This window comes from Prionailurus bengalensis, chromosome E1 (assembly GCF_016509475.1).
Source record: "Prionailurus bengalensis isolate Pbe53 chromosome E1, Fcat_Pben_1.1_paternal_pri, whole genome shotgun sequence".
Classification (NCBI taxonomy): Eukaryota; Metazoa; Chordata; class Mammalia; order Carnivora; family Felidae; genus Prionailurus; species Prionailurus bengalensis.
In genome coordinates, this window is record NC_057347.1 from 23,635,216 (window position 1) to 24,211,931 (window position 576,716).

General features: G+C 41.8%; 4 protein-coding genes and 1 non-coding gene across 30 annotated transcripts; 2 read left to right on the forward strand and 3 right to left on the reverse strand.

Annotated features, from left to right (window-relative positions):
- Nucleotides 1-21,754: 21,754 nt before the first annotated feature.
- On the reverse strand, nucleotides 21,755-74,888 carry TADA2A (transcriptional adaptor 2A). 5 transcript variants are annotated; one of them, XM_043583800.1, is made up of 16 exons: nucleotides 74,817-74,888; nucleotides 72,026-72,149; nucleotides 62,351-62,457; nucleotides 61,274-61,333; nucleotides 51,572-51,663; nucleotides 49,695-49,852; nucleotides 48,347-48,435; nucleotides 46,864-46,936; nucleotides 37,701-37,764; nucleotides 35,646-35,689; nucleotides 32,234-32,344; nucleotides 30,033-30,104; nucleotides 26,878-27,010; nucleotides 26,277-26,320; nucleotides 24,140-24,213; nucleotides 21,755-22,623 (listed from the first exon to the last, which is right to left on the reverse strand). In XM_043583800.1, exons 2-16 carry the CDS (start codon nucleotides 72,048-72,050, stop codon nucleotides 22,438-22,440), a joined length of 1,332 nt encoding a protein of 443 aa, XP_043439735.1. In that variant the 5' UTR covers nucleotides 72,051-72,149; nucleotides 74,817-74,888; the 3' UTR covers nucleotides 21,755-22,437. The 5 variants fall into 5 exon arrangements, with proteins under 5 accessions (XP_043439735.1, XP_043439737.1, XP_043439736.1 ...); XM_043583802.1 differs by lacking the exon at nucleotides 74,817-74,888 and adding an exon at nucleotides 63,494-63,606 and having other exon boundaries at nucleotides 72,026-72,137; XM_043583801.1 differs by lacking the exon at nucleotides 30,033-30,104.
- A 10-nt stretch (nucleotides 74,889-74,898) lies between these two features.
- Nucleotides 74,899-357,764, forward strand: ACACA (acetyl-CoA carboxylase alpha). 21 transcript variants are annotated; one of them, XM_043583816.1, is made up of 57 exons: nucleotides 112,385-112,651; nucleotides 114,951-115,063; nucleotides 128,400-128,446; nucleotides 131,469-131,721; nucleotides 161,779-161,911; nucleotides 163,443-163,581; nucleotides 170,201-170,310; nucleotides 171,126-171,207; nucleotides 172,437-172,535; nucleotides 173,850-173,956; nucleotides 177,890-178,000; nucleotides 183,759-183,968; nucleotides 187,634-187,804; nucleotides 188,711-188,872; nucleotides 189,202-189,365; nucleotides 193,681-193,831; nucleotides 194,795-194,898; nucleotides 197,128-197,209; nucleotides 197,608-197,753; nucleotides 198,602-198,752; nucleotides 200,458-200,592; nucleotides 200,947-201,093; nucleotides 201,431-201,619; nucleotides 202,298-202,398; nucleotides 203,089-203,177; nucleotides 208,064-208,188; nucleotides 215,495-215,608; nucleotides 217,113-217,226; nucleotides 218,218-218,307; nucleotides 220,075-220,193; nucleotides 232,216-232,239; nucleotides 234,870-235,013; nucleotides 235,801-235,897; nucleotides 237,283-237,396; nucleotides 241,674-241,730; nucleotides 241,963-242,007; nucleotides 249,832-249,873; nucleotides 250,703-250,918; nucleotides 252,293-252,448; nucleotides 254,591-254,794; nucleotides 259,657-259,812; nucleotides 261,580-261,726; nucleotides 277,013-277,282; nucleotides 281,947-282,044; nucleotides 286,089-286,209; nucleotides 286,830-286,940; nucleotides 314,831-314,974; nucleotides 315,565-315,685; nucleotides 318,878-318,974; nucleotides 322,086-322,182; nucleotides 323,269-323,404; nucleotides 330,218-330,395; nucleotides 332,379-332,491; nucleotides 345,337-345,491; nucleotides 346,162-346,332; nucleotides 353,685-353,821; nucleotides 355,385-357,764. In XM_043583816.1, the coding sequence occupies exons 4-57, from the start codon at nucleotides 131,495-131,497 to the stop codon at nucleotides 355,506-355,508; spliced, it is 7,047 nt and encodes a 2,348-aa protein (XP_043439751.1). In that variant the 5' UTR covers nucleotides 112,385-112,651; nucleotides 114,951-115,063; nucleotides 128,400-128,446; nucleotides 131,469-131,494; the 3' UTR covers nucleotides 355,509-357,764. The 21 variants fall into 21 exon arrangements, with proteins under 21 accessions (XP_043439741.1, XP_043439740.1, XP_043439743.1 ...); XM_043583815.1 differs by lacking the exons at nucleotides 112,385-112,651; nucleotides 114,951-115,063 and adding exons at nucleotides 118,034-118,335; nucleotides 118,678-118,854; XM_043583806.1 differs by lacking the exons at nucleotides 112,385-112,651; nucleotides 114,951-115,063 and adding an exon at nucleotides 74,899-75,490 and having other exon boundaries at nucleotides 237,289-237,396.
- LOC122486271 lies at nucleotides 338,580-338,770 on the forward strand. Its single transcript, XR_006298119.1, has one exon. It is a non-coding gene; the product is annotated as a U2 spliceosomal RNA (small nuclear RNA).
- Nucleotides 357,765-384,143: 26,379 nt separating the features above from the next.
- On the reverse strand, nucleotides 384,144-490,271 carry AATF (apoptosis antagonizing transcription factor). Of its 2 annotated transcripts, XM_043583827.1 has the most exons (12): nucleotides 489,996-490,271; nucleotides 488,857-489,048; nucleotides 485,414-485,848; nucleotides 484,820-484,957; nucleotides 451,615-451,729; nucleotides 450,013-450,211; nucleotides 449,259-449,423; nucleotides 447,418-447,501; nucleotides 419,665-419,732; nucleotides 417,736-417,816; nucleotides 410,048-410,119; nucleotides 384,144-384,484 (listed from the first exon to the last, which is right to left on the reverse strand). In XM_043583827.1, exons 1-12 carry the CDS (start codon nucleotides 490,084-490,086, stop codon nucleotides 384,421-384,423), a joined length of 1,704 nt encoding a protein of 567 aa, XP_043439762.1. In that variant the 5' UTR covers nucleotides 490,087-490,271; the 3' UTR covers nucleotides 384,144-384,420. The 2 variants fall into 2 exon arrangements, with proteins under 2 accessions (XP_043439762.1, XP_043439763.1); XM_043583828.1 differs by lacking the exons at nucleotides 384,144-384,484; nucleotides 410,048-410,119; nucleotides 417,736-417,816; nucleotides 419,665-419,732 and adding an exon at nucleotides 447,092-447,163 and having other exon boundaries at nucleotides 489,996-490,261.
- Nucleotides 490,272-494,621: 4,350 nt separating this feature from the next.
- On the reverse strand, nucleotides 494,622-502,605 carry LHX1 (LIM homeobox 1). Its single transcript, XM_043583830.1, has 5 exons — nucleotides 500,942-502,605; nucleotides 498,769-498,995; nucleotides 498,397-498,674; nucleotides 496,858-497,023; nucleotides 494,622-496,540 (listed from the first exon to the last, which is right to left on the reverse strand). The coding sequence occupies exons 1-5, from the start codon at nucleotides 501,109-501,111 to the stop codon at nucleotides 496,161-496,163; spliced, it is 1,221 nt and encodes a 406-aa protein (XP_043439765.1). The 5' UTR covers nucleotides 501,112-502,605; the 3' UTR covers nucleotides 494,622-496,160.
- Nucleotides 502,606-576,716: the final 74,111 nt, after the last annotated feature.

A 576,716-nucleotide genomic window follows, 5' to 3' on the forward strand; every position in this document is an offset into this window, starting at 1 on the left:
TTTTTTTTTTTTTTTTAAGTCATAGCAAATAACCACTAGCATTAGCAATTAAAAACTGAAATTGTAGGGGCGCCTGGGTGGCGCAGTCGGTTAAGCGTCCGACTTCAGCCAGGTCACTATCTCGCGGTCCGGGAGTTCGAGCCCCGCGTCGGGCTCTGGGCTGATGGCTCAGAGCCTGGAACCTGTTTCCGATTCTGTGTCTCCCTCTCTCTCTGCCCCTCCCCGTTCATGCTCTGTCTCTCTCTGTCCCAAAAATAAATAAACGTTGAAAAAAAAAATTAAAAAAAAAAAACTGAAATTGTATCTACTGCCTTCTCTCTTCTCACATTGAATAAGCAGAAAATGGCCATAATGATGCTAGAAATGACTGTGTTAAATGATCTAAATTATTTTTAACTTTAGGAATTTCAGAAGGGCATAGTATATACTGGAGGCCTGCAGAGTTATTTTTTTAATACCTGAAAAGCGTATGTAGTCACATTTTCTCCTTCAGTTAAATGTTCAAGGTTTTTTTTGTTTGTTTTTAGAACTAGATAAAGTCACCCTTTTTAAAATAGAAGCATGTTAGCCTCCATTGCCATAAATAAATAAATGTTACTGACTGGCCATCTCAATGTGCTCATGTGGACCACCATCCCGAGAACTAAAAGGCCAATCATTCTAAGGCTGTAACCAGCTGCTGGATGGAGAATATACCACACTCCAAAGAATGACATGGGCAGTCCACCTGAAGAGAGCAGGTTTATGAAGTTTAGCTCCAGGGGCGCCTGAGTGACTCAGTTAGTTGAACGCCCAACTCTTGATTTCTTGGCTCAGGTCATAATCCCAAGGTCATGGGATCAAGCCCCATGTCAAGCTCTGTGCTGAGCATGGAGCCTGCTTTAAATTCTCTGGTTTTCCCTCTGCCCTCTCCCCCGCTTGCACACTCTCTAAAAAAAAAAAAAAAAAAAAAGTTCAGCTCTGTAAATTCAGAGATTATTCCCGTGTATGGAGAAGAGACTGTTAATAACTATAAAAAGTGAGAACACATACTTATTTTGGTATCCTGGGGTAATCTGTTCATATTTGGAACTGAATCTTTTAATTTAGTCTTCATCCACTTAGGTGTTTAAATTACTTGTCACTCATTCACATAACAGTATTTACTGAGTTCAAGTCATGTGTTCAACACTATTCTAAGTGTTGTGAGGATTGTGGCAAGATGTCTTTGCCACAAATGACAATATCTCCCCCATCCCACTTGAACTTCTTACTGTGTGACCAACTCACCCTGAAGAGTACAGCAGGAATAACCCTTCTGAAGCTAGATTATAAACGTGGCACACACTTCTACCTTGTTGTCTTGGGACTTGCTCTTAGGACCCAGCTGCTATGCTCAACAGGGTTACCACGTGCAGAGGTCATACATAGGTCTTCTAGCCAGTGGCCCAGCTGATAGCCAGGATCAGCTATGAAATATGTGAGTAAAGACAAATTGATGATTCTAGCCCCCAGCCACTGAGTCACCTACAGTCTTTGAATATCCCACTAGAGGCCCCAGACATTATGGAGCAAAGACAAGTTGTTCCCACTACATGAGGTCCAAATTCCTGACCTATAGGAATCTGTGAGCAACATAAAAAATGGTTGTTTTTACACCACCGAGTTTTGGAATGGTGTGCTATGCAGCAATAGCTACAACAGGGATAAAAAGGTAATATAAGCCATCACCCTGCGCTAGGATTTTATCATCCTAAAGAGATGATACAAGATACACATATAAAACTGTTGAATAACAATAAAAGATTGACTAACATTAAGTGAGTCAAATGAGCAGTGCAAACAGTGGGTGCCTTGGCAATTCAGAGAAGGCACGGGGTCAAAGCAAAGTAAAACAGTCGATGGGGCTGGAAAAGAAAGCTGTTTCTTGGGGAGGTGCCTCATAGATGACACTATCATCCTTTTTCTCCAATCCATTTAAAACATACTGCCATTCTTGCTATTCAAGAGCCTTCTTACTTTCAGATCCCAAATGGAGAACATAAGCCCTTTTCTACAAACCCTCACTACAAGTAAGATCCAAAACCCAGCAGTGCCAACCTGGAGTTTAACAGAAATGCATAATCTCGGGCCCCGTCCCAGACCTATGGAATGGGATTCAACAGCTTATCTATATACATAGTAAAGTGTGAGAAGCATCACTTTCAACCTGCCTTGGTCTGTCCCGCTGGACTTGCTGGAAAAATCTCAAATGCCTGTTTTGTTTAAGCTACATAAACACAATCAGCCTCACATGGATCAGTATCCTTCTGCTGTCATGGTTCCCAGATGAGGAATCAGAGGTAAATGGAGGTTAAAAGGCTTTGCCAGACTCTACAGAGAAAAGTAGTAACCCCACTGGGGCCAGAACCCCTTTTCCATGAGTTGTCTGTTGATTAGTCATACAATCTGACCACAACAGGTCAACTGATCTAAAGACTACTAAAATGTCCCCATTTCATTGGGGAAGAAAATAAAAACTGCAAAGAAATTAAGGAACATAAGGTCAGTCTGATTGTGCTTTATCTATAATCTGGATATGAATCTAAAAAATCCTAAACTGCTATGTGGTATGAGATAGTCTCAGGGTGTGAAAAAATCTGATAAACCTGAACCAAGAAAATGCTTGCAAAATCCACAATCATATTTAAATTTGTTTGGTGATAACTAGCAACCAATTTGTGGCAAAGCCTATAAAATCTTCAAGGAGTTAAGTGGTAAAAATTAAATATGACTCATAGATTCTTGGTTAAGCAGTGAACTTTGATTTATATAAGTCAGAACATCAACATGCAGAATACTTAAAAAGAAAAAAAAAGCATAAACAGCAATTAAACCCAAAATAAGTATAAATGTGCCTCAAAATTGCCAGTCACTACTACCTTCTGAGAGGCAAGACTATGAAATCTCAAAAATGCAGATTTTTTTTCATAAATAAGATCTCAGTCCTTGAAAGTTCATTATTACTTTAAGGAAGACAAAAAAGAATTTATAAATCAGAATGAAGTTCACAGAACTAAGAGCTCAACATTGAATAGCTGACCTCCCTTTGATCAATTTATTCCCATGTCTTACTGGATGTAACAACATCCTTAAAACCCAATCAGTGAGCTTCAATTTTCTCCCTACAAGGATTTCTTTATCATACCTATGTCCCAATTCCACATTTTGGGGGATTTTATAGCAAATTAACTTCATTTATAAAGTACTGATAAATTAATTTCCCGTTTTTCTTTATAAATTAAAGAAATTAATTACTCACTACAGTTTTGGAGCAGAGTAAGATAACTAGGTAAATCTCTTGAATTAACTAGAAAGAAGGAACCCCATGAAGCTCCATACCCTTTCCCTGCGTAGGGATAACAGGCCTACTGCACTGAGGACAACTGGCTGTCTCCCTATAGCAAAGGGTGGAATCAAGTTTTATTTATGTTTTTTCTTCAATATATGAAATTTATTGTCAAATTGGTTTCCATACAACACCCAGTGCTCATCCCAAAAGGTGCCCAACTCAATACCCCTCACTTACCCTCCCCTCCCTCCCACCCCCCATCAACCCTCAGTATGTTCTCAGTTTTTAAGTCTCTCTTATGCTTTGGCTCTCTCCCACTCTAACCTCTTTTTTTTTTTTTTCCTTCCCCTCCCCCATGGGTTTCTGTTAAGTTTCTCAGGATCCACATAAGAGTGAAAACATATGGTATCTGTCCTTCTCTGTATGGCTTATTTCACTTAGCATAACACTCTCCAGTTCCATCCACGTTGCTACAAAGGGCCATATTTCATTCTTTCTCATTGCCACGTAGTATTCCATTGTGTATATAAACCACAATTTTTTTATCCATTCATCAGTTGAAGGACATTTAGGCTCTTTCCATAATTTGGCTATTGTTGAGAGTGCTGCTATAAACATTGGGGTACAAGCACCCCTGTGCATCAGTACTCCTGTATCCCTTGGGTAAATTCCTGGCAGTGTTATAGCTGGGTCATAGGGTAGGTCTATTTTTAATTTTTTGAGGAACCTCCACACTGTTTTCCAGAGTGGCTGCACCAATTTGCATGGAATCAAGTTTTAGCTAAATGGAAGTCCAAAGGCAGAGGACCCTGAAGTTATTCTCTTGTCTTGAATTGTCCCCTGAAAAAATTGTCTAATACAATAAGACAATATATATAAATCTTTTCAGATTATATTACTGTTATTTACATGCTATGAGAGAATGCAATGGCCTTGCAACCTCACTCTACTCTTGTTCAAATCAAGGGTTGGCTAGCTGGCAGCCAGATCATGTCTAGCCGGCCACATGCTTTTGTACAGCCCATGAGCTAAGAATGCTAACAAATCAAAAGAACGGTATCTCATGACATATTAAAACAATATGAAACTAAATGACAGTGTTTGTGAATGAAGTTTTACTGTAACACAGATGCATTCATTTGTTACATATTAACTATGGTTGCTTTCTTGCCACAAAGGTGAGTTAAGCAGTTGCTGCAGAAACTGTATGGCCCACAGGCCTAAGATATTTACTACCTGGCCCTTTACAGAAAAGGCTTGGTTGAAATTATGTTATGAAGTCATCAGAGTATGGCAAAGGAATATTTTCAAAGTGTGGTCCCAAGGACTCCTGCATGTGAGCTTCTGGTTACCATCCATGTTCCGAGGCCCCATCTCAGACATAATAATCAGAATTTCTAGGGGTAAAGGTCTGAGAATTTATAAAAAGGTCTGAGAATTTATATTTCTAGCAAGTATCTTTGTAAAAGGAATTTAAAATAAAACTAAGCTATTGTGGAAAAGAGAAACATAATTTACTGTAATTTGTATGAGCATAAATGGAACAAGAAACTCCATAAATATACATTTTTAAAATTTATTTCCAAATAAAATAATACAGTAGTTGTTTGGACTTAAGACATAATCCAGTATGAAACAAGTTGTATTTCACTTATATTTTGGATTCTCTTTAGCTCAAAGTTTAAACCAGGTAGTTGAGACTCCGTCAAACATTGAATATACTTCTCCAGTTTTTAGCAAGAACCATGTGAAATGAAATACAACTTCTAACCCTGAAAGTTCTGTCCCCTAAACATGACATATGTGATGGTACAAATTACAGGCTATTGAAGATTTCTGTGTCCTTCTGACATTTATTAAAACTGTACTGTTTTAGGGGCGCCTGGGTGGCTCCATCAGTTAAGCATCTGACGCTTTGATTTCAGCTCAGGTCATGATCTCACAGTTTGTGGGTTCGAGCCCTGCTTTGGGCTCTATGCTGACAGTGTAGAGCCTGCTTGGGATTCTCTCTCCCTCTCTCTGCCCTCCCCACTCATGTGCTCGCTATCTCCCTCTCTCTCTCTCAAAATTAATTAATTAATTAATTAATTTTTAAAAAAAGGAAAAATGCAGTTTAATTTTAAATAAGCAGATATAAATAAATCAAGTGGGTTGGAGTGAAACCTATCATATTCATGGGGGATGGCCGTCTCAGTGGAGAAGGAAGGGAAGGAGCCCAAGGAAGCTTCAACTTTATAATCCTCACCCCACTTTTTTTAATAAAATAGAGAAAGTATGACCAATTTGTTCTTTGTAATTTTCTGTATGATTGCAATTTCTAAAAATAAAAATTATTTGGAAAAGAAAATTAATTGTAACAAATGGCTGTCAACTCGAACCCACCCCACCCCCCCCACCCCCTCCAGACTCTGGCCTGCACCTGCTCTTCACATGGGAGCCAGACTAACAGTTGATCTGGTAAGAGAACTTGGCAAGGATACCAGAGTGGCACAATGGCTAAGTTAGTGAAATTCTTAATTATAAATTTTGATTTCAGATTTGTATGTAACTTGTATGCTGACAGTACTCTACTGGATTTTATTTTTATCAGTACTTTCTCAAAACTTCAGGCAAGCTCACCTCATAGTCTCTCTCTTCCAAGCAAGGAAGGTTGGTGCTTGGCATGCTCTCTATCTGCCACATTAAGTGTTTACCAGTCAAAAGAAGCTACATGCTCTACTGGAAGAATTTTCTCACGTGTACCCACAAACTCAAAGACCTAAAGAGTCAAGAAGAGCTGCGCCTAAGGCCTTTGATGCTCAAACTATTCTGAGACAAAGGCAGAAGTTAAGACCAGCAGTTGCATGTGAATTTCAAAAGGACCTTTCTGTCCACTGAGACTTTGAGAAGGCAGGGGGAAAAGCTGGCCAAACTGGACGGGAGGTCACTCTCTGTCAGTGTTAAGAGCAAGAATTCGAAGTGAGCTGCGAGGGCTGTGGGTGGATGTGACATTATGCAGCCAGCATGGCCATGACCTCAGCACCCACACTCCACCCCTTCCCTGCAACAGGTGAACACAGAGCTCCTCCGCAAATCACTGCCCGCCCAAAGGGACACCAAAAGAAGACAAATAGGATTTCTACCCCCATCACTCAAATGAAGAAGCTCTGACACTACTTTTGATCCTTCCTTTAAAACTTTTTAATTTATAGTTAAGTAGTTTTTATAATCATGATTATTTTAAAGAATCTGAATAAAAACTTTAATACAAAAGTTAAGAAAGTACTCATGATTTATGTAAAGCCAGAAAATGGAGCATACACAGCCATTTTCTAAGATGCCTTACAGAATAAAAAAGGAACTACAAATCTCACATTCCTTGGGCTATTTATTCATCCTTTATCCCTCCAACTAAGAAAAAGGATATCCCTGAGGGTATTTTCTAAACCTACAGTGCTGTAGAACATTCTACTCTAAGGACAGAAACAAACTGTTAGCAGTTAATACTAGGCACTATAGATACTCAAAAAATACCTGAATTTAATCGTTTAATAACTGTCCTGACATAACCTCCTTATCTCTCCCTATCCTCTCTTTCTCCCTTCCTTCCCCTTGCTCCCCTCCCCCAGATCTCTCTCAAGCACACTCGCTGCCACCGCTCCCCCCCCAACCCCCCACCTAGCTTTAAACCCAGCTAGCAACACCAAACACAAGCAATTGAAGTTAACCCGGCAACTGTCTACTCAAAAGCAGAAATTCTCTATTTCAAATCCAGTTTTAATTACCTCTACTATGGTATACCAAGGCAGATGTGGGGGGGGAGGGGGAGTACATTTTAAAGATCGTAAAAGAGAAACTTACCCCCATAGCCAAGAAGCTGTGGTTCCTTTGGAAATGCCAAGGAAGCATGAGGCTTGGTCTGTTGCTCAATGCCTTTAAAAGGATCTGCACATGCACAAAGCATACTCAGAGGGTCCTTAGAGGATACTTAAACAAGGACTGGCCTGGGTTCCTGCACCCATCCACACCAAAGCCAGCACTGCTGGTCTACACATTCAGGGCTGGGCACATGGCAGGCATTCACCAGCATAATTCAAGTCACCAAGTCACAGCATATAGTGGCCTGAGAGGTAGGATTCACCCAAAGACATCTAGTCAGGATACCTGGCTGGCTCAGTTGGAAAAGCACTCAACTCTTGATCTAGGGGTTGTAAGTTCAAGCCTCACATTGAGGGTGTAGAGATTACTAAAAAAATAATAAACCCCCCAAAAATTGTTTAAAAAAATAAGACTTCTAGGTAACTAGACACTTATTTTTAATACTACACTTTGTATATTTAAATTTTCCTATAACTACACATCTGTTAAAAAAAAAAAAAAGAAGAAGAAGGGGGGGCACCTGAGTGACTCAGTCGGTTAAGCATCCAACTTCGGCTCAGGTCATGATCTTATGGTTGGTGAGTTCGAGCCCCGCGTCGGGCTCTGGGCTGACAGCTCTGAGCCTGGAGCCTGCTTCAGATTCTGTGTCTCCCTCTGTCTGCCCCTCCCCTGCTTGCACTCTGTCTCTTGCATGGTCTCAAAAATAAATAAACATTAAAAAAAAAAAAAAATGAAGGAATGATTCTCTTGGGTATTTGCCAACTAAATAGAGTAGAAAAACCATCTCTGGCCTTTGGGTGGTATGTCAGTCCAAACCATACAATTAAACACAAGGATATATAAATACACTAGTACACAAAGGGCCAGGGATCAGACCACCTAGGTGACATCCATTCATTCATTCACACTGTGGTTATCCAAACACACTGTGGTTAAACAACAAATACTGCAGATTATAAATTCAAGGCTGACACCACTGGAGGAATGTAAATTGGTACCAACTATTTTGGAAATTAGGCATCAGCTAATAAAGCTGCAGATACACACACGTGTGACCCCTGTTCATAACTGCCCTAGACCAGAAACAACCCAGATATCCACCAACAGATGGATAAATAACTTGTGGTATGTTCATATAAAAATGCACCAATCACAGTCACAGGTAACAATGTGAATGAATGATAAAAAGACACACCATGCTACAAGAATTTTAAAAAATTATGAGTGGGTATATATATTTATATATATATACATGTATACAATGTTGATTCCCCCCAAAAAATATTTAAAAGAATACCTACTTTGATTGCATTTGCATAAAAGTAAAAACAGGAAAACTGTAACTTGTTTAGATATTAATATTTAGGGGATGAAAATTACAGACAAGAAAGGAAGTGATTTCTACAAAAAGGCTAGGTTACCTCTGAGGTGAGGTGAGGGGAGATGCTGTCACTGGGAAATTATAGGAGGAAGGTGCTTCTGTGTTGTTTTTTTTTTAAGTTTTTTTTTAACGTTTATTTATTTTTGAGACAGAGAGAGACAGCATGAACGGGGGAAGGTCAGAGAGAGGGAGACACAGAATCTGAAACAGGCTCCAGGCTCTGAGCTGTCAGCACAGAGCCCGACGCGGGGCTCGAACTCACAGACTGAGAGATCATGACCTGAGCTGAAGTCGGACGCCCAACCGACTGAGCCACCCAGGCGCCCCGATGCTTCTGTGTTCTTAAAAAAATTCATTAACTTATCCATTTACGTTTTATACATTTTTTTCTGTGTTATAATTCACAATAAAAAAGTTAAGTAAATAAAACATTGATGTCCAGGAATTCAGAACCATTACAATTCTGGCCAATGTGGGGAAAGAACATTTCCTCTCTACATGTCACTCTTGGCCTGTCAGTTTCATGAGGTCAGGGACCTTATTCGCCTGCTACCCCAATATTCAGCACTTAATGATTTTACTTTTGGCATGGCAAAAGTCCTCTAAGATATAAACTCTTGATAGGAATTCTGTTTGAACTCACCCATCTCCTGAAACTACTGATTTGAACTGTGCCCACATTAACACTTCCTTTTGTCTCCCAGTGAAGCTTTCATAAATAACTAAAGCTACTACCTTAAATGTTCGCTCTGTAAGTTTATACCCAGGTGCTGTTGCTTTAGCAACACCCTCCGCCTACCCCACCCCCCACCGCCTTCCGCTCCCTTTTATGCTTCCTTATAAGCAAAGAAAAGATGAATACACTAGTATTCCAAGATACTTTTTTAATGGGAAAATTTTCATTTCAACCGAGAGTAATACCTAGGATCTTAATGATTTAACTGCTTTGAGGTTGTTTAAGAAGGGGCCATTTGCCCATCGTCCTGAGAAATACTACCATGCTACAGAAATAATAAATAAGCCTTTACAACCAGCTGTACTTAAAACACATGCTACCTATTCTAGACAGAAACCAATTCTCTATGAACAGGACTGGCTAATTCTATAATAATTCATTTCAATTAAAAAATCACTTTGTACAAACTGACATAAAAATGCTTAGAAAAGTCTAAGAGGATACACACAGACCGATAAAGAAACACACAGCAGTTACTTTTGGGAACGATACTCAGAAGAAGGCTTTAACCTTATCTGTGAAGTTTTAATTTTTACACAGAGAATGATTAATGAATTTCTGGTGATAGTGGGAAAAAGCATTTTTAATCCACCTTGCCTTAAAATCCCAGTTGCAAAGGAATTCACCAAACACACATTCCTCCCCTAAAGACCATCATTTAAAAATGCTAAAGTTTTCATGCTAAAGTTTTAAAAGATTTCCTGGGTTTATACACCTGACCAGTTTATCCATATATATATCCATATATATGTACACAGACACACATTTATGCCATTCTATCAAGGAATATTACAGAAATCGTACCTGCAACCAATATGAAAGGTTTCAGATGAGAACTCAGCATAGACACGTTTGACGCTGACGTTAAAAAGACTTGGAATGAAGGAAACTGTCTCCTGTTTTATGGGGGAAAGCCAAAAATACCAAGCAACTACCTCTCCTCCCCCAAGCGTCAGAAGATGAGTCAGAGCTGGAGGCAGGAATAGGGCCCATGTGTCAAGCCGCCTGTGCAGGGTGCCTTCCTACCTCCAGCCGGCAACCCTCTCCTCCCACCCAGGTCGGGGTCCCTGCCTCAGCCTGTCCCTGACATGAGTTCTCAGGTGTCCCTAGTGAAAAAGAGGCACTTATTTATTCTGGGGGCACCTCGTTCCCTGCATTTCTAAAGGGAGCCCAAGAATGGGAACCTTTATGAGTCCACAACAGCTAACAATCACCAAATGCAGCTCAAGGGAGTGAGTGGAACTTCCAGACACACTCACACAACTTTGCAAAGAATACAGCACCTTTGTTCCCCTCATTTTAAACAACAGGAAACACGCAGGGAGCAGCTGTGACTTGTCCAGTATCACTTAACTTCGTGACAGAGCTGAGTCTCTCACAAGGAGCTGATGATGCCTGTCCCCGCCTCTTTGACTTTTCAATTGATCTATACAATCTCAGGGAAGATGTTCCAACATTCCATTATACTTCTGTGTGGCCTTATGGACTAGGAATTCCAGGAAACTCAGGGTTAAGTTTCTTGGTCCACATTCCTTTAAGATTAGTAGAGAATCAGGATTTGGTTCTTTGCCTCCGTTTTTACATCTGTAAAACAGGATGGTAATGCTCTCTACCTACCTCTCCTATAAAACTACAATGAACAGGTAGATAACACATGCCAAATGCCTTGAGGTCCTGCTGGATGAAAAGTACAAGGTAGTAAAAAAAAAAAAAAAAAAAAAAAAAAAAAATTCCCTACACTGTAGAATTGCATTTGTGCCTCTGGGATGCCCAGTTACCATAACACTGGCTGGTACCATTGGCAACATCCACCTAAATAAAATATAGTTATACAATCCACTTAAGGCAGCTCCAGCAGGCGACTCCTCTCGCACACAAACAACTCAACTTCGCTTTGAAGCGTGGGTACTTAGGAGAAACGAAAAGACACGTTAGCACTGTGCACCCCAATCTACCACCGCAGAGAACGCTCAAGTTGAGTACTTGGCATTGCTGAAAGTCAAGTTGCTCCTATCAATGCACCAGAAACCTATGGAAGATGCAAAAAGCCACCGACGGCTCCAGTGGCTCAGAGCGGGTGGATGCTGACGGCGGGTGAAGAGGTGGAGAGACCATGGCGCAGCCGGAGAGCAGAGGGTCAGGAAGGAGGAGGAGGAGGAGGGAAGGGGGGCCGACAGGATGCTGGCGAAAAAGCCCTAGGGCCGGTACGCGGGGCCGGGGCGTCGGCCGCACCGGGGAGCGGCCGGGGGCGCGCGCCCAGATCCGGCGAGGAGGGGGCGCTGCGGAGGGCCCCGGGCCGCGCCGCTCCCGGTCGCCCAAAGGATGCGAGAACCGCCGGGGGGGCAGGTGTGGGCACCGACACAAAGTTTCCAGAGACTAGGGTCGCGCGGGGCTCCGGCCGCCGGGTCCTGCCAGCCCCCTGGAGCCGTGTTAGCCTCAAGTCCCGCCCGCCCCCGGCCCCGTCCCCTGCTCGGCCCGCGGCCCCCTACCCGCTCGGCCGGGCGGCGGCTGGCGCTCCGTTCTCCTGCGCGGCTCCCGGCTTCTGCGGGCTGCCCGCCGCGCGCGCCCCTCCTTCTCCCCTCCGCCCGCGCCCGGGGCGGGCCGCGCGCACGCTCCCTGCGCCCCGCCGCCCTCTCCCGGGAAGGCGGGGGGGGGCGCTTGGGGCGGGGGAGGGGCCTCGGCGCAAGAGGCGCGCTGCGGGGGGGAAGCCGGCGGGGGACGCGCTGAGCGGCGGGCAGCGCGCGTGCGCACTGCGCCGTCCGCCGCCGAGCGGAGCTGCGGGGCGCGCCCCTCCGCTCGCTTGGACGCCCCTCTGTTCAGGTGTCAGGCGTCCTCTGTGGTCTCAAGTGTTTCACAACATAAGACCCCTATTGTCGCCACTTCAGCGTCTACCTGCAAACCGGGTCTGGGGGGCGGGGGCGCAGGGGTGGTGTACTGGGATACCTTCTGGATGCGAGAGAGTTAAGGACAACAATACAAATATAAAAGGTGTGAAGACTGCAGTAAGTGACTAATCACCGCCTCTCACCCCACCCCCACTTTGTATCCAGCACGAGAGCGCCCAGGAGTTGGGACCAAAGAGTGAAGGGAAAATAAATGGCAACTGTTGGATGAATTTTGCTTGGGCAGGTACAGTTTCTAGTAACTCTGGGAGACTGTTTTGTCCGAGACTCGAAAGTAGCTACAGATTTGAGTCCCGAGACCGGCAACCCACCGCCAGACACCGCAGGTGCGGTCGAAGTCTCAAAACACCAGATCCACAACCCGTGCCTCCCAAGGTAGAGCCATAAGGCGTCCGATACCTGGCTCAACACATGGATTCGCTGAGGGCTTATCTGCTGTGTCACTGTGAGGGTCTTTTTAAACTTAGGTTTGTTCGTCTGTAACATGAGTAGATAGATGCAAACGGACTTTTTCAGCCCAACCTGCCCCGGCAGGTGAGGGGAGGTATGAAGGACTTCCTCAAAGCTCCGCAGTGAGTCATACACCTAAGGGTCCTGACCACGCCCAGCCAGCCCTTTACTCACCAGACCCAGCTCCTCACCGTTGTAAATCGTTGGCATCAGAACTGCTGAACAAACGAGTAGTCCTAGCCTTGGGGGGAGGGGTTGGGGAGGGAAGTAAAAAAAAAAAAAAAAAGAAAAAAAAAAACGCGCTTTGGGTTTACGTCTCCCCGGCTTTTTCATGCTCTTTCTGATCTCTGACTGGATTCAGCGTCATCCCGTGGGTGCAGGAATGTCTAAAAGTTCTGTTTCCCAGACAAAAATACAACACGAAGGCATTTTAGTGATAATCTTAGGGGAGCTAAAAAGGCCTGCAATGGAGAGATTTTGTTTATTTTTGCCTTCATAAAAAAGAATTAAAACTTTAAAGTTAGGCAAAATTAATCTTTCTGCAAGAGAACAAACCAGAATCTGATTCAGGATGAAAACACTAGGAGTTCAAATCTTGCCTGGGAAAGGCATCTTCCGAGCACTAAACTTCTCCAACATCAATTCATCTAGTGACTTATTTTGACATGCGAACACCAAAATAGCAAAATCTCTAATAGAAACGATTGTATGCCGCTTCACTGGTGTCTCCGCCCCCCCCCCCTTTCCTTCAGGCAATTCAATGACTCAGCAACACAAATAGATACATCCCTCTTCAGATTCAAGCTTGTTTGTTACACAGAAGGCAGGTTTCCAGTACAGCTCTAGTTAGCGACAAGGAGCTGGGCATTTTCACGGATTATAGGAACTAAGTCTACCTTAAAGAATCATATCCTCATCAGCAAAAAGGAAGGAGGAGGGCTAAAATAGTGTTCAATGTGATGTATGTGTAAAGATCTAGAGATTAAGGAAAAGTAGGAAGAAGTGCTAAAGTCAGTAAAACCATTTAGTGACTGTATACGCCTGTGGGCAGGGAGGTGCTTTATGGTTTTTTTTACAGAATGTGTGAGTATGCCTCTACAAAAATGCAATTTGAGGGGCGCCTGGGTGGTTTAGTTGGTTGAGCATCCAACTTTTCATTTCAGTTCAAATCATGATGCCAGGATTGTGGGATCAAGCCCAGCATTGGGCTCTACACTGAGAGTGGAGCCTGCTTAAGCTTTTCTCGCTCTGGGGTGCCTGGGTGGCTCAGGTGGTTAAGCATCCGACTTTGGTGTCAGGTCATGATCTCATGGTACCTGGGTTCGAGCCCATGTTGGACTCTCTGGTGTCAGCACAGAGGCACTTCACATCCTCTGCCCCTCTCTCTGCCCCTCCCCTGCTCGTTCTTTCTCTCTAAATAACTTAAAAAAAAAATAAAGACTCTCTCTCCACCGTCTCCCCCAACTTGCATTCTCTCTTAAAAACACACACATACAGGGGCGCCTGGGTGGCTCAGTCGGTTGGGCATCCGACTTCAGCTCAGGTCACGATCTCACGGTCCGTGAGTTCGAGCCCTGCGTCGGGCTCTGGGCTGATGGCTCAGAGCCTGGAGCCTGCTTCGGATTCTGTGTCTCCCTCTCTCTCTGCCCCTCCCCCGTTCATGCTCTGTCTCTGTCTCAAAAATAAATAAACGTTAAAAAAATTTAAAAAACACACACACACATATACACAAAACAAAAATGCAATTTGAAGGTATTCTCTTCTAGATCAGCACTGTCTAATACAACCTGGTATGATAGAAATATCCTGTATCTGCACTGTCCGGTAGAGTAGCCACTAGCCTCATGTGGCATTTGGGCTCTTGAAATGTGGCTCTAGTGTGCCTGAGACACTGAATTTTTGGTTTTAATGAATTTTAATAAATTTAAATAGCCACATGAGCCTGGTGACACATGAGGCTATCTTATTGGACAGCACATTACTAGACTGTAGGTAGGTATTTTTAGAGGTATCAATTATCTTAGATGTAAATACATCTTAGAAGCCATCTGCTACAAAAGTAAGACTTGTCTATGCCCAGGGAAGGGGTGGGTGCTCCCAACTACATCTAAATAAGCAGTGCTTTAGAGCAGTGCAGCTTTGGTGCAGAATGAGAGCTAATCTGATTAGATGCAGTAAGTAGAGGGTGGAAACTTCTACTCTGTTTGGCTACTGAAGTCTGCCTTTCCAAAAATATTCTTAATTGCTTGGGCAATGACTTAAATTAGATTAATCAGACCTTTATGAGTCCCTTAGAAAGAATGGTTGCATCTTCCATTCGTATCATTGCTTCTGGTTAACAAACTGGCAGCAGCTTTGCTATATCTGTCAGCATTGGGGAATAGCTGTGATCAGGGGTCCCCTGTCTACAGAAGTCTGATTTCAGGGTGCCATCAGGGCTCATGGCTCACAGATGTTTTGAACACCTGCTTGCTAATGTTCGCAATTCCAGAGTATATGCTATCGATAGCTACAAAAATGCAAATCCCCTAAAGAAGTAAATCTTTGTCTTTTGAACAGTGGATTCCAGACATATGGGAGGACACTCTATAAATATGGAAAAGATAAAAGAACTAGGAGGATAGAAGTCCCCAAACACATTTTATCTACTACAGAAATTTGCCTAAGGCTTGTGCTATTTTGTAAGTTGAAAGATAGCACCTTATATGTAAAATATCCTAAACTGCTACCTTGAGAGTTTTCATAATTCTCATAAAATTTATTTTCCCATTAACAAAGAAATGTCACATTACCGAAAAAGAGAGAAAGAGAAAGCATCACCCATAAACTTACCAGAACAACAAATAGCAACTCTTCTTTCTGGTCTTTTTTCTATGCATGATTTTTTAGTTTTATTTATACAGTTACAATCATAGTGTATATACAGTTTTCTACCCTGACTTCAAGCTCCTTGAGCTAGGTATTATATAAGGGAATATTACAACATGCCTGTGATAACTAGGTCATTTAATATCTGTCTCTGAAGTTTTCTGCCCTTAATTCAACCCTGGGGCTGTAGCAATGATGCACAGTGCTGAGAATCCCAATATAAACATTCTTGGAAAACACACATCTGCCTGTTTTAGGATTTGCTCTGTGTCTTTCCGATCTGTGAGACTTTAGCATGGTTCTGAATTGTATGGTATAGGAAAATCAAGTGCTTGTTCATACCTGGCTGGAGTTAAATGAAAATATCAAAGTCTTGATGGGAAGGAAAAAGAAAGGTGCCAGATGTGTTATCCCATTTCATTTTTATCACACCAGTCAAGTAGATATTATCAACCACACTTTAGACATGAGGGGTTGAGAAACTTGCCCAAGGTTGCATTATTATTAAGTAGCAGAACAAAGATTAGCCAGCCCTCAGGTCTTTCCAATACATTGGGGCAGTAAGCAAGAAAGCATATAAACGTCATTAAAAAAGGAGAAAACACGGGTTAATTTTTTTTACAACCAGAATATATTCGTGTATTTCTTGAAAAACATGTTTTTGAAGAAACCTTTAAGAAACAGTAAATGAAAAAATAAAATTAATTCCCCCAAGAGACAGTTAATCATCTCTGGTAGTAACAATACCAGAATTGGTAAGAGATACACTTTTAAAGACATCCTAGGTAATTAATGCCATTTTGCATAATCTGACATCAAAGAGAAAAAACCTGGTCCTATTCAAGGGGAGTAAAAGTCCATGTTAACTCAAGTACCTGAAGACTTCTCCTATAGTTACAAATTGCTACTTGAAGTCAAGTCTGACTTTGTAAATGAGAGTGGAATGTGTATGGGGGAGGGGATAGCAGAAGTTCTTACATTGGTTAAAAGGCAGCATCTAACCTATGTTGCTCATCTGCTCTCTGCTTTGCCAAATAGTAGCAAATCTACATTACAGGAAGTTGGCTGCCTCAAATAATTCTTCACCAGACCTAGGATGTATACATTGTTGTTGCAAACATATCTTGGCTGCAAAGTGTATCCCCACTGCCCTGGAGTAACGGCTGGTTACATTCTGGATGCTAATCAGGGGTATCCCATTTCACCAGAGGGCCTCTAAGCTCCTGCCCCGATATCCTCCCCATCTTGCCACATCTGCTGGAAATCCATGGCTTGCTTTTATCCCTCTCCTAGTTTCCATGGAGACCCAACAGTTTACTTTTTTCCCCCAACTCTAAGCCACAGTTATTTTTAACTGTAAAACTCTGAGCCAGGTCACAGCTGGGATCTGGAAGATGCAATGACGTCTATAGCCACCCTTCTCTCCCACAGACGCCTTCTTTTCTGCAGTTGCTGGGGGCGGAGGCACTCCTGGGAGATTTTGCTCTCAAAAGCATTTTGCTTTGCATCATGAAGTTAAACCTATGCTGACTTAGATCTGACAGGTGTCCTGAATCTGAAACCATGCACGCCCTAAACAAGGCAAAGATTTTCTTTGGGTGGGAGAGGAGGGCTGCCAGGTGAGGTGGCCGTTGTTGTCACAGTATCTGTGGCTAGCGATTAGGTAAATGCCCTTTGGTAAAAATAAATCAAAGTGCTATCTATCCTCTAGGCAAAAAAAGAAGGGCTCTGGCTCCTGCCCCCAGGAGAGTGACTTTTCCTGCAGCCTGCCCTTGGTTAGAAAGAGGCTCCTAAGCAGGATACTGTGTGAAGCTGTTCTACCTTCTCCAAAGCAGACAGCAAATTCCCAGGGGGTCAGGGCTGGCACATTGCTGCCCCCTTCTCCTCTACGGAGAGTTCAAATCAGTCCACCCATCTCTAAGGCCGCTGGTACTTGGGAGCTAGTGTCTTCACGGCATTTCTAAACTTTTCACTCCTTTTCAGTATTTTGTCGGGGGGAAGGCTATTAAATTACCCTTGAAAACTGCCCTTTTCATCTTAGACAACCTCCTAAGATCGGAAAGGGCAATAAAACATAAAACAGCCCCAATTCAATACCAGTTTTCTCACAGGAGACATTGATTGGGAATATTAAAATTAAGCCCCACAGTGCAGGTTCCATTAATGTTTTATTTCTTAAAATATTAAATGTTGGGTTTTTAAGGAATTCTCTAAATGAAGGGTGCTAAATAGGAGGGGGAAATCCAAATCAGGAGTTATCCATTGTTAAATGGGAGAAAAGAGGTTAGGTCATTGCAAACAATTTCAGAAACAGAGAATACACTTGGCAGACAGCTCTCCAAGAAGAGAGATGCATTAGAAGTGTCACGAGTTGGCACTTGGCTGTCAGTTCACCGAAGACAGGTGATAAGATGACAGCATTTCAGCATTTTTACTTTGATTAATAAAATGTTGGTTTCTTAAAACAACTATGAGGTCTTCTCCTTTCCACACTTCCTAAAATGCTACTTCTGTTCAACATAACCTGCACCAAGGCAGGATTGTCAGCAAGGTACCTGGAAGCTTTCTGTCACATTAAGACCTCAGGGGAAACCAGAGCAAGCTGAAAAAGTGTTGCTTGGTTAAGAATGAGATTAATTCCACCAAATAATTAGTGTGGTGCCACAGAAGTCTGCCTCCTGTGCTCCAAAGTAGAAAATGAGCACACCAGAGTTAATTATCCAGTCCTAAAAGACAGGAAACAAGCCTGGGCCGGCAAAGGGTAACTACAGGGCTTGCAAAGACAAAGGGAGGTACATCTATTAAATAAAAAATTTTTGTAGCTCTCAGTTTGGGGTTTTAAACCTTTTGATGGTCACTTTCTGGATTCTCATCTCAACTTCCTTATTATTCTTTACTCCTAACCGGGAAGAGGGCCCAGCATACAATACATAACATGCAAGTAACTCATAGTGACAAAGGAATTTTAATGCCAGATGTTAAGACATTCACCATTCCCTTAAATACCTGTCTCTTGACTTGTCAGCCTGGTCAGTCAAATCAAAGAGCATTTGATATTCTTATCAAGGCAGTTGCTGGGGGCGGAGGTACTCCTGACAGAAGCCAAGGCAGTAGGCAAAACTGAACAGGAAAAGAACTCCCTCCCATTAGATTTAGAAACTGGCCTTCCAGACTACTCAGGAATGATTCACCTGTGTCCCCACCCCCCAGCCCCCAACCACTCAAAAGTAGCAAACTAAGTTCTGATGCATACTTCACGGATAGGCTTCTTTCCAAAACACTCACTAAATGCTCCCTACTGTTCTCCCAAATTAAGTGCCAATATCAGCATGCCCATTACTCCCTAGCCAGGCTGCTCTGACTCTGCTTGCACATGGAGATCCTGCACAATCTCCCTTACTACGTTGTGCTCAGAAGAGCTGGTTATTGTGTCTGCTTGAAGAGAAATTCTGTCTTAGCTTCCACACAAGGCCACACAGTGCCCCACTGTACCAGACATGATCCTTTCCAGCAGATCAGGGAGAGGTTAACCACATCTGGCTAGGTATATTGGAAAGGAAAGCAAAACTTCTACATCGGTACCTCCTGAATCAAACTTTAATTTTTAGAAATCCAGACAAACGAAACATAGTTGTGGGAAAGCCTTTTGTGTTAACAATAATATAGGGGCGCCTGGGTCAGTCATTTGAGTATCTGACTCTTGATTTTGGCTGAGGGTCATAGGATTGAGCCCCGCATTGGGCTCCACGCTGAGTGTGGAGCATGATTCTCTCTCTCTCTCCCCCCTCCTGCCCTTCGCCCCTACTCATGCTCTGTCTCTAAAAAAAACCCCCAAAAGACCACAACAAAAATACAGTGTATATCTAGAAGGTACTCACAAAGATATCCTGCAAGATGGACAGTATTCCAGAATGCTGTTTAGAACACAGTACTACTCTCTTGCCCAGAGACAAGTGTTAGAGTATTATGAATGAGTTTTTCCAAGCTTTTCTTTACAATTTGGGCCTCTGATTCTTTACACTGGAAAGTTTATTTCTCTTATTACATATCTACAGATTTCCTTAAGCTAGAGTGATTTACCACCTGGAATTCTGTTGTTCTTGATGAATGTCCATTGGTTTGCTCCCCTTTCCAGCTAACCACAAGCTGGTCTCATTACTGAAAACTGGAAGCTTGTTTTTACCTCTCAAAAAAGACTGGTTAACTGACTTCAGATTTAAATGGGGGGTTGGGAGAGACTAATGGGTCTCCCCATGGGTTGGGAGCAGGGAGAGACTAAAAAGAAGAATAAAAACTGGAACCCAAAAAGAGATAAACCATTGAGTTAGTTGGTCTCAAGAGAGACAGTCTAGATCTTTGAGCATGGGAAGGGTCTTGACATAGGAAGAAATTCTCTATTTCTCACCACTGCCAAAGAAGGATATGCACAGAATTCCAGCAGAAACCTTTAAATTGCAATAAAAATTCCTAATAGTAAAAGGTCTTTACTGATGTCATTGAATTTCAGGGTAAACGTTCCCTCTTTGTAATGATACGGCCTAAGAGAGACCTCGATTAGTGTAGCTGGTTTAAGGCCAACTCCATCTAGCAGCAAAGGGGAAGGATGGAATATACTTTGAAGGCCCTTGCTAGCTCTGAATTTTTAAGAACAAGAAAGGCCTTCCTTTGGTGATACGAACATGGAAGAAAATAATGTACTTAAGCCAGCCGCATCAAATATCAGCAAGTGCTTTTCTGTTATAAATGCACAAAGATGGTGATGCAGTGACTGAAGAGTAACCTTTACCCCAAATATGGCTTGATCCTTGAGAAACCTTAACCACAGTAATAATCCTAGTTTCTAAAATCCAGTCATTTGAAATCACAGCCTTATTTTACTGTCACTGTTTTCAACTCTGCCATTTTCCTCATCAAATCAACTGATTCCCCAGTTTTTTCAGAGTTGATTGGTTCCAAGGTTTCTACGAGACTATCCTCCCATCTCCCACTCCTAACTACTACAGCTGCCCCCATGTCCTAGCCAACTACACCTCTTGGTACCATCTTCCTCACTCCTACTGCTGCCTCCACATCGTCCTCCACCCACCATGTCTGGAACAGTCTCCCACTTCCATCTGCCGTTTTCTCTCTCTCTTCTCGATTGTTTCATTGCTTCAAGAGCTCACCTCTCTCAGGAAGCCTTCCTTAATCAAGGCTAAGGACTCTTGGGACTACAACAGACATCACTTGACATCCATGTCTAATGCACCCCCCACTTTAGAAGAGGAATTAGTTTTCAGGAACAAGAGGCAATCCCTTTATCACCAAGTAGGGGTGATGGTGGTAGAAGAGTACATTTTCTAAGAGATATGACAATGCAAAGAAAAGAGAGCATTTCCACAAGCCACCCTTTTTCAGATTGAAATCCTTTATTCCAATTCTCTCTGATCCTAAGAGTTTCCTTTTTTTTTTTTTTTTAACGTTTATTTATTTTTGAGACAGAGAGAGACAGAGCATGAACGGGGGAGGGTCAGAGAGGGAGACACAGAATCTGAAACAGGCTCCAGGCTCTGAGCTGTCAGCACAGAGCCCGACGCGGGGCTCGAACCCACGGAACGCGAGATCATGACCCGAGCCGAAGTCGGCCGCCTAACCGACTGAGCCACCCAGGTGCCCCAAGAGTTTCCTTTTCATTTATAACCCCCTAGATAAGTCTATCAGCAAGCTGCATGCATATTTGTATCAGTCAAAAAGTTTGAGCAAATACTTCCACCAAAGTATATATTTTAATTAGATATGTTGAATGCTGAAAGAATTAAGGAATCAGTGAGCTACTGAAGGCTATTTGTGCAGATTCTGAAATTCTTTCTATATACAGCTTTGTTTCTAGCAGAAATGGAATAACCATGACTCTGCGTTTGGCTTATTTTGTAGGAAGGTTTGAGGATCGTTTCAGATATGGTGGGGCTACTCACCCTCATATCTAGTGAGTCTCATATATGAAACTGCTTTACTTTTGTTTTAAAAGTAGCTTTTATTGCAGGCTAGCCTGTCACCATTGAGAAATCAGGGCTCAGGTCTCAATCCAAGCAAAGCTGAGGTTAGTTGTGTCATCTCCATCCTCAAGGGCCTGGTATCCTGGGAAACCCACGGTAAGACCAGGGTGACTCCGGGACACACATGTTAGCAGAGACAGTGCAGCGTGGTGAGGCAGGCATTCAACACCCTAAGTGTGCTTTAGTTACCAGAATATTTGACACACCCACAAATTAAGTAGCAAAACATTTTAATCCATTAATTCTAAAAATAACAGAGACATTTTAACATCCGGTGCCACCTCCTCAAAAGTCTACTGCAGATTAGACAGTCAGACAGCAATGTACAAAGCCAGACATTAAAGGGAAAGATGTAGTTTGGGACAAGACCATCACGGGGAAATTTTCCTTCCCTTTGCTCATAAACAGAAGTTGTCAGCTTAAGAAATCTTCAGAAGAGAAAGCTTTCTCATGCTCCATAACCTTTCTCTTTATTTTAAATCTTTCTGTAATGTTTGAAGGTGAAACAGATAATCAGAAAACCAACCTCCCAAGTACAAAGATCTGAGCTGGACTCCTGGGACTAAAGACTGGTTCATTTCTATTTCTACCAACACTCTGATGTGAGGTACTATGGTTCTTGTTTTAGCTACAAGAGGTGTTAGGAATAAATGCCCACTCACATTTAATAATAGCTTATCTAGCACATAACTCTGCAGCACAATACCAACAACAGGAGTGTTTTAAAGCAGGGCAGAGAAAAAAGTAGGTATTAATACAACTTAAGGTTTCCTTTGTCCTTCCCCTCTTTTTACAATGAGAATTCAGCTCAGAAATGAAACTCTCCAGAATGCCCGTACTGTCCTTTGGCCCACACATTCCAAACTTGTGATTTCTGATCGCAAGCCCTCAGAGCCTCAGGCTTTAGTGATGTATCCTTCTCGGATGAGGAAATCATAGATTTTCCGCGTTTTGTTCACATCTATCTTGATGAGTGCTCTTGCCTGTGCCAGTCTCAAGCCTCCTTGCTTGTTACATTCGTTCAATAGAGCAGATTTGTATTCTAAATAGGCTCCTGGGACCAACCTCACCATCTGACAGAGCTGCAAGACACGGCAAATTTAATAAACATTAACATCTGTCATTCTCGTAATTTAATCCAGTAGGTATAGCCAAAATAAAATTTAAAAAGTGACATCAACCTCCAACTATTTATAGGAGCTGCTGGGTGGCTGGACCACATTCCATTTAGTCTCTTCCTTGGAGAGAATACTCCCTAACGACAGACACTCAGGAAGAGAAAACCAGAGTATGATGCTGGGAGAGCCTTTAGTACCTGTCAGCTGGCTCACCTGGGTTTGTCAAGGAGTCCTAAGTTTGTGTCCAGAGGAGCAGCCTGGGTCCACACAACTCTTGGCCCAGCACATTCCAACACAGCCAGTCAAGGAAGAGCCACAAGGCACAGTAGGGGCGGGGGTGCAGATACTTGGATTCCCAAGTGTGAATCACATTATTTTTAGTATCAGCATAAAGTAGTTGTCCCTGCTTTTGTGATTACGTTTCCTACTTTGGAGGAGGAGGAAATACAGAGACCTTGCGAAGAGGCTATTTCAGCGGCTGAAAATCTAGAAAGCTGGCTCCATTCCAGTTCACCTGCCACAGCATCTCATGACAATGAGCAGTGTGAGGTCACCGCTTGTGGGTAAGGATAAAAACTGCTTGAAACCCCAGGCCATTCAATACTTGACTTAGAATGGCCTGTGACCTTCTTCAGCAATACTTAAATATAACATATACTTCTGTCTACTCCCAAACTAATCTTTACTGTTCCTGGGGGATAAATTAAAAGACTAACAGCCCCTACCTACTCCATGACTCTTCCTCACTTGTCTGGAGTGGCAGATGGGGAGACTGATCTTGGGAACTGGAAGAGGAGCACATGAGGAGCAAAAGAGGAACCCCTCTTTTGGAATAGACTTCAGCACTGTGCACATTTTTTTGAAAATACTAGAGGAGGACTCTTTTGAGGCTGGATTTAAATTTTTAAAACAACCAAAAGTAATATGAAGACGAGTCTGATGATTATAGTGGAAAACAAAAGTAGGACATGGCATTTTTAATCAAAATTTGTATGTGATTGTATATGATGATGCAGCCCTTTCTTTACGGCTTATATACATGCTATGGAGACAATTCCAAACATCTTTTAAGTAAGGTTATATTATTTGAATAAGTGTAGGACTTATCTAAGTGACCATTCTAATAGGAAATAAACATTTTCATATAGGAGTTATTTTAGATTTATAAAAAATTAATTTCATTCACATGAAGCACTTAGTAAAGTATTTGGTACATGGTAATGCTCAATAAATGATGGTTGCCTTGATTAGATTTATATATCATATGGTCTTCGAATGGTAGCAGGGTGCTAAGGAAAGGAATTCTCTGAAACTTGCTGAGGTTAGCTCTTCAGCTCTTTAAATTGCAGGACAGACTACAGCTATACATGTATGTCACATGAGCAGAGCCAAACGGGTTGGATCCTATAATGTGTTTTAATGACAATTCAATGAATAATCAATTCTACTCTCTTTCCTTTAGCTCCCTTCTTTTTGTTACCTCCTTTTCTTTTTCATTCAGCTTCTCTGTGCCAGGGAGGCCAGTGAGGTTCAAGGGTGGTGCACTTCGTCTACCTACAGACACAGAAAAAGGTATATATTTTATAGGAGTGCCAATTCCTCAAGTGTAAAGTAGCAAAGTCCACTACAGCCAGGCCACTTAGGTACAAGATCACTATGTCCAGCTGAAAGAAATCTCTCCCCATCACCTCCAGCCTCAGTCTGGTGTGCAACGCAGGCACCCCAATGTTCACCTGAAAATATAAATGGTAATTCACATGCCCTTTGCTCTGCTAAAATACACAATTACATATACCTAAACATCAAATATGACTATTCTTCCTAACCCAGTAGGAGATTCTAAAATCTAAAGCCCAGATGTTATCCAGTTAAAAAAGGTCATATGCTGCCTCACTTGACAGCTGATGAATGGAAATAACAACTCTGCAGGAGAGACATTTCCTAATCCTCACTACTCTGCCAGGAGTACAAGGCAAACATGGTAATTAACCAAGTACCATTTGCCTTCAGATCAAAGGCAGACTGTTAGGCCAGCAAAAGGCCCTTCTTATTTATTATGTGAGGGAATATCTGTTCCTTCCAAAGTAGTCCTGTTTACCTGAAAGATACACACAGAGGAACAATGAGCCATTATATGGCAAACTAGAAGCTGAGGTGAACTCACACACGGGGAAAGAAACCCAAGTATGAGGTCACTGCTCAGGATGGGAAGTTTGATGGACAAAAGTTTTTGGTTTTGTTTTGAATGTATATTTGGGATTAGTGGGGAGATAGATGGGCTGGGTTAGGCAAAAGAAAAGTTTTATTGGTGTTGACTTTTAAGAGGTGGGGAGAGAGAGGAGGGACTGTTATAGGCTGCTCTGCTAGAAAACAGGCTTCTCTATAGGATCAACAATGGGGTAAGGGGTTCTCCATAACCAACAGGTCTAGACTCACCCTAAACACTAAAAAAGGGAGACTAAAATCATTTAGTACCTCAACAAAGTTACCAGAGGCTAGGTTGTAATTAATGATCCAGACTTTCTACTTTGCACTGCCTTAGGACCAACTGAGAACATGAAGAGGAGCAAGGAGTCTCCTCAACCTAAACACAGGGGGTGAGAAAGGCTAACACCAGCCTTGGAAGCAACAAAGAATAAATCAGTACAGAATAAATGGTTCAGAAAACACAAATGCCAAATTATTAATTATTATCGTGTCACATTATTGCTGTTTGTATTTCTGTATGTAGATTCAGGGGGCAGGATTAGAAGTATGAAATTTGTAAAAAAAAAAAGTTGGATTCAGCTGTCCTGACTACTCTCTAAAAGGCTCTCTTTTCTAAGTATTAAGAAATAATCACCTGAAACAAAGGAATAAATTTTTAAAAAAGTATTCCTAAAGTAGCCTTCTCTGAGCCTGGTCTAGACCCTGAACCTGAGAGACTTTAAATGGGATCAAAGCTCTACTGTTTCAAGCGTGGTAAAAGTGCAGGTGCATCATCTTTCTGACCAGCTCAGGCTCCACAGTAGCATGGTCTGTGTGCTTTAATAAGGGAAAGTGGCAAATACAGCATATGGAGCAGGGGTGAGAATAACCACCAACAGAACTGGCAAACACCACAATTTTGGATCAGAACTCTAGAACTTATTCCACTCCAAATTACCATTCACTGATTACCAAGAACAAAGGATTACCAGATTATCATATGGCTTAATCTTGCTCTGTCAACTAACCCCAAAATAGAGGACACACCCAAAGAGGTAAAGATAACAAACAAATACCTCAAGTCTCCAAATTATTAAGAAATCCTTGAATTTCTGCTCAGGATACAAAGCCTTTAATTTACCCACTGTGGGACAAATCTCAAAAGCTGTGGTAGGTACAACTGCAGCAAATGAACTGCTCATGAGCATTGGTAAAATAAAGAAAAATCCTCTCTGGAGCTCTTTCTTCCCTTGTCTCTGTACTCAAACCCTGAAGAGACTGAAACTTACTAATGTTTACAAACTGGGATAACACTTACCATTCCTCTGCCTAAGCACACTGCTCACAGAAAGGGGGAAGGGACTACTGGGTGAATCCCTAGAATGAAAACTTCACCATCAAGTCTTGCTCCAGCCTGGAAAAATAATTACCTGAATTCGAAGCCATCGGAATAGAAGGGCTCAGGCCAGAATCACTAGAACAAAGAAGAGGAATTTAACTAATGTCACACCAAAGACGGCAATTTCCAAAAGCCCATGTGGACTGGGTGCCATTTATTAGGTTGGTTACTTTAAAGGGATGTAATGAGACAGACTTCACTGTTTTACAGGATATCCTACTATACTAAACAGGAAGGGAAATCTGTTCCGTGGGGTATAAGAAATTACTTGGATTTGTTAAGAAGACCTCTTAGTCTGGAACATAATGGAGACCAATCACAGGGAAAGGACAAGGACATGATTCACCAATGGAAATCATTCCAGTAGATATGGGGGAGAGAGGAGGCATGGGTGGAGGAATTTTCTAATTTTTAAAAATAAGATCAAAGTAGCAAAGTGGGGGGGGGGCAGCTATGTTCCTCAAAACAGTACCACAGTTCTGAGACAGACTGCTAAAGTTTTCTGAGTTTTTCTAGCTACCCAATTATTACCTTCTGCCATGTGGGTGGGGTACCCACGGAAATGTCTGAAACTACAAGTAAAAGCCAAAGCATCCAAGAAGATGCTCCTTCTTCCTGGACTAATTACTCACATGTCAGCTTGCCGGCGGAGCCACTGCTGGCAAGCACTACTGTCCTGGATGTACTGGAGAACTTCGGAGAGCATGGTGCGTTTAAGGCGCTCCTCCTCTCGTGTCTTCTTGAGGTGATCATAGGTTCTGGCACCTGAAGGTGTAGATGACACATAATTGCAATGACAATGCAGAACTAACTGAAGGGCTTCCAAACTGACCAGCAAGCAGTTTGCCTTTTTTTGGTTTCCTTTGCAAAACTGCTTCCACAATTATTGTTCTAAGGGCAACGTGATTTCCCTTAGTTTGAAATCCCTTTTTTGACAAGAAATGATTAATATTTTTATTCTTTTTCTAGCTTTAAGAAATCTGTGGACAGGGGGGTGCCTGGGTGGCTCAATTGGTTAAGTGTCTGACTTCAGCTCAGGTCATGATCTTTTGGTTTATAGGTTTGAGTCCCACATTGGGCTCTGTGCTGACAGCTCAGAGTCTTGAGCCTGCTTTGGATTCTGCGTCTCTATGTCCCTTCTCCACTCACACTCTGTCTCTCTCAAAATCAATAAATAAACATTAAAAAAAGGAAAAGAAAAGAAAAGGAAAGGAAAGAAAAAAGAGAAGAAAAGAAAAGAGAAGAGAAAAGAAAAGAGAAGAAAAAGAAAAGGAAAGGAAAGAAATAGAAGTTTGGGGGCAGGGGCACCTGGCTGGCTCACTCGGTGGAACACGCAACTCTTGATCTTGGGGCTGTTAAGTTCCAACCCCATGTCAGGTGTAGAGATTACTTAAAAATAAAATCTTAAAGAAAAAAAGAAAGAGAAATATGGGGGCAAAAACCTGCAAAACAGAGAAGTACAAAGAAAGTAAGAGTCACTCATATATCCCACTTCCAAAGAGGAACTTAAAATACTATCACATTTGCATCCTGTTGTATTTTTTCTATCTATATGTTTTCCGAAGTTACACAAGGTTTATGAGCATACTCTGCTTTAAAAACCAATTAAAATTACAAATAAAAATAAGTCCTCATTGATTAGCACTATTTCTTTCCCTTCTTTCCCAGAGGCAATCAATATTGGGTAATCAAAACCTGGTATCAGTGTCTCTTATGTACATCTTGTCAAACAAAACCTTTGTGGTGTTTTCTACACGTTAACAAAGCTGTACAGATTCCAAAGTTCCAAACCATATTCCATAAAGCCCAGGATATCATGAAAATATTTCAGGGGTTACTGTAAAGAGCAAAGGCACCACCACGTACTGGTGGTCCTGGGTTCCATACATGACCTGTACCACCGGAATTCAAAATAGTTTCACTTTCATCTTATTTATAGACTAGGCTCTACATAAAATTCCATTTTGAAATGGTTTCTGTTGTTAAAAATAAAGAACCATTACACGAGGCTGAATTTACACCCAATAAGGCTACTTCTTATGGGAAGTGGGCAGTAGCTTTCAACCAACAGGAAGGAGGGAATGTTAAAGATCTTTCCAATAAAACAACAGAAACTGCCATTTATTGAGCATTTGAGCCAGGTACTGTGCTATGTGTTTATGCATTATTTTAATTTAACCTTATTAGCTCTAAGAGACTTGGAAAACTGATATCTAAACAGAGTTACAAATCTGGTAAACAAGAGAGCCAGAATCCAAACCCAACTGGCCCAAGTCTAGACCTCAAGCTCTTAACTACTGTAATCCACTGCCTTCCCTTAGGACCTGGGTCTACTACCTCTTTAACCACTTTATTATTTTATTATTTTTTATTTTTTAAAATTTATATCCAAATTAGTTAGCATACAGTGCAACAATGATTTCAGGAGTAGATTCCTTTGTGCCCCTTACCCATTTAGACCATCCCCCCTCCCACAACCCCTCCAGTAACCCTGTTTGTTCTCCATATTTATGAGTCTCTTCTGTTTTGTCCCCCTCCCGTTTTTATATTATTTTTTTCCCTTCCCTTATGTTCATCTGTTTTGTTTCTTAAAGTCCTCATATGAGTGAAGTCATATGATTTTTGTCTTTCTCTAATTTCACTTAGCATAATACCCTCCAGTTCCATTCACGTAGTTGCAAATGGCAAGATTTCATTCTTTTTTATTGCCGAGTAATACTCCATTGTATGTATGTGTACATATACATATATATATACATATACGTGTGTGTATATATATATACATACACACACACCACATCTTCTTTATCCATTCATCCATCGATGGACATTTGGGCTCTTTCCATACTTTGGCTGTTGTTGATAGTGCTGCTATAAACATGGGGGTGCATGTGTCCCTTCAAAACAGTACACCTGTATCCCGTGGATAAATGACTAGTAGTGCAAATTGCTGGGTTGTAGGGTAGTTCTATTTTTAGTTTTTTGAGGAACTTCCATACTGTTTTCTAGAGTGGCTGCACCAGCTTGCATTCCCATCTTTAACCACTTTAAATCTGTTTCTTCATTACATGGAAATAACAGTGCCGATCTCATAAGTCTGTTATAAGAATCATAGTGTAGGGCCTGGTGCATGGTGAAAGATGCTGGCTGCTATTAATATAAGTATTATTACTAACTCAAAGAACTGGGATGCAAGCATGTAGAACGATTTGAAGCTTGGTTAATACAAATGATCAGACCATGCATTCACAAAATTTTAAAAGGTTGAGGCTAAAATTCAGAATATAAAATCCTTTTCTTAGAGGCCATAGCAGATTCCCACATCTAAAACAGCACCTCTCTTTTGTGTTGTCACTTTTATTTTACCTGAGATAACCATATAAGGGTATTTATAAGGATTATACACATGAAACTTTACTGGAAAGATCAAAAACTCATTTCAAAAAAGGAAAACTTGTTTTAAAAAAATTCACAAAGCCTCAGAGACTTCCTTTATGTGTTTAGAAGACACTTGCAGGGAAACCTGGGTGGGTTAGCCGGCTGAGCATCTGACTCTTGACTTCAGCTCAGGTCATGATCTCATGGCTGTAAGATAGAGCCCTGCATTGGGCTCTGCAGTGGACATGGAGCCTGCTTGGCATTCTCTCTTACTCTCCCTCTCTCTCTGCCCCTCCTCCACTCACATTCTCTTTCTTTCCCTCTCTTTTTCTCAAAAAAAAAAAAAAAAAAAAAAAAATCCAAGAAGACACTTGCCCACTGATATAATGTGTAACTTAAGCGTACTTACTACAAAAATTGGTAATGCCTGCTGTTCTGTATTCCTGGAGCCTCTTGATCTCCCTTCGGAGTTCAAATTCCACTGTTTATCCCAAAAAGAATGAAGGAGAAAAATTGGAAAGCCAAAATCAACATTAAGAGGAATACTTCTGCTTTTGAGTATTTTCAGTAATTCTGTCTTATATAAAAGACTGGGCAATTACATTTGGCGAATCCTATATAATGATGACATTTCATTAGAAATTTTACCCAAGAGGGGTGCCTGGGTGGCTCAGTTGGTTAAGCATCCAACTCTTGATTTCAGCTCAGGTCATGATCTCATGGTTCATGAGTCTGAGCTCCACATCAGGCTCTGTGCTGACAGTGTGGAGCCTGCTTGGGATTCCCTCTCCCTCTCTCTCTCCCCTCCCCTACTCACACTCTCTCTCCCTCAAAATAAATAAACTTAAAAAAAAAAAAAAGAAAGAAATGTTACCAAAAGCTCAGAAAAACCTACTCTAGCTATCTTTTGGCTACCATCTCCAGCTGGAGAAAGCAGCTGGAAACGTCTCCCAGAAGGTGGTACAATGAACTGGCTGAATTCATTAGCTACAGAAGTAATGAATTAATTTTTTTAAACAACTAAGTTTCCTTGCTCTGTTTATCCTCTATTTATCTATCCAAATAACCAATTCTTTTATAAAAGCTATCTCTGCTATTACTTGATGTGGCCCTTTTATAAGCAAAGGACAAAAGCTCTGTGCTCAAGTCCCAGATAGCTTCTTTACAGCTTTTCTCCTATAGGAACAAAAGAGCATTGTTTTCCATAAACCAAAGATTTCTGCTTCCTCTGAGTGGACAGATCAGGTTGTATTGCTTGCGTTATTATGTGATAGAACATTCAAATTTGGGTGCTTTGAAACAGAGGATGAAGGAAGAGCCCAGACAATTCATGGGGTGTAGTTCTTTGGAGTGACACATGAACCAGGGATGGCACAAACTGGGACAGGAAATAAAGGATCAGTCACCTAGTGCAAACCACACAAAGAATGCCAACCAAACAGGGTGTTTGATGAGGACAACCAACCAGGCTCAGATAAATGCCTATAATGCCATGCAACAAATAATTGCATGATGAGAACAGGGTAAGAGTCTTGGTAAAGCATTTTCCCTAAATTTGAGGGTCAAATACATAAATCTCACAATGAAACATACAGACTAAGCTGCCCAGTCCAGATTATTTTAAAGTGTAGGCCTTACTGCCTTAACAACTTCAATTTTTTTATAGTGAAAAATCAAATAGTAACTGGGCAAAGGTCTCTCAGAAAGATAGGCAAGAGGATGATGGAAGTACTGGGTTGGCTCAGTCGGTAGAGCATGAGACTCTTGAGCTCAGGGTTGTGAGTTCGAGCCCCATGTTGGGCACAGAGATTACTTAAGGAAATAAAAAAACATTGTTTTTAATTAAAAAAGAGAAAGAAAGGGGGAGGGGAGGGGTACCTGGGTGGCTCAGTCGGTTAAGCATCAGACTTCAGCTCAGGTCATGATCTCATAGCTTACGGGTTCGAGCCCCGCACTGGGCTCTGTGCTGACAGCTCAGAGCCTGGAGCCTACTTCGGGTTGTGTGTCTCCCTCTCTGACCTTCCCCCGCTCATGCTCTGTCTCTCTCTCTCTCAAGACCAAATAAACATTAAAAATAAATACATTAAAAAAAAAAGAGAGAGAGAGAATGATCGAAGTACTATCTCCATGAGTCATCCAAATCTTGTCCCCATTTTAAGAACTACTTTTAATGCTAACATATTTATGAATAAAATGATACGATGTCTTGGATTTGCTTCAAAATAATCCAGTTGAGCACGGGAGAAGAGGGGGTGATAGAAATGAAACTGGATGTGTTAATTGCTGAAGCTGAGTGATGGATACATGGGGGTTCATTACACTGTCAGACCTACTTTTATATATATTTGAAAACTCCCATAATAAAAAGTCAGGGGAGAAACTATAAAACTACTTTTTATCTGGGGAAAAAAGAAAGCTTCCAGGCTTTTAACCTCTTTTGTCCCACCCCCAAGTCATTTCAAGGTAATAAAGGGGAAGAAAAGATAAAAATATTCATTTATTTATCATTTATTCATAGAACTTCACCTAAAACATACCATTATCTCTATTTATATAAACACACACATACACAAACACAAAATACTTGCACAAAGTTTAAAAAGCACCTACATGCATGGCTTTCAATGAACTTGTCATGTTCCACTGGCCCCACTATCCTTGCAAATCGCCTCATTGTTTCATAAAGGTCTTGGACTTCCTTGGGATACCGCCGTTCCATTACTACAGAGAAAATAAAACACAACCATGCCATAGAGAATATAAAAATTTCTAAGTTAGAGTCTGTGTTTCTTTTACTAGAAGTCAAATGGAAGGATACTATGCCTAACCTCACATGACTAATTTACCCATGACAGGAAGCAAACAGGAAAGCCAAGAATGCAAAACATTAATCATAATGGTAACAGCATCACAGTGACTATCACACAGGGATGCTGTTATCACTGGAGAATTGAAGGTCATCTGCATTACTGAGCACCCAGCTGACCTCCGCACCTCAGTCTGTTAATCTGTACAGGGGCAGGGACTGCTGGCAGTAATGGGAAAGACAATTAAAGGCAGATCATGCATTCTTAGGAACAATGTTGGGCAGAATTTTGGTATGAACTACCACAGGAAAACAAGGGAAGTGCATGTAGAAGGGGTAGGTTAGCCTAGAAAAAATGTGTGCTCTCTTTCTAATGAAGTTATATTTTGGTAATTATCATCTAAGTAAATGGTCATAGCATCCTGTGTATACAGGTTCCTGATCCTCAGGTAGTTAACTCTGAGGATCACTAATGACCAAATTTCTAATAAAAAGAAGTATCAGCGAAGAGGATGGGGAGTAAAACCTACGAACAATTAAGTGGTAGGTTGGAAGTGCCAGGAACTGCTACTTGGTCATTTCCATCAGAAGAACTACACCAAAACCAGGTGATTAGATGAATTAGTAACTACTGATTAGATGAGCTGATTAGTAACTAAACTAATTCTGCGTACTTTTCCACTATAGATACAGGCTTTCAGTTAAGATCGTTATTGAAATTGAGTCTCTTTTCAGCTCCATCTCTTCCCTTGTAGGAGACACTCTTATCCACAAATTCCAGGTGCTGATTTGATGGGCAGCCACAGATTATTTTCACTACCAAAAAACTCTCAAAACCAAAAGCAAAAAAAAAAAAACCTGCAGGGATAGTACAGAAAAATTTGGAGTAAAAATTTTAAATTTGATGGAAAAACCCCCTGCCTATGATATGAAGGTCACATACACTCACTATAATGGTAGTTGAAAACTCTGAAATCACATTGCACATGCTGCGTTTTTCTCAGAAGCAACAGAGCCTCCTCTCAGCTCTACACGTACAGTTAAAAGAATATAATCAAGCTAAACTGACCTGTGTTTACCAGCTGAGAACAGAATTTACATGAGTCAAGTTCTACTATGAGTAAAGGTCAAAATCCTATTGACCTGCTATTGAAAACCCAGGCATTCAGACACAGGAACCCACTACTGTAGCTACAAGAATATGACCAATTATTGTCTATAAAAAGGGTAATGGAAATCTGATTGTGAGTTATTTTTGCAAACCCACAGTTCTCAATGAGGTTAAACAGGCAAGGAATATAAATTGATACAACCATTTTTTGGAAAGCAATCTGGCAGCACATGTCAAGCATTTTTAATGATCATATTCTTTGACCTATTAACTCCACTTCTGGGAATCCACCTTAAAAAAATTCTATGGGACACGTGAGTGGCTCTGTCGATTAAACTTCCGACTCTTAAAAAAAATTTTTTTTAATTTTTTTATTTTTTTTTAATTTTTTATTTTTTTTTAACATTTATTTATTTTTGGGACAGAGAGAGACAGAGCATGAACGGGGGAGGGGCAGAGAGAGAGGGAGACACAGAATCGGAAACAGGCTCCAGGCTCTGAGCCATCAGCCCAGAGCCCGACGCGGGGCTCGAACTCATGGACAGCGAGATCGTGACCTGGCTGAAGTCGGACGCTTAACCAACTGCGCCACCCAGGCGCCCCCCCAAAAAATTTTTTTTTAATGTTTATTTATTTTTGAGAGAGAGAGAGACAGAGCACGAGCGGGGGAGGGGCAGAGAGAGAGAGGGAGACACAGAATCCGAAGCAGGCTCCGGGCTCCGAGCTGTCAGCACAGAGCCCAACATGGGGCTCAAACTCACGGACAGTGAGATCATGACCTGGGCCGAAGTCAGACACCCAACTGACGGAGCCACCCAAGCGCCCCTAAACTTCCAACTCATGATTTTGGCTCAGATCATGATCTCATGGTTTGTGAGCTCGAGCCCTGCACTGGGCTCCGCGCTTTCAGCAGGGAGCCTGTTTGGGATTCTCTCTCTGTCTCTCTCTTTCTCTCCCTGACCCTCCCTCGCTCACTCTCTCTCTCAAAATAAATAAACATTAAAAAATTCTAAATATATATAAAGCTTTATTCACAAATGCATCAGAGAATTATGTATGATGATTTAAAAAACTAAATACCTAATAATAAAAGATAAGCCTATTATTTAACTATTAAGAGTGACGTCCTCAAAACACCACAATCACTTGAAAAAGTGTAACAGAAAGTGAAAAAAAATGTCACATTATGATCACAAAAACATTTAACCCATGACTGGCTGACCTGCACCCTATAATGGCACAGAGTGTCAAGCCCTATAAAATTCTATCAACTAGGATACAAAGCACAATAATCATCAGGTACTTTTATAAAAAAGAATACTGTGACATATGAGTATTATAAACATTTCTATAAAAATGTTGTAATTATGAGATCATAATTCTTATTTGCTGAACAAACTGCAGTGTAGAAGAAGAAAAAGTACAGGGACTCTTTCTGCTCAGCCTAGGTAACTTCAATATTTAAAACAGTAACATCAAAGTGAACATTCACTTAAAAATCATTATAGTTTCACTCTCACCATCATACAGAGCTAAATGTCTTCTGTGTCCACTACCATGCACAATACGGGTTGACTTTTTCCATAAAAATGTTTAACAACCTGATGATCACGGTTGTGTTTAACATATAGTTCCTATCCAGTTCCAGAAAATGACCCATTAATATTCATGCTGTAATTACTATACTACTTAAAAAAAAAGGAATTATTATATAAATGTTGATCAGATATTAATGATTCTTAACTCTCACTATGTAACAGAACTGCCTTAAAGATATTTTAAAAATAAAGATGTTCTAGCACTAATCCTCAGAGATTCTGAATTAATAGTCTGAGTTGATACCCAGGCATGAGAATTTTTTAAAGCTTCTTACATGATATGCTGGGGCGCCTGGATGGCTCAGTCAGTAGGTCATGTGACTCTTGATCTTGGGGTCACGTATTAAGCCCCACGCTAAGTGTGAAGATTGCTTAAAAAAAAAAAAAGGCTCCCGATTGATGCTAATATGCAAGTTGAATTAAGAACTACTGCCATAAATGATTTGTTCAAAACTGTTCAATAATGTTGGAAGAAATTTTAAAATAAAGAAAGCAGCTAATACTTACATTGAAACTTTCTAAGGTTGATTAATCCATGGTCTCTTATAATTCTAGGATGAAAACCACAATAATGTTTATTATAATTAGTTTCACATTTAATACTTCTTCCACATGCAGCTTTTACTAGGCATTTGAAACACTATGGGGTGGAATATTGCGGTTCAAAGACGTTACTCCTCACAAGTTTCTGAAGGGCAGTGAGTCTGCTAACACAATTTTAGGCTTTCAACCATCATATATTTTTCCTTTCCTTGGACATGGTAGACTCTCAATAACTATTTGCTGGATGAATGAATGAACACTCAAAAATACTGAAAAACACATCTGTAACTTGGCATGAAACAGAAGGGAATCTGTGTCCATGTGATAAGAATTAAACTATTCAATTTAGGGAATTGATAATTGAGAATAGCCATTTAAGGGAAATAGCTAAACCATAAAATGGCACCATGATCATACATTCAACATTTATAACCGTACATGTGTACATTCACATAATGCTTTAAACCTATTTGAAATAAGTATCATGCATGTTTAATGGAAGTGTCTCCATAAAACATAAGATCAAACAGCAACCTCAACCACTGAGTTCTACAATACTGTTGAGCTTGAATTATGTGTTTTAAGCAAAACAGAATTTAAGTAAACCATGTGTCTGGAACCTTTCATTTTATATCACATGTATTTATTTATTTTTTTAATGTTTACTATTTTTGAGAGCGAGAGACAGAGAGCAAACAGGGAAGGGGCAGAGAGAGAGGGAGACACAGAATAGGAAGCAGGCTCCAGGCTCTAAGCTGTCAGCAGAGGCCGATGCAGGGCTCAAACTCACAGACCGAGAGACCATGACCTGAGCTGTAGTCGGCCGCCCAACCGACTGAGCCACCCAGGCGCCCTATCACTCGTATTTATCACTAGTAATGAAGCTTCTCACAACAACTGGATAATTTTCTTCAGCACTTCTCAGAACACACAGAGAATAAGCTTTACTTTAGGTCACATCTTGGTCCCTCAAGAGTGCCTCCCAAGTCCTATTCCTGTTTTTGTTGTTGTGATGTCACTGTGTTTCTACTCTGTAACATCATGACAACACGCATTCACACTCATACCCTCTGCATACCCTTCTCTGAATTGTTAAAAGTCTCTGTAATCTAACTGCTAAAATTGTCTGGGATCCATTAATTTCTCAATCTGAATGTATGCTTTTTGTTCTGCTGCAAAGAGAAGGAAGAACTTGTGAGTGTCTGAAAATTGTTCAGAATTTTTTGAAATCCTCCTGAGTAAGACTTCTCAAAAAAATGAGCTATTAGAATGGAGCATTAAAGGAGCACTTGGGTGGCTCTGTTGGGTAAGTGTCTGACTCTTCATTTCAGCTCAGGCCATGATCTCATGGTTCGTGATATCAAGCCCCGTACTGGGCTCTATATTAACAGCATGGAGCCTGCTTAGGATTCATTCTCTCTCTCTTTCTGTCCCAATACCGTTTGCACTCTCTCTCAAAATAAATAAATAAACATTAAAAAAATGAGAGCATTAAAAGAAGCATAACAATTCTAGAACAACTTGAATTTAACTGTTCCTGTTTTCTTTAAAATAGTGTACCCATATTAGGGGTGCCTGGGTGGCTCAGTCGGTTAAGTGTCTGACTCTTGGTTTCGGCTCAGGTCATGATCTCACGGTTCATGGGTTTGAGCCCCACATCAGGCTTCATGCTGACAGTGTGGATCCTGCTTGGGTTTCTCTCCCTTTCCTTTTTTCTGCCCCTCCCCTACTTGCTCTCTCAAAAAAAAAAAAAAAAAAAAACCACAAAACAAACAAAAAAACAGTGTACCCATATTACTCAATGACCATCATAACATCAAGAAAAGGTAAGGAAGGTGGAGGCAAAAAAAGGACAAGTATTATTACCTCCATTTGACAGATGGAAAAATTAAGGATCAAGGAATATCATTGTCTTCCTCAAGGTGACAAGATGAGTCACAAGTAGAATGTTCTTATGGGCTATATGTGGTATTCAATACTGCATACCTAAAAGAAGGCAGGATGGTTTTCTGTACTTACTTTTTTCGCCTTTGTCTCTCCTTTAACCTGGAATGATAGATATCTACTACAGCCATCTTCAGAGCTATAAACAAACAGACATATGCATAGATATAAAGCCAAGACAAAAATAAGTCTTTTACCCAAACTGTCCTAAACTTTGAACATCATATTGCTTACTATTCCACACACACTGGTCTAGGCAATTTGTCTCTTGGAAACAAAAATGTCCTAGGATACTGAATTTCTTTATCAGTAAATTACAGTGAAGTTCTTTTTTTCCTGTGTACACATCTTATATGGCATCTCCTACAGATAACAACTTGTACTTTTTACTGAATACCTCTTTTGGCCATGCCTTGTGAGGTATATTACTAGCTTTAATATAAAAGGAGTCTGAACTTTGGTGACACACAGGCTAGACATTGCATCTATTAGAATAGCCATAAAAATGAATACTGACTGGAGTTATGACCTCACAGGTACAAGTTCAGTAGACAATGTCAAAACAAGACTGATGTAAATATCGTATAGGAGAGACATTTTCCCGGAGTAGCAGTTTTGAGTTGGGGAGCAACAACTATTTACGGGATGGTTTTGCATTCAGTACTAAAAAGTTCCACTAAATAGCCTAACAACCCCAAAGCTATGGCCTGCTTTGCCACCCACATGTTCCAATCCTTTCCTGGCTTTAGTCTCATGTTAAGGGCATGGGGAATTAGGAGAAAACAGACAGTAAAAGGTTTCCTCAATATAATAGTTCTGGTTCTCTTTCTTTCCCCAGCCAATTTTTCCATCTTCAGAATTCTTCAGGGTTCTATTCTCATCTTTCTTTTCACCCCTTACCTTATTCCTATAAACTCAGCCACTCCTATGGTTCTGGGTACCATCAAAAATATAATCTCACACTCAGATATTTATTTTAAGCTCCAGACCCTATCTGGATATCTCTACTCACATGTGTTCAGTTACAAACTTATACTCTACCTCTTCCCCAAACTCTGCTGTCCAAGACAGAAATCAATGGGACTCTCCCTCCTGTCTCTCCATATCTAGTCAGTGAGTCTTATCTATTCTGAATGCTTCAGTCTCTCAAATTTCTCTCTTCCTATTTGTCCCTAATCCTATTCTTTAGCTTAGCCATCTTGTGTCCCCTAGATCACTTCATGTACTCTTTTAATAACTCCATTCCTGCCTTATGCTAATTCAATCCTTCATATGGTACCAGGGTAATGTTTTTAAGCATAATCCGCAGGTGTATTTCCCTTGTTGATAATTTTTCAGTGGCTTCCCATCTACTCACTGGAGTTCAAACCCTCGCATATTATATAAAACCTCTTACTGTCTTGAATCTGCCTATTTTCCCAGTCTCATGTCTTACCATTCCCTTATATGCCCTATATACCATGCACGCAAAACAATCTGCCCTAGATCACACAGCTGCTAAGTGCAGAGCAGGTATCCAAACCCAGATAGTCTGGTTCTAAGGCCTCGAGTAGGAAAGACACTGAAACCGCCCAACATGTTTACTTTCTCTGTGTTAGTCCGAAATTCTAAATCTGGCTTATCTAACAATGAAATATGTGTTAAAAAAACACTCAGAAGTAAAAAGTCCCACAAGTTTACAATCTGAAGACCCTCTAAAGTTATGAAATAAAGACCAACCATTAACAGCTCTAGAAGAAAATATGAAGACTACTTAACTTAGCACTATGCTATATTAAACAATTCTTCTTATCCATAATCTACGATTCTGAAGGAAACTTAAAATTTAATGATTTTAGTAGATTCTGGAACTATCTTAAGTTGTTAACTTGTTATCTCCTTAGAATTTGTGTAAGTTGAGAGTTTGGTGGGTTTTACTTTAATTACTGAATGTATTCACAGAAGAAAGAGATTCTAGAGCAAACATAATGACCTGACATGTGTCCTTTGAAAAATAAAATATGCTATTCAAAGGTCAGGTAGTATAATTCTTAACACACCAAGTCTCACAGCAAAGGATTTATTAGATATGACAATCACATCTTCCAGGATAGTGAGCTTCATTCCAAAATAGAGCCTAGAGCCTCTGTAATACTGATAAACAAAAAAGGTAATAGAATATCATTGCTCATCAGAAGGATGTGTGATACAAATTCAAGTTTACCCTATGGGGGCAATGAATCAACACAGATTTACATGTTATTCTAGAGTAACTTTTAAACCTTATTTTCTTTTTTTTTTTTTTTTTAATTTATTTTTGGGACAGAGAGAGACAGAGCATGAATGGGGGAGGGGCAGAGAGAGAGGGAGACACAGAATCGGAAACAGGCTCCAGGCTCCGAGCCATCAGCCCAGAGCCTGACGCGGGGCTCGAACTCCCGGACCGCGAGATCGTGACCTGGCTGAAGTCGGACGCTTAACCGACTGCGCCACCCAGGCGCCCCTAAACCTTATTTTCAAATATGTTCCTATTTGGAACAGACAAGTTAGATCTACTGTAGTTGAACCTCTTCTCCCATTCTATCTCCAGCTACCTTTCCCAGTAGTAGTCCCTGAGGGTACCTCCATGAACAGTCTGAAACCCACACTTCTGCTTCCTTGAAACTAGATTTTCAGGCAGGAAAAAAAATGGAACCAATCAAGTAAAACAGTACACAATGGCTCATTAGAATCATCAATTTCTTTCACCAGTAAAAGCAATAAAAGTTGAACAATGTACAATTCTAATGCACTGTCAATATGGTATCCCTGGATAAGATAATAGAAATAAATTCTGGATACTCCATCCTGACTCATTACTGTGTATCCCACTGCTACCTGCCCTCAAGATAGTCTCAGATTAGAAGGAAGAAATACCAAAATCTAACAAAATCTAATCTATAAGCAAATGTACTATATATGTAGGTAACTTCAATCACTGGGAAATGACCAGGAATATTTTATATAGGCCATTCTGCCTTGAGTCTGAGATAAAAATAACATAAGTTCTAGCTGGGTGATGTGAAGAGGTGAGTGGATACATCATTTTTTAAAGTTTATGTATAAAGAAAAAAGTATTAACTACTATGGATTTTTTGTTCATTTCTAGTAAGTTCAAAAATTAAGCAACACTCCTTTATTTTTCCTTACAACTGCCCACAATTAAAAAAAAATCAATAATATCAGAATCAAGATTTAAGGCAATGGTTTTCAATTTTTTTTTAGGTAGGGGCACCTGGGTGGTTCAGTTGGTCGAGCATCTGACTCTTGATTTCGGCTCAAGTCATGATCTCACAGTTCCTGAGTTCGAGCCCCACATTGGGCTCTGTGCTGACAGCATGGAGCCTGCTTGGGATTCTCTCTCTCCCTCTCTTTGCCCCTCCTGTGCTCTCTCTAAAAATAAATAAATAAACTTAAAAAAAACAAACAAAAAACATTTTTTTTTTTTTTTTTTTTTTTTAGGCAAGACTCTCTCTGTAAGTGAATTCTTGATTTATAGGGCTGTTCCATATAAAAGCCCAAGTACCATGAAACACCCCATATACTGCCATTGCTTTCTAACACACTGCTGTAGAATGATAGGCTCCAGACTGCTATGCTGGTGGAGATGCACTTTACATGCCTGTGTGGTGGAATAGGCAGGTAGGATCAGGGAGAAGGTATGTCTCTAACCAAACACAGGTTTTATATCGGACTCTCTTTTTCAGATGAGAAATGGAATTACATAGTCAACAGTTCAAGACAGAAAGAGAAACCAAAAACAACAACAACACAAAAAACTAAGTAAATAGCTAACACACCCTGAGTACTTATCACGTTCCAAGCTCTTTGTATATCTTATCTCATTTATCTATCTAATAACAAGATGACTTCAATAGGAAAAACATGACCTGAAGGTCCAGTGAAATTATTGGTAATTCTGAAAACACATTTCTGTAATTTTTCTAAGATGTTAACATCTTATCACATTGTTTCCTGAGACTTGGGTGGGAATGACTTAATTAAAACAGGAAAAAGGGGTGCCTGGGTGGCTCAGTCGGTTAAGTATCCAACTCTTAATCTCAGCTCAGGTCTTGATTCAGGGTCATGAGTTCAAGCCCCACTTTGGTGGAGCCTACTTAAAAAAAAACAAAACCCCAAAAAACAGGAATAAAACAAAGAGACTATGTTACCAAAAAAAAATCTATAAGTACTGATGATTGGTTTCACTGCTGGATCATTTCAGCAGTTTGAACTGTGCAACTGGTTCTGGAGAACAAAGGGAAGGAAAGGCACACACAGAAACAAATGGAGAACTGGAATTCTCCCAGAGGAAAATGCATATTTGAAGCTGTCTCTTTTCTTTATAAAGCACACAGATAGCAGCAACTGATTAGAAAATCTCAACTACATGAATAACCCAGGGAGGACCACAGCACAGCAGGCAGACAGAAATGAGAAGGCAGACAATGAAAGAATGAGAATCACTTGGTTCACATTCTACTTAAAGTGACTGGAAGTTCCAGCAAAGCGGGCAAAGAACCAGAGATCATTAAAAACAAACAAACCCAAACCACCCCTAACCTATTCACTCCTGAAATCTCAGCTTTGGGATAAGAATTGTCTCCCTGTGATTACAATGGGGACTGATAACAAAGTTTCCAAACGGCTAGCCTTAAAATATTTCAAGAAGTGGGCAGAAGTCAGAGGCAGTTCCTTCCCACTGCAGTGTATTTCTAACATTGTTCAAAATAGCTGGCAACATGTCTCTGTTTTCCTGACAGAAGGCACTTACTGCTTGCTTGGCAAGAAAACCAACTCAGAGGCCTTAACTGCAACAAAGCCAATCAAAATCCTGTGCACAAACCTGTGACTCAGGTATTCCCCAGAAGCAAAGCTTTTTAAAAGTCATCTTTCCCAAAACCTTGTGGTCAAGATGTACACAATTAATTCTAGGAGGGAAGGAAGACTATGTGACCTAATGGTTAAAGTCAGGAACTAGGAAGCCTAGGCAAGTTACTTAAAGTCCTTTGTGCACTTTCCTGAATGTAAAATGAGAAAATACCCACCCCTACTTCTGAGCAATGTGGTGAAGCTATAACAAATGTGACATCTCACAAACACAAACACACAAAAATCCAGCAACAAAAATGCAAGGTTGTAAAGACAATAAGTATAGAACAGTATTAAGAACATAGGCTCTGGAGATGGCTCTGCCACTAGCAGGCTAAATGACCTTAGGCAAGTTACTTGATATTTCCATTCTTTAATTTCCTCATCTATAAAATGGAGATGATGATGATGATGATGATGATGATGATACTGAACTCACAGAGTTTTGCTAGGATCAAATGAGGTCACATGTGTGAAAGGCTTAGCATGGCAAACAGTAAGGGCTATATGTAATAGCTATCATTAGTAGTAGCATTTATGTCTAAAATATCACAAAACTTTACATGCTTTACATGCCTTTAAAGGAAAGGGCACTGCCAGTAGGTAGGTAAGTAATATGTAGTGACAAGGCTGGACCTCTGATCTACAAACCATTAAGGGATCTAAAGGCTGATGATATGAGCCAAAGAAGTTAAAGGTGGGCGGGGGGGGGGGGGGGAGGCAGGGGAGTATCCATGCTTAGTCAAGAAATTTTGCTGAAATTAGCTTTCCAAAAAGAGGGAGTGTAAACTGTCCTAATGGGCAACCCTATGAAGTGGTGAAAACACCAACCCAACACATAGCAAGGAGCTCATAACGCCTGTTGCTTGCCTAGGTTATGGGACAGCAATTAGAAGATGCTGCACTCAGGATTTTAGAGCCTGTGAAACCCTGGGAAAAGGGGAATCCATAAACCTAGAAGATATTTTCCCAAATGAAAGCAGACTAGGGGGAGATGGCCCCCCAGAAAAAAGGTACAATACTGTGTCATCTGCACTGAGATCCCAAACATACCATGATACAGTAAAGTGCCAAGTTATGTCTTCTGCATCTCTCTTTCTGAACCAATAATTTCTGCTTATTTCAGTAAAATATATGATGGTGTCATTTAGGATCCCAGAACTTCCTTATTTTCTTCCTTAGACACTGCTTCACCTGCAGTATCCTCTCCAGGCCCAGCCTTCTGGTATGGCTGGAATGCAATTAACCTCCATTGTGTCCCAGGCCTCTATAATGGACCATTCAAACCCATCATATTAGACAAATTCCATGAATCATAGCAAAAGTCTTTGGGTGATGAAAAGGGCTTGGTGGCATCAGCTCTGGCATAGAATACAAAACCCAGCCAGTCTGTTTCCTTGCAGTAGTTATGTAAGTGAGGGAACATAAAAGGAATGTTATTAATGCTCAGTAATATTGAAAATATAATGGTGTAATGGAATGGTAATAATACCAATCTCAATTATGTACCATCTTTCATTGGAGACATTCACACTCTGACTAATCAGTGTTACCCCTTCTTTACAGGCAGTGGACACAAAGAAACAGCAAGCAAGATTGCAAGGACTTGCCCAAGATCACAGTGACTCAGAAGCAAGCCTGAGGTAGAATCACTGCACAAAATATGTGCCCCTCTCTCTGTTCTAAGTATGCTTAAAAAGCTCCTTCTTGTTCCTTCTTGAGTGTTTGTAGGCTCCAGTCCCTCCCCTTCATGGAGTGTTCTGGGAGAAAGCATTCAGCTCAGGGACCATACAAATGTCACACTGGACAGAGGGTCACACTGCCAGAGAAGAGAATATAAGAACTCTAGAGCCATAAGCAAAGCATTCTTTTGTGGTACCAGCATGTCATCCCTCAAATCTCAAGCACTGCCAAACTTCTTTCAAATGTTAACATCTTTTAAAACGCACCCATCTAGGGGCGCCTGTGTGACTGTCAGTCAAGCATCCAACTCTTGATCTTGGCTCAGGTCATGATCTCATGGTTGGTGAGTTTGAGCCCTGTGTCAGGCTCTGTGCTGACAGCACTGAGCCTGCTGGGGATTCTCTCTCTCTTTCTCTCTTTCTCTCTTTCTCTTTCTCTTTCTCTCTTTCCTCCTCCTCCATTCTCTTTCCTCTCTTTCTCTCTCTCTCCTCCTCCTCCTCCTCCCCCTCCTCCCCTGCTTGTGCTTTCTCTCTTTCTTAAAATATGTAAATAAATTTAAGAAAAAAAAAAAAGCACCCATCTCAACATCTTATAGTTCCCTACTAGGCAGAGGAAAAAAGGAGGCAGGGATTATTATTTACATTGTATTACCGCTGCTTTATATGTAACAATCAGTAACTGATGTTTCAATTCTAATTCAAATTAACTAGAATCAAATGACTTACAAGGCTGTAGAAATTGTAGGAAGAACACAAATCAAGTATGTTATAGGTCTGAAATGCTAACTGAAATAAGAATTGCTAATCAATAGCTTCTTTCTGATTTTTTCCTGTTGCCCCCACTAATTACAGAAAGGACCACAAAAGCACCAGAAGAAACTGCAAATCTTGCTTCTACAAAGAATGAAGAGTGAAATTAAATACCAACCATTACTACCGTTTTCTTGATAATGTTGAAGCTAAAGAATTTGAAGACCTTGGAGAAGTGACTTGGCAAATCTTTGACATAGCTGAGCCATTACTGGCATAAAAAATTCTGACTTTCAAAAGCAGGTATTTTTGAATAGTATCTCAAAGGCTGATGTTTATGTAGCTTTTTTGTTTTTTGTTTTTGCATTAGGAATAAGAAAGATACAAGCCAGGAAACAATACAATTAATGAAAACTGGTATGTATTAGAAATACTGAATGGCAATTTGCACATTGTGTTCAAAGAGACACCAGATGAGGTGAGAAAGACCATCACACGAGTTACTAGGCTTGAAAAGAAGGCTGACATGGAAGACTGAACAAATACTGTGTTATCATCTAGTGAACGCTCAAGTGGTTTGCTTTCAAGCTTTCCTCTTTTAGTTCCATCCATATCACTTCAACTTTCCTTAAAGTTGTGTGGGAGAAAAGGGGACGAATGAAATTTTGAGAAGAGAACAGCTTAAGAAATATGTAGACAGGAAATCCTGAAGATAAAATTTTTATGAAGACTCTTTCTGGTCCCAGCTCTGGTGTAACAAATAACTAAATAGTTCTTCTATGGAGAGAAGAATCAAATTCCCTTTCTAGTGCAGAGTCCCAGTTAATGCATCATGAAAACCTGATTTACAAGTCAACAAGGATTCTACTTGCCTTTACTGCCTGGGATACAGATTTAAGAGAAACAATGGGGGCACCTGCATGGCTCAGTTGGTTAAGCATCCAACTTTGGCTCAGGTCATGATCTCCCAGTTCAGGAGTTTGAGGCCCCTGTTGGGCTCTGTGCTGACAGCTTGGAGCCTGGAGCTTGCTTCAGATTCTGTGTCTCCCTCTCTCTCTGCCCTTCCCCTGCTTATGTTCTCTCTCTCTCTCTCTCTCTCTCTCTCTCTCTCTCTCTCTCTCTCAAAAATTAATAAACATTATAAAAATCTTAAAAAAAAAAGAGAGAGAGAAACAACGAAGATGCTGTTTGGGAAATACAGAATCCAAGGAAGCATTATTCACCTACTGTACCACATAATTCTGGAACAAAATGAAAGAAGATTGGGGATTATTTTAAATACATAGTTCAATGTACATGGAAAGAGGAAAAAAAAGAGATTCAATGAAAGTCTAACCATCACTTTTAAGAGCCCTGTTGGCATTAAGTACTAACATTTTAACAAAAGAATTGACATAAATCCTTAGACTGACTAATCTTAGATGAGAATTCAGAAGTGCTAAAAATTCAACAGTTCTGAGAAACAAGAAATTCCCAATCTTGGCCTAAAAAACCTCAAGGAAATTCCATTCTTTTTCTCTGCTATGGGAAATTTGGGGTAACAAATTTACAGCGAGCATCTAGCACCATCAGTTGCTACTGAAGTCCCAAGGTGTTCACACTGATTCCTTTCCTTCTAAGGGGGCAGTAAGAGCCATTCAACCTCAGTACAGGTTCGCCTCAGTCAAAAGATCACATAGTCCAAGACTGGGAACCAGCTATCATTACATGATACTCTCATCATCATCACAAATGATCTTTTTTATTGAGGTCAAAAAACAACAACAGGATAAATTTAGCAACTTAACCACCAGATTTTGACTCCCATAAGGGCAGGGAACATGTTTTATTCATCCTTATATTCCTAGCACCAACACAACACAGTGTCACCATGTACTTTACAATCAATAAAAATATTTGCTAAAATAAAATGTTACCATGTAAAATGTCCGAGTCATCTTCAACAAAATCGATGTCTCTCAAGTCCCATTCTGCATAATTGTCAAACTCCTGTTTGGGGAAAAAAAATTCCCACCCCAAACCCATCAGCACTGAGTAATGGCTTCACAGTAGCCATGCTTTAGAAGCAAACAGAAAATAAATAAACACTTGTTAAAAAGCACTGAATGGAGGGGCGCCTGGGTGGCTCAGTCGGTTGAGCATCCAACTCTTGATTTCGGCTCAGATCATGATCCCGGGGTTGTGGGATCAAGACCTGCGTTGGGCTCTGTGCTGAGCATGGAGCCTGCTTGGGATTCTCTCTCTCTCTCTCTCTCTCTCTCTCCCTCTACCCCTCTCCCTGCTCATGCTCTCTTTCTAAAATAAAAAATATATATTAAAAAAAAAAAGACTGAATGGAATATGAGGTTGGGATACTACTATAAGAAATAGGAAGTCATGGGAAAAATCTTGAGACTTTCAGGCAGTAGAGACAGCAAAAATATGAGAAAGTTATGAATCCAAGAATAAAGCCAAACCTAGTATACTAAAAATTAAAAGTAGTCTGTTCATAAAATCTAAACTCTGAATGTGTCATCAAGTATTTAGATAAGAAAATTATCTGCATTAATTCATTTACCTTTTTACTACCTTCTGAAGGCTCTATTTATTTGATAATATTACTTACAAAGTTTAATGGGTAGATGTTCATATTCTACTCAATGAGTACAATTTGTAGGAGCAGTATTTATGGGGTAGCTCTACAGTAACAGCTGCCATAAACAAAATACTAACCTGGGTAGGGCTAGCAAAATTATTTGTAGTTTGCTAAACTTTCAAATTATCTCCAGCAGCACTGTAACTGTGGCTCAGATGATAAATCAAGAGACTTATAATTACTTTCACATGGCTTTTAACTCCATGGGTGAACAAGTAACATACAGTTTTTATCTACATTCATCATTCTTTATACACTTGTGAATACAAAACAGAGGTCAGCCCACTGTAGCCTCTGGACCAAATTCAACCCACTGCCTGTTTTTGTAAATAAAACTATATTGGAGTATAGGCATGTTTGTTTGTTTACATATTATTTATGCCACTTTTACACAATAATGGCAAAGTTTAGTTACAAGAGAGACTTTGTGGTCTATCTGGTCCTTAAAAGAAAAAGTGTACCAACCCTTGATCCTGCACAACTTTGAAACCCCCTAAGGGTGGAATGAGAACCAGGAACCCAATACCTATTAAGGAAGGGAGAGCCAACACCCTGCAACCTAAGAAATAGGTTTTTGGTCTGAAGAACTTTTACATTTTACATGTGAACATGTTTACAAATGAGAAAAGGTACTCAAATGGAAGAAAATGTGGCTGCCTAAGGCCCTACAAATTACAGTGCTTCAAAAATCTCTTTTTCAGTGGTATGGAACCTGTAGGGAAGAGATATACGCCTCATGCAAAACAAAAACAAGTTTCTCTTACCTCGATGAAATCTGCTCGAGCTGGCATGTACCCTGCCATGTCCCGAGAAAGCAAGGAGTCAAAGGTAGGTCGGGGAGGGTCATCTGTAGCTGGAAGAATTTAGGTTTTCTTAGTTACTTAATAAAGTATTGGCACGAAAATGTGACACAGAAATAGTCTTCATTTACACTCTGAAATATTTTTGTTTGGAGAAAAACAGTGTCTGAGAGAATAAATAAAATTCAAAAGATTTTTATAAATGGAAAAGTGAGAAAGATAAAGTATAATGGAAACAGACTGATTCCTTAAAAAGGAAACTAAGACTTAGGGAATTCTCTAAATAAAATGGGGAAATTCCCTCTGATTTGTACTTGCTTAACATAAGAGAAAACCAAGGATCTTTTCTTTTATATTATAGAACAAAAGTTATTTATCCTGTCTGCTTCAGCTCCCTTACCCTTCAAGAACAATTTCAATTTACAAATCTCACCCAACTGAGAAGCAAAAAAACCCCACAGGATTTGGAATTTAGTTGGAGTTGGGTCCCAGTTCTATCTGCTAGTCCCATGAGGCACAAATTTAACCTTTCTGAATCTCAGTTTCCTCATGTATAAAACAAAAGCACTTGCTCTGCTATCTCACTGGGTTCCTATGAGGAACAAATGATCTAATGGATTTGAGAACAAAATGCTAACATCCAAAGTGTTTTCCAAATAGGTATCATCAGGCTTTGAGTCAGTCAGCTATGAAACCATTTCTAGAGTATGAGGAAAGGGGTGGGGGGTCATGGTGGTGGTGAAGAAACATTCAGATCTTGTTACTTGTGCTCTGGGAGCCATTTAGGAAGGATGTCCATTTATAATTCAACACAGGTTTAGTTATGTTTTGTTAGAAGACCCATGAGTCCCTTAGCCACATGAGATTTTTTTTTTTTTTTCTTAATTAGCTATTACTACCACAACTAAATGAAGTAAATAACACATTGCTTTTTGGACTTAACACTGGGATGATTAATAATGAGTTCAATACTGGACTCTCCTAAGTAACTAATATCTATAATCATAAACCCTCCAAAGCTTGGAAGATTGGTTCATTTTGGACATCTCATCTCCAAGAAGCATTAATGTTGACTGACATATTCACAACCCTCAGAGTGGGTGGGACACCACTGCAGATCTGGGCACCATGATTTCCAGTATAGAATTCCAATCCCTCCTTAGCCCATTATAGCCCTGACTCTTAGTAACTGCCATGCCAACTCCTCCCATCTTCCATAAGCTCTTTACTTGCCCAAACCACTATTTATCTGCTACTGGAACAGGGCCCAAGGTGAGCTAAGTATCTCTTACCGATACCGGGAGGCACTTACACAGAAACGGAATGGCTGTATCAGCAGTTTTTGCCTCCTCTGCTTGCTTCAGGTTCAGGAGGGTAGATGCAAACAGAGGGTTATTGATGAAATGCTTCATATAGTGTTTTTCACACTCTTCCTTGGTCTTGGTGCACATCTGATTGGCTACATCCTGCCTACAGGATTGTGAGAAAAAGAGAGGTTTGTTCTTTCCAAATTTTAAGTCCCATCTACATAACGTCTGGAATTTGATACCTCCAAACCAACATCATGGAGATATCAGCAGAACAATGAAAGAAATATAAGCCCAATTTTGGTGTAAACTGACATGCTAAATCTTGCTATTCCAAGATACAGAAACAATATCCAAAAAACCCTTTCCTTTCTACCAAAAAAAGGAAGATCACTAGAAAATCTGTAGATTTCCATGTGAGCTAGGCCTCAGGAAAAGAATTGCTATCATAAGCCACTTTAGAACATTCATAATGTACATAAGTATAGTTTCATATTTGCATAATGTTTTATATTTTACAAAACACTTCACATCAACAAACATTTCTTTACTAGAGTGCTTACGATAGGCCAAGCACTAAGCTAGAAACACTCACAACATAAGTTAATCCTTGCATTATCCATGTAGTGTTGAGTACTTCCTATCATCTCACTTTCACAGAGAAAAAATTAGGCCCAAAGAGATTAAAAAACTTGCTCAAGAAAATTAAACACATAAATGCACAAAACCAGAATCTATGCACAAAACCAGAATGCTGACTCCTATGCTCAGATGATGGAGAGGTAGAGGTAAAAGCTCTCCAGTTCCCTCTCAACCCCTTTCTTCTCCAGCACTTAACTTGTCTTTTTCCTATGCTCTGCTTTGTGTACTCCAATCATCTGTATGTATATTTTGATTTTCCTCCTGGACTATAAGCTTCTTGAGGACAGGATACATGTCATAATTTTTAGCTCTACCACCTTCACCACCAGGCTTTGTGTCTTACCCACAGTTGACAGAGAAACAATAGAAATTATTCATGAGAAATTATCTTAACTCCCTAAGCTTCAGATTATTTGTGAACAAAATGAAGTTTTGTTTGGAAGTTAGTTGGAGTTGGGTCCCAGTTCTATCTGCTAGTCCCATGAGGCACAAATTTAACCTTTCTGAATCTCAGTTTCCTCATGTATAAAACAAAAGCACTTGCTCTATCTCATTGGGTTCCTATGAGGAACAAATGATCTAATGGATTTGAGAACAAAATGCTAACATCCAAAGTGTTTTCCAAATAGATATCATCAGGCTTTGAGTCAGTCAGTGTTATCTACTTCACAAAATGAAATCATCAGTGTGAAAATATTCCCAAAAGGTAAAAATGCAAGTGATAATATTATTAGGTCGCACTGCCTCCTAGGGCAACACCAATTAGGGCTATTCACTTCTACTAGGCTTGGACTGACGTAGGTATTTGCAAGCTAAAAACAGGGAATGTGAATAAGAAGTCTCCCAAACTCAAGTCTCAAGTAAACTATGGCCATCTACCTAAAGTCTGACTCACTTAAATGATAAGGATATCTAGAGTCAAGAAAAATTCATAAAATTAGAAAGGAGAAGTAACTAATGTGTCTCAACTTCCGTACTATTCAGAGAGAAATAACCAACCTTCCCCCTGTTGATATAAACCAAAGTGGCCTTTTAGAACTGCCTAGTTATGGACAACTAAACACACCATGTCCCTGTGAGGCATTTCAGAGTGGATGATAACTTATCTCTAAGTCATGAATCAATAGGAAAGTAACATACGGCTCCCAAACTCCTCTTTCTAAGACTCCTCCCTTTACCCTTCAACAGCACCTTCTTGGAGCCCACTAGGGCAGGACAATCCTTAATACCAAGCTCTTACCAATTTCCAAAGCCACAGTCCATCACAGCTTCTAAAAGGGCCATTTCTTCTTGAGCAGTCCAGCTGGGGTCAAGAACAGGAAAATCTGAGGTCTAAGGAGGAAAAAATTTTGCCTAAGAACAGATATAGAAAGGGAACACAGCAAACTGAAATGTAATGCTAATTCATACTCAAATGACTGTCATTCTCATGGTTTTGAGAGGTTCCTAAAGTACATTCTTCTTCTTTTTTTTATATGTTTATTTATTTTCAGAGAGAGAGAGGAGAGAGAGAGAGAGAGAGACCACGAGCAGGGGAGGGATAGAGAGGAGAGAGAGAATCCCAAGCAGGCACTAAGAGCTGTCAGTGCAGAGCCTGACGCAGGGCTTGAACTCATGAATTGGGGCTCGAACTCACAAGTTGTGAGATCATGACCTGAGTGGAAATCAAGAGTTAGCTGCTTAATCTACTGAGCTACCCAGGTGTCCCCTGAAGTACAATCTTATGAGTTGTCCATCTCCCTCACCTCTATTTCCACCATTTGCTAAAAAGTTTCCAAGAAATATTATCACTCATAAATGCCATGTAACTCATGTAGAGATATATATTTTTTAAACTTAGCACAAAGGTAAAGATAAATATTATACTATGCACCCACTTAGCTACGAAAGAGGGCAACACAAATATGTACGTATTTATATTTTTCTTATAATGGAAGAATAAACCTTACATTAAAAAAATGGTTACCTATGGCAAAAGGAGGGAGAAAACAAGGTGAAAAGGACAAGGATAGAAGCTAAACCTCTCTGAATATTCCTTATTTTGAGATCTGACTGAAATATATACATTGGATGCTCATTACTAAATTTAAAATCCTAAGAATCAGTGGCACCTGGGTGGCTCAGTCGGTAAGCGTCCGACTCAGCTCAGGTCACGATCTCGCGGTTTGTGAGTTCAAGCTCCACGTTGGGATCTGCGCTGACAGCTCGGAGCCTGGAGCCTGAATCAGATTCTGTGTCTCCCTCTCTCTCTGCTCCTCCCCCACTCACACTCTGTCTCTCTCTCAAAAATAAATAAACATTAAAAATAAATAAAATAAAATCCTAAGAATCAAAAGCAAAATGTAACAAAGAAACCTATGAATTAATTTCAAGGCATAATCAAAGAAAGAAACTATCCCAAATAACTTTAAAACAGTGATTTCATTATACATCTCTAGTAGAATACACCTTAAAAGTAAAAAGAACTGCCAAAAAAAAATCTTGCGGCACCTGGGTGGCTTAGTTGGCTGACTATTTCGGCTCAGGTCATGATCTCACGGTATAAGATTCAGCCCTGTGTTGGGCTGGGTGCTGGGAGGGAAATGGCTTAAGATTCTCTCTCTCTGCCTCTCCCCCACTCACATGAGCACTCCCACACACTTTCTCTCTTTCTCAAAAAAAAAAAAAAAAAAACTGCAATAGCATTGGTCTAGTTTTTCTGAGATTATTGTACGCGGATGTGTTACGGGATAAAGCAAAGCAATTAAGTAATTGTGCTGTGGGTTAAAAGGATGTAAGATCTATGAGATTATGTAAAAACCTTATAATCTTATATTTGAATTGAAAGTTTTAGTATCAACTTACGATATATTTTGTCTCAAAAGAATAGCTTCCTAACACTGTTCAATGAAAAAATCCAGAAACAATGACCAACCCAGTAGCAACGAACACCTCTAATGCACAGTATGCAGCCACTAAATACTATTCCCACGAAAGGAAACAGGATTCTTTAAAGAAAGACCTGGTTCTAAGTTAGAAAATGTACCAGATGAGATCAGAATATTTTTTTTTTTTTTCAACGTTTATTTATTTTTGGGACAGAGAGAGACAGAGCATGAACGGGGGAGGGGCAGAGAGAGAGGGAGACACAGTATCGGAAACAGGCTCCAGGCTCTGAGCCATCAGCCCAGAGCCCGACGCGGGGCTCGAACTCCCGGACCGCGAGATCGTGACCTGGCTGAAGTCGGACGCTTAACCGACTGCGCCACCCAGGCGCCCCGAGATCAGAATATTTTGTCATAATGAACAGCAAAGACACTCAAAGACTACAAGAGTCATGTCAAAAAGATTTGCAGGCCAACTTATAGATGCTCCCATTAACCATTTCGAGCATCAATAAGGATAATAACTGCAAAGGAATGAAACACATCAACTCTTCTAAATATCTAGAAGATGCCAGGGAATCAACTCATACTTTCAAACCTAGAACACAAAGGGAAATAATGTTATTTATCCTGCCTTTCTTGTACAAACTTTACCTCAGGGTAACCACATAATGATGAGGTGTTTCTTTTTACAGAATTGTTTTATCTCATAAATTAAGAGTGCTAGGATTAAAAAGATAACTATTTTGCAATCCCTAATGAACAGATCTACACAATGATCATAAATAAACCTGATGTAGCCGCTATATGTAACTACCAATTTATAGGAAACACAGAACACAGAAAAATATGTTAATCAGCAAAATCCAAACTGTACTAATATCTGTAAGACAAAGAACTCACATTTTTAAAAAAATCAAATAAACCAAAAGAAACAAGAGAAAGAGTGAGGGTAAGGGAGAGGGAGAGGGAGCACCCACAGAATAGAAAACAGGTAAGAGGGGCGCCTGGGTGGCTCAGTGGGATAAGTGGCTGACTTCAGTTCAGGTCATGTTCTCTCAGTTCGTGAGTTTGAGCCTTGCATTGGGTTCTGTGCTGACAGCTCAGAGCCTGGAGCCTGCTTCGGATTCTGTGTCTCCCTCTCTCTCTGCCTCTCCCCCACTTGTGCTCTCTCTCTTTCTCTCAAAAGTGAATAAACACTAAAAAAGAAAAAGAACATGTAAGAAACAACCAATTGGAATGTATGGACCTCATTTATAATCCAATGAAAACACACTGCAAAAGTTAAAAACATGTATGATACCACTACACACTCACAAAACCCACTAAAAAAGCTAAAAGTTGGCAAGCATGTCGGTCGAACAATCAGAATTCTCATTCACTGCTAGCAGAGGTATAAAACACTACAACTACTCAAGAAACTTTCTGACAGTTTCTTAAAAAGTTAAAAATGTACAATCATTTATTCTATGACCCACAAATTCCAGTCTTAAGCATTTATCCAAGAAAGACAAAAATATATGCACAGAAAGCCTTATACAAGAATGTTCATCATCTGCAACTACATGGATGGAACTGGAGGGTATTATGCTAAGTGAAATTAGTCAGAGAAAGACAAAAATCATATGACTTCACTCATATGAGGACTTTAAGAGACAAAACAGATGAACATAAGGGAAGGGAAACAAAAATAATATAAAAATAGGGAGGGGGACAACACATAAGAGACTGTTAAATATGGAGAACAAAACAGAGGGCTACTGGAGGGGGTGTGGGAGGGGGGATGGGCTAAATGGGTAAGGGACATTAAGGAATCTACTCCTGAAATCATTGTTACACTATATGCTAACTAATTTGGATGTAAATTTAAAAGAAAAAAAAAAAAAAAAAAAGAATGTCAATAACAGCTTTATTCATAAAAGCCCCAAACTAGGCAAAGCCCAGGTAACCATCAACAGTGTCATATTCATAACAGTGTCATATTCATGGAATATTATTCAGTAATAAAAAGGAATGAACTACTATACACAATATGAACAAATCTCAAAAATATGCTGAAGGAAACCAGAAACAAGAGTACATACAATATGAATCCACTTATATGCAGTTCTAGAATATGCATAACTGATCTATGGTGATAAAAACCAGAACAGTAATTATTTCAGGGGCAGAGAAGGGAACAGAGATATTTTTAAAAAGCTTTTATGACATGACTAGAAAACATGAAAAGTGATTGAATTACTTTTAAATTTTAGAGAGATCTAGTAAAACATTTATAGATGAACTGGTATGAAATCTGAGGGATCTGCTTCAAAATAATCTGGAAAAGTGGGAGTTTAGATGAAACAACATAGGCTATGAGTTGACAGTTTAAGAGGTAGTTAACAATCACATCCTGGTGCAGTCCCTTCTCACTTAATATGGGCTGGACCTGTGACTTGCTCAAGGCCTGGCCACTTCCATTTTTGTGGTCTTGGGAGCCCTGAACCACCATGTAAGAAACCTAGCTTCCTTGCTGGAAAGACCAGGTGTATAGGCCACATGGGGAGGAAGAAGCCCCAAGGCTACCTGATGAAGTAATAGTTAAGATGTCCCAGATGACTCCTAACCAAGCCATTCTGAGGTGCCAGCAGTGGTGTGAAAAAAGCCCCGTGGACTTCCAGCCTCAAACACATCATGTGGAACTGAAAGCCACCCTCACTGTGCCCAATCTGAATTCCTGACTCTTAGTTATTTTACACCACAAAGTTTTGAAATAACTATTCGGTAGCAACAGATAACTGAAACATATTCTATTTTAGTATACACATAAAATTTTCTATAAGTTTTTTTAAAAAGGTGACACAAGAGATCTTCAGATTTCATAGGCATTCAGAAATTGTTGTACCTTTTGCTGATGACCAAAAAAAAAATTTCTGTGATTTGTGAAATTACACTGCTATAAGCAATATGTTTTTATCTGAGCATATACTATGAATATGCCCAGCACATGAGGTACCAGAAGATCCAAAAGAGAAGCCTAAATCATACATTCAGAGTCTATGTCTATATTCATAATAATCAATCTGGCAAGTAACATAATAAATACATATGACAATTCATGGTTGAAGAGCCTATGTTATTTCTAAAACAGTATTTAGAATATTAATTAGCCCTCACGAGCTTTACTGTGAGAAAAGACTTTCTATACCAAATAAATAAATAGGCATAAGATAGTTTTCTTAAAGTTGAATCAGTGTTATTCAAATCCTGAACCCAATCTCAGCCTTACTAACCAGAATCTCTAAGAGCAGGGCATAGGAATCTATAATTTGAAGAAGCTCCCAGGTGATTCTTAGGCACCAAAGTTTAAGATCACTGGTATAAAGGGTGTGGCAGAAGGAGGTGCCTTGACTTATTCAAGGTTCTAAGAATTATAAGACAAAAATAGGCATAGAACTCAGAAATCTTGATTAATGCACCACCTACCACAGCATGAGTAACTTCCAAAAATACAGCACTGTGAGATGACAAAAGTACTAAAAAAACATTTAAAGTTTTCTGTGGTTTCAAATGAAAAAAAAAGGAAAAAATCAGGTTTTTAGTGGCTTCATGTGTAGAAAGCCAAAATTTGGTCATCAATCCTACAGAAGGAAAGATTCTTCTTTTCCTTATCTGGGAATAGATAAGACTGCAGGAAAAAAGGGAGTATTAGGAACCTCCAAAAACTCCCCAAAGGGCAGAATTCTGAAATGTGTTTGTATGGGTGTTGAATAAGTGAGAAAAGGATGATGTAATCAGAAGAATTAATTGGACTTAGAGTGAAATTTAGTGCTTTCAGCATTATGCAGAAGGCAAGGTGCCCAGAACAGCTAGAGAGAGCTCATGGTCACTTTTCCTACAGTGGATAACCATCAATCTACCCTGCCTACACTAAATTATCTTTTAAGGAATTGTTTTCACAATTCAAATGAATAAATCTGTTTCGGTTCCAGGCATTTTGGTGTGAATATGAGAAAAATAAACCACCTTTCTAAAGATCTGATGTGTTAGTGAAACAAACTCAAAGTCATAGATAGCTTGACCATATTTTCCCAACCCTTCATTTATTTTGCAATGACAAAAGAGGAAAAAATTTTCATATGAGAAGATGTTTCACATCATATCTTATCAGAGAAATGTCACATCAATTAAAAGAGATGCCACTATATGCCTATTAGAATGGCCAAAATGCATAACAATGACTGGTATGAAATGCAGGCAAAGATGTGGAGCAACAGGAACTCTCATTGTTGCTGGTGGGGATGCAAAATGATACTGACACTTCAGAAGACAAGTTTGGCGGTTTTCTTACAAAACTAAACATACTCATACATGTGATCCAGCAATTGCATTCCTTTGTATTTACTCAAAGGAGTTGAAAACTTATGTACACACAAAAACTTGTACATGAATATTCATAACAGCTTTATTCACAATTGCCAAAACTTGGAAGCAACCAAGATGTCCTTCAGTAGGTGGATGGATAACCTGTGGTATATCCAGACAATGCAGTATTATTTAAAAAATTTTTTTAACGTTTATTTATTTTTGAGAGAGACAGAATGCGAGTGGGTTAGGGCAGAGAGAGGGAGACACAGAATCTGAAGCAGGCTCCAGGCTCTGAGCTGTCAGCACAGATCCCGACGCAGGGCTCGAGAACTCACGAGCTGTGAGATCATGACCTGAGCCAAAGTCAGATGCTCAACCGACTGAGCCACCCAGGAGTCCCTGACAATGCAGTATTATTTAGTGCTAAAAACAAAAACAAATAAACAATCAAGCCTGAAAAGACATGGAGGAAACTCAAACAAGTATTATTATCAAGTGAAAGAAGTCAATTTGAAAGACTATGTACCATAGGATTCCGATTTTAAGACATTCTGGGAAAAGCAACTCAAAAACCATAGAAACTGTAAAAAGATCAGTGGTTGCCAGAGGTGGGGCGTCGGGGGGATGGATGAACAGGCAGGGCACAGAGGATTTTTAAGGCCATGAAACTACTCTGTAAGACATTATAACGGTAGATATGTGACATTATATATTACATTACAGAATGTACAACACCAAGTTGTAATATATACATCACAGAATGTACAACACCAAGAGTGAACTCTGATGTAAACAGGCCATCTGGATAACAATGCAGTGTCAATGTAGGTTCATCAGTTATAATAAATGTACTACTCTGATGGAGGATGTTGTTAATGGGAGAGGCTATGCATGGGTAGGGGCAGAAGTATACGGGAAATCCCTATACTTTCTACTCAATTTTGCTGCAAACCTATAAATGCTCCATGAAACAAAGTCTAATATAAAAAAATTTTATTCCAAATCTTACAATGAGTGGAGAAACTATTTAGAAGACTGAAAGTGTTAAGAGAGAGATAGCTGAAGTCTAGCCAGTTGGTTGCCAAGAACTCTTACTAAGGAGCATTTCTTTAATTAATTATGGACCAGGCTCTGAGTCTCAGCATTGTAGGCCCAGAAACTCATCTTAAACAGGACCCCACAAATAATCAGACTCAGAGATGCTAAAATCAACCCTTTCTAAACTTTTAAGAGACTGAAGTAGATACATTATGGCACTTTGGTAGGCAGAATTCTAAAGATGTGCCCCTTTCCTCCCAAGATTCCCGATCCCTCATTATTCAATCAAATACTAACTAGATACTGCTGATGGGATTATGCTGATGGGATTAAGGCACTAATCAGTTGACCTTAAAATAGGGAGAGCAGCCTGGATAATTCAGGTGGGCCCAATGTAATCACAGGAGCCTTTAAAAGTAAAAGATGGAGGGGCGCCTGGGTGGCTCAGTCGAATAAGTGGGGACTCTTGGTTTTGGCTCATGTCATGGTCTCATGAACTGTGAGCTCTGAATCAAGCCCTGTGTGGTGCTCTGTGCTAACAGCACGGAGCCTGCTTGGGATTCTTTCTCTCTCTCTCTCTCTCCTCTCTGCTCCTCCCCCACTCACACTCTGATCTCTCTAAATAAACATACTTAAAAAAAAAAAAAAAAAGTAGAAGAGGGAGACAAGAGAAGGGCACCTGGCTGGCTTAGTTGGAAGAAGATGAGAGAGACTCTTAATCTCGAGGTTGTAAATTCAAGCCCCTTGTGTGTACAGATTACTTATAATAAATAAATAAAATTTCCTTTAAAAAAAAAAAAGAAGAAGAAGGGAGGCAGGAGAGTTGGAGAAATTCAGCAAAGATAGGCAGGAGAGGTCAGAGGGGCTCTAGGCATTTCATCAATAACCCTCAAGAACTCCTGGCCATTGCTAGCTTCAAATATGGAGGAAGTGAGGCCTCTAGAGGCCTAGAGCAAGCCCGGGCCAACAGCCAATTGAGGGAAGAGAGTAGCATCAGTCCTAAAACCTCAAGGCAGTGAATACTGTCAATAACCTGAGTGAGAATGGAAGCAGATTGGAAGCTGACTGGAAGCAGACTTTCTCCCAATGCATCTAGATAAAAGCCCAGGCTGGCAATACCCTCATTTTGACATTATGGGACCTATAGCAAGCTGGGTGAGCTTAATGGCCTACTGACCTACAGAATTGCAAGATGATAAATTTGTGTTGTCTTAGGCCACTTAATTTCTGATAATATGCTATGGCAGCAATAGAAAACTAATACAAATATCAATGGATTAATCCACAGTGTGAAATTATTACTGTTAAGATGCCTAGCCAGTCTTCTTTCTTGTAAGAAAAAGTCAATGGGAGGGCAAATGTAAGAAAACTACTTGGTGAACTAAGAGTAATGTTCTAATAACTGACAAAACTATCTTGACAAAGATACATATACCTGCCAGGTAGACCATATATTCATTTTTGTTTATTAAAGGGCCCATTCCTCTGACTAGAACTTGGAAGGACACTACCAGCATCTGCCTCTCATTCTTTCTTTAGAGGTGGCAATACAACCAATCAAGTTACTGCCAAGTCTTATTCTGGCCTATAAGCCAGTCTGTCTCTTCAAAGTAATTTTGTGTCTTATACCATTCACTCTATGTTCATTTTATAACTTAACTCTCAGAGGGTAACTAATTTCTCCAATGCAAGAGGAGGGAGTGCCAGACATAAACTTCACTACTGCCCACAGGAACCACATGGTATCATTAGCCAAAACACAGCAACAATACATTCACTACATGTTCATCAGTAAACCTAAAATGCCCTATACCTCTTAAACTTACATCAGTAAAACTCAGTAAGTATTTTTTTTTTCATTTTTAAATTTTATTTATTTATTTTGGGGTAAAGTTTGTTTGTTTGCTTGTTTATTTATTTTGAGGTAGAGTTCAAACACGGAAAAGGGCAGAGAGAGAGGAGAGAGGGAATTCCAAGCAGGCCCTGTGCTGTTAGTGCAGACCCTGACTCAGGGTTCAAACCCATAAACTGTGAGATCATGACCTGAGCTAAAACCAAGAGTCAGACGTTTAACTGACTGAACCACCCAGATGCCCCTACTTTTTTTTTTTTTATAATCTTTAAAACTATTTAACATAAACTCTACCTTCAACATGGGGCTCGAACTCACAACACCAAGATCAAGAGTCATGCTCTACTAACTTAGCCAGCCAGGTGTCCCTCAATAAGTACTCTTAAATTCTTTTTAAATTTGAAACAAAAATCTGAGTATATAAAATGATTTTTTGACTTAAATGCCTTAGTAGATCCATAAGACCCTAAAACACTTACTGGCGGGGAGGGTGCCTGGGTGGCTCAGTCAGTTAAGCCTTCGACTTTTCATTTTGGCTCATATCATGATCTTGCGGTTCACTGGATAGAGCCCCCTGTCAAGCTCTGTGTTAACAGTGTGGAGGCTGCTTGGGATTCTCTCTCTCTGCCCCTCCCTCCCACATGCGCACACACACACACTCTCTCTCTTTCAAAATAAGTAACTTAAAAAAAAAAAAAAACACTCACTGGGAAATGATTACCTAATTCGGAAGAAGAGGAAAGAAAAGGCAAGGAGATACTTGAAGATGAAGAAAAAAAGACATTCTCAGTACAATACTTGACAAATGAATGGAAATTCCCTGCAACTTCATCATTACCATTATTTCATAAGTATGATCACTTTGATGTTTCTTGTACTCAAATCCTCGAGTGAAACACTGCAAAAGAAAGGAAAATTAAGTTACCAAAAAACTACTTTTTGAAATGCTTTCTTACAGGGTAGAAGATGGTTTGGGGGTACTCTACTCTTGTGATGAGTTTTTAAGAATTCATTCAATTTTGTCTACAGCCACAAGAGGATGGCTACGTTCATGACCATAGCTCTTCAGTGGCCCTCACAATCTGGGGGAAAAAAACCAGACTTTTTCCTAAGACATCTTCTCTTTTGATTACAGCATAAGCCCTGGAATCAGATGGACTAAATTTGAATCCTGGCTCCATACTTAAAGTATTTAGGCAACTCTGAGACATGTATTTTTTTTATATTTTAAAACTGTGAAATGAGGATTCATCTTGTAATAAAAAGTATATTACAACTTCCACCAGCCATTTAACATTTCTAAAACTGGGATGCTTCATATAATCAACAGTGTCCTGGGTCCAATAAAATATGTATTTGCTGTGTGACCTTGAGTAAATTACTTAACCTCTCTTTGCCTGAGTTTCCTCTATAAAATGGGGATGCTAATCATACCTACTTCATAGGGTTATAGTGATAAACTAAAGGTTAATTCATATAAATTACTCAAAAGAGTGTCTGACAATAGAGTAAGCACTTATAATTACTATTATTATTATCATCAATTACAGAATGATTATTCCCTTGTTTGTCACCTGCCCAAAGACCACTCTGCAGTAAGACAATAAACAATGTCATAGGTGCCATCAAAAGGAATAATCCTCCAATTCTGTTTCCTGTATCTCAATACTTTAAATCTATTGGCAAAAACAGTTTTGAGCATTAGGTTGATACAGAAATGTGCAATATTCAACAGTTTGTGTCATTCATCTGCTCTATTCCCCAACTTTTCACTGATAAAATATGTAATGAAAGACAAAGTAGAAGGAACTGATTTAAGAAAGTATGATCCTTCTGAATAATCTACAGTGATCTCTGAATTTACTATATCCATAAAATTAAGCCAGGAGAAGCAAGCATGTCCTTAATGAGTTACCTGTAAGCAGAGGAAAAAAGGGGGTGGCCCACATTCAGCACACTTGATGTAAGGCTCCATGAGGTAGGAGGAGCAGCCTCGGCAAGGTGGTTTATCAGAGGGATCATCTAGAACAAAAAGAAAAATATACTAGTTTCAAAACATGATTACCTTAAGTGCCAAGAAGGTGAAAATTTGCAAATAACCATACAGGTGGTGAGCTACACGGAAGACTCCATTTGTCTTGGAAACAAGATGAGCTCATTCTAAGTAAGAAAAAACGAAAATTATGTTCCTTTTTCTTCAGGGCAGCTTTGCTTCCTACAGTAGTATCTACTACTATACATAGCATTTAAGTAGATAAGTAATTTCCCCTGCAGAGAAATTTACAAACACAAGCCGCACCCCCTCCGCCCCCCCCCCCCCCCCCCCCCCCGGTTATTTCTGCAAGGGAGAAAATGTCACATACCTATACAACACATAGGTATTCTTAGGTAAAACAAATCTGACAAAATGTTAATGATTGTTAAATGTAGGTAGCAGCCAACAAGTAATCACTGTAGTGTTCTTTCAACTTTTCCTTAAGTTTGCAAATTTTCATAATGAAAGTTGGAGGGAAAAACTTTAAATGTATGTCTTGAGGGCTTGAGGGGTGCCTGGGACGCTCAGTCGGTTGAGTGTCCAACTCTTCATTTCATCCTGGGTCATGATCTCAAGGTTCATGAGTTTGAGCCCCACACTGAGCTTGGGATTCTGTCTCTCACTCTCTCTGCCCCTCCCTCTCTCTCTCAAAATGAATGAATAAATGTAACAAACAAATAAATAAATGTCTTGGGATATACAATTTTATATCTGAGTTGAAATTTAAACCCAGGAAAGCTCCCTTCCTTTCTCTCACAGTAGAGAACAAAGCAGACCTTCCTCCATTTCCAATGACCATATCATCTCTGAAATATTAAGGCAAGAAGTACAATCCAAACTCTTTCAAGTGATTTAAAGGCCGATATGTGTGTCCCTGGTTGCTCCAAACTCTGCCCCTCTAGAGTTAGGGCAACTTAGCCAAGTAGTTCTCTATGATCAACAGCAGAAGTCTTAAGAAAATATAGGCTTTGAAGGAAGATGAAAGGATTTAATTTGCTTATAGCCTAGGGCAGGATTTCTCACATTCTGTAATAGCATTTTCCTTCCTAGAGTCCAAGAAACACTCTTCAAGGCACCTTTCCCTCCTTCAAGTGATGATTATTTATTGTTCTTTTCATTTGTTTCTAAATGAAGACCTGGAGGAAAATAACAGGGGAAAGAAACATAATCCTTCTGGCAATAGCTTCAAAATAAATATAGGGAACAGCAACTACCCCACTTCTCCCATTTTAAATTTTGACATGGAACAACAAATATTGTTTTATATTAAGTCAGATGACAATTTTTACCAAATTACCTTCTTCCTCACATTCTTTTATTTTAATGATGTAAGCTTGTTTTTCTTTCTTCAGGAAAAAAAGTCAGTCCTGGACCCAAGTAAAAGAGCTTTTAAACCTTTACATCAAGAAGTAATTTTTTATTTTTTTATAGAGAGAGACCACTTGTGAGCAGGAGAGAGGTACAAAGGGAGAGAGAGAATCTTAAACTGGCTCCACACTTAGTGGAGAGCTCGACATGGGGCTCGATCTCACAACCGGGAGACTATGACCTGAGACGAAATCAAGAGTCAGATGCTTAACCTACTGAGCCACCTAGGTGCCCCAAGAAGGGATTATTTAGTAAAAATCCAATTTATAGTTAAAAAATTTTAGACAACAAAGGCATAAAGTCATCCTTTATTAATATTTTGATTTCTAGTCTTTTATGTATGTGTGTATATATATTTAACAAAAGTGAGATACCATACACGATGTTTTGTAGCCTTTTTTTTTCATTCGACAATATACTGTCAAACATCTTTCGTGATAGTACACATACATCGTTCTTTTTAGTGGATGAATAATATTCCATTGTAACAACCATCTAACCTAATGGTTTTCCACTGCCCCGTAAGAAGGCATTTTGGAAATCTGAGGAAATGTTTTTTCGTTGGCCACAATGACTAGAGAGCACTACTGGCATTTTTAGCAGGTTTGGGACCATGGATGCTAGATATCCTACAAGACTCAAGACATACCTACACAACAAAAAAGTGGCCTGTGTCCTACATAACTTTCAAATGTCCCAACAGACATTCAAGGTGGTGAAAAACCTGTTCATAATTACATGACCTAGAACTTAATTCCATGTTACATATAAAACAAAATGTTTTTGATAGTTTTAAAATACATTTAATTTTCTAATAAGGCAACTGCACATACTTCTACAGGAGATTATATCTTGTTTTGTTCAGAACTTTACCAAGAGTTATTCAAGCTTGTGGGGTTTCTGAGTCACCAATACAACACACATGAATCACTGTGCTTTTGTAGTTGTAAGATGCACAATGATTCAAAATATGGGTGTTAAGCATCTGACTACTTGTCATTATTATGTCTTCTACTGAAATCGTGTCTAAGCATATTGAGATACATATTATTTTATTATAAATTACATTAGTTCATTATTCTCTTTTATTTATCCTTTGTATTATAGTTAGGGCATAATTATTTCTGTTTCTTTAAAATCATGGGTGTAGATGTGCTATGTTATCTGTGTATTTCATCTCCAAAGAGTGAAGGGGCTCTAAAAAATATTCTAAAAAGAAAACATGGGGTCTTGTAAGGCTGAAAACAACAAATCTAACCAGTTCCCTACTTATGGGCATTTATGTTGTTTCCAACTTTTCACTATACGAAGAATGCTGCTGTATTCCTCAGAAAATATATTTTTCTAGAACTGTCAAGCCTACAGAGGGTTTTTTGATACATGTAGCCAAACTCTCCTTCGCAGAGACATTCTACAACTTTTCTATAACCTAGGAGTATGGAAAGACTTTTTTGCCATCATTCAAAATCTAAAGGCAATAAAAGGTCAGTAAGTTTGACTACATAAATAACAGGAACAAAAAACTTCCAGGGCAAAAAATACCATAAGCAAGATAAAAAAGGCAAGTAGCCTAGAAGAAATTATTTGCAAACGTATTACAGATAAAGGGCTAAAGTCCCCGATATACAAAGAACTTTTAAAAACTGAGGGGGAGGGGCGCCTGGGTGGCTCAATCGGTTAAGCGTCCGACTTCAGCTCAGGTCATGATCTCACGGTTCGAGTTCGAGCCCCACATCCAGCTCTGTGCTGACAGCTCAGAGCCTGGAGGTTGCTTCGGCTTTTGCGTCTCCCTCTCTCTCTCTACCCCCTCCTCAACTCATGGTCTCTCTCTCTCTCTCAAAAGTAAATAAACATTAAAAAAAATAAAATAAAATAAAAACTGAGGGGGAAAAAAGAACAAAAATCCTATTGCAAAAGAAATGAATAACTAGAAAAAAGGGAGAAAATTTAAAAATGGCTCTCAAACATATGAAATGACACTCAACTGCACTCATAAGAGAAAGCTATAGAGATATAATTTCTCACCCATCAGATTGGCAAAAATTCAAAAGCTTGATAATACTCTTACTAAGAATGTAGAGAAATAGGTATTCTCATATACTGCTAATAGGAATGCATTAGAACATTATTTGTAAATTACAAAATACTACCTAGATATCCAACAATGACCTTTACAATCTAATACAGTATTTCCAAGAAGATACTATTAAGTGAAAAAAACCAAACTGCAAAAAAACTTACATAGGATGCTACCTTTCCTGTAAGAAATGAGAGGGGGGAAAAACCCAAACACATGTATGTCTGCTTTTCTTTGCAAAAAGAAATAAAGGACAGATAAACTAGAAAACAATGAAGTTAGACACCTACAAAGGGGTGGGGAGGTGATGGAATGGAGTGGAAGAGACACAGAAAGGAGTAACAATTCTTTAAATATATATTTTTGTATAGTTTTGATTTTTGGAAGTGTATGTTATACAAATTTACAAAAAACAAATTAATAAATATAAAAAGGGAAAACGAAAAGCAGAATCAACAAATGAACCCGATAGTACTTCAAAAGAATACTATAACCACACTGAAAAGGAAAAAAAAAATCCAAGTAACTTATGAACATTTAATCATAAGAATAGGGGATATTCTTGGGTGATGCAGGGGAGAATTGCAAACAAATCCTGAACTTGTTGAAGTAGGTCTGTTACATGTAGCGGTATGTGAAAAGCAATTCTGAAATAATTTTGGATGTATTAAAAAACTGAGCAAATGAGTAAATGTGCTGATGTTGGGAGTCAAGGTTCTCACTGAGGAAAGGACAGACAAATAAAGAATGGGAGAAAACAAGAAAAAAGCCTATGAAGATGAATGGGATGTATCAGTGTGAACTCACGATTTCTTAAAAGTGTATGTATGAACAGATATAATGTATGTTGGTATATACGTACACAGCATATATACACATATTTCAGAGCTCTGTGGGCCAAAGGACCAAGATAAAGACATGCTATTAAGCAATGAAAAATGACTAGATCTTGGTCTCTAATGTCATTCCCCTCTAAAAGGACCAGGGCTCCTCAGAGAAGTGGCTAATTTCAGGGCTGGGGCAGGGGAGATACAAGATGCACCTGGAACATATAGCCAAAAAGTAAGGAGATGCTCAAAAAAGTGATGGGTGTTATGTCACAAGGATGCAGGAGACAGAATGAAGGAGCTCTCACAGTGGTCAAATTGGGACAATCTGGGAACCAAAGTAATTAAGTATAATAATGAATTATAAACTCTTGAAAATAGGAATTCATGTGTCCACACTTAAGTCAAATAAATAAGGGAGATGGGAGGTGTCTTGATTATATAATCAAAAAATTATAAACACATATCATTATATATATTATCTGTAATACATATAATTATATAAACAGATTATATAAGTGCTAACTAGCAAATTTGGAGAGTCCTGGATTTGGGGGGAAAAAACATCATTTTGCAACCATGACAGTAAAGATTGGATCAGGCAAAAATCATAATGGATGTTAAATCTAAGGAGAAATTTGATGAGGAGCAAGATATTTTACGGCCTGAAAGTGTCTTCCTATGGATTATTTATTATATGCAAGAGAAAAATACAAAGTATACAGTGGAGAAAAACAAACACCATGACTGGGTCTTCAAACCATTATCACCAACGAGGGGTAGAGTAAGACCCAAACAAACCCAAAACGAGAAACCTCTATTTTAAAAAGGGGGAGGGAGGAAGGGTGGGCCTGTATTCTTCAAAAGTATCAACATCATGGGGGCACCTGGGTGGCTCAGTCGGTTGAGTGTCTGACTTCAGCACAGGTCATGATCTCATGGTTCGTGGGTTCGAACCCCGCATCAGTGTGCTGACACCTTGGAACTTGGAGACTGTTTCAGATTCTGTGTCTCCCTCTCTCTCAAAAGTAAGATAAACATTAAAAAAAAAAAAAAAAAAGTATCAATGTGACTAAAGACAAAGACTGTGGAAATGTTTCAACTTAAAGAAGGCTAAAGAAACTTAGCAACTTAATGTTAGACCTGACCCCTGACTATATCCTGTACTGGAATGAAAAAACACCATAAAGGACATTGTTGAGTCAAGCTTACAAAACTGAACAACAGATGGTAGACTGGATAAAAGTACTTTATTGATATTAAGTTCACTAAAGTTGATTACTGAAGTTATAAAACAGAATATCCCTATTCTTAGGAAATAAGCAATAAAGTACTTAGGGGTAAAGGGACATGATCTATGTCCCTTACCTTTAAATGACTCTGAAGAAAAAAGGGGGTATCTCTGTCTACCTATAAGTATATAATACAGTATATAAATATATATATTAAATCTAATTATATTAATTCTCTTTCTTTATAAGTATATAAATATATATATTAAATCTAATAAATATTCTCTTTCTTTATAAGTATATATAAGTATATATACTTTATATACTTTATAAGTATATAAATATGTATTAAATCTAATATATATAAAATCTAATATACATCTAATATAATATAATATATATAATATATACAATATTAATCTAATATTAATCTAATATATCTAATATTAATCTAATATAAATCTAATATATATTAAATCTAATATATATATTTATATACTTATAAAGAAAGAGAATACGTGCAAATGAGTAAGAAGTTAACAAGTGTATGGGGATTATTTGTATGATTCTTATTCTTCTAACTTTCCTGTAAGTTTGAAATTATTTCCAGAAAAAAAGTTCCATAAAAGTTTCAAAATTATTTTATTTTATATTTTTTAATTTTTTTAAGTTTATTTATTTTGAGAGACAGAGGACATGAGCAGGGGAGCAGCAGAGAGAGGGAGAGAGAATTTCAAGTAGGGGCTCGAACTCAAACTGTTGAGATCATGACCTGAGCTGAAACCCAGAGTCAGACACTTAACTGATTGCACCACCCAGGTGCCCCTAAAAATTATCTTAAAAAGGGAAACAGGAGTGGTTTCTGTTTACACTTCCAGCATTAGAAAAATTCATTCAGGTTTTTTCCATATGTAAAATGAGAGATTTGAACTAGATGTGTTTGAAGACTTCATTCTGTCTTAATTTTATAGGAGTATGATGACAGAGTAAATAAGAGGCTTTTTAAGAAATTGCTGAGGGCATTCTTCTCGAAGCTAGAACAAGCAATCCTAAAATTCACATGGAACCACAAAAGGCCCCGAATAGCCAAAGTAATTTTGAAGAAGAAGACCAAAGCAGGAGGCATCACAATCCCAGACTTTAGCCTCTACTACAAAGCTGTAATCATCAAGACAACATGGTATTGGCACAAAAACAGACACATAGACCAATGGAATAGAATAGAAACCCCAGAACTAGTCCCACAAAAGTATGGCCAACTAATCTTTGACAAAGCAGGAAAGAATATCCAATGGAAAAAAGACAGTCTCTTTAACAAATGGTGCTGGGAGGACTGGACAGCAACATGCAGAAGGCTGAAACTAGACCACTTTCTCACACCATTCACAAAAATAAGCTCAAAATGGATAAAGGACCTGAATGTGAGACAGGAAACCATCAAAACCCTAGAGGAGAAAACAGGAAAAGACCTCTCTGACCTCAGCCATAGCAATTTCTTACTTGACACATCCCCAAAGGCAAGGGAATTAAAAGCAAAAATGAACTATTGGGGCCTCATGAAGATAAAAAGCTTCTGCACAGCAAAGGAAACAATCAACAAAACTAAAAGGCAACCAACGGAATGGGAAAAGATAGTTGATAATGACATATCAGACAAAGGGCTAGTATCCAAAATCTATAAAGAGCTCACCAAATTCCACACCTGAAAAACAAATAATCCAGTGAAGAAATGGGCAGAAAACATGAATAGACACTTCTCTAAAGAAGACATCCAGATGGCCAACAGGCACATGAAAAGATGCTCAACGTCGCTCCTCATCAGGGAAATACAAATCAAAACCACACTCAGATATCACCTCATGCCAGTCAGAGTGGCCAAAATGAACAAATCAGGAGACTATAGAAGCTGGAGGGGATGTGGAGAAAAAGGAACCCTCTTGCACTGTTGGTGGGAATGCAAACTGGTGCAGCCACTCTGGAAAACAGTGTGGAGGTTCCTCAAAAAATTAAAAAATGACCTACCCTATGACCCAGCAGTAGCACTGCTAGGAATTTACCCAAGGGATACAGGAGTACTGATGCATAGGGGCACTTGTACCCCAATGTTTATAGTAGCACTTTCAACATTAGCCAAATTATGGAAAGAGCCTAAATGTCCATCAACTGATGAATGGATAAAGAAATTGTGGTTTATATACACAATGGAATACTACGTGGCAATGAGAAAGAATGAAATATGGCCCTTTGTAGCAACGTGGATGGAACTGGAGAGTGTGATGCTAAGTGAAATAAGCCATACAGAGAAAGACAGATACCATATGTTTTCACTCTTATGTGGATACTGAGAAACTTAACAGGAACCCATGGGGGAGGGGAAGAAAAAAAAAAAGAGAGGTTAGAGTGGGAGAGAGCCAAAGCATAAGAGACTCTTAAAAAATGAGAACACACTGAGGGCTGATGGGGGGTGGGAGGGAGGGGAGGGTGGGTGATGGGTATTGAAGAGGGCATGTTTGGGATGAGCACTGGGTGTTGTATGGAAACCAATTTGACAATAAATTTCATATATTTAAAAATAAAATAAAATAAAATAAAATAAAATAAAATAAAATAAAAAAGTAAAGTAAAATAAAATAAATTGCTGAGGGGCTCCTGGGTAGCTCGGTTGATTGAGCATCACTTGATTTTGGCTCAGGTCATGATCTCACAGTTCGTGGGATTGAGCTCCCCCATCAGGCTCTGCGCTGACAGTGTGGAGCCTGTTTGGGATTCCCCCTCTCTCTCAAAACTAAATAAACATTAAAAAAAAAAAAAAAGAGGGGAGCCTGGGTGGCTCAGTCAGCTGGGCCTCTGACTCAAGGTCATGATCTCATGGTCCGTGGGTTCGAGCCCTCCATCAGGCTCTGTGCTGACAGCTCGGAGCCTGGAGCCTGCTTCAGATTCTGTGTCTCCCTCTCTCCCTGCCTCTCCCCCACTCACGCTCCGTCTCTCAAAAATGAATAAACGTTAAAAAAAAGAAAAAGAAAAAGAAACTGCTGAAGAGGAAACAACACCCAAAAGTGCCTTTTTATTTCTTCTCATTGGGACACTACTAATACCTAACAATAGAATTCCGATTTCTGCCAAATCTCTTATCAGAAACAAAGAAAAGACAGTATATTTTCTTCTCCATAGCTGTAGCTGCCTGAATTTATTTTACACATATACCATAATTCTCTGCATTATTACTATAGTGGTTCACTCTTAGAACACAAGTTCCACCTTTTTAAAAGGGGGAGAGGAGCATGTCTTTTATCCTACCACTGACGTTCTTTTTTTTTTTCTTTTTAATGTTTTTATTTATTTTTGAGAGAGAGAGACAGCAAGCAGGGGAGGGGCAGAGAGAGGAGACAGAATCTGAAGCAGGCTCCAGGCTCTGAGCTGTCACAGAGCCCAACGCAGGGCTCGAACTCATGAGCTATGAGATCATGACCTGAGCCAAAGTAGGTCGCTCAACTGACTGAGTCACCCAGGCGCCCCGCACTGACATTGTTTCTTATCAAGGCATCTGAAATATGTTCTTGTTCTAAAGAGTAATCCAACTGCTTTTTTAAGTCTAATTGCAGGTTAATCATACAATGCCTGAGCACAGTTTTCTTATGAAACCTAGAGTGATATGTTTATGTTATTTGTTTCGTGGACAATCAATAAGTATTGTTAACTTTTTTAAGTTTATTTATTTATTTTGATAGAGCGAATGAGAGAGGGACAGAGAGAGAGGGAGAGAGAATCCCAAGTAGGCTCCACTCTATCAGCACAGAACCTGATTCAGGGCTTGATTCCACAAACTGTGAGATCATGACCTGAGCCAAAACAAAGAGTCAGACATTAACCGACTGAACCTCCCAGGTGCCCCTAAATATTGTTAATTTTATTCTGATTTGATACCGTTATTCCTTTAGGATCAGATTCTCAGGGCTTTGTTTAACTTCAAAGTGCTTATTTTTCTTCTTTGATCAATTCTACTTCAATTTGCTGTTAATATTCGCCTGGGACTTGTTCCCACTATACTTACTGCTGAAGGAACCCAAACGGTCCATTCTCTAATTTGCAAACAATCTTGTTTTGATCTTCCTCAATGCAGTGCTCCTTCAAAAAGTCAGAACTGGCCAAAACATACACCAAAGCTTGATGCCCTCCTATGAACATACAAAGTGGCACACCAATCAGGAAATAATTCAAAGAAATAAGATACAGAGAAGATGATGCAATGTACTCAATTCTGCCACATCCTAGTTTTGTAATGATAAGCAAATTATTTTACCTCTATAAGCCTATTTCCTCGTCTGTAAAGTGGGTATGATAAACAGTATCTACTTCCTAGAATTATCGTGAGGATTAAATACCAAAATCCATATAAATAATGTACCATGGTACCTGGTACATTATCCACAGTAAGCCCTTTATAAAGGTTATATATCTCGAATACACAACTACTGTTTTTCTCTACCCAGTATTACTTCTCTCCTTAACACTCTTTCCTTTGGTAACCCCACTAGAACGATATGAAATGTGGATGAGTCAGTTTCCCAATCACAATACTCTATACTTCATCCCCACAGCTAAAGCAACCAGCTATCTTATGGAAATCTGAATCTTCAGTAAGACATGTAAGGAAGAAGGCAGTTGGAGCCCAGTAATTCACTAATCAAAGAATTTGGTCCATGAGCTCTGGCTGTTGAGATCCCCATCCCCAAGGGTGGCCCAACTGTTTAGTTTTTCTTCTCATTTCTCTACCTTTCTAATAATAGTTTAATATGAATGAGTTTCTTTTAGTAGAAACCAAGGAACCCTGTCTATTACAACATACATTTGTTCACTTAGTTACTCTTTGAACAAGTACTTAATGTTTGTACAATGTACAAAGTATTTTCTTGAAGGTAGAAATGAAATCACATTTCACACTAAGCCAAGAAAATATCCACCTTTCTTCTATAGTCACATAGCTCCTTAGCTATCTCCTTTCTGACATTTTTCATTCTACTTTGTGAGGATTACTTCTGGATGCATATTTTTTCCATTTCTAGACTAAATGAAAGCAGGGACTACTATCCAATACACATCTGCATGCTTTTTTTTTTTTTTTTTTAATTTATTTTATTTTATTTTATTTTATTTTTTAGCTGCCATAAGTCTTATTTGTTTTTTTTTTCCTGAAATTTATTAACAAATTGGTTTCCATACAACACCCAGTGCTCATCCCAAAAGGTGCCCTCCTCAATACCCATCACCCACCCTCTCCTCCCTCCCACCCCCCATCAACCCTCAGTTTGTTCTCAGTTTTTAACAGTCTCTTATGCTTTGGCTCTCTCCCATTCTAACCTCTTTTTTTTTTTTTTTTTTTTCCTTCCCCTCCCCCATGGGTTCCTGTTAAGTTTCTCAGGATCCACATAAGAGTGAGACCATATGGTATCTGTCTTTCTCTGTATGGCTTATTTCACTTAGCATCACACTCTCCAGTTCCATCCACGTTGCTACAAAAGGCCATATTTCATTTTTTCTCATTGCCATGTAATATTCCATTGTGTATATAAACCACAATTTCTTTATCCATTCATCAGTTGATGGACACACATCTGCATGCTTTGAAGTGCAAACACAGAGAAAGAACTCAATAAAGAAAATGTAATGGACAAATGTTAGTTTTAACTAAACGTTCATCTGCAGTTCTCTTGGAGTGACTTCTTTAACATGGTATTCTGAGCTTAAGGTATAATTAATCATTAAGTCATATGACATTCAGATAGCATTGGCTAGCAACAACTTGTCTTTTCTGAAATGGGCTGGGATAGGATGGTTCTCTGCCTGCTCTAGTCCCAGGGAGTTAGTCTCTGAAGAAAAATGGCTTTAGCAAGAGGTATTATGTACTCAGTAATAAAATAATGGCCAACATTTACTGAACTTTTCTTATGTGCCTGGTACCGTTGTACCACTGTATGTGGATTATCTTTGAATCCTCCCAACCTTCTCAGGCATGCTGCTTTTTTAAAGAAGGAAGCTCTGAGACTACTACCTGCACAATGTCTTAAAGATTGTGAACAAAAGGGACATTTCAACAGAGGTTAACAGAAATGATCAAATAAAGGATGTATACACACTCCACATCACAATCCCAATATCGCAATAAGCGTAATTTTCTTTTTTCCCCTCCTTTCTTCTCACAAGAGATACTTCTGACACTAACATCCATGAAAGGATGGGTGGTGGCTCCAGATTAACATCTGCCAAATTCAAAGTCACTGGGAGAAGGAAGGCAGGCACTGTGAAGAACGGCGTTCTGTGTGCAATCTTTGGATTGGTGCAATCTTTGGAATTTTGCAAACAAGGATGAGTTCCTCGCTTCGTTCCTTATTGAACTGTGTGATCTTGGGCAAGTCATTTTACCTGAGCCTCAGTCGGCCTCAGCTCCTACCTAGTGTGCGAGGCCTACTTGCAGACTGGAAAAGTAACGTCGGTCAGGTGCACGGCCCAGAGCTGCTGTTGCTAGCGTAATTAGGCGCGCCACTGTACAGACAGGAATCCCGAAGCTCTAAGCCGCTCACTGCTGCCCAGGGCCGCCCAGGGGGCGGGGCGCGCCAGACTCGCCGCCAGGCGGGGCCGAGGGGTCAGGCCGGGCCCGCGCCGCCCTCCCCCAAGCGCGGCGTAGCCCCACACCTCCCCTCACCATCCACCCGCCTTGTCCCGCAAGCCCCCAGGGCTCAACGCCCGACCCCTCCCCCGCCGCAACTCGCGGCCCCCGTCACCCCCTCGGCCGCCAGAGAGCTAGAGCCCCGTCGCCACCCACCCCACAGCGCCTCGTGCCTCACCTCGTCGCGTCCCTTTCTTCCGCGCCGCGGTGCCGCCTGCCGTGCGCGCCCCCGGGCGTGCGTGCTCGTTCCCGAGCGGCACAGGCGCGAGCGCGCCGCCGCCGCCGCCGCCGCCGCCCTTCCCCTGCCTTCGCGGCCCCGCCGTCGCCGTCGCCGTCGCCGCCGCCGCCCCCGCCGCCCCCTCCGCCCCCTCGGCCCGCGCCCAGGCTTCGCCGCGCGCCCGCCGCGGTCCTCTGGCAGAGGCCCGGAGAGGGGTAGGGCTGACTGAGTAGCTTGCCTGACTTGAGTCCGGGCAGCAGTCACTTTTGCGTGTGGCGCGTTGCGGGTCGCCAGAGGCTTACCGGTGCGTGGCGCCGTTCGATCCGCGCCAGAGTGCGGTGAGGTGGAGCGGGCCGGTACCGTCCTGCTTTTGTGTTTCTAACATTCCCACCCCCCGCCCCTGTTGCAGCGAAGGAAACTGGGGCCAGTCGGGTTTTGCAGTGCTGCTCGTGGATTAACCAGACTGACTGAATGGTGTAAGGGTAAACAGGGTACGTTTTATTCAGATGCTTCTGGAACGTCGAAATTCTCTTCTTTGGAAAGAACCATCCCCTCTTTGGGCTTTAGGGGCCCAGATAGAGGCGCAATGATGAGAGGATGTGGTGGTCCACTCTGATGTCAATCTTGAGGGCTAGGTACGTCCCAACATCTTTTTACTACTACTAATTATTATAATAGCTACCATTTGTCGAGTGTTTATTGCATGCCAGGCATTGTACAAAGGCGCTTACATCCATGGTGTCATTTTAATCTTCAACCTTGTGAGGTAGGCACTATTATTATCCCCATTTTCCAGGTGAAGACGTGGAGACTGGCTTATAAATAACTTGGGATCACGGGGCTAGGAAGTGTTGGGAAGGGGATTCAAGCCGTGGTTAATTTCACCGTTATGCGGTTACATCTGTTTAGAAGTCTGTTTCAAAAAATGCCCAACCTCTGTTTGAATTCATTTGCATTTTCTGCCGGTGTAGCCTCTTTATTCATCTTTCAGTATATGAATACTACAAATTCATCTGAAAAATAATCAGAAAATTCACACAAGCGAAAATAATGTGAAAACCAGCTTCTACTGGTGTTAAATAAGCAGTTAACATTTTGGTTATGGTCTTCCAGACATTTTCCTATGCATCATGCCAGTAGATACATTATAATGTAGTTTTACATTTGATGTAAATCAGAAAATCTATTCAGTCGTTTATTCAACAAATGTTTAATGAGCAGACACTGTTATAGGTGCTGAGAATTCAGCAGTGAACAAAACAGTTTCTGCCTCATATAATAGTGGGAGAGATTGACAAAACAGTACAGGTATTACTAGATAATAGATAATGTCCAGTAATGTGTCAAGTTTATGAGGAAAAATAAATGAGAATGAAGGGATAAGAATGATGTGGGCATGGCCTTTGAGATGAGGTAGACAAGGAAGGCCTCTTAATTGAAAGAGCACATAAGCAGAAACCTAATCATTAAACAAGGAAGGCAGCACGTGGGTTTCCAGAGGGAAACTATTCTAGAAGAGAAGCCGCAAATTGCAGTGGCTCTGAGATAGGGACTTGCTTGACTTGTTGGAGAAGAAGCAAGGAGACCGATGTGGCTGCAGCACAGCAAATTAGGGAAATAAGTTGGGAAAAGGCAGAAACCAGATCATGCATCATCTCGTAAGCCATGGTTGGACTTTGGATTTTGGAAGGATGTGGTAGAGTATCATGGAAGGGTTAAGAGCAAAAGAGTAATCGGATTTTTTTTTTTTTTTTTTGACTGAAGGAAACTTTTATTTAGGGTTTAACAATTCGGAAAACTTATTTTGCCAAGGAGTGTGGATTTGGATTTTATTTATTTTAGAGCAGTTTCTTTGCAGAGATGGCTCATGAAAGACTCCATGATGTGTGGTGTGGGAGGTAATCAGATTTGTTTTGAAAGGATCACTCTGGCAGCTGTGTGGAGAATAGATGGTAGAAACTTTAAAATTACTCTTTAAAACATAAATTTTCCTTTTACACAGCAATCGTTCAACAGATGGTTTATCAACATTGGTGTTTCACCTATGCCTTTACACCTCTGCAACCACTCGAATCTTTACAAAGATGAGATAGGGTCAGTCACTTCAGGCCTTATCTTCATGTCTTTCTCGCCTAAACTGAAGGTTTTAGAGACTGGCTTGGGCATATATCCAGATCTGGACGTCATGATTGTCGAATATGAGTCATCAATGTTGTACTATTGTGGAAAAAACAATCCCCCACATAATCCTGGGATCTATTTGTTAAAAACATAGCATTCAAACACCTGAAAATCATCCTCTGCTTCAATTGATGTTAGGGTCTCATTAGAATTCCAAGTCCCAATTTAGTTATTGTGCTTAAGAAAGATGTGGAGGAATTTTTAAAATGCACAGTGAGAGAAGGATAACACTGATTAAGGCAATGCTTTTCTGGGGTTTTGCCTTCAGCAATGTAGTGGATAGTGGCATCAATTTTAAGACCAGCTGAAGGGAAGTGAAAGACCAGCTGTGGGAAGAAAAATTAAAAGTTCTGTTTTGGATTTGTGTTTTGCAATCTCAGTGGAAATGATATATGTAAATTTAGAGCTCAGAGAAGAGGCTAGAACTAAAGTTGTATAACCGTATTAAAATTATTTCTTTACATGTGTGTCTTCTTTAGACAGAGCTTGAGGACAGACACTGTCTTTTCTTCTTTGTAACTTCAGTGCCTTTATATATAAGAAGAGAAGAGACCTGCTTTCACTGCAGGTCCAAGCACCTGAACATGACTTAAAAGTGAGGTGACCTGCGATGCTAGGGTGGCTCGGTTGGTTGAGCATGGGACTCTTGATTTTTGCTCAGGTCATGATCCCAGGGTCATCGGATCGAGCCCTGCCTCGCTGAGTGTTGAGTCTGCTTAAGATTCTCTTCTCTCTCCCTCTGCCTCTCCCCAGCGCGCGCACGCTCTCTCTCTCTCTGTCTCTCTCTCTCTCTCTCTGTCTCTCTCTCTCTGTCTCTCTCTCTCTCTCTCTCTCTCTCTCTCACACACACACACACACACACACACACAAAATAAAAGTTTAAAAAAAAAAAGGGGGTGACCGTAAGTCCCAATTTGCTCAGGTCAGTTCTGATTTGTTCTTGGCCTCTTATAATTAGTAATATTGTCCCATTTCACTCTCAGAAGCATCTCAGTTTGTACGATAAGTTATATGGCCACTGTTTGTAGAAAGACCTTCAGGGTCTAGAATCTTCCTATTTCTTTGTCAGCACCACCCCATCCTATTCTTCATATCCCAGCCCAACAGAAATACCTCCATTTCTCCCTCCGTATGCACTCTGATACTTCCAGGCTTCCTTTGCCTGGTTCTTCCACCTCAACCTAGACATCGCTTCCTCAGGAACATCATTCCTGACCCCCCTCCCTGCCCCCAAACTCTGGGTTAAGTAGCCGCCTTCTCCTCCTCCTCCTTCTTCTTCTTTTACTTTTTAAAATGTTTTTATTTATTTTGAGAGACACACCATGAGTGAGAGAGGGGCAGAGAGAGAGAGGGAGACACAGATTCTGAGGCAGGCTCCAGGTTCTGAGCTGTCAGCCTAGAGCCTGACTCGGGGCTTGAACTCATAAACTGTGAGATCATGATCTGAGCCAAAGTCAGATACTTAGCCAACTGAGTCACCCAGGTGCCCCATAGGGTAGCCTTCTGAACATGTTTCTAGAGCACCTTGTATTCAACTGGTTACAGCCTTTTCCTCCCTCACTAAATATGTCTGTAAAGGAACCTGAAAAAAACTTCATAAGACAGAAATTTACATTAATAATATCCAAGATCAGTTTATGTTGGAGTAATATTTTTGAAGGTTGAACTTTAGGACAGAGCGATATCACATCTTCGAAGCCCTTCCATTCTTAAATTTTTTTTAACGTTTATTTATTTTTGAGAGAAAGACAGGGCATGAGCAGGAGAGGGGCAGAGAGAGAGGGAGACACAGAATCTGAGGCAGGCTCCAGGCTCTGAGCTGTCAGCACAGAGCCCAGCACGGGGCTTGAACTCACAAACTGTGAGATCATGACCTGAACCAAAGTCAGACGCTCAACTGACTGAGCCACCCAAGTGCCCTGAAGCCCTTCCATCCTTAATGGAGGAGGTTGGCTTTGGAACTTGAAATCCAAGAGGGAAAATTGTATCCTACTGCCAGGGTCTGTCTATGATGTAGGTGCCATTGACCAAGTCCACAATATCTCAGCAGCTCCTCTTCAACTGTTAAGCTGGTGTAATTAAAATCAAGTGCAGGTTCTAAGCTTCCCTCTGTATGGAAATGATTCTCTACCATTTCTAGTTACTCACTTGTTCTGAGTGCTGAAAGTCTTTATGAACTTTATCTCATCTAATACTTATTTTTCCTGTAACTGAGGTGGTTCTTTGAAGTTTGGTATACAAGTAGATAAAAACAGAAAATCTAAAAGTCTATGCCTTCTTGTGGGTTTCAACTTCCTACCCTTTAAACTCTAAGGTATACCCAGTAAATGTAAGTTAGCCAGAGATTTAGGTCCTGGGGCAAAGTCCTTTGCCAGTTACAGGGCTCTTCAAGGCAAGGAATCTTCCATGACATACTTAGTAGAGAGGGTTTCACCCCACAGAAGGCATGAACCTCAAAGATTACAGTTCTTAGCTCTCAGCTCTTTGAGTTCACATGCTGAGTTACTTTCACAGAAGCACAGACTCCTCTGTGGCCCAGCTCAGAACTTGTTCCAGCCTCCTCAGCCTCTGCTGCTGCTTCTTGCATTCAGCAGCATTGCTTTCCTCCTTCCTGCCCGTCCTTACTCCTCCCTCCTTATCTTTTTCTTTTTGTGACCACCCTAGTCAAAGGAGTTAAGGGATCAATTATTTTCTTTCCAGAAGGTTCCTAGACTGCTTATTTAACTTGATCCACCCCCGGGCTATGGGCTGATGGCTCAGAGCCTGGAGCCTGCGTCCGATTCTGTGTCTCCCTCTCTCTCTGCCCCTCCCCCGTTCATGCTCTGTCTCTGTCTCAAAAATAAATAAAAACGTTAAAAAAAATTTTTTATAAAAAAAAAAAAAGAAAAATAAGGGGCGCCTGGGTGGCTCAGTCGGTTAAGCATCTGACTTCAGCTCAGGTCATGATCTCCCAGTCTGTGAGTTCGAGCCCTGCGTCGGGCTCTGGGCTGATGGCTCAGAGCCTGGAGCCTGCTTCCGATTCTGTGTCTCCCTCTCTCTCTGCCCCTCCCCTGTTCATGCTCTGGCTCTCTCTGTCTCAAAAATAAATAAAAACGTTAAAAAAAAATTTATAACTTGATCCACCCCAATTATGACCAGCCTGTAGAGGAAAGGTTGAAGCACTTCTGCTAATCTTTATAGAAATGTAAGGTCTGTGTAGCCCTTTCTCCACATGGTGGCCTGTCAGGATGCTTCTGCATAAGTAAGAGGGTCCTAAAGATCTCAGAGATGAACAAGAAGGAAAAAAATTTTTCCTACAGGGGCCTACTGCATCCTACTTTACAGATAAGGAAAAATAAGGCTCAGAAAAGTAAAACAAAACAGAACAAAACAAAAAATGCTTGCCCAAAGTCATTTAGTCAGTGGGTAGCACAGCCAGAATGAAAACCAGACCTGGCCAAATGTAACTAATAAACAGTCCAAATGTAACTTAAAATTGAAGAGTTAGCAGATAATCAGGATTTTCATAATGCCATGGCCATTAAGCAAAGTGTTCATGAATCTGGGCTTTTGCTTCCCACCTCTTCTGCCTCTTCCTCATCACACTGACTTCTTTTTGATCTATACAAAGTGCAAAGTATCTGTCTCATTAGTCACCAGGCTTCGGGTAGAATCCAAAAAGGTGAACTAGGAATATATTGGTGCTGAGTGACTTCTGTTTATCAGAAAAATTTTAACTACCAAATTTAACTACTACCCTTTACCACCTTCAAGTATTTAAGCAAGCTGTTATCTTTATGTGCTTTTTTTTCTCACGTATAAAATGAAAATTACAGTACCTAATCCATAAGAGTTTTGTAAGAATATGGCTATATGTATAAAATACCTAGTTCAGGGGCTGGCTCAGTTGGTAGAGTGTGCAACTCTTGATCTCAAGGTTATGAGTTCAAGCCTCATGTTGGGTGTAGAGATTACTTAAAAATAAAAAAATAAATGGGAATGCAAGATGGTGCAGCCACTCTGGAAAACAGTATGGAGATTCCTCAAAAAACTAAAAATAGAACTACCTTATGACCCAGCAATTGCACTACTAGGCATTTATCCAGGGGATACAGGTGTGCTGTTTCGAAGGGGCACATGCACCCCAATGTTTATAGCAGCACTGTCAACAATAGCTAAAGTATGGAAAGAGCACAAATGTCTGTGGGCCCAAATTCATCCGTCAATGGATGAATGGATAAAGAAGATGTAACACAATGGAGTATTACTCAGCAATCAAAAAGAATGAAATCTTGCCATTTGCAACTACGTGGACATAACTGGAGGGTATTATGCTAAGTGAAATTAGTTAAAGAAAGACAAAAATCATATGACTTCACTCATATGAGGACTTTAAGAGACAAAACAGATGAACATAAGGGAAGGGAAACAAAAATAATATAAACACAGGGAGGGGGACAACACATAAGAGACTCTTAAATATGGAGAACAGAGGGTTACTGGAGGGGTTGTGGGAGGGGGGGATGGGCTAAATGGGTAAGGGGCATTAAGGAATCTACTCCTGAAATTGTTGTTGCACTATATACTAACTAATTTGGATGTAAATTTAAAAAATAAAATAAAATAATTAAAAATAAAAATCTGCTGGATTTTAGAAGCCAAAAAAAAGAACATTTTTTTAACTATGATGCTCTGAAGTACCAAAATCTGTATTTATGTTATCAGCACAAACCAAATCATTTTAACTTCATTTTAACTACTGAATCAACTGATATGTCTTCCAGTAATGTCACTTTTGAGAGAATTAACTTGTGAAAGCTTTCTTTTCTCTCATGAATTGGATGAAAAAATGGAATCAGTGTTAAAATTCACTGGTTCCTATTTCGAGGAAGTGACGATATTGACATAAAAGTGACATCACTGAGCAAATGCCTTTTTGCTAATGCATTAATAGCTATCAGTTCATTCTATGTACATACACAAGAAAATATGAAGTCATAACAAACAAAAGTAGTATTCATGAAGAAGAGTTATTTAATCTAAAAGAAAAGTCATGTCACTAAAGTGATAGGCAAATTGACCTTTGTAGATACAAGTGTTAAGTCATTGTCTTTGGTCACCATCCTAAAATAATAAGTTCTGAAATGGGGAAGCTTCTTAAGCAGATTTGTGTTCTCTGCTATCTATATTATCAGTGTTATCACTTTGGTGCCATTGGTGGATGGATGGTAAATGTTCACAAACATTTTAAGTTAAACATGGAATGTCAACAATACTGAATAACAAAAATGCATTCATTTTTTTCGTGAAATATGTGCTTTAGTTTTTTAAACATACTGCTGTCAAAATGACTTAAAAATGAAAATATTACCAAACAATAAAATGAATAGCTCTATGTTTACCGAATAAATAAAAATTAAAAATCTAAAAGTAAAATACCTAGTTCATGGTGGGAGTCAAATAAATTATAATTGTAATTCTAATTCTAGAAGTGCTCCATAGGATGACCGTGGGGCTTGTTTAGAAGTTGAACTAGGCTAGGTTGGCCAGTGCTCAACATTAGAATTTTTTCATTATTTGAATCATATCTACCTACTAGAAACCTATAGGTTTCCAGAGCACCAAACAATTAAATAGAATTTCATTTGCTGCTTGCTTCTTTAGCACCTTACTGTTTACAATGAAGAGGGTGTAAATTATCTCACAGGTCACAGAACCAATACATAGTTGCAATCAAGAATGGATAATCCAGCTTTACCTCTAACGCAGAACAAACTTGAGCTATGTCCCATTACTTAATGTAAATAGTGAACAGACTTATGCATTATGAGCAATTAACTATAAGAATCTTCCTTAGAGTACAGAATGAGTACTTTACTATTATAATCAAGTAAAATTTACAATGAGGTTAATCTGATGTGTATTTAATGATACATGTATTTGTTATTGTGCTGCGTGATAATTAGGCCTTAAATGTTAAGCTGTTTCCATAAATGACTAATTGGTTGTTTTTACATAGCAAAACACATTTTTTAGTGTTTGTCTCCTCACTTTATTAATTTTCTAGAATCTATAATCATGCCAAGGACAATAGTTTTCCCTAACTCTACTGTTTAATCATGCGCACGCGCACACACACACACACACACACACACACACACAAACACACTTTCAAAATGAAACAGCGAGGTTCTCCTCCCAATTTGGTACTAAAAATAGCTACTGCTCAAGTCTTTCTGTATATATTTTCTCATTTTAGTTCTTAAAAGCCCATTAAGAGAGGTGTTGTTACTCCCATTTTACTGATGCAGAAACTGATGCTCAGAGAGTGGAAGCAGGCAGCATAGTAGAGATTCAAACTTCTACCTCCAACTTGTAAGCACTACTTTTTACAACCTCAGAAGGTAAGGTGATGGATCCCAACCAAGATATGTAAAGATTTTTAACAAGTGGACTGGCTCCTGAGAAATACCGAGTACATATAGCATATCCAAAGGGAGAATGAATCGCCTGAAGGAGGGAGGGGTTAGTTAGTAATGGAAGAGTTGAAGCCTATGGAGGCTGACTTTCTGAGTGTCCATTCAAGGAAAAGAGTCTTGGCCAATGAATTTTATGCATAATCACCCTGTTACAGGCTGCTATATTGTAGAGATACTATACCAGTCTAATGCCAACGAATATTTGAATTTTAGAACTTAACCCGCTAGTTCTGATTCCTTAAGAAAGAATTAGTATAGGGGCTAAACTAGTGTTTCTCAAGATTTTTATCATTATTTTCAGCCAGAAAGAGCCTTCTTAACACTTTTTTCCCTAATTGCTTCTTCCCCCAACGAAGTTCTAATACTACAGATCTGCCCAATAGACACCTGTTTATATATTAAAACATATATATATATATACAGTATATAAAAACAGTAAGATTTTTTTTCTCTTCCATTGAGAGTGCAAACAATTATACATGAATAAATGCAGCTTCCCATACAGGCTTACCTTCAGGTTCAGGATATGCCAGTTATACAGAGGATAGTATTTTTGTACATATGACAATCATATTGCTAGTTGTAATTGATAAATTTACATATGAGCTTGGTTAGGGTAAACCTGCTGCTAAATATTGGGACCATTCTCTGTGTGTGGAAAAGTTGGGTTTCTAAGCCTATAAAGCAGCCTGAGAGGCCTTCTGACAGTCTGCTAGTCTTCTACAAGTCAACCTACAGAACATATTTTTTTATTTGAAACTTCTAGAACATTCTTATGTGTTCATTTCTCTACTTTGTAAATATTATTTAGCCCTATTCTAGGCCAAGGACTGCGCCAGGACTAATAAAATGGTCTCTGCTCTCAAAAAGATGCTCATTGTCCAGTTGGGGAGACAGATATACATAAAAATAATTGCAACATAATACATGCTGTAACAGAGATGTGCTAGGTACACTAAGGGCTCCAAGGAGGGACTCACCAATTATAGGGAGAATTAAGGTGTAAGTCTCTGGGAAGTGGTGAGTTAAGTCTTGGAGAAGAGTGGGAAGGAAATTCCAAGTAGAAGGAATTATTCAAAGGCCACAGCATGAAATAGGGTGGCCAGTTTGGTCTATATGACTGGAGTACAGAGAGCAAGAAGGAGGGCCACTGTACTTGATGTTATATGGGTAGACAGAGGTCAGACTGTAGTGGGCTTTGTACTTTACTCAGAGGCCACGGAAAGCCAGTGAAGCATTTTGAATTGGAAAATAACATTATCACTCATCTGGGTTTTAGACCTGAATCTCTCTGGCAGTGATGTGGACTGAAAAGTAACAAAATGAAAGGCCAGGGGTTTTAGCAGTCCAAGTAAGGGATTATGAGGGCTTGAACTAGCTCCATTAGAATGGAGATGAAGAAGAAGAAATGGAATCGACTTAAAGTGTTTAAGAAGCAATTAATGGATTAGGGGAGAAAAGTGAGAAGTAATAGAATTAAAGATAATTTTTAAATGTCCAGCATGGTTGACTAGATGGATGATGGTGCTGTTTACCAAGAAAGGGACCATCAGGCAAAGAGCAGACCTGAGGGGAAAGGGCAGGCTTTGTTCTGGATATGTTGAGTTTGAGGTGTCTGTAGGATGTACAGGTGACCTTCACTAGGCAGATTCAAAAGCTAAAGGAGAAGTCTGGGTCAGATACACAGATTAGGGAGTTAGCACAAATTGCTGGAAATTTTGAAGCCACAGGAGAGGATGAGATTGCCTGAGTTCATTGAATAGAAAAAAGAGAAACTATGGGTAAAGAATAGAAATTTGGATGACAACAGGTAAGACACAGAGGAAGAGCCCACAATCCAGAAAGGGAGCAGTAGATGTAAGAGAAGTGGCAATAAAGATGGGAGGTTGGGGGTAGTCAGCAGAGCATTATTCAGACCCTGTAGGCCCTAAGAACTGAAAACATGGTGCTTCTCATTTAATTTTAAATAAAAATATTGGGGTGCCTGCCTGGCTCAGTTGGTAGAGCATGTGATTCTTTTATTTTTTTATTTTTTATTTTTAATTTTTAGAGAGAGAGCAAGAGAGCCCACGAGCAGGGGAGAGGGGCAGAGGGAGAGTGAGAGAGAATCCCAAGCAGGCTCCATGCTTAGCATGGAGCCTGATGTGGGGCTTGATCCCATTACCCTGGGATTGTGACCTGTGCTAAAATCGAGAATAAGACACTCAACTGACTAAACCACCCAGGCACCCCAAGCATGCAATTCTTGATCTTGGGGTTGTAAGTTGGAACCCCACTTTGGGAATAGAGTTTATTTGAAAAATTTTTTTAATCTTTAAAATAAAAATGTTGTAAGATATGAAGTGTGTGTAAGGAGAGTCCAACAAAGTTCTAATTTTTTCCTTTGGTGACCTCTCTGCTTATATCTTCTTTACTATTATTTTGCTGCCCCTGACTTGTTAGTTCCCTAAGTACATGTTTATTTACCTACTCAGTAATCTAGGAATATAGCACTAAAGTACATCAAAGAAAATGAATTCATCAACAGTGCCAAATATTACAGAGAAGTCAAAGATAAAGGTTAAAAAAATTCTCTTTGGGAAAAAAAAGGTATCAGTTATACAAGCATATGGAAAGACAGATGTAACAGAATAAAATGTATAGAAGTATACCAAAATAAATATAGAAATTTAATATATAGTAAAGGTATGCTACTGAATAAATGGTGCAGACAATTGGATAACCATCTGGAAAAAATAAATGCCAGTGTGTACCTCACATCAAGATAAACTCCAAATGGATTAAATATTTAAATAAAAATATAAAAATTAAAAGCAGAAAATATGAGAAAATTCCTTTAGAATCTTGACACAGCTGCAGAACTAGGGACATGATGTAAGTTAAACAGGCATGGTCCCCTGTTCTTAGTGTAGCTCACCTATGAGAGAGGCTCCCATCAAATGCCACAAGAAAACAATTACAAACAGATGAATACCACGGAGGAAATTTACACCATAAACCTAATGGAGTTTGGGAGGTCAAGGAGGGCTCTATGAAGTAGGTGGCTGTTAAGCCAATATCTGAGAGATGAGTAGGAGTTAAATAGGCAAACAGTAGTGAAGGAAGGGGAAGGCGGAGGCTAAGGGAGTGGAAACAGTGTATGAGGCACAGAGAACATCATAGTCTCTGAGACAAGCAGGAAGGAAGCCAGGCCACTGTGGCCAAAGCTAGAGTATGGGGAACAATGCTGGGAGATGAGGCTGGAGAGGAAGACAGGCTAGACTATTTAGGGCCTTAGCTGTCTCGTTAAGGATTTTGGGCTTTGTCCTGATAGCAGTGGGAAGTCACTGGATAGTTTTTAGGGGAAGAGTAACACGATCAAATTTGCATGTTGAAAAGCTCATTCTGGCTACAGGGTGGAGAACCGTGTGCAGATTAAAGAGAGGCAAGAGAGCAACCATGGGGAAATAGAGGCTTTTGTGGTAGTTTAGGCCAGCAATGTGCTCCTTAACCTACTTGTTTTCCTAACCTTACTTTAGCAGAAGACAGAGCCTTTATTCTTATGTAGTGGAGGTGTAGGATGGATGTGGAGGAAATGTTAGCTTTTGCTACTATCTCCAGTTAGAGGATAAGAGGTATCCTTTTAATCCTTAATCCCCCAGGAAGAATAAGTGGGTAGGAGACAAAGGATTTCATTGAAAGTATAGATATGGGAAATTATTTCCTATCTAGGTGGGAAGAAGGGAGCTGAAAGGGTAAACAGTGACAACACAGAAAAGGAGGCCACGCTTCCCTAATGTGATGTTACTCTGGCACATAGACTATGTTCTGTCAAAAGTCCATCTTCCCTGTGCTTAGGCAAATAAAAATGTTGGGCAAAGATACTTTATGGTTTACCCTGGAGAGCTCTGTGCTTTTTAGTGGAAAATAGACCAAAGAGTTTAGCTATTGCTGCTGCATGTTGCAATTCTTTTCAACACTATGGAGTCCTTACAAATGTCTAGGAAAAAAATATCTAAATAAATCATTCTGAAATTAAACCTGTGCATTACTTAGCTGTTTTAATTTCAGAATAAGACAATGACAGGTAGTAGTAGCTTTGTGAGACCTGCTTTTTTTCTCTTCCAGCCATAAAGAATTGAATAGGGTGGGAACATTCTGACAACCCAGCTACCTTATTTTGTCATGTATGGGTTGGCAAAGCAGAGTCCTTCAAGATGGGAGTCCTTGAAATCCTTCTAAGAAATATGTTCAGTTTTGTGGGAGTTTTAAGTGTGTCAGATAGTTTTTTATTTTTTAACTTATTTTTATTTAAGTTTATTTATTTTTGAGTGGGGCAGGGGTGGGGCGAGGCAGATGAAAGAGGATCCCAACTGGGCCCTATGCTGACAGCAGAGAGCCTCAAATGGGGCCCAAACTCATGAACCGTAAGATCATGACCTGAGCCGAAGGCAGATGCTTAAGTGAGGCACCCAGGCGCCCCTCAAATAGCTTTTTAAATGCAGTCATAGAAGGCAAAGTCAAAACAAATTCGTGGAGCCAAATGGGATTTCCAGAGCTTCAGAGCCTGACAGTTGTTTGTTTATGTGTAAATCTGCATGTTGAGGAATAACATCTTAGAAATACACTTTTGATCATAGCATGTTTCACAAAGGATTAGTGTCCAAAAATATGGCCAAGAATACAGACTTCTATAACTCAATAAAAATGACTAACTTGGGTGCCTGACTGGCTTAATCAGTAGAGCATGCGACTCAATCTTAGGGTTGTGAGTTCAAGCCCCACGTTGAGTTTAGAGATTACCTAAAAATAAAATCTTAAAAAAAAAAAAAAAAAGGACTAACAATCCAAATGAAAAAAGGGAAAGGTTATAAGCAAGCAGGAGAAAACCTGGGGATGAATTCAGTGTCTCTTCTGTTGAATGTTTGATTCTTCTAGGGAGCAATAAGGACTTTATAGTATAGTCTGCACTGTTACTCTTCTTTTCTGGTACATCAGGGAGAAGTAGTGACCTGAATAAATCCTTGGAGAGTCTTCTCAGCATCATCTTATTATGTGGATACCATGACACTATACCTCTAAACATATTCTTCTCCATCCTATTTCATAATAATTTTAGAAAAGAGATTTAAAATAGGACAGAATGTGACTGTTAAGAATGCTTTTTCCCCCCTTTAGGCCAGTAATATGTACAGGCTTCACATTTGTTTGCATTTGCTTATTTTACATTTATTTATGCCCACTTTTTTCAGAGGATGAAGTTAGTAACTTCAGCCACTGGGTGGCGCAAATTCACAAGTCTGGTAAAAGTTTGTGCATTACAACCCATGGCTCACCCATTGCTACATGGTACCACATGAAGGAAGTTTAGTTAGAAAAAAAGGCTTTGGAAACCTGAAATTTAACTATAGGTATGGGTCCAAGTTCCCTAGGAATTCAGATTAAAGGAAATTTCTGCTATTAGATGCCTGGTAAGTCAGGTCACTAAATAAGGAAAGGAAAAAGAAAAGTGATAGAATAAGAAACAGAGAAAGAAAGATGAAGAGATAAATATGAGAGAAAAGAATATAAGTTCAGAGAGATGAATTCAAATGTTACCAACAATTCTAGGATGGCCTCTCATTGGTTTGCATCTACCTGGTAACCAAAAGCAGTTTTGATTGAAAATAAAGATACCTCAAAAAAATAAAGATTACCTTGTTTTCTTCTAAAAAGTTATGCTACCCTCAGCTATCCATTTAGTGGTATGACATTATCAACATTTTTTTTGAGTGCTATGAATATAGTACTTTGTTGGTTGGATTCAAAATAATATAGACAAATTAACACAGCAACTACAGGCCTTAAGCATAAGAACTAGACAGTGTACATAAAAAGATAAATGGTGACTCAGGGCAGCATGGGGGCCATCTTGTGAGCTCCAGAAATAGAATCGTTTCTGAGAGGGGAGGGGAAGTATGGATGCAGGAGTGGAGGATCAGAGGGGGAGGGAGGGAGGGGCCATAAGACTGTCAACCTGTCCAAGACAAAGAAAAAAAGAAGGATTCCTAGCTCCTAGTCATAAGTACATACAGCAACTCTTCCTTGGAACATGGCTATTTCTGGACATAAACATAGGAAAAATGCTCAAGGTCACAATCTGCTAAACACTGCTTAATGAAGCTCTAAAGTAAGAAGGGTGGGGATAGAGAATGATTAGGATAGAGCCCTCCTTAAGTCCCTCTCTAATTAGTAACTGAGAAAAGGAGGGGTGCTCAGGGCCTGCTCAAGGCCTTTCTCAGGTCCAGAGAATAGGTCGCTTTGATTTTTGAGATCACAGGTATATAAATGAATCACAGGTTAAAAATGGGGAAACGGGGTGCCTGCGTGGCTCAGTCAGTTAAGCATCCGACTTCTGATATCGGCTCAGGTCATGATCTCACACACAGTTTGTGGATTTGAGCCCGTGTTGGGCTCTGCACTGACAGTGCAAAGCCTGTTGGGATTCTCTCTCTTCTCTCTCTGCCTCTCCCCCGCTTATACTGTCTCTCTCTTTCTCTCAAAATAAACTTAAAAGAAATTTTAAAGTGAAGAAACAGCAAAACAGGGATATAAAATTGTATATTTTAAGTCTTTATATTGAACAAAGTTATGCTTTTAACACACAGTTGCAACTATTAATGTGATTCAGTAATACCTTTAAAAGTTTAAGTTGGAGGTTTCTGTGAATGTGCCTTCTCTGTCCTAAGCAATTACCCACCTTAATCTGTGGGCCTGTCAGAAAGTATTGGGGTTACTTAGGCCCTTCAAAAAGGTGGAATGACTTCCAGCCTTCTCAACTTTAAGACTTGAAAAACAGCATGACTTAATACTTGTGCCAACTAGGGTGCCTGGCTGACTCAGTTGGTAGAGCATGTGACTCTTAATCTCAGAGTTGTGGGTTCAAGCCCCATGTTGGGTGTAGAGATTTCTTTAAAAGTAAAGAAAGAAAAGTCTAGGGGCTGGCTCAATCAGTAGAACATGTAACTCTTGATCTTGGGGTCATGAGTTTGAGCCACATTTGGGCATAGAGATTACTGAAAAAATAAAAATTAAAAAAAAATGTGCCAACTAGAAACATTCCAGTAATATGTTAGTCAAAAAAGGGACAGGTTTAAAAAACATTTTTTTATGTTTATTTACCTTTGAGAGAGAGAGAGAGAGGGAGAGAGAGAGAAGGTGAGCAGGGGATGGGGAGACACACAGTCTGAAGCAGACTCCAGGCTCTGAGCTGTTAGCACAGAGCCCGATGCGGGGCTTGAACTCACGAATGGTGAGATCATGTCCTGAGCCGAAGTCAGACACTTAACCAACTGAGCTACCCAGGTGCCCCAAAAGAAGGACAAGTTGAGAATGGTATGCAGAATAAGATATTTGTGAATCATGTCTTTTATATGTATGTGTATATATTTATAATATTTATAAAGAGATGTGTCAAAGTATTAGCTGGTTATCCCTGGGAGGAAGGATTAGGTATAATTTCTTGTTTTGTTTTGTTTTGTTTTTATTCTTTGGCCTTCCAGTATTTCCTAAAAATTTTTATAATGAGAATGTACTTTAATAATCAAGAAACAATGTGTGGTAATGTAATGAGAATGAATTTGCAATAAAAGTCGTGCTGATTTGGGGCACCTGGGTGGCTCAGTTGCTTAAGCGTCCGACTTCGGCTTAGGTCATGATCTCATGGTTTGTGGGTTTGAGCCCTACATCAGGCTCTGTGCTGACAGCTCAGAGCCTGGAGCCTGCTTTGGATTCTGTGTCTCCTTCTTTGATCCTCCCCCATTCACGCTCTGTATCTCAGTCTCTCAAGAATAAATAAATGTTAAAAATCGTGCTGGCTTGTTACTTCCCAGAGGAATAATTGGCATTCCTTAGAAACAGTGTTTTATTAAGTTGAGTCTAACTGAGCCTCTAGTGGTAACAGGGAGAACCGTGCCTTGCTGTGAAAGGATCTACAGACTAAAATTCACATCCCAGAGTCCATGTGAGAGTTCTCCCTTCCCTTCTGTCTCTCCCATCTCTGTTTTGTTTTTTTTTAATTTTTAAATGTTTATTTATTTTTGAGAGAAAAACAGAGTGTGAGTGGGGGAGGGGCAGAGAGAGAGAGGGAGACACAGAATCCAAGGCAGGTTTCACGCTCTTAGCTGTCTGCACAGAGCCTGATGTGGGAGCTTGAACTCATGAGCTGTGAGATCATGACCTGAGCTGAAGTCGGACACTCAACCAACTGAGGAGCGACCTTGGCACCCCACCCACCATCTCTCAGTTTTTAAAGATCCCTACTGGTAATTGGGATTCAAAACTGTTAACTAATTAGGGAGTCAGGAAATCCTCAGAGGAACCTTGCATTGTTGGAGGAAACCAGTTTTCCCAAAGCAAAATAAACAATTTTTATTCCATCAGCGAATTTTTTTAAGTTTATTTATTAGAGAGCGAGAGCTTGAGTGGGGGAGGGGCAGATTGAGGGAGAGAGAGAGAATCCCAAGCAGACCCCACACTGTCAGCACAGAGCCTGATATCTGGCTGACCAGGGTAAGATCATGACCTGAGCCAAAATCCAGAGTTGGACGCTTAACCTGCTGAGCCACTCAGGCGCCCTCCCTCAGTGAATTTCTATAAAGTCAGTACAGATGTTACCCAATTATACTCTTGCAGAAGAGTTAAGAAGGGTAAACTTTGCTACAGTTTTTGCCTCCTGGGGAACCTCATGTTTCTGGGTTAAAGGATATTCTGCCGTGGGTGAGTCTGGGAAGGGTGAAGATGAATGTAGGCATCCGTCCTAGACCAAAAGCTTCTTAAGTATAGAATATTTTTTTAATCGTCCTTCCTGGTGGTCTGGGGAAGGAGCAAGCTTTCCCTCCCCTGCCCCCTACCATCTCATGGTTAGATGGAGCCACAGATGGCAGGATAAACTGGAGGCGATGTTATGAATCAGTGGTGGGATGCAAATAACATACTCACTTATCCAAACAGCAGCCCCAGTGCTCTGTCCTCTCTACGTACTGTATTTGCAAAACTTTCATTTTCCATGCTTTGCATCTGTTCCATCTCTTCCAGGATCCACTTGAATCTCAAATCAGGGCTCAGGGCAAGATATTTTCCCTTGTTGGTATTGTTTTGAGAATCACTTTTTTGGACGGTACTTGAAGTGAAAGAGAGAAGGATACAATTTGTGTGTGGTTTTTACCAGAGAACTAAGAAAACAGAATTAACTTAGAAACACAGGTACATTTCACCAAAGTGAAATGGTATGGTTTCAAGACACTTATAATAAAAGCAAAACAACAGTTTATCCCTCCTGGTGTTCCTTTTTTTTTTTTTTTTTTTTTTTTTTAAACCTGTTCCCTTTAACATCAGCTGGTCCTGCTTCCTCACCAGACTCTTACTTGAACAGGTTAGACTTTCTCAGAGGCTTTGTAAGAAAGATCATCATAGTTGTCTTGCTCTGGAATCCTTGTTCAAAATATACACAGCTCACCATTACATGTAGGGTGTAATGTCAGGCCCGCTTGGAAGAGTTGTGGATTATCAGGAGACCTCACGTGTGTCCTATTTGTATGCAGTCCCTAAGCCCCTTGGGGATGACTTAGAAGGAGGACTTCTGGAATGCTCAGGGTTATACTCCCCTCACCAGTGTGTGGATAGCTACATGTGGTGGCAGAGGTTAAGGCATAACCCTATGAACATCAGCTTGGGAACACAGGAATCCCCCACCCTAAGCTGGTTGAGAGCCAGTGAGCATGAAATGAACTGTGAGGATAACAGAGGAGTTAGTGAACTGTACCACACTAGTGGCTGCTTTGCCCACTTCCTTGGAGGCTATGTTTAAACCTTTTGTCAAAGAGAGCAATGGGTCCATTCATAGTGCTCAGAGGGAAGACTTTTTGTTCTCATTGGATGGGATGAAAAGATACCCATTTTTGGTGGATGGACAGAGTGAATCTCAGAGGCTTGTGGCTAAGTCAGTAGCAATGGCATGAGAGTAAGTCTGACTGCTAAGCCCAGGCTCCTTCTTCATTGGTCTGGCACTGCTGTTTGCTTGTAATGTCCTCGCTGAAGATACGAGTGTAAAATTCAGAAGAACCTGCCGACATTGGTTAATAATAGGGAGAAGTCAGTGTAGTATCCTCCATTCAATGTGTGAAGCAGAGAAGAACTTTTCAGAAGTATGTCTCATGGATGACAGTGATCCCTTGCAGCTCTCTTTGGACTTGATGACTTGGGAGCATCTCATCCAACCTAGAGATTGAAAGGAAATGTGAGAGATAAAGAAGGATGCAAATGGGTATTTCTTCATGTACCAACAAAGAGATGGCTTAATACAAAACCCCATTTAATTCCAAGTACACATCATTTTGCCTCTTTGTTAGCCAGTAATTCTATGAAAAGTTATTGTATTTACACTGAGAAAGTATCAGCAAGGTGCACTTATGCATGAGAACCTGCAATTGGTTGGGCCCTATAACCCTCTAGCAAAGAGCCCATCCACCCCTTGCTTAACCTGTTTGCCTTGAATGGAAAAGGCCCTGAGTGTGCATCTACTTTGGATCCCAGATGTACAGGGATTCTACTTCATTTCTTGAATCAGACCCACAAAATCTCACTGTGTTTGAAAAGAGACAGATCTGAGTCTCTGTGGACCAAATATTTTTTACTAATCCCATTCTACTCTTGGTATATCTGATTCCATGTCCCATCTGATTTTCTGTGTACTTTCTAGATGCTGAGCTATTATGAATATAGACTATGAGCCTCTTAAATGTAGGGAACTTGGCACATAGAAGGCTTTCAGTAAATTTCAGTATAGTACTAAAAGACCCAGATTTTAGTTCTGTTTCTACCAGCTGTGTGTCATATAAACCTCTTTGAGCCTGAGTTTAAGTATCAATAAAATGCTGATACCTACTCTAACTATCACAGTTTTTGTGAGGCTCAAATGAGGTAATGTCTATAAAATTGCTTATTCTTTTTATTAATTCCTTTGTCATTTAGTAGCTTATTTTGTTGATGAGAGAAATTCAATCCATGTTGCTACTGCATGGTTACCTCTAACTCTGGACTAGACTTTTGATTACCGTTCAGGCCTATATCTTCCAGTGCTTAATAGAAATGATAATGCAGATTAAATAACTGAATATACGTCACCTGATTAAATCATACTAATTTACACTAGCTCATCACCCAAGATTAGCAGAAACAGAATTATAGAAAATATTAACCTACACCAGAGGTGACAAGTAAGTTGGCATTGGGTACCTGAAGCACTGTGATAAGAAATATTCTGATACCGGGGTGCCTGGGTGGCTTGTTCGGTTGAGCGTCCAACTTTGGCTCAGGTCATGATCTCACAGTTCGTGAGTTCGAGCTCCGCGTCGGGCACTGTGCTGACAGCTCAGAGCCTGGACCCTGCTTTGGATTCTGTGTCTCCCTCTCTCTCTCTGCCCCTCCCCTGCTCACTCTCTGTCTCTCTCAAAAATGAATAAACTTAAAAAAAATTTTAAAAATATTCTGATAGCATGCCTAGGTGAAAAGTGTTGTGCTTGAATTTTATTTTATTTATTTTTTAATGTTTTATTTATTTTTGAGAGACAGACTCAGAGCATGAGCAGGGGAGGGGCAGAGAGAGAGATGGAGACAGAATCTAAAGCAGACTCCAGGCTCTGAGCTGTCAGCACAGAGTCCGATGTAGAGCTCGAACCATGAGGTTATGACCTGAGCCAAAGTCAGATGGTCGACTGACTGAGCCACCCAGGAGCCCCTGCTGTACTTGAATTTTAAAGATTGAGATATAATTTACACATACCATTGTGTAAGTTTGTGTACAACATGTTGACTGCATACCTTTATATACTGCAATATGATTACCATTGTAACAGTTCTATTATGTTATATAATTATTGGTTCTTTTTGTGGTAAGGACATTTAAGATCTAGTCTCTTTGCAATTTTGAAGTATGTAATACATTACTGTTGACTATAATCACTATGCTATGTGTTAGATCTCCAGAACTTATTCAGCTTCTAGTACACTATGCTGGATTATTTGTTTAAAGTTTTAAAGTTTATTTTGAGAGAAAGTGAGCAGGGCAGAGGCAGAGAGAGAGAGAGAGAGAGAGAGAGAGAGAGAATGAATGAGCATGGAGCCTGACATAGGGCTCGATCTCACAAACTGTGAGATCATGACCTGACCTTAATCAAGAGTTGGATGCTTAACTGACTGAGCCACCCTGGCGCCCCCATCTTTAATTTTAAAAGTATCAGAGACCTCATCTTAGCAAGGATTGCGGATGTTGTAGAGAAGACACACGTCACTGTCTAGAATTGAAAGGCTGAGTACACTTCTGGCAGGGAAACTGGCTTTAAAGCAGCCATGCTGAAACAGTGGTGTTGTGTCTGTTTTAGACCCCAGAGGGCAATATGAGCTTATGATTCTGTCAGGAAACCCAAGGGCTGGGAGGAAAGAAGCTGCTTTGCTAAGTATTCAAACTTTGCAGTGCGGTGGTTCCTAAACTTTGTTGTATATATGAGTGTTACCTAGGAGCAGGGATGGATACGTATGCTGTGGGTTCTGAACTCATAAAATTTGAGGGTACCCTTTGTAAAGAAAAAGAATACAAATTTTAAAAATACAAAGTTAGATACAAGCTTTATACAAGTCCCATGGGGCCTGAAGTTTAAGCTTCATTAATTTCACAGTAAATCCACTTCTACTTAGGGAGCTTGTTAAAAATCTTAAAAGTAAAGGGGCGCCTGGGTGGTTCAGTCAGTTGAGTGTCTGACTTTGGCTCAGGTCATGATCTCACAGCTCATGAGTTCGAGTCCCATGTCAAGCTCTGTGCTGACAGCCTGGAGCCTGCTTCGGATTCTGTGTCTCCCTCTGTCTCTGCCTCTCTCTTGCTGTGTCTCTCTCTCTGTCTCAAAAATAAATAAACATTAAAAAATATATTTTAAAAAATCTTAAAAGATTCCTGGCCCCACTCTAGACATTCTGATTGATTGTAGCTGAGGCTCAGAAATAATGTATTTTCAGTAAGTACCCTATTTTGTTATGGCTGGGCTGATGTCTGTTTTTTTTTTTTTAATTTTTTTTTTAACATTTGTTTATTTTTGAGAATCCGAGACAGAGCATGAGCATGGGAGGGGCAGAGAGAGAGAGAGGGAGACACAGAATTCTCAGCAGGCTCCAGGCTTTGAACTGTCAGCACAGAGCCTGACACGGTACTCGAACTCACAGACTGCGAGATCATGACCTGAGCCAAAGCTGAACGCTTAACTGACTGAGCCACCCAGGTGCCCATGGCTGGGCTGATGTTAAGAAAACAAAACAGTAGTACAAATACCTACCTATTTCCTGACACATAAAAGAATTAGCAACATTTGCTTCATAACTGAAACAACTTCCTGTCTCCCAGCATGTGTATATTAACCTCATTTTTTCCCAGCAAAAGACGTAAACCCTACAGAGACCACTTTCCTTCTTGGGTTGAAATTCAAGCTGGGATTCAGCTGCCTCAGGTTCCTGGCCTTCCTTCCTTTGCTTTCTGCACAGCCTCTGGCATTGGCATAGCTGTCTGGCTTCTCGGCATTGACCCTGAAGGGAGAAAATGGTGTTAATTTCAGGTGGCTTGTATGCATTTGGTTATCTTCCAAACCTCCTGTCAGGCCATTTAAAGAAAATCATCTTTTTTAAAGAAAATATTCAGTCCCATTGGATCTTTCCTCCTGAGAGAATGTCCAAATACAACAGAGGAAAGGAACTCAAATTTAGCAAGCACCTTCTATGTGCCAGGTGCCTTTCACACAGGATCTTAATTAAAAATGCCATGAGAAGCTAATATCACTAGTCCCATTTTACAGATGAGCCAAATGACATTGGAGAAGTCAAACAACTTTCTTAAAGCCACCCAGCCTAGTGAGTGTGAGTGGCAGGTCTACTCCAAAGTCCATGCTTTTTTCATTATGCCAACCTGCCTTTGGAACAGAAGAAAGTCTTTATAGATCAAGTCCAGGGACTCCATACATCAACAAACTTACAGGGCATGGGACTTCAAAAACGGCAAACACTGTAATGGCGACTCCACTAAACAACAGGGTAACAGCAATCAGAAATTTGATCACAGTACTCCATTTCTGCCTCTTCTCTAGATTCTCCTCTATGTCTAAAAGGAGAGAGACGACTAGAAGAGGGAGAAGAGAGAACCTGAGAGAGGGAAGTGATTGACCCTCTGACTTGAAGGTCTTCTGGCTCCTCAGATTACTAGGCGCAGCCTGATTCAGAGGCAATAGACTGGATTTCCAGTTCAGACTCAAGAGTCAGGAGTGGGGTGGGCATCATGGGTGCTGCTCTAACCTTTTCAGCCTCTTCGCAATAAGTCACCTTCTCTGGGATTTGAGATTTGTCATAACCAAGTAGGAATGATTCTTGGCATTGCTTTCAGGGGAGGAAGAGGGGTGGGTGCACAGCAGTTCTGAACTTGTCTTTCAACAACTCCCTCTCAGGGTCTCTCCCCTTGTGCTTGACCGACACACTATGTGTGATTAGAAAATCACCTTTCCCATGCTCCTCTTGGCTTTAGTAAGGGATGAGGAGGAACAAAGGTGAATTGGCATTGCTTTTGGGTCAAAAGGCAAACTTGGGGCAAGTGGTTCATATGCATTGTTATTATTAATGTTATATTTACATTTCTCCTGTTGAAACTGGGATGTAACCTAACCTGAAATCTACAGAATTTGTGTCATGGCCAATTTAGGGAGAGCCATTTCCTAAAAACAGTGCAGATGAAAATATGCTCTTGGTTGTTGTCCTCACTGTAATGATGCTTAGTGTTTAAATGTTGTCTGCCTGTACATGCAATTGCTGGAATCACCTACCACACAAATACAATTCATTCTGTCCCTAAATCTGGCTGCAGGCTCACTTGCGTGGAAGTAAAAGCTTATTAATGGTGTTAAACTATTTCTGGGATCTTCTTTATAGAGAAGGTGATTTTTTTCCATAAGAAATGGAGTGATTTTTCTAGTGTAAATTCCATGTAACTTTTCAACCCCCCCAAAAATCCTAGAAGACCCAAACTTATGTTGGGGCTAAAAATGTTTCTTTTCCTTTCTGTTCTTGTCTCACCCCTACTTATTCTGTACCTTGTTTCAAAGGGCTAGAAAAATCGTCAATATTTGTAGTTTTCTCTCCTTCTTTATTCCCAAGAGTTATGGAGGTGGTGGTGGGAAAAGTCTCTGATGCAGCCCCCATCACTTCATAGACCTTACATTGAGAGGTCCCTGGTAAACAAGCTATAAAACAAGAAAGAAGCAATGAAAAGACAACCAAGAAAACTTCATCCTGCCTTTGTTGTACCTGACAAAACCTTATCTCTACCCAGCTGATACTAAACTTCTAATGTGGCCCCATTGATCTGTCCATAGGTTTAGGGCGTGGACACAAAATATGCCAAGAATAAATGAGGACAGAGATACTAGTAAGAGATATGGACTAAATCCCCATGAGGCTTTAACTAACGTAGGATCAGAGTGAGGGAGTAGACCATACCTTGTTTATCATTCTTCAGCCTGTAATAATAACAATGGAGGGTGTAACACTGTTGAAAGTTTTCTCCTTTAAAAAAGTTGGCTCCAAAGTCCAAGGGATGATGTGAAATACCATAATTTGCCTTAATGACTGCTGCAAGTCTGTCTGACTAGAGTCTAAGTCAACTACTTTGAGAGCAGTTTGGGGAAAGCAGAGAGAACTGGAAGAAGGAAAGACCACCCAGCTTCATGCACTCCTCAATTTCATTCTTTCAGAAAGCAAATATTTTTAAATGCTATCTATTCTGTACCAGGGCTGCTTCAGTCCTTTGGCTATATCAGTTGGATGCATTGGAGCAAGGGAACAAGCAACAGGGAGGGAAGGTTGAGGGGAGACTGGGAAACAGATGACAATAAATACAGTAAACTTTATGGTATGTTAGAAGGGAGTAAGTGCTACTAAAAAGAAAAAAGGCATAGCAAGGTAAGGGAGCAGTTTGGGGGTGGGAATGGGCAGTGACTGGGCAACCTGTGATACAGGCTGGTTTCATTGAAAAAATAAGAAGTAAGCCAAGACTTACAGGAGGTGAGGGATTGGCTAAGCACAGGCCTAGGAAAGCAGTGACCTAGGGGGAGTGATGTGGGCCCTGAGGCAGAATGAGTGTGTCTGACATATTATAGTTTTAGAGTAAAAACAAGGAGGCCAGTGAGATTGGAATGGAGTGAGTACAGAGCACTGTAGTGGGGGACGAAATTTCTAAAGGAAATGGGCCTATATCAGGAGACTTGGAGGCTAGTTTAAGGACTTTGGTTTTTATTCAGATTGAATGGGGATCCATGGCAAGGTTTTGAGCAGAGGAGTGATGGTTGAGTTTGTTTTTAAAAGGATCACTAGACTGCTATGTTAGACTATAAGGGGCAAGGGTCAAAGCAGAGTAACCTGTTAGGAAACTATTGCAGAAATCCAAATGAAAGACGATGGTGACTTAAACCAGTTGTGGAAGTGTTGAGACATGTATGGATTCTGGCTGTTGTCTGGTACTAACTTCACTTGGCTCCAGAATTGACATACTCCAATTCAAACACTGGTTCATTCCTATTTCATTTGTAATGGTGTCTTATCACTGCTTATTAAATTAAGGTCTGTAAGTCCTACTTGACTTTTCTAAGTTACTTTCCCAAGTCTTGATTAAGTCCATGTGAAAATGATAGTTGTTGACTTCAGAGGCCAGTGGCCAGAGTACTGGGCACTGCACATGAAATTACAAAGGAAGGAATAGTCCCTGATTTCACTTTAATCAGGAAGACAGTGTTGGCAAAGATAGGCAGAGATGGAGAGCAAACAGGTTCAAAAGGAAAAATGAGGAAATTATATGAAATATTTTCAGCATGGTGCCAGTCAGTTCTCCGAAGTGATAACGTGGTCATGAGACAGAGGAGATGGAAGATAAACAAATCTCACTTTGGACAAGTCACATAAGTGCTCCATGTTTTGGTTTCCTTTCTCCGTAAGATGGTTATAATAAAGTAATTCTTGGTCTACCTATTTCGGAGTAATGTGAAGATCAGAAACAAAAATGAGGAAGCGGGTGTGAAAACACTTTGCAAACTTTATGATATTATGACTGAAAGAGAAGGAAAAACCTAGTGATCCTCTAGTAGAACTGTGCCCTCTAGCCACAGGGATAATAGTATTTCAATGTGGCATGTCTTCCTACCTCCTTAGAGTCCCTGTTTCAGAGTCTACTTAAATTAGCTTCATCTGTCAGTGTATTTTCGGTTCTGCCTAAGCTTCGAAATTAACGTCCATCTATGTTGGCAGTTCTTGTAGGTCTCATCTGTTAGGTAATTGAGCATTTAGGTGGAGGACATCTATAACTCCAAGCACTCCATTCCCAGTGATGCTGGAGTTGCAGTATTAGTTTTTCTTTAGCTAAGGATATTTGAGCAAGAATGTCCCTTTAAGGGCATACAAACTCCAAATGTATGAAATGGATAATTTAGGAGATGAGATGATGCTTTACTTTATCATAAAAGAATTTATGTTAAATAGGAACATTAGGTATATATATTTAAATGGAAATCTCTCTTGGAGATTTTTCTGTGATAATATAAAGAGCTTATTTGGCAGGCCTTACATAATTCTGTTGAGTTTGTGCTTCAGATGAACCTCCCTTTTTATATCTAGAAATTATATCATCTGGCCAAATCTATTCTACAGCTGTAGAAACTAAGCACTGGGAGAAATTAAGTAACTTGTCAGAAATGACCATTAATAACAGAATAAACACTCATTTGGTGATATTCCTTCTATACCCCAGTGTCACATGGGGTAAACAATCATTAGGAGTTAGTTCACACTAACCAAATTCCAAAGAGCCAATCGATATACTAAATCTATATACTACATTTTAAAAAAACTTACATAGGAGAGGTGCCTGGGTGGCCCAGTTGGTTAAGTGTCTGACTCTTGGTTTTGGCTCAGGTCATGATCTCAGCGTCATGAGATCCAGCCCCCATTGGGCTCCTCACTGAGCATGGAGCCTGCTTAAGATTCTCTCTCTCCCTCTGTCCCTACCCTGCACTTGTGCATGCCTACTCTTTCTAAAAAAATAATAATAAAGTAAAATTTAAAAAATTACATAGGAGAATGTATCCATTAAATGGATCAGGTAGGATTTTTCTCTTCTAGGTACCCTGTTCTAAATATATAGGTTCTTTTGAAATCTAATTAGAATTTTTTGACTAATACAGAATCTGAGCAATAAGAACTAGGTGGTATAAATTATCAGTGATAAAGACCTAATGAGTCATCTTTCTCCACCAGAAAGAAATTTTAGAATATTTGTAATAGAGGATCTTTTCCTTGGCCAAATTCCATAAACAGTAATAAATAGTCTTCTTCTTAAATTTTTCTATGTTCCATGTTGAACCACGTCTTCTGACAACTAACTGTTATAGTACATTCTCATCCTTACAGTTTCAAATTCCTATTTTGTTCTGTGCACATGTTCACAAACTGTCTTCTGATTGTTTCTGGGACAGCTTTCTGTGCAGACTGATGTCAACCATAGTGTTGTAATTTTAGAGGGCATCTCTTTTACGACCTTGCATATTTGACCATTTATTTAATTTTTATTTCTACCCTACTTGGAGTCTGACATCCTGCCATTCAATGTAAGTTTAAATTCAGAATAGGTAGTTTCACATTTTTAAATGAGTGTTATTTCACAAGTCCATTCATAAGTTGGTTGTTTGGAATTCATCATTGTTCCATAGAAATGTGTTGTGAATAACAATTAGGTCTGCAAACTAATCCATAAACATCCATTTAATCTCTTTGACTGACTCACATAGTGCAGGGTATTAGCTTAAATTCTGCATTCAGGAAGCAATCACCATGCCATGAAGGAAGGAGGAAGAAACATACCCAGGGAAAATTTTTGAATTACATCAGGTTGATCTCTGGCGTCCCTCCACCCCCTTAATCTCCCAGGTTTCCTTGTCCCAAATTTCTAAGAAATAGTTCCCTTAATTGCCTGAGTCCTACAATGCACACTATATCCAAATAAAATCCACCCTGTAGAGAGGACTCTAGACTCCAGAATGACTTAAATTCACTATTATTGATACCTGCCATTGACTTAAGGGGGCGTGTCAACTGTTAGGAGGAAAACAATCTGGTTGAATTACTTTACATTAATATCAAGTGACCAAAACCCCCAAACACTATCAGAATCTTTAAAAAAAATTTTTTTTAATGTTTATTTATTTTTGAGAGGGAGAGACAGAGACAGAATGTAAGTGGGGTAGGGGCAGAGAGAGAGGGAGACACAGAATTTGAAGCAGGTTCCAGGCTCTGAGCTGTTAGCACAGAGCCCGACGCAGGGCTTGAACTCACAGACCACGAGATCATGACCTGAGCTGAAGTTGAACGATTAACCAACTGAGCTAGAATCTTTTAACCTTTTAATAAGAGGGTTCCCCCCTGCCACATTGTTACCATATGAACTTAGAAAGCACAATCAGGGGAATGAAAACATTTATGTCATGTGAGGATATATAATTTACAGTACCTAGGCCACATCCCAATAATCCACTTATTTGCCAATCTCTAGTTCTCTAAACAGATTGTAGTTTTTAAAGTTTTTTTCCCATTATTCTGCCTGGGAACCCTCAGTTTCTCTAAAGTGTCAAGTTTTATTTTTCCAGCAGTGCAACAGTAGCATTGAGGGGATTGCCTATATGTAAAGGGAAACTGCCAAAACCATAAACTACTTGACAGACAGAAAGAATGGGTAGGGGAAGGAAAGGAGGGCAGAACAGAGAAACTTAAGGCTGATGTCAAGAACCATTGCCCAGCAGTTGAGAGGGAACAGGCGTTCTCACAGTGTGGGTAGAAATGCAAAATGGAGTGACTGCTATGGAGGGTAATTTAGTAATAGCTATCAAACTTTTTTTTAAAGCTTATTTATTTATTTTGAGAGAGAGAGAAAGAGAGAGAGAGAGAGAGCTAGTGAGCAGGGAGGGTCAGAGAGGGAGAGAGAATCTCAAGCAGGCTCCACACTATCAGCACTTTTCACTGTAAATCTGTGCAGTTTAAGTATTTTACGGTCTGCATTCAATATAAATTAAATTCAAACAACCATTCTCAAAAGAAGACCTATCGGGGCGCCTGGGTGGCTCAGTCGATTGAGTGTCTGACAGCTCATGGGTTTGAGCCCAGTGTCAGTCTCTGTGCTGGCAGCTCAGAGCCTGGAGCCTGCTTCAGATTCTGTGTCTCTCTCTCTCTCTCTTTCTGCCCCTCCCCTGCTTGCACTCTGTCTCTTTCAAAAATAAAACATTAAATTTTTTTTAAAAAATAAGATATTTAAGATCTGGGCTGAGAATAGGGGAGATGGGCCTCTTTTAAAGGTACAGAGTATCTGGAATGACAAAATGATTTTTCAGGAAGGGCCCATTCGCTACTTTGCATTAGCACGTCCCTTCTCACATCCTTTGGGAAGAGCCCAGGCAGCTGTTCCACATGGCAGCTGCTATCTTTGAGTTCGCCGGGGTGGGGGGTGGGGGGGTGCGTGGGAGGGGAAGAAACAAAAAAAAGGTCAGGATTTACAATTTATTGGGTACTCTTTAGAATTATAAGCATTGGAGAGGGAGATGCAAAGGAATACAGTTCCTTCTCATATAACTTGCAATTGGGGAGATCAAACGCTATCAAAAAAGATTTTAGGGGCACCTTGGTGACTCAGTTGGTTAAGTGTCCGACTTTGGCTCAGGTCACGATCTCACAGTTTGTGAGTTCGAGCCCCACATCAGGCTCTGTGCTGACAGCTCGGAGCCTGGAGCTTGCTTTGGATTCTGTGTCTCCCTCTCTCTCTGCCCCTCCCCTGCTCGCTCGCTCGCTCACTCACTCTCTCAAAAAATAAACATAAAAGATTTTAACAATATACAAGTAGGAGTTAGCCTAGCTCAAAGAAAACTGAGTACCAATCCATTACATTTCGGGGGAAGAAAAGGTGAAATTGATTTAAATGAAATTAATAAGTTAATGAAAAGACTAATCAACCCATTCCTTCAAGCGCTGCTTATCTCTTCTCCTTGCTCTGCCTTCTTATATTAAAATATTTTTAAATTTAATTTATTTATTTGGAGAGAGACAGAGCACAAGCAGGGTAAGGGCAGAGAGAGGGAGGGAGAAAGAATCCGAAGCTGGCTCCACCTGTCAGCACAGAGCCCGACGTGGGGTCGATCTCACAAACTATGAGATTATGACCCAAGCCAAAATCAAAAGTCAGACGTTTAACTAAGTCACCCAGGAGCCCCTGCTTTCTTATATTAAAACTCTTGAGGGACGCCTGCGTGGCTTAGTCAATTGAGCATCCAACTCTTGATTTTGGCTTCAGTCATGATCCCAGGGTTGTGAGATCAAGTGCCACATCTTGCTCCTCACTGAACATGGAGCCTGCTTAAGATTGTCTCTCTCGCTTCCGCTCTGCCCCTCTCTCCTGGCCTCAGAAAAACAAAACAAAAACAAACAAAACAACAAAACCAACAAAAACCCAAACCCTTTTGAAAGTTTATTAAATGTAACATTGAACAAGGTATCTCTTCAGGTTTCCATGAAACCATATAGGTAATAGTTTATGCTTTCGGCACATAACTCACAAGGTGTAGTGAGTTTTCTTCATCTGTTAAATGTACTGAACTGCACTTTGAATGCTGCATCTTGACTGTTTGGCCTTAACTCTGATTAGGTAATTTCAGAGATGAAATGTTTGGACACTTTGAAAAAAACCATGTTTTAAATAAACAGTTATCAGAGAGCAGCAAATGGTACCATTCCACCCTCCCACCCTTACTCGGACCTTTCCTATCCTAAGAGCATCCCCAACTGTTTGGATGTACCACCTTAGAAAAAGACAGCATCTTATAAGGGTTATGAATTTGGGAGTCTTAGGTGTTGATAATACTGAAACTGTGACAGCACCCTCCAGTAAAGAAAGCCATCTATCACTGAGAGGACTTTCAATGTTAGTTACATGAATAAGACAGAAGGATGCATCACATTCTCTAAAGACTTCTCACCATGAAACAACTATCTGAGTTAAATAAGTTACAGTCCTGCCTAGAAGCAAGAGAATACGGGGGATGACCGTAAAACATCACCTACTGAGTAGTGGCTTTATTTCTATCTGGTAGAATGGACCTGCAAACACATTCTAGGGCTCTATGGATTTTCTTAGATACTAGGTTACAGAAATACTTTTCTTCCTTCCTTCCTTTCTTTCTTTCTTTCTTTCTTTTAGAGTTTATTTATTTATTTTGAGAGAGACAGAGTGAGTGGGGGAGGGGCAGAGAGAGAGAGAGAGGAGAGAGAGGGAAACAGAGGATCCAAGGCTGGCTCAACACTGACAGCAGTGAGCCCAATGCGGGGCTCGAACCCACGAACTGCAAGATCATGACCTGAGCTGAAGTTGGACATTCAACTGACTGATCCACCCAGGCTCCCTGTTCTTACCTTTCTTGCCAACATCACAGAATATAATGATTAGGCTGAAAACCAAGATGGTATCCATGTTAGCTTGAGCAGATGCTTCTTAAATAGCCCCTTAGTTTTCATGCTAGGTGCTCTTACTGCCCTGGAACCAAGTTTGACCCTGGGAGAGTCTGGTTCCACCCTAACTATTTTGCCCCATTCCCTAAGACCTAGTAATAGAGGTGATTGGAGAGAGGACCAAATGTTCCTATTAATGACTGACTCAAAAAGTCTTCCTCCGACTTCACTGCTGGTGCCAACATAAGGAACTGTAATTACCTAGAGGTTTCCCTAGAATGAAGGACATAAACACTCAGTAATAAGGTTTGCAAATGCTTGCAGATGGACACATAGACATTCACGTGCATGCTCACTGACACAGGCTTACAGATTTATACACTGACATTAAGAGATGTAGAGATTTCTATTAAGCAAGGTGATTTCAAGAATAGAGCAGGGAACTAGGAGTGAATGAGTTAGTGAATTATATGGTAGAGAGCACTGGACTAGGAATTGATAGAATTGGGTTTTAGTGTAAGCCCTGTTATTAACTATGTCACCTTGAGAAACTTGCTTGAGTTCTCTAAATCTCAGTTTTCTCCTCTATAACTAGAGAATTCCAAACAAATAATCCCTAGAATTTATTCAGTTACATGCATAAACTCGCATTAGCACAAACATACCTACCGAGTTTTTCACATTTTCACACCCCTGAATAGTGAAGTGAGTATAGGTAGACCACATTGCACCATGACTGTTGCATTGAGAGGTGGTGAGGAAGTGCTAAGAACACTGGGAGAGTGATTCTGTCTGAAGTTTGGGAAGGCTTTCCTAGACAGATGACTGTTGAAGATTTTTCTTTTCTTTTTTTTTTTTTAAGTTTTATTTATTTGGGGGGGTGGTGCAGAGAGAGAGAGAGAGAGAGAATCCCAAACAGGCCCTATGCTGTCAGCACAGAGCCTGACATGGGGCTTGAGCTCATGAACTGTGAGGTCATGACCTGAGCTGAGATCAAGAGTCAGACGCTCAACTGACTGAGCCACCCAGGTGCCCCTGAAAATTTTTCTAAAATTGTATCTTTTAGCAAAGAGTATATATATATCTAGTATACTCTGTAGACTTTGTGATAGCATAAATAGGTGGATCATACAACAGAAGTGAAGATCTACTCAGATCCTCTGCCTAAGTCAAGAGTCTTTGCAGTCTTTCTACTCACTGTAAATTTAATTGATTGAAGCCAACATAGGTTGGACTATGTGTAAGAAGGTCGTGGAGCCTGACACTCTGATAATGGTATGAGGGGAGCTTGAGCCAAGGGACTTTCCATGAGGGAGTTCATGAGACCCAAGGCAAATCAGAATTTAGATATTACCCTGTTTCCTGGCATTTTAATTCAGGTTGAAATCTGGCTGAATTTAGCTCAAGGGAAATCTTGATGGGGAAACAGAATGGAAAGAGGTGTCACCAAAGGATAGCATGTTGCCTGAAATGTGGAAGAAGTGCTGAGCTTGCAACCATGGTGCCTTTCACTTGTTTATTCAACAAGTGCTGTGGCCAGCCACTATTCTAGCAGTGAGCCAGACCAAGTCTGTGTTCACATGAAATGATGGGAAGCAGACTATAAACACAGTTGAAAACAAACTAGTGCAGAGGGCTAATGATAATATACAAATGCAAATACAAGATAATTAGAGGTTGTGATAGTTGTGAAGTAGCAAACAGGTGATAAGGTGAAGAACTACTAGCAGAGGTTACATTTAGAGTGGTCAGGGCGGACTTCCCTGAGGAGGTGACATCTGAGCTGAGAAAATCGAGAGGGTAGATGGCATAGAAGCCAATAAAGGAGAGTCTTTCAAGGAAGGAATCAGCTGGTCAAATGCTGTGTTGAGGTTGTGTATAATAAAGACCATATCGGTGGATTTGACAATTTTGTGACAGCAGTTGAAGCAGATTGGCGGAAGCAGGAAAGGGCTGAGAGGGAATCGGAGCTGAAAACGTGTATGTAACTTTTTTGAGATGTTTTGCTATGTAAAGGAGCAGAGAGGCCACTGAGTGGAGGGAACATAAGTGCCTCAGATCTTTATTGTTCCAGAGCAATACTGGAACCTAGAGCATTACTTTTTTCCCTGCTGCAGTTGCCGGATTCTCTTAGCAGGGCAGGTGGGTAGGGAGAATAAAGGGGCTCCATTGCCTTCCGTGAGTTTCATGATTTTTGCTTACTATTACCTTAACATGATTGCGTGATCCTCTGCTCCCTTTTGGTATCAGACACTCTCCCTGCACTGCCCCCCACCGTCTGTCTATTTGAAGTATTCTATAGATTCATTCTTTCCTAGATGCCACATTAGATGCCAGTGCTGCCCCCTTGGAGCAGCGGTAGGAAAATATCTAGGGCTCGCTATTGTCATTCTGTGTCACAAGGTGGCAGAAGAGCTCACTCTTCCCAGAGGAAACCTCGTGCTTGGACAAAGATAAAGTGGAAGAGTTTTCTTTTACCGATTTTTAGACCCTTCCCTTTTTCTTTTGTGTCTCAAAGGCCCAAAAGTAATCCTGCATGTTGGTGTGGCTATACCGTGGGATACAGAGAAGCAAGAGAGCTGTATTAACAAGGCAAAATACCTGGGTCCCTTTCTGTACTACTAGATACTTTGAGTGGTTTTCAATGTCTGGAGTATATGTGGAGGAGAGGATAATCTCTCTTGATCTCCTTTCCCTACAACAAAGATTTCTAATTTAGGAGGGAAAGAAAGCTATAACATAGGTAAGTTATCTTTTTTTCCCTTTTCTTCTTCTTTTTTTTTTTTTTTATTATAGTATAAGATTCGAAAGTAAGAATAGTATGAAAGCTCTCTTTACAGAGAGGGGGCATTTGAAAGTAAATGCTCTAGGTAAGTTTTCTGATGTGTGCAGGTAAGAGATGTGATTCTGGAAGATAATGGGAAACTAGAACTGGATGGATCAAACGGTGGGTCTGTGGAAGGAGCATTTGTCAAGAAGCCAAGAGGTTTAACTAAGTTCTAGATTAGGGTCTGTAATTGACTGAATCACTGTAAGTCACTTAACTTCTCTGGCCTCTGTTTCAGTTTCTTGAGATGGTTAGACAAGATGATTTTGAAACCTCTTACAGCTCTAAAATTACTATTTTAATGCCATGCTCTGCTTCTCTTTCTTTTAAAGGTGCATGCTTTTGTTTGGTTGGTTTGGTTTATTTTAAATTCTTTTATTGTGGAATGTATCATACATATAGAAGAGTATATAGAAAATAAGTGTAATTTTAATTAATAACAACAGTAATAACAATGAGGACAGCATATAGCCATCGCCCAAATTAAGAAATTAAACATTGCCAGTGTCTTAGAAACTGTTTATTTTCTGATCCCACTCATTTCCCTCCTCCCAATCATTTTTCCAAGGTTTTTAAGTCGTCAACTATGTGTATCACTAAAAATATACTTTTTTTGCCTGCTTTTGAAGTTATATAAATGGATTCATTCTTTATGTATTTTAAGGTATACTTTTTATTATGTATAACACAAAATGGATATACCTCTCTTCGTGTCCTCTCTCAGTCATTACCTACCTTCAGAGTAACCATTATTCAGATTTTTACCACCACAAATGAGTTTTGCCTATTTTTGAACTTTATATAACCAGAAACATACTCTTTTGTGTCTGGCTTTTTTTTGCTCAACATTATGGTTTTTTTAATTTTAAAGTTGATTTATTTATTTTGAGAGAGAGCGAGAGAGTGAGCATGAGCAGAGAAGGGGCAGAGAGAGAGAATTCAAAGTAGGCTCCACACTGTCAGCAGAGAGCCAGACATGGGGCACGAACTCACCAGCCCTGAGATCATGACCTGAACTGAAATCAAGAGTCGGTCACTTAACCGACTGAGCCTCCCAGGCATCCTGCTCAACATTATGTTTGTAAAATTCATCCGTATTTCATTGTAGAATTGTTTGTTTATTCTCATTATTTTATAATATTCCACTGTATTAATATACCACAATTTATGTATCCATTCTACTGCCGAGAGACCTGGGGTTCCCAGTTTTTTACTATAATGAACGATGAACATGGGCACATATGAAAGTTTCTCTGGTGGCTCAGTCTGACTTCAGCTCAGGTCAGAATCTCACCATTCATGAGTTGGAGCCTCGTGTGGAGCTCTATGCTGACAGCTCAGAGTCTGCAGCCTGCTTTGGATTCTGTGTCCCCCTCTCTGGACCTCCCCCGCTTGCACTCTGTCTCTCAAAAATAAACATTAGGGGCGCCTGGGTGGCGCAGTCGGTTAAGCGTCCGACTTCAGCCAGGTCACGATCTCGCGGTCTGGGAGTTCGAGCCCCGCGTCGGGCTCTGGGCTGATGGCTCAGAGCCTGGAGCCTGTTTCCGATTCCGTGTCTGCCTCTCTCTCTGCCCCTCCCCCGTTCAAGCTCTGTCTCTCTCTGTCCCAAAAATAAATAAACGTTGAAAAAAAAATTAAAAAAAAAAATAAATAAACATTAAAAAAAAATAAAAAAAGAAGAAAGTTTCTCTGGAGTATAAATTCAGAAATGGAAGGTGGGTTATAGGGTAGACAGGATATGTTCAGCTTTACTAATTAATGCCAAATTGTTTTCTAAGAGGTTGTCCCCATTTACACTTCTGTCTGAAGTACATGAATGTTCCTGTTGTTCCACATCCTTGCCAAAGAGGCCAAAGAGGCTTTTCAGTGTGGTACAACCATGGGACTCAGAGTGCCAGCCTTCCATTGGTTTTCAGAAGCCCAGGCCAGTCACTTCTCCTGTTTGCTTGCTCCCTCCAAATCAGGGTAAAGGATTCAGATTATCCCTAGGTCTCTGATCACATGCTCTATTACACTGGGATATTGGCCTCGGGTGAGTGGGGTGGTGAATTTAATAACATAAAAATTCCTGAATTAAGTGAACATCTGTAGGATATTTTGTTCTTGTACCGAGCACTCATAGGATATAGAAGGGGGCACAGAAGGAAGAGGGAAAGTGATATTTTCAGTGTGCTTGTTATGTTCCAAGCTCTGTGTTGGAAACTTTACATTTTGGTTATAACATTTAATCCAAAACACAACCTTACAAGGTAGCTCTTATACCTCAGTTTTATAGACAAGGAAGGAAACTGTGGCTCAGAAAAGGGGTCATTTGCTCAAGGTCACAGAGCTAATTAGTGACAGAGTCAGGATTCAAAGCCTGGTCTATCTGATTAAAGAGCTCAAACTTTGCAATACAACACAGAGAAGGCAAAGTCCCTGCTGCGCTTGAGGTATTTTGGCTTAGATTGCCAGTTCCAAGAATCAGTTCTTCTCATTTCTGCTTGCCTGTATTGACCCTCAAAATTACGGTATTCAATTGATTATGGCCAACTCATTCATTGATTTAAACTGTATTTTATTTTCATTCATTTTTGCTTTCCCTTATCTTTCTTTTTGCTGTACACATGAGCACAGCAGATCCACTGATGAACAAGATTTGTGTTGGGGACATGGCCTTCTACCTGCTGGTCTAATGTGTTGACCAGAGGTGAGAGTGAAAAAAGACAGGAAGATTGTGAAATCTTCTGGTCCAAATTATGATATGAGAAAACTTTAAGACTGAAGAAAAGGATGAAAGGAAGTTGAATGATGGCTCACTTTTCCTTAAAAATGGAGGCTCAGTAAAATTTACTAATGTATTATATATCGTGTTGCATATGTAATAATAATGGAGAGTGAGGGTATCTGGGGTAGATAAGCAGAGATCTAAACATGTAGCAGGAAAAAGCTTAGTCTGATATATAAGGAGTAATGTAGACACTGGAGAAGTCTGAAGAGAAAGTGAGGACAAGAGTAGAAAGTAAACTCACCAGGAACATTTTTATTGATTTGCAGGAGAATGAGTTCAGAGATGAGAAGATCATAAAGCTGATCAATATAAAATGTCAAAATCCCAGCATTGAGCAAGACCTAAATGAACCATCTTGTCCATTTTTCTGCCTCTAGGTAAAAGGGCCCTTTAAACTTTCTTTAGCTGTTGAGTTGTGAGCTATGTTGACTTAGGTTTAAAAAAGAAAAGATATTGGAGGTGTCATGGAAGAAGGAGCTAAGGTTAGGTAACTACCAAATATGGATAGAGACTAGGTGTTCAGGACTAGATGACAAGGAGGGAGGGACAACTGAAATGCCTTTTGAAAACCCATGTACCCATGTGAAAACCCAAGTGTCCATGTGAAAACATCGTGGTGAATCTCTACTATGAACTATGTTCTTTGTTGTGTAATCCTACCTTTCATCATCAGAAGCAGACTTATAAAGTGGCTTCCTTGAGGACATTTTCTGACTTCATGGTGTGAAGTTCCCTCAGGCTCTTAAGTCTGGATGAACCTGAATGGCTGACCAGAACAAAGAAGTGTAGTGTTCCATAGTTTTCAGATAAGGCTTTTATGCCTTTTTCCCTTATCTCACAACTGGAGCTACAATTCTGGTCAAGGCACTGACTTTCTTGATGAAGTCTGTCCATCTATAAAAAAGCCAAGTACCATACTGGAGTCTTTGCCTCCCAGAGGTGACATGAAGACGGATAAGCAGACAGCCGGAACAAAGTGGCCTCTCAGGTACAGAGTTAATCTTTATTTCAGTCAGTGAAGTACTTACTAATATTTATACCTACACCTACTCTAAGAGCTGTAGAGGGGAGTACCAAACTATAAGAAATGCTCTCTGCCTTTAAGATTATTAAAATTAAGTCGGAGAGCTAAAACCAATATACACATAGAAAATTATAGCCTAATAAGTGCTGAACCAGGTGGTCATGACCAGACTGCTACAGGAATTCAGAGGAGAGATCAGTGGAAGCTGGAGAAGTAAAAGAGATCTTAGAGAATATGGGACTTCCAAGGAATAGAAAGATTCAGAAAATAGGAGGTAGGAAGGATGACGTCAGCCAAGGTCAGAATAGGTATGGCAGTCTGGGGCACCTGGGTGGCTCAGTTCATTAAGCATCCAACTTCATGATCTCACAGTTTGTGAGTTCCAGCCCCGCGTCAGGCTCTATGCTGACAGCTCAGAGTCTGGAGCCTGCTTTGGATTCTGTATCTCCCTCTCTTCTCTGCCCCTCCATCACTCACGCTCTGTCTCTCTCTCTCTCTCTCTCTAAAATAAAAAAAAAAAAACAACATTAAAAACAATTAAAGGGGCAGCTGGGTGGCTCAGTTGGTTAAGCTTCTGACTTCAGCTCAGGTCATGATCTCATGGCTCATAAGTTTGAGCCCGCTCTGTGCTGACAGCTCAGAGCCTGTAGCCTCCTTCTGATTCTGTGTCTCCCTCTCTCTCTGCCTCTCTCCCACTTGTGCTCTGTCTCTCTCTCAAAAATAAATAAACATTTAAAATATTAAAAAAAAAAAAGAATAGGTATGGCAAGAACTAGAAGCCAGGTTAGAGAATACATTATATAACGGAGGTCAGTGGGAAATAATATCTCAGTGTTTCCTCTATCCTCTGTTCTAAAAGTTGATCACTGACCTTGCTACTTAAGGAATTTGGAACCGTGGCCAACCACCAGGACAGGTGGGCTCTTCACTGTTCAGTTTCCCATTAAGGCACTTTCTTTCCTCCCTTGGTTTAACTCTGGCCTGACCTGATAGACTTTCCTGTCTTAGAAGTGCAGGTGTAGGAGGCATTGCTGTTTAACAGAGACACTGGCAGCAGAGGGGAACAATAATGATAAGCCCTAAACTATTATTCTCAAACTTCAGGTTGAGTAATTACTAATTTTTTAAAAAGTCTTCATTAAAAAATAATAATTAAAAAAATAATTTTTTAAATATTTCTGTGAGAGAGCGCGCAGGCGCGTATGTGTGGGGGAGGGGCAGAGGGAGAGGGAGACACAGAACCCGAAGCAGTCTCCAGGCTCGGAGCTCTCAGCACAGGTGTTCAGGACTGGATAACAAAGCACCCCATGAAATTTTTTTTGAGTGTTTATTTATCTTTGAGAAAAAGAGACAAAGCATGAGCAGAGGAGGAGCAGAAAGAGAGAGGGAGACAGAATCCGAAGCAGGTTCCAGGCTCCAAACCATCAGCACAGAGCCTAATACAGGGCTCAAACCCACAAACCACAAGATCAGGACACGAGCAGAAGTCAGATGCTCAAATGGAACAGAGTGGCCTCTGAGCTACCCAGGCACCTTGGGAATCTGAAGTTTAACAAGCACCTAGTGATTCTATTTCATGCGGTCAGTGGAACATTGAGAAACACTGCCCTAAACTGAAACAGAATTGAAAATAAAGTGCCAAAATGGCTTGGACATTGACACACCTACTGTTTATATATTTCAAGGCTTACTCATTTTATATAATGTTTATTTATTTATTTTTGAGGCAGAGAGAGTACAAGTGGGGGAGTGACAGAGGGAGAAGGAGAGAATCTTAAGCAGGCTCCGTGCTGTCAGTGTGGCACCATACGTGGGGGTCCCAAACTCTGAGATCATTACCTGAGTTGAAATCAAGAGTCAGAAGCTTCACTAAGTGAGCCACTCCGGTGCCCCAAGTCTTACTCATTTTTGAAAATTTATCCTCTCCCATCTATGGCTCTTATAAAATTCACATGGCTATCATCTAAGGAGCAAGACATAGACACTGTTTTCATGTTTAGTTTTGTCTTCCTAACTAGACTGTATCACCTTAAAGACAGGAACTGCTTAGAGTTTTCTTACTTTCCCCAGAGTAGGAAGAGAGACCATCTTTAAGGCTGGAAGGTAGCTGGAATGCTCAAGATAAGTCCCTGATACCTTTATGTAACCTTCCTGAAAGACCTGGAAGCCATTTGACACTTGGGAGCTATTAGTTTTCTAGGGCTGCCATAATAAAGTATCACCAACTGGGTGGCTTAAACAACAGAAATTTATTTCTTCACAGTTCTGAAGGCTATTAAGTCCAAGATCAAGGTGTCTGCAGGGTTGGTCTCTTCTGAGGCTTCTCTCTTTGGCTTGTAGATAGCCATCTTCTCCAGCATAAAAGCCACAGTTCTGGTAAGTGCTTCATCAATTGTGATTCACAGATGGTTTTCTCTCTGTCCGTGTGTCCTAATTTCTTTTTCTTTTCAAAGATTTTATTTTTAAGTAATCTCTACACCCAGCGTGGGGCTTGAACCCACAAACCTGAGATCAGATCAAGAATTACATACTCCTTGGGGCACCTGGGTGGCGCAGTCGGTTAAGCGTCCGACTTCAGCCAGGTCACGATCTCGTGCTCCGTGAGTTCGAGCCCCGCGTCGGGCTCTGGGCTGATGGCTCAGAGCCTGGAGCCTGTTTCCGATTCTGTGTCTCCCTCTCTCTCTGCCCCTCCCCCGTTCATGCTCTGTCTCTCTCTGTCCCAAAAATAAATAAACGTTGAAAAAAAAAAAAATTAAAAAAAAAAAAAAAAAAGAATTACATACTCCAGGGTGCCTGGGTGGCTCAGTCGGTTAAGCGTCCAACTTCAGCTCAGGTCATGATCTCATGGTCCGTGAGTTCGAGCCCCGCGTCGGGCTCTGTGCTGACAGCTCAGAGCCTGGAGCCTGTTTCAGATTCTGTGTCTCCCTCTCTCTGACCCTCCCCCGTTTATGCTCTGTCTCTTTCTGTCTCAAAAATAAATAAAGGTTAAAAAAAATTAAAAAAAAAAAAAGAATCACATACTCCATTAAGGAATCTACCCCTGAAATCATTGTTGCACTATATGCTAACTTGGATTTAAGTTAAAAAAATAAAAGAAAAAAAAGAAAGAAAAAAAAAAAAGAATCGCATACTCTACCGACTGAGCTAGCCAGGCACCACTCCTTTCCTCATAAAGACAAAAGTCATTTGGAATTAGGGCTCACCCTAATGACCCCATTTAAAATTTTAATTTCCTCTTTAAAGACCCTATTCCCAATACTCACATTTTGAGGTACTGGGGGTTAGAATTTCAACATACGAATTTTGGAACACAATTTAGCCCATTATAGCTGTCTAGTTTCAGCTTCTAGAAGTATGCCACTCCATTCACTCTCTTCTCTTCCACCTGTTAGTCTTGTATAGTAAGTTCTCTCTCCACCCTTTGGCTCTCCTCCTCCACTTCTTACAGATTATAATGGCTTGTGTGGCAAGAACTCATGGAACAGCTCTAAAGAGCTTAAACTAGCAGGTTGTGGCATGCACCAAACAACACAACACTGAGGAGCTGTTGAAATTCTAGATGCATTATTTTAAAGACCTAGTTCTCTGCCTACACATCTTAATATTTGATAATAACTAGATTTTATGTAAGTGGTCTTGGTATATATCCTAACTCATCCTTCATTTTCTTCCACTGTGGTTCTTTCATCAGGCCTTTCCTTGTCTGGTTCTTCTCAGAGCTCAGTTACTTCAAATATTCAGTGAGGTGAGAAGCAGGATATGTAAGGACTTGCTGAAGTTTCACAGAAGTTCCTGAGAGTTACCCCTGGTTTTGCAGTGCTCCTAAGGCTGATATACAGCAACACCACTAAGAAAGAATCTTGGGGGCAGAGTTCCTATTACTTAGAAATAGGAAAGGTATATGAAAAATAAAAGAGGCAGCCTCAAGATTTTTAGTTCTTTCCAAGAGAGGCAAAGCTTCCCTCTTCCTGGGGCCTTTTTTCCCCCCCAGTCAAGTCAAACATCTTGTTAAAACCAGGAAGTTATGCTCATTTACCTTTAAGTTCTAATTTTCCTATCTCTGTTCCTTGACAGATGCATCCAACGACAGACACAGTCATTGTGAAAAATGGCTCACTGCTCTGTAAGGTCCAAATGTTTCCAAATTTCTTTTTCCAGTTCCTATTAAAGTAGGTTGGTAAACTCTTGGAGAAGCTACCACCTAGTGGTATTATGAGGAGTCCTAGGTGAATATTGTCCCTTGTTGACGAACCTTCCCATCTTTCTGCCTCTGCTTCAGCCCAAGAACTGACCTCAGGTGTGTACTCCTATCCTATGTACTTTTTGCCCTCTGGCATAGAGCTCCTTCTCACCAAATCACCATTCACTGTCCTTCTCTTGACATTTAGCACAAGACTGTGTAAAGATCAGGCAAGTACTCTGGGTGCTTCATTAAATTCTTGTAAGGGGTTAAGCTCACCCCTTTTTTTCTGAAGTGCAGTTTTCTCCAATTTTCTTTCTCTTCCATCTGATAGTTGTATTATATACTGAAACTCTTAACTGTTACTTTTCAACACACAGCCACCATGAAAGTGTGGCTGTGAAGTAACTGGTAAAGGTAGAAGGAACTGGTTGGCTTCTGTTCAATGACTTGGCGGAACCACAATGGAGGTTGGGAGGGTTGCTCTAACCGGAGAAATCCGGAATTTATTGCCCTCTATTTTCCCTGCTCAAGGCAGGCAGAAAGAACTGTTGTCCATTGGCACTCTGCCCTTCTTACTGAGCTTCCTTTACTGAGGCTTTCCCTCAATAATCCAGGATCCTGCACCTCAGAGTCTTTTGGAGTGGGCTGCTTTGGGGCCACCTAGCAAGCCAATGGGCTGGTTATGTTGTTCCAGAATAGGGGTTAGCCTGTACTCTGTACTAACTTGGAAACTAGCCTGTGTGATCCTGGGCAATTCATGCATGCAATACCCACTTCTTCAAGGGGTTAGTATTGAAAACGATAAGGTCCTTACGGGCCCGAACACCACCTATTCTGCTCCGTCCTCTTTGGTACTGCAAGCTGGCTGGCTTCTCACTTTCTGCGGCCCGTGAGCTTCTCTCCCTTCTGGGAGGTGCACGTGGGGCCGTTTCCCCCACCCGCCCCTCCTCCGCCGGCAGGCGAGAAGGGCTAGCCGGCCCTGCACCCGCCCCCACCAAAGGGGGCGGTGAAGGGTGAGCCTAGGGCGCCACGACCGCCCGGGACCCGCCCGCCCTCTCGCCGCTGGGCCCCGAATGGCAGAGCGGCGCTCGGACCATCGGCATCGCCTCACGTCGCCCCGCCCCGAGCCTTCCTCTCATTGGCTGTCGCCCGGTCCTCGGGGCCCGCGCCTCTCATCGAGGCCGGCCACACCGAGCCGCAGCGGGGAGCGGGGTCGGAGGTGAACGGCCCGGAGTAACCCCGGACGTAGTCGCCTCATGGGGCTCGCCTGCTGAGGTGGGAGGCAGGGGCGGGGCGGGGGCGGGGCCGGCTCCCGTGAAGCCCCGCCCCTCACCGTGTGCCTGGCCGGCCTGGTGCTGCGAGCCTGTCAGCCATCGCCGGAGCTGCCGGCCTCTCCTCCCGTCCACCACCGCCTCTGCGCAGGGGCTTCCCCGGGCCGCCGGACCACCGACGCCTCCGCTTTGAGGTGAGGTGAGAGCCGCTCCAGGGCCGGTGATCCGACTTGGCGAGGCTGGGGCCGGGGGAGGGGCGGCGGTAGCCCGGGGCCGCCTCCCGCCAGCACGCGGGCCCGGGCTCCATCCCGTCCGGACCTGTGCTGGGCAGCCCAGCCCTCTCCGCAGCTCTGGGCCCTTGAGTTTCCCTCTGGGGGAGACGCAGAGGGGCCTGGGGTCTCGGGGTGGGTGGTGGGAACTCAGACCCCGGAACTTGGAGTCGTACAGCCCAGGGCCTCTAAGGAGGGACTGGGGTGTCTGCCTGGAGCTCGTCACCATCCTCCTCCCTATCCTTGGCGTGGTTTGATTCCTTCCAGACGCTCTCCAGTCCGACCCAGTGCTCGGGAGAGGGAGAAGACCCACGTGGGAAAGAGATGTTGAGGATTAGGTCCACTTGCGTTGAAAGTCGTCTTTCTCTCGCAGAGTGAGGTGTGGGGTGCAGAGCTTCTGTTGCTCTCGCTGTGTCTTTGTATCGTGGTGGGAGCCGGGGCCAGGTGAGTTGTCCCTTGCCAGCTCCTCCTCCTGAGATTTTATTGTTTTCTGTGAGGGACGTAGTGAAAGTACAAGCCTGTCGTTGCTCTCCTCTCCATTTGACATACTGACCAAGGGAATCTATCGGAGATGGAACGTAGGAAAGTGGATGTGAAGCTAATGATTTCAGAGGGAAATGTGCGTGGGGGTCCTGCCTGGGTCAGTGCCAACACTATTCTGTGTTTGGAGATGGGACGTAAACGCCAGTGAACACTTGGAATCAGCTGTAAATATCAGGGACCTCTGTAGGCCTTATGGGTTTTATATTAGCATATAAGAATACAACTATTTGGGGAAAAGACTTTAATTTCAGGTATTTTTGTTTTGTTTTTGTTTTGGGCTCTAAGTTTAGGATGGAAATCAGACGACCCGAGGACTTCCTGATTTTATCTCTACTTAAGCAGTGTTTCTGTAATTTCCCAGTGTGTGGAGTACACCTAATAACTTGTCTTCAGTCTGAGAAGTTGGTCCCCTGAATTTCTTTTTTCATTCATTCATTCATTCTTTTTTTTTAATTTCCCAATCCAAAGCGCAGATTGGGAAGGTTACTGCCTTTGGTTGTGTGGTTTCTTTTCCTCAGGGAGAAGGAGTTCTTTGATTTGTCTATTACTTCTTGGTGGGGATGCCTTGGCTGTCTGTGATGAGAAAGAGTTATGCGCTGACAGGCACTTTTAAGGAAAGGGTTGTAGTCCAATAGAGTAGGACAGCAGCTGCAGTGTCCAGGTGGGTGCCTGCTTGCTACAAAGTAGCAAGTTTCTTTTCACTTCCTTCTGTTGCCTCAGTTTCCTCATTTGTAATAACAGGAGGACTGTTGTGAATCCAAGAATAATTAACAAACATTGTAAAGTGGGCATATGAAAGTTGTCATAGTCTTTATTTACAAATCTGCCTGTGTTTACTTCTGTTGCAGAACTTTTGTTTTGAATTACCAGTGCAGAATAGAAATACATCAAGCATAAGATTCAATTATTTTAAAATGGAAGGAAAGGTGGAGAAATGGTGGCATTTGGTTTAATGAACTTAGAGTTCAGATGATGACTGGTTTATGTCAAAGAACTGGCATTGTGAAAGGTGGCCTCAGAACTCTCTCATCTGATACTCACCTCTCTAAATTTTGTGAACAGGTTCAGGTGTAGATCACCATGTAACGTTCTATTTTCTTTTCAGTCAGTGACTAGGAGAATTTTTTACCTGTCACACAGACTGGCTTAACAGGTTAGGGCTAGTGTTTTTCTTTCTTTAAAAACATTTTTTGGTAGCTAATATTCTAATAGTACTGGTTGAAGAAAGAAGTAAAATAAAAATTGTTGGAATTAGACATTGGAATTTAGTATTTCTTTAAAAAAATTTTTTTTTTTAACGCTACAGAGAGAAACAGAGCATGAGCATGGGAGGGGCAGAGAGAGGAGGAGACACAGAATCTGAAGCAGGCTGCAGGCTCTGAGCTGTCAGCACAGAGCCCAAAGCAGGGCCAAACCGCTCGCAAGATCATGACCTGAGCCAAAGTCGGGCACAACCTATGGAGCCACCCAGGCACCCCTGGGATTTAGTATTTCTAATTGGAGGAGTATTGTTACAATTCAGGAAAAAAAAAAGAAAAGGTTATATTATTATCTAACATGTTTTTAAAGGTTAATAAAGATAAAAGCTATGCATCGAGTATCTTCCCAAACCCTTGATAAAAAATTTCCATACCTGTGGAGGTGACTAACAATTTTATTAAATTTTTTTTTTTAACATTTATTTATTTTTGAGACAGAGACAGAATGAACGGGGGAGGGTCAGAGAGAGAGGGAGACACAGAATCGGAAGCAGGCTCCAGGCTCTGAGCCATCAGCCCAGAGCCTGATGCGGGGCTCGAACTCACGGACCGTGAGATCGTGACCTGAGCCGAAGTCGGACGCTCAACTGACTGAGCCACCCAGGCGCCCCTTTTTTTAAATTTAAAAAAAAAATTTTTTTTTTTTAACGTTTATTTATTTTTGAGACAGAGACAGAGCATGAACGGGGGAGGGTCAGAGAGAGAGGGAGACACAGAATCGGAAGACTAACAATTTTAAAGGAAGTCTTCATTGATCTTCCACTTCAACAGATTTTTGGCTAACTAGTTATTTGTTTGTTTCATTAATTTTGTAATTTAGTATTCACCATTTGAATGTAATAGACTATGCGAAGGTGATGTTAAATAGATGGAAAACTATGACAAATAGTTATGTAAAGACATTGCATGAACACAAGGAACATGGATCTGATTGATAGGGCACAAGTTCTTACGAGTTCGACCAACCAATCTTAGTATGTATGCTCTAAGGGTACAGTTCTCTTGTCAATTTGTCATTTTTTAAAGCTACCAAAAGCCATCTAGTCTCAGGATGTTTTAAGAAGGAAGTGAAAAGTGGCTTCAGCAAGATGTTAAGTGCCTCACCCAAAGGTTAGTAGGCCCCAGTTGTTTTGTCTTCCAAAGATGTTATTTGGGACTTAGGCTCATTCTATCCTTTTGGCATGCCAAGCTCACTGTAGTAGTAGTACTAGTGTTTACCATCACATGACATCAGGAATTAAAATTGCCTGGCAGTACTGGTTATGAAGTGGTCATCCCAGACAGAATAATCTTGTATAAATGGTTTTTCTCTTTGAAATGATAACACAAAAGTTTGAAAAGTCTGAATGAATCCATGGAGTTAAATTTGAAAAGCAGACTTAGTTTTGGAGAATCTTCTTCCAAGAAGTATAAGGTTTCATTTATGAATAATTGACTATCTCCTCTTACAGAAATAGAGTGTACATTCACTAATGAAGTTCCTAAAAATTACTCTCTGTTTTTGTAGACAGCTTTCAAATCTGCCTTAGTCATGTAAATTGACACACATGTCCATGTGTGTATTTACACACATGCCAAATTGGGATGGTAGGTTGAGTTCAGTAGGGATAATACCAGAAGATTAGCACCAGAAGGATAGATAGCTGGGTTGTTTGTGTTTTGTGCTTTAGCATTTAGTGGTATTCCTGGCCCTGACAAAGCGAGCCACATAATTTCCCTTTGATTCCATCTCATAAAATCTAAGAACTTAATAGAGCATTTAAGTATTGGAGTGTACCTTAGGAATTTTCTAGTCCAGTTTTCCAGTCAATATGAGAATATTTTATTTGATACTCTTGTTGAAAACTTTCAACTAGAGGCAGTTCATCATCTGACCTAATGCATCACAAGGCAACTAATTTTTGAGAGTTCTTCATTATTTTCAGTTTAAAACTATCTCCCTAAAACCACATAAGATGCTGTAACTCCAAGAGGATTAGAAATTTCTGTTTTAACCTGTAAATTTCTCCAGTTCCACGTATATAAAGTACAGTGCCTTAATATATCCAGGGGACTTGGGGCACAAAAAAAGAGCAATATTTCTTCAAGAAAGAAATTGTTCTTATCTTTGAGACTCAGGGAGGTAGTTGACACACCTCAATTATGGCTCCATCTTTTTCTGAATGCTGTTCTATAAAATAAGATTATGAGCATGAATTGATACATAATTCCAGAGCTTTTAAAAACTTATTTATTGTATTTATTTATTTTTATTTTTAAGTAGGCTCCACACCCAACATGGGGCTCAAACTTATGACCCCAAGACCCAGTTGCACACACCACATAGGGGCGCCTGGGTGGGTCAATCGGTTAAGCTTCCGACTTTAGCTCAGGTCATGATCTCGCAGTCCGTGGGTTCGAGCCCCACGTCAGGTTCTGTGCTGACAGCTCAGAGCCTGGAGCCTGCTTCAGATTCTGTGTCTCCCTCTCTCTCTCTGCCCCTCCCTCGCTCATGCTCTGTCTCTCTCTGTCTCAAAAATAAATAAAAACATTAAAACAAACAAACAAAAAAGAAGAGTTGCACACACCACCAACTGAGCCAGCCAGCTGCCCCCATAATCCCAGAGCCTTTTGAATTCACAAAATGGCTTTTTAGTTGGAGGCTTCTAAATGTTCTTAGGGAATATTTAAAATAAACATGTGGCTCGTGTCTCCCAGTTTTGTAACTCCAGTGTTCATTTAAATTTCTAGGGAACACTGATTCTGCAAAAGCTTAGTGTTTACACAGCATTGTGTGGTATTGGGGGTGATTGATCTAGAACCATCAGAAGAGATAATAACTTTTCCCAGCTTCTTTGAGGAGGTAACTCATAGTCAACTATACAGTAATATATATTAATAAATAAGCGAATGACATGCCTGTTGTCTAATTAAATGTTTAGGAAGATAAGAGATAAGGTATCAGAGTGGCATGGAATTAATTTGGTAAACCTTTTTATAAATTTATTTAAAATCCTCAGTTGCTAATACATGACTAATACATTAGTTCACGTAGTTCAAAATTTTAAACATACAAAAGGACATTTCCCCCCAACCTTGTTTTGCAGCCACCCAGTTCTTCCCACCAGAGGCAAGCAGTGTTATTAATTTCTTCTTTAGTTTTTTTTAATGTATATTTATTTTTGAGAGAGAGAGAGAGAGAGAGAGAGAGAGAGAGAGCACGTGCGTGCGACAGAGCACCAGTCGGGGAGAGACAGGGAGAGGGAGACACAGAATCCAAAGCAGTCTCCAGGCTCTGAGCTGTCTGGGGCTCGAACTCATGAACCGTGAGATCATGACGTGAGCCGCAGTCGGACACTTAACCAACTGAGCCACCCAAGCTCCTTGAGGTGTTTCTTTCTTTAATTTTTCTTATTGTGGTAAAATATATATAACATGAAATTTACCATCTTAACCATTTAAAGACATACAGTTCAGTATTAAATACATTTATAACCTTGTGCACCACTTCTATATCTTCTTTGGAGAAATGTCATTTTAAGTCCTTTGCCCACTACCATCCATCTCTAGAACTGTTTTCATCTTATAAAACTGAACCTCTGTACCCATTAAATAAGAGTTCCTCATTCTCCTCTCCCCCCAACCTCTGGCAACTATCATTCTCCTTTCTTGTCTCCATGATTTTGACATCATGTAAGAATCACACAACATTCTTTTTGTGACTGACTTATTTCACTTAGCATAGTGTCTTCAGGGTTCATCCACGGTGTAGCATATTGCAGAATGTCCTTCCTTTTTCAGGCTGAATAATACTTCATTGTATGTGTATGTCACATTTTGCTTATCCATTCATCCACCAGTGCACTCCCTTTTTCCATGTTTAAGCTATTGTGAATAATGCTGCTGTGAACATGGGTGTACAGACTCTTTGAGAGCCTGTATTCAATTCTTTTGGGTATGTATCCAAAAGTGGAATTGCTGGATCATATGGCAATTCTATTTTTAATTTTTTGAGGAGCCACCATACTGTTTTCCACAGTGGCTGTACAGTTTACGTTCCCACCAGTGGTGCCCAAGGGTTCCAATTTCTCCACGTTCATGCCAACACTTGCTTTCTGTTTTTTTTGATGGTGGCTATCCTAATGGGTATGGGTTGGTATCTTATTGCAGTTTTAATTTGTATCTCCCTAATAATTAGTGTGTTGAGCATATTGATGTGCTTATTGGCCACTTGTCTATCTTCTTTAGAGAAATGTCATTTTAAGTCCTTTGCCTGGTTTTAAATTGAGTTTGTTGATGGTTGACTTTCAGGAGTTCTTTATATATTCTGGATATTAATCTCTTATCAGATACATGATTTGCAAATATTTTCTCCTATTCTTTGGGTTGCCTTTTTCCTCTGTTGATAGTGTCTTTTGATGTACAAAATTTTTTAATTTTCAAGAAGTCCAGTCTGTTTTTTCTTTTGTTACCTGTGCTTTTGGTGTCATATCCAAGAAATCTTTTCCAAATTCAATGTTATGAAGCTTTTGTCTTATGTTTCTTGTAAGAGTTTTCTTGGTTCATGTTTTAAATTTTAGAGCCTTGATGCATTCTGAGTTAATTTTGGAGCCTTGATGCATTCTGAGTTAAATTCTGAGGGGAATGTTCAGCGTATTTGTTTATATGTAGAGATCCAGTTTTCCTAGCACCATTTGTTGAAAAGGCTGTCCTTTCTTTTTGAATGTGTTATTAGCACCATGTCAAATATCATTTGACCATATATGGGTTTATTTCTGGGCTCTCTTTTTTTTTTTTTTAATTGATGTGTAATTAACATACAGTGTTATATTAATTTAAGGTGTACAGTATAATTCAATAATTCTAAGCATTATTCAGTGCTCATCATGGTAAAGTGTATTCTTAAGGCTCTTTATTTCACCCATCCTCCTCCTCCCCCTACCTTCCCTCTGGCAACCACCAGCTTGTTCTCTGTTTTTAAGAGTCTGGTTTTTTGGGGCACCTGTGTGTCCCAGTCAATTGAGCATCTGACTCTTGGTTTCAGCTCAGGTCACGATCTCATGGTTTGTAGGATCTGGTCCCATGTCAGGCTCTGCTGGAGGCACGGAGCCCACTTGGGATTCTTTCTCCCTCTCTCTGACCCTCCTCCACTTGTGCTCTTTCTCTCTCTCTCGAAATAAATTAATGGGGCACCTGGGTGGCTCAGTTGGTTAAGTGCGGACTTCGGCTCAGGTCATGATCTCACAGTCTGTGAGTTCGAGCCCCGCGACAGGCTCTGTGCTGACAGCTCAGAGCCTGGAGCCTGCTTTGGCTCTGTGTCTTTGGATTCTGTGTCTCCCTCTTTCTCTGCTCCTCCCCCACTCACACTCTGTCTCTCTCTGTCTCTCAAAAATAAATAAACATTAAAAAATAAATTAAAAAAATAAATTAATTGAAAAAAAATTTTTAAAAATCTTTTAAAAAAGAGTGTTTTTCCTGTTTTTTTCTTTATCCATTTGTTTTGTTTCTTAAATTCCACATTTGAGTGGAATTATGGTATTTATCTTTCTCTGACTTATTTCACTTAGCATTATACCCTCTGAGTCCATCCATGTTATCGCAAATAGTAAGATCTCATTCTTTGGAGCTCTCTGTTCTGTTTCACAGGTCTATATATCTGTCTTTATGTTAATACTGCAGCTTTGTAGTAAGTTTTAAAGTCAGGAAGCGTGGGTCTTCCAGTTTTGTTCTTTTTCAAGATTGTTTTGGCTATTTGGGGGTCCCTTGGGAATTCCACATGAATTTAGGACAGGCTTTTCTGTTTCCTCAAAAAACATTTCCACATATAAAATCATGTCTTTTTAATATTTTCTTGTTCTACATAATCCCTTTCTTCTAGATGCACTTTTTTTTTTTTTCTACAGGTAGTTATTTGGTTTTGATTCCTTCACTTTGGAGGTTTCTCTAAGACTTCTAGTAATCCTTAATTGCTTAATTTTAAGAGGCGGGAATTGATTAACTTTGTTGTAGGTTGATCTGGTGTGACAGTTAGTGAACCCCAATATTACTACTTGAGGTTTTTTCCCCCTGGTCTAGTTAGAATCTTCAAAGCAGGATCCTTTCTGTATTTCCCTCCTGATTGGTGAAAATTGGGGCAAGAAGGCTGGGAGCTCTTATTCAATATGCTTGCTTAATTTCTCCATTTTCAACATGATGCTCTCCCCTTTACTGTTTCTGGTATGTCCCTGTCTAGAAATGTCTTGTTTAACCCTCTCTAGAGAATAAGTCTTCAGGCTTTTATCAGGATGATAGAGCAGTAGGCACTGGGCTTTACTAATTGGAAAAAAAAAATCTAAAGATCTGAAGCTTCTGAAACAGAATTTCAACCAGATATTTTATTTTATTTCATTTATTAAAAAATTTTTTTAATGTTTATATTAGAGAGAGACAGAGGGCAAGGGAGGGGAGGGACAGAGAGAGAGGGAAACAGAATCTGAAGCAGGTCCCAGGCTCTGAGCTGTCAGCACAGAGCCTGACATGGGGCTCAAACTCACCGCGAGCTCATGACCTGAGCTGAAGTCGGATGCTTAACTGACTGAGCCACCCAGGTGCCCCTGCTCTGTTTCATTTTTTAAGTTTATCAATTTTGAGAGAGAGAGAGCACACACAAGCAGGGGAGGGGCAGAGAGCGAGGGAGGGAGAGAGAATCCCAAGCTAGCATCGTGCTGCAAGCGTGGAGCCCGACATAGGGCTTGAACTAAAGAACCGTGAGATCATGACCCAAGCCGAAAACAAGAGCTGGATGCTTAACCCACTGGGCCACCCAGGCATCCCTGTTCTATTTCATTTTTGATGACTGTGCCCAACTTGGGGTTCAAACTCATGACCCTGAGGTCAAGCGTCACGTGTTCTACTGACTCAGTCAGCCAGGTGCCTGTCCCTTTGTTTTTAAAATGTTGATTGTAACCCACTAAATTTATTTCTTAGTATTTTGCTTGGTGGTTGCCCATAGTTTGAAAAACACTAGTCTAGTACATAATAATTTACAGAGTCATTTCATATACTTTTAGTCTTCACAGCAATCCCATGACCTTTTTATTTTTCCAGATGAGGAGGCTCAGAGACATTAAGTGACTTGCTCAAGTTTGCACTGCGAGCATTTGGCAGAGTCAGAATTTGATCTTGAGTCCTAGATTTTGACTCTAGTTCCACCTCTGCCCCTCTGGTTACATCTGACCCAAACTACTTTCGTTTTCCTTTCTTTTCGCACTCCCCTTTCCTAGACCCAATTGTAGGGAATAATGCTAGTTTAGACTACGTAATTGGGCAAATCCAGCTTTCCCAGTTAACATATCTGCACAGTCCCCAATCCTGTCACTTGTCATTCAAGGTCATCCCTTAGAAGTTCTGAATTTCTTCTCCACCATAGACCAGTGGTTCTCAAGCCTGGATATATATCAGTGTCAGTCAACTGTGGAACTCTATTCTGATGTCTGGGCCTCCAGCAGTGATTCTGATTCTGTCAATCTGGGGTGGAGTTTAAACATCCATGTTTTTAAAAAGCTTCACAGGCCTGAAACTAATGTAACATTGTGTGTCAATCATATCCAAATAAAAAACAACTTTTTAATTTAAATAAATAAGTAGCTCCACAGATGATTGTTATAATGAAAGTTGAGAGTTTTTACCCTGGACACATTTAAGTCCGTGGCATAGAAGGAAAACCCAGGATTTGGGAAGTAAGTAGAGACTCCTTGGTCCCTTAGAGGTTTAGGAACTTAATTTAATGAGAGATCCGTCCTCTTCCTGGCTTCCAACTTTGTGCATGGGTATAAACCATTTGTAAACATAATCAGAGCCTAACTGAGTTGTAGGGAGTCTAGTGGTTCTCTTCTTCCCAACTGCCTCTTTTTTGATGAAATCTTGGAAATCATAAGGTTGAAATGTGCTCATCGAAGTATGCAATTGGAAAAGGCCACTTGTGAAATGGTAAGCTTGGATTATTGTTCATTATTCTCATGAAAAATAAAGTCTTTGAATGTAATGTTTTTTGTTTATAGATTTGAACAAATAATAAACAACTGAACTGTATAAGTTAAATAATAGATTTGACTAGAAAAATGATACTTTATTATCAGTTTTGTATTATGCTGAGCAAAACAGGAATTGCTAAAATTTGGGTTACTTAAAAAAAACACTTCAAATCTCTCTCTGTCTTTCTCTCTTTAGTTCTTTTTGGAGGTGGATATCTGCTCAGACAGTAAGAATTATAAGAGGTCAGTTACAAATAATGCTCTTTCATGTTTAAAGTGTCATAAACATTTTATGTTCATGTGCTAAAATATTAAACTGTAAGCTTTTATGTTAAAAGTTGCGTTCTGTGAAAGGACATAGGTAGATTTGGGGGTATAACCTGAAGTGAATGGTCTGACCATGGTAGTATTCCATCCCCTTTTCTCGTTAATTCAGGACTAGAATCAGCGGAAATGGGATGGACTGTAGAGTAGCTTCTAGAGTGGCTGGGTAGCTACTCAGTGATTTTCCATACATGACCTCTCTTTTCTGATGGTTTGCAGGCTTGTGGCTGGGAATACCACTCAGTAGAATTGCTGGTTAGTGGATGGGCTCTTTAGCGCTGACAGCTGAGCTGCTTCCAATCCTCAAGGCTGCCTTCCTGTTCTTCTTGGCTAGGAAGGAAAAGTTTGAAGTTGACCTTACGGAGCCTCTCATTTATTAGTTAATCATGTCTTCTTCTTCTCCCATGGAATCAGAGAATTGCTTCTTTATCCTGAATTTTATTTTTTTGTGTAGTCATCTAATTTTGGTCACACTGAACAAGAAGAGTGCCTTACTTATTTCTCTTGTGAAGAAGGCAGCCATTATTTTCTGTTAGTTGAGATGGAGTTTGGAATTTTGTGGGGGTGGGGGAGGGAGGTCTCCTGTTTTTGTTTTTGTTTTTTTTAAACTTGATTGTTTACGGTTCTAAAATGTGAAAGAAGTAGCCTTTTTGTTACTGTACCTTTTAGTGTTCTTCAGACTGGTTAGTCTGTTAGAACTTTCTCTCCTTCCTTCCCTCACTTTCTTCTTCTCTCCCTTTTTCCTCTTTTTGAATGATTTGAGTTTTTTTAGAGTTCTGGAAGTGAATGTCTATATAAAATTTAGAGACATTTAAAACCAGTTATTTTAATGAAACCTAATATTCCAAGGGAGAAATGTATAGTAAATTTAGATGTCAAGTTTTTCCTGTTCCATGATATTTTTATATTTGATTCTAGTTTTTAAAATAAAAGTTAGCTTACGTAATCTCTAACTCACTTTTAAGAAATATCTAGCAGTAATATTTTTAGCATTTCTGGCAATTTGTTATTACTGTTTCATTCTTGCAGCAGAGTGGTTCTCAAATTTTAGGACTTGTTAAAGTATAGATTACTGGGCCCCAACCTGTAGATTGTGATACAGTTAGTTGCTCTGTGGTAGGCCCAAGAATCTGTACTTTTAACACGTTCTAAGGTGATGCTGCTGCTTCTGGTCTGGAAATTACACTTTTTGAGAACCACTGCTTTATCATTTACGAATACTGTTTTGTCTTTGTAAATGAATAAGCTCTGATTCACAAATTACATAAGGATAATGGTGCACGTGTAATTTTAACAGGTTTAATGGTGATTCCCAAAGATTAAAATCTTGATATTTTGTTACCTAATGTCAAAGAACACTGCTTGCCACCTACTCTTACACTTCAAAGTAGTCTACAACATAAACAATTTATTAATAATAAATTTGTTATTTATTGATATACCATCTCTTAGAGCACCTCGAAATCAGGATTGGGAATATTGTTTTCTGAATTGTTAGGATATAAACAGTTCAATACTAAGTTGATGTAGGTTCTGAAGGTGTTTTTTTTTTTTTTTTTTTTTTTTCAACGTTTATTTATTTTTGGGACAGAGAGAGACAGAGCATGAACGGGCGAGGGGCAGAGAGAGAGGGAGACACAGAATCGGAAACAGGCTCCAGGCTCTGAGCCATCAGCCCAGAGCCTGATGCAGGGCTCGAACTCCCGGACCGCGAGATCGTGACCTGGCTGAAGTCGGACGCTTAACCGACTGAGCCACCCAGGCGCCCCTCTGAAGGTTTTTTTTTAATGGGATCTTTTGAATGACAGAATAAATATTGTTTAGTTTTAGTTTTATTGTTTTTGTGGACTTTCAGCCATGTTTTGGTCTTTTAATTTGTGTGCTAGTTGTTGGAAATATCCAGTGATGACTACTAAGGCCCTATATCTAGAAAACTTATGCTTGAGATGACACCTCCCTTATTTTAAATTTTTTTAATTTTTAAATTTTTTTACTATTTATTTTTAAGAGACAGAGCAGGAGAGGGGCAGAGAGAGAGGGAGACACAGAATCTGAAGCAGCCTCCAGGCTCTGAGCTGTCAGCACAGAGCCCACTGCGAGACTTGAACTCACAAACTCAGAGACCATGACCTGAGCTGAAGTCGGACGCTTAACCAACTGAGCCACGCAGGCGCCCCAACACCTCCCTTATTTTAATTAGAGATTTTGAATTTGATAGTAGATTCACTTTCTTCCTATCAATGCCAGCACATTAGAGCCAAAACCAGTCATGCTTGGGTGAATCTTTAACAGATGTAATTTAAGAAAAAACTCAGGGGAAGTAAAGATTTCTTTTTTTCAGTTAAAAAATACCCATCTGGAGTTTGCTTTAAAGCAAACTATATATATTTATCTGTGTGGATATATATCAATACGAATATATTTTATGTGAATATATTTAACAAAAATATGCTTAGGTAAAATTCATAGCCTCTCAAAGTGTAGTGTTTGGAATGAGGTGATAGTTATGTAGTTTAGTGTAAACACCTAGTTTGAAATGACAGCCACTCTCCCCAAATCCTTATACCACATTCTCCCTGGTACTGACAACTGAAATCACAGTATTACAAGCAGCTTTCATCTACTGCAGAGGTTTCTCCACTGTTCATAATTATCTCTTGGGCATTACCAAATTGATAAAGAGATTGGGAATGGCTTATAGTTTTAAAAGAGATTTCTTTAAGGAAGAGGGGGCTAATTTTAATTTTTTAGGCGTAGTTACATCTGGATTTTCCTCTCTTGTAGAAAACCAAGGCCCTGAAATAGAAGAGCCAAAGAAACTAGTGCTCAGACGCTACCCTGATTTCAAGTGCCAGCCATAGTACATGAGGAATAACCTGTGGCTATCCTCAGATATAGGTTATTATCCATAACCTGCTTTTCTCACTCATTTTCTTCATAGCTCTGAGAGCTCATTTTGAAGGAATAATGGATGAACCATCCCCCTTGGCCAAACCTCTGGAGCTGAACCAGCACTCTCGGTTCATAATTGGTTCTGTATCTGAAGATAACTCAGAGGATGAAATCAGCAACCTGGTGAAGCTGGACCTACTGGAGGAGAAGGAAGGCTCTCTGTCACCAGCTTCTGTTGGCTCAGATACGCTCTCTGATTTGGGGATTTCCAGCCTACAGGATGGCTTGGCCTTGCACATGAGGTAAGACTGAAATTTTACTTGACCTTATTGACCTGTTGGTTTCACTGATTTTGTTCTGGAAAGGGCAAGAATAATTTTAGCCAAGATTGCTCCACCTTTTCCTGTATCACTGGACTTAAAGCTTTGATGAAGAAATGGAAACAATGCATTTTGCCTGGAGTGGAGGCTTTCAAAGTGTCTTTTCCTAAATGTTCCTCTCAACTGTTTCCTGTTCTGTCTATATACCGGGTCTTTTAGTGACATCTAGTAGGTGAGAGTTAGGTTGAGAAATTTTGGCTTCTGTACTACTTTGACTAACATTGTAGTTGTAACTATTTTAATGGCTGATAAGACTTTTGCAGGGTTGGGCAAGTTTGTAGTAATTTTTCTTTGAACTGCTTTCATGTCAGAAAGGTATATTCCATTTCTGGCAGGGCCAGTCCTCAGTAACAACCTGTGGCAGGAACAAAGGGTTGTTATAGACTTCTCCTTTTTCTATAGAAATGGAATTTTCCATATGTGATTGAGAATGTCAGTAAGTAGTAACATAGGGATAATTCTTATTTATTGATGTTTGATTATACAACCAGTATGTGATATACTACCCTTGGGTCATTTGCTTTGCATTTCTTAGATTAAAGGGCCTGGATTAGTGGTTCTTGGTTTTCATTGTACATCAGAGTCATTTTGTGGAGCCTTAAGAAAGGAGCCCCATCTCCAGAGCTCCAGAGATTCTGATTCATTTGATATTGGCTTGGTTTGGAGCTGGGGCATTTTTTTTTAAAGCTATCCAGGTGATTCTAATGTACAGCTAGGGTTGAGATTATAGGTCTAGCCCAGATAAACATTAGGGTGACTATTGCTGTTAGTAAATCTTGGTGCTTATATTAATGGATCTTAAAATAATTAAGCCCCTTTTTATATACTAGAGATATAGGCTGTGTAGTAAAATCCCATACTGGGTCTGGCTGAATATGACTGTCCTGCCTTAGTCTCCTGGGACTTTAGGGTCCTTGCTTCTGAAAGATGATGAGGTACTAAGTGTCAGTGGTCACCCCCATTTAGCTATGTGGAGGTCAAAAGAAAAGAGTTAAGTAAGTTAATTGTGTTTTATGTCATGGATTCCTAGAATTGCAAATGAACCAGAGACATAATGTAGCCTAATGCCTTTTATTTAAATAGATGAGAGAGCTGAGGCCTAAAGAGGGGAAATAACTTGCCTAAGCATGAATAGCCAGAAAACTGGAATTCAGTGTCGGGTGTTCTGATTGCATTTCAGTAACTTTTCTACTCTACTTCCCTGACAATAAAAGTGTCTTAATTATATAGCTAGTTCAGACAAAGTTGGTTTTGAAGGAATTGATGAACAATGGATTTTATCTAATCTCTGGGCTAAAAAGAGGAATAGAGTGCAGTATTTAGTGGCAGATAAGAGGGGTTGAGGTTTTTTTGGGGGGGTGGAGGTCAAGTCTTTATGTAAACATTTTTTATTACTTTATAGTTCAATTAATGGTTGACCTACAGGCTAACACTGGTGGTGGTATCTTACCCTTCAAGGTCATTTGTAAATGTGTGGGGGTTGTAACTGGTGGGACTACAGTAGTTCCCCTCATCTACAGGGGATACCTTCCAAGACCCCTAGTGGATGCCTGAAACCACAGATAGTACTGAACCCTACACATACTATGTTTTTTCATACATACATACTTATGATAAAATTCAATTTATAAATTAGCCACAGTAAAAGATGAACAGTAATAACTAAGAATAGTTATAACAATATTCTGTAATAAAAGTTATGTGAATGTGGTTTCTTTCTCTCAAAATATATTGTACTGTACTCACTTCTTTCGATGGTGTGAGATGATAAAGTGTCTACATGATGAGCTAAAGTGAGGTGAATGATATAGGCATTGTGACATAACTTTAGGCTACTGTTTACCTTCTCACAATATTGTCAGAAGAAGGATCATCTGCTTCCGGTTGGTGGTTGACTGTGGATAACTGAAACTTGGAACATGAAACCACAGATAAGGGGGGGGGACTACTACTGTACCCTTGCATTTAAAGGTCAGAGGACCAATGATTCTAAGCCTTCTGTAATGTACTGGATAATCTCACATAGCCAAGAATTGTCCTCAAAATGTCATAATGCTCCTGTTGAGAAAGACTGGGTTAAATCTAAATCCTTAAAGCCACATAGCACCTTGAGAAATTTGTCCAATTTGAGACCATGTGAAACAGAATATCCATTCGTTGGATTAGGAAATTGTGAATTTGGCAATGGTAAGATAAATACCATTATAGGAAACTCAGCCAATGATTTGCAAGGCAGCTTGCAGTTGCCAAGTCATTCCCCAAGTTGATGGCTCTTATCACAAAGACTGTGTGGTCAGTGGTATGAGTGCCTGGAAATTTTTTTGCATGCCCTACTGTTGCAAAACTCATGCCCATAGCTTGTGGAGGAGCTGTGGATTGAAGTGTGATCAGCAGCCTGGGAAGGAGACAGTGCCAGTTCCCACTTGCTTCTCAGCTAGCTAATGTTCCAAAATAGAACACAGCTTTTCCATTGATACATTTTGTAAGTCATTTGTGGATATGATGTCCTTGGGGTTAATTTAAATTGAGTCAAATTCACTTGATTTTAGAGAGAACTTTGTTCTTGCATCTGCCACCAATTAGGTATGTGACCACAGAGAATACATGTTACCTCTTTGGACTCATTTTCCTCATCCATGAACATGAAGGTATTTGTTCAAAAACTCTTTTTCACTCTTTGAACCCAGAGTTAGAGACTGGTTGAGTTTAGGATTAGCTTCCTGCATGAATAATCTAATCCTTTCCAGGCCATGTAGATTAAAGGGGCAGGTACATTCCTAAGAGGTGTTTACTAGAGGTCATCTAAAACCAAGTAATGTGACTGTCATAGTATAGGATGAGAGAGGGCCTCTCAAGTTTAGGGCTTGGTTTTTTTGATGCTAACTGAGAAGTCTAATGGGTGTAGTGGATAGGTATTAATACAGAATAGACTTTTCCAGAGATGGAGATGACTTGCATCACATATTTTCTAGAGCAGCACTGAAAGAGTAGATGGATCACTTTCTAAGCTTTATGACCCAAACATTTGAAAATAATACCCTAAGAAAGTTACAGCTTGATGGGAATATATGTCTTATTGTAAACAACTGTAGTTTGGCTTTATTAATTAATTTAGAACCAGTGTGGGCGGGGGAGGGGCACAGAGAGGGGGGAGAGAGAATCTCAAGCAGGCTCCACGCAACAGCACAGAACCCAACACAGGGCTCAATCTCACCACCATGAGATCATGACCTGAGCTAAAATCAAGAGTTGGATGCTTAACCGACTAAGCCACCCAGGTGCCCTGGCTTTTTATTTTTAAAGAAGATCAGTTAGGGATTGATGTATTAGCTAGGTTGATTTATTTCTGAACCTTATTATTAATATTTAATTGAATATTTGAGAAGAAAGACCATTGAAGACTGAATGTGGGTGTCTTAATTTTGATAACTTATGTATGGTTTAGTGGCATATAATAGAATTATCTAGTTGCATGGATATTGATGTCTGTTCCTCATGGGATGCCACTTGAGTTCAGATTGTTCTGAATATTTGCATTGCAGTGTAAATAAATCCAGATCACCCCACAGTCATGCTATCAACCAAAGATTGTAATCAATTTTGTCAACTAGTATACTGAATTCCTGGTTGAAGTCCAGTTGGAAACAGGTGAGCTCCCCAACTGGATCGCTCTTAGGGTAGTGTGATTTCTTTAAACCTTTTTTATCCTGTAATTCATGTTACAGTGTTTGAAACTCCATCTCAGTTTTCCCTTAAACTTTTTAAATGCCCAAAGAATCAAACATCAAACATTTTGTGCTTGGCAAGCATGTTGGTGACTCCATTTGAGAACAGTCTGTAATTGCTGTTATTTGTGTGTATATAAATCCATCATATGATGTTCTATTGCTGGGTTTAAGACATTGGTTGCTGCTTTGGTAGGTGAGAGAGATTAAGTTCACTCAGAAAAGGCTCCTTGAAGGTAAGTTGCATTACTGTCTCCTTTCTGGTCTAGAAAGTACTTTGTCAATATCTTAGAAAATTTAGAATTCAGTTATGTGATTGACGATGAGGTGTTTTCGATTATTCAGAAGAATCTCTGTGGAGAGTTTTGAAGCTGTTTTGTAATTAGAAATAATCTGTAAAGTTTGTCCGATGATACTAGAATGCAAACGGATAAAATACTGTATTGGGGATTAAGACTTAAAAAAATTTTTTTTTAATGTTTATTTATTTTTGAGAGAGAGAGAGAGACAGAGCACAAGTAGGGGAGAGGCAGAGAGAGAGGGAGACACAGAATCCGAAGCAAGCTCCAGGCTCTGAGCTGTCAGCACAGAGCCCGATGCGAGACTTGAACTCACAAACTGAGAGACCATGACCTGAGCCGAAGTCGGACACTCAATCAACTGAGCCACTCAGGTGCCCCTCCTGGTGATAGACTTTTAAAAAAACACCAAAGAGGGAGGTGGGTGGAGGGTTGGATGAAATAGGTGAAGGGGATTAAGAGCACACTTACCGTGATGAGCACTGAGTAATGTATAGAATTGTTGAGTTTTATAGATGTATAGAATGTATAGAATTGTTGAGAATTATACACCTGAAACTAATATAATACTATACATTAGTTATACTGGAATTAAAAAAAAATATCCTAGAGCTGTATGGAATGTATGTATTCCCACTTTTCTTCTCTTTTTTTAAAAAATTTTTTTAAATTGGGGCGCCTGGGTGGTGCAGTCGGTTAAGCGTCCGACTTCAGCCAGGTCACGATCTCGCGGTCCGTGAGTTCGAGCCCCGCGTCGGGCTCTGGGCTGATGGCTCAGAGCCTGGAGCCTGTTTCCGATTCTGTGTCTCCCTCTCTCTCTGCCCCTCCCCCGTTCATGCTCTGTCTCTCTCTGTCCCAAAAATAAAATAATAAACATTGAAAAAAAAAATTTTTTTTTTTTTAAATTTTTTTAAATTTAAAATTTTTATTTTTGAGAGACAGAGTGTGAGCGGGGCAGGGGCAGAAGAGAGAAGGGGACACAGAATCCGAAGCAGGCTCCAGGCTTGGAGGTGTCAGTACAGAGCCCAATGTGGGGCTCGAACCCATGAACCATAACATCATGACCTGAACCGAAGTCTGATGTTTAACCGATTGAGCCACCCAGGTGCCCCCAGAATTCCTGCTTTTCTATTTCAGTAAATTTTCATTTCATTTACTATACATACATACCAAATTCTAGTTTGTGCAGTTGACTCCAAAATGCTGGTTAATCCAAACTCATACTCAATCCAAAACCACACGCTGTGTATTGTATCTCTTAAATTTCTTAAACTTTCATATCCCCTCCACCCCACTTTTTTTTTTTGTGACAGTGTCTAGTGACTTGTTTAAAATGACCTTAGCAAATCATGAAGGTATATGGCTACTGGTAATAGTTTGGTGGTATAGAGAGAAATGGAAGGAAAAACAAAGGATAATTTGCTACTCTATACTTTTTATAGCTATAGCACTTGTAGCAAAACAATTTTTTGTTGCACTAATATTTTAATGAATTTTATAATCAGAATGAAAGTGGACATTATAAAATACGGTGTGATTTGATCAAAAGCTATTAAGGACAGAACTTTTAAGTTTTAGGGGTATATGTTTGTATTTGACCTGGAAAGAGATTCTCTCACTAGTCTCTCACTTGAAACTCCTGAGATTGAAAAAAATAAAAAATAATAAAAAAATAAACTCTTGAGTTTGAAGCGATTTCACTTAAATCTAGTAATGGAGGTAAAATTAAATAATATCTGCAGAAGCTTTTGGAAAAGTAAAATGTTCCATACTATGTAATATTTATTATGAAAGAGTCCTTTTGTAAAATAAAATTTTTGACTAGAAAAACCTTCTTAAGGCTTTTGCATGTTGGGTTTAAAACTTGGATATTTAGATTGAAAGACTTTAACTATAGTACAGATATACTGTCAATATTATAATTTAGATGTTGAGAATAACCATTATTGAGAGGGCAGGAAATTTCACTTTTCCTTCCTATCTTTGGCTCAGCTGTCTCAAGCTTTAACATCAAAAATAAGGAAATTTGTAAATGGGCCTGTGAGAGTGTTATGTTTGGCTTTCTTAGCATTTCTCATTCAGCTTCCCTGAGCTTTTTCCCTGCCCCCAGCATTTTCCAAACCCTTTACTCTCAGTGTTCCTTCCTTGATATTCTGAGGTTCCCAGTTGCCATGGTGCCTCAGAAGTGAGTAGACAGAGAAGGTCATTACGAGATCTGCAACTTGGTACTCTTTCTGAAGGCAATAGTTTGCTCTATTTCCCACCCACTCTTTCCATTCAGAAAACAGGAACTGTCTTTGTATGTATTATAATCTCCAGACTTTATTCCATAAATGTAGCTAACTGTAGAAATGAAATTATGAATATTTGTAAATAGGGCTCAGGACAGCCACTTGGCAGTGTTTATTATTTTTATTACTTCTAGTGTAATGCATACATTTTCCCCCTCCTTTCTTCCTGTGAACATAAATTTACAAATGAAGTTTGCATTTACTACTTAAAACTTTAAAATTATTAGATATATGCTTACTATAGAAAAGTTAGAAATCCAAAAAGTATGAAGAAATAGAAAGAATCCAGAATATGATTGTCCAGTGATAATTTCTGTCAATATTTAATATTTCTTTTTGTGAATTTTACCCCTTAAGGATAAATTTCTTTAAAAAATACTTAAGTAGATTATATCTTAATGCACGGCTCTATTTTTTGCTTTTTTCCATAGAACAACATTTTCTCATGTCACTAAAAATCTTTTAGCTTAATTTTTTTTAGCTTTTTATTTTGAAATAATTTTTGATTTACAGAAGAGCTACAAAAACAGCAGAGAATTCTTGTGTGTCCTTCACTTACCTTCCCCTACTATTAATATTTTTCATAACCATAGTGCATTTATCTAGAGTTGTCAGATGTAGCAAATAAAAATACGTGTTGCCCAGTTAATTTTGAATTTCAGGTAAACAATAATTTTTCATATAAAAATTAAATACTGCAAATACTGCATTAGACATACTTATATAAAAAATTACTTGTGGGGCGCCTGGGTGGCGCAGTCGGTTAAGCGTCCGACTTCAGCCAGGTCACGATCTCGCGGTCCGTGAGTTCAAGCCCCGCGTCAGGCTCTGGGCTGATGGCTCGGAGCCTGGAGCCTGTTTCCGATTCTGTGTCTCCCTCTCTCTGCCCCTCCCCCGTTCATGCTCTGTCTCTCTCTGTCCCAAAAATAAATAAAAAACGTTGAAAAAAAATTATTAAAAAATTACTTGTGTTTGCCTGAAATGGAAAATTTAAATGGGCATCTTGTATTTTTTCTAGCAACCCTATTTTTATTAAAATTAAGTAGTTAACATTGGTATAGTACTTTTAAGTAAACTATAGATTTTATTTGGTTTTCAGCTCTGTCTCCACCCTTGCTAATAGAGATATACTGGAGAATTCTAATTCCTGAGTTTTTCCAGAGTGCTAACATAGAATCATGCTTGTTTCTTTTTTTTCTAATTTTTAATTCAATTTATTTTTTAATTTGCATCCAAATTAGTTAGCATATAGTGCAACAATGATTTCAGGAGTAGATTCCTTAGTGCCCCTTACCCATTTAGCCCATTCCCCCCTCCCACACCCCCTCCAGTAACCCTCAGTTTGTTCTCCATATTTATGAGTCTCTTCTGTTTTGTCCCCCTCCCTGTTTTTATATTATTTTTGTTTCCCTTCCCTTATGTTCATCTGTTTTGTCTCTTAAAGTCCTCATATGAGTGAAGTCATATTTGTCTTTCTCTGATTGACTAATTTCACTTAGCATAATACCGTCTAGTTCCATCCAAGTAGTTGCAAATGGCAAGATTTCATTCTTTTTGATTGGTGAGTAATACTCCATTGTGTATATATACTACATCTTCTGTATCCATTCATCCATCGATGGACATTTGGGCTCTTTCCATACTTTGGCTATTGTTGATAGTGCTGCTATAAACATTGGGGTGCGTGTGTCCCTTCGAAACAGCATACCAGTATCCCTTGGGTAAATACCTAGTGGTGCAATTGCTGGGTCGTAGGGTAGTTCCATTTTTAGTTTTGTGAGGAACCTCCATACTGTTTTCCAGAGTGGCCACACCAGCTTGCATTCCCATAGAATCATGCTTGTTTCTAAGAGGCTTTCCATACCATAGGCTCTTTGGTTTCTGAGTTACTTCTTGACCATCCATTTTCTGTTTCCCAAAATTTTTTGACGTCTGTATCTGTTAGGTCCTCCTCTTTCGTTTTCTTTGTTCTTATGTCTTTATGTTTCTTTTATTATTTTGTTGTCATTTTCATGTGATTTTTGGTAGAGAATAGAAATAAACAAATGTTCCGTCTGCTACTGTCGACCGGTAGTTCCATTCACTCTTCAATCTATTGCAGTTGGCTTTTGCTTCTACCACTTCTCTGAAACTACACTTAGAAAACTTACCAGTGACCTCCTGATGAGCAAAATTTGACACTGTTGACTTTTCACTCATTCTTGAAACTACACCTTATATTTTAGTAACATTCTCTCCCAATTCTCCTTTCTGACTCTACCCTGTCAGGTGCTTGAGTTGGCTTGGCTTTTTCCACATGCCTCCTAATTGTTAATTTTCTACAAAGCTTCCTGGCTTTAGCCCTCTTCTCATAGGTCACAACCTCTCTCTTGATCTAACTTAATTAATGGTATTCCCATTTCTCTGGTCTTCTAAGCTAGAAATATGGGTGTTCTATGAGATTCCTCTCTCCTCTACCCCTCTACCCCTACCCCTAACACCTAGTTAGGTATTCTTAATTGATGCTATACCCCAATAATTCTTAAATTTTTAAAAAATGTTTATTTTTGAAAGAGATAGAAAGAGAGAGAGCACGAGCAGGGGAGGGGCCAAGAGAGAGGGAGACACAGAATCCGAAGCAGGCTCCAGGCTCTGAGCTGTCAGCACAGAGTCCGATGCAGGACTTGAACCCACAAGCCTGAGATCATGACCTGAGCTGAAGTCAGATGCTTAACTGACTTAGCCACCCAGGTGTCCCAGTATACCCAAATAATTCTTGAATCCATTCCTTTCTTTCCTTTGCTACTGCTATTGCTCTTGCTTTTATATTTTATTTGGATTTGGCAAGAGTATTTTAGTTCTTCTCCAGCCTCTTTCCCCTTTCAGTGTAAGCTCCACATGGCCATTGGGATCTTTCTAAAAGGTAAACTGATCATCTTACAGCATTACTTTAGTGAGTCCTTTTTACCAATAGGATATATTAGTGGCTAGCCAAACATTGTGCCAAGTTAACATTATTTCTAATACAAGAGCTTTAATCATTATTATGCTGGGCTTGTTGAGATCTGTAAGGTGTCAGTAATATTTCAGATTTGTTTAAACTCAGTTTTGAAGAAATGAACAGAAAACAGACAAGCAACAGAGATAAGTATATAGCAGGAACACCAGTGATGGTGATGATGACAGCATGTGGAAAGATACCAGACTGAGACATCTAGCATGTTCAGGCAATTATAAGTCATTGAGTATTATTGAAATGTGAGGGAGACAGGGTGTTTAGTGTCGTGGAGGAAGAGGCTGGTAAGATAAAGGTGAGATCATTAAGCATCTTGTCTGTCATGCTGAGACACATATAACATGGAAAACAGTATTTAGATTTGGCTGTGCAACAACAGAATCATCTGTGGAACTTTCAGAAACTATGCAATCCCTTACAGGAGTACTGATGCATAGGGGCACTTGTACCCCAATGTTTATAGCAGCACTCTCAACAATAGCCAAATTATGAAAGAACCTAAATGTCCATCAACTGATGAATAGATAAAGAAATTGTGGTTTATGTACACAATGGAGTACTACATGGCAATGAGAAAGAATGAAATATGGCCCTTTGTACCAATGTGGATGGAACTAGAGAGTGTTATGCTAAGTGAAATAAGCCATACGGAGAAAGACAGATACCATATGTTTTCACTCTTATGTGGATCCTGAGAAACTTAACAGGAACCCATGGGGGAGGGGAAGAAAAAAAAAAAAAAAGAGGTTAGAGTGGGAGAGAGCCAAAGCATAAGAGACTCTTAAAAACTGAGAACAAACTGAGGGGTGATGGGTATTGAGGAGGGCACCTTTTGGGATGAGCACTGGGTGTTGTATGGAAACCAATTTGACAATAAATTTCATATATTGAAAAATAAATAAAAAACTATGCATCCCTAAACTGTGTGTCAGACTGCCTAAATTACAGTTTCTGGTCATGGAACCCAGCAGTCTTCATGCTAGTACTCTCCACGTGAATCTGATACGAAACCTGAGCTGAGAACCACTTTTCTAGCGTTTAGAACAATGCCTGGCATATAATACATGCTTAATAAATGTTTGTTGCATTGAAATTAAAGTTGTGCAAGTAGATTAGATTATTATGAGGGAGAGTATATAAGTAGAAGGGAAGTGTGTCTTATGGAAATGTCTACCTTTAGATGGAAGGAAGGGTGAAAAAGGGAGACAGGAAATGAATAGGAAGGTAGAAGGAGCACCAAAAAAAAAAAAAAAAGAAGGAAAGGATAATTTTAAGGTGGAAGATGTAACATACAGTGTTGAAAAGAAATGTCAGATTGAGAAACAACACTGGGGGGCGTCTTGGTGGCTTAGTCGGTTAAGCATCTGACTCTTGATTTTGGCTCAGGTTTTTTTGACTCTTGATTTTGGTTTGTGAGATCGAGCCCTGCATTGGGCTCTGCGCTGAAGCATGGAGACTGCTTGGGATTTTCTCTCTTCCCCTCTCTGCCCCTTCCCAGGTTGTGCCTGCACCCATACACGCACACACGTGCACACACGTGCACACACACACACTCTGTCTCTCTCTCTCTTTCTCTCAAAATAAATAAACATTAAAAAAAAAAAGAAAAAGAAAAAGCACTGAAGTTCGTGCATAGGAGGCTCTTGGGGTGAACAGCTTTAGTAGATGTCCAGAGATTAGTAGTAAATGAAGGAACAGCAATGTCAACACTGTGTACCCTTTTAAGAAGTTGATGGCAAGGAAGAAAAAAGAACAGCTACTTGAGAGGATAATAGGATTTCTCTCTTGTCCTCCTCTGCTGTGTTTTCTTACTGGAATGCCCTTCCCCTGACTTTTGGGATTCCATTCATCCTTTTGGGTCATCACTTTGTAAGGTCCTTCTCAAATGCTGCCTGTGCTGTGAAACTTTTCTTCTTTCTCCTATTTTGTTTTTCTCTTCTGGTTATTTGGCCTTTCATTTTTCACAACAATTGTGTTCTTTCTCCATTGTCATTAAACCCATCCCTAGCTCCTGTCCCTTCTAGACACACTTTGAATTTTATAACTTTGCCTCATATTTCATTGAGAAAATAGAAACTATCACACCAGAAATTCTTCCTTCCAACATCTAATTTCAAATTTACTTGTATCTATACTCATGTTTTCATTTTTCCTTCTTGTTTTAAGGACTTCTCAAGATCCTCCTTCCTTTAGTGATCCTCTTCTTTACATTTTAAATATCCCCTTTTCTACTAAATCACTCATGTTGGCATCCAGACATGCTCCGATGACTCCCATCTTTATAAAATCCTTCTTTGATAGCCATGCTCCCTTTGGACTACTCCCCTAATTCTCTGCCCCACATCATGGCCAAGATCTTCGGAAGGGTTCTTTCTTCCTCTTCTCTCATTCTGTCTTCCAACCTGTACTAGTGTGTACTCTGCCCTATCATGCTACTGAAACTGCTTGCATTAAAAATCACCAGTGACTATTGTATTGCTAAATTCATTGGGTGCTTCTCAGTTCTCATCCTTTTAGTCCTCTCAGTAGCTTTATACAGGTACCTACTTTTTTCCTTGAAATACAGCCTTCTCTTTCCTGCTGAAAACTGTGCTTTCTTGTCTTTCCTCCTGTGTCCCTGGTACTCTTTCTAATCTCCTTTGCAAGCTCTTCTTTTTCATGTTACTTCCAGCATTTAGTCCTGCTTGGTCTTGGACCTTCTAGTCCTTTTACTTGGTATACATTTTCTTTCTTCGTAATCTCATCCCTTTGCTACTGTTTGTATGCCAATAACTCCCATTATTTATGATATCCATTCCATATCTATCTTTTGATCTGACTTGCTATGTTCAGCTATTTATGTGAAATCTTCGTTTGAATGTCCTGTAGACCCAAACTCCTTTTTTTTTTTTAATAACCTCTTCGTCCAGCCTGTGGCTTGAATTCATGACCCTGAGATCAAGAGTTGCATGCTCTATGGATTAAGCCAGCCAACTGCCTCTAGACCTGAACTCTTGATTTCTCCCTATCCTCTCTAAATTGATCCTTCCATAATCTTCCACCTCTTATAAATATCACCTCTGGCCACTCTGCTTAAGTCAGAAACCTGGGAAATCATACTTCAGTTCTGTTGATTCTGTCTCCAATATTTACTTCAGTACATTCACTTGCCATCACTTTAGTTTAGCCTTAGTCTGTCAACTCTTGTTTGGATTAATAGAATGGTCACTCAACTGGATTTTCTGCCCCCTGATTTCCTGTCACACTTAGCATAAGACACTAAAATCTTTTTTTAAAGTTTTTAAAATTTATTTTGAGAGAGAGTGTGTGAGTGAGAGAGCAGGGGAGAGGCAGAGAGAGAGAGGGGGAGAGAGAGAATCCCAAGCAGGCCCCATACTGACCAATGCGGGGCTTGAACTCAAGAACCATGAAATCATGACTTCAGCCTAAACCAAGAGTGAGACACTTAACCAGCTGAGCCATCCAGGTGCCCCAAGATACTAAATTCTTACCTTGGCTCCTGAGGCCCTGAATAATCTGACTTCTGTCAGCTTCCATGTGTTGACAGTGCTTCAGTCATACTGGCCTTTCAGTTCCCCTGGTGTTCCAGTCTTTCCTATCTCAGGGCCATACATACTTGTCCTTTTGCCTGGATTCTCTCTTACTCTCTCAGTGATTACTTAAGGCCCCCTTTTTAAGGTTTCGGATTAAATATCACTTCCTGAGAGAGGCCTGTTATTATTTGTAATCTTTTTGTTTTTCTTTCAAATGATTCACCACAATTTATAATATTTTCACTTGCTCATTTATTTTTTTGTCTCTGTTACCCTGTCACCAATATGAGAGCAGTGATCATATACATTTTGTTTGCAGTTGTATACCCAGCACTCTCTATAGCACATAGTAGGGCACTCAGTAGATATTTATTGAATCGCTGAGAGAGATATAAAGATTGGCCAGGGACATTCACAAAAGGTGGTAGTATCTTAAATTATATGTATATATTAAAATTTTTAAGTGGATTTAGGATTGTTCAAATTTTCTGTTTCTTCTTGGGTGGAATAGAAAATTTTTTTTCAGATGATTTACCAATTGAATCTAAATTTTCAGATTTATTGGCATAAACTTCATAATAAACATACTCCTTTTTCATGTTTTAGGATTTGTAGTGAGTTCCCTCTTCATCATTCCTGATATCAAGTTAGCATTTTCTATTATTTTTTATCAGTCTTATAGAAGTTACTAATTTTGGGGCACTTGGGTGGTTTCAGTCGGTCAAGCCTCTAACTCTTGATTTTGGCTCAGGTCATGATTTTGCTCTCTGTGAAATCCAGCCTCATGTTGGGCTCAGTGCAGAGCAAGGAACTTCCTTGGGATTCTCTCTCTCCCTCCCTCTCTGCCTCTCCCCCACTCATGTACATACATGCGTGCATTCTCCCTCTCTCTCTCTCTGAAATAAATTGATTTAAAAAATAGAAGTAGTAATTTAATTGGACTTTTCAAAGAACCAACTTTTTGTCTTTGTTGATTTTTTTTATTGTACATTTGTTTTCTCTTTTATTGATATCTGCTGTCATCTTTGTTCTCTTCTTTATACTTTTTGAGTTTACTTATTTTGGGAGAGAGTGAGCATGAGCATGGGAGGGGCAGAGAGAGAGGGAGAAAGAGAATCCCAAGCAGACTCCACACTGTCAGCGTGAAGCCTGATGTGGGGCTCTGTGGCCTCGATCTCACAAACCACAGAGTCATGATGTGGGCTGAAACAAGAGTTGGTTGCTTAACTGATTGAGTCATCCAGGTGCCCCTTTTCTTTATACTTTCTTTAGGCTTAATATGTTTTTTTCTGACCTTTTGAGATAGATTATTATTTCTTTTCTAAGCTGTGTACCAATAACTACAAATTTCCCCAAGCCCATCTTTGCCTGTATTTCAAGGTTTTTTTCAACATTTTATTATGAAAAATTTTAAGCCTACAGCACAGTTGAGAGATTTTATGAGAACGCCTAGATTTTACTCATCACCTAGATTCTACTATGAACATTTTCCTATACTTGCTTTATTAGTTATCTATCCATTTCTGTATCTCGGTATCCATTTGTTAGTTCATCTTGTATCCCCAAGTTTTGATGTGATATATTTTTATTGTTATTCAGTTTAAGATATGTTTTTCTTTTCATTGTGATTTAATTTTTTAATTTTTTAGTTGAGATATAATTCACATATAACATTGTATTTTAGGTATACAGCATAGTGATTTTATATTTGTATATTTATACATATAAATACATACATATACATGTAAAATTTATATATGTGCGTATAACAAAATAATTACCAAAATAAGTTTAGTTAACATCCATCACTATGCATACTTAACAATTTTTTTCTTTCTTCTTGTGATGAAAACTTAAGATCTACTCTCTTAGCAACTTTCAAATGCACAATACAATATTGTTAACTATAGTCACCATATTGTGTATCACATACCTAGGACTTACTTATTTTATAACTGGAAGTTTGTACCTTTTTTATTAAAATATATATAAATATATATTTTAGTGTTTTATTTATTCTTGAGAGAGAGAGAGAGACAGAGACAGAGCATGAGCGGGGGAGGAACAGAGCAAGAGAGGGACACAGAATCCGAATCAGGCTCCAGGCTCCGAGCCGTCAGCACAGAGCCCGATGCGGGGCTCGAACTCACAGACCATGAGATCGTGACCTGAGCTGAAGTCAGACGCTCAACCGACTGAGCCACCCAGGCACCCCTGGAAGTTTGTACCTTTTGACCACCTTCACCCATTTCACCTACCTTTATTGTGTCTTTTTTTTGACGCTTAAGTTATTTAGAAGTGGATTCATTAATTTCAAGACACTTGGATATGTATTAAAATCACTTGAATATATTTTAGTATCTTTGCCATTGATTTTTAGTTTAATCCATTGTATTCAGAGGATATACTCTGTGATTTCAAATCTTGGAAGTTTGTTGATACTTTATAGCCTAGCATATGGTTAAATTTTTAAAAAATAAATCTGTTTTTTGTATGTATATGCATATGTATATATTTTTAAGTAAGCTCTGTGCCCAACGTGGGGCTTGAACTCACAACCCCGGGATCAAGAGTCACATGCTCTAGACTGAGCCAGCCAGGTGCCCCTAGCATATGTTCAGTTTTGATAAGATTTTATAACACTTTTGAAGGATGTATATTTTGCAGTTGTTGGTTGTAGGATTCTATATTTGTCAGTTAAGTTTTTTAATTGTGGTGTTCTTCAGTATCTTTGACTCCACCCCCCCCCCCACTTGTTCTGTCAGTTAGTAAAACAGGAAGAAAATACCTTGCTACCAGCATCTTATAAATCAATAAGAAAAAGATATTTCTACGTCTTCTTTTTAAGGGTAGTATAGTTGACATACAGTATTACATTAGTTTCACATATGCAACATAGTGATTCAGTATTCATATACATTATGAAATGATCATGACAATAAGTCTAGTTACTTTCTGTCACTATACAAAGGAATTACAGATTATTGATTCTATTCCCTCTGCTGTAGTCAATATAGATTATTGACTACATCCCTGTGACCTATATATTTTTGTAACTGGAAGTTCGTACCTCTTAATCCTTGGCACTTATTTCACCCTCTTCCCCCCACTCTCCCCTCTGGCCACCACCAGTATTTTTCTGCATTTAATTTATGTGTTTGTTTCTGTTTTGTTTGTTTTGTTTCTTAGATTCCACATATAAGTGAAATCATAAGGTATTAGTCTTTCTCTGTCTGACTTATTTCACTTACCATAATACCTGCTAGGTTAGTTCACCCATGTCATTGCAAATGCCAAGATTTCATTCTTTTTTATGGCTGAGTAATACTCCATTGCCTGTGTATACCACATTTTCTTTACCCATCCATCTATTGATGGATACTTAGTTGTTTCCTTATTTCATTGTAAATAACTCTGCAATGAACATAAGGGTGCATATATTTTAAAAATATAAATAAATATATTAGTGTTTTGTTTCCTTTGGAGAAATACCCAGAGGTGGAATTGCTGAGTTGTATGGTAGTTCTATTACTAATTTTTTTTTTTTCAACGTTTATTTATTTTTGGGACAGAGAGAAACAGAGCATGAATGGGGGAGGGGCAGAGAGAGAGGGAGACACAGCATCAGAAACAGGCTCCAGGCTCTGAGCCATCAGCCCAGAGCCTGACGCGGGGCTCGAACTCACAGACCGCGAGATCATGACCTGGCTGAAGTCGGACGCTTAACCGACTGCGCCACCCAGGCGCCCCTATTACTAATTTTTTGAGGAAGCTCCACACTGTTTTTCCATTTTCCATTCCTACCAACAGCGCACAAGGGTTCCCTTTTCTCTGCATCCTTGTCAACACTTGTTATTTTTGTCTTTTTAATAAAAGCCATTCTGACAGATGTGAGGTGATAATCTCAGTGTGGTTTTGATTTGCATTTCCCTGATGATTAGTGATGTTGAACTTCTTTTCATATCTGTTGGCCATCTGTAGGTCTTCTTTGGAAAAATGTCTATTTCATATCCTTTGCCCATTTTTTAATCAGATTGTTTGGGGTTTTTTTGGTGTTGAGTTGTACAATTTCTTATTTTTTAATTTTACTTTTATTTTTGAGAGAGAGAGAGAGAGAGAATGAGCAGAGGAGGAGCAGAGAGAGGGAAACACAGAATCCGAACCAGGCTCCAGGCTCTCAGCTGTCAGCACAGAGCCCCATGCAGGGCTCAAACTCATAAGCCGTGAGATAATGACCTGAGCTGAAGTTGGGCACATAACCCAACTGAGCCACACAGGCACCCCTCGTGTAGTATCTTTTAAATTAAACATACACATACTGTATCAATACGCAAGTCCACTCCTGGGTATTTAACCGAAAGAAATGAGTGCATTTGTCACCAAAAACCAAGTATAAGGACAAATCTGGTGAAGATTCATAAACAACTCAAATGTCCATCAATAATAGATTAGATAAATTATGGGATAGTCACCCAATGGAATACTACACAGCAATGAAAATGAACAAACTACTGCTATGTCGAAATGATGAATTTTTTAAAATTAATTTTTATTTTTTTTTTATTTTAGAGAGAGAGCACGCAAGTTGGGGAGAGGGGCAGAGAGAGACTCTTAGGCAGGCTCCATGCTCAGCACTGAGCCCAATGCAGGGCTTGATCCCATGACCCTGGGATCATGACCAGAGCCATTAAGGAAGCCCTCTGAGACTCTGGAAATGTTCTGTATCTTAATGGGGTGGTTGGCTATGCAGGTATATACATATGTGAAATTAATTGAGTGTATACTTAAGATTTTTGCATGTTATTGTATGAAGTTATATCTCAAAAAGTAAATAAAACAGGGCTTCCAGCTATAGCTGAGTAAGGATCAATAAATCTTTAACCCAAAAAGCAACTGTAAGGCTTGGCAAAACCATTTCAGTACCCTTGAAATCAACCAAAATACATACAACAATCTGAGAAAGAGTTGTTTGAAAAACTGCTGAAATTCAGTAAGAACAGTAGGAGTCTATGGTGTTCTTGCCTAAGACTCTTCTTGCTCCCTTCCCGAGGCTTGGGTGGTGTGGAGATTTTGCCAGTGTGGGTAGGCCATGAGACTGCCAGTTTTGATGCTGAGATTGAAGGAAGCTTACTCATTTTTGAGTGGTGGATGATGCCCATGGCCATTGGTGTTGTCAGTGGAAATGGTTCTCTTGGCATTTGATGTATCGGGTGGGCCATTGGCTCTAATAGACTGAGGTGTGTTTGTAGTTGGAACAAGCATATTGTTAGCTGAGGTTGCTTGTATGCATAGAGTAGACATGATAAGTCCCAATAAGAAGTAAAAGCCAGAGCAGACTTGAAAATGTCCTGAACTTTAAATGTGCTATCCTTCCCACACACAGACACATGAACAGAATCCAGAAGCCTTTAGTGGCTTTAAACATAATCATTGCCTAATCATTGAGAGACATATAAGCTATGCAGATACAGAGGTAAGCACTTAGAAGGCAGGTTTCAACATAAAAACAAGCAATAGAAAGAAAATGAGCTCAGACATCAGTGGCTGCACACTTAGGGGTGGACAGATTTCACAGATTTAGCCGAGGCAAGTTATTAAGCCAAGGAAGGAAGGGCCATAGGGAAGGAGTAGTAGTAACAACAACAACCTTCATAGGTAAAAGAAATCAGAATCTAGACTTGCTACAATAAATTACTTAATATGTTGAGTCTTCAACAAAATCATGAGACATGAAAAGAAATATGAAAGTGTGACCCATATTTAGGAAAAAAAGTCAATAGAAACTGTCTCCAGGTGTTCTTAGATGCTGGATTTAGCAGACAAAATCTTCAAAACAACTATCATAAATGTGTTCAAAGAACCAAAGGAAAACATGTTTAAATAATTTTTTTAAAGTATGACAACAGCAAATCAATAAATAAAATTCTCAATAAGGAGAGAGAAATTACAAAGAAATAATATCATAAAAAGGATATACAGATGGCAGAAAAGGACATGAAAAGATGTTTAACATAATTAGCTATTAGGAATGTGCAGATTAAAACAACGGTGAGATATTACTATACACCTATCAGAGTGCCTAAAATAAAAACTAGTTAACAACACCAAATGTTAACAAGAGTATGGAAAAATGGGATCACTTGTACACAGTTGGTGGGAATGTAAAATGATGCAACCACTCTGGAAAATAATTTGGAAATTTCTCTTTATTTTTTTTAAGGTTTTATTTTTTTAAGTAATATCTGCACCTAACATGGGTCTTGAACTTACAACCCCAAGTTCAAGAGTCAAATGTTCTACTGACCAAGCCAAACAGGTGTCCCTGAAAATTTCTTATAAAATGAAGTATTTACCATATGATCCTGCAATTCCACTCCTAGTTACATACCTATGAGAAATGAAAGCCCACCTCCATATAAAAATTTGTGCGTTTATGTTCACAGCAACATTATTCACAATGGGCACGAAGTGGAAACAATTCAATATCTATCAACTGATGAATGGAAGAATAAAATGTGGTATATCCATCCAATGGAGAATTAATTGTCCATAAAAAGAAATTAAGTACTAATACATGCTACAACACTGAAAGCATTATACTAAGTGAAAGAAGCCAGTCACAGAAGACCACATATCCTGTCATTCCATTTATGTGAAATAACCAGAATCTATAAGGACAGAAAGTAGATTAGAACTGGGGAGGGTTTTGGAGGAAATAAGGAGTGACTGCTACTGGCTGTGGGGTTTCTTTTGGGGTAATGAAAATGTCCTAAAATTGATTGTGATGACGGTTCATAACTATGTGAATATAGTAAAAACCATTGAATTATATACTTTAAATAGCTGAAATATGTGGGATGTGAATTATATCTCAATAAAGTTAAAACATTTCAAAGCAAGTTTAGCAAGGTCACAAGCTATATGATCCATATACAAAAATCAATTGTATTTGTATATACTAGTAGCAATGAACAAGCAAAAAACAAAATTAAATTAATTCCATTCACAGTGGTATCAAAAAGAGCAAAATATTTAGGAATAAATTTAACAAAACCAGTGTAAGATTTGAATATTAAAAATTATAAAATGTTGCTAAGAAAAACCAAAGATGTAGATAAATGGAGAGAGAGTCCATGTTCAGAGATTAAGAGGAATCAGTATTGTCAAGATGGCAATTTTCCCTAAATTGATCTGTAAACTCATAATCCTGATCAGAATCCCAGCAGGCTTTTTATTTTCCTTTCTTTTTAGAGTTTGATGAGCTGATCTAAAATTTACATGAGAACCCAAAGGACCTAGAATAGACGAAACAATTTTCAAAAAGGAGAGCAAAGTTGGAAGACTTGTAACTACCTGATTTCAAAACTTATTATAAAACCATAATTTTCAAGGCCCTATAGCATTGCTGCAAAGATAGGCATATAGATCAGAAAAGCAGAATTTAGAGCCCACAACTAAACCTTTATATATATATATGGTCAGTTGATTTTCAAGAGATCTATCCTTGATCCAAGATTTCTCTGCCTGGAAAAGCCCCAGTGTAAAACAGTCTCTCGCAGTGTGTGCTGCAGTAGGACTGAGACTGCATTGCAATCAAGCCAGCTCATGCATCACTGTCTGCTGGATAAACTGCTACGTCATCCTGGGTGCTGGGCATGTTACAATGCTGGGATCATTGTGGGCTTCTAGTTGGATTTTGTGCCAGGTATGTGTCTACTTTGGACACTCTCTTATTCATGGTAGATTAAAGTGGGGATGCTTTGAATTTGGAGGAATGAATGTGGCTTTTTTATTTCTTATGTTCTAATATTACAGAAGGATTGTGAGCAGCATCCATAAAAGATTAGAAACTCAAGCTTTGTTTTTGGATCTGGGTGTGCTGTGTTTAGTGTTTGGCTGTTTTAGAAAGAAAGATCCTTTGATGAAAGAAGCACAGACTTGATTACTGAATGTACCTTTTTAGTATATTTTTTGATACAATTGAATGAAAAATAGCCTGTTTTATTCTATACCCAAGGCTTTATTTGTTTTTGAATGTTGACCTTATATAACAAAGGCAGAGAATGATTCTCTTTCGGGACCTGCCTACATCTGGAGACACTTAGATATGTGTAAAACCGAGCTGCTTCTACATCTGTGGTCATTGTAATTATTCTGAATAAAGACCTCAGTGCTCTATTTTTGAGACCTGTTATTCTGAAGAGTCATAAAAATAGGAGGGCTCCTTTGCATCAGCTTGGGTCTTCAAAGGAAAAAGTAAACGACTAAACTTTATTGGACATTGGCATAGCACGTAAGGAATGATGTGAAACGGCCTAGACCAGAAAACAACAAGGATGTACGTTTTCTGTTATGGCTGGTGGTCATGTTGAGTGGCCTGGTTAAGTCTTTTCAGGTTGGGTCATCTGAATGGCCTGAAGATCAGAATTTGTTTGCCTTAATCATTTGTTTTCTATTTGATCATTTATCTTCTGTTTCTTTTCTTTTCTTTTTTTTAGTTTTTTTTTTTAATATTTATTTATTTTTGAAGGAGAGAGAGAGACAGAGTTTGAGTGGTGGAGGGGCAGAGAGAGAGGGAGACACAGAATCTGAAGCAGGCTCCAGGCTCTGAGCTGTCAGCACAGAGCCCAAAACGGGGCTTGAACTCACAAACTGTGAGATCATGACCTGAACCGAAGTCGGACGCTTAATCGACTGAGCCACCCAAATGCCCCATTTATCTTCTATTTCTGCTCCAGGTTATTTGTGTATTTGTTTTGGAGAGTTTTCTGGAAGATCAATAGGTTCTCAGCATAGTTAGCGACAGATCATTAACTATTTCTATCCAGCATTTTGGTGGGAAAGAATTTTTTTGTGGTACATGAATGAAGTTACCACATGACTCTGGTGAATTATACTTTTCCTGATGACTTATCATAGGAAATTCTGATTTTGCAGATTTTAGCTACTGGAGTCTCTCCCATTACAAGGGAGCAATAGCGTTAGCATCTGTTTTATTAAAAGCTAAAGTAGGACTTTGTTACTATATAACATTCAAACTATTTTTTTTAAGAGATCTATCTCTGGCCGATTTGCTTTTATAGCAATATATGTGTTCCAGTAGCCTTTCTAAGCAGGGTTTTTCTCTTCCCTGCTTAATCTGGGTCAGACCTCTGTGTGTAAAATATTTGTCTGGGCCCCTTTTCCTTTCAAGAATTTATCCACATCTTCTCTATATTCCATTTGTCCTAGCTCCATTCTTACTTTCAAGTTTGGGTGAATAAAATCTTAGATTTTGTTGCTTTATTTAAAAAAGGTTTTTGCATGGATGTATCACTAGTTTGGCCTAAAAATTAAAATTGTGGCTCACACTTTATTCAAAGTTCCTCAGTAGTGATATGTCTTGTCCTTTCTGCTTGCTTTCTTTACCGCCTGACCTGCTTTTTCCCTTCTTGCAGTCTGATAATCAGTATTATTTGTTTGATTGGATCTCAGAAATTACCCTACTTAGGCTGTGCTGTCCTCCTCCCTCTGGATTTCACGACCTCATTATTCTCTTGGCTCAGTTGTCCTTGTAGACTTGTCTTCTTTTTGCCCCGGACCCTCCCTGTCATGTGCTCCTGGCAGCCAGGAGAGTCTTGTGGAGCTTTTTCTCTGGTGACTGTCAGAAGAAAGTGACCGTTGTTGAAACATGTTTGCTGCTGCTCATGCAGAGCTAAGATCTGTTTTCTAGTTATACAGGCTTTTCTGTTTCTCCCCCTCTCCTCTTAGTCCCCTTGGGAAATCAACCAATTCTGTGTGTAAACCAAGTTTAGGGAGAAAATACAAAAAGGAGGAAAGGTGGGGAAATGTGGAAATTGGGGACAAAGTAGACAAAAAGACTGTAGTTTGAGGCCATCAGGAATACTCTAGTCTGACTGAAGCAGGGCCAAGAAGTAGGCAGAAGGCATAGTATCTCTTGTCCTCCTGGGTTTTAAGCACCTGCAACAGGAGGACGGACTGCAGCTTGTGTTTACAAGACCGAAACCTGAAGAAAAAGCTTCCATTCCTTTGCCATCTTGATATGCAGGGTTCTACAGAGGAAATTAAGGAGATGAGATATTACATGCTTCAAAGGTAAGTTTTTAGGTGCCATATTTGGGCTATATATACCTTTAAAAAACAGTAAGACTTTGACGGCTAAACCCTGGAACTTGCGGGAAATTTGGTTTGGTGATTTTTTTGTATCTATAAGAAAATTTTTTATTTTATTTCATTATTATTTTTTTAATTAATAATTTATTTATTTTTAAATTTACATCCAAGTTAGTTAGCATATGGTGCAACAATGATTTCAGGATTCCTTAGATTCCTTAATGCCCCTTACCCATTTAGCCCATCCCCTCTCACACAACCCCTCCAGCAACCCTCTGTTCTCTATATTTAAGAGTCTCTTATGTTTTGTCCCCTTCCCTGTTTTTATATTATTTTTTGCTTCCCTTTCCTTATGTTCATCTTTTTTGTATCTTAACGTCCTCATGAGTGAAGTCATATGATGTTTGTCTTTCTCTGACTGATTAATTTCACTTAGGATAATACCCTCTAGTTCCATCCACGTAATCGCAAATGACAAGATTTCATTCTTTTTGATTGCCGAGTAATACTCCATTGTATATATGTACCACATCTTCTTTATCCATTCTTCCATCAAGGGACATTTGGGCTCTTTCCATACTTTGGCTATTGTTGATAGCGTTGCTATAAACATTGGGGTGCATGTGCCCCTTCGAAACAACAAATCTGTCTCCCTTGGATAAATACCTAGTAGTGCAATTGCTGGGTCATAGGGTAGTTCTATTTTTAATTTTTTGAAGAACCTCCATACTGTTTTCCAGAGTGGCTGTACCAGTTTGCATTCCCACCAACAGTGCAAAAGATCTTTCTCCGCATCCTTGCCAACATCTGTTGTTGGCCTGAGTTTTTAATGTTAGCCATTCTGACAGGTGTGAGGTGGTATCTCATGTGGTTTTGATTTTTATTTCCCTGATGATGAGTGACGTTGAGCATTTTTTCATGTGCCGGTTGGCCATCTGGATGTCTTCTTTGGAGAAGTGTCTATTCATGTCTTTTGCCCATTTCTTCACTGGATTATTTGTTTTTTGGGTGTTGAGTTTGATAAGTTCTCTAGATTTTGGGTACTAACCCTTTATCTGATACGCTGTTTACAAATATCTTCTCCCATTCCATCAGTTCCCTTTTAGTTTTGCCAATTGTTTTCCTTTGCTGTGCAGAAGCTTTTTTGGCTTTGGTTTCCCTTGCCTCCAGAGATGTGTTGAGTAAGAAGTTGCTGCGGCCGAGGTCAAAGTTTTTGCTTGCTTTCTCCTCAAGGATTTTGATGGCTTCTTGTCTTACGTTTAGGTCTTTCATCCATTTTGAGTTTATTTTTGTGTATGGTATAAGAAAGTGGTTCAGGTTCATTTTTCTGCATGTCGCTGTCCAGTTTTCCCAGCACCGCTTGCTGAAAAGACTGTCTTTATTCCATTGGATATTCTTTCCTGCTTTTTCAAAGATTTATTGGCGATACGTTTGTGGGTCCATTTCTGGGTTCTCTTTTCTGTTCCATTGATCTGAGTGTCTTTTTTTGTGCCAACTTTTAATTTTATTTTTAAATTTTATTATTTTTTTAATGTTTTATTTTTGAGACACAGTGCAAGCAGGGGAGGGGCAGAGAGAAGGGGACTGAGGATCCAAAGCAGGCTCTGCACTGATAGCAGTGAGCCCAATGCGGGGCTTAGACTCATGAACTGTGAGATCATGACCTGAGCCAAAATTGGACGCTCAACTGACTGAGCCACCCAGGAGCCCCAGAAACATTTTTGTTTAAAAGAAATGAGTAAAATCTCTCATATTTGCTCCTGTTCTAAGCCTTTCTTTTACATTCAGAATTTGAATCAAAGATACCCAGGCACATGTATGCTATTGTAGTCATATTGAAAATAACCACCCCTGCACAGACCTTGCTGTGCTACTCTTTCACTAAGGGATCTCACTCAGTCTGTGCCATATTTGCTCACTGGCTTTGGCTGGTTTTTCAGGAGTGAAGTCTCTTCACTTGTTGCAAACGGAAATATCAATTCTGCATAGTATGAACATCCTATGGTACCTTCCAAAAAGTTTTGAGAAAACTTTTTAAAAATGTGTCTCTGGGTCTGGGAAAGGTGCCTGCCATCATTGTCCTGGAATATGACAGGGGGCAGTCAGACTGTTGTTGAGGGTGCCAAGCTCTGTTACCAAAGGATCTTTCTTCTTCCTATTTGTAGAACTTGGGGCTGAAGAGGAAATGAGTCAGGCCTCCTTGGCCTTCTTCAGGCCTCTTGCAGGTCTGTACTTCTCCACCAGAGGATTAACATGAAAGACCTGAATGATGGGCTTGATAGCAGTCATTAAAGGCTCCTCCATTATCTTTTTTTTTTTTGCTTGTTTTTGCAATCTAGAATTCTTATTCTGAAAAATACTAGCTGAAAATTAAACTTGACCTTGGCGGAAACAGAAAATTAGCAATAAACACCAAGTTGACAAAATTTGCCAATAGAATAGTTATCCTTTCCTTTTCCTTTTCATTTGACCTCTTCCCTTTTCATTTGACCCTTTTGGGGGAAAATCAAGCAAAACTTCCACTGAGTGTCAGGTAAATAAAAAGCCTTTGAGCTATTTTATCTATTTATAGAAATATATATACACACACATATATGTATATGTATAATTAAGAATTTTTTTTTTAAGGTTTATTTATTTTTGAGACAGAGAGAGACAGAGCATGAACGGGGGAGGGGCAGAGAGAGAGGCAGACACAGAATAGGAAGCAGGCTCCAGGCTCTGAGCCATCGTGACCTGAGCCGAAGTCGGACGCTTAACCGACTGAGCCACCCAGGCGCCCCTTAAGAATGTTTTTTAATTGGTTGGTTAAGTGTCCAACTCTTGATATTGTCTCAGGTAATGATCCCAGGGTCATGGGATTGAGCCCCCTTCAGGCTCTGCATTAAGTGTGGAGTCTGCTGGGGATTCTGTCTCTTTCCCTCCGCCCTTCCCTTGCTCTCTCTCTCTCTCTCTCTCTCTCTCTCTCTCTCTCAAATTAAAAAAAATGAGGGGTGCCTGGGTGGCTTGGTTGGTTAAGCGTCTGACTTCCACTCAGGTCATGATCTCGCGGTTTGTGAGTTCGTGCCCTGCATCGGGCTCTGTGCTGACAACTCAGAGCCTGGAGCCTGCTTCAGATTTTGTGTCTGCCTCTTTCTCTGCCCCTCCCCTGCTCACACTCTGTCTCTCTCTGTCTCTCAATAATAAATAAACCTGAAAAAATTTTTTTTAATTAAAAAAATGATTTTTATGTATATAAAAGTATTTTTATATAGCATTACTTTACTGTTTATATATACATATAAAACAATCATATATATACACATATTTAAACAGAACACACACATATATATATATTGTCCAAACACACACACACACACAGAATTTTGTTTCTCTGTGGGTAAATATAACAGATGACCTGTCCACTGTTTTCACAGAGGCATCTCTCCTGGAGCAATCTGTCCTCCAATTTGAACAGTCATATCTAGGGAATTCCTTTCTCTTTTGTATTGGTTCATCTGTTTCTTGCTTCCCTTCTTTTCCTTTTTCTTGGTTTACTCCATCCTTTTGGAAGACAGCATTCTCTGATAGCTTCCTGAGAAAAGATAGATGAGAGGTAAAGGTTTTGAGATCTATTCCATCTTTATACTTGATCCCCTTGTTTTCAGCATGGTGCCTCACTTCAGAATATGGCTATATGAAGGATCCCATTGTTAAAAGTAAGACACAGTTTTGTTTTTCTCCCCTCTTTGATTATAAATGATTCTCAGAACTCACTAAACCATTGATAAAATCTTATGACCAATCCCTTCTCCTCTTTATCAGTGAAGACTTTGCTTCCTTTCTTGTCTTATACTCAGGTAGCTCCTTGTTGATTCTAAGTTATAATTTACCTATCTTTTCGCTCCCTCCTTGAATAGCTGACAGCTGATCTCTGAGGAGTGTGTGTTCAACTTTAGATGTATAGAATTATATAACATAATCTTTCATAGCACACTCATTGGTCCATTTATGGGCTAATATTATTTATTTATTTGGTTAGTTATTGCATTATTTAAAAAAATAATATAAAAAGAATTTGAAAACCCACCATCTAAAACAAAGGTAGGTCCTTGACCATCACCTGCATCTAACTATGTGGTCTCTCCTCCTTAGTACTTCTCCCTGCCTTCCCCCACCCAGATAATCATTTTCCTTAATCATATATTCATAACATTCTTTTATCTTCCTGTTTATTGTATCTATATGTATCTCCCCCAAATGTATATATTTTAGTTATTTTAACTTTATGATATGTTCTTAAAATTATAATCTGTGCATAATCTTTATATAATATTTTTGGAGTTCTGAATACTTGACTGAGGTCTCCTGTTATTTCTAATAATATGCAGAATCTTTTGTGTTTTCTATGTGAATGATTATATCACTCACAAATAATGACAGTTTAATTTCCTCCCTAGCAATCCTAATGCCTCTAATTTATTTTATTTTATTTTTTCATTTTATTGCACTTGCTAGGAAATCTAACACAGAGTTTTACATTTATGGATTTTCTAAAATTAAACCATCCTTGCATACCTGGGACAAACTCAACTTGGTTATGGAGTAACTTTTTTGTAATATTTTACCCATCCTTGCACCAATACCCTACTATTTAGAATATTTTATTCAGGGATTTTGCATTTGTAGTCATGAATACAGTGGACCTGGACTTTTCCCTTAATGTGACTTATTTGTCTGGTTTGAGTATCAGTGTTACTCTAGCTGAGGAATTTTACTTCTTTTCTCACTGTTTGAAAGTTTGATAGACTACTGCCCTTAAAAGTTGTTTGAGAGCACTTCTCTTTTATTTTTTATTTGTTTTTACTTTTTAACAATTCTTTTCTTTCCACTGCTGAGCACTTAGTATTTTTTTTTTTAATGTTTACTTATTTATTTATTTTGAGAGAGAGCACAGGAGCATGAAGGGGAGAAGGGCAGAGAAAGAGGGCAAGGGAGAATCCCAAACAGGCTCCATACCCAGTGCGGAGCCCAAAGTGGGGCTCAGTCTCACGACTATCAGATCATTTTACTATGAGCTAAAATCAAGAGTCAGACGCTTAACTGACTGAGCCACCCAGGCACCCTGAGAACTTGTTTTTTAAAACTGTCTGGACCTGGTATTTTCTTTGTGGGAAGATTTTAATCATACCCTTTTATTTTGAAAAGAAATTACTGCAGCATCGATGTTAGAGTACAGGATAAAGGAAAGAAAGGTGGGAATAAGAAAAGAGCTGTCCGTTAAACAGTGTGTGTAAGTGCTTAGTTATAGCCATTATCTCATTTAACCCCCAAAACACCTTTTCAAAGAAGGCCTATCAGTCAAGGTCCAGTAAGGGAAAGAGTAACTGCATTAGGTATTATAAACCAGTGGGCATTCAGTAGTGAGAACTGGTAACTTGGGTATTTTCTACAGTAGCTCCAAAATTAATACTTGCAGGAAGCAGCTACCACCCCTAGGGCTGGGAGAAAAAAAGGAAGAGGTAGGGTTACCAGAACCTAGCAGCTTGATGGAGGGCCAATCAGGGCTGATGCTTGCACCTCTGAGAATAAGCTTTGAGTAGCTGGTGCTCAGGACAGGTGAGTAGCTAACCTGACAGGTACGTGATTGGTAGGCTCAGGCAGCACAGCCCAGAGGGTGAGTGAACGTGGCAAGGCTGGTATTCTGCCAAGGAGCCACAACTTGCTGCTACTGGTACTACTGAGAGATGCAACGAGGCTCCCACTAGGAATATTGAAAGATGGTAGAGGCTGGGATTAACTCTCTGTTACTGTGGAGCAATGATGATAAAAGCTGGAAAACAAAAATAAAATCCCTATTCTTACCATTCTGCCTTCCCATTGGCAGAACCGATTAGGTTTGCAGAGTCTTAGCTTTATCGTCACAGGGCAGAACATAAAAGGGTGAGCTTGGAGTTGAGAGACAGTAGGTAAATAACCAGAACAGTCTATACTATGTGTATTTTGCAAAGAGAAAAAGGAAGTTGAGCAAGGTTAAATTATTTACTTAAGATCATTGGAAATATTAAGTGGACAGATCTGGATTTAAACCCAGCCCTGTACTTTTCCAGTAACATATTTCATCTATTCTTAAAACACCATTGATTGTTAGAGGCACCATTATTGTATATACCACTGAGAAAAAAATACTGCCAATTAAATAAAGCACACCATCAGTTGTAAGATACACATCAATTTCAGATATTTTTCTAAGTTTTTTTTTTTTTAATTTTTTTAACGTTTATTTATTTTTGAGACAGAGAGAGACAGAGCATGAACGGGGGAGGGTCAGAGAGAGGGAGACACAGAATCTGAAACAGACTCCAGGCTCTGAGCTGTCAGCACAGCTCGAGCTCACAGACCGCGAGATCATGACCTGAACCAAAGTCGGCCGCTTAACTGACTGAGACACCCAGGCGCCCCCTAAGTTTTTTTTTTTAAAGGAGGAGTGTCTTAAATTTTATGAAATATGATATATTATTATGCTGCCTTGTAAAGTATTTGGTTTTGGAGTTGATTTTGAAATGCCTGTGGAATACACAAGTGAAACACTTCATCGGCAGTTAAAAGTGTACATTTCATAAGAAAAATGGAGGCTAGAGATACAGAGGTGAAGGTCATCTGTATTCCAGAATCATGATCTAATGACAGCCTGGCTGTTTTCTTAGCTTTCCCAGTCTCTCTGAGTCTGTTATCTCTACTGTCTCATTTCAGTCTGTGCTTTTGCCTGTCGCTTTGTGATGGGATTTGTTGGTAAACCTTAATATTATCTTTTATTATTCAAGAACACTTATATTTTTTTCTTAAATTTCCACAAGCATATATCTTTTTTCCCCCTTCCTGTCTTCTATTCAAAAAGTGTGTGACCTGTCAGCATACAGTCATCACAAGGGTGCAGTTGGAAGTGCTGTTATAAGTATGGTAGTGAAAAGCAGACCCCTAGGGGAGATAGATGGTGTGAAGAAATCCCATCTAAAGACTTTCATGCTTTCTTTGTTTTTATAGGTCCAGCATGTCTGGCTTGCATCTAGTAAAGCAAGGTCGAGACCGAAAGAAAATAGACTCACAGCGAGATTTCACTGTAGCTTCACCAGCAGAATTTGTTACGCGTTTTGGGGGGAATAAAGTGATTGAGAAGGTAAGTTATAACTTGCTGAATTACTTTTTTTCAAAGCGCATGAGATTTAATGACTAGACATGTCTGGATTTGCTCAAAACCAACATGTAGTTTTTAGAGACTAACTGCCTTTTTCTGCAGAATTAACCTCTCTGCCTCCGTAGCATCCTGTTAATTTCACTATTTCCTGTGTATTTACCACTGAGGTAATTTAGGCGTAGCTAATTAAAAGATGAAGTGGTCAGAAAGTTCTTTTTATTTTTAAAATTTTTTAATGTTTATTTTTGAGAGACAGAGAGAGCGCGCGTGTGCATGCACGTGCGCACAAGTGGGGGAGGGGCAGAGAGAGAGGGAAACACAGAATCCCAAACAGGCTCCAGGCTCTGAGCTGTCAGCACAGAGCCCAATGCAGGGCTTGAACCCACGAACCACAAGATCATGACCTGAGTCAAAGTTGGACTCTTTGCTGACTGAGTGACCCAGGTGTCCCCAGAAAGTTCTCTTTAACAAAACCTGTGGTTTTATGAGGTTGGGCTTCAGGAATCTGAGAAGGTATGGTAAATTGATTGGCTGGTGGGGTGGTGGTAAGGAGATACTATGTCACATTGGATTGAGAGCAAAGGGAGTGAAGGCTTAAACAGTTTGATATACTGTGAACTGATGGCTTTTCCTGGGTATTTGAGATGTTTAGAGGGAATATGCCATATGAAATACTTAGACATTACAAGTATTTTGAAGTGTTGTGAGCAATTCTATGCCCCTTTTGTCTAAACCATGTCAGAACTGAGAGGATGACTTGGTTGAAATAGCTTGCGGTGATTGAAAGATTAAAGGGTGGGAACCTGTATTCCCACTCCTAAAAGTTTTGCTCCAGTGGTGTCCTTCTGTTAGTCTTCCAATAAAGATAGTTTATATTTTAGCCTGTGTTACCCTGGGGCCGTGGTTGCAAGATAGGTCAGGAGGTGAAAGGTTTGTTTACAGAGAAGTCTCAGGATCATTGATTCTTCTACTTTTCTTCTTGTGACCATTCTTTGTAAGGTAGTCTCTACACTTCTAAGGCATTTGCGGTTTAGCATTTTGGAGAGAGGTAGTGGTTGGTACCAGGGTTCTTACACATGTGCAGGCCTCTGTGCCTTGTTTTACTACAACAGAGAATAGTGAAGAACACTACACTGTTTAGTCTTCCTTCATTCCTTAATAATTCATCACCCCGCTGAAGTTTGTCTTCTGTTCCCTAGTAACAGGTATAGTAGAATAATTCACAAATTCACAAGGTTTGAAAATTGTGATTTTCCCCTTCAATAAATGAAGTAAAAAAGCAGTAAGCTTTAGCTGGCATATATTAAAGTATTTGCTGGGCTAACATTTTAAAATATCCTTTGATCATGTGGGAGCTGGTTCCTAACTGCCTAGACTAGCAACACAAATTCTTAATTGAAAGTCTGGCTCTTCGGAGTAAGATAGGTCTACACAAATGGTCTCATTTCTTTTTGTCCGTCATTGCCTGCCTCTTCTACTTCCCTCTCCAATTCCCATCCCACCACTCTCCCAGGTTCTTATTGCCAACAATGGCATCGCAGCAGTGAAATGCATGCGGTCCATCCGCCGATGGTCTTATGAGATGTTTCGAAATGAACGTGCAATCCGATTTGTTGTTATGGTCACACCTGAAGACCTGAAAGCCAATGCAGGTGAGTGATTAGCATGAGAAAGCATCACCCTTGAGCATAAAGCATTGAATAGCAAAGTCTGTAGTAGGAGAATGTTAACTTAGGGGGATTCCCAAACCCTAAGATTTCTTTTTTAAAAAGTGTCAATAATAGGCATATATAAGTGATTGTACTATATTTAACCTTAGCATCAATTCCTACGTTCTAAGTAAAAATAAGTAGAAATTTAACCAGTGTTGATTGGGGTTTCTAGGTGTATGCCCTTCCAGTGTCAAGTATTGGGTACTCTGCATAAGTAGATTGGCATGTGTAAGTGGAAAGATTAAAAGAAAATGCTATTTCCCTTATGAGCAAAGCTACATTGAATTTTAGAGAATCTTAGGGTTAAGATTCTTTTTTACCCTCCTCCAGAGGGATCCAAGTGGGTTTTGTTCTGTGAGCTCTTCTGCATATTCTCTCTACTCAGATGGTCCTCCATCTGAGAGTTGTAGATAAAGACCATTGGTATAGTTGAGAGGATATGGCTGGTCTTTCCTCTTTTTATCACTAAAGTATAATCTCTAAGGTAGAAAACTCACAGATAACATTAGCTCTTTGAAGAGCTATCTTTTTAAACCTATTTGTTGTGTACATTCTTTCTCTATTGAGACAATGATGTTAACTATTCCTAAGGAGTAGGGGTTATTATGTTATCTTATTTAGAAATAGATAACATACCAGGTTATTGGAAAGCATATGTTATTATGTGAAATCATTTAGTTTGACCCTTTAATATCTCTGAGTCACAATTTTTGTTATCTGTAAAAGGAAGATCATAATATCTAATTCACTGCATAGTTATAAAGATGAAATTGTCTGTAATAAACATAAAACTACCTTGCATGATTTCTTTTTCCCCCATCTATTTCTACCTGGTGCTCCTATTAATTCATTTATTCCTTCACTCAGTGAACATGGAGACCCATAGTTGAATAAAATCTGATCTAGCTCTAGGAAACAAATAATTTCAGTACCGTTAGATAAGTGCTATAATAGAAATATGCACAGGGTACTGCAGGAACACAGAGTTGAGGCATCTTAACTTTGCTGTTGGTGACAGGGTTAAGAGAAAGCTCTTTGAAAGAAGTTATGCCTAACCAAGAATGAGTAAGCAATTAGCAGGATGTTCCAGGCAGAGTGTTCCAGGCAGAAAGAACAGTATATGCAAATGTATGAAGGCATGACACAGTGGTTTGGTGGAAACTACAGATGTACTTGTTAAAGTACAAGATGTGATTTAATATTTCTCAAAGAAGGCCTTGATTTTCATCCTCAGGAGCATAGACTTTATCTTTTTAGGAATGTGTGTGTGTGTCTCTGTTGGACATTAAAGGATTGGTATTTTAAATGGATTAGTTGTTGTTTTTAACAACTTAAAAGTAGAAGAGTGTAATGAATCCCTTCCTATTTACCTATCATCTAACATCAACAATTATCAACTCATGGCCAGTCTTGTTTCATCTATACTTTCACCTCCTCCCCTGTTCACACAATTTCTAAAGCAAATTCTAGATATATTATCTCATGTGTATCTTAAAGAAACTTTTTTTTTTTTTTTTTAAATTTTTTTTTTTTCAACGTTTATTTATTTTTGGGACAGAGAGAGACAGAGCATGAACGGGGGAGGGGCAGAGAGAGAGGGAGACACAGAATCGGAAACAGGCTCCAGGTTCTGAGCCATCAGCCCAGAGCCTGACGCGGGGCTCGAACTCACGGACCGCGAGATCGTGACCTGGCTGAAGTCGGACGCCCAACCGACTGCGCCACCCAGGCGCCCCGAAACTTTTTTTTAACATAAGCAACTAGATGGACAATTCAGATGGTATCTTGGGAGATCCATTTGTGGAAGGCAATACTAGAGAATATGATGAGGCTGAGAAGATAGAAGAAAGAGATGGTTTGGAGATTTAGGAGGTAAAATTGACAAAATTTGGTGATAGAAGAGTCAATGATTACTGTTAGGTTTTTAACAGTAGGTTGACTAGGCAACTAATGCAAAATATCAACCAGAAGAGTAAGGTTTTTCTGGGGGCGGAGGGTAGACAGATTAGGTTTGGAGTACTTCTGGTATAAGTAGATCCTATAAATCCTATAAAAAGTTGGATATATCCTTCCACAACTTAGAAATAATGAGGGCTAGAGACTAAGAGTCTACATTATCAGCAAACATGTGGTAGTTAACACTACCCCCTGAAAGAACAGGTAGAAAATAAAGAGAAGAGGACTGAAGATGAAATTTTATAGAAGAGTAAAATTTTAGTGATAGACTCAGGAAGATAGGCCCATAAACAATGCTGAGAAGAGATGATTGGAGAGAGAGAAGAAACAGAAGAGAGAAAAAAGAATTTCAATAAGGAGGGTCAAATGTGTCAGCGGTCCAATAAGATAGGGATAGAACCTTCCAGTAATTAGGAAACCATCGGTAGTATTGCCAGAATAGTTTCAGCGGAGCAATATGAGTGTGCAGACTATTATCAGATGTTAAGGAATGAATGGGAAGTGACAATGTAGGTGGGTTTTTTAAAGAATTTTGGATGAGAAGGGAAGAAAAAAAGGTAGTAACTGAAGAGAAATACAGTGCCAAGGGAGGATTTTTATTTTTCAGAGTGAAAGAGACTTGGGAATGTTTATAGTTTGAGAAGAAGGAGTCAAAGAGAAAGAGGGAAAGGGGTGGAAGTACACAAGGGGCCTGGAGGAGATGAAAGGGGATGCAGTTAAGAGCACAGGTGGACAAAAATAAGCATATTTCCTAGTATTTAGTTTGAGAAACAAAAATCAGTAATGAGGCAAATGTATTTGTACAAGGATATTCATTGTAGTGTTATTTAAAATAATGAGAAACTACAACAAAACAAAACAAAAAAAATAAAATAATGAGAAACTGGGAGTAACTTAAGTGTCCAACATGAGCAGATTAGTTAAGTATAATGTGCAACACCAATTCTGTGAAATACCATGCACACATTAAAAAATATTTTGTAGAATAATGCCTATTGGTTTGAAAATGCATTCTATAAAATTGCTACATTATTTACTATTTTTGTACATAACAATATTACCATAAACTTGGCTGTTTAAAACAACAGACATTATCTTACAGTTTCAGTAGGTCAGAGCATGGCTTAGCTGGGTCTTCTGCTTCAGGTTATTATAAGACTGCAATTATTTGTCAGCTGGGTCTGTAGTCTCATCTGAGGCTCGATTTGGGATGGACCTCCTTTTTTTTTTTTTTTTTTTTTTTTTTTTTTTTTTTTTTTTTTAATTTTTTTTTTTTCAACGTTTATTTATTTTTGGGACAGAGAGAGGCAGAGCATGAACGGGGGAGGGGCAGAGAGAGAGGGAGACACAGAATCGGAAACAGGCTCCAGGCTCTGAGCCATCAGCCCAGAGCCTGACGCGGGGCTCGAACTCACGGACCGCGAGATCATGACCTGGCTGAAGTCGGACGCGTAACCGACTGCGCCACCCAGGCGCCCCTGGGATGGACCTCCTTTTAAACTCAGGTGATTGTTGGCAGCATTCAGATTTCTGTGGGCTGTCCGACTGAGGGCCTGAATGTTTAGCTGGTTATTGGCCAAAGACTACTCCTGACTCCTTGTCATGTGGGCCATCCCCAAATGACTGCCTGCTACTTCAGAGCCAGGAAGGGAAAGTCTCCTAGTAAAAGATCAGTTACTTTCTTCCGTAACGTAATCATGGAAGTGACAGCTCCCCACCCTTGACATGTTCTCTTGGCTAGCAAGTCATAGATCCTGCTCACACCCAAGGAGAAGGGATTCCTTAAGGTATGGATACCTGGAAACTGGGATCATGGGAACAGACTGTCCATCACTATTGCAAAGAAAAAGTTAGTTATAAGGAGATTGGTAGCATGACATGATAGGGAAAAAGACATTGTGTATAGTTAGGAAAAAAGTTATAATGACATATACCAACAGCAGTACTAGTTATCTTTGGGGGTGGTATTTTGGGGTGTTTTTATTTCTGTTTCTTCTTTTTCCAACTTTTTTACAAAGAGTTTATACAGTTTTAAAATTTCTTTACAAGTTACTTGAAAAAGAACTCAGAAAGGATTATGATACCAGTGGTATTGAATTAATTATTTTGATTGACTTTTTCCTTTTTTCTAACCTTTCTGTTATGTTAATTATTTTAGTAGCTTTACTGAATATAATTTATGTACCATTAAAGTCACCATTTGAAAAGTACACAGTTCTGTGAGTTTTGGTAAACTTATACCATTGTGCAGTCATCATGGGAATCCAGTGTAAGATAACCATTACTTTTACAATTTAAAAGATTATGGAGAAGGAGCCTTAGATACAAGAGCTGGTTATTACCATAAGGAGAGGACTTTATCCTGAGACCTGGAGGGGAGCGGGCTGACATGACAGGTTAAGGGATGGTAAGGGTGGTAGTAATTGACCCAGTTGCATATTTTTGTGTTATGAAAGGTGGATGATTAACGAAATCCGTAGAAAGAAATGAGTGTTATCCTTGGAGGGGAGTTTCGTTCATTTGTAAATATTCTCTAGAATAGCATCTCTGCTGTAATTACGGCAATTGTGGGAACCAGGAGGTAATGGAGAAATCCAGGCTGTGTGATTAAGATGCAGTTTCTTTTTCTACTTACCAGGGCTTCTCATTAGTGTCTATAGTAGTGATAACAGAAGATTGATTGGTGTAGAACTCTGAACTGTTGTTGGTTGGTGACAGCTGTACATTTGCAGACCCTGTGTGCATGCGTGTGCACGTGTGTGTGTATGTAGGTCAGCAATTAAAGTAACTTTTTTTTCCTGTACTTAGGGCTACTGAACTTCAGAAAAGACTAAACCACAGAAGAAAAGTTAGATAGACTTGACTGTATAAAAATTTCTATTTTGCAAATAAAAAAAAGAAAGTTAAAGACAGATTGTAATCTGGAAAAATATACTGGCAGCAAAGAATGTCTAACTATAATAGAGCAAATGACCCTTCAATAGAAAAGGAACAGAGAACATGAATTAGGTAGATAATAAAAGAAGAATGAAAAAGGGACAGTAAACATATAAGAAATTTGATACTAATGGTAATCAAAGAAATGCAAACAAACAGTAGTAAATGGGGATTTTTTTTTAAGTTTATAAGACTGGTAAAATTTAAAAGTGTGATTATACCTAATATAGGTGAGAGTACAGACAATTTGTCATCCATGTTGCTAATGAGAGTCTAACATGGTTCTGTCTTTGAAGATGTGGATACATTTTGACCTAGTTGTTTTACTTCTAGGACTATATGCTGAGGGTATAATTGGACAGCAGTATAAGGATATTCATCATTCTATTATTTTAATATTTTCCAAATTATTAATGACTTATATGTCCATCAATAAGTTAGTAGTTAAATGAATTATGAATTATTGTTACTTTGTGGAATGGTAGGCATCCATTGAAATATTGGGTCTATATTAAGTATATATAAAATACTAAATATATATTAAATATATCTCTATGTCACATAGGGGAAGGTACACACAATATATTGTTAAATTGGTTAACAACTGATGATTTCTAGTATATCGGAGCATAGTATATCGGAGTATCTTTGAGTGGTGGGGCAATGGGTGATTTTGACTGTTAAATGGTATTATTTCATCCTGATACATTATAGTTTTTTAAAAATAATTAACATGTTTTTCCTTTTGTAGTCAAAGAGAACAATAAACCTGTTTTTATTTGGAACAAACTATAGGTTTTTGCATCTTATTTTGAATGGAATTTTTTTTAGAAGGATGTAAAACCTTTAAAAATTAAGAATAAGATAGAAGGAATGCTAATAAATAAACTTGAGCAAGTTATTTGACTGCTCCAAGCCAATTTCCTGTAAATTAGGCACCAATAATACCTATCATATATAGGATTACTGAGTAGTAAATAATATATATAAACTGCTTAATATACTTACTGCACATTGTAGCTGCTCTACCATTATTGCCAGGAATAGGAAGAGAGAGACATCAGGTGACAAATTTGAAAGGGAATACGGAGCAAAAAAAGTGTAAGGAGGGAAAGAAGTTATCTTTCAAAAGTGTCTTTCAAATACCTATTATCTCCAACATTCCAGATAAAGTCTTTTCAAGCCCTTGGTATATGCCAGTAACTAACCTTTCCTGTCCAGCCAGTCCACAAACCCTTCAGGCTCTGCCCTCTTTCCCAGTCTGTCACAGCTCGACATCAGGAGAAGGGCTTCTCAGAGTACAGTGCAAGTTAAAGATAAAGGATGTTAGGGCTAAAACTTTTTATCAGAATAAATAATTGTACAGGGATCTCTAAGTGACATATCATCCTTGATAGAGAGGTCTTAAAGGCCCTTCAAAAAGGTTACATAGTGAAATGTTTGAGAGCTGTTGTTTGAGTAGAAGAGCTTCCTGAATACCAGATTAGCATGTTAGTACCCATGACTTAACAAAGTCAGAGCCTCTAACTAAATGTCCTGGGACTTACCTCGTTAATGCAGTTTGTCCAGTCGTTAACTGTGATGGTATCGTCCTTTATGTAGTTGTGCTCTGTTCTATTTCTGGAAATAAAGCATGTGTTCTCTATTAATTTGCTTGCATTTTCAGAATACATTAAGATGGCAGATCACTATGTGCCGGTGCCAGGAGGACCAAACAACAACAACTATGCAAACGTGGAATTAATTCTTGATATTGCTAAAAGGATCCCAGTACAAGTAAGAGATGCCAGTGTGTCCTTTCAAACCAGTTTAGCCATTTTACAGTTAGACACAAGGGGCTATCCAGAGAAGAACTTTAAATTTTATATAAAGCATCTTTGTTGAAAATTGATAAAGCTTTTTTTGTGAGGGGTATAACAGATGGGGAAAAGAAAGATGGAAAAAATGAATGAGGCAAAAATAAACATAAGACAATCAGAAGGTCTGTAAGGGTCTTTCAGAGATTATTTATACTATCCATTTCACCTTCAAACTATCTCAAGTAAATAAAAGTTCCTTTTTCCAATGGAATATTCTTAGCTGAGAATATGGTAGTATAGAAATAGATTATTTCTTCCCTATTGTATTAGGATGTTTAGGATAAATGTACTTAAGCCCAGAGAGAAAAAAAAAAACAAAACTAGAGATTTATATGGCAGTATAACCACTAAATATAAATGTGGAGTTGGGTGGCCAAAGTAATTGAAACTGTGAAAGAAAACTAGTATTTCTAGAAAAGGCTCTGTAGAGTATAGTGGAAAGGTTATGAATTGAGTTTCCTAAAGAGTAACAAGACTAGCAGGATCTTAATATCAACCTCAACTTGGTTTTGACCTCTTTACAGAGGTTTTGACACAATGGACTGCTTATTCTTGTTCCATAAAAAGTTTGCCAAGAATCAAGTAATTCGGCTTCTGCCGACTTAAAGCATTAGGCAGCTCTGGAGCTATTGTACCTCATGGTGTGGGGCCAGTCTTGGTAGAGAGTAGTACAGTTTATCATGTTATTTTAGTATGAATTTTAAGAAAGAATCATATTATCTTCCCTTATAGGCAGTGTGGGCTGGCTGGGGTCATGCTTCTGAGAATCCCAAGCTCCCAGAACTTCTTTTGAAAAATGGCATCGCCTTCATGGGTAAACCTTTCTAACATACTCTTCCTGTCTTTCTGGTTCTCTTTGTCAGTTTTGCCCACATTCCACTTTATATTCTGCTTTTCTTCTGTTTAACATGCACTGGGCTCTTATTTTTCATCAATCAGCAGCTCTCAGAGTAACCCTCTTCATTTCTTTTTTTTCTCTTCTTCATTTTGTTAAAAATATAACTTATTGTCAGGTTAGCCAACATCCCTTGTATACAATGTGCTCTTGGCTTCGGGAATAGATTCCCATGATTCATTGCTTACATACATCACCCAGTGCTCATCCCAACAAGTGCCCTCCTCAGTGTCCATCATCCATTTCCTCCTCTCCCCCACCAATCAACCCTCAGTTTGTTTTCTGTATTTAACAGTCTCTTATAGTTTGCCTCCCTCTCTGTTTGAAACTATTTTTCTCCCTTCCCTTCCTCCACTGTCTTCTGTTAAGCTTCTCAAATTCCACATACCTCTTCCTCATTTCTTACATCCTACTTATCTTTCTTCATCTTGATTGTGTTTTCTGTCCTCGGGTTCTTTTCCGTGAGATATGGAGGAGGCTCTGATTTCCAAAACACTGGCTTTTTAAAACTTGGCATTAACCTTAAGAAAATATGTAGAGAAAGGACCTCTTTTTGTGTAGCAGAGATCATTGAATATTTGGATGCCCTAGGACCGTGCCCTTAAATATGAATCAGCACCTTCACATTTAAGCATATAAGTTATATTCCTATAAGTTAGAGCTCTTTCTTCTGACTTTTCTGCTTTCCTTTGGCAGAGAGAAATCTTCTAAAGAGATAAATGTTTACTAATGATAAATCTTCCTTTTGGATTCTCCTAAGACCAAGGAGGGCATATCTCAGACTTGAACCCCAAACTTTATAAGTCCTTTATTTTAAGATTGCTTAAAAAAAAAAAAAAAAAGGGACTTTGATAACCTTGTCAAATTGGATCATAAACAATGATAAAATCAGAGTTAGATTTGTCAGGAATTTAATTCAGCATACATGTTGAACTCTCACTGTATGCTAAAAGCTTATTACATTAAGTTCTATAAAGAGTACAAAGATGAGTCATAACACAGTAATCCCCATAATCAAGTTCACGATCTCCATGATATATGATGTAGGGGAGACCAGACAAATACAAAAATAATTCTATAAAAGATGAAACCTATGTGATGGAAATGAGGCCAAAACGTTACAATCAGGGTTCTTTTCTTATTTTTAGGTCCTCCAAGCCAGGCCATGTGGGCTTTGGGGGATAAGATTGCATCTTCCATAGTGGCCCAAACTGCTGGTATCCCAACTCTTCCCTGGAGTGGGAGTGGTAAGAAAGTATTTCTTGTTTGTGTTTTGAAGTGCAGAAAAGTTCAGTAGGATATTTGGGACTGTGGCTTGGGTCTTAAGGTTATTTAAAATGTTATTTGGATTCTTCAGGATAAGAAATAAAATCCAGGTTGATTTATGGTATTTTATATCTCCTAGGCTAACTTATACACCTGTGATTTTATCATGTCTTAGGAATATAAATTTTGTACCAGTTACACATGTGCTAAACTGTGATTTAAATGATCTTGAGATTTAATTTGAATTTGAGGAAACTCTGGGAAAACTCATATGGTTCTGTAGATTTGGATTTACTCTGGGCAGGCTAGAATCTTCATCAGAGATGGACTTAGGCAGAATTAGGTCTTTGAACCTGCCTGGCAGGAGACCTGGTTCACTAAGAAAAACCCACTTACTCAAATGTTTGCCTACTATCATTTTCTTCATGTCAACCTACCATCTATTGATGATTTATTTACTTTGGCTGTTAATTCAAACTCTCATTTGCTCTTGATGCAGAAAATGAGGGCAGTAGTCAACCTTTCTTTTGGGCATACAGAAGAATAAAATTTTTCTTAAAATGATTTATACTAGACAAATCCCTTTAAGAGTGCCATGTGAATCATTATAACTAATAACAATATAAATTTGCTTAGTACTCAACCACAGGGAACAACAAACTAAAATGTCTTTCAAATGGGAACGACCATTGCCTTGAGGCCCAACAGATTTGAACTCTTGTTACTCTGGCTCTCCAGGGGGATTGCAATATCCTCTCTAGACCTGCTGGGTCAAACAGTTTAAAATAAAAGGTTGAATTTGTTCTCGTTTGAATGGAGAGGCTATAGCATACCCCTTGTGGCTGAGTACAGGGACATTCAGGGAGCATGGAATCATGACTCTGCTGAGGCCAATAAAACCGCCATTTCCATTTCCAAGGGCTCATAAAGATTGAATTATTTCCCAGACCTCTGGCCCTGGAGCAGGCCTGAACACACAAATTGAAGGTATTTTGCCTGCTGAGTTGCTGTGAGAAGTCTGACATGCTTTTTTTTTCAGTCTTGTATATTCTTGCATTTTTATAAGTTTGCTCCCTATTAGCTCTCCTGGCTTCCTCCAGGGTAAGAACCCAAGTTGTCAGGTCTTCTAGAGCTAAATACTGCTAACCCTGAGAATTGAGGGTTTTATGGCATCCTTTTTTCTCACATATCCTTAATTTTGGATAAATATGAGGTCATTTTAAAGAAGGAATAGCAGAAAATTGACAAAACAGAAGCTTTTAAAGCAGCTTTTAAGTTACCGTTATCTATTACAGGTCTTCGTGTGGACTGGCAGGAAAGTGATTTTTCAAAACGTATCTTAAATGTTCCCCAGGAATTATATCAAAAAGGTTATGTGAAGGATGTGGATGATGGGCTGAAGGTAGGTTACTAACTACAGAGTGATGTCTTTCAACTGACTGATTGTAGTCACAAATGTTAATTTGAAGCCTGGTTCATGATATGCACCCATGATGGCATTGGGATTGTAAGACCAGGAGATATATAGAGTAAGGAAGTGACCTAAATTTAACAAAAATAAATTTGTTGTGAAGTAAGCCTTCACCTGGACAGAACATTTCTTAGGTGGCTAAATCAGAGCTTTTAGAAAATACTGATTCTCTACTGTACTACCTGTTATTATGTGTATGTGTGTGTTTGTGGGGTGGGGGGCAACAAACAGCACACATTTGCCCTGCTTGAATTCAGAACCAAGAAGCCAGGCAGATAGAGAAATGTCAGCTTTATTATGAATAGAGATGTTGGTGAAATGGCTTATGTGTTTAGCAACAATCAGATTTGTAAACTGAACGTCAGAGTTAAATATGCTTACTCACTGGGTACTGGTGGTGCTGAATAACCACAGATGTTCCTCTCCAGAGATAGAGCTTTTACCATTCAGCTTCTTGTATCACTGAGAGCTGACAAAGAGCATATGCTCTGCGCAGTGGGCTGATCCCAAAGGGGAAGAGGCTGAGCTGTGCATGCTCAGTTCCTCCTTCCAAAGTGACCAATCACATAATTTGTTCTTTTTCCCTTGGGGGAGGGGGGTGGGAGCCAAGAGAGGCTGATTACAGTCCATCCTCTTGGAAACATGAACCCAAACAAAAAGAGATCCTTTCTCCAACATTGCCTTTTCTTTCTTTTATAAGTTCTCTTCAGTTTTTTCCCCTTTCACTTTTTAAATAGTTGGAAGTGTCAGTTATGCTTCCAAGTAGATGATGAAAGAGGCTGTTTTAGAAAAACACAATACTTGTGTTTGAATTATATGTTATAAATTCAAGAAAAATGCTGAATGCTCAACTAATTTTCCTCTTTTGTTTGCATTTCACATTGTCTTTTAATCTCCTTAATAAAATTAATATTTCTAATAGAATTGCCAACCTCATACTCTATTTGCTATAATTTGCAAAAGTAGAAGCCCTTTGTAAAGAACTAGCTATTTTGCTTGTCAATTGAAATTCCTTTTTTTCCTTGTCATAATTTTGTTTTATTTATTTTTTAAGTTTATTTATTTATTTTGAGAGAGAGAGAGCATGAGTGGGGCAGAGGAGAGGGAGAGAGAGAGAGAATCCCAAGCAGGCTCTGTGCTGACAGCAACACGGGGTTTGAACCCATGAACCTAAGCTGAAATCAAGAGTTGGACACTTAACCAACTGAGCCACATAGGTGCCCCTCCTTGTCTTAATTTTAAACATAAAAATTTCTGGTAGAAAATTTGGAAGGCCAGAAAAGAGATGATGATAAACCCACCATCCAGAGATAGATACATATTCATAACACATTCATATATTTTCTTTTGACCTGTTTTTGATTCGTAGTATATGTTATTATCCTATAGTGATCATCTTTATTAATAGATTCCCATATTTATAATTATTATGATAAGTATAAAATTAAGGTCACTATATATAGTTTAGTAATCCTTTTTTCTTTTCCTACTTTATATTATATAAGCATTTTCCTCCTGAGATTAAAATTCTTTTTAGGGTGCCTGGGCGGCTCAGTCTGTTGAGTGTCCGACTTCAGCTCAGGTCATGATCAAACGGTTCCTGAGTTTGAGCCCCGCGTCAGGCTCTGTGCTGACAGCTCAGGGACTGGAGCCTGCTTCGGATTCTGTGTCTCCCTCTCTCTCTGCTCCTTCCCTGCTCACATTCTGTCTCTCTCTTTCAAAAATAAATGAAGATTTGGGGCACCTGCGTGGCTCGGTTAAAGGTCCAACTGTGGCTCAGGTCATGATCTTGCAGTCGGTGAGTTTGAGCCCCACGTCAGGCTCTGTGCTGACAGCTCAGAGCCTGGAGCCTGCTTCAGATTCTGTGTCTCCCTCTCTCTCTGCCCCTCCCCCACTTGTACTCTGTCTCTCTCTCTCTCTCTCTCTCAAAAATAAATAAACATTAAAAAAAATTTTTTTTAATAAATATTAAAAATTTTTCTTTTAATTCTTTGCAAATATTCTAAATAGATGACCTGTGCCTAGAGTTTTCATATTTTCTTAAAAGGCCTGCCTTCTTACTGATATCATGTGGACTACCCTATTTTTTTTTAAGTCTTTTCCACATTCGTGGCTGTTTCTTTGATCCCTATCACCCAGTGATAGCCCTTTCTTTGCCAACACTATTTCATCATGCTGTTTGTTTTTAAAAAAAATTTTTTTTGTTAATGTTTACTTATTTTTGAGAGAGAGAGAGAGAGAGATAGTGTGAGTGGAGGAGGGGCAGAGAGAGAGGGAGACACAGAATCCAAAGCAGGCTCCAGGCTCTAAGCTATCAGCACAGAGCCTAAAGTGGGGCTCAAACCCACAAACCACAAGATCATGACCTGAGCTGAAGTCAGACGCTTAACTGACTAAGACACCCAGGTGCCCCTGTTGATACAATTTTAGATCTTATTATAATGTAAACCATAAATCACTGGAATGTTTTGACAAAGGAATGACTTAGTTATTTTAAATTTTGGTTAACTTCTACCTACCCCCTTTACTTTTTGCCATAACAATACTGTCTGGACATTTTTCATATCACTATATATAAAAGCCACCTCATCCTTTTTAATAATTGCACTGTATTCTCTTTTTTTTTTAATTTTTTAATTTTCAATGTTTATTTATATTTGAAAGAGAGAGAGTGGGGGAGGGGCAGAGAGAGAGGGAGACACAGAATCGGAAGCAGGCTCCACGCCCTATGCTGTCAGCACAGAGCCCGAGGTGGGGCTCGAACTCAGGAACCGTGAGGTCATGACCTGAGCCGAAGTTGGACGCTCAATCGACTGAGCCACCCAGGCGCCCCAATTGCACTGTATTCTAATAGATGGGCATATCTTGATTTAACCAGCTCCCTACTTAATGGATATATAATTAATTTTCAGAAAGTTTAGAATTGCTACCTGATCATTATCAAATGTTGTAAATGTGAAAACCGCATTTAGAGTATGTTTTGAAAATAAATTTTCTAACTAATTTTATTAATATTTGGGCACCTGGGTTGCTCAGTCAGTTAAGTGTCCAACTTAACGCTTGGGTCATGATCTTGCTGTTCATGGGTTTGAGCTCCACATTGGGCTCTGCAGTGGCAGTGTGGAGCCTGCTTGGGATTCTCTCTTTCTCCTCTCTCTCTACCCCTCCCCTGCTTGCACACATTCTTTTTCTCTGTCTGTCTCTCTCAGATAAATAAATAAAACTTAAAAAAAATATTTCAGTGTCTTGTTATTTTTATCTTTTACAAAAAGTTAAGTGAGAAAATAATTTCTGGATATGTGAGAGTTCTGATTTGTTGAATATTTTATGTTGTCAGAAACTGTACTGAGACCATTGACTACCTATACCTTTTTTAAAAATAAAAATTAGAGGTAAAACATGAAGACCTGCATACTGTAAGAAATTCCAATAATATAGAAATAAATACAGTAAAAAGTAGAGGTATATCTATTTATCTTCCTTTTATCACCACTGGTGTATATTCTAGCCTTTTTTTTTTTTTTGCACCCACATATGCGGGTGTATGAAAGCATACATAATTATATATAAACATACAGTTTTATTTTGTTTTTGGCCTACACAGGATTGTCTTACATTGAACCATATGAAATTGCAAATATTCGACCATTTTTTTACCTACAAAAAAGCCCATTTCTTTTCGTTCGGCCTAATGCTACGAATATTGTTTTACTGCCCCCCCCCCCCCATAGTATGTCTTCAGGACCTTTCTATTTTACTACTTTTGGACCTACCAATGGCAGCATTCTTAAAGGGAGAAACTGCCAGTTTTCTCCTTCTCTGTTATTACTACTCTTATTTCCATTTTTCTCTTTCTTCTTGAAGGCAGCAGAGGAAGTTGGATATCCAGTAATGATCAAGGCCTCAGAAGGAGGAGGAGGGAAAGGAATCAGAAAAGTTAACAATGCAGATGACTTCCCTAACCTCTTCAGACAGGTAGAATACAAGTTGTTTTTGTTTGCTTGAATTTACATGTATATCAGAGATACATGATTTAACTCACACTATATCTACAATCTGTTATGTTGTACACCAAAAACTAATGTTGTATGTCACTTATATCTCCATAAAATAAAAGATAATAATCATAATATGATATGGATGTCCAGAAAATATGTAATTTTTTATTTTGTCTGTAAGTACTCTAGTCTTTCTCCTAGCTCCTACCTGCTTATTAGCAATGTTCAATTCAGTGTAAGGTTTTATTCAATAAGGTGATTCAAACAGTAGTTATTCTCCATAATATAAAAGTCTTCCTATATGGGAACACCTATATGATCCCTGTGGCTCACAGGACCTCATAGTGATAAGAAAGAGTCACAATGCCTTTCGACATTTTTGTGTTTCTCTTTTGCTGGCATTGTAGATAAATTATGTGGTTAGCTCCTGATTTGGATGCTCTTGCATGGCTGGGCTCAGACTCTCTGGTTGGCTTTACTTCACTTCAGTTCAAAGTGGCTGCAGGTTCCAGAGTTTATGCTGTATGTCGCATCTACCTGGCCAGCTCAGCAGCCTGCACCCTCGTCTGTGCTGCATGGCCACTGCACCTTGGCACAGGAACCCTATGGCAGGTCTACATTCTATCATTGGGGATTTTCTAGGAAAGCTGAGCTTCAGATCTCTGCCTAACCCTCTGATTTGCAGCCATGTTGGTGTGGCCATACTACAGGTTAGTTGTGGAGGCCAAATAAATGATCTCTTTTCAGAATCTTAGATAATTGGGAGACAGAAGTCTCTTCTTTCCTGCCCGAGGACTACCCTCACATACTTGACTCACTTTCTTTTTCTCCTACCAGAAAAAGATGAGTCAGAAAAAGGAAAATTGGACACCTTCTGGGCTTTCACTTTCCTAGCTTCCCACTGTTCTTATTTTTCCCAGCATTTTTTACTTTCTACTGTCTTTTACTAGTGTCTCTGGCCACCTTCTATTTGCCCTCTTTAAAAAGCAAACAACATTAAACAGCAAACTGATAAAAGTGATAAATCCATTGTTTTACTGCATTATCCTGTTTTGAATGTCAGATTTTGAGTATTACCCTTCTTTTTCCTTTTTACCCTACATTCCTTTTGTAGTTTACCTGAATTTATAGGAAGATCAGTGCCTCACAGGATCTAAAGGAAAGGACTTTCACTCTTAGAGGCAAAAGAAAAAGCATGTTAAGTTTTAAAAGTATAACTCCTTTAGGTATTTTGAAACTGCTTATTACCATGGAATCAAATAGTTCAAGAATCTAGAACACTAAGATTAGGAAGTTTTATGTGAACGTCCTTAAGTTCCAATAATGATTAACCAAATAACAAACAAATCCTCCCATTGAGAACAAACTAGAAAAGCTGGACAAAATTGTTCTACAAATCTATTTCAAGGCATTAGAAACCTTTCAAGTTAGTAAAGAATTATGGGGCTAAGGTATAGGAGAAGAAGGAAACCCAGGGAGGTGGCATTTAAGGCCACTTTTCCCCTGGCGATATCTTTTGGTTTGAGAAGAAGCAGTTGAAAAGCTGATTCACCAGTCTTAAAAGACTAAAAGGAAAAAACTTAGACTTCAGGGTTTTCTAAGGAGGGTGCCCTGGGAAACTTTCCCGTTTTAGGTTGGGATCTTGAAGGAACTATATCTTAGGAGTAAAAATAAACTGGAAATAGACCAACCCACACAGGCATTAAATCTCAGCTTCAAAATATTCAACCTTTGATTCAAGCAAGGAGTTCTAGGATTGCTGGTGTAACTAACTACCAGAAAGAAGCAAATATAATAATATCCAGGATCTCAAATTATTTCTATTTATTTTTCAAATGTGGTATCAAATAGCCATTTAAAGGTAAGCAGGCATATCAAATTACATGACTGAAAATCAAGAAAAAGGAAAGTCAGTATAAAAGACCCCATAGAGAGTTTAGATAATGGATCTATCAGACAAGGATGTTACAGTAATTATACTTAATGTTTTCAAGGAAATTAAAGACAAGATTGAGAATTTTGTCAGAAAAGTGGAAACTATAAAGAAGAAACAAATTTTAGAGCTGAAAAGACAATAACTATAATTAAGAAGTCAGTAGAGGAGTTTAATAGCATATTAGATACAATTGAAGAGAGAATTAGTGACTGGAAGATAGCTCAGAAGAAAATCCAGACTAAAGCATGAAGAGACAAAAGGATGAAAAATACAGAAAAGAGCATGTGAGAGATCATTTGCAAAGATGACCATGATAACTTCTCCTATTTCTCTATACACACCTTGGTATAATATGATTTTTGCCTCTCCTCTCATCAAGAAAGAGAGTCTTTTTCCCACTCTGAATTTTTGCTGGCCTTGTGATTTATTTTAACCAAGAGAATGTAGCAGAAATGCTGTATAAGTTCTGAAACCTAAACCTCAACTGGTCTTGTAGTTTCTGCCATTGCCCTCTTGAATTGAGCCTCAGACTGACAAGTGAAGAGCCTGGTCTAGCCTTTTGGAGAAAAAGAGGCCACATGAAGTAGAGAGGAGTTGTCCCAGCTGAGACTTCCTAGACCTACATGCTGACAGTCAGCACCACATTTGAGTCATGAATGTGAGACCCTGTTAGGCCATCCAGTCCCAGTTAAATTGTCAGATGACTACAGCTGCATGATTAGTAGCTTCTGGCCAGGATCAACAGAAATACCCAACTGAGCCCCAGTCAATTGCTGTAAACAAATCAAATGCTCAGTGTCCTGTTACTAAATTTTTGGTGGTTTGTTAAGCATCAATGGGTAACTGCCACAGAAATTGATACCTAAAGGTGTGATGCTGCCATAACAAAAAGTAAAATATGTCGCATTGGCTTTAAGACTGGCTCATACATGGAGGCTGGGGAAATGGTGGAGATTGTCAATGAAGACTGGAGGAATGGTGGATAGGCAGTGAGGGAATTATTAGTAGGGTCTGGAAAAAAGGGTAGCATATATTCTGTAATGATGGAACAAATTGTCTGAGGTAACTTGGAAAATAGAGAATGTATTTAATGAACTCATGGACCTAGTTAAGGAAATCTCTAGACAGAATGTTGAAAGTATCTCGAATCCTTCTGGTTACTTATGCTAAGGAATAATAAGAGAGATGAGCTAAAGAAGGTGTTTCAAACTTGTTGAGTTTGAAAACAGAACTTTTGGGGCGCCTGGGTGGCGCAGTCGGTTAAGCGTCCGACTTCAGCCAGGTCACGATCTCGCGGTCCATGAGTTCGAGCCCCGCGTCGGGCTCTGGGCTGATGGCTCAGAGCCTGGAGCCTGTTTCTGATTCTGTGTCTGCCTCTCTCTCTGCCCCTCCCCCGTTCATGCTCTGTCTCTCTCTGTCCCAAAAATAAATAAACGAAAAAAAAAATTAAAAAAAAAAAAAAAAGAAAACAGAACTTTTTTTCATTCCCAGTCTCTCCACCTGGTAAAAAGATCCTCAAAGTAAAAAGTGACCTCAGGGTAAAGGCCAAGTCATGAATAGCTGTGAGATCCTTTAAGGCTTAGAGATATTTAAGACACTACCTGGTGGATTATCCTCTCAGCTAAAAGGAAAGAGTTTCAAAGAATCTTAAAGGTGTTATCCCACAGCAGCCTGATATGCCCAAAGTATAGAGATATCTGTGCAGAAAATTTATGGATGTATCTTTTGGGGCAAGGAGTAAATCCCCCAGTGTAATTCATAGGAAGCCCACAAAGTTTTCAATGGACTTGTACTGATAATTACACCAAAGGGCCTAAAAGGGACAGAGGTAGTTCAAACTTCAAAGAGCCTTGTGGGTCTTCAATTTCCTATAAACAGGAAGCAGAGTGAGAAAGCTATTCAGCTGTAAACATCTAATAAAAAGAGATTTGTCAGAGAGCAGAGCCAGGAGCCCAGAGAGCATAGCTAAGAACAAAGGAGAGCCATGCACCGTGGATTAGGAAAATCACTGCCAGGGAGCAGAACAAGACCCTGAAAAATTTCCCTGCCCCTAGAGTAAGGGAACCTGACATGTACCCATCTGGACTTCAGAGTTGCTATGGAACAGTGACCACTGTGTACTTCCCATCCTCTCTTCTTTGAACAGGATTATCCTTTATGGTTATCCTTTCCTCATCTCATCATTAAATAGTGGGGGTGTTGGGGCAGATAACTTGTCTTTTTAGTTCCCAGATCGTTGGATCAAGAGAAACTGCACCTGAGGAGCTGCACCCAAGGAGTCTTATTCGCATCTGGACATGATTCATGAGAAAATGGACGTCAAGCCTGATGCCATGATTGGATGACTTTGGGGGTCTTGGGAGGGGGTGAGTCTATTTTGCATGTGGGAGGTCTATGAATTATTGTGGCCAGAGGGCGGACCATAGTAGATTGTTTGCAGACATGGCCGCAATAACTCCTCCCATCCTTGTATGTATCCTTTTGCAATGTGATTGCCTTTCCTCTCATCAAGAGGTGGCATCTCTTTTTCCACCCCTTGAGTCTTAGCTGGCCCTGTGGCTTGCTTAAACCATTAGAATGTGGCAAAAGTGGTGTTGTGTAAGTTCTAGAGCCTAGGGCTTGTGAAGCCTTGGAGCTTCTGCCCTCACCGTCTTGGAACACTGCATTGAAGAAGCCTGATCTAGCACATTGGAGAATGAGAGGCCACATGCTATAGAAATAAGCTGTTCCAGTCGAGGCTCCCTTGACCTACCTGCCAACAGTCACCACAAGTCACCCGACATTTGAGTGAGACCATTCAGCCCCACTTGAACTACTAGATGATGATATGCACAAATGACCCCCCGCAAGAGCAGAAGAACAACTGCCCAGACGAGGACAGTATCGTGAGCAAATGAAACAGTTGCTGTCCTAAGTAACCCACTGAGTTTTGGGGTGACTTGCTACATAGCAAAACAGCATAAAAGACATACGGGATACAGTGAGATGATCTAATATCATGCACTTGGAATCTCAGAAATGAGAGAGAATGGAACAGAAGCAATATTTGAAGAAATCATGGAGCAGAAACGATATTTGAAGAGATAATGGTTAAGAAGTATCCTGAAGTTATATAAAAGTTACTAAGCACAGATTAAAAAAATACTGAGTCCCACAGCACAAATACAGAGAAAACCACATCTAAGATTATCAGAGTAAATCTGCTACCTCAATCCCCTAAAAAAAAGAGAGAGAGAAAAAGAGAAAATATTAAAGCAGCCGGAAAAAGATTGCTTTCAGAGGAGTAATGATTGATAGTGGACATCTCAGTAGAAACAGTGGAAGCCAGAAAACATTGGATTGTATTTAAAGTGCTGAAAGAAGGTAACCACCAGTGTAGAATTTTGTATCTAGTGGCATTATGCTTCAAAACTGAAGATCAAAATCTTTCAACTACAACACCCTCTGTGATGTGATGTGAACCAAGAAAGCATCTAGTCTGGAGCCAGTTGTACATTTGGCTGTCTGGAGTTGATGGCAGTATTTTACCCTTTTGTGGGATTTGTGTGTGTGTCTTTTTAGACTATTTTGTTTTTCACTTTTGTAACACATTGGATGTTCATGTTTCATAGTCATCTATTAATATTGGTTATATAACTAAGAATTCAACATCTTAAAAATAGGTGAGGGCATGAACTATATTTTATTCTTTTTTTGTATTCCTGCTAATTAACATGGTCCCTGACACTTCTAGGCATCTGCCTGTTGAAATTGAAGTGCTTACACTTAAGAATTTGTTTTATTTTCTCTTCTAATATAGGTTCAAGCTGAAGTCCCTGGATCTCCTATATTTGTGATGAGACTAGCCAAACAATCCCGTCATCTGGAGGTACAGATTTTAGCAGATCAGTACGGCAATGCTATCTCTCTGTTTGGTCGTGACTGCTCTGTGCAGCGCAGGCATCAGAAGATTATTGAAGAAGCACCAGCTGCTATTGCTACTCCAGCAGTATTCGAACATATGGAACAGGTGTGTATATGAAAAGCTGTAATTTTTGTTTTCTTACACACAACTACTACTCATTCAGTTCATAGGACTCCTACTCATTCAATTCATACACCTGAGAATAGTGGAATTTCAAGTGGTTCTAGATAATTGCTATTCTATCCTTGTCCTAGAGGAAAAATAATCCTACTCTTCTCCCTCTAAACATTTCCGGCTCTAAATTAGTTAACACTTTTGATAAAAATGAGTGTACTGTTTCGAGTATGGGTAAAAAAGAGGAATGATTGGGGACAGTGAATTTTTTTTTTTTTTTTTTTTTAAGCAAGCTCATGATAAGCAGGTAGTTCCATTTTCTAGTTGATTATCTTTGAGTCTTCAGATGTCTTTATTCAGATCCATTATCTCTTAAAAGGTCTTCTGACGGGGCGCCTGGGTGGCGCAGTCGGTTAAGCGTCCGACTTCAACCAGGTCACGATCTCGCGGTCCGTGAGTTCGAGCCCCGCATCAGGCTCTGGGCTGATGGCTCAGAGCCTGGAGCCTGTTTCCGATTCTGTGTCTGCCTCTCTCTCTGCCCCTCCCCCGTTCATGCTCTGTCTCTCTCTGTCCCAAAAATAAATAAACGTTGAAAAAAAAAAAATTTAAAAAAAAAAAAAAGGTCTTCTGAGCATCTTAGTTTATATATTCTATATTTTTGTGTAGAAAAGAATTCTCAACAGTCTTGCAAGGTTTCTTGGAAACAGTTGTAGTTTAGGGGTCTGAACATGGTCTTTTCTGGAATAGTGACTGAGTCTTCATCTTATTGGAAATATATTTTCCATCTCTTTTTTTCCTGAATTCCAGACAAGCTAAATATATGGTCATCTGTTTTGGAAGTTTAATTCCTACATGTGTATGCATTAATTAAGAATTATTCTTGAACTGCTATGATAAGGAGGCCTCCAAAATACAGTGGCCTTTTTTTGTTTTGTTTTTGAGAGAGAAAGAGGTAGGGGGCAGGTAGGGGCAGATGGAGAGAGAGAATCCTAAGCAGGGGGCTCAGTCTCATGACTGTGAGATCATGACCCAAGCCGAAATCAAGAGTCTGATGCTTAACCGACTGAGCCACTCAGGTACACTCAATACAGTGACTTAAACAAGGTGTAAATTGTCTTTCTCTCTCTACCATCATTGAGAGATGAGTTGGTACCAGGGATCCATTCTTACTGCTGTGTTGTTCACTAGGAAAGGGGTGAGCAAACTCCCTTGGTGAGCAAGCCAAATCCAACCTGCCAACTTTTTTTTAATGCATATTTATTTTGAGAGGAGACAGGGGTGGGAGGAGAGAGAGAACAAATGCGGGAGGGGCAGAGAGAATCCCAAGCAGGCTCCTCACTGTCAGCATGGAGCCGGACATGGAGCTCGATCCCATGAACTGCAAGATCATGACCTGAGCCGAAATCAGGAGTCAGACACTTAAACAATTGAGCCATCCAGGCGTCCCATAACCTGTTAACTTTTTTTGTAAATAAAAATTTATTGGATCGCAGCCACATTAATTTATTTATGTTATAGCCCACAAAGCTGAAAATAATTATTATTTGGTCCTTTAATGAAAATGTTTGCCAACACTTGCCCTAGGGTGTCATTATCTTCATGATTAAAGCTTCTTCATAAGATTATGTTCATATTGTAGCTTGTGGGAGGGGGAGAGAAAGGACTTAGAGGGCAGGCACGTAAAAATGTGATTCAGAAGTTACCCATATTCTGCTCATATCCCATTGGACAAAATTCAGTTACACAATCACACCTACCTGTAGGGGGTGTCAGGAAGTGTGGTCACTAACTGGGTGGCCATATACTCAGCTGAAATTCAGGAGATTCTGTTACTAAATGACACAAAGAAAAATCACTGGAGAGCATCTAATAATCTGTCTCAGTCTGCTCCTCTGGCTACCTGTTATCCTTTCACACCCCTTTTCTCACTCTTAGAACATATTTAGTCTTTCCCCAACAAAATCAGCCCAAAGTCCCATCCAGTTACTACATTCAGCCCAGAGTCCAGGATCTCTAAGAAATGTACAGTTCTCGCCATTAAATGTTCATGTGGTTTTTCATGGGCCAATGATCTAAAATTCAAGTTGTGTACCCCTTATTATTCCTCCCTGTAGCATATACCCAATATACAGTGGTGGAATATGAGCAGGATAAGTGCCACTTGGAAAAAAGGTAAAAAATATACATAATCGTTGGTCCATAGCAGTTATCAAATCCTTCTAGACAGGAATTATGATGATTTCCTGCCTTGTATTAGAGTAATACCTCAGTTAGCCCCCTGGCTGCCTCTGGTTCTGTGCTCTGGAAGTAAATCCCTTATCCATCATCCCTGAAATACCTGTCTGTGTTCCCTGCAAAGTTCTTCCTCATTGAGGTTTCTCTGTGATTGGCCTTTGGAGACTATGCCTTCTTTGGCAGAGTTGGTGCAAGAGGAGAGCCACAAATACTACTCTAGTTATCAATCACAGGCTTTTCAAGGCCAGGTTTGTGGTGTGTTCAGAAATACAGTACCTTCAAAATTTAGTTTCTGGACTGTGTGCTTCCAGTTAGCTTCAGGTAAGAGTAACCACACCCTAAGATTTCTGGAGATAGTAACTTTTCCTCTAATAGTGAATCTTTGATACCAGGTTGCTTCAGGGTGAGAATCTAATCTGGTTTTGGGATATAAAAGTAGTTGATTTTTTTCACATTCTGACTTTTTCTAACTATTTTTCTTAGACTTCATGTGTTGTCAGTGTTCCAAGTTATTGTAGAAGACAGTTTATCAAGTGTTTTTTGTTATGCCTAACAGTGAGACCACAACCTTTTTAGTCTGCAATATTTGTTTCCTTGCTACCCACTACTCTTTTGCTAAGGTAGCATCGCCATGTTTGAATTTTTCTAAATAGTAGCATCTTATCTGAATTTTATAATTTCTGTATGGATTAGTATACAGGTTAAGCTGTTTAAAAAAGAGGTCCAAAAAATACAATGACTTAGATGAGATAGAAGTTTATTTTTCCTTCCTCTCATAATCTGAGGTAAGCTCTCCAGGGTTAGTAGGACAGTTCTACTTCCTGAGGCCATCTTGCAATTCAGGTTCTTTCTGTTTTGTTCTGCCATTCTTAGTGTGTTCTCATCTGCATGGTGGAAACTGGTGTGAACTATCATGATTACATTCCAGTCCACAGAAGGGGAAAAGCTAGGAATAGAGGACAAGTAGTTTCATTTCCAAAACCCGATTCAGTGCTTATGCATATTACTCACTAATGCTGACATTATATATGTCAAAACTGAGTCACTAGCTAAAGAGAGGTTGAAGAGTATAGTCTTTAGCTGGACAGCCATGTTTTTAGGAAGATGACCAGGAATACTACAAACCAGGGCACACTGAATAGTCTGTCACGATGTTTTATTGCCTGTATATACTTATACTGATAGGGTGAGGTTGCCTATGATGCCAGGTGAAAAACAGTTCTCCCCCGACTCTGGATTGAGTTTGGTACCCATGTCTAGGCACCTTGTGTAATAATCAGAGAGAGTGAAATTTACTCTTATGTGGCTAAAGACCTTTGGTGGCTCTTGTAAACAGTGGATATTTGAGTCAGGGAGAGGCTGTAGGGTCCACCAGCTGGTCAAGGTGAGACACTTATGTTGACTTGTATTTCTTCTTTGAGTGTGCGGTGAAACTTGCCAAAATGGTTGGTTATGTGAGTGCAGGGACTGTCGAATACCTCTACAGCCAGGATGGAAGCTTCTACTTTCTGGAACTGAACCCTCGGCTACAGGTGGAGCACCCTTGTACAGAGATGGTGGCTGATGTCAACCTCCCTGCAGCGCAACTCCAGGTGAGTCACCCTGATCTTGGCTGAGAGAGTTGCCTAGAGAAGTTCTGAATGTCAGAGATGCCTGAGAAACTGGTTTAACTGGTGTCTGATAAAGAGAAGCACCTCCTGTCTGAGTCTCATCTAATGTTCGTCTCATGCTATATGGGTTGTGATGTGTGGGTTGGCTTTCCTGATGGGGTACAAATCTAGTAATACTATCATATTTTTTAGCCAGACACATGTGATAGAAACTGTCATAGCTTAGAAAGAAACTTTAAAAATAATATGCTTTATTTGATTATTTTAATTGGAAAAAACCCTTGTAATTGTCCTCTACTCCTTATTACTCATGTTCTATATTAAAGCAGTTCCACATCAGAGTGGTGGTTGTAGTTTCTCCTGGCAAGACTATGGCAGCACATTACTTTTATAATGTTTAAAGTGCTAGCTGTCAATAATGTTTTCTCCACTCATCCCAGGAAACAAGCATGAGGGAAGCAGTAATTAATGGCTAATGATGAGGTCTGATATTATTTGTATCTAATATGTTCTTTGCCCACATTGGGAGCTCCTTCTGGGTTTCCATTAAGGACCAAAGATTTATTTACTTTCTCCAGTGGTTTGTGTGAATAATTATGAAGTAATTATGACACAGTTAGGACTTTTTAGCTGTCTGAACTTCTTGGATAGGCACTTACACGAACTCTTCCCATATATATTTTAATTCTTCTCCTTTAATGGAGGAATGCAATAGACACACACACACAACTTAGAGTTACCTCTTTGATTATTGTAGAATACAGGTTACAATAGAAATAGAGTATTTTAGGTGAAGGTTACTAAAATGAAAAATCTTGTAGGTAATCTGATAGCCTCCACATTTTAAGGAAAGGAACTGTGAAAAATGAGTGATATGTTTCCTTTCAGATTGCCATGGGGATCCCTCTGTATAGAATCAAGGATATTCGTATGATGTATGGAGTATCTCCCTGGGGTGATGCTCCCATTGATTTTGAAAATTCTGCTCATGTTCCTTGCCCAAGGGGCCATGTTATTGCTGCTCGGATCACTAGTGAAAATCCAGATGAGGTAACCCATCACTTAAAAGGTTTATACTTTTTTTTTTTTTTTTCTATCTTGTGACTTCCTCTGGAGATGGAAATTTATAGAAGTCTCATCAGAGCAGACAAATAAGTGATCACTGCTCCCTTGGCCATTTAATCCAACTTTAGTCATTATGGAGTCCTTATTGGGTGGGTAGCACTGGATGTTGGCTCTCAAGCCTTTCTGATTTTTGTGCATCATTTCTGCTTTTGTGCATGATTAACACAGAGTCTAAACAGTGAATGAAGAGTGAGCAGTATGTTCTCTTCCTTGGAAGTATAATATGGTTTCTCATATTCTTCATTCTCTAACAGGGTTTTAAGCCCAGCTCAGGAACAGTTCAGGAACTGAATTTCCGTAGCAATAAGAATGTTTGGGGTTATTTCAGTGTTGCTGCTGCAGGGGGCCTTCACGAATTTGCTGATTCTCAGTTTGGTCACTGCTTCTCCTGGGGAGAAAACAGAGAGGAAGCAATTTCGTGAGTATAATAACATTTGATTGCATTAAAAAAAATAAATTTGTTCTAATCTTCAGTGAATGTGTGATCATGGGAATGGAAATTGTCTGCTACAGAAGTACTGATACTGTTTTGGAGGAAATATATCTTCAGTTGTACTTGCGTTCATGTTTTGTTAAATTATGCAGTGTTTGGCAGATGTTTTTCTGTTTGTTCTGAGTCTTTTCAAGTATTCTTACTTTAAATATTTTTGATAAGTTTATAAAATTGATTGCTTTAAAGAAATCATATTTTTCCACAGAAACATTGTTTTGGTGGGGAGGTAGATTCTTGACCAAGAGTTTGGTATCATATAAAATCATAGGTGGGATCTGCTGTTTGTCATCAAAATAAAGGTATGGCTGTAAATGTCCTACAGTCATTTAAAATAATAAAGTTAAGGGTCCCTGGGTGGCTCAGTTGGTTAAGGGTCTTGATTTTTGGCTCAGGTCTTGATCTCATGGCCAGTTGAGCATGAAGCCTGTTTAAGATTCTCTCTTTCTTCCTCTGCCCCTCCCCTGCTCTTTCTCTCTCAAAAAAAATTTTTTTAATAAACATATATATATTTTACTTTTTTTAAAAAGTTTATTCATTTATTTTTGAGAGAGGGAGAAAGTGTGAGCAAGGGAGGGCAGAAAGAGAGAGGGAAAGAGAGAGAATCCCAAGTAGGCTTCCACAGCACAGAGAGCCTGACACGGGGCTCGAGTCAATGAACCGTGAGATTATGACCTGAACTGAAGTCTGACTTTTAACCGACTAAGCCACCCAGGCACACAGCTCCTGCCAATTTTTTTTTTTTTTTTGAATAATAAAGTCAAACTGCTTGTTATGTAAAAACTATATAAGGGAACTATCCACATTGTTTATGAGACCTTAGTGTGCTATGACATATACACATAGCTTATACACATATGACTGCTATGTCATAAGTTATTAATATTCTGTTAAACATAAATATTAAACATTAATTTTTATTTATTATATTGTTAATTAAACATTAAAAAATACTACAAGCAATTCTGCTTTCCTAAAACGTAGGGCTCTAGGAAGTAATTGTAACACTTCAGATATTTTAGAGTATCAAAATTGAACTAGTTCTTTCTATTTTTTTTTAATGTTTATTTTTGAGAGAGAGAGAGAGAGAGAGAGAGAGAGAGAGAGAGAGAGAGAGAACGTGAGTGGGGGAGGGGCAGAGAGAGATGGAGACACAGAATATGAAACAGGCTCCAGGCTCCACACTATCAGCACAGAGCCTGTTATGCGGCTCAGACTTATAAACTGTGAGATCATGACCTGAGCTGAAGTCAGACACTTAACCATCTGAGCCACCCAGGTGCCTTAGTTCTTTCTATTTTTTAATGGTATATTTTCTTGAACCACCTATGTTTATAACCATTTCCTTGACCTTCGCTCTGTATCCATCCATAGGCTGAGTAGTCAATAGATATTTATTAATAATATCAGCTTTTTAATAATGTGTATACAGAAGTAGGGAACTCTTAATTTTTCTCTATTTTGTCTTCTACAGTTCTTCCCATTTATTCAAAACTATAAGTAAAGTTTTTCAAAATTAAAGCAATACTACCAGAAAAATTGTCTGCTATAAAGATGACTTTTTCTTTTACAGCTATATTCTGCTTTACCAAAGTAAAGAAAGCTTACATTAGAGCTTGTAAAATTGGTGGCTTTCCAACTAGTCACAGCCACAGATGTGTTTTTATTGGCTTGCAGAGTGTTAATTTTTAAAAAATTGCCAATATTTAAAAATTGGGAAATTAAAATAAATATATGGATTTCTGCCTTCTCTTAAAAATGGGATGATAATGACAACACTGGTTTTATATTCCACTTGGCAAAAGTTTACTGAAGCTTTGTGTGGCTGCTGCTTTTAGAGGAAACATGAACTCTCTCACCCAGCCCCCATCCATTCTGCCTCACTCATTTACATTCCCAGAGTGGCCTCTATTGGTATTTAGGTTTAAAGTCTTGATTACGGAGAGACCACTGAGTTATTTTCTATAGCACATGTCCTCTAATCTGGTTCAGAAGCCTTTGCTCCTTACCTCCTGACCTGCTCTGTACATTTCTCTATGGTGTGAAGCTAACTAGGTTAACTTCTAGCATATTAAAAATATGGTGTTTATAATAACCTTGCTTCTTGACAACATGCCAGAAGTTCATTCTTCAGCTCAGTTTGTTTCTTCTTTCTGCATAACACTAGATCTATATTCTTCAGCTTGGTGTTCATATTCTTATTTTCCAGAATAGCCTCAATCCCCATTTCAGCATTATTTCCCATAGATGGTCATCTAAATACCATGAGAACAGGGCCATGTTTATCTTATTGCTGCTGTATCCCCTGAACATAGTGTTTAGTAAATATTTGTTGAATAAATGGCTTTGTCACTAGTTCCTGTCCTCATACCTCAATCCTAATGTACCCTGAACACAACCCATGTTTTTGTCCCTCTTTCCCTTTGTTTTTGCCATTTCCTGTGTCCATTCATTCATTCATTACATTTTTCAGATATTTTCTTAATATCTGTTGGTGATGGCAATATAATGAAGACACAAATAGAGTCTGTGTTCTAATGGGATGTTACAATCCACAAGAAGACAGGCAATAAGCAACTAAACTCAATGTAGCAAGTGCTGTCTGTAATAGTGGGGTTACATAAATGCGTTATAGGAACATACAGCTGAGTCAGCTAACTCAGTCTGGGGAGACCAGGGACAGTTTCCCAGAAAGAAGTGACATCTAGACGGTTAAGAAGCATATAGGAATAAACCAGGCCAAGAGGGTGTAAAGAGGAGGATGGAGGTGGAAAACAGAAAAATGGTTTAGGCTGAGGGGATGCCTGGACCATTGGGATGATATTCCTATCACTGTCCTAATTCCACCTATACTTTTATCCCATGTCGGATTCCACGTGCCTCATGAAACCTTAGGGAGGTGGATTTTCTCCCTTCTTAAAACTAGTCCAGCATTTTGCTTGTATTTCTACTGGTATTTATGATATTCTGCCATATATTTTGAAAGCAGTTATTGTATCTATATTCTCTCTCCCTTAGGAGTCTAGTATGTGTCTTGAGTCTGTGAGATACCTAATTAACAACAAATTAAATATTTGTTGAAGTAAGGACCTGCCCTTTGCGAGATAGGCACTGGGCAGAAAGGTACAGGAAACGACTCACAGTATTTGAAATTTTGTTAAAATTAGATCATTTTTTAGGCCGCCTGGGTGGCTCAGTCAGTTGAGCGACCGACTTCATCTCAGGTCATGATCTCACTGTGGGTTCAAGCCCTGCGTCGGGCTCTGTGCTGACAGCTCAGAGCCTGGATCCTGCTTCGGATTCTGTGTCTCCCGCTCTCTCTGCCCCTCCCCCATTCATGTTCTGTTTCTCTCTGTCTCAGAAATAAACAAACATTAAAAAAATTTTAAAAAAAAAATTTTTTTTTTCAACGTTTATTTATTTTTTTGGGGACAGAGAGAGAGACAGAGCATGAACGGGGGAGGGGCAGAGAGAGAGGGAGACACAGAATCGGAAGCAGGCTCCAGGCTCTGAGCCATCAGCCCAGAGCCTGACACGGGGCTCGAACTCACGAACCGCGAGATCGTGACCTGGCTGAAGTCGGAGGCTTAACCGACTGCGCCACCCAGGCGCCCCAAAAATTTTTTTTAATTAGATCATTTTGCACCTAATTGGGAAGTAACAAAAGTAATGAGCAATTCCTTCCACAGATGTCTAAAATGCAGCTTAAAAAGAAACCTCTCACATGCAGGGTCAGGCTGTTACCTGACTGTACCCAGCCTATTGTCTTGTTGTATGGAAACCTCATGAAGGTATTAGCATTAGAAAAAATGTATTGAACTATATACTTAAGTATATTTTATTCTGTGTCAAATATACTTTAATAAAATAAATAAGGTATAAGGAGGGGAGAATTATGCCCTAATCCTAGTTAGCTAGCAATAAATGAATAGAATTGGTGGAAACTCAGTAAGTGAAAACTGAGGGTGGTTTGCACATAGTTTTTTCTGTACTCTACATAGTGAAAGGTGATATGCTGATGCTTTTATGGTAATATCAGTCCAAACTTTGTAAGTTTACTGACTTACAAAGTCCTGTCTGGAATGCACGTGAATGAACACAAGTAACATGTGCACCATCATTTGTTTGTGGAACTCTCTCCTCCCTCCTAAGACTGCAGAAGAATTGAAAGAATTCTTTAAAATGATTGAAAAACACTAAAACACTCATTGCTGAAACAGATCTGCTTCTGTTCTTCTCCCAGAAACATGGTGGTGGCTTTGAAGGAGCTATCTATTCGGGGTGACTTTCGAACTACAGTTGAATACCTCATCAAATTGCTGGAGACTGAGAGTTTTCAGCTGAATAGAATTGACACTGGCTGGCTAGACAGACTGATAGCAGAAAAAGTACAGGTGTGTATTTCCCCACTTGCCATACAACTTTTGGGATTGGGTTTTTATAGGGTTGTGGTGTGATCAGTCCATGTCACTAGAGAAAATTTATTTGATTCTAATGTAAATGATTGTTGATCTACTTGGTAAAATCCAGGAGTCAGTGTAATTTCAGCACCATCAGAGTTCTTGTGCTTGTGTTACACAGTCACTTTACGTGTTCTAGTATTATTTCCTAAAATATATTTGAGGAGAAACGTCTAGAGATTGAAATATGTCTGTCCTCATTTGATGTTAAGTCTGTTTCAGAGTTACCCACTTTTATACATCTACCAAGTGCTGATGAGAGGGGTCTCATTTAAATCAGCAGTTACCCTTTGTTCCTGAGTCACTGGGCTATTCTAAATAAGATTTTGTATAGAATCATTAGATGCATCTAAATTATCTGAAGGTCCAAATTTTGATTATATACCATTTTTCTTTGAGATTATCAGTAGCCAGATACTCATACCTTTTTGAATGGATTTGTTGATTTATTTTGAGAGAGAGAGAGAGAGCAGGAGAGAGAGAATCCCAAGCAGGCTCTGTGTTGTCAGCACAGAGCTGACACGAACTCCATCTCACAAACTGTGAGATCATGACCTGAGCTGACATCAAGAGTTGGATGCTTAACCGACTAAGCCACCCAGGCACCTCTTGAATTTATTTCTGACAAAATCTTGTTTTTGAGCTCTTCTTTGATTGGTTCAGTGGAAATCTTAGGGAGAGTATAGAGAAAGATGTTTTTCATCTCTAATTAATTGAAGTCTCTATTCAAATTCTAAAAGTAAAACGTGTTTTTATCTCAAATATCAGTTGAACAATAAGGTTGTAGATTCTCAATGCTAGCTGTTTCTTCACAGCAAATTTGGATCTGATTTAAATTGAGGGGCCATGGTGCCAAGTGACTATGCTTTTGACCTGCCCTCTTTTTCTTTCTTTTAGGCAGAGCGACCTGATACCATGTTGGGAGTTGTGTGTGGGGCTCTCCACGTGGCAGATGTGAGCCTACGGAATAGCATCTCTAACTTCCTTCATTCCTTAGAAAGGTAGGCTTTGTTTCTCAAAGGCAAGCCACCCAGTGGTCCTGGTTCAAAAATCCATTTATTCTTCTCTCTATCCCTGGCAGCTCGTGAGTGGTACCTATTATTCAGTGACGACGGAGGCGAGGGCGAGAAAAGTTGTGGGAGTTTTCATGGCAAATTATTTTGGGACTCTAACTTCAGATTTTAGGAATTAACTTATCCAGAGTTAGAATGGGTTGCTTTTTAAAAACAAATCCAGCTGAAGTAAGCATTCTCTCCTGTACAAGTATCAAATGTTTCCAAATCCCGCCCCCCCCCCCCCCCAGGGATGAAAATCTGGTATTTCCCACTAGCATTGAACCCTAAATATTTCATATATTACCTGCAACACCTTTCAGGAATTTGTAATTGAGACTGATATTCAGGATGACCTCATGAGTCTTTCAAGTAGAGAATCAGACTATATGGAGCTCAACTAATTTCTAACTCTGGCTCTGGACATGAGGCTCTGCCTTTGAGTCCCTGGAGGAATGGTCCAAGGGGCTAATCATTTTAAAGCACTTTAATCATAGGCACTGTGTTTCCTTCTATGTTATTAGACTTCTATCAGCTTTCTTTTAAGGTGTCTGAAAGGGAGAAACAAAATTGTCACAATTGAACTGAGATTGCAGTTATTCAAGTCTTAATGATAAATATCTTTCATTGTGTTGCTTTCATGCACTAAAACCTTCAGCAGCTCACATTACCCTTGTGTATTAAATCTAAATCCTTCAGTGTGACTTTCAACTCCCTATATACTTTGGCCCCTTTCTACCAGTCCAGTTTTGCAACATGCAATCTCATGTTCCTCAACATGCAATCTTTAATCTAGTTAAATGGTTTCCTTACTAGTGTACAAATGTGTCACACATAAAATCTCCTCTGCAAGCTTCCCTCCACCTTTTTAATGCTAGTTATTTTTTATTTATTTTTAAAACCTGTATTTTGAAATAATTTGATTTAGAGTGGCATGAATAGTACAAATAACCTCTTTATATTTGCACAGATTCATCAGTTATTTACCTCTTGCCTCACTTGCTTTATCACTCCCTTTTTCTGTTGTCAAAAATCTTTCTTGATAATATTTCCCTCCTTGGCAATGTCCTTCCCTTTCCCCTGAACCCAGCCATGGCCTATTGCCTTTTTTTTTTTTTCTTTTACTACCCCAAATGAAGTCCCAGTTGATAAGAGCAGATGAGGGTTGATTGTAGTGGAGCATTTATCTTTTTTTAAGTTTTAATTTTATTTATTTATAATAACCAGTAATATATTCACATGGTTCAAAACTCAAAAGGCACAAAAAAGGTAGATAGTGAAAAGTTTCCTTCTTAGGTCTGTTCTTTGACCACCTAGTTTTTTTCTCTGTAGTCAACCCATGTTACCAGTTTTTTCTGTGATGTTCCAGACATATTATAAATATATATAAGCATATACATGTAATATTTGTTTCATCCCACCCCCTATTTTTTTTAATGTTTATTTTTGAGAGAACGAGAGTATGTGTAAGCTGGGGAGGGGCAGAGAAAGGGGGGACAGGATCTGAAACAGGCTCCGTGCTGTTAGCAGAGCCCAATATGGGGCTCGAACTCACAAACTGTGAGATCATGACCTGAGCCGAAGTCAGATGCTTAACCAACTGAGGCACCCAGGAGCCCCTCAACCCCCTGTTTTTTAAAAACACAAATAGTAGGGGTGCCTGGGTGGCTCAGTCGGTTAAGCGGCCGACTTCAGCTCAGGTCATGATCTCGCAGTCCGCGAGTTCTAGCCCCGCGTCGGGCTCTGTGCTGACAGCTCAGAGCCTGGAGCCTGCTTCAGATTCTGTGTGTGTCTCTCTCTGACCCTCCCCTGTTCATGTTCTGTCTCTCCCTGTCTCAAAAATAAATAAATGTTAAAAAATTAAAAAAATAAAATAAAAACACAAATAGTAGCATACTCTGAAACAGTTCACAATTTCACTTACCCTTTTCATTTAATGGTATAATTTGGAGGGTAGTTCATATTAGTACATAAATGTTTTCATCTTTTTGATGGCTGTATAATATTTCATTATAAGGCTTTTTCATAATTCATGTATCAGTTGCTTACTGATGGTCCTTTAGGTTGCTTCTGGTGTTGATGTTCTAGGAAGTGCTACAATTAATAACCTTTGAGATTTCCTTATGAACTTCTGGAACTTTCTAGGAGTAGATGTGTCTCACATTGTTGTTCTTTCAGGGGTCAAGTTCTTCCTGCTCATACGCTTCTGAATACGGTAGATGTTGAACTTATCTATGAGGGAGTCAAATATGTACTTAAGGTATGCTGAACCCAATTGAAGACTACACCTTACTTTTTGTCTTTCTTTGTTAGCTTGTTTTCTTTAAAGGTCAAGATATGGGGGAAATGTTTGGTTTACTGCAGGATAGGGTATTAGTGAAATTACAGTCATTTGTGTCAGTGTTTTAGTGCCCTTCAATGTGACATATGCAGCCAAGAGATCAGGAGTCAGAGAATAACCAGACTAGGGAAAAGCATCTAGGGTCACCCTATTAGCTTGCAACAGGGCTGAGTCATGCCCACAGATACTGATGCTAAGAGCACCTTCCTCTCTGACAGAGCTTTCTTACCTATATCTTTAAGGTACTGAAATTTTGTCTGGGGTTCCACCTGGAAGGGACACACTGACTTGTCCCTTCTGGTTCTCATTCCCTACAGGTGACTCGACAGTCCCCCAACTCGTATGTGGTGATCATGAACGGGTCATGCGTAGAAGTAGATGTGCATCGGCTGAGTGATGGAGGGCTGCTCCTGTCCTATGATGGCAGCAGTTATACCACATACATGAAGGAGGAAGTGGATAGGTAAGGGACTGTGTGAGGTCCATTTGCTGGTCATTGTATCAACCTTTCCTCTCAGTCGTCACCAGCTCTGGGGATTTTTCAGGGCCTATTTGGGTGTTCTTTTTTAAATAAAAAGAATAGTACATGTACTTAACAAAGATTTCAAGAGTACGAAAGTGTTTATTTCCAGTTAAAAACACTGTTTCTCTGCCACTCCAATGTGAGTAGAGAATGAAAAATAAGTTCTCATCTTTTCAATCAACCACTGTTAACAGTTTATTTTTGCAGAAATTTTATGTGGATATATAATTTTTATATATGTACATACTGTGTTTTTCTTTTGCATACATTCACAAGTAAAAATAACCTTTAGATACTGTTCTGCACTTTCTTTTTTTCCTTTAACAGCTATCATAGACCGTTCAACACCAGTTATTCAACGTTAGTGCGACAGTTTCATGAATTAACATATGTAAAGTGCTTAAAACATTGCCTGGGACATAATAAGCATTCAAGAAATTATTAGTTGTTATTAGTTGTTAGTTATTATATCATCATCATCTTCATGTTCTTTTTTTAAAATAGAGTTGTCTATTCTTTTCAATGGTCATATAATATTCCATTATACAGATGTACCATAATTTGACCCTTATTGAAGGAGATTTTGTCTGTGTGCATTGTCAGCAAAGATGGGATGAATGTTCTGTTTTCCTGTGTGTATACAGAATAAAGTTTCCAGTTTGAGGAAGGAGGGTTGTGGGTTTTTTGTTGTGTTTTTGTTTTATTTCAGATTGACATTATTCTGACATTCTCCTTTACAACCCAAGGTGCTTTATTTATTGGCTTACATACTCCTACTTACCTCCTAGATATCGTATCACAATTGGCAATAAGACCTGTGTGTTTGAGAAGGAAAATGACCCTTCAGTGATGCGCTCACCTTCTGCTGGGAAGTTAATCCAGTATATTGTGGAGGATGGAGGCCATGTGTTTTCTGGCCAGTGCTATGCTGAGATTGAGGTCAGTGTGGTGGTGGGCCTCTCAGGGCATGGGCGGGTGGGGGGAAGGTGGAGAAAGCATCTGCTGGGATGGACTAGGACTGAAGAGTAACAGAAAAGAAAAAGAAAGTAAAGAGCATCAGTTGGTTTAATTGGCTTATGAACATGATTTTAAAAACAAATAAAAAGCTCACAGTTTTTCTCTGACAGATGAGGAATCTCTTGCTCCAAAGGTAGATACTGGGCAACAACAGTGCTTACTGGTTGGTTATAAAGAAAAAAAAAATAAAGATAGGTGGAGTGGGGCCACAAAACAGACAAGTAATGAAATATGAATTCCGAGAGAGTTAAGCACAGAGTGCAGGGGGGTCACTTAACCCAAATTGGGGTGCAGCTGGTGGATGTGGTGGATAGTAGGGGAGGACCTCCTGAAAGAGAGGGGACTTTGAGCTTACTTTTAAAAGATGGATAGTTGGGGCACCTGGGTGGCTCAGTCAGTTGAGCATCCGACTTCGGCTGAGGTCATGATCTTGTGGTTCGTGAGTTCAAGCCCCATGTTGGGCTCCCTGCTGTCAGCACAGAGCCCCCTTCATATCCTCTGTCCCTTCTCTCTCTGTGCCTCCCCCACTTATGTTCTCTCTCTCAAAAATAAAGAAACATTAAAAAAATCTTTAGGGGTGCCTGGGTGGCTCAGTCTGTTAAGCATCTGACTCTTGATTTCAGCTCAGGTCATGATCTTGCAGTTTGTGGGTTCAAGCCCTGCATCAGGCTTTGTGCTGATGGTGCAGAACCTGCTTGGGATTCCCTCTCTCTCTGTTCTCTCTCTCTCTCAAAATAAATAAACTTAAAATAAATAGAAAATTCTTTAAAAGGTAGATAGTAATATACCAGGTGAAGAAGGGCAGGACAAATGTTTAAAGGGAAGAACGGTGTGTACAAAGGCACAGAAGAGAGTATAGTATATTTAGGGAACTGCAAGTACATCGATATTGCTTGAGAATTGGCTAAGGTTTAATGGGAAGTGCCAAGCAAACATGCCAAGTAAGTCATCATAACTTGAGATCATGAAGGACCTTATGAGACACACTAAGACGTTTAGGCTCCCCTGGAGGCAGTGAGGAGTCATAAAAGGATTTTACATAGACAACGGATACAACGAGATTTGGGCTGTAGAATGATTGTATTTAGTGACCTTGTTGGAGATGTATAGAGGATAGGGAATTCTGTTGGGAGGTTTTTCAAGTACTCTAGAACAGGTACGATGAGGGCTTAAACCAAAGACATGGTTGGAGAGGAAGATTTTTGAGAAGTTTGACAGGGCTTGGTAATTGGTAGATAAGGGAGAAAGAAGAGTAAAGAATGACCCTCAGATTTTGGCATGGGTATCTTTGGTTGACAGACCAACACCTAGATCATGGGTATAAGGAGGCTGAACTGTTAATCAAGTCTGAGTATCAAACAAGTAAAACACAAACTATGGCAAAATCAATTTAAACATTAGAAACAAGAAATGTCGGTAGCTGTCATTAATCCCTAAAGCTAGGTCCTGAGATTTTCTAATTGCCCTCCTTCTACTTTGTTGGAGATTTCAAGGTTCTCATTATTCTGGATGGAATTAGAGATAGTGTTAGATAGGTAGACTTAGATGTTGAAGGGAAAACTAGCTTCTTTAAATCATTCATTGTAAAGAGAGGCTAAGCTGTAATTTTATTTATTTTTTGTTACAGGTGATGAAGATGGTAATGACCTTAACAGCAGCAGAGTCTGGCTGTATCCATTATGTCAAACGGCCTGGAGCAGCTCTTGACCCTGGCTGTGTGATAGCCAAAATGCAGTTAGACAACCCCAGCAAGGTCCAACAGGTAAGTAGGAGGGTACTTTTAATATTGCTCTCTAAGAGTTGATTACATGGTAGGGGTAGTTTGGAGGGGCAGATGATTTCAATGCGTAGTTTGCTAGTTTTTTCTTATGCTTTTTCCCCCCGATCTCATGCCTTGTGTTTGTGCCTGTAGCATTATGGAACTAGATTTTGCAGAAATTACTACGATACTAAGATTCTATGATTTCCTCTGATGATTCCTCCATTGATTTCTCTCCTTGTAGCTGGGTATGGTAAAGAGATGTCTTGGTTTTGAATGATGACTCTGAGTTGCAGTGTGTATGTGTAACCTGACTAAAAGGTAGTGGGTGACTTGATCTCTCATTGGGGTTGACAGGCTGAGCTTCACACGGGTAGTCTGCCACGGATCCAGAGCACAGCACTGAGAGGCGAGAAGCTCCATCGAGTGTTCCATTATGTCCTGGATAATCTGGTCAACGTAATGAATGGATACTGCCTTCCAGATCCTTTTTTTAGTAGCAGGGTATGAATCACTTCTCTTGGGGAAAGGGTGTACAAATAGGGTACTGTTCTCCAAGATAGTTTAAAAATCACACAAGGATTTTTTTAGAGGGAGGAAAAGAAAGCTGTTTGGCCTGAAACTCTCTCACCTTTAGTTGTGGGATGTGAAGTCTTTAAATCCTTGCTGCTTATCTGTGTCATTGACTTCACATTTAATTGGGATTTAAACCAGAGAATGAGGGCAGAGTTAGATGCCTATATTATAGTTTCATAGTAAATACTGCATGATACTGAATCCAGATATATCACTTTATTTTGGAGATGGTTTTAATTTTGTGTGGGTCTTATTTCCTTCTCAGGTAAAAGACTGGGTAGAGCGGTTGATGAAAACCCTCAGAGATCCCTCCTTGCCTCTCCTAGAATTGCAAGATATCATGACCAGTGTCTCTGGCCGTATTCCCCCGAATGTGGAGAAGTCTATCAAGAAGGAAATGGCTCAGTATGCCAGCAACATCACATCAGTCCTCTGTCAGTTTCCCAGCCAGCAGGTATTTATAGAGTTACATTTCTCTACTAGCTACCAGTTCTGGAGTTCATGTTGTGGGATTCCTTCCTGCTTGGATCCTCTGTCTGGATGTTGTGCTTTTGCAGTCTTAAGTATTGTGCCCTTCACAAATGTGTCTCAGGATATAAGCCCAATAAAATACTATATGTGAAGTGTAAAAGTATTTGTGATTATAAGAAAAAATCTTCTACTTAATAGAGGTTTATTCTTGGGCCTATGCCCGAATTAGAGGAATTTTGTGAATTTAAAGTGGAGGGATATTTGTAGTTTTATTAGCAGCAACTTCTTACTACCCCAGCAGCATGCTTATTTTTTGCCTGTGAAACTAATTTACATGTAGAGAGTTAAGGTAGGCAAGTGAGGAATAAAGTTTGAACCTTGACTGTAAACATATCTTGCCTGTCAAGGGCCTCTGGTAGGATGGTAGCTTTTGTGTTACACTCATTAGTTCATCTAGGAAAGTGTGAAAAGAAATAAAAGTTGCTTGCTTATTTAACACAAGCTTCTAAACTATGCCCAGTAACTTCCAGCTGCTCCCAGCATGTGAAAGATGGAAATTTTTGTGTTATAATTAAGATTACTGATGGTGATGCTACACAGGCTAATGCTTTAGGTCTCTTTGTTGGGTTTGGCTTCATTTTTTTTCCTCTTTCTTCTTTAGATTGCCAACATCCTAGATAGCCATGCAGCTACATTGAACCGGAAATCTGAACGGGAAGTTTTCTTCATGAACACTCAGAGCATTGTCCAGCTGGTACAGAGGTAAAGTTAATGTGATTCCCAGGATACACAGGATTCCCAGACCTGTTCATACCCATACCTTCCTTTATTCTAAGTACGCACCAAGAGATTTATCTCAGGTTTGACTTATTAGAAAGCACTTGTGTCTTGGGAAATATAGGTATTTTCTAAATACCTTAGATATCTAAATATCTTAGGACTGTGAGCTAAAATATTTCTGATGACTTTTGTGTTATCCATCTTTCTGTGAATTATTAAAGCATAGAAATTTCATTGCTTTTTTTTCCTGGTAATTTTGATGAAACTCTTAATTTTTCTTCTGGCACAAGGCTAAGTAAGACATTCATTCTTCTTAGCTTCCATAGTCAACTATTGGACTGAAGGAACATTCACAGAACATTTTCAACTCTAAGATGCTCATAAATTTTTCAGATATCCCTGAGCCATTTCAGGAGTATAATGATCATTTCTACATAGCAGTGGGAACTGAACCAGGGTGTTGTTCAGTAGGGCTGTCAAGTGGTTTTTGGTTTTGTTTTGTTCTCCTTTTTTTTTTCCTTTTATATAAAACAAAAAACCCCACAAAAACTCTTGTCTATAGGCAGATTTCTGAGGCTTAGAATTTAAGCTCTGGGCTTATTTAAATAGTCTGTTATTCTAATAGTATTAGCCTGTCAGGTTTTTCAGTGGACATTTTTTCTGCTTGCCTAGGTACCGAAGTGGCATCCGAGGCCACATGAAGGCTGTTGTGATGGATCTGCTACGGCAGTACCTGCGAGTAGAGACACAGTTCCAGAATGGTAAACCTCTTCCTGAGGACTCTGTTTCTGAGAAAGCTTCCTTGTAGGACTGTGCAGCAGCAGAGCCAGTTCATCCTGTCACTAACACCTACCATTAACAAACTCTTGCCTTGTCACCACTTTCTTAAAAACTAAACCTCCATGTCCCACTAGTGCCAAAGAAAGAACAACAAAGATAGCTTGATGAGATTGTGAATCTGGTGTGCCTTCTGGGAAAGGGCTGAGATAATTTTTCTAGTAGAGATTAGTATTCCCTGTTGATGTCTTCTTGACCTTGTTTAGTGAGAGTTGGTTGAGTCATGACCAGGCTGAAATTGAAAAACTGTATCTGAAGAGCTTGCCTCTTGGCAGCTAATCCACGGATTGAACCGCAGACATGTGAAAAAGGCTCAGATTTTCCAGTACTATTCAGTGTATCATTTAGGTGGAATTTATCCCTGGCTTTCTCTGAAGAGCTTCATTAAATGATGTATGAAGTCTCTAAATGTGAAATACCTCTAGGTAGGATTTTAAAAGCTACATACTGCTGATATTGCTTCCTGCCACAAGGTGGCAGTGAAACATCATAATTAGAAATATTACTTAACATCTTACGTATTTTGCTTCCTTTTGCATCTTTTAAAGGACGGCTGTGCCACTCATAACCAGCAAAAATCCTCAAGTAAATATTAGCAAACCAAATCCATCAGTGTATATACAAAATAACACATCACAACCAAATTGTCTTTATCCTACTAATGCAAGCTTGATTAATATTGGAAAAACCAACTAATGTGATTTATTATCTAAGGGATTCAAAGAGGAAAAAACATGGTCACCTAAATATGGGGGAAAAATATTTGACAAAATTTAATATTCATTCATGAGAAACTCTTGGCAAATGAAGAATAAGATGGAACTTCTTTAAACATATAAAGTTTCCCCACCAAAAAATCTGTAGGGTACCTCATGCATAATAGTAAAATTGAAAGCATTGTTGAGAACATTCTCTTTAAGACAGGAATAAGACGAGGGCACCTGCTCTCACTGCTTCTATTCAGCATCATACTGGATGTCATAGCCAGTGCAATAAGGTAAAAAGAATTAAAAGGTATGAGGACTGGAAAGGAGTAAGGAAATAAATCTGCCACTGTTATATGTATGATATCTACCTTGAAAAGCTCAAAGAATCCACATATTTATTGTTGGAATTAAAGTCTAAAAAGGTTGTTGAATACAAAATTCAAATGTATATTGAATTTTTGTGTCTTTATAGTACAATTGTTTAGAAAAGCAGTTTAGAAAAATATGCCATTTAAAATAGCAACCCAAAATATGGAACACTAAAGAATAAGTCTAATAAAAAATGTACAAGCCTTTTTTGAAGAAAATTATGAGTGAACAGTAATGAAGATCTAAATAAGTATCATGGTCTTAGATTGGAGTGTACACCTGCAAAGTATTGATTCTCCTGGAATTCATCTGCAGATTCACTGATGTTCAGTAAAAATCCTAGTAGGGTATCTTCATGGAATTTTTCAAGCTAATTCTAAAATTTATATGAAAGGAAAGTCTGAAAATAACCAGGATACTTCTTTTTTTTTTTAATTTTATTTATTTTTTAATATTTATTCACTTTTGAGAGACAGAAACAGAACATGAGCAGGGGAGAGGCAGAGAGGGAGGGGGACACATAATCCGAAGCAGGCTCCAGGCTCTGAGCTGTCAGCACAGAGCCGATGCAGGGCTTGAACTCACAAACTGTGAGATCATGACCTGAGCGGAAGTCAGACGCTCAACCGACTGAGCCACCCAGGCGCCCCTAACCAGGATACTTCTAAGGAAATACAAGGTGGAGGGATTTTCCAGTGAAATATCAAGGTTTAATCTAAAGCCATATTAATGAAGAGATTGTGATATTGGTATAGGGAAAAATTAATAGACCAATGGAACCTAGTAGCCCAGAAACAGATCCATCCATATATATATGAAACAGATCCATCCATAGATATGAAAGTTTACATTATAACAGAACAGGCATTTAGATCATGAGGAAAGGATAGACTTCTTTCTCATTAAATGATACTACTACAATGGCTTATTTATTTCCAAAACCAAAAAAAGAAATTGGATCTCTATCTTAAACCGTATGCATGGAAGTCAATTCCAGATGAATTAAAGACTTAAACATGTTCTAAAGAGGCAAAACTACTAAATTTTTAAGAGAATAGCCGTATGACCTCAGGGTAGGGAAGATTTGTCATGGAAGACACACATCTAGTGTAAACCACACATCTAGTGTAAACTAGAAAGGAAAAGGCTGATGAAAAGATTCCATAAAGAGACTGAAAACATAAGCCACAAAGTGGGAGAAGGTACTTATAAAACCTATGCCTATAATGAAAGGGGTTAGTAAATAAGTAAAAAGACAACTTCTTTGAAAAATAGGCAAAAGAAAAAAAGTAGGCAAAAGATATAAAAGGATAATTCATAAAAGGAAGGATACAAATGATCCACAAATTGAAAAGATGTGCAATCTCATTGCTAATTAGAGAAAGCCAAAAACACAATAAGATTGGCAAAAATTAAAAAATCATCTTTCACTACTTCTGTAAGTAACAGTGCAAATTTCCAAAGTGTAAACCACTTTGGAAAAGTTTGTCAGAACTTAATAGAGTTGAATGTTTTATGTATTCTTCAACCTCACAATTTTACTCTTAGATAATAAACTTTAGAGAAACTCTTACACATGTTTGTAAGGAGACATATGGGACTATTTATTGGCAGCATTGTTCATAACAGCAAAATAGGAAACCATTAGAATTACATAAGTAGAATAAATAATTGAATTCTGGTATATTCCTACAATGGATTACTATACAGCAATGAAAGTTGAGGAACCAAGTTATACATATGAACAGAAGGATGTGTTTCACAAACATAATGTTGAGACGTAAATGGAATAAATGTAAAGAAAAGCAAAAGAGTGAGTAACATAAAATTCAGCTTAGTAGGTATTTCTGAGGGGGAGCACATAGGATCCTTCAAAGATAATTAAAAATGTTCTAAGATAGATGGTAGTTATATGGGTATTTATTCTGCTGTATGTGTATCTCACAACAAAAGGTTTTTAAAAATGTGGTGTCATTACTTTCTTTCTGCTTAGTGTCTCTGCTGTCTTTTCCCTGGGTAAATATTCTTTTTATCTGTCCTTGTTCTAGTAATTCCCTTTACCAAGATATATTTCTGTTGTGCCTTCAAAGTTAAGTGTTGGTTGGGAAAAGTATGAATTTATATAGGACAACTAATTCTATTTTGTTCTAAATAGGTCTTATATGAAATTGTCAATTCTTAATTCAAATATATCTGAATTAAGTTCTTTATTCAGATATATTTAGTTTCATATTGACAAAAATTCATATTTATCTTTAATATTTAAAACAGAACCGAGTTACCCTGGTTGAATGTACTCAGTATTCTAGGAATCCATAGTAATGCAGTCGAACTGTTCTGGTTTGTAACTTAAAATGGAATCTGAATTGAGATGATAATCCTTTAGTATTTTCATAATTTCATAAAATTCTGACCTTGATTGAGACTATTCAAACACTAATTCTCCTTTGCTTGGAAATTTAATTCTGGAGTAAGCTGTTTTCTGAAAAAGTGAATATTACTTCTATGCTGTGGTAGATATCACTACAGTAAACCTGATCCTTATGTTTCTGTGGCAAAACATAGCTTTCCTAGCCAGAACTAACCTACCCCTGGTGGCCTTATGAAGGGCCAATGAAGATGTACATAATTGTATTCTCCCTGCAGACCTTTTGACTTAATGCAAGGTTCTCCTTGATCTATGCCTTAGTTTGGATTTGGAATGGCTAGGTGTTGTTTAGCTGTTTCATGGATTCACAGGGCAAAATGTTGATTTCAGAGGTAACAACCATCCCCCTTACAGATATTGATAAGTTTGTGTTGCTTTATTTTTGAGCTAAAACTGTTCCGTATAGTTAGGGGCACGTGGGTGGCTCAGTCAGTTAAGCATCCAAGTCTTGATTTCAGCTCAGGTCATGATCTCACGGTTTGAGATTGAGCCCCCCCCCCATTGGGCTCTGCGTTGGACATGGAGTCTGCTTGGGAGTCTCACCCTCGTTCTGCCCCCTCTTCAAAAACAAAAACAAAAACCTGTTCCTTATAGTTAGGGTGAAACATTTTCAGTGAGTCAGACATGAAGCCAGAATCTCAAGCTGGGGCAGACTTTAAAGATCATCAAATTTAATGGTATTGACATTTCTTTTTAAGCAACAGAATCCTCTCTTCTAAGGAAATCATTTCAGGAAACTAAATGAGAGTTTAGAGTAAGGGTGAGGATTGGAATTACCACCAACAGCTCAGTCTCTAAGACAAACCTTCCCTCTACCTTTTTTGGAGGGATGGGGGATGCAAATGAGGCTCAGAGAGAGAAAGCGATTTGCCAAGAAGCACATAGGAAATTGGTAATACAGCTAGGCTTTGAGCCCAGATCTTGCACGAGATTGCCTGACTCCTACCGGCATTTCTTTTACTAAACCTCATTACCAATTCTGTACAAATCCATCCAAGAAAATTCTTTTTTTTTTAAATTTTTTAATTTTTATTTATTTTGAGAGAGAATTCCCAAGCAGGCCCTGCACCACCAGTGCAAAGCTTGACACAGGGCTCCATTGCACGACCACAAGATCGTGACCTGAGCCCAAATCAAGAGTCGAACGCTTAACTGACTAAGCCACCCAGGTGCCCCTATCCAAGAAAATTCTTACAATGTTTCACTGCTTATCAGGTGAATTATAGACATTAAACAAACAAACAAATGGCATGTAAATGTGAACACTCAACCATAGATGAGGACCAGTTCTTTTTGCTGCTTGCAGGTCACTATGACAAATGTGTGTTTGCCCTTCGAGAAGAGAACAAGAGTGACATGAACACTGTGCTAAACTATATCTTCTCTCATGCTCAAGTCACCAAGAAGAATCTTCTGGTCACAATGCTTATTGTGAGTACCATTTTTCAGAACCTGTAAGGATGGTTGATGTTGTTGAGAAAACATTTCTCCTTCTGAGGTTCTGTGGTCAGAGGAAAAGCTTCTTGTCTCCTGTAATTTTGGCATGAATGGCGCTTGAGTTGTAGATGAATGGTTTCTCACCTTTACCTCTGTCCTTGACCTGAAGGAACCTACTCCTGTCAGGAAAGGATTGTTCTGGCTATTATGCATGCAATCATGCACAGGAACTCAAATCTCTTGATTCTGCTGAGAGATGCCTTGTGCTTCCTGGTGTCACCCATGACAGTAGCTTTAAAACTGAGTCTTATTTAGCCAGTATACTTTTTCTTCAGAACTCTTGTTTTTTCCATGAATGTCAGCAGTGGCTATTACGTCCCAAAATGTAAGAATGAAAAACAGTGTTAGAAATCCAGTACTGCCCCTCACACCAAAGAAATTTAAATTTATTCTGCATCTTCTTTGGTCCCTTTCTGTTTTACTTACATAGAACTCCGAGCTCAGATTCTTGTAATGGTAGTGGATGCATGCTTTTGTCCCTATAACCTCGTAATATGAGAGCTAGTAGAAAGTGGGAGTGAAAGGTGAGAATGTGAATAGAATTAATGTACATTTGACCAGTGGGTAGAATTTTTGTGAACTTAAGGATTTTTAAACACAGTATGTAAGTCCTTCATTCCTAGATTCTTCTGATTGAGTTAGTTCTTAGAATCAGAGTTTCATAGGACTATTGTTAGAGTCCCCAACCCATGAACAGCTGCCTTATGGCTGCCTTTTTTGCCTTTTTGGGGGACCAAAGTACCATTTTACTCCTAGAGTTTCCTCTCTTGTCCCTTTGTGGAATTGACATTTTTGGTACCTTAATTCCATTCTTTCTTCTTGGAGGGGGAAAAAGAAAAACTATAAATTGCCACTGCTGTTTTTTTATTCCATAGTTTAGAATAAAGGGAAACTACCTACCTCACATTTGTGTTTAACAACAGTGCCACAACTTCATGTCTGCCTAGCTGGTTAACTCTCAAGGATATAACTTTTTTTTTTAGAATAGCTACCTTTAAAAACATAATTACAAGGAGAGTTCATTACCTTTGCTACCATAGAATGGCTAGATGGTGGGGAAATCAGAAGATGCATTTGAAAGAAAAAAATATATATCAGCAGTATAAAATATTTCAACTTCCCCAAGTGACAGGTTTCAGCAAAGAAGTGCTATTATCTATGGTAATTTGATGATTTTTTTTCAATCAAAAGAAGGAAGATATCTGTGACTAGTTAGATTTTTTTTTAATTTTAAAATAAGGATTGCTAATTCTCATTTGGATAAAACAAGACTTTGCAGCAGAAAAGGGTAATGAGGAGGGAGTGGAAGAATCTCTCAGTTTGGACCTAAAATGGGGTGTATTTGCCTTTTTAGGGAGCTAATGATGGTGAGTTTTCATTTTATTATGATTACCTTTTTAAGGACTTAACAGTTTTCTGCACTAAAAATAGACCAAAGCCCAGAATCCTTGGAGCAGCAGAAGAGTAATGATCGTCCAAGACTGTCGCTGGGTTTCTTAAATTCTAATTTGTAAGATATAGGGGCTCGGCTCGCTCCTTTTGCGGAGTGATTGTAAGTAACGCTTGCCTTAAGAATCTCATTATTGGAACACGGAGCCATATTTCCTCTGAGAATTCTGGAGTAGCTTTGAGCCGGGGCTGTTCATTTCTCAAGTAATCACGCTGGTGTGATGGAGAGAGAAAATGGCAGCTGTTCGGAGCTCAGGCCTTCAATTTTCTTCAGAGTCCAGTCACTCAAGTGTGTAATTACACGGGGGGTGCTGCAGAGGCGTTGGGGCCTGTCAGAGAACTGGTTTGAGGCTTTGCTTTCTGCTTTTGCCAGTCAGGACAGGCAGAAGCCAATGGGACTCTGACTTGCTGCTGTTCTTTTTTTCCCCACCTTGTCATCCTGATTACTTCTTACCTGCATGGATAGTGCCCAAACTTTCTTTCCAACAGGCTGAGCTCTTTGGAGAAAAGAGCTGTTATTAGTATTTGGGTTTGGATGCATAGGATGGTGAGCAGAGGAAGAGTTGGGTTGGCGGGGGGGGGGGGGGGGGGGGGAGGAGGAGGAGGAGGAGGGGGAGAAGAAGAAAGGTTGAAGATGTGAACCAGAAAGATGGATTTGTCCTTTTCTTTATTTTGGCATTTCACATTTTTCTTTAAAAAAACAAACCAAAACTCAGTAAATATAGTAGGATCTATAGGCTTTCATATCATTGAGTTTCTTTTGAAATATCAGCTGCTTTCACCTCATCTTAGAGACTTGGAAATCAAGAAGTTAATTGATTTCTCAGCTTGAGCTGAGAGCCAGGTAGCCGTGTCATGTGCAGCCGGAATGAAGGCTTGAGAGGTGTTCCTTTCCAATGTGATATTGCTGGATACCAGGTGTGGGTTTCCTCATTCTTTCTTTGGTAATGGCAGGGTCTCACTGCCATCACCCCATCCTACATCTGCATGAATGTTGGTAGCTGATAAAAGCTAGCTTACTGGTTTGGATCACTCTTTCCTTAGGTCTCACTGTCTTTTACAGATACCACCTGGACATGGTAGCATTGGAATTCCACAGCTTGTGTTCTCTGCCACTTCCCCTTTCTTTGCTTACCTTGGCTTCCTGATTGATGGTTATGTGCCCGGCATTTCAATCTTTTGCTTTCTAGAAGCAGGAATGTTGATGGTGTGCTTTGCTGAGCTAGATGATGATTTCTGGGGCTTTTGAACCTAGAGGGAGGGATCAAGACAATCAGGCTTCTGTGAATCAGTGTTATGAAATGTGGGCTGCTTCAAGGAACCCCTCATCCCCTCCAGGTATTAGCATAGCTTGCCTAGTAGTAGCTTGCCTCAGGCAACTTGCCTCTTGAGCAAATTTGTTCTAATCTTTTACCCTATCTGGAAAGCAGAATATCAAGTAAAATGCAAAAGTCCATTTGGAGGAACACGGTGCCTCGATTAAAACCAAAGTCTAGAAGACCAAATGTATTTTTTGAAAACTGTTTTTACTTCTTAAATTCAATTTCATAGGAAAAAGCTTGGAAATACTATTTATGTTTACCTAGAGATAGTTAAAGAGACTCTAGCCAAATTAGGTAATTTGGCGCCAATAAAAATAATCAACATTCTTATAGCTGTCCAGATAACAAAGTACATGTTCCATAGCCATCTTGATGCTGAGTAGTCCTCCCCTCACTACTTATATGTTATTTCTGGTATGGTCCACATGAATATAATGTAAACCATGCTTCCTAATGAGTAGTGCTATGCCTGTGAACCTTGATTTGGTTTTAACTGGGAGCCTTTTCTTCTTCTTCTTCTTAACATAACTGCAAATAATTTTATCCTATGTGTCTTAGTGAGTCCTAGTTTATTGAATACAGGTGATATTAACAATTTCTTGTTAAACCTGTCCTATGACATCCTTGGAATTACAAAAAGTCCAGCTGTGACTGGAAGAAGCTACCAGTCCATTGCTGATTTTGGGATCAGTGCCTCACCTACCTGAACAATTGTTAATGTCTTGAGAGCATTACACATTAGGTCACATTCCATTCTGAATTGTCTTCAAATCATAGGTTGCTAAGATCAAGTTGGATTATTTTGGGCTCTTCTGGCAGTCAGCTGCATAACTTTGGTTATGGTTTTGACACTAAAGCACATTTGTTATATTTCTGTACATCAGAAATATTCCCTGCAGTTAGCCACCATCCAGGTTAAGAATAAATACAAGAAATAAATGTGTGATACCAATCTTAACCATTACTGAATAATTATTTTCACTTTGGCCTGCAGATTTATGCAAGTAACCTGTAATCCCAGACTCGGCAGGTAGGCTCATTAAAAAAACCTCTTTATATTGAGGAAACACATCTGCTGACTGAGTCACCATTTAATGTCATTGTTATAAAATGTTCACCAGAATTAGATGGTGATGTTGGGCCTCCCAAAGGAAGCCTGCTTCTAGTCTAGAGGGCCATAAACTTCCTTTTGGATGTTTGTATCTTCGGATTGTTGGTTCTGATAGGTAGAATTGTCTTCAGTGTCTGGTGGTTTCTTTTAGGACCTGAACATACCTGGTCTTTCTTGTCCAAACCAAGGACAAGAAAGGGATGAGAAGGTTACTCTACATTTAATTTTCTTTTTAAAAAAAAAAAAAATTTTTTTTTAATGTTTATTTATTTTTGAGACAGAGAGAGACAGAGCATGAACGGGGGAGGGTCAGAGAGAGGGAGACACAGAATCTGAAACAGGCTCCAGGCTCTGAGCTGTCAGCACAGAGCCTGACGCGGGGCTCGAACTCACAGATTGTGAGATCATGACCTGAGCCGAAGTCGGCCGCTTAACCGACTGAGCCACCCAGGCGCCCCTACATTTAATTTTCTATTGCCAATCTTTTTCTTGTTTAAAAAAATTTTTTTAAGTTTATTTATTTTGAGAAAGAGTGAATGGTGAAGGGGCAGAGAGAGGTAGTGAGTATCCCAAACAGGCTCTGCACTGTCAGCACAGAGCCCAATGCGGGGCTTGAACCCACAAAATGTGAGACCATGACCTGAGCTGAAGTTGGACACTTAACTGACTGAGCCACCCAGGTGCCCCGCCCAATCTTTTTCTAAGTGCTCATGATGACAATGGGCAAAATAATATTTGAATGGAAAATATCCAAGTTAGGATAAACTAATGGATGTAGTAGTTTATTGATACTGTATTTGCTACTTCACATCCCAGAAAGGCCTGGTTTCTGTACTTTATCACAAGGAGCCCAGAAAAAGGTTGTCGCTTGGTGATTATGAATGAATAATTATTTCCCGATTATTGTTTTAAGTCTCCATAGTTCCCTTTTCTTTCAGATACTGTTTCCTTTTCCCTACCTCTTTTCTCCCTCCTTTTCTCTCATAGTGGAAAGATAAAAGGAAAAAAAATGGTTTTTTAAAAAGTGGTTTTGTGTATTGTTTTAAATTAGAACATGATCTATAGTTAGGCAAGAAGATATCTCCATTTTTATTTCTTTATTTTAATTTAATCCCAAGAGGTAAACCTGGATTTCCTTTCAAGGGAAAACATTCCAAAGCTGTCATGTCTGATACAAGTAGGTAGCTAGTGTTCTTATTTTGTTATGTTGGTTTTTGTTGTTAGATGTTGAGACTTTAGTCTGGACTTTTGCAGAGTAGCTGAGTTTTACTTCTCAGGACACCTGTTAGGTTTTTAGATCTTTCAACGGGACATTCTGATGGGTGGAGGAAGTACCTCAGAAAGGAATGTTTTTCTCTATTAGGAACATTAGGAAAAGAGGGATTTAATAGAAAAACCTTATCTTGGTTTCCTTATTCGCTGTGATCTGTCTGTTCTTCTGTCTTCCTGTGGTCTTGTCCCTGGTGATTTTATACATTTCCTTGAAATTCTATTTCGCTCCTTAGATCTCAACAAAAGATGTAGCTTAGTTGCATTTTCTCCCTCTTTTTTTCTCTTAATACCTAGGGTAGGTTGAACAGGCCCTCTGGTCTATGACCACATGCTCAACCGAACCCTGGATTTATAGTCACTTGATAGGCCACTTTCTCCTCCTCACTCAGATCAGTGACTTCTGTGTGCCAAACAGGTGAATCTTCCCCCTCAGATCAGTGAATTTACTGTGTTCAGCATGTGAAAACAGTACTTGCACTTCCTTAACTATAAATCCCATTGTGTGTTTTATGACTCTGGATATTTGGAGCAGACTTCTGATGGGTGGATTGGAGACCAGGAGGTATTTCCTGCTTTAAAATGTTTGAGAAGCCTTCTTCCCAGCATAGTGGTGCTGAGTACTCCCAAACCGTTTACCCTGTGGTGTGGAAGGCAGTAGGGGTTGTAGAAGAGGTGTTTTGGGAAATGCCTATCTGCCCCAAAAGCTGAAAGTCTCAAGCTTTTGTTTATACTGTTGTGGTAAAGGGACCATAAAGAGTATCCTTTGAGATGAAGAAAGTTAAATATGAAATGGAGGCTTTTCAGGAAAAAGGTCGATAATCAAGGTAAGGAAGAAAATTAAAAGGCAGCAACAGGAAGCCTTTTGGGATCTGGTCATCTGTCATGTCCTATTTATAGTAGAGGGAGAATAAAAACTCACTACAATATAAAAGCAATTATTTCAAACTCAAAGTAGAGGGAACTATGCCTAAAGGTATATATTTTATGTGGTATTGTTTAAGAATTTTTTTTTTTAATGTTTATTTATTTTTGAGAAGAGAGAGAGCCGGGGAGGGATCCGAAGTGGGCTTTGCGCTGACAGCAGAGAGCCCGATGCAGGGCTTGAACTCACGAGCCATGAGATCGTGACCTGAGCCGAAGTTAGACGCTTAACCAACTGAACCACCCAAGCGCCCCTAGTATTTAGAATCTCTATAAATAACTCTGTATGTTTCAAAAAAAAAAAAAAAGGACAGCTATTTATAAAATCCACATTTGCAGTTTTTTCAGCTTAGATGAAAATTACATGGATAATGGGTGAATTTAGGGAATGAACTAATACTCCACTGGAGAAGTATTTTTCTTAAAATAGAGATTTTTTTTCTTAACTAATTTTAATTTTTAGAAAAGGAAGGACCCAATTGAATAAACCCATGGATTGTATAGTAGTAGCTTGGTTTTTTCCTCTACTCCATCTAAGGATTCACCATGTTTAGTTATTGTAGAATGATTCTTGGTACAGCAAGAGGATAAATGATTTCAGGAATAGAATTGTCAACATATGAGATAGTGTTTTTATATAGTGTGTGTTCATAAATGAATAATTTGCTCTTGTGTTTCTGTTTTGCACCCTCCTGGGATGTTGAACATTTGGTGTTTGGAATGAAAACCACCAGGAGTGGTTCCTTTTGCCTTATTCTGCCTTCTTTCCAAAAGTGGGAGAGGGAACAGGAAAACCTGACTCAGTCCCTATATTATTTAAAACCTCTTAAAAGTTGGAGGCATCATCTGTTGTTTTTTACTCAGAATCCCTTGGCCCCTTTTAATGGTCCCTGATGATTTCTTCTGCATGTTAAAAGTATAATGTTAATAAAGAAATTCATTAGGAACTTTGAATCTGAATGCCTGAGGAATTTGGGCTTCTCAGCAGTGGCTTCTTCTTGGGTCTTCTGTACACATTGTTTGGGATACAAATAATAGGAAGTTTGCATTTTCTTATTAATCCAGCTCTGTTTGCTTTCTTTTTAGTCCCTTTTCCCATTTCAAATTTCTATCCACAGTTCTTTTTAATGTGGATGTATATGTATTTTTTCATATTAACAATTAGGATCAGTTGTGTGGTCGGGACCCTACTCTCACTGATGAGCTGCTGAATATTCTCACAGAGCTAACTCAACTCAGTAAGACCACCAATGCCAAAGTGGCACTTCGAGCACGCCAGGTAAGGACATGTGTTGATTATCTTGAAGGAGAAATGGTTTTCATACAATGAGTTTTTTATTCAGTCTCCTGACACAGATCATACAATTTTCTATGTACATCTTCTCACGGCCCTCAAAACAAATGTTTTCACGTAGTATGTCTTTTTTTTTTTTTAATGTTTATTTATTTATTTTTCAGAGAGAGAATTTGTAGTTTTAACAGATTGTCTTTTTTTTTTTAAATGTTTGTTTCTGTTTTTGAGAGAAAGGGGGTGGGCAGAGCATGAGCAGAACGGGCAGAGAGAGGGAGACACAGAATCAGAAGCAGGCTCCAGGCTCTGAGCTGTCAGCACAGAGCCGGATGTGGGGGCTCGAACTCACAAGCTGTGAGATCATGACCTGGGCCAAAGTTGGATGTTTAATGCAAGTGCCCCACGTAGTATGTTTTTTTTAAAGAGAAAGGAAAACATTAATGTTGAGTCTGTTTAAAATAGAAGTCTTTTCCCCTTGATAAAATTCTCTTACGATTCCCTGACTTTCCTAATCACCTTGTGATAGTAAACCAGGGTCATGTGGGGGAAAGGAAACTAAGGGATGGCAATAAACTCAATATTTTTCACTTCCCAAAGGGCGCGTAGAAGCAAGTGAAAACTTTTTTTTAAGTGTGTAGGAAAAAATTAAGTGTGGAAAGCAGAAAGATAATGCAGTGGATCTTAGGTGCTAGCAATCAGAACAACCCCAGAGAAGTCCAGTTAGTTTCACCCTGTAGTCTTCATTTCCATTCCAAAAGGTTTCAGCAGGGAAGCCAAGAAGTGGCGCTCCCTTTGTGTTTCAGTGCACGGGGCATTGACAAGGAAGCAGCATTTGAAGCTGTTCAGTGACCTTCTGCTTTCTCTACAATTGTATCCATGTCACTGAACTGCTCAAAGTTATTGAACCTCTCAGTGACCTGCTGAGAGTATTCAGGTCCTACCGTGTCCCTGTTTGTTTGTGACACTGCTTTCACTCTCTCTGCCCCTCACATGCGTTGGTGTTACATCCCGATACCTCCTTGTTGATATTGAGTACTTGGGGCTGTCAGAGCATCTTTTCCTAGTCTTTGTTTCTACTTCAGAGTTGCAAAAGCCCTGCTCTGTGACATCCACCTTCCCCACAGCTGCTCCCTGCCAGACCTGATTCCCAATTAACAGCTAGTCATGCAGTCCCCAGGACTAGAGGCTTTACAATGGTAAATCACATGCACTGAGGGAACTTGATTGAAGCTGTTTTCTCTGCTTTCCCCCTGCCCCCCTGTGGGAAATTGCCCACAACGCAAATCATGGTGAGAGTCAACTGAGATGCAGTATTGGTGGCATTGGCTGTATGTTACAGGACCTAGAAGTTGTTTTACTTGGTCTCTGTTTTATCTTTGATGCCTGCACTTACAGATTTATATTTATTGCTTTTGTATCAGAGCTGCCTAATAGGAGGCTAGAATAATCACTCCCTCAGGAACTTATGCCTCTTATTTTGCTCTCACTCTAGGTTCTTATTGCCTCCCATTTGCCATCATATGAGCTTCGCCATAACCAAGTAGAGTCTATCTTCCTTTCAGCTATTGACATGTATGGACATCAGTTTTGCATTGAGAACCTGCAGGTATACATAAAGCCCTTTTCTACCACTGTGCATTCTTGTCCACTTTATTCCTAAGCCTGGTTCAATTAATCAATCTGAAATGAAGTTTCATGCCTTGACTTTATAAAATGATTTATACTTAATGTTGTTTTTTTCATAAAAATGCTGTTATAATTGTGATTTAGCTTAAAAATGAAGTCTCTACCTCTTGTACTTTTATCTAGAAAGTATTCTAGGCTAGAATTAAGTGGTAGCACTAGTTGATGTCTGGTATTTGAATCAGATGTATAAACAGGTAGTTGTTAGTCTTCTAGAGACAAAGCCACTTACGTCATTTAAGTTTTATCTTATTATAATGCTTACTATTAAGCTTTATACAGAACCAGTTTTATAAAGAGTTTTGGCTAATTTTACTACTAATTGAAAGGACCTTGACTATTACTTTTTAGACAGAACCATTTTCTCAGGAATGACTTTGTTTTTCTACCTGTAAATAAGAGTAATATTGTTCTATCTAGCCAAGGGAATCTTCAGGCTCTCTGTCAGATTTCCTTCCGGGGAAGCTAGAAAAGGGGAAAGGATATTTTTGTTTATTTGGTTAATAGTTGAAATATAGGGTTTCAACTGGGGTCCAAATCTGTGGCTTACCATAGCAGAGGATTGAGACAGTATTTAAGAAGTTGAGTACAGATATATGTCAGGAAGGCTGTTAATTATGGTCTTTAGCACTAATATTAGCATATGATGCGTCACTATATTATTCTAAGAATTTTACATATTTTCATTCTTCTAATGCTCGCAACAGACCCATGAGGATAGGTGTCATTCCCCCCCCCCCCCCCGCCCCCATTTTGTAGCTGAAGAAGCTGGGGCACAAAGAAGGTGAGTTTATACAGGACATTCCTAGACAGAATTCTTAGGTTACTCTATCTGCTTCAAAATGCTAAATATTGTCCACTGAAATTGTTCCCTTTTGGATGTAATGGCTTAAGCTTGTCTCTGTACCTTCCAGAAACTCATCTTGTCTGAAACATCTATTTTTGATGTCCTACCAAACTTCTTCTATCACAGCAACCAGGTAGTGAGGATGGCAGCTCTGGAGGTAAGTTTTCAAAGTATTGTGATATCACCTTTTTTTTGGTTTCTAGCTGATCTCTTCTGTCCACTTGGCTAATGTATCAGTCCTTTTTCTTTGGGCTTAAGGTTGGTGCTAAAGAGTAGAGTCTTCTTTTCCTTTGAAACAAATGCTTGCTTTACTCAGGTGTTTTCAGCTGAACTAATCACCACTTGTCCAATCATAGGAAAATAGCTGCCAGCATTTTTCAATAGTCTCTACTTTCCAAGTATTTGAATTCTCTCATTTCAGAATAAATTAGGATTCCATATAAAACAATAAATGAAAAAATATATGGCTGACCAGAACATGTACCATTTTGTGATTTGGGCCAAATAAAATGGATTTTTAGTTATATTCTGAATTTTTAAGCAACTCTATTGAAATATTTTGTCATGAGAAAGAACGTAATAACATATAATGAACTGTGTTTTAGTTGCTTTACTGCTTTTCTCATTTAACCCTACAATTACTTCATGAAGCAAAAGGAAAGTGAGACTCCTGAGAGGTTGACTGTGACTGGTCCACATTTATGTAGATAATAATTAGAAGGGTTTGCATTTGAACCCAGGTCAATCTGGCTCAAAGACTTTTCTGTTTCCAGCACACTACCTCATTAAGCACAAAAATTGCAGGCCCTGAATAATGGCTATAAATTGCCAGGTAGATGTTTTTTGAAGATGGAAGAAGAGTGTTCTAGATGATTTTATGTAATATGACATCACTGCAGTCTGTTGCAAGCTCCTTTGGCTTACTTTTTATTGGTAGTCTGTGGATGGAATGTAATGTATCCTACTCAGTAAATACCAAATTTTAAAAATATCTAAGTATCTTAGAGTGCTTCCGTGTCATTTAATGAGAAATCTCCTTATATACCTCACATGATGATAGAATCACATGTAGCATTTTATGTGCATGGCAAATTGGCTGTGAAGTGCACAAGGTCACACTTACGGTTTTTGCTGTGATGTAACCTGTTGCTATTTCTTTAACTCTTGAGTCAGGTTAGTGTGTTTGAGATGTTATGTCAAATTATGCCTTACTGCTTTTGCCTAGGGTTTGGCGGGTTATAAATAATCTAAAATAATTTGGAGTAGTGGGACAACAAAACGAAGAGATACAAGATAGTAAATGAGTTGAACTGTACAACAATTGTTTCTATCTTCTGCCTTCACTCCTCAGGTGGCTCAGATCAGTACCTCTCATTTTTCTCACTGCTTGATTTTACCTTCTACTGAAATAATGCTTTCTTTTACTAATGATCAAACCTTCTCCCTAAGTTTGGGTTCACGTGAAAGGTTTATGGCCCAGCCAGAGGTGTCCAGCAGAGGCAGGTTAATTTTATTTTCATTTATAGTCATGGGTGTAGTTTTAAGACTGCAACTTAAAAAAAAATTTTTTTTTTAATGTTTATTCATTTTTGAGAGAGAGAGAGAGACAGGGGCAGGAGCAGAGAGAGACGGAAACACAGAATCCGAAGCAGGCTCCAGGCTCTGAGTGGTCAGCACAGAGCCTGATGCAGGGCTCGAACCCACGAGCTGTGAGATCATGATGTGAGCCAAAGTCGGACGCTGAACCAACTGAGCCACCCAGGTGCCCTAAGACTGCAGCTTTATTAATTAAAGCAAGTTATTTATGTACAGAGCCTCCTTCTACATTGCATCCCTCTTCTCAAGACTATCTTTTTCCTGGCTAACCATCTTTTAGTTTCTGTTTTTGAAGGAGTGTATTTACTGAGGGTTACTTTTTAACCAGGTTTATGTTCGAAGGGCTTACATTGCCTATGAACTTAACAGCGTCCAACATCGCCAGCTTAAGGACAATACCTGCGTGGTGGAATTCCAGTTCATGCTGCCCACATCGCATCCAAACAGGTGAGTTTGAGCTGGGATGTGCATCTGAGCCAGCCAGATCTATCATGAGAGTTGAGAGTAATGTATGTGACAGTTCCATGGGTTTTTGGTTTTGGCTAGAAATATAGAGCAGAGAATGAACAAATTTATTTATTCATTCATTTTTAGTGAGAGAGTGCATGCACATGTGTGCAAGCAGGGAAGGAGCAGAGAGGGAGAGAGAGAATCCCAGGCAGGCTCTGTGCTGTTAGCATGAAGTCCCACATGGGGCTTGATCCCACGAACCGTGAGATCATGACCTGAGCCAAAATCAAGAGTCAGATGCCTAATGGACTGAGCCACCTAGGCGCCCCAAAAATGAACAGATTTAAATCGTGAGAGAAGAGCCTCTTGGTACCCACTTTTTTTTTCTTATCTTTGACCTGGAGAGATGAAATATAATCTAAGTAAGATAAAAATTTTAAGATTACTCCATCATTCATGTTTGCTTGTATTATGTCACTGAGAAAACATAGTTCTTTTCTTTCTTTTTTTTAAGTGATAATTTACTGGCATTTTACTTACTGGAACTTTGCCAGAAAATCGCTTTTTTAGCAGTTTAAGTCAAGCAGTTGGAACATGAAAATATCTTGGGTGGAATGTTTTTCCTTTCTATTTATTTGCTATACATTAAGGCTATACCTGAGCCAATTTTGCTCTCTCCCTAAAAACAGACATCTGAATTTAGCAGCTGAAAATCAAATCAGTTTTTAAAAATCACACTTCAGGTGCAAACTGAAATTTGAATAAACTGTTTAATTAAACCAGGTTAATTCCATTATTTTTTCTTTCCTAAGTCCTTTAAGAAATAAAATGTGCATATGGAAATTTGTTGTAGTTTTGCTTTCGTTTTAAAATAAAAATATGTTGTATACTGATTTATTTTTAAAGTATTCTGACGCAGTGAAAACCTACCTACTCCCACCCACAGATATGTTCATCCCCTCCTGTATTTTTATTCATTTTAGTAATACCACAGGAAATATAAATACCACAGCTAATCTTAAGCTGCCCCCCTCCATTTCTTCTTTATGGCCTTTGGTTCTTCACTTTGTATTACAAAGTACTGTGTCTTTGGGGATCCTTAGTTATAGACAACAGAAATGGTTTTGTTTCTGAATTGCCACTTCACCCAAAGCAATAGAAACCCTTCCTAGAGACAAAGAAGTCTGTGCTGAGACTTTTGGCCACTGGATGCCACTGTTGATCCAGCAGAGGTCAGCAGATGAGCGGACACATCTTCAGAAAAAGTACTTCTCTTCTTTGTCTCAGAAGATCCTTTCACATCTCTACCTCAAAAATACCTTATGGCTGGCAGAGAAAAGCATATATCCTTGATTTAGCAGGCATCTCTCGGTACATTTTTGCCTCCATGGATTTCAGAATCTCATTTTCTAGAAACGAATGGTTGTCCTTCAGTGAGCGGCGAGGTACTCACAGCACACATGGGCTCAGCACTCGGTCTTCTTTCTTCTCCCGCATTCCTTGAATAATTGTAGAGAACTACATGCTATACTTAATGCTCTTTGTAATTCTCAGGACATTCTCCTTTTCTTCCTGCTTTCTACTGCCTCTTCCCTGTGGGCAGTGATTTGTAGTCAGGCTGCAGAGCTGCTTCGGATTTCCTTCCCTCCTCATTGCTCCCCTTGTCTTTTTGAATTGCTCTCCCTGTCCTACTTTGTTATTTGAGGATACGTGTCCAGTTTTGTGAAGGAAAGTAGACTGGAAAATGAGAGAAATGCTTCTTAACTGTTTGTTAAGAAATCTTATTCACCTTTCCATCTCAAAGGTATGAGTCTTGGTTATTCCTGTTATGGCTTCAAAACATGGTTATTTGCCCCTCCCGACATCTAAGATTTACACATCCCAATAGCCAAAGACCAGACTTGAACAGAACTGTGATCCTGTTTTCTGTCTCAAATCTTCTTTGGTTATATGTATATAAAATTATAAACTGTTGGGTTAGTAGCAGCAGCAGCAGCAGTGATGGAAAGGTGCAGGTAAGGACAAGTAAAGGAGGAAAGGTAAAAATAATCTTTGTGAAAACCAGAAAAATGTTAACATTGCTCCAATGCCTTGTTAGATGTAAAGTCCTTTTGTTAGTTTCGGAGTATAAAATGTGCCATCAGATTTAATCACAGAACGATATACTCAATTTTAGAGTACAGCCTTTTCACATATCATAGATTTGCTACTTGAATTTAGTTTTATAAGGTTTTATATTTTCTTACAAATGTTTTTGTTACAGTTTGAAGGTATGACCTTATTCTGACACCAACTGGTGTACTGACATTGAATTCTGACACTAACCACTTTGTGTTAGGTCACATAATACAAGTTAAGGGCTTGGTCCTTTACAAAACTGTCCCTGCTTTAGATGGGGCCACAAGTGGGGCACCCGGCCACCTGCATTTCTGACCAATTGGCTACAAATTTGGGGTTCCCACCATCCTGTCCAGTTTAATAATTCACTAGAACAACTTACAAAAATCAGAAAGCACTATACTTATGAATACAGTTTTATTATAAAGGACACCGATCAGGACCAGCCAGATGAGTAAAGTCTGGGTGTGTCCTGAATACAGAGCTTTCCCATTCTTTCCCTTTGGAATCAGGTACTCATCCTCCTAGCATTATCAGTGTGTTCACCAACCACAAAGTTCCATTGAGCTTCAGTGTCCTGAGTTTTTATCAGGATTTCATTACAGTGGCATGATTGATCAAATCACAGACCGCAGTTAAACTCCATCTCTAACCTCTTTCCCCTCCCCAGAAGTCCAGCTGCCTCAAAGCCTCCAACCCTCTAATCATAAGGTTGGTCTTTCTAGTGAGCAACCCCTATCTTGAGTTATCACATCTCTTAGCATAAACTCAGATGTAATCCAAGGGGCTCGTGAATAATGAAGATACTTCTGTTTCTTTTGAGAAATTCCAAGGACTTAGAATTTCTCTCCCAGGAACCAGGGACAAAGGCTTGTCAAATTCTTTATTATATAATAGGCCTATTCATCTCATAAAAGAATTCCAGGGTCTCTTAATTTTAACTAGTTTTGAGGCAAGTTCCAACTTTTTTTTCCAGCTTTAGTACTATTATTCTTTCCTATTCTTATTGTTTTCAACAAGCAGGCAATGAGCATATTGGTTCTTATTCCACAGAAATAAGTTACAGGAGACAGTCTACCAGTGTTACTTCTACTCCCAATCTACTCCCAAGCTTGTAAAGCTCAAGGACACAATGTCCCGTAACCTCTAAATTAATGAGTCTCAGAATTATTTATTTTTTTTTTAATGTTTATTATTTATTTTTGAGAGAGAGAGAGGGAGAGAGACAAACAGGGGAGGGGAAGAGAGAGAGAGGGAGACACAGAATCTGAAGCAGGCTCCAGGCTCTGAGCTGTCAGCACAGAGCCTGATGCCAGGCTTGAACCCACAAACTGTGAGATCATGACCTGAGCCAAAGTTGGGCACTCAACCGACTGAGCCACCCAGGCGCCCCAGGAAATATTTTTGAAATACTGACTACCAAGATTCTGCTTTATTTTGAACCAGGCTCCAGGGGACCACTTTTTGAAAAAGCTCCTACGATAATTCTGATGAGCACCTGCAGTTAAGAATCACTGCTACTTAGACCAGCACTGTCCAGTAGAAATACAATGCAAGCCACATATGTAAGTTTTTTTGTTGGCCACATTTAAAAGGGCAATAAGAAACAGATAAAATTACCTTGCACAATTTCTTTATCTCATCATATCCAAAATACCATTTCAATATGTAATAAAAAATTATTCATGAGATATTTTTCATTTTTCATACTCGGTCTTTGAAATTTAGAATATGTTTTACATTTACAGCATGTCTCAATACAGATTAGCCCTATTTCAAGCACTTCCTAGCCACATGGGCAGCTCAGCTCTAGACTAAAAATTAATTAGGACAGTCACACTGAGCCCTCTTTATTTTATGTTAATGGTAGTACCCCTGGGATGGATTAAAAAAAAAAAAACCCAAATACCTCTAATTCTTAGGTTTCTTGTTCTTACTAGTTATAGAAATTATCCACATCTGATAGTGTAGATAGATATTCTACAATATTAAAAAAAATTTTTTTTAACGTTTATTCATTTTTGAGAGAGACAGAGTGTGAACGGGGGGACGGGCAGAGAGAGAGGGAGACACAGAATCCAAAGCAGAATCCAGGCTCTGGGCTGTCAGCACAGAGCCCAACACAGGGCTCGAACTCACGAACCTTGAGATCATGACCTGAGCCAAAGCTGGATGCTCAACCGACTGAGCCACCCAGGCACCCCTACTACAATATTTTATGCATACTTTAAAAATTACTCAATGAGGGGCACCTTGGGTGGCTCAGTCAGTTAAACACCCGACTCTTGATTTCAGCTCATGTCATGATCTCACCATTGTGAGATCGAGCCCCGTGTCGGGTCTCCATGGTGAAAATGGAACCTGCTTGAGATTCTCTCTCTGCCCCTCCCCTGCTTGCTTGCTCTCTCCCTAAAATAAATAAATAAACATGTAAAGAAATAGTTTTTAAAAATTATTCAATGAGGACAGAGAACAGGCATATGAATATACATATTTTACTTATCAATGTAAAACAGAATTTACAATATTTTTACCACCTGGGGTTAACAAACCAAAAATTCTTGGGGGAGAAAACAGATATATTCTTAAACCAGTTTTTGCATTTTCTTTCCTGGTGCTTGTTTTTCACATTCCTAGCTAGGCATTCATTTGAAGTAGATTAACTTTGTCCAGCAATCCTTAGAAGTGAGTATCTTCCTAAGCTATGTTATCAAAGCAAGACCACAGTCTCTTGTTGCATATGGGGTCACCTGGTGAAATTCCATTCTTGCAGTTTATTTTTGACTAGTGATTTAGCCCTCATGAGTTGGGATGAAAGAAACATGGCTGTCTGCAAACTGACAGAAGCAAAGTATTTTTTCTCAAAAACACCTTAGATACTGTTTGAATTGAAGACCTGTCCCATTGGTACATGTTTTGATTTTTAGAGCAGTAGGTAAAACACAAATTCCAATGAAAAGAGCAGCCTCTAAGAAGGGAGAAGACACCCTTTGAACAGGTAGTGTATGGCCACCATGTTTGGTCCTTTTTATTTTTTGTTTAAATTCATCATGGGCCTTTGTATTGCTTGACATTTCACATACTTTTAGAACTTACTTGACTGTGGAAGGAACACTTAATATGAGATCCATCCTCTTAACAGATATTTAAGTATACCATGTATTGTTGACTTTGGGCTTATTCATTTTGATTGACTGAAATTTTGCTTGACACTCTATGTTTCAGTATAATTGGACAGTTATTCCTCTCAATATTAAAAAAAAAACAAAAAACGGGGGGCATCTGGGTAGCTAAGTCGGTTAAGTGTCCAACTCTTGATTTCAGCTCAGGTCATGATCTCACAATTCATGAGTTCGAGCCCACATCAGGCTCTGTGCTATCAGCCATCAGTGCGGAGCCCGCTTGGTGTTCTCTCCCTCTCTTTCTGCCCCTCTCCTGCTCGTGCTCGCTCGTTCTCTCTCTCTCAAAAATAAATAAACATTTAATAAATAAGTAAATAAATATTTTTTTAAAAAGGAGATGACTGAACAGTTTCTTTCTAATCTCTATGATTTTCTGAATCATCCTTCCTGCTAAGTAGGCTTCAGTCAAGGTAAGGTATGTTATCTGCTTGGAGAGCCTGGGTGACTTAGTTGAGCGTCCAACTTCCACTCAGGTCATGATCTCACAGTTCGTGGGTTCGAGCTTCGCATTGGGCTCTGGGATGACAGCTCAGAGCCTGGAGCCTGCTTCGGATTCTGTGTCTCCTTCTCTCTCTGCCCCTCCCCTGCTTACACTCCTGTCTCTCTCTCAAAATAAACAAACAAACATTAAAAAAAAATCTTTCAAGTGTGTTATCTTCTTGATCTTGTACCCAAGACTCCAAGTTTTTTCTGGGAGCTGTAGTTGCAATTTTATTTGACATCTGTAGGTCTTACTCACCAGAGGATCCAGTTATTAGAGCTTCACCCAGAGAAGCTTCTGGTATAGATATACCCTTTTCTTCTTAAATTCCCTTTACTTGAACAGAAACTGCAGAGATTTTCTTGATTTAAGCATAATAGGAAACCTATATATGTGGTGTGTGGGTGTGGGTGTGTTTCTTCTGAGATTTAAAGGCTATTTCCAGGGCGCCTGGGTGGTTCAGTTGGTTAAGGGTCGGACTCTTGATTTTGGCTCAGGTTGTGATCCCAAAGTCCTGGGATCTAGCCCCATGTCAGACTCTGCACTGAGAGTTGGAGCCTGCTTAAGATTCTCTCTCTCTCTCTCTCTCTCTCTCTCTCTCCCTCTACCCTTCTCCCCCTTCCTCTGTGTGCTCGCTCGCTGTCTCTCTCTCAAAAAAATAAAATAAAAATAAAAAGGCTATTTCTTATTGTATGAGAATTTTTTTGAGGGGAGGGGATTTTGTTGTGTTGGTTTTTTTTTAAAGATTTTATTTTTGGGGAACTTGGGTGGCTGAGTTCATTAAGCATCCAATTCTTGATTTTGGCTCAGGTGTCATGATCCTCATGGGTCGTGAGTTCAAGCCCTGCATTGGGCTCCCACTGACAGTGTGGAGCCTATTTGGGATCCTCTCTCTCTGCCCCTCCACAACCAAGTGAGTTTTTTCAGTCATTCTCTTGGTGTAGGAATCGTCAGGACAGCTGGTCTTCACTGAAAGAACATTTTATTATTATCTAGACTCAGGATTTATTTCTCTTGTCTGAGATTCCATCAGCCCAGCTCTTTAGTGAATTCAGCCAGTATTTTACATGGATTGATCCTTGAGCTCAGACTAGATCATTCAGCATTCCCTTTTCTCTTCCTTTCTCTAGTGAGAGTCAGGGTTTAGAGCCCTAGGGGTGTGTGTGTATGTGTTTGTCTTTTTTCCCATTCCAAAACCCTAGTTTATCATTCTCTAGTGCTGGTGATGGAAAATCTTGTTAAACTAAGGCATCGTTCTGAATGTCTTTACTTTTGACAATTCATGGAATCATTTGACATTTAGGATTTCACTTAGCTTTGGGCACATTAAGTCAGAATAATCTGTAAACAAATAGGTTCTTTAGTCAGTCTATGTATTTGATCTTCTAAAATATAGCTATATTCATACAAACATATGTAAAGTATTATCCCATAAACTCTGTGGCTGTGCATATTATGATAATCTGGGAGTGTGAAATTTAAAACTCCAAATGATTTTCATAAGTAATACACATTTGTGAACATAGTTTTTTTTTTTTTTTAAACTTTTAATCCGTGATTCAAATAAGCATCAAAATTGATGCAGGAGATAGAAGTATACTTTGTTGTATGTTTCTGTATATATATAAATGGGTGAGGAGCTATTGGTGTTTATTTCCACCTATTTCTTAGATGGAAATTCATGCTTTAGTTAAGTCATGTTGCACTGCACCTTCTCTGCTGTTTGCTCCTTCTGAACTTGGCCCTCTATGTTATAATGTTTTAATTCACGCACTTTCTGTTTCTTATGTTTCACCTCCAGAAGAGGTTGGCTGTGTTCTCTTTCCCCTGAAAGCACATGTTTTGGTCATGACTCGGTTTAGGCTGCTTGGCACCTTCAATGTTTAGCTGTCGGTGGGTGTCTGCTGAGCCTTCTTCTTATAAAGAAGGTTGTGAGGAAGTTTAGAAATCAGAAGCCTTCCATGTGACTAATGAGTAGCCTGCTGCCATTCTTGAGAATTCTGATAATCTCTGACACCCAGAGATTAGAGTGTTCTTTGGATCTTACTGAGACACTCAAAAGTCATCCAACTTGTAGCATTTTTTTTTTAGCAGTGGGAGCACTTGGTTGTAGTTAGCAGGCCAGAATGAGCTATAAATAAATAAAATCCTACAGTGCTTGCTTCCTTCATTCAGGGTAGTCTGCTGATAAGATGCAAGCATCTGGCAGAAGAGAAGATTCTCAGCAGGTTTAAGTGCTTACCAAAGTGCTTTCCTGTATCCATGGCTCAGCTTCTAGTCTCTGCTGTGTTATTTTGGCACTCTAGACTTGTAAGATTGGAGAGCTGGGTTTAAAACTCTCAATATATCATTAGGGTAGCCCAAGGTCCCTTCTTGTCAAAGAAGACTAGCTGATTCCAGGGGGAAGGAAAAGCAGAATCCAGGGCACCTGTAAATCCCTGTAGTTTTGTGCTGTGGGTTTGCAGTTAATTATACAGCAGGCAACAGTAATATGCTGCAGCTCTGTTGGCATACTTGTTTCAAAAAGAGCAAAATCTTCCAGCAGAGCAAAGAAGGGGCTTTGAAGGAGCTGCAAATGAATGAAGCAATGATCATTTTATTGTAAACTAAAGCTCTACAGTGGAATCAGGGCATCTGAACTGCAAGGAGGTGGTGCAGGAGATGCCAAGTAGAAATACATGGTTCAGATGTGTTTTACACCTCTTGATTTGGATTCTCCTGCAGAAATATAGTCACACAAGGAGACCACCACTGGTCACAGCCAGCCAAATTGCTCTTTCTCCTATGGTAGTGCTGTTAGCGACTGCTAGTAGGTTATTCAGCCGACCTCTTCTGATTCTGCTTTGCTGCCTTACTTCAAAAGATTTGCCCTATACTGGCTTTCATTCACAGCTTGATGTAACCACTGCTTGTTTGCATGCATCCCCGTCATTTTCATATAGGGTCTTTTTTTTTTTTTCAAGTTAGAAGGCAAAAGAATTGGGAGCATTTTTATATGATAAAAGATTTATGTAGGGCTAGCTGGAATCAAGCAAAATGAAATTCAGCTGGAAGGGCTGGTAATAGGCTGAGAGAACTTGTGACTGCCAGAGAAGTCAGTGTTCCTTAAATAAAGAGGGTTCAGCTAGCAGGCAGCAACTCTGACTTTGCATTCATATTGAAGCAGGCTCTCCAGCCACTCTGTGCAGGCAGATCAATAAAATCAGAGGTGACTTAATGCCAAGAACCTCAGAATTCAAAGGATTTCTCTTGTCCTTCTTTAAATTTAGTCTACATTGAAGTGTAATGCTAGCCTCAGGAACAGGTGAGAAAATGTATAGAATTTGGTTTATGATTGTATATTAAGCAGTGTCCTTGGAAAATATTCCCTTTGCTTTCTCAGTTATCACATCTGTAAAATGGAGCTAATCTGCTGGAAGGAAAATGATTCCAGTATTTATCAAAACACTGTGAATGAAGATTTATTATAAGTGCTTCCAAAAGCTTAAACAGCAAATGTCTAATGAAAAGTGAATTCATGTCCCATTTATGTATTTGAAAATGTAGTTGACTGCCTTATCAGAGATTGAGTAGTTTGACTGCTTTTGCATGATGAGTATGCAGTGAAATGTGGTAGATTTTATCTTATTAAAAGCTATATAAATAGCATATTTGACTCCTATACAGTCTCTCCTTTGGTTGTTCATCTTTATGTTGACCATGGATCTACTTTCTAGTATATCACATTAGTGTGCAGTATCCCACACTGGTCATATTCTTTTTTTTTTTTTTTTTTAACGTTTATTCATTTTTGAGAGACAGAGGCAGAGCATGAGCGGTGAAGGGGCAGAGAGGGAGGGAGATACAGAATCCGAAGCAGGCTCCAGGCTCTGAGCTGTCAGCACAGAGCTCGACGCGGGGCTCGAACTCACGAACCGCGAGATCGTGACCTGAGCCGAAGTTGGACGCTCAACCAACTGAGCCACCCAGGCGCATCTCACACTGGTCATATTCTTAAATTGAGCAAATATTCCTTATGTAAGAGTAACACAATATATAAATGATCATTATGGACATGGTTAAGTGTTTACCTGGTGATAGAGTTTATCCTTCTTTCCGTGCTCATCTCATGTACAGTCCTACAGATTCTTATTCTGTCAAAGAGGATAAGCTGCATCTAAACTTACCTCTTGTATGATTGAGTTGAGGCCCTTCTGTTAAAAACTGGAGGTGCTGGGAGTTTTTGTTCTTACCCCATACTGTGTAGATGGTTCATGGTTCCTATAACAAAGCAGCAGGGGGCTCCCTATGAGAGCTTGAGAATTGCTGATGAAAAAGGGCCGGCTTTTGGTTGGTGATGTTCTTTTCATTTCAGGCCCTTTTCTACTAAAAACTTGGCCCTCATTCTGTGAAGACTCCCTAAGAGATTAGAGTGTAGCTGCAGAAGCAGTGGCACCATTTTATTAGTTTAAGAAATTGGTTAACAGTTTAGAGAGATTATACTGGTTTCTAAATTCCAGAAACCTGAATAGATGGAACCTGAGATTGCTTCAGTTGTAGGATTCTTCTCTTTGAATTGAGGTTCATGGTAGGAGACTGTGCAGGTAGCTCCTTTCTTTAGATTCCTTGATGTCTTAAAAGAAAGACATTCCTATATTCTCATTAGCGTTTACTGTTAGTTTTCTGCTTAGCTACAACTCCCTCTGTTCTAGAACCCGTGCATACTTTTTACCGGTTGAGGATGGCTACTTGCATGGTAACTAAGGATCTCTTGTGAATTGAAACCCCTTCCCCTGAATGAGAGGCTCAAAGGACCCAAACAGCAAAGGTGCAGGATTTTGCACTCAGAGGTTACTCTTCCTGCCTTATGAATTAGCTCTGTGATACAGGTTTGATGCAAAGAGCATTGCTACTCACAAATCACATGAGGTATACAGTTTGTGTGCAGTGATATGTCACAGCATTTTATTTATATGGCCAGCTCAGTCTATTCTGCTCCTTTCACTGCCATGGAAAGTGCATCATTTTCCTCCCTCTCTCCTCCTTCCCACATATCATCAGCACCACCCACAATGTTCTGCCCATTAAGTCCTGTGTGTGCCAGAAAACCCCAACAATGATTAAATGCTGATAAAAGAATGTTAGAAGGTTAAGATATCAACCAATCAATGCCCTTACAGTACTCCTAAATTGTGGGTGGTAAGTATAACTTTGCCCTTTTAACATTGAAAATAAGGATTTTTTATTTTATTATTTTTTTCAGTTGAGGAAATGACTGACATCAAATTAAGGCGGGGGGGGCGGGGAGTGGGGGGAGAAAAAAGCATTGGTGGCAAAGACCAAAGAGAATGCAGGAAACTTGCCTTGCAGTTTCCATTCTTACCCTAATCTTTTTTTCATCGTTTTGACAAGTACTTGGTCAGGAAATTCTAGGGCTAGCCAAATTTAGGTGTGGTTTTATTTATGAGAGGCCTAGAGTTTTTGAACTTGGAGTACTCTTAAAAAATTATTACCCTAAAATCATTAAAAAGTACAAATTATTTAATTTTAACAAAGTATATCACTCTAGTTACAGAATCATTTATCATTACATTTCTGCATGATTTTCAGTTTTTTAAGCTCCCATAGTACCGAATACCCTCCTTTCCAACACCCCCACCACTCCTTGCCACCTCCCTGGTCTGTGGGAGGAAGACATAGTTAAAAGGGCTTACAAAAGATAGCTGGGAACCTAGATTCCCGGCTACTTTTCTTTGGAGGAGAATTTATAAGTTCATCTCATATCCTAGGAAAGCAGTTAAGGTGGGAGGGGCTGTGGAATCAACTTCTTTGGACTTCCTTACTAAATTTTCAGTAAAATAGGAATAAGAAAGAAGATTCTATAAGACTTGTCAAGAGTGACATTTCATGTTGAAGCTTAAGATAATATGCCATGTCCATAGAGCTTAAATTAATTTTCATGAGGTTGTGTTTTATCACCACTCTGCATTATTTTTTTGTAGTAGACTTATTTTTAAAAATCCATGGTAATCCATTTCAACCCTTTCCAGCAACAGTTGCTCTGGTGAGGTAGGTCAAGAGGTATGCCTCTTTCGAGGCACCCTGGTGTGTGAAGGGTAATGAGCACTTAATTATGTCTGCTGAATGCCAGAGCTGCCAGGCTGGAGCTCTTCATGTCCGGTCTGTATCTGCTCTGACAATTCTTTTATGATGGCTTTCACTAACCTATCAGTAACTAACTGTGGTTGTTTAATTACAGAGGGAACATCCCCACGCTAAACAGGTACCGTATGTTTAGTTTCTTTTCCAATTAAAAGCACATTTTTTGTAACTTAGAATAGTGAAATCAGGGAAATAAATTAACACTACATTTGACAAGTTATGTTGTCTTCTGCTAGGGAGTCCTGAGCTCCCCTTTGGACATACTAAATTATTCTTTCTGTTTGGAAAACATGTCTGCAGCTTTTCTTCAGCTGTTCAAAAAGCAACACTTGGAAAGCCTCAGTATGGAGAAGCCCCCCATCTAGCTGTATATGATAGGGGAGTTGTCTGCCTGCTGTTCAGCTTTGCTGTAAACGTCTTTTGCTACATTCTCTGTCTAGTTTGGGGCTTTCAGAGGAGAAACCCTTAGGTTACTCCTCCCCTGGCAAATTGTTCTTAATTTTTTAATTTTTAGTTTCTTGAGTTTGCTTCTCCTTTTAGCAGAATGCAAATGCAGAAATAGCTGATCTCATGTTTTATCAGTTTGTTAGCTACTTTTCTAAAGTGTTACAATGATATGAAAACCAAATTTTATTTCAGACTTACAAGATTAACATTTGAAAAGTGTATTTAAGTCTTTGATGTATATAACCCTGTGAAGAAGTTTCCAGGCCAATATATAACACATGTGATATTTTGGTAATTTTGATTCCACCTGCTTCTGAGCCAAGCAAGGCAACACAACGCAAGTTTGAGAGGATAGCAGTTCTGATTGGAATTGGATCTACAAAACGCCAAAGCGGAAAGCAATAAGTTGGTGGCAAGTTCTTCGTAGATGATCAGTTCTGTACATTGAAATATTCATAGACTTATGTTTGTTTTGTTCCTCTCCCTTTAAATATTAAGTAATCAAAACTGATTATAGCTTTCAGAGTCCAGTTTGGATGGGGAGAGAAAAGGGAGTGCATTGGTTTGGTCTTTGTGTCTGCCCTTTGAGAGTGGACTTGGTTCATTCCTGCCTGCCAGAAAAGCTATGTCCTGGCCCCTGAGCATAGTAGTGGGGGAAACTGAACAGTGGATTTCCCCTGTTTGCCCCATGTTAACCCCATGTTTGCCACAAACACAGCCTGTTAGCTTATTCAGCGGCAGTTCCCTTTAAGTGTTATCTGGAACCCTTTTATCTTTCCTGTCTAATGCCAGGCAGGTAGAAAAAGATATAATGCCTCACAAACTTGCTTCTTTATAAATATGTTTGGTGATCCTAGAAAAGAGGATGATAGCATTTCTAAGTTCATACAACTCTGAATCCCAGTTTCTAGTGAGCACCATGTGTAAGACTTGCTTGATGCGTGTTTCATGTGTTTGTTTCATTCATGGTATCAATGGTTTCCTCTCCCACTCTGCCTTTCTACTCTCTGGTACTGTCAAAAGATAAAGTGCCTTTTTCACAGTCCTCATTTGCCAAGGGATAAAAACTTGGAGTGTCAGTCTCTGTAGTCTGTGTGACCAGCACTCTGTCCCCTGAAAAATTCCATTGCCTTTTATAATGACAGTTTGAATAGAGTACAGTATGTATGCAGATCTCTAGTCTGCATTGCTGCCTCTCTTCCCCCTGCAACACTGCAGGTGGTGCACTTCAAGGAGACTTTTGAGCAGCTCCCCAAAGTTTAGGTGCCCCTGCCTTGTTCTGAACTTGCTTCTGATCAGTATGCCAGTAACATGGCAGGCAAGTCCTAAAAGCATCGGTTACTTTGTCTTTCCTAACAGGCCGTCCAGATTGATTGGGCATTTGGAAATACTTCCCAGTATTACTTTTAAGTACATACTGCTGAGGTGCATCAAGGAATATACAGACTCCTTATGTTTTTAGCTTGAACAAACAGTTCTCTTGGAGCATCTCCATTTAACACCTGTTTGTCATGCTTACGCATACTTTGAGACCCATGCTCTGCCCTTTTGCATCTTACTAGGATTTCTTAAGGGCTTTTGGTGAGGATATGTTTACTTTGGAATAGGAGTGTTTAAATATAAAAGAGGAAATTTTGCAATTTCGAGTTGAAAAATGTCTCTTTTTCAAAAAGGGAGGAGCTCTAATGCTTACAACTGCTGTCCCCATCAGCCCAGTAAAGGGAGAAGTAAATACCTCAGTAAAGTTCCTTTTATAAACTGTGACTTGTTTCTGTATGATAGACGCTTTCTGTGATGATTTACTAAACCATTCCAAATGACTTAGTTGTTGTTGTACATGCATATATTTATCTGTGAATACTTAAGGCATTTTTCTCTAGGAATTACAGTAGATTAAGTGTTGCCTAGTTACAGCCCACTTGGCTTGCTTCCTTCCTTTTAAAAAAGGGAATGTTTTAGGGAAGGGGAAGATGCAGGATGGTTTTTAACCCCTGTGTGCTATTCATTCATTAGTCATGCCATGGCGTCCTTGTATTAAAACTGCTACATAGTTCTTCACTATCCTTAGATTTTTATTTGGAGAAATTTGGGGGTGCAAAAAATAGCTTGTGTGGGGTAAAATTGAAATGAAAGGGTTAATGTGAATCCATCAAGACAGGCCTATCCACAGTGGGTAAAAAACCAAATCTGCTCTGCAACCTGACCCTACCTCAGAGTATTCTCTTGCTCCTTTTCTCTATTGTTACTCTCCCAATCCTGCTCCTAACTTCCTTGTCTAATGCACTTGATTGAATTACTGTTTAGAATGTCCTTCTCCTCCAACCTCAACCACTATGGCATGACTCACGTAGCTAGTGTCAGCGATGTGCTGTTGGACAACTCATTCACTCCACCGTGTCAGCGGATGGGCGGAATGGTCTCTTTTCGGACTTTCGAAGATTTTGTCAGGTAAGACACTGTGGAACTGTGTCTGTTCAAGGGGAGCTATAGCCATCTCTGTTTTGGGGTCTCTGATTTCTGCCAAGTGAATAAAGGCCCCCAGAATAGCCATGAGCCAGCTAAAGAGATATAGCCCTTGCTGTATATGTCCTTGGAGAGGTATATGTTCTTCCATTTCTACCTCTTATTCAGACTCCACAAGCCTCTACTTGTTATATGAGCCTGGTCAGAAAAAAAGAAACAAACAAAAACCATCTTTTCCTTAGGAGCTAACAGAAGAAGCTGTCTGCTCTGTGATGAGTGAAATGTCAGGAGAAATTAAACACAACACCAGAGTGAGCCCCACCAGAGACGATACATCTTTTGATTAAATGCATTCAGCATCTATCTCTTGATGTATACTGATGCATTACCCTAGGGGGAGGGGTAATTACATTGGTCTGTCACTGCTCCAGTCCCAGGCTCTTTCTGTTACTTTAAGACCGATGATGACAGCAGTGCTCATAGCTTACATATGAAAAAAACAAAAAAGCTGTAGATCATTCTTTTTTTTTTTAAAGAAAAAATATATATGGTTTATTAAAGGTTAAACAATCCATCCTCCTAATTTCTGCCACTTGGTGAAATTTTGCATGTCACCTCTAGCCACTGGTGATTCTATTCAGTTGACTATTGAGCACAGAGCAGAATAGATTCTTCTTGTGGACTGGGCTGGCAATGGCAGCGTTAGTTTCCTGCCACTTAGGTTTTCTGCCACTTGGGTTTTCATGGTGGGTATTTCTCTGGTATTTTTCAGGATCTTTGATGAAGTGATGGGCTGCTTCTGTGACTCCCCACCCCAAAGCCCCACGTTCCCTGAGGCAGGTCACACATCTCTGTATGATGAAGACAAGGTATAGTGTTCCCTTTGAGAGACTGCTTTGTTACTTCAGACACAGGACTTGTAGTATATGCTATCTTTCTGGCTTTGGAAGAATCCATCTTTTTACCCTACTTTATATTATTTAATTTTATATGCCTCATCAAAGTATTTTTGGGAACAAATGGAATATAAATTCTAATCTAAAAAAAACAAAACTGTATTTATCTTGGAATCCATACTGTGAATAGCAAATGGACTCAGCCATATCCATTGCAGCTGCCTCTGAGTCTCTGAATGTTGTTTTCAAGACTCGAGCTGTGGTTGCTTTAATTCTTAGTGGTGGCTTATATATTTGTAGAATGGTGCTATCATAGTATTCAGGGAATGGCAGACTAGATAGCAGGGGAAAAAAATAGGCATTTTGTTTAGAACTTTGTCCTTTTATTAAATCCCTTCTTTTCATTTCACAGTAAACAGATAATTCTGCTTTTTCCCGATGAGGTGATTTTCCCATGGTTTGATACTTCCACTGTTTGATAAATTGTTAGGAAATATGTGAGAATATGTTCAGATGGCTTCTTCTACTCGTTTTTCTTCACATTCTGTGAAGAAATGTGACAAATGGTTTCATTCCCATTTTATTCATGAAAAAGTTGACACAGTGGTCTTCAAGTTCATGTCAAGTCAGGATTTGAGTCCCCCTCTGGGTAATGCCTTTGCTGCCTTATCTTTGAAAAGTTAGGTGTTTTACTTTATTTGATCTCTGTCGTGGATGCTGATCAATGGTTTCTTTTCCTTTTTTTTTTTTTAATTTTAATGTTTATTTTTATTTTTTATTTTTTTTTTTAATTTTTTTTTTCAACGTTTTATTTATTTTTGAGACAGAGAGGGACAGAGCATGAACGGGGGAGGGGCAGAGAGAGAGAGGGAGACACAGAATCGGAAACAGGCTCCAGGCTCTGAGCCATCAGCCCAGAGCCTGACGCAGGGCTCAAACTCACGGACCGCGAGATCGTGACCTGGCTGAAGTCAGACGCTTAACCGACTGCGCCACCCAGGCGCCCCGTTTTATTTTTATTTTTGAGACAGAGAAAGAATATGAATGGGGGAGGGTCAGAGAGAGGGAGACACAGAATCTGAAGCAGGCTCCAGGCTGTGAGCTGTCAGCACAGAGCCCGACGCGGGGCTCAAACTCACGGACTGTGAGATCATGACCTGAGCCGAAGTCGGATGCCCAACCGACTGAGCCACTCAGGCGCCCCTGATCAATGGTTTCAATTTGCTTATTCATACTAGTGGGGAAACCAGAATGTCCTGTGAGGCGTATCTCTTTTTCAGGTATTCTACCAAGTACTGTAACTTCTCTCTGCCTCTATATTTACCAGCCTGCTAATTTCTTTGTGTTGTGTTCTTGAGTTACAGGTCCCCAGGGATGAACCAATTCACATTCTGAATGTGGCTATCAAGACTGACTGTGATATTGAGGATGACAGACTGGCAGCTATGTTCAGAGAGTTTACCCAACAAAATGTAAGTCCTAGGTTGGGTGGAAATTGATGGTGGCCGCTTTCCTGCTGATGTATCCTATCCACCCTTTTATCTTACCACTGATAATGGCTATGTCTTTTACATAGTTCTGCCTGTAGGGGTGAAATTCCAAAGTGACTTAATAGTATGTAATGAATATCTTATGTCAAGAAATATAGACCTCAAATATTCAAAATGTTTTTAAGGAAAGTAAGTTGTGTTCTTAAATCTTTCCCAGAGCTCTGTCTTGAACTTCCATTCGCCTGCTGAATATTTTCCTTTGGTGACTTAACTCCATAAATCTAGGCCTAGATTCCCCTGAGTTTCCTTCTATATCCTTCCCTTCTGTCCCTTGAAAGTATCAGTTATACTTCCATTCTCCTTTCAATTCTGTGTCTCTTGGATATATTGTGTTGACTTCAAACTTCATAGTTTAAACCTAAATTTCCATCATTTTCCTTCACCTCTTATGACCCCCTGCCAACCACCCCCAAGAAACAAAACAAACCCAAGTAACCAAACCCTTTACCCCTAGTCATTTGGAAATCATTGACTTCTTCCTTTCCTTGCCATTCCATTAATCTACTCCTCTACCCACAATCCTTACTTGTTTATTTCCATCAGGTCTGACATCAGGATCTCTGAGGTTTTTCTTTACAGTGTCTCTTACCCTTTCTTCTTAGTTTTAAAATTCTCAATGCCACCATTCTAGTGTAAACTCTTACCTCACATCTGAGGCATGGCAACAGGTTTACTTGTGATCCATTTGTGTTCCCCTTGTTCTCCCCCCAGCTTCGGTTCTGCTCACTTCCACAAAGTTAAATGTCCAAAATGCCCCCTTACCAAGGTATTCTCCCACTTAGAGTTGGTTCTCTTACCCTCAAGATACATCTGTAGCTTGATATTTAACATCATCCTATTAACGAAGGCTCACAGTCTAGCCTTTGCTGCTCCTAAGTCTTTGTCTCATTTACCTTTGTTTACCTCATCTCTTCTGTGGTCCTCATCTGAAAGGTTTTCTACTCACACTAACTTCCTTCCAGTCTTTCTCTCTCCCCTTCCTTCCTTCCTTCCTTCTTCCCTCCCTCCCTTCTTCTGCTTGTTTTAAGAGCTGTCTCAAATTTCACCGCTTTCATGAGGCCTTCTCTGAGTAGCCCTCACTAAAATGTATTTTTCTTCCTTGCATTTCTAATTGGTCATCATATATTTATTAGCAGTAATGATACTTTTTTTTTTATAAAGAGCTTCTATGTAAACTTTTTTATTTGCACCTTATCAGAGTCTCATGGGGCTGGATTAGTCAGGAATTATTCTGTTATACACGTGGGGAAAAGTTCAAGTTCAGAGTAGATTAAGGTCCCTTGATCACCCACTGGTAGATGATATAGCAAAAACCTGAATTTAAGGCTTGTGATGCCAGCTCTAAGGGTCACAGATCTAGGTGCTTTAGTAAATAATACATTCTTAGCCCTGAAGATGCTTATAGTCTTATTGGAGGGAATGGTTAGACATGCTCAAATAATAATCTGCAGTTACATTTCATTGTGACATGTGATAGATGCCAAAGCACCTCTCTTCAGCTGCCCTTAATGACAACTACTCATGTGTTTCCTTTGAATGGAAAGCACCTAACTTATACTGCTTGTTATAATGAGCTCAGTAGATGTTTTTTAAAATTTAATTTAGCAATATAAGCAATTAGTGCCATAGGCATTCACATCATGTAATGCTGATGGTAGATACTCAGGAAAAGATGGTAACTTTGTGTTTCAGATGAGTCTTTAATCCATTATACTCTCAAAGCACACAAATTGACTGTAAGATTATAGTGGCCAAGATGAGGAAAAGGTACTTTCAGAGAAGTGAAGGTACGGGACATGCCTGGGAGTTTTTCTTTAGAAGAGAAATTTACCTTTCTTCTTGACCTGGACTAGTGACGTCATAAAATTAACCTGAGACCAGTGACCAAGGTAACCTTAGCTGTAAGAGACCTACTGTTATGTGTGGCTGCTGACTCTGCTGCTTGATGAAATAACATACGACCGTTTCTTCCCAGGTGTTGAGGCACTAATTGCCGATATTTGATTGTTTTGACCTCAACTTTAGGCTTTTTGTTACCCTCAAATCCAAGGCTTATATATCATCACACATTGGTTTAAAGAAACAGTTTCTTTATTTTTACTGCATATATTTGTAACATTAACTGGCAATAGGAAATTGCCTTTTTCCTTTACTGAACTTGTAAACTGAGGCACAGAGAAATCCAGCATCTTTGTCTAATGCTTTTCGAAAGGCTAAGGGTATACTGTGCTGACATTCTAAGCCTAGAGAAGCTATTAACTGCATTAGGTACTGTGCTTATCCAGGAATACTTGACATTTTCACTTCCTTGTTTTGGGGGAAAAAAAAAAACATAAAAAGAAAGGGAAGGAGAAGCAATTAAAAAAATCTGAAATGATAACTAGTTTTGTTTTTCACTTCATGATCATGCTCCTAGCAGTTTAGAAAAAGTTTTTTTTTTTTTTAAGCACACATTAAACTATCAAATAGGTTGATCCAAATTGTCCAAATAATCTTCTAGTCCCAGCATGTCTTTTTTTCTCTCATAGAAATTAGGATCATATATTTGTAAATGACTTGTGGAGGAGATTGAAGCAGTCAGTGTAAATGGAGTTTCTCCAGGTGCTGACGCCTAATCGCTGGGTAATAGCTGTGGACTTGCTGTGAGACTGGCATTATTACAATGTAATCAGAATCCTGTTGCTCTGCTGTTATTGTCAGCCACTTGTGGAATTTTAAAAGCAATAACAATTTTGATTTTAAATCATGGCATTATTAAAGTTATTTTCTTCCCTTGCCAGAACATAGCTATTGATGCTTGTCTTTGAAGGACTTGGCTGTAGTGGAATTCTTTGTTGGTGCTGGAAAAAAACGTTTCTGTTCCTAGGCATGCTTAAAGACTGATAACCATGGCAGCCCCCACTACACTGTGTTCTTCTAAAACCGTTTTTTCTTACTGTAGTATCAATACTTGGTTATTTACATTAATGGGTATGATGCCAGTACAGATCCTTTTTAAATGTTAGTAAGCCAAAATTTATTCATGTTTGGTCTGGGGATTTATTATTAGAAAATTAATTTTTCCAGTTATCTTTTGTTTATGCTGTTAGTTAATTTTATTACTAAGCAGTGCCATAGTAGAAATGGAGAAGTAGGAGGAAAATGGCTCAGGAATGTGCCTATTCATAAGGGGAAGCTAATTTGGACTTAAAAAATACATAGTATCATGAAAGTTAAGAATTGGCTTATGAACATAGCTCTTGGTTCGAGTTACAGCAAGGAATGTGATCAAACTAAAGTCTGACTGTGGTTTGTGAAAATCTACATTTTTTTTTTTTCTATTTGTATTATTCATATATCCTCTCAGGGCATTCAACTAGTGGCATTGCTTTTCTCTTTGTTGCGATGTAGCCCCTTTTTGTTAGGGACCTTTAAAAGTATGTCCCTTACTTAATTCATTAACCTGTTTCTTTGTTTCTACTTTTGAGATAAATGAGCAGTACGCCATAGAGAAAGGCTTAGATCCAGAGGCCCAAGACTCCTATGAGAGTCTGTCTCAAAGCTGCTGGTGTCTGTTGCCTTCTAATATGCTGCTCGCCTATGCCAGGTGGAGATGTCAGTAGCCAGTAAATTTAAAAGCCTGTGAAACATTGCTTTTGCCAATTTTTAAAGAGAATTGAAAAAAAATACCTTCATGTAAAATAGGGGGGAAATATTTTAGAAGAACTAGAAAGGTCAGGACTTGTTCTGCTGAATTCTAGGAATGCAGTGTCTGATGATAGGTAGTATCTGTAAGTAACAGTGTAGGACCTGAATTTTCTGTGGTATGGAAATTTCTTCTTTTCCCTCTGATTACATTTAGTTTCTGTATCAGTATGAATCTTCACGTTTGAATACAGGCCCACTAACGTGATTTTTGATAAGCAGAAATTATATTGAGGTCCACCTTGAGGTAAAATAGTCCTTAGAGAATTTAGGTGACTTCATGTGATCTTTTTCCACAGAGTTCTACTTCAGTTTTGTCCAGATCAATATATAAAACCTATTCCATCAGAGCCAGGTTGAGATATGTTTATTTGCAAGTTTGAAGGTATTGAGGCAAGATGTAGATACACAAAAAAGGGTGCTTGCCCAGTCAGAGCTTTCTGAGGATTAAATGGGGTAAAACTTAGGATGAATGGAGATCTCATCTATCTTCTGTTTACATGTTTTGTTTGTAGAAAGCTACCCTGGTTGAGCATGGGATACGGCGCCTTACTTTCCTGGTCGCACAAAAGGTACTGGCACATGACCGATACTCCCCCAATATGTCTTAACGCTGCTTCTAGAATTTTAAAAAATAAAATATGGAATTATAATCATTTATTTCTTGTAGAATCTAATAAATTTTTTCCTATAAATTTAATCAAGAAAAAACATTAACTCATCACCTTTTACTTAATTCATTTTTAATTTTATTATTAATTGCCAGCTTCTGTTTTTTCTTCTTTTCTGTCTTTCATTTGAAAGGATTTCAGAAAACAGGTCAACTATGAGGTGGATCAGAGATTTCATGTAAGTAAAAGGAACCACAATGAAAGATTACTTACTGTTTTATCTATCTGCCACCAATTATTTAAATATAGAGTATGTGTGAGTTCTTTAGAAGAGCTGGACTAATGTTTGGTTCTTCTTTTAGAAAGTGTTAAAATGAATCTTCCAGTTCTTCTTTAGTGTTCCAGCTAAAGTTTGTTTTTTGTTTTTTTTTTTAACCCTGTAATGAACTCTCAGTATAACTGAGAAATAGTTAAGAATGAACATAAGCATTTATCCAGATGACTAACGAAGAAGTGGGAACTAACTACTAATCTCTTCTGTGCAGAGTGAACATAGGGACTTCAGTAATGAAGAACTGTTGATTGTACTTTGGGGTTTTGGCTTCTACCAAAGTTGGATTCAGGTTCTATTATTGAGAATTCTCAATTCTGAAAAACAATCATTTATTATTTAAAATGTCTTAACAGAACCTAAGTTGGTGTTTTTGTCTTATGTTAATTCTAGGAGCAGGAAATAAATAAAATTAAGCATTAAATTGCTTGTTCTCCCATTTAACTGAATTAACTGTTAGTATTTATGAGATTAAAAATTTTGTTGAAAAGAGAACTAAGTTAATAGCCTGGCATCCAAACAATGGTATATCCACAATCATACCCATTGTGGTAGTAAGGTCAAAAATCCAGTTTGCAATCAAGATGTTATTTTCTAAAATGACTGATTATTGTTAACATATTTCTTTAAAAATTGATCTTAGGGGCGCCTGGTGGCGCAGTCGGTTAAGCGTCCGACTTCAGCCAGGTCACGATCTCGCGGTCTGTGAGTTCGAGCCCCGCGTCGGGCTCTGGGCTGATGGCTCAGAGCCTGGAGCCTGTTTCCGATTCTGTGTCTCCCTCTCTCTCTGCCCCTCCCCTGTTCATGCTCTGTCCCTCTCTGTCCCAAAAATAAATAAACGTTGAAAAAAAAAAATTAAAAAAAAAAAATTGATCTTATTGTAGCTAAGTAAGATTCCAGAAGATATTAGGAAGTCTTAATTTTCCTGATAAGAACTTTATTTGGGGGGCACCTGGGTGATCCACTCTTGGTTTTGGCTCAGTTTACGATCTCATGGTTTGTGGATTCAGGCTCCACACCTGGCAGCTTGGAGCCTGCTTGGGATTCTCTTTCTCTCCCTCTCTCTCTCTGCCCCTACCCCACTTGTGCTGTCTCTGTCTCTCTCAAATAAATAAACTTAAAAAAAAAAAAAGAGTTTCAGGGCACCTGGGTGGCTCAGTCGGGTAAGTGTCCAGCCTCGGCTCAGGTGATGATCTCATGGTTTGTAGGTTCGAGTCCCATGTCAGCTCAGAGCCTGGAGCCTGCTTTGGATTCTGTGTCTACCTCTCTCTCTTCCCCTCCCCCACCCACACTCTGTCTCTCTCTCTCAAAAATAAATAAAACATTAAAAAAATTAAAAAAAGAATTTTGTTTTTTTTTTTTAATATTTTTTTTTTTTAATTTTTTTTTTCAACGTTTATTTATTTTTGGGACAGAGAGAGACAGAGCATGAACAGGGGAGGGGCAGAGAGAGAGGGAGACACAGAATCGGAAACTGGCTCCAGGCTCTGAGCCATCAGCCCAGAGCCTGACGCGGGGCTCGAACTCCCGGACTGCGAGATCGTGACCTGGCTGAAGTCGGACGCTTAACCGACTGCGCCACCCAGGCGCCCCAAGAATTTTGTTTTAACAATTAAGATAAGTTAGTTTTCAAGCACTGTTCATTTGTAATGAAGATAGCATTTGGGATTCTGGAAAGGACTTTCTAAATTCAAGGACCTATGTGTGACTGCTTTTATTGCCCTTTGTCTATTAGGTCTGTAGCACTTGACATTTTGTTTTCCTTCTCAGAGTTCACCTTGTTGGTCTAGTCTACAGAGAAACAAGACAGACTGCCCTCAAGCTAAAGAGCTAAGATTTTCTGAAATGCTTTAGGAAATGTTGTAGACTGTATAACTCCCCTGTGTTATTGATGTCAGGAAATCAGGCAGAGTGCAGATATGTATCAATCAATAACTTTAGATAGGAAACTAGAGGCAGTGGAGAAGTATGAGGAGCTTAAAGAGAACCCTGGGGCTTTAGAGAGAAAAATCAAGAGCTTAGAGAATAAAATTGATACTTGGGATAGAATATGGAAGCCCATGAATGAATAGTATGGCTGTTAAATGCTGATCTGAACTAAAGTAGACATGCCAGAGCCAAGACCTGGATTTGGGAAGAAAGAATACTGGACTAGATTCTTAAGTTTTAATGTGATCTTTCATTTCTCACTGACTTTGGAATGATATAATATTCTGGGGAATAATAGTAAACTTGTAAAATTATTTTCCTTTTCCCTAATAATTCAGATGGAGACTTGATGTTTATAGCACAGTAACCGGTTTCCTATAGTAAGCATTCCACAATGGATTAAAACTCTCCATTAAAATTTTTAAAAAGCCAAAGTGATTCATTTCCATGGGCATTCTTTTTCTTTTCCTTTTTTTTTTTTTTGTAATGTTTTTATTTTTATTTATTTTGGGGGAGAACGTGAGCAGGGGAGGAATAGAGGGAGAGAGAATCTGAAGCAAGCTGCATACTGTCAGTGCAGAGCCTGACACAGGTCTTGAACTCAAGAACCACAAGACCATGACCTGAGCTGAAGTCAGATGTTTAACCGACTAAGCCACTCAGGTGCCCCAATAGGCATTATTTCTTTTGTACTTTCTTACCTCTGAATCTTTGTCATGTCCGAGAGTGTATCTACAGCTTTAAAACATTTTTTTGTTGTTGTTCTCCCTGCTATCCAGTAGGTTGAATAGGGACACGTATAGGCAAAATCTGCCAGGAAATGAGCCCAGTAGCTGGTCTTCCCCAGGAATCGTTGTCCAGTTCCTATTTATAGTGGCATCAAGTGAGTAATCAGTTAAGTTATCAAGTGATTTGTGATGAGTATAGGAAAGGTTGCTTTAGGACGTAGAGAACATTGAGGTTTGGTGCGGACTGGATTTTCTCTGAAGAATTGAATGACAGAGGAATTGGGGTGTTTTTATGTGAGACTCCTTAGAAGTGATTAGTGGTTATGCAGGGGGCAAGGGCAACTATTACTGAGCTCCATCCAGGATCTACAATAGCCAGGAAGCCTTGGCAGGAGTTGTACAAATCCAGGGCTCATTGTCATGGTGCTGCTCTTAGTTCCTCTGCTGGTGGTAGCTTGCCATTCGTGGAGGACGCTTAGCCTCTGTCATGTCATCTGATGTGTGCTTGCCCCATAGTTAGTGTAGTGTGAAAAAGAGGAAGCTTTCTGGGAGTGTTAGAGATGAATCCCTTGATCTCTCTGGCTTTTTGGTAATCCACTGTGATGTATGCAGCCTCCCCTGTTCTACACTGTGAAATCCCTATATTATTGAAGAGAAAATGTGCACATGAGGGGGTGAGGAGAGGAGGAAGGTTACCAAGGCTGTTCAAGAACAGCATTGGCTAGTGTGGAATGAAGCAGCTGTGCCATTGTCACATGGTCCTCGTCTCTCATGCTGCCTCAGAACCAGAACAAGGCAAATGAGGGCCAGAGTAATGATTCCTAGAGAGTGTATATCTTGTTAGGTGCTTATTCAGATGCCAATGAAGACTGTAAGCATTTCCAAAACTTTGTTGTCTATCACCACAGTCTCCACAGAGCTGAGCACTGGAATGTCTGCTACTGCCTTAGTCTCTTAGAGAATCCCTTAGAGTATGGAGCCTGTTCCTCCCAGCAGGCAGTATCCACCAGCACTAAGGAGTCTTGATATTGAGGTTCTTTCCATGGCCATCTAATTAAATCAAGTGCCCATAACAGGGCTTGCATAACTGCTTAACATTGATATTTAAACCAATTTTGAGAACAAACAAACCCATCCTTGTAAATACCTCCTTCCTATTTTAAAAAAATTGAAGCTTTAAAAGCGAAAGAACAGGGTCTTTGAATATCTGCAGCTGTATCAGCTGCAGTTCTCCAGCTTTATGTAGTATTTAAGTCTCTTAGTTTCACTCACATTTCAGATCTAGAATTCCAGAAAGTGTAGCAGAAGGTGCTGTCTGATTGGAGTGTAAGTATTAAGCTTTTTGAAGCTTTCCGTATTTTTTTTCAGCAAAGTTTTGTTAGGGATATGGAAGTGCGAATTTTTAGGATTTCTCCTGATACTTTGCAACCCAAACAAAAGCATTAGGTCCAAACACTGTGATAAATCAGTTTTATCTAGGTTTCCTTTTGCATCTTGCTTGCACAATTTTAGGCAATTAAACAAATTCTCCTATAAATCACCTAGGAGATAGTTGTAGTTTTACCAGTTTTATGAGTGATTCCCACTTATTTGGGTCTGAAGGAAGAACCAACTATCAAAAATAGTTATCATGGTGGGGTGCCTGGGTGTCTTAGTCAGTTAAGCATCCGACTCCTGTATTTGAGTCAGGTCATGATCTCACGGTTTTGTGAACTCGAGCCCTGCATCGGGCTCTGCACCGACAGTACTGCGGAGCCTGCTTGGGATTCTCTCTCTCTCCCTGTGTCTCTGCCCTTCCCTGACCCATGCTGTCTCTGTCTCTCTCAAAATAAATAAATAAACTTTAAAAAAATGTTTAAAAATAGTTATCATGGTTAGTAGTTCATTTCTTTAAAAAAATTGATATGCCAATTATATCTCAATAAAGTTAGAAAAAATTGGTAGTTTTGTTTGCTAGTGGATCAACTATTAGTTTTTCAGAAGGTTTGGTTTGGGTTTTTGTTTTAATTACAGTCTATATAATTAGTTCTCAGCATGTTGAGGTAAAAGAGAATTGCACCAGCAAGTTTCCAATTTCTTCATCTCATTAGGTTTTTAACACGATTATTAGTATCATAATCATCTATGATGTTTTCTGTTGCAGGTTTTCACATTCTCTGATTTGCAGGGTGTCTTGATTGGCTAATTTAGGCAAATTATTTTGATTGTCTTGATGATGGTTGGCTGATTAGAACACAGCAGGGGTATAATTTCTTCCTGAGAAATGTTGCATTCTTTTGGTTTTTGGTACCAGAACACTAAGAGGGTTTTTCTTTGTGTACATTCAATTATTATATTTGCCCATAACACTAGTAGAATGCCTGGAAAGCAATTACATTAGTGATGGAATAAGCATGAATGCTGTTAGTAGAAAAATTGGAAGTCTCAGGATGAGGTGGGGTGAAGGAATTGACTACAACTGTAGGACCAGACTTCTGCTTTTCTTCTCTGTGTTTTTTGTTTCTGCGATTTTTTTGAGCACTGAAGGAAGTGACGGCTTGCTATAAAAGTCTTCAGAACTTGTCTGTCTTTCTAAGAATCACTCAATAATCCTGGTTTTTCATTGCACAGAACTTCTGGCCATTTCCTGACCTGAATGCTTCACGCTTAAATTGAGGACCCCACTGTGGAGCTAAAAATTTGCTCAAAAGTTATTTTAAAAAAAGTTTATATTATCTCATAACACTGTTTCTTAGCTAAACTTAATGAAAGTGGTTTTTTCGATTTTGGTGAGTCTTTGCCCACCCCTGCCAAGAATTAGTTCTCTTTTGTTGTTGGTTGTAAAGGTATTTCCATTCAAGATTGTTTGCTTTCCATGTCTTTTGGTTACCACAAATTCTCATAATGGACTGAATGGTAAAGACAGCTTATTTGTTACTATCGTGATGTTTTGGAAGGAATAATGATTTTGATTCTGCATATATACACACTTAAATAAGTGGTATACTAGGGGCGCCTGGGTAGCCCAGTCGGTTGAGCATCCAACTTCGGCTCAAGTCATGATCTCACGGTCTGTGAGTTCGAGCCCCACGTTGGGCTCTGTGCTGACAGCTCAGAGCCTGGAACCTACATCAGGTTCTGTGTCTCCCTGTTTCTCTGCCCCTCCTTTGCTCATGCTCTATCTCTCTCTGTCTCTCAAAAATAAATTAACAAAAAAATAAAACTAAAAATAAATAAACAAATGTGCTTTTAAGTGGTATACTAAATAAATATATTTTAATTCATAGTTCTGGCAGAATAGAAAGGTATATGCTTAAAAGATCTTATTATCACTTACCTTGACTCTTTCAGAAAATTCCATGAAAGGACTTATTACCTTTCCTTTTGTGACCTGTGTTGCTTTTCTAGCTAATGCTATGAAAGCCATACCTCTCAAGAATAAAATCAAAACTAAGCTATATAAAGCCATGAGCATGAAATCTACTGAAAACTCAGCTGAACATCTTCCTGCTTAATCTTGAAGTCATCCCCATGTTCTTCACTATCATTCGGGGGAATTATTTAGAACAAAACATCATCAGTAAAAGATCAGTGCTGTGTAAAACCCACTTTCAAAGGGCTTTTAAAGACCCAAGCCTGAACAAGGGATTTCCTGGGCTTGCTAAACAAGCTCCTAGAAACCTGTTAAATTCAGTTTTACAGTTAAAATGCCAAGGAAATGTAAAAAGATTTATTAACTGTGTAAGCTTAAGGTAAGAGTGAGGTATAATACCTGTGGAAAGTATTCAAGAAGTTCTCAGTAAATTCAAGAACCACAAGTTTTCAGCATGAGTTCTGCTTTGTTTTTTTTTCCCTTAAGTCTTAATTTCTGTTTTTTTATCTCAACAAAGCGAAGTCGAATAAATAGGGAACTTGGATTATAACAAGAATAGAAAGGTAGTACCCTATACGTGAGAGAGAGAGTGGTAGAAATGGAAGGGTGTGGGCTCTGGCATTAGACTCAAGTTCACATTCTTGTTTTGTGATCCTGGGCATGTCACTTGGCTCCAGCTTCCTCAGCTGTAAAACAGGGTCATCATAGATACCTGAGAGGTTGTGGAGAGCTCTCGATGGGACAGCATGTGAGAATACCTGCCACCTAGAAGGCTTTCCATTCATGTTTCCTTCATGGTTCCTAAAGCTCATTGAGGAATATTTAGGCAGCTAGTCCTGGTCTCTCTGCTTGTACCAATAAGTGTTTGATTATATTGCGCTCATAATGAAGGAGATACCTAATGAAACCTCCTATAGAGGCAAATAGTAATGACTTGATTCCAACACTGCCAGTAGAGCCTCCCATCCGAGAAACGGGTATTTGGTGTTAATAAGTTAAATTTCAGAAACTAATGGACTCTGCTAATTGAATTCATCTTTGTTAATTAATAAGGTTCTAGGAAATTGGCTGCTTTGTTGTGTAATGTCCTGCAAAAGAGCAGTAAGACCTAATGACTACAAGTTCACTAGTTCCTTCCCTCTCTTTCCTATACATGGGGTGGTAGTGACCAAAGTATCATCTTACACTTTTCTTTGTCTTGAAATGTTATTGTTTAAACACTTGGAATGATTGACTTAAGAGTGAATGTGGAAAAAACATGGATTGGGGAATACTGTGCTATCTGGCTAGTTTACATTTGAAGAGTTTCTTAAGGGGAAACTTGGGAAATCAGTCCAGTAACTACTATTGCAGTGCTGCAGCATAAGGGTATATTGGTTTTATTTGCCTGGTTGTGCCAAAAGCAACACCGGGGAAGACTTTTTTTTTCCCACTTGGGAGATTAAAAAAAAAAAAAAAAAAAAAAAAAACTAATTTTTTTTCCCTAGGAGAGGCTAGCTATTGAAGTTAGGATAATTGTGTGGTGATTTCAGACTTGGAAGTGGGGTCACAGTGGTGGTTACCCAAAGGATTGTTCCTATTCCCTGGCCTAAGCTTAGATAAGGAGCATGTATTCTAGGAGCTGCCTTCTAGATGCTTGACTGCTTCTGTACTTACCACGTGTTTATCCCCAAAGAGCCATATCTATGAAAGACTGACATATTTTCCCCTTCTTTACCACAGAGAGAATTTCCTAAATTTTTCACGTTCCGAGCAAGGGATAAGGTAAGGACTGGTTCCCTCCCACCCTTTTTTTTTTTTTTTTTTTAAACCCAAGAGTGGCTTATCTTTGCCATGTGCTCTTCTTGCCATTCTCCTTTCTCTAACTGAATTTGCGCTTCCCTTTGCCTTGCATGTGTCTTAGAACCAAGGAAGGCTCCCTTTGGAAAGAGTTTGGTGTAGGAAATAGTCCAGTGTATTGAGCTACCCAAGGAAAGCGATAACTTTCACAATCATCACTATGCTTTAGGCCGGTCCTAATGATATATTAAAGGACTACTGCCCTTAGTAGTATTATATCTTTTTTAATCTATGGATATTAAATATTCCAAAGCCAAATATCTTTATTTTTAAAAATTACATGATGTTTATTTCTTGAGTATTTACTGTGTCCTTTGTACTGTGCCAGAAATAATAAGAGTATAAAACTGGGCCCTGCCTGTAAGCATTTTAGTTGGGTAAACCCAAAACATCAGTATGTGAAGTAGATATTAATGTGAAGCAGTCTGTGGTTAATTGTCAGAAATGAACTGTATAGACCGTAATGCAGTAGGAGTTCTGAGGGAATTGGTATTTTTTGTTTGCTTGTTTTTAATGGAAATCATCACCATTTGTAAAAGCATAAATGATGAAAGCTTGGAAAGTAAATAGGTATTTTAGTCCCTAATCTTACGTAAGCTATAGCATTATTCTTGTATGTAGCTCATTTTTGTTGCTTATTAGCGCATCATCGTTTATGTTTCTATTTTCAAGCATCTCTTTTATGTATATGTTCATAATATAATTTTGTTAACTGCCTCTTGTGAGCTCTTTTGTTCTCCAATTTTGTGCTCAGTTTGAGGAGGATCGTATCTATCGTCACCTGGAGCCTGCCCTAGCTTTCCAGTTAGAACTGAACCGGATGAGAAATTTTGACCTTACTGCCATTCCATGTGCTAATCATAAGATGCACCTGTATCTTGGGGCAGCCAAGGTGGAAGTGGGCACTGAAGTGACAGACTATAGGTTCTTTGTTCGTGCAATCATCAGACATTCTGATCTGGTCACCAAGGTAAGTACCATACTTGGATGGGAAGTTATTCCTGAGGGAAGGGACAGAGAAACAGGCATCGTTCAAAATCAGGTTTTCATTTTTTGTTTTGTTTTTTAATTTATTTTTTTTTTTATCTTAAGTAGGCTCCACACCCAACATGGGGATTGAACTCACAACCCTGAGGTGAAGGGTTGCATGCCCTACTGACTGAGCCAGCCAGGTGCCCCTGGGTTTTTATTTTTTGAATCAAGGCTCTTATTCTCATTCATCCCACTCTCCAGTAGCCATTAGAAGTCTGAGAGTCCTTTCTCTCACAGAAATAAATATTCCATATGATAAAGGGCTTTAAAAAATTTTATTCTTGGTAATGGAAGCATGAAAGCACTCCTTTGAGAAAAGGAAAAGCATCTTAACAGAAAAATCACAGGGATAGTTAGGTGATGATAGAAGATAAAGAGAAAAGTTAGAGATGGCCCCATTGTAAGCCCACCTAGAGGTAGAGTAGTTTCTGTGTATAGCAAGGTACTTTCTGGTGTCATAATTACTGCATCCTGTACCTATACCCTTTCTTCAACTTTTACTTTCTAAACAGATTTCCTTTCTAAACTCCTCTGTTTGGCATGTGTGAAATGTGATCCTATTGGAGGTATAGCTCTGGGGATGCCCTGCATTTCCACCTATTAGAAGGAAATGTTTCCCTAAGAGGCAGGAGGAAGGGCTGGCAGGAGCTCTTTGATAATTGCCTGCCTCTGCTGCCTATGGTCATTGGGCTGACTCTAGGGAGAAAGGTAGCACCTGTAGCAGGTGCCTTGTGATTCATGACATAGTACTACTTAAGTCATTATAATAGCCATTTCTTTATTGACTCTTTCATTTTTTAATTGTTATTTATTTGTTTATTTTAGAGAGCATGAGTTGGGGATGGGGAGGGAGGGAGAGAGAGAGAGAGAGAGAGAGAGAGAGAGAGAGAGAGAGAGTGAATCCTAAGCAGGCTCCATGATCAGCGTGGAGCCCATTGGTGGCTTGATCCCATGACCCTGGGATCATGACTTGAGCCAAAATCAAGAATTGGATGCTCAACCGACTGAGCCATCCAGGTGCCCCTACTGATTGTTTTAAAACACACTGATGTTGGGGCGCCTGGGTGGCGCAGTCGGTTAAGCGTCCGACTTCAGCCAGGTCACGATCTCGCGGTCCGTGAGTTCAAGCCCCGCGTCAGGCTCTGGGCTGATGGCTCAGAGCCTGGAGCCTGTTTCCGATTCTGTGTCTCCCTCTCTCTCTGCCCCTCCCCCGTTCATGCTCTGTCTCTCTCTGTCCCAAAATAAATAAACGTTGAAAAAAAAAAAAAATTTAAAACACACTGATGTTGATGGTGATTTTCATTTTGTATAGGAAGCTTCTTTTGAATATCTACAAAATGAAGGGGAGCGGCTGCTCCTGGAGGCCATGGATGAATTGGAAGTTGCTTTTAATAATACAAATGTTCGCACTGACTGCAACCACATCTTCCTCAACTTTGTGCCCACAGTCATTATGGACCCATCAAAGGTACATTTCTCTTTAGCTTCTCTCCCAGCACTACCAAGCACAAGTAGAGAGATTCATCCATATTTATTCTCACTTAAACCTGGAAACAAGTACACTTGGTTAGCTAGTTGAGCCCTTGATCTTTAAAGTTTACAGAATGCTTGTGAGACAGGGTTTCTGGGAGGGAGTCAAAAATTTGAAGCCATTGAAAGCAGACATCAAAACTGAGGGTGGTATAATGTTATCTTGCTGGTCATTTATAAGCAGTATGAAAACATAAAAGTTTCTTTCTGTTTTTCCATTGGTACCTGCTTTGGATACTTGTCATCATAATGGTCCTGTTTTTATATAATTCCCTAGGATTTCTCATCTGGAATGACTTTGCTATTTTTGGACATTTTGGCAAAATTACTGCTGTTTTGCACTAAATGTTACTTACCTGTGGCCTCAGGGAGGCAGTACAACTTCCTAAAGTGTCTAACCTATTTCCCTTCAGTATTTTTCCACAGGGAGACAATTTGGTTGTTATAGAATTTTCACATGTATTATATATGTTTTCTATCCTGAGGCTCTATTCTAAAATGCATTCCATATAGTTTAAGAAAGGAAAACAGGGTGATTCTATACTTGACCTTTTATCCCAGGTGTAATAAAGACAGACTGCTCTCTATTTGTATTCACTCTAACCTTTTTCTATCTTGGTATTGTGGAATTTGGTTAGGAGAACCAGTATCTCCATTTCTCAAGATCAGTTGTAAGCATGGACTTTAGATTTTTGAACTTAATGTCTAAGACCTAAAAAATCACTTTCTGCTTTTTTTTTCCTTCAAGACTCTAAACTACTGATAGGTTGACAAGGATAGGGCTACTCACTGAGTATCAAGTCTCATCATCTAGCTTAAGTGAAGGTTCTCTTAAGCATTCTGGGACTGCTGAGGCTGGAAGAGTGAAAACATGGCCAGGACACTATTTAACTGTATATATTTTTAGACTTGACCTGACCATTTCTCAGTGAGTTTTTTTAATATCTGCCTCTCTACTTCCACTCTAAATACCCATACGTCCTAGCTATGCCTTTCTAATCATAGATAAGATAACTGTCAGCTTCTTGAATGTAGAGATTGTTGACTTTTGTTCTCTCCAGAAAAGAATAGGTAGATACCCTTTGGTTAACAAGCAAGTGTGGGACTAGAGAAGTCAACTCCTTGAAATCCATTAACCTGAGATTCTGTAGTGCTAAAACAAACTGCAAAGGTGTCACATACTTCTAAAGAACCATAAGAGAAGAATGGTAGAAAATATTTTTGGTATTTTCTAAGTTGAGAAAGCAATTTAGAAAGACAATTCATTTAAGAGAATGGGTTAATTTTGAGTAGTATGTCCTGGCTGCCTTTAGCCATATTGGGAAAACAAAATTTCATTTGTCAGTAAGGGAAAATCCCATCTAAGGCCATTTGGTTAAAATAACTTGCCTAACCCTGAAAACTAGGAGCACTAAGATGCCTGGGTATAAGCCTTAGAGAAACTATGAAACATCTGCCCCATCTACTTAAATCCCAATTGGACTTGGCAATGACCGAGCTTCAGAGCTCTGTTTAGAGAGAACATTCTAACACCACCTACAAATTGCCTCTCTTTAATTTGTGCAATTTACCAAGAGGCATATATTATAAAGTTTAATAAAATTGTATAGAAAAAAGCTCATGGTGGTAATTGCTATGATGATTTAAGGTCCTATAAGTGCAATGAAACATAGTTACCATGCATATAAATGCTACTTAATAGCTATTTAACTAGAAATTTTATTCTTATTTGGGGGCTTTCTCTTAAATCCCATGGCTTGTAATTTTAGATATTGCAGATCTTTGATATAGAATATGAATATAATTGGGAAACGGGTAGGGAGTTGCACAGATTTGGGTGTTGTGAGCCAGAGAACCCCACTCAAATGCCAGCCTGGCGTGAAATTGTCCCCAACTTGTTTCTAAGCAAGAGTAGGGTTGGGGAGAAATTATCTTACTTTTTATAAGGAATACATGTAGTGCACATCTCCAGAAACCAGCACCTTTTTCCATTCCTTCTTTCCCAAAGATGGGAAGACCTGAAACAGGTTCTAGGTACAAGGTGTTTTAAGTTTTGTGCTTGGTGACGTGTCTGTGACAGATTGAGGAATCTGTGCGGAGCATGGTAATGCGCTATGGAAGTCGGCTGTGGAAATTACGTGTCCTCCAGGCAGAACTGAAAATCAACATTCGCCTGACACCAACTGGAAAAGCAATTCCCATCCGCCTCTTCCTGACAAATGAGTCCGGCTATTACTTGGACATCAGCTTGTACAAGGAAGTGACTGACTCCAGGACAGCACAGGTACAGTAGTCAAGGGCTCCTTAGACTTTTGATTTTGTCCTTAAAGATAAGCCACTTGGCCTTGTTATGGAAAACCCAAACTCACAAGTCCCATTCGTTCATGTAGCAGAGTTATCCTCTGTCAGCTTCAGTGCTCACATGAATTTGAAAAAACTTCATTTACCTTATAAGATGTGCCTGTGTTCTTAATCACGGATGTTATGAAACCCTCAATCTTTGTGACATACTAGTGAGCCCAAACAGATGCCAAGTGAACCTCAATCCAGAGGTAATTCTACAATTTAGCATTCTTTTATAAAGGGCTTTTGAGCTACCTGAACAATCTTGTCTTCTCTGGGCTGATCTGTCTTTCCTGTTTTCAGCCTTGATAGCCCACTCATTGGCAAGTAAAGAAAAGAAAATTGTTGAAATATATCACCAACTTTGACTGTAAGGAAAATTTCAGCATAATGTAATAGCTAGAGCAATGTCAAGCAGTGACTTTCTCATATTTACCCATTATGTTATTCCATTTACACACATTATTTTCCTTCAAAGAGTTCAGAGTATTATAGATCTATAGAAGAGCAAAGTAGTAAACTTTAACCCCTTTTTCAGGTAGAAAAATCAAGAATGTGAAAATGGAAGATGACTCTTTCAGTAGATTGATTATGTCATAACAGAATTCCTTTTAATCTGTGTTCCCACCTTCATTTCTAAATATTTGTGCCATTTGCTGTGATACTGGATTTGGGTTGGTTTGCCATTGCTCACATCTTCTTAAGAACTGAGATGTTATTTTAGCTTTTTGGCCAGAACTTGGAAAGTGAATTTCTTCTGTTTAAAGGATGACCTTGCTTCAGTACGTGTACACAAGGGTTTCAGTTTCTTCTATGCAGTTGGTGCCAGGAAGAGATTATATGTCTCTTGTTTTTATCTATGTCCTTTTAAATCCAGGAACAGAGGCAAGAAAAGACATTTTTGCCAGTATTTTGAAGATGAATTTTAAAAATCTGAGTTTGGATAGTTGTCAGAGTGACCTTTCATTTTGTGCTTTGATTCCCAGTTAGATGGCCAGAGAAATCTATCCAGTGAGAAGTGAACAGTTAAAACAGAGAGAGAGAGAGAAAGAGAGAGAGAGAGCGCACAAGAGTGCAAGGGGTGAGCAAGAGAAAGAGTATTCAATAATTTTTGCTGCATTTGATGTTTTTCAAGACAGCCTTAAAGACATTTTCAGTCAGAGCTTTCCATGGGCAGGGATATTTTTAATTAACTTCTACAATGGCTTCAAGGCAGTCTATTCTTGTGAAAAATAAGATGGCCACTTGAGATTTTAATGTTTTTGATAAATATGTTTGTTCTTCATAACTATTTTATTTTTCCTTTTTTTTATTAGAAAGCTCTTAGATTTCCTTCATTCTGGCTAGTGGTGACACAGGGGCATGAAAGGCTCAGATGCCTTCAATCATGATTTAGTACTATGCCTGGCACAAAATAAGTACTCAATAAGTATCTGAAAGAATGAATGAGCTACCTTTTGCCTGAGGGACAACCCCTATTACCATGGGTCCTACCTATTTAGGAAGCCCTAAAGGAAGAGGTCTCCTTCAGGCTGTTCAGTTGAGGGAGTTCAGCAGCCACTGCGGAATGTGAATGAACCCAAGAGCTCCTGGCCGGAGGAGGGAACCAGCAAAAGGAACAGTCTTCAAGTCTGCTCTGGTGCTCCTAATGCCTACCTGATACTTACTGCCAATTTATTTTTTTCCTTTCTTTGTTCTAGTGAGTCATTATGTGAATTCAAAATAATGTAGAACACTGTGTATCATTCATTCGTTAATTGATGTAACATTTACTGACCACCTATATAGTGTGTCAGGCACTATGGATTCAAAGTGATCTCTATTCTTAAGAAATTTACATCAGGGTGGAAGAAGACAGATAATTAGTTTGTCTGTAATATGATTATGATTTGTGCTATCAAAAGATAGGTACAAGGTTCTAAGGGAGCAGACTATGGGATCAGAAATTGTTTTCCAAGAGAAGCCTTTCTGATGGCCACTGATGAAAGGTGTATGATATATAAAATATATGCATATTTTCATAAACTTGTAAGACATACACTTTACCAATTTTTAACTACTATGTCCATTATAGTAGAAAATAAAATTAATGGTAGCTGATCATTCAGTGCTATCCATTACCATCAACCTCTTGTTCAGCACATCGTTTATTCTTTCTGACAACAAGGAGCAGGGTTGACTAGTTTGAGCTTCATTTTCTTTCATTTTCTTTGTAAAGTCTTTGTGGTGTTAGCTGTAATTGAACACTGATGCCAGCCATCACAGCAGGGAGAAGAGATTTGGGTAATCCGTTGCATGAGTCACTTGATTCCCAATGTGTAGTATAAGGGAGAAATATATATTTTTTAAGTTACCTTTATTGAGATACAATTTACATATAATAACATGTACTTATTTTATGTGTATACTTCAGTTCATTCTCAAATCATATAAACCTGTGTGACTCCCATCACAGTCATGATAGAGAACATCTTAAAACCCGTAAGAGTTCTCTTATTCTCTTTTGCGGTCAAAGGTAGAGTCACAGTTCTAGGCACCCAGTGGCCTGCTTTCTGTTACAGACGAGTTTTGCCTGTCCTAGAATTTCATATAAATGAAATCAGACATTATGTACAGTGTTTATGTGGCTTCTTTTGCTCAGCATAGTATTTTTGAGATTCATCCATGCTGCATAGATGTAGACTCTGGGTATGTTCCTCTTCATTGCTGAGTGGTATTCCATTTTATGAATGTAACAAAATGTTTATATTCGTTCACCTATTGATGGACATTTGAAGCTTAATTTTCCAGTTTGGGCTATTATGAATAAAGCTGCTATATGAACATTCATATACAAGTCTTTATGTAGAATATGTTTTCATTTTTCTTGGGTGAATATATGAGAATGTAATTACTGGGTCACAGGAAGTGTATTTTTAATTTTATAAAAAAAACTGCCAAACTATTCACCAAAGTAGTCCTACCATTTTCAAGTCCCACCAGCAGCGAGAGTACCTAGAGGGCTTTCTCCAGCCCCCTTCTCAGTCCAGATGGTTATGTTGCTCAACCACTGACCAGCCTGACTTCATTCTACCTTGGCAAAAGTGAGTCTCAAACTCTTGTACCCACAGCTCTTGTCTTTCCTAATAGACAGGAATGTAGCTCCCAGAATCTGCTGCTTTTACTCCTTTTTCTTATTTTGATTTGGTTTATCTTCTCTCAGGAGTCCAGTTTTTTCATTCTAATACCTTGACCATACTTAACACTTTGAATCTCTTAAAACATTACTGTTTCTACCTAAGACATTGCTAATTCTACCTCCCACCCAGTGACTTCCACCATTAGTCATATAGAATAGGACTGGAAGCTCCATTCCATGGGGTTTAAGCAGCCCAAGACAATTTGTGCCTGGTATAGGACCTGACTGACCAGTCAGCAGAACACATTTGTTCCTCTGAGCTAGGCAGCTCCGGATTCATTTAGCTAAATGGTATCCAGGGTTTGGGAAAGTACTTAATTATGTTGTTAGGCCTATATATCAGGTTCACAAATCTATTTCTTTTTTTTTTTTTTTTTTTTTTAAATTTTTTTTTTCAACGTTTTTTATTTATTTTGGGACAGAGAGAGACAGAGCATGAATGGGGGAGGGGCAGAGAGAGAGGGAGACACAGAATCGGAAACAGGCTCCAGGCTCCGAGCCATCAGCCCAGAGCCCGACGCGGGGCTCGAACTCACGGACCGCGAGATCGTGACCTGGCTGAAGTCGGACGCTTAACCGACTGCGCCACCCAGGCGCCCCCACAAATCTATTTCTTAATGGTAGATTTAAGCTTATACATTTTAGACCAGAATAGATATGTGTGTATGCCCACATACCCTTATTTCCCAGGCTTCATTTGTATTCACTGTGTTTGGAGTCTATATTTAAGTATTCATGCATAAAGTGCCTAGTTTAGTGTTATACAACCTCTGGGCACTCAATAAATATTAACTGAATTGAAGTAATGGCATCCCTTATAAATATTCATAAGCAAATAAAACTAAATATATGAAGTATGAAGTACTCTTCTAGCTATATTTGAGTTGAAATGATTAAAAAATGGTGTGTTTTCATTATGTGGCAATATAGGTATTGCAGGAGCTATTCGGTAGTTGTAGATGTAGTATACTGGAGGATATAAATAAATGCATATCTGTATTAATATATATATAATAACACATTTATTTTACTATGGGCTATGTCTAATGAGCTAACCAGAACTGACTAGCTGGATGGATGGATGGATGAAATCCACTTCTGGCAAAAATCTTTGAAACCTTTGTGTGGCTATGAACACTTACGAAGCACCTTCTAATCATAGACTAAAGCACAGATAATAGGGTAGAGCCTTGACCTGACTTCTGTTAGGGAAAGAGCAGAATTCTCTTCAGCACGTAGCTGTTCCTCAACTTAAATGTCCGGACTGCTTAGATTCATTAGTTGACATACTCCATTTCTGAGTATATGGAATTTTAGTCATTTTAGAAGGCAAGCAGTGTCAGTCTGTCTCTGAGATGTGAAATTTACGCTGTGCTTTCTTGTTGATTTCAACTAATCCAAAAGTGAGAGCAACCCATGGAGTATCATTGGTTACATACCATTTTTTAGAGTTGGTTAATCTGTAGAGAATTGAGAACACTACCCAATGTGTAAAGGCATGTCTTAGCTACTCAACCCACCAAAAATGTGTGTCCAGAAATAACATTTATGAAAAAAGCCCCTCTAGGCAGCTGATTTTCTTCTCTGTCTCTTAACTCCCCCTTGTCATTCTCTTTCTCCTGTAGATCATGTTTCAGGCATATGGAGACAAACAGGGACCATTGCATGGAATGTTAATCAACACTCCATATGTCACCAAAGACCTACTTCAATCAAAGAGATTCCAGGCACAATCCTTGGGGACAACATACATATATGATATCCCAGAGATGTTTCGGCAGGTAAAGGTGGCTAACTGGGGGGGTTCTGATATGTTCTAAAGAGGCAGGGTTTTCCTGAATTTCCATTGGATGCAGCTTAGCCTGGAATGGGTCATTCCCAAAGGGCAAGAAGTATCTTGACACTACTCTCATTTCTGTCTCATTCGGGATTTGGTGACTGCCAACTCCAATATTGGACAGTTCTTTATGAATTAATAGGAGGAATGGTGAGGATAGAAGCTTCTATTGGGAAGAAAGTAAACTGAGATAGCATACCTGTGATGGTAGTTTACAATGACCTGTGTGAGGAGTTACGTTCAGGTATATATTTCCTAAGCTATAATAAAATTATGGGTATTAAAAAAGAGGGTTGAAAGTCTATTTCTCTTTTTCCTATTTTCCAAGATAACCCAGGCCATTAGCTGATAGGTTAATATGATGAGGATCAATACTGATAACATATACAAATGGATATAGAGTTCATGATACACAGTTTAAAGTATCAATTCTTTCATGGAAGATTTATTATAGCTGAATAAAAACTAATGTGAGAAAATACATTATGATTCTCATCCTTTATTTGAAAATAAATTCCTTTGATCTGTATGGTGAATCCTCTCTATGCTGCAGATTTTTCTTCCATCAATAGAAGGCAAGAAAAGTACATCCACAGCAGAAAATGCAACAGATAGAGTGTCAAAAGAATACTGAATTTGTCCTTAAAAAAAAAAAAAATCTATGAATACAGGATTTTTCCAAGTCTTCTAGTCAATACTACTAGTATTACCACATTTGAATTTTAGCAAAGTAATATATGTGGCCTTGGTAAATAGTCTACCTGTAAATACAAGAGATTTCCTGTAAGTAGTCATTTGTTTACAAGTTCTCTCTCTGGAAACATAGGTATCTTCATTTTGTATTGCCAACATTGTTCCCCTACAAGTTGTGTTGGTTCTGTTCCCCAATGCCAGAACTATAAATAGAAATGACACTCTGTATAATTTTTCCTGTAGAATAGACATAAACACTGTGATTGGAACATGTAGATATGAATATATCATATTGCCTTTAAATGTTGTTGTGAGACAACCAAAGAAACAGCTAGTTCCCACTTCATGAGGCATTTGTTCTGGTCATATGAAGTTGGAAATGGAAATCAAAATGGTTTTAAAATGGATAGGTGTGTCTGTATTCTCAAATTTGACCAGAATTGATCCGCACATTTACAAATAGTCATACATCCCTGATGAGCTAATTCCTGCATATGGGCCTATAGATCTGAAAAGACATTAGGAAAGGATGCTTTTCCTGAGCCTCTAGTAGAAACTTTATTCTTGCCGACTTAGATTTTTTTTGGTATTAGCTGAGTGTCATATCCCTTTTCCCGGTTATTTTTCTATTCTTATGGGATTTTTCTTCCTTTTTTAAAAAAGAGGGATTAATGTTACTTATTTAGTTTTTTATTTTAATTTTCCTAGGTATTGTTAGGTCTGTTTGTTAGGTCTATTGCATTTGTTAATGCTCTTGTGCTGATTCAGAATCACTCAGTAATTTGACTTTGTTGGAAAAGTGCCTGATTTTGATATGTAAAAAACATTATGTGAAAAATCATTACAAATCTATTTTAACTGAGAATGAGAGCTGCAGAATTTGGTCTAATGCTTTGATGCTCAGCAGAACACTTGGAAAGGAAAGAGTAAAATCAGATTGACTGAAACTTAATATTTGTTTTTGTGTATGTTAAAATGCTGATTGTCACTGATTAGTCAAACTTCTCTCCTCCACTAGTCTCTGATCAAACTCTGGGAGTCTATGTCCACTCAAGCATTCCTTCCATCACCCCCCCTGCCTTCTGACATGCTGACGTATACTGAGCTTGTGTTGGATGATCAGGGTCAGCTGGTCCACATGAACAGGCTTCCAGGAGGAAATGAGGCAAGTCATTGATTCCCCTTCCCCCTTTTCTTATATCTGTGCCCACTAGAGGCAACTTTCCATGGGGGTGGTCATTAAGTAGCATTAATTTAGACGCTGCATAGGCACATAGTAGTCTTGTTGGTAGAGTTCTTTAGAGAGAAAACATTGACTGGATATCAAGGAATTATTAATTTTTTATGTGTGATAATGATGTGCTTTTTCAAATGGTATTGAAGTTTTGCTTTCTAAAAAACAGTTATGTTTTCTGTTACACATAACTACTAAAATAGTTACAGATGAAATGATCCAATGTCTAGGATTTGCTTCAGAGTAATAGAGGGGTGAGTGTGGGAGTATAGAGAAAACAAACTGGCCATGAGTTGTTAATGAAAGCTAAATGATATATACATAGGAATAGACTATTTTCTCTATTTTTGTATATACCTGAAATTTTGAGATTTTTTTTTAATGTTTATTTTTGAAAAGAGAGAGCACATGCACACGAATATGCAGGTGGGGAAGGGCAGACAGATGGGGAGACTGAGGATCCAAAGTGGGTTCCGTGCTGACAGCAGAGATCCTGATGTGGGGCTGGAACTCACAAACCATGAGATCATGACCTGAGCCAAAGTAGGATACTTAACCGACTGAGCCACCCAGGCGCCCCTGAGATTTTTCTATAATAAAAACATTTAAAGTATTGTTTTGCTTGATGTTCTTTCTTATTCGGATACTTACATACTAGCACACCTTTTTTGGTATATTTTCTGTGCTCAGGTAATTTAATCTAGTGCTGTTATGATCATGATAAATATATTCTTAAAGGGGCTCAATCAGAACCAGGGGTTTAAACATAAAAGAATGTAGCAGAAGGCACATTTCTGATAGTTATCTAAGAATTCATTTTCTGGCCTTGGAATCCTCTCTTGTATGGTGCACTGTTAATAATGATATAAAGTCATAATAACCTATCTCCTCCTCTTCCTGATTTTAACTATGCTTCTAATGTACAATTACAACCAAAACAATAATAAACTTAAAAAGAGACAGTTTTTATTTCAACCTTAGATAGAATCCCTAGATAAATCTCATTGTTTAGAAAGAGTAATCTTTACCCAAGTGTTCTCCATAAACAGGCTAGGTAGACCTTTGGAGATAATACGTGGTATTTTCCATTTTGTGTATCTTTTTCAAAAAATGTTACTGTATATATAAGGTGTATGCTGTTTCAGTAAGTACACCAGTGGATGCCAAAAGTAGATGAATTGGTATTAAGATGGATGCAGGCATTGGACCAGGTGGAGAGTATCAGACTTACAGTTCTTCTAATCTAATGCCTCAACAAATAGCAAAGGCAAGAGGCGAGGAAGAGAAGATGCATAGAATTTTCACAAGAATAGATATGTACTCGTTAACACACCAGGTTGAAGCAGCGGCTTGTGCCACAGTGTGACATCTACATAGTGAGCCCCTCAACAGCAAAGAAAAGCTTCATTGTGCTAGACCTAAATTCTGTTTCATTCAACAGTGTAGTCTTTAGGAATGGAAGGCACCCTTGTGAACATGGGGCTAAGAGAAAAATGGTTTTAACTAATGTAATTAAAAAATGAGATTTTGGGCCACATGAAAGCTAGCTGCACTGCTGTGTGAAACCTCTTGCCATGATCTTTCTCTCCTGCTTTCTCTCTGCTCTCATTCTGTGTTTGAGCGAATGGAGACTGGGGGAATAGTGAAGTCCCAGAGGGACAGAGCTCTGTTCTTGCTGAAATTACAAGCACAGAGCTGCCTGGGCATGAACATGTAGTGTTTACTCTGCCAGTATGAATACAAATAGTCTTATTATACGGGACTCTGTACCCAAAGACCACACACACACACACACACACACACACACACACAAGAATAAAAAAAAAAAAAATTAAAGGTTTTTTTTAACCCCTTTAAGACTCACCAAACCTGGGTGGAAAAGGGATGTCTTAAACAGCCACATAGTACTGTAGTTACAAGCAGTAGAGTCGGGATGGGGACCATATGTTTCCCTTTGCCCAGTGCTTTAATAACCTTGAAATTGAGAAATCTAATTGTATTTAAATTTTTTATTTCTGTTTTTGTCAGTTCTCACTTTCTTGTTCTACCTTTTATCCTCCTTAAAGGGTTGCCTATTTTCTTTGTTCTCTTTTCCTTTTCTTCAAATGATTGACCGGGATTGAGGCTGAGTTGTTAGCTTGCTGTTTCTGAGTCTTTGAGCTCAGGAGAAGTGAGACCAATGTTCTTTTGTGAGCAGTTAGTGACTAATGCCTGGGATGGTTGGTGAAGTCAGTCCATGGCTGTAGCGAGATTATAGGGTATTGCACAAAAGGAATGGGATTGGGGTATAAGTATCAAACTCTGTTACCAATAGCTTGAGCATACAATGGTGTGCGTTCACTGAGAAACCGACCAATCTGAAGATGGAGTTTCAGCAGTCAGAATTCTGAGGGGCAGCTGTGCCTAAGAGATGACGAGGCATCAGTGGGATGTATTTCCTCATGCTGAGCCCAGTTTTATCAGAGCAAGTTGACTTTCAGCTATCGCAGTTTAATTTTCTTTGGCAAAAGAGACAAGTTTGTCATGAGCCTGGCACTCTATGCATTACCCCAAGAGTGATGTGAAGGGAACGAGAAGAGCTCATGCTGATGAGATTTGGAGCAAATCTGTCCTGTCCCAAAGAGAATGGGCATCTGAACAGAGCCTTGAGAAATCGTTTTATTAAAAAAGGAATAAAAAATTGACCTGTTAATGTTCTGAGAGCCAAGGCTTGATGTAAATGTATTGATGCTACATAGACATTAAATCATCATAATGTGGTGTTCTCCAAAGGTGACGGCTCTACCAGGTCATCATTGTGGGTGATACTGCATTACCTTGAAGGATTGGAGTTTCTGGGTTTAAAAGCTAGCACATGGATATAAAGAATAAAGGTAAAACAAGAGATTCCTGCAGAGTTTCCCCATGAATCGAGATGCTTTTCCCCTTTTCCCCATAATCAAAGGCAGAAAACCTGTACTTACCAGAGCATCGGCTATATGGGTGGCCAGGCTTTCTTCCCTGTTTTTTTTCCAGGACAGTAAATAGGTAAAATGGTGATGGGACCAGGACTTGGAACAATTCAGTTCCATTTAGTTTTAGGTAACTTGTTTGCCATTTGAGAAAGAATATTGGCTGTTTCAGCAGAGATGTGACCTGCATTTTGAACACTGTCCCCACGTTAAAAGCAGGAGAAAGAGAGATTTTCTGATGTGGTGTTAGCCACTTTCTCCTTTCTATTTTCCTAGTTGTCCCTTCTCCATCAAGAAAGATGTAACTGAAGGAATGCCACCTTATTCATGATGGAAGTGTAGGAGAACACATTTTTCTCATTGTCAGATTTGAATGGCATTGCATTTAGTATGAATTTAGAGTAGGATTAAAAGAGATGTAGACCAAATCTGTGAACTATGTTACTTGCAAATAGTTCCAAAGATGAGTTGCCTAGGATTTTTTTAATAGTTTTGAGTAAAGATGAAAATTGTGGAAAATGTGATTGCAACATAGACTAAACTTATTTCAATTCTAGCTGCTATGAAGCTACAGTGATGGGCAGTGTATGTAAATACACAGCTAGATGAATGGTGTGCTGCTGAGCCTGGAATCAGAGGAAGTGCAGCCAACTCACAGTTCTACTTTTACTGCTTCTCAATTTTGGAGGAATTGTTTTCATTTTCCTGCCAGTTTGCTAACCTGTTTTGATCATTTGGTGGAAGCTGTAATTGCAGGTGGGAACATTTTGAGTAACAGTTCACAATCCACTGCAGCTACTTTTCACGCTAAATCCTGTTATTAAAAGGCTCAGGCTAAGATCAAGCCAAGGGTGGTAACGGACTTGACAGAGAACAGCTTAACTTTGCTTGGTATAGGACAAAGAAAACCATAGCCTTCTTGAGACTACATTCTTACTTGTTCTGACATGTTATTAGCATTCTTTTATCATATTTCCTTTAACTCCGTGAAATAAATCATGAATGTCTAAACTGGGCAGCGATGAAAGATATGATAGGCAAGCAACTTTCATAGCACTTTTAGTGTGGACAGAAAGTAGGACCGTGTTTTCCTCTCTCTGTCAGCACATGGGATTTTTAACCATGCAAAACCCTTCCCCACATCTCTCCTGTCATAATGGAAAACTGAGATAAGAGGAAGATTCTCTTTAGAAGCAGCTATAATAATCAGGTACAGGGTGTGTATTCCACAAAAGATCAGCAACTAAAGACTGGAATTCTTGTGTGGTATTAAATTTTTTCCTTAAAATTTTTCTGGGAGATAAGCATATTCCAAATTGAATGCAATTTGATGACTGCCTTCACATGCACACTCACTACCACTCTTTTAAGAATTGCAGTCGCTCCAAGGCTTCATTTCTTCAGATGGGCACTAGGTGTCAGGGTTTTTCCTTCTCAGCAGCTTGGCATTCAGACAAGCCTCTGAATTGCCCGTTTGGTGAGACAGATCCAGTGGTATCCTTCCTCGTTTTTCTTCAGTTGGTGTGGTAGGCTTTGCCTGGTGTTCCTCCAGTATGCAATTGCATTTTTAACTCTTTGGGCGGAGATCTGTTGAACCTTATCACGTCCTTGCCCTACACATTTTTTACAAGAAACATCTGTTTAGGAAGAGGATGATTGAGGAGGAAAAAAATAGTGGAAATTAAAGTTTAAAGACTGGTTGCCATCATGACTGGTATCTTTTATGTTCTTGAGGTGAAAGGGTAGGGATGGTGGGAATTAGGAATTCAGTCCTAGAACTGCTCAGCCTTGCCAACATTTAATTGTTGGCAGTGTGTTGATGTCTGGTTTCACCAAGGTATAAGTGTCTGTAATTTTTTAATATAAAATACTTCAAACTTAGAAAAAATTATGGAGAGCGATATATCAAATATCCTTGCATCTACTGACTAGCTTAAACAAATCTTCTCATTTTGACACTCCTCCTCACTTATATGTTGCTATAATCCTTTGAAATCTCTAATTTGAATATAGAAACAAACAAAAATTGGGGATTGGTAAGGAAAGGAAGTTGGTAAGCTTATAGAAGCCTGAAGTATTAGAAGAAATTAATTAGTAGATCCATTTTGACAATTCTTAGGCTAACCCTCTTAGCCCAAAGGACCTCTTATTTTAGAAAAACCACCATAACCCTCTGTCTGAATTTACTTGGTTGACATTTTCTATTCTCTCAAAGGAATTCCTTGTGTTATCCTGGACTCAGATTCTAGTGGAAGCTATTATGCTTTGAAACTCTGACTGGAGAGAGTTTGTGTATGTTTATGGACTTGAGCTCATGCATATAGAAGCCAAATATGTTTCTGGTTTAACATTAGACTTTTGTATATTGCTTTACTCAATTTAATCTCAGAATAGCTCCATGAATGTGAGGCTAATTTGGATGTATTTTACTGTGCTTTTATTTCATTCTTTTGATATCAGTTTACCTTTTCATGCTGGGTGTGGAAATTGAGTCCATGTCAATCTTTAAGATACGTGTTGGAAAAGAGGCATATTTGTATTGTAGTATGCTGAAGGTGAGCTTTGAAATAGACCTGAAGGAGGCAGATCTGAAAAACAGGACCATGGTCTGTGCACTGATTGTTCAGGTTATAAAAAGAGACTAATGGTCCTTGCCATCAATCTATCCCTGAAGATGGGGAAGTGTTTGTAATAAGTGCTTTGAGATCCTCAGCAGAAAAGTATCACACACCACTGATTACATACAAACATTCATAATTTGCGCTTATCTTGTTTTTCATCAACAGCTTCCCCAAGCCCCAATTTTGAATCTTTTTAGGCCTAACAAGGTAGGAATTTCAAGTATAGAAAAAGACATGTTATGAAATATGTGATTAAGATAGTTTTATTTAAAATTACTATGCACTTTTCTTTTATCCTCTGAGTGAGCATGTTTGATTACGAGTCTTTGTCTAAAATGATCCTCAGAACCAAAGTTGAGCCCCTCTTAGAAAAATATTGAGGCTAATTTTGAAAGATAGGTCTTCCTGCCACAGAATTACTTTTAATGAATTTTAACACGATTCTTTTGGGATGCATATACTTTTCTCTTTTTTTTTTAAATTTTTATTTAAATTCCAGTTAACATATAGTGTAATATTAGTTTCAGATGTAATATTTAGTGATTCATCACTTACATACAACACACAGTGCTCGTTACAACAAGTGCCTTCCTTAATACCTGTCACCTGTTTACTTTGCATATACTTTTCTTAGAATTCCTTCTGAATGGCTGTTATTGGTATTGGAGATTTTTCAACAGGTGGATTAGTTCGTTTGACTCATTTCATTATTAGCAAACCAAAGCCCAGTGAGCTTGACTGAAAATCCTAATGCATCCATTGGCCGACCAAAGCAGAACTTGTGGAGGGCTCCTCAGTCCCCTTCAGAAGTCAGTCCTAAAGATAAGATAGCCTTTAAACAAAAGGATATACTCGCCAGCATTTTTATACTCCTTAAGTTTCAAGATTTTGCTGAAAAAGGATGTGATATAGTACCCTATGTCAAGAAACTGTACAGCTCCAACTAAAGGCAATAGCGAACATCAGGACAGCAACAGATGACACCCTAGGATGAGGTGTAGCACGGAGCATCAGAGTTCAACATTCGTTTGTGTGATTAATGGGCAAAGCTTCTTGAACTGCAGTAGGCCAACTTGGTTAATTTCCATATCATCCAATTACTCCTGTGCCCCATTTCTCAAATACCACTGGCTTGTATGTGCTCTTTTGCATGTTTTTTTTTTTTTTTTAAACTGGTATGTTTACTAAAAGCATTGTGTGTGTATATGCATAAAATTACTGTGGTTTCATGTTTATAAATATTGCAGGGAGATAATTCCCCTGCTCAATTAGAAATTATTATTTCTAGTCTTCAGTAATATTTTTCAAAAAATTACCTCTGGGATGAAATTTTTTTGCTCTAAAAATGGTTTTTTTCTTACTCTTTTATCGCTTTTTGGAAAGGGTGAGGTAAGTTTGTTCAGCCATTTTTGAATTATCCAAGCATGAAAAAGAGAGTTTTTCAGCTGTTAAGAAAATTGTTTTCAGCTCTTTTATGTGATCATATAACACTAGGCAACAGAATATGATATCCAGCAGATAATACAATATGGAAAGGCATTGACTTTTTTTCAGCATGGTTTTTCTGAATGGCACAAATTATGTCAAACATTGTATCGCCTTGTGGTTTAAAAAGGCACATTTTAACACCTATACAGTATTTTTCTACTATTTCATCAAGTACATTTTTTTCATGAAATTCTAACATGAGTGAATGTTGTCATTATTTTTTTATAGTATCTAACTAAAAGTGAAGATGTAACATTTCATACAAGACATAAAAGGGGGGGAGGTGACATTTTATTATGCATCTGTAAAGGAACTCAAGTTCAGATTCTTTCTCACTGGGCCTTCATTTTCTCATCTCCACAATGCAGATAATGCTTAGGTCCGTTTCAGCTCGAACGCTCGAGAATTCTTTGTGTTGCTGCTCCAGGGCCTTGCAGAATGGTCATCTTCCTGGGGCATTAGCAATAGTAACACAATAGCTACAGGAGGCTTTGCCAGGAGATTTCAACTATTAGACTTTTAGCATGGAAAATAAAGCTTTAATGTTAAAGCCACAGTCTCACCTCTATTTAAGTCTACATAGAAAAATATTGTTACAGCTGAACTCAAAGTGAGGAGATAGAAGAAAGGCAACCATGGCAAAGATATACTTTACCTGCCTCCCACAGCATAGATAGCTACGGTTGATGGATGCTTCTTACATTCTTAAAAACACAGTCCTGTCCTGTTTTGCCCCTTCGCTTTCCCTTCAAATTTATTGGTTGAGCTTAATATTAGTATTTTATTTTGTAGTAACTGCAGCTTTGGGAAGTATCTGTGTGTGTGCACACGTGTGTACAATCGCACATTCTATTCACACTGATAGTACAATTAATGTTGATGTCAATTTTGGTGTTAATTTTGGGTCATGATTAGTGTTGACACTTTGTGTCAGACTAATGGCATTTATGGGCACCATCGGAATAAATGTTAATATTGTCATGTTTTTAGTATCTGTTATAGTAACATTAAACCAAGGTCCTCCCAGGAGAAAAAAATACATGTATGGATAGATAGATAATGCCTTTCTGTGTCGCTGGTGTTACTCAGCGAGAAAATGACATCTCAGGGCAGAATCCTAATCACTGTTTGGAGCATCAGAAATAATGATCACCTCTGATCGGGGGTTGTGAATAATTCATTCAGTTTGATTTTCACATCCTGTCCAGTGATACTTTTCAAACCAAATGTGTTTCTACAGGAAAATAATGGTCCCACTTCTTATGGAAATACTGTGGCACAAATCATTTTACCCACATAAAAACAGTTAAATAAGACTGTTCTCTTCTGCTTGCTTTCTCCTCCCCGTTCCCTCCTCCCTCACTTGCGTGTGTTTATTCCAGAATCAGACAGTGACCAAGGAAATATTTTCTTCCTTAGAACTTGTATAAAGCAGACATTTATTTCTGCTCATCCTCAGCTTATTCACAGTAACTCTTTTGATCCTCTCCCCTTTTTCCCTCACCTTAGTTTAGGTTGGTAACCCTAAACCTAAGAAGCCTGTATTATCAGAAATAATCTGAAATTACATATTTTTAAACAATTTATGGCTGTATTAATGAACACATAATTGGCAGGAAGTGCCTAAAACTATTTGGTAAGTCAGTGGTCAGAGAGGATGCTTGTGTACTTCCAGGGCCACGGAGCCTGAGTCTGAACCTCCTTAGACCATAAACCCACCCACACTTGCAAACCCTCTCAGGCTGCTGCCCTTTTGTTGCTTCCTTAGCCCTTAGTCCTGGAATGTCATTTTCACTAGGTTTCACCTGCATGAAAGCACTGGAGGGAGAGAGAAGCCGGAACAAGGGGATTCAGTGGTGGAATTTCCTTTGGTTGTTATTTTTCAGTTCATATACTATACCTGGGCATAGGTGAAATCAGTGAATGTCACATTCCTAATCACATTGTCACACTTGTGTATGCTTTTATAGTGATTGCAGAATTTTCAATAAAAAGTCTCCATTGTGTGTATTAATATAGATAGACGCATCTATATAAAGTAATTTGACTGAGAAACTTACGGTGTCCTAATTAAATGGGGGGAAAATATGACTGCCTTCTGAAGTAATGACCCAATCCTCTGAGATGAAGCTATTCTTAGATAGAATATTTTGAACCATTTTTCCTGAATGTTGTGACCCTTTCTCTCTCTCCCTCCCTTTCTCTCTCTCCCTCTCTCTCTCTCTCTAAATCTAACAAGGGCAGGGGGAAGCAGTTTTCAACCTACTTCTCATCATCAGACAGAAAGTATTTTGCATTCAGAAACCATTTCCAGTATCAAATTCAATTTTGTCAAGTGATTAGTTGAGTTTGGTAGAGAATAATTTAAAAACACAAAGCTGGAAATGGCCGGGGTGCTTCTACGCTGGAGGAGAGCAGTTGCTCTTCCCAAGTTGCAAGCCCTCTTCCAGTGACTGTGCACCACAAGGTGGATTATTGTGTTACATGTCTTTGCAGCTGTTACAGAGCTGCATCTGTTGACACTATGTGTCCGTATCCCAGACTGCTTGAAGGAACAGGGGAGTGGTTGAACTGATACCTTGCCTGCCTATCAGTGCGAGCGTCCTTTTATGTACATATGTTTGTAAAGCTCTTTAGCCCCTTCAAGATGAAAGGCTCTGTATAAATATAAGCTTTCGATTTTAGTACATGTTTGTAATACATGTGGTACAGTCCTAAATATGTATTTAGCTGATAGGCACTGTTCTTGTCTATTGTACAAATATTGACTTTAAAAGTATAAATATGTATTTAACCATCAGACCAGAAAAACACTGAAGCAGTTACTTCTCAGGTAGAGATATTAATATTGTATAAACCTACATATACATATGTTTACATTCAGACACATCATTGCAGAACATTTCTTTTTTAAAAATGAAATGATAGCCCCAACAAACTAAGGCAGTTCTTGATATTGTCCCTTCCAGGTGGGTCTTGATTTTTAATTTGCATGTGTTTAGCTCTCTCCTTCTAACTTTATATAAATATGATCTGTTGTAGCAGGACTAAAACTTAGAATCAGTTTTGTAAAGTATGAAAAATCCTTAGGCTGGTGAGATAGTTTTCCCTTAAAAAATGTTTTTATTATGGAAATGCTCAAATGTACACTAACGTAAAAACAGTACAATAAGCTACCATGTGCCTGTCACTCAATAAAGAGCTATTTGGTAGTCTTAGTTATCTTTTAAACTTATATTGCATTGATAATTTTATAAACACATTAAGGAAGATTCGGAAAATGGAAGAAAAAGCACCATCCCATCATTCTAAATAATTATTGTCTCATTTTGCTATGTTCTTTTATTTCATTTCTCCCCCTCCACCCCAGTGTGCCTTTAGATGCAGTATTGTAATACTTACTATGTGCCAAGCACTGTTCTAAGGCTTACCATGAATTTAATCCTCACAACAAACTTAATAGAATAGGGTCCTATTGCCCCATTTTACAGATGAGGAAACTGAAGCACATAGAGGTCAATAGCTTACTTAAAGTGGCTAGAAAACTGTTTTGCCTTTCACAATTATTATGATATACAGACAATTTTGTTATACTATCTCTTCAAATATAGTATTACCTCATGGGTATTTTTTTTTTAATGTTTATTTATCTTTGAGAGAGAGAGGGAGACAGAGAATCTAAAGCAGGCTCCATGCTGTCAGCGCAAAACCTGACCTGGGGCTTGAACTCAACAAACCATGAGATCATGACCTGAGCCAACATCAGACACTCAACTGACTGAGCCAACCAGGCGCCCCACATCATGGGTATTTTAAAATGCTGTACCTAGTCTTCATAGCCATCATTTTGCAAGGCTGTACAGGACACTGATGATGACCTTATTAGCCAATTTGCTTCCCTCCCAGAAAGTTTTTATCATGACATTTACTTTTTAACAGTTTATCTTAAAATATTTTAGATTTACAGAAAAGTTACAAAGATAGTACAAAGAGTTCCTATATACCTAATATTAGCATCTTACACTATTCCTGTTGCTCAAATAATCTTTATGCCCACTGAAAGAGGTGTATTAAAATAGATCTAACTGAAACCGTTGATATTTCTAATGTTGACGCTTTGTATAACCATGCTATAATTATCAAAACTTAGAACTAATATTGTTATGATACTAATAAGTAAAATACAGACTTCGTTTTGGATTTCACCAGTTTTTCTACAAATGTCCTTTTTCTGTTCCAGAATACCACATTGAATTTAGGGATCAATGACATTTATGTTTGTGTTATAACTGATGTTCATCTTTCTATATTGTTTCTGCTAACGGCAGTGGCACTAGTCTAGAACATACTTCTGTAATTTCTCTGGTAAAGGAAATTATGTGAACGGTATCTTAAAAAATAAACATACTAGCTATAAAACTAGTTATTTAATTTCTCTATACCTTAGTTTTCTCATGGCAATAATAACAGCTGCTTCTGAATTAATACTAATAATTTGAGGACTTTTTATAATTGGAAACATTGAGGCTTTATGAGGTTAATCTTGATTGATCCAAGATTATACAGGTAGAACAAAGCTGAGATTTGGACCAAGGTAGGCTGACACTCCCCAGCTTAACCTCTTTACTATCAGTACTTGTCAATATGTAGTATAGTACAGCATGTGATAGATGTTCACTCAATGGCAACTGTTACTTTTGTTATTTTTTAAAATGTAGAAGAAGGACTCCTGGGTGGCTCAGTCAGTTAAGCATCCACCTTCAGCTCAGGTCATGATCTTGTGGTGCATGAGTTTGAGCCCTATGTCCAGCTCTGTGCTGACAGCTCGGAGCCTGGAGGCTGCTTCAGATTCTGTGTTTCCCTCTCTCTCTCTGCCCCTCCCCTGTTTATACTCTGTCTCTCTCTCTTTCTCAAAAATAAATAAACGTTAAAAAACTGTATTAGAAGGGGCTCCTGGGTGGCTTAGTTGGTTAAGTGACTGACTTCAGCTCAGGTCATGATCTCACGGTTCATGAGTTCAAGCCCCATGTTGGGCTCTGTGCAGACAGCTCAGAGCCTAGAGCCTGCTTCGGATTCTGTGTCTCCCTCTCTCTCTGCCCCTTCACCCCTCTTTCTCTCTCTCTCTCTCTCTCTCTCTCTCTCTCTCTCTCTCTCTCTCAAAAATAAATATTAAAAAAATATTTTTTAAAACCCTATATTTAAAAATAGAAGAGTTGAATGATGTTTAAGACTGTCACTCTGTGATCCCTAGAGAGATAAGTCATGGACGATGTTCTAAGCCCTTGGTGTTGACTATTTTCTAAGAATCATTTAAAAAGTGAAATGACTATGGAACCAGCAAATATTTATTACTCCCATATTACGTGTAGGGATCCTGCTAGGCACTGGAGGCAATGATATAATGGTTTAGGCTGGCAAGCTAGAAACGGTCCTAGGCAATATATGATTAATTATCAAATGAATTCTCCACATGAAGGTCTTAGTAGGAGATGGAGAAGAAGCTTTAGCCTAGGCAAAGCTTTACTAAGGAAATGGAATTTGAATGAATCTTTTTGGAATGGGTAAGATTTGGATAGATTGAGAGGAGAGAAAGGGACAAATTTTGTATGTTGAAGATAATATAATAGATTACTGTTTCGAATAGTTTATTCATCAAACCCATAGGGAGTGTTAATTTTGTATGCGGGGACATTGAAGTTCAATAAAATTATTTTTCTAAGGTCATACAATTGGTAAGTGATAGGGCCTGGATACGGATCCAAGTTAGTTTAACTCCGAAGCCCATCTTTTCCATTATGTGCCCTATTGTTGAATTAGCAATAAAATCTAAATTTCAGGGGCGCCTGGGTGGCTCAGTCAGTTAAGGATCCAACTCTTGATTTTGGCTCAGGTCATGATCTGTTAGCTGTTAGCGCAGATCCCGCTTGGGATTCATTCTCTCTCTCTCTCTCTCTCTCTCTCTCATTCACCTGCCCCTGCCTAATGTATGCATACATGAACACATTCTCTCTTCCAAAGATAAATAAACTTTTTAAAAAATCTAAATTTCAGTATAAGTTGAGCAGTGGATGCTTTCTTGGATGTTTATTCATTATGCTTACTCAAAACTTAATCTCTTCTAGTAGGGAATCTCACTATATGAAGACTGGGCTAGCGCTCTCCATTCTGTATTGGTACTTTTTAAAGGTGGGGGGAGGTGGTCGATGAGGAACACACTTTGGAAAGACATTGATAAAGAGTAGTGTGTTCTTGGTGCTGCTGTGTTGACACCTAATTAGAAGTCAATATTGCAAGCATAATGACCTAGCCAATTGCTGAACTGACTGCCCAAGTGACACAGTTAGAGTCCCCAGGTAATAACAGAAGATAAGAGTATTATTTGCCTGTCCAGTGCCACACAGACACAATGTTTGCATTAGCATGCAAATGCTGAAGTAGATTCTTCAAGGCTTGTTTCTAAGCTACTTCTAGCCTAGGTGGCTAAGGTTAATATATCATAAAATTTGGTGTAAAACCAGTCTTCCTAACTACAAATGCATTTAGAGGAAATAGCTTTTCCTTCCTGAAAAACAAAAGAGGTGTTAGGTTAGAGCGCCACGTGAGAAGGCAGGTAAAATATTTCTCCCCACACAGGCATATATTAGCCAGCTTCTTAAAAACCATGACCAAAGTTATCCTGATGTTTGCAGTTTCTCCATGCTGTATTTTGGATGATCTGTTTCTCCTTCCTTTCTGTGTCTTTAATGAGCAGATAGAGTAATACCTTATCTCACAAGGTGATTGGATTTTTTTTCTGTGTATTATATCCATTTTGATTTGTATTTGGCCAATGGTATGATATATTAAATAGCTTATATTTGTCTGTAGGTGTTTCATATATATATTTCTTAATGTGGAGAATCACAAATAGCTATGTGGAAAGCTTCAACCAGCCTGATTACAGTGGATGTGCAATTGGATTGAGGAATGTGTACTCAGAGCTTATGATCACTGGCCCGGTTGAGTCTGGGTGATGCATGTGGCTTTCCAGGGATGCTGCTATTTACATCTGTTAATGGCCCTTCTTGATGGCCGGCTCCCCAATGAGGTGATATGCAGCAGCCTGGGGATGAGGGACCAAGGCTGCAGATGTGGCTGGGCTCCATTAGGCAGGACCAGGAATGCTCATCTGGTAGGCTTTGTGTTTGGGAGCAAGTTGGGGGGGGTGAGAGTGCAGTGGGGGGCAGGAGGGAGACAGAAAGAAATAGGGGGAAAAAAGGAATGGAAAACATTACTTATCCGGGTATAGGGAAACAGACAGGCAGGCATGAAAAACTGCAGCTGTAACTGGGGTATGAGTGAATAGAAAAGAAATGGAACTAGCGAATAAACAAGTAGAAGGATTGACTAGATCTCATATAGAAGGGGATTAAAAGAAGAGAGGGCTGTGAGGGTTTGGGAAGAGACGTGTCACCCCTGCCTTTGAAGTCAATATCATTTATTTGTGTGGCTGGTCAGATGCTACTGAACAGAGAGTAGAGATTTACATATATCATTCCTTGCATGCTTTGGTATTGTGGTGCTGGGAGAAAGTGGCAAGAGATGCTCAGAGCGAGGATGCAATGTTGAGCTATAGTGAATTCTTGCAGAGGATACCTGAAGCTAGCCAGTAAAGAATGTTGCTGTTATTCCTATCAAATGCTGGAGAACAGTCAAAGGACCCAGGATCACAGAAGTTGTATAGTCCATGAAAGATGATTCTCCTCTCCTCTCATGTGTAAGAAGTTTCTCAGAAAGAATCTCACTGAAGATGGAACTAGTGTCTTAGTAGATAGGGTAGCAAGCTAGGGAGTTTTGGATGTAATTCCCTGCAGCATGGCATTCTCCCACACGTATCTTGAGTGCATTTAGACTTTGGTTTTTCCTTCTTTTTTAAGCAGGTCCAAAGAAGGAATTGAAACAACTGTGAAATACATAGTAAGCCAGCTGTTCTCACCATAACCTAGAGAGGTATGCTAGAATGTTTGTTATAGTTTCCCACAGGAAACTTGGCTCTTTAACAGGGCATATCTTTACATGGAGGCTGTGTCTAGGTATAGTCTGATACCTTCATGGAGCCTGAAAAAAAATTCTACAGGTAAGAGGCTTCTATTTATTTGTTTGTCTGTGCCTTTGCAGATTGGCATGGTAGCTTGGAAAATGACCCTTAAAAGTCCTGAATATCCAGAAGGCCGAGATATCATTGTTATTGGCAATGACATCACATACCTAATTGGGTCCTTTGGGCCCCAGGAGGATTTGCTGTTTCTCAGAGCTTCTGAGCTTGCCAGGGCAGAGGGTATCCCACGCATCTTTGTCGCAGCCAACAGCGGAGCACGAATTGGACTGGCAGAGGAAATTCGTCATATGTTTCACGTGGCCTGGGTAGATCCTGAGGATCCTTACAAGGTACAGACTAAGAAAAGATAAAACTTCAAGACAGTATATCGTGTTGTGTATGTGTGTGTGTGTTGTGTGTGTCTACACGTGTAAAGAGGTGGGGGAAAGGGAGAGGTTTAAGTTCAAAAGTCCGCATGCACAGTGAGCTATAACCATGTTGGAGACAAATTGTGTCTGAATATATTCACCAGGTTTTTTCTCCAGCTTTGAAACAGATTGCTGTTTCTTGAGTTGAACACCAGAAGAAATAAATACGCATGTATCATGGGACATGTTAAGCCAGAAATGCCTATCTTTAAACTATTCCACTGTGGCTTCCATGACTTAATGGTCATTTACTAAAGCGCTTATATCCTCAGCTTCTTCTCTACTTGAAATCTGCCTGTCCTCTAAAGACTCTGCTTTCCCTTGCTGTCTTACAGAGTGATTGATCTCTGTCTTTCTCTTGTACCACTGAACCTAGAGGGGGAAGAGTGTCTTCTTTGTGCCTCATTGCTACTTTCAGACCCTTTTCCCTTCTTTCTCTCTGAAAACCCCCATATATATATATATATATTTTTTTTTAGTGTTTATTTATTTTGACAGAGAGCAAGAGAGCAGAAGAGAATCCCAAGTAGGCTGCACACTATCAGCCTACTGTGCTCACAAACCATGAGATCATGACCCAAGCCGAAATCAAGAGTCAGGTACTTAACCAGCTGAGCCACCCAGGCTCCCCTGAAACCCCCATCTTTGAATTTCATGTCATCAGACTGTGCCAAACCACCACTTATTATAGTGGTCCCCAACTCTGGTCACTCCTCATTCTTTGCATCTTTTAGTTGCTGGCACATTGTCATTCTCCAATACAACTAGCCCTGTTATAATTCTTAGTGACTTCTATATCCATATAGATGATCCATTCCATAATCCAGCATCTTAGATCCTTGACTTCCTATCTTTTACTCCAGCTCAGCCTCTTCTTCACCATAATCTTAATTTCAACCATCCCTTTCTTTGCCACCCCTTCATCCTATCTTTCCCACTCATTTTCTGTAGTATACCAAGTCCAGCAATCCTTTGAACCCTCCAGAATCTGCAACTGTTGATCCTACAACCTTTCTTCTGTCCTTCACTCCCTCTTTACATCCTAATTTCATTCCTGTCAGCTTGCATTCCAAGTTCAATCATAGGTTAATCATATTATAATGACCACATTTTCTACACCCTCAACTTTTTTCCCTGTTTCCTCATCCTCATTCTGCTTACTTTATCTCTTTACAAAAACCTTGTGTAAATCCAGTACTCTCCATGTACTCACATACATGAACCTGCATAGCTGAACACTGATGGAGAAAAATACCCACTGCTGTTGACTGGTCTTACTTTCAATTCAAGTTTATGAACTTGAACAATGGACAGTTTCACATCTTCCCCTCTCTCCTTAAAACTCCAAAACCCTCGGGGCGCCTGGGTGGCGCAGTCGGTTAAGCGTCCGACTTCAGCCAGGTCACGATCTCGCGGTCCGTGAGTTCGAGCCCCGCGTCGGGCTCTGGGCTGATGGCTCAGAGCCTGGAGCCTGCTTCCGATTCTGTGTCTCCCTCTCTCTCTGCCCCTCCCCCGTTCATGCTCTGTCTCTCTCTGTCCCAAAATAAATAAACATTGAAAAAAAATTTAAAAAAAAAAAAAAAACAAAACAAAACAAAAAAAACCCTCCAAAACCCTCTTGCTCCATCCTCCTTCTTAGCTAACGACCTTGCTACCCAGTTCACTGAGCAAATGGAAGCAATGAGAAGAGAGCATCCACAAGCTCTCACGTATCTGCATCTGTGCCTTTATTCTCTGCCATCTCCCTGTACTCTGGATGGACAGTCCCTGCCCCTGTCCAAAGCCAGTCACTCCTCTTGGACATTTACCCTTTCCATCTTAAATCATCACTTTTTCCCTGTACCAAATCTACCCCTTTAGCTTACAAATACTTAGCCCCCAATCACTACCTTTATTGACAGCAAAGCTTCTTAAGAGCATTGTCTCTTCTTGCTATCTCCAGACACTCTCCCCTCACCTCAGGTAGGCTTGCACCCTCACCGGCGCACTGTACTGCTTTTGTCAGGGTCACCATGGATTCCATATGGTTAAATTCTGTCATGAATCTTAGTCTTCATTTCAGTTACTCGATGCCATAGCAGCATTTGACACAGTTGGTCACTCCTTCATCCTCGAAATACTTTGTCCTCTTGGCTTCTAGGGCCCAGAGTCTCCTTTTTAGCTTCCTGACTGCTCCTTCTCAGTTTTCTTTGCTAAAACATCTTGTCAATGTAATAGTGTTTCAGAGGATAATGGAAATATTCTAATATTTTGATTGTGGTGGTGATTACACAAGTGTATACATTTGTCAAAACTCACCAAACTGCAGTACATAAAATCAAAGAATTTTATTGCACGTAAATTATACTTAAATAAAATTCCTATTAAAAGTGTATGGAAATCATTGATGACTACTCACAGGTACAGTGTTTCTTTTTGGGGTGATAGAAATGGCCTGGAATCAGAGAGTGGTAATGGTTGCACAACATCAGGATATACTAAAAACCCTTTAAAATGGCCAGTTTTGGGGTGTTTGGCTGGCTTAGTTGATGAAGCACTCAACTCTTGATCTCAGGGTTGTGAGTTCAAGCCCCATGTTTGGTTGTAGAGATTACTTAAAAAAAAAAAACAAAAAAACAAAAAAACACAGTATTGTGTGAATTTTAACCCAAGACCCTATATAAATTGGTCTTCCAATACCACCCTGCCCTCATTTCTTTCAGACAGTCTCATTCCACACTGGCTTCAACGACCTCCTTAAATATTTCTGAGGCACACTCATGTCCCTGCACTTCTGCACCTGCAGTTCCTTCTGCTTCGAATATTTCCTCTCCCAGCGCCCCCATATCCTCATGTCTCATTTCCTCCACTCTTCAGTGAAGCCACTTTCAAGGAAGACTTCCCTGGGCTTTTCTTTCTACAAGTTCACGTCTCACAACGCTCTGTCTCCCTCTCGACTCTGTTTTTTTTACTTAAACAGTATTCTCATTAACATTATATGTTTATTTATTTCTGTCTCTCTCGCTAGAGTATAAGTTCCATAAGGCCAGGAAATTTTGTCTGTTTTGTTCATTCCTGTTTTTCCAGTGCCTAAAACAGTACCTTTCACATAAGAGGCACTCAATAAATACATGCTGACTGGCATACTAAGGACCCTCCACACTACAAGGTTCTTGTCATAAGTCATACAAATTCAGTGACAGATTCATGTCTTCCAGGTTGTGCTCACTGTGGGACAAATTCATTGAGTTAAGTGGTGGCATAATTTCTCACAGTATTTAAAACATCTTCCTCGGGGCGCCTGGGTGGCGTGGTCGGTTAAGCGCCGACTTCAGCCAGGTCACGATCTCGCAGTCCGTGAGTTCCAGCCCCGCGTCAGGCTCTGGGCTGGAGCCTGTTTCCGATTCTGTGTCTCCCTCTCTCTCTGCCCCTCCCCCGTTCATGCTCTGTCTCTCTCTGTCCCAAAAATAAATAAACGTTGAAAAAAAAATTAAAAAAAACAAAACAAAACATCTTCCTCTGTTTACCTTTTTTTTTTTTTTTGCCTGAATGACTAATTCCTTTAAGTTAAACACATGTATCCTGTAACTCTATTTTGTGAGCATGTGTATGTATTTGTAAAAATAATTACAAAAAGCTAGTATAAATTTTTAAATGTAAATGGGAATTATAAGTTGTTTATTTAAAAATGCAAAAGGCAGGGGCACCTGAGTGGCTCAGTCAGTTAAGTATATGGCTTTGGCTCAGGTCATAATCTCATGGTTCTTGAGTTCGAGTCCTGCCTTGGGCTCTGTGCCAACAGCTCGGAGCTTGGCGCCTGCCTCAAATTCTGTGTGTCTCTCTCTCTCTCAAAAATAAACAAGCATTAAAAATTTTCTTAATAAAAAATAATAAAAATGCAAAAGGCATTAATTCAGTATTCATTGATGATTATCACTGTATATGATGATTATCACCGTATAGAATTCTGGTTTTAATATTGCCTTCCCATTTTTGTGATCCTCTCAATTGTCTCTTACCATTTACTTTCTTTTTTTTTTAATCTGTTTATTTATTTTTTGAGAGAGCATGCACACATGCACATGAGTCGGGGAGGGATAGAGAGAGAGGGAGAGACAGAGAATCCCAAGCAAGCCCTGCACTCAGCACAGAGCCCAACGTAGGGCTTGATCCCATGAACTGTGAGATCATAACCTTAGCTGAAATCAAGAGCTGGACACTCAACTGACTGAACCACCCAGAAAACCCCATTGGATTTGAAAAAGCAAATAATACTAATCCACACATTTCTTTAATTTTGTGTTGATATCATTAATAGAGGTGGCACAAAATATCAGAAATTACCCTTTAAAAACCTGATGAAAATGAAATGGTTGGAATATATTCGCAGTTGTAGCTACAAGATAGCTTAATTCAAAGACAGTCAGTGACTAGAGAAATAGGCACCTCCATCTTTCAAAGGAGAACTGTCTATGCTAGTATTCTGTTAGAGTGATGTGACAATTTAAAGCTAGCTTTGGAACAAGCTGTGTTATGCATGCTTTGCTATGTCCTCTGGTTATGTGATGATGGCAAATAATGAGTTAAAAACTATTTGTACTTCACAGGGATACAAATACTTATATCTGACCCCTCAGGATTATAAGAGGGTCAGTGCTCTCAACTCTGTCCACTGTGAACATGTAGAAGATGAAGGAGAATCCAGGTAGGTGTATATGTATCAGAATTATTTAGCCATGAATTTAGTCATGAATTAAAGAAAGGTGAATATGATCATTTCTTCCTCACTGTCCTGCTGATCATGACCTTGAAAGAGCAATGAAGATTGCTTATTATATAATCTGGAGGTCCGAGGTTTGTATCATAGCTCTACCACTAATTAACTGAAAGACCTTATCTTACTGATTAAGGTTTTTAAATTATGTTTATTATATTTATTCATTTTAGAAAAGTTGGAATATCTAAACAATCATGAAGAAATAAAAATTAGCTACAAACCTACTGAGAAAGAACGTTATTAATGTATACTATAGTCTTGCTGTCTTTTCTGTATATATATGACTTTGTTCTACATAATCAGAATCACAATAGAAAAACTCTTTTGTTATTTGCACTTTTCACTAAAAACTATTTTGGGGAAATTTTGTATATTCTTAAAATATTATTTGAGAATATGTTTAAGGGCTTGATAATATTTTATGATAAAATTTTATTTATTTAATAATAAAATAAATTTTATCTTTTTTGAACATTCAGACTATTCCAACTTTTTACTACTATATTCCCCAGCTGAGTGTTCTTTTAAATAAACTTTTAGGAATATCTATCATTATCCCCTTTGACCTATCTAAAAAGTAGAATTACTGGTCAAAAGATATGTCCATTTTAAAGATATTTTTGATAATTTCAGATTGCCCTCCCAAGATCCGTACTCCACCAGCAGTATATGACAGTGCATTCTTCCCCTTTAATTTTTCTCCACTCTTGCCAATATTGATTATTGTCAATTAATAAAATAGGATAAAAATAGTAATTATTTTAACTGGTATTTTTGAATACTAGTGAGGTTTACCATTTTTACAGTCTGTCTGCAAGTACTTTCAGAATGTTAATCAACTATTACAATACCAATTATTGAGTAATTCGTACTTTCCTCACTTTTATAATAATCTTAATTCAATTACTAGGCTTTGTATCAGTTTTTTGTGCTGTCTATTCTTGAGGTAATGCCACATTATTTTAACTGTTTTAATGGGGCAGATTTCCTCGCATTCTTAATTTTTCCCCATTTTATTGACTCTTTTTGTCTTTTTGTATTAGTTTCATTGTTTTTAATTACCAAAAACTTTCCATAATGATTTTGATTCAAGTTACATTAAGTTTATTAATTAATTTAGGAAATCTGACATCTTCATAATTATTAACTCTTCCCAAGAAAAAACATGGCACGGTTTTCCTTTTTTCAACTGTATTTTTAAAAATTTTGTGGTTTTCTTCATATAGGTTATGCTGGAAGTTCCCACTCTGTCTTGGTTCATAACACCCTTGCTGTTTCAATAATTTTTTCACAGCAACTTTGAGCTAAAAGATATACCTAATATTTCTGTTTATTAAGTAGTCAGACCCAGAGAACTTCATAAGTATTTATACTCTAATAAATTAATAGTTATTTGAAAATATAATACACATAAATTGAAAGTTTTTTCACTTTTAAATAATTACAGTTACTTACTAATGGGATATTTGCATCTATATGAACTCTCAAAACTTGGATTTAGCTCAGATATAGCCACCATTGTTTCTTGTTCTGCATTGATTTTTGTGTAGGACTTGGTTTTTTTGTTTTTGTTTTTATTTTTCCAGAGAAACTGTGAAAACCCAGCATTGCAAAGATAAAACATTGTCAAAAGGAATGTAGCATTATGTAATGTTTAAAAATGAACCACGTAATGCTGGTAGTTAACATGGGATCCAACAAATATTATATATCAGAGTGTTTCTCTAAAATATTTAAAATATCCTGCAGTGCCCCTGGCAGTTGACTGTGTCACCTGAGGTACTGTGGTGCACAGTGTAGGTACAAAATGGAGTTTGCCATTTTTAAAATGTTTATGCCTAAATATTGTGCATTTTTAAAATTTATTTTTTTATTTTTAATTTTTTTATTTTAGAGAGAGAGAGTGGGAGCAGGGGAGAGGAACAGAGGAAGAGAGAGAAAGAATCTTAAGCAGCTCCAGGTTCAGCATGGAGCCTAATGTGGGGCTCAGTCCCACAACCCTGGGATCATGACCTGAGCCAAAATTAAGAGTCAGACGTCTCTTCAACCAACTGAGCCACTCAGGCACCCCTATTTTGTATCTTTTCTTGCTATTCTGATTGGGATTCTCCCTCCCCATTAAATTTTTTAACTCTTTATTACTGATATTTTAGAAAGCTATTGATTTTACATATTTTTTTGTTAAAGCAAGTCATTTTTCTTCTCTGAGTTTTAGTTTCCCCATCTGTAAGATGAAGATCAAGTAAATTAATATTTGTAAAGTTTTTGGCACAGCACTGAGTACATAGTAAGCAGTCAAAAATCCTGGCTGCTATTATATGTAATAATGGAGAGGATATTACCTATCACACTGGATTGTTGTGAGGATCAAAAATTTTATATATATATAAAATACTATCTATCTGTATATCTATATATACCCTATACAAAGTGTATACACTATATATGTATTACACTATACAAAGGTTTTTATTACAAATAACATTAAAATTTGGTACTACTTTAAGAAATGATAGTCTCAATAGTAGAAGACTCAGATCATAGAGCAGAAAATGGAAATTTGTATTCTTTTTCATGTAATACAAAGGGAGAAGATGCCACTTAACAAGTCATGAATACCTGTGAAGCAATATGTAATCCTTAGGAGGGAAAAGATCTGCTTTGCAGGGACGGCTGACTATGCCCATGAGTGTTTGTGACTATATAGCATGTGAGCCTTCTGGAAAGGACACATTAACCCTCCCTCCAATTATTGTGGCTCATTAACCCCTTAAGGGAGATTAGCTTTACCTGTAACATAACTCTAGAATTTAGAGCCTAGATACAGAGCAAAAGGAAGAATGGAGAATTCCTGGGAGAGGCTAAAAATAGAAAGGCCAGGGAATCTGAGAAGCAGAAATGCAAAGCCAGAGGCCAACAGCAAGGGCAAAGCAAAAGAATTGGTGGAAGGTTAGAAGTAAGGAAAGAAGGGAACAGAGAAATATGGGGGAAAAAAAGTAGTTTAAGAGCCACTATGGGATATTTATAATTTCAATTTATAAAACTATGCCTGGTGCCAAGCTTTCTGGGTACACACGGAACTGTAAATAATATATGCCCATCTCTGCTTCCAACTTTATATTTTTCCTCTCTTTTATTAGTTCCATTCCCCATCTCCCACTTCCCATTATCAGCTATCACTCCTAATCCCCTGCCGAGAAGACAGACGAGTGGCTCCCACTGGATCTACAAGATGGTTTCTGGACAACTTGGCCAGCATTTCACTTCCATGCACATTCTACTTGCCCCTCTATTCAAAAGACTAGAGCCAAGATCCCTCTGTGTATGCACTTGATATTCACAAAGAGCAGGAATGGGAGTGCACTGTTTTGATCTTGCCCTTCATCCCTGTCTTGGAAAGAGAAAGGATTTTTTGACTTGAGAAATTGGCCTGAGCATTCTCACTATGCCTCTGGACTTTTTTATTCCTTTGTAACGTGTATCAAAAATTACTGATTTAATGGCTGTTGCTGATTACAGAGAGATATACAGTCGCCCTGCTTTTAAGAAACTTGTTCTAGAAAGTAAGAGAGGGCATCTAAAATCAGAGCGCCATCTATGTGTCAAGCCCTCTCTTTGTTCCTTTAATTTAACTTTCATGTCAACCCTTAGGTAGACACCATTATCTCCATCTTATAGAAGTTACTATTATCTCCAGAGTTACATGGCTATATGTGTCAGAGCAGGGTTTTAAACCTGTCTACTTAATTCCAGATTTTTCTCTTTCCACTATACCATATTGCTTCCAGAAGAAAATAGGCACCAAGCTAAGAAGGAAAGATACATGAATGAAAAGTATAAGAAGAGTATAGAGCCCTGGCATTAAATAAGCTTTCAGTATGCTTTTAGCAGCCTTTTAATAGTGATTATTCTTTTAGTGGATTGTTGTTCTTGTGTTTAACCTTTATAATTTGGCATGGCTATATCCAATAGGTACAAGATAACTGATATTATTGGGAAGGAAGAGGGACTTGGAGCAGAGAACCTTCGAGGCTCTGGAATGATTGCTGGAGAATCCTCATTGGCCTATAATGAGATTATCACCATCAGCTTGGTAAATCTTATCAGAATGTGAAATTTTTGGAGAACTGACTGTGTGGCTAGGAGTTTTTTTGGTCGGATCTCTGCCATTCAGTCCCAAATGAGAACATTTCTTAAAAATTATCTACAATACTATTTTAATTGTGCATGATAATGTAAATAATTGAATTTCCTAGAAAAACCTAGCACCTCATTTTAGCCTTTAGTTTAACTTCTTATTCCTCTAAATATTCTACGAGAATTTTAATAGCTTGAATTTCTTCTCTTAACTACTTTTCTTGTTCTTACCTCTAGTATAGATGCCAAGCATCTATGAAATGGGAAGAAGTATAAGAGAAATAAACGGCCTATGAACCTTTGTGTCTAATCCCCTTTGGTCTAATTCAGTGAATTCTGTACCTTCTTTTCTTTGACCAGGAAATTGTGGGGCTTTTTTAACATTGTTATTAATCAAGCAAACTTTCTAAAAAGCAATTTTTTTTTTCTATTAATGTAGATTTTATACATTTGTGCCTTAGTTCTTACAGCTTGGGAGGGGACATAAATCTGTGACATGTAGAATTTATTCTCTCTCTCTCTGTCTCTCTCTCTCTCTCTCTCTCTCTCTCTCTCTTTAATTTATTCTTTTTTAAGGTTACATGCCGGGCTATTGGGATTGGAGCTTACCTTGTCCGGCTGGGACAGAGAACCATCCAGGTTGAAAATTCTCACTTAATTCTGACCGGAGCTGGAGCTCTCAACAAAGTAAGTTTCTAGAGTCTGAGAGAAGTGTGTGAAGCTGTATGAAGATGATTGTGAATTCTTAATTCAAGATTCTGATTGAGGAGAAGCCTTTCAGTTCATGCCTCCCTGAATCTATTCCCCTCTATCTTCATCTTTCCTGCCCATTGCCTTGCTTACCTAATCATTCATTCATTCATTGTATTCAACAAGTATTTTGAGTACCTACTCTGTGCCAGGCACTGTTCCAAGACCTGTGGATATGTTCATGAACAATCCATGTAGAATTCTTGCTCTGAAGGGCTTATGTTCTGGTGTCTTTCTAGGAAGAGAATTAATTGAATGCTTTTTTTCTACCCTCCTTCCCTTTCTTTCATCTGTGAGTAAGTGAAGAGATCTATTCCCAGATGTGGAGCTGTCTCTGAAACATCTTCTGAACGTGTTGACAATATCATTTTAATGTTCTGAGAAATTTGTGAATATAGAGGAAATAATTGGTAAATATTGAATGGAAAGATGGGTAGATGGATGCATGGATGGATTTCTGGGAAAGGGTATGACAGAGATTTATCATCCCTTCAAAAGAAATTCTTGTGCCTTTTCAATTCAAGCTCACGGGCTTTTCCAAAGGAAAAAAAAATGGTTGGTGAGGTCACCGCTTGTAAGAGTGAAAACTATCTAAGTATACCTGAATATACAAAAGACAGTGTAGTTCTGACTTCTCTGTAGACATAGGAAAATTATTTTCTCTCCAGAGCCAGGAATGTGTAATAGTCTGGGACTGGTTGGCTGACCTTGTGCAACTCATGTAACCTCTCAGCTCCTCAGCTTTCTTTGTCTGTCAAAGGGGGATAATAACTTACACGCTTAAATGATACAGTGGAGATCAAATGAGAAATCATAAGCAAAAGTACCTAGCACTTGGCACAAAGTGTTGGTCCTCATTACAGTTTCAGTTCCCTTTTCTTCTCTCTTATACGATTTGATGATTTATCTTGTGGAGTTATATGCACGCTGAATTGTATCAACTACTGGGTTTACTGGACTTGTGCAAACTATCAAGCCTTGACTTTGCAGTGGAAGGATAGGAAGTAAGTGTCCTGTTACCTCATTTTTTAAGAGTGGATATATCCATTGGTCCAATTAGCTTTTGGAGATGTCAGAAATGAGGAGAATCGTCTGATGCAGTTTGCTCTCTGCATTCCTTAAGAGGTCTGTATCCTTCTCTGGGCTTGCTTTTCCCTCTAGCTGAAGGGAAGAGCTGTGCTAACAATGGCAAACTTGCATACCCCACTCCCCTTTAGGAGAGTAGCTTAAAAATAGACATTGTGAACTGCCATACCGAAGGAGATTATTGCAGTGGGAGAAACTGCTGAGAGTCTTAATTTTTTTTTTAAGTTGCTCTTTTGGATACCTTCTTAGGATGAGATATTGATGAATGTCGCAAAGAATTGTAGGTATGATTATCTGTAAAGATGGAATTTAAAAAAGACACGAGTATTCCCATACCTGGACAGAGAGCTAATTTCTGAAGGGTATTTCATTACATTTTCTTATTTTCTCCCTATGAACATGTTATACACAAAGAATAATACACAAAGCAAAGGTATTGTTACTACTGCTGGGGGGTTTTGTTTGTTTGGTTTTTGTTTTTTGCCTAAAAACTTGCCAGTTGAATTTCATTTGTGTCATAAAGGAAGCATTAGGGAATTTTTCTTAAAATCTAGTTGAATTGTTCTGATGAGATTTATTATGTTCCCCTTCTTCCTAGCCTGCAGGGCTGCTTGTTAAAGGAGAAGTGTGGTTGCAGGGGAAAGGACAAGGAAAGCTGCAGCTGTAACTTACCAAACAATGCTCATTTCCAGAAGGACATGGTCATTTGTAGCTGAAGGGAGTGATCAAGTTATAAAGGTTACCTAATCCTGCTCTGCCTGCTTCACTGTCTTCATGTCAGTGCCTCTTAAGTACACAGACGTGTTGTTGGAAGACACCCGATTTCATGCAAATTCATTCAGAACGTCCTATCCGCCCCTTTGCCTATCCAGTGTGAAAAAGGAAACTATACGGAAGCTGCAAGCATAGATTGTTCCCTCTGACTCACTCTTTGCATGTTTCGTCTTTGTGTATACTAGTATCTTTCAACATCTCTGTGTGCCTTTCTTTCTGTGGTAATGTCTCTTATGGGTGTGTCCAGGTTACTTTGAGTGCGTGTCTCTTCCTGCGTGAGTGCTGGTCTCTCTTGTCTCTTTGTGTCTGTATCTTGTTTCCAGATCCCTCTCTTTCTCTCCGTGTGCCTCCCTGAGTATCCATATGTGAGAAGGTCTTTGTGTGTGTCTGAAAACACTGTAGAACCTCCTTAAGCCTTGACTATTTTGCTCGAGTATGTGTGTACCTGTGCAAAGTGGAAATGTAGGTGGTATATGCAAGCTTTTAGACTGTAAACATTTGACCCCCGCCTTTTTGAGTCTTCATCCTTTATGTTAAACATTGGGGTGAAGAATAGGAAAGGAGGGGTGTGCAGAGGTTGTAGGAAAAAAGAAATCTGTGTGTGCAAGTGCCGATCCCGTTGACCCCTTTGAAAATTGAAATAATGATAATGCGCGTCTCCTGACTGCATCAAAGTATCAGCACATCAAAAGCCAGGAGGCATGAAATGCAAATGATAAAGTGAAAGCAGATGGATTGTGCATGATCGCCTGATGCCCAATGAATTTTAAAAGGTGCTGGTTTGCAAGGGGGGGTAGGGTGGGGGGTGGGGGTTGGGGGTGGGGGAACTGAAATAAACACGTTATCCCTGCAATTTTTTTTTTGTTCTTGACGCTCACTCCTGACAATATTTTTTCACACTTGAGTGAACACCCACTCCATCTCTCTCTCCCTTTCTCCCTCTCTCTTTCTCTCTCTTTCTCTCTCCTCTCCAATTCCCACCCACCAACCCCCCCCAACCTCTTACACGTCTCAGGTCATGTCGCTGCAGCTCCGGTGGAAATAATAAGATATAAACCACGAGGTTGTTATTTGCATAGAAATAGCATGGAGCCCCAGGCAGCAAGGGAGAAGGACACAGGGATCATTTGTCTAAAATTTTAATGAAAACTTTTGCTGAGGCAGAGATTTTTTTGAAACTTTCTTTCTCCCTGCTTTTCTCCTCCCCTCCCCACCCCCAACCCCCCCATCACTGATTTGACTTAACATGGTTCAATTTGAAGAGAAAGGGTTGACACACCACATATCATACTTCTGTAATACAGCAACATGTAAATTGTTTGTTCCTTTAATAGATATGAAGCTGGAGAGACACACATTCCCAACTTAATACATTGCATGTATGTGTCAAGCTTTTATGGCTACACTCCATCTCAGTGCACACGTGATGTTGCCTGTCGTTAGCCGACCTGTTTTTAATTAGTTAATTCAGACCTTCCTACCTTTTTGCTTCCAAAGACTCTTACTTTGTAAAGGATTTCTTTTTGTAGCCAACAGTAGTAACCTGCAAATAAAATATAAATGCTCTGGCAGTTTCCTGTTTTTTACTTTCAGTGGTTTTACTATACATTTACACATTTTATTCACAGGCACTGTCCTTTGCCACTGTGTCTTTTGTTCCAAGTGCTTCCTGCATTCATATTTTTATCCCTTTCCCCCTGTTATCTCAATATTTGTATATTCTTTTTCCTTGTCTATCTTGTTCTCTGTTGCCTGTAGTTATTTGTAAAACATTCAAAATATTACGAAGTTGAGGAGGGGTGTAGTATCTGGGTTTTCACAAGTGCCGCACAAGATTTGCTATTTGAACAAAAGACATTGAGCTGGTGATTAGAAGCAGTCTGGATGACTCTATTTGAAACTTAAAATCAACATCAGTCCAGCCCCCTTGCTACCTTCTGGAGTGGGCTAGTGGTGTCAAGGATGTTTTACAGATGGGAAGACTACAACAGTAAGAGGTAAAGTGACTTGGTTCCATTGGCAAAGACTAAATCTGCATCAGAACATGAACTTCCACGTCCTCAAGTTTTATTCAAGATGGGCTCAGTCCTAGGGTGCGTGGGTAGCTCAACTGGTTAAGTGTCTGACTCCTGATTTCAGCTCAGGTCATGATCTCACAGTTCATGAGTTCGAGCCCCACACCGGGCACTGCGCTGACAGTGCAGAGCCTGCTTGGGATTCTCTCTCTCCTCTCTCTCTCTCTCTCTCTCTCTCTCTCTCTCTCTCTCTACCTCTACCCCACTTGCTCTCTCTCTCTCTCTCTCTCTCTCTCTCTCTCTCTCAAAAATAAATAGAGGCGCCGGGATGGCTCAGTCAGTTGGGTGTATGACTTCGGCTCAGGTCATGATCTCACACTCGGTTCATGGGTTCAAGCCCCGTGTTGGACTCTGTGCTGAGAGCCTGGAGCCTGCTTTGGGTTCTGTGTCTCCCTCTCTTTCTGCCCCTCACCCACTCGCACTCTGTCTCTCTCTCTCTCTCAAAAATAAATAAACATTAAAAAAAATTTTTTTAATAAAAAAACTTAAAAAAAAAAAAGATGAGCTCAGTCCCCTCTGCTTAGTATCCACAAGACCTGGTCATTTCCCTTTTTGTCCAAATGTCATGGGCATGATGACATAAATAAGAGAAGCTTGTAAGGGTCTGCTATTTCATGCCCCCCATAGGTTCTTAGCTCTACAAACTGTAGGCTGTAGGTGGCAGATTTCTCAGAATGCCTCATTGAGTGGTAAGGCAGGCACACACTGATGGATGTGATACTAACCTGCTGGAAGAGTGTCACGCTAGCCTGCCAAAGGCAGCAACCAGTGTGCTTGGGGAACTGGTAAGTTAGATCCTTAAGGGGCTGAGACAGTTTGTACAGTCATAAACTTCTGAGTCAAGGTGCCATTGGATATTTCCAGTAACTTTCAGATTTACTTCCCCTATTCCACCATTCCTGTTTCTACGTAATGTCTCTAATACATTAGGTGGTGGATAGGCTGGAAGGACCTAGCGTTGTAAGGTAACACTGATGTAGACCAGAGCCAGCTAGTCCTCACTCCATCCCCCAGACTTGAGGTATACACAGAGAAATCACGATTTTCAATTTATAGCCTGTCCTAATTGTCTGTGGAGGTAAGGCATGTACCAATGACTGTGAGAAATGGGATTATAGATTCATTCAGGAGTTGATATGTGACATTTTAAAGCTTCTGCGTGGGGTGCCCAGGTGGCTCAGTCGGTTAAGTGTCCAACTTCAGCTCAAGTCATGATCTTGCAGTTCGAGATCTTGAGTTCAAGCCCTGCATTGGGCTCTGCGCTGACAGCTCAGAGCCTGGAGCCTGTTTTCGATTCTGTGTCTCCCTGTCTCTTTGCCCCTCTCCTGTTCATGCTGTGGTCTCTCAAAAATAAGTAAACAGGGGCGCCTGGGTGGCGCAGTCGGTTAAGCGTCCGACTTCAGCCAGGTCACGATCTCGCGGTCCGTGAGTTCGAGCCCCGCGTCGGGCTCTGGGCTAATGGTTCGGAGCCTGGAGCCTGTTTCCAATTCTGTGTCTCCCTCTCTCTCTGCCCCTCCCCCGTTCATGCTCTGTCTCTCTCTGTCCCAAAAATAAATAAACGTTGAAAAAAAAAATTAAAAAAAAAAAAATAAGTAAACATTAAAAAAATAAATAAAAGATAAAACTTGTGCTTTAGGGAGGGGGGGGGGATGCCATAATCTCATCTCCCTTACCAAGATCAGGCTCCTGTTTCCACTGAATCTGCCAGGAAAAAAGAAATTATATGATGGTGTGGCTAGGGCTATATATGTTAGGTCCGTAGGGCCCTAATTCTAATCTTGTTTTTGAGACTGGATGCAAGTCCTCTGGATCTCAGTTTGCAAACACATTTTTATGTATTTATGCAATATGAAATGTGAAGTTGTTGCTCACTCTGTTATGTGCAACATCAGAGCTCCTCCCACAAGCTTGTAGGACTGGGGACCTGCACTGTACATTCTCCATATGCACCTATGACTTTGTGACATGCAACATGAAAGAGTTACAGAGACTCAAGAAGGGAAGAAGAGAGGGGCACCTGGCTGGCTCAGTCGGTGGAGCAGGTGACTCTTGGTCTTGGGGTCATGAGTTTGAGCCTCACATTGGGTGTAGAGATTACTTAAAAAAATAGTAAATAAATGTTTTTTTGAAAAAAGGAGAGATTATTTAGCTCTTGCTGTGAGGCAGCATTGTAACTTCACATAATTTAAAGAGCATGGACACTAAAGCCCAATTGCCTGGGTTTAATTCCTGGTTCTGCCACCTACTAGCTTGTGTGACCTTGGGCAATTTTCTTAGCTTTTCTGGGTCACAGTTGTATTAACTGTAAAATGAGGATAATAATAGTACCTATTTACCAGGTCTTATGAGGATTAAATGAGTTAATATAGGTAAGTCACTGACACTGTTGTAGTGTTCCCTAAGCTGAATTTAGGGTTCTTTCTCATTGCAACACATTGTCCAGACCCTGGAAAGGAAATATAAACACAACATCTTTCTGATCCTTTGAAGGCAAAAATTCCTTTAAGAAAATGTTAAATGTCCGTCCTCACCATGGCAGTACATTCATGTATTGACTTTCCCAATAGATGTTATCTAAAGACAATCACTGCACTTTGGAAAGCCATTAACGTCAGAGGCACCCTATTGGGTCCTGATAGGGCAGTATATGTGTCAGTCATCTGTCTACAGTAGTCCCTAAGGACTTGTTGATACAATAGCCCATAATCACTCTAAGGATCAGACCAGCAATTTGCATTTTTAAAAGTCCCTAACTACCTATTTTCACAATAGACAGTCCCTGTACTCCGGAAGCTCCAGATGGGATCGCTCTCCTTTTAAAGAGGGCATTTGAGCTTCCTTTCTGAGTAAGCCTCGCTTTAGCGTTATGAATGAGTTCTCAGAAAGGATTGCTATGGCCACATCTTCTTAGTTTTCAAACCCTGTTCCCCTGGACCCCAATACCCACACACAAAATATGGGCAAACCCGCCCCCATTTTGTTTTTTCATTTGATGTTCCTCGGGTTTGGTAGAAAACTGTACTAGGTATGTTTGACTCCATCAGTGAGTCATGATCTACCCTCAGCTGATCCCCAGCTGTCTGGTTTAGAGATCTTGCAGGGTAGAATTTCCCTTCAGAGCTCCATTAGAGAAGTTGCCTCTGACTAAGAGAGCCCTGTGTGGGTACAGTGGCTTGGAAACTAATGACTTGGGAGAACCTAAAACAAGTATCAGTACTGAACTTCTAGATGGAGTGAGTGCTCTGAGGCCCTGCCTAGGGCATTAAATACAGACTCAGGAATTATTATGTTTGACAACCTATTATAAATGCTCAAACTTTTTGAAGTTAACAAAACTTTTAGATTAAAAAAAGGCAAACAAAAACTTTTCATCATTCTGCTCCCTGCATTTACTAGGTAAATAACTGGACTTTCTTCTGTTTGGGCCTCAATTTCCTTTTTATAAAATACATTTCCCACCCTAAGGTGAAGACCAGAGGATCTCTTAATCTTAAATTCTCTTGAATTTTTAGTATTCTGTTATGCTATATCTATTGATTTGTAGCCAGGGAACCATGTTAGGCTGGAGCAGAGAGAGAATAGATTGGGAAGGAGGGTAGGTAGGGTCTAAAAGTTGCTACAGGGGCGCCTGGGTGGCTCGGTTGGTTAAGTGTCTGAATCTTGGTTTCATTTCAGGTCATGATCTAACAGTTTGTGAATTCAAGCTCTGCATCAGGCTCCATGCTGACAGTGTGGAGTCTGCTTGGGAATCTCTGTCTCCCTCTCTCTCTGCCCCTCCCCGACTCACACAGTCTCTGTCTCTCTCAAAATAAATAAATAAACGTAAAAATATAAACAAAATAAAATAGTTGCTACATATTAGGATGTTATATACTAGTGAGATTACATGTTAGTGATATATGAAGTTATTACATTGTAACAAGATTAGGAATAGGGGTTGTAAAGAATAGTAATTAAAAACTTGTTTAATCTCATTTCTTATCCATATTACAGAAAAATAAATGCGATGTGGTAGTGGTGGTGTTAATGATAACTATTGATGACAGCAAGTAGCCATAGAATTATAATTATCGGGTTGGAAGATCCTCAAAAGTCCAACCACTCAACCATTGTTCAAATTTCCTCTGTAACATGTTACTGCCTAACATTCATTCAGTTATGCTTGAAAACCTCAACTGAAGGGGAGCTCAGTACTTTATGAGCCAATCCCTTTCATCTGTATGAAGTTCACATTTAGCTACAGCCTGTTCGATTGTACAGACCAATTCCTCTTAAAAAGTAGTGTTCAGAATTAACAAAGCAACTGCCGGTATTATGGTGTAACCTGTATGGAATTGAATGGAACCAAAATCTTTCCCATGTACTTTGTTTTCAGAATCTGGCTTTGTCTTTTTTTTTTTTTCTTTTTCTTTTTTTTTAATGTTTATTTATTTTTGGGACAGAGAGAGACAGAGCATGAACAGGAGAGGGGCAGAGAGAGAGGGAGACACAGAATCTGAAGTAGGCTCCAGGCTCTGAGCCATCAGCCCAGAGCCCGACGCGAGGCTCGAACTCACGAACCGCGAGATCGTGACCTGAGCCGAAGTCGGACGCTCAACCGACTGAGCCACCCAGGCGCCCCAGAATCTGGCTTTGTCTTAACAGATTAAAGATGAAAATGCTATCCAAAGATAGAAAGGAAACTGGATTCAGAAATAACATTCTTGCCAGCCAAAATGGCAAAATAAGTAGCAATTATAAGAGAACAGCTAAAATGTACACCAGTTGGAAGTACTCTGTAGGTTAGGGGTCTGCTGCAAGGTGTCATGCAAGGTTTTGAGAGCCTTATTATCTCCTGCTTCTCCACCACCTGACTTGTTGGCCCTGTACACAGTTGGAGGTTCTTGGGTGTTGTGTATTCTTTTTTTTTTTTTTTTACGTTTACTTATTTATTTTGAGAGAGGGTGGGGGAGGGGCAGAAGAGACTCCCAAGCAGGCTCTATACTGTCAGCACGAAACCCAATTTGGGGCTCAAACTCACAAACTATGAGATCATGGCCTGAGCCGAAGTTGGTGCTTAACCAACAGCGGCCCAGGTGCCCCTTGGGTTCTGTGTATTTAGGTAAAACTGTATTTAGTTAAAACTCATTGGGTCCACAGTTAGGTAATACTTATTTCAGGAATCAGTGAAGATGACTGTAGACTGAGATACTCTAAAGCTCTAAGGGCACACAACCAAATCTAAAATGCTAGAATTTATTACCTCTCACCTCAGCAATCTCTGGCTCACTTTCTACGTGTAGCCCTTTGTCATCTCTCTACCCTGTTTCTGGAGTGATCCGTTTCAGCTTCTAGCATTGTGCTGCTTCCTGAGTTGTAGAGTGAAGAAATGCCTCTGTCTCACAGATTCTGTGCCATGCAGGGTCTCTGCACTTTCTGCCTCTAATAAAACATTGTCCCTAAACTCAAGCTGAGTGCCTTCTTAGGACTGTTAACAGGATCCCTTAAATGGAGCAGTTCAGCTGTTTCATTTTCCAGTCATTCCTATGTTACACCTTCTTACGCTGGATTTTCTTCACCTTTCTCTCTTTCTACAAATGTTTATAGCTCTGTCTTTGCAAATTAGTGTTCACTGGAAGCTTTGCCTATTCCGTTTACCCTTATCTTCTCCCCTTAACCTTTCTTCTCCCCAGCCCAAGCCTGAAACCCAAGGAAATTAGCTTCTCACCTCTGCTCCCCCATAAAAAAAAAAAAAGGAAAAAAAAAAACAAAACCCAACCCATAGTCCTCCAACAGTGTCTTTTTCTTGGATTTGCAGTCAGCAGCCATCTCCAATAACCATCAGGCTGTCAGCTTTGCAGCTCCCCACTACCTCCCACCTCCCCCATCACTCACCAGAGGAAAAAGAGAGCCAGAGCAAGAGCTTGAAATATATCATGCAATAGTGTATCATGAATTTGTTGTGAATCACAGCAGTGAAGCAGGTTTATTTATTTCTGAGACCTTAAATCAATACAAAGTAGGTCTCTTAGTTCTGAAGCTGGGATGGAGTGTGAAAAAATGAGCCCATTGTACTCTTAAAACTTTGGGGAAAGGAGATGACAGCTATATAATTCCATTTACCAGGCACTAGGGGCTTTAATGTGAAGGTGACAGGGAGCTCTTTGTGCATTTAGAGCACCATATCTTCTAAATAAAAGATCTGTAGACTTGATAGTGGAGCATAGCTCCAAGTTTAATAATCTCCAAGCATTAGACCGAACCAATATGTTCCCAAGTCAGAGAGTTCCCCCCTAAACACTCATAAATTAAAAGTGCAAGAGCTGCACACATTGGTAGATTAGGAATGCAAGGACTCCAGCCTTTCCTAGGAGAAAGACAGACCTGGGCTCAGGCTGTGCGCAGACTGCTGTGTGAATATGATAAAGATGCAGGAAACGAGACTGTTTAGAAACCTGGCTCCTGGCTGTTCATCATTCCAGATGTCCCCTGTGCTGGATCCAAATCTAGCTATGTTCCCTCTCAGAGTGGCCACCTTCACATAGTCTAATCAGCTAATGTACACAGTCAGGAGTGTTGAATTATGAAAGGAGAATCTTTAAGAGCTGTTTAGATTGAACTACAGATTACCATGCCCAGGCTTCAAGTTCTTCTGGTTGATTCCTGACTGGTTCCTAATTTTAATAATGTCTCAGTGTCTGGAATTTAAGCCTTTCAAAATCACATGCACATAAGAGAAATTGAGAAATCAGTGTTATTAAGGAAAAGAACCCACCCAAATTTCACTAACAGCATAAGATGCAAATAGAAGTGAGGACCACTGGAACATATAATCAAGTTTTGAATATCTTCATTTTCTATCTGACCCATTGATAAAATATGCCTTTTCTCAACAGATGAAGCAGGGTTATGCAGCTCAGTAGAGCAACCCTAATATAATATGACTTTATATTAGATAGAGTTGCTAGCTTAATTCTAGCTCCGGTAAGGAATTTTGAAATAAAAACCCAATGTTTGCACTAGGGAAAACTAAAAGGTTGGGACAATTGAAAAACATTTTGCTTAAGAAAGCTGCTACACATTATAACACTAATGTAGAAGATTTCTTTTGCTTATGTTAGTTCGACTTGCTGAAAATATAAATCAAAGCTGAGTTTTTGTAGAGCGCCAAGAATTATGGCAGTTCATATGCGTTTATTGCATGCCTGTTATATATAAAGTTCTATCCTTACGCTGTGGTTATGATTTCTGCTTTCATGGAGCTTCAAATTTAGACTTGAAAAACAGTTACAGGCTTTTCATGTGATCTAAAGGTAAAAAGTAAGGGGTGCCTGGGTGGCTCAGTCGGTTGGGCGTCCGACTTTGGCTCAGGTCATTATCTCACGGTTCAAGGGTTTGAGCCCCACATCGGGCTCTGTGCTGACGGCTCGGAACCTGGAGCCTGTTTCCGATTCTGTGTCTCCCTCTCTCTCTGCCTCTCCCCTGCTTATGCTCTGACTCTCTCTCTCTCAAAAATGAATAAACATTAAATTTTTTTTAATTAAAAAAAAAAAAAGTAAAATTGCTGCCCACCAGATATAAATGAGAAAACAAAACAAACAAACCCAGGCTGCCCAAGGGCGCCTGAGTGGCTCAGTTGGTTAAGCATCCCAACTCTTGATATTGGCTCGGTTCATGGAATCCAGCCCCACATCCGGCCCTGCACTGACAGCATGGAACCTGCTTGGGATTCTCTCTCTCCCTGTCTTTCTCTCTCAAAAATATATAAACCTTAAAAAAAAGAAAAACGCTGCCAAGATGAACTGTTAAGTGCTACTCCACAAGAAACCAGACCCCAGCGAGCACCAGACTCTTTGCCTAGCCACTGGTGGGCACAGACAGTCACACAGCCCTCTGTCTTTCCACACCAACCTCACATTTTCTGTCCTTGTCAGAAAACCATTGGGATTTTTTTTTTTTTTTTTAATTTCCATCTTTTGAAAGCATATGATAGAAGATTGTTATTCAGGGGATGCCTGGGTGGCTCAGTCAGTTAAGCTTCTGACTTTGGCTTAGGTCATGATCTCACAGTTCACGGGTTTGAGGCCCATGTCGTGCTCTGTGCCGACAGCTCAGAACCTGGAGCCTGCTTTGGATTCTGTGTCTCCCTCTCTCTCTGTCCCTCCCCTGCTTGTGCTCTGTCTCTCTCTCTCTCTCTCTCAAAAATAAACATAAAAAATTTTTGAATGGCTTAAATTTAATTAATTTTAAGAAATTTGAACAGAAATTTCAGCAAAAAAGATAGGAGGATGGTAAAAGAGCACATGAAAGGATGCTTATCGTTAGTCATTAGAGAAATGAAAATTAAAAACCACAATTAGGCACCACTAAAATAAAGGAAAAAAATTCTTTTGATAAAATTTTTAACTGACAATACTAAGTATTGGTGAGAGTGCAGAACAACTGGAACTCTTATACATATTAGTAAAAATGTGAAATAGTACAGCCACTTTGAAAAAGTTTACTCCAGCCATAAACAAGAATGAGAACTTACCATTTACAACAACATGGATGAACCCGGAAGGTATAATGCTAAGTGAAATAAGCCAGTCAGATAAAGACAAATACCATGTGGTTTGACTCATATTTAAGAAACAAAACAAAGGAACAAAGGAAAAAAGAGTCAAAAACCAGACTCTTAATACAGAAAACAAAATGGTGGTTGCCAGAGGGGAGGTAGAAGAGGGGATGGGTGAAATAGGTGAGGAAGATTAAAAGTACACTTATCTAGATGAGCACTGAGTATTATGTAGAATTGCTTCATTATATTGTATACCTGAAACTAATACAACAATGTGTGTTAATTATACTTCAATAAAAAAATAAAGTTTAGCATTCTTTTTTTAAAAAATAAGCATTTACAGGGGCACCTGGGTGGCTCAGTCAGTTGAGGGTCCACCGACTTAAGCTCAAGTCATGATCTCACAGTTCATGGGTTCAAGCCCCGCATCAGGCTCTGTGCTGACCGCTTGCTCAGAGCCTGGAGCCTGCTTCAGATTCTGTGTCTCCTTCTCTCTCTGCCCCTTCCCCGCTCACGCTTTGTCTCACTCTGTTTCTCAAAAATAAATAAATGTAAAAAAAAATTTTTTTTAATAAAAAATAAACATAAGCATTTACCGTATAATGTAGCAATCCTATTCCTGGGTATTACCCAAGAGAAATGAAAATATATATCCACACAAAAACCTGTCCACGAATGTCTATAGCAGCTTTATTCATAATTTCCCTGAATTGGAAACTACCAAGAGGCAAACCGATGAGCAAGTTGTGGTACTTCCATAAAATGGAATACTACTCAGCAGTTGAAAGGAACTACTGACACCTACGTCAGCATGAATGAATCTCAGATGTGTTAAACTAACTGAAAGAAACTAGACTCCAAATAGTATGTAGTATATGACTTCATTTGTAGAACATCCTAGAAACGGCAAAACTGTTGAGGCAGAAAGCCGGGGAGAAGGGAATGGATTATAAAGGAGATAAGAGAAAAAAATTTTTTTAATTCAAGTGTACTTGACATATAATATCATACTGGTTTCAGGTATATAAAGTAAGTGCTTCAACAGTTGTATACTACATTATGAAATGATCACTACCATACAACTAGCTACCGTCAGTTACCATACAGAGTTGTTACCATATTGTTAACTATATTCTCTATATTGCACATTACATTCCGATGATTTATTTATTTTGTAACTGGAAATTTGTATCCTATTTTGTCCACCCCCCACCACACACACACACACACTCATCCCTCTGGCAACCACCATTCTGTTTTCTGAGTCTGTTTGTGGCATGTTCATTTGTTTTTTAGATTCCACATGTAAATAAAATGGTATTTGTCTTTCTCAGATTTATTTCAGTTAGCATAATAACTTTTAGGTCCATCCGTATCATCACAATTGGCAAGACTTTTTTTATGGCTGAGTAATATTCTGTGATACCCACATGCCACACATCTCCACTATCCATTCATCTATTGATAGACACTTAGGCTGCTTCCATACCTTGGCTATTGTAAATAATGCTGCAGTGAACATAGAAGAGCATGTATCTTTTCGAATTAGTGTTTTCATTTTGTTTGGTTAAATACCCAGAAGTGGAATTGCTGGGTCATATGGTAATTCTGTTTTTAATTTTTTCTTTTAATTTTTAAAAAGTAATCTCTACACCCAATACAGTGCTCACACCCACAACCCTGAAATCAAGAGTTGCACACTTTACCTACTGAGCTAGCCAGGTGCCCCATTTTTAATTTTAGGAGGACTTCCATACTGTTTTACACAGTAGCTGCACTGGTTTGTATTCCCACCACCAGTGCATTAGCATTCCCTTTTTTTCTCATCATTGTCCAACACTTGTCTTATTTTTTTGGTACTAGCCATTCTGACAGATGTGGGATGATAATCTTATTGTGGTTTTGGTTTGCATTTCTCTGATGATTAGTGATGTTGAGGACCTTTTCACGTGCCTGTTGGCCACCTGTATGTCTTCTTTGGAGAAATGTCTATTCAGGTCCTTTGTCTATGTTTTAATTGGATTGTTCATTTTTGTGATACTGAATTGTGTGCATTCTTTATATATTTTGGATATTAACCCCTTATTGAATATATCATTTACAAATATCTTCTCCCATTCATTAGATTGCCTTTTTGTGTTGTTGATGGTTTGCTTCACTATGTAGTATCTTTTTGGTTTGATGAAGTCCCATTGGTTTATTTTTGCTTTTATTGCCCTTGCCTCAAGAGACCAATCCAAAAAACATATTGCTAAGGCATGTCAAAAAACTTACTCCCTATGTTTTCTTCTCCAGGGTTTATGCTTCTGGTCTTACATTTAAGTCTTTAAGCCAATTTGAATATTTTTTTGTATATGGTGTAATAAAATAGTCCAATTTTATTCTTTTGCATGTAGTTGTCAAGTTTTTCCAGCACTGTTTATTAAAGAGACTGTCTTTTCCTTATTGTATATTCTTGCACCCTTTGTTGAAAATTAATTGTGTAAGCATGGATTTATTTCTAGACCCTCTCTTCTGTTCCATTGATCTATAGGTCTGTTTTTGTGCCAATACCATAATCTTTTGATTATTTATAGCTTTGTAATATAATTTGAAATCAGGAAATGTGATACCTCCAGCTTTGTTCTTCTTTCTCAAGATTGCTTTGGCTATTTGGATCTTTTGTGGTTCCATAGACATTTTAGGATTGTGTGTTCTAGTTCTGTGAAAAATGCCATTTTGATAGAGTATTTTGATGGAGAGTCCATTGACTCTTTAGGTAGTGTGGACATTTTAACAACATTAATTCTTCCAGTCCGTGAGTATAGAATATCTTTCCATTTATTTGTGTCTTCTTCAATTTCTTTCATCAGTGTTTCATAGTTTTCAGAGTACAAGTCTTTCACCTCCTTGGTTAAATTTAGTTCTGGGCATTTTACTCTTTTTGTTGCACTTGGTTAAGTGGGATGGTTTTCTTAATTTCTCTTTCTGCTGCTTCATTATTAGTCTATAGAAATGCAACAGATTTATGCATATTAATTTTATACCCTGGAACTTTACTAAATTCATTTATTCGTTCTAATAGTTTTTTTTTTTTTAATGTTTATTTATTTTTGAGAGAGAGCAGAGAGCAAGCATGAGCGAGCGGGGAGGGGCAGACAGAGAGGTTAGACAGAGAATCCTAAGCAGGCTCCAGGTTCTGAGCTGTCAGCACAGAGCCTGACATGGATCTTGAACTCACAAGCCACGAGATCATGACCTGAGCTGAAGTCAGATGCCCAACCAACTGAGCCACCCAGGTACCCCAGTTCTAATAGTTTTTTTGGTGGAGTCTTTGGGATTTTCTGTAAATAGTATCACATCATCTGCAAATCATGACAGTTTTATTTCTTTTCTAACTTAGATGCCTTTTATTTCTTTTTCTTGTCTGATTGTTGTGACTAAGACTTCCTATATTATGTTGAATAAAAGTGGTCATGGGGGCGCCTGGGTGGCTCAGTCGGTTAAGCGTCCAACTTCAGGCCAGGTCATGACCTCGCAGTTCGTGAGTTCAAGCCCTGTGTCGGGCTTGTGCTGACAGCTCAGAGCCTGGAGCCTGCTTCAGATTCTGCGTCTCCCTCTCTCTCTGCCCCTCCCTAGCTTGCTCGCTCTCTCTCTCTCTCTCTCTTTCTCTCAAAACATAAATAAAGCATTAAAAAGTTTGGGTACCACCTTATCTTGTTCCTGACCTTAGAGAAAAAGCTTTCAGCTTTTCATTGTTGGCGTATGGTATTAGCTGTTGCTTTGTCATCTATGCCTTTTATTATGTTGAGGTATGTTCCCTGTGTACCCTTTTTTTTGTTGAGAATTTTTATCATAAATGGACATTGAGTTTTTGCGAAATGCTTTTCTGTATCTGTTGAGACCATATAATTTTTTTTAATGTATATTTATTTATTTTGAGCGAGAGAGAGAGAGAGAGCTCCAGCAGGGGAGGGGCAGAGAGAGAGGGAGAGAGAGAATCCCAATCAGGCTCCACACTGTCAGCCCAGAGCCTGACGCGGGGCTCAAACTCACAAACTGTGAGATCATGACCTGAGCTAAAATCAAGAGTCAGACATTTAACTGACTGAGCCACTCAGGAGCCCCTGATCATGTGATTTTTATACTTCTTTTTTTTAATGTGGGGTATCACATTCATTCATTTGCAGGTATTGAACTATCCTTCCACATGTATTATCCTTCTAACGTATTGTTGAATTCAGTTTGTTAATCGTTTTTTTGAGGATTTTTTGCATTTGTGTTCATCAGGGATATTGGTCTGTAAATTTTTTTGTGGGGCTTTGTGGTTTTGTTACCAGGGTAATGCTGGCCTCATAGAATGAGTTCATTTTCAATTATTTTATTTTATTTTATTTATTTAAATTTACATCCAAGTTAGTTAGCATATAGTACAACAATGATTTCAGGAGTAGATTCCTTAATGTCCCTTACCCATTTAGCCCATCCCTCCTCCCCACACCCCCTCCAGTAACCCTCTGTTTGTTCTCCATTTTTAAGACTGTCTTATGTTTTGTTCCCCTCCCTGTTTTTATATTATTTTTGCTTCCCTTATGTTCATCTGTTTTGTATCTTAAGGTCATCATATAAGTGAAGTCATATGATATTTGTCTTTCTCTGACTGACTAATTTCGCTTAGCATAATACCCTCTAGTTCCATCCACGTAGTTGAAAATGGCAAGATCTCATTATTTTTGATTGCCGAGTAATACTCCATTGTATATATATACCACATCTTCTTTATCCATTCATCTGTTAATGGACATTTGGGCTCTTTCCATACTTTGGCTATTGTTGGTAGTGCTGCTATAAACATTGGGGTGCATGTGCCCCTTTGAAACAGTACACCTGTATCCCTTGGATAAATACATAGTAGTGCAATTGCTGGGTTGTAGGGTAGTTCTATTTTTAATTTTTTCAGGAACCTCCATACTGTTTTCCAGAGTGACTGTACCAGTTTACATTCCCACCAACAGTATAAAAGAGATCCTCTGTCTCCACATCCTCTCCAACATCTGTTGTTGCCTATGTTGTGAACGTTTGCAGCTCTGACAGGTGTGAGGTGGTATTTCATTGTGGTTTTGATTTGTATTTCCCTGATGATCAGTGAGGTTGAGCATTTTTTTCATGTGTCTGTTGGCCATCTGGATATCTTCTTTGGAGCAGTGCCTGTTCATGTCTTTTGCCCATTTCTTCACTAGATTATTTGTTTTTTGGGTGTTGAGTTTGATAAGTTCTTTATAGATTTTGGATACTAACCCTTTATCTGATATGTCATTTGCAAATATCTTCTCCCATTCTGTCAGTTGCCTTTTAGATTTGCTGATTATTTCCTGCGCTGTGCAGAAGCTTTTTATTTTGATGAGGTCCCAGTAGTTCATTTTTGCTTTTGTTTCCCTTGCCTCCAGAGTCATGTTGAGTAAGAAGTTGCTGCGGCCAAAATCAAAGAGGTTTTTGCCTGCTTTCTCCTTGAGGATTTTGATGGCTTCCTGTCTTACATTTAGGTCTTTCATCCATTTTGAGTTTCTTTTTGTATATGGTGTAAGAAAGTGGTCCAGGTTCATTTTTCTGCATGTCGCTGTCCAGTTTTCCCAGCACCACTTGCTGAAGAGACTGTCTTTATTCCATTGAATATTCTTTCCTGATTTGTCAAAGATCAGTTAGCCATACGTTTGTGGGTCCGTTTCTAGGTGCTGTATTCTGTTGCATTGATCTGAGTGTCTTAACTCTTCTTTAAATGTTTGGCAGATTTCACCTGTGAAGTCATCTCGTCCTGGACTTTGTTGGGAGTGTTTTGATTACTGGTTGAATTTAATTAATAGGATTTGGCCTGTTCAGATTTTTTTTTTTTTTTAAGTTTATTTACTTAGCACAAGTGAGAGTGTGCCTCAGAATCCCAAGCAGGCTCTGTGCTGTCCATGCAGAGCCTGTCATGGGGGTTGATCTCACAAACCAATACCAAGAGTCAGTTTTGGTTGTAACTTCTCTTTCATTTTCATTTTTATTTGGGCCCTCTCTCTTTTTTTCTTGTTGAGTCTGGCTAACAGTTTATCAATTTTGTTTATCTTTTCTAAGAACCAGCTCTTAGTTTCATTGATCACTTGTGTTGTCTTTTTAGTTTATTTCATTTATTTCCACTCTGATCTTTATTATTTGCCTTCTTTTCACCAACCTTAGGCTTTGTTTGTCCTTTCTAGTTTCAGTAGGTGAAAGATTAGGTTGTTTATCTGAGATTTTTTTGTTTACTGTAGTTAGGCCTTCATTATTATGAACTTCTCTCCTTAGAACTGCTTTTGCTCTATCCTGTAGATTTTTGAACATTGTGTTTCCATTTTCATTTGTTTTCACTAGCATGATGTTTATCCTCCACATGTTTCTGTTTTTTCCAGTTTTCTTCTTGTAATTGATTTCTAGTTGGTACCATCATGGTCAGAAAAGATGCTTGGTGTGATTTCAGTCTTTTTAAATTTATTGACACTTGTTTTGTGGCCTTACATGTGATCTGTCTTGGAGTATGTTCCATATGAATTTCAAAAGAATGTGTATTCTGCTGATTTTGTACGTGTATATATATATATCCATCCATCCATCTGTCCATCTATCCATCTGGTATATGTATCATTCAAAGCCACTGTTTCTTTGTTGATTTTCTGTTTGGGTGATCTATCCATTGATGTAAGTGGGGTATTACAGTTCCCTGCTATTATTGTATTACTGTCAATTTCTCCCTATATATCTGTTAATATTTGTTTTGTGTATTTTTGTGCCCTTGTGTTGGGTGTATAGATATTTGAAATTGTTATATCCTCTTGTTGGATTGATCCCTTTATCATTATGTAATGCCCTTCTTTGTTTCTTCTTACAATCTTTGTTTTAATATAATACTTGTCTAATATAAGTATTACTACCCCAGCTTTCTTTTATTTCCATTTGCAGGGAATACCTTTTTCTGTCCTTTTCACTTTCAATCTATGTGTGTATTTAGATCTGAAGTGAGTCTCTTATAGGCAGCAGATAGGTAGTCTTGTTGTTGTTGTTGTTTTTAATGTTTATTTTGAGAAAGAGCACATGGGTCAGGGAGGGGGCAGAGAGAGGGAGGGACAGAGAGGGAGAGAGAGAGAATCCCAAACAGGCTCCATGCCCAGCACAGAGTCCAACATGGGACTCGATCCCACAACCATGAGATCACAACCTAAGCTGAAATCAAGAGTTGGACATTCAACTGACTGAGCCACCCAGGTGCCCTGGTGGTCATTTTTTTATTCATTCAACCACCGTATGTCTTTTGATTAGAGTATTTAGTAGATTTACGTTTCAAGTAATTATTGAGAGACATGTACTTATTGCCATTTTGTTGATTGTTTTCTGGTTGTATCTCTTGACTAATTGTAGATCTAGACGATTTTACTACTTTTGTCTTTTAACCTTCATACTATATAAGTAGTTGATCCACTACCTTTACCATATGTTTACCTTTACCAGTTAGATTTTTTTTTTCTTACATAATTTTCTTCTTTCTAGTTATGGCCTTTTCTTTTCCATTTAAAGAAGTCCCTTGGCACCTGGGTGGCTCAGTTGGTTAAGTGTCCGACTCTTGATCTCGGCTTAGGTTTTGGTCTCAGGATTGTGAGTTCAGTCCCACGTTGAGCTCCATGCTGGGCATGAAGCCTATTTAAAAAACAAAAACAAAAAACAAAAAAATAAAAATAAAACAGTCCCTTTAAAATTTCTTGTAAGAGTGGTTTGGTGGTGATGAACTCCTTTACCTTTTGCTTGTCTGGGAAACTCCTTATCTCTCCTCCTATTCTGAGTGATAACCTTGCTGAGTGGACTATTCTTGATTATAAGTCCTTTCCTTTCACACTTTGAATATATCATGCCACTCCCTCTGCCCTGCAAAGTTTATGCTAAAAAAATCACCTCATAGTCTTATGGGAGTTCCCTTGTACTTAACTGGTTGTTTTTCTCTTGCTTCCCATAAGATTCCCTCTTTATTGACATTTTGATTATAACATGTCTTGATGTGAGTCTCTTTGGGTTCATCTTATTTGGTGTTTCCTGGACTTGGATGTCTGCTTCCTTCCCCAGGCTAGGGAAGTTTTCAGCCATTATTTCTTCAAATAGGTTTTCTGTCCCTTTCTTCTCCTTCTGGGACCTCTATAATGTGAATGTTAGTATGCTTGATGTTGTCCCAGAAGTCCCTAAACTACCTTTATTTTTTTTTTCTTTCTGCTGTTCTAGTTGTATGTTTTCCACTACTGTCTTCCAAATCACTGATCCATTCTTCTGCATTATCTAATCTGTTGCTGATTCATCCTCTTGTGTATTTTTCATTTAAGTTATTGTATTCTTTACTTCTCATTTGTTCTTTTTTCTGTTTTTTATCTCTCTGTTAAAGTTTTTACTATGTTCTTCCATTCTTTTCCTGAGTTTAATGAGCATCTTTATGATCATTACTCTGAACTCTTAATTTGGTAGATTGCTTATCTCCATTTCATTTAGTTCTTCTCCTGAGATTTTGTCTTACTCTTTCATTTGGAACTTGTTCTTTTGTCTCCTCATTTTCCTTAACTCTCTGTTTGTTTTTATGTATAGGTAGATCAGTTTTATCTCCCGGTCTTGAAGAAGTGGCTTTATGTAAGAGGGCCAGTCCTGTGGGGCCAGTAGCACAAAACCACCCTGGTCACTCAGTCCAAGTACCTGCCCCCTCCTCCCCGCCCCAGGGTTTCCCCTGTGGGCTACACACACCTTCCTGTTGAGGTTGGGCCACAGTGCAGACTTGCTGGTACGTGAGGCTGGCCCCTTGGAACAGGGGCCACTGGAGGAGAGGGGCTCTGGTGTTGGCAGAGACTACCCCCTGGGTGTGATGGGGGGGGGGGGAGCCACTTGGGAAGGACTCTGCCAGGGTAGGTGGATGGGGGCTGGGGAGTCCACAGGGCAATGCTGGGGTGTGGTGAGTAGTGCCAGCACAGGAGATGGAGAGTGTCAGAACTGTCTCTCACCACCACCAGGCCAACTAGGTAGAAGAGGGGTGAAGAAAATGGTGCCTGCCAATGCTTCCTTCCCTGGAGAATGTTCCAGCAGATATCTGCCCCTCTAGCACATGCCCTAAAATTAGTGACTGTCTTAGAAGTCTCAGTTTCCTGCTGTTCTCTGGTACGTAAGCCCTACTGGTTTCTAAAGCCACATGTTATGGAGGCTCTGCTTCCTGGTGTAGGTCCCTTGAGCTGGGGAGCCCATGTGGGACTTGGACCCCTCATTCCTCAGGAAAGGCCTTTACAGTGGAGATATCCCTCCCACTTGTGGGTCACCACACCAGGGGTGTAGGTCCTGACTAGACCACATCTTGCCCTGCCTACCCATCTTGGTGTGGCTTTTTCTGTATACTCTTAGTTGTGTAAAATCTTTTCTGCCAGTCTTCACTTCATTTTCAGAGATAGTTCTATATGTAGTTGTAGTTCTGGTTTGTCCATGGAAGGAGGTGAACTCAGGATCTTCCTACTCCACCATCTTGATCCCACCCCCTTGAGGGAAATTTTGGGGTGATTTTGATGGTGGTTACGCATGTATTTGTCAAAATTCATAGAATTCTGTTCCTGAAAGTGGATGATTTTTCTATATATAAATTATACTTCAATAAACTAGACTTTTCAAAAATTTCTGTATTTGGAAGTAATTTATTGTCAGTATCCTCCAGGCTGTAGCTAAATGAGCAGTTGATGGATTCCTAAGATAAGTGATTTCTTTTTGGCAGTCAGTTTTCACTCAGGAAGCCTATGTTTTGGGCATACTTTTCTCATGCTTTTGACAAGTAAACTGTTGTGTGGCTCTTCTTACCCCCATTACACTGAAAATGTGTTTCTGTTCTTCACACAGTCCACCTTCAAATCCTTGTCATCCTTCTGCCATTTAACTCATTCCTCTGTTTTCCTCTCCCCTGCATAAGCAGAGGTCTTCCAGTGTTTTGGGTGGCCTGTATCTCGGCCTCTTTTTGGCCAAATACCTTCTCCCTCCTCTCGTTGCACAGTCCCTTTACTCCAATTTACCCATCCACAGACCTGATCACTTCATAATATTGCTGTTTGTAGAGCGGTTTTTAGTCTTGTAGTGGATGGTCTTTAATCTGGCTGTGGCTCAGGTCAGAGGCTTTCCCATCCTGTGCTGGCAGTAGGTCACTGTGCCCCTTCTCTACCCCAACTCTGGTCTACCAGCTGCCAACCAGCACTCCAGTTTGCCAGTGACAAGCGCCAGTGAAGAGGGGAGAAGAAGTTGTAACCCTGAGTCTGTGTATTAAGAGGCTATATTTTGGGAACCCCCAGATATTCTTGGTCGCAAAGGCACCAGTTCTGTCTCCCTAGAGATGTAATTCCATTCACCCTTGGATATAGTCCTAGAGAAACATTTGCACAGTAATATGTACTGCACCACTTAAAATTGTTAATTGGAGATTGAATTACTTGTCAGCTTTTAAAAATGTAGTCCTCTGAGGTCAGAGAGGAGGGTGTTAGCAGCATGAGTAGATGAGCTATTGCATTTTTTTTCTTTCCCTTCCTCTTTTCTCCCCCTCCCTTTTCCTCTCTCTCACTCTTCCACCTTTCTTTTGTCTCTGTTTTACCACTTGTTTCCTGCTCCCTCTTATTTTCATTCATATTTATCTCTCTGCCTTAGCCAAACCTTTATCAATAACCTGACAGATCACAGAGTGACTTTAATATCTAGAATCATGAATAAAGTCCAGTGATGATTGCTTGGGAAATGTACAGAACTCCTCAGATCCTCTTGAGAATGGAAATACCCTAATGAGAAGGAGGATTGCAGCAAGGACTGTTTGTGTAGCCTAAATTCTTAGATGCAAGAGGAATTATGTACTTCCTTCTTCTTTAAATAGAAGATTGCCCTGGACGAAGAATTGTTTAAAGGAGGAAAGATTGGCTAAAGGGGTTCAGAAAACAGCAAATTTCATTTTTTATTCCATTGATATGCATCATTCTTATTCACATCTTCAGCACATGATTGCAAATATTTGCCTATATGTCTAAAGGCCCCCATCATAATGTATATATCAGGACAAGGGCAGGTTTCTAAAAATTGAGCTGAGTTGCATCTATGAAACTTGGAAATCTTAATGCCTGTGCTGACAAATATCCTGACAAGTAAATACTATACTCATTCAGTATTACATAGTGATTTCATTTGCACAAAACCTCACAATGCTCTGCCACTTCAGTCAAACGTCTAGAGCACTGGGGAAAGGAAGAACGTGTTTATCTTGATCTCCAAAAAGGGATTTAAGGGAGAGAGCAGGCTGTATATTAGACTGTTTTCATTGCCTGTCAGCTATGGTAAACCTGAGCTGTCTGCGGTGTCTCTAGATAAGCAGCAACAGCAGCAGAGGCCTTAGCATGTATGTATGACTGCATTCATTTGTACTTCTTATGTATCTCAAAATTTCTAAAGGCTGTGTAGCATCTTTGGTGGAGCCTTTAACAATTGTGTCTCTGCTAATCACTGGCTTTTATGCAGTGCCCTTAATTCTCAGGTCTGCCAGCTTTAGTGAATGAAGTGTGGGATGAAGCTTAAGTTTATATTGAGTGGATGAAGATCCTCTTTCCTCTCAGAGTCAGCCCTTGTTTAGTTCTGTTGGTGTGGGCACTCTTCAGCAGGGGACCCTGAGGTGGTGCCTGTTCCTAATATTTTATAGTACTTCTTCTCCTCCTAAACTTGGGGGGCAGCAAAATGGGGCCTCGGGAGCCACCTCTGTTTGAATGGCTCCTCCTGTGTTTAAATATGGTTATTGATGCTTGTTGGAAAGAGAAATTAAAAATTTGTATCACGCAGTAGAAAATGTGAGAAAAGTAATTTGGGAAATGGAAAATGGCCAACAGCTTGATTTGTATAGAAATGTGTATGTCAGAGCTGGAAAACTAATGAATGAAGCTCACCTACTTTGTGAAGATTCTATGTTGGTGAGGGTTGTTTGCCCCAGATTTTTCTGTGAAATATTGCTCGGGCAACACCGAATAATAAAACAGTGGTACTGTCTATGTGGACTGTTTCTTTGCCTCCCTAGATACTGATCAGGGTTTGCATAACTGTTCCAACATGATCATTTCAGAGTTAGGCAGAATGGATTTTGTCCTACCCCAGATTCTGCTGCTTTGGTTGGAGCTTTTGTTGTGAAGTATTCTAAAATCATTAAAACCACTTGAGTCAGCAACGACCCCTATAAATCAGGAGCTATTGTGTGCGCACTCATTCTACTGGTGCATGCTCCAAACATACGGTCATTGAAGATGAACTGGAGGGGACTGCTTTCTCTTCACCGATTGTTAAGTAGCTATGATTGTTAGCATTTGTTTGTGATTAGTGAAGCAGGTTTCCTTTCTGTGTGTCCTTCCCTCCCCACCCCCATCTCCTAAGATAAGGCCAGTCACAGCCATTTGGATGCTCTGTTAGTCTATCCTATAATTTTTCCCTTTAATTACCAAAGTAAATGAATTTTCTCTCACGACAAACATTTCTTTAGTCCAGAAATAGTGTCCTTGGTTATGGTAAGCCCTAGTTAGGTTTCTTTCTGAATCCGTAGGAGAAGTGTACAAATACTGCCTTTGAGAACAATGCCAAAGCATCAGAAGCTGCGTACTACTTGTAAAGGGAAGATGTGCTAAGTGATTAAATTCTTGCTCCTTCCAAGTTTGTCTCCCATTAATTTATACGAATATGGAGTAGAATGGGCAAGTGGCAGAGCCTCCGAGATGAGCCCAGTCCTGGATGTTCTTCCCTTTTGAAATGAGGGACAAAGATGTGTGAGGAAGGTGTATTTGAACCGCTGAGCAACTCTTGGTCTGCTTTGGTCCCTTTTTCCAAGATTGTTTATTCATCAGTTCACCACAAATTTGGGAGGAGTTTGAGGCTCTAAGCAGATGGACATTATCAAGTACTAGTACTGTTTCCCATGAAAGAAAACCACGTTTCTGAGTATAAAATGGCCCCAGCTGTCTTCCAGGCAGCAAGGAGTTCTTGGCGCCTGACATAGATTGTGAATATCAGATACTCAGGGTCAGTGCAGTGTCTCCTTTTTATTTCTTTTCCCCCTTTCCAATTTTATTTTAATAATTAAAAATACTGCTGATCACACTGAATGACTTCTGGCAGAAAGGCGGTCTGTCCCAGAAGGACCAGTTGTGGGCCATCGGGTTTATGACGTCCATAAAACCAGAGCCACATCAGAGCATGGCCTCCCTGAGTGACAGGATTTTTGCTTCCACCAGGGTCCCCCATCAACTGACTGCTTTGGATATTTGTTTTGGGTTGGTTTTTTTGTTCTGTTTTGTTTCCTGATGCATGTGTGACTGTACATGTGTGCACACATTTAAAGATATAAATGAAACAGGTATGTAATGCCCTCTGCCTGTTAGAAAGACTAAAGCCATCAAAATAACAAACGGCGTGTATTTGCTAGAATGTCAAAGTTATGAGTTTATTTTGTAATGATGTGCTCCTGCCTTCATGAGGTAAACTGGCCGTGGCGGAGGTGTTATTAGTAATATGGACTCAGTGGAGCAGAAAGCCGAGTGACCGAGAGATCAGTGTATCAGTCAGAGAGAGGGCAAATGGAAAGAGACAGCAGGAGAATGAGAAAGGAGCCACAGTGCCTGGGCTGAGATTAAAGACGGAGGAGGAGGGGAGCCCAGTGGTCAGATATGGTCTCCCCTGTTCCTGGGGCTCCTTCAGAGGAGTCGCTGGCATGTTGTTCAGCCCGGGGCTGTCTGCAAACACTGGTTCTCTGCACTTCCTTACCAAGGAAGGTGGTAATCTGAGAACAATTTTGCTTTCCATATTCCTTTCAGAGAGTCTCTTCGTCCTTCCTAGCTGAAGTTAAATGGGTCTGAGGCCAGCTGGGCCATACTGAGGGGATTACTTTGGTCACCAACTTCCTCATCCTTTGCAACTTCTTGATGTAGGGGCTGACCCAGCATGGAAGGGACCATCTCAAAGCTCCTAACAAGAAGGGGCAAAATGGGAATATACAGGTAGAATTTGCTGGTCTTTCATTTGTTAGATTCTTCCCAGAGACTAAAAATGAGTAAAAGTTATTACTAAGGAAGAAAAATTTGTGTTGTTATTTTCTGAAGGAGAGGAGGGGAGAGGGAAAAGAAAAGGTAAAATACAGTAAGCGCTCTACAACTGTTTAGAGCTCTCCAGGGCTACCCTAGATGACTGGCAATTACTACCCACTCGGCAGTTTGCAGTAGTCAGTGATCAGGCTGCCCGGCTTCCATTGCTGGGTCAGAAAACCTCCCTCCCTGAAAGAAATTATTAACCAGTCTTCGAGGGAAAAAGAAACCCTACAATTTCCAAGTCCACTCATATTTTTTTCTTCCTTTTCTTCTTCTTTGAGGAAAACTTTGTGGTTTCCAGTTGCAGGTACCTTTCAACCTCACACAGGTTAAACTCCTTCAGGGATACACCAAGGATTGAGGCCTTGTGTACTCCCTGGAACATTGGAAGAGAAAGACAGAGGAAAGGCGGGCTTGGGTATAAATCACTGCCCTCCGCCCAGCACACTAAAAGGACTTTAGACTCAAGGGTTTGTGTGTGGGTCATGGGTCGCTTCTGGATTTTGCCAGCTTTAGGGCTGTGTGTGGGGACCAACTTCAAAATTCAAATGTAAGGGGAAAAGTAAGCCTTTAAAAAAATTTAGGAACCTAAACCTCATAGCGTTTAACTGAGTCTTGTCATAAAGATTGTCAAAAGGCAGGCATGTTACCTCTTTGTGTAGACGTGTAGCAATTCCTCTGGTCTGCTCACAGTGAGGTAGCCTGCACTTCAGAGTCCCAGCCTCACCCACCACCATGGCTCTAGCTGAGTCGAAGTATGCTACACCTATCTGTGGCAGCTAGGAGAGAGAGAGGGTTGCTGGTTTTTAAATTGCAAAAATGTATGTGATTGTTCAAAAGCCTTTTTGATTGTTCTAAGCTCTCTTTTTTTTTTTTTAATTTTTTTTTAACGTTTAGACAGAGCATGAGCAGGGGAGGGGCAGAGAGAGGGGGAGACACAGAATCCGAAGCAGGCTCCAGGCTCTGAGCTGTCAGCACAGAGCCCAACACGGGGCTCGAACTCACAAACTGCGAGATCATGACCTGAGCCAAAGTCGGAGGCTCAACCGACTGAGCCACCCAGGTGCCCCAAGCTCTCTTTTTAAGACAAAGGAACCACAGAAGCTGGAATCTGTGTCTTGTGGAGAAAAGAACCCATCTTAGTGAGAATCGCAAAATAGACTTTGCCTTTATTTCTGTCAAGATGAATGTGTTTTCTCTTACTTGTTTCTCTAGGTCCTTGGGCGGGAAGTATACACCTCCAATAACCAGCTTGGGGGCATCCAGATCATGCACAACAATGGGGTGACCCACAGCATCGTTTGTGATGACTTTGAAGGGGTTTTCACTGTCCTACACTGGCTGTCTTACATGCCTAAGGTGAGCCCTTTGTACCCAGCATTGACAAAGCCCACAGAACCAGGCCTCTCCACCAAGGATTACAGGGCCTCTGTGTTTGAGGTCTCCTCTGTATGGGGGAGAAATTGTTTTATGAAATATTCCTCTGGAAGTTGTTGGTTTCTCTTTTCCTTGCAGCTGTCTTTGGGTTTCTACCTTAAAATGCCTTTGGATTTCATTGGTATAGGCCCCTTTCTGATGTTTTCCAGTCACAGAAGGCTTCATGGCCTGTCTGAGCTCAGATCCCAGCATACCAAGGCCTCTTCCTCACTGTGGGTTTTCTCCTTTGCAATAGCCATCCATCCCCCTGGGAAGCTTCCACTAAAGCATGGAAACACTGAAATCAGGAGTCAGAATGTACCACATTTTGCCAGGCTCCTACATGATACTTGAGACCTGTGCATGTGGTCAGGGCCTGGCAGACAGTTGGGATGCCTCTCAGTGATGACTGGGACAGATAGGTGTGATTCCGTATGTGGTCCCTACTGCCTTTGTAATGATTGTGGCTGAGCTGGTACTACAGGCCTATTGTTCACTGATTGCTATGCTCTTTCCTCCCCACTGCCTTTCAGAATGTGCACAGTTTAGTACCTCTCCTGAACTCCAAGGATCCTATAGATAGAATCATCGAATTTGTTCCTACGAAGGCCCCCTATGATCCTCGATGGATGCTAGCAGGCCGTCCTCACCCAAGTATGTATTTTTTGAGGGTCCTGTGGTACCCTGGCCCTCAGGCTATCCGTCTTCCTTTTATTCACTAACCAATTCCTGCACAACAGTACATGACAAAACAGAGCTACTTTAGTAGTCTGGAAATGAGACACATCTTTAAAACAGCTCTCCAAAGATTAAGGTGGAAAACCCTTCCAGAACAAATGAGAAACAAAGGAAATTAGATGTACAAGTCAGTCTCTGAGTCATAAGCAATACAGTCACTAATACATTTCTTCTGTTAATTCTGTTATTAAAGCACTTATTACTTAATGTGTTCAAAGACTTTAAATCTAAGCAATAAAGTCATAGAATCTTCGACCATCTAATCTCTGTAAACAAAGATTAATCAGATCAGTTTTAGGAAAGATATTTGACCTTCAGTGTAGAACATGACTATACTCTTGTCAGCACACTATTTCTGAGCATCAGCCTGCCTGTGCCCTTTTTTCTTATGATATTGGTAATAGTTGGGACTTGCTGTAGTTATTCATGTAAGATTATTTTGTAAGGTCATTATTCATGAAGAGATTGTCCAGAACTCTTGACTTCATAAATATATTGAGTGAGAACAAGCCCTCCCTCCATGTTTATCTCATATATCCCTGTCTTGTGGCTGATTTTACCTATCTTCAAAACAAAAAACCAGAAAAACAGTGGTGTCTCCATGTAAGGTGAATGTACATTCTCACTTGCCAGTTCATTAGGCTGCTTTAACAAACCTTACTTCTCAGGTGGTTCTTTTGTGAGGCCCCAAATCCCCCTACTACATTTTGAATCTGTGTTTTTCAGGTTATTTGAGAAAGTGTTCTTCTTTGCATGTTTATGACAACTATTTCAAAGAAAGCCTTATTATCTAAAAGAAGAATGGAATGCAGAAGATAATTCATTAAATTTAAGAGTCATTTTGATTTTGTTGAAAGAAAAGAAGAGGTCTGTGTAAGGAAGACTTACTAAACCTCTGTGGGTACCCACTGTGAGCTAGGTGGGACTGCAAAGCACTTTCATATACATTATCTTCTTTAGGCTTTCTACTTCTCAGAGATTAAAAAAAAAAAAAAAAAAGATCACCACTTTAAAAGCTCAGAGAAGTTAAGTGATTTGTGCAAGGTCACACAGCTATTACTTAGGAATTGGAACTTAATCTGCAGTCCAACTATAGATAGTATAGAAAAATCACCAGAGGAATTTCAATTTCAATTTTTACCTGTTGTCTTCAGTACCTTTTCTTACTTTTCATAAAATGAAATTGTTTTTCCTACATAGCCAGAAAAAATCACCATAGTAATCTCCCTACCTCTCATATGTGTACCATGATTATGATAAGAACTATGAACCTAAGATCTTGTCAGCCTTAAAATCCAGAACTTTTCTGGGGGAATTCAGAACAAGAGTCAGTGAGTCTTCTCCTGGGAATCATGAGGGTGGTGGCAGGGCAGGGGTGGGGAGGGGCATCTTAGTTGACTTATAAGTTCTACATCTGAACTGAACACAACCTGCTCTTTAAGGTTTCGGGGTGGGGGTGAAGTGAAGTCCACCTACACCAGCCATGGCCCACCAATGACCCCCCCCCCTAGTCAAAATACAAGGTGGGAAATTTTTTAAAAAAGAAAGTCTTTCCATTTTGATGAATTTTATAGTTCCAAATCATTATTATTGAAGTAAGAATCATAAAATGATCCAAGCATACAAAGTTAAAATTTCAGTATCCTGATACACTTAGAAGTTTGATTTAGAACCTTCATCAAAATTTGAGCCCTCTTTCATGGGGTGGACAGATGTGTGTGTATGTAGGTGGGCATTATCCTGGCCATTATTAATGAAATCCACAGAATAAAATGAAATTTGTGATAAACTAAGTTTTCTGTTTTTTGGATAATATTTTTTCATCGTCTCCCTAGTAATTCATCCTGCTGTCTATGTGCAGCTAACACTCGCTCCCAAATCGAGTGACTTCAGATTTTAATTTAGTGGAAGCGTTAAAGAAAGCAGATGATTCCCTGTGATAAGTTAAAGCAGATATCTTCTAGGTGAAAAGTTAAAGTCATTTATTAGAGGAGATAGTGCTGTGATATTCTTCAAACTGACGCCCAACACGAGACCAGAATCTAAACGATCGGCTTTGGGCTCACGATAGAGAGATAATTTTGAAATGGATGATCACATTTTACACTGGGGCCATAGAGGCAAGGAATGTAGAACACAGTAATTACAAATTTAGTCTTGATAAAACACTCTCCATCCTGTTTAAGTCAGCAGAGGTTAGCTTGCTCGGATCTCCACTTTTAATTGGTTTTGGACTTGGGTTTTTAGGGGGCGGAGGGCCATGTTCAAATTAGAAGGATCACTGAGAAACCGTGAGCTGAGGGGCAAGCTAGGAAACCGTTATTTGCAGAAGCTTTTATGGGGCCTTGGTCAAACATGGATACCTGTGGAACAAAAGTTTTTTTCTTAACCTGAGATGTCAAAAGTTACGTGTCTTGCCAGTAAGGAAATTCTATGTGCAAGGGTGGTTAATGACATTAAGTGTATGCATCTTAACCGTTACATTTTTGCTACGTGTCAAGAGTATGTGGGCATGGCCCTTCCTTAGAGAAAGATTATAGTTTGTCAGCTGTAAGTAAAGGGGATGTATCATGTATCTTGCTGCTTTTCTAGCAAAGAAGCCATTCCCCTTTTCCTTTCCCCACATTTGGGTCCTCATCTGATCATTAATACTTATCATTGGCTGTCTTCAGCTTTCCATTACAAAAACGTCAGTGGAATCAAACAAAATTGTAAGCTAAGTTTTAAAATAGAAATAGACATTTTGAAAACACTTTAATGACTTGGCTGCCTTTTGACAAATGTTTGTGGTGTTTTGAAAAAAGCCAAGTTATTTATTTAAAAGCATGCAAACTCTGCTAGCTGAACCCCATCGTTTAACAATAAATGATGCTTTTGCTGATAAATGATTCTTTTTATGCAGACTAGCAAATGAAATAGGAGATGATGTCTGAAGGCAGATGAACATTCAGCTGCCTGATGCGTGCATCTATTATAATATGGTTAAAAACAACAACAAACTCCCAAAATAATCCCCCAAATCCAACCTTAAATTTGCCAGTTCCAGTGCATTTTCAGTGGATTGATGATCTTTATTCTCCCTTTGTGCTCTTTCTTTCCCTTCTGTAGCCCAGAAAGGTCAGTGGTTGAGTGGATTCTTTGACTATGGATCTTTCTCTGAAATCATGCAACCCTGGGCACAGACTGTGGTGGTTGGCAGAGCCAGGTAAGAGCCCTTTTGTTTTGGAAGCTCTTCTTCCTCCCAACTAAAACCAAGAGGAAAGGGCCATAGCTATATAGGTTTGTTTTGTTTTGTTTTACCAATAATGCTCTCTTTGTCTAAACTTCCGAAGAATATTGGATTATAGTCATGCCCAACCAAGGCAGCAAAACTGAAGTGCTGGTTCCCAGTAGTCATTTACTGTGTCACTCCAATGATGCGTTTAATCTGAAGTCTGGTTTTGACACTTCCTTTTTATAATGCTGAAAGAAAAGCTCTCTGAGGGCTATAAAGCCCAAATACAATAGCCATAGCCCACCAATGACCTTCCCCTTCCCCAAAGACCATTTTCTTTCAGAGGCAGGTGACAAATGAATCAGACTCATCTACCTTTCCATGTAACCCAAAAGATCTATGTAACCTAGAAGAAGTCCCTTCCTGGCAGTGAGATTATTTAAGTAACAAACGTACTATATTGGTTTATCATCAGATTTGAATTGCAAAAAAATAAAATAAATAAAATTAAAAAGTTTGCCTGAAATAGGAATTAGTAAAATAAACTGGGATAGATTGCTGGACTACCTATATTTTTCAAATGGGCAATTGAAGTTTCTATTAAATTTTAATACCCCCTCTAAGAAGTGCTTCACTCAACAGCAAGCCCTGCACGAAATTATCTGTAGCGCTCGCTATAACGAGCACCTGCCAAGGCTGATCCTAATCTCGTTCTGCACTGCGGAGACATGCTGCCCCAGGGACCCACATCTGGAACTCACCTTCCTCTCGGGGGCAATCAGTTTTCCTTATCTTGGTGAAAAGTGGCACCTGCTCAAGATTCTCAAACATGCCACATTGGGTTGAGATTTAGATTCTAGCCTTGAAAATAATTCTAGGCTTCATGGTTCTCTCTGTACAGCAGGTCAGCACGTCTTATGCTGCCAATGACAAGGAGCCATCAGATGGCAGATCCAACAGACAGGGTCTTCCACTGTGACTCTGAATAAGAGTCAGGCCTGGAGTTAGCCCAGACTGAAACTCACAAGGGCTAGCTCCCATTTTCTCTCACGTCTCAGGTCTTCTACCTCACCATGGGCCTCCGGGTCCCAGTGAGAACTATTCTTTGTGCCTGGTAAAATTCCATGGGGGAGTGGGGGTACACTGGAGATAGAACCCTCCTACCAGAGTCTATTGGTTTGTTATGGAGGGTCCTTATATCACAGACCAACTTTTTTGAAAATTTGTTACCTATTCTGCTTCAGTTTTTTGTCTGTAAAAATCATGACAGATTTTAAGCCTCAGAAAGTGAAACCTTTGTTTAGGTCTTTAAGATCCTCCCATGGGAAACAGGAAAATGCTTTACACTTATGATTGGAAGAATAAGGATTGTTCTGTGAGCAAGATCAGTCAAGCTTGGCTTTAGTTAGCTCTGCCATTGTTTATTGCAACACCCACTCTGACTTCTTCCTTTCTTTCCATCTGATGAGTTCTGGGCTTCTTACTCCAAACACATACACATGCTCACAAGTATATAAAACACAAATGGAGCTAGCTTCTTTCAAAAGCAATGGTATTTCAAGAAATAAATATAAATGTATTCTTCTGGGATTGTTACTGTAAGTGCTGCCAAAACTCATCTTTGGTATGTATGTTTGGAATATGTGTGCTATTGGCTGTAAATTGTCTTTTATTATTCCATGGCACCTTGTCCAGGGACACACTATAAAACAAGATGTAGCATCTTCATGTGCTAGCCTGATAAAATTTATATGAAGTATAATAGAAAACAGAAGTTGTTCTGAGCTGTTTTCAAGTTCAATAAATAACTGTAATACTCGGATAAAGATGTTCTTTATTAGGTCACATGGGCCCTAATATATAAGTTATAAGTTACCGATTTAGGGTGGCTTTTGCAATTACAAGTTTCCAGTTGGATTGTTAATCATTGTGAACAGAAATATTTCTAAACCCTCCTGTGTACCTCCTGCTCGTTGTCTGGTTGTCTAGAGGGCTTTTGATTCTGATTCAATGCAGGCAAGTGACAAGGGGGTGGGTGGTCCCCACTCAGGCCCCTGTCAGGCCTCTTGTGATGACAAGAATCCATTTCCAGTAGCCAGTGTAAGACTATCCTTCATGGAAAAGTTTGTTATGGAGATGCTGTGGGGAATGAGAGACTATAACCCATCCCAGCCCTAGCCCCAAGGAACGCAGCTGAGAAAGTGCAGCCTGAATCACATTTTCCAGAGTAAGCACTCACGCTGTACCTTACAGCAACCACCATCCCCCTCTTCTCTTTCTTCCTGATTTTTATCAGGAAATCTTTCTGAGGACCAAGTTAGGAGGGTATCATGGAGCATAGATGCAGAGCCTTTTCCTGGAGAGTTTTTTAAAATTAACATATATTGGAGATTAAATGTATACTTTTAATATAGATCACCTATTTCACCAAGATTACTACTGCAGGCTATCCCTGTTCCCCTGCTCTCTTCCAGTGAAATAGAAAGCTAAGGGCTTATTTAACCACCTCTGCACCCTTGGCACTGCTTTTCATCATCTCCATAAACACCTACACATTTCTCATTCATATACTCAGTGTAAGACCGACTATACTCTCAAATAATCTTATCCAGAACCACAGTATTAGTACTCCATAGAAATGACAGCTCTATTCCAGCAACGCCAGCTTAAATTCTCGGGTGCCTCCTACCTTTCAGACCTTTTCTCTCTGTCTTCACCAAAGCAATGCTCTAGAGTGATCTGAGAAATTTCATTTGGCATCCACAGAGATAGGTGTGTGCATGTGTGCATATATGCGCACACACACATCTAGACTGTTGAGTGTAACTCCTGAGGCTCCCCTAGTACAACCCTTGGTTTGAATTTATCATGTGGAGAATAGAAGTGATTCTGAGGGGAGGCTCCCCTGGATTTATAAAAATGTATAGTATTTATCAAATCCAGTCTCACATTTCACCCCTAGAAGCGTCAGATTTTCCTCTGTTCTCTGTATTTGCAGTCTCCAGTGCCCCCACCGTGATGTTGTGATGTGGGGCTGGAAAATAAATGACTAGCTGTACTGTTTACATATATCAGATTCTTATTTGGGTCATTTTTTATCAGGCTAGGAGGAATACCTGTAGGAGTAGTTGCTGTAGAAACCCGAACAGTGGAACTAAGTATCCCAGCCGACCCTGCAAACCTGGATTCTGAAGCCAAGGTAGGTGACCTCAAGTACCCTGTGCTACTGTGCTTGGAGCTGGATTTCCCTTCTGCAGAGCCTGTGGATATATCGGGGCATTGCACACCACCAATTTGGGAGGGAATGGTAGTCAGCATCCTTGAGTAATTTCAGACCATCACGTGCTCACCTTTCAGATGACTCTAAATGGATTGCAATCTACCTGAAAAATTACTTGGGCCTTTACAATGGTCTTGTTGATGCTAGAAAACAGTCTAGATTCATTGCAGCTGAGGGCTCTTTGGTCCCAGATTCTCTGAACACACACATGGATAAGAAGTCTGCCCTAACGCCAGAGGTGAACACTGCCACCCATCTACTTTTTTTAAAGGGTAGATTACATCCTGATAAGATCCAGAAAATGAGGGTGGGGGAAACTAGGGACGAGGTTACTCAGCAGTGTCACGTCAAATGTTTGCTGATCAACTCCAGTATGGAGAAAGCTGTACTAAGCACAGAAGTGAGAGGAGTGTAGACTGTGTACTGTTAGCTTGCTTTGAGGACTGGTGTAGTTGAGCCATGTACAGTTGCTTTCTGGAAACCTAGAATGAGGATTCCCAAGACTGCATTCATCCATTAGAAGCAGTAAAGTTTCCTTCTTCCGACTGGGAGTGGTAGTGTACTCAGGAATTAAAAAGAGGAGAATTTGACAAAGTCAAAGATCCAGGATCCTTTCTTCTTTTTTACTTCAAAGATGATCCTTTTTTTTTTTTTTTTTATTTTGAGAGAGAGTGAGAGAGCGGTCACGTGATTGGGGGAAGGACAGAGAGAGAGGTAGCAAGAGAATACCAAGCAGGCTCCACACTGTCAACACAGAGCCTGATGTGGAGCTCAAACCCACGAAAATTGTAAGATCATGACCCAAGCTGAAATCAAGAGTCAGACACTTAACCAGCTGAGCTACCCAGGAACCCCAAAAGATGATCCTCTTGATGAACAACAGTTTTTGTGTGTTTGGTTTGGTTGAGTTTTTAAAGTAAACCAGTAAAACTTTGTTCACCTTGGAGAGACTTCCCCTCAAGCTCCATTGTTAATTGTGTCTTCGTCTTTGACTTTCCCCAATAGATAATCCAGCAGGCTGGCCAGGTTTGGTTTCCAGATTCTGCGTTTAAGACCTATCAGGCTATCAAGGACTTCAACCGAGAAGGGCTGCCTCTGATGGTCTTTGCCAACTGGAGAGGCTTCTCCGGTGGGATGAAAGGTGATTGGCTTGGCTCTGGGCTGGAGGGGCATAAACTGATTCCCCAGAACCTCACAGCACAGAGGAGGGTTTATAATGGGCAGAGCCAATGGGTTTCCTGACAACTATCACCCTAGGCTTTTGAGGGATCATACTTCCTCTGAAATATATCTTCTGAGTTGCAGCTTGAGTGGGAAAATTCTGGATGTTTTACAATTCCATACAAAATTTCAGAACCGTCTACTAGTGTTCTCTAGATGGGCTGCTGTTGTGGATTTAGCTTTCCCGGATGAATGATGACTGTTCTGATGGTCCTGGGGAAATGTGATTGTGCTAGTCTCTGTCCCTCTTTTCTGAGCACTTTTTGTTGATGTTATGCTCTAACACTCTATAATGACCAGGGTAGATACTGAAATTAGCCTTCACCAGAAGAAAACGAACAAATTCTGTACCAGAGGCTGTTCTTTGTGGTAATTTGTGGTGTATTTCATTCTTATCCAACAACAGCCCTGGGCCTATGGCTCCAGCATATTAGAACATTATTATACAGGCTCTGTTCTGTGCTATGGGAATTGCTTAGTGATCTCAGCAGCTAGTATCACCATTTACTGAGAATCCTCCCTGTGCACAGCTACTGTGGATTGTTCAGGAGAGCCAAAGGTAACACCTTCTACCTCATAGAGCAGCGAAGCTGTCTCTCCAGCGGCCAGAGATTCATGGCCATGCTGAGGCCAGAGACTACATACCAGGAGGGGATGAGTACACTGATGAGTGTAACTTCATTCATGGGGGGAGACGTCTGGGTTCTGTAGCAGTAGAATGAGTGAGGGGAATGGAAGGAGGGAGGGGTTGGCAATGCTGGAGTAGAGTGGTCAGAGATACGGACATATCAAATGCGAAAGAATGAACCCAGAAATAGCTTAGCACAGGAGCATCTTTGGCTCTGAAGGAGGAAAAACCTGAGGAAGTTAGCCCATTTATAGGTTATCAGCTGTGTATGGAGAGAGATTAGAGCTTTGTGCCAACAACTTTCCCTTCACCTGGCTAGGAAAAGCCCTGTACAGCCAGGCTTCCCTGGCAAAGTGTAAAAGACTAGTGTGGTTTTTCTTTTCTTTTTTTTCAGTTGTAAAGTTTCCCTTTGCCCATATTTGCTGGAAATCTACCACATTTTGCACTTTTCTTGGGGGAGACTTGGACTATATATTCAAATTAATGTTTTTATACTTTGATAGACTCTCAGGTGAATTTTGTAACAAAGATAATAAATCAGTGGAAATGCCGTGAGATACTGAAAGTGTAGGTTCAACAAGTCAATCCTGGACATTGTTATTGAGTTCCTACGTGCAAGGAACTATGCTAGCTGCTTCCGAGAAAACAAAACTGAGTCAGAAAGAGACACTGCCTCAAGGAGTCGAGAAAAATGTCTGAGGCAAAATGATAAAGCCACAAAGTATAAACAAAATACTACAGTGTTCAAAAGAGTATGATACTATGCTGAAGTGTTTTTCTCTGGGGGAGGAGCCTGAGACTCCTTTCATTCCTTTATATGAGGTTTATTTAGCATCCAGCTTCACTTTATCCCACATTTCTTGGCTATACAATTTGCATTAAGACTTAGAGGAGAGAATGCAATGCCGGTACTCCTTAGTTATCTCTCTTCCCGTGGGCCACTGAGAATTCACTCTTCCTGACCTTCCTTAGGAGTAAGTCAGCCTGGCTCTTTTGTCCTAAGGAGTTCAGAGTTCAACAGCTTGCTGCTTGTAGGAAAAGCTTCAGTTCTACTGCATGTGGCTCAGGCCCAGGTTGGCTGCCAGCCCTGTAACAATAAAAGCCACAACAATTAGGAGTCATTGAGCTCCTCTTGCCAGAAACCGTGCTAACCATTTTATGTGCACTGTCTTACATAATCATCACAACAAGCACTTCTGAGGGGTAGGCTGTAGTATTTATCTGCCTTTTACATAAATTGAGACTTAGGTTAAGTAAGTTTCCCAAGATCATTTAGCTGAAGAATGACAGAGCTGGGAGAGGAACACAGATCTGTCTGACTTCCTCCAGCACAGTTGGCTGAGTTTAGAGCCTAGGACCAAACCAGGTCTACCAGAACATCCCCTGGAATAGACTGTGTAGGTTCCTGAGAAAGTTCTTAGCCACCTGCCTGTCTTCTGCTTTGAAGTTGTCCTTGGTCACTGTGATAAGAAACTTCAAGTGGTCAGATAGAGTTATTTTTTTTCATATTACAGGAAAGTACATATAACATAATGTTTATCATTTTAACCATCTGTAAGTGTACTATTCAGTGGCATTAAATATATTCACATGTTATGTGACAATCAGCACTAAATATACCCCAAACCTTTTCATTATCCTTGACACAAATTCTGTACCCATTAAACAATAACTTCCCCCATCCGCCTCTCCCCCCTGCCTCTGGTCAAAAATGAGTTACTGGCCTGATACAGGCCAGGGCCCTTTCTGTCTTCAGAGTTTTGGTGCTGCTGTATCCATTATCACTTAAGATAAATAAGCTTTGGGGAAGATAGAGATCAGTGTAAATGTAGGAAGGGGAAGAACATTGCCTTCCATATTTACATACAAGTCAGGATGTTTTCTACATATTATCTCATGTAAAGGGACCTAAGCTGAGAGTCATTCCATATCCCTTGGGGAGATGTTTGCAGTTTTGGTTTCAATACTGGCTGGGGATTATGCAGGGAGGGAAAATAAACAATTATGCCATCCCTCAGTGCACACAAACACACAGCCAGGAGCCGACTGCACTGTGGGTAAAATGACTCCAAAATTGTGTGTAATGAGTAGGAAAAGATTAGAGACAGCTCTTGCTATGCTGAAAATTGACATTAGTGGAGAGAAAAAAAAACTCTTTACTAGTCAGCCTAGGAGGTCTAATTCGAGCAGTAAAAATATAAATAAATAAATAAAAGTATGTCAAGATGGTATTGGTGCTTTTTTTCCAATGAGTTCTATCTGGCCGGAAGGCTATTCAGCATAATGCAAAATTAAATTATAAAAACTGGCTGAATATTTAGATGGAAGAGCCATTTGGAAGCAGTTTATTTAGGCGAACCGGCAATGACCCACAACAGGGAGACATCAAGCGTGAAATTTACTAGAAATTAGCACCAGGGTCCCAGCCTCAGCATGAATAGCTTGATAGGATGCAAATCCCAGTGATATTAAGCTGCCTCACTGCTGGTGCTACAGGGTCACTCTCAGTTGGCTTTTCATGTTATACTTATTATTTTTTCCTGGGACAGGTTATAAATAACAATAAAAAAACATTTATTGAAAACTTTAACCGGAATGAAAGTCTATTTTAAAGTCTCTGATTACTTGGATGTTGAAAGACTGTGTCAACTGGCCATAATGAACTGACATTATGTGTATGCAGCTTGTGTATGCCTAATGTTTACCTTCAGCTTCTAACAGATAATCTCGCCCCAAGCCAATAAGATCTGTTCCAGTTTCAAGAGTATGGGGCACTGTGGAAACACCCTACCACCCTGCTCCCTTGTTTGGTACATGTGGCTGCCACAGTTTATCCATGTTGTATAACAATGAAGGCCCCGGGCAGGGTTGGTGCTTGGTTGCTGAGAAAGCACCAGAAAGGCTCTGTGATTGTATGCAGATGTGCTTTGCTCACAATGCTTAGAAAGTACCAAGCCCCCGCCTCTCCACTGAAGAACCTATCAGTATTGTCCATTCTTAGTTGCTTTTCCCATGGCCTGAGAATTGACAGTCAGCATATGCATAGCTTTACAATTCCCTAGACTGATTTCTCACCTAAAGCCTTGGGAATACACTCTCCCCTGCTACACTTGGCTATGCTTTTGCTCTGTCTCAAATAGGAAGAGATTTCATACAAATATGTATCAGACTATGGCCACACGCTTCAGCGTGCCCTTCAGAATGTACAGTTTGGGGCTGCTGTGATTCAGTGCGAGCGTGTTGTTTGTAGAGTTTGTTTTGTGTGTGTCAGTTTATATTTTAATAGCCTTTTGTTGTTTTTTGGGTGTTCTGATGGTTGGATTGTGGGTTTGTTGGTGTTCCAGGTTAGATGGAGACATTGTTTTTGGTCCTGAGCCTGTCAGCTTTAATGAAGCCTGGGGCCCCTTTTCTACTCCCAGTCATGGGGCCTGAAGGTAATTGCTTGGCAGTCAGATCCAAGCCCTTCACATAGCTGTGTAGTGTCATCAATACAATTTCTTACTTTTATGAACATACAAAAAGTCCAGGCAAAATTTAAAAATATTCAGTCATTTTATTTCAGTCTCTTTTCTGGTTTTTATTTTACTCAATCATTGTATCAGATGCTGGAAAGCAGCCTTGGCCTCCCGCTCTTTCCTTCCAGTAAGAATGAGGTCACAGAAAGTGGACTTCAAGAATCAAAAAGATCTGGGTTCGAGTCTCATACTCTGCCACTTATTCACTTATTTAACTAAGCCTCAGTTTACTCATCTATAACTTGGGTTAGAAGAACATGGTTTTCTGATAATTAAGTGATTCATTTGTGTGTGTGTATGAAATCATGCTGCCTGATATGCAGTAAACTAGCCATGATGATGAAAAAGAGGGACTAAAGTTCATTTCAGAAAGTAAAACATGCACACTCAGCTTCATCCCAAACTACTTGCATATATGAACTTGAGGGTATCTTTTTAAATGTTTTTTTAAATTATGTTTTATTTTTGAGAGAGAGACAGAGACAGAGACAGAGACAGAGTGTGAGCACGGAAGGGGCAGAATCCAAAGCAGGCTCCAGGTTCCAAGCTGTCAGCACAGAGCCCAGTGCGGGGCTCAAACTCACGAACTGTGAGATCATGACCTGAGCCAAAGTCAGATGCTCAATCGACTGAGCCACCCAGGCATCCCATATGAACTTGAGTTTAAAAAATTAAATAAATGGGCGTGCATTTTAAATAAAGTCCTTTCAAGGGGCTGGGTCTGTTAATCATAGATAGTACAGACAGATTTTGATGTGGGTGTATCTTTAAGAAACAGAAGTGAGTGAGAAGGCTGGACACTGTCTTCGTTTACTTCTAACTTACTTTTTCCTCTTTCTTTTGTGTGCTTTTTTTCTATTGTTTTACTTTCTCCTTCTATCCATGTCTTCCATTTCTTCTCTGTGCATGACACCACTGAGGGCTACTCCTTTCTGTTACTTGTTCTGAGGCTGAGACTGTACTCTTGGCAGCACTGAAAAATGTACTGCTAATTACACAATTATTTTATTATGTAGCACTGGTTGAAATATCCACTAAAGAATTAATTTAGTTAAAATAATTTAAACTGAGCAATTATTTTCATAACCACAGAATTAGCGTAAAGCGCTTAAAGTCCTTTATTCCCTGCTCTTCATACAGCAGTTGTGTAATTAGCAGTAAATTTTTTTGGTCTTTGCTTTCCTCCCAAAGGGATAAATGTCTTTGCTCTGATCATATATACAGAGTATATGACCATACACATTCCTCATAGGGTAGGGAGTTTTTCCCAGAGCAACTTTTAAATTTCTGGAGTTTCTGAAGTCTTCACAGAGCAGCCAGGTTGGGCAATGGAGAGAGGCATATACTTTGCAGTTAACTGTGCTCACTGATGGTTTGTATAGAGAGAGCCATTTTTACTTTGGAGAAGGTGGCAGTTTAATTTGCCAGTAACTACAATGAAAGCAATTTCTATTTGGATTTGCTCTTAACTTTCTGAAAAATGCTTTTTTGCTCTGGATTTCCAGAATTGATTTATTCCAAATTGAGATCCTTGCTTTGATAGGAAAGTTTGAACTCAGTTGAACCTGTTATTTGGTGTTTAGAAAGGATCCATTGAGGTTCCGCTGAAGTGCTCATTAAACATCTGGAATCATAAACCTAAGACTTTAGACATGCACAGACTTCAGTGAGCTGGGAAATGGGAAGAAGTCCATAAATTGTTGGGAAATAAATAATAACTGATCCTACTTTCCAAGGACTCTATTTATGCACCAGGGTGCCTTTTCTTCAGGTTGCTCCTAGCCTTGTGGGGGATTACAATGTGTACTCTTTAGCAAAATGAAGAGGTAGCTCTTCTTTTTATGTGGCTGTGTGATGTTTCCAGTAAATACGTATGCATTTTAAATGTTTTCTCATATTGATGCCCTGGTAAAAATGGAACTGTTAAAGAATTAACTTGTTTTTCTTTCTCGTTATGTTCTTTCCAAAGTGCGTATGTGCTCACCCATTCAGAGTATCTGAGCACTATGTTCCAGGCACTGGACAAGACACTGGGGATACCAAGAGGAAAGATGCCATTTTGAAGATAAAAATTTTGAAGGCTCCATTTCCATTAGCTATACCTTTTAAGAGCTTATCATATTCTAAGTATCATGAGGAGACTTGAAAAGAGCTTGAATAGTTCCTTCCTTCAGAAAACTTAATGTAGTGAGAGAGATCACATATTGACATGAAAAATACTCAGTGTCTGTAGAGCAAGTGTGAATTAGTATAATGAAACCAGAATCTGGCAATTCAGAAAGGCTATAAAATGGATATGCAATCCATAGGGCTTGCACACTGTCTTATGAAAGACAGTGCACTTCTCTTGTGTTTTTGAAGATCCTGTAGAGTCTTGAATAGCATTACAGGTGGAAATCCCCATCCTTTCAATTTTCAGGGTGCCAGACAGGACCTAGGGTGGCTGAACCCCCAGACCTGTCACCTCTGATCTGAGCAGCCTCCTCATGGAGGCACAGCTCACGATATAAACATTGTTTTCTGTGTATACCATGATGTGAACGATGTTTGGAAGCATTGTTTCATGATTTCTGATTTGTCTCCTCTATAGATATGTACGACCAGGTGCTGAAGTTTGGTGCTTACATCGTGGATAGCTTACGGGAGTGCTCCCAGCCTGTGCTGGTTTACATTCCTCCTCAAGCTGAGCTCCGGGGTGGCTCCTGGGTTGTGATTGACCCCACCATCAACCCCCGGCACATGGAGATGTACGCTGACCGAGAAAGCAGGTAGCATTTCTTCTTTTTTTCCATTCACTGCCTCTGAAGGTCCTCTAGCTGTCGGTTTCCTCCTGGAGAACATTATAACCAGAGAACTTTATTTGAATCTCTATTTCCAGAGGGTTACAAGGTCAGAAAAATAGATTTCCTAAATAGTGTCTGCTGGGATGAGAAAGAAAGGGAGGTGGGGGTCAGGCTTTCCCAGTGTGGTCCCCCACCCCAGATTCTTTTACCAAGAAGTCCTCTATCCCACATATCCCCAGACTCAGAGAGATTGTCTCCTCTGTTTGTGTTTCAGATAGGCCTATTACTGTCTCTTTCTTAGATATGGGGCAGATGGAACTGAAAGCAAGTTGGTGTAGAAGGACTAAAGTGTTAGTCTGGAGTTCTGAAGCCTTAACTGACTGGCAAGCAACTTGAAGCAGTTTTACTCCTCTTGAACTGCTTGTCTGTGGAACAAGCTGGTCGTCACTGAGGTGTACCATAGCACCTGCCTTCTGTGATTCCAAACCGAAGCTGCTCCCTCAGAGTCCAGTGTCGCACTCTGGCACTCTAGGACACTTGGAGAACAGTGTTTACAGCATCCAAAGGACTGCAAAAGAAAAAGTCCCAGACCTTTGTCAAGAGGTGGTCCTTGAAACTACTTAAGTAAAACAGACCACATCCAGCTTCCTTTCACAATCAGTTTTCAGCCCTTTCCAAAATAGGGAAATTTCACATTGTATTTCTTTGACATTTTCCATGCCACTTCCTGCATCTGATCATTTTACTTGAATACCTGCTTCTGTTTCTGCAAAAATTTTAGCCTCCTGCTTCAAATGCTGCTTGGGAGAATCCAGTAGTTTTATGAAATCACTCAGCTAGCAGTCTACACCCAGGGATTTATTTTTTTATTTTTTTTTTTTAATTTTTTTTTTTCAACGTTTATTTATTTTTGGGACAGAGAGAGACAGAGCATGAACGGGGGAGGGGCAGAGAGAGAGGGAGACACAGAATCGGAAACAGGCTCCAGGCTCTGAGCCATCAGCCCAGAGCCCGACGCGGGGCTCGAACTCACGGACCGCGAGATCGTGACCTGGCTGAAGTCGGACGCTTAACCGACTGCACCACCCAGGCGCCCCTATTATTTTTAAATCCAAATCTAGCCCCTGATCTGATACCAGATCACAGACAGTTCCTCTGCAGACTTGTGGAGCAAGACCACCGGGTTTCAGATGCAGCTCTGTCACTTGTTAGGCTCGGACAAGTCTCTTAACGCCCTGTACCTTAGTTTCCTCATCTGTAAAATGGGAGATAATAGTAACTTCCCTCATAGAGGGTGTAGACTGGGTATAGGACTGCTGTGAAGATTCATGTGTAAGCACTTGGAACAGTGCCATGTATGTACTAAGTAGTAGCTGTAATTTTTTTCAATTGAAAAGCTTTTTTTTTTTTAAGTTGTATAGGGTAACGTTCCTAGTAATAGAACAAAATTAGTATGCACTAGTAATAACCCTGAGACCTCTCCATAGCAGTAGAATGTTTTCTTTCCTGCTTGGCCCAGCCCAGTGTGTCATCCTGCCAGCAGACTAACAGCTGTGCGTGGGACCGATCAGCATCGACCTCTCATTGCACAGCCTAACTGCTGGAGGCTGATCCCCTGCCACAGTGCCTACGTCATCTTTTTTTTTTCTTCCCCCTCCTGGAAAATAATGTGATTCCTGCTACCCTTATCGGCTGTAGATGGTGGAATCTATATTCCTCTTTTGAGATGGAAGTAGACTGGTGTGGTAATGAGAATTATTTTAATTGCTTTTTGCCAGGCCTTTCTCACAGCCCACTTAGACACTTTTTGATGCCTGCCTCTCCCTGGGGTTACTCCTGTGAGCCATGGGTGGCCAAAACCATAATGAAGCTATTTCCTGGTCTGCAAATCGTAACCAGCCTCATTCAGTTGTCTCCTTCCTTTAAAGTGCCTCTATTTCTGTTTTGTTTTCTTTCTCTCTGATCCAGGGGATCAGTTCTGGAGCCAGAAGGGACAGTAGAAATCAAATTCCGCAGAAAAGATCTGGTGAAAACCATGCGTCGGGTGGACCCAGTCTACATTCGCTTGGCTGAACGATTGGGTATGTCTGCTTGTCCTCCTGGCAAATCAATGAGCCATTCAGCTGATTTGTAATGAGTGCATTCATAGGCCAGGGGAGGAGGCACTGAAGCATTTGATCAAATTCATGATAATCTTTATTTACTGTCCTCTATATGGTAAGAGCCCTGGTAGAATGAAATAGTGTATGTAATAGGAGGGAAAGTAGGACCTAAAAAAGCAAAAAGTCACCCAAGTTTTATTCTGATATTTTCTTATACTTCACACAGTCCATCTTTCTGGCCTTGTGGATGATATCCTCGTAAAGAACAATTAGCTGGAAGTTGCTGTTGGGGGGCAGGCTAATCAGGCAGAGAATATGCTTAAAAGTCCTCAGAAGTCTTAAGAGTTCCGTTTCTGGTTGTCTCTTTGGACATTTCTGAGGAATGTGAGTCGATGTCATGGGACAGAGAAGCTGGAGACCTACCCAGGTGGAGTTCCAGGGCCATCTCGAGCTAGAGAAACACAAGTAAAGACTACGCACAGCCCTGGGAACATTTGTGCGCACTACTCTGTTGCTCATTTGTTTTTGGAGCTTTGGAAGGGCTGCAGCTTGCACATAGGACTAAACTGTGGGAGCCCTGTGTCAAGTCCAGAGACTGAAATGCATTTCAGGTTCTTCTAAAGCACTGATTATCTGCCTAGACCTCCCATCAAGCCCCTCACTAGGTTAGTGAAGATAATTGCTAGGAGTCCTTTTGTTAGTTTGTTTTGGTTTTGTTTTTCTAGGAATAGAGTGATTGTCTTTAAAAGGTAATGAAACTCCGTGAATGGAAGGCATAAAAAGGAGAGGTGCTAGTTCATTTATGTTTCAAATAGTAATTTAATTAATAAAGTACCATTTGTGGACGCTTTATATGCTCACTATCTAGAGACACAAAAACTTCTGAGTGTTTGCCTGCACTCTAGAAGACCGCACATCCTGGCAGTTTGGAGCCCTGAGCCAGGTTGCCTGCCAGACACGGTGACTTGGGTTATAATAAACCCTGTGTGCCTCCCATTGTTTGCCATTAGGTAACAACCACCAATAAGTCTAACCCATCTCAGCCTGATCCCTTTATGGGAAGTGCACACATACAACAAGAATTGGCAAAGCTGTTTCTAAAATCTATTGCCACCCAGAATTGTTGAGGTGGTTTTTTTCTGTCTCTTCTCCAAACAGGATAATTACTTCTGACCAACCCCATACACTTTAATTAAAGTAACTGCAGCTCAAGAGCAAGTTCCTCACAACTCTATATAGTGAGAGCTCTAAAAGCTTCAGCCACTGATAAGCATCTCACTTAGATGGCTCATAATTGCTCCCAGCATCAGGCAGTCGTTCTGCTGTTTTTACCACTAATTCTGTACAAAGGCAGCAATGCCACAATTGCAGGACACAGTGAATTGCATAATTTTCTCTCTCTCTCTTTTTTTTTTTTCTTTTTTCTTCTTCTTTTTTTTTTTTTTTTCTTTTTTCTTTTTTGCTGGTTTTCTTTCTGGCCAATTTAAAATTTGTCAAAGTCGGTCTTCTTCTGGATCACTGCCCTTTGATATTTCGCGCACTCCATTTGCCACAAACAAGCCGCAGGGCCGCAGTTCATGCTGACTCTAGCAGAAGCAGAGAGAGCTCCATTTATCTTACACTGCCTGCTGAATTCCTACTCATTAACTGGGGGTTCACTGCCTCTTTTTAACCCCCCAATGGCTGTTATCATCCCTTCAGAGTAACTGGGTGGTAGGAAGAGGGATCCTCTCTGACATCTGTTTGCAGAGCAACCGGATGGTGAGGGGTGTGGGGCCAAAGCTTCTTTCTCTTGAAGGAAAGTGATATCGCTCCCACCTTCACCCAGCACCTTTTAACTTTTGAAATACAGGAAGGGGAGAGGGAGGAGATTTCCAAGTGATGGCCATTTAATCATTTGTTACAAATCATCTCATTATCAATTTCCTCTCTGCATTGAAGAAAACCATATTTATTTAACCTTGACCAAAATGGCATTGGAGAAAGAATCCTTAGTCTGCTAAATGTGAAGCAGCTCTGGCCCAGGGCAGGTCAGGAACATGAGAGTAGGTCTAGAATAAAAATAGTCATGTATAAGCCTCAGGTTGCTTGTAGGTAAATTGTTTCACTTCTCTGAACATTAGTTTCTTCATCTAGAAAGTGGGGATAATGCCCCAACCTAGCCATTGTGAAGATCAGATGAATGTGCATTCACTTTGAATCTGTGAAGCATTTTTCAAACATAGGGTTTGGCATCATTTCCTGCCTTAATTATCAGAAGAAGGAGACAGCCATGTTTGCTATCTCTGTGGCATAGGTCTACTTTTGTAACAAGTGGTATAGGAAAGGAAATACGAAAGAAGTAGAAAAAGTGGTCTTGTCCCTTAAGCGATTTAAGTTTTTCAGGGAGATCATACATACCCAGGTGTATTTGTGAGGTCACAGGCCAGCAAAGATGTAACAGAACATGCCATGAACTCCACTCCTTTTGGGTTCACGTAGGCTTTTGGCTCTTTTCTCTATGCCTAGAATCAAAAACTGACAAAATACTTTCACACAAAGTGGGTGCAAATGACCTTATTTTCCAGATTGAGAGATTAAGGCAAAAAGAAGACTTCAATGAATCATCCAAGATACAAAATAAACGTATATCAGCACCCAGAATGGAATTCTGGTTCTCTCTGTTTTGCATTTCTCAGGATTTCCTCAGCTGAATACTGAGCCTGATCAAAATTAAACAGGAATTCTTTCCCTTTGTTATCTAAAGCCAATTCCACTGAGAAAAATCTGATTTAGGAGAAAGCCTGTAGAGGTGGATGTTACCTTATGTTCCCAAACTCTTCCCAGATTGGCCTCTGCACTGGGGAGCACACTGTCAGATCACTTAGAGCACAACTGATTTGACTGTGTTCAAAAACATAATTACTATTTATTCTCTAAGGATAATGAGTAATATTTAATTTCTGAACAGCTAACTTTGTTTCATATTTTTTATTTTTAAAAATTGACCTTTGGGGCGCCTGGGTGGCGCAGTTGGTTAAGTGTCCGACTTCAGCCAGGTCACGATCTCGCGGTCCTTGAGTTCGAGCCCCACGTCAGGCTCTGGGCTGATGGCTCAGAGCCTGGAGCCTGTTTCTGATTCTGTGTCTCTCTCTCTCTCTGCCCCTCCCCCGTTCATGCTCTGTCTCTCTCTGTCCCAAAAATAAATAAACGTTGAAAAAAAAATTAAAAAAAAAAAAAATTGACCTTTCATCATTTTATATACTTTGGGTAGAAGGTGGTGAATTACTGGTTTGTAGTTCTGTGATTATCATAGCATATGAAAATAGTGCATATCTTGGTTCCCAGTGGAGGTAAAGAGAGAAAGAAATGTGATATAAACCCAAATACCATAGTCTGGAGTCTCAGAACAGGCTTGGTAGAGTCCATGCAGGAAGGATAACTATACTACCAGCCTGGTTGCCTTATGGAAATTCGCTTCCTTCTCTGGAAATAGAGCCCCAGCCTCCATGGCCTCTTTGTGTCTCTCTGACATCCTTCTACCTCCTCAGAGAGCTAGGACCAGGGAGTGGTGTGGGATAGGATGGTCTTCCTAGCCTGGCCTCTTGACACCGGAACCTAAGATTTTCTCCTGGATCCTTACCCTTACAAATCAATTGAGAGAGACAGTCCAAGTGTGAAGCAGTCATATGTTCCCCACTGCCCTCTCCCTCAACACAAATAGTCTCTAGGCAAAGGAGCCACTTAGTGAAACTTTATCCTGCTCCAGACTCACATTTTGAATGTGGCCCTGTTCCCGGGCAGCCTGCCAGGCAGCACCTTGGTGGTGCCCACACAGCACACCCTGAGAGTGCCGGTCTGACACAGGCAGAGGCCACTCTAGCTGAGCACTGCAGCTGGCCTGCCCCTGGCCCTTCTACCAGCATACCTTCTGCCCAGGGCACCCCAGGTACAGAGGGAGTATTAGGGCTTGCAGATGTCTGTAGACATCTTCCAGAATGCCTTCCCCCCAAGCCTTCTCTTTTAGCAGCCAGATGACAAGAAAAGGACACTTCCTTGGGTTAAGGGGATTCAGGGGTTAAGCTGGTCTTCTGGCAGGAGTGATCGAAGTATCTGAGCTGTGTGTGCTTTTCCATCTCTTGTGTCCATCTTCAAGATGTTGTAAGCTGAAAAGAGCTGGAATTGCTTGTGTGGGTCAGAAAGCAGCATCCTTACCTGGAAAGTTGAAAAGGAAAGAAGTTCTGATACCAGTGCCTGGGATGTGGCCTCTTGCCCTGTCATCTGTGGTATACATGGAGCATCCTCACTGGCACCGTGGCCCTTCAAGCACTGGTCTCTGGTAGGCAGGCCCACGAGGAGAGATTATGGCATGGTGCCTCTTCCCTTAGTTAGCCGCTTACAACCCACTTCATCACACTGATTCAGGAGCATTTTGGTTTGATGCAATTTGGTTCAATAGTGACAGCATTTTCTGGGAAGGAGAAGGAGTTGTTTTGATCTGATCTATTAATCTGATTGTATTTATAAAAGCACTTGGGCTTGCCTCTTCCTAGGAAACAGTGATTCACAGTTCTGTCAGGCAGAGAGACCAGGCTGGCATTTTGTTGGACTGAACCTAAGCTTCTGCCTGCCTGCAGGCTGTTGTCAGAATATGTCTGAGAGGCACTGTTCCCACCTGGTCCTAGCTGACCCAGAGCCCTGTCCCTGGTAGATTCAGGGGAGCAACAAAGGAAAGGAAAACTGTAAAGACTTTGAGACTTACTGCCACGAGAATTCAGAGAATTCTGTGCGGCTTCCTGACTCTTTTGTGTGGACTGTTTGCATGGGGGCACGGGGGACAGGGCTGCAGGGGGAATAATAGATTCTTTTATTCCTATTTGGAAATCTCTGGGTTTACTATAATGATTTTTAAAAATATGAACAGCAGAGCACTAACACCATTGCAAGGAACCTAGGGTTAAACATCCCTGAGAGGATAGCTGTTAAAATCAATATGCAAATGCAGCTGTATTTAGACAGGTATGGCCCCCTTTGAAGAAAAGCAGATATATGAAAATGGGATTTTAAAAAAACTAGATACATTGGGAGAAATTATTCCCATTACAAAAGGATTATTTGCTTTACCAAAGGATTCACTGCAGGGTTCCTTCTAAATAGCTCCCTTAAGGCATTTAAAACAGGATCTGATTTACGCAGTTTTTCAAGAATGCTTTTGTGTAAAGAAAGGCACACCTGTGATGGATACAGAAGTAGTTTTGCAAGGGTTTTTTTTTTTTTTTCCACCCTATCTTACTATCTTTATAGAGAAATTTCTTTCAACATTGAAAATGTGATTACACAGATCTTTTAAACAGCTACTTATGTTTGTACTTCTGAATTTTAATAAGATTCCAGTCTTTTTTATGCTGATTTTTCAGTCTCAAGGTTGAGGTACGGGTGTGTGTTCTTATATCTGAGATATTCTGGAGCTGAGTGAGGGAGGGTGGTCTAGTCCTTTTCTTTAGTTTCATAAGTATTTAACCAATCAAAGCAAATTGCTTTCTTAGGAGAGGAAGAAGGGCCCATAAAAGTTGAAATTGGGTTTAAATTTACATAAAGCTTCTTAGTATAACTAAAAACTGAAAAAAACACTTTAATATCACATTCTTTTATAAAACATTTTCCTTTTTTGCCAGCTTAGGGTTGTTGTTACATAAACGAGAAACTGAGCACAGAAAAGAGATTTCTGCAAGGTCACCTAGTGCCTTTAGCTGAGCAGAGAATTTTCAGCCTACCAGTCTGATTTTCATTCTAAGCTTTGAAAGTCTCACCCCTCCCCCCAAATCCTACACCATAGGATGTGATCTGCTCGTCCATAGGGTAAGGCTCACCTCCTCCTGCCCTCCTTCAGTGTCATGGCTGGGTAAAAAAACACCTCCTGCTGCAGAAATCAGCTCTCTCCTCAGAAGCTTCTCTTCAGCTTTGACCCCATGGAGGAGAGATGTGACTTTTCATTATGTCCTGGCCCCAGGAACACCTGACAGGCTGCTGCCCTGTGGGCACTTGTGGGTCAATTTAACTTGTTTCATTTTAAGGGCATTGGCTCTATATCGCTTCTCAGCCTTTTGGCTAAGATCAAGTATAGTATCTGTTCTTATCAGTTTAATATCTGATATGTCCTCTATCCGAGGACAATATATTAAATGGATTTTTGGAATTAGGAGATGGAATAGAAGCTTGCTCCATCCACCCCACTCGTCGATCTGGTATTGCGATACTTCCAGGAACTGTGCACCTGCTTTGGGGGAAATTTTAAAAATAAAAACTAAATTTAAAAAGAGCATGGGCTCTGAAGCCAGACTACTATCTAAGCCCGAATCCCAGCTCCATGGTTTCCTAGCTTTGCAGCCTTGGGCAAGTTACTTCACTTTTTTGTGCCTCCATTTCTTCATCTGTAAGGTAGCCATCTTTTAGGGTATTTGCAAGGATTAAATGAGATGAAAAGTACTTAAACAATTCTAGCACATAGTAACATCTCAGTAGCGTTAGCTCTTCTTATTGGATCAGAATAGTACAGACTAGTAGTACTCTTCTGTATTTAGTTCTTTACATTGAAATATTTTTTAACTCTTATAGTTATCCAACCTTATGGTGGATTTTTAGGATTTCATGGGGACTTTTTATTTTGGGAAGAAAGAGACGAGAGTAACCTACCTTTCTTCTCCCGTTTCAGCCTTTCCCTAAAGTAGGATTCTAGAAAAGAATGACTTTCCTCCCTGTAGCATATTCTTAAACACACTCACACACGCACACAACGACTTGCTTTCCTAAAAACCCTGAGGCCCTGCAATCTGGCTAGAAAAGAAAGAAAAACCATTCCAAGATATTTAATTGTACAGGGAGCTTACAGGATTGATCGAGAGCTTAGCTTTTTACAATAGTCCAGTGAATAAGAAATGCTCCTGACAAACGATCAATGATAGGATAATCACTCTTTATCCCCCTCCTCATTCTTACCTTCTTTCTTTCAGGAGAACAGGGTTCAGAAGTCAAAAATCTTTATAGACGCCGCTTTTAAATTAAGCAGAAAATAGACATTGACATATTTGTTAATCTCCCCTAAATCATTACTAGGGCTGGCTGCTTTGCTGTACAAGGAGAGAGGGGCCCTCCATGTGCTACACAAGGGTCTAACTAGCTTAAAAGCAGCCTTTTATTTTTAGAAAATAAAATGTAGCAAACCTTTTCTCCCCCCCACCCCCACTTAAGGCACACAAGTCCTTGACTTTCTCATGTGCATTTTAAAGTACATACATCCTCTACTTCTGTCTTTTCCTTGCTTTGATGCTTTTTTGAGGTAGGTCTTGAACTGCAATCAGAGGCATTACTAAAGGAATCAAACAAGGCAACCTTTGGGGGAATGTTCTGTGATCTTCCTAGTCTCAGGAGGGCCAGAGCATTGCAGGTGTTTATTTCATTATTCTTTTAAAGCTCTGGAATAGCTTGACTGGGTAGACAAGACCTTTGTTAGTTCAGGAGCCAGCCTTCTCTGTCCCTCCAGCTTGGTAAAGCCAAGGCCTTGTTGCCAGAATGCTGTGCTCCAAGCCTGGAAGTCCTCTGCCTCTGTACCCAGTGCTGAGCTGTGTGCTCTTAACACTTTTCTAACACAGTGAAACAAACTCTTCAGCTAATTGCAATTCTGTCGCCATTGGTATCATTTCGTGTGGAAGAACACAAGCTTTGAAGGTAGCCAGACCCAAGTGTAAATCCTGACTTTGCTACTTAAGAGCTAGATACCACTGGACAAATACCTTTACATTTCAGAGCTTTGGTTTTCTCATTTGTAAAATAGATGCCCTGTCTATAAGGTTGGGTTGTTTTAAGGATTAGAGATGATGTATATGAAGCAACTTGGAAAGCACTCAGCGACATTAAGGCCTGCCTCTTGGCAGCAGTGTTAACAGCTGACCAGACCTAGGTCTGAATTGTGCATGGTGACTTATGAGCTATGTGATCCTGAAAGCATTAAGTGTGGTGCCTGGCACATAGTAACTGCGCAGTAAATGTATGTATATGGTACAGACATGCACATATATGTACATGTACAGATGTACACATATAAAAACACAGTGTTGGTTGTTTAGCCAGATGGAGGATGTTCTGAGGGTCTAGAACTTCTCATTCATTCCATATCCACAGTCCTACCATCCCTTACCCCACCCACACCTCCCCAGAAGGGCTGTGATTTTACCTGCCATTATGTTAGTTCTTGATCTCACAATAACACAAGGAGCTACCCTTAAATCTTAGGGCTGCCAGAAGGTTTCAGGGACCCTGGCGTTGGAGCATAAGTGGCCCCAGTACCCAGGAGAGGGAAGTAGATGCTGAGGGTGCTCGGGACTGTGACTATTTGCCATCCAGTACAGAAGTATTGTACAACTGTAGTCCCCCTGTACAACCAGTCTCCTGCCTTGAATCACTGTGCCTGAACTATCTCTATAGCACAAGAGTAAATGACTTGCTCCCCCAAGCTAGACTTACGTTTGATTAAGGAGTAAAGTATACAGTCAAGTGACTCACAGAGGATGCCAAGCACTTGCCCTTAGTGAGAAGTGTGCATAATTTATAAGTCATGGGCAGGTTTAGACTGAAGAGTAGAAAACAGGGAAGGTGGCGTTAGAAATAGAAAGGCTTAGTGCCTTTCAGGTCCCATGTCCCAGAAGCCATCTACATGAACTTTTAAACACTCCCCAACAGTATCAAAAGGACAAGTTCTTGGATCACTGTAATGAACAAGTCTAGAGTCAGCACTTTCTTAGATGATGTAGAGACCACTGCTTACTCGTAGAGTGAAGTAAACATTTCTATTTCACCCTGGCAACCAAGGAACCAGGTCTGGACTCATATAAAAACTTTACTTTGGGTGTTCTAAAATTGTGCAACCAAATCCACATAACACTGTGTTCATATCAACGTGAATGTGGGTGAGTAGAATGTAAAGAAAGTTGGAGGATGGATATTTAGTAATGCTGTGGACGCCTTGGGGTATAAAGAAATGGTTCGACAAACATGCCTGATTCAGGAGGTAATCTCATAAACAGATGTTTGAAATGTAACATGGTAAATTTTATGATCAATGTTTATGAAAAATATTATGATAAAGTTTTTAAAAAAAATCTTAGGCCTGCCCAGGAAACCGTTTTAGATCTGCAGAGCAGAAATTATTGAAGAAATTGTCTTGGTCTCAGCTATGGAATGGAACTTCATCTTTATCAGCCAGGAGCCTGCCATCTTCGTTTAGCCTTTTCTGAAATTAAAGAGATTCTGCTACTGATGCACTTAACTTGTCCTCTGCCCCAAGTAAACAAGAAGAGACAAGGTAACATAGTGCCCCAAATCTTGGAGGCCACACTGCTGCACCTGAGACCTGGCTCTGCCCCTTCCTAGTTTTGAGACCTTGGTGAGTTATATAAACTCTCAGTGCCTCAGTTTGCTCACCTGTAAGATGAGGATAGTAAGAATACCAACTTTAAGGTGGTTGTAAGGGTTAAGTGAGTTAATAGATACAAAGCACTTAGAATAGTGCCCAATGCCCTGTAAATATTAACTTTGATTTGTGATTTTAGGCATTGGGGAGCCAAGAAAAACATTTTTTTTAGCTTGGCTTATATTTTAATTTTCCATTTGATAAATTTTACAGAACAGTTACTAGAATAGTACAAAGGACTTCTGATGCCTTTTTCTCAGATTCTCCTTGTTAACATCTTGTCCCATTTGCTTTATCATTTCTATGTGCTCATGTACATGTACTTGCTTGCCCACTCTCTACACACACACACACACACACACACACACACACACACTTTCTGTGAACCATTTGACAGTAAGCTGTAGATATCATGCTCCTTTATCCATAAATATTTACTGTGTGTTTCTAAGAACACAGACTTTGTCTTATATAACCCAAGACATTTATCTACATCAGGAACTATAACATTGATACAGTACTACTATCTGATTCATGATTCATATCAAGAGTTTACCAATTGTCCCAATAATGTCTTTTACAGACTTTGTTGTTGTTTAGATCAGAGATCTAACCCTAGGCCACACACTGTAATCTGTTTTCAAGCATTTAGTCTGTTTTATTGTATGTATGTATATGTGTATGTATGTATTTGAGAGAGAGAGAGAGAGAGAGAGAGAGAGAGAGAGAGAGAGAGAGAGAATCCCGAGCAGGCTCCATGCCCAGCACAGAGCCTGAGGTGAGGCTCTGTCTCACAACCCTGAGATCATGACCTGAGCTAAAATCAAGAGCTGGATGCCCAACCAACTGAGCTACCCAGGCACTCATAGTCTGTTTTAATCTTGAATAGTTCTTTGGTTTTACCTTTCATCATCTTGAATTTTTTGAAGACTATAGGCTTGGGGCTGGGGTGGGAGGGGTTGTTTTGTTTTTTAAGTAATCTCCACACCTAACTGGAAAGGCTCAAACTCACAAACCCTGAGATCAAGAGTCACCTCCACTGATCAAGCCAGCCAGGCCCCCCAGGCCACTTTTTTATAGCATGTTCCTCAATCTGGGTTTGTCTTACCTTTCCCTATGGTTAAATTCAGATAATACATTTTTGGCAGGAATATTGCAGAAGTGTTATTTATGATCTTCTCAGAACATCTTCTTAGGAGGCATGTGTCATTTTGTCCAATTCTTGGTGATGGTAATTTTGACTACCTGTTTAAGGTTTTCACTAATAGTAATTTGTGGAGAGATACTTTGAGGCTATGTAAATATCCTGTTCCTTATCAAACCCTCACCCACTAGTTTTAGTATCCATTGATAATTCTTGGCAGAATCGATTGTTGTGATGGCAGCAAGATGGTGATTTTTCTAATTCCGTCATTCCTTCTGTGTCCATTAATTATTATTCTGTTGGAGGAGAGGAGAACATTCCCTTCTCTTCCCCCCCCCCCCATCTAATTATTTATATCAGGATGCACTCACAGACTTTGATTTCATTCTATAAATATTCTGATAACTAACATCATCATGTTGTTTATGATAAATTTGGTGCTCAGACTGCCCCAGATTTGGCCAGTGGAAACACCTTCAAACTGGCTCCTATGCCCTTTTAACAAGTCTCCATCATTTCTTGAGTGCTTCCTTGATTTTTGTGACAGCATGTTCCAGGCTCATCTTACATTTTTCCTGCCCCATCCCTAGAATCAACCATTCCTCCAAGGAGTCTTGGTTCCTCATACTAGAGAAGAAAAATGTTTGCTTCCCTGTCAAAATTACCATCATCAATGTTACTACTGAGACAGTCTCATCTCAGAAGAAACCAGTTGGCTCTCCTCCCATGGACTGTCTAGGCAGATCCACCCTAGAATGGATGGGCCTTCGTCTCATCCCACAGTCCTGCTCTCTGCCTGGTGCAGAAAGAAGGCTGCTGAAGTGTTAGGGCCGGATTGTGATAGGTCAGTGATTCCCCTCTGTGTGAGAGCCCAAGAAGAGATAGACTTCAGCTCTCTTCCTCATGGTTTTCAAGTAGTGATGGGCTTTAAAAAAAAAAAAAAAAGAGGTGGAGGTGGGCATCTAAAAATCTCATAAAAATGAAACTAGGTACTATAGCTACATCCCTGTTCTATTAACATGTGTTTATGTATAGTACTTACGGCTCACTCAGCAGCCCAAGGCTGTTTATGGCATATGATTCATAGTGGCATAAAAAGCAAGGCCTGTTCCCAGACAGACATGCTTGAAATAGAACTTCTCTTCTGCAACCCATCACATGTGGTCATGTATTTATTTGTCAGCTTTGGTGACAAAGCACTTCAAGTTGTCCCCAACACCAGGGGCTGTTACCTATTGCTCCTTCAGGTAGACTTACTCCTCTTTACTAGGCAGGCAGCTATATTTTCAGTATTGATTGCAAGGCCCATTCTGAGAGTAATTAGGAAGAAAAGCACAACATAGTAGTACCTCTTCTGGGACACCATTGATTGGAGGGGGGTGGGGGCATCCTCCCTGTCATAAGGAATTCCAGATTCCTTATAGGAATCTGTCGATTGAGGATCCTGTGTGCTTATGAGCTCAGTGATCCAAATGGGATTTGTGGAGTGCATTTCTCTTTTTTCCCTGTTCCTTCACTTTTAGCCCAAGAACTTGAATGTCTTTGTCACTCTGGTCAGGGGTTGGTTCTGGCAGTAGCAGCCCAGCAGCAGACTAGGAAGCGAGCTAATCTAATCTACTGAGCTAGTATAAGACACACAGATCTGGCTCTAATTAGGGTGGATTCTATTAATTTCAGGTTAAAAGTTTTCAAACCTGAGACTAGAAGCTATGGAGTAACAGCAGCTTGCAATTTTAGGAATCCTTTGGGGGGTGACTTGCATGGACCTGGGAGAAGAGGCTGCTGATCTGGGCCTGAAGGCATAGGGGTTGCTCCCCTACCGTGTCCCACACTGAGAATAGTCCAGCTGCTCTAATGCTGGTCAGCCAGGCATGGGCATGGTGTCTTGCATGGGGAAGGAGGGGCCTGGCTGTCAGTGAAACGATGAGAGACACAGGCCCCCAGGTGGTTGTTTGCACCTGCTCAGGGAAAGACTTGGGGAGAGGGACTCCCATGGTTGCTTTTATAGTTGTGACCTCCACAGGGAAAGGAGGACATGTGGGCTCCCCATGGCAAGATAAGGACTGGTCTGGCATCTCAGAGTCCTGTTAGTCAGCAAAGAGGTGGTGAAGACAATGGAGAGCCAGGGCACAGAGGGAGGGGGGTGTTTTTGAGCTTCCCATGACTGTGGCTGCTTTTGTGCAGAGAGATTCCTGGTCACCACAGAGTGTGACGGGCAGGTTTATTTAATTGCAGGCACCCCAGAGCTAAGCGCAGCTGAGCGGAAGGAGCTGGAGAACAAGTTGAAGGAGCGGGAGGAATTCCTAATTCCCATTTACCATCAGGTAGCCGTGCAGTTTGCTGACTTGCACGACACACCAGGCCGGATGCAGGAGAAGGGTGTTATTAACGTAAGTACGGTGGTTGCCACTTCTCCTGACTTGTCAAAGACCTGTGAGCAAGCGAGTGTATGTCTCATGCTCATCAGCTCACAAGTGGGGATGGATTAAAACAGCTTGTGCAGATCAAATCGTTTTCAGGTTTTTTTTGGAGAAACTTTTTCCTTTTTTTGTATATCCATTATCATCCCCAAAACAATTTTATGATTTACCTTCCCTTGGACACCTTGGGAGGCAAACTACTCCATTTTGCTGGTGGGAAACTGAGTCTCATGTGCTTTCACTGGGGGCAGCTGCCCACACTGTGGATTACACCAGTGTCAGGGTTCCAGCAGCAGCAAATTCACATGTAACCTGTGTACACGTTGCTTGAGCCATTCTGCTGCAAACCAATTCCACACTGTCCTGTTTATCTGGAAAGTCATAGCCTCCTCCCTAGAACATCTCAGCCATGTGTGGGGTTAGCATTAACGAGGCCCATTGCTGTGCACAGTGCTCTGGAGAGGGCACTGCAACTCTAAACTGGGGAGATAGCTGCAGGTGCTGAAAGTCACGGCCTGCTCTTAAGTCTCTGAAGGGCTTCCTAGAGGATAAGTTTTTGTGCCTGTGGAGTTCCCTGTGGACTGGGCACTGAGCAGGGATTAGGGCTGAGGTGACTAAGCTTATTCTTGTCTGTATGTAGGACATCCTGGATTGGAAAACATCCCGTACCTTCTTCTACTGGCGGCTGAGGCGTCTCCTGCTGGAGGACCTGGTCAAAAAGAAAATCCACAATGCCAACCCAGAGCTCACTGATGGTCAGATCCAGGCCATGTTAAGGCGCTGGTTTGTAGAAGTGGAAGGAACCGTGAAGGTAGGTGGGTGCCCTAGGAGGAGCCTTGGTGCTGTGCTCCTCACCCCCACCTGAGGATCCCCAGGCCTCTGAAGGCAGAAATGGAAGGGAAACATAGAGACCTAAGCCCTGTTTCCTCCCCATCCCGTAACATGTCATGATGGGTTGTTAGAAGAGGTCATTGGACATTTTTTGTTGCTCACTGTGTCATTCAGCAAACCTTTTTGCGTACTTTACTGTATACCAGACACTGCATTAGGCCCTAAAAGAAAGAGGCAGATACTGTTCCCATCCACACAGAGCTTACCATCTCAAGGGGGAGATGGATTAGCTGAGAGGTCATGTACAACAATGTGGCCGATATTAACCACAGCAGACCCAGCACATCATGGAGCACAGAGAAGGACACCTGAGCCACTCTGGGAAGGAGGAGGAGAGTCTAGAACTTATAGAAGTGGTGTCTCAGCCATCCTGAAAACAAAGTAGGCATGAGCCAGAAGAAAAGGGTGGGGTTAGGGTGGGGACATCAGGGGATCAGGGGAAGGTAGGAGGAATGTTCCAGGAAGAAGGAGTGGCACGTTTCAAGGGCTGATAGCAAGAGTTATCACACATCCGAGGAACTGTAGATATTTCAGGATGGCTCAGATCAGAATCTGCAGGGCCGTGGAAGCTGTGTTAAGGGTCTGGACTGAGGTCTATGGGAAGCCACTGAGGTGGTTAACGCAGTAGAGTGACATACTCTGATTTGTATTATAGGAAGACCACTCAGGAGGCTGTGTGGAAGGTAGAATTAAAAGGGGTCAGGAGCAAGAAGCCTAATCGAAGGTGATGGTTATTTAGGCAGGAGATGCTAGGGCTTTAGCTAAAGATCTTCTGGTTTCACATCTGAGCTGGAAGGAAATGTCCACTCTGACTGCAAGGAACCATGAATCCCTCATCTTCTTGGGTTGATCTGGTGGAGAGGACACATGCCTTGGACCAGTGACCCCGCTGGGGGGAGAGGTCTGAGACCAGGGTGACCAGGCACTAGCATTTGCCCCTGGAATTATGGGCTGCACAGGACAGTCTGTGGGAGGATGGGAAGAAAGAGTTGGAACTTTTATTTCTCCATGTCCTTTTACTAAGAAAAAGAACCTAACTGTTCTTAGTAGTTATTATATGGGTTAAAAGTAAATCATACGCATCATATATAAATGTTATCAGAATATTGGTAGTGTATGCTGAGAATGTCTTTTCCTGATAGCTGTTTTTGATCAAAATATTTGGTGCCTATTAGGTTAGAGTACTGAGGGAGGGCAGGCCCGTCAGCCTCTTCCCGAAAAGTGTTGGCTGATGTCCCTGCTGACTGTTCTCAAGAAGGAACTCCAAGATTTGTCGTCATTGTTAAACCCCGTGAATCTAGGTGCTTCTAAGATTCACCTCTGTGTTAAGCCTACCCATTTCTTTACGACTGAAAAGCTTCTTTAGATAAATATTTCAGATGTGCAGTGGGCGAGCACAGCCTTATGCGACGTCTGGTTCAGGTTAAGGTCAGTTTGTGGCATCATAATTGAGTGAGACAATTTTGTCAGTGGCTACTGGCAGCTTCTAGTGGAAGTTGGCATTGAAAGTCACGCAAGTGTAAAATAAGAGGTTGTTCTCGAGTTAAGAGTGGCCAGCTAGGTAAATGGAGTGTGTGTGTGTGTGGCCAGGAGACGCCCGCACCGCCTTCCTACCACATTAGTCAGTAATGGACGTGCAGGGCTTCAGTAAGCACAGGGATGAGGAGAAGGAATAGCTTCCCTCCGAGCATGAAGTGAGTGGATAGGCCCTTCCATTGTTCCTTAGCATCCTGTATCCAGGGGACAGTGTGTCTGGAGAAATAGGTCATTGCCATCTTGTAGATATGGAGAGAACTGTTGGCTGTATGTACACAGACTCCATGCTGGAAATCAAGTGTGGGAGACCACCCCAGCCCAATAGGTCAGGAGGAGGCTGCCTGAGACACTGGGAACCAACTATACCCAAGGACTAAGGCTGGTTCCTCCCTCCTGTCTACAAAAGACAGCATTCCCTTGAGCTCTTTAGTCCAGGAGGACAGCTGAGGAGAAGAAAGGAAAGGCAATGATGCTATGATGTGGCTTTGAAACCTCCTTCTGTATTCTGCAGGCTCAGCAGGACCTAGTTTAGTGTGGGGTGGGTGATAAAATCTGTAGCGCCCTTGAGAGAAGAAAGTGTTGCAGTGTTCAGAAGCCGTCTGTGCTGCCTTCATAGAATCTGCTCTGTGTTTGGCAATGGCTTAAAACCTTAAAAATGTTGCCAACCTCCCCCCACTCTTTTTTTGGTTCTTCAAACAGTGATAGATAGCGTGCACTGTGTCTCAGGTGCAAACACTGCCTGAGTCTAGACCTTGGCTTTGCACCAGGAAGTGACCCTCTGATCCTCATTGTGGTTACTGGTAGGGAAAGACATTTAGTGATAAGCATCTGCTAGCCATGTGTGTGTTCTTTTGTCTCAGAGAATTTATTTTTTTGTTTTTGTTTTGTTTTGTCTTTATCTTAATCCTGAAGAAAGAGATCTGGGGACAGAAAATTTGAAGACACTGTGATGTTATGTAACTTAGCAGTGCAATTCTTTTGTTTCCCATAGAGGAATCTGTTACTGTGAATTACAGGATTTTGTTTGAATCCACTGGGATAGTCCTGTTGTAGGAAATAGTACGGTTTATGGTTCAGAGTTTCACTGCAGAGAGGAGAAAAGCATGGCTGCAGTTGCCTGAAAACAGGAACAAGAACTTGGGTTTAAGTTGGGTCATAAGAACACAGTGCGTGCTTGTATCACGGGTAGGCTTTCTCTCTTGATTCTTAGATCCACAGTTTGAGGCATGTGGTTTTTCAAACAGACTAATTTTTTTTCCCCAGCCCCAAAAGGATTAGAACTCTTCCTGGGGCAACGAGAAGTGGTATTGGGAATCTCACAAACTTTTTGCACCCCAGCCTTGCCATTTGCTGGCTCAGACGTATTATTGATTTAAGTTTCCATCTCTTCATGTGTAATACAGAGATGATGCTTCTTTCACAGGGTTCAGTGAGTTTGAAATGACATGATAAGTAAGGTATGGGGCACAATGTCTGGCACTCAGTAGACACTCAGAATGTGCCGGTCTGCTCCCCTTCTCCACACAGCATGCCAGAAGGTAAAACATCATAACGTCAGCTAAGAGTTAGATATATAACTTAATGATCTTGGCAGGAGCCATGAGCATGGTAGATTCTCAGTAAATGTTCTTTGTTTTAAAAAAGATTTTTGTAGGGGCGCCTGGGTGGCGCAGTCGGTTAAGCGTCCGACTTCAGCCAGGTCACGATCTCGCGGTCCGGGAGTTCGAGCCCCGCGTCAGGCTCTGGGCTGATGGCTCGGAGCCTGGAGCCTGCTTCCGATTCTGTGTCTCCCTCTCTCTCTGCCCCTCCCCCATTCATGCTCTGTCTCTCTCTGTCCCCAAAATAAATAAACGTTGAAAAAAAAAAATTTAAAAAAAAAAAAAAAAAGATTTTTGTAATGTTTATTTTTGAGAGAGACAGAGACAGAATGCGAGTGGGTTAAGGGCAGAGAGAGAGGGAGACACAGAATCCAAAGCAGGCTCCAGGATCCGAGCTGTCAGCACAAAGCTCAATGCGGGGCTCCAACTCACTAGCTGTGAGATCATGATCTGAGCCGAAGTCAGATGCTCAACCGACTGAGCTACCCAGGCACCCCATGTTCTTTGATTTGGTTTGCTGTAACTTAATCCACGATCTAGGATGCCATAGCACATTGTTACTGTCCAGGTAGCTACCCATACACTCTTACTCTGGATTTCCAAATGAGATGGTCGGTCATTGGAGGTCCTTGCAAGGATGACTGAGGAAAAAGCACCGTTAACAAGGTTGTTTGATTCCCACTTTCCCCAAAGGCTGACCTCATGCTACCCCTGGACAAAACTTCAATTTAGGGCCGGCGAAGGAGGAGGGAAGGCAGAACCTGGAAAACATTGTTTGGCCCTCTGTGGGTCTGGGGCTGAGATTGGAGTACCTCTGAGGAGACAGGGTCCACAGGCCACCCCAGCCCACATGGCTGTTTGCTCTTTTACTCCAAAGCCTCAGAAAAAATCACATTGCCAGCAATGTCTCCAGGCAGCTCACAAGGTGAGTTATCTACAGGGCATGGTAATCAGGACTCACATCCATCAGACTGTGCCCTGGTCGCTCTCTAGTCCTCCTGTATATTGAATAAGGAGGGCTTAACAGCTATCCAATACTTAGAAATGAAACTTTCTAAACAGGTCATTTAGATTTTGTACGATAGACTAATTACTACATACAATTAGTGAGGCTGTGAGTAGTGCCTGAGATACTTATCCACTGATGCAGAGAGAGATAAAGTATCTGCTCAACATTTATTGTAAGACCAGTATTGTAATGTTTAATTATCAATATTTTATTGGTACTGAAATGTTGTGATTGGGATGAGTGTGAGGCAGGTAGTGACTTATGGTCCCAAGCCTATCATGAGATTAGCAGCCCAGCATTTCACACTTGCTTAAAATCCACACTGGAATAGTGGGAATAATCACTCACATTTTCATAATTTTAAGGAGGGAAATGATAATTGCCTTCTTTCTGGGAATAGGGTTGGCCCGTCCTTCTGTATGGCTGGAACGATGAATCTTACAGCTCTGTTCTAGGAGGCAAACACGGGACTGTAGACTCCCTAATCCAGGGGAAGAGAGCCTTGCTCTTCCTGGGTGAAGGAAGTTAGGTCAAAACAGTACATTAAACCCTCCCAGGTCTGTTAAGAAAAACCTGTAGTGCTGTGGGTACGTAAGTTTTATTCTTACTAAAAATGCTGTTGACCAAGATTTGCAACCCTTCGCCTTTGTGTACTCTGCTGTGACCTAAACTTTACTGAGGTCCTGCTTGATGGTTGTCATCCAATTGTATTTTGAGTGAACAGCAAATCTTTCATACATGGGGACCATATTTTCAAAGAGGAGACTTTAGAGCAACAACTCCAAAACTTGGAGTGTGTTGCTTTAATCCTGTCTAGGAACTTTTTTAATGTTTAATTTAAACACCTAGCATATTCTGTGGCTGCAGGAGGGGAAGGCAGAAGAGTTTTCTCTAGAGGGTAGCTGGCTTTCCAGCATAGTGTCTGAGCATCGTTAGAAGCAGGCATCTCGTTAGCTAATACATTACACCAATCAAGGAGAGTTATCTTAAGCCACAATTAATCTGCTCCCTGGCATATGTTGATAGGAAAGCATCATGCTGTTTCTTAATTAAAAGCAAACGGATTAAAAATGATTAATAAGAGTATTAAATATTCTCCTAAACTAAAGGCTTTGGGATTCTTGGGTAAATCTAGGTTTTTTTTTTCTTTTTCTTTTTTTTCATTCTGAAACCCAAGAAGCATTCATTGTTTTATTTCTTACACCACCACCACCACCCCTCCCCTGCCAAATCTGCATAAGTAAGGGCAAGCGCATAAGTCCTCAAACCCTGGAGAAGTCTAAATTACTGATGATAGAGATGGAAATGTCCCAAGTTTGGGTGGCAGCAGCTAAGAGTATCCCAGTGTATCCAGTCCACATGTAGGGTGCACAGGCGCTGGGATGCCAGAGTGAAGACCACTGCATTGTGGGGGAAACCTTACCACCCACCCCCTTTGTCAGTAGAGAGTGACACAGCACCTCCCTTCCTTCAGAACAAGACACTTCCCTGTCATTTGCCTCAGAGATGGCAGAGTCCTGACGGAGGCACAAAGAAGTGGGAAGACTCACTCAGGCTTACACTGGCGTGGCCATCCCACCCTAAGAGAGCTGATCTTTGTAGCCGTGATTCAGAGACAGGCACCTTGGGTGCCAGAAAAAGAACTGCACAAAAGGACCAGAAAAGGTGCACTGCTGACCCTTAATCCTGGCCTCCTTAATCCTTCAACTGTGAAGAACTCCTTAAGAATTTTTAGAAACGTGGAAGTCAATTACATGACATAATAAATAATTAGTCACAGCTAACTCACCAGCTAAGTTAGAAATGAGGAGGTGAGAGTCTGCAAGGAACCATTACTTTAGAAGGCATGAAATAAAATGTTAGGAAACCACACAGTGCTCAGTTTCTGACTGCGTGCTGCCCTCAAAGGGTGTGAAGAAGACGTTCCCTCTGTGCCTCACAGGTCCTGAAGTTCCAACCATGGCTCCTGCACCTTTGCTTGTATACAAGGTTTCCTGAGCCCATCTCAAGCCTCAAAGCCTCTGAGAGTCCCTGATGCACCCACCTATTAAATTACAGCGCCAAACTCATTGTCATTCTGGCTTTGACTTCGTTAGTGATAACAGAGAAGGATAGCGCACCTTTAAATGACGAGCTTTGTGTTTAATTACCCAAACAAAATGACATAAATATGAATGAGCCCTAATGGTGGTACTTGGTTTTCCGGAAACCATTAACAAAACGATTCCTAAATGATTTGTAAAGAAAATGAGAGGAGAGGAGAGCAAGGAGAAGGCTATTAGGTTTCTAACACACTCCTGAATTATTATGTAGTCAACTACCTAGGAAATACTCAGCTAAATGATCTCGAAAAAAAGGAGGCACAAGGTGGTTTGTTTAGACTTTCAGGGTTACAGATACCTTGCCCCATTGGAATACTCTCATAGAGAGTAAAATGGGTAGGTTTCTGACCTAGTGGCTCTCCCCTAGTAACAAGACTTCCCACACGTCAGTACCCCTCCGTGCCCTGTTGAAAGACTTCCACAACCATGCAACCCATCTGCCACCCTGGCAGGGGCCAGAGACTTACATTTTAAGAATTGTGTCTTACTTCCTCAGAAAAGACACCTTTCTTTTTTTTTTTTTTTTTAACGTATGTTGACTTTATTTTGTAAGTAAACTCTACGCCCATGTGGGACTTGAACTCACGACTGCAAGATCAAGAGTTGCATGCTGTACTGACTGAGCCATCCAGGTGCCCCTCAGTCAGCACTTTACTGAACAATTTGGGCTTTTGACTGTTTTTCTCAAGTCCATCAGGCAATTACCTTGTCTCATTCAGCCTTTGTGGAATAGGTGGAGACCTAAAATGATAGGACTTGAGTCAGTATGAGCACTAACATCTGTAGGGGCCCATGTGGATGCTTCAAAGATGCATCTTGTACCAAAAGAAGGAAAAGGAGAATGAGGAAAACTCCTGTCCTGAGACCTCTTTCCTCTTACTATTGTAATGCCAGCAATAGTGGAGAATCATGAACAACTTATTGTGCGGTGAACAAGCTTTTGGAGTGAACTTTCCAGATAGTGAACAATCTGGGTGTCCAGCCTGGCCTGGCCCCAGGTGTTTGACCAGGAGTCATCTTTTTGCAGGCCTATGTTTGGGACAATAACAAGGATCTAGTGGAGTGGCTGGAGAAACAGCTGACCGAGGAAGATGGTGTTCGCTCAGTAATCGAGGAAAACATCAAATACATCAGCAGAGACTATGTCCTCAAGCAGATCCGCAGGTGAGACCCTCTTTGGGAGGGCAGGCGGCGGGGGTTATGTAGGAGAAATTGGGCTCACTTCTTTGGAAGGAGCAAAGATTTAAGGACAAATCATGAAATGATGCCTTACAATCTTTGTGGTTTCTTTCTGTTTGGGACTGCTATAGTTGACCCACAGATAAAAATAGAGCCTTGAAATACAATTCTTTCTCAGCTACTGGTCCCTAGGGGCACTTAGTAATCTCAGCTAGATGAGGGCTTAGTTCATTGTGCCCAACTATTAGCTCCAAGTGCAGATCTTGTGAGAAAAGCTGATTTCATGGCAGTTTCTTGGGGAACTACCTCCTCCCCTCCTTGAGCCAAGAGTTAGCTATATTCTTGAGTCCAGTCTTCTCGATTGAATGGATGGGGAGACTGCTGGGGACATTTTTAAATGTCAGTGCAGAGAACAAATCTGTACCCAGATGGACCTGTTATTTGCATTTTATCCCATTTGCTTTATCATTTGTGAGGGTGCTTGCTCTCATATATATATATATACATATACACACACATATATATATATACATATACACATATATACATATACACATATATACACACACACACAAACACACACACACGCACCTTCCTATATGCCTACTAAAGATAAGTTACATAGATCATGGGCCATCATGGCCCTTTACCCCAGATACAAAAGTGTGCATTTGCTAATATGGATATTCTCTTACATAACCACAGTAAGATCAATTTTAGTAAATTAAACACCGAGAGAATCTCTCATCTCATCCACCATTTGTAAGATGTTGCTCCTTTTGATTTTGTCTGGTGTTTTCTCATGATTAGATTCAGGTTATACACTCTCCACTGGAATATTACATACATGAAGTGGCCTTCACAGGGTACCAGATCTGGACACCTGATGCCATCTGTCCCTCCTGACATTAGAATCACCTGGCCAGGATGTTACTCAGTTTCTCCACTGTGTAATTACTGATTTCCCCCCTTGCACCTATTAAGCAATCTGTGGGTAGACACTTCGAGACCATGAAGATACTCCGTTACCAGGATTTCCCCCTGGATCCCCGGTGACTCTTGTCTGATCCCAGACAAGGTTACAAAAGGGTAACTTTCCAACTCTACGACCTTCACAGTCCCCATTCCAGCTGTCTTGTAAGCAGAAAGTCTTCTCTCCTCCTAGTGATGTATGTATTCATTAGTCTACACCAGTCATGAGTTTCTATTTTTTTTAAATAATTTGCAATTTATTATATTTACTTCGATGTCCAAAATGTCCAAGACTTAGCCAGTGGAAGCATCTTTGTGCCAGTTCCACTTTTTTGTGACGTACCCCCATTGTTTGTTTATGTAATTCCTTACTTCCTGACATTTCAAAATGGGTCCAGTCCATCTTGTACCTGCCTTGCTGCTGGGGACTTTTTTCATGTAGGAAAACAAGTCAGGTAAGGTGATGACTGAAGTGTCTGCAGTGGATTCTGTTAGATTATTGGGCAGTTCTTAAGCCACCCTAATCCAGACACTGTTGCCTCTCTTTTCTTTACCATCCCAAATCTTCCTCTCTAGCTTGGTACAGGCCAATCCCGAGGTTGCCATGGATTCCATCGTCCATATGACCCAGCACATCTCACCCACTCAGCGAGCAGAAGTCGTACGGATCCTCTCCACAATGGACTCCCCTTCAACATAGAAAGAGCTTCCTGCCCATCCCTGCCCTGCCTCTGGAGAAAAGGGCTAGAGCTGCCTCTTACGCCTGAAACCACTCTGATGAGAAGGCACAGGAGACCCAGCACTGGAATCAAAGTGGCATTTTGCTTCCCCTTGAACGTTTTCAGGTTATGCATGACATATTGGGACATAGGGTCACAAAGTCCCCACTGGTCACACCCATCCCATTCAGTATTTATTACCCTGTCTGTGACTGTAGCTCTTTCTCCCTGCAAGGACCCGAGAAGGCAATGAAGGGTACAAGCATGTACCATGAGGTCTCACTACACAAAGCAGGGCTGCTGCTCCTGTCCATACAGCTACTTGGTCCCAGCCCAGGGAGGTACTCAGCAGCCCTTCCTCACCCCTGGCCCCATGAGCCTGCAGCCACAGGCAGCAGAGGAGGGCTAGAGTGAGGAGGAAGCCTCGAGTCCACGGGTTTTTTTACCCCCACATTCAGCCTGGTACGCACTAGGTACAGGAGAAGAATAGTTCCCAACTTAATCACACCAAGGTACCTATTTATCCTTCATGGAGTATGAAATCTGCAAGCTCCATAGGAACTCGAAGATGAGGGCAAAACCACGATCCAAGAAGCAGAGAAAAAAAGGTAGACCAAGTCACTGCTGTTGATTTAGGGACCTCAACTGTGGGTTTGATTCTCTTAGAACAAACAGAAGGACAGTTGACCTACCACTACCTTGCCTGTCACTGCTCAGTTCTCTGCTGCACCTTCTGGGAGCTGCACAGACAGCGCGAGAGCCGGAGCTGGCAGAAGAAGAGCTGGGGGAGTGACCCTTTCTGTCACTACTGGAAAGTTAGTTACTCATGCCACAGGGAGAATGGGCTGGATAGTCTCTCATTTTAGGACTTGTAAGGTTATTACTATTAAGCCTGGAGCTTTGATAGTTATAAAAGGTTAATAGTGCCTACAGAGTCACTCAGCTCTTTTTCCAGGGCAACTCTCCCAGCAGCGGACGTTCCTACTTCCTTTGGGTCTTGTCTCTTCCTGGAATGTCCACAAGCAGCAGGTGTAGCCAGTCTCCCCACAGCTGCTGAAAGGAACCCTGGTGACATCTCTGTTCTGAGCACCAGGAACTGGCCTTCCCCGGTGTGAGCAGGCTTCCAGGGAACATGGAATCCACATGACCTTAAGATTACCTACAACTCCGTCATGGTGCTGCTGTCTTCCAGGCTCACCGGTCCCTCCCTGGCCAGCGGCAGGGGCCTCCTCACCAATGGTAGAGTTTATTTTCAACAACCTGTTTATTCAAAGAAAGAGTTTACTGATTCCCCCGTTGGTGTTCCTAAAGCAAGAGTGGCAGGTGATCAGGGCTGGTGTAGTATGCAGTTCTTACAGTGCAGCTAATTGCATTTGTCACTGATGACCAAGGAGGAAATAAATCACTAAGATGTTTTGGAAGCGGTGGTATGAATACTTTCATGCAAGCTACAGTTTTGAGCCTTAACCCTACAGTACACGCACAAGAAAGAGCCCCCTTCTTCAGGAACTGCTTGTGCACATGGGCACTGTGTACCTGGATACATTACTGACTGCCCTCTGGAACTCAGAGCTTCAGCCAGGCTGCCCTGATGCAAGGTGCAGGTGTTGAGCATCATCAAAGAGGGCAGAAAAAGGTGAGGAACAATGTTCGGTCCAGATAGAAGCATCCACTGTGGCTGGTATCCGCTTAAGTAAAAACTGGATTCATCTTGGACCAGATTATACTTTTCTGCAATTAGTAAAATCTACCTGTAGGTGGTACAAACCCCCTGCACACCCCAGCTGGCCTGTGCTTGCCCTGGCTTTTCTTCAGAGGCAGGGTGGGTTATATTCGTGTTACCAATCCCCCTTCACCAAATTATTATTCAGTAAGTGAATATGGTTCCTCTCTAAAAGTCTGTGATGCCTACTCCCCCATCCCCAGAGCACCTCACCGTAGGTCTTATCCCAGACAGGAATTTTTCATGCAGAGAAGTCAGGAAGAGCCATAGAACGTGAGCAATCTGATATCCCCCAGCCGGTTATATAGGCAAGGTTACTGAGCTAGGAGGAGTATAAACGATGTATTGAACAAGACTTACTTGAGCCGAGATCGCCATATTCACTTCATTCACAAAGCAGCCTTCACTTGTCTCGTTGAGCATTCAATGGACACATACCCTGATGAGCAAGGAGCATCAGTCAAATGTATTCTTTCCACGTTTTGTTGAAATAAACCTCCACATTTGTAGAAGAGTCCCTGTTTGTCATTTCGACCCACGCCCAGCCACCGCATTCATGTTCTACTTTAAGCGGGGAGCTTTCAGCACTGGTAGGCTGAGCCGCTGCTCTGCTGCTAAAAGCTGAGCCATTATAGTGACAGAACAGCATGCATGCATTGCTTCTGCAAAGTGACATCTTTGAGAGACTTGGAGGCTTTTCAGATATACATACCCTTGATGGCCTGAGCAGTTTCAGGGGTGTTCTTAAAAGGAACATGAAGATTTGAACCTCTTGGTTTACATGATTTTGTGGGATTTTCTGGGTCAAGTGAATAGTGAACCATATTCAGAGCTCACCTCAGGCCAGTTTTATGGAGAGGTAGATTCTCTTAATAATTTAGCTGCTTAATGGATTTTGAATGCTAACTTTGGGCACAAAAAGGCACCAGGAGCAGGAAGCTCATGCTTGTGTACCTTCAACCCTCTGCCTCTGTTTCTCTCTAAATCCATGTGGTTGAAGCAAGAACAAACACCAGTCCCCAAACATTTGCAAAGAAAAGTGGAGGCCACAAGAGATCAGGAAGGGGAAGCACTGGCCTTTGCTAATTATTAAACTTGGCATGCTGTGTCTGTCTCTCTGGGATATTTAGCAAAGCAAAGGGTGTTTTTTTTCTAAAATGAAATGTTTATTTTAAATATACTTTATATATATTTACTTTATACATATATATAATATGTTGTAAATATGCATCCATTTGAATCACCCTAAGGTAGAAGTTCTTAGAGTAAGAAGGGAGATCCAGGAGGAAAATTGCTACTCTTTGCCTCCAGCTGCCGCAGGAAATCCTGGTCAGCACAAAGGCCTTGAGCCTTCTTTCCTCCTCCCTAAGAAGGCAGATCAGAAGCAGACCCTAAGATGTGAACTTTAAGCTGTCCTTGTTCTCAGCTCATATCTGCTGGTGCTTCTGGGGATGGTCAGCAGGAAGAATGGGAAAAGATTCTGCTCCTGCCTCTGGGAACTTGTCTGACACATACAGTGCTTTCTTTTGTAGGGGAGTGCTATTTCTTTCACTCGTCTTTTTCATAAAATTTAAAACCTCCACTGGTACTACTAGAATTGTGAGAAAAGCTTGAACAGCAGGGATTCTGTGATCTAGTCCCAGGCCCACCTACATTTCCCCAACTGAAAAACAAGGACACAGGGATGAATACAGGTGTCTAATGACCATCACGGAGGACCCTAACAGTGCTCCTTCCAATGTGTAGGGCTTGGTGAGAAGCCTGAAGAGGAACTGAGCTGGGAAGTGAACATTCACGCCAATGCTAGACTTGACCTGGGCAGAGGAAGGGCACCAGTTGAGTCTGCCTGATCTACAAAGTAGGGCAGAAAGTAGTAAGGGCCACATGAGTGGTATGGACAATTAAGGGCTGAAGCCTCCTGGTAGAGAGCAGTTTCCAGATGGGAAAGGAAGGCAAGGTGTCTCAAGTCAGGGCACACACATTTGCCAGGTTATGAAGGGACACTTCCTAGTTGGAAAGGAACAGCATTGCTCTGGGGGAGGATGAACAATGATATGTGAAAAAACAAGCAGCTGACAGACCATGGATTTAAATGCTAGGCCAAGGAAGAAGATACGTCCTGGAGAGAGTGGGAAACTGTTGGTGGTCTGGGGCATGGGAAGACCGGGTACAAAAGTTTAGAAAGCAGCATAACAGTGAAAAGACCACCAGCTTGGATGCCAAGAAATCTAGCTTCAAGCCCAGTCCCATGTGTGTATGTCACTGAGCTGGGGGTCACCTAAGAAGTCCAGGACACCCCAGGAGGCATAGAGATAATAAACTGTCAGCTATTTTCAATACTCCAGAAATCCCACATGTCCTTAGGCAGCTAAGGCTCACCATGATCTCTGAAGACAGTTTTGCCAAGCCAGCTAGTACTGGCTACATCCTGGCCAGAAGTTCCAATGGGCAGTTAATGATAAATAATGGGACCAGGACATCATCACAAATGCATGTTTGAGTAGGCAAAATCTTCAAAACCAGGATTCCCTGAGGTTGCAGGGGGTGGAAGGAACTGGGGGTGGGACATAATGGCACCTCAGCTCTGAAAGAACTCAGAACCACCCAGTGGGCTCTGCTCATTGGGAACTGTAAGGAGAGGAAATAGAGTGTAGTTCAGAGATTGTTGTATGACGGGCTTAATCCCAAACATTCTGATCCTGTCACTGGTTTTCTGGAGTGAGCAGGAAGGACTGGGAGTAAGGAAAGACAGAAATAACTAACGACGTCCAAGCCCTGAATTAGGAAAAAGCTAACAGAGCACTCTTGTCCGTGCTAACACAGAGAGATATTTTCGTAGCCAGTTAAAAGAGCATAGACTGAGGGCATCTGGGTGGCTCAGTTGGTTGAGCGTCCAACTCTTGATTTCCGCTCAGGTCATGGTATTGAATCCCACATCAGGCTCTGCACTGAGCGTGGAACCTTAAGATTCTCTCTCTCCCCCTCCCTCCCTCTACCCCTCTCCTCTGCTCTCTAAAATTTTTAAAAATTCTAAAAATAAAAGCATAGACTTTGGAATAAGCCTGAGCTGTGTTCAAATATCCAGTCCCTCCCTCATTCTTGTTCTTTGGAAAAGTTCCTGCCTCCTTGATGTGTGAAATATGGATAACAAAGAACTCAAAGGGGCTTTTTGAAAAATTATCTTAAGTCAGTTGATATGAACCAAGCAGTGAGCATTAGTAGCAAATTCTCAGCATATGTTAGGGTTCTCCACGCTCTGCCCCTTCCTTGTGCTCACAAGATATGGGGCTTATCATCACTCTGGACTGTCCTCCTAAAGCTTTCAGAGAAACATCCCCCCACTTACCTGAGCAGAATCTAGGGATTTTCTCCAGACACTGAGTTACATGGACACTGAGCAAAAGTGTCATTGAAGAGTAGTATGGTCTGAATGTCCCCCAAAATTGATGTGTTGATATCCAGCCCTGTATGAGAAGGTGGGACCTTTGGGTGGTGCTCAAGTCATAAGTGTGAAGCCTTCATGAATAGGAGTAGTGCCTTATAAGAGGATCCAAAGAGATCCTTCCCTTTTCCATCAAGTGAGGATACAACTTAAAGTTAGGGATCCCAGGAGAGAGCCCTCGCCTGACCATATTGGCATTCTAATCTCAGACTTCCATTTTGTTGTGGCAGCCCAAATGAACTAAGACAAAAAACTGGACCAGGATGGTGCTGCCATTCAAACCTAAAAATGTGGGTAAGGAGAGAAAGTACCTCAACAATAATATAAACATATGACAAGCCCACAGCTACCATCAGACTCAACAGTGTAAAACTGAAAGCTTTTCTTCTAAGACCAAGAACAAGATAAGGATGCCCACTCTTAATGCTTTTATTCAATGTAGTATTAATGTACAACATGGTGACTACAGTTGATAACACAGTCTTGTATAATTGAACTTTCGGAAGATGGTAAAACTTAAGTGTCTTCACATACAAAAAAGTGAGGCGATGGATGTGTTAATTGATTAAATGGAGTGAACCCTTTCACAATGTATACGTGTAGCAAATCACTACAATATACACTTTAAATATCTTACAATTTTGTATGTCAATTATGCTTCAATAAAGTTGGATTTTCTTTTTTAAATTGATACCAGGAGTGAGGAGCTGTAATAAACCTAAAAATGTAGAAATGACTTTGGAAGAGTTTGGAGGTCCATGCTAGAAAAAGCCTACATTGCCATGAAGAGACCTTTAAACATGATTTGGGTGAGGGCTCAGAAGAGGAAGAGAGCTGTAAAGAATGCCTTCATCTTATTAGAGAATCTCTAAGTGATGGTGAACTGAATGTTGATAAAAACATGGATGCTAAAGGCCTTTCTGATGAGGTTTGCAACAGAAATGAGGAACATGTTACTGGAAACTATAGGAAAGGTGATACTTGTTTAAAAATGGCAAAGAGGGGCACCTGCGTGGCTCAGAGTCCAACTTCAGCTCAGTTCATGATCTCACGGTTGGTGAGTTCGAGCCCCACATCAGGTTCCACGCTGGCAGTGCAGAGCCTGCTTGGGATTCTCATTCTCATTCTCATCTCTCTGCCCCTCCCCTGCCCTGCCCATCTCAAAACAAAGTGGCAAAGAACTTGGCTGAACTGTGTTCATGTTCCAGTGTTTTGTGGAAGGTAGAACTTGTGAGCCATCAAATTGGATATTTGGTTGAAGCTGTTCCTTTATTTTTTTTTTAAATTCTTTTAATGTTTATTTTTTGAAAGAGAGAAAGAGCGAGCAGGGGAGGGGCAGAGAGAGAGGGAGACACAGAATCCAAAGCAGGCCCCAGGCTCTGAGCTGTCAGCACAGAGCCTGATGCTGGGCTCGAACTCACAAACTGCCAGATCATGACCTGAGCCGAAGTCGGACGCTTAACCGACCGAGCCACCCAGGCACACCATGGTTGAAGCTGTTTCTAAGCAAAGTATTGAAGGTGTGACTTGGCTTCTCTTGAATGTTGACAGTAAAATGTGAGAAGAGAGAAAGGACTTAAAGACAGAATTAAAAGGGAAGCAGAAATGTAAAATTTGAAAAATTCTCCATCTGTCCATATTGCAAAAAATGAGGAAGCATGTTCTGAAGAGAACACGAAGGGTATGGCCAAACAACCCTTTGGTTAACATGGGCAAGAACCTCAGACTTAATCAACCATGCCAGCAGGAAAACAGCCTGTTTGAACAAAAGGGGAAAGAGGAAGGAAAGCAGGAAGGTTGCTGGACTTAGATTTACAGGATGGGACCATAGAACTATTCTGCTTCTAACATGCTCTTTTCTTTAAGACAAGGTTAGAAGGACCCCAAAGGCAATTCAGAGATCATCAGAACTGCCTCCTTAGTTTCAAAAGGCGGGGTTTCAATTGGCCAGACGTTGAGCCCCACCCAAAGCTGTGGAGGCCAGACCCTTGCCCATCAGAGCCATGGGGGTGGGACCCCTCCTGAAGCCATGGGGGCAGGTATACTGCAGGGGGCCAGTGTGAAAGATGAGCCTCCCACTCAGTATACCTGGAACGTGGCAGGTTATAAAGAAGATTGTTTTCAGGGTCACTTGGGTGGCTCGATCAGTTAAGCGTCCAACTCTTGGTTTCGGCTCAGGTCATGATCTCACAGTTTGTGAGTTCAAGCCCTGCATCAGGCTTTGTGCTGGCAGGGCAGAGCCTGCTTGGGATTCTCTCTCTCCCTCTCTCTCTGCCCCTCCCTCATACTATCAAAATAAAAAACATTTTCTTTTAAAAAGACTTCTCAGCCTTAAAATTTAATGTTGTTTGCCTTATTGGGTTTGAGACTAGCTACGGACCTGTCACCTCTTCCTTCTTGATTTATTTTGGAATGAGAGTGTCTATCCTGTGCCTTCCCACCATTGTATTTTGGAAGCACATGATTTGTTTGATTTCACATGTTCATAGCTGGTGGGAAATTTACCTTAGGATGTATCATACCTTGAGTCTCACAACATATCTGACATAGATCTTACTTAGATGAGACTCTGACTTTTAGACTTTTAAGTTGATGCTGGAATGAGTTAAGGCTTTGGGGGCTGTTGGGATGGAATAACTGTGTTTTACATGTAACAAGGACATAATTTTGGCAGCTAGAGACAGAATGCTATGGTCTGAATGTTTATACTCCTCCCCAAATTTATGCTGAAATCCTAATGGCTACCGGTGATGGTATTAGTAGCTGGGGCCTTTGGGAGGTACTTAAGTCATGAGAACAGAGTCCTCATGAATAGGCTCAGTACCTTATAAAAGAGGATCCAGAGAGATCTCTTCCCCCTTCTGCCATATTGAGGACATAACAAGAAGTCTGTGACCTAGAAGAGGGCCCTCACACAACCATGTGGTACCCTGATCTTGGACTCACAGCCTCCAGAACTGTTAAAAATAAATTTCTATTTGTTTATAAGCAATCCAGTTTGTGGAATTTGTTATAGCAGCCCAAATGGACTAAGACAGAAAAGGCTGAGCTCTAAGTCTGGCTGTCCTTACAGTAGGGCCTTGAGCAGCTCAAAGGATTTAGGGGGTCTTGGTTTCCCTAGAGTACATAAAGAGAAGACTGAATGAGAATACCACTAAGATCTCTTCTGTATCTAGAAGGATTCTAATCTGGGATCCTGGATAAAGCTAAAGTCTGGGTAAAAATACCATATCCAGTGGTGTTGTCAGAAACATTATTAATCTCAGTGGGAAACAACAAACCAGCAGCCTGGCCAAAAATTTAACATATATGAGAAATAAGAGCTTATAGGGAGCCTTATAAGCTCTCCATGCCACAAAGACCAGAGAGGATCCAATCTATCCACACATCACTAACTGGCTGCAATCCTATACATACTTGTAGAGGAAATGCAAGAGGGCCTATTAGAAAGCAAAAGCCAGGGGCGCCTGGGTGGCGCAGTCGGTTAAGCGTCCGACTTCAGCCAGGTCACGATCTCGCGGTCCTTGAGTTCGAGCCCCGCGTCGGGCTCTGGGCTGATGGCTCAGAGCCTGGAGCCTGTTTCCGATTCTGTGTCTCCCTCTCTCTCTGCCCCTCCCCCGTTCATGCTCTGTCTCTCTCTGTCCCAAAAATAAATAAACGTTGAAATTTATAAAAAAAAAAAAAAAAAAGAAAGCAAAAGCCAGAGCAGGCTAAAAAACTGCCGTTTCAATGTGCTCTCTCTCTCTCTCTCTCTCTCTCACACACACATACACCAACAGAAGGTAGAAGCCTTAATGGTACAAGGTCTTTGAGCACAACATCTGCCCAAATCTTTGGCTGACCATTAGGTGATTGGCTAACCATTAGGCACAAGGGTGATACCTATGAAGCTAGGCTTAAAAATAAGAACAAGTGGGTCACCTGGCTGGCTCAGTCGGAGGAGCATGTGACTCTTGATCTCGGGGCCATGAGTTTGAGCCCCATGTTGGGTGTAGAGATTACTGAAAAATAAAATCTTAAAAAAAAATAAGAATAAGAATTTTTAAAAAGAAAAACTGAGCAGAGATGTCAGCATCTGCACACCATAAGGGAAACAGAATCCACAGATTTAGTCAAGTTATTAAAGGCAAAAAGAACCTTTGAGGAGAAAAACCAGAATTTTTGCTATATATACAGCAACCATAGTTGCTATATTATCAAAAATGTCCAATTTTCAACAAAAAGTTATGAGACATTCAAAGAAACAGGAAAGTATAACCCATCCTCATCTCAGGAGAAGAAAAAATGGACAATAGAAACAATTTCTGTGTAGGTCCAGATGTTGAACTTAGCAGACAAAGACTTCAAATCAGCTATTACAGAAAATTTAAAGGAAATTTTGAATAAAATTCTGATATATGCTGTAATAGAGATAAACCTTGAAGACATTTATGCTAAACAACACATTACACCAGACACAAAACAGGAAATATTGTATGATTCTACTTAAATGAAGTACCTAGAATTATCAAATTCACAGAGACAGAAAGAATAGTAGATGCCAGAGGCTGAAGGGAGGAGGAATTGGGAGTTATCATTTAATTGGTGCAGGGTTTTAGTTTGGGATAATGAAAAAGTGCTGAAGATGGATAGCGGGGATGGATGCATAACAATGTGAGTACACTTAATGCCACTGAACTGTACAGTTAAAAACTGTTAAAATGGTAAAGTTTATGTTAGGTATGTTTACCACAGTTTTTTTTTTTTTAACTGGAGTTTAAAAGTACAATAACCAATGAAAACTAGTGGAACTAAATGGTAGATTCAAAGAGGCAGAAGAAAGAATCAGTAAACTTGAAGATAGAGCAATATAAATTGTCTAGAGTGAAGAACAGAGCCTCAGAGACCCATGCAACATCAGGCATGCCAATTTACTTGTGATAAGAATGCCAGGAGAGAAGAGAGAAAAAGGGGCAGAAAAAAATATTTGAAGAAATAATGGCTGAAAACTTCCCAAATATGATGGACAACAATCTGTAGGTCCACAAAACTCAGTATGTCCCAAGGCACACATTGTAGCCAACCTTTTGAAATACAAAGAGAAAATCTTGAAAGGAGCTAGAGAGAAACAACTCATCACATATAGAGGAGTAACAAAAAGTAAATAATAAATAACAGCAATGGAAGACAAAAGGCAGTTGGCTGATATATGCAAAGTATTACAAGGGAAAAAAAAAAACCTGTCAAACAAGAATCCTATATGTGGCAAAGCTATCCTTAAAACAAAGATGAGGGGCACCTGGCTGGCTCAGTCGGTAGAACGTGTGACTTTTGATTTTGGAGTTGTGAGTTCAAGCCTCATATTGGGTGTAGAGATTACTTAAAAAAAAAAAAAAACTTAAAAAAAAAAGATGACATAAAAACATTTCCAGAAAAAAAGACCACAAGAATTTATTGCTAGAAGACTCACTTTACAACACATATTAAAGGCAATCACTAAGGCTATAAAACAAATTATTCCAGACAGTGACTTAAATCTGCACAAATAAACAGGCATTTGAAAAGGTAAATATATGGATAAGATTGCATAAAACATATTGTATGTTAATTATACTTAAAAAAAAAAAGAAAAAAAAGAGGGGCACCTGGGTGGTTCATTTGATTAAGCATCCAACTCTTCATGTTGGCTCAGGTCATGATCCCCCGGTCATGGGATCTAACCCTGTGTCAAGCTCCACGCCAAGCATGGAGCCTGCTTGAGATATTCTCTCTCTCTCTCTCTCTCTCTCTCTCTCTCCCCCCCCCCCACCCCGCTCTGCCTCTCTCTCCCACTTTGTCACATGCTATCTCTCTAAAAGAAAAGAAAAAGAAAAAAATAGTTGAATCAAAAAAAAAAGATTGCATAAGACAATAATTATATCTTTGTATTTGGGGGTTTATAGCATATGTAAATGTAATAAGTGTGACAATCACTCAAGGGAAAGGGAAGAAAAAAATCAAGCTATATTAATTTTAAATATCTCTGGTGGTCTGCTGGTTAACATTTGGTGCTCTTAAATAGATTGTAATGTAATCCCTGAACAACCACTAAGAAAATAACTTAAAAATATATAGTAAATGCAAATCACATATCTAATAAGGGTTAATATGCAGTTATTTATTATATAAATAACATATAATTCAATGACAAAAACCCAAATAATCTGATTTTGAAAAAGTGTATGACTTGAACAGATACTTCTCTGAAGATAATAGACAAATGGCCAACAAGCATATGAAAAGATGCTCAGCATCACTAACGATTAGAGAAATGCAAAGCAAACCACAACGAGATATCACCTCACAACCATTAGGATAACTTCTATCAAAAAATGAAAAACAAAACAGAAAACAGTATTAGTGAGGATGTGGAGAAATTAGAATCCTTGTGCACTGTTGGTGAGATTGTAAATGGTGCAACCACTATTAAAAACAGTATGGCAGTTCCTCAAAAAAATTAAAAATAGAATTATCATATGATCCAACGATCCCAGTTCTAGGTATATATTCAAAAGAAAAGCAGGGTCTTGAAGAGATACCTGCACACTTATATTCATAGCAGCATTATTCACAGTAGTCAGATGTGGAAGCAACCCAAATATCCATTGACGGATGAATGGATGAACACACACACACACACACTGGAGTATTATTCAGCCTTAAAAAGAAAGAAAACCTATTACATAGATCTTGATACATGCTACAACATAGATGAACCTTGAGGACATTATGCTTAGTGAAATAAGCCAGTCACAAAAAGACAAACACTGTATGATTTCATTTATAGAAAATAGCAAAAGAAGTCAAATCCATGGAAAAGAATGTAGGATGATGGTTACCAGGGGCTGGGAGAGGGGGATATGGGGAGTGCTTGCTCAATGGGTATAGAGTTTCAATTTTGCAAGAAGAAAAGTTCTGGTGATCTGTTACACAACAATGGGAATATTCTTTTTTTTTTTTTAAGTTTATTTTTATTTATTTTGAGAGAGATATAGAGAGCAAGCAGGGGAGGGGCAGAGAGAGAGACAGAGAGACAGAATACCAAGAAGGCTCTGCACTGACGGATAGATGTGGGGCTCAAACTCATGAACCATGAAATCACGACCTGAGCCGAAATCATCTGACTGAGCCACCCAGGCACCCCTCTTTTTTTAAAGTTATCCCAATAGGGGGCTTAAATTCATGACCCCAAGATCAAGAGTTGCATGCTCTACCAACTGAGCCAGCTAGGCGCCCCAGAATAATCTTAGCACTGCTGAAATATACAATTAAAAATAGTTAGTATATTAAATTTTATAAGTATTTTTACTGCAATTTTAAAAAAAGAATGAATATATGGTAAAAACAACAACAGTTGAATTAAAATGGCTTATTAACACAAAAGAAGGCAGTGATGGAGGAACAAATGGACAAAAAACCTTAATTACATTAGATTTGGAAGGACTAAACACTCCAATCAAAAGGCAGAGACTCTCAGACTGGATAAAAAACAAAATCTAACCCTATGTGGCCTACAAGGAACACACTTCATATTCAAAGACATAAATATATTAAAGGTAAAAGTATGGAGGCACCTGGCTGGTTCAGTCAGTAGAGCATGCAACTCCTGATCTTGGGGTTGTGAGTTTGAGTCACACATTGGGTGTAGAGATTACTTAAAAATAAAATCTTTAAAAAAAAAAGGTAAAATTATGGGAAAACATATATCAAATAAATAGTAACCTAAGAGTGCTAGAGTGGCTATATTAATATTGTTAAAAACACATTGAGATAAATATCACTAAAGACAAAGAAGAACACTTATAATGATTATAAATTCAGATTGTCAGGAATTTATCTAACAATTATAAAATGTATACATACCTAAAAGCAGCTCCCAAATATGTAAAGCAAAAATCAACAGAAGTAGGGAGGAGGGGGAGGGATGGATAAAATCAGTGAAAGGGATTAAGAGGTACAAACTTCCAGCTGTAAAAGGAGTATGTCACAAGGATAAAAAGCACAACATGGGGAATATAGTCAATAATGTTGTAATACACTTATTATGGTGAGCATTTCATAATGTGTTTAATTGTTGAATCACTGTGCTGTACACCTGAAACTAATTTAATATACATCTACTATACTTCAATTAAAAACAATTTTTTTTTAAATTTCAAAACCATGGAAATGTCCTGGTAAAACCAGACAGGTTGATCATCTTAGCAAGAGAGCAGTTCCTGGAGGCCAGCATCCTGAGCATGATGAAAATTGCAGAGAGTGATTTAGAGGAGAAACCAGGAAATATACACTATTTTTTTTAATGCTTATTTATTTTGAGAGAGAGAGAGACAGAGCATGAGCAGGGAAGAGGCTGAGAGAGAGGGAGACACAGAATCCAAAGCAGGCTCCAGGCTCTGAGCTGTCAGCACAGAGCCCAATACAGGACTCGAACTCATGACCTGAAATCATGACCTGATCCAAAGTCAGATGCTTAACCAACTGAGCCACCCAGGTGCCCTGGGAAATAAGTCCATAGTAAATATTTATAAATTTGGGTAAACAACCATAATTATTTATTTTAAATTTTACAGAGGAGCACTTGGGTGGCTCAGTCGGTTCAGTATCCAACTTCGGCTCAGGTCATGATCTCATAGCTTGTGCCTTCAAGCCCTGCATCAGGTTCTGTGCTGACAGCCTGGAGCCTGCTTCAGATTCTGTTTCTCCCTCTCTCTTTGCCCCACCCCTGCTTGCACTGTGTGTGTGTGTGTGTGTGTGTGTGTGTGTGTGTGAAAAATAAATAAACATTAAAAAAATAAAATATTGACAGAAGTAAACAAAAGAAGAAACAGGTAAGTCAACAGTAACAGGTCTGGATCAATAAATAACCTAAACTTCCATCCTAAGAAACTGGAAAAAAAAAAAAAAAGAACTACACCCAAAGCAAGCAGAATGAAGGAAAAAATCAAGAGAAGAGTGATAACTAGTGAAGCAGAAAACAAAAAACAATAAATAAAAATTAATATAACCAAAAGTCAGTTCTTTGAAAAGATCAACAAAATCAGCAAACAAGAAGAAATGATAGAAGACACAAATTTCTGAAATCAGGAATGAAAGAGGAGACCTTGCTACTGACCCTTCTGAAATTAAAAGAATTATAAAGGAATATTATAAACAACTTTATACCAACAAATAAGACAACTTAAATAAAATGACTTCTAAAACTGACTTGAGAAACAGAAAATCTAAATAGACCTATAACAAGAGGAGAAATTAAGTTAATAACTAAAAATCTTCCAGCAAAGGAAAGCCGAGTACCGGAAGTCTTCATTGACTAATTTTCTTATCAAACATTTAAAAGAAGAAATACCAGGGTGCGCCTGGGTGGCTCAGTCGGTTGAATGTCTGACTTCGGCTCAGGTCATGATCTCGCAGTTTGTGGGTTCAAGCCCCACGTCGGGCTCTGTGCTGACAGCTCAGAGCCTGGAGCCTGCTTCAGATTCTGTGTGTGTGCCTCTCTCTCTCTGCCCCTCCCCCACTCACACTCTGTCTCTCTCTCTCTCTCTCTCTGCCCCTCCTCCACTCACACTCTGTCTTTGTCTCCTGTGGAAATAAATAAACATTTTTAAAAAATTATAAAATAAGAAGAATAAATACCAGTCTTTCACAAACTCTTTTGGAGAACATAAAACATTTTCCAGTTCATTTTCTGAAGCCAATATTATCCTGATACCAAAGCAAACAAAGACATCACTACAAACTAATATCTCTCATGAAAACAGATGTAAAAATCCTTAGCAAATATTAGCAAACAAAATCCAGCAACATATTAAAAAAATTATACATCAGAGTCAGGCGGGATTTGTCCCAGGAGTGCAAAGTTAGTTTAACATCCAAATCAATTAATGTAATATACCATATTCATATAACAAAGGCTAAAAGCCACATGATCATCTCAAATAGATGCAGAAAAAGCACTTGGTAAAATCCAACACCCATTCTAAATAAAAATTCTCAATAAACTAGGGTGCCTGGGTGTCTCAGTCAGTTAAGCAACAGACTCTTGATATCCACTCAGGTCATGATCTCATAGTCTTGGGATGGAGCTCTACATTGGGCTCCATGTTCAGCCTGGAGCCTGCTTGGGATTCTCTCTCTCCCTCTCTCTCTGTTATGTGTGCACTGTCCCTCTCAAAATAAATAAATAAACTTAAAAACATCCTCAACAAAACTATGAAAAGAAAGTCATTTTCTTACCCTGATAAAGGGCATCTATAAAAATCCTAAACTAATATAATTCTTAATGGTGAAAGAAAGGTTGAATACTTTTCCCTCCTAAGATAAGGAACAAGGCAAGAAGAATGTTGATTCTTGCCACTTCTACTCAGCATAATGCTGGGGGTTCTAGCCAGTGCAACAGGCTAAATAAATAAATAAACATTATAGGTTTGTATGTTATAAAGAAAGAATTAAAACTATCTTGGAGCACCTGGGGCTCATTCAGTTAAGCATCCAACTCTTTTTTTTTTAACTTTTTAATTTTTTAAAATTTACATCCATATTAGTCAGCATATAGTGAAGCAATGATTTCAGGAGTAGATTCCTTAATGCCCCTTACCCATTTAGCCCATCCCCCCTCCCACAACCCCTCCAACAACCCTCAGTTTGTTCTCCATATTTATGAATCTCTTCTGTTTTGTCCCCCTCCCTGTTTTTATATTATTTTTGTTTCTCTTCCCTTATGTTCATCTGTTTTGTCTCTTAAAATCCTCATATGAGTGAAGTTTTATGATTTTTGTCTTTCTCTGACTAATTTCACTTAGCATAACACCCTCCAGTTCCATCCACATAGTTGCAACTCTTGATTTCAGCTCAGTTCACGATTTCGTGGTTCTGTGAGTTCAAGCCCCACATCAGACTCTCTGCTCTCAGTTAGGAACCTGCTTCAGATCATCTGTCTCCCTCTCTCTGTCCTTCCCCTCCTTGCGGGTGCATTCTCCCTCTCTCAAAAATAAATAAACAAAAACTTTTCTAAACTATCTTTATTCACAGATGGCATGATCCTATGTGAGGAACATATTTTTAAAAACTAGAACTAATAGATATATTCAGCAAAGTCACAGGGTACAAGATCAATATACCAAAAACTCAACTGTCCATCTGTATACCAGCAAGGAGTGATCCAAAAGTGAAATTATAGAAATATGCATTGATAATAGCATCAAAAATGATAGAATACCAAACAAGAACAAGAACTTTAACAAAAGAAGTGCAAGATTTGTACACTGAAAATTATAAAACAACACTGAGAGAAATTGAATATAAATAAATGAAGAGACATTCCATGTTCATGGATTGGAAGACTCACTGTTGTTAAGATTGCAGTTCTCCCTGGGGCATTCACTTTCGAATGTCCCCTCTCTGTAAAGAGAACTTTCCTACTATCCTTCCTTTCTAATCTTATATTCTAATAAACTTCTGCCTGCTGCTCAAAAAAAAAAAAAAAAAAAAAAAAAAAAAAAAAAAGATGGCAGTTCTCCCTAACTTAATCTATGGATAATGTAATCCTCATCAACATCCCATCAGTCATTTTTATAGAAATTAACAAATTTATACTAGAATTTATATGGAAATGCAAAGAACCCAGAATAGCCAAAACAATTTTGATAAAAATTTGGTGGACTTAAACTATCTACTTTCAAAACTTCCACCAGTATAAAAATAGGCAAATAGAACGAAACAAAAGAGCCTAGAAATAAATCCTCACATTTATGATCAATTGATTTTTTTTTATTTTTTTTTATTATATGAGATTTATTGTCAAATTAGTTTCCATACAACACCCAGTGCTCATCCCAAAAGATGCCCTCTTCAATGCGCATCACCTACTTCCCCTCCCTCCCACCCCGCATCAACCGTCAGTTTGTTCTCAGTTTTTAAGTCTCTTATGCTTTGGCTCTCTCTCCCTATGATCAATTGATTTTTGACAAAAGAGTCAAGGCAATTCAATTGGGAAAGAATAGTCTTTTCAGCCAATGGTACTGGGACAACTGGATATGCAAATGCAAAATTATATTTTTAGACCCTCACACTATTGGCAAAAACTAACTCTAAATAAAATCTCTGGAAGAAAACATAGGAGAAAATCTTTGTGACTTTGGCTGGGCAAAGATTTCCTAGATATGAGACCAAAACCACAACCCATAAAAGAAAAAAAATTGATAAATTACACCATCAAAATTAAAAACATTTATGATTCAAAAAGATAGCATTAATAAGAAGACTAGCAAAACTAGTCTGGAAGAAAATATTTGCAAGTATTTTATCTGATAAAGGATTTATATTTAGAATATATAAAGTATTCTTATAATGCAATCAGACAAGCAAGTCAATTAAAAATGAGCAAAAGAGGGGTGCCTGGCTGGCTCAGTCAGTAGAGCATTCAACTCTTAATCTCAGGTTCGTGAGTTCGAGCCCCACATTGGGCTTGGAGTCCACTCAAAAAAAGAATAGCAAAAGATTTGAAGAGACATTTTATCAAAGAAAGGTAGATATATGAACACATAAAAAGCTGTTCCACATCATTAGTCATTAGGGAAATACAAATTAAAGCCACATTGAGAGTCGGAGGAAGACAAATACCATACAATTTTGCTCATATGTTGAATATAAGAAACAAAACAGATGAACATATGAGGAGGGGGGAAAGAAAGAGAGAGGGAAATAAGCCAAAAGAGATTCTTCATGATAGAGAACAAACTGAGGGCTGATGGAGGGAGGTGGGCAGGGATGGGCTAGATGAGTGATGAGCATTAAGGAGGACACTTGTTGGGATGAGCACTGGGTGTTGTATGTAAGTGATGAATCACTGAACTCTACTCCTGAGACCAATATTACACTATATGTTAACTGACTAAAATTTAAATAAAAGTTTGGGGAAAAAAAAAATAAAGCCACACAACAGTCTATTAGAATGGTTAGATCCCTAAGACAGACAAGAACAAACATTAGCAGGGCTGTGGAGTAACTGGAATGCTCACCCATTACTGTTGGGAACAGAAAGTGGTGCAGCCACTTTGGAAAGCAGTTTGGCAATTTCTTAAAATGTTAAACATGAACTTACCACATGACCTTGCAATTCTGTACCTAGGTATCTATCCAAGAGAAATGAAAACATGTCCCACAAAGACTTGTATTTGTTTTTATCAACTTTATACATGATAGCTAAAATCTGGAAATCAAACATTCATAAATGCATGAACAGATATGCAAAATGTGGTGCAGCCATGTAACAGGCCTGCAGCAAGAACAAATTAACTACCGACATGCGCTGTGGCATGGATGAACCTTAGTGACAGAAGCCAACCGCAAACACTGCACTGTGCAAGATTCTTTTTCTATGAAACACTCCAAAAAGACAACTCCATAGCCACAGAAAGCAGATCCGTTACTGGGTGAGACTGCAAACCAGCACAGAGTTATTTGTTGGGTTGATGAAAATGTTCTAGAAGTATATTGATGGTAGCACAACTCTACAACTTTGCTAGAAATCACTGAGTTGTACATTTACAATGGTGAACCTTATGGTATGTAAATCACACCCCATATGAAAACTGTAGAAGTCTATAACTGGCAAGGGGTAGGGGTGCTCAAACCTTATCAACACCCAGGGCTTGCCTCCCACCTTTGCACCTGTGTTTACATACTCCTCCCCTGTCACCCACGGTTCTCCCTGCAGAGATCCTTCCAGACGCCCCAGGGCACTGCTTGAAATATGACTGTCTTCCTTCCTGTCCTCACACAAGACCCAGTTCCTCCTCAAACCAGACTTGCGTCCTCTAGCTGTTCTTTCCCAGTATGGGGGAATCTTGTGACTAGGAGCACGATCTCCTGTCTGAAGTTCCTCCTATAGCCCCCAGGTGATCTCCCACATACGAACCGTGCAGGTTTTTTTTTTTAATCAGATCCTACTTTTCCCCCCAATAGTTTCTTTATGTATATATATAAACGTATATATATATTTTATATTTATATATTTATATATTAAGTATATATTAAGTAAACATTAATATTATATTATATATTATATACAAAATATATTAAATATATATTATATATAATATATTATATTTATTTATATATTAAATATATTATATTATATATTTATATTTGTATAATATATATTATATAATATTTATATTTATTTGATTTTATTTATATATAAAGTTGAATATAAATATTTGAAAAGTTGAATATATAAAAAAAATATAAAAGTTGAATATAAGGAAATATTTATATTTATATTTAATATATTTATGTTATATATTAAATATATATTTAAATATATTATATAAATATTTTATATTTATATTATATATAAACATATATGTTATATATATATAACATATATATATAAACAATATATATTCATAAACTTTCTTTTAAGTTTATTTATTTGTTTTGAGAGAGAGAGAGAGCACAAGCAGGGGAGGGGCAAAGAGAGGGAGACAGAATCTGAAGTAGGTTCCAGGCTCTGAGCTGTCAGCACAGAGCCCAACACAGGGCTCAAACTCAAGAATCGTGAGACCATGACTTGAACCAAAGTAGGAAGCTGAGCCACCCAGGCACCCCACGAATTGTGCAGTTCAAACTTCTATTCAGCAGCTAAGCACAGAAATGGACCCTGGCACCTTTCTAGGTTAATTGAGTTACAAGATGATCCTTTTAGGATCAAAGTCATTTTAACAGCTGCTTCTATGACCCATTTTATTATTGACCTTTCCTCAAAATCTACTCTGGTCTGCTACCCTCCAATCCAGCCCAAGCAAACCCTCCCCTGGGCCTGAGAAAGCCTGACCCTGAGGGGAGGGGCTCTGTCACCGGCAAGCGTCCTAGACTGCACCAATACCCGGTACTCACCCACAAATTTCACAATAACAGGGCAGAAGACACCTTGCTTTGGGGTCCTGCAAGTTTTCTGGAACCTCAATTCCCTGCAGAGCCCCGTTGTTGTTCCCAACAAGCCACAGCCCCGCCCAAGGGCCCGGCTGGACTGATTTACTCAGCAGGCATGTGAGCAATATTACATCACAGATGCTCCCTCTGGTTCAGAGGCTGGCTGAGTGGCAGGGAGACCCTGAAGAAGCAAGACTGAGCTTGGCCATCAAGGAGCTCCACCTGGAGTCACCGCCTGGCAGTAAGGGAACCTCATGCCTAACCCTGGTCACAACTGCACAGGCTCAACCTCGCAGCAGCAGGGCACTGGGCACCTGCCGCCTGGGTGGGGCTCCTGGTCACCGACCCCTGGAGGGGCGCTGCCTGCAGGCAGTAGATTTCTGCCCAGGAGCTAGAAGGACTTTGCACTGTTTGCCACAGGCACTACCTCCACTCCTTTATTCACTATTCAAAAGTCAAACACCCAAACCACTGCTAGGCACACACAGAAATGCAATTATGGGAGGCGGAAACCACTCAACTCCAGAAACGCATCTAAAACTCTGCCCTAAAATATCTGCATATTAAACTACCAAGGACAGTTAAGCTTTCAAAGGGAGAAGATCAAAGTGCTGTCATCTTTTAATTTAATCCTTTTGTTGCATCAATGGTCTTAAGAGGGATGAGAGAGATCAAAATAAAAATGGAAACAAACTATATCTTTGTGGCTGTTGTGTTTTAGTCTTTTTTTTTTCTCAATTTGGGCCACAAAATAGGTCAGCTCCATTACTGATCAGCCTTCCCACAAATATTTAAAACAAATTGAATTGCACACCCAATACCCATCACAATTACACCAGGCACAATAACTAAATTAGCAATTCAACAAAATAATTGGAAATGCGATTCTCTCTCTTCCACCAGTCTCCCTCGAGGGTTTAGCCGATCTATGGGGGAAAACTCAGCTTTCCTAATTCTGCAGCTAATTAGAGACACACTTGTAAATGAAGTTGTTTGTCTTAAAGTTGAAATTCTCATCTGGGGGTGGGGGAGAGCGAAGGAGAGAGGAGAAAGTCCTTCCACTCTGGAACAAGTGTATAAACAGAACACACGCCTAGGTTCTAATTAGCAGCCATCTCTGCGATTAATAAAGCATCACTATTTTATTTTTTACCATCACTTACATGGAAAGGAACACCTTCAGAAGAGCCAGCCTGGCTAGAGAGAGGTATACACTGTCGATGGCCCTTGAGACCAGTTCTAAGGGTCTTGCTGGGAGCAGGAGACCCACCAGGACGTCAGGAGGGCCAGGGACGGAGCCAGCTCCGGCATGGGCTCCCCAGTGTGGGCCAGGGAACACGGGGCCCCTCCTAACAGGATGCAAAGGGGAGGTTCCCAGGCCAAACAGGCCATCTCCTCCCGTGGGGGGCAGTCAGGGCACACCAGGGACCAGGGACCTGCTGGCTCAGGCCCCCCACCAGCCAGAGGTGACAATCTACCTTGGCCCACTTGCTCAGGCCACTGTTGGAGAAGCAATCTTGAGGTTTCAATTAGGATGTCCTTGGCCTCTTTTTGCTCCTTCAGGAAGGAAAATCTCCATTTAATTATATAACGAAGAACTAGGGCTTCCTTTTGTCCCCTCTTACCCTCCTTCAGGAAGATCAGGATGTGACTTTTAAAATGCACCCCTTCCGCGGGGCTCCAAAGGCTTGAGGCACCGGCCACGGGGGTGGCAGGGACTCCTCTCCCACTGCACACACCTGGGCTGCGCACCCCCGCCGGGAACAAAGGCCTGACCTTACCAGCAAGGTCAGCACATAAAACGGTGGCCCCTGGGCCTGGGAAAGCCTCCGTTCCCAAGATCCTCAGAGAACATCACAGCACCCAGGTGGGGGGTGAGGCCCGAGAGGAGCCTGCCAAAACGCTGATAAGTAAATTCAAAAGCACCTGCTCCTTACTGCTTATCTCTTCGAACAATGTGAACTCGGAGTTATCACATTTAAAGTGTTCCGTATTAGCCTTACATTTAGCTCTTAAAACCAAGTGCAGCATGCTACAACTTTAAAGGACACAAGAGTCAAACCAGAAAATAAGTTGAAGGCCCCAGGGAGTCAGTTCCTGGCCTGATCCCTCAGGAAGGAGGAGTGGGGCTGGTTAGCCTCCCGGTCACCCCCTCTGGCCACTCTGGGCACCCAGGCAGGAAACCACTGCCTCCCCACCCCCTCTTTGTACCCCAGCTCACATCCAGTCACCCCAAAGTCTAAAGCAGGGCCTTCTGGCAGCCTGCGCACATACCTGGCGTGGGAAGACACTGTGCGCCTCAGCCCTGGGCATGCTGGAGCGCTCGCTGCCCCGTCGGTTGACCGCTCACTCCATTTCCAATTTTGGTGTTGGCTGTGACTTGCAAACGGTCGGGAGGTATTTGTCTAGACCGAGCTATCCAATATGGTAGCCATTAGCCACACTGCAAGTGCCCAAAGCCACATGTGGCTGGTGACTAGTGTATGAAACAGCACAGAATGGTAAGATCATATTCCCAACATCCCAGAAAGTTCTATCGGACAGCACTGGTGTAGATGTTCTGGACACTGCTAGGGTTAGAAGAGGCTTTTCCTGGACTCCCCACAGGGGAGTGGAAGGGACCACTGTGGATGGGCAGACCTCAGAGCCCAACAGCTTTGGGCTCCGTATCAGCCACACCTGTCTGCTGACGCGCCTGGCCTTCTGCAGGCAGGACTCTGAGGCCAGCGGCAGAGCCCCAGGAGTCAGTGCCCACCAGCCGCAATCCGCTGCCTTCCTGCCCGTCTCACCCGGGAGAACCAGAACCTAGGAAAGCAGCACCACGCCTGGAAAGGGGCTGGGAGCCTGGCCTCCCAGGAGTGCCCTCCAGCCTGTAAGGGGTTTCATCAGACCTGAGTTGGAGCACGCGGAGTCTACAGCAGAGGGGAATGAACATGCACCTCGTGGCTGGGTCACCTGCCCAAACAGCCCTTTGCTCAGCCTCCACCAGGGCCTGGCACACAGCGGGCGGTCAACGACATCTGAATAAATGGACACCAACAACATTCCTGCGCCTGCGCTAAATAAACCCCAGTCTCTGAAGCTGCCTTTACTTAGGCACAGCTGTCTTGGAAGTGTTCAGCTGACTCCGTCTTACTAAGTAGGAGCCTGAGGCCCAGGGGTCAAACGACTTCCTCAAGGTCAAACCCTAGCCGGTTTCATTTCTAGTCCAGGATTCTTTCCGCTCCACCTTTCATTCATATCTGTCCTTTACTCCGAACTCTACATAAACCCATTCCCAGACTAAGTCTGTGTCCCCAGGTCTCTGCCAGAGCCCAGTAACACGGCCCTGAAGAAAGCCAGCACCCCCTACCTTGGGGAAGGGCAGGCCAGAGCAGAGGAGACAGCCAGCCACATGCCGGGAGCCTGGTGGCTGGAGTGCACGGAGCTCGTCTTTCCAATCCGCCCATAAAGGGGAAGGTGGGGTGGGAAGAGGGGGGGCAGGGACCTTTATGTGTTACTGTCACGGTGCCTCCTGGGGACCTTATATTTTTCTTTCCACCCTATCAGTGCGGTGAGATTGGTGGTGGTGGTGGGTGGTTTTTTTGTTTTGTTTTGTTTTTTTTAACACTCTTAAATTTTCTTTCCTGAGAATTCAGTGTCCTTGACCTCGACAAATGAACTGAGAACCCTGAACCCGGGGAGATAAAGGAAGCAGACTTGTCAGGAATATAAATGTGGCTGCACCAGTACCCTATCGGCAGACCCCACTCGACGGGCAAGAAAGACGCGGCAAAGGCAACCTATGTGTGTCCAAGAGAAAGCAAAATTGGACAAGCACACTCCCTCCGCCGTGCACTGTCCCCTCCCGCCCAGGCCAGGAGCAGGTGACCAGGACTTCATCACTAGAGCTGCTGCACCAACTGAACATGTGCAAATCAGCGAGGTGAACTTACCGAGTGGCTGGCAACTATTTTTGAGATGTTATGAAGGAGGAGAAAGTAAAGAAAGACGGAAAGAAAATGAAGTAGATAACTTAAAAAAAATGACGAAGGCAAGCTTAATTCCTAACACAACTTCCCCCACTACACAAGCACAGACATAACTTTATTTATTATTTTTTTTTTAAATTTTTTTTCAATGTTTATTTATTTTTGGGACAGAAAGAGACAGAGCATGAACGGGGAAGGGGCAGAGAGAGAGGGAGACACAGAATCGGAAACAGGCTCCAGGCTCTGAGCCATCAGCCCAGAGCCTGACGCGGGGCTGGAACTCACGGACTGCGAGATCGTGACCTGGCTGAAGTCAGACGCTTAACTGACTGTGCCACCCAGGCGACCCGACATAACTTTAAAAAGTATAAGCACAGACTCAGATGTAGAAAACAAGGTTCATTCGCTTGAGACAAGGCTCGCTGCTTGTGTTTGCCTTTATTAAACACAAGTACACACAGGGCAACACTATCAGGGTGTCGGCAGAGGGGCAGGGGGCCACCCTGGAGTGAAACACTCACGCCTCTGCATCCACAGCCTTGGGCTTCTCTGGGGCATCCTTTACCTCTGCCTGTCTGCAAAGTTTTGCTGAGACAGGTGACTGCCTCATTTGTGAGTCTGGCCCAGGGAGACATGGATCTTGGCATCACCACATTCCATATACAGTGGCTGCTGTGTCCTGGGGAGTGGTTCCAAGGTTTACGACAAACATCACATTTGGACTCATTCTGTGCCTCGAACTCAGTTCCCTCTGGATGAAACAGTAAGGGGTAAAGAGGCAGTAATCTTGGAGAGGTCTTTGCAATGTACATGCAGACCAAGGAACTCGACCTCTAAAAGGAAGCTTCTTCCAAGCTGGGGATGGCAGAGTCTGGCGCCGAACTGCTTGGAGCTGACTTCCTTCAGTATTGTTGGGTCTCAGGGTTCCTGAATGATGCCCAACCAGAGGTCTTGGATGGCGACCCCTGGAGAGAATGGCTACACACTAAAGGTTGTACGGAGAAGCCGGGAGCAATGCACACCCACACGAGGCAAGGGAAACCCATCTGAGGGATCCCCAGGATGAGAGCTGTGAAAGCAGCAAGAGCCTGAAAACTGGAGGGGAGAGTGGAGAGCAACTGGCAGGCGATCTAGCAGCAGAAAAAAAGATATTAGAGTGGGATGAGCACTAGGTGTTGTATGTAAGTGATGAACCACAGGAATCTACCCCCAAACGAGAGCACACTTTACACACGGTATATTAGCCACTTTGACAATAAATTATATTAAAAAAATTTTTTGAAAACATCACAACTAGCTGTTCATACCATAAGCATGAGAGGAAAAAAAAAGATATGGGGGCCGAGGAGGGACATGATAGTGTCACTATTTATCCGCCATCTTTCATTGGAGCATCTCCAAGCACATTGAAGGCAGCAGCTCTTTAATCCTCCCAGAGGAGGATGCCGATTTGAAGGGTTCCCTGAGGAGCAGGAAATAAACCAAGATTCCTGGGCCGGTCTCCTATTTTCCCGTCCACACCCTTTATTGTGAAATGGTCCAGCCTAAGGCAAGTGAGGAGCGAGGGTGCAAATACGAACCAAGAGCCTTCAAAATAGTTGGATTCTTTCCCTTGGTTCACTTGACTCCTAAAAATATATGCCAAGAAAAAAATTATTTTGAAAGACAATAAAAAAGCTGTTGTACACTGTCCAGTAACATTATTCATTATAGTAAATAGTTATTAATAAATGTTCAATTATGGGGGATTTGGCTAAGTGCTGAAGATACAAGCCTAACATGGGATTATTAGTTAGCAAATTACTTAAATGATATCTGTAAAAACATGGAAATGATATATATCTGTAAAACCTGTACTATTTTTTGAAGATTTTATTTATTTATTTATTTAAAATATTTATTTTTTTAAAGTGTTTTTTTTTTAAAGCATTTCTTCATTTTTGAAAGGCAGAGAGAGACAGAGCACAAATGGGGGAGGGGCAGAGAGGGAGACACAGAATCTGAAGCAGGCTCCAGGCTCCGAGCTGTCAGCACAGAGCCTGACACGGGGCTCGAACTCACGGACCGCGAGATCATGACCTGAGCCACAGTCGGCCGCTTAACCGACTGAGCTACCCTGGCACCGCTAAAATATTTATTTTTGAGAGAGAAAGCAAGCAAGCAGGGGAGAGGCATAGAGGGAGACAGGGAATCAAAGCAGGCTCCAGCCTCCAAGTTGTCAGCACAGAGCCCGATGTGGGGCTCGAACCCACAAACTGTGAGATCATGGCCAGAGCCAAAGTTGGACCCTCAACCGACTGAGCCATCCAGGCATCCCTAAAGATCTTATTTTTAAGAAATTTCTATACCCAACATGGGGCTTGAACTCACGACCCTGAGATCGAGAGTTGCATCCTCCACCTACTCAGCCAGGCACCCCTCTCTTACTGTACCATGAATATTAAAATGCAGAACACTGGTGGTGTATGTGAGTTATGTGGATGGGGCAGGGGTATGGCCGCATGCCTGGGTATTTTGTTTTCCTTGTTTTTAAAAGGTGAGTAGAAAATTTCAAATAGTCTGAAGTAAAAACCAAGTCTTCCACCCCAGCTGCCCCTGGGAGAAGAGACGGGGCTACTCCACATCATGGCACCTGTACAGGCAAGATGGCTCTGAAGCACCACTTGGTGAGTAATGAGAAGTGGCTATTTCTGGGTGGTAGGGTTACAGCCAAGACTTATTTTTCCCTTCGCGTTTTCCGTAATTAGTTGTTAATGTAAAATCATCTCAGACAAGAAACCAGCCTTCTATCCTCTGTCCCCAGGGGAGGGGCCCACCACCCACAGGCTGCGGCCAGTGGGCGCTGGGGAGCCCCACTGTGACCAGCTCCCTGCCTCGCCCGCCCGTTCCAGTGAGGTCTTTAAGCTCTGTGGCTCGCGAGTGTCGTGCATGAAGTAGTCAGCTGGGCAAAAAGAAAATAAGCAAACTTCACACAAAAGGGAGGAATGCTTCAGTCAACACTGAAAAAGGGCCCTGGATTGAAACTCTTGATAACTATTCTCACCTCATTTGAAAATCAGCATTAGCTACCAAAATGTAAAGTATTAGTTTTATTAAAATGCAAATCAATCAACTAATCTGTCTTTCTAGTAACAGTTGAATTGCAGTATCCGTGTCAATTAAAATAGTTTCCAATTTATTCTTGGCTGGAAGGAGGGTGGTCTTCTGAATTTTAAAATGCAAGCCTCTCTTTACTGAAAATTCTGTTCTTTCTCATCTCTCCCGATTTTAATTCATTTTAATTAAGCATGTTGGGTTCCAAATATTTTGGAGTACCTGTTTAAATCTTTTCCTTCATCAGGTCAAGAGTGACTGTGACAAAGATTCCATCTCTTCAGGAAATGGAGGTTAGCAACCGGCTCACCGGAAGCACGGTGTTAAGAGGTCATTTATTGCTGTTCTAATGTGCATGATCCAGACTCCTCAGGCTAGAGGGACAGGATTGGATGTTCTCTATTTTAAAAAGTGATCATTTTGAAGGGAGTAACTGTGGGGGAACTCTATTCCTGTTGATCTTTTGGGTAACTAGAGGCACACTGAAAATTAAACATTTCCCTGACAGTCAAGCCCAAGAGGTAACTAGCAGACAAGAGAAACACATCACCATGTACCAAGGTCCAATTAATGTGAGATGGAAAAACCCTCCTCCCCGCAATCTGCCCCATCCTGAGCTCAGCAGACACTCTGATGTTAATACTAAACTGTGATGCAGATTCCAATGAGGACTCACTTCATTTGGAGCCCAGCCTTTAGTGGTCCCGACACCACGGCAGTGATATGTGGGGATTCCCAGGCACCGAGATCGGTCACCTGCTTTTGACATTTCAAACAGTATCAAAACCTGACGTTACCAACAGTGACCACTCACGCACCACAACTGAATGCACGCTTCTTCTCAATTCCATAGCGCGACATGAAGATGTGGGCCCAGGAGCCGGGAGGTGGTCAGTTGCAGATGCCGGCACGCACGCATTACTTATGCAAGATAATCTTCATTGCATATTGACCACAGCATGCCAATAAATCCCCCTTATGGTGATTTAATTTCCAGCTTTTGACCTCTGGATGAAAAACAAGTGAATCATTTCCTCCTGCTAGATTTACACCAGAGCTGATCCCAATAAAGTGACTTAGGAATGGAGAGAATGGAAAAGGGCTCTGGAAGAATCTTTATGGGTAAAACTAAAAAAGAAGGCAGGGATTTGTATTTGCAACAAAGAAGCAAATACCTCCATGTTACAAAGTCTCATGGGCATAGTTCATAGGTTTTTGGGGATTCCTTGCTCCTCAGAGCCATGATCAATCACCAAATGTTATCCACCCCGAAAGCAGCATTTCAGCCCAGAATTATTGCTCCTGTGAGGTTTTGTATTGCGAGAGGAGGCTGACTAGAAAAAAAAGTGAAAACCCTCCCAACAAACACCATCACCCCTCTAGAGCCCTCAGTCAGACTTACTCTGCTGCTTAAGAAATCACATGTGGCAGCGCGGCAGTGACAATACTCTTTATTTGTGATGGTGAAAGGGTGTGGGGCACCGGTCCTTGGCAGACTGGGGCAGGGAAGACATGGGACATTTGGTTCCAGGCTTCCTGGGACTTAGCAGGCATGTGCTCTGCACGCACCCCTTCCTGGGACTTCCCAATGTGCTCGACCCTGCTGGCCGATGGCTTCCTCCACTTGGGGCTCGACGAGGAGCCGACCTGGCTAAGGCGCCGTGGTGTTCAGAGGCCCTGCCTCAGGTCCGCAGCGACAGAGATGGGCGCTGTCAGTCCCTCTGGCCTTCGTCAGGAGGGCGGAGCTGCCCAAAAAGAGATCGATACAACTCTGTCCTGGAAGACAAACAAAACAAACTGGTTAACTTTGCAAGGTTAAACAAGAACTAAGAAGCTGGGAAATGCCCCAATCGGTTTCTTCAATTGCAAACACAGCCGTGTAATTAAAAATGCATCCCACAGCCCTTACTCACAAATACTAGGGAAGGAAGAACCTAGAAGCGCCGATCAAATAGTAAAATATGTAAATAGTCCGGTGTGGCTAGATACCTGTCTCCAGGGAATGAGTTTTCTATAAGTTTGCCCTTTACAGACAGGCTCTTCAAGTAAGAAAACAAGATTGAATATTTTAATAGGATGTATGAGACCGCCGCACGACGAGGAGGATTCAATCAGACATGGGATGTAGGGGGATATGATTTAGTTTTCATACATTTTCTTGGACTTGGAAGTACTTGAAAAACAATGAAAATGACCCAGCAACAAGATTCCAATTACTATCACATGTGCAGCTGTTTGGTGATAGAAGCAAGGCTCTTCCCCACTCCCCTGGCCCCTTTTATCTATTTTCAATCTAATAAATAATTCGATTGGCTAATTTATTTCTAGAGCTGGGTTTCGAAATTTAGAAAATGATAGTATGCCAGGGTCTTGGGTCCTTGAAAATAAAGTATCACTTCCAACCTCTGTTTCTGTTATCAAATGCAACACACATCCAGCCACCTGGCCAAAGCTACGTGTCAAGGCCTGGCAATCTAAAAAGGGGTGGGTTTGGGGTGGGGTCCCTCCTGCCATTGTCAAAGGAGCTCCAGGACACTTCCCCTGTGGACAGAGAGCAGGTTCTCCCTGCGGGATCTGAGGAGGGTGGAGAGCCACGGAGGGAGGAAACGCGGCCCCCCTAAGGCAGGTGACCCATGGCTGCACTCCGTGTGATGGCCCGGCCACTAATGCTCACGGAGGGACAGCAGGCACACAGGGCTGAGGTCCTGTACCAGTGAGGAAACGACCCCAGAAGAAAGCTGTGCCTGCTGTTTCACACTCTCGAGATCAAACCATAAAAAGACAGCCAGCTGTCGTGGCTAAGAAAACAGGCTTTTACAAGTGGCCTCATAATCGGAGAGCCATCTTCAGCAAATCTGCTTTTCAAAACAAAACGAAACACCAAACCATCACCCCTCAAACAGCTGTGCGGGTTCAGTAAGACTTCAACACAAAAACTTAGGAATCTGTTTTTGAAGTCATCTTGCTGTGGCTGTGGTTGTGGGCGGGAACAGAGGTACGATCGTTAGAAAACCCAGCAATAAAAATAGCATATTAAAACTTTTTTTTAAAAAAAGGAAAGATCCTAAAGAAGAAAGTCCAGTGGCCCAGAATGTAGCTAAACCCCATCATACTGGGGACCATAGTGTGGGCAGAGGTGTGTGGCTTAGGAAACCGTGGGTCTTTAGTATTATCACAGGAATCTCCCCCTCACCCTGAACCACCAGCCAGCTCTGAGGCCTACAAAGGCCTCAGATTGACCAGGGGCTCCGTTGTTTCTTTTCTTCCTGTGCTTTGTACACCTGCCTGCTCGGCCTGGCCAGCCGGGGAGCACAAGGCTGGAGGGCGCTTGTGACCAGATGCAAACAAGAGGCAGGCAGCCTCGCTTCCAAAGGCAGTGGCTTCTGAATCACCAGCTCCATCACATGAAAGATGCTTCCCCGTATCGTACCATGGCCTATTTGCCAATAAGCACAAGCCTCTCTCGCCATTTCAACGCAAAAAATTCAACGGCATTAAGGTGGGGGCAGGGGGGAGCGGCCACGACAGAAAGGATTAGTATGGCTTTAAGGCTGCACTGGCTGGCGAGAGGGATTGCTATTCAGGCCTTGGCAATCACACCCTTTCCCACCTCTCCCTGCTCCCTGCTCGCCTGCCCCAGACCCCATCATTACCGCCCAGCAAATGCTTTCACTCGGCGCTGCAATCGCAGGGAAGTGCCTGGGCCAAGGCAGCAGTTACTGGCCGCAGCAGGGTTCACATGTCGGGAGCAGAGAGTGAAATGCAGAAACCCATGTTTTGATAGAACATCATTTCACACTCAAGTGGACAAAGCTGACAAACATATGCAGCTGTTAGTGGCAAAGCAACTTGGAAAGCTGAGGGGTCTGGGATCTCAAAATAGTTTGAGAGAGACTAGGAGTAAGGGATTATTCCAATCTAAAACCTCCTAGTAATTGCAGCTCCGCGCCTTCCTCATCACCTGCCACCAATCAGGGATCGTCTCTACCCTCAGAGCATCTCAGACTCCCCCACCCCTCGAGGCCTCCACTAGCCATTCCAGTCGCTTACCAAGAATACGGTGACGGCCTCGAACGGACTTTCCTGTTCCCTTCTCTGCCCGGCCCTCTGTTTCTCAGCCCCAGCACCGTGGCACCACCGGGAAGAAGCCCCCAGGCTCCAACTGCTCTGCTCAGCGTGGCCCCAGTGCGTCTTTCCCGCAGAGGCTCTGTGTGGCAGGACATGCCAGGCTGGACACTGTGGCCGCTCTGAGCCCCAGAGTTTCACAAAACCACGAAGCCCCCTCACACATTTTGTAAGCTGACACAAAATTTTTCTCAATAAATTTAATAGTTACAGAGGATATAATTACCAGAACATTGTGAATACTAACTTTTGAAATAAAACTCTTACATTTTTTTTTGTAATGCACCCAATGGAATCTATATGCCATACTGACTCGATACTCATCATCATTCATTTAAATAACACATAAACATACTCTTCAACTTGGAAATTTTACAGCATCCTCTCCTTTTTAAACCCGTATTTCCATTTGATTCTTCCCTACAGATTTTTGTCCTAATTGTTTTATGCTTGAAAGTCTTTTATTGATCACCCTATTAATACTTCTTGGCCACAAAAAACAAGTATGTAAATTGAAACACATTTTGAAATTTCAGAAGTTGAAATGAAAGTATTAAAAAAATTTATTTTAATGTTTATTCATTTTTTGAGAGACAGCGAGAGACAGAGCACAAGCAGCGGAGGGGCAGAGAGAGAGAGAGGGAGACACAGAACCCGAAGCAGGCTCCAGGCTCCGAGCTGTCAGCACAGAACCTGACACGGGTCTCAAAAGCACGAACCGTGAGATCATGACCTGAGCCGAAGTCCGACTGAGCCACCTGGGTGGCCCCTGAAATGAAAATGTTTTAATTTCTTGACACCATAAGGCTCTAGGTAATTAAAAAGTACTTCTGGATTGTGTTATTATTACATAATTATTATGATAAAATCGACATATACCATGGTATAATAAAACATAATTTTGGTGAACATTTAATACACGTAAATATGTAAAATGTTACTGGAACTGCATGCCTTCATGATATGGATGAGGCTTTTCATGTACCCGTGGTGAACAGCATTTAGTGCCAGAATGAAAGAGTGCTCAGCATCCAGTCTGTCTCTGCTTGTTGGTTTTTGCAGACACAAGTAAGGAGAAAAGTCACGTGAACAAGTAGATGGGCATCAGAGAGTTTCGTTACAGCAAGGTTACCCAATTCTTTCAATTTCTTCTGAATTACATGCCCCCCCCCCCCCCCCAATCACATAGTGATCTACCACCAAAAACTGGTTTTAATGATCTGCGAGCTGACAGCTCAATTAGGTTCTCTTGCAATTTTGTTGAAAATAAAGATCTGGGACCATCTGACCCACAGGGACTGGTTACCCAGGCCTAGTGCCCTCTGTTCTCCATCCCACACCAGTATGGAGCCGTGCTCTTGCTAGGGGGCCTGGAGTCAGAAAGCCTCCTCTTCAGAGAGGAGGGGCTCGGGCAGGCTGTGTGTCAGGTGAGGGAGACCCACAGCCCCTGCTCAGGTGCATTCCCAAGCAGCCCCACTTCGGGAAAGAGCACACATCTGGAAATCGATTCCCCAAAAATGCGCGTCTACTTTCCCCTTGGGGAGTCTCTGCACACCCCAGTGTGAAGACTCAGGGGCAGGGGAGCGCTGCGTACTTCCCCCAAACCCAGACAGGCGTGTGATGTGGTGCCAGTGCTGGGGGGAAGATAAAAGCATCTGAAAAGGAACATGTCCACATCCCCTTTCCCCATCCCAAGGAAAACAAAACTAAAAATAAAACTAGGTAATAAAAAGGCACCATGGGACAGAGGGTCAGACTGCCTTCTGCTGCATGGAACATTTTTCCCTGCAGCATCTTTCCTAACCAGGATTTAGCCATGCAGAGAAGCTAAACTATCAATCCTTCAGGTTAACCTTGTCTCCATCTGATTCTCTAGGGTAAGTGTATAGTTTAATACTTGAGGTCCCCTTAAGGCTATGCATAATGAACTTGGTTTAAAAAAAAAAAAACCCACGTAATTCCTGCTCCCTATCACTTCAAGAATCAAGATTTGAATCACTGAGCTGCACCGCCTTCCCCTCTGTTCCCTTCCCCCCACACTCCCAGCCTCAGTGGCCAGTGGGAACGTCCACTGTGGAAAATGTATTAATGTTCGTGTCATGCAGGAGAATAACCCACGGAGTAATTAACAAGACTTGGACCTAAGGTAGAAGGTCGATAGCAGGGGCTCTTCCTTGAATTAAAATTTAACTTACCCTTTATTGCAACCTACAAAAGCAAGTAATGAGCACTAACATTTTTATTTCTTTTAAACTGTCATTTAGGCTGTAGAGGGGATAATTACCTATCTCTAGTGTAGTAAGGTTTTATAACCCTTAGTGAGGCATTTTCTAATTTAATATTTTTACTATATTATCATAAAACCTGTTTCTGGAAAAAAAATGATCATGGATTAGCAGCCATTTTCCATAAAGACAGAATGTGTGTGTGTGTGTGTGTGTGTGTATTAGGATTCGGTTTATTTATTACAGGATTCTCCTGAAGACACTCAAAGTACCACAGCTGAGCGATCCGTGCAGCACGGTCACTCAGGTGGTGGGCAAGCCTTGCGGCAGCCCGAGGTGAAGTGGGGGGCAGCGTGCGTACAGAAGACTGCAGCCCCAAGTGTGTGCACCTCAGTGTGCTCCCCTCGGTTCCTTGTGTGCACCTCCCACCGCAACACAAACCGGAGCCTTTCATGCTGTTGTTCGGGCAGTCGGCACGAAGAGACACGTTAAACCTGCACATGATCTGTGTGGGGCTTTCAATTTGCTAGGTCAGTAGCTTGCAGCACTGGGATACGGAAACAATTGTACTGGCTGTGCTCCAGAACACCGCACTCCTCCTTCTGTGGCCCGGAAACCCCAAAGCTGTCAAGAACCCCCTCTGTCCCCGTGGCCAGAGGCAGGCACTGAGAAAGCAGCAATGCCACTGCTCCCTGAAGGAGCCTGCACAGTCCCCAAAGCACATCGTGTTCCCCGAGCAAGTATTACAGGCAGGAGCTGGAAGCCAGGCTTCCAAATGTGCCAGCGGAGACAGTATCGCTGCTTTCCTGATTAACATTATACACATAATTTGCCCTTGATTAATTTGAAATTGTTCATTTGTTGCTTTGTGGCTGGGGGGGGGGGCAGTAGTGTCTTCCTAAATACACAAGACGCAACCCAGAATGCGTCCTGGCCCCTCCTCCTTTCTAGCCTCTCCCTCTCTCTGCACCCTGAGGACCTTGTGCTGCACACAAAAGTGGTCTAGCATTTGCTGCCACTTCACTCAAGCCCTTAGGTAGCCATTTAAGAATAAAAACATGATGAAACACACAAAGGGAAAGAGAGACTAAGGGTTCCAACCAGCAGAATCCTGATCAAATCCGAATCCTTAGGGGTCAGTGTAGGAACAGCCAGAACAGAAATTCACACTGGCCAGCAGGGAAAATCATTGGCGATGTTACTGAAGCCTGCCTTTTTTCACGTTTGTGTTCTGAAAACAATGTACTTACTCGTGCTGTGGAAGCTCATGAACATGGTTAGAGGAGGTCCCTGCCTCAAAACACAACACAAACGTATGATTTGCACCTCACACTTATCTGGATGCCTATGTGAGTTTCATTAGACTTTGTAGGGAATGACGAGGCTGTGAATGACGACAGCGGAAGCTGAGTTGGGAAGGCGAATGGACCCAGTAAATGTGTCTAGTTAGACGGACCTGCTCCACTGGGAGAGACATGTGAACATTCTTCCTCACACTGAACCCAACTCTGCCATTCCGTGACTGCCACCCATGGGCCCCTGGCCCTCCGGAGCCAAGAGAGAAAACAAAGCTGACTGCCCTTCCCTGCGGCAGCATTTCAATTATTTGACGGCTTCTCCTAACTAAATCTGTTCTTTGCTGGGTGAAAAGAAACAGTTCATTCCTGCTGTGATGAAACCTGGAGTTCTCTCGACAGTAAGGTCCTCAGGTCCTCTGAGCTAATCCTGACGCGCCTGGTGCGGCCTAGTTAATCCAAAGTGGGCAGAACAGGCGACTCTATTCCCTCCTCTGTTCTCACACCTCCCCTGCCTTCATGGAGCTTCCACTCTCTTCCAAATACCGACTGAACAAGATATCTTGCCAATTATTCCTTGACCCAGACCAATGACACCAAACAAAGCGGTCCTCCTGCCCCTCTGAATGCTTTGTGATCTGCTCCCCAAAACGTAAGACACAAAATAGTACCTTCCTTTAATCTTTTTCCTTCTGCTTCTTCTGACCCAAATCCATTTCATCCATATCAGTGACTTTACGAGTGAGAGAAAGTCGCTTGAGAAATGTTTCTGTGGCCTAACAGGGGAAATATATTGATCCAAACGGCAAGCAATTGCCCTGTGCTCCTTGGGGGCTGGGGCAGAGGGTGAACCCCAGCATGTCACAGGAATGGCATCCGAGGCAGACACATGCTGGAACTGGTCTCTGAGACTGGACTGTTAGGGACGCAATCCAAGTGAAGACACACACGCAGCCCTTATAAGGAGGCAGTGTCAGTTAGGACAACAGACAGAAATCACGACAGAAAATTTGGATCCTGAATATAGCCCAAAGGTCAGCCCTTAACTCTCTCCCCTACTCTCCTCCCAACATCCCCCAGCAACAAAAAGTGGTTCACAGGCTCCTTTCCTGAAATCTCATCACAATTCCATACCAAAACCCAACACACACACACACACACACACACACACACACACACACACACACGAAATGAGGTTAAAAGAAAAGAAAGCAGCCTTCTCTTACCTAGGACTTATTTCTTAAGAGGATCAAGTTAGCAAAGTACCAGAGAGGACTCCGAGGAGACCCACATCCATCACTAATTACCTAAATCTGGAGACCAGGCAAGTCTCTAAGCAGCCTCGGGCTGAACCGCAGCCGCCCGAATCCGCCACGAGGTGGCAGTACACGACGTGGTTCTAAGGACTCGGCCAGTGGTGTGGCTCGCGGCAAACTGCACCCATAAATTACCTAGTGTGTCTGCTCTCATCACCATCCTCCCTGGGCTTGAAGGAGACTCTAGAAGGTCTGTTCCAATTCGCTCTTTTGGTCAGGTCAGAACTAGGTCCTTCAAACCTCTGCAAATGCTTTTAGCCCTGCAGCTTTAAATTACAGATGGTGACATGTGGCCTCTGGCCTGTCTCCTAAAGATCAGACAGACTCGAGATTTATAAATGTTCAAGGAAGCAGGTTGAGGGCCCAAACAAAGGAACTGAAAGGCTGGGGAAAGGAAGGCGAGGGCAGAGGGCCAGGGAGGCGAGACAAACGAGGGGTGGAATCTGTCCCGGGTTCCTCACTTGTGTTCTGTTCTGGTTCCCAAGTCGGCTACACTCACTCCAGTCGAAAAAAGGAAGAAAAATACTTGAAACTTCTGTCATTCCTACCGCTAGCTTTGAGTCTTTCAAATTATTTTAAAGAAAAATAATTTACCTTGGTGGACTGGCAAAAAATAAGGGTGGTGGAGATGGGGGGGGGGTGGGGACAGTGGCACTCTAGACAAAAGGGATGTTGCCTCCTTTCCTGTGCATTAATATTCCATATTCCTGGGATGATTTCCACTTTCACAGTTTGACTGTTTTATAACAGATTTGATGCGAGAGAAGACAAATGGCCTCGCTAAGGAAAGACGACAAATCATCTCACCGCTTTTAGCAGGGTTTTCTCTTTATTTTTATTTATTTTTATTCTGTAGCTGGGCCGCAGAGCTCTCTGCCTTGCTGGAGATGTTTAATATTAACGTCAAGCCACCACGATCCCGGCAATAGAGTTGGCCGGTGTTGTGTTTACGGTTTTGTGACTGCTGGCTTCAGGAAGATGAAGCTCCTTGTTCAAACAGCAGCCCCTCTAACAGCTCCTGTTAAAAGCCAGGGGATGCTTCACTGCTTAGACGTGAATCACTTCCTCCAACCGCACTGAAGAGGAGACTGACACGCGAGTTACATTTGTGTCCCTATCAAGGCTGCTGCCCAGCGACCCGGGGCCTGGGGGGCAGCACGTGCCGCATCTCTCAGCTCCAGTTTAACTCCTACTTTTGGGGGTCAAAACACATGGAAATTAGTGAAGGTATTTACTGGCAACCCACAGAGTTTCAGCAAGGCATTCTATTGCTTCTGGTAATCAGCTGGAGGACGTATTTGACTAAAAAAGCCAGCACCATTCCAAACAAAAGCAGTGAGCACTGAGCACACAAACACCAGGCACCTGGTGGTGTGAGGTACTCTGGGCCCTGGGGCCAAGTCCTGACACTCTCCTCCTTGGGGTGCAAGGATCTTGTGCTCTCCCCTGCTCCTCCTCCCTCTTTGTCTTTTCATCTTCCTCCTGGCCAGGGGTGTAGACCTTTTCCTCGCTTCTATTCTTGGCTCTCCTCTCTTCCCTCTCCCACTCTCCCCTGGCAATCTCATCCACGCTCTCAGCACTAACAATCTCCGGTGGGCAGGACACCCACGGCCGTGGCTCTGGCACCCTCACCTAGACAGGCATTGCATGCCCTGGCGCGCAGGCTAGGCTTGCTGTCACCTAAACTGCCATTTGTTAATAAGGGCAGCAAATTCTCTATCATTCAAGGCCCACACTTAACTGCTTAATGGCAGGAAGCTACAAAATTACAGGTATCGATACCACATTTTCTTTCTTTTTTTTAATAAATATTTTCTTTTTAAAAAAATGCTTATTTTGAGAGACAGCACACAAGTGGGGGGGAGAGGGGGAGGGGAAGGGGAGAGAGGGAGAGAGGGAGAGAGGGAGAGAGGGAGAGAGGGAGAGAGGGAGAGGGGGGGAGAGAGAGAGAGAGAGAGAGAGAGAGAGAGAGAGAAAATGAGAATCCCAAGCAGGCTCTGTGCTGTCAGCACAGAGCTCGATGTGGGGCTCCATCACGACCTGAGATGAAATCAAGAGTTGGGAGCTTAACCGACTGGACCACCCAGGCACCCCAATACCACATTTTCTGATTCAAAAATAAAATATGCCCTGAGACAGAGCTCTGGCTTGGGCAGTTTACTTATATTAATTGATAGAATACAAATTGATGCCCTCCATCTATCAGTCTATTTTGGCTCTTAATAGTATCCTTCAAAGTACTTCTTCCTCTTTTCTGTAAATCAGAAATTTGGAAAAAGGCGTTTTTATTGTTTATTTATTTATGAGTGAGAGAGAGAGTGTGCACAAGCAGGTAGGGGCAGAGAGAGAGAGAAAGGGAGACACAGAATCCAAAGGAGGCTCCAGGCTCTGAGCTGTCAGCACAGAGCCTGATGCGGGGCTCGAACTCACAAACCAAACTGTGAGATCATGACCTCGGCTGAAATCAGACGCTTAACCAACTGAGTCACCCAGGCACCTCGGAAAAAAGGTCTGTCCAAGACACCTGCCACCTAACTTTCCCCAGGAGTAGTGACCAGGACCCCGTGGCCTCCAGATGTCTGCAACAGGACCATCGCGCCCTGCTTCGTTCACCAACCAGTCACTGAAACCAGCAGTCTGACGACCGATCCCAGTTAGAAGGCTGGTTTTAAAAAGCCTACTTGCTAAGTGCAAACGGAGTAGTGTGCCCCTCTTTGCCTGGAAGCCGGCAGAGTCTGTTGTGAGGCACGGCTGCGCCTCCCCTGCAGGATGGAGAGGTAGGCGAGGAGGCAGTATGCTGCCAAGTGCGTGCAGGAGAAAATGCGTATTGATTTCTTCTTTCTTATAAAGGAGCACAAAGCGCTGAAGAACAATTGCGTGTCCCTGCAGCATTTCACATTCCACGTGAGACAAAGGCCCAACCCCCACCCGCCTGAGAAGCAGAGAGGGGAACCACACGGTGCTGCGTCTCCTGGGGGTGTGTCAGCGGCCACCATGCCATCAGGGTCCACTGCTGGGACTCCAAACACCTCAGGCCACGAACGCCTCCCCTGCCTCTGATCAAGTCATTTCCCTCACTGGGCTGATGCCGCCTCATCTATATTGGAGAAGAAAGAGCCTTCAGTCTTATTTACCTTTTAAGTGGAGGTGCCCAGAGGGTAAAAGAGTTAATGTTTATAAAGTGTTCAGCTCCCCAGAGGGAGACAATGGATAAAACACAAGGTGTGGTTATGGCTCATTCAAGACCTCATTTCCAGGGTAGTTAGTAATAGCTTCCCATTACAAATGCAGAGCTTCCCAGCACCTTGAACTCAAAGTAGGATGAGGCAATGCCCTTTATTTAAATATCCTTTTTTAGTTTGACACTTACTACCAACACTAAAAATAACAATAGGTAACCAGGGACTATTATGCCTTGTTAATGCACACACAGAATCCATTCCAGGGGTGCCTGGGTGGCTCAGTGGGTTGGTCAGACTTTTGACTCAGGTCGTGATCTCATGGTTCATGGGTTCGAGCCCCACGTCGGGCTCTGTGCTGACGGCTCAGAGCCTGGAGCCTGATTTGGATTCTGTGTCTCCTTCTCTCTCTCTGCCCCTCCCCTGTTCGCACTTTGCCTCTCTCTCAAAAATAAATAAACATAAAAAAAAAAAAAAAAAAAGAATCCATTCCACAACTGTTTTCTTCTGAAACCAAACAAATCCTGAAAGCAGTCCAAAAAACTGACCTAAAGCTATAGCTGGTCATGACAGATCCTGGTCTATAGTCTTCACATTTCCATAGTAACTAACAATTTATAGGAGGGCCACAGAAACCAAACCTAGTATAGATATCACAGCCAAGATAGGCAGGAGGAAACCTACAGTAGAATACAAAGTTTATTTATGTGTGTGCTCCTGGAAGTGATGGAAATACACGAGTATTCCTGAAAGATCTTTTCCCGAGGCTCATTCTCCGTAAAAATGACCTCAAAACCTCTCTAAGTAAAGGGTTGGGAATGAGAGGTCCTAGAGCTGGACTCTTCATTTCTGAGGATCTCCCAATATGGCCAAGAGCTAAGAAGAAAATATAGAGCTGGCCCTCAAGCAGTGCCGTGTTTTAGCATGGAGATGTAACCCACAGCTAATTAGGGCATGGCCTGGTGGTAAATGCGACATGTAATATGGACAAGTACAAAGTGCTAAGGGAGCAGGGGAGAGTATATTAAAGGAGTTAGATGATTTGGAGAGATTTCAGTAAAAGAGGCAAAAGCTTTTCCTCATCTGTCTTATAGGACTGTTTGCAAAAATAGTCTTACCAGCAAATTGTAAATAGACTTATAAGCTGAAAGCCTGTAAAGGCATCTCAGACAGGAGATCTACAGCCAACTCTTTTCAGGTTTGCACAGAAATGGATATGCTTCTGCTGCAGGCAAAGGGACAATGACCTAATATTTACCCATGTGAAAACATGCATTTTGTTTATTATTTAATTTTTTAAAAAGCTTATTTATTTTGAGAGCGAGAGAGCAAGTGGGGAAGAGGCAGAGAGAGGGAGAGAGAGCGTCCCAAGCAGGCTCCACACCGGCAAGTGCAGAGCCCAACCTCACAAAATGCGAGGGGCTCAACCTCACAAAATGCGAGATCATGACCTGAGCCGAGATCAAGAGTTGGATCCTTAACCAACTGACCCACCCAGGAGCCCCACATTTTGTTTATTTAAATAACTGTATGGATTACATTTAAAACAGTCCTTCTTAGAAACAAAAATTTAAAAAGAACGTTTCATTCTCAAGACTCTCATGAGCAAGTGCCCGAGTGGCTTAGTCGGTTGAACGTCTGACTTCAGCTCAGGTCATGACCTCAAGGTTCGTGGGTTTGAGCCCCATGTCGGGCTCTGTGCTGACAGCTCAGAGCCTGGAGCCTGCTTCATTCAGATTCTGTGTCTCCCTCTCTCTCTACTCCTCCCCTGCTCACATACTCTCTCTCTCTCAAAAATACACAAACATTAAAAAAAAAAAAAAAAGACTCTCATAAACAAGAAGGACTATTTTTGCTTTGTAAAGGAGACTGAGCCACATAGGGAAGCCTTCTTTGGGGTGGCACTGGATGAGTGTTAGCGCAAAACACACACACAAGCACTCTCCTGCATCAACCCTCTAGCTGAGAGAGGCTGGCATCAACTGGGAAGAGACCTTAAATAAACGGTTTTGCAAATAATACTTGTGCTACAAAAATGTTATATAATTAAGGCAAGATAAAACTGGAATCAAATTATTCCAAATGTACGAGCATAAAACCTTGACACAAAACCAAGTACAAGAATACAGTAAATATACGTGTACTACTTTGACTTACAAGTTAAACATTCATTTTTTTTCCATTTTTAAATAGTTTGTTTATTTAAGTAGTCTCTACACCCAACATGGGGCTCAAACCCACATCCCTGAGATCAAGAGTCCTATGCTTCTCCGACTGAGCCAGCCAGGCACCCGACAGGTAAGCATTCTTAGTGAGAAGAAAACCCCTATCAAGTGCTTTTGTGAGCTGTGATAAATACTGTTCCAGAGGAACAAGTAGAGACTCCAGGAAGAGCGAGCCCCCCAGCCCAGTGTGGGATGGAGAGGTGAACCTAGGCCTCCCTGGTGGGGTCGGTCAAGGACTATGAACATTCATTCCAACAGGAAAGGACTGAGGGTGGGAAGGGGTGAGGAGATGCCCTGGTTAAGAGAGCAGAGTCAAGAGACGCAAGCAGGAGTGGGTGGAGGAGGGGCTGTGGGGGCAGCACATGGAGGGCAGGCTGACACCAGTGAGGACCATGAGGGGCAGGGCTTGAGTTCTGTAGACGACAAACAACAGAGCAGCTCCTCTGTTCTGGGAAGGTTCACTCTGGCAACAATCCACAGGCCTGACCACATGACACCGAGCTGTTAAGAGCCTGCTGGTGCAACAGTCCACATGGGAAGGAGCAAAAACGGTCGGACTCAAAAAGAAGCAGAAATAGTAAATAGGGACCATTGAACAGAATATTAAAGTTCCAAGCAGATTAAAAGTAAGAAAAAAAAAATCAGATGAAACCAAGGAGAACACAGGTGAATATCTGATCCTTGGATACAGCAGGGCTTGACTGGCTAATCATAAAAGCAATGGAAATATTCTAAAGAAAAAAGGTTTTATATATTTGATTACATAAAAAAGGAAAAATTATATTGGGGCATCTGGGTGGCTCAGTCGGTTAAGCCTCTGACTTCAGCTCAGGTCATGATCAGGTCTGTGAGTCTGAGCCCCGTGTTGGGCTCTGTGCTGTCAGTCCAGAGCCTGGAGCCTTCTTTGGATTCTGTCTTCCTCTCTCTCTGCCCCTCCCCCACTCATGCTCTGTCTCTCAAAATATGAATAAACGTTAAAAAAATTTTTTAAAAAAAAGGAAAAATTATCTGTGACCAATAAAAATCATTAACATCAACAGGCAAACAAGAAAAAAAAATCTGTATGAAAAACAGTATAGAACCATAATAGATATTACTCATACAAACTGCAAAGAAAAAGTAAAATGCAAATAAGCAGAGTATAAAACAGAAATGTGAATGATTAATAAATATACATACACTTCAAGTTCACTATTAAATGAGAAAATAAACATTAGATACTTAGTTCAGTGGCTAGCACAGTGTAGGTCAGTCAAGTGTCACTTGTTACTAGCTTATAAAGCAGTAAATAACTTTTAGCACATCATAACAGATAACACTTTTGAAACATAACCCTCCATATTAGCAAAGGTATAATGACAAACCTTAACCGGTGAGGGAGCAGGGGCATGCAAATTAGTACAACTAATCAAGATCATTAGGAGGTTTATGCCTTTGATCCAGGAATTACCCTTCCAAGAATGTATTCTAAAGACTCTAGCAAAACTTAGAACACAGATTTAAAAAAAAAAAAATTTTTTTTTTTTTTAGAGAGACAGTGAGAGAGAGAGAGCATACAAGCGTGGGAGTGGGCAGAGAGAAACAGAGAGAGAGAACTGTAGGCAAGGCTCCACGCTCAGTGTGGAGCCTGATGTGGGACACCCCAGAACACAGAATTCTGTACAAATATGTTCACTGCAGCATTACTTAAAAAGAAATAAAAATAATTAGAAAAAATCTAAATGTCCAATATTCCATAATTTAATATTATAAAGCTATTCAAATACCTTTAAAAAATGGTGTTAAAATGCTTAAATATAAAGTTAACCAGAAAAAGGGATTCAAACATATATGCATATATCTTTATAAAATACACACACAAAAAAATTCTCCAAGAAAACATATAAAGGAGATTCTGGGTGGCTCAGGAGGTTAAACATGTGAATCTTGATTTCGACTCAGGTCATGATCTCAGGGTCGTTAGATTGAGCCCCGCATAAGGCTCTGTGCTAGGTGTGGAGCCTTAACATTCTCTCCCTCCCTTCCTCTACCTCTCACACACTCTCTTTCAAAACAAAACAAACAAAACATACAAAAGCATTAATGTTCAACTCTCAATAGCATATAACATGAATTTTTCTTTGTCCTTACTGTATTTTCCAAATTTTCTCCCATATGCATGTATTGTTTTTATTACAGGGGGAAAAAAAGATACTGTCTATAAAGAAAGTAGGTGACCTGAATACGGCAGGTGTAGAACTATAAAAGCAAGCTGATAGAATATATCAGATTTCAAAGCTGATTATAAGGTTTAGGGTCTTTGTTTAAAAAAAAATTTTTTTTAATGTTTATTTATTCTTGAGAGACAGAGCACGAGCAGGGGAGAGACAGAGAGAGAGGGAGGCACAGAATCCAAAGCAGGCTCCAGGCTGAGCCATCAGCACAGAGCCCAACACGGGGCCCAAACCCACAAGTTATGAGATCATGACCTGAGCCAAAGTTGGACGCTCAAATGACTGAGCCACCCAGGTGCCCCAAGATTTAGGGTCTTTGTAATCAGAAGAAAGTGTAACCATAATGGCATGTTATGCTGTGATTCATACTAAAATGTGAATGACTTATTATGCAAACCTCCCCTATATAAAAAGCATCTCTATTATACAATTTAAAAAAGGAAAACAAAACATTATTTTAATCCAAATAAGCCCCCCCCCCCAAAACAAGTTTTTAATTGACAGAAAGGTTCTCGTATACACATTGAGAATGGGGAGAAGCAGCTTCACTTTGGCACATTATCCCACATATCTCTAAAAGCTTGCTCATGTCTTGGAGACAGCAGCAGGTTTGAATTCACATTCCTAAATGCATATACCAGCTCCACTACTTATTTGCTATTTAACTTGGGCAAGTTACTTAATTGCTCTATGCCTCAGTATTCTTATCATAAAATGCAGATAATGTCAACCACTTCAGTGGTTTCTTTTAAGAACTGAATGAAAAGGTACATGAACAGCTTAGCACCATTTCTGGTATATAGTAAATACTCAATAAATGGAATATGATGTTATTACTCTGTGTCATTTCACTGCAGACTTAGGGTGGATAACTCAGAGCAAAGGATGAATGCACTTAGAAACAGAAATGGTCTAGATATCTTAGCAACCTAACGCTGGCTCAGTGATCATTGAGGGAAATACAAAAGTAACGTGAAAACATTTAGCCCCTGCAGGATACTTAGATGTGATTAATACAATATTATAAGATATTATATTTTAAAAGATAGTAATAATAAAACACCAGAACTTAAAAACAGGAAGTCCTTAAGAGAAACATTTACATTCACTTTAAAGAATGTGAAAGATCCCTTTGGGGGAAAAAACGGACTCACAATCCTCTGAAGAAATGATAGGAATTTAACCGAAATGAGAACTATAGTCAAGAAACCCCATTTTGAGGAGAGATTTATCTGTTCAGCATCTACAATCTCTTTCTAGAAGATGTGCTTTTATCACTCTATATATCCTGCTTGGAACCAAGGCTTCAATTTGAGAATGCAAATTCACTAGAATTGTGTAAGACTGAACAGTAGCAAATCAGGAAAAACAGAAAAAAACAATGGCAGTTTTCAATCCAGTTTTAAAACTCTGTGGCCCACGTCTCAGGTTTGAACTTGAGAATGTTTCCTTTGTCCTTTCTGACATTACTGGAGGAGGAAGGCCCCAGGCCTCCTATCTCTGTGCTGGACGCCATCTTTTTTTTTTTTTTTTTTTTTTTTTAAAAATTTTTTTTTTTCAACGTTTATTTATTTTTGGGACAGAGAGAGACAGAGCATGAACAGGCGAGGGGCAGAGAGAGAGGGAGACACAGAATCGGAAACAGGCTCCAGGCTCCGAGCCATCAGCCCAGAGCCTGACGCGGGGCTCGAACTCACGGACCGCGAGATCGTGACCTGGCTGAAGTCGGACGCTTAACCGACTGCGCCACCCAGGCGCCCCTGGACGCCATCTTTAATGATGATGTATGGGGGTCCTTTCCCCTCAGCACTGCTGGGGGGTCAAACATGTGATGCTGCCCGCCTGAGTATCAACAAGCGAATTATAAACTGTGTCAATCCGAGTTAATGCAAAGCTGTAATCCTCTTTAACAAGAGATCAAATCACTGCTGTGAGTTATGTTCATTCTGTAATCTGATAAGAAAGAGAGGGAGCCTCTAATAAAAGAGTAATGGGAGCCTTTAATGACGCTGGTAAAAGGCAGCACCAGTGAAAATATTGCTCTCGTTCCTGCTGATTAGATCAATGTTGCATATTTGCCCGGACTTGTTTCACCTGTCAGAATAACCTGTGTCTTTTTAGGAGATAAGAAGCCTCAGAGAAAGCATCTGTATCTTAACCATTCTTGCTTGCAAGTTTTTAACCAGCGAAAAATGCTCTGTGGAGGGTACTTCTGGGGTTATTAGCTGATGTGTCTCAAATGCAGAGCAAACTACACCAGAATATATCACCATGATTCAATGCCAAATTCTCTTAAATAAAGGGGTAAAGTAGGCAAAGGGTAGTAAAAAATGGTCTAAGTAACCTCTGGGTTACCAATTACGGGGAGAAGAATATCATCAGTAGAGTGGTAGAATGTGCCCATATTTAGGGTGCAGACCCACACACACAAAAATGGCAAGTGGAAGATAAATTGCCTGTACAAATTCTATTATACCAAGACACCTCAAGAACAACGTGGCAGTGATGTTGACAAAGCACTTTACAATGCTGGATTACCTTTGTACGTTTCTTTTCTAGAACTCCAAATGTAAAACAATAATGTATTTGGTGCCTAGTTTTCATTAAAGGATCCTCTCATTTTTTTTTTAAATTTTGTTTTAATGTTTATTATATATATATATATATATATATATATGTGTGTGTGTGTGTGTGTGTGTGTGTGTGTACACACACACACACACACACACACACACACACACACACGGCATGAGTTGTGGAGGGGCAGAGAGAGAGGCAGAGACAGAATCCAAAGCTGACTCTAGGCTCTGAGCTGTCATCACAGAGCATGACGTGGGGCTTGAACTCACCAGCTGTGAGATCATGACCTGAGCTGAAGTTGGACACTTAACTGACTGAGATACCCAGGCACCCCTCTTTGTTCTTTTGTAATGCCAGCAAGCTTCATAACAGGAGTAGGGAAAAGTGTTTTTTTATTGTAGGGGAGAAAACGGGGGGCTAACATGGAAAATCTTAGTTTCTATTGAGAATTTCCTTAAGTTCTTTGCAAAGGAATGGGGAACCTATAAAGTGTTAATAGTGTTACCATTTTTGTAATAAGAAACAAAGCTTCAAACAACAACAAGAACAACAAGTTTCTCAAGAAAATGCAATAACCTAGCCTTGTAACAGAGGGTACTAGAATTGGGTTTATATAAGAACAGTTGTCTGAAGCAGCAGTTAATGCTGCAAACACCAAGTTTCTTTGGCGCAATCCAGCTGCTAGTTGATGCTGAGACCCCCCCCATGCTGACAGCCAGAATGCTCTGTGGAGGGGCACACCATGGCAACAGAGAACGTGGCACACGTGGACTCCCTTCCCAAATCTGAGGTGGCAGCCAGTATGAGGAACATCTCTGGACCTGTCTCTGAGGTCTCCCTCAGAATTTGCTTCTCCCTGTTACACCAGCATTTTACTATCTGACCCACATCAACACAACAGAAAAATAAGAATTAACTTCTTTAGAAGTCTGCCTGAGAGGGTCTTTCAAAAACACAGGCAAAATAACCCCAGATGATTATTTCCACAACCTCCAAATTCTTCATTTTGTTGCAACTATAATAAGAGATCATCTGAATTTTTACTTCAGACTCTCTCTGGTCTAACATCACTCCAGGGGATTCACACCATGTAAAGTAAGCTGTTTCTAAAATGTTGATAAGCTCAGAATAACTTTAGTCGTCAGAGAGGCCGAACAGCAATCCTGTAAATCATGCAAGTAGCACCCTGACCTGTTCTCAGTGGTAACAATATACTTAGAGGGATTCTCTCCCAAAGAGACACCAAACCTTTTCTCCTCCTTAGCCCATGGATAACCCTGTCGTCTCTACAATATCATATGATACTTTGCCCTCTTAGCAAAGATGACTCAAAGAGCAAACAGTAGCTGCTCTGAGAGCTGAGCTGCCCCGTATCAAGGGCTTGCCAAAGTCAGTGATCATTGTTAGGCTCATAGTAACCTCCTTCCTTGCATGCAAACATGGAATACATTGGCAAAGTGGGATTTCTTTTGTTTTCTCTCAGTACTGGGGATGTTCATCAGGCCTGCAACAGAAACCACCTGCCTACCTCCTAATGTTGTAAAGATCTACTGGACCACGAGTCACGAGTTACGCGTGACTTTCTAACATAGGAGACCTAAAAGCACAAAGGCATTAAATTAGTATCCAAAGTTTATCCAGAAAAAATGCCCCCAAAGGAAAATTTGGTAACACAGGGGCACAAACTGGGCTACTTTGCATTTAAAAGGTGTTTTTTTAAAAAACATATTGCTTGAAGGTAAAAACTGCTAGCATGAGAAAAGAATATGTATCAGCAGAAATTAACTAAATAGACAACACTACATAGACCACATCACAGGAGACACGTAATGAAGATGCCACTGCCTTTTTTTTTTTTTTAACGTTTATTTATTTTTGAGACAGAGAGAGACACAGCATGAACGGGGGAGGGGCAGAGAGAGAGGGAGACACAGAATCGGAAGTAGGTTCCAGGCTCTGAGCCAACAGCCCAGAGCCTGACGCGGGGCTCGAACTCGCGGACCACGAGATCGTGACCTGAGCTGAAGTCGGACGCTTAACCGACTGAGCCACCCAGGTGCCCCTGCCACTGCCTTTTTAAAGATCCTTTTAAAGATAGCATTTCTTTCTCCACTAAGGATATTTTAATAGCCGGGGTTAAAGATCTCTTCTATTCTCTCCCTTAATGAGAACTACGTTCCAGTTTCAATTCAAATTTGACCGAGTGCAAATTATTTTTTAGCTCAAACTGGATGATTTTAGCTCAAATTGGGGATCCAAGGATGGGTAAACAACACTCAGATTCTGCCTTGCTTCTCCTCCAAAAAACCCCCAAGCATTGGGAAATTCAGGCATATGTGTGGAACAATAAACTGGAACCAAGAAACAAAGAAAAGAGAAGGGGTTCTCTCCCCAGACTTGGCTAAGGTGGGAACCACAGGTGGAGCTGCCTCTGGGAATGAGAAATCAAAGGGCTAGACAATGTATGTGTATTTTACCATGATTAAAAAAGGGGGTGGAGGGTACTAGTCAGGGATGAAAAAGCCAGTTTTACCCACATGGTCCATAGGGCAGAAACCATAAGGGAGAGATCTTCCATTCACAGACTTTAATACAGAAACAATCAAGACCTTCCCATTTCTTCTCCATATTATCGATATAATTTTCTGACGGAAAATGTCCTTTTTTTCCTGGTGATAAAAAGCAGTGTAAGCTTATTGTAGAAAAATTCCGAACACCGTGGAAATACACAGACCAAAAAGTCAATGTGTTTTCTCCTCCCTGCCACCCAGCAACAAACACGTGGTGCGGCTGCTGTACACTGTGTCAGAGCTTCTTACTTTGTAATGGAACTTCTATGAGTCCATCCTCATGGCAAAGGACTGGACCAAAACACAAGTACAGAAAACAAAACATCAGGAGTCTCCCTCACCCCTTCCCTCATGCCATTCCTTTCCCGGAGGTAAACACTGTAGATATTATGATGTATGGTCTTGCCAAACATTTCCCTAACCACTGTAACATTTATATACATATATGTACATATATGCCTGTTTTTATCTTTATTTTTAAAACAAGTGGATGGTGTTACAAGCACTGTTTCTTTTTCCAGTCAACAAAATAACCTGGAAATCTATGACAGCACAATTGGTTTTTTAAAGTATCACTTTTTTTCTATCACATGTATCTATTTAGTCAAAAAGGCGGATTCTAGTATAGTATTTTATAGCCTACTTTTCCATTGAACATTATGTTAATACCTACAGCACTACTTTGTCCTTTAAAAGCTCTTTATAATTTCACTGTGATTTATTTAACTAGTTGCTTATTGGTCATTTAGTTTCTTATTTTCCTCCATTATAAACCATGTTGCAACAAACATCTTTATTTTGTTTTGTATTTCCTATTTATTCTTTTACTGAAGTATAGCTGACACACAATGTAAAGATTCTTGATGCAAATATATTTGCCGACTTGCTATTTCCTTAGGTCAATTCCTAGAAGTAGATTTTTCTGGGTCAACAGGTAAGTATACATTTAAAATTCTAAAACACATTGCCAAATGGCCCTCCAAAATGATTTTTGCCAATTACATTCCCGACAACGGTATATGAAAGTGTTTCCCCATACCATCCACACTGAGGGTTACCAAGCTTTTAATGTTTTGTAATTTTATAAGGAAAACAATGAAATATCATTTTAACTTGCAGTTTTTTTTTTGTTTTTTTTTTTTAATTTATCCTATGTGAGAGAGAGAGAGAGAGAGAGAGAGAGAGAGAGAGAGAGAGAGAGAGAGAGGCAGGCAGGCAGGCAGTGTAAGCAGGGGAGGGGCAGAGAGAGAGGGAGAGAAAATCCCAAGCAGGCTCTGCACTGTTAGCACAGAGTACGATCCAGGGCTTGATCTCATGATCCTATGAGATCATGACCTGAGCCAAGATCAACAGTGGGATACTTAACCAACTAAGCCACCCAGGTGCCCCTAATTTGCATTTCTTTGATAAATGAGATTTACAGTCTTTACGTTTTTGAGATTTTTAAAAAATGATTTCTAAGTTTGCTTTTTGACATGCTTTGCCCATTATTTTTACTGGGATATTCTTAGACACTTCTAAAAACTCTTTACATAGTAAAGAAAAATATCATATTTTGAACTTTTCCTTGCCAGTTTGTCATTTACTTACCACTCTGTTTCAAAGTCTTTTTCGATGTGACTTAAGGCAGTCAGAGCTATAAATATTTTTCCTTACAATTTCTGGCCTTGGTGTCATGCTTACAAAGCCCTTTTCTACCTCAAAATCATAAATAATTCTCTATTCATATATGCACACCAAGAATGACGTATCTGTAACTTAGCAAAACCAAAATATTCATTTGAGAAAAAGTGGTATACACTGATACTGATATTTTAACAATTATAAAAGTTTCCCATCCTTCAGTATATTTTGTTATGTACAAAGTAAGAGACAAAACAGTACAGTAGCAGATAGTCTCCAGTTATGGAATTACTCGAAGAAAAACAAAATGGGCCAAGCCATGACTACCTCTTTCTTAAGATAAAGTACAACACCTATTGGCCCTGAGAGTTTGCAAACTAGAAGCAGAGAGAGCTAATACGCAGTTACTCTACCCATAGTCAACCTGGCTTATTCAGACTATGGAGCATGAGCAGTTATGTGGATAAATGCCTCCTATCCCTGAGAAGCACACAGGGAATGGAGTGTGCTGCAGTAAAAACACATGCTCAGTTGTCCAGCTACAAGACTTTTATTAAATTCCTTATTAAGTGGGCTCAACAAGCTGGAGAACAATGCTGATAATAAGCAATCAGTCCACAAGAGACAACATTTTCCCCCCACCAATTCGGAACGCCGGAAGGACTATCACCCAACAAATGTTCCCAACCCCTTCTCCCTTGCCTGCTCTACCTGAAGGAGCAACTTAGCACAGTTCTATCCAATGAGATATAAGAATAAGTTTAGAGGGGATTCTGGGGAAGCTTTTCCCTTTCTTTTCTTTTCTTTTGTTTTTTTTTTTTTGTTGTTGTTGTTGTTTACTTTTCTAATAAAAGAAAGTAGGTAAATCTGACATCACTTCTTTCCTCTCTTCTTCCTGCCCTGAACATGTCTGATGGCTGAAACTGTAGACGCCATCTTGGGACCACAAGAGAAAGACCCTTATATCATTGAGAAGGGAAAACCACTGGCAGTAATTGCATGCTACACCTACAATTTTTCTGTCAAAAAAAAAAAACCCCAAAAAAACCCAAAAAACAACCTCTCACTTGCTTATGCCTCTGCAGGCAGGTTTTAAGTTTCTTACAGACAAAGTCCAACATGATCCTAAATAAAAGAGCCATTTTCAAGTAATCTTTGGCTAACATGTGGTTGCAACCCTCAGATATTTTAAGTGAATAAGTAAGATTTAAGAAAACGAAGTGCCCCTGGGATATTAGGTGATTCAAGAAAAATCCCAACTAAGAAGGACAAAAAGTTGATTTCTAAATGATCTAGTAGTAGTACTATATTCAAAAGATGGCACTAATATTTAAACTGGGCTTCACTTTATGCCTGGGGGAATAATGTTTCCTTAAATGGGTTTGTTTTAGTTTTAAACATCTAGTTTTCTTTTCCTTTGTTGTAAATTTTCATGTTGTCTTGACAGGGATTTTAAGTTGCGCTCAATTTACTCTGTAATTTTATTTATTTATTTATTTATTATTATTTTTTTTTTAATTTTTTTTTTCAACGTTTATTTATTTTTGGGACAGAGAGAGACAGAGCATGAACGGGGGAGGGGCAGAGAGAGAGGGAGACACAGAATCGGAAACAGGCTCCAGGCTCTGAGCCATCAGCCCAGAGCCCGACGTGGGGCTCGAACTCACGGACCGCGAGATCGTGACCTGGCTGAAGTCGGACGCTTAACCGACTGCGCCACCCAGGCGCCCCTACTCTGTAATTTTAAAAAACAGACTGGATCCAGAAATAAGCGGAAATAAACAAACAAAAAACCCCAGCCAGCCAGACAAAAGCATTCACTTCCAAAAAGCACAGGTGAGCATGCGAAGTCACAAAGTTCTGACCGGAAATGAATTTAGAACCTTCCATAAGCTCTTTTGTACTTCAGGATACTGAACAAGGGCAAACAAAAAATAAGTAATCACTGTGTTCACGTAAACTTGCAGATCTACTACTTTTCAGGCCAGGAGGGAAAATCTGATGTGGTTTAGTAGCAAACAACACTCTCAAATAAAAAGGTGAAATGTACCTTGAGAAATAAAACTGGCAGACTATTATGTATTTACCCTAGGACTAATAATTTCACTTGGTAAAGATTTATGTTTACAAATGTCTACCACAGCATTATTTACAGCAATAATTAAAAATAATTGTCCAACAACTAGTGAATGGTTAAATAAGGAACATAAAAATATTAGTCATTTTAGTGACATGAATATGCTCACAGTATACAAAATATTTAAATGAAAAATTCACAACAGAATATAATTTTAGTTATATTCTAAAGAAAAATAAGAATATACTCGAAGGGAACTCATAAAGACTGAAAGCTGGCCAGCTCAGTCAGCGGAACATATTACTCTTGACTTTGGGGTCATGAGTTCAAGCCCCAATTTGGGTAGAGAGATTACTTTAAAATAAATAAATAAATAAATAAAATGAAATGTGTAAGAAAATTTAAAAAAAAAAAAAAAGACTGAAAGGAAATATTCAAAGATGCTACAGTGGCTCCCTCCTGCATGTGTACATACTTACATACACACATTTCCTAGCTGCCTATGCTGAAAGAACCTAGCAACAGTGAAACCCAGTGACAATGAACACCCTTAGCACACAGATCTTAGTTTCTAAATACCACAATCCACAAAAAAGAATCAGGGTTCCTTGGAGAAAGACAGACTCCAGGGTTGGAACAGGGAAAGTATAAGACGAGCCTAGAATATCCTGTTAGAAAGTAAGAATGTACTCAAGGAATGGGGATATTTCAAAAGGACAAAAGCCAGCTTGTGAGGGCTTCATTAATGCTGGACAATTTTAAAACAAAATAAGTGATAGTAATAGATTATAATTCACTGAATAAAAAAAAAAAGCAGGAGTTCATACTAATATAATGAATGACAAATAAATGAAAGAGAAGGGATATGGCTAAATAAGCAATATTATAAACATATTACAATGTAGAATGCCAACTAATAAATGTAGAAGGAATTATTCTCTAAAAAATGGCTAATTATTTAATTGTTATATTATGAGGATACATTTCTTGTATATATTTCTATTTTGTTTCAGTTTTATAAAATGAGCATGTACTTCTTTTGTAAAAATACTAAGAAAACCCTCAATGGCAGTCTGAACAAACACAACTTAATACACATCTCTACAGCAGTATCAAGCCATTTTAAAAAAGGAGAGCAGGAGCGCCTGGGTGGCTCAGTCGGTTAAGCGTCTGACTTAGGCTCAGGTCATGATCTTACGGCTTATGGGTTTGAGTCCTGTGTCAGGCTCTGTGTTGACAGCTCAGAGCCTGGAGCCTGCTTCAGATTCTGTGTCTCCCACCCTCTGTCTCTCAAAAATAAATAAACATTAAAAAAATTTTTTTTAGGGGCGCCTGGGTGGCTCAGTCGGTTAAGCGTCCGACTTCGGCTCAGGTCATGATCTCACGGTCTGTGAGTTCGAGCCCCGTGTTGAGCTCTGTGCTGACAGCTCAGAGCCTGGAGCCTGCTTCAGATTCTGTGTCTCCCTCTCTCTCTGACCCTCCCCCGTTCATGCTCTGTTTCTCTCTGTCTCAAAAACAAATAAAACATTAAAAAAAATTAAAAAAAAATTTTTTTTAAAGGAGAGCATATGCACAAAACCCACAAACACACAGAGGAAGTACAAGTGCTGTCCTGACCCGTCTGTCTGTCCTAGAGAAAAGCCCAGATGTCCTAGGCAGGTGGCTAAAGTTAAAAACAAAATAGCCAAAAACAAACAAAAACCCACCAGAGGCAGCACTGATATTTACAGAAATTTTGTTTTGGTTTTACAGTAATTATGGGGTGAAGAGATGTGACAAGGACCCTTGCTATGATGCCAATGACAAATGGTTAACTGATAAGAAGAAATGGAGAGGGTGACAGGCTGTAGAACAGGTCAATATCAGGCTGTCATGGAGCCATTTGAGACACATAATTAATCTATTACTCACCTGGCATCATCATTCATTGTAGTTTGGTCAATAGGTGCCATGAAGCTTAGTAGCTTGCTAAGGACGTGAAACCTAAATAAAGCAGGAAACAAACAGGCAGCAACATTAGTAACTATTAACCTAGAAAAGGAAACACATTCTATGAGCTAACAAACTCCAGAACTGACCACAGAAGCATTTGGCTCCAGAATGAAAATAGGGAACAATTCATTGGCACATACTAATCACAACTGTATTTCCCTCTAGTTCTTTTATATTACAGGAGAAGTCTGATAAAAGCACATTGTAAATGACAGTAGTTCAACACAGATTCATTTACATCACAGTCCCCAGAAAGAGTAGACACACTTATGCTCTTGAGCAATATACTAATCCTCAAACATTACTCCAGACAGAAGACAATAAGGACTTGAGTACCCCATTTTCCTCCTCTAAGTATATCCTCATCATTTTCGGTGTCATTACTAGTAGTTACTAGTGTAGGTAGTAGTACAACACCCAACTTACAATGCCTCACCACCACCATCACTCACTAGCACTAGTTCTCTGAGTCAGAGAAGGCTTCTAGAATTCCACACCATCTCTACTTACTAGACCCAGTCTTTCATTTCCCCCATCCTTAAATGAAGGATTATATCTGAGTACATAACAAGTTTGATCCCTAGATCTTCCAAGTCATGGTGTTATGGAAATTTAAATAACATCACTTCCACTTCCCACCAACAGGAAAAAAAACGGTATTTTTGTGTGGAGTGCTTCGAGATCCTCCAGCGAAAGAAGCCAAACAACTACATGACCTTATACAGACCAAATTATACAGAAGAGAATTAAAAGGAGCTAGCCCTTTCTGCTCATTATAACAGAAGAGGATGTATGACAATATGCATATTATAAAATTCTAACCAAAAAACTCTACTTGGGGGGCATTTGGCTGGCTCAGTCGGTAGATGTGATTCTTGATCTCGGGGTTGTAAGTTCGAGCCCCACATTGGGTGTAGGGATCACTTAAAAAAAATCTTTTAAAAAACCCACAAAATTTTACTTGAACAGAACACTATCCATAAACAAAAATATATTTTCGTGTACATAATATTAGCTTTACAGTGTTAAAAATATTTTTACACGTATCAAATAATTTGATTCTCTACAGTACCACCCACAGCTGAGCCTCCCAAATTTCATTTTTTTAACAAATGAATTTTACAAGAATAATAGTAACGAGATTTCCTTCATTACAAGAGTAATAGAAAAAGTATAAATTCGTTATAGAAAATATGGAAAAAAACCAATGAAGCACACACAAAATGTATAGTTCCTCCACCTACAGACAGTTGTTAACATTTTGATTAGTTATGTTTGTTTTTCATAGTGACGCTGTTATTTACCCACACACATACACACACATAAATTTTGTAACTTCTTTTTTTAACTTAGCATTGTAAACACTGTCCCATAACAATATCAGAATAGCTGAATACAATTCCAGGAGTGGAAATACTATAATACATTTTTGAACACGTATATGCTCCCAATTCTTCATGTTTCATAAGATGCAAAAACAAAATCTCTATGCATATCTGTTTTTTTAAATGTCTGCCACCTCCTAATTATAAAAAGTAATATATAATTCTTACAAAAAGAATCCAAATACAGAAATGTATAGAAAACTGACAAGCCTCCTGCAGCCTTACACCCCAGAAATAATCACTATTAATTAAAACTGTTAAGTATGGCTGTAGAATTTTCTATATATAAGACAAAAATAAACTTAACACGGTTTTCACATAAAAGGGAGGTTGTAATATACTTGATATTCTGCATTATGCTTTTTCCCACTGAACCTTGCCATATTCTACTCTTTTCCATAGTTGTAAAACATTCCATTGTTAATATAATTTATTTAATCTCCTATTGATGGGCATTTACATATACTGCCCCCCTTTAAAAACCATACTAAATAGTGTTAAAGTGAAAATTCTTATACATTAATTATTGTACGTTTGTTCACATAAATTTCCTTCGGGCAGATTTTGAGATGTGAAATTGCTGGTGAATCAAAAGGTATATACATAGTGAAAGCTGAAACACGGAGCCAAAATACCCTCCAAAAGGTTATGTTAATATATGAGACTAAAAACACTCACATAACCTTTTAAGTAATAAAGCATAAGTACTATTAATAAATTCATTTTAATGTCTTTAGGCTTCACCAAACTTTGGTGTCCATCTGAAAACATGAATACTGTTCTTGGCTGTATCCAGAGAGGTTTAATTCACTCTCTGGACAAAGACTATGATGAACTCTACTCCACAGTTGTATTGTCCAATCCAGTAGTCACTGGCCACATGCAGTTACTTAAGCACTCGAAACATGGCTAGTCTGACTGCTGCAAATGTGCCTAAATGAGAAAAGTGCACCAGATTTTGAAGACTTGAGATGGAAAAAAGAATATAAAATATACCATTAATAATTTTAAAATAATAAATTAATAAATTGTTGAAATACTGAGTAATAATATTTTTGATATTGGGTTAAATGAAATGTATTATTAAGCTTAAGTCCATCTCATTCTTTTTACTTTTTAAATGTGGCCACTAGAACATTTAACATTACATATGTAATACATATTCTTATTGGATGATACTGCTCTGTGGAATACTTTTACATTTTAATACAGTATATTCAATAACTATTAACAGCATGATGAAAGACAGACTTTAAGAAGTAATCACATTAAAGACGATTTAGTAATGTGTACTTAATGCAATAGATTTCATCTAATCTCAGTGCTGCTGAGGATGGATGCATGTTTTAGTATTAAAAACACCTTTTAACAACCATACCAAGAAAAGACAAATGTAATTTTACTGCAGAAGAACAGACAAACACAGTAAGACATCCTGTTATTAAAGGCCTGAGTTTAATTTATTTATACTAGGAATTCTGATTAAATCATGATCAGATCTACTTACATATAATGCTCAGTAAAAGTACTGATAATCGATAATTACAATTATTTTCCCAAACCAAAATATTCCTTTTTTAAAAATAAGTTACTTTCTAGCACCCAACTAACAAATTGCCACATCCAGTCTGACAAGGCTGATGCCACTGACCTGCTATCATTTAAACTGATGTTTTCACAAGTCAATGTTCATCTTTGCTATAACATTTCTGGAAATCTTCTCTCTCCAACTCTATCACAAACAAAAGAGAAAAGTTGCTCACTAATGGACCTAGTATCGGTGATGACAGCTGGGACACCTACCAGCTCTTCTTGAGGTCTAATTTAAGGAAGTTATTTATAATATTCCCATGCAGCCTGGGCCACATGTTTAATCCTTTGGGCCAGAATGCTAATGTAGCCATTGCGTCATTTTAGTGCCCGTATAGGCCAGTGTGTCCTGCCCAGAGAAAGAAAACAGGCCACAGGTTAGAAGCATGGGCTCTGTGGAGTGCCTCGGTGGCTTAGTCGGATTAAGTGTCCAACTCTTGACTTCGGCTCAGGTCATGATCTCATGGTTTGTGAGATGGAGCCCCACATCAGGCTCTGCACTGACAGCATGGAGTCTGCTTGGGATTCTCTCTCCCTCTCTCTGCCTCTTCCTCGCTTGCATGTGTGTACACACTCTCTCAAAACAAAAGACAGATAGAAGCATGGGCTCTGCAATCAGACCAATTAACTCAAACCCCAATTTGCTACTTACCAGCTCTGTATGGGCCATGTGAGTTACCTTCTCTAAGCACTTTACAGAAACTAGCTCATCTAATCTGATAACACCCTCCAAGATGCGACTTTTATTAATATACTCATTTCACAGATGAGGAAACGGAAGCACAGAGATGTGAACTGACTTGCCCAAGGTCTCCAGGTTGGTAAGTAGAAGACTCAGTTCAATCTGACAGTCTAGCTCTACAGTCTGTGTTTTTTGTTCTCTCTGCACATAAACTGCATAGCAGTACCTGACAGTGAGTTTTACAAATGCTGGTTATCACTATTGCTATTAATAAAGAACACTCTCTGATTCTGACCACATCCTTCACATTCCTGGTCACAGGAAAGCCAGATGAATATGGATGCTAAAACTATAAGACAATGCAAAACATATGACCTTTTTAAAAATGTTTTAATTCAATAATTAATTTGTATTAATTTTAGACTTATAGAAAGATTGCAGGAGTGCCTGAGTGGCACAGTTGGTTAAGCATCTAACTTCGGCTCGGGTCATGATCTTGTGGTTTGTGAGTTCGAGCCCTATGTCTGTCAGCACAGAGCCTGCTTTGGCTCCTCTGTTCCCCCCTCTCTCTGCCCCTCCCACGTGCACTCTCCCTCTCTTTCTCTTTCTCAAAAATAAATTTAAAAACATTAAAAAAAACAAAAAGAAAGATTGCAAAAATAGTAGAGAGTTTACACATTCCCTCACCCACCTTCCTCTAATGTTAACAATTTACATAAACATAGTGGATTATCAAAATCAGGAAATTAGCATTGATACAATACTACTACCCAAATTACACAGCTTATTCAAATTTCTATTTTTTATCTGAGAGTCTTTTTTCTTTCCCAGGATCTAATTTAAGACCCCAAATTGCACATACTTGCAACGTCTCCTTAGTCTCCTTCACTCTATAAGAGTTCTTCAGTCTTCCTTTGTTTTTCAGTGACTCACTACAGTCTACAGAATAAAGTCCGAATTCTTAGCATGGTCATGACCTAGAACTCAGCTACTCATACAGCCTCCTTCATCTCCTGCCATTCCCCCATATTCACTTTAAGTTCCTGTCAAAATAAATTAAATTACAGCTCCTAAAATGGTATGTACACTCTCAAGTCTGTGTTTTTGCAAATGGTATTCTCTTCGGCCTTTCACTAGGCTAACTCTCCTAGCGTGCTCAGTGTGAAATGTGGATGGTATCTTACAGGAAGTCTTCCTGAGCAGCCTACATCTCCCCATGGGCAATGGGGTGACCACTACACCAGGGATCCACCAACAGCATCACTGTCCACTTATTGCTTGCCATCCTCTCCTGAGGACATACTCCTTCAGGGCAGAATGGGTTTTACCTGGCACCTCATATGGTTCCTAGAACTTCAGAAGGAATACACTTTATATTTTAATTAACCACTTCTTACATTTTAATGTTTAGCCTGGTTTATTAAATAGAATATCTGTCTCCCACTTGTCTGTTGCCAGAATAAGATTGTCAATGTCTCTGGATTTATGGGGATGTGTAAATCTAAATCACTATCAAAATGCTATGAAACCAGATCTACATACTTGCAACTCTAATGAACAGTTTAATGAGATGAGTCTATTAACATACAAAAAACGGCTGCTATTAAAATAAAATCCTCATTTTTTTCTTTCAACTTAATAAATAATAACTGTGATAAGTATATTTTGATTTGGGAAACAAAAGACTCATGTTCTTCTAAGTTATTTGCCATGCTAGAAAAGTACTCGGTTCTCTAACACTCACCCGGACTTCTTACTCTGTGCTATGTTTACGTTATAGCCATTCCTTCTTACCTAGTGAGCATGTTAATTTTAATGACATAATCATCCAAAAAACATTTCTGGCTGACTAATGTCTACAAGGAATTACAATAGATAGATACGGTTGGAATTGTCTTAAAGAATAAGGGAGCACAATTCTTGCTCTCAAGGGGCGCATACATATAGGTACTTGCCCCAATATAAAATTCATAACAGTAATGTAGAAAAGAGATTTTCTCCTCTCTCAATTCTTCTAATGACTGTATATTTGCAACAGCAATACCAATAGGTAAGTACAAGAGAAACCAAAGAAATTAATACTTTCGAATGCTTTCTACATACCAGACATTTACACATGATTTAAAAAAAAATTTTTTTTTAATGTTTATTTTTGAGAGAGAGAGAGAGACAGAGAGAGACAGAAAGACACAGAGACAGAGAGCAAGAGCAAGCATGAGTGGGGGAGGGGCAGAGAGAGAGGGAGACACAGAATCCAAAGCAGGCTCCAAGCTATGAGCTGTTAGCACAGAGCCCAACATGGGTCTTGAACTCACGGACTGCGAGATCAAGACCTGAGCTTAAGTCGGATGCTTAACCAACTGAGCCACCCAGGCGTCCCTATAAAGTAGGGATTATTATCTCTTCTTAGTAAGTAAGAAAAGTGAGGTCCAGAGAATAAAGAACAACCAACATTGTGTGGCCAGACAAAGCCAGAATTTGAACCCAACTCCCAGGATTCTGGGTTCCTCCCACTAGAGAACATTTATAGCCTCATAAAGCTACAGTTTTAAAAGCACGGTACTAGAAGAATGCCTGGATGGCTCAGTCAGGTGAGCGTCTGACTCTGGATTTCAGCTCAGGTCATAATCTCACATTCTTGAGATTGAGCCCCACGTCGGGCTCTACACTGAGTGTGGAGCCTGCTTGGGATTCTCTTTCTTCCTCCCTTCTGCCCTGCCTATTCCCCCCTTCACTCACATTCTTGCTTCTCTCAAAAAGCACAGTACTGGAGAAAAATCTGATCTCAACGTTAAAGAGTAAGTCTGGCTCTCTAGTCCATGTTCTTGGAATCATCCCACTAAAAACAAACCTGGAGAAGTACGAAGACTTGGAAATTCTGACATATTAAAAAAGTTAAACTGTAAAATAGGACCTGAAATTTAAGAAAGTGACTTTGAATAAAAAGATGATGAAAAGCTGCTTTGCACTTCTGCAAAGTTAAAGAGAACTACATATTTCCTGGTGAGTTTAACTTAAATTAACAGGTTAATTAAAGTAGTTGTGAAAAAAAATAAAGTAGTTGTGAAATCTGCTTCTCTGAAGTTATTTAAAAATGAGATAGATCCACATTTGTCTAAAGGCAATCCAATGACAGGCAGGCTCTAATAAGGATATGGGATTAGCTGTCTGCCTAAATTGTCCTAACACAATGAGTTTAAGATTTTTCTTCCATGTGCACCCCAATTACAAGAAGTTTCTTTGACATGCAGGCTTTGTAAGAATATTACATAGCAGGCATATAATATCATGTATCTGTGTACACACACACACACACAGGATTGAGGGGTTTCCTATAGTCAGAAATATGTTTTCTCATAAAAATTGTGTTTCTCAGGGCGCCTGGCTGGCTCAGTCAGCTGAGCATGTGACTCTTGATCTCAGGGTCATGAGTTTGAGCCTCACTCTGGGTGTAGTGATTGCTGAAAAATAAAATCTTAAAAAAAATTATATTTCTCATCTCATTTAAGCACATTGTTAACATTCTCTGGAATCTTCGTTTATATATTCTTCACATGGTGTATACATGTATGACATCATGAAAATGGACCAATTCTATTCTAAATAAGCATCCAAAGTAAAATTGTTAAATTGTTCTATAGAAATTGCTTTTTAAATATAAGACAATTTCAACTATCCTATCTTGTTTTCTTATTTCTCTTTCAGGAAAAGGCAGGCATTATTTAACCCATCCCTTCACAACAGCAAAAAGGAACAGAAACTATAGTCTTAGAGTATGGTATTAGAGTGAGAAAAATTGAGCCTCATGAAAAGCCACCAGTATTGTTTTAGTTATTTTTCTGATCCTTAAAAACAGAATCATCAGAAGAAATACAGAAATGACATAACAGCCTTTAAAATACAAAAGATGTAATGTAACATGTGAAAATTTGTTCTACAAAGTAACTCACCGAAGTTTCCTTCCTTTGCTGGCTTTCCTATCTACTTTCTTGTGGATTTTGCTTCGCAATTTCTGGATCGCAAGCCACTGCCTGGGAAATTCACAAGCAATGTTATGCATCATCACGAACAGAAATAGTTATACCTATTGACAAATTGGAATTTTTCTCACTAACAACCTTGCAGAAAGAAATCATCAACCTACATCAAGTTCCTCAAGATAGTCTGGGGCCAAAGTGACTAATCAATTGAAGAGGATTTGTGCAATGGTAAAAAAACAAATGGCAGCTGGGAAATTCTACAGCGAATTTGGTTAACAATGCTCCTTAGTGTCTAGAGTTGCTGTGACAAGCACTAAATCCAGCAGTCTGCAGGAAAACCCATCAAACTGGGTATAGCTGCTTGGGTTTGCTTTCAGTGTTTTAGCTGTACAGCATGTTCTATTACTATTACTGCAACTGCTATTCAGCCTGAATACACGAATTCTTCAATTTTCCCTTTGTTAATGCCCGTGTGCTTTTTCTTGCACTTTCCAATTTTTGCTAATTTTTTATAATTATCCACTACTGACACTAGTTTTACAACCATTTTGTTTATTTAACTTTAATTTCACCTGTGGTATTTAAGAATGTGCTGCTGAGAGGTAAGGGTTCTCCCCCCCCCCCCCCATATAATCTCAATATGACTTGTCACACTTACAAAAAAGTGAACAGTAATCCTTTACTATCAAATATGGAGTCAGTCTTCAAATTTCCCAGATCATCTCAATTTTACAGTTAGTCTGTTCAAATCATGGCCCAATATTCACATATTCTATAGTCCTTTTAGATTAAAAGGAATTAATCTTTCAAAAAAAGGATACTGGACTAAGAAAATCTTCATAGATTCCTCACATGAACAAATTCCTCACATGAACAAATGTGAAAAAAGGAGAAGCAGCAGCAGCTAAGTCATCTTACCTGATTTATACAACGGAAACTCAACATCAGAAAAAAATAATCTAGGGAAATCCAATTACTGTAATCTTAATATAATCTTAATTACCATAATCTATTTTATTGTAAAGTCAGATAAATGTACAATATAATCACCACTTAAATGCAATTTGCTGTATCACATTAAATTTATAGTGAGCAGCTCTCTATAGCCTTCCAGAGATACACAAAATATCAACAATATCCTACCCCTAAAACTCAAAGAATGTTTTACTCAAATAAAATTATTTCATCAACACAAATTTTTCATTGCATTCTCAAAATGCTGCTCTGCCCAGAATCCCATCCTGGCACTTGCAGCTTTTGTTTCCTTTCATGCTTTTGCAAATTATAGCTCATGGCTATTTAAATGTACACTATTCATTAGGTAGCACTCTAAATGCCCTTTTTATTTTCCAACCACAGGATGAAGCATACACACAAGAGCCTTCCTTCACTACTTTACATTCTACCCTGACATCTGGGTAATGCTGCCACGTTCCATTTCTAATTGTGCCGAAGCTTTTACTGAGGGGTGGAGGTCTAAATTAGGGCAGACTCAAACAAAGCAGATTCAACTATGAGCAAGGAACCTGTTGTGCACAGTGTCACGTTCTGACGGCCGAGAGCACACATTTGGGTGGTTGCTTTTTATCCACTGGTCAGAGGTTGATACAGATACAATCACCGCCCAAATCAGAGAGCAAAGGGCATAAGGAGGACTCTGAAAAACACACTCTAAAACAAATGCATATAGGTGTTTTATAATCTCTCATTCAAACTGCACTTAAGGCAGGGTAGGGTAAACAGGATTTCCATCGCTTTGTCTCTCTAGCTCTTATTATCTTGCTTAACTTTTATAGTTACAGGGCCGATCACTGCCTTTGAGGCAGAATTAAGGGGACTGAAAGAGAGAAACTATTATATAGGGCTGCTTGCATGAACAGAAAGCCATATCTAAATTACCTTCCCATGGCCACTTGATCATTGGGATCCAAGGAGCTGGTCTTTCGTTCTATGAGTTCTCGAAGGAGCTTGTGGAAAAAGGAAAGCAACTGATTTATTTATCATCTCCCAGCACCAACTGACTTTAAAAGGGCATAGTAGGAATTCTGAATGGCATAGTGACAGCTCTAAAACTACAATCAATAAGGGACAACCCAGTGGCAAGAGCATGACTGAATTCCCATTAACCCTTTCATATTTATATATCTTTAAAAAGGTGGCTATAGCAATAGCTGAGAACAGAAGTCCATTTGGAAGACTTATTGTACTGCAGTTCATTTCAAAAGGATCAATGAGTGTGCAACATTCCCTTCATTGTTTTTATGATTAGTTTTGTCCATCTCATCGATACCAATGGAGAATCTTTAAAAGGTCAGGTGGAAAAGGCTGTATGGCAAAAAAGAAAATGCATCAGCTTCTCACCAATAGGATAATGGTACATGGTTAACTTCTGACCTATAACCTCCAGCAGCCAGGAAGGTCATCCTCAGGCAAAAGCCTTTATTACATGTAATTAAAAGCGTGAACTTCATTCTCTTGCTTTCCACGGCTGGTACTCCACCATGCTTACCATGAAGCGATTCAACCACATATGACACTCACGCATTCACAGCCATGACAATTATAAGAGGGAACCTAATGAAAGTCATACATGTGTACTGCAAATATGGGAGAACCAGTCTCTCGTCCCATACAGTGAGCTCCATGAGAACTCTACATTACTCTCCTACTCTCCGCTTAGTCCTGGGCAGTCTACTGCATCTGACCCGAGTGTAAACCTGTAACTTTCACACAGACTTAAGAATCTGCATTGGATCTTAAAGTCCTACTAGGTGAAGAGGAGTAATGTTTAAAAGTTAAACATTAGGGGTGCCCGGCAGGCTCAGTCACTAGAGCGTGTGACTCTTGATCTCAGGGGCATGAGTTCAAGCCCCAGGTTGGGCGTGTAGCCTGCTCAAAAATGAAGAAAGGTTAAACATTAAGGGAGGACAGTTTTAAATTACTATTAAAAAAAACCTAGATATCATCTCTCCTATACAAGTGCTATGTGCAGGGAAATAGCAACAGAGATTAAAATCCCAAAAGTCTGAGAGAAATCTAAGCGAAGACACTAATATAATCCTGCTAATCATCTGTCAATAATATAGGTTTGACTTTACAATGTGTTTCTTCACCAAAAAAGGTCATTATTTTGTAGGTGAGGCATGGTAGCAATACAGATATTTCACCAAGTTAAACAGCTGAAGTCTGTGGGAGGGTAAAGAAGGAGGAATAAATTCCTATGAAAGTAGTTCACTCTCTAATTTTCATTTGTTTATGTAAGTGGGCACTGGAAGAAGTAAAACAAATTTATAGAAATGTTCATCTCCATATAAGATGAATCTTTATTGCAAAAGGGAAAAGGATATCTCAATCGCAATTAAAAAACCTCCTGTGATGCTTTTTCATTTGCTTATTTTGGACATTATTACTACAGCAATTACGTTTAAAAATGTGGGGACCAGAGGCCACTGGTTTATTATCACTAGAAAACAGCAAGCTATTTCTCTACCCTGTTTATCTGATTGATTCCCAACATCTTTCTGGCAGCCAATCTATCAGTTTATCTCTCCTACTTCATCACAGTCACTTCTGGCAGCTAAATACAAGATCCAAATCCAGTGTTACACAGACATACGACACAGTAAACCTATGTAGCACTGCTACTCTGTAAACGGCTGCCCTGAAGGCTAAGCCAAAATGGGCTTCTGGTTCCTAGTCAATATTCTGTCAGAAGCAAGGTGGTGGGGGTAGAGGGGGAGAGGTTAATAATAAAACCAGAAGAAGGAGAAGAAAAAGAATAGAAAGAAAACACTAAGAAAGGAAGGGAAATAACGGAATGACTGCATCTCATTGCCCTTACCTTGTTCTGGCCACAGAAGAGATTATAACAACTGTTCCTGGTTTTCCTAATCGTCTCTGATCCCTTGAGACTGGGGCTGTCATGGCCACTGGGAGCAAGTGCTCATGGAAGGCTGCCCCAGCACAACAGGGGTGATCCTCTGGAAGAAAGCCCCATATGCCCTTCCCGAAGGCTGGAAATTGAAGCTGCACAACCACAGTGGATCTATTACATTTGCAGTGGTCTCTGCAATTCAAACACCACGTTGGTGCAGCATTTCTTTCAAGCACTCTGTGTACTTTCCATATACTGGGCTGCATTTTCACTACCCAAGTGCCCTGCACAGCTGTTCTTAGCCATTCATGACAAGGAAGATGATTTTACTGGTCAATCTGGCCAAGTCTAGTTTATTCAGTCTGGTGTTTCAGAAGATCCTGTTGTGTGCAAGGTAGGAATAAGAAAGTAGCAAGAAAATACAAGTGAACAAACCATTCCCATGGTGCTTGCTATTTCCCACAGCTGACGCAATCACTGGGTTTTAATTTAATTAGGAAAACTGCTTTCGAAGAAGTTGCTGAAAAATTAAGCTTTAGGAATATTGCTGAAGAATTTAATTTTGCCTCTCAGTTCAATTTTTGTAGCTTAACTTTATGAATAAACTTCCCCATTAAAATACAGGTTTCTGTTACAGTTATTGGAGCTTTTTATTTCAACAATAATGACACAATATTTGTAATTTTCTTTGTGACGAGGAAAATGGGGACATGTGTGAAATATTTTTGTCCCAGTCTGTTTTAATTCCAGAGTCAGCTCACAAAAGCTTGATTGTTTCTCTAGTTCTAGGGGAAAATCATAGATGTAGTTAGGTTTCCAGGTCAGCCCACAAAAACCTATTTAACCTGTAACAACATACATGAGAAATAGCCCTGATAGTGCTGTTCAGCATCTAATCAGCATTTATAATACTTTGTCTAGAAAAATGCATGCCAGAATCAGTTAAAAATGGCAGACTGAACACATTAGTTTATCTCTTCTCCCTTCTCAACCCCTCTAAAAGACAGGAGAGGAATAAAACAAATGTATTAACCCATGAGAAAGAAGAGGAAGGGAGAGTTAATGAGAGCAGATTTTCATAAATTTTTCAGAGACAGTCAGGAGATGGAAGAGTAGAAGGTAGTTATCACCAAAGTGCCCAGAGGGAATAAGAGGTGAGGGTGGAACTAATTAGGCCCATAGAATCCCCAGGAGGAGGCACAGTGGCAGAAGTGGGAGGGACGGTGCCACTGGGCCCTGACTATCTCACAAGTGACTAATCCCTCTACCAACCCCTCTCACGCAGAGAAAAGTTTTCTTCTCTGGAAAAAATGAGCCCCAGAAGCTCCAGATGTAAGGCTATGAGGTGGCAAAGGCTGGGATGCAGAAGGGAAAGGTGATGCCCATCTTCTGCCTCATTCCCTGACCCTACACACAGAATGCCGGCACCCAGATACAAAACCTCCCAGGCAGGAGAGTGGGGGGAAGGGGCGGGTCCTCTCTGGGAGAAACTCCATCGCTGATCCCTCCTCTCCCCAGAAAATCACATCTCCAAGTTCTGCCATTTGAAGGCAATTCCAAACAGGAGGTTTGTTCACAGTATAGCTCAGGTTTCAGAGACACTTGGAATATCTTACTAAATATGAAGAGAGTTAAGGATCACCGGCATCTGAGGAAAGGCTCAGACAGAGACCAAAATAGGAAGGAAAAAAGGGGACACAACAAAGCAATGCGGAAAACAAAAGAAACCTAAGGAAAGGAAGAAGAACAGACACTGTCGGAGAAGTGAAAGAAGATACACTTCCCTAAGAACAGGAGGCTATGAGAAAAGAGTAAAATAAGAAATTCAACACGAAACAAAAAAAATTTAAATTGCAAAGAACTGGAAGATAAATGTGCAAAAATCTTTCAGATCTGAAACAAAAAGGCAAAAAGATAACATCCTCCTGCTTATTTGTGTTTTTGGCGTGTTTTTTTTCCCCTTGCTTGTATGTAAGAGAAGAAAAAAATTTAGAGGACAATCCAGAATGTCAAACATCTGACTTTGTTAAGGCTAGGAGAACATAATTAAAGAAACGGTAATGACAATTTCCCAAATTGAAGGACAGGAATGAGCCTGCAAAAATCTAGTACAATGAATGAAAAAAGACCTTTCCCAAGACACATCATCATGAAATGTGGAACACTGGAAGTAAAGAGAAGATCCTAAATGCTTACAGAAAAAATAGGTCACATATAAAGAGGGTGACCACATGTCCCAGTTTACCCCAGAGAGTCCTGGGTTTATGCCTGTTGTCCTAGTATTCTTTCAGGCTAGCACCTCAAATGTCCCAGTTTTGACAATAAATTATACAGTCACCCTACATATTAAGGAATGAAAACTAAATGGGATTAGACATTTCAACAGCAATAGCAGATACGGGAGGATTGCAGAGCAATGCCTTCAAAATTCTGAGGAAAATCACTTTCAACCTCAAAATTCCATCCACAAAGTATTACCAAGTATGAAAGTTACATGGAGACATTTTCACACATGCAAGAACTCAACAATTTTCTTTCCACACACTCTTTCACAGGAAGATGTGCTTGAGTAAAATGAGCATGTAACAGCAAGAAAGCGAAAGACATGAGACGTCAGAAAATAGGTCTAACTCAGGAAAGCAGCAAAGGCAGGTCCCAAGATTACTGATGGCAGGGGCCCAGAGAGCAACCATTCCAAAAAGAACAGAGTCCAGAGAGCTCTAGAAATAAGGTCTCCAGGGAAAAGGGTGGGTGGGTGGGGGAATAATAGGTTAGTTTATGTATTCAAGGTATTTATTTGGTGTATGTGGGGTGGAAACAGATACACAGAACACAATTCTATTTTTTAAAACAGGCCTTATTATTCTAGGAAAAAACAAGCATGTAAGGAAATATAATCATAGTACATGTGAACATTTATTTAGTCATCATATTGTAAACAATAAATCTTCACAAAACTGTGACAATAAGTACTTTAAGAAAATGGAGGACAGAAATGTGGAGGTAGAAAGTACAGAAGGGCTAGGACCTCACTACCATAATGGGAAGTCAAGAGATGATTTGATAAATGACTGATGATTTGATAAATGACTGTTGATAAATCAACAATAGTATAAACATACTATTTAAAATATGCAAGTAATAAAAAACCTAAAGCAGTGGAAGTTTTTGCCTTCCAAAACTTCTCAGCACCGTATTTTACCATTTTTTAAACAACAGATGACCCAAGAAGAATTCGTCAGTTATTTATTTAGCAATGTCTGGAGGAAAGAGGATACAGTAGTCCCCTGCCTTATCCTCGGTTTTAGTTACCTGCTGCCAACTACGGTCTGGAAGCAGATGAGCCTCTTTCTGACGGATCATCAGATGTAGTGTAACGCTACATCACACGCGTACGTTATTCACCTCACTTCCTCTCATCACATAGGCATCTTATCATTTCACATCATCATAAGAAGGATGAGTACAGTACACTAAGGTGTTTAGAGAGAGACCACATTCACATTATTTTTATTACAGTGTATTGTTATAATTGTTCTATTTTATTATTAGTTATTGATATTCTCTTACTGTGTCTAACTTATAAATTAAACTTTATCACAGGTATGTATGTGCAGAAACAAGCACAGTATATTTAGGGTGCAGTACTATCCACGGTTTCAGGCATCCACTGGGAGTTTTGGATCATATCCCCTGTGGATAAGGGGGGGGACCAGTGTAGGTATTCTGGAAAATCTTGAAAGTTTGCAAATTCACACTGAAAAATTTCATAATTCCTACAGGGGGGAAAAAGGACGGGATGATCAAGGATCTACTGATGAAAGCTCTTCTGAATATTTTTCTGCTCCCTAAATTAAGACATGGCAACACACTAGAAATACCAATAACATTTATTTTGACTTGCTGCTGATGCCAAGTAATTGTTTTCACCTAAGCACAATATATATAATTCAGTGTATTTTAGTAAATTCACAGAGTGGTGTAGTCACCACCACATTTAATCTTAGAACAATTTCATCCCACCTAAAAGAAACCCCAAACCTATTAGCTATCATCCCCAGTATACCTCTCTGTCCCCCCGCCCCCATACTCCCATATCCCTAAGCAATCACTAACCTTTATGTCTTTATGATGTGCCCATTCCGGACATTTCATATAAATGTAATTTAATTTATGGTTTTTTTATGACTAGCTTGTTTCACTTAACTAACATGTGTTCCAAGGTTTATCCACATTGTAATATATGTCAGTACTTCCTTCTTTTTTATGGCTGAATGATATTCCATTATATACCATATTTTATCTATTCATTAGTTGAAGGACATTTGGTTGTTTTCACTTCATGGTTATTGTGAATAATGCTCCTATGGACATTCACTACAAGTTTTTGTGTGGACATATGCTTTCATTTCTCTTGGGTATATACCTACAAGTGAAACTGCTATGGTTAACATTTTGAGGAACTGCTAGGCTGTTTTCCAAAGCAGGTGCACCACTTTACATTCTCACCAGCCATGTTTGACAGGTCCAACTTTTTGACATCCTCATCAGCACTTGTTATTACCTGACTTTTTGATTATAGCCATCCTAGTGGGTGTAAAGTATTATTTCATTGTGGTTCTGATTTGCATTTCCCTGATGGCTAGCTAATGAGGTTGGCATCCTCTTGTGATTACTGGTCATTTGTGTATCTTCTTTGGAGAAATGTCTATTCAGATGCTTTTCCCATTCTTTTAGTAGGTTGTCTTTTTATTATTAAGCTGTAACAGTTCTTTATATATTCTAGACACCAGTCCCTTATCAACTCCCTTTCTTTAGGCTGTCTTTTCACTTTCTTGATGGTATCATTTGCAATAGAAAAGTTTTTAATTTTGATGTAAGTCCAGTTTTTTCTTTTGTCATTTGTACTTTTGGTGTTGTATCTAAGAAATTAATTCATAATCCAAGGTCATGAATATCTACTTCTGTGTTCTCTTCTAAGAGTTTTATAACTTCAGCTCTTGTATTTAGATCTAGATCCATTTTGAGCTAATTTTTGTATATGGTGTGATGTAGGGGTCCAACTTCATTCTTTTGTGTGTGTATATCCAACTGCACCATTTGCCAAGAGATTATTCTTTTCTCCATTGAACTGTTTTGGCGCTCTTGCCAAAAAACAAGTAATTTTTAAATTTTTATTTTATTTAGTTTTTAAATAGGCTTCATGCCCAGTGCAGAGCTTGAAATCATGACCCTGAGATTAAGACCTGAGCTGAGATTAGGAGCTGGATGCTTAGCTGACTGAGCCACCCAGGCACCCCAAAACAAGTAATTTGTAACATTTGGTTTTATGGCCATATATTCACTGGCTTTCCAAATTTGTGACCTACAGTTATTGATTCTTATACCGCTCAGGCTTCTATGGTTCAGAGCCAGATTCTTAAGATGGAAAAACCTTGGGACAACTTTCTCCAACTTACTCAGCCTAGCTGAGTCAGGATTTTTCAAACTCTGTCCCCAATACATAGACTGCATAGGAAACAAGTACAGTCAACTTCTCTTACATGTATTTCAGTCCCTCTCTCCCTGAGGTACAAAAAGCAGACTCATAATGCTTGGCTTTACTCTTCCTTCCGTTTCCTCTTCAGCTCCACAAGAAATCTTAGTGAAAATGTATGTTTCTGCTCTGCCTCTTGCTTTACCAAATGTTTCTGTTCTCAGCTCTCCAGTCTTTCAAATTAACCCCCCCACTTTCAATTTTTATATGCTATATTTAAAGTATACAAAAAATAAATCCACATACACTATAATTTCAAATAGCTGGGTAGGATACATGCCTATAGGTACATGCCTATAGTATAAAACTGCCAGAAGGTGACCCACTCCCCACAGGTAACTATTTTTTCTGTTTTCTTTCCACATTGCCCACTCACTCCTCAACCAACTCCATAACACCTAAATTTCTGTCTCCATTGTTCTAATGAAACAACTCATGCCAAGGTCTCCAGATCTCCATGTCTAATGGACATCTGTCATGACTCATCCTGCTAGACTTTTTTAAAATTTATTTATTTATTTTGAGAGGGGGAGAGAGACAGAGAGAGGAGAGAGACAGAATCCCAAGCAGGTTCCACACTACCAGTGCAGAGCCCAAGGTGGGGCTCGAACCCACAAACCGTGAGATCACAACCTGAGCCAAAACCAAGAGTCAGATGCTTAACCAACTGAACCACCCAGGCACCCCTACCCCTCCTACTAGATTTCTTGAAGCAGCAAGTGATACTGTACATTCTTACCTTCCTGAAACACTCTTTCTTGCCATCTTTGAGGCACCTCCCTGTTTTTACTCCATATTCAGCCATCTCCTCTGCCCAAACATTGCATGCTAGCATTCTTTAAGACTCAGTTCCAAGCTGCCTTTTCCTCTCACTCTATACACTTTCCCCAAGAGTTTCATTCTATTCTCAAGACTTCAATGATACAAGAGCTACCCCTGGAATTCCTTTTCCTTTACATTCAATATCTAATCTGTCTCCAAGTCCTTTGTATGTGATCCACTCATTCATGAATCTGTCCATTTTTATCTATCTCCACTGTCTATATCCTACTATAGGCTATCATCGTCTTCATACATTCCATAAATATGTATTGAGTACCCTGGGAAGACAATGTAAAATAAAACACACATGGACTCACCTGAGTTAGTATATGATTTCCGCACATTTACTCTTGCCCCTCCTCTATTCTGGTCTCCTAATTAGAGCCAGAGTAATATTTTTTAAATGCAAATATGCCAGAGGATAAAATTCTTATTGCAGCCTAAAGGCCCAATATGGTCTGGTCCCTTATCTACCTCTCCAGCCTAACCTTCCACCTCCGTGCTCCTGTCCCACCAGTCTTCTTTCCGTACCTGAAATGCTCCCAGGTGCACTCCCGCCACAGAGCCCTTTATGCAGGAGCCCTGCCACAGGTGTGCTTCCCTAACCATTTACCTGCTTACACCCCACCTCCTTCTCCATTCATTAATGTCAGTTTAATCATCTCTTCCTTAAGGGAACCTTTCTTTTTTTAATGTTTATTTATTTTTTTATGGGGGTGAAGAAAAAGAGGGAAGCAGAGAAGCTGAAGCAGGTTCTGTGCTGCAGAGCTCAAACTCATGAACGTCGAGATCGTGACCGGAGCGGAAGTCAGATGCTTAACTGACTGAGCCACCCAGGCACCCTCTTAGGGAAGTCTTTCTTAACCCCACCCTCCACACATATACACACTACACTTGTACTTAATCTGCACTTGTTAGTGGATTACTTGATTAATGCCTATCTCCTCCTCTTATCGAGAGTACCACTATCTACCTAAGCAACTGTTTTGTTTTTTGTCATTACCATTATCAGCAAATCCTCCTCCCCGAACAATATTCTTCTCACATGTCTTACAGAGGGCCCAGAGAAGTGGGTGGTTTGTTTTAAGTGGGTGTTTTTTCCCCTTCATTTAATATACTGTTCTTGACCTATTCATTGATTCATTAATAATATAGTCAATGTGCATGAATTAGGAAAATAAAACCAAGATCCTTGAAGATTTGAATATGTCCGTGAAAATTTACTTTGTACAAGCTACAGAACTAACTCTCTTTGTGCAGTGCACCGCCAGCACTGCAAATATAAATTAATCCATTTCCTTGCATCATCTCAAGAATCACCTTTTTAAAACATTTTTTTAACATTTTTATTCATTTTTGAGAGACAGAGGGAGACAGAGCATGAGGGGGAAGCGCAGATAGAGAGGCAAACACAGAATCGGAAGCAGGCTCCAGGCTCTGAGCTGTCAGCACAGAGCCTGACACGGGGCTCGAACTCATAAACCAAAGGATCATGTCCTGAGACAAGTCGGATGTTTAACCAACTGAGCCACTCAGGTACCCCAAGAATCACCCTTTTTTTAAACCATCCTAAGAGTACTTGAATTAAAAGTACAAAAACAAAAAATTAATCCAAATGAATTAAAAGGTTTTAAATCACTTCTCATTCTATTCATGTTAAAATCATGTAGACCTATCCTCCCTCTTGGATCTCATTTCCTAAAGGAAGTGTTGGTTCTTCTCTGGAAAAGAGAAGGAACAGACCTTTTGTGCTTCCTCTAAACCATCCAGACCCTCTTTCTGCAATCTCTTTGAGTTGGTCCTTTTATTATAAGAAAGGTGTCTTGACATCTTCATAATAAAAACCTGAATTAATTTCAATATAGTGTGTTTTAAATGTTTATTTATTTTTGAGAGAGAAATAGAGAGTGAGCGGGGGAGAGGCAGAGAGAGAGGGAGACAGAATGCCACCCTGACAGTGCAGAGCCTGATGCAGGACTTGAACTCATGAACTGTGAGATCATGACCTGAGCCAAAACCAAGAGTTGGACGCTTAGTCACCTGAGCCACCCACGCACCCCTCAACGTTTATTCATTTTTGAGAGACAGAGAAAGACAGAGCATGAGCAGGGAAGGGGCAGAGAGAGGGAGACACAGAATCTGAAACAGGCTCCAGGCTCTGAGCTGTCAGCACAGAGCCTGACGCGGAGATTGAACTCACGAACTGCGAGATCCTGACCTGAACTGAAGTCAGACGCTCAACCGACTGAACCACCCAGGCGCCACCCCAGGCACCCCTCAAGATAGTGTTTTTTATTTACACATTTTTTTATTAAAAAATAAATAAACTTTTTTATTTACAAAATACGTTTTTCAAATTCCAAATTTCAGGTTCCCATCTCCCATTTTCTTTTTTTTTTCTAAGAAATTTTATTTTATTTTATTTTAATATATGAAATTTATTGTCAAATTGGTTTCCATACAACATCCAGTGCTCATCCCAAAAGGTGCCCTCCTCAATACCCATCACCCACCCTCCCCTCCCTCCCACCCCCCATCAACCCTCAGTTTGTTCTCAGTTTTTAACAGTCTCTTATGCTTTGGCTCTCTCCCACTCTAACCTCTTTTTTTTTTTTTTCTTCCCCTCCCCCATGGGTTTCTGTTAAGTTTCTCAGGATCCACATAAGAGTGAAACCATATGGTATCTGTCTTTCTCTGTATGGCTTATTTCACTTAGCATCACACTCTCCAGTTCCATCCACGTTGCTACAAAAGGCCATATTTCATTTTTTCTCATTGCCACGTAGTATTCCATTGTGTATAGAAACCACAATTTCTTTATCCAGTCATCAGTTGATGGACATTTAGGCTCTTTCCATAATTTGGCTATAGTTGAGAGTGCTGCTATAAACATTGGGGTACAAGTGCCCCTATGCATCAGTGCTCCTGTATCCCTTGGATAAATTCCTAGCAGTGCTATTGCTGGGTCATAGGGTAGGTCTATTTTTAATTTTCTGAGGAACCTCCACACTGCTTTCCAGAGCGGCTGCACCAATTTGGATTCCCACCAACAGTGCAAGAGGGTTCCCGTTTCTCCACATCCTCTCCAGCATCTATAGTCTCCTGATTTGTTCATTTTGGCCACTCTGACTGGCGTGAGGTGATATCTGAGTGTGGTTTTGATTTGTATTTCCCTGATAAGGAGCGATGTTGAACATCTTTTCATATGCCTGTTGGCCATCCGGATGTCTTCTTTTGTCCCATCTCCCATTTTCTAAGATCTAATGATTCTAGATAGTGTGCTGCATGGTTCAGTGTAACTGTAAATATCTGCCCATGAGTCAGTATAATACCATGGCTTTGGTGTCTGACAGATCTGGGTTCCGAATCCAAACCATGCCCCTTACTAGCTGTTTAATCTGGGACAAGTTATCTGACCTCTCCAGAGACTCAGTTTCCTTTCATAAAATAGTAATAATTTTATCTCATAAATTTCATTTGATATTTTAGAAGATGATGAAAGTAATATACTTAAGCAAAATATAAGTATTCAATAAACAGAAATACTGGGGTGCCTGGGTGGCACAACTGATTAAGTGCCCAACTCTTGATTTCAGCTCAGGTCATGATCTCATGGCTTGTGAGTTCGAGCCCTGTGCTGACAGTGCGGGGCCTGCTTGGGATCCCGTCTCCCCCCACTCTCTGTCCCTCCTTCATTCATGCTCTCTGTCTCAAAAAATAAACTATAGGGGCGCCTGGGTGGCTCAGTCGGTTAAGCGTCTAACTTCAGCTCAGGTTGTGATCTCGTGGTCCATGAGTTTGAGCCCCGCGTCGGGCTCTGTGCTGACAGCTCAGAGCCTGGAGCCTGTTTCAGATTCTGTGTGTCTCTCTCTCTGACCCTCCCCCATTCATGCTCTGTCTCTCTCTGTCTCAAAAATAAATAAAGGTTAAAAAATAAATAAATAAACTATAAACAAATATAAATAAATAAATAATAATATTGTCAGCATCAGATAACAATACTCACCAATAATCCACCAAATCTCACTTGGGACAAAAAACTCAACCCCCCACTCCCCTAGCTAAATCACCACCACCATAGATGCTAATAACGAACAAGTACAATAATTCCGTTTTCATTTCTACTGATTAGATAAGAAATGAAGAAAAAGCAGAATGAAGAAAATGTAAAACGCACTGAAAATTCACAAAAATGGTAAGTCACTATTTGAAAAGTATGCTACTGGTGGTAGAACTTTTCCAAACCGGACCATGATAAATTGGAGCAAAAGTGATCCTCTCCTTCATCATTTGTTCCATTTTAACAACTAACTGCTATTCCCTGTGACCTGCAATTCTGGCCACATGATCCCCTACACTTAGCACTTCCCCCAGCCATTAAAGTTCCGTCTCTGAAGACCTGGATCACATGCCATCTCCTCCTCCCTGCAGCCTTCTTCAACTCCCTCAAACCATTTTTAATTTCTCCCTCTTCTAAATTCTTTCAGACCCCCTCACCAAGCATGCTGGTTGGTTATGTTTTCGTCATTCCCTTTGCCTGGCTGTAAGCATCCTGAAGGCAGGTTATAGTCAGACTCAAATTCTCACCTCCCACAGAACTCTGCGCACTGCCTTGCACACAGCAATTATTCAATAACATTTCTAAAATGACAGAGTTAAGTAGCAAGCATTCTTGTCGATCCTGTAATCAAGGATGAACAGTATCCAGCTTCTGTAATGACAAGTACAATATTTACAGGAAGAGTGGTACAGAGAAGAATGGAGAGAAATCATGATGTGTGAATAGAATTCAAGAAGCATCTTAATACTGACGTTACAAATAGCCTGCCTTTGGTTACTAAAATAAGAAAATGTATAGCTACAGGCTACCACTGAAAAAGTCAGCCTGACTCTGCCTCGCTGCCCTTGGTCTTTAAAGATTTGATTAGTTTTTCCACTTTCTGATTCAGTGCTGCATCATGCCTCCACTCCAGAGCTAGAGCTATGTAAGGCCTGTGATTTGGAAGGGATGATAAATTCATCGACTAAATAAAGTAACACTGTTTTCTCAGCACAAGTTCTAAAATATTTCAAAGGCTGTGGTATTTCACTAGCCTTGGCCATTGGGGTTAAAATTTATTAGTCAAAACAGAAAACTTTCTCATCAGATCCCATGTATTCCATTAGGCATGATATATAATGTCTCCCGATGTCTAATTATTAACGAGGACTATAAGTAAATCACAATCAGTATTAGGTCCTGATGTGTGCAGACAGGGTAAGAATTAAGCAATTCGGATGCTAAAGAATTTCTTTTTTGCCAATTTGCTTTTCCTTTCTTTTTCTTAAAAATAAAAAGAATTTTACAAGCATCAAGCCACTCTTCCTAATCCATAACAAAAGTAACAATGTACAGAAAGTTCTATTGTTTGAAATTTCCAACAGTTCCCATTTCCAGTATTCTGCCCCTTGGTCAGAACATCCTTCTGGTGTGTATCTTTTTTTCCCTTCCATATTTAATAAAGGTGAACAGAAGAGTTAAATATCCTTTGGGAGCTCAGTTCAGTCACTGACTATTCTGGAGCACTCTTGGGCAAATTTCTTTTAATGGCACCAAACAATATATCATTTGTCTTGGAAGAATAAAGAGGAAGTCATTCAGAACTAGAGAAGATTTTACTACAGGGATTCACAAGTAAGAAACCGGAAGGGTAGTACTAACTTGTGTTCTGTAATGATGTCCTTTAGGATGTGAAGCCCAGCTGAAACAAAGCTTTCCCTGTCTTTCCGGCATTCTGCCTCTAGAAATTCATACTCCAATAATTCTTCAGCCCCACCAGGATCAATAGCCCATTGATTCTGCCACCTTTTCAGCAGCCTGCCTCTTCTCACATGCTCACTTCCCTCCTTCCTCAGGTGGAAGTGATTCCACAGGCCATCAGGAAAATCACTCCTGGTATACATTCTCAACTCCCTTGCATGCTGTCCCTTTGTCAAACAGATTCACGATCCCTTGGGAACTGATGGGTCTTGGAATTCAGAACTTTTAGGATATGAGGAAGATAATACAGTGTTAAATAAAATACAAATGCCCCAGCAGAGTCTGGGATAGCACCCTAAAATCAAGCACATGAATATTTCTGCAGCAAAATACAGGAATCATCCCCACTAAGTGGGATAAATGAAAGCCTAACAAGTTTATAATAGCTTCAGGTCAGATGTTGCCACCACAAAAGTTTGCCAAACTTACTAAAAACAAACAAACCAAACAAACCAACAAACAAACAAAAACAACAAACTGAGTTTTCAGAACTTTTTACATTTCAGAATTGCAGGTAAAGGATTAAGTACCTGTACTCCCTTGGCAACCCCCCCCCCCCGCCCCGCCCCAACCATGTTAAACGTGCATCCATGCAGCTGAACTGCCTGGAGAAAAAGACAAGACCATGTGAATGGGGGTCCCCCATTTGAAAGTCATTAACCCTGACCTCACGTGGATCTTCTGTGCTACCTGACAACTCCCCTGTGGGTTTCCCTTCTACTCACTCTCCCACTCTGTTGGGAGACTCTGCCATGCCTCCTCTTTTCTCAAACCTCCAGCCTCTGCCACATCTTCTCTCAGCTTCTTGACTCATAAAGTAAGACAAAAGGAGACAAAAGCACCCTGATGAGCATTTCCACATGCTTCCACAGTATCTCCTTGCAAGTGTACCCGTATACTCTGCCTTCCCTCCTCTATGTATGGATGAAATGTTTGTCAGAACAACTTCTCTGGACTTGAATACTCACCACCAATTCTCACCTCCATTTTTCCTCCATTGAATCATTTCCACCAGCAAAGTACATTTCCTCTCTTAAAACAAAACAAAACAAAACAAAACACTCTCCCAAACTTTCCCTTTCAGCTGCTCCATTTCTCTATTCTCTTAACAGCAAGCCTACTCAAGAGCTGCCTAGACTCAGCATCTCCAATTTTTCTCCTACCATTCCTTTTTGAACCCACTTTATCATTCTACCAAAACAGTGCTTGTCAAGGTCACCATGATTTCCACCTTGCTGACACCAATGGTCAATTTTTCAGTCCTTATGTCACTTGTGCACACTTGACATAGGTCATTCTCTTTTTTTTTTTTTTTATGAAATTTATTGACAAATTGGTTTCCATACAACACCCAGTGCTCATCCCAAAAGGTGTCCTCCTCAATACCCATCACCCACCCTCTCCTCCCTCCCACCCCCCATCAACCCTCAGTTTGTTCTCAGTTTTTAACAGTCTCTTATGCTTTGGCTCTCTCCCATTCTAACCTCTTTTTTTTTTTTTTCCTTCCCCTCCCCCATGGGTTCCTGTTAAGTTTCTCAGGATCCACATAAGAGTGAAACCATATGGTATCTGTCTTTCTCTCTATGGCTTATTTCACATAAAAATATATGGAAACAAACGAAAATGAAAATACAACAATCCAAACGCTTTGGGACGCAGCAAAGGCAGTCCTGAGAGGAAAATACATTGCAATCCAGGCCTATCTCAAGAAACAAGAAAAATCCCAAATACAAAATCTAACAGCACACCTAAAGGAACTAGAAGCAGAACAGCAAAGGCAGCCTAAACCCAGCAGAAGAAGAGAAATAATAAAGGTCATTCTCTTCTTAAAAAAAAAAAAAAAAAAAAAAAAAAAAAAGCTTTATTCAGATATAATTCACAGACCATACAATTCACCAATTTAAACTGTATGATTCAATGGTTTTGTATAGTCACAGACTTGTGCAACCATCACCACAATCAATTTCAGAATATTTTCATCACTTTCAAAAGAAACCCATTACCCATTACTTTTCACTTGCATTTTCCTCCTATGACCCCCAACCCTAGGCAACCATTAATCCACTTTCTCTCAATGCAGATGTGCCTACTCTGGGTATCTCATATATACAGATCATACAATAGTAGTCTTTTGTCACTGGCTTCTTTCACTTAGCATACTGTTTCCAAGGCTTATCCATGTTGCAGCAAGTCATCGGCACTTCATGCCTTTTTATAGCAGAATACCACTCTATTGCATGGGTATACACTTTGTCCAACCATTTATCAGTTGAGGGACATTTGGGCTGCTTCCTTTGTGGCTATTATGAATAATGCTGTGAATATTCATGTACAAGTCTTAGTGTGGGCAAATGCTTTCATTTCTCTTGAGTATACACTTAACAGTGAAACTGCCACGTCATAGGGTAACTCTAAGTTTAATGTTTTGAGGAACAGCCAAACTTTTCCAGAGGCTGCACCAATTTATATGCCCACCAGCAATGTGTGAAGGTTCCAAATTTTCCATATCTTTGCCAACACTTGCTATCATCTTTTTGATTATAGCCATCTTAGTAGTGTAAGGTGGCAAGTAGTCTGCTTTTGATTTGTACTTCCCTCAAGACTAATGATGTTGAGCACCTTTTCCTGTGGTTACTGGTCATTTAAGTATCTTCTTTGGAGAAATGTTTACTCAGATCCTTTGCCATTTTTTATTGAGTTATTTATCTTTTATTATTATGTTATAAGAGTTCTTTATAAATTCTAAACAGTCTTTTATCAGATATATGATTTATAAATATTTTCTCCCACAAACGTTTTTGTGGGTCTTTTCACTTGCCAGAGGGTACGTTTTGTAGGACCAAAGTTTTTATTTCAATCAAGTCCAATTTATCTATTTTCTTTTGTCACTTGCACTTTTGAAGTCATATCTAAGAAACCATTTCCTAACTAAAGCTCATGAACATTTACTCCTATGTGTTCTACAAGTTTTATACTAAGTTTTATACTTTTACATTTAGGTACGTGATCCATTTTAAATTATTTTTTGTGTAGGTGTGAGGGAAGGCACCAACACCATTCTTTTGCACGTGGATATCCATTTGTCCCAGTCTTATTTGTTGAAAAGACAGTTCACTTCCCATTGCACTGCCTTGGCACCCTTGTTGGATGACCATAAATGTAAGGGTTTATTTCTGGATTCTCAATTTATTCCACTGACCTATATACCTTTTTTTTCTTTTTTTTTTTTTTTAATGTTTATTTATTTTTGAGAGAGCACGCATGCACAGGGCAGGGGCAGAGAGAGGGAGACAGAGGATCTGAAGCGGGCTCCACTCTGACAGCAGAGAGCCCGACGTGGGGCTTGAGCCCACGAACTGGGAGATCATGACCTGAGCCAAAGTTGGATGCTTAACTGACTGAGCCACTCAGGTGTCTCTCTATATACCTAACTTTGTGTCAGTACTACAACATCTTGATTATTGTAGCTTGGTAGTAAGTTTTGAAATTAGGAAGTAGGAGTCTTCCAGTTCTGTTCTTTTTCAAGATGGTTTTGGCTATTCTGGGTCCTTTGCATTTCCATGTGAATTTTAGGATCAGCTTATCAATTTCTACAGAGGCAGTTGTAATTCTGATAGGAACTGTGTTGAGTCTGAAGATCAGTTTGGGGAGTACCACCATCTCAACAATATTAACTCCTCTAGTCCATGAACATGAGATGACTTTGTACTCAGTGTATTCAGGTCTTTTCAAATTTCTCTCAGCAATGTTTATAGTTTTCAGTGTACAAATCTTTCACCTCCTTGGTTAAGTTTATCCCCAGGTATTTTATTCTTTTGGATACTATTGTAAATGTAACAGTTTCCCTTTTCAGATTGCTCACAGCTGGTGTACAGAAACACAATGGAGTTTTGCATGCTCATCTTGGGTCCAATTTTGCTAAATTCATTTATCAGCTCTGGTAGTTTTTTGGTGGCTTCTTTGGGATTCTCTATATATAGGATCATGCCATCTGCAAATAAGAGACAGTTTTACTTCATCCTTTCCTTAAAGTCGATGACTTTATTTCTTTTTCTTGTCTAACTGCCCTGTCTAGAGCCTTCGGTACAATGTTGAATGCTAGTGGCAAGAGAAGACATCCTTGTCACATTCCTAGTCCTAGAGAAAAAGCATTCATTCTTTCGCCAATGAGTAGGTGAAAGTGGGTTTTCACAGATGTTCTTTATCAAGTAAAAAGTTCCCTTCTCTCCCTGGTTTGCATGTGGGCCAAATGTTTTTTCTTCATCTATTGAGGTGACCACATGGTTTTGTCCTTTTTCTATAGATATGGTGTATTACATTGATTGATTTTTGATGTTAAACCAACCTTGTATTCGTGGACTAAATTCCATTTGGTTATGGTACATAATCTTTTTTATGTGCTGCTGGATTGAGTCTGCTAGTACTTACTTTATGGACCTTTGCATTTATATTCATAAAAGATACTGGTCTGGAATTTTCTTGTGCTGCTTTTGTCTGGTTTTGGTTTCAAGATGATACCACATTTCCTCCTCCTTGAAACACTTTTACATGGAACCTGGGAAATCACTCTTCCTTCACTCTCTTACTGGTTGCTCTTTCTCAATCACCTTTGCTGGCTGCCCTGTATCTCCCCAACCTCTAAATGTTTGAATGTCCCAGGATCAAAGTTTGAATCAATTCTTTTTTTCTCTCTCGCTTCATTTTCTAGGTGATCTTGTTCAGTCTCACTGCATTAAATACAATCTATATGCTGATGGCTCTCAAATTTATACCTTCAAGCCCAGATCTTCCTACGGACTCCAAAATTATACATATAACTACCTCTTCAACAACTCCACATGAATGTTTCCGAAGTAATCTAAACTTAATATAATTGATAATCAAAATAATTAAAGCCAAAACAAGTCTACGCGGGGGGGGGGGGGGGGGAGGGGGGGCTTAATAAAACCAAAACTGAGTTCCAGCTTTCTCCTCCAGATTAGCTTCTCTCATTGTTTTCCCCATCGCAGTAAATAACAATTTCATCCTTCCCACTGCTCAGCCCCAAAACCTTAAAGTCATTTGGACTCCTTGCTTTCCACACCCCATATGAAATTCAATGGCAAATTCTGTCAGTTCAACTTTAACATAAGTTCAGAATCCAACTACTTTGCACTCCTTCCAAAACCACCCTAGTCCCAACTACCACCATCTGTTGCCTGGATTATCACTAGAGTCTCTTAACTGGCTTCTTGTTTACCACCTTATGCCCCTACAGTTTATTCTCAACACAGACAGCAGAGTGATTCTTTTAAAATATTAGTCCAATCATGTGACTCCTCTGTTCAAAACCCTTTAGTGATTTCCCATCTTGGTTGCAATAAAAGCCAAAATGTTATAGTGGCTTACAGGTCCTATAGTACCTGGTCCTCCATTACCTCTCTTTCCTCCTCTATCACTCTTGCCTAGTCTACCCCAATGACACTGGCCTCCATGCATTTCCTAGAACATGCTAGCCTCTACCGTGCCTCAGAGCCTTTGTACTTGCCATTCCCTTTGTTCCCAACACTCTTCCTCCAGATACTTGCATGACTGTTATTTGTTTCCTTCAAGTCTCTGCACAAACACAACCTTATCCCCTGAACATCCTACAAAAACAGTGACTGTCCTATCTCTACCCTGGTATTCCTTTCACCCATGCCAGGTTTTAGAATCTTCTACTGTACAGTCACAATATATTTCCCCTTTCATCCTATCTCTGAGCTAGAATGGATGCTCACATGGACAGAACTTTGCTTTGTTGTAGCCTCTAACAGAGCTCCAAGAGAACATTCTATGATGAGGAAATATTCTGTATTTGCATTGTCCAATACCATAGCCACTAGCACATGTGGCCACTTGAAATGTGGCCAGTATGAATGAGGAACTGAATTTTTAGCTTTATTCTATTTTAATTAATTTAAATTTAAATACTACATGTGGCTAGTAGCTACTGCATTGGCTAGCACAGCACCGCCTAAAATAGCAGTTAGTCAAAAATACATAGTAGGTATGCAAATATTTATTGAATGAATGATGGAAGGAAGAAAGAAATCTGAAGGGTTTTTTTCTCCTTAACTTTTTATTATAGAAAACTACAGAAATACACAAAAGTAGGACATAGCAAAATGAACCCTCCAATACCAATCACCAACTTGAAGGCTCTTCTAACCTGAAATAAGTTTCAGTGGATACTGACATCTCAATCCAGCTTCTAACAATTACCATATTCTTGGAAAATAGAGAATTTATATTATCCAGAGTTTATATCAAACAGCATCTCTCATGGTCTTTTAGAGATTATAGAGAAATGACTTTAGCAATCAGATCAGATATATGTTGGGGGAAAAACTGGTATGCAAATCAGTGCTTGAGGCAGACACATACATGTATGTTTTTATATCAAGGACCTGATTACTCTCTTCCACCATTTACTTTCTCCACATAAATTTTAATGAAGTCACACTCTTAAAGGAGGAGCTATGTGACCATACAAATTAAGAGAGAACTTCACTCTTGTAAGATGACACAAATTCCTTGGGCAGGGATTTCGTCTTCTTAGTCTTTAAAACCTATCACCTGGTATAATAAATGTTAATTGAATGAAGTTCATAATTGCATAAAAGTGATACATATGAACTGTCAGAGTGCAAACAGATACACTGGACCTTTCCTAAACAGATATATTCTGAAAAGGAAATTTTCAAATGGATTTTCAACATGTCAGATCAAAACGCAGTTTAATATGCTGAAAACAAAAATCAAACCCGGAGTACAAATTCTTGGATTTCAATGTCCTAACTCACTAGGTGAGGTGATCCTTATACTAGTCATATACTTGCTTTAGGCTCTAGTTCGTAAAAAGACAGTTTGGCCTTGATGTTCTTCAAAGATGCTATCTAACTTTAAACCAATTATGTTCTATCCTAGATCCCCAATACACAAAAATTTTAAAAGATGCTTATTAACTTCTGTCTATGCTAGATCGTTTCCCCTAAAATTTACCTTAAAGGAGCTTTACATTGCAGGTGATTTAATATGAAGACATCATAACCTACTTTAGGGAAGTAGTGTTCCCTGTTTCTTGAGAAGTACCAAATTCTTCACTTGGGGCCACTAAAATACTGCTGGAGTCCTATGTTTGATTTACACTCAGCTGGCTGACTGTGCTTATTAGTACAGAAAAGGCAATTTTGGCCACATATTTGCCTAGTAAATTCCCAAGATACCACCTGTGTTTGAAAAAGTTTCTTCAACAGTTCTAAGCCAATTCTTATCTCTTTCCTAGCTGGCTCCATAAAATGTACTGTTTCAGGTTTTGTTCTGAGGTTTTGCCTTTGTTAAATGAGGTAGTATTACTAAAGTCGTGCTCTGATGTTTTTCAAAGCAAAGAAACAGAAAGAAATGAGGGCCAGCCATGTAAACCTTCCCTTGACATTACTGTTGGATGAAATTTCTGGACCTTGCATTTAAAATGTGGCTTTGAGGGGTGCCTGGGTGGTTTAGTCGGTTGAGCGTCTGACTCTTGGTTTAGGATCAGGTCATGATCCCAAGGTTCATGGGTTCGAGGCCTGTGTCAGGTTCTGACAGTGCAGAGCCTGCTTGGGATTCTCTCTCTCTCTCCCTCTCCCACTGCCCCTCCCATGCACGCTCTCTCAAAATAAATAAAGAAACTTAAAAATAAAATAAAATAAAATGTGGCTTTTGGCCTCCTATTTCGTGCAGCTTCCACAATAACAAGTCCAGGCTAGCAGTCAAATGCCAATATTGATGCTGACTTTGGGTCTAAACACTGACAGATCAACAATGGCAGCACAGAAGTTAGAATGTATCTCAAATAAAATTCTTATACATGGTACACAAAATAATCTTGTAATTAGTAAAACTAGAGTTGAATTGGACACTGGTATTTGGTTTGGGTTTGTTTTTTTTTTTTAAACATCTATACTATGCCTCAAGAAACCTAGCTGATTAATTATCTGCTATATGTTTAGCCATGATATCAATTTTCAAGTTTATGTATTTCATATATAAGTCCGCTCTAAAATAATCATAAAGGTCTATGTGTAGTAAGTCTTATCAAATTTTTTAAGCTTATTTTTATCTATCTATTTAAGAAAAAAATTTTTTTAAATGTTTTTTAATGTTTATTTATTTTTGAGAGAGAGAGAGACAGGGACAGAGCTCAAGAGGGGAAGGTCCAGAGAGAGAGGGAGACACAGAATCTGAAGTAGGCTCCAGGCTCTGAGCTGTCAGCACAGAGCCCAACGCGGGGCTCAGACTCACAAACCGCAAGATCATGACCTGAGCCGAAGTCGGACGCTTAACTGACTGAGCCACCCAGCTGCCCCCCCCCCCAATTTTTTAATGTTTATTTATTTTTGAGAGAGAGAGAGAGACACAGAGTGCGAGTAGGGGAGGGGCAGAGAGAGAGGGAGGCACTGAATCTAAGGCAGGCTCCAGACTCTGCCCCCTACACAGGGCTCGAACTCACAAACCACAAGATCATGACCTGAGCCAAAGTCAGAGGCTCAACCGACTGAGCCACCCAGGCGCCCCTATTTTTATTTATTTTGAGAGAGAGATAGAGAGCAAGTGGAGGAAGGGCAGAGAGAGAGAGAGAGACAGAGACAGAGACAGAGAGAGAGAGAGAGACAGACAGACAGACAGAAAGAGAGAGAGAGAGAGAGAGACAGAATCCCAAGCAGGCTCTGAGCTGTCAGCGCAGAGCCCGACCTGGGGCTGGAACTTATGAACTATGAGATCATGACCTGAGCCGAAGTCAGACACTTAACCGACTAAACCACCCAGGCGCCCCTAAATTTTTAAAAAATGTTTTATTCATTTGTGTGTGTGTGTGTGTGTGTGTGTGTGTGTGAGAGAGAGAGAGAGAGAGAGAGAGAGAGAGAGAGATGAAGTACGAGCGGGGCAGGGGCAGAGAGAGAGGGAGACACAGAACCCGAAGCAGGCTCCAGGCAAACCATGAGATCATGACTTGAGCCAAATTTGGATGCTTAGCCCCAGGTGCGCCAAATTTTATCAAATTTTCAAGAAACCTAACTCATGTTTCAAGTAAGAGTAACATCTAAAAGTAAAATTAAAAATGAAATACTGCTCTGAACAAAGGTATCTGTTTTTTGACAACTAATTAAAAGGAACAGGTTCAAATTAAACTTTGAAGTATATTATTAACCATCAACTGAACCACTGGAAAGATACATGCCAACAGTAAGAATATTGTATTGCCATTAACCATAGGAATGGCTTGAGACATCGTACTCACACTAAGATCTAAATGTATGCAATTAAAGCCACCATATCAACTGTCCATATTAATCACTCACCAATTTAATTAAGGTAAACCATCTTGCCAGAAAGCTTGCCTCTTCTCTCTTTCTTAACATTATCGACTTTTATAGTTCAACGAATTAGTAATTACTTGCTTATGCCACTATCAAATGTGTTGGATACAGAAGTCCAGCATGTGGCAAGGTCAGTTATAGACATGTCCTGATGGCATGTGAAAGGAGAAATTTAACCCATCAAAGTGGTCGTCGAAAGAGCAAAACCTATTATGCCTTTCTCTAGACACTCCTGGTTAAATTCAAAGTGACAGGACAAACCAGATCAAAACCAAACAGAGCCAGAAGCAACATACAAAATCCTAATGTACCCTTAGAAATCCAGGAATCGATTTGTCAATATCTAAGCTCAATTAGCCCTTTCAGAACAAAATACCTCATGAAGTGACAAGAAACTAGTTTGAGGTCTGGGATATGAAAAGAATAAAAGCAGTCACTTTATATAGCTTATTGTTAAGTGCAGTCATATCTCAACCTGGAGATATTGTGGGGATTAAATAAAGATGTATGTCAAGTACCTATCTACTAAGCCAAGGAGACGGCACATAACCAATGTTCAGTAAATGTTAGCCCTTCCTCAAATTGTTAAAGGATGCAGATTTATCAAGTCAAAGATCAACTGATGGTTTAAAAAAGCAAATGAAAGCAAAGGAAAACCTTACATGGTGATATAGACAACGTATCTTCTAGAACTCAGCACACAGGATAATGAAAATGAAAAACAGACACTGAAAACATTTCTCAATGGCTCATCCTTTGTGGTCATTTACAACCGTCCTGTTTTGTGAAATTGTCTTTAGGGATGAGCTTTGATAAGAAATAGGCCAAGTGCAAACTAATTCCACTTGAGAGGGAAACTGCAATGCCTACAGCAGGTGAACAGTTTCTCTCATGAAATCTTTCCACTGGGTATACTTCAAGCTTTTAGCAATTCCAGTTTCCAGACAAACCAGTAACACAACTATAAAGCTAATTTTTTCATCAGAATTGTTAAGTAACAGGAGTTCAATAAATCATTTGCCTTCTAAGAAGAAAAAAAATGACTTTCCAACACAAACAATATTTCTTCTGGTTATAAGAAAATGATGCTTATTTACAAACCAAAAGGTATAATACTATAGTGAAGTCTTTTTATGGCTCAAGAATGAAATATTTAAGAAATAAAGGTACAGAAAGAATAGGACTCGGTCTCAAAAATCTTGAGATCAAGCATTCATGTCACTATTTACTATACAGCTTCCAGGAAGTTACTTAACTTCTCAGGGATGCAGTTTCTTTTAAAGTTCTTTCAGCTCAAAAATGATATGATTACTTATGATATCTGATACTCTTCAGTGTCTGAGTATGTATACACATACACATGTCGCTTTATTAAATAATACAGATATATTTTCAAAGTTGTAGTAATTAAAGGCCCATTATGAAACAAAGGTAGAGAGAGAATGAATGAATGTGTGTGTGTGTGTGTGTGTGTGTGTGTGTGTGTGTGTGTGTATGTTGGGTATTCTGACCCTGAATATCATTCTCAGTAGTTAGGGCATTTACACAGCCTGAATTAACCAAGTAAGCCTTTAAACCCTTACAATGAAACATTAAAATTCAATGTGGCTATAATCTCTTCCTTACAAAACACGGACCCAAAGAGTCTGGCTTCAAGTATGGTTAAAAGAAAAAAAAAAAAGGCGAAGTGTATTATATTCACCACCCAGCTCTTCCATATGACCACATTAAAAAAAAACACAAATGAAAACTCACAGGCCCATTGTAATACATTGTGCCACTTCTGAATGCAACACTTAGCTCAGGCTTACTACCCTGACAAATAAAGGAAAGCACTTTATGAAGCCAATTTAATTGGGAGGTGACAGAAAACATACAGCCATTTTCTTTAGCCTTATCATTGAATTGGCTTCAGCTCCAATCTCGGGCAAATCCCACTCAACAGAAGAAATTAACCAGGTCAGCAGAACAGGTGCTGTGCTGTGTCTGTCAAGGGCCTGGCATCACCACAATTACTTGCACACAATGAAGCAGTAATCTTCACAGATCATCTCTCCCAAGAAGTATATTGGGGAGGGAGAGGAAAACTGAAGGGAGGCGGGGGGAAAGTGGGAAGAATAAGAGGAATAGGAGGCAAAGAGAAAAGGCAAGAAGAGAAAATGAATGTGCAGCTGCCTTGCGGCTCAGCAGATGTCGGGATGTGATGTACGAGGCTAGGATAAGCTGTCGGAGCCCGCTGCCAAAGAGTGGTAAGTGATTAAAGCCTGCACAGTTCTAAGCACCATATTTAGAATCTGCGGGGTTTCAGGACTTGCACCCATTCCTTGCTGTGCTGCCAGATGTTGGCAACTGGTCCAGTTCCTACTGACTGTGCATGGATGGCAGCAGTTGGTGCAGCAGCAAAGCAATCTGGAATGCTTCCGGAGATGCTGTACATTAACAAGTGTCACCCATCATTCACCTTTACAGAAGGCTGAAACAACTCCAATTTGCTGCCACTTCCCTCTTGGGAAACGGCCAAGATAAAGTTGCGCCTGGCAGCCCCATTTGTTTCACTCAGGTGTTTCAGCTGCCTTGCTGACCTCTATTAGTTTAAGTTTTAATTTAGATTAACCCCAGCACCCCAATTAACCAGCAAGGGGAAAAGCTAAGATGTGACTAGTCATAACTCTGAAATCAGAATTTATCGAAGGTAAAATTATTAATTGGGATGAAGGGCCAATCAAGTAATGCTATTTCTTTTTAAACAGACCTCTAGGAAAAAAAAAAAAAAATCAGACCAAGGATTGCCAGTGGAAGCAACTTCTTTCTCCCCAGTAATTTCAGTTTATTTTATTAAGCCTATTTAATTTATGATGCACTTTCCATCGAACAATGTACACTTCAATTAATGAAGACTGGAGCATTTTTGATTGTCTCCCATGATCTCACACAGTTATACAGCATTAATATCCCATATCAGGTAATTCCTTATAGACACTCTAGAACAAAATAGAGTTCCCTACTCTTCTGACAAATGGATATAATAAGAGAAGAAAAGGAAAAAAGAATCAGGACCTCTGACTAGGAACACCTGAGGCCACACCAATCCTCTTTCTTACACCCTCTCATCATTACTTTTAAGGCTCACTTATGGCAATAATTTCATTGAACACTCCAGAGTGAATAGAAAGATTATTAGAGAGTCTCTTTCTCTTCTAATGGCAAAGACTCAGAGGTATCCCCTATATAGAATCACCTGTTCTATTGGCCCTGTAGTGTAATTTTCCCAAATTTTTTCCTTCATATTCCCAATACATAATACATCATGGCTAAACTTTGAACAAGCAGTTGAAATTCCTTGGTAAAATTAATACACTAAAAATTCAGCAGAGAAAAAAAGGGTATCTCGATAAATAATGGCTCAACAAAAGCTGTTGCATCACTGCTGAATAGCCTCCTTGATTCCCAGAGCTAGAAAGGGTACATCCTAAAGCAGATTTCATTAAGTATAACTTACCCGGAGACCCAGGATTACAGGAAAATATTTTAGTTCTTTAGAATAGCCCAAACTACATTCAGAGTCACCAGCATCATTAAAAAGAGCAGCATGCCAGCAGACAATAATATCAAGGGAAAGAACTGAGGGATATTTGCAAAGAGGGATCAACAGCTGGGCCATATTTTGACTTCTACCAATTCTTTCTGTCTTCAAAACATTACACTGTAATTATAATCAATGGTAGCAGACAATCTCAATACATATTTAACTGATTTGAAGAGGCACCCCCCCCCCCCCCCCCCCCCCCCCCCCACAAAACACAAGAGACTTAATAGGTAATAGAACCAGAAGTTCAATTCAAGAACTCTGGGATCCCAGCCCTTTAGCTCCATATCCCAATCTAACAGTAATAGTACAAGAAACCAAATAACTAGCAAAAAGTCCTCTATTACATTAATATTCTCAAAAATGTCTGAGAAAGAATGAACCACCTGACTCGAAGAAGCTCAGCTGTTTTACACATAATTTATACTCTGCAGCAACTAACAAAGTAGTTGTAGTTGTTTTCATTTCAAAAGGAAAAATACAAGACAGGAAAGGAAAAACAGATTCAGAACTACACAGTAAATCAATTCTGAAGACAGCACTTCTAACTCCCTGACTCTATCCTCCTTCCAAAGTAGACCAGAGAATTCTATGAGCTGTTTTAAAATGCTAACACCTGATCTGTAACAAAAGAAAAGAGTATGAAAATTATACCTGGTGGTAAAAGTCATCGTCATCAAAGATTTCTCCATCCAAGTCCTTCAGGTGGGCATTGGCAGGGGCTTGAGGAAGGATCTCCTGAATCAAGGAGAAAAGAGGAAGGAGTGAATCCAAAAAGGTTATTGAAGTAATGTAGCTACTACATATAATGTGTATGACAGTCAAAGCACTTTTCCTTAAGATATAAAGAACTCTTAAAGAACAAAAACATTCCAATAAAAAAGTAGACAAAAACATTAATAGGCACTTGACAGAAAAAGAACCATAAACGATCAATAATCATATAAAAATGTTTAACCTCATTCTAATTAAATACATGAAAATTAAAATAAGAAGACACCATTTTTCACTTCTAAAACTGGCAACAATCAGTGCCAGAAAACCCAGCTGGTGGAAATGGGAACTAATACAACCTTTCTGGAGGGAATCAGTAACACGTGTCAGGATTTAAAATGTGGGGGCGCCTGGGTTAAGCTAAGCGTACAACTTCGGCTCAGGTCATGATCTTGCAGTTTGTGGGTTTGAACCCCACGTTGGGGTCTGTGCTGACAGTGTGGAGCCTGCTTGGGATTCTCTCTCTCTCTCTCTCTCTCTCTCTCTCTCTCTCAATCTCTCTCTGCCCCTCCCCCACTCATGCTTTCTCTCCCTAAATAAACTTTTAAAAAAACGTGTACTCTCTTTGATTTGCTATTTCCACTTTGAGAAATCTATCCATATGTCCACACAAATACACATATTATAAATGCTCATGAATGTTTCCAATAGCACTGTTTCTAAAGCTGCAGACAACAAAAATATCCACTGTTTAAATAAATTATAGTACACACCCATAAGAGGGAATGTTCAGTAGCCATTAGGAAAAATGAAATTGATCTCTATATAATCGATCTCTAGGAAAATTTAAATTTAAAAATTGTAAGATTTTACATATAGTTTATAATATTTTATATATTTATAAATACACATATCCATTCCATTTAATTAAAAATATGTAACCATATTTCTATATAGATATATGTGTTATATGTGTATATAGTTATATGAATAGAAAAAGCTTGTTATAACTGTGAACATTGGTTCAATCTAAGAAGCGGAATTTTACTTTTCATTTTAAATTCTTTTGAATTTTTGGGGCGCCTGGGTGGCGCAGTCGGTTAAGCGTCCGACTTCAGCCAGGTCACGATCTCATGGTCCGTGAGTTTGAGCCCCACGTCAGGCTCTGGGCTGATGGCTCAGAGCCTGGAGCCTGTTTCTGATTCTGTGTCTCCCTCTCTCTCTCTGCCCCTCCCCCGTTCATGCTCTGTCTCTCTCTGTCCCAAAAATAAATAAACATTGAAAAAAAAAAAATTTTTTTTAAAAATAAATAAATAAATTCTTTTGAATTTTTAAAAAAATTATTAAGTATATGTTTCTATAAATAAAAGTTTCCTTTAAACAAAAGAATTTGTTCTAATTTTGGATCCTTTTCTGTAGTATCTACATGTCCAATATAAAGCCTAAAGTACACACTCACTTCAATACTGACATTTCCAAAGAAGTCGCTTTAAAACTGAATTATAAAAACTGGATTATGAATGCTTCCATTACCAGACTCCTATCAAACTCAAAAATAAGAGAAGACTACACAGAAGTTAACAATAGCTCCATTTTAAAAGAATTTTGTCCTTCCATATACTCTTACTTTGTTAACAATCTAGTAAAGTAGTGCTTTTTCCCTTTCTTTCACTAACTTCTTATACCAAGAATGACATCTACAAGCAGGTGATCAGATTTTTCAGCTAATTAGCCTCATAGAAACTACTCACGGTAATCACCCAGCATCACAGAGCTCTTACCGGTTGTCCTGGCAAACTCTCCGGGACAGGCTGCGCTGATGGTTCAGGTTTGCCAAGAACTCGGTAGATGGAGCGCTTGGTCTGTGTCCTTCGAAGTAATCTTTCTTTGTCCATCAGAATATGATCGATCTGAGTCAAGATTGAGCGTTCAAAGGCACCAAAACCCTGCAACATTAACTAGTGTCAGATAATGCAGAAAGTGTGTGCTGAAGGCAGCTACATTGGTTTCTCTATCTTTCTGTGTCAGCAGAGAAACAGACGATCCTCCTCTCAGGAGGGACTTTGTATTACAGACCGAGTTTCTGAATGGCTGTAACTGTTCTCAGGAAAAAAAAAAAAAATTAGTCTTAAGCAGGTTGTATTACTTTCCTATACCCAGAGAGTAACTTCTGCATCTTTCATAACTGTTTAAAAATCTACTTCTTTAAGTAGTTTGTGTTCCCAAACATCTGAACACTTATGAGGCCATAATTTCTAGAATAAAATATTCTTTCTAATAAAGTTAAAATCCCAGGTCTGAATAGTATAAACCCCAATGGTTGGAGTTCAGTAAATTTTCTACAGTAATGACCGATTACTATTACATCATGACATTATAATGAGCTACATAAATATAAGATGCATGAGCTGTAGTTCCAATTTCTTAAAACTGCTTCAGGTGGCCACAACCTCTGTTACACACATGTACTTACATGCGCGCGCGCGCGCGCGCACACACACACACACACACACACACACACACACACACACACACCTTCCCCAGTTTTCCAGAAGCCAACTTGGTTTTATCATGCCATTTCTGAAGTGTGCGGTTCCTATAGACTGTGAAGTCGGCAAAACGCTTAGCCATGAAGCTGGGATAGTCCTCCATTTCTAGCTTCCTCTTTGGTGGGGCCTTTCTCTGCTTCTTCTCTTCTACTAGCTCTTCATCTTCACTGGAAATCTCTTCCTCACTAGAAAACCAATAAGAACACTAAGTCCAATGAAAACAAACATTACCCAAATAAAAAGCTAAGCTCACATGATGTCGAGTATTTAGGCCTTCCCTATTCTGTCTACATTTTCAATAACATCATAGATGTGAGGATGGCTTTTTCTGTTTGAAAAGAATGTTCATGAGGTCAATCAAAAACTCATGTAACTTTTCAAATAAATATAAAAACTACTGGCTTAGAAATATTTTTTTAAAAGTAAGCAAACCGTAAAAATAAATGAGGTTGTAAAAACATTATTAGAAATGCATATGAACCAGGCCTCTACTGTTACAAGATGGGTCTTTAAAAATTAAACACATAATCATATTTTTATGACCTTAATCCCCAAATAAATAAGGGCAATGTGTCTCCCTGTAACGAATTGTTCAGGAAAGCTGAATAATAGTAGTCTAATCACAGGAAGAGAGCCAAATGTGAAGAAAACTCAAAGGGGTAGGCAGCAGAACAGAAAGTATGTTGCAATAAATGCAACTTCCATGAGAAAGTAATACAACCTCCACCTATCAAGCCAATTGCCCTCAATGGACTACTGACCCCAACACATAGTAGGTGCTCAATAAATGTGAGCTTACTTATTATCCCTGCAACTAACTCAGTGGAAAAGAATGGAGCAAAAGATAAGCCCAGGGGAAAAAAAAGCAAGCAGGTACCATACACAGCAAGTTCAAACAATGGGTGGTACAGGGGGGTGTGGGGAAATCCTTCATCAAATGTGACAATTTCAGAAAACAGGTTTACTCTGCTCTTTTCTGAGAAATTTCTACCCTTCAAAATAACTACTTCTTCCCTCACTGAAAAGGAAATGGTTGTGACCAGCAATTCCATGGTATTGGCACAAAGGGCTTCATAAACATTAATTAAGAATATTGGGGTGCCTGGGTGGCTCAGTTGCCTGAGCATCCGACTGCAGCTCAGGTTATGAGCTCATGGTTTGTGGGTTTGAGCCTGGCGTTGGGCTCTGTGCTCACAGCTCGGAGCCTGGAGCCTGCTTCAGATTCTGTATCTCCCTCTCTCTCTGCCCCTCCCCCACTTGTGCTCTGTCTCTCAAAAATAAATAAACATTAAAAAAAAAAAAAAGAATATTAACAATGTGCTTTCATCTCCCAATTTAAACAAATCTAAAGAGAAGGCAAGCGTTTTGCAGATGCCCACAAAGGGGAGCAAGTCCAAGTAAATATAAAAATGAAAAACCCTATTCCCAATTTATGTGCTATCCTGGCCACCAGTTAAATATAAGAGGCTCTTTCTGTTTTACTAACAGTAAGTCTGACATCTGCCTGCAGAGGATTTGGCTTTTTCATAAATGATGGGAAACTATTCAGATTAAAATAAGCAACTCCATAGCTCCATTCTTTCCTTACCTTTCTGCTTTGGCCTTTGTCCCATCTACTAGATATCGAGTGTCTGGGTACTGGAAAAGTAACTCTTCCTGAAGATCTACCAATGACCTCAACAATGCTTTAAGGGCCTTGTGACCTGGGAAATAGAGCACAGAGAAGGAACAATTTATTATCTACAATTCTCCAAAATAGGCAACGACTATAACTCATGACTCCTGAGCAGTTCTGGCCAGGATGGGGGGCAGGCACAGGGTACCCACAGACTAAGAATTCTCTGAAATACCAAATTCCTGAAAGGAGATAATAACAGTGCCTAACTCACAGGCTTGTTGTGAGGAACACGCAAGGTAACATACATAAGGTGTGTAGGGAAGGGTCTGCAATAAATTGTGGGTTCTTAAATTTAGTCAGATTGACAAATTCCTTCCCTGTCATCATAACCAGTCATTTTCCCCTATGGTGTTAGTTTCTACAAGCCACCAACCTCCTGGATTATCCCTCTATCAATCAATTCCTTAAGCAATTCCTTCTCTTCCAAACAGCACAACTTTGTCCTGGGATCCCTACCTCCACCACTGTCACCGCCGCCACCACCCTCCTACAGGAGATCTCATTTGCCTATGGTCTGAGGTGCCAAATTATTCACTCAATCTCTCATACATATTCTTTCATTTTTTAATTTCTTTAATGTTTATTTATTTTTGAGAGACAGAGAAACCGAGTGCGAGCAGGGGAGGGTCAAAGAGAGGGAGAGGGAGACACAGAATCTGAAGCAGGCTCCAGGCTCTGAGCTGTCAGCACAGAGCCCGATGCGGGGCTCGAACCCACGAACTGCGAGATCGTGACCTGAGACGAAGTCAGATGCTCAACCGACTGAGCCACCCACCCAGGTGCCCCTCTCTCGCACATGAAAAGTTCTTGTTCACATATGAAAACCCAAGCTAATGACTTACTGTTTGCAGTACTGAATTCTGTATTAAAATTTTTCACATCTAGAACACGTTCTTACCTGGTTCTTCTCGTAGCCGACAGGATGCGTTTGTAACAAAGCTGGTCAGGATTAAGTACACAGTCTATGGCTAAGAACTTTCAGAATAAAAACTGGCCCTCTGAGAACTGAACTCTTACCTTCTTTGTCAGCCTAAGCCTACTAAAGGGGCTAACTAGACACTGATAATCACTATTTATGCGTTGATAGCACTCAGACGTCTCGCCTATTATCGAGCTTCCACACTTCCAGCAACTGCAAGAAAATCTTCGCATGGATGCTCCATCAGTCCTCCAAATATACCACATCAGAAACAGAACTTTTCTCTTCCTACCTAATACTTCTCCCTTGTCTGATTTTCTCTTCTGTATAATGTGTTTTCATAGATCACTGACATTTTGGTGCCCTTATTCTATAGATTTAATCCATTGCTAAATCGTGTGATTTTCCATTCTTATTACTAATAATAGCTGTCCATTCATCTCTGGCCATGCTTCTATCACTCCTTCCCCCTTTCCCTTAAATAACTGTAACCTCACAAGCATCCCTACTTTCATTTAGCAATGCCTACATTCATTTTTATTTTACATTCGATAGGGACTTCAGCCCACACAAACTTCAGTTTTTAATGTCTTTTCTAGAAAAGACTACATCTTGAGACAGAGCCCATATTTTCCAAAGTGAAACCACAAACTTATTTCACATCTGCAAAGTAGTTTTTAAAACTCCCAAGACCTAACCTTGAAAATCTTATGTTAAGTAAAATAAGCCAGTTGCAAAAGCACAAGTACTGTGTGATGCCACTTACACGAGGGACCTAGAATAGTCAAATTCATTGAAGAAAACTGAATGCTGGTTGCCAGGGGTGCAGGGGAGAGGGGAATAGATAAGAGTTTCTGACTGAGATGAGAAAGTTCCGGAGATGGATGGTGGTGATGCTGGACAACCGTGTGAATGGACTTAGATACTGAACAATACATTTATAAATGGTTAAACTGGGAAATTTATGTCATGTACATTTTACCATAACTGAAAAAGAAAACACTTTCAAGTGATCCCAAGACCAGAGGATAATAAATGATTCTATCATCCCCGTTCATCTCTGTATAGAAAAAAATCATCTATAATCCTTCAATCTTGAGCTTAGTCAAAAAAGAACAAGAAAAACAACGAAATATTATTCAGCCCTTAAAAAGATGGAAATTCTGACACTTGTTACAACACATGGATACACCCTGAGAACATTATGCTGAGTGAAATAAACCAGTCATAAAAAGACAAGTACTATATCATTCCACTTCTATGAGGTACCTAAGGTAGTCAAATCCATAGAGACAGAAAGTAGAATGGGGGTTACCGGGGGTTGGGGGAAAGGGGAATGCAGACTTTAATGGGTATACAGTTTTAGGTTTATGAGATGGAAAAAGTTCTGGAGATTGGTGACACAACAATGTGAATGTACTTAACACTACTGAGCACTATTGTACACTCAGAAATGGTCAGGATAAATTGCCGAATCACTATGCTGTACATCTGAAACTAATATAACACTATATGTTAACTATACTAGAATTAAAATTAGAAATAAATTTAAAAATTAAAAAAATGGTCACGATAAATTTTATGTTACGTAAATTTTAGGATATGTGTTTTTTACAATAAAAAATTTAAAAGAACAAGAAAAGCCAAGTGTCTGTCTCTGACTTCCTTGAGGTATCATGTGTCCATGATCTAAAATATGAAATCAAGAACGATGCAGGGAAGAAGCTGCAAAGCAGAGTCTGTAATGTTTATAGCTGCTTGCCCCCAAGAGCAAGTCATAATTTGACTCTAACATGTAGCATAACCAAGAAGTGTGAAAACATCCAACGAAAAGACTACTACTTTTAAGGGCCACTTTCAAGTAGCTATACAAGCCTTTTTATTTTGTTCAAGTCAGTTTAAAAAAATCCATTGCAGATATATTAGACAGCATATCAATCCAACAAGAAAGCAGAGAGCCAATATCAGTAAATCAAAGTGTGCCTTTCTGTTAATACTCTCTCATATGTTCTCATTTTATACACCCCTTCACCCAGTCAGAAAGTAGCCCTGAAGTATTTAAGCTCCATTCAGGGATAGCACCACAATGCATCAAAGTGTCAAGAGACCTACAAGAGATGAAATCTGCAATTCTGTGCTTCTAACCGCCCCCCCCCCACACACACACACAAAGAGGAAGAGGAAGAGGAAGAGGAAGAGGAAGAAGAAGAAGAAGAAGAAGAAGAAGAAGAAGAAGAAGAAAAAGAAGAAATAAAGAAAAAGAAAAAAATGTTTATCAAAGTCAAGTCACCAGTGGCCAACACATGGACAGCTTCCTGTAAAGGGATATGGAAGAAAAGAAAAGAACCCAATTCTCATTTCTTTGCAATATTAGGGTTACATTTTCTTCTGGTAAGATTTTATGTAAAATCTGAAGAGACAACGGACAATCCTTTGCTGGATGCGACAGGCCTCCTCATAGCCACAGTTGACAAGAGTGAGGAAAGACTTTCCCGGAGATTCAAATCCAACGGTGATTCTTCCCAGCCTAAAAAACAAACTAAACCAAACCCTACCCTCTTTTTGTCATTCATATAGGACTAAATTATATTTGTTCAACCCTATGAAAAATAAAGAGAATGGAACCAATGGTTTCTAATTCACCTCTAATTTTTCCCTAATTACTGTCAGAGTTAGCAGTTAAAAAAGCAACAAAGAAGCATATACTTTCTTCTCTCTCCCTCCCTTTTGGCACAGGGCCACAAAACAAATGGAGACTGTCAAGGATATATATGTTTATTTTGTCCTACATGGTCCACTTCCAGAGGCCTTTCCCTTAAGAGGAGATTAAGAAGGACATATGCCTCACCATATTATCAAGATACAACCTCAGCGTCTGGGCACTGGCTTTAGGAATGATTTTCTAAGTAGAGAATCAATGGAAAGAGTACTTTACTGAGGGTCGGGAGCCCTGTATGCTAACTGACAATGATTACTAACTAGTCATTTTATACTGAGTGGACCAATTTAATCTCTGAGTCTCAATTTTTTCATCTGTAAAATGTAGATAATCCTTTGCCTGTTTATCTCAGAGAATTTAGGTGAAAAATAAGAAACATGTCTTTTACAGGTTAAGGCATTTTATACATTTTTAAACACTGTGGACATAGAAAATGTATGACTATCAAAAAAAATCATCAGCTTTCACATGGTGAATATCTTTAAGTTCCACTTATGCTGCTCGACAGTGCTAGGACTGAACTGGTATTCAGATTCCTGTATTAAGTGTTCATTTACATGCTACCCATATGCAAGCATTCTATATATAAAATGTCACCAATCTAAAAACCATTTTCACCTAACAGCTTTATTTTTTTCCCTGATTCATCTTGGCTGTTCAACATAAACAAAACTGTAGGCAGAGAATAAGTTTGGACACAGGCACACAGTTCATTAATTAGATTATAAACCAGTAACACAACTTCTGGCAAGGGGATTGGAGAGGGAATGGCGACAGTGAATTTATAACTAAAATAAAGCTTACTTTATCAGTTTTTAAATATCTATACAGTTATTTTTAAAATAAACATGAAAACATACAATTATTTATGTACAAGTATACATAACTCCCACATTCCTATTACCCCAGATAAATACTATGAACTAGGATGTATAGATTACAAGAGCATTTTTTTCTCCTTCAAAAGTAACTCTAGAACCAGAGCTAAACTATAGGTCAAAATGACACACGATATATTGGTCTGAGAACAATACTTTTCATTCAAATCCACACAAGCCTGCCACTTGCACTAGTCATCCCCGGCAATTAATCCCCCAAGAAAGACGTTTGATTAAATCTTTTCAAGCAAATCCTTTGCTTTGCTTTTGTTAGTTCACTTCTTGTCAACATCTATTAAAATATGCCTTTAATTCTCCCACAATCTTAAAAAACACCGATTCCACTGTCTTCAACTTTAATCAACTGTATGGCCGGCATTTTTCATTTCATAATAATGTGCTGCTTGGAATTCAAGAGGCAGGCTCGGCATCAATCATCTGGTAAGAATTTTTCCACTGCAATAAATATGCAAATGAGGAGAGCCAGTCAGTCGTATTTCAGGCCCGACTTGCTAGTGTTTTAAAAAAGACACAAATTTATTAATTGCCGGTGGCCAGAGGAATCCTATTACTTTGGGCATTGATTACAAAGCTGTGTGAGTGATTATTGTGCAACTCGCGGGCTACCCAGGCATGAGGAAAAATTATTAAAGCAAGGCAGAGATTATCAACTCAGAATAACAATAAGCCTTAACATTTAGGCCCTAACTTCTTCAACAAAGAATTACGTGAAGGCTCCACTGTATCATAATTCCGAACTCTGTCAGTATTACTGTTTGGGCTTGTTCTATATTCCCCAAGCAGAATGGCGTCACCAGGAAGAAAGAGTACTGCAGGTTACAAATTCCTGCACACCAACCATATGGATGAGTTGCTATCATCTCCAATGTGTGTGCAACTAGAATTCTGATATATCCATGTATCCTGCACACGTGCGGGCGTGTGCATATAGGTACTCCCAGATTTGGGTAAGTAGATGTGTCATCATGAGGACTATGGTTTTTACTGGAATAGTATAAAGGAGTTCTGTCTCTGCTGGTTGGTTGGTTCTGTGGACCAAAAGTACAATTTTTTTTTTAATGGTCCAAAATACCCACCAGGATAACTTTTCAAAGCAGAGCATGGGGACTTATATTCTAAAAGCATGATGGCTAAGCCAAAGGCAGCCCTGAGTTTTCATACCTCAGGGGGCACCATAGTGGAAGGCGTGCAGTCTATGGAGGAGTCTATGGAGGAAACGGTTTGATAGGCTAATTCTGAATGCAAAGTGTTTTTGTGAGAAACATTCAACCCAAGACATATTAAATCAAGTAAGAAAGAGGACTCAGTGGACAAAACTTATTTTTTTCTCTTAAGAGAATGATGTGGGGAATTGGGGGAGTAAGTGGAAGTTGAAATAAGGGAGAGAGGAAGAGACGTATGATAAAATATGTTGGGTGAGTCCCCTCATGGAGAGAAGCAAAAAGCAAAAAACAAAACAAACAAAAAAAATCCTTAACATTTTACATTACTGCCACACTAAGTAACATGATAGATAGTGTGCATTTGAGTTCTGTGGAGGGACATCCCACTCAAGCTGTAATTTCTGACCAGGCATGAATTTATAAGGAAGGGAAAAGAACTGCAGAATTTCTTAGGTTTCCCTGAATACTCTCTCAAATACCTTGATGAAGTGTGTCAATAAATCCTTAAAAAGCCCTATAGGACACAGCAATCTAACTGATCAATGTACTTCCAGAAATCCACTACAGTTACCTTCCACTCAACAGGCCCCAGACAACCTCCACTGCTCCACCGTGCTTTCCTAAAAAGGGAAATTTATTTTTCCCCGTTAAATTAAAGAATAAATGCTGAAAATACAAGGTACTTAAAACCCAAGCTTATATACAAATAATTGTTTACACTGTCTAACGAGAGTTACCAAGGGAGAGAAGGGATACTTTCATTTTTATTGGGTACATTTTTGAACTGTTCAAATATTTTATAAGCATATATTACTCTTATAATTTAAAATATTATTGAAATTTAAAGTAAACTGAAGAAAACTTATTCAAAATAAAATTAGAATCACAATCCACGTAACCCTGTCTCTTTCATATAAAATAGTCTGATCCTTTCTAATTAAAAAGCCTTTAAACAACCAGCCTCTTAGGCAGTGAAACTACTCCTCACATAAATGTCCAAATTCTCTCTATAGGATGAGTCTGAAAACAGGGATTCCCAGGCTGAATGGATCACTCCTCTCTGTCTCAGTCACACTACGGCTACAGCACATGTCATATCGTACAGAGTCTGACTTTGCCACATCATAAGCTACTTGAGAGCACGGACCTCGTCCTGTCACTCTGGCATCCAACACATAAGAAGTATATGTGTTGGGCCATAAGAAGTATTCAACAAATATGTTTGCTCCAGAGAAATGATGCCAAAGTTACATGGCAGAACTTCCAATTACACTATCATTTCCAAATCTAAGTGCTGACAAGCCAACAAAATGTGAACTACATATTTGCTAACGTCAACAAGCATGTTTCCTCAACAAACTGACTTTTGTTAACAAAAGCAACAGTAATCAAACTGAACTTTTTTCCTGTAACTAGAAGATGTACAGGCTACTACCAAGAGTCTCAAGACCATCGTATCAGATTTAAGAATTTAACAAATGTTACAATGCATTCACATGAAGACATAGTAATCACCACTTGGATGGTTAAAATGAGGCTCAGAAAATAAAAGATTGCTTTTATTTGTGTTTCTTTTAATACTAGGAAGACTAAGCATTATTCATTTGCCAACCTGAAATGGAAACTTTGAGAGGTTGCCTTCATGTAAAAACACTTAAATATTTATGCCTTAAACATGGTTTATCCAGGGGCACCTGGGTGGCTCAGTCAGTTACGTGTCCAACTTCGGCTCAGGTCATGAACTCGTGATTGGTGGGTTCAAGCCCCGTGTCAGACTCAGAACCTGGAGCCTGCTTCGGATTCTGTGTCTTCCTCTCTCTCTCCCTGCCCTTCCCCTGCTTGTGCTCTCTCTCTCAAAAGTAAATAAATAAACTTAAAAAAAAGGGGGGGGGGGGCGACTGGGTGGCTCAGTCGGTTGGGTTGCCGACTTCGGCTCAGGTCACGATCTCGCAGTCCGTGAACTCAAGCCCCGCGTCAGGCTCTGTGCTGACAAGCTTGGAGCCTGGAGCCTGCTTCAGATTCTGTGTCTCCCTCTCTCACTGGCCCTCCCCTGTTTGCGCTCTGTCTTTCAAAAATGAATAAATGTTAAAAAAATTTTTTAATAAAAAAATTAAAAAAAAAAAAGGTTTATCTATCTCCACACCCTACTATGAGCTCCTTGAGGCAAGGATTGTAAACAAATCACCTTGGTATAACTAGTGTTGGCAAATGGCAGGCTGCAAGTTGCTGAATGAATAACTGAATAAAAATGGCATCCTAATAATTTTCTTGGCATGCGTTTATATGTGCATTTTAAGCCTTCAAAAAGTAACCGTAAGTATAATATTGGTATTCACTTACATAACCCTTTTAAGAAGAAAGAAACAAATACCTGGCCATAATGCTACAGCCTAAGAAAAGATGGTACTATCACTGTTAACAGTTAACAACACAGAACCCATAAAGTGGCAGGCGCTAGCCTAGGCACTTTCCTACCTAGTTATTACATATCTCGCTTCAACCCTCACAATAACCCTTTGAGGTGGGTACTATTATACTGCCATCACACTGATGAAGAAGATGAAATAGTACTACAAGCTTTAGAAAGAACTACATATTTTTCATTTTCTAGATCAATGTATCCTTAAATGGTTATGTGTCAAAAACTATCTGGAAAACAAAGTATAATGCAATTTTCAATTATAAGATGATAAAACTGCCTTCCCCAATACCACTACATGATAAAAATGAAACACAAACCAAAATACTAGCGAGGCTCTGTTAAAATGTTATGTCCAAATTTGGTTTCTGCATTAGAAAAAACAAAGTGGGCAAAAGAAGGCCAAATCATATGGACAGAAGGCAAGTCCAATAAGGCAAAGTAAAGGGATATTTGCTTAATCTGAAAAAGATAATGTTAAAAAATGATTAATAGTGTCCAAAATTCAAGTGGCTAAACATATCAGAAATCAGAAAAGATGCTTGGCCTCACTTAAATTAAAAACACACACACATCCAAACACACACACACACCCCATGACTTAAAACAACATGATATTTTCTGATACTACTTGAGGCTGGCAAGAATGGGAGGAAAAGGGCTCTCTCCATATACAACTGATAAGAGTTTAATTAGCACAACATATCCAGAAAGCAACCTGGCAAAATGTATCAAAGGTTTACACACGTATACCACCTGACCCCACTATTCCATTTCTAGAAATTAATCTTAACGAAGTAATCAGATAAGAAAGCAAAGAGGCAAGTTCAAAAACACTATTTTTAGCATTGTTTATAACAGATAAAAACCTGCAAACATCTTAAGTGTCCATTTATAGGGGACTGGTTAAATTTAGTTTAACCAGATAACTTTCTATGTAGCTGTTGAAAAGGATAATTATAAATGGAACTTGTTCTGAATAAACTAAGTTATAAAATACTTTTGAGAATAACTGAAATAATCTGAATGTGGAGAGGGCATATCGTTAGGATTATTAGGAAGTATTAATTTGGTTAGGTGAGATGACAATGTAAGAAACATTCTCATTTTTTTTTTCAATGTTTTATTTATTTTTGGGACAGAGAGAGACAGAGCATGAACGGGGGAGGGGCAGAGAGAGAGGGAGACACAGAATCGGAAACAGGCTCCAGGCTCTGAGCCATCAGCCCAGAGCCTGACGCGGGGCTCGAACTCACGGACCGCGAGATCGTGACCTGGCTGAAGTCGGACGCTTAACCGACTGCGCCACCCAGGCGCCCCCATTCTCATTTTTTAAGAGCCATTTATAGAAGTATTTAGAGGCAATGCTTCCAGTTCTGTGTCTCCCTCTCTCTGGCCCTCCCCCACTCATACTGTCTCTCTCTCTCTCAAAATTAAATAAACATTAAAAAAAAAAAAAAAGAAGTATTTAGAGGCAAACTGGCATGATGACTGTAATTAATTTTAAAATACTTCAGGAAAAAGAAAACAAAGACAGCCAAGCTTTTTTTTTTTTTTTTTTAAAGGAAGAAAAGGTAGATTTATATTCATTAACATGGAAAGATGTAAAGTGTGATGTCATTTATGGTTTAAAAACAGTTTAGGGGCACCTGGGTGGCTAGTTGGTTGAGTGTCTGACTTCGGCTCAGGGCATGATCTCACGGTTTGTAGGTTCGAGCCCCATGTTGGGCTCTGTGCTGACAGCTCAGAGCCTGGAGCCTGCTTAGGATTCTGTGTCTCCCTCTCTCTCTGCCCCTCTGCCTCTCGCACTGTCTGTCTCTCTCTCTCAAAAATAAACATAAAAAAAAAATTTTTTTTTTAAGTTTAAATGGACATAAAATGTCTGGAAGGATATACACCAAATTGCTAAAACTGGTTATCTCTGAAGAGTACTATTGACAGTAGGGAAAAAAGAAGACTTTCAGAGTCCATGTTACATATTTCAGTACTGTTGGGGAGGAGGGGGAACAATACTGTTTGAAAAAAAGGTATTTTGGGGCGCCTGGGTGGCTCAGTTGGTTAAGCGGCCGACTTCGGCTCAGGTCATGATCTCGCGGTCCGTGAGTTCAAGCCCCGTGTCAGGCTCTGTGCTGACAGCTCAGAGCCTGGAGCCTGTTTCAGATTCTGTGTCTCTTTCTCTCTTACCCTCCCCCATTCATGCTCTGTCTCTCTCTGTCTCAAAAATAAATAAACGTTAAAAAAAAAAAAGAAAAAAGGTATTTTTACTACACATTTTACTTTTATGACTACTAATGTAATGAAGATTAAATATATATATTCAATAATACAAAGAGGTCTTCTGAGGTAAAGTAATTCTTCCTGTCCACAGAAAATCAAATAAGGAGAAACAGATTAAAACAAAGGCCAGGGAAATTAGAGGTAGTCATAAGTTTGATTGATAAGGGGATCAGCTATCCCTAGTACTAGTTTAAAATTTCCCCTGTATAATTCACAAAAGAAATGCCAAGGACCAATAAATGTAAGGGAAAAAATGTTTACCCTCATGAAACATTGGGAAATGTAAATTTTTAAAAATGTGAACTAAAGGGGCACCTTGGTGGCTCAGTTGGTTGAGTGACTGACTTTGGCTCAGGTCATGATCTCGCAATTTGTGAGTTCAAGCCCCACGTCAGGCTCTGTGCTGACAGCTTGGAGTCTGGAGCCTGGAGCCTGCTTCAGATTCTGTAGCTCCCTCTCCTCTTTGTGCTCTGTCTCTCTCAAAACTAAATAAATGTTAAAAAAAAAAAAAAAAAAGGTGAACCAAAATAAGTAGAAACCATTTTCTATTTATCAAAGTGACAAAGATGAAACAAAACAATAAAATCCAGTGTTGACAAGGATATAGGAAACTGACATTCATATAAAGAAGGTAAGAATGTTAAAGTGATACCACCTTTCTGGGGGGTGACCCAGCAATATAGATCAAAAGCCTTAAAATTTCACATATCCTTAGAACACCTACTGTGGAATCATCTAAAAATTTATTTCATGCAACAAACTGATCATGGATGTAAGTAAAGATTTAGTAACAATGATGTTTATTACATTATTTATAAAAATGAAAAACTGGAAACAATCCAAATGTCCAACAATAAAGAACTGGTTAAACTATCCAGATGATGCAAAGTCTATGCTGCCATTAAAAATAATGCTGTAGAACAATATTTAATGACACGGAAAAATATTAATAATCTTTGCTAAGTAGACAAAACCAGAATATAGAAATGGCAAACTGGCATGATGACTATAATTAATTTTAAAATTATTTTAAAATTATTATCTATATTGCAAAACAGAATATAGAATATGGCTCCACTTTAGTTCTAACTACATACTCACAATGGGGGGAAAGCTGGAAAAGATACATACCATACAACAAAGGGCTGAAAGTATGCTGGGATTAGGGAAGATTATTTACTTACTTTTGCTTTGGCCATTTACTGAATTTTATATAAAGAATGTATATCATAGTTATAAGGAAAACCCTAGTGATCTATTTCTCTATCATTTAAAAAAAAAAAAAAAAAAAAGGCTTACCACCTACAGGAGAGGGACTAGATGAGCTGACCCCCAGGACCCTTCTGGCTCTCCTACTGAAAGGCAGTGTGTGGGAAAGATCTGAGAAAAACTGAAGGATATAATTACTACTCACTCTAAAACTTCTGTTTTACAACAAATTCATCTCCATATTGCTCCTGCCTCAATGATCCTTCAAGCTCTGGCATTTATTCCACTTCTTTATTCCCTCATACTTAAAAAACAACAACAACAACAACAGACAAGAGAGTTAAACTGCACGCTCTGTGACTGAGTGGTGTGGCCAAAGAGCAGAGGTTGTGAAGCAGAGGAGACCCTGGATTCCACACTGCCTCTGCCTCCAACTAACTGGGTGACCTTAAGCAAGTTACTTAACCCTCTCCAAGATTTCACTTCTTCCATGTGTAACACAGTCATTAGCACCTGTTTCACAGGCTGCTGTGGGGACTAAAGGAGACATTTGTGAAGAACTTAATACAGTGCCTGAACAATAGTGCAAAAGTACTAAATGGGAGCTGTTTTTATTATTTCTAAGTATAAAGGCATCTGGCATTGTACTTGCACAACAATACCAAGATAGAAGTAAACTGATCATCCTGGTTCTCAAATTGTTGTATTTGATTTCTTTTCACTCATGTTCTTATACCTTATGAACCTTACTGAGGACACCAGAAGTGCTTTCTAATTAGAACTTGAGTTACAATGTTTGTCTCTGCCCTTGCCCCCACCCTCACCACGTAACATTTATGTACCATCTTTATTTCTTTTAATGTTTATTTACTTATTTTGAGAGAAAGAGGAAACACGTGAGTGGGGAAGGGGCAAAGAGAGAGAGAATCCCAACCAGGCTCCCTGCTGTCAACCAGAGCCCAATCAGGGGCTTGATCCCATGAAATATGCGATCATGACCGAGCTGAAATCAAGAGTCAGAAACTCAACGACTGAGCCACCCAGGCGCCCCTAGGTACCATCTTTAGAATGTAAGACTCTTTAAGACTGTCTAAACAGCTTGTCTACCTATATAAATCTTCCTTGAATGGGGCACCTAGCTGGCTCAGTTGGTGGAGCATGCAACTCTTGATCTTGGGGTTGTGAGTTTGAGCCCCACATTGAGCATAAAAATTACTTAAAAAAATTAAAAAAAAATTATATATTGCTTGTATGAAATAGTATAAATAGCTAGTAAGAACTCTTTTCAAAATAGTAGCATTCTGCGGGGCGCCTGGGTGGCTCAGTCGGTTGAGCGTCCAACTTCGGCTCAGGTCACGATCTCACAGTCCGTGAGTTCGAGCCCCGCATCGGGCTCTGGGCTGATGGCTCAGAGCCTGGAGCCTGCTTCCGATTCTGTGTCTCCTTCTCTCTCTGCCCCTCCCCCATTCATGCTCTGTCTCTCTCTGTCTCAAAAATAAATAAAAAATGTTAAAAAAAAAATTAAAAAAAAAAAATAGTAGCATTCTGGATATTATCCAGAGGCTAATTTATCCAACTGCCTCAAGAAAAAACAGAATGTGGTAGATCTGAAATTAAACACCAAACAAAACAATCAATACTATATGAAAACTAATTAAAAATTACCAAAGAACTCAAGTTAAAGTTAAGTGCAGTTCAGGTATAGGAAACTTTCAAAGCAAATCATACGGACAAACTTACCTGGGGTCAAGTTAGAGGTAATTCTTAAGAAACCTTACAGCCTATGTATTTTTTTTTTTTCTCAGACTGGTCTCCCCAATCCCTCTCCTCATCAAACTTCCACTAAAACTCAACGGAAAAAAAATATACATAGAAGGAAATATATACATATTAAAATGTCTGGAATAATAAACCTCATTGTTTTTTCTGAGAAGGATTTGGGAAAGTGGGAGAACTTTCACTTTTTCCTTTACATACCTATATATATACACACACACAGTGAATATTACATATTTACAGTGAATATTACTGTGAATATTACATATACACACACTTAAAAAAATATATGTAAAGATTTTACACACACACACACACCTATAGTAACAGAAAAACATAAGGACAAATTTAAGTCCCACAAAATCCCTAGCAAGTTTCATAAATATCAGAGAAAAAAAATGTCTCTACTCCTGAAAATGCTTTGCAGTTTCTCATAGTATTTTTAAAACTAGACTAACTACTATTAGGAAAATGCATTACGAATAGACAAGCATTAGCCATGGCTGAGACCAGAAAGGAGGAACCTGCTGAACCAGTGATCTGATTCCATGCTTCCAACTGCTTTTTATACTCTCCTACACAACAAGATGGAGATCACCTTTGCCCGGACTAGGCTTCCAAAAGAAATGGTTATAATAGAACCCAAACACTATGGAAAGTGATTTCATGAAAAAGCAACTAAAAAGAGGAATATTGTGAAACAGCTTAGTTGACATAAGCACAGGGGTATGTTTGTCTAAATCTCTGGGGTCATGTGGGTTATGAAAGGTAACCTCATTTATCAATATAACTACTATTATGCAGAGGGAAAAAAAAAGTCTGCAAAATCTGAGTAAACAATTACAACTCCACGCTATTATGCCTCCTACATTCAGCCAAGTGCAACAACCAACAAAAACCAAACACATAAATTCTCTATGTCTTCCAGGGGGATTTTTCCCTTTTAAACAAAGGATTTACTTTCCACTCTTCCACTGTGGCCCTCTCATTTGGATCACTTGTTCCTATTTTGGTCCAATGTATCCCTCAGGAGTTTCAATGAGTTGTGAATTAATTGTTATTCACAAGCAAAAAGAAAAAAAGAAGAAGAAAGAAAGAGAAAAAGCAGGATTAACTGCAATTGCCACTACAACTGCGAAGCGTGCATCTTACACTTTCACCATGTAAATAATGCACAGATCCTGCGGGAACATGCCAAACACCAGGATCCTTAATTAATGGAGCTCTTTAATGTGCAAATCAGGAACAAATTGCAAGTTCTGACTTGCATTGATTATGAAAACATTAATTGAATGAGCAAGACCCTAAAAAAAAAGGCAGAATCCTAAGTCTTCGAAGAGACCAAAAGAATACAAAGCTCTGGAAGCCAAACAAGTCTGACCGATGTTGAAAATGCAAACCTACAACTGAGTGCTGCTCACTAGCACACAGTGAATTTAAAAACAAGAAACAGAAAACCAACCAACAGTTTGATCAGAAGGCAATCACTATAAAAGCATCTAGTCCACCAATGTCTTGTGTTAAGCAGAAAAATGAATGCTTACTCCAGAAGCTCGACACTGTTTTAAGAGAAAAAAAAATCACTTTATATATACACACACTTATATGTATATAGGTATAACAAAACAATGCTGTCTCTTTAAAAAGAAATTCATCCTATATAAATTATAGCCATAAACTTTTCCTGCAGTGCAGCCTAATTAATTCTTGTTCTATACACAAAGGGAAATGCTGGGTGACAAATGGGTGTGAAGCCAGAAAGCTGCCAGGTCTGCAAAACATTTTCTACTTCAATTTATAAGCAATTTTGCAGTAAATCATCAACCAGAACCTGGAATCTTAGGAATCTCTGAGTGTCCAAACCACATTATATCACTTATCAAAGAGAGAAGGAAAAAGAGTTTAAGGACATCTCATTTTTCAGTTCTAACCCACATCAAAATCTAGAAGCTCTGTGTAATCTATTATTCTCTTCTGGGTAAGGTTTTAGTAGCAAAGATATATTTTTCAAGCAAGAATGACACTATAGGGTGATGTAGCCCATTCTCCCATCCCTAGGAGTACTGTATCACATATCCATTACCATAAGAAATATTCCCAGACTTATCTGGGAATAAGCACACAACCATTTCCCCCCACTCCCTCAATCCAAGCAAAATGCTCACAATCAAGCCACGCTAAAGGGTTCAGTGGTGAGCCACTGTGGAAAATCAGGTGGGAAACACTCCAAGGAAATGAGTCTACTGAAGAGGAAAATAGAAACTTACAGGAACAAAGAAAGCAGGGCTGCCCCTTTGTAGTCAGACCCTTCATCCGCCCCTAACCTCTGCCAGACCCTGATGTGTTCTCCATCCTTACAGTTTTACCTTTTCCAGAATGGCATATAAATGGAATTGTAAAGTATTGAGACTGGCATCTTTCACCTTACCATAAGACCTTTGAGATTCATCCACATTTTTGCGTTTATCAATAGTTGGTTCCTTTTTATTGTTGAGTAATGTAACACAATTTATTTATTTGCCTACTGAAGGATATTTGGGCTGTTTCCAGTTTTTGGTGATTATGAATAAAGCTGCTATAAACATGCACATACGAGTCTTTGTGTGCAGGCAAGCTTTCATTTCCCTATGGTATATATCTAAGCAGGACTGCTGGACATCTGGTAAAAAATGTTTAACTTTAAAAACAAAACCACTCAACTCTTATCCAAAGTTCCTGGACTATTTTGCATTCCCACCAACAATATGTGAAAGTTCGAGTTGCCCTCCATCTGTGTTGTCACTTGGTGTGGTCAGGGGTTTGTTTTGAGTCATTCTAAGAGGCATCTAAGAGGCAGGGGCATCTCATCGCAGTTTTACCTTGCATTTCCCTCAACACTAATGATTATGTTAAATATTTTTTCATGCACCTCTCTGCCATCATATGCTTTCCTCAGTTAAGTTTCTGTTCAAATCTTCTGCCCCCCCCCCCGCTTTTTTAATAGGTATTTTTTTATTGTTCAGTTTTGGGAGTTCTTCATATATTCTGGATGGAAGTCCTTTGTCAGATGTTTCTATTTTGCAAATATTTTCTCCAAGTCCATAACCTGTCCTTTCATTCCATTAACACATCTTTCACAGAGCAAGAGATTTTAATTTTGAGCCCATCAATTTGTTCTTTTATGGACTACACTTTTGATGCCATTATCTAAAAACATTTTGCCTCACCCAAGGTCATCAAGATTTTTCTCCCACATTTCCTTTGAAACATTTTACAGTTTGGTTTTACTTTTAAGTTACTGATCTATTTTGTGTTGATTTTTGTATAAAGTATGAGCTACAGGTTGAAGTTCATTCTTTGGCAAATAAATGTACTATTGTTGTAATACCTTTTGTTGAAAAGACTATCCTTTCTTCACTGAACTGACTTTGCAACTTTGTACAAAGTCAATGGTCCATATTTGTGTGAATCTATTTCTCAACTCTATTCTATTCCACTGATTAAAAGGAATAAATCCACAAAAAGAAAGGACAAAGTATGAGAGAGAAGACAGCTTAAGCTAAGAGATTCCTTAGCTTAGCTTAGAGAAGATTCCTTAAGCTAAAAAATCAGTAGAACTATTACAGAGTTATTAGAATGTCTAAATTTTAAAAGACTGACCATACCAATTGTTTATGAGGATGTGGAGCAACTGGAACTCTTATACTCTGCTGGGGGGCTGTAAAGTGGTACAACCACTTTGGAAAACAGCTTAGCAGTTTCTTTAAAAGTTAAACATATACTGGGGCACCTGGCTGGCTCTGTTGGTAGAGCATGCAACTCTGAATCTTGATACTGTGAGCAAGCCCCACACTGGGTATAGAGATTACTTAAATAATAAAAAGAATTTTAAAAAAGTTAGGGGCGCCTGGGTGGCTCAGTCAGTTAAACATCCAACTTTGGCTGAGGTCATGATCTCACAGTTAGTGAGTTGAAGCCCCACATCGCGTTCTCAGCTGTCAGCGCAGAGCCCGCTTTCACATTCTCAGTCTCCTTCTCTCTCTGCCCCTCCCCTGCACTCTCTCTCTCTCAAAAATAAACATTAAAAAAAAAAAAGTTAAACATACACTAACCATTGACTCAGCCATTCCATTTTTAGTTATCCAGGAGAAATGAAAGTACATGTACATATTAAAACATATACACAAATGTTCACAGCAACTTTATCTGTAATAGCAATAACTGGAAATAAAACAAAATGTGTATATCCTTAATGAAACACTGTTCAGCAACAGGCAATAAACCACTGACATATGCAAAAATATATGATGAATCTCAAAATAATTACACTGAGTGAAAAGACCGACAAAAGACCAAAAAAAAAAGTACAACCATATAATTCCATTTATATAAAATTCTAGAAGACACAAACAGTGACAGAAAACAGAATAGTGGTTGCTTAGGGACAGCGAGGCAGGAAAGAAAGACTGTAAAGAAGCTGAGGAAACTTCTGGGAATGAGTAATATGTTCATTATCTTCATTGTGGTGATGGTTTCATGGGTGTATACATATGTCAAATTGTACAAATGCTAACAGGTTAAGTAAGCTGAGGACTGAGAACTGACCATTTCATTTAGCAACATGGGGGTCATCTGTGACCCTGGTGAGCAGTTTGGGTAGAATGGCTTGACTGGAATAGGTTCATGAGAGAATAGGAAAAAGGGATCTGAGATCATGAATACAGACAATTCTTTCTCGGGATGTGGCTTTAGAGGGGAGCAGAGAAACGGGACCCATAGTTTATCATATGCCAATTATACCTCAAGAAACCAGGCCTGTCTGTTTTTAAAAAAAGTTTTTCTTTTTTTATATTTATTTATTTTGAGGGGGAGAGAGGGAGAGAGAATCCCAAGCAGGCCCCGTGCTGTCAGTGCAGAGTCCAATGTGAGGCTCAACCTCACGAACTGTGAGATCATGACCCAAGCTGAAATCAAGAATTGAACACTCAACTGACTGAGCCACTCAGGAGCCCCAGTAAACCAGGTTTTTTAAAAAGTCAAATTAATAACTGACATAACAAACCTGAGGTTGATTCTGGTGTTAGCAGTGAAGAAGAATGAGAAGCAGTCCCCTTAAGGTCCGTGAAAAAAAACGCAGAAGATTCAGGAACTGGCAGTGCTGGGCACCTCTAGAAGAGGAGAGCAAGACAGGGCTAAAAGTAGTCAGTACACTAGATCCTTTCCCGTAGGCAGAAGCTAAGAGCTTTATCCTCTCAAGTCTAGCATCTCTAGACAGGAGGACACAAGACATGGTAGGGGGCAAGGGCCTAATATCAAAAACAGAGGGAGTAAACTGAAGTTCAGAGATTGGATGCTGAGATCCCCAACCTGCCCACCTGCTAGAATGCCAGCAGCCAGGGAAGAGACAGAAAGTCCTCTAGCTACTATGATCCCATAAAGAGCAAAGATGTAAAGATACTGACACTGGGGTCCACCAAATATGGTCCATATAGATTACCTTACAATGGAAAACACAGAAGAGACCTATTCAAACATACAAAACTTCTAATCAATGTTTCGGTACCCTACTCTTTAAGTTTTACTTATTTAAGCAAACTCTACACCCAACCTGTGGCTTGAACTCATAACCTGAGATCAAGAGTTAACATGCTCTTCTGACTCAGCCAGCCAGGTGCCCCGGTACCCTACTCTTAAAAGTCAACAGAGAGCAAAGGATCACCAAACATCTAAGAAAAACATCTATCATGTTATACAGGGGTTAAAACAAAAGAAAGCCTAGAGGGCACAGGCTATGTAGAAAGAACACCTAAAGGATTATATATCATGTATATCCTCAGAGAAGTAACATTGAAATGACAGAAGAAATTAAAATACTGGATGGAAGGGTTGGATAATAAAGCTGAGGAAGTGTCTTAGAGAGTAGAACCAGGGGCACTTGGCTGGGTTTGTCAGTGGAACAAATGACTCTTGATCTTGGGGGTCATGAGCTTGAGCCCCACATTGGGTATAGAGATTACTTAAAAATAAAATCTTTAAAGAAAGAAAGAAAGAAAGAAAGAAAGAAAGAAAGAAAGAAAGAAGAACCACAAAAAAGAGAGAAAAGAAAGAATGGAAAATTGAAGAGGGAAAAAGAAGGGAATCAGAAGAACAGATTAACATCAAATGATAGGTCTTCCAAAAAAAAAGAGAAAAATAGAGGACAGAAGATCACTAATAAAATAATTTCAAGGAAATTTCCAGGACTGAAAGGTGAATATCCAGGTAGAAAAGGCACTGTGAGTATTCCACACACTGGATAAGACCGACCTACACCAAGGTCTGTTGGTGCAATACCATGAAATTTCAGAATTCTGCAGACATAGAGAAGTCCCCAGTTTCCAAAAGGGGAGAAAGAAACAGTAAGATCAGGAATCAGAATGGCTTCTGACTTATCAAAAGCCAACTTTGAAGAGGGGTAGGAAATGGAATATGTTACAGAATTCTATAGATAATCAATCAATTGTGATGACAGAATAAAGATATTTTCAGACAATCAAGATCTAAATAGTTTACCTCTCCTGCACCATTTCTCAGCAAACTACTGGTGGATGCACTTCACCAAAATAAGGAAATAAGCAAGAAAAATCCTAAAAGAGGGGCTGCACAGAAGTGAAAAGCTAGGGGCGCCTGGATGGCTCAGACGCCATGAGCCAAAGCGTCTAACTTTGGCTGAGGTCATGATCTCACGGTCCAGGAGTTCGAGCCCCATGTCAGGCTCTGTACTGACAGCTTGGAGCCTGGAGCCTGCTTTGGTTTCTGTGTGTCCCTCTCTGTGCCCCTCCACCCCCCACCCCCCGTCCCAGCTCGCGCTCTGTCTCTCTCGCTCTCAAAAATAAACAAACATAAAGAAAAAAAAATTTTTTTAAGTGAGAAGCTAAGGTGGTCCCCCGGGTGATAAAGGGAGATGCCAGCATGATAGCTGGGCATCAGGGAAGGTGAACAGTCCAGATTAGAGCAGGTCAAAAGGCTCTGGGAGACACTTCTTCAGAAAGATAAATTGGCAGAATCTCTGATACAACTGAGTATCTTGAGGGGAGATTTAGACAACTAGAGAAAAGTTTGGGCTTGAATAACTGCAGAGAAGTCAATACAAACAAAAATGTAACAATTATTAACTCTAGAAGACAAAATGATGTGTGGGAACAGACAAATAACCATAGTATATATATTACATGGCTCTGCTGTGAACAGTGTTTACACAGACATAATCATGTAAATACTGACTATTGATCTAACCAAATTACAACATACAACCACAGAGGGATAGAAGTTATCTATGAGTGTAGTAGGAACGAGAGCTAAGTCCTCATTTTCATATGAAGCACCAACAGATAATGCCTAAAACTGAAAAATCAAGCAGAAACAAAACATGTTAATTAGAGATATGAACAGAAATCTATGGATTCCAAAAAAATACAACAAAATAATTAAAAATGGAATTGCTGCTTTGGGATAGTAGGTTCTGGCAAGGGAGTAGTAGTCCACAGGCAGCAGGAATTGGTTTTCATATCATACTTTATAAAATTGACTCTCTAAATTATATACATATAAAAATTGTGTAAAAATCTGAAAGAAGAAAGAGATAAAAATTCTTAAAAAAAATTTTTTTAATGGGGGGAGTGCCAGATTGGTTGAGCATCTGTCTCTGGATTTCAGCTCAAGTCATGATCCCAGGGTTGTAGGATCAAGCCCCATGTTGGGCACGGAGCCTGCTTAAGATTTTCTATCTCCCTCTGTCCCTTGCCCCTACTCACATGCTCTCTCTATATATAAAATAAAAAAGATAAAAATAAAAAATGAGGAAAGAGATGGCTGGCTGGCTCAGTTGGTCATAGAATATGAGACTCTTTTTTTTTAATGTTTGTTTATTTTTGAGAGAGACCATGTGTGCGCACGCCTGCAAGCGGGGGAGGACTAGCGAGAGGGGGACAGAGGATCCAAAGCGGCTCCACGCTGACAGCAGTGAAATGGATGTGGGGTTTGAACTCACGAACTACAAGATCAGGACCTGACCAAAGCCACAAGCTCAACCGACTAAGCCACCCAGGTGCCCCGAGCATGAGACTTTTGATACTGGGGTCATGAATTCAAGCTCCACATTGGGTATAGAGATTACTTTCAAAAATAATACATAAATTGTTTAAAAAAGTTTTTAAAGAGGAAAAAGTCCAAGGGAAATAGAAAAGCTGGTGGAGATAGGAACAATTCTAGGAACTAAAGTAAATATAAAACAAAAACAAAAACTTTTAAATATATATAATATACTCTAAGTATGCTAATTATATAGAAAAGGAACATTCAGAAAACAAAAGGCCTCTTACAGATTAAAATATGATCACACACAAAAAAGAACTAGAAATCAAACTCAAAATCTTTTAGGACATGGAAAATCACAAAAAGATGGAAAATGCTAAAGAAACACATAAGAGACACGACCCAGGTTTAGTATCTAAAACAGAGAAGAGAAAATGAAAGAAAGAAAATTATCAAAGAAAGATTAGAAGAGGATTTTCCCCCAAACTGAAGGACCCCAGTGTTCAGGCTAACAGGGCCCAGGAAGTACTCAGCACAATGAATAAAAAAAAACCCATACCTAGACATCTCTTCAGGTAATTTGAGAAAACCAAAAGTAAAGGAAAGATCCCAAACATTTCCAGAGAGCAAAACAAGCCACTCACAAAGGAATGAAACTCAGAGCAGCATCTACCTCCTCATCGACAATACTCTGATGACAAAAAACAAGAGACTGTGTGGTAGGCTGAATGGTCCCCCAGAGGTTCACATCCTAATCCCCAGAACCCATGACTATGTTACCTGACATGGCAAAAGGCCTTTGCAGATGTGAATAAGGATCTGAGATGGGAAAATTATCCTGAATTAGCCAGGTGGGCCAAATGGGGTTATGAAGGCCTTGTAAATGAAAAGTAGTAGGGTCAGAGTCACAAAAAGAGAGGTTAGAAGAATGACACCACTGGTTTTGAAGATGGAATAGAGCCATGAGCCAAGGAATGTGGGCAGCTTCTAGAAGCTGGAAATGCCAAATCAACATTCTCCCCTGAAGCCTGCAGAAGGAGCACAAGCCCTGCTGATGCCCTGGTTTTAGGACTTCTCACCTCCAGAACTGTAAGATAAAAAATAAATAATTGCATGCTGTTTGAAGCCACCAAGCTTGTGGTGATTTGCTGTGGTAGCAATGGCAAACTAATACAGAGCAGTACTGTAGAATTGTGAGGGAAAGTCATTTTCAACCTAGAAATTTGTGCCTAATATACACAATGAAGGGGCGTCTGGGTGGCTCAGTCGGTTGATCATCCGACTTTGGCTCAGGTCATGATCTTGCTGTTTATGGGTTTGAGCCCCACATTGGGCACTGTGCTAACAGCTCAGAGCCTGGAGCCTGCTTCAAATTCTGTGTCTCCCCCTCTCTCTCTGCCCCTCCCTTGCTCATGCTCTGTCTCTCTCAATAATAAATAAATGTTAAAAAATTAAAAAAATAAATAAAAGAATATAGCAAGGAAGAATGAGGGCAGAGTGTTTTTAAATCTACAAGAACTCAAATAATTTACTCCCCACACATTTTTTTGGCCACAAACTGACAAAGTAAACTGAGATAAAGGAAGACAAGAGAGCCCAAAAATAGCTTTATCCAAGAAGAGCAACGAAAAAAAAAATTCCAGGTGTACAACTGTGCACTAGTCCCAAGAAACAATAACCAGTTCAAACTGAGAAAACACAACAGAAGAGATGGCACAGATTTAAAGTTTGGGGAAAAAAGACTGAGCTGAAACTCAGCTACAGGGCCAGGGGGTTAGGGGAAGTGAGGATTAGAGACCTAAGGGGAAAATGATGTAATAAATTAATAGTCTGAATGTGAAGCAAATGAAAATGCAGCATGGTTTTAAGCAGCTGATACAGGGTTATTAATAAAAGATCTACTTGAACTAGGAACTTGAACCACACTAAGAACGCCATCCTTTCAGTGGCCCAGGAACTATGACTCTGAACACACAGGAAAAAAGTGTAAGTCTCCAGTTCTTCCCTGCCCAGCAATTATACCTTATTTGCATGGTAATAACACTGTAAATGCAGTTTATTGGTTTTTCAACTCCTGGGGTCAACACACGGATAAAACACTGGGCTCCTGGTTGCAGCTGCAGGGCAGACTGTAAAATGCAGTGGAAAGAAGATGGAATGACTATTTCATACATCTTCCTCAAAGTTTCTGCTATCTCATCCCCTATTCCTCATTCACAATTTATGACCTTGGTTTCTATTTCGAAGAAAATAGAACAATCAAAAGAGAATTTTCAGACTCCTACCTATCGGTGTCTATTTATACACTACCTCCCTGCCTGTCACTACAGTTAAACTGTCCATACTGCTATCGAAGGCCACCCTTCCTCTGCACTAGTCCCATCTCCACTTACCTACTCAAGGGCATTGCTACAGCAGATGGATCACTCTTATCAACATGAAAACACGCTGTTACTTCCCCGTCTCAAAATAAACAAAAAACACTTCTTTCTTGACTCCATATCCTTCTCCACCTAACATCCCATTTCTCTGTTCCCTTTTAAAGCCATATCCCTAGAAAGAGTTGTCTACACTCTCTCAGATCCCTTTTTCCCATCCTCATGCAAACCCATTCCCGTCAAGCCTGTATCCCTCCCACTCCACCAAAACTGCTCACCAAGGTCATAGCGGACCACTGTGTTGCTAAATGAAATGGTCAATTTTCAGTCCTTTTTAACCTGTCGGTAGCATTCTCATCTTTCATACCAGAGAATAAATGAAGCAAGAAACAGAGATATAAACAAGCTACCTAAAATTATAGAAGCAAAACAGAAAAAGAATGAGACTAAATGGAAGGCAAAGGGCCACTGTTGTCTTCCTGAATGCTTCTGTACTACTTGTTTATGCCTGTATGATATTAATGAAATGATTTAAGCATAGTTTTAAGACAATAACAATAACAAAGGACAGTAGCATCTTAGGCAGTGGTTAGGTTCTCAAGTCTGAGCATAAAGCAAAAATCAAGTTCTGATAAAACTACTTGAAAATCGCTAAAACGGCTCCTAAAGTTCAGCACTGTACGGTCTCTAAGCAAGTTTGACACAGGCAGTTCCATCCCCTCAAACTCTAGGGCACACAGTTATTTCAGCAATTAAATACAGATGAGTACATTTAGGGACCATGCTGTACAAAGACTGCATTCTGTAAGTTTAAAGAGCAGATTCAGTCTGTCTGACAAGATGCTCCCTGGAGAGGTTCAGGCTTAGTTGGGGGCACTGGCTCACTGGATACAATGGCCAGCAGAATTTCTGTCACTATTTAAGTTGTTTCTCTCTCCCTCTTCTTATTTGGCCAGACATCTATAGTTAAAAGTGGGTTCATTGGGGCACCTGGGTAGCTCAGTTGGTTAAGCATCTCACTTCTGCTCAGGTCATGATCTCACGGTTTGTGAGTTGGAGCCCCATGTTGGGCTCTCTGCTGTCAGCACAGAGCCTGCTTCAGTTCCTCTGTCCCCCTCTATCTCTGTCCCTCCCCTGCTGGTGCTAAATAAATAAATAAATAAATAAAAACTTGAAAAATAGTGGGTTCATTATATGTCCATATAATGAGGCTCCAACATACAGTGATTTGCACAGCTTCCCCGTGAACACAGCAGGTTGAGTAATCCTATTAGGGAACCACTGCTATTACCAGCTACTACAAGTCAGGGTTGCTTCCTGCTCCTGTGGCCAAAGACAACCCTAATTCCTAAGAAACCCAAAGCAATAAAATACATTTTCTGACTAGACTGGTTTCAGCTGTTTTCGAGCTTCCATAGCTCAGTGATCCATCCAGGGCTCATCTCTCCAGGGTAGGTGGAGTCACTGCCTAGGAATCTGACACTCTCCTCCAGGTCCCATCGCTTGCTCGCTTTGGAAAAGCACTTGCTCCGTGATCCAATCTCACTCTCTATAGAATATAAATGCCTAATTAGCCAGGTTGGACAAATTAAGTACTAGTCAATAGGGTCTAAAAATCTTCCTACATAAAACTCATTCTCTAATAAACAAAACATAGCACATATTTCAATGCTAAATCAACAGGTATTATGTAAATATCAGACAGAAGTTTATCAAGAAATGACTGCCTTCATTTCCCACCTACAGTTTAGGAAAAATAAGAGATCAATAATGCTGTGGTGGCAGGAGAATAGGAAAACAACAGTCACAGATGAGAATTTCAATTGTTACATTTCTTCTAAGGGCCAATTTGGCAATATATCCCGAAAGCTTTAAAAAGGAAAAAAAAAAAAAAGCACAATCCCTTTATCCCAGCAATTGCATTTCCAGGGAATATAGATCTGTGCTGTCCAGTACAGTACCCATTAGCCACATGTGGCTATTGAGCTCTTGAAATGTGCTTAGTCCAAATTGAGATGAGCCATAAATGCAGAATACACTCAGGACTTCAAAGATTTTTTTTTTTTTCCAACGTTTATTTATTTTTGGGACAGAGAGAGACAGAGCATGAACGGGGGAGGGGCAGAGAGAGAGGGAGACACAGAATCGGGAACAGGCTCCAGGCTCTGAGCCATCAGCCCAGAGCCCGACGCGGGGCTCGAACTCACGGACCGCGAGATCGTGACCTGGCTGAAGTTGGCCGCTTAACCAACTGCACCACCCAGGCGCCCCAGGATTTCAAAGATTTAACATGAAAAAAGATACATAAAATACCTCATTAATATTTGTATATTGACTACATGTTAAAATATTTTTGATATATGGGGTTAAATAAAATATACCACAAGCTAATTTCACCTGTTTTCTTAGACTTTTTTTAATGCAGTTACTAGAAAATTTTAAATTACATATGTGGCTTACATTATATTCCTATTGGAAGGGCTACTTTTAGACAAACTGCACAAATATGTATGTACAAGGATGTTTATCAAAGCACACTTTATAAATGTGAAAAACTAGAATAAACCTAAGCATCCATCAATACAGACTGGTTAAATAAATTGCAGTAAATCTATAAAATGGAATATTCTGTAGCCACTGAAAATGCTGATGTACATCTAAATATACTGACATGAAATGATATATTAGGTAGAAAAAAAATAAGCTTACAAAATAGTACATATTTATAAGATTCCTTTTTCTTTTTTTTTAAGGGAGCACGTGTGTGTGAGCATGTGTGTGTAAGCACAGAAAAAGGTCTGAAAGGTTATTCATCAAAATGACAACCATGGTTACCTCTGGGCAGTAGGATTACAAGTAATCCTTATTTTCTTCTTTATGCTTTTATGTATTTTCTGAATTTCTGAAGTAAGCATGACATAATTTTATAAATGAAATAAAGATATTTTTAAAAATGAGCCATCAGCTGAAACAAAAAGTTCAGGCTTATCTCATTTTTGCTAGATGAAGTCTACAGTAACAAGGGTCCTTAATCCTACACAAGGCTACATTAAGAGACACTTGCAAGTACCTTTGTCCCAAGCTATACTTGAACTTAGCCCAAAAAAGAATATTTCAGGGTTCTACATATCATTTGTGAAAAATCTGCTATGGACCCATAAGGTGTTAACTGAGAACGCAGAAATAGATGTTCATGCATTTGTCACTTAAAGCAACTAAGTAATTTTAAAAGGTGGGGGAGTTTCACTGATAATATTAGTTGCCTATGGGATGGGGAACTGGGTGGCAGTTCCTGAATGGCACAAGGGTGGCAAACAAAATTTTCTCTACACAGCCATTTGGTATCTTTTATATTTTGAGTGCTGTGAATCTACTTCCTACTTTAAAAATAAATAAAACTTAAAAAACAAAACAGAAACATCTATAAAGACTCCATGAATGCCCATGACTTACTCAAAATCTAAAAAGTTATTCTTAAGGTGTCTACTATTGCTGAGGTCAAATTAACATTAAAAATTTTAGTCTGTTCAGGTCAAAATAATTGAAGGGCTGGGGGAAGGGCCACAGAGCGAGGAAACGGTGAAGATGGGGGGAGCAAATACAATGTAATTTATTAATAGTGGAATTTGGTTTTATACTTGTAGACAAGTAAAGAATTATAACACTTCCTCTATATTTATATTACATTATGCTATGTTCTTGGATTTTTTTGCTTATGGGAAATAGCAAAATGTCAACCATTGTTTCCATTAAAGGTCTTTAATGATACTGCATTTTCGACCTGTAATGAAACATGGTGCTCACTGCAGTTTGTAATGCATCTCATTAAATACATTAATAACATGCATTTCACTAAAAGGTCAACTTATTATGGCTGAAGTTTGGTTTTCCTTTTAATCACTTCATTTAAAGCGATAGAGCAAACTCTGGAAAAGATCGTAGAGTGCGCCTGTTACAGAAATGCTCTCTCAATTCTCTCATCCATTAAAATCAGTTATGCTTATTAAGAAATCACTGTTGGGGCGCCTGGGTGGCGCAGTCGGTTAAGCGTCCGACTTCAGCCAGGTCACGATCTCGCGGTCCGTGAGTTCGAGCCCCGCGTCAGGCTCTGGGCTGATGGCTCAGAGCCTGGAGCCTGTTTCCGATTCTGTGTCTCCCTCTCTCTCTGCCCCTCCCCCGTTCATGCTCTGTCTCTCTCTGTCCCAAAAATAAATAAAAAAACGTTGAAAAAAAAATTTAAAAAAAAAATCACTGTTAATGTTTGTATGTGAAATAATAGTATTGTGATTTTTTAAGAAACTCTTTTAGAGTTACATGCTGATTTATTGATAAAATGATAGAATACCTAGTATTTGCTTCAAACTAATCCAGAAATAGGGGGAGAGTTAGTATACAGATGAAATAAGGTTGGTCAGGAATTGATGATTGCTTAGCTCGTAATGGTATGTGGGTTCACTGCGCAATCCTCCACGCTTTGGTACAAGTTTGATATATCTCATAATAATTTTTAAATAAGTCATGCTGAGGTTTCCTTAAGTAACTTGCCTTCTTCCTTATACACTGCTGCCAGCAACATAAAAGACCTGCCTCCTAATACTGCAGAACTGCAGAAAAACAGAGAGGAAAAGGTAATCTCTTCAGAGAAACAGTCTTGCCCACTGAAAAATCCCCTAATTTTGCTAAGGTTACTTTATGACTTACCACTTATGCAACTATTAAAATACCAAAAAATGTCTTTGAAACTACCTAACGCTTCCAGAGCTGTAATTACCAATACGTAACACCAAGGTGATCGGGGACTAAGTGCGTGTGTGTTGGGGAAGGAAGGAGATAACTTGTTTAGTCTCAGAAAAGTAGAGTTGAGGGTGCTGAGGTAAGAATGACATGCAGCTCAGGAGTTTACTGTGGCTAAAATCTGCTGTGCTAGAGGCTACCACTAGTACGTAAGAGTAAACAGCAACGCCAAGGACAGAATACATCAAGAAAACCCAACCTGAGAACAGGTTCCTGCAAACGATGAAACGGGCATTGAGAGAATAAAACAAGAGTCTGAGGTGAGAAGAAATCAGAAAGGCAGGAGAACCTAAACAGCATTCGTAGTGTCACTAAAGCCAAAGGGAAGTATTTCAAGGAAAAGTTGAATGCTTCAAGGAGGCAGTGGCTGGGTTTGGTGACAAGGAAATCTCTGGTTATCTTTCTGTAGTCACGAGACAAGGGCTGAATTATAAGCATTAAAGAAGAATGTAGCACTACACTCTCCAGAGCAAATGCATAAGTTATGTAGGAGGTTTGAATTCTAATAAAAAGTAAAAAAACACTGAAGACAGTGGGGATGATGGTTATTACACTGATATTATTACACTGATGCATATTACACTGATAACCATCATTCACATGGCTGATCATTACCAAACACCACCTTCAGCAGAAAAATACCCACACCTAACAGTTGTGGGATGCAATGTGCCAGACACTGTGCTAATGCTTTCCGTTAATCATGCCCATTAATTCTCATGACCGTACCATCACCATTTTACTGCGAAGTTAAGGAATCTTGCCAAGGTCACAGTTAATCCATTGCCGAGATGGAATCTAAAGCTAGGCAGTCTAACTTCAACTCCTATAAGGCCAAGCAAACTGACAGGCGATTTAATTAAAGACAGTAAGTTCCAGTGCCTATTCTGGGGTCAGTACAAATTCAGCCTATGTTCCACACCAGCTATACAGCACAGTTTATGGTGCATCCAAAGTAATGTAGCCTAGAAATTTTTCTTAAACTGTTTCTCAACACAGGGAGGTACACAACGTATTATGCCATACTGTCATAAGAAGACTGAAAACAAACAAACAAAAAAGCTACCCTGGGGTGCCTGGCTGGCTTAGTCCATAGAGCATGCAACTTTTGATTTTGGGGTCATCAGTTTCGAGCCCCACCTTGGGTGTAGAGATGACTTAAAAAATAAAATCTTAAGAACAAAAATCAGCCACCCTTCAGATGTGCAGAAATACTAGTATTAGATAATACTAGTATTTTCACTCTCCTATCTTAGAATATATGTGACACCAAACAAATGTTCCTTTCTTCTTCCTCCTCCACTGCAACCCACCCTGTCAGATTCATAGACATCTGTCACATTAACTGGAATTCACCAATGAGGCAAAGAGGCAATTTGGTTAAGTACAAAAAAGGCAGATTAAGATCAGAATAGTTACAGGGGTGCCTGGGTGGCTCAGTCAGTTGAGTGTGTCCAACTTCAGCTCAGGTCATGATCTCACAGTTCATGAGTTAGAGCCTCACATCGGGCTCGCTGCTGTCAATGCGAAGCCTGCTTTGGATCCTCTGTCCCCTCCCCGCACCTGGCCCCGACCTTCCTCCACACCCTCTCTCTCAAAAATAAACAAACATTAAAAAAATTCATAATGGGGCGCCTGGGTGGCTCAGTCGGTTAAGCATCCGACTTCGGCTCAGGTCACGATCTCATAGTCCGTGAGTTCGAGCCCCGCATCGGGCTCTGTGCTGACAGCTAAGAGCCTGGACCCTGCTTCGGATTCTGTGTCTCCCTCTCTCTCTCTGCTCCTTCCCCGTTCATGCTCTGTCTCTCTCTGTCTCAAAAATAAATAAACATTAAAAAAAAAATTCATAATAGTTGCAAAATAAAAGTTAAATAATATTAAAGTAGTCAAAGGAACTAAATTGGTACCCAAGAATATGTTCACCTGACACTAACTAAACCCTTAAAATATCAATATTTTAAGATGAATCAAAAAAAAAAAAAAGGGAAAGACTCAAGCAAGAAGAGTAACAAGTTACAAAAGGGAAAGGTCTCCTCACCAAACACTTCAAACATTTAACCTAGAGCAATTAGGTCCCATCCCAAAGCATACCAGAAATTAGGGTACCGAGGCATTAAAAATAGTAGAGAAATGGGGCACCCAGCTGGCTTAGTCAGCAGAACATACAACTCTTGATCTTGGGATCATGAGTTCAAGTCCCATGTGGGGCGGAGAGTTTACTTCAAAAAAAAAAAAATTAAAAGAAAATAGCAGATAAGTGATCCAAAAATCTCACAAATTTTGAAAACTGCCAGCCTATCTTTTATTTAAGGGAGGTAGAGGTAAAAGGTGAGTTTGCAGGGTTCCTGACTTCAAGTACGACAGGACATCTAAAAGCTAGACCCTAGGAAAAAATTCCTAATTAAAGCAGGTATTTTGGGGTGCCTGGCTGGCTCAGTCAGTAGAACATGCAACTCTTAATCTTCGGGTCGTCAGCTTGAGCTCCATGTGTGGCACAGAGTTCACTTTACAAAAAAAAAAAAACCAGGTAGGGGTGGCTGGGTGGCTTACTCAGTTGAGCGTCTGACTCTTGATTTCAGCTCAGGTCATAATGTCATGGTTCATGGGCTCGAGCCCCACACTGGGCTCTGCACTAACAGCACAAAGCCTTCCTGGGATTCTCTTACTCCTTCTTTCTCTTCCCCTGACTGCCCCAAAATAAATAAATAAACAACAACAATAACAGCAACAACAAGCAGGTATTCTCTCACAAGAAAGCTTCGCAGAACCCCCTACGTTAAAAATCCTACATATTTACTTCGAAATTTGAGGTGATCCTATCTGGAATCAGATGTCCTTCTCGGGTCCCTTCCAACTCTAATCCATGATACTATAAAAATAAGTTGCTTTTTTTTTTTTAATTTTTAAAAAAATGTTTATTTTTGAGAGAGAGAGACAGACGAGAGAGAGAGAGAGAGAGAGAGAATGAGTGGGTGAGGGGCAGAGAGAGAGGGAGACACAGAATCTGAAGCAGGCTCCAGGCTCTGAGCTGTCAGCACATAGCCGGTTGCGTGGCTTGAACTCATGAACCACCGAGATCATGACCTGAGCCAGAGTCAGCACTTAACCAACTGCGCCACCAGGCGCCTCTAAAAAGAAGTTTTAAAGAGCAAATGAAAACACTTAAGTCTCAACATGCAGATAAGGAATAGCAATTCCAATCCAACCACAGTGCACTCAGCCCAAATCGCCCTCTGCCCCCATCCTTTAGGGCCCTTGGGCACATAGCACACAGACCACAGGAGGCAGTGTGGTGCAGAAGGGAGACTTCTAGACCATAAGGCAGGAAAGCTGGAGTTTGGTCTGCTGTGCATGAACAAGTGCTATAATCTGAGCCCTGGTTTTCTCATTTGTAAAATCAGGGGCCTGAGAACCAAGTAATTTCTAAATTCCTCTTCCATAATTCTCGGGCTTTATAGCTCAGCACTTCTCTCCCAAAATTTTTCCTCCCTCTGCAGTCATCACCTTTCCTCACTCTGTGTAACCCAAAGGGAGACATAAATAAGACCATCTTAGCATGTTTTCTAGAAACCTCCGAACAAAGGCATCTTTTTTTAAAAATATATTTTATCTATTTTGAGAGAAAGAAAGCACACAGGAGGGGGAGAGAGACTGGGAGAGGGAGAGGGAGAGGGAGAGGGAGAGGGAGAGAGAGAGAGAGAGAGAGAGAGAGAGAATCCCAAGTGGGCTCCACACCATCAGCATGGAGCCCAATGTGGGGCTTGAACTCATGAACCGTGAGATCATGACCTGAGCTGAAATCAAGAGTAAGGCGTTTAACCAACTGAACCACCCAGGCACCCCAAGAAAGGCATCTCTTAAGCGCATGATACAACCACTTTTAATGAACTGGGATCAGCCATCCCTTATCTCTTGTTCTATACCTGTGGGTTTGCACATAGTGGTCTCCGAGTATTAAAGAACTAACTCAGAAAGCCAAAGGCAAGTGGGGGAGGGAAGTGAGGGCAGGTAAGAGAAAAGTGGAATTGGCATCACTTAGAACTCAAACCATTTCAGTCAAAACTGTCTTTGTTTAATAAGAGTTATACTGCCTTTTTTTTTTTTTAAAGGTAAAAACTAGGGGCCTGGGTGGCTCAGTTGGTTAAGCATCCAGCTCTTGATTTCAGTTCAGGTAAAGCTCTCACAAATCAGGAGACCAGTTCGTGAGAGCCATCTCTTGAGCCCGGAGATGGGCTCTGCACTGACAGCATGGAAACTGCTTGGGATTCTCTCTCTGCCCCTCCCCTGCTTGCGCAGGGCACCCAAGTGCTATCTCTCTCTGCCCCCCTCTCAAAATAAATACATAACCTTAAAAAAAAAAAAAAAAAGTTAAAAAACTACTCTGTACTATATTATCACTAAAACCAAATACTCTCTTCTTCAATTCTGTGGTGCTGCAAATGCAGTCCCAGTGTATCCCAATGTATCCCAGTGGTTCTAAAGTATCTCCATATGGCATAAGTATTCTTACTATTTTTTAGGGCGCTGGCAAATTCTGGGCCACCTTTGTCCCTGAAAATAGGGAAAACATCTGGTTGAGGAAGCTGATTGGTAGTCAACAGAGCTTTTTGAAGCTTGATCCTTCCTTCCAAGAGCTGGTCCCACAGAGCTGAGAAAGAGAAAAGAATATCATTCGTTACAAAAATCTTCCCAGTGGGACAGATAGGGAGAGGCAAGAAATCACACCAGTCTCTGCAAAGCACGGCTTTATCACAGCTTCATGCCATGAAAATACCCTCCGTTACAGGAAAAAAACTCAGTATCTTGGAAGCAAATATTTGCTACAAGAGAGAGGGGTAGGCTGAAGCCCAAAGAGAGGAGAAAACTGTTTTCCCCTCAGTATTCCACAGCCGCCAAAGTACGAGAACAGAACCAGCTAAGCAGCTCAATGTAGAAAAGGCTGGCTACGCACAGAAGAATGGGGCTTTAGGCCCCTAGGTAGGTGGGGGACAAATTAATTGGAAGGACACAAGAGAAAAGGAAGAGCCAAAACAAACAAAAACACAAACAGGAGATCAAATGCAGACACTGTGAAAAATAAGCCACCAGCAAACCATGTACAAACCTATCTGGTTCTTCACAGCTCTTCCTTTCTCCACTTCCTCGGAAACTCTGACACTGGAGAAGGTCATCACTACTCCGTCATCTTCACTATTCCTGCCTTCAGCCCTGTCTTCCTCTCTCTCATTTGTGGAGTCTTCCTCCCCGTGTCCTTCTTCCATACCACTCTCCTCCTCTTCGTCTTCCTCCTCCTCGCTGCTACCAAGGTCATCCATTCCCTTGGTGAATTTTTCAAAGTCACTGATGCTCTGGACACTAAAACCTGGTGTGCTCTCAAAGCAGCTTTTGATCCTCTTCTTCCAGGCCAGACTACTGTCCTTGTCATCACCACACTCCTCTTCCTCAGCAGCACTCGTGGCATCCTCATCAGATCCCTCCAGACCCAGCCCCTCTGAACCTCCATCTCCAGACTCATCCTCATCAGATATTATTTCCTTGTCTGAACAAGAGAAGAAAGAAGAAGAAAAAAAAAAAAAAACCAGATGTTACTTTGAGACAAATATTAGGCCACACCTTTCATTTCAAGTAAAGGGCTGCAGCATCCATCAAAAAAATAAAATGTATGGTTGTACTCAATTCAAATATATATTATACATCTACTACCTATAAGAGGCTAAGGGAAAAGCAAAGATGAACAAAACGTAGGTCCTACCCTAACAAAAGGTTCTAGTGGGAAAGGCAGACCCACCAAATACAGACAAGAACTGACAAAGTTTTGATAACCCAGAGGAGGGAGAAATTTTAACTGTGGGGCAAGGTCTGGACCTTGAAGAATGGTAAGATTTCAAATAAGGGAATTAACAGTTTTCCCAAACCTATATCTGAAATATAATTTATCATTAACTAACCCCAATGTACAATCTCTCTCACACCAGTGCACCCTATTTATTACTTACTTAAGCACCTATTATCAGCCAGGTGTACATAAAAGCTAAGGAATGACAAATACAACGTAACACCTGTGGGGTGTCACAGTCTGGTAAGAGTGGTAGATATGTTTGACAATATTCATATCACTATTATCATTACAGCATCATCCGTACACAGTGTATTGGAGGTGAGTGAGGGGATGGGTAAAACAGATGATGGGGATTAAGGAGCGGACTTGTGATAAGCACCGGGTGTTATATGTCTTGAGTCACTAAATTGTGTACCTGAAACTAATATCACACTATCTGTTAACTAAATGGAATTTATTTTTTATTTAAAAAGTCTTTTTTCAGTGCATATTTTATTTTATTTCATTTTAATCCAAGTTAGTTAATATATAGTGTAATGATTATTTCAGGAATATAATTTAGTCATTCATCACCTAACTAAATGGAATTTAAATAAAAATTAAAAAAAAAAATCCTAGTGCCATTAGTACACAGTGTATGGAAGAGGATCCAACTAACATGCTTGGAAGGATAAGGAATAGCTTCATGTACAGGAGATACTATAATTTTATTCATTAAGCATAAATAACAGCTGATGTGATAGGTCTTCAGTACTTCTTTAAAAAAAACTACAGGGGCGCCTGGGTGGCGCAGTCGGTTAAGCGTCCGACTTCAGCCAGGTCACGATCTCGCGGTCCGTGAGTTCGAGCCCCGCGTCAGGCTCTGGGCTGATGGCTCAGAGCCTGGAGCCTGTTTCCGATTCTGTGTCTCCCTCTCTCTCTGCCCCTCGCCCGTTCATGCTCTGTCTCTCTCTGTCCCAAAAATAAAATAAAAACGTTGAAAAAAAAATTAAAAAAAAAAACAAAACTACATATAGGGGCACCTGGGTGGCTCTGACTTCGGCTCAGGTCATGACCTCACGGTCTGTGGGTTTGAGCCCCACATTGGGCTCTGTGCTGACAGCTCAGAGTTGGGAGCCTGCTTCAGATTCTGTGTCTCACTCTCTCTCTCTCTGCCCCTTCCCCGCTTGTACTCTGTCTCTCTCTCAAAAATTAAACATTTAAAAAAATAAAATAAGTTAAAAAAAAAGAAATTAATCCTTTAAATTCTTTAAATGTATGCCATTTCTCAGATTAAGGGATATTCACAGAGTAGCAGTTAAGAGTCAGACTTGGGGTCAGACTACCTTATGTGAGTCCTGGCTCTTCCACTTACTAGCTCTATGACCTTGAGCAAGTTATACAACCAATCTGTCCCTCAATTTCCTTACCTTTAAAATGGGGATACAGGGCGCCTAGGTGGCTCAGTCGGTTAAGTGTCCGACCTCAGCTCAGGTCATGATCTCATGATTCGTTGAGTTCGAGCCTTGCATCGGGCTCTGTGCTGACAGCTCTGAGCCTGGAGGCTGCATCACATTCTGTGTCTCCCACTCTCTCTGCCCCTCTCAACTTGTGCCCCCCTCTCTCTCAAAAACAAACTTAAAAAAATAAAATAAAATGGGGACAAATACTTGCAACTTCATAAGTTATTGAGAGTATCAAATGAGATGATACATGTAATGGTAACAGTAACAACATCTTTTGAAAACTGTGTTCTAGTCTCTGAGAACTTAAAGAGCTACCACAATGCCTGACACATGGTGAAGCCCAATAAGTATTATAACATTTGTCTCACAATTGGCCCCTCTATCAGTCTCTAGGCAAAGAATGTGAAATGAGCTTACCAGGAGCCCCCCGAACCATAACGGGTAATCATCCATTATCCAACTAATCATGGATATCATGACCTGAATGATAGTTTCTTTTATATCATCTGTGCATTCTCAGCCTGGCACCTCTAACCTCTCTAAAGGGGGGGAAAAATGGCATCCACTAAGTAACCACCATATCCAGCCCCTTCTTCCACTGAGAAACTTACAATGCTAATGCTTTAAAACTATAAGCTGATGGGGCACCTGGCTGGCTCAGTTAGAAGAGCATGCAACTCTTAATCTTGGGGTTGAGAGTTCAAGTCTCACGTTGGATGTAAAGATTACATTTTAAAAATTTCATAAAAAGAAATAATAAAAAATAAAACTATACGCTCATGTCCTCACATCCTCCTAAGGCCCTTGCAGGGAAGAGGGAAGGATTATATTATTTTTACAATGGCAAAAAATGAGTTTCACAAACTAGTATTGAATTATACAGTGACCCAATGCAAGACTCGAAAAACCAAAGGAAAAGGGTCAAAATCCATGAGTAGCATGCTCATCGGACGCAATTCTTTCTCAACACATAGCCCTGTCCAATATCCATTATCTTTTCTTTCCATTTTACGGTGAACCATTAACTTAAACATAAGGATTATATAAACTTAATAGCTTTGAGCTTTAGAATCCTTAGGAACTGAAATTAACTACCTCTTAAGGTCCTTTCTAATGCCAAATCCATGGTCTCTCCTAAGAGAGTAAGTGGGGGCACACACACAGACTAATCATCCAAAACAAAAACAAAGACAAAACCCCACAACTTTAACCCTAAAATATTAGGAAAGAAAGAGAAAGCAACATGCAAATATGTCTACTCACCAGATGAACCTGGCAGTGTCTGCTCCCAGGGGTCTTCCTTCCAAGCTTTTCTAGAGGTAGCCTTGCCAGAATACCTTTTGTCCGTGTCCAAGAGGGAGGCTGATGCCAATTTTCTAATGCTACCCACTGCCAGAAAATCACCTTCCCCATCTTCCCCTTCATCAAACCTGTCAATCACTCTGGCAGCAGTGGCTGGAGGGGAGGGGGTGGGGGGAGAGTAATCAGTATCTCCAGGTTAGAAGGAACTTTAAGAGTAACCCTGTTCAACCCTTTCAACTCACACTCTACAAAATCCCCACCAACTTCCAGGAACAGGAAACTCATTACCTCTCTAGACCACAGTCTTACTGCTGTTCTTGAACATAAAGTTGACCTCTGCGCCTACTAGTTGGACATATTTCTAGGCCTTGGATTATAAAAACTAGCCTAACTCCTCTTCCATTTGTGACAGTCGCTCAAATATTTAAGTCAGCCATCTATCCTCACTCCATCCCATCCCTAAGGGAGTCTGCTTATTCTGGCTCAACAGCCCCAACTTCTTCAACTGATATTCCTAAAACACGGTCCAGCACTCACATTTATCCTTCCTTATTCTTCCTTCCTCACACTTCTCTGATTCAAGTCTAAAGCAGGATTACTCCCAACTAGACCTTGAACATCAGCTTACAGAACAGCCGTCCCATTCGTCAGCCCCTGAGCAAATGTCTTGAGGCCTAGGGAGGCTTAAACAGCCCCATGGAATCCCACTTCTTCCTTCAATCTCCTAGTAAGTTCCTAGGGGCAGGCCGACTTAAAAAACGCTGAGACTTCCTTCTCATTTCTAACTTAATACCGGTAAGGGCATCCTGAAAAGATAACTTCCAACCAACTACCAGACCCCCTGTTCCCTGCTACAGCCCTCCAAGTCCCCGGGATGCTCCAGCCACCCGAGCACCAAGTCTGGAGTGCGGCTCAGAAGGAAGCCGAAGTCCTCCTCCTGAGCCCGGCCAACCCTCCCGGGAGGCCGTTTTCCTCTACGCCAGGATGAGCCGAGTAGGCCAGGCGGCGAGGCCTGGCTGCCGGCCTCTCTCGCGCCGCCCGGCTCTGCCCGAGGCTGGACCCACCGCTCCGCACGTGGCTTTTCCCCAGTCAGGCCTCACCCTCCTCCGGGTCGGCCTCAGGATCCGCCTCGCGCGGGCGCGGGTTCAACAATTGTTCCAGCTGCAGCGCCAGGGGCTGCGGCCCCGCCATCGTCACCAGGTCTCGCTCTGCGCCGTGCCCGTCAACGTGCAGCCCCAGCCCTGGCCCCGGCCCGGACGCTCTCTCCCCGCCGGGCCCTGTTGCCCAGAGACTACTCCCCAGAACAGCCAGGGAGCGCAGACAACCCCGCTCTCGCTCGGGGCCGGCCACTTCCGGGAGGCGCGCGCGAGGGGGCGGGGCCTGCGCGTCACTACAGGCGTTGCTAGGAAGAAGGCGGAAGCGCGCGGAAGGCTGAAGGGATTGTCGCCATCCCGGCGCGCGTGCGCGTGCGCCGAGGGGGTGTGTGAGGTGGTCCGGGAGCGCGCCAGGGCACGTGACCGCCGTTGGCGCTGAACCGACGTTGCTTTGCGCGCGACCCTTGTCCCCTTGTATAAAATACGCTTCAAGATTTGTCCGAGATTCGCTTAGAAATAAAGTGTGGTGTAGCCATGGCCTATCTATGGTGGCTGTTATGAAAAGAGGAGGGAGTAAATAAAGGGTAAGCACTTTCAGCCTCAGGTGCGCTTTCGGGCACTGGGACCAAAATAGGTTTGACATTTAGCAGTTTAACAGTCTGGAGGAGTCTGGGGCCGGGCACACGCCTCTGACCCTGCGGTGGTCGGGATTTAAGAATCCTACGTCAGCGATGTGTATGTGTAAGTGTACGGCGGACTGTTGGCGTCCTTATTCACAGGAATAATTAGAAATAGCTATGGTTGTGCCTAAATAAAGATCGTTCTGTAGTTTCTCCAAGTAGCCTTGTCTTAGGGAAAAGGGGGATGATGGTGGCGATTACTCTATTGCATACCCTCATTATTGATATCTGGTCAAAGGTGAGGATATACTCAGACACTTGAAACTGGTGCACAAATGCAGAAAAATTCATGTCTACTGTATGAGAGGCACAGGTAGACTCAAAATATAGAGACTTAATAGGATCAATTTAATTACACCCAGCCACACGGAAAGATACTATCCCTTTATATTCTCTTTCTTCATGAAGCATTCCCTAACTGCCCGCTGTGTGGCAGACACTGCTAGATGAGATACAAAGATGAGCAAGTTAAATTCTCTCCTGACAGTGATCAGCCCCCCACTAAGGGGGGCGGCGGGGGGGGGGGCAGACAAACTTGTAAACAGAACTGGCAATAAGGGATGAGGGTGAGTACAAAGTGGTCTGTTCCTTCCAGTATCTGTTTGAGGTCACCTGTAGAAACCTTGAACAACCCCCCTCAAACAGAAACTGCATCAAAAGAGTCAAGAAAAGAGATGTTAAGGGTGCCAGAGCAGTTGGATCCCACAGCTGACAGCCTGGGAACCCTCAGCTCACCAGTGTTTCCTGTGGAATTTAAGGGAAGTGAGGGTCCCTGACTTTCACAGTCTTAATATGCCCTCAAGGTCAAGAGCAATGAGAGACCCATCCCTTTAGTGTGGCTTGTTTCATGTCCCCTTCCCAGGTGGCTGCAGAGGGGAAGGAGAACCAGTCTTAGGGCAGATTCCTTCAGACTTGAAAGGAAAGAATGCCAACCTAGGACAGGAGCACCTAGGTAGGGGACTCAGGCAAAAGCAAACTGCTTTTTACCAGCAGCAAGAAAATTCAGGCTAGAGAACAGCTCCCCCCCCCCCCCCCCCTTATTTTGTTAACATATTCTCTGTAATTGCAGCCTGGTGCCTGCTGTCTGGAGCCTCCAAAGGGAAAGCATGCCCCTCAGGCTGCAACAGGGAGCCATTGCCCTGGGCTTCAAAAGACAAAAATGTATCTCTCCACATTTAGGAAGCTACTTCCCCCAATCCTCTTCTGTTCCTATTTTGAACAATAGTGCTTAGAATCCTTGCCTTCAAGGTAAAGAAAAGGGAAAGAAGGGGGAAGGGGAAACAAGACAGGTCAGAGACCACCTCTAAGCTGTCGTGCAAACAAGACACACTGGTGGCTGGCTCTGGGCAGAAAATGCCCTAGTCCTGCTTATCTATACTCTCCCTTCACTGTCCTGGTCTCCTCTGACTTGGAAAGCCTTTGGAGGAAGGAATCAAGACTACGCTACTCCAGTCACACACATCCCAGGGCCCCCCAAATGCTTCTGCTTTCTTACCCCATACTGAGGGGAGAGAGGGAAAGAAAGAGGAAAGAATTCTAGGACTTAAGATGCAGCCGGAGAGACGTTGAGACCTGGGGCTGGAGAGCATCCTCCTGAACGTTCTTTCTAGGGGGCCCTCCCTGCCTGCATTCCAGTATCTAGAGAAATGAGGAGGGATTTTCCTGATGGGAAAGGATCTGGAGATGGAGGGTGGACTACAAGAGAGGATACTTCAAAGACTATGCCTCCTAGAAGAAACTTAAGCCTCTAACTGCTCTGGGCGTGAGAGCTGATGTGAAGATCAGAAGGATGGGAATGACCGGGAGCACTCTCCCCAAAGAACAGTCTTCTCCAGAGGCAGTCAGAGGGTCTCCCCATTCACAGTGCTGCTGCCTAAGGGCTGCAAAGTGACAGAGAGATGTAGGGATAGCATAAGATGGGCAGGAGTGACATTGGATTGCCCCCCACCACTGTCCCAATCAACAATTCCTATGACCAGGAGTTTCAAGAGTTTAGGGAAACCAGGTTCTTCTTACCTGCCTCTCTTCTCAGATGCCATCAATCCCCAGGTCCCAGGTCCCTACCAATGCCTGTCCTGGTCTCCAGGAATAGTTTCCCTTCATTTTGTACAGCCCTAAAGCAGTCCCCAGTCTCCTCCAGCCTGGAGAAGTTGGTGGGTGAGCTTCGGCTCCGTAGCCCAGGGCAGATGGTAGCTTCCTGAGGCTGGAGCCCTGAGGGCAGATGGCCAGAGGCACAGAGGTGGCAGCTTTAAGATGGCTGCAGGGAGAAAGCAAACTGCCAAGCCCAACTAGAGAGGAGATTGCCCTCCTAGGAGGGAGGGGACCGCCTTGTTGCTCCTCTGTGGCCCTTGAGCCTCTCCCGGGAGGCCCCAGCTGGGCTGCCTGGGAGCGGTGCAGCGCTTCTCTGCAGCTTAGGGCCAGAGGTGGGCATAGCTGCTCTGATGGGAAGGAGAATAGTCCCTGATATCTCTAGACCTCCTCCTCTCAGGTGGCTCCAAATTTGACTACTAAGCTTTGCCACCTTTTCAGGTACTTATTAGGGTTCAGTATCCAGAGCCAAGAGGGAAAGACTGCCCTGCTGCCACCGAGTGAGAGAGAGGAAATGAGTCCACACTGAGCGCCCAACTCAAAACGCTTCTTAACAAGTACCCGATTCCACAATAAAGCTGCTAAATAATTCAGCAGCCTTGATAGGAGAATGCAGCTTCTCATGAGCGTACGTTCAGTTAAATGAATGTCTTTAAAGGGGGTGGCCATAATGAATAAGTTGGCTGTGATTTAATGTATATAAACGCTAAAAGGGCAAAAACAGCCGATCCAGTGATTGGATACAAAGCAGATAAAGAAATGTGCTGCATGCAGAGGCTAGGAGTTTCAAAAGTCTCCCCGTATTTCATAAATTTGGATTTTTGAAAGAATACTGTCAGGTTCCTTGCTGACAGTCCGCCCATTAGATAAGCCGTCATATGGATGCAGTAAAATATTGCTTATTTTAAAGGCTTCTCTGCAGGAAAGATACACTTGGTTGTGTTTTAACAAAATATGAAAATGACAACGGAAATTATGTGCCATTTAACGTAAAACCTTTGATTTTTAAAACGAAATAAATAATCCAGACTGAAATCTAGGTGATATAGAAATGAAATTCTGGAACTCAAATAGCATCTAATATTAAAAACACACACGTATTTCATAGTAGATAAATATTTAAATTCCTTCCATGTTTAATGAAGGCTTGGGAGGGATTGAAGTACTTTTCAGAACCTATTGGCAACTCCCAGGTAAAATTTGATTTCTTTATTGGTTATTTTTGCTCATCTTTCAGAGAAAGGTAATATGTATCTTGTGCCAGATGAAATAGTTTTCTTTCTAGAAAACTTCAAATGTAACAAATACTATAAAACAACTACTTCATATCAGTTCTCTGAAAGGGATTAAAGTATTTCATTTCTAGCTGTACCCTACATTCATTTTACGTTATCTTTTAAACCACCAAATTAGAGAGCAGGATTATCTATGGGAAGTGAATTGAAACTGAAAAGGACCACCTCTAACTATATATTTACAAGTAACTGACTATCACAAGTCCAGTTTTGCACGGGCAGAATGGGGGATAGAGACAGTGCATGAGCTCTCATGCCTAATCATACCCGGACCACTCATTTTTAGCCATGGATTTGATTTCTATTTCAAATTCTATATTAATTTATCAGCAAACAGCTCTTCAACTGTATCAGTTAAACCCACAGAATGCAAATCGGTAGTTAATAACAGCGGGAAGCCACGGAGAAAAGCTTGGCTGGCATTAGCAAGGGGATTCAGCCATAGCCAAGGTAAAAACATAGCCCAGTCCTGCTTCTCTTCCCTCTGGCTTCTGAGGTGTCATTCAGCTCCCCATCAGGCCTCACCTCTACTTGTTAAAACATCAAATGACACACCAAATATCTAAACATCAGATTTTCTATTTTTATTAAAAACTCACAAATTTATTCAACATGTTTTCTTTCATACAGTGAATGGTCTAATATGCACTGGAGGTCACACAAGCTTAGGTTTATCAGAACAATAAAAGACATATGAGAAATTTAATATATAAAGAAAAAAGTAGCAGCTGTTGACTGCATATTTGACCATAAAATTTAAATATTTTGGACTTTTATTTTAAAGACACAAAAATAAAACCTGTGTGGGTCTATATAAGTCATATTAACAATTCCATGAATGTTCAACAGGACTAAAAATTAGCAAAGATGTTTTTTTTTTAAACCTTGTAACACTTTTTTTCTTTTTTTTTAACACTTTCTCAGGTTGTGGTGCCAGGCACCTTTACAGTATTTGTGCTATAATTATTCTATTTGGCAAGTGTCTGAATATCATGTTTTCTCTTTGCCTTGTGTAAACAACACCTTTTTACATACTAGCACAGTGAGCTGCGAGCCCTGCAAATCTGTCAGAACATCTACAGGAAAAGAAAATGAACAATTTTGGTTGATTGCTCAAAACATTTTGTTTTTGAACAAGAGGTTTCAAAACAGGATATATTAATAAAACACTGAACTCCTGAATTTAACATTATACGTAAACAGTTGACTGTTTTTAGTTCAATAGTCTTTTTTTTTTTAATTTTTTTTTTTTTTTTTTTTGTATGTGTGAAGGTAGAATACTTTCTTGTACGGTTGATGTTCAAGTCATTTTACTGAGGTCTGGCTAGAGACCATCCTTATCGAGGGTGTCTGTGTGTATCTGTGTGTGTGTGTGTGTGTGTGTGTGTGTGTGTGTGTGTAGAGCTTTGTGAAGGTAGAAGAGTTGATACTGAGGGCTTTACATTTAGAATTTTGCAATTTTGGCAAAAACAAAAACCAAAAACCCAGATAGACAAAAAATATATATATATATATAGTCCCACCTGATGCACAGCAGGTCGGCGTTTCTGAAGCTATAAGAGTTTGTTGTCGCTGTTGCTGAACTCTGAGACAACACTAGTGAATTTCCCAGAGCCAGAACCCTCCTGGCTGGCCCGAGAGCGCCCCGGGCTGCTCCACCTCCCTCACCCGGCTGCGCCTCTCGGCCTCCCTCCCCGCGGCTCCCGGCGTCACCACTGGCTGTGCGCCCTCGCCGCCTCCGTGGCTATTTCTCTGCAGCCCTCTGGCCAGGTGCGCAGGCTCGAAGAGTCTGCCCCTGGATCCGGGTCCAGGTGGAAGATGGGGAGACGTCTGAATATCCCTTCCGGAGCCCCAGTTCTGCACCTTGCCAGTCAGAGCACGGATCCCAGTTCTACTTCCAGGAGGATTTGGATCCTGTTTCTTGTCCCCCTTTCCCGTCTGGACTCGCCAGACGGAAAATGGTCCCCGAGGCTGAAGGAAGTGTGTGTGTATGGGGGGGGGGGGGGGGTGACTTGCTTTTATGTTTTTTTTTCTTCTTTTTTCTATTTTTCTTAAATAAAGGTTCATTTCTGTACAACCACGAACTCCGCGGACCGTGCGAGACCCCGCTACCACACGGCCGCCTCGTTCATTTCGGGCGGGTGAGACAGGTGGTTCCCGTAGCTCGCCCCGCCGTTGACCGACAGTGATGAGAAGGGCGGGCTGGGCCCGAAGACCTCAGCCGACATTGAGTGTAGAGGCCCGGGCAGGCTGGGCTCAGGGCTGGGCGAGTCCCCGGGGGGGTGCGCCAGGATGTCAGTGAACCGCTGCGCCTCGCTCGACGGGTGGTGGCCCGGCAGCGGGTGCTCCAGGCCGCCCAGGGGCGTCCCGGAGGGCCCGGACGACGGCACGAAGGGCAGGTCCACCGGCGTCTGAGCCTGCGAGGACGGGGGGCCTTGCGGGAAGAAGTCATAGTTGCCCCCGGGCCCGTAGTACTCGCTCTGGTAATCTGCGGAGCGGCGGGGAGGAGGGTGTCAGGACGGCGGAGAAAGGACGCGAAGGACAACTCGGGGAACTCGCCGTCGCGGGCTCCCTTGCGGCGCTGGCCGCGGGGAGGAGGCTTGGTGCAAACAGCGGAGCTGCTCCTGGCCAGCTCGCCCGCCTCGTTCGCGGTCGGGAATTTGGCCCTCGCTCTGGACTACCTCCTCTTGATTTACCCTCCGGCCTTCCCCATCTCCCCCACTCGAAGCGCCTCCCGCGCTGCCACCCGCTTCCAACGAAGCCAAGCCCGGCTGGCCGCTCCCCGCCTCTGGGCCGCACACTCACCTCCGTAAAAGGAGAAGGGTCCGTTGGGGATGAGCTCGCCCGGCTCCAGGCGGTCCACGAGCGGCCGCATCCGGCGCGGACTGCGGAAGAAGGCGTGGCGCCGGGCTCCCAACGCGCTCAGCTGCTTCATCCTCCGTTCCTTGGAGCGTCTGTTCTGGAACCAGACCTGAAGCACACACGCGGCGGGGTGAGGCTCGGGAGACAGCCCCCCCCCCCCCGCCCCACACACACTTCGGGTGCGGGGGCCGATCGGCCCCTAACCCCTCCAACCGCTAGCTGGACTCAGGGCTCCGCGCGCGCGCGCGCGCATGTGTGTGTGTTGTGGTGCGTGGGGGTTATGTCTGAGTAGGAACGCCAAGGGCGGCCCTTGAGCCAATGGTATACAGGATTCCCGACTGGGGACCTGGGCAAGCCGCCCTGCCCGACGTGAGGCAGTCGGAGTTGTTTCCAATATCACACTGTCACAGTTACATCTTCTGGGGGCTGTACACACATAGACACTCAACCTCCCCAAATAGTGTCAGACACACGCGGTTTCCCGTCCAGGGTCCCTGGCAGCCCCCTCCCCCATGACGGTGAGAGAGAACTAAACAGTCTCCTGCTGACACCCAGTCTGCCAATGATAGTGACACTAAAACCCACAATCTCCTTTTCAAATCCACGCAAAATCTCCCAGGGCCGAATATACTTATCCACAGCCTCTCACTGAAAACACAGACACGCAAACTTCCCTTCACTATGCACATGTTGGCACAGCCTCTCAGAGGCTGCAAGGAGGGCGGCGGCCTGGCTGTGTGTGCCTCCCAGCCTCCCAGGCACATCCACCCACACCCTTGCAGAGCCTCCACAGGTAAACCAGACACCGAACCTTGGGCCTGAGTCTCAGGCCCAAATCATACGCAGCCTGGAGTCCTCACAACACACTGGCACAGCTGCCCAGATGTCCACCTTCCCCCTACCCCATCCCACTTTAGACCGCCAGAGGCTGAGCTGACTCCAGCTCCGACCTTTTCCTCTTCAAACCAGGACTCCCCCAGCCCCACCTCTCTCAGGAGAAGCTCTGGGGCTTGTCTAACCGCGGCAAGAGACCCACAAAACAGAGGAGGGGGACACAGAGGGAGATCAGTGTTGTGGAGGAGCCACTGGAACTGACTCACTCCGGCATGCTCAGAGAACTCTGCGTTCCTCATCTCTGCAGAAGAAAGGGTCCCAACTCCCCTTGCAGTGTCCAACAATGTCCCCTCCCCTGGACACTTGCTGAGCTCACCGTCCCCCCCCCCCCCCACTCTGCCACTACCACCACCAGCTTTGGATCGGGAAGTGGAGCAGGCCTAGGGATTTCCAGATGCTCTACGCCACAGGCCACACCTCACAGGTCACCAGGGTAGGGGTATGTCTGGGCCTCTCCACTCCTCCCCCTCCAGCCTCCCTGAAACTGCAACCCTGCTCGAGGTTGGGTTTCCCCAGCTAGGCCTGGATGCCAGTGTAGAGGAGCCTGTAGGTCCCAAGGGGAACTGAGTAGCATGCCCAGGCCCCGACCTGGATGACACGCATGTTGAGGCCAGTCTCCTGAGCCAGCTGCTCCCGGATATGGCGCGTGGGCTTGGGAGTGGCAGCAAAGGCTGCCTTCAGAGTTTCCAGCTGCTTCGCCTTGATGGTGGTGCGGGGCCCCCGCCGCTTGGCGCCCAGGTTCTGGTCATCATTCTCATTGCTGCCCCCTTCCTTGTCGGATACGTTGGCGCTCTCCGAGTCCTTGGCATCATCCTGTGACGGGTCTTGGGAGTCTGGAGACAAACTGGGGTCGCTGCCCGTGGTGGCTGGGGAGAGGGAAGGGACAGGTGAGCAGCGGCCTTAGTGGGCCTCCTTCCCCCAGGAACCCCACCCCTAGCAAGTTGGGAATTGGGGCCTCACCCGAGTGGAGGCTGTTCTCTTTGGCGACACTGCTATTGCTTAGGTAATCCTCTTTGCAGACAAACTTGTTCTCGTCGATGATATAGAGCTCCTCGCCAGTGGACAGCTGCTTGTTACACATCATGCAGGTGAAGCAGTTTAGGTGAAACACTTTGCTCCGCGCTCTCCGCACCAGGTCGCTAGGGGAGATGCCCTGCGCGCAGCCCGCGCATTTGGTACCGAAACATCTGCGGAGTGGAAGAGGACGGGTTGGTGAGGAGCAGGGCAGGCGGGGAGAGGCCGGGAAAAAGACGTTAGAGAAAGAGAGAAATAGAAAGTGGAGGGTGAAGAAAAGGATGGGGGAAAAGAAGAGAGACAGCCAAAAAAAAAAGAGGCAGAATGCCGATCAAGCAGGCAAGAAGGCCGGAGAGAGCGCGGGGCACCAGTGAAAAGTCAATGGGGGAGATACACATGGTTACGGTGAGAGAGCGAGGGGCCCAAGCTGCTCCCCTCCCCCACCAGGCCTCATGCCCAGTGCTGTCCCAGAGGAAAAGAGCGCCGCGGAAGAAGGCGGCAAGGCGGCGATGGGAAGGGGGAGGGAGGCACTTCTTTTCTTATTAGATTCAGAGAACAGTCAAATTTTAATTAGAGCTCCATGTAAACGCGACCCGAGCGCTGCTTTTCTCTCCTAGCGTCGCCTCTCTTTCACTGCACAAGGACCTGCGCATAGGCTGGGGGTTGGCAAAGTCCAGTCCCACCGCGGGTGAAGAAACAGCCGCGGAGCACGCAGACGGCTGCAGCTGGGCCGCCGCCACGTTCAAGCCCAAAGCCCGGCAGGTTGGCACAAGCTAGAGTCACCGCGGGGCTCTAGGTGCTGGGCTGCGCTTTGCGGGAGCCAGGCCTTTGGGGCCCACTGGCAGCTGGCACCGTTCGCTGTTCTCCGGTTCGGCTCCAGCCAGTACCGGGGACGCCAGGTGCGGTCAACCGAGGTTCAGAGGCTCAGCCCGCGCTTGCTCCGGGCAAAACCAGCCTGCACAGCGCTTTTCTCCATGGTTCCCCGCAATCAGAGCCACGCTTCCGGGGACAGTGTTGGGGACAGCGCGTTCTGGGCCTCTGAGCAAAGCGACCTGGATGGCCTCGCACCCCCACCCCTTCTCCCAGTTTGATCTGTCACCAGAAACTCAGAGAAAAGCAGAGACCAAGTCAATCGAGTAAACTGAGAGGTTTCAAACCAGTACAGAGGAATTAAAATTCGCATTTGCTTCTGTTCTTCTCGGTTAACTTGTGTGTTTGTGTGGATTTCGGGGCAAGATAGTGAGTTTAAGAGAATAAATTAAAATGCTAAACGAAGGAGGGGCGTCTGGAGAAGTCTCCCGGCTCACACAAGCCGGCCTCGGTTTTTCCCGGTTTCGGCAAGGAGGTGGTGGGGCGAAGGGAAGGCAGGCAGTGCCTGGGAGAGCTCCGAGCGGAGCCTATGCCACAAAGCCGAGGTTCGCGTTGGGCGGAGACCGAACCTCCCGTCAACCCAGGCAGGCAGGAAGCCCAGGGAAGGGTCTTCCCGGAGGCTGGAGCCTTGGGGCATTTCACAAGCACCTAGCAACTTGCCTAGGCCGGCGCTGGGAGGCTGTTCGGGGTTTCAAGAACACCCTGGGATATGCAGGATAGGCATTAGGGCTGGGTTTTTCCCTGCCGCCACCAAGGCACAGGACTCAGACACTTTACGCAGAAGCCTCTGTGGTTCCCGCCAAGACGATTTGGAGGCAAAAAGAAGTGGCTTGGATGTAGCCCGGGCTTCTAAGCCCAGCCTGGAGGGCAAGCAACCTGGGAGGCTCGGAGAATGCAGTTGTTGGAGAGCTCAGAGCGGGGAAAGACCAGAGGTGGGGTTACAACGCCGGAGGCTGTGCTGCCCCCTTCTAGGCTTGGAGGGGCTTCTAGGCGGAAGTGGATTCAGAACCTTTCTTCCCAGGCACGTGTAGCTAAGCCCAGACCCACAATTTCCAGGAGGCAAGCAGGGCCACCTCCCGGGTGCCCTGTGCACCAGCTGACGAAGAGGCGGGCGCCCGTGGGACTTGGCTGCCCTCTCCAAAGGCTGCTCCTAACGCGGTTGCTTCGGCCACGCTGACCTCTCATCCGAATCTAGCCGGCAAGGGCCCTCGGGGAGGGAGCAGCAGAGGTGCCCCAGGGAAGTACTCACCGGAAAAAGTCGTTCTTGCAGTAGAGCTTGCCTTCCCGGGAGAAGCACTTCTCGGTCAGGTTGCATTTACATTCACAGCACTGGACGCACTTGACATGCCAGGCCCTGTCCAGCACATTCAAGAGGAAGCGGTCCAGGATGGGCCTTTTGCAGCCGGCACAGTGCACCATGGTCTTTGGTTTTGGTCGGGTGAGGCCGGGAGAGAGAAGAGCAGGGAGAGCCTAGGGGATGGCTCCCAAAGACGATACCCAGAGCTCCCCAGCCCCTCCAAAAAAGAGGAGACACACTGGGGGTGCGGGCCAAAACCCGCACCAGGAAATCAGAAGGGGGTGAAAATGAGGCTGATGCGGGGCGGAGGGCACCTCGGTGGAGTGTGCAGCCTGGGAGTCCCAGGGCCCCGGGGCACCGCAGCCCCGCCGAAGCTCCCGGGGCGAGGAAGAGTCTCCGGCCGGCGAGAAAGCCACTCTTCTGCCCAGAGCCCGCGGAGGAGTGAAGGTCACCGAGAACGGCGATGGGAACAGAAATAAATAAAACGGAGACGGAGAAGGAAGAGGACGACGCAGCGAGCTCGGGTCGCAGGGAGAGCGCCGTGGAGTTCTCTTGGGCTTGAGGTAGAGCTGTCAGAAGTCAAAGTGCATCTGCTTTTGTCGGAGTATGGGGGCGGGTGTGTGTGTGCCGGGCTGCCTGCCACCGGGATTTCCCCTCCTCTTTTTATAAAAGAAAAGAACAAAACGAGTAGAGAAGCTTTGGATCCTAAACTGCCGGCATCGCGCAGCGGGTCCGAACGCGCCGGGCGCCCGCGGTGGGCCTGGGGGAGGGGGCGGGGGCAGGCCAAGGGAGGAGGGAGGGAGGGAGGGCAAGGCAGGAGGAAGATCTCGTTGTTGATGGTTGTTGCGGCTTAGGTTCCCCCCCGTTTGGAGAAGTGTTTGTGTCAGTCGAGATTGCAGAGGGACAACTCCAGGCGGACGCAGCGAGGTGCGCTGGCTCACTCCCCACCGCCCCAGCCCCGTCACCTCGGCCCGTGGCCTGCCTGGCGGCCTCCGTGTTTTCGGGACGGCCCTCCCTGCTCCTGGACTCCTTCGGGGAGGTGATACGGTCTGGCTCCTCACCGCGCCTGGCCGTGCATCGTGGCTCCAGTCACAACTCGCGGCCGCCTGGGCGCGCAGCCCCGCATCGCTCGGCCCGCGCTCGGGCTGCCTGCGTCCAACCCCACAGTCGCGCGACTTTCTTTTCCTTTTCCCCCTTTTTTCGTTGTGGTGGCAAATCTGGGTTTCCTTTCTAGCCTTTCCTTCCTTCCTTCCTTTTTTTTTTCTTTTGCAGCGGGAGGAGTCAGGGGGAGGGGGAGTAGCTTGGAGAGCTTTAAAAAAAAAAAAAACGTCCTGGTGCAGCAGCTACAGTTCTGCGAGGCTGGAACAGCTCAGCAAGGGCCGCTGCTGTCGCCGCCCAGGCCGCAGTTCGTTGCTGGCTGTCCCCGGACAAGCGTCCCTCTGTCCCTGGTCTCCTGGCCCAGTCCGCCGCCCTGGCGCGTCTCTCCCCAGCTCCGGCGGCTCGGTCACTGCTCCTGGCTGTTGGCTGAGCTCTGGAAGCCCCCTCGCCTTAATGCAGCGCCCGCCGACGTCACCGCGGCCTGCGACCAATCAGCGGCTCGCGGTCCCTCTGTAAACCATTCTGCATCCCCCGGCCGGGGAGAGTGCCGGGAGACCGCGTTTAGAGGATCAGTGGCGGCCGCATCCGCGGCCGGGCGCGGTGCGGGCGGCGGGCAGCGAGGTGCCCGAGCCCCTCCTGCTCCGGTAAGGCCTCGGTTTCGATGGGAAGGACTGAGAGCGCGGGAGTAGGAGCAGGCGGAGGGTAGACTACAATTGGAAGGTGGGATTAATCTAAGGTTGAGCCTTGTTGAAGGTTGGGGTGCAGCTGGGTCCGGGAGCCCCGGCGGCCCTGGTGCACTGTTTGACTTTGCAGTTCAGCGGGTGTTGGGCTTCTCTCTCTCTCTCTCTCTCTCTCTCTCTCCCCCCTTCTCGCTTTCTTGGCCTAGAAGTTTGTCCCGGGCACAGCGTGCGTCTTTGGGGGAGTGGGGGAGGGAGGGCGTTTGGCAGCAGAATCTTCTCCTCCGGTCCCTCCAGTGCCTCTTCCCCCAGTGCATCCAGAGTCCACGGGTCTTGGTCTCCCGGAGATCTGGGTGTCTGTTGCCCGCAGCGCGGTCTTGGAAAGTTGATTCCGGCGGTTTCCTGGTGGGGGCGGGGGAGACCGGAGGCGCGGTGCCCGGGAGGGGGAAAGGAGTGGGTGGGGAAGCGCCTCGGGTGAGGAGTTGCAACCCAGGCGAGAAGTTGTGAGAAAACTGTGATCCGGAGACACCTTTTACATACAAAAAACAAACGACTAGGCGGGAAACCGCAGGGCATCAGTGGCGGCTGGTGGGTGGTGGTATGGCAGCGGGAAGCTCCGTCTGGAGCTGCACTGAGAGGCTGCAATGGATTCGGGTGTGCAGCGTGAGGGCAGAGTGGGCCCGGCTCCCTTCCTCCCCCGTTCCAGGCTCTGGGCTTGCCACAGCTTCCCGAGACCACCGCAGACCACACCCCCTGTAGTTCACTCTTCAGGGAGCCCTTCCTCCGGAATTCCGAATATGACCCTCGGGACCACTGCCCCGGGGCCGGTTATTCCAAATGTGGGGTTAAGGTGCGGGTCCTGGGAACCTCAGCCTCCAAGAGTCACTCTATTTCCCTGGCCTAGGTCAGTCAAATTCCAAATTCCTTTCCGACAGCACTACTTCTGTGCCAAACGGGATTTCTCCTGAGGTCTGAAGGTGTCAGGGCTGGGCAGTCCTGTTTTTGCTCCTCGTTTTTTGTTTTTGTTTTTGTTTTGTTTTGTTTTGTTTTGTTTTGTTTTGTTTTGTTGGGGGGGGTGCTAAGAAGACGCATTCAGCCCTACCGTGGAAGAAAATAAGGACGGGCACCCAGCCAGGTCTAGTTGGCATTTTGGAATTGGCCTTTCGATCCCACTAGTGGTGTGGGACTCAGAGATTCCACACAACGGCCGGGGACTAAGTTGGGGGAAATGCGCGCTGAAACGCAATTACAACGAACCTGAGCGGGCCTGGGATCCAGGTCTCAGCAAACTGAATACCCTCTTCGGACGAACCGGGTAGCCGCTACAGCGAATCTGGTTTGCGCTCTGTGGAGGTGGAGTTTTAGGGCTCCGCCCACGCCCCTTCTCTGCCTTCGAGCTTCTGCCCACACCACCCTGCAATCTCTAGGCCGCCGTCAGCCTCCACCTTGCCTCCTGCTTCACCTTTTCATCAGGAGCCAAAGCCGAGGCGGTGTGCGCCTTTTTGGCGCTCCGCGCATCCTGACCTCTGGTTGCCGGGCCTCTAACAGCTTCTCGACAGCCCCTCCACACACACCTGGGCTGGGGCTCCCGGATGCAGGGAAGGCGGTGTTGGGGCTGGTTATCTCTCTCTAATCAAGACCCCCCTGTGGGCCTCTCTCAGGGCCCGGCTCAGGGGAGGGGTAAGAAGGGAGAGCAGTTCTCTAACCCGGCAGCCCAGCTTCGCGAGATCCGACTGGGTTTTCGTGCTCCTGGGGCAGACCCAGCGGGACAAGCCGATTTGCACCCAGTGCTCCAGCACGTGCGGAGGCGCAAGGAGCTGCTTGGCTCAGGGGTCCCCTTCTCCTGCCCTCGGACCCCGAGGTGCCTCCCCAGCCCGCTGGGTTGGATGAGGCCCGCGGGGAGGGGCTGGTCCAGTCGAGCCACCCCCACGCTCCCCCCCCCCCCCCAGCTGTCCTGGTTCTCGCCGCAGCGCCCTCGACCCAACCGCCCCTTTCTGGAATCTAAAGCCTCGGAGTCCCGAGTGGCTCAACCCCCGCCCCCGTCCCAGCTGGGCTCCTTCTCATGCAAAGCAGAGGGGCCGCAGGGGTGGAGGGCGGTCGACAGGGACCTACGGGGAGACAGCTGGACCCGGCTGCCGGCCCTTCCTGAACCCAAGGCCCGCTGTCTCCCTTCGAGTGGACAGCAGGGGGTTGCTCCACCCGTTTAGGGGTGCAGGGATCTAGGGACCTCGGCATAGGCGGGGGGAAGAGGGCCCCTCCCTGCTGGGGACCAACGCGGTAGGGGAGTTGAGAGGACGAGGACAGGATGCAGGCTCTGGGGCATCAGGCTCTGTTTGTCCCTGTGTCCAGATGGTTCACTAAACAGGTCTGCGGGAACCAGCCCTGGCGGCTACCACAGAGTCCGGCAGCGCAACTCTAGGCGCGCCTCTTGGCTCCTGATTCTAGTCCCGATTTAATGCCTCCGTGGCGACAGCACTCTGTATTAATGCGGGTTTTTTTTTTGTTGTTTCCATTGAGCTTTTATTTTAAAACGTATTTAGTCGTATAGACATGGACAGAAAACGGACCCAGCTTTCCAAATTAGCCGCTTCTGAAGGCTCGCAGCCCAGCTCTGCATTTAAACCAATGGCTGCTCCGTGAAGAGCGCCAACCTCCCCTCCTTACTCTCACCGCCACACTTCCTGCCAGCGTCCTGAAGTACACAGCGCTTTCCTACCCCAGGACCTCCAAGTCGCACAGAACCACAACCACGCACACCGCCCCAGGGCGTGTAAACTCTGCGCGGGTGCTGTGAGGGTCAGTTTCGAGGCGGAGTTTTCGCTCGGTGGCAGCGGAATAATCCTCTCCACTTCATCCCCAGGCTTTCTTGGAAAAGGCCCCAGAGGGGCCAGGAAGCGCCTTTCACAGTTCCAGTCTCCCTTCTGAGAAGCGCCTTGAGGATCAGCCCGAGAGGCCGGACCCTGCTGGGGAGCTGGGGTTGGAGGGGGTTCTGCTAGCCCTCCCCAGCCGCCCTGCAGTTTGGGAGGGTTGAAGGCGCCCTCTCTTGCAGTCCGCTTTCCTCCCGCGACCTCCGTGGTTCCAAGCCCTAGATCGCCTGGCTCCCTGACGTTCTCGAGTGGCTTGCGCGGCCCAAGAACCCAAGCCTGCCCGGCACGGTCAGCTGCTGTAGATCGAGAGCGGCGCCCGCCCCTGGCCGCTTCCCTCCTCGCCCACTCACTCACTGTGCAGCCCACCAGTCCCAGAAAAGGGCGGCGGGCCGTGAAAGGAGGCGCTTGGGGCGGAGCGGACTCTAGGCGGTTAACTTTGAGGGGCGGTAGGAGTGGGGCGCAACCAGCCTCGCCGGTGCAGGCAGAGAGAGGAGAGAGCGAGCGGGTCGTCTCGAGTGGTCCGGGAGGCCGCACAAACTGCGCACAGACCCGGTAGGACGTCGTGGATGGGCACGGGAAACTTTGGCCCAGGGCCCTTGGATCTGATCCTACTTCTCCAGCTCTCTCCTTTCCCTTTGCTCTGCTCCTGACTCAGGTTGTCCTAATCTCACTCCATCACTCACTCCTGGTGATGATCTACGTGTGTGCACCACTTTACAGTTTATATCACTATCTCCCCTGAACCGCATAGTAGGAGGGGGATTGGTTTTAGCTTCTTTCTCCCCAGGAAAGAGAGCCAAGTTAGGGGGTTTGCCCGAGATCCCTGAGCCAGGGCACTGCTGAAGGTGAGAAATTTGGGGTTGGGGGCTTGTCACCTTGGATTGCTGTGCACTTTGCCCCAGCGGTGGCTTCCAAGTTGGGGGTGGGAGAGGGTGGGGGACCGCGGGGCCGGGAAAGGGCAGCATCCGGCCGGGGCTTCACGGAGTGAGCGCTCTGGCTGGGTAAACAAGGCTGGCTTCCCACGAGGGCTGGGGAGGGGGGGGGGTACCCTGGGCCGGGGCTGGGGGGTGGGGCGGGCAAGGTCAAGCGTGGCGATCTCAGATGGAAGGCAGCGCCGCGGAGCAAAGACCGGTCGTTGATAGTCGCCGAGGGGAGAGAGAGAGAGAGGGACAGAAGTGAGTGGAGAGGGACAGGGAGAGGGAATAAGGACAGAAAACTAGGGAAAAGAAAAGCAATGCGGAAACGCATGCAGGGATAAAAGGAGGGAAGGGCGCTGGGGGCAATGCTGGGAGGAGCAGAGGAAAAGAGAAGAGACCCAAAAAGACACCCACACCGAGGCGACATAAAAAAGCAGCGGGCAGGGAGAGGTGCGCAGCCGAGCACCCGCAGGTGCTGGGGGGGACATCTGGCGGGACTCGAGGGTGCGAGGGTGTGTGACAGTCGCACTCGTAGGCGGGAGAAAAGGAGGCAGCGTGTTTGGTGGGCGACTCAGCGCCCGTGGAAAAGCGTGTGAGCGGCTCTGGGCAGGAATCCAACAAATAAATAAAACGTCTAAGCGGCGTGACAACAATGTGTATTTGGGTGCGTGCCCGTGTTCCTGTGTCTGAACACACACTCACACCCGGTAAGGAAGACAAACGGGGCTCGCGCCTCAGAGTAATTAATCCTCTCACTAATTGACTCTCTCCCCTTACCTAACGGTGGTGGTCAGTGCCGACATCTGGAGAGATATCAAAGAGGGGGGACCCCCAAAGCTAACTACGTTTGGGACTGGGATTGAATTCTTTCTGGACTTGGCAGCTCGAAATCCTCCCTCTGTAGGGGCAGAGTTCAATAGATGTTGCTGCCTCACCAGTCTCTCCATGTTTGCATTAATGAAAATCTCCTCCTATTAGGGATGGCCAGGAGTCGTCCACATATGCGCTGAAGCCCTTCATCAATCTCAGGCTGAAAGCCACCCACTTACACCTCTGCCGGACATTTCCTACCTTTAGGCAACACCAAGGCTCTCCCTGCCCCACTGTTCCCCCAGGAGCCCAGGCTCTGCATTCTCTCTGTCATGACTTTGTCTTCCTCAGAGCCTGGGTTGTGTCCTGCAGCTCTTAGTAGAGCAGGTGGAAGTTTTGAATGGGCTGGGAAGCAGCCTTGGGTAGATGGAGGGAGACCGGCAGGAGAGTTGAGGTCGGGGCAAGGATAGGAAGAAGCTTCTAGAACCAAACTCATTCAGACACAGGTGGAGAGACACAGAAGCCCAGGGGAGAGCAGTGCACCTGGCAAGAATGAGGCCTCTGGGGACAGAGTAGAAAAAAAAGGTAGACACCGTGCACCATGGGAGAGAGCGTCAAGTGTGTGGGAAGGCAGGCAGATGACCATGTCTCAGTGACTGTGAGGGGAACAGTTCCATCAGTGTGTGAGCATGGGGAGGGGCCCCTCTTAATTTCTCCTATAGCACCCTCAGTTCTCAGGGCTGGGGGAGGAGGCAGTGAAGAGAGTATTGGACTTAGATCAACCCCTTGATAGTGGAGTTGGCCAGAAGGGGCCCAGGGCCCATAGTCTGTTTGGTGATGCAGCTTTGAGGCTTGGGTTTGGGAGGTGAATGTCAACTCTCACCCCATAGAGGTGGCAGCCCTCCTCTGGGGCTAAATAAATAATTAATTGCTGAGATCCATAACCTGCTTAGCCTAGGGAGAAGAAGGAGCAGGGAAGGGCAGCTCCCCAGGAAAAAAAAATTCACTTCCCCCTCCCCCACTAAACACATTCTTAATTGTCCCTTGGGAACATTTGTACATTTGACCAAAGCAAATCCCCAAGCAGTAACAGCAGAATGCGTCATAGGGGCTGGCAGTCCTGAGAGAGCTGGGGGTCTGGGAAGGGGGAGGTGGGAGAGATGGTGGGCATGTCTGAGGAGGTGAGAAACTTGGCTCTTCTCTCCCTGTCTGTGTCATGCTTTAGAAAGAAAGTGAACAAGATGAATAAAGTTCCAGAGGAAAGAAAGAGAAGGGCATATAAAAGGCAAATCCAAATCAGGAAGAAAAGAAAGTGAAGGAAGAAAGAAAAAGGCGGGGGTGGGGTGTGTGGGGGGAGACACGCTAATAAAAAAGGGTGAAGGCGGCCCCAGGAGGCTGGGCCTCGTCCCAAACCATCCGTCTTCATTGTCTCCGTGTGTGCTAAGGCAACTCCGGCATAAGGAAAAGCCACTATTGGAGCCGCGGCTTTATTTTATATCCTATACATCAGGAGGGAGGCAAAGCTTTATTTTCGCCAAGAGACAGATATTTTATTTCTCTCTTACGGTTTTATGTGTGAGAGATGTCAGGTTGCCACAATGGATGGCTAATGCATAGGCAAGAGGAAGCCGTGTTGGCATGCTGTGTGTCATGGGGTCTTGGGGGGGTGAGCGGGCCTGGGATTTAGGGCTGATGGGACACTCTGGGGGATTTCTGCTAAAACATCTCTCTTCATAAATCCAGAAGCATGGTCAGCTCAACAGGGAGAAGAAGGAGTTTTAGAGGGAAAAGAGTTGGGCTTAGAAATAAATGAACACACAAAGGAGCTGCTTCCCTTCCGACAGGCTGGGGCCACGGGAGCAAGGTGGCCCTGTGGAAAAGCAGAGACCCACATCCAAACGCACATGTGCCGTTCGCGAGGCAGTGTCTTCCTCCAGAATCCACTGTCATTGTGCTTCCTTTCCCCGTTTTATATTTTTCCACCTTTTTCTTCCCCCTGTTCATCAGAAATCTTTTTTCCACCTCCTCAGAGCCTTAGGGGGAAAGAGCTATTAATTTGCAAATCATCTGATCTGTGAAAGGATCAAGATGCCTGTTTTTCACCGCTAAATCCAATGTCTTGGGTGGACACACATATGCACACATGAGCCTGTCATGCTGCGGATCCAGAGGGTGGGGATGCCAGGTTTCAATCCAAGAAAAGTGCCCCACTCCCTGCCCTCCCCCCACCTGGGACCTGTGGCTCGAATTAAGTCTTAGATCCCAAACTGCATAACGTTCATGTTCGTATTTTTGAACCAGAGAGAAGGGGGAGGTGAGGGGACAAAGAGAGATAGGGAGGTGTGTTAATGTACATGTGCCATTCAGGACTTGGACTAGTCTCCCTACTTCCAACCCCCCAAACCATTTTTTTTACAAGAGTTGCTTTTATTCATTCTCAGGTCCTACTTTTCCAATTTTTTTTAAAATTTCTTGGTCTATAACCACTGTGGCACAGAAAGGAGATCATGCTCTTTTCCTCTTTGCAAGGGGGATGAGAGGCGGCTTTGGATCTCTAGACAATGAACACGGGGGACCCAGCCATACTGTCCTGAGCTGTGGCCTTTGGGGAAGGCATTTAGCCTTTCTGGGCCTCAGTTTCCCCATATGTATTGGGCTAAGTGATTGCTAAGGTTCCTTCCAGCTTCGACCGAATGAGATAATGTGTGAAAACATTTTGTAAACGCTAAAGCTGGACGAATGCCAGGGATTATTATACGATTCTAATCAATCCTCTTTTCTCCACATGGATCTTGGCTGTTTAGCGCCAGCAAGCAGGCTAAAGAGGGCTGAAAGCGAGAAAGCTTAGCAGAGATGGAAAAGCTCTGTGGCATGGACAGAAAAAAACCCGGCACCTCCAGAAACATTCTGTCTCTGTGTGCCCCCCAGGCCTGGTCGGAAGGGGTGGGGAAGAAGAGGAGGCCTGACTTCGTATGACGCATGTCAGTCCACATGGAGGCAGAGAGTATATTTCTTCTAAAGCATCATTTGTCTCCAAGTGACTGACATAGGAACCTGATGTGAAGGCGATCTGCGATGGTTTTTTTCCAGGAAGAAAGGAAAGAGCAAGGTGTAGCTGATTAGCAAGTTAATTATTTCAGTATCCCAAGGGTTCCGGTGTGGTGGTAAGTTGTCCAGCCCTGGTGTAATTTCACAGTCCATGCATTTCCTGGTGAGCACCTGGGGTGCCCGGGTCTGTCTCTCTCTCCATCCACCTGCCTCATGTCTTCTTGACACACCTGGGGAGATGGGTAGGGCTGGGGAGGTAGACGGAGCAGTGCACATATTTGGCCTAGGCTGGAGGGTGGGGGGGGGGGTGGGGGCAGACAGAGAACAGAGCGGAGAAATCCTCTACCGCCACTGAGTGTTTAATTATTTGGCCTTTCCTTTTTCTTAAAAAAAAAAAAGAAAATCTCTTGTTTAATAAATATTAATGAAGCAGGTTCTGAGAAAGTCGAGTTGCTGTGAGGTTATTTCCCCACACTCAGCATGGAGAGCGATTGGGTATGAGGGGCCCCTTTTGCCTCTTACCTCCTCCTACCCCCCGGCTCTCTTGCCAATGCTCATGTTTGCTTTCTCAACTCTGGCCACCGCTTGGTCTGCAGTGGCCTTCTCCAATCTGACTTCCACGATCTGATTTCCCCTTGTGAGAGGGGAGGGAGGATTGTGTGGTCTAACGGACGCCTCCCTCAGAGAGATAAGTTGGGGATGCTAACGTTAGTCCCAGAATCCCAGAATGAGCAGCTCCTGCCACTCTCACTCTCTGGGCTGGTAGGGCCAGCCCCCTGCCGTTCCTCCTGAGGTGGACGGAGGGAGGGCTCCACAGTTTACTTAAGACTGGTCCCCATCTGCTCAGACTGGCCTTTCATAAGGGGAGGGATTTATGCAGTGTCCTTGTGCACAGACCTGGGATTTGCCTGAAAACCTCGGGCCTCCGAGAATATTGTTGAACGCTAAAATGTTCAGCCATGGAGATGATTCATGATTTGTCTGCATGGACAGAGAGTGTGTATGAGAGAGAGAGAGAGAGAGAGAGAGAGTGTGTGTGTGTCTGTGTGTGTGTTGGGGAGAGGCGCTTTACATTGATGGGTGCTTTTCACCATTCCTACTTCTAAATCCAAACATTAGGAAACTTTTCTTTTTCTGTATTTACTCAGGAGACAGCCCACGGCACCAGCCTCCAGAGAGCTCACTTCCTGACTTCAGCGGTGTGAAGACGATACGATACTTTTTTGGTGCTGGCCTTCAGCTGTCCCCCAAAGAGGTTGGCTGATATCCCTGCTGGTGGAGAGGGGCCGGGGGCTATCTGGAAAGATAGTTCTGATGACTGCTTCATTGGGGGTGGCAGAGGATTTGGGGAATGGGGCTGGGTGAATTGCTGTTCAAACTACATTGGGCTCTCTTTATCTCAGAGGCCTTGGGGATCTCAGTAGGGGAGAAGTTAGAGAAACTTAGAACACAGGAAGACAGGTGGAGGGAGTTCCTTGGCTCAGTCTTAGTACTGCCATGCTAAAATGAAGCCCAGGGATGGTAAACAGATACAACAGAGCAGGGTTTTTGGGTTCCATGTGGGACCTTGGCCCTGGTTGCTGGGAGATTAAGAAGTCCTTTGCAAGTTGTGGAAAGACCTAGAAGTTCCATTTATTCGTAATCTTCGGGAAGTAAATGCAATCTCTTTTCGCTGCCTACTGGCTGGTACCGTGCATTTCTGGCTTGTATGAGCCTCATTTGTGGTTCTGCCATTTTCTCATTCATGTTCCAGTTTGGACTTGCAGGTGAAGACCCCCAGCCTTCCCAGCTCTTGAGTTTTCTTTCCTCCCAGGCCATTCATAATTTAGCCAACAGCCTAGGCCATGGGTCGGCACACATTCTGAGAGGTGAGCTGGGCAGTCCTGTAACCACGGGCAAGGTTGTTCTCATTTGGGCTCAAGAGACGATACAGCTTCCCCTTAAAAAAGCAGCAGGGAGCCATTTCTGTGAATCTTTTAATGAAGGATTTACTACTAATTTGATAAGTTCCGTGCTCTTTTTACTCATTCTGCATGAATAACTTTGCCAGTCAACCCGAGGGTCTGCAAAACCTATAAAAATGCTTCCTTTGGTCTCCCTGTTTTAACACATACTGGGGCTTGGGGCTGTCAGCCTCTGACAAACGCAGGGAGGAGCAGAAACATTCCAAAGACCTGGTCTTAGAATGTTATCTCTTCCCCTACCCCAAATCCTCACCCTCCATGTTATCTGTCCTTATTGCAAATGCAGAGACCTCCTAGGGAAGTGTGAAGGGATGGGTCTTTATCAGGTTTGGGGAAAGAAGGAGAGGAAGTTGAACTCAAAGAAAGGTAGGGAGAGTCAGAACGTTAGAGGACGCTCCTCTGTTGTACTTCTTGTGTGTTGTATATGATAGATCTCCTACAAATTACGCATTGGCTGCGGTAATCTACAGTGTATAGGTTGGCATTTGCCAAATGCTGCTTGGCCAAAACAGTGTTAAATAAAATCGTAAGAAATGCTACCAGGGCCTTGCATGGGTTATTTAATTCTATCAGTGATAAACAATGTTAATGTGTAGCATCTCAGCTGGCACAATATCATGTTTCATTTATGTATGCCGAGATATATTTAACCATGAAAGATAGAGTTTTCCAACACATATATTTCCTAATGATTACTTAGAAGAAATGTGATGGGAGCGGCAGAAACCTCTTCTCTGCACACACAGACTGCCAGGAACACATATTCACGTGGCCAGCCAGCCACGCACATACTGTCATATACGGGCCTCCACGGGTAAGTGTCAATGTCGATCCTATAAGTGTAGATCCAGCTGTATGCACTTGTACACAATAATGCACACATATACCAGCGTTTTAGAATCTTTGGTACATTCACACGTGTGTTTTCCCATGCTGCTGCATAGACAGATGCTGATATGAACACGCAGACCATCCCATATGTGGGCATTGATATGTACACAGGTAAGCATTCTCGATGCAGATTCTCATGAACCGAGAAGAATGAGTGCCCACACACAGGAGAAGACTACATAAGCGTGCCTCTGTGCACCTGTGCGCATTTGTACACACACACGCCCCTGCTCTGGGGTATACACTGAGGACACCCCATACAGCCATGGTGTAACAGCTGCCCTGTTATTCTTGGAGGTTCCAGACAGGGTGGACGCTACTTGAATTGGTCATTTGCCCTGTATGAGCCCTGAGGCCTTCAGAATGGAAGGCCAGAGGAACAGGGTCAAGATGCCAGCGTGCCTGGCCTCTGAGGAAAATAGTATGAAACTGTGGGGGATAGGAGAAGAGGGTCGGGTAGTTTGTCTCTGCAGACAGAGATGCCTCCAAAAGGGGATCAATCTTTTATTCACTCATTTAATGTCAGGACACCTGAGTGGCCTCTGGGGGCCTGTTTCTGCTGCCAGTTATCTGTGTGAGCCTAGGTAACCTGCTCTCTGGGCCTCATCTTCTTCCTCTGGAAAGTGAAGTGTTGGCCCAGACCAGTGGCTTTCAGCCCCAGTTACACAATAGAATCATCTGGGGAGCTTTTTAAAAAAAAAAATACAGACACCTGGGCTCCATCCCAGACCAATTAGATCAGAATCTCTGGAGGTGGGTGCCCAGCATCTTATTTTTTTAAAAGCACCCCAGGTGATTCTATATTCAACCAATGGTGAGACCCACTGGCCTAGATACTCTCTAAGACCTGTCTCGCCCCAAAACTCTGCACTATAGAGGGAACTTTTATATATAAAGCACCATGCTGGGCACCAGGGTACTCTGCTGAAAATTCTAATTCACTTGCTTGAGATCATACAAAGCCATTAAAGTCATTCATCTTTCAGTTCCGGAAGAGGATCGTTTTTGAACAAACTGTATTTATCCTGTAAAAACTCATGCCCGTGTTTCCAGTTGTCTCTTTGTTTCCCTCCATCTTTGTTCCAATCTTCCATCTCTCAGACTCTCTCACTCATCAAACATTAATTATACGCCATATACGCAGATGCTATAAGTGGGTGCATGATAACTGTGATAGATACCTTGCCACCTGCACATATTTCATGTCTAGCTCCCCACCCAACCTGTCCAGCAGCACCGTATTTTTAGCAGGGTAAATGACAAGGCACAGGCCCCCCGGGGGGAAAGTTTTCTCCCTCCCCCAGTCCTGAGTCAGAGAACAGCAGCCCCTCGGCCCGTGCCCCAGTTCTGGAGGCTGGTGAGGTGGCTGAAGAAAGCCTTGAGCTGCATGTCCTAGAAAGCTGCGCTCAGACTTGGGCCTTTGGGAATCCTACCTTAATATTCTCCAACAACCGTTCCCCAGGCAGAGCCAGTCCCCCCTTGAAAACAAATCTGCTCGCAGCTGCACCTGTCAGAGGAGGCTGAGCCCAGCTGGGGCGCCTCACCCACATGGCAGGTGGAAAGCACAGCCGGGACAAGTGGGCTGCCACCCGTGGGCCCTTTCTCAAGGTGGGGATGCTAACGAGAGTAGGGGCAGGGGCTCTGCCTTTTACTTGGGGATGGGGGAGGGGGAGGGTTCATTCTAGATGGGGGGCCTCCACTTCTCCCTCAGTGCTGGCACTCCCCAAAGTTGATGTTTGGGCCCCTCCCAGAGAAACTCAGAACTGGCTGGTTCTCTCTCTCTCTCTCTCTCTCTCCCCTCTCCCACCCCCTCTCTCTCTTCAGCTCTGCTGGCTGGCTCACGAAGAAGGCTAGGCTGGGTTTTCTCTTGAAGGCATTTAGACTAGTTTTCTTTAGGGACATTCCAGTGTGGCTACTATTACCTCACTATCCACGTGGGCCCTGCAGCTCATGTTGGGGCCTGAGTGGGTTCAGCTCGAAGCCTCTCCTCCATGCTTGCTAACGATTTCTCCATTTGCCTCTTTATTTTTTCCCCTCTCTTTCGTTTTGTCCCCTTTCCCCCACCAATGACATGCCGGGTCGGGTCTTGGCCCCCAAAGAGGCCTGCACGTAGGGCGGGAAAGGTGGCTGATCACAGCAGACACCTCGGGCCGTGCTCCCCTTCCTCCTCGTGCCTCACTTCCCTTGCATGGAGGGCAGGCCTGGTGCTAAGGAGGGAGCCCCAGACACAGCACAAGATCCTCAGATTCTAAATCTAGGGCCAGAGCCCAGCTTCCCACGCCTGTGCCCCTTCCCAGGGCCCATCTCCCCTTGGGCCTGGGGAGCATCACACCCCAGGATGTGATGGATTCCCCAGGCGCCTTCAAAGGACTCCACATTTGTTTGCAATGCAGACCTTGAATCCTGCTCTGGTCATAAATGTTGTTTATTTTGACTAGGACCTACTGAAAGGGGATTGGGGGTTAGGGAGGGCACAGAGAGGATGCCTAGGGAAGATCATAAAACCATTAGCAGGACAGGGCTTTTAGGGGTCACAGGATCATAGAATTTTCTGGCTGGAAAGAACATAGGCCATTAGGAAGGTCAGAGATGACCCTTTGTCAGCAAAAGGCCTCTAAGTGCCACATGGAGCTAGGATAGGGAGCTTTGGGTCTCTTTCTAGAAAGTGGACACAGGGTGTGGGGGCATGACCCCCCAATAACCTTACACGGGGTGGGCGATAGTTTGCTGAACATGATGGATTTGCCCTCCCGGTGGGAAGAACCAGTTGCTTGAATGTGCAGTCGAGCCTCTTGTTTGGGGAGTGGGCACAGCTCTGGGCAAAGGAAATAAAATTCTGCTTCCACCATTATTTGGAGCAGCTAGTTTATACCAGGTGCTAAGCCCAATGCTCTTCCAGCACCTTCAAAACAATCTTGAAAGAGATGTGATCTCCATTTGGCAGAGAAGACAAACTGAAGCTCAGAGAGGGGAGGTGGTTTGCCTAAGGTCACACAGCAAGTTAGTGGTAAGGCCGGGACTAGACCTTAAGACTTTGGGTTCTTTACACCTAATCTCCTTCCCCCCTCCTCTCCCCTCCACCACCTGGTTTGGTCTGGTCCTTGTGACCAAATGGGAACAGGGCTCCCTTCTCTCTAAAGCTCATGGTGGGACTCAGGAAAGTTCATGAGCAAACCTCTTTTCTAATAAGAGAGAACATCAGAGTCTAGGGCTCCTTCTGGTCCCTGGCATAGTCCTGGCTCAGTTCGCAGAGAATGTGCTCCCATAAATCCTGCCAGAGTCAGGAAACCATCTTGGTTGCCCATTATTTGCTGTGTGACCCAGAGCAATTTACCTCACCTCTCTGAGCCACACCCTCTGGAGCCATCTCCAGACCTGAGGTCTTTATGGAAGGTGAGCTTTGGTGGAGGTGGTGGCAAGCTAGCTGACCCCTTTTGAGTCCCTCTGTGGTGTCACAGCTCTGGGGGGTGGGGGGGGGGAGATGAGATGAGACTTGGTTTTGCCCTCAAGGCTGACTCAGGTCACGAAAAAGACCTGTCAAAAGCAGGCAAGGCTAGGCTGGCTCAAATCCCTGCTGAGAGCAGGAGGCGGAGAGCCAGGGCAAAGGCTGGGCTGTGAAGAGGCAGCTTAAGCAGCAAGTTCCTGACTGTGTAATCCAGTTGCTTGGAGAATGGAAAATCCCCTTCTCTTCCCCCAGCACCCTCCCCCACAAAGGCCTCCTAATAGGCCTGCCAGCTTTGGGGTGCTAATCTGCCCAGATATCACTCTGAGAACAGGTTGCCAGGGGTCCCAATCCCAGCTGCCCCTCAGTGGAAGATGGGAAAGGGTGGGAGGGGGCAGGGGTCTGGTGACTTGTGTGTGTGGGGTCTCCTACTCTCTGGCCTACCCAAAGGATCAGGGACACTGATGGGCCTCTGTGCTAAGGGAAACTTCAGGGACGGGGACAGGGGCAGGAGGGCTGGGTCCCGGGGCAGAGGTGCCTTGGGCAGGGCTTATTATTAAACAGCCCCATTATTTCATCCAGCATGTTCCTTTCATTTTTATTTGAAGACGGCTCCCTCCCCAGCACCTTCGCCTCCCTACCCCCTACACTTTCACTCATCCATCTCCTGAGCCGCTGACAGCTGCCCTGCGGGTGAACTCCTGATCCTCCTGTGTCTGGAGAGACCCTGGGGGGTGGTGGTCAGGCCAGAGCGTGCCCCCTCCCAGCTCCCTGGCCCCCAGCCCCTCACATACTCATGCCCTCAGGATAGGGCCACCTCAGCTGTAGGAACATACCCAGAAGGAAGAAAATGAAGGAGGGAAGGAGCAGGCAGGAGGACCAGGAGGAGGATGAGAACAGAAGAAATGAAGTGGGGGGAGAAAAGGAAGGAAAAATGAAACTAAGAAGCAACAGTGAGAGAGGGAAAGAGGGGACATAGGAAGGAGAAGAGAGAGGAAGGAAAGGGAAGGAGGAGGATCCATGGAAGGAGGAGGGTGGGGGGTTAGGGGGCTGCACCTGCTGCCAGAAGCCCAGGTCTCCCCAGGTGTGCAGGATGAGGCTGGATGGGGCCCCACCCCCCAGCTCCACCTCTGGGAGCATAGCCCTCCCTTTGGCTGAAGGGCAAGCCCCAGGAGGCCACAGATCAGTGCCCTGGGCTGTATCCACAGTCTCTTGCTTGTGGCGGTCAGGGCTGTGAAGACCAGCCAGGTGGGACCCTTCATTTCCTTCCCAAGATGGTGACTGCTTCTTCCTGGTCCTCATGCCCATGCCCACCTTAGCTGGCTCACGGCCTGCGACCTCTATCCTGCCTGCTCCTCTTGGGGAATTGGTCCTAATTGTTGGGTTTTATGATGTTATGATGGACAGGGCCTTAAAGACCAAGTGTTTCCTATCCCTTCGCTTTACAGATGGGAAACTGAGGCCTAGAGAGGAGAAGGAGCTTGCTTACAGTCACATTGTGAGTTAAAGGGGAGCCCTGCCTTTCTAACGTCATGGGCTAACATGGAAACAACAGCCAAAAAGGAATGGGGGCAGCCTGATGTCTCTCTGGAGAGGGCCAACATTTGATCCATTCTGCTAGAAACACTGCCATGGCGTTTTGTATCCTAGGTGAGGGAAGACATTTGTGACTACAGTAGTTAACCACATTCTGAGCACATGCCAGGAACTTTGACATATATTGTTCTCAGTAAATCTTTACACATATCCTGTCAGAGGGATATTCTATGTCCTGCATTTACAGAGACATAAACCAAGGCCCAGAGACATTAAGTAACTTGTCCAAAGTCACACAGCTAGAAATTTGAGATGGGATTTGTTCATGCCATGCTCTATCTTGGATGATGATGGCCAGTGCTCTCCACCCTCCACCCCATTCTCAACCCCCCCCCCCCCCCCAAACTCCAGGGGTTAGGTCTGAGACACACTCTCCGCCCCCCCTCCCCCATCCTGTACAGGACTGATATTGTCAGGGAGAACACAGGTGGGTGGAATCCTCTGACCATGACCCACTGACTTCCACCAAAGACCCCACAAGGACAAGGGTAACGTCCCCTGAGACACTGTGTGATTTATCTGGTGATATTGTTATTTTATGGGATGGGCCAAAGAGGTGTCAGGAAGCAAGTTTGCTGTAAATCTCTTCTCTCTGCTCCCTTTCCCTCTGCATGTCCCCTCCTAGGATTTATGGTGGAAAATGTCCAGAGCTAGGGACTCAGGGCTTGGGTTCAGGCTTGGGGTGGGAAGGCAAGGGACAATACATCTTCCTCCTCTGAGATCTGCTAACCGTGTGTGTACGTGTGTGTGAGTACTACCCATGCTCCATCGCAAGCCTGCAGTGTATACACTGCAAAATCTTTATTAAGACCTCCATGGCACTCTAATGGCTTTGCAGACAGAGCATATTGTCTGCACTCGAGGTGTGTTATGGGAGCCACCCCAGAGGCTGGTGCCCCATGTGTGCTTTCCTCACTGGTGGCTGTGAATTTCTGAATCAAGCCAGGAACCTGGGGGCAGAGCCCTTTGGGAACAGACCTGTGAGCCATATGCAACCTTGGAGGATGGGAAGAAGCAGGGGGCTCCCCATGGGGCAGGGGGCAGATGGAAAGGAACTGCTCCTGGGTACTTTTTGAGATTAGGGAGGCAGGTAGGAGGACAGCTTAAAGTTTGCCTTTAATGGGGTGTCTGGGTGGCTCAGTCAGTTAAGCGTCCCACTTTGGCTCAGGTCATGATCTCACAGTTGGTGAGTTCGAGCCCTGGGTCAGACTCTGTGCTGCCAGTGTGGAGCCTGGAGCCTGCTTTGGATTCTGTGTCTCCCTCTCTCTGCCTCTCCCCTACTCGCACTCTGTCTCTCTCTTTCTCAATAAATAGGCATTAAAAAAAAAGTTTGCCCTTAAGAGACACCAAAGCTCCTGTCCCTGGGGAGAGTAGGCCCCGGACAGGGAAGTCATCTTGGCCTGCACTGTGGATGCGGTCCTCCAGCCTGGCGCCCCGGAGAGATGCAATAAGCTGCAAAACCTGACTCCCTTCGTGTAGAGAGCCTGGAGCGTGGACATCTCCTTGCTGTAGGGTCTGTACCAGGAGGTGAGCACGAGAGGACCGGTGGAGACTGAGGCGCCATCTCCCCCTTCGCAGCTCTCCCCCCATGGTGAGCTTCCTGGGCTGTGAATGCCAGGTCGTTTGCATGGAGCTGAGCTTGGCCAGCTCAGAAGCTGGCAGACACTGGCTGCAGCCAGAGGTCTAGAGACCACTCAGCCCAGAGAGGGAGGAGGAAGAGGAAGGAGAGGGAAGAAATGCTGAGGAGGGGAGCGGAGGAAGGGAAGAAGCTAGGGAAGGCCTTTCCTGACTTGTCTGTCCCAGCTCCCTTCCCCAGAGGCCTCTTCCCTCTGCCAAACCCCCTTCCCATCACAGAGCTCCCTGCACAGGCTCTGGCGGCCTCCACTTCGTCCTCTCCATTGCAGGGAAATTTCTCCAGAGTGTGTGGCACCCAGAGGACATGACTTGGGCACCCCACAATTCCCATGGTCCCACATCCAGTGTACAGAAGAGCACTCGGTGAATCCCAGCAAATGAATCCAAGAGAAAGGCGGAGATGTCGCTCTCCCTGTTAATACCAGGTCACTCTCCCTCTCCATTTTTTCCCCTGCTCCTCTCCCGGATGCCCAGACCAGGGCTGCGCTGTGTCTCTGGTTAAATATATGGAATTATCTATTACAATACTTCAATATTTATTACATTGATTTCTCTTTAAATGCTTTGTAAATCATAGCAAAAAATAATGGCCTTCCAACAGAGAGTCATATACCGTAATCAACTGGAAGAAAGTCGGCATTGTAATTTAAAATAAAAAAAATCCTTATGTGAGTCTCTCGTTTAAATTAAGAGACAGGACGTGATTCAAATAATAAGACCCCAGTGAGGCTGGTTTTTCTTGGCAAATTAGTAGAGGTTTTAACTGGAACTGAAAAGGTGTTAAGGTGGAACACTGACCTTATTAGACCTTAATTATTTTCTGTTGTTACATTCTTGGAGCAGAGGGTTTTTTTCCAAAGTGGCCATGTTAAGCCTCATCGGAGGAACTTTGGCTTTCGAGAGATATCATTTCTCAAGAGGCATTAGTGGGATAAAAAGCAGACACTTTGCCTGTGTCCCTTTTCCTCATGCCAGAGTTTCCAGGGCTCCCAGAACTCCTGGTCTAGAGGCAACATTCTTGTCCTTGAAAGCTAAAAAATCACCTCACTGCATTTCGGGCTTCTTACGTTCAAACTTCTAGTGGCAGCCTCTTCCCCTAGATCTATATCCTCTGTCGACTAGTGAAGCCCGCATCCATCTGGCCAAGAGAGAGGAAGGGCATGTGTGCTTTTGCGCCTGTGTGCGCGTGCACACGCTGGCTGTGGGGACACAGCCACCTCCCTCACCTTTCACCGCAACCTTCCTGCTCTGCTTCCATGGCCAACTTTGGCTCATTATTGGTCCCAAAGCTCTCCAGACCTAGCCCAAGATGCCAGGGCACCTGGAGATGAACTCAGCAAATGCCCTCCTCTCTAAGTGGAAATAATGTGAGTGAAGTCCTAGCTCTATGCCTGGCACATGGTGGGCATCCAATAGTGCTGCTTTTATTTTTTGCTGGAAGGAAGAGCAATCAGAAAAAAGTCTTTTCCACTTGTTTCCAGACCCCCCCCCCCCCCGCAACATATCCTACTGGCCCTGGGGTGGGGTACAGTGGTAGGAAAGAAATACTGAGCCCTAAGATGCTTTGATGCAGACTTCTGTTCCACAATCACACATCGCTTCTGGAAGATAACCCAGCTGAGCTCTTTTTTTTTTTTTTTTTAATTAAAACATTTTTTTAAATGTTTATTTTTGAGAGGGAGGGAGAGAGAGAGAGAGAGTGAGAGACAGCAAGCAAGCAGTCAGGAAGAGAGGGAGACACAGAATCTGAAGCAGGTTCCAGGCTCTAAGCTGTCAGCACAGAGCCTGACTTGGGGCTCGAACTCATGAACTACAAGATCATGACCTGAGCTGAAGTTGGACACTCAACCAACTGAGACACCCAAGCTCCCCACGCCCTTTTTTTTTTTTTTTTTTTTTTTTTTTTATTAAACTAAATCAGTTCCATTCCTCCCACGGGCCTCCAAATAGACTTTGGATTTGATCAGATTGAGGGAGAACTTTTTCCGAGGCCTGGTGTCTTGGGGGACCATCTCTAGTGGTTCATCACTCTACAGAAGAAAGTTGGGGTGGAGGTGGAGGATGAAGTAGAGTGATGGCAAAGCCCTGGGGATTGGGGGACCGAGGCTGTTACTGGTGAGAGGGCTCCCCGAAGGAAGAGGCATATCACAGCTTGCTTTGGTTGTCCATCAGCTGTGAAAGTTGAGGCTTGTACTGCAGAGGTGAGACCTGTATTCTTCAGAGGAGATCCAGAATCCTAGAACAGCAGGTCTGAAAGGGTTTTAGAGACTATCTAGGCAGACTCTCTGGCTTTATAAGAGGGGACCCTGAAGCAATTTGAAATGGTCAAACACCCTGCCTGAGAGTCCATGGGAGTGCAGAGTCAAGATGGTGAGGGAGGGACACAAAAGCTACAGGGGAGCTCCCCCCAGGGGAGGCCTGCTGGAGTCCTGGAGTCTTGTCCCAGCAGGGGTGGGTCAGTCCCTGCCCCTGGCCAGCTGCAGTGACCCTTTCTGGACCCCATTCGTGCCTTTCATCACTCAGAAAGGCCATGGATAAAGGACATTGTGCCAAAAGGAGCCAAGAGTCTGGGCTCCAGCCTCAGCAACTGCATATGACCGAGGAAGTACTTCTCTCTGAGCCTGTTTCCTCCCTGCCCAGAGTGCCGAGTGAGAGGCTGGCTGTGCAATAGCTTTGTAAGGATGTGCTGCACAGGTGGGAGGGACTTTTGTGGCCAGCCTGGATGCAGAGCTCCAGATGTAGAGATAATTTAATCAGACTTTGATTTGTGGGCTCAGATTGAGTTTTGCTTCCCTCTCTTACCTTCCTTGTGGCTTAATTCCAAATTCTGCCCTCAACCCACCAAGATGGGACAAGAGAGGAAGCTTAATTATCCAATAACATGACTGTAAAATAGACAGGTATTATTATACCCATGATACAGATAAATAAACTGAGGCACACATAGATTAACTCTCCGGCCCTCCCCTCACCCCAGCTGGTGAGAGGCAGAACTGGGATATGAACCCGTCTTTCTGACTCTGGATCCATCAAAATCCCAAGTGGCAGGGATTACATACACAGTGGAATATGGGCTCCACAGGGGCCAGGGTTTACAGATGATTTGTTCACTGTTGTATTCCCAGCCCCTCGAATTGTCCCTGGTACACAGTGACTAATAAATATTTTTAAATGATAAAAGTCAACTTTAAGGGAAGGTTTGGTATAGCAAAAGTGAGTTAGCAATAAACAACTTACTGGGAGCTTTATCTTACCTCACAGTCTCGTAGATGGTTCTGCATGGTAGAGAATTTGGGGTAGTATTTCATTGTCCATGGGAGCCCTTTTTGGCTGTTTTTATTTCCAGTTACCACTGTGTCAGAGGTTTGGGCCTCAGATAGTGGTTAAACAAAAAGGAAATAAAATGAGGAAACGGCAGCACTGGCGGTAGCATAATATCTTTGCAGATCTATGCAGATTATATTCAAATGATGTTACAGAGGCAAATACTACCTTTAAAAAAATCTTTATTTATTTTGAGGGAGAGAGAAAGAGGGGGGAGGAAGGGGCAGAGAGAGGGAGATAGAGAATCCCAAGCAGGCTCTGCACTGTTAGCACAGAGCCCAATGCAGGGCTCAATCTCATGAACACATGAGACCATGACCTTAGCCGAAACCAACTGAGCCACACAGGGGCCCCAAGGCAAATACTATCTTGCTCCTTGGTAGAGCCCCTGGGGAGACCTTATGGAGAAGAGGACACTGCATGTTTTCCTAATCAATTCATCCTTCAACTTAATTTCTAAAGATATGGGCCCTTGATGCAAAGGCACCAACCTTTCATTCCGCCAATTTTTGCTGAGCACCTACTATATGCCTATGCGTTGGGTTAGCTCCTGGCAGGTACAGAGATGCCCAAGGCATGGTCAAGAGCATGGTCAAGGCATCAGGAGGCTGCCCTCGGGGCAGCTGGGCTGGTCCAGCAGCTTGCTTGACTCTTCCTTCTCTCCTCCCTGGTGGGCAGAGTCAGCATCTTGCCGCAGGTGGGTCTTTCTCCCCACTGCCAGCCTCACTTCTCACCCTCTACCCCCAGCTCCCAGGCCTGCTGAAAAGGTGCAAGAGGGAATCTGAGAGATTCTATGCTGTTTGTTTTGGGTTCAATGGAATCTCATTTACACGTGTTAATTGCAACTAATTGGCACTAATTGGATGAACAGGAAACCCTCTGGGAACACTCATACCTTTAATTTGTAGTAAATATCATTAATTAACATATGCTAATTAGATCCAATTAACATTGATTAAGGGTTTCCAGCTACTTGGAAAGTACAACTAACTCTGTGTCCTCCTCTCTTGGTTGCCTGAAGTCAGCACAAAATACAATATGTGAGGTCTGGGCAGGGAGAGGACTACCCTTCTGGGGACATCTCCATGTCGGGGGCAGTGCTCACCCAAGCTGGATGCTTGGAGGATGGCACCCTGCCCTCTCCCTCCCCAGGGCAGGGGGTTCTGCAGGGGTAAGGGCTGCAAGGTTAACACTCCTCAGAGAGTGGGAGAGTCTGACTGTTGGGAGGTTCTCCCCTGGGCCTGGCTCCCAGTGTGGGTTGAAAGGGCACGCTAGAGGTCAGCCTGGCAGGGAGGGTGAGGCTGCTGAGACCAGTGTTTAGACTCCTCCTTCAAAGATGGTGGAGGGTGAGACACCCATCAGCTCAAGTCCTGTGTGGCGCATGCACACAGACACACAGACAAACGGACACACACATACTCCTCCTCTGTCCGACAAAGGTGTGTGGATGTTGACCTCCTCTATCTGACACTGATGTGTGAATGGGGACACCTCCTTGGTCTGACAGACACAGAGATGGTGGGGCCATCTCTGTCAGGCATCTCCTTTGTCCATTTTAGGATGTTTTTCACTCAAGATTGGGATGATCAAATTATCCAGGGTATTGGTGTCGGATTAAAAAAAAAAATCACTTGCCTGGGAACCAGAAAGCTTTTAGGTTTACTTTCACTTCTGTTACCAACTAGCTATGAGACTCTTGGGTTCATTAAAATATATATAAATTGTTTTTAGTCCAATTACAAAAAAACAAATATTTACTGCAGACATTCCCCCAACCCCCCGTCCAAGATCACCCTTCCTGTAATAGGCTTCCAAGGCCCTGCCTTTCCTTTTCTGCAACATTGACTTTACTGCATCATGTCCAATGTCCATCTTCATCAACAAGCTACAAGTTCTCTAAAAGCAGGGTTTGAATCTGGCTTGTTCACTGTGGCACTTCATGGGCACTAAAAAAGCTGTTAGTGAGTTAAATAATATGTGGGATGGGGGTGCCTGGGGGGCTCGGTCAGTTAAGCGTCCAACTTAGGCTCAGGTCATGATCTCGTGGTTTGTGAGTTCGAGCCCCGCATCAGGCTCTGTGCTGACAGCTCAGAGCCCAGAGCCTGCTTCAGATTCTGTGTCTCCCTCTCTCTCTGCCTTTCCCCCACTTGTATTCTGTCTCTCTCAAAAATAAACATTAAAAAAATTTAAAAAATAATATGTGGGATGAAAACAGATTTGTTGAACAAATGAATGAACACATAACACAAAGCCATTGTTAATTTCAACCACCGCAGAGAAAACAACGTTTGTGTGGTGTGTGTATATTTACATTTTATGTATAAATAAAATATGTTTTATATATCAAACCCATACACATAACATGAATACCTTTCCCAAAAAGGTTAATGCAGTTTTAATTTTTTTTAATGTTTTATTTATTTTTGAGAGAGAGAGAGAGAGCGAGCGTGAGTGGGGGAGGGACAGAGAGAGACAGAGACACAGAATCCAAAGTAGGCTCCAAGGCTCCCAGCTGGCAGCACGGAGTCTGATGTGGAGCTCAAACTTGTGAACTGTGAGATCATGACCTGAGCTGAAGTCAGACGCTTAACCGACTGAGCCACCCAGGTGCCCCTGCTCTAACAACTTTAAAAGCATCAGTGTTCCAAACTTTAAAAACCAAAGAAATCATTTAGAACTTTAATTATTTAGATCTGTCGTCCACTTCTTTAATTTTGCGAATTTTGAATAATGTTTTAATTTCAAATTTCTGTTTCAGTCCCTCTGAATGAAGGTAGCAAACAGTGACTCAACCATTAAAACTAAAAGTTTGCTATTAGAAATTCACAAGACTAAATTGAGAATTGAGAATTGTTCTTCCCTCTTTCAACCACTGGGTAAATTCTGCAGCCAATTTTCTCATCTGTGTAATGTGGCTACAGATACTTACACTAACTCTCCAGGTCTCTCATGTGGGAAGTGTGGGTGATTTTGTAACCCAAGGAAAGGAGTATTTTCCAGGCCACTTGAGAAGAAAAGCTCTTCTAGCTCCTAGATCCGAGTTACTGGCTCTGATGGAAAGAGATAGGGGCCTGAGTGGGGCAGAACCCGGCGGAAACCTCTCCTCCAACGGGACCTCTGTGGTAGTTCCTTATTCACCTAACTCGAGGAAATAGGGCTGCCCTGAAGGGGTTTGGGATTCAATGTTGGAAAGATTGCCCTGTGAGGGGCATGGCCCCACAGAGGGGAAAGTGGATTAAAAGCCTCTGCTTTGAGACAAGCCCTCTTCTGTTTTACACTTAATCCTCCCCCAACCCAATGATGCAGGCACTATTATTATCCCCATTTCACAGATAAGGAAACTGAGGCTCAGAGAAGTCAATTATGTGTCCTTGCACACAGCCAAATGGCAGAGCTACAGTTTGAACCAAAGTTTGGCTGCTATGTGCTGCCCCTTTCTCCTGCCCACATTTTTTGGTGCCTGCAGAATGGCTCCAGGAAGCTGTGGCTCCTGGGGTAACTGTCCCCGAGGCCGGGAGCTCCTGGCCCCGCTTAGGCCTCAGCAGCATTGCCAAGTGGACACCCACATTCCTGGCCCCCTCCCCCATGAAAATCTGAGGTCTGAGGGAGAGCTGCTGGCAAGGTTCACAGCAGCTTAATTACCAAAGTGATTTTGATTTGTTTTTGTTAATTGAAATCTCATTAAGCAAGTAATTTACTCCAACATTGCTCAGGAGTCCACAATTCTACGGGTGAAGAGGCTAAAGGGGTTTTTAGAACTCGCCTTCATCTGGGGATTGTGTGTCTTACTTTGTCCCGTGGCCTGTGTGTGTGTGTGTGTGCACGCGTGTGCATGTGACTGGGTGCGCATGTGAGTGGGTGTGCACGACATGCACCTCCTGTGGAAGGGCCCCTCCAGCTGTCCAGGGGCACCCTTTCTCCTTCTTAGCCTATACTCCCCTGTCCCACCACCCAGGGCCCTGGACTCCACCTGCTTCGTCCCGTACCGTGGGATGATGAGAAAAAAGTGAACCCAAGCCATCTGTCTATAGAGTGTGTGTGCACCCAGGTGTATGGCCTGTGATATAGACACACACACAGACACCATTTGGTATTCGTCTGACTTTGTGGCAAGCACTTTTCTAGGCATGAATTGGAAACACACTGGGGGCATAGACAGCACCTTTTAAGGGAGGTCTCTTCTGAACCCTGGACTTTATGAGTTCACCTGCTAAATGCCCCTCTGGGGTCCTCTTTCCTGACTCGGATCTCACACACTGGAACCCCTTGCTGTGGTCCATGGTAGTGCTTCCCTGACTGTAAACTCCAAGAAGGTGGGAGCCACTTGGCTTCTTCATGGCTGTGGCTGTGGTTTTGCTGTGGGGGTTTCTTACTGGGTTTGGGGTGGGCGATTCTTCATTGGATGGGACTCTACTGGGAATTGCAAGCCTTTTAGCATTCCTGGCTTGCTTATTTAGTACCGGGAGCATGTCTCCAAGTAATTGTGATAACCCAAATGTGCCCTTTACATGTTTCCAACCTTCTCAAATGGAGTGGGGGTTTGAGACCAAGACAAGTGCCCACACACTGCCTGGCACATGGTAGGTGTTCTGGGAGCATTTTTGTGAACGGGTGACTGAGCACGTATGAGTGGCGCCTCTGATCTGGTCCGTATTTCTCCACTGCGTGTGTGTGTGACTTAGCAATGCGTGTGCTGCTCCTGTGGCCTGTGCCCCTGGGTGCGCTGGGCAAGCAGGGGGTTCTGGGCCTCGTTGCAGGCCAGGGCCCCGGTTCTCCAGAGCTCTGTCTGCACCAGGCATCTTCCCTCTCTCCTCGTGGCCTCATTCCCTGTCTGCCTCTCCCAGTCCCCCGCCACCCAGCTGCCTCCTCCTTTTGCCCCCGACTACGGCCACTTGGTAGTTTTCCAGGCCTGACATTTCGAACATGCAATGCCATATGTATTGCCACTCTCAGGTAATTATCACGTAAAATTAAGCTAGTCTTGTACATGAAACCAGCAATTAGCCAGGGATTGAAGGTCAGGGAGAGCTCGTTTATAGAGTCGCTAACAAAATGTTAAGTGGAAGTGTGTGTCAGATGGGCCAGGAGGCTGGATTAGCCGGGGTCGCAGCGGTGGGACTGGAGAGCCGTGGAGACTCCCCGCTCTGCAGCGCTGGGCACAGCAGGAGGAGCTGGGGATTTATGGCTCACACTTTTCTCTTCCAGCTCTCAATCTGGGGCATGGCTTTGAAAGGAGGTCGCTAAGCCTGCTAAATCCTAGTGCACACCAACACCCCATTCATCTGGAAACCTGCTAGGTCCTGCCTAAAAGCCTGTGTGTCAATCCTACCTCCCGCCTGGCTGCCCACCACCCCAGCGTTTTACACTGAAGCCTTTCAGATCTGCCTTGGGTATCTGAAGCCAGGATGATCCTTCAAGACTCAGTAACTTTGCCCATGCCCTTCCCTTTGCTGGGAACACCTTTCCCTCTCTCCCAACTCTCTTATCATCAGCCTGCAAATTTTCTATTTCCCTTCCCACAATTTCAGTTCTTGTGTCTCCGGGAGCCTTCCCAGATGCCCCAGCCCCCGCCCTGCCGCAACGCCCCGACTTTATTCCAGAAGAAGTTATCTTCACTTTTGTACCATAAGCATATCTCCACTGTTGTGCTTATACTCGATGGCAATTGATTGGTGATTTGTCTGTCCCCCACTACTGGGCTGTGAATTACTTATCTCTTCTGGCAACCTGGAGGTGCTCAGTAAATGTGTGTGGGATGAATATAGAAATTACTCCCTTTTGCTCTCTGTTCTTTTACATATCCTTCAAGGTCCTGCCCAAATGCTACCTCCTCTGGGAAGCTTTCCTGAATTTCCTTCCCTGGTAGGATGAATCATGCCTTCTCTGTTCCCGTAGCATTTTGTATATATTTTATTACTGCACCTGCAAATTCATTATAGATCTACTCGGGGCTACCACGTTGCCCAACTCCAGAGGGTGACATTCACATTGAGGAAGGCAGTGCAGAGATGGTGCCGGTCCTTGCCCACTAGACAGTGACCTTCTGCAAAGCAAAGACCCTGTAACTTTGCTAAAAGCCTGCATATAATGTGCTCTCATTGGCCACCTTAGCGGCCATTCAGTGTAGGTATGCAATAGACATGCAATAAACGTGGGTTTAGTTATTGACCAGGAACAGATGGTTCAGTGGAGAGAGCCCTGATTTGGAAACTGGGAACTGGATTCCAGTTCTAGCTCTTCCACTAGATTGCTGCGTGGCCTTATGTGAATCACTCAGCCTCTCTAGTCCTTATCCTTTAAAATCAGGTTTTATGTGTCAAATTGCCTGGGACAAAGCCGGTGCTCAGTGCATGTTAGTTTCCCACCTCCCTTTTTTCATCTGTAAAATGGGAATTTTAAGATTCCTTGTGGTGTATAGAATTATGGGCCTTCAGGATTAGAAGTCTTGACAGGCATCTGGTCTAACCCCTTGCATCTCCGATAGATGGTCATCTGGTTCTGGTTCATACGTCTCTAATGCCAAGAAGCATTCTTCTTCACAAAGTAGGCCATTCTATTTTTAGACAGCTCTGCCTTCAAAGAGAGCCCCTTATCTGACATTTGGCTTTCCAGAACTCCCATTATAGAGCCTTGTTCTGCATCATGCAGCCAGGCCCATTGCCCAAGAAGATATTCATAGATGATGATCTGCCTCAGGCCTGCAGACACAGCCCCATCACCATCACCGTGACTTAAGTTCAAGCCCATTCACCCTCTTTGTTACCCTCCTCTAAGCTTGTTCCCCTTTGTCCAAAGACCTCTTGAGATGGAGCATCAGAACAGGATAGTCTATAACCTTCCTTTGCCTCGAACCTGTACTTCTATTAAAATCCGGTTGGGGGGCGCCTGGGCAGATGGATTGGTTAAGTGTCTGACTCTTGGTTTCAGCTCAGGTCATGATCTCACGGTTCGTGTGTTCAAGCCCTGCATCAGGCTCTGTGCTGACAGCACCTGCTTGGGGTTCTCTCTCTCCCTCCCTCTCTCTCTACTCCTTCTGTGCATTCTCTCATTCTCAAGGTAAATAAATAAACTTAATAATAATTAAAGAAAGAATCCAGGTTGGAACCCAAGATCATGTTATTGGGACCTGTATCTCTCTCAACCCTAGCAAGCATTTCACCATGGAAGACAAAGCTGGGAATGAGCAGAATTCTTCTTAAATTTTATTTTACATTAAAAAAAGTCTGCAAAAAGAAAAAAAACATGATAAACAAGTCCAACTACAAATGACAGGCTAGGGAAAAATTATTTGTAACTCATATCATAGGCTAATTTCCTTAACAGATATAGAGAATCCACAAATCAATATGAGAAAGATCCACAACCTAAAAGAAATAGGAGCAAAGGATAGATAATTGATAGAAAAGGACCTGAAAATTGTTGCTAAATATATCAAAAGATGTTTAATTTCATTAATCGCAAGAGAAATGCAAACTTTTTTTTTTTTTAATTTTTTTTTTTCCAACGTTTATTTTTGGGACAGAGAGAGACAGAGCATGAACGGGGGAGGGGCAGAGAGAGAGGGAGACACAGAATCGGAAACAGGCTCCAGGCTCCGAGCCATCAGCCCAGAGCCCGACGCGGGGCTCGAACCCACGGACCGCGAGATCGTGACCTGGCTGAAGTCGGACGCTTAACCGACTGCGCCACCCAGGCGCCCCGAGAAATGCAAACTTTTAACATGTCACATTGGCAGAGATAAAAAAACGTGATAATGTTTTGTCAGTAAAGGGTGAGGAAACAGACACTCTCCTACATTGCAGGGGTAAAACCTGGGACGACCTCTCTGGGGGGAAATGTGGCTTTATCTACTAAAATTTAAAAATGCAGGGAGATTCTGATTTGGGATTCCACCTCTAGGAATGTGTCCTGCAGATTTGCTTACACATGCACATCGGAAAGCATACTCGACAAGGCCAGGATATTTTGCCTGTTTTGTTCCCTTTTCTATATTTGCCACCTGGATTGCTGCCCAGTACATAGTGGTACTCAATAAATAGCTGTTTAATGAATGAATGAACGAATGAGTATGTAAAATGACATATATTCAAAGTTATTTATTGCAAAATTTTCGGTGAGAGCCAAAACCCAGAAATAATGTAAGTGTCCAATGATTATGGAATATAATACTGCTGTTAAAAAGATCCAGGCACCTCTCCATGTGTTGATGTGTATGGACCTCCAAGATATTAATCCTAGTATGTGAGAAAATCAGGGTGCAGTACAACGTATGTAATAAGAACACACCTGGATATTTGCTTGTCTATGTATGGAACATCTCTGGAATTAAGTTCCCAGAGTGGCCACTGTGCTTGCTTTTGGATAGAGGAACTGGGGTTGTGGTGCATGGTGTTGGGAGTAGCTTTACTTTTTCCGTTTATTCACTGAGATTCCTTTGAATTTTAGGTCAGGCAAGTGTACTACCTATTCAAATCAATAAATACAATTCAAAATTTAAATTCCTTGAGCCAGGCTCAGGAATGAACCCTGTGCTTTTGGGCCTCTACACTCGTGCATGCGCGTATCTGCACATCTCCAAGGATACACGTGTATGTGTATGCATGCACGCACGTACAATTCCAATTTCCTTTGCTCACGACTGTGGTTTAGCCTTCCTAAATGAACACAGCTCGCGAGGCCTTCCCTTGCTCAATAATCTTCGACGGCTCCCTATTGTCTATAAAAGTCCAAACTCCCCGTCCTGGGTCTCAGGACCTGCTGTCATCTGACACGGCCTTCACACGAAAAATGCTCTTTCAATGCACCTGCCAGCATTCCAGCTGCACCTTGGACTATGCTTATTGGGAAATCAAGAACCCCTCTCCTTCACAGCTGCAAATCATCCCCACTCTTTAAGACTCATCACACACCTCTTCCTCCAGGCGCGCTTCCTTGATGTCTCAAGCTGGAAGCGGCCTCTCACTTTTTATCTGCATCTCTCTTACAGCATTTAGGTTTCTTTTAGCCTTATGTGAAAGCTATTTCCATACCTGAAAACTGTTCTACGCTATTGGAAGGAAGGCAGAGTTCAAGTTTGATTCCTGTTTGTATTGTCCTCAGACTCCAGTGAAATGTCAGGCACATAATAGGTATTCAAGAAATGCTGAAGGAATGCATAGGCCTAAGTCTAGGGGGTGGGTAAGTCTGTCTGGTCTTTGTATCGTCTGAGCCATCATTATCATCCTCGTCATCACCAGGGAAAAGCCTTTTGCAGACCTACTTGAGCATGGCCTGTGTGGGGCCTTCTGGAGAGCGGCTCAGCATGAACCCACTGCAGCCCATCCACGCCCACCAGCCTGGCCGCAGAAGAGGGGCCCAGACGTGACCAGACGGTGAGGCAGCCACATTCCAGACGGATGAGGCACGCCTGGCAAGTCACATGTCTGGCTCACCAACCCACCTGCAGGCACTCAAGCTTTACGGACCCTCAGGCTGACTTGGGGTTCGAGTCCTCACTCTCTCTGTGACTGTGCAAATGGCAATTCTATGAACCTCAGGGTCCTCACCTATGATATGGGAACATCAAGGCCTGCCTCATGTGCTGCTGTGAGGACTCAAGAGAGTGTCTGGTAGGCTGTAGGCCTGGCATCTGGCAGGTTCTCAGGGGCTGATTACCCAGAACCCAGGGCTGCCAAGCCACAGACGTTCAGGAAGTCACATCAGCCCAAACTAAACCTAGAAAGGTAAATGGATTGCCAAAAACCCCATATGCCAAGCAGCACTTTATTGCAAAGCCAAACAGATTTTTTTTGGCTCCACCACTGTTTGGGATTATTTTGCCACAGTTAACGCTCTGTGAGAAGTCGAGACCCACCCAGGGCGTGGTGTATATGGTGGATACACACGTGAATGGACTGTGCACAGGTACACAGACACCTGGATGTGTGTGCTTATTGTGTAGAGGTGTGCGTGTCCACTCACATGCCTGCGGGCTCCCCAGGGGTCATGCATGGGAGTATCCACGTGAGCGTCCACGTGTTCACACACGAGTACGTTTGCATACGGCCATTCACACAATAGTGTTGGCCTGGGTAGACTAGAGCACGCTGTCAGAAGGAATAAAGGCTGGGCAGAGAAAATCTGAGAAAAGATGGGGCAAAAAAGGAAAAAGACGTTTAAAGACTAAAAATGTGGGGGAAGGGTGAAAGGCAGTCGAGTGTGGGGGCTAAGAGCATGAACGCGAACCTCTCCTGGGTGGAGCCCTCCTTCTGCCGATCCCTAGCTTGTGGACTTGGGCAGGCCATGGAACCTCTCTCTGCCTCAGTTTCTTGAGGGCTGAATGAGTGAATACAGGCAAAGTGCTCAATGGAGCGGGGCACAAAGTAAATGCTGGCTTAACAAATGGTGGGGAGGGGAATGGTACCCACCAAGACTCTTTGCCCAGCTCCCAGCTTCTCTCCCTCCTCCCCTCTCTCCCTCACATTGAGCTTCCCCCCCACCGTCCCCCCCCCCCCCCCCGCAACCCACAACATCCTGGTCTTTGCCAGAGCCAGGCTGGGCACAGGCAGTGCATGCCATAGGCAGGGAAAGCGAGCCAAAGGGAGCAGGAGGAGGTAGAGACGCTGGCTCGGAAATGTGGCTTCTTTCTTTCCCGTTTCCCTAGCCATGCTCCCAGAGGCGGGAGGTTTGGGGGGCGGGCAGTGGGAGGGCTCCAAAGAACAGACAATCCCAGCTATTCCCTGGTGGGCTGGGGGTCAGGCCCCCTCCTCGCTCCATCTGCCTCTGCCACAGTCTGTGCCATCCGGCCTGCCAGCCCAGCCCAGCCCAGCCCAGCCCAGCAGGCTGGGATCCCAGGCTGTGCCAGCTCCGGCCCTGCTCGGGGTGGGAGTGGGCTACAGTCCGGGGTCTGTGAAGGGTTCTGCCACTTTTATTTTTCCATATCTCCTGTTTGCTTTCGGAGCCCTGGTCTTCCCAGCCCTGGGGCTCTGACTCTGGTCTGTGCCAGCCTCTGGCTGTCTCTCCGTCCCTGCATCTCTGCCACCACCTGCCCGGGGGCTCCTGCCAGCTCTGGGCTCAGAAAGCATCAGGCGCTGTCAGCCTCAGCTTCTGCACACACCCCTCTCCACCCCCTGGCTGAAGGCTGGCGGCCCCAGCATCTGGAGGGGCTGGCTCTCTGCTCCGGCCCTGGGCCTGGGGTCCCCAGCCCTGTTCCCCACCCCTCCTTCCTCTCTTCCCTCTCCCCAGCGACTAGAGTCCTCTTCCCACCCCTCTGCCTCCTCCCTGCCCAGGACAGCTTGCTTCCCTCCAGGCCTTGGCTGGAGGCTCACAATGAAACTGCCTCCCCCCACAGACTGGGAGGTGGAGAATCACCATGGCAACCAAGAAAGCCTCCCCTCCCTCCCCTCCCTTCCTTTCCTGGCTTCACTGAAGGGGCCAGAGGTCTGGTGGGGAGTCCAAGCTCTCAATGATGCAGGATGGGGTACGACAGGCACACAGGAGAGTGGCTGACAGGGCGTTTGTGTGAGAGATGGCCGATTGTGGGACCACAACTCTTGAGGAACAGGGGCCAAGTGTGTGACTAGTGTGGCCTCAGTCACCAGTTGAGTCCCCACACGTGGCTGCGATTCATCTGGGCGGCTGGGTAAATACACAGCCTCAGGCAGCGTGTTAGACCTACTCAAGCCCAATCTCCAGAGTTGGGTCCTAGGAACCTGTATTTTAGAGATTCTCCCCAGGTTGGTTAGTCCTACACACACCACATTTGGAGACCACCACCCCCCACCCGCCGCCCCGTATCCAGAAGGCTGAAATACAACAGACCTGTGTTTATTTTGTTATTATTTTTAAAGATTTTATTTTTAAGTAATCTCTCCAGCCAACATGGACACCCCCGAGATCAAGAGTCATACGCTCCACCGCCTGAGCCAGCCAGGCACCCCCAGGCCTGTGTTTGAATCTTAGCTTGCTCACGCAAAGACAGGTGGCAAGTCTTGCGATCTCTCAAAGGCTCAGTTTTCACTTCTGTAAAATGGGATCAAAGGGTCAGCTCCGAAGGGTGTTGTGAGAATTGGCCCTCCAGGATAAAGCACCTTCCACAGAGCTTGCCCACTGCTGTCTCCTGCTCTAGGCTCTGCCATCTCCAGGGGGATGGGCAGGGTCTGGGTGGGGAGCATGACCCCCCTTCCACCAGGGCCTGCCACGGCCTGGGCCTTCTCTGCCATTATGTGTTACAAGACACTGCGAATTCTCCACGCCAGAGCAACACGAAATCATTAAGGCAAAACAATAAATAAAGGCCCAGAAGTTATTACAGTGCTGACAAGCATACAATGCCGTCCTGCAAAGCAAATATGAATTATTTCAGAACATTTTAAGATGAAAAATCCTCTCTTCTTCCTGACCAGCCCTGTCATCCATTAACTCCTCTTTTCACCCCCTTTTTCTGGGAGGGGAGGAGAGTGGCCAGGCCAGGGGGGGTCCCAGAACAGAGCTTCCTGTGCCCTGGGTGGACATGTTCCTCCTGCCAAGTCAGACTAGAAGCAAGCCTGCTGCTTTCTTGGCCTTGAACACCTTCTGGTTGGTTCAAACCCTCTCCCTGTTCTTGTCTCCACTTGGGGTCAATGCGCAAGCAGTACCGTGAACCTCTGCTACCCCCAACATCACACACGCTGTTCACAGTTGACAGAGAACCCCCCAACAGCTCCTGGAAGATGGGCTGTGTTCTTCTCAATTTAGAGACAGGGAGAGTGTTGGAAGGGTTCAGTGACAGGCCCAGGGTCTGGTAAGTCACAGAACTGGGACTCAAAGCTGAGTAGGTTTAAATGAGATTAAGTGAGATAGTGCATGCAGGGGATTTGCATGGCATACTGGAAACTACCATTACTGTTGTCATTATTATTATTTCTAAGTACCCTTTCTAATAGGCCCCAGCTGTCCAGGACAACAATGGTACTGCTTCCCTGTTCTTCTGGAAGCAGCACCCCTTTCCTTTGGAGTACTGACCCCCTCTTCCCAGGTCACTTAATGAGCTTTCAGTCCTGTGCCTTGCCTTCTCCTGCTCTCCGGCGTGGACGCGAGGTCCCGACCATCCTGCCCCATCCTTCTGACCACAGGGATTGGACCTGAGCTGTGTTTCAAGCACTTGCTCTGATGGGTACAATGCTGTATGTGCGTGAGGCGGTCTCATCACCTCCGCACCTCTCCATTGGGTATAGGAGTCTGTGGGTGCCCTGGACCAGGAGCTCAAGCCTGGGGGTATAATCCCAGCAAAGTCACTGATTCATCCTCTGAGTGGTTTAAACCCCACCTCTCTGGACCTCAGCTTTCTCATTTATAAAATGAAGGTTAGGACTATGTTATCTCAAAGGGGTCTTGTACCGATAATGTTCTAGAGTTCACTCTGTACGTCAGCGTGCAGTAGGCATGGCTTCCATGTTCCCACTCCTGCTCGCCTCTTCCCTTCCATCTCCCACAATTCTCCCACCATCATCTCACCCCCTTGTACTCTGCCTACCTCTGCAGCCCTACATTCTCATTTACTTGTAGCTCCTGGAATAAATCATCCATCTGTCTGTCTGCCAATCCATCCATCCATCCATCCATCCAAATAATCAATCCACACACCCATCTGACGAGCTCCTGAAATGTGTCAGGTACTGTCTCTGATGCTGTAGGTAGCACAAGTCCTTGCCCTCATGGAACAAACAAGTGCATGGAAGTGTGTTGAGAACTAGGAAAGGGGAGGCATAGGACACTATGGCAACATCTAGAAGGGGGCTGTAGCGCTCTCAGAGGAAAGGATGGTTCTTTAAGGCAAGTCTCAAAGGTTAAATAGGGAATAGTCATGGGAAGGAGGGAAAGAACATTTCAGGCAATTGGAGCAGCGTAGAGACTAGGGAGTAAGAGAAACTCGTAATGGAGAGTGCATAGTCAGCAAAACGATAAGTGCAATGTGTGGTCAGAGATGACAGGAGGCAGGCAATCATGATGATCTCTTTGCCATTCTGTCCACTTGGTAAACTCCTATTCATCCTTAAAAACCCTGCTGAGAAAGTGCCCTCCTTTGACCCTGGAGTTAATTGCTCTTTTCCTCAGTTCATGGCTTGTATTCCTGTAACTGCACCTGTTCCCCTGCCCTATAATGACCTCTTTCCACGTTTGTCCCTCCTCTCAGAATATATGTTCCTTTAGGGCATGAGGCCGTTTGTAGTTGCAGCGCCTGGACACGCTCAATAAATGCTTTTGGACTGAATTGAATCACATACTGTGTATGTAGCCCTGAGATAACTATGTTTGTGTTTGAGGAAGGGACAGGAGGAGTGACAGGCATGTATGTGGGTATCTCTATGTTTGGATTTAAATTCAACAATGTTTCCAGAGAGCTGTTTGGAGTCAGTGGACTGTGACAAGCTGCTGACCATTTTCTCAACACTAAGAAAACTCGCTTGGCTGGGGGGTGTGAAGCCAGTCGGGCCTGAGGCTCAGCTGCCCGCCTCTCTGCTCCCCTACCCCTCCTTGTCTTCCTTCCCCCTCTCTACACACCTCTGCCCATTCGATGCCCTCAGCTCTTCAGGGCTCTGTGGCAGGGTGAAGCTGTGTACTGAGGCTGTGGCCCCACCCTGGGCGCCCACTGGCTGCCTGCCAAGCTGGCTTCTTTGGCAAAGAAGCTGAGCAGTGGGGACCCCAGGCCCCAGGTCCCAGGCCAGGGGAGGCCCTTCTTTCTAATCCATATCGACTGCTACATCCTTTGCCTGCCAATTTGGATCAGGTCACCGTCTGCGTTGGTGATGGGGAGCCCTGGCCCCACTCATGGTGGTCCGTGAGGGGCACCAGAGGCCTCTGTGCGGCTTTGGGGTGGGCCGCGGAGCAGCCCGACACAGGGGGACAGACATTTAACAAGCTTGAGTTCCTCCAGAAAATGGCGGCCCTGGTGTTCCTGATCTTCTTTATCTGCTTAAACTCTGAGGGGGCTGCTACTTTCCCGGAGTAAGAGAGGCTCGCCAGTGGGGAGGGAGGAGGAAAATGAGCCGCTGGCCCCTCACCCTGCCCCGCCACGTCACCGTCACCTGCACGCCAGGCCCAGAACAGAGGCCCTCTGCAGTCCCGGTGACCCACCTCCAGCCACCCCCATCAATCAAAGCACGTAGTCCACCCCGAGATCTCAGGGTGGGAGCAAGCCGCCCGCATTTGTGGAAGGTGTACCATGTGCAGGCTCCTGGCGCGGCCACATTTAATTCTCTCTACAGTGTTGGGCAGATACCATCATCCCCGTTTAGGAGATGGGAAAACTGAGGCTCTAAGAAGTTCAGAAGCCTGGCCGAAAGCCCAGAGCTTTGCTCTCTTCTCTCCTGTTCTGCTTCCCTGAGGCACTGATGCCTGACTTCAGGAGGCCCCCAACAAGGGAGTAGACAAGACACTTACCCCTGAAGAAGAGGTAACCGGTCATGGCCTCCACTTCCGAACGTGTGGCCTGCAAGCACTGTTTTTCCGCAACGACTGCCCTGGGGTCTCCAGTCCTCAGCTAGGACTCCCTGCCCCTCTCTCTGCTTCCAAAGATGCCTGGATCCTCTTCTCCCTCCTCCTCTCCTGGCCACTACTGTGGCCTTGGTGCAAGAATGAGGCCAGAAGGCCCCTGCTCCACTGTCATTGTGGGGCGGGAGGGAAGAGAGGGGGTTGGATCCCGGGCCTGGAGGCTCAGGTTGGACCCAGAATGACCTTTCCCGTAGCATTCTCAAGGTGACGTGACCTTGAGCAGATCGCTTAAGCTCTGTTTCCTCACTTGTAAAATGAGGCTACACCTTGCAGAATTTTATAAAGGAGACAAAACGAGATAATGTGTCTACGGCGATGTTGCCGGCACTCAAAAGTTTGAAAATAAAAATGATGAGTTGGAGTATGGCGGGACAGGAGAGACAATGGAGCTGGTGCGCGCGGAAGGGCTGGCAAGGATGGGGGAGTACAGTGGTGTGGTGGGCGGGGGGAACCAGGAGACTGAGTCACAGGAGTGCGGCTGGGCAGGGAGAGGTTGGGGAGGGTTCTGAATGCCAAGCTGACTTTGGATCTTGTCTTACGGATTAACGTTTTTCACACCTGGAGTCCTTGGTTCAAATGAAGTGCTGTTTGGGAGTCCAACAGGGCAAGCAGATCATTGGTTAGACTGAGAATGGGGCCTCCAGAGCCCTGCTTTTAAACCCCCATCTGCACCACCCCCGGTCCTAGGAAGGGCTCCGTGGAACTCAGAGAGGGACACTGAGCAGGTCTGAAAAGGCTCCAGAGTGGAGAAGGAATCTGAGTAGAACCAGGGGGCCTGAACAAGGAGGCTCAATGTCCTTGTCCTCAAGCTTAGCAGGCACTGCCCTCAGTCCTCCTCGTGAGCCCCCTCACGCTCACACTCACCCTGTACACAAGTCGATTGTGGCACCTGCTGGGAAGGCTGGGTCCAGCTTTTAGTTCCCTCCTGGGTCCAGGTGAGGGAGTGCAGTGGGTGTCATTGCTGGCATTAAGGCTCCAAGGTGAACACCTTACGGGGTGCACCACCACAAGGTCAAGCGTCCATTACGTCCCCTCGGCACTTACCCTCTACCACTGACGTTCCCTGGTGGGGTTGGGCACATCCTTTTCTCGTTCCACTTCTCTACCTGGCCAGCTCCTGCCTGTCATTGGGCCCCAGCCAGGACAGAGCTTGCTCCAGAAAGCCTTCCTTCTCCCCCTCCACACTGGATTGGATGCCCTCACTCTGTACCTCCACTGCCCTGGGCCAGCCTCTCTCGTAGCAAGAGTCCCTGAGTGCTGTAATTGTCTGCCCATTTGTCCGTCTTCTCTGCTACGTTTTAAGTTTGAAGGCAGGGATCCTATTGCGAGAGCCTAGTATATTAGGCTCTGCCTGACACAGAGTAGGTGTTTAATAAATGCCGCTGCTGCATGGATGCAGGGAGAGGTCAAACAAGGGTGTGAGCTCTTGACAGATGAGGGCTGAACTTCTAGAAGCAACAGTGATGGCTGAGAGGCTGGGTGGAGAATCCAGGCACTGGGGTTCTGGGGCTGGGGGCGACATGGCTCCACTAAGCATGTCTACCTCTTTACATTAGTTTTTAAATGCTTATTTTTGAGAGAGACAGAAACAGAGCACAAACGGGGGAGGGGCAGGGAGAGAGGGAGACAGAATCCCAATCAGGCTCCGAGCTGTTGGCACAGAGCCTGACGCAGGGCTCGAACTCACAAACCGCGTGAGATCGTGACTTGAGCCGAAGTCAGCTCCTCAACTGACTGAGCCACCCAGGTGCCCTGTGTGTCTACCTCCTTTCACTCTTATGTCCGTCCTGCAGGGGGTTTGCCCTCCAAGCTGCACTTGCTCTCTGTGCTGTACACCCACCCATAGCTTTGCATCCCCATCTGTGTGTGTGTGCATATGTTGAGGCGTATTAGCTAGATCTTTGTGTCCCTGGGTCTGAGTGAACATGAGTGGGTGCAGAGCTGCCTGTGTGTGTGTGTGTGTGTGCACACGCACATGGCAGCAGTAAGGTTGGCATGCACATGTGTCTTTGTGACTCCAGGTATGGGTGTGACACCTTTGCGTGCACAGCTCTGGGTGCGGAACATGTCCAAGTGTGTTTTTGTATCTGTGAGTGTGTACGTGCATGCACAGATGTAAGCGTGACCACTGGGGCTGGGCAGGGCCAGGTGTGTTCTGTCACAGCGCCCTGATTAGCCTTTGCTTGCAAGCATTTAGGTGACAATTTACAGCTGCACCTGACCCTGACCTCTCTGCCCTGTCCCGCGTGTGCTGCTGCGGCTGGCCCCTGGCCCCTGCCACCCCCCTCCCTGCCCCCTGGCCACATAACTGTGATTTATGGCTGGCCTGTGGGGAGACCCCCCCGCCCCACCTCTCTGCGGCTCCTGCACCAGATGGGCTGCCGGCTGCCCCCGGAGAAGCTCCACTACGGAGGGTGAGGCAAGATGACTGTTGCCAGGCCCCGCTTGGACCCCTCCCTCACCCACTGCTCACCCGCTTTCAGACAGTCCCTGTCATCCTGTCTTGGGCTTGTTCTTGGCCATTGGAATTGTGAACCGAGGTGGGAGGTCAGAGTCTGTGACACAGAACAGAAACTGCCCCCGGTCTTCCATGCATCTCCACCACAGACACAGAGAGCCAGATGGACAGACACACACAGATGAAGGCACCGATGGGTCCTCCTACAAGGATGCTTAAAGGGTCAAGTCTGACAAATGCACGTGTATACACACACACACACAGTGAGCATTCATGGGGGATCTGCATATGTGTGGGGGCTGGGAAGGGAGCCAGGCCCCCTGCAGCCAGGCCAAGCCTCCCCCACTCCCCGCTGGGGCCCTGCCTCTCCACCCCTGCGTCTACACTCCCTGATGCCAAAGGGTATCTTCTCCAGCTCGTGCCAATCTATTATGAAGGTCCACTCAACCAGCAAGGGCATTTCTGGGGGGGGTGTCCTGAGGTGGGCCCTTGGGGGCTGGGGTTCAACCCTGTACACTGAGGCTGGCGTTCCTGGGTGCAGGAGGTGGTAGAGAGACCCTGGGCTGTGTCAGGCTGAAGGTGAGCGCTGGAAACAAAAAGATTGGAGTAAATTATTATTCCCCCCATGGCTTTCCCAAGGAAAGTGGAAGCAGCAGCCTGAGGCCCGTTTTCCTATTTGATGGGGAATCAGATAAATGGCAGGCAGCTTGCTCTGATAAGGCCTTGCTCTGGGCACAACCTCTCTCTCTGAAACCCTCTTACTATGCATAGAGGAAGGCTATCTGTGCAGCTGCACCTTGACACAAATATATCTGCACCCGAGATGAAGCAATTCCCCCAGAAATTACAGCAGGGGGATTGCATCTGAGGAGGGGGCCCTGGGGAGGGGTGGGGGCTGCAAGGGAGGGAGGGAGCAAGGGAGGGAAGAAGGAGAAGCCTGGGAAGGCAGGGAGGAAAAGAGGGAGGCAGCAGGGAGATTGGGAGCGGGGAGGAAGAGGTCAAGAGGACCGCACCAGGGAGGGGCCCAGAAGCATCTCTGTATAAAATTTATACATTTTTCCCCCTCCAAGCGGCTTTCACGGAAATGCTCTTTTCCTCCTGCATCATCTTCTTAACAGGGCAACCCCTCACCACTCCCCTTCCCCGCTGCCCTTACCACATTCTCCTCTGCCCATAGAATTAAAAAAAAATATATGTGGACAATAAAACAGATTTTACAATTAGTTGCCTAAATGGAGGAGGCTCAGCTGCCTTAAAATTTTTCCTTCCAGAAGGAGTGCGGGTGGTAATGCGATTTAAATAAAGTATACAAATAAATAAATGTTTTTGAAAACATGGAGACCACAGAGTTCTGAGTGTTCGGACATTTGAAACACTCTTCCAACTTCTCACATGGCTCTGTGTGTGTATGTGCATGTGTGTGTGCATGCATACGTGTATGGGGGCAAAGACGTGCATGGACACACCTGCCTGTTTGTCTGGGTGTGTTCTCACATGGGTAACTTTCACATGGAGACGCACACACCCTCTGCTCTTTTTGCTTAGCCTGACAAGACACCACCCTCTCCCTCTCTCTCCTACCATCAGTGTCTGCCCATCTCTGTGAGCTTGGGTATCTGGTCTCCGCTCTCCCCCGCAACCCAAATCTGAAGAACTAGAGCCTCCAGCCCCCTAGGAGGTCCCAGAAAGCCCTCTGGCCCCAGTGAGAGAAGCTTAAGTGAGAGACATCCCATCAGGCACAAGGGTCCCGTCTCCTGCCAGACACCCCCTCCTCCTAGCTCCTCCTTGGCCGGGCAAAGGTGCCCAAGGGCGTTGGCAGCAGGCTTGGCAGCACAAGTAAATGGGGGAAGGGCAGTGGGCCATGTGGGATGGGGGTCCTGTCCCCAAAGTGCTGGGTCTTAGAGGTACAGGGTGGGCTTACTAGGGTGGGATGGGCACCAGGAGGCATTGCATGTGCAGGGGTGCGTGTGGAGGAGGAGGAAGTGGGGTGTGAGTGCCTGCGTCCATGTCCCCTCCCTCCCCAAACTGGCACCTGCCTTGGGTCTGACTGTTGAGCAGCTGCGAGACACAAGAGTCGGCCGACAGATGCTACGGCCAGGCTTTTGTCTGCGTGAGAGAAAAATCACACCCTCCCCTTTAGCCCCTGCGGCGGCTGAAGATGGGGGTTTACCCATCTCTCCCTCTGTCTCCATCTCCAACTCTGGAAAGCAACAGGGGCCTTCCTCCTGACCCCCAGCTTCTGGGAATTGGAAGATGATGGGGACGATGCAGGAAGGTGAAGGTTTGGGCTGGGGAGCTTTGCCCAAAATGTGTGATAAACTCCCAGAACTCACCTATGTCAGGGCGTGGTGGTGTTGGCAGGGGATGGGGGGATTCTGTCATGTCAACCTAATGCAGCTGGAAAAGGGCTGAGCCAGCAGGCAGGAAATCAGACTTGTAGTTCTGTCTCTGCCACTCCTCTGTGGCCTCACTGTTCTCATCTGTAAAATGGGGGAAGCAATCATTCAAATATAATGACAAATATAAACGACAAATACAATGTTGAATGACATGAATAACTGGTTTTTAGACATGTATCTGACCAATCAAGCAAGAACTGACTAGTTGTGACTATATCTCACCTGCTATGGGTTTGGGCTCAGCCTGGGGGGCTCCTGAGGCCTGGTCTCTCTGCAGGAAATAATCCCCAGAGAGTAAGTAGCCTCTTCTGGGCTGGAATACTCCAGAGACAGGATAGGAAACAGGAGTCCTCCAAGGAAAACTGCTGTGGATAACCAGACTGGGCCCTGTTACAGGCAGAACACGTACCCCATCCCACATTTTTCTGCAGTGGAGGACTTAGCCAGAGGGTTGAAAGAGCAAGGGAGTCCGGGAACTGTAACTTTGGATCAAATAAGAGAAGTAAAAGCCACCTAGGGAAGCTTAGAGGGCATGGATAGGTACCCTACTGTTCTCCAATATTGGCAAGCTGGTGTGTACATTGGGACATGAACCCTATCCATTCTGATAGTGGGACTTTGGCTATCATTGATCTCACATTGGGACACTGACTGTCACACCCATTGTTGTATATCATTGCCTCCCATTGATCCTGATACCGGGACATTGATTCCCTTTAACCAACTCTGAATTGAGGCATTGATCTCTACATTGGGATGTTGATTCCTTTCCCCATTCCTATGGTGGGACATTGATTCCTCTCAACCGACTCTATTGGGACATTGATTCCCACATGGGACACTGATTACCAGATTACATGGATCAACCAAACCTTCACTGGGGTATTGATCCCTACATTGGAATGTGGACTCCTTTCCCCTCCAACTCTGGATTGAGACATTGATCCCACATTAGGATGTTGATTTATTCTTCTCTCTCAGTATCTAGACATTCTCCACCACCCAACCCTGAATAAAAGATACTGCTTTTTATTTCAGGGTCCATCCATTCTATCAACCATTCATTTGTTACATCTACTGTGTGTCAGTTTTTGTGCTAATCATTAGGATCTCTGCTTTTCTTTCTCTTCCTACTGTCAGTCCCCATGTGAAGACCCCAATTCCCCTTCAGTATTCATGGCTGAAAACGGACGCAGCTTCCTGCATCCACCACCCTATTCTTCTGCCAATGACTTCAGTTCAGCTCAGTGGTCACCAATCAGGTGAAGAGAGCCTAATGAAGTTGGGGGCCATGCGTAGCATATTGGAAAGAGCACAGACTCTGGAGTCTTTAGTTGGAATCCTAGACTTCACCCAATACTTGCCTCAGTTTCCTCATCTTTTAAGTGGGGATAAGGACACTGACTTTTCAGGTTTTCTGTGTAGATTAAAGGTGAGAATATAGATGTGAGAGCACTGAATGGGGACCTGAAGCATAGAGACGGCAGTACTTTCATACCAAGGCTTTCCTTTCACTCCTTTCCTTCCCCCTTAGCCCAGGGAGATGGCTCTTAAGTTCACACATCCATGTGCACATCCATGTGCACCCCCGGACCCCCATACAGCTGATGTGGCCGAGACCCTCCCTTTCCCCAAATCCACCACTGGCATCGTCCCTCATGAAGTGGGGCCCTCACAAAATTCCAGATCTCTCTCTCATTTAAAAAAATCCATATTCTATAGATAGCGAAGAGGAGAGCAACTTTTCCACCCCAAGCCTGTGTGTAATTACATATTTTGGCCGCGTGCTGGGCCTGGGATAAATCTGTATGGTAATGCAGGCCAGGGGCTTATGATGTAGGCACACATGCTAATTTTTAAACCACAAAATCGCGGCTGTTTTTCATTTTCATTTCCAACAACACTGGCGGAGATTAGGTCCCATTAAGCACCATGGGGTCTGTCCTCCCCCTGGCCACCTGCGGGGCTCCTCATGGCTTTCATGGGCTTTTTGGGCCTGGCGCTGAGGCAAACACAGCCTTCCTAATTGTAGGGCAAAGCTCTGCCCAGGAGGTGGTGCCCAGGTTGGCAGACCAAAGCTGTCTACTCCCCTTACTCCTACCAGAACCAGGGCCAGGTCTCACTCCACCTGGGGAGGGGGGACTTGGAGCCCACAGGACCCACAGGGATTGAGATTTCCAGACTGATCCTCTCCTCATGGGAAGGGAAAGTCGGCTGCCCTCTCCAAAGCCCAGAGGCTGTCCTCAGGACCCTGAAGAGTGAGGGCTTGGGTCACTGATTCCTTCAGTCCTAGCCCAGTCCCCTCCTGATGTGTGGCCTTGTGCAAGTCACTTCCCTTCCCTGGGCGTTCGATTTCCATGTGTCAAATCCATGAGAGTGCAGATGAGACAATCTGGACCATTCCTTCCGGTTCTGACGATCTGCATTCTAGCGCCCTGCTTCTCACTAAAGGGATGACAATGACTAACACGGATTACATGTGGACTATGTGTTGCACTAAAAATGTTCACCGTCTCATTTGCTCTTCCCCTTGACTCCCTGAAGTAGTAGAATGGTAAACAGCAACTCCCATATTCATCTTTCACTGGCCAGATGATCTGTTTTCTCATCAGTACAATGAGAGTGTGATTGATAACTGTACTACTGATAAGGTATTTCTGAGATCAAATGAATTGGCACACAGTGTACAAGACTCTTAGACCGGTGCCAGGCACGTGGTCAGCATCATATAGATATGCTGGGTATCACTATTATTTTACAGAGAAGGAGACGGAAGCTCAGAAGAGGATGAGTGACTCACTCAAGGCCACACTATTGGAACTCAAACTGGACCCCAGGCCCCCATTAGCTCCTTGACTGATGCTTTGTCCCAGTCAGAAATAGTAAAGAAGAAGCAGGGGCAGATCCTCTATCTTCCTTAGTCCCCATTCCTGGGCACTGAACAAAAATGGCGGCAGAGATGCTGGGATAAGCCCAAGGGTCTGAGAGACCCACCGAATAGGGCTCTGGCCTGGTCGCCACCCCAACCTTGACTCTCTGGGGTCCTCTGGCCCAAGGGAGTCAGCCCAGACTCAGCCTGATGCTGGGGTCTGGCAGACCCTCTGCTCATGTCAGGAGACAGGAAGGCGGGGAGGGGCTGGGGAGGAGGAGCTGGCTCAGCCCCCTTCCATTCTCCCTCCATCTGCACCCAGAAGCAGCCGAGCGTGGCCCAGGCCACCCCTCCCACCCCGCCCCCTCGGCATTCTCCCCTCCTGGGCGAGGGCTGCCCTCTCTCTGGGGGGAACCTGGTCTGTGCTCAATTTCATGCCACTTAATTCCCAAGTCTGCCCGTGAAAATGGCGACAAATCGGCCCCAACTGCCCAAATGTCCCATCCCATCTCCGATGTCTCTCTGTACCCTCTCCTCCTCTACCAGCCCCTCACCCATCAGACTGGAGACGGAGCGTCTGGGGAGCCAGCGAGCTGAGAGGGCCTTACTGCTACCTCAGACTCAAAAGGGGCTCTCTTCCCTGATCCCCAACACACATCCCTTCTCCACCAGGGCAGAGGCGACCCACTGCGTGCTCCCTCAAGTGCACGGCAATGTCTGGGCACTGTTTCATCTTGAAATTTAATGTTACTGCAGAATGCTTTTTTCTTTTACTTATTTGTTTCTTCTCTTTTAAGAACAACTTATGTTTTGAATAGCTAACATATTCACATGATTCAAATTTCAAAAAACATAAAAGGGAGAGTGAAATGGCTCCCTCCCATGCTTGCACGGTCCCTGGGGGGCTCCCACAGCCCCCAGTTCCCATTGCAAAGGCAACCAACATCCCCAGATGCTCGGGTATTCTTGGGTATCTGTTCTGCAAAAATAAGCAAACACATACAGTCTTTGCTGCCTTTTCCAAAAATGGTGATACCTGCCAATCTGCATGTTGCTGTTTTCTCACTATGCCTCAGTGACCTGTCTCTTACCTTACCTCCCCCCCAACACACAGGGGCTATTTGAACTTCTCCGCTCCCTCCACCTGCCCATCATAAAGATTTTGAAGCCATACAGACCAGAGTCCAATCCTACCTGTGCTGATTACTCTCTGGGTGACTTTAACAAGGTGAATTTCTTTGTGGACCTCAATCTCCAAATCAGTAAAATGGGACTATTCATGTATACCCACTTCACAAGACTACTGGGGGTGGGCTGGTAATAAAGAAGATAAAGTGCCAGGAGGTGAAGCATAACTGCTCGTTCCTTTCCCCTTTCTCTCCATCCTCCCATCAAATGAATGCTCACTCATCCTTGAGCTGAGTAGGGGGACAGAGTCAGATATGGAGGTGAAGAAGCCTCCCACTCAAAAAGAGCATAAAGTCATCAGTGACAAAAGCTGGATCAGAATAGAATCGATCCGCTTGGCAAGTGGTGGCAGCAAGAGGAAGCAGAGCCAGAGTTTTAGGAGAGACAAAGGAGAAAGGGAAAAGGGGTGTGAGAGGGTAGCAACCTATTAGACTTCAGGGAAATACAAGACTAAAGATGATTTTGAAAGAGGTATTTATTTATTTATTTATTTTTTAGGATTTTATTTTAAAGTAATCTTTGCACCCAATGTGGGGCTTGAACTCACAACCCTGAGATCAAGAGCCACACACCCCTCCGACTGAGCCAGCCAGGCACGCTGATTTTGAGAGAGTTTTGCTGTCTGCTGTGCTATGTAATTTCCTTCTGCACTTTGCTGCTTGTCCAAGAGAGTTCTGTAAAGACTTTGTTGCAAATCAGTGCTTTCTGGATGATAGAAAGATGAGGAGGGTAAGTGGAGGGGGGGAAGGGAGAATGCATACAGGCTGTAACTCTCAGTTCCTATTCTGAGCAGCCCATGTGATGGACAGTGGTCATGTGTTCACAGCAACATGCTTCCCAGGGAGTCCCCAGATTTGGATGAGCCACCTCCCCAGCCCCTGCTCCCCAAATTTGTAGTTTATGGAGCCCTAAGATTTCTAATTGGCACATCTACTAAGGACATATCAGGAATACTCCCTCCCAGTGGTTTTGGCACAGACAAGAGGGGATGGGTATTGGGTGTGATTCTCTACCAGCCTCTTTCTTTCTCTCCCTCTCAAGAAAGCTATCAGGAAGTAGGTAAGCTAGGTACTCCTAGATAAAAATGGCCTCATTTTATTCCTTTCAACAATCTTGTGATGTCCCCATTTTAATTTCAGTTTCCAATAGTTTCGCATGTAGAAATACAATTCATTTTTGTAAATTGACTTTGAATCCATCAGCTTTACTACAGTTATTAGTTCTAGTAGCTTTTGTGTGTGTGTGTGTGGGAGAGGGTTGATTCTTTGGGTTTTCTGTGAGGATGATCATGTCTGTGAATAAAGGTGGTTTTTCTTTTTCCTTTCCAATCTATATGTCTTTTATTTCTTCTTGTCCTATTGCACTGGCCAGGATCTCCACTACAGCGTGGGATATAAGTGGTAAGAACAGACATCCTTGCCTTGTTCCTGATATTAGGGGGAAAACTGTTCCCATTTTGTAGTTGAGAAAATCAAGTCGCGGATGTTCAGTAACAAGCCCAAGCACCCCTGGGCAGTCAGGAACAATGCCAAAATCAGAACCCAGATCTACCTGGCTCCAAAGCTTGTGCTCTTTCTACTGCTCTAAGCTTTGCAAGCACTAGTAAAGTGCTGTACAAATATGTGGAATTATAATTTCCTCTTTGTAGCCCTCAGTTCCCTGCCCAGGGACCATAGCAGCTGCTTGGTGGAAATTTGCTCTCTGATTGGAAGTGAGGCACAAGTAGACAGCAACATGGGGCGATCTCCCACCTTGATTGGGGGTGCACAATGGAGTTGGGGTGGGAGAATTTCAATTCCTCTCCAGAGGCTCACTTCAAGAGGAATGGTCCCTTGGGTGACCGGAAAGGGTATTTCTCTGAGACAAATGACGGACTCAGTGTAGAAGATGTTGACGGTTGTGGGGGTACCCCTGGATCTTTGAAGAACAGGTGGTAGACAAAAATGAAGGCTGTGGAGACAGACTTCCTAGGCTTGAAGCCCAGTTTCACCACCTGCCAGCCAAGTGACCTTGGGCAAGTTACTCAGCCTCTCTGTGCTTTTAGTCTCATCTGTGAAACAGATAATTGCGTTTGTACCTCGTAAACTCAGTGTGAGGGTTACGTGAGTTAATACACAGTAAATGCCCTTGGTGAGTGCTATACAAGGGTGAGCAACTATTATTTTTATTGAGTCACAGGACTGTTGGTGGGAAGACCTCCAGAAGCCACCAGAAATGATTCTTCCTCCCACACACACACACACACACGCACACACACGCACGTCCTGCTTCAAATTGCCACACATAACTGTATTTAGAGAAAGCTGTGTCACAGGTGGCCAAGTTACTTAACCTCTCTGAGCCTGTTTCTTCAGATACCAATTGAGATACGGAGCCCTAGCTCGTGTGGTGACGAGATAGCCAGCTAAGGCGTGGGAAAGCACTGTAAACATTTGGTAATGGCAACTTCCAAGTGCCTCCTCTCTTTGAGGCAACTAGGAGAGCTTAATCCATGTGCTCTCACTTCTCGCAATGCTCCTGTGAGGGAGACGGGGTTGCCTACACACTCCCCATTTTCTACATGAGGAAACCAAGCCCCAGAGGTCAAATGACATAAGGGCCTTCAGCCGGGAGTGAACCCAGGTAGGCCCATTTCCAAAGTCTGGATTTTTATTTTCGCACAGTTCTCCTCCTGGGACCGAGGGGCCTGAGCCACAGCATCTGGGTACAGGTGCCCCCCCGCCCCAGGCATCCCCTCCCAGGCCCTCCCCTGGGTGAGGGGCTGCCCTTCGGTCGCTCGCTTGTCCAGCCAAATGCGAGCGGGCAGCGGGCGGCTTTGGTGCATGAGGCAGATGGGACCTTCACAAAAGCCCCACACCTCTCCAAGCTGGTCCCCCCCACACGCCTGATTACCCCCCAATACCCAAGTTACCATTGATACAGTGGTGCCGGGTGATTCAATTAGTGCAGCCGGCATGAAGGCAACAGCACAAAGAGCTGGGGTAGTTAGAAACTCATTTTCTTTTGATTATTATAGCATCTCACACGTGGAAGCAGAAAATTATAGGCTCATGTGTCTTTGCTTAATATCCTCTGGGGCCAGATTTGTCGTCATGTTGAAGTTAGCTGTCAGAATTGACAAAATCATGTGGAGTTGATGGATTTACAGTGCCTGGGCCCAGCCAAGCTGGAGAGGTGTAGCCCCGCACAGATACACAGATATATAGACATGCACACAGACGCTCAGAGACACACAGATACTCACACTCGCACACGCTCATACACCCTGCTCAGACACAAAGATACACACCCCCTACATTCCAGATGCTGAGAAGCAGACACTCTCACAGTGTGCACAGATATACACAGATATACACACTCCCCACATACTGAAACACACCCGTCAGATCCACACAGAGATCCACGCACGCCGCAAATACTGATACACCTACACGGATGCACACAAATATACACATCCCACGCACTGCCATACACTCAGCCAGCCTCACATAGGATGTACATCCCCCACATACTGCTACAACCCAAGCATCCACACACACACACACACACACACACACACTCATACTGTGCACCACATAAACTGATAAGCGTGCCACTTGGTGGCATGCACACACTCACCCTCCAAGCTATTAAGTCCACCCAGACACACACTCACACATTCATACCCTCCCACATACTGATACATACCTACCCACACAGGTGCTACAGCCATCCGCACTGATAGGCATCCATATCCCTACACCCCCGTACACCTGGATGCGCATCCAAACAGATGTACACACACAGAGGCACACACACACGTGTTGATTTACCCCAAATAGTCTTCCTCGGTGCTAGTACACACTCACCTGGACACACATTCAGATCTGCACACCCACACTGCAGACACACGCTCACACCCATACGTACTGACACACACTCATTGAAACCTGTGAACACAAGCACATATGCATATACTATACTCTCCCATTCAGAAACATGTGTACGCAGAGACACCTCCCGATTCACACACACATATCCCGACCCATACATCAAAGATAGGTAGGCACACACAGAGCAAGGGACACACAGAAATCTACAACATGCACAGGCACAAAGTCACAGTGATACACTGAGACATGTACACAGGTGCCCAGACAAGTGCCCGGCACACATGGACAGGAGAGAGAGAGAGACAATATAGACTTACAGACACCTTAACAGAGAAGTTCACATTCACAGAGACACGTGAGCGTGAACACAGCAGGCAGCTTCCAGCTTCCATCTCTGTAGACCCCTATTCCTCCCCTTTCTTTCTCTGTCTCTCCTCACACCCATCCTTGCTGGCCCTGGCTGGGCAGGGAGCAATATGGAGATAGAAACATAGGGTGAGAACTGGGGCACCCCTCACTTCTGCTTGGTGAGTAGATCTGGGAATGGGTTTCAGCCCCATTTGGCCCCTCATGTAGGGCAAATTCCGGGGAGAGCAAAGGAAGGCTGCTGGTGCTGGAAGTTTCCTTGGAGATGGCTCAGGCCCACTGCCTCTCTTTACAGAGGGAAATTCAAGGGCCCCATCCCTGCTCACCAACAGGTAATGGGGCATCTGCTGTGGGAGTGGTACTGAAGGCCACATTCCAAGTTTCTTGGGGAGGGCCGAGGAGATCTGCCCTAGTGGGGCCCTGCGGCAGAGGCTGGAGAGGTGTAGGCCCACACAGATACACAGGTATATAGACATGCACACAGACACTCAGAGACACACAGATACTCACACTTGCACACGCTCATACACTCTGCTCAGACACAAAGATGTCCTGGCCCAGACAGGCTTGGGTCAGGCCTTGGCACATTTTTTGGGAAGTACTGGGTTAATGTCGGCATTGGTGTCACACCAACAAAATGGAAGAGGAGCCTGGGCTCTGGGCTCCTGAAGGTGGGAGTAAAGACTTCTAGAATCCTTGAGCCTTGGCTTAGCCAGCCTCCATCCATCCCTTCGTAGGGGGAAAATTTACCCTGTCTGAACTCCAGGCCACACACATGCTACCTGACCTCATCTCCTTCTCTTGGCAACCCTGGAAGTTGGTCTTATCCTCCCTCTTCGGCCAAGGAGGAACCTATCTGACACTCATAGGAGGAATACGATTTGCCCAAGATCACAGAGTTAATGAAATGGGATCTGAACCCAGGACCACCTGGCTTCCAAGCCCTTGCTCACTCGCCTCCACCATGTGAGGTCGGCCTAGTTCAGACAAAGTGGGTAGGGAGGGACTCCCTGGCTTCATCAGGCATTAGGGCCCAGGGTCCAGCCATGAACTTCCTTGGGTGAAGTCACCCAGGGGGTGGGAGGCAATGGCTAGGTGGAAAGCCTGGACTTTGGGGGTCAGACCAAGCTGGGTTTGAATCCTGACTCAAATTTGGGCAAATCACTTTGCCTCTCTGAGCCTAACTTCCTATCTTCCTAACTTCAAATGGAAATGATAATATCTCCACTTAAGGGCCAAACAGAATATATATATATATATTCACCCACATATATGGCTTAGATATAATAAGCACTTGTTTTCAGCAGTTACCATCAAGCCTCCCCAGGTAGTCCAAGGGCACTGTCCTCCCCCTCCCCATTCTGGGTTACTCACTCCATCTTCTATCCCTCCACACCTCTTCCATGTCCCCCACCCTGGCCCCAGCCCAGGTCTGTGGCCTCCGAGTGCCCTGGAGACTGGGAATGCTCAACCCTGCCTACACTTTAGAATAGTCACCAGAACCCCTGAGCCGGGTCCTCTGAAGTGTGGCCTGTGGACCGACAGGCTCAGCATCACCTGGGAACTTGTTATGAATGCAGACCCTCAACCCGGACCCACTGAATCAGAATCTGCATCTTAAGAGGATCACCAGGTGATTTGTACTCATCTTGAAGCTTGAGAAGCCCTGCTCTGGGGCACTCTCGTTTGAGAGAAGAGCCAGCCGAGGTCCAGGGAGTCACAATGGACACGGCAGGATCAAGGCTCTCATTAAGGTCTTCACTGGCCAGTGCCTTACTGACAAAACCTTTTTTTCCAGAAAAGGCCATCAGGGAGCAAGTGTCTCGGGCCAACTACATCCAGTGGGAATCCTGGTCAGCGCATCCCCAAGTGCCCATCTCTGGGTGCTCGCCTCCACCATCTCGGTCTGGTCTTGAAGATATGCTAATCAGCATGGGAGTCCCCCTTGCACAGAATTATCATATATGAGCCGCTCTTCATCTCAGGATAATTTTCTCATCTGCATAATCGTATTTGACTTCCTTATGGATGTAAAAACCCCCTTACCTTGGGCAAGTTAATCTTCATTGATTGAATATCAAATTCATTCGAATGTGGGAGAAGAGGCTTTTCGTTCTCAGCAGCGGAGCTGGGCTGAAAGCCTTGCTCAGCTGGGGGCTGAGGGGGGTTAGCTTTGTCTCTGTCCTTGCCCAGCTGCTTGAGGGACCTTTCCCTTCCGACCCACTTTCCCTGTGGCGGCATCTTCGTGGCTTCTGATCATTCTTCCTCTCTCTCGTTCTTTCTGTGTTTTATCTCCATCTTTGTATTTCTGTTGTGTCCCTTACTGTCGCAATCTTTTGGTTCTGTTTTTTTTTCTTCTATCTTACCTCAATTTCCTATCCTTCCTGGTTTCTCTCTTTCCCTTCTCTTCCCTCCCTTCCCCCTCTCCTGCTTCTCTTGGGTCTCAGATTCTCCCTTTACCTGAAACCCCAAGTGTCTCTGCCATGTCCCCACCCACAACTTGGTGAAAGAAAAAATAAATCCTACCAATAAGGTATGTTCCAGATGTTCACAACCATCCTGTGATTTGGGTAGGATTTTCCCATTCTACAGACAAGGACATGGTAACACATCCAAGTCCCAAAGATAGTGGAGGGATCAGGATTCGAACCCAGGTCTGCCTAACCCTATAGGCAGCTCCCAGCAAGCTTGGAAGCAGATGAATGAATTGGCTTAATGTGTCTACAACTTGTCACTGCTCCTCAGGCTTATGTTATTTTGAGTGTTTAGCAAACCATTTGGTACATAAAAAGTACCCAACACATGCTAGACCGCTTATCACCATCATTGTGGCTATTCAAAGTCAGGCCAGGGTTCAAATTCTCGCTCAGGTGCATGAAATCGCTGTGACCTTGGACATTTGGCCTCTCGGAGCCTCAGCTGACTCATCTATAATAAGTCACAATAATAGTAACTGCATAAGGGCTACTATAAGGACTCAGTAGCCAAGTACATAAGCTCAGTGCCAAGTACATAGTAGGAGCTCAGGAAATGTTAGCAACTGCTTTCACATTATTACTGTCATTAACATCACTATTATCACTGGTGTTACTCTCATCATCATGATCTCTGAGTGCCTAGCACCTAGTAGGTGCTTGGTAAATATCAGCAAATGAATGGTTTTCTGTAGAAGTTCCTTTTATGACTTTATTACAGTTCCTGACTGACTTCATTTTTCCTATGTATTTTGCAGGGCAATTGTTAAGGGCTGGGCTCTGGAATGAGCAAGACATGGCTACGCATCCCAGCTCTACCATCTGGTAGATAAGCATCTCTGAGTCTCTGTCCTTCTGTCTGTAGAATGGGATCATCAATAGCATACACTTTATCAGGTAGTGGGAGGCACGGGTAAGACTGGGACAGGGGTGGGAAGGGGTAGGAGCAGAGACAGTAGGTGGGACCAAGCTGTGAAGGCCTTGAATGCCAGGCTAGGTGGTGGTTCTAACTGCTTCCTTTTTCCCAGACTGCCGGGAAGGGACCTTGGTCTGCGGGCTCTGCCTGCAAACTCTTTGAGACAAAGCCAGACTATAGTCATTCTACAGAGGCAGGAATGTGTCTTCTCTGGACTCCTCTCCCTCAGTTCTAACTGGAGCTGCAGTAGGAGGGAAGGGACGGCTATTTGCATTTCAGATCTGGGGCACAGGTGGAGTCAGCTGCCTCACTTCTCACATATATCCTGACCCCAGACCAGCCTTTTCTGGCTGCTGCCCCTGGGAGCACCACCCAGACTCTGACCTGTACCCAACACTACTTTACATGAGCTAACTGATAATCATATGTAATATCATATACATATTACATGTTATAGATAAGGGAAATGAGGTCCAGAGAGGCAAAGCAACTTGCCTAGGATCACACAGCAATCAGTAGCAGAGCTGGCATTCGCAACAGACCTCTTGACTGCAGAACTTACATTTGTACTCACGTATCACAGGGCCTAAAACTCCCTCCCAATTGCAACCTTTCCACCTTTGGCCCCAAAGCCCTGGGAGGATATTGTATGAAGTGCATTCAACGCGCTTTGCTGAGTTTCTACTGTGAACCGGACCAGGGTGTGCCTCCCACCTCCTTCAAAGCCCATGTAGCTCTCTGGGGCCGCCAGGACACCTTAGCAGACAGGCCATCCTACTCTGGGCCTCATGGAACCCCAGGATCATCAGAGGGGACCCCGGTGATCCAGTAAGCAACCAGACAGGGCAGGTGCAGGGACTCACAGGCAGGTTAACTAGTCTGGGATAACACAGCTCAGACTGCTGGGGGCTCCTGACTCCCTCTGCCTTTCCACAGAGAGAAAGTACACATGCTCATCACTGCCCTCCAGCCAGCCTGTGGTCCCAGGAGGCAGGCATTGTTCCCTCTATCTTCCAAAAGAGAAAATGGCTATTCCCACAAGTCTTTGCTCCTTGATGGAGAAAAAGGTCCACCCTCCATTCTTTTCCCTCCCTCTCCTCTCCCTGTCCTCTGGGGGAAGATGGACAGGTGGGGTGGTGGCTCCCCAACCTGGATGGTCATTTACCCTCCAAGGGGCTTCTATACTGACTGAAGTCATTCATCCAGGTGGGAGGCAATGTGGTGAATGACCGGAGCTGGTGACGGTTCTGGACAGGCCCTCCCCACTGAAGCCCTGCTGTGGTCCTCATAGCTGTGTGACCTTGTGCAAGCCACATTCCACGTTCTCTCTGCCACCACCTGCCCCACCCATGCAATGGGTAGCAGATTCCCTCCTCCACGGGACTGGATGGTGAATCCAATCAGCTAGCCCATGCTTACCAAATGAATGCTCCAACCACTGCCCCCCACAAGCTCTCGGTTCCCTAGTGGAGCCTGTCCTCCTCCCTCGTGACCTCTGACCCCTCCTCCTCCGCTTCTCAATTCCTTCTCAGCAGGGGCTGTGAGTCCCTTCCCCCGATGAGGCCCAGGGGGCCCAGAGAAATTAGACCGAATCAAAGCAGAAAATGAGTTTTCATTCATCTTGGAATGATGCGAGAGGTTACGGGCAAGACAAATAGCGGCCTCCCTCCTTCCTTTATCACTGTCACTGCAATTAATAGGCTGTGGCCTTCGTTACCCAGGCCTCTGCTAAGGAGGGCGCAGGACCCTGGGCGACACTAACGAGGGAGAGGAAGCAGACCCGTCTCCAGCCAAGTTCTGTCATGAGGCCATATGCTCACCTGGCCCTTCAAACTTGCCGTTGGGGCGCGGATGTGCCAAGGGTGTGCAGCAGCGTGTGAGGCCGCCCCATGGAGCCACGCCTCGGCCTCCGTGAGAGGGGAGGGGAGCATTCATTCCCGATACCCCAATACCCCCGGAAGATATCCCTGGGAGTACCCGATACCCTGGGGAGCGCCTGCTGCGCTGTTGTGGTTTGGCCATCACTAAGGCCGGCTGTGCCCCTTGAGTGTTTCCAGTGTGGCAATTATGAGGCACGTGTGATTTCCACTTTATGCAACAACCTATGAACAAGGCATCTGGTGTCCGAGTTTTCTGATGAAGAACACTGGGATTCAGAGAAGTACAGCTACTTGTTTGAGGTCACACAGGATCTTGGAAGAAGAGCAGCCAGGATTTGAACGAACACAGGCCTGCTTGACCTCAAAGACCTGAAAGTCTCTGATTCTAGAATTATAGTAGGAAAAGAGCTGTGGAAACCAAGAGAGTTAGCAATAGCTCCCCACCCTGGCCCAGTCCTAGGGGCCTCAGACCATGGAGGGTCCTTGAAGTCATGACAGTCTTTAGCCTAAACCAAGTTTTTGTCATGCACCACAATGAAGGCCCTTTTTTCAAGTGTGAGTAGATACCATGAAGATAGTTTTTAAAAGGATTCCTGCAAAGGACTACTGAAAGTCTAGGAGGTTTGGCTCATTGGATATTTGCTTAATGAATACTGCATTACTTATCTATTGCTGTGAACAAACTCAGCGCCCCCCCCCCCCCAATTAGTAGCTTAAAACCATAGTAAAGTTTTAGTATCTTTCATAGTTTCTATGGGTCAGGAATTCAGGAGTGGCTTGGCTAGCAGTTCTGGTTTAGGGGTTCTCATGAGGCTACAATCATATGTTGGCCTGGCCTGCATCCAGCTTAACTGGAGTTGGGAGATCTGTTTCCAAGATGGCGCACTCACATGGTTGGCACATTGGTGCTGACTGTGGGCGGGAGGCCTCAGTTCCTCTTCATTTGGAGCTCTCCACAGGATGGCTCACAACATGGCAGCTAGCTTTCTCTAAGCTAGTGATCCAATGGAGCAAGGCAGAAGCCACAATGCCTTTTATGACCTAGCCTCAGAAGCCATACACTGTCACCTCTGCTATACTGTATTGGTCGCAAAGACCACTCTGATTCATTGTGGGAGGGGACTACATTAAGAGTGTGAATACCAGCAGACAAACACTGCTGGGGGTCATCTTGGAGGCTGGCTACCACAGATACTTTTGAAATCAAAAGAGCATTTTGTAGAGGTTGAAAGGGGATCCTCAAGGTTCAAAAAAAAAATCAGGTAAAACTTTACCTACAGTGTTAAAAATCAGGAGAATCTTTACCTTTGGGGGAGACCAGAACGGAGAAGAGTCCCAAGGGGGCCTCTGGGGAGCTGGTAAGGTGTTATTTCTTGGTCACGACGCTGGTCATATGAACATGTTTACTTTGTGAAAATCCTTGAGTGTTGATGTGTGTACTCTTTTGTATGTACATGGTATTTCAATAAAAATGTCTCATCTTCTAGGAGAGGAAACACTGGGGCTTAGAGAAGGGACTTGCTCAAGGGACCTTGGTGGGTCAGGGGTGAGCTCTTGGGCTGGTCGTGAGTATTCTGGCTCCTGGGGGATGGCCCTTTGTGGTTTCTGGTTGCAAGAGCTGCCGCCATCATAGGGCTAGGGCGGGGGGCCCCCTATCCTGTGCTTTCATGGCCCTTCCTCTCCCTAGCTCCCCTGGGGATGCTCCAGAACTGATGGGAGACTGTCGGGGTCCGACTCACACAGCCCCCTCCCACCTCGCCCTCCGTGGGGTCTATTGAGGCACACTCTCTGCCCAGAGACTGACAGCCTCCATGTTCAGAGAAAGGGCGAGTCTCCCGAGAGGGCTGTGTCTGGAGGTGGGGAGGGGACAGGTGTTGGGGGTGTTGTTTTCTCTGTACACACCTCTGTTAGAACATGCCTCCCACCCAGATGACAAAGTCCCTCTCCCATGGCTGGACTTTGAGGCTTTTCGAAAAGGGCAGGCACCCAGCCTTTTTCAGCTCTGCGTGTCTTGTATCCATAAGCTCATCCACCCATCCAACCATCTAGCAAATCTTTACTGAGCACATATTATAGGCATTGGAGCTATGACAATGAACAATTGGCAAAATCCCTGCCTTCAGGGAACTAACACTCTAGTAAAGGGGAGACACCATAGATAAAATATGGAGTATGGGGGTGGGGCATAGGAGTGTGTGTCTGTGTGTGCACGTGCATGTGTGCAGTTGTATCTGGGAAGACTTTATTGAGAAAATGACATCTAAGCAAAGACTTGAAGGAGGTGAGGGGGTGAGCCTAAGGTTATCAGCAGGAAGAGTATTCCGGGCAGAGAGAACAGCATGAATGGCGGCTCAGAGCAAGGGCAGGCCTGGCCCGTTAAGAACTAGCAAGGAGGCCGGCAAAGCCTGAGCAAGGTGAGCAAGGAGGAAGCAGTTTGTGGAGATCCTGCAACTCAGGTGGCCGTCGGACCTGGGTTTAAGTCTTGGTCCTGCAGCTCCCTAACTGGATGACCTAAGGGCTCTTGGTTGTAGTCAGGATAATACTATCTATCTGGCAGGGCCTTTTGAGGCTTAAACTCAACCACACCTTTACTTTAGTGACATGTCCGTGAAGGGTGAACAATACAGACAGTCCTGTTGTATCCCCTGCACTGGACCATGAGCTTCATGAAGGCCAGAGATTTTGTCTGTTTTGTTTCCCATTAAATCCCTAGACCCAGCATAGTATCCTCAACAAGGACCTTCACAGACCTTATAATTAAACAAATAATGACAAGATACCATGAGGATACATATCTCGAAGAGGAATACAGGCAGCCAAAGGAGCTCTTAGCAAGAAAGCCTAACACAGACCCAGAGAATGGCAGGGAGGGCTTCCTGGAGGAAGCTACAGTTGAGATGTACTGATGAGTAAGAGTTAGCCAAGGAGTGTTCCAGGCAGAGGGAACAGCACATGTGAAAGCCCAAAGGCTGGAGAGAGCAAATCACTTTGAAGGATTTCAATACGGCAAAAAGAGAGCATTAGGAGAGACAAAGGGGCCATGTGGTAGGGGGTTGTGATGCAAGAGGGAGGGGTGGGTGGATGGCTAGAACTTACGGAAGCAGAGTGCTACGTAATAAGGGCAGTGGAAGATCCTGGTAGCCTTTATGTACATAACACAGCACCTGGTACATAAAAGTGAGATGGAGGAGGAGGGAGGAAGAAGAAAGGAAGGAGACAAAATTTGAACTAACCTTTCTCAACAGCAGCCCTGGCTGAAGCTCCTGCGTAACCCCAAGGCTCCACAGGACTCCCTTGGCAGGCCAACAGAGCCCTCCTGGGCCTGGCTCCCTCTGCGCTCCTGGCCAGGCAGGGTGGGGTGGGGCAGACGGGCCCCAGGGTCTCAGCAGTGGACACAACGTTCTGGTTCAGTGGAAGGACCTTAAACTCTGAGACAAGGGCACGGCAGTAAAGGATGATGTGGCCGAACCCCCCAGTTCTGCGGCGAGCAGACCCCAGGTGTGTGATCGGGAGCAGTTAAATTTCATCATTACCCTTTCTCCGATGGTGTTTTTTATAGTCTTTTTTACTACTGGCACTAAAGGTTCTGGACTCATCCTGGCGGAGTGGAGGACATCACTCGTAGGGCTGACTGCTCCATGATATAAAAAAATGACAAGTCCCAGCTTAATCTTTCTGATAACTGTGTTCTGCGCCCCCATCCATCTCCACCAAGGGGTTTGGGCGAAGCTGGAAGACAAGAGCATCCCAGCATTTAAGGATGAAAAATACAGTGCCCTTTTTTAAGCCCAGCGTGGAGCTCCCTGGCTTGGTGCTATTCTGGCAGCGATGGGGGGCAAGGTGGAGGGGAGTGAAAACAAATATTGTCACCCCTGGGGCCCCGGATCGGGGGATGGACAGTGGGTCCCACACAGTGTCGGGGAGTGTCAGTGTGAGCACGTATACTTGGAAGTGTGTGCGAGTCTTGTGTCCAACTGGGTGGCCCCTTGTGCTTCTGAGTCTCTGTTCTTGAAGGTGTGTGGCTATGTTTTATGAGTGTCTGGATCTGGGGGTGAGTGCTCTTTGCTATTGATTCGATTCCCAGCTCTGCTCTAATGACCTATGGAGACTTTTGTAAGTCATTCCTCCTTTCTGGGCCTTGATTTCCTCATCTGCAAAATTGGTGAGTTGGGACCACAGGAACCCAATGTCATCAGACTGAGCACTTGCTAGCTGGATGTTCCTGGGCACATCACAACTCTCCCCTTCACTTCTGCCTTCCCATCCGTCCTGTGAGATCCTTGCTCAGGATGACCTCCCACACTCTTTCAGTCCCAAGATGTGAAGACCCTTGGCTGGGGCACCAGAAAGACTCCTTCAGGCCCAGGTTTCCCTGGCCCAAAGCTAGATTTCCAGTTGCAGCTCAGACTTTTCTGCTTGTGTTGAGGAGATCAGCCACCTGTTTCCTCTCCAGAAATGGCCAGATGCAGGGGTGGACTTTGGGAATAGGGTGTAGAGGGCAAGTGCACAGGGTTTGGAGCCTTCTGACCTGGCTTTCAATTCCAGCTTTATTTACCAGTTACGTCTGTGACCTTCTGAGGCTCAGTTACCCTACACATGAAATGCAAACAAAGGAGACAATAGGCCTTTCCCACTGGATCAAATAAGCTGTACCTAATACGTGATAAACTCTCGGGAAATGCTGGTCGTTATAGATGTCTCTAGAATGAGGGCACCCCACTCCATGCCTTTAGAAGCACACCAACCCCCAAACAGAGCTTACCCTCTGCCACTGCCTAATCCTGTCTTAGCGGCCTTCACCTCCTGTGGAAGTCCAACAAAGGGGACAAATGGCCCTCTTGCAAAGAGATGCAAGAGAAAGAGGGGAGGGGAGGCTGAGCTGGGAGACTGGCTGCCAGAGGACTGCTTTGTCCCGGAAGGGGCCAAACATTTGTCGTTAATAACAGTGAGAGGGGGAAAAAAACCTGCGAGAAGCTCCCACCTGGGCCAGGCAGATGCAGCCCCACACAATCCCTTTATCACCAGCAACGTGGTTTGGAGAACAAGATGACAGGCTGATAGGCCTCGGTTATCTGGGGCAGGCAGTGTTTATCTGGGAAGCTTCCGCAGGCCAGGGGCCCCACTGGTGTGTGTGTTATCTGGGCCAGAGCGGCTGGGGACTTGGGGCCCCCTCCCTGAAAGGGCAGCTTCAGGATGGCAAGGGACAGGGGCACTGAGGATCTCTTGTGTGGCTGGGAAGATTTATGGTCAAGAATGGCCAGGGCCCTTGGGCATCCGGGGCTTGGGCTTGGGCTTGGGTAAACTTGTCCCAGGTATGTGGGGCCACCCCCACCGCAATGGGTATCAGTGCAGAAGCCCTTGTCAGGCATAGACAGTGATCTCATTCACTCACTGGGCAGGAGTATTCATCCCATTTTACAGACACTGAGGCCTGGAGAGTTTATGCCTGGCCAGAAAATGGCAGAACCAGAGGCTGAACTCTGGTCTGTGTGATTTCCAAAAGCACGAACCCCTAGAACACATCCTATGGACCCCAACCCCTGGCAAAGGAGTGACACTTATTCTCCAAGATGGTTTGGGTCTGTTCACTCCGTTGATCCCACACTGGCCTGGGGGATAGGGAGTTATTCCCATTTTACAGACAAGAAAACAGAAACCCAGAGAGAATATAGATCTCTGGCCAAGGTCACCCATGTTAGGGCACAGCTGGGACTTTAAACCCAGCCTCCTGGCTCTGAGGGGGTAACATTCTCGAGGCCCTAACAAGGAGGGCTCCCCCTCTCCTCTGACCTGCTGAGACACTTACCATGTGCACCACCCACGTGGCCCTTGCTTGGTTGCTGCCCTTACAAACAGCCTTGGTCGAAAGCAATAAAGTTCTGACTTGGACAGATCAGGCCTTGTGTTGCTGCTATTGTTGTACATGTGGCCCACCTCTCCTGCTGACCAGAAGGTCCCTGAGGGCAAGAACCAGGTGGTTGTATATTTCTGTGTCTTCTCTGCTGACATGCTGAGGATGTTTGGTGAGCAAATGCTCAAACTTGGACCTGAGGCTGAAGCTTAGCACATGGGGTGGGAAGAAGCCCCGGGGATAAGCACAACTGGGGAAGTTGGCACCTCACAGAGTTAAACCCTGCCCCATCCCCAGCAGGAGCCCTGCTCATTCCCTGCTGTCCCATATTTGGTGACTGGCACTGCAGCCACACCTTGTTCCCCTTGGCACTTCCTGCTCCCTCACCCCACTGACCAGTCACTGCCAAGTCCTGTTAAGTCTGCATCTTACACATGCTTTTTAGACCAGGTCACTGGGGCTGCCATCCCAGACTACTGTAACAGCCTCCTAACTGGCCTCCCCGCCTCCAGTCTGCTCTCTGGTTGCAATCAGAGTGGTCTTTTTCAAATACAAACCTGAACTTGTCCCTCCTCTGCTTAAACCTTCCAGGGCCTCCAAGGTCTTCAAAATGAAGTTGAGGTGACTTGATTTCCCTGTGTTCTGGCCCCGCCCACCACTCCAGCCTTATTTCCCACCGCTCCTGGTCACACTGAGCCCTGGGTTCTCCAGGATGCCCCTCCTTGCTGGGCCTTTGCAAGTGTCGATCTCTGACAGGAACACCCCTCCTTGCCCTTGTTCCCTTCAAGGCTGGCTCTTCCTCATCCTCCCGATCTCAGTTTGGTGTTGCTTCCTCCAGGAAGCCTCCCCTGACTCTTCCCAAGTTAGGTGCCCACTGGTCCATGTAAGTTTTTGCACGCACCTGTCACAGCCCTTACAATTTGGACTGGGGATTGCCTGTAAACTTGCCTTCTGTCTGTCTCTTCCGTTAGACTGTAAGCTCCATGAAGGCAAGGCCTGTGTTCTGGTTTTCTGAGGCCCTTTCTCAGGGAATGTTTGTGAAGAAACAAGCACTTGATGACATCCTCTGTCTTCCTGGATTCCTTCGAGTTCTCAGAGGGACTTGGGCAGAGAGCTGCCGGGGATAAGGAACAGAGGTCATAGAGCCCACTCAGATTGGTTTTTTTTTTTTTTAACTTGGTCATTTGCCTTTTAATGTTTGTGACATACGTTTTAAACTTTTAACTTTTATTTTAAAAATGAAATAGATACGTACAAAAAATGCAAATAGTATACGCATACTGTTTGAATAATGATAATAATATAAGTAACCCTGCACTCATATCCCAGTTTAAGAAGAATGTAGTTCCAGAACTTTCAAAGCCTGAATGAGCTCCTACCTATACCACATTTCCCCTTCTCACCAGAGGTAACCAATTTCCCTAATTTTGTTCTTTTCTTTATAGTTTTGTCACATAAGGACAAGTCCTAAACAATGTATTATTTGATTTCATACATTTTTGAACTATGTACAATGGAAATCATACCTTGGGAATTCTTTTGTGACTTCCTTGTTTTTTAACTCAACATTATCTACTAAAAGTCACTCATGTTGATGCATCCTTTTTATTTTTATTTTTTAAATTTTTAAAAAATTATTTATTGATTGATTTTGAGAAAGACAGAGTGCGAGTTGGGGAGGGGCAGAGACAGAGAGAGAGAATCCTAAGCAGGCACTGCACTGCCAGCTCAGATACTGATGCAGGACTTGAACTCACGAACCGTGAGATCATGATCTGAGCCAAGACTGAGTCGGACGCTTAATCAACTGAGCCACGCAGGCGCCCCGATACATCTTTTTTAAAGTGTGCGTGGTATTCTGTTTGGCCATATCTCAATTTGTGTATTCATTCTTTGGTTGTTTCCAGTTTTTTGCTATTTCAACCTGGCTTGTTCTTAACGATTATTTTCCCCACCCATTCCTGGGATCTGTCCTATCTTGTGCACATCTACCCGCCCTCTGCTGCCACACTGCAGCCCACCCCCCAGAGATGGAGCATGGGGGACAAGGCTGCCCCTGGTCAGGGTTGCCTCTACAGAAACCCTAAAGTCACCCATCAGACAGGGTGTGGTTGCCTGAGTCCCGGGAGCCTCCTGGAGGAGGTCTGGGGCTGTAGGGCTGGCTGAGTGCTCACCAGGCCTCCCCTTCTCAGCATCCCCTGGCTCCAGCCTCATGAGCTGCTGCACTGCCCTCCCCGCCCCCCCCCCAACCCGCCCCCAGCATTTGTCTGGGCCCTGGCCCTCCCGGCCCTCTCCAACTGCCGAGCCCTGGCAGAGGGCGTGGGACCGTGCATCCTGGTGTGTGTATCCAGCTGTTGCTTGCCACAGCTGGCTGCATCGGGCTCTGCCCTCCCCACTAGCCCCAATGCCTGAGATTGGAAGAGGGCAAACAGAACCTGGGGAGGTTTCTGGCTGGGGACAGGACACGTTTGTTCAGTTCCAGGCTCAGACTGAGGGCATCCCCTCTGTCCCTCTTTCTTGAATTCCTGAGCTCCAGCTCTTCTGGCTACCTTCACTCAGGACCTTGAGAGGGGGCACCAATCACCCTTCTGGGGCCTCCATTTTCTCTTCTGGACAATGAAGTATAGGCTGCTTCAGGAAGGCTCTCACTTCATGGGGAAAGGCCTTGACAGGCCAGAGAGGGTGTCCTCACTCCACTGAGCAGCTCCTGGGAGTCGTGGGAAAGGCTGGTGGGGGGCCAGGCCTGGACACCTGCTTGAGGAGATTATGCCTGAGCAGGGTAGGGGAGCAGTCAGAGGCAGAGAGGCTGCAGGGAGGAGGCTGTGGGAAAAGTCTAGAGGGGAGGGAAACCCAGAGCACCTGCCCAGGCTGCAGCGTGGAGGACCCCTCCCTCAGGCAGGGCTGGGGTGGGACCGCTCTGGGCCTGTAAATGGCACCATCCTCCATGAACCAGCAGGGCCAAGAGCCTCCACACTGGCAGGTCGGAGTAACTGAGTGGCCCAGGTATATGGAATGCCTATGTTCCATGCCTTGTCTGGCACTTTGCAGGTATTAACTCATTTTTAACCTTCACAATCCCCCTCCGAGGCAGACACTATTGTCATCACCCTCATTTTATAGATAAGGAAAAGTGAGGTACAGAGAGGCAAAGTTGCTGCCCAAGAGCACACAGCCGAACTCCCAGAAGAGCCTGCATTCAAACTTGGCTCTCTGGCTCCAGAGCACTCCTCCAACTTCTGTGTCCAGGAAATCCAGAGAAAGACACCTCAGGGCACCTGTCTCCTTAAATACCTTCTCCACGTCCTACAGAAGAGGGAGGCAGAGCTCAGAGTGGTTAAGTAACTTGCCCACCCAAGTCTAATCCCAGGAGATCCGACTTCAAAGCGATATGTAAATCCTGTACTGCTTGCGGTACCCTGGGAAGGTTACCCTGGGGCAGTACCCTGGCATTTATGACCTAAAGGTCAGGGTCAAAGCTTTCTTCTGGAGGGGCAAGTTTTCTCTGGCCAAAGGTTCCTCAGCCAGCTGGACTAAGGTTACCAGAAACACATAGAACATATACGTGTGCGGGTGTGTGTGCATGTATGAAGGTATATATGCACCTCATCTTTGGGCATCAGATAGCCAGCAACCAGGAGCCCCAGGTAAGGGGGAGACAGGGTTAGATATAGAACACTGGACTACAATGGCTGCCAGAAATGCTGCCAGACTTCCACTTACATGGTCATGAGAGCTTGGGCAAGTGGCTTCTCTTCTCTGACCCTCAGTTTTGTCATCTAAAAAAATAAACAAACGAACAAACAAACCCAGGACACAAAGTAAAGGATCTGATACTATTTTTTTTAATTACAAAAAATTTGAGAGAGAAAGTGAGAACATGCTGGGGGTGGGGAGAGGGAGAAGGGGAGAGGGGCCGAGGGAGAGAAAGAGAGAATCCCAAGCAGGTTCTGCATCAGCTTGGAACCCAACACAGGGCTTGATCCCACGACCCTGGGATCATGACCAGAGCCAAAATCAAGATGTTCAACTGACTGAGCCACCCAGGCGCTCCTCAGTACTGTTTTATTTAATCCTCACAACACTCTCTGAGGTACCTTACATCATTAGTCCATTTACAGATGGAGAACAAGGCACAGAGAGGTTAAGTCACTTGCCCAAGGTCACACAGCTGAAAAGTGGTAGAGTCAGGATTTGAATTCAGGTTGTCTGACCCCTGAGTCCACAATTTCAACCTCTTTTCTGTTGTGAAATAATGACAATAACCCACCAGTTGAGGGCTTAATGTGCCCCAGGAGTCAGGCTAACCATTTCACCAGGGTTATCAGATAAATCATCTAGCACAACCCTTTCTTTTCCAGATGAGGAACAGATTCAGAGAAGGGAAGGGACCCACCTGGGGACTCCTGACTCCCGACTCTTGACTCTTCTGGCTACCACATGGGGAAGTCTTGGGGAAATCATGAAGCCCAGCTTTGTGAGGAGGGGCCTGGCCCCGACCTGCCCCGGGCAACCTGTGCTGGGAACAGATACAAGTCTATCTGTCCCAAGAACTGGGTGCCCAGCTCCTGTAGCCTGGCCTAACCCTCCCCTCCCCACCCCCATGCTCCAGCCTCTGCTGGTGCCATCGGGTGGGTGGCAAGGTGCCCACCTGGGGTATGGTGCCAGGGGCCACAGGGGGAAGACAGAGGCTCTGTCTGGGTTGCTGCAGGAGGGTCACTGCACTTCCCAACTCCTGAGACTCTGAGTAAAGGTCTTCCGCTACCCTGCCAGCCATCACCAGGAATGAGCTTAATTTTTTTTTTTTTTTTTTATCATCGGGAATTGTCTTACCCTGCCTCACAACTCACTCCCGTGAAGGAACATGGGGTCCAAAGGCGTCCCAAACACCCTAACCCAGATCCCCAGCTCAGTGTACTGCCACGATCTATCGAGCAGCAACAACCTTACTTCTGCAGCACTACCACCAGTTAACTCATTTACTCCTTACCCGACTCTATAAGGCAGGTGCAGCTATTATCCCCATTCCACAGCTGGAGAAACTGAGCTACCAAGCGGTTAAGTAACTTGCCCAAGATCACACTGCGGGTAAATGGCAGAGCTGGGATTAGGACCCAAGCAGTCTAAATTCTTAACATTGCTTTTGTGCTTCCTATAGGCCAGGCATTGTTTTGAGTGTTTCATATGGATTAGCCCACTTAATCCTCACAATGGTGTTAGTATCACTCCCATTTTACAGATGAGGAAACTGGGGGCACAGAGAGGTTCTGGAACTTGCCTAAGGTCACACAGCTAGGAGGAAGCAGTGGGATTTAAATCCAGGCAGTCTGGCTGATCACAAGGATCCCAAGGTTTGTGGGTGGAGGGCTCGGGAAAGTGCTGGAAGAATAAACAGAGGTGGGCTCCTTCCTGAGCCCTCCAGCCCAGCAGCCTCCTTCTGCATCCCTTCCCATCTCCCTTCTTTCCACCGTTGTGCACTCAGTGGTCACAGAGGGACAAGGCCCAGGGACGAGGGAGCATCTGTGAGCCGGGCAGGCAGGCGGGTGTGGGCAGAGCCTGCACATGCTCAAGACATCTCTTCTGTGGCCAATTAAACAAATTGCAGCAAAACAGCATTTTATTAGTATTTGCCCATAGCAGTCTGGGGCTGCAATAAATTTCTCGTGGCTGCAGTGCTGGAGAGGCAGGCGGAGGGGTGTGTGCATATGAGGGGGGAAGACTGGTGCCATTGGTAGGAGGTGTGGGGAGTAGGGTGAGGGAGAAAGAGCTGGCATGTTAAGCAGTGGATGGTGGAAGAGAAACATCAGAAATAGCCCTGGGGGCTGTTGGGTATCAGAGTGGCTGTCTTCCTAAACAACCGCTCCGCTTCATCATAAACACAGTGAGTTATGAGGCACCATTGTGTGCTACACAGCAGCAGCCGTGCCAACGAAGCTGCCTGCCCAGGTTGGGCTGGGGGTGAGCATGGGGGGTGCCTGGCTGTGGCTCCCACCCAGCTGGGGCCAGTGCTCACCATGGGATACCTGGGTGGCTGAAATGGCCTCCTCACTGGTTCCTCTTCCTCCAAGCTCTATTCATTCATTCATTCAAGAAGTATTTATTAAATGCCTGCTGTTTGCCAGGTCCTGGAGTGAATTATAAAGCATGTCACTCTTCTATTTTAAAAAATCTCTAATGCTTCCCTGCTGCTTTCAGGATCAATCTTAAGCTTTTTTTTTTTTTTTCTTAACTTTTTAAAGTTTACTTATTTTGAGAGAGAGGAGGGTAGGGGGAATGCAGAGAGAGAGAGAGAGAGAGAGAATCCCAAGCAGGCTCTCTGCTGTTAGCACAGAGCCTGACACGGTGCTCGAACTCACAAACCACGAGATCATGACCTGAGCCAAAATTGAGAGTCGGACGCCCAATCGACTGAGCCAGCCAGGCGCCCCAGGCTCAGTTCCAAGCTTCTGAACCTGGTGGTTAAGGCTCTCACAAGCAGGCTTCTGCTTCTCTTTGCAGCCTCTTCTGCGACCACTCCTCTCCACCTCTCTAGCAATGCTATAGTATTAGCAGCCACCATTTATTGAGTGTAAAGTGCTTTCCCTGTATTAACTCATGTGTCCGCCACAAGCCCTGATCAGCATGGGCTAAGTTACGCTGTAATAACAAATAGCTCCCAGGCATCATTGACTTCAACGACCAAGGTTCATGTCCTGCCAAAGCTATGTATCCAGTGTGTCGTCAAGGACTCTGTTCACTGGGGAAACCTGGGGATAGTCATGTCACATCACGATCTTGTTGGGCACTGCACTGTGCTAGAAAAAAAAAAAAAAGGAGAAAGTGCTCTGGAGGCTCTCCCACTGATGTTCAGGCCTGGAATTGACACTTGGGCTCACAACTCATTGGCCTGGACTAGTTACATGATCCCACCTAACCACAGGAGCAGCAGAAAATGCACTCCTACCTGTGCCTGGAAGGGGAGGCAGACAGTGTTTGGCAAGTAACACTGATGATTACCACGACTATTATTAGCACTTGTGGCACAGAGAGGTTAAAGGAAATGCTCAAAGATACACAGCTAAAAAGTGAAGCTGGACCTCAAACATGGGCATTGTGGTTCCACTCCTGTACAGTGGCCTCACAGGGTCTCAAACCCGCTTTCTTCATCCCCACCGGTTGCTTGTCTTATGCTTGTCTCTGCCAAGAATGCCCTCTCGCCAGTTCTCTGCCTGGCAAACTCCTACTCGACCATCAAGACCCTACTTGATAACCCTCCTCCTCTCTCTAGTTCCAGGGAGAGGAAACCATTCCTATCTCTGAGCCTACACAGTATCTGTAGAAGCCATCGCCATGGCACTGCTCATACTGCCTTGAGTAGTTTCTGTGCCCTGCTGAGGTCTATAGGGGTAGGACCGACTTTATTGTCTTTGCATCCTTGGTGCTTCATGCTGGCATTGAACTGACATGGGGCTGCTTCGCAGAGGTCGGGAGCAGTAGACATTAAGGCCTAGCTGGGCATGTGTAGTGAGAATTCACCCCCTTCCATGCTGGAAGTCCCTGGGCCTAGGTCCTCTCTCTGAGGCCCCAGACTTAGTAGCCTAATGAGACATAAGGCTGGAGGAAGACAGAAAAGGCAGAGCTCTGGAGGCTGGCCTGGGCAGGGAGCAGAAGGCCACCCCAAAGCCTTCCTCAGGGCAAAGAAGGGTTACCAGATCCCAGGGCCTGCCTGTATGTGACTCTACCTCCTGGTTTGGTGCCCAGCCGTCAGGCTGTTCTAATGAAGAACTCTCAGCCACAAAGGCTTTTTTGTTTTGTTTTGTTTTATTTTTTAAGTCTAAACTACATTCTCTCTTCTTCCTGCCTACCTCCAGGCCCAGAGGGGCTAACTCAGATCAAACCAGTCCCCTGCCCCACCCCCACCCAGCATCACTGGATTTCTGGATCCACCAGCCATTTTCTAGGGGCTAGGCCAGCTCTCACTTGGAGAAGGTCAGCAAAAGGAATGGTAAGTGGGTTAGGGATGGTCAGGGAGGATCAGTCCAGGCCCTGCCCACACTCACTGCCCACCATGACCATGGAGGGGGGGCACAGTGGGGGTGGGGCTTGAGGGTCCTGGCTACTCAGCCCCCCTCTCCTCCCTGCCTTCCCCTGCCTTCAATCAGCATTTCTTTTCCTTCAGGAAAATATCCTGACTTTTTAATAGCTGGGAGGCCATGTTTTCTTTATTTGATTGCCCTTCACTCTCCACTGCTGAGACCCTGCGGGCTGGCACATGGTGGGAATTCCGTATTTGTCAAGTGCATGAATGAATGGAAAAAAATCCATTCAAAAGAGACAGCATATCACTTTCTACCCCTGGAAAAGAACCAGGGCCTGAGAGTCCCCATCAGCTCATCAATAAAAGGATCATTATCTTGCTGATATGGAGTCATTCTACCCCACATCTTAATTTCTGAACTCCTACTGGTATCTAAATCTTGCTGGCCCCCCAAGAGCAAGGCAACTATATCCCTCCGGCTCTCAACAGGATTATACCAAAGTCCAAGGAAATATGCCCTCAATTGTTGGCCAACATTTACTGAGCACCTACTGTGGGCACAGTGCTGGGAGGGGCAGAGACAGGAGGCTCCGTGAGCTGGGAGCGGAGCTGAGTTGGGTGGGCTCCAGCAGGAGCAGATCCCAGAGCCCATCACAGAGACGGGGCAGAGGGGAAAAGGAGGAAAGCAGGAGCATTTCTGCCTTTCTTTTTCTGTACATTCCTGTGTTTAAACGTTTCCTAAGGAGAATGTTTTGCTCTTGTAAGTTTTCAAACAATATTGAATTTCTTTTACCAGGATGGCATGGTGCCCATTTGCAAGAGGCTTGGGAGAAGGTGTGTGGAGGCCTGCTCCCTCTCCCAGACTTCAGTAGTCTTGGGGGCATGGGACTGTCAGACAACAAGGCAGACAGGCCAGGTTCAAGGCCTTGCATGACAGGATGGTGGTGGAGGAGATGGGCCAGAGCTGCTAGGTAGGGAGAACAGAGCTGAAAACTGCAACCTGGCCTGGCTCAGCCACAGCGGGTGAGGGGCCCCCAGGGATGGCTCCAATCAGTGGAAAAGAGCCCTCGTTCTCCAGTGAATCAAGTCTAGCAAGTTGTGAGTGGACTCTGGCATTGACAAAGGGCCTGGGGGCTGGGGTGGGCTAGGAGATGATGGCAGTATGACTAGGTGAGACCCCTGTGACGGGCTGGAGAGAGGAGGGGGTATATAAACCTGCATGATCATGTGTGTGGTCCATTATATTTCCAAAGCACTTTCACATTCCTCAAGATTTGTCACCAACAGCCCGATGAGATGTTATCCCCATTTTACAGATGAGAATCTCAAGGCTCAGAGAGGTGAATTTGCCAGAAATCACATTAGTGAGGAGAGAAATCTTATAGCCAAGTCATCCAATTACAAAGTGTTTTTTTTTTCTAGGGGTGCCTGGGTGACTCAATCAGTTAAGTGACCGGCTCTTAATTTCCGTTCAGGTCATGATCTTGTGGTTCATGGGTTTGAGCCCTGTGTCGGGCTCTGTGCTAACAGTGCGGGGCCTGCTTGGTATTCTCTATGTCCTTCTCTCTCTGCCCCTCTTGCACGCTCTCTCCCTCTCAAAAAGAAAGAAAGAAAGAAAGAAAACCCAAAAAACCAAAGCGTCTTTTTCTAGGAGGCCAATTTGAGAGTTCAGGGCCACCATGGGGACAAAGGAACAGTCCAAGGCAACTTCCAAGCCTCCTCCCGCGCATAGCTGTGGGGGAAAATCAGGGAGAAAGCCGGGGCCCCTGTGAATTTTGTGGGCCCACTGCAGCACCCACTGCTCCCAGGCTCTCCTCCAGGACACACAGACTCACAGCTCTGAACAGGAATGGCATTTCAGGGTCTATACGACACTCTCTGCAGCTTCTTGTTAGCCTGGAAATGTACAATCTTGGAAGAGGCATGGTTCGTTAAGACAGTCCAGTTGAAGAAGCTGAAACTCAGAGAGGTGAAACCTTTGGCCCAGAGAAACACAGCAAGTAAAGGTCTGAGCTGGGACTAGAACTGAGGGGGTAATTTGGAGGCCCTTGCTCTTGGGGTCCTCTCTGCCACCATCTTTCTCTCTTCCAGGGGCTGGAGCTGGCAGTTTCTGGGCACCAGGCTGTACCATTCCCCTCCCCCAGAGAACTGGGCCTTTATGGAGAACCCCCAACCCTTTCTCCAGAGAGAACCTTCAGGGGCTGGCACAGGCAAGTGGCAAGGCTCTAGCTGGGAGTTTGGGCCAGAGGTGGTAGGTTCCTTTAAAGACTCCCTGGGGCTCCCAGTCTCGCCTCCCTCCCTGTGTGAATAACAGTGGGATCCTGGGCCCAGTAGTGGACACAGGCCCCTGCTGGGTGTGCCATGCGGAGAGAGGTAACGATGCGGGCACCAGAGGGGTGACTGACAGTAGCCGGCCCCAGTGGAGGACAATGAAGATAACAGCTCTTGACAGATGAAGACGCAGCCCAGGCAAAAGCTACATCCTATTTGGCTTTTAATTTGGAGGCCCCAAGAGTGAATTCTGAAGCTCCTGCTCTTGTCCTTACGTGCAAAGTGGATCTGACTTTCAGGAAATGACCTGAAGTGAAGCCACATTACTTATCAGTGTGTCTCTGGGATTCGCAGCCTTCACACCCCCGCCCCCTTCCCTGCAGGGATCAGGGCTTGCCGCTGGTGTCCCCTCACACACACCTCTATCTTATCGAGGGGCAGCTAGGGGCAGTTAGTGTGGCCCCGGTCCCTGGTGACCACAGGGGCGCGTGGGTGGAGAGCAGTGTTCAGCTCTAAGCTTGTGATTGGGAAACCACCACCACCAATTTCATCTGAATCAGGAATCCGCAAAGACCAGCGCATTGGCCCAAACTACTAGCCCATTGTACAGGGTCACGAGCTAAGAATGAAATTTGAGAAGGCTGAAAAAGTCAAAAGAAGAATGTTTGTGACATCTGAAAATCAGATGAAGTTCAAATCCCGGGGTCTGTAAATAAAGTGCTCTCGGAACACAGTCACGCCCGCCCACTTAGGGGTCATCTGCACTGCTTTTGAGCTATCACGGCCGAGTAGTTGAGACAGAGACAGAGCTGAAAATATTTACTCTCTGGCCCTTGATAGAAAAAGTTTGTCAACTCTTGATCTAAACTCTCATTTTGCCCAATTGAAAGCATTTAAAAGTCAATTGGTGGTGGTGGGGAACAGAGGAGGCATTGTCCCAAAGCCCCCCAGCCACTGGCAAGATGAGGGGCTGTCTCCTGCTTCTTCCCTCATCCACACATCTCAGAAGGAAACGTGCTCATCAGGGATTTACAGTTAAGCACGAACTAATCAGCCCCTCGATAGGGAGTGAAGATGGAAAGAGACTAAGTCCCTTTTCCTACAGTAGGGCAGCCCACCACGTGCAGGATTAAGCCCCAAGTGACAATGGTGAATGCCCCTTGCCCCTTCACTCAGGGTGTTCACAGTCTGGGGTGGGAGGTCTAGACAGACAGGTAAACAGAAAACCACCATGCGGAAGGGGTGACTCGTGGACACACACCCCAGGGAGCAGAGGTGTAGACAGAGGGGGCGGGAACCTTCCCCCAGCTGGGGCCCTTAGGGAAAGCTTCCTGGACAAATAGAGCTTAACCCCAGCCACACTTGAAAATCACCAAGAGGGCTTTGAAAACCATGCTGACATCTGAGCACCTCCCCACCCCACCCCCACCCCCCCACCCCCCCACCCCCACCGCCCCAGGGATTCTGGTTCCATCCATCTCAAGTGGATCCTGGGCACGGGTAAGTTTTTAAAGTCTCCCAGGTAATCTGAATGTTCAACCCTGGCTGCAAACCCTCTAAAGGAGGGTGAAGTGCCTGGGTGAAGTGGACAGGAGGTGGTCCAGGCAGGACAGGAATAGATAGGGACAAAGGCAGGGATTCCCTGCACGGATGTATAAGCTGCCTGGGCGTGCAGGCCACTGGGACCCTCCCCACAGCACATTCTGCCCCCCCCCCCACCGCACCTCAGATCCTCAGGGGGCCCTTCTCCCCCATCGGAGTACTTCCCCCATCCTGATAACCCCCTTATCTCTTCAGGAAAAGTGCTGATCTGATCAGACTCATTCACAAACTGAGCCAATTCCCTGGGCTCAGGAAAAAGAATGTCTCTCAGTACTAAGATAAGGGAGGAAATGATAATCCACACATCATTAGGTCAGATGATTCCCCCAACCCTGCACTCCCTCCGGCCCGGGTGGGAAGACTGTTGAGTCTCCATTTCCCCTTCTCGCTGATCCCTTGGAATGCCCTCAGGAAGGAGGTCTGAAGGAGAGGGGCCAGGGAGGGTGCCATCCAGGCCTCCCTCCTCTGGCCCGTCCAGCCTGGGACCTCTGGGCGCTGACTCATGCGGTCCTATCTTTGATCACTCAGGTAATGGCCTGGCCTGCTCTCAGCGGAGGCAGGGAATAGAGTTAGCACCCACGCTCTGGGAGCCCTGACAGCCCGTTTAACAAGGTGTCCAACATCCCATTTCCTCTGCACTTCCTCTCGCCTTAATCCTTTTATGCGAAACTCACTCAGGAGCAAGCCCTGTGAAATTGAGGCCTCTCTGTACACGCAGCCTGGCCCGCTCCCTGCCCTCCCAGCGCGGCCCCCTCCCAGCCCAGGTGCCTGGGAAAGTAGGGCTGGGCATGGGAAGGGGACCTGGGTGCCTCAGAGGGTCACCCCCAAATGCTGCAGGGTCAGGTATAGACTGGCACCTCAGAGATGGCTTTGAGTTGCCAGCCCAGAGGTGGGGCTTCTGGAGCTGCAGCTCAGGCCTGACACCCATGCCACCATTTTATCTCTCCTTCTCCTGGGTGGGGGGCCTTGGGCCCTGAGTCAAAATTGGAAGAAGGAAGAGGGGGCTCTTTCCAAGGAAACCTCAGACCCCAGGCCCAAGCCCTCCTAAGAAACGCAAATCGTTAACATCCTAGCATTAACACCCAGGGGTGGGAAGTGAGCATCCTCCTGGCCAGCAGCAGGGCACAGATAAGAGCCAGGTTATCTTAGACCAAGGTGGTAGGGAATATAAAATATTAATACTCAAGGAGAGGCGAGCGGAAAAGGCAGGCAGCCCAGTCCTCCGCCTTCTCTGGCTTGGCTTCCTTCCGTCCTCCAAGCCAGCCTCTGTTCCTGTCGGGATTCTGCCAGGATGCCACTCGCCACCTGACACTGGGCAAATGCCTCAGTTTCCTCCAGGCAAAATGGGGACAAGACTCCTTCACTAATGTGGGGAGAGCACCCGGCATACCGTAAACACTCCATTCATGCTGGTGCTCCCAAACATTTCCCATTCCTCCCCTCCCTTTGGCAAAGATTCTTTGCTTGACTGAACTTTAGTCAGGTTCTGGAACCTTCTTTTAGGCCCATCTGTGCACTCCCTTATAAAATCCAGTTTTAGCAAGAGCCCTGCCAAGTCAGTTTGGCAAGAGCCACCTGTGATATCTGATCGGGTGCCCCCCACCCCAGGGGATGTCTGGTCACCCTGGCCTGTCCTCAGCAGGAATCCTGTGAGGTTGGTTTATCCAGGACCCCACTCCCTCACCCTTGATGTTTCCTCTTATTTTCCACTGTTCCCCCACCCTCTTCTTTGGGTATCAAGTCCCACTTGCCAATGCTGTATTTGGAGCTGAGTCCCAAATCCTGCAA

Excerpts from the sequence above, each read along its gene's own strand:
- TADA2A (XM_043583800.1), bottom strand. The coding sequence starts at position 72,050 with ATGGACCGTTTGGGTTCCTTCAGCA. Across the intron at positions 62,458-72,025 it reads CCGTTTGGGTTCCTTCAGCA|ATGATCCCTCTGATAAACCA; the intron begins GTAAGTATAGTG and ends TTTTTGTTCTAG. Across the intron at positions 46,937-48,346 it reads CTCGAGCAGATTTCATCGAG|GAGTTTGACAATTATGCAGA; the intron begins GTAAGAGAAACT and ends TTCCCCAAACAG.
- ACACA (XM_043583805.1), top strand. The coding sequence starts at position 75,453 with ATGTGGTGGTCCACTCTGATGTCAATCTTGAGGGCTAG. Across the intron at positions 128,447-131,468 it reads GACAGTAAGAATTATAAGAG|CTCTGAGAGCTCATTTTGAA; the intron begins GTCAGTTACAAA and ends TTTTCTTCATAG. Across the intron at positions 193,832-194,794 it reads TGATAGCAGAAAAAGTACAG|GCAGAGCGACCTGATACCAT; the intron begins GTGTGTATTTCC and ends TCTTTCTTTTAG.
- AATF (XM_043583827.1), bottom strand. The coding sequence starts at position 490,086 with ATGGCGGGGCCGCAGCCCCTGGCGCTGCAGCTGGAACAATTGTTGAAC. Across the intron at positions 485,849-488,856 it reads GACACTGCCAGGTTCATCTG|ACAAGGAAATAATATCTGAT; the intron begins GTGAGTAGACAT and ends TCTCTTGTTCAG. Across the intron at positions 417,817-419,664 it reads GATCAAGTGGCCATGGGAAG|GCAGTGGCTTGCGATCCAGA; the intron begins GTAATTTAGATA and ends TGAATTTCCCAG.
- LHX1 (XM_043583830.1), bottom strand. The coding sequence starts at position 501,111 with ATGGTGCACTGTGCCGGCTGCAAAAGGCCCATCCTGGACCGCTTCCTC. Across the intron at positions 498,996-500,941 it reads TGCAAGAACGACTTTTTCCG|ATGTTTCGGTACCAAATGCG; the intron begins GTGAGTACTTCC and ends TCCACTCCGCAG. Across the intron at positions 497,024-498,396 it reads TCAACATGCGTGTCATCCAG|GTCTGGTTCCAGAACAGACG; the intron begins GTCGGGGCCTGG and ends TGTGTGCTTCAG.